General features: G+C 37.2%; 9 protein-coding genes across 10 annotated transcripts; 6 read left to right on the forward strand and 3 right to left on the reverse strand.

Annotated features, from left to right (window-relative positions):
* Window positions 1–301: 301 nt before the first annotated feature.
* Window positions 302–280,329, reverse strand: LOC131430312 (metallo-beta-lactamase domain-containing protein 1). Its single transcript, XM_058595185.1, has 3 exons — window positions 279,551–280,329; window positions 221,946–222,110; window positions 302–2,713 (listed from the first exon to the last, which is right to left on the reverse strand). Exons 1-3 carry the CDS (start codon window positions 279,720–279,722, stop codon window positions 2,370–2,372), a joined length of 681 nt encoding a protein of 226 aa, XP_058451168.1. The 5' UTR covers window positions 279,723–280,329; the 3' UTR covers window positions 302–2,369.
* Window positions 280,330–314,720: 34,391 nt separating this feature from the next.
* On the forward strand, window positions 314,721–321,904 carry LOC131430313 (very long-chain specific acyl-CoA dehydrogenase, mitochondrial-like). 2 transcript variants are annotated; one of them, XM_058595186.1, is made up of 5 exons: window positions 314,721–314,998; window positions 319,471–319,672; window positions 319,726–319,944; window positions 320,072–321,121; window positions 321,178–321,904. In XM_058595186.1, the coding sequence occupies exons 1-5, from the start codon at window positions 314,934–314,936 to the stop codon at window positions 321,529–321,531; spliced, it is 1,890 nt and encodes a 629-aa protein (XP_058451169.1). In that variant the 5' UTR covers window positions 314,721–314,933; the 3' UTR covers window positions 321,532–321,904. The 2 variants fall into 2 exon arrangements, with proteins under 2 accessions (XP_058451169.1, XP_058451170.1); XM_058595187.1 differs by lacking the exon at window positions 314,721–314,998 and adding an exon at window positions 318,888–319,010.
* A 10,580-nt stretch (window positions 321,905–332,484) lies between these two features.
* LOC131427090 (very long-chain specific acyl-CoA dehydrogenase, mitochondrial-like) lies at window positions 332,485–334,785 on the forward strand. Its single transcript, XM_058590011.1, has 5 exons — window positions 332,485–332,623; window positions 332,685–332,883; window positions 332,941–334,209; window positions 334,280–334,492; window positions 334,573–334,785. The coding sequence occupies exons 1-5, from the start codon at window positions 332,556–332,558 to the stop codon at window positions 334,711–334,713; spliced, it is 1,890 nt and encodes a 629-aa protein (XP_058445994.1). The 5' UTR covers window positions 332,485–332,555; the 3' UTR covers window positions 334,714–334,785.
* Window positions 334,786–341,944: 7,159 nt separating this feature from the next.
* On the forward strand, window positions 341,945–345,351 carry LOC131427091 (uncharacterized). The gene is made up of 7 exons (XM_058590013.1): window positions 341,945–342,082; window positions 342,919–343,029; window positions 343,690–343,737; window positions 343,795–343,911; window positions 344,545–344,583; window positions 344,641–345,021; window positions 345,183–345,351. The coding sequence occupies exons 1-7, from the start codon at window positions 341,950–341,952 to the stop codon at window positions 345,329–345,331; spliced, it is 978 nt and encodes a 325-aa protein (XP_058445996.1). The 5' UTR covers window positions 341,945–341,949; the 3' UTR covers window positions 345,332–345,351.
* Window positions 345,352–357,488: 12,137 nt separating this feature from the next.
* On the forward strand, window positions 357,489–359,563 carry LOC131430321 (very long-chain specific acyl-CoA dehydrogenase, mitochondrial-like). Its single transcript, XM_058595199.1, has 3 exons — window positions 357,489–357,616; window positions 357,683–359,351; window positions 359,419–359,563. Exons 1-3 carry the CDS (start codon window positions 357,549–357,551, stop codon window positions 359,560–359,562), a joined length of 1,881 nt encoding a protein of 626 aa, XP_058451182.1. The 5' UTR covers window positions 357,489–357,548; the 3' UTR covers window position 359,563.
* A 222-nt stretch (window positions 359,564–359,785) lies between these two features.
* LOC131430322 (very long-chain specific acyl-CoA dehydrogenase, mitochondrial-like) lies at window positions 359,786–367,964 on the forward strand. The gene is made up of 4 exons (XM_058595200.1): window positions 359,786–359,916; window positions 365,907–366,093; window positions 366,153–367,634; window positions 367,696–367,964. Exons 1-4 carry the CDS (start codon window positions 359,858–359,860, stop codon window positions 367,837–367,839), a joined length of 1,872 nt encoding a protein of 623 aa, XP_058451183.1. The 5' UTR covers window positions 359,786–359,857; the 3' UTR covers window positions 367,840–367,964.
* Window positions 367,965–382,790: 14,826 nt separating this feature from the next.
* On the reverse strand, window positions 382,791–385,084 carry LOC131430323 (leucine carboxyl methyltransferase 1). The gene is made up of 5 exons (XM_058595201.1): window positions 384,706–385,084; window positions 384,437–384,620; window positions 384,024–384,375; window positions 383,771–383,965; window positions 382,791–383,702 (listed from the first exon to the last, which is right to left on the reverse strand). Exons 1-5 carry the CDS (start codon window positions 384,919–384,921, stop codon window positions 383,666–383,668), a joined length of 984 nt encoding a protein of 327 aa, XP_058451184.1. The 5' UTR covers window positions 384,922–385,084; the 3' UTR covers window positions 382,791–383,665.
* A 5,162-nt stretch (window positions 385,085–390,246) lies between these two features.
* Window positions 390,247–394,804, forward strand: LOC131429244 (uncharacterized). Its single transcript, XM_058593291.1, has 4 exons — window positions 390,247–391,472; window positions 391,521–391,650; window positions 391,750–394,524; window positions 394,757–394,804. The coding sequence occupies exons 1-4, from the start codon at window positions 390,247–390,249 to the stop codon at window positions 394,802–394,804; spliced, it is 4,179 nt and encodes a 1,392-aa protein (XP_058449274.1).
* Window positions 394,805–402,908: 8,104 nt separating this feature from the next.
* On the reverse strand, window positions 402,909–460,634 carry LOC131430325 (neurogenic protein big brain). Its single transcript, XM_058595207.1, has 6 exons — window positions 460,012–460,634; window positions 452,447–452,613; window positions 443,793–443,919; window positions 412,071–412,278; window positions 404,301–405,067; window positions 402,909–404,157 (listed from the first exon to the last, which is right to left on the reverse strand). Exons 1-6 carry the CDS (start codon window positions 460,179–460,181, stop codon window positions 403,719–403,721), a joined length of 1,878 nt encoding a protein of 625 aa, XP_058451190.1. The 5' UTR covers window positions 460,182–460,634; the 3' UTR covers window positions 402,909–403,718.
* Window positions 460,635–576,716: the final 116,082 nt, after the last annotated feature.

A 576,716-nucleotide genomic window follows, 5' to 3' on the forward strand; every position in this document is an offset into this window, starting at 1 on the left:
CTTCTGTGTGGGGCGGAAAAACTAAATCGACCTGTCGAAGGACTTTTCTCTTTCTGTTCGGCGAAATTAAAACAGACGGACAGTTTTTCTTCTCTTGTTTGTTGTTTTTCTGTTTTTTTTTGTTCTTTCAGCGGGCTATGATTTTGTTTAGCCTCACATTTTTTTTCCGTTTTTTCATACAGTGGTTCTTTTGTTTTGCTTTCGTTTGTTTTAGATGGCTTTCGAGTTCACAGTAAATTCTTGGTTGTTTGTTTGTTGGCGTTCGAAAGTTCTTCTCCGTTTTGCTTAAATCATTGTGCACCTTCTTCCCTAGGACCAGTAGATTTTTTTTTATGGTGCATATGATTTATTTTGTGTTTGTTTTCTTCTTCCATATTGCGTAAGTTCGCCTTTGTTTTTTTGGTTTCCTTTTTTTTAAATTTTGTTTTCGCTTTTGGTTTCCTTGCTTTTATTAATGTGGCTGTCGTTGCAGATCACTTTGGTTTGTTATCGGATTTATTATTTCTTTTTTTCATGTTGTGGTTACCATATCATTCATCATGTTGGATAATATATCGCATTGCATAATTGTAAGTCCTTAATCTAGTATTCATACAGATAGTTTATAGTGAAATCATGCTGCTGCTTACCTTATTTAAAGCATATCAATAGTTTAACTTGATTAGTTATATGTTTGCTTAAATTTTCAATCAATAACATTTTTTTGTTCACTTATATCAACAAGACATGTCTTGTATGCAATTGCATAGAGTTCATATTTTTTAACATATGAACTTGATTATTATCTTTAATATTCATGCTGCTGCTTTCTTAAAGTAACATCTTAGATCTACAGTATTCTTGCATTTATTGTTCACTTATTCAACATCAAGTGTAAAAGATACAGATGCATGCTTTAATTGTATCTTTTACAGTTTCCATTTTTTTTTATAGTACCTCATACACTAATTCTAGTTTCTTCCAGACAGAATGTGTCGGATTCTCATCCATCCACGTATTGCCAACGTCGATCAGTTTTGCATGAGGTTATCCTTAAAGCTACATTAGATGATTTTTTTCTTTTTCCGTTATGTATTTTTTTTTTTCAACAATGAATGTTAGAGATGGGTAGGTTATAATGCTTCGATTGGATGACCATTTCTAGTTTCAATAAGTTTACGATGTTTGCAAAACACGTGTTTCATTTTAACAGTGTTTGCATTTTGTTTCGTTTTTTTTTATATAAGTGACATTAGCTTTCTGCTGCATATCCAGATGTTGCTTTCATTTTCATCATTTTTGTTTTTCAATTATTCTCTGGTTTTAAATCGAATTAGATCCAAATAAGTATGGTTACGTTTCGAGCGCCCCAGGCAACCAGATGTTCTTTGCGGGAGGCGCACATCGAAACGCTGTATTGTATGCTCTGATTCTAGTTAGTATTTTGTTTTTCTCTAAACGAATAAACAATCATAAGTAATTATTTGCTTGCATATTTTTTGCATGTTTATGTTTTTTTTTGTTTGTGTTCATTGGCATTTTTTTTAAAGCGTGGCCCAACCGAGCTCCTAGAGAGCCGATTGGCACCAAATAACCTTTGTTCGCTAATAGTGTCTTTTTTTTCAGCACAACCTTTTTTTTCTCGAAATTGGTACTGTTCAACTGCGAATGTAGAACTATTTGTTGCCTCCGAACAAAGATTGAACATTTAAAACTACTATTCCTTTTTCTTGTTTTTAGGTTTGTGTTTTAATAATCAGTGATACAATACGTGTGTGTGTTTTTTTTTTGTTTTGTTTGTTTGTTACCATGTCACAAATACATAATTGTTAAGAAACTTGAAACTCTAAGTCCACTAATATACATGTATGATCATAAATTGCATTTTAATATCGTGCACGTTTAATATATTGTTGTTCATTATATGTTTATAGGATTAATGATCCAGCAAGGTTATTTTCTAGCAAATACAAACTGTGAAAAAAAAGCCTACATATGTAACTTATAGTTGAAGCTGATTCCGTTTCTGCCGTTTTACCACACCTTCCCAACTTTCTGAAATCAGTCCATTTCAATCTTTGAAAATTCCTTGTTTAATAACTAACTCGCTCCTAACCATCAACCATTTTTGTTTCCATTCTTCAAGTTTGAAATAATGCAATCATAAAAACGCACTAAGTATCAATGATTTATCGTGGTAATCGTTTCTAACTGTATTTTCAATAAACCAACATAATCCGATAACTAATCTAAAGTGTAATCAATATTCAGCAATAAGTGATATTTTTTTTTGTTTTGCTTCGAATGTTAAACGACCGGCCGTCCAATCGGTACCGCATTCCTGTTCTTTTTTTTTCTTCTGTGAACTGGCCAGCAAAACAATCCTCGAATCAATCAATCATTCCACTTCCACTTCGTTCGACGGTGGCCTGCCTGTTCAGGGTGTCTCTCAGCTGCCGATCGACCGGAAACGGTGCCCCGTGCCCGGGTATTATGACGTCGGCCAGCGTCGCTAGTTTCGCGCGATTGCGACGCTGTGCCGCGGGATCCTCACTGCCGGCATCCAGCCAGAGTCGTTCGTCGGCGATGTCCTGGTGCCGCTCGAACAGGTCCCCCACGATGGCCACCAGTCCGGTTGGGGCCAGATTGCTAGCCCTGACCAGCAGCGAGACGCAGGACAACGTGTGACCGGGCGTCCCGATGATCTCGACGGTGTCCGTTAGGCGATAGGGAGCTGAAAAAAAACAGGAAACTTTTAGTGAATGTGGCATTTCAAGAGAAAGGTTTGATGCATTCTTCCGTTAATGATTATTGAATGACATAGCAAAAACACTAAAAATCAATCATGCTTCCGAGAGAAGATAAAAGTTATTTTGCGTTCCCCAAAAAAGAGACGAAAATGACTTGGCAATAAAAGTAATCAAAAATCCACTGGCAAGAGCAGAATGTACCAAATCGAATAGGCGCTTTTGTCTTTTTTAGTGAGGTTAGTATAAGTCCCATAATTGTAGGCCGAGCTTTGCTACCGAGCACCCCGATTAACCAAGGCCAGGCATTGGTGGCTATTCGTTGTTTAAGATAAGTAATATTCTCTTTTCCTATTTCATCTGTCGTTTAAATTACCTAATAGTACCCCAGATCTTTTACCCGCGCGGATACAATTCCGTGTCACGATAAACCCTGAGAAACATAACCCTGATCGACCGGATAATGAAATGGATACAACTGCTAATAGCAACAAACCCCGCGTTAAAAATTATCCCGACGGACTTCCCGAGTAAAGTCTAACATCAAAATGTAAACAAATTGAAATCTGATTATGATAGCATCATCAGATTGAAATCCTAATATGATATTCACTCATCAAATTTTCAATTAATATCACATTATGTTATCATTTTGCTGTTTAAAGGCAAAAGTTTTGTGAAATTCAAAAAATAAAAATAATCAAATCAACAACTTAGTGAATCCATTGAAATTGAGCAAATTTCAAATGGCAAGACAAAAATACAAAGTTAAATTTCAATGGAAGAATTATTCCTTCAATCCTATGTTGCCTTTTACAAAAATGCTTTGACATTCTGCCGAGATCCTGCAGTTGACCGCAACCATAACCGCGAAGACACAATTATTCATCATTTTTTCAACTTTTACCCAAAAAATGATCCTTATTTTTAACCACGAGAATATTAGTGTCAAATTAGTGGCGATCATCGGTACCACATTTGTCTGAAGCAGGTCAATCTGAATAGTGGCTTTGGCATTCCCATTTCGCTGATCGTCTGTCGTAGAAGGAGTTTATTTCAGAATTTGATATGAGAAATATATATGACGTCATCGATTTCCTTCTAGATACGTTAAGTATCCGATCCTGTAACAATTTTTGCGTTTAGTTTAAAAAAAATGTTTCGATATTTGTAATCATACGACGTCGCGAAGTTCATTCCAAAGTTTTTAGACCATTATTCTCAGTGCATCCAGAAATCGGGGACCTGGATGGCGAATATAATCTACTCACCAAACCCGTTCTGAAAATACCCATAATTTTATATCCTACAGTGTGGAAAAAAACATTGTTTACGAAGTTCGAACATTGAATGTCTCAGATTTCAGAACCTAGGGCTAATAATACTTTAGTAGCCACCAAGAAAATATATGTTTAATTTGTATATTCCTAAGTAGTCCACAAACTCACTCTTCATAAGAATTCTCATGTCTAGTTATAAATGCTTGAAAATTGATATACTCACTACCGCTAGATACAATGAGAAGTTTTTTATCAATCATCTAATATATCTTGAAACTTTAATACACTTTTCCAAAGAAATCGTCTAACCAAATCTGCATAATTTTGAGTCACAGGACTAAATTTACCAAAGCGGTCAGAAGCGAGATAATCGTTCATTGTTCCAATTAGTCGAAAAAACAAATGATCTGGGATATCTTTTTGCCGGATTCCTAAGTCACGTTCCCTGTGTTGTAGAAGGCTTCACTGTAAAAGTTCGGTCTTCAGAGCCTCTAAATTCGTATTTCAAAATTACATGTGCGAGTTGTGTGCGATCAAGTAGATAACTCAATTTAATGTTATAATGTTTCAATGATACAGCTTTGGATATAAGAAGGACAAAGAGAACATTTTTATACTGTGCTCAAACAGCCACACTGCTATTCACGGTGGATGCGGGATGGAAGCGACGCATGGATGCGGTGGATGCGGGATGACAGGAACTACCTGCATACAACTTTGTGAAACAACACTGCTTGTCATATAACAGAAGATTTCCCGGCTACTTTTAGCTAACACTTACAGTCCATAGCCATCGCAAAACAGTTCGCATTCCAAATCACCTAAGTTCGAAACTGGAATCTTTCCGCGGCTGTAGTGGGAGATTGCGTAAAATCTTTTTTCTTGCTTGCTACTAATATGGAGATTGCATACCATTTTTTTTGCTTGCGAGTAATATCGCCTAAATGTATACTATCCCGTACCTATTTTGACTGTTCTATTTTTAGATTATGCTCGTGACGTGTCATTTCGAGAAAATCTACATCATATTAAGTATTCAATGTGCTTTCACTGAGAGCAAAACTAGTTTTCAGTATGATGTCACACAGCATTTTTTTTCCTTTCGATTTTGATCTTTTAACCGTTAAAACAACCAAAACGATAGCAAATTAAGTAATCGATATGTACGAACAGCACAACATCACATTGAGTTTTCTTTTTGATCTCACACTCTACTCGGGTTGCACTCTCGGCCGGACCGTATACGGTTTATTTCCGGCCCAAATTAAATGGAAAAAATTGAACATTTTTCAATTATCGAGAGAACTGACAAAGCGATACTCTACCGTTAAGAGTATTGACAACGTGCGCGCAGACAAGCTTAGGGTCTCGTTAACCAGTGCAAAACAGGCTAACGAGATCGTTCAATGCAAGCTCTTTACGCGGGAATATCGTCTGTTCATCCCCGCTCGTGAAGTCGAGATTGACGGCTTGGTCACCGATGCCAGTTCGACATGCGAATATGTTCTTAAGGACGGGATGGGTTGCTTTAAAAACCCCTTACTTAAGATTGTAAAGATACTGGATTACAAGCGATTGCATTCAGTGTCGATCGCGGGGGATGGTACCAAATCATATCCCCAATCAGACTCGTATCGGGTGACCTTCGCTGGCTCGGCTCTACCTAACTACGTCCTCCTGGACCAAGTGCGCCTCTCTGTTCGTCTTTTTGTTCCGCGTTTAATGAACTGCACCAACTGCAAGCAACTGGGACACACAGTTAAAACTTGTTTGAAGCAGTTGACTGCAAAATGGCCCCTTCTTTCAGCGATGTATCCTTCGATGGCTAATTCATCCACCGAGGTCACGGATTCAATCACTGTTTTACAGTGGAATTGTAGAGCTATTATCCCAAAAATAGATTCTTTCAAAATTCTAGTGAATAAATTCGCATTTGCATTGTGCGAAACTTGGCTAACTTCTGATGTATCCCAAAACTTCCACGATTTAACATTATTCGCCTGGATCGAGATGATCCCTACGGAGGAGTTCTTTTGGAAATTAAAAAGTGCTATTTATCGAATTAACCTCCCCTCGATACCAGGTATTGAAGTTGTCGCATGTCATGGTACAATCAAAGGCAAGGACCTTTGCATTGCTTCCATCTACAATCCACCAAGAACCACGGTTGGGTACCGCTGGCTGAGCGATGTCATGCAGCTTCTCTCAGCTTCTGCAGTTTTATGAGACTTTAACTCTCACGGTACGGGATGGGGTTGTCTTCACGATGACAACAGATCAACCGCGATCTATGATCTTTGCGATAACTTCAATATGACTATCCTGAATACCGGAGAAATGACACGGATTCCTGCACCACCAGCAAGACCAAGCGCGCTGGATTTATCCCTTTGCTCAACATCGCTACGGTTGGACTGCACATAGAAGGTGATCCCCGATCCCCACGGTAGCGATCATCTACCTATGGTAGTTTCAATCAAGACCATCGGAGACAATCAATGTTTCGTATGACCTCAAACGAAATATAGATTGAAAATACTACGCAAATTCGATGTCGGAAAAATTAGTAACAGCACAAGAACTTCCTCCGGAGGAAGAGTACACGTTTATGGCTGGCTTGATTCTCGTTACTGCCATTCAAGCTCAGACGAAACGTGTACCTGGCGCGAAAACTAACATCCATCCTCCTAATCCGTGGTGGGACAAAGAGTGATCTTCACTTAACGCGGAAAGATCTTCAGCGTTCAAAAAGTTCAGAAAAAATGGAACACCTGATAATTATCGGAATTACGTGACGTTAGACAAGCTAATGAAGAACTTAGCGAAAGCAAAGAAACTTTGTTATTGGCGACGGTTTGTTGACGGATTATCAAAAGAAACATCGATGAGCACTCTTTGGAACAGAACCCGACGAATGGGAAACCAAAACACCACGAACGAAAGCGACGAATATTCCAACCGTTGGATATTTGATTTCGCTAAAAAAAATATGTCCAGACTATGCTCCGGAACAGAAGATCTCCCGCGCCGCGACATCAAATACAAACGAAACACCATTTTCGATGGTAGAGTTCTCACTTGCACTCTTGTCGTGTAACAATAAAGCCCCGGGACTAGACAGAATTAAATTCAACTTGTTGAAAAATCTTCCTGACTCTGCCAGAAGGCGCTTGCTGAATTTTTTCAACAAGTTCCTCGAGGGTAATATTGTCCCACACGATTGGAGACAAGTGCGAGTGATCGCCATTCAAAAACCAGGAAAACCAGCCTCCGATCACAATTCGTATCGACCGATTGCTATGCTTTCCTGCATCCGGAAATTGTTTGAAAAAATGATTCTCTTTCGTCTAGACAATTGGGTCGAAACTAACGGCTTCCTTTCAGATACAGAATTCGGCTTCCGCAGGGGCAAAGGAACGAACGATTGTCTTGCGTTGCTATCAACAGAAATTCAAATGGCATTTGCTCGTAAAGAACAAATGGCTTCAGTTTTCCTAGACATCAAGGGGGCTTTTGACACAGTTTCCATAAACATCCTATCTGAGAAGTTGCATCAGTATGGTCTTTCATCAATTTTGAATAACTTTTTGTACAATCTATTGTCCGAGAAAAACATGTATTTGGCGCATGGTGATTTGTCAACAATACGATTCAGTTACATGGGTCTTCCTCAGGGCTCATGCTTAAGCCCCCTTTTATACAATTTTTACGTAAAAGATATCGATGAACATATCAACACATCTTGCACGCTAAGACAACTTGCCGACGACAGCGTTGTGTCCATTATAGGACCCAAAGCTGCCGATCTCCAAGGACCATTGCAAGATTCCTTCGACAACTTGTCGACATGGGCTCTTCAAATGGGTATCGAATTCTCTACGGAGAAAACTGAGCTGGTTGTATTTTCGAGGAAGCGAGAACTAGCACAATTACAGGTTCAACTAAGGGGTGAAACCATAGCTCAGGTCTTCACATTTAAATATCTCGGGGTCTGGTTCAACTCCAAAGGCACCTGGGGATGTCATGTTAGGTATCTGAAACAAAAATGCCAGCAGAGAATCAACTTTCTTCGTACAATAACCGGATCATGGTGGGGTGCCCACCCAGGAGACCTGGGATGGAATCATGTAAGGTGATTATCACCAAAAGATTATCACTTTTGAAAATTTGGAATCATGTAAGGTGATTATCACCAAGTTCTGTCACCACTACTGAAAGGCTAACATCACTATCAAATGTTGGCATTACGTAAGGTGATAGTCACCACGATTTAATCACCTTCATGTCAAAATGGAGGTGATAGCATTTTAGTTATCACTTTTAGTAGTGATTTGATTTTTTGAGAAGTGGCTTTATAAATTATTGCCCGTTAGGTGAATTTTAAGCCACTGATATAAACTTAACGTACCAAAATTGGCTGGTCGATATAAACATAACGTACCAAAATTAGCTGGTCGTGACTTAGTGAGCGACATATCAGTCTCGTTCAACTGAACGAGTAAAAAAGATTAATCTGCGTTCTTAATTTTCTTCTTGTGAGTTGAACTAAATAAAGCAATATTTTTGGACAATTAGTTGCTAATCATAGTGGATATTCGTAGTACCGGTGAGTAAAATTTCCAAAATGGAACTAGCATTCGAAAGCTCTGTGAAATGCCATAATCGTAAAGTGAATGAAACTATACACAAAATTATTTAACGGATCTTTCTCATTCGATAGGAATGCCATCCGTTGGTAAACATCAAGAAGATCTAACAATTCGTGTCATTTCAAAGCTAGCAAATTCATCCCAAAGAACTGACTGTGACATTCATTTCCATTGAAAAATAAAAATCGGCACTAAATTAAACCAACAAGTTAATTTTTTATTTGTTTGTACACAGTTTGCCATACTCGCAAGGTAATTTTATTCAACGTTACTCTTCGATCCATACAAATCATCATTGATAAACATGACTCGAATTAATGAAAAGGATTGAAAACTATAGGAATAAAAATTTAGATTTTAAAAAATTATATGGGTATACGCCACTTTCATATGTTACTCCTTCTAATATCAGCGGTATACGCCACATTCATATTTTACTCCTGAAAAATTGACGTTTCTTGACAGGTGATAAATGGAGTGAAGTTGGCTCAATCCCCGGTGATAGTGATAGTAAAAGTGATCACCTTCGGTGATTCCAAACATTCTGGTGATCACCTCTTTATCACCAGGAGGTGATATTGTCCGTGATGGAAAACGGATGCTTCTACTTCCGATCCGTGGCGAACACTCATTTCATCAAGCTGGAAAGAATTCAGTATCGTTGTTTGCGTATTGCCTTGGGTTGCATGCAATCGACTCATACGATGAGCCTCGAAGTGCTGGCTGGCGTTCTTCCATTGAAAAACCGGTTCTGGGATCTCTCATATCGTTTGCTCATTCGATGCGACATTCTGAATCCTCCGGTGATTGAAAACTTCGAAAGGTTAGTTGAGCTTAACTCTCAAACCCGTTTTATGTCCTTGTATTTTGATTACATAGCTCAGAATATTAATCCTTCTTCGTTTTTTATCCAACCGTGCTCATTTCTTGGATACTTTTGATTCTGCTGTGTTTTTCGACACATCCATGAAGGAAGAGATTTATGGAATTCCGGATCACGTACGCCCTCAAGTGGCCCCTAATATCTTTAATAATAAATTTAGAACAGTCAACTGTGAAAAGGTGTTTTACACTGACGGATCAAACATCAACGAGTCCACAGGCTTCGGCATCTTCAATCAAAACATCACCGCTTCTTACAAACTCAGTGATCCGGCTTCAGTTTACGTCGCAGAATTAGCTGCTATTCAGTACACCCTCGAGATCATTGAAACCATGCCCAAAGACCATTACTTCATTGTCACGGACAGTCTAAGTTCAATAGAAGCTCTCCGGGCAATGAAGCCAGGAAAGTATCCCCCATATTTCCTGGGGAAAATAGGGGAACATTTGAGAACTTTATCTGAATGGTCTTATTCAATATCGTTAGTCTGGGTCCCTTCGCATTGTTCCATTACGGGCAATGAAAAGGCAGACTCATTGGCTAAAGTGGGCGCATTGGAAGGTGATATTTATGAAAGACCAATTAGCTTCAATGAATTTTTCTGTATCTCTCATCAGAAAACTCTCGAAAGTTGGCAAACTTCATGGAGCAATGGCGAACTGGGACGATAGCTACACTCCATTATCCCTAAGGTATCGACGAAACCTTGGTTCAAGGGGATGAACGTGAGTCGTGATTGCATTCGCGTTATGTCACGGCTCATGTCAAATCACTATACATTCAACGCACATCTCCGGCGTATCGGGATCGTGGAGAACGGGCTCTGCACCTGTGGCGACGGTTATCAGGACATCGAGCATGTCGTGTGGTCGTGCGTATAGTATCGTGACGCCAGGTCGAAGCTACTGGAATCCCTCAGGGCCCGAGGTAGACCGCCTGAGGTGCCGGTTCGGGATGTGTTGGCGAGTCGGGATAGTTTATATATGCTTCTCATATACCAGTACCTTAAACACATTAATATACAAGTGTAATCCGTAGTATCCTCTCTCTTGTCGAGGCTAAGAATAATCTTCACCTACAGGTTCGAGACTAACATTTGCCCGATTCTCCCAATCCCTCGCCTGTCCACCATCTCTGTAGAAAATAACAAGATCTTTTTTCTGTCACTAACTTTTTCGTTCCCCCTTCCTCCGTTTCTCCATCCTCTCGATGTCAACTAATTATATCTTTGTTGTTTTTAGTCATTCGTTCCCATACCCCCTTTTTTCACTCCGTTTTCCACAAAAATTACTTCTCCATGTTTCTTTCAATCTCTTAGGCAACTTCACCATCATCGTCCACGGAAAACTGCTCCATTCGATGACCAACATACGGGCCACCCGCCGGGTATCCGTGGCCTGGGGGTGTTTCCCGCGGACCCATTGATACGTAGAATCGTCATCTGGAAGACACGCGTGTTATATTCAACCCACCGACCATTGCCGATCGCCAGCTGCAGGCTGAATCTGCCAGAATCGACCATTGCGACCGAAATACGTCACTACCCTAATGATAATACCCTAATTTTAAGTTAGTCGTTAATCAAGATTAGAAAATACCCTTGGCATCTTAGAGCTTAAGCAGTGTGCCTTTAAATATGTTATTATTGAATAAAAAAAATCCTAGTCTCGAAAGATAAGAAATAAAATGAAAAAGAATTTTGTCAGACAGAACTATTTCTCGAAGCACAAAGAAATGGAAAAAATCTCTCGAGAAATTTGGAAAAAATATTTTTCAAAGAATTATACTTTGAATGAGAAGATAGTTTAGTGGAAAAGAAAAACCAAATTCGAAACATTGAAAATATCTGATTACTGAAATTAGTTTTACCAATATAAATTCGGAAAATCGAAAAACCGTAGTGGAAAGATCTCTAATCGGTGCTGATCATCAAGAGTCTATTCGTCCCTTGCTAATTCCATTCAACCAATTCCCTCGCGCGGAGGAACAATGCCAATTGATTTCACTTCTTGTCGTTCGTAACAACCTGCTTTTGAATAGCTAACCGCTATAATAAAGCAGCAGAAATTGGCGTCGGGTTGTGTACGTTGTCGACTACCGGGAATAAATTCAATAACCATCGTTTACGGTTAACCTTGGTTTTGCTTGACCGAGAAAATAAGCCGCTCCAAACAAAATGATCCACTAGCGAACTACGCCGCGTTCACAGCAAAACCTGAGAGTACAATAGTTCATAATTTTGTCGTTAATTCCACAGCACCTGAAAAGTTTACCACGGTTCGGTGCAAATGGCCAGTCAAACAATGCGCCCGGCACGTACGTCCCTAGAGTCAACAACGCTTCGTGTCGATACTCCAACCGACGCCGCCGTCGTATAACAAGAAGTTGGTCCTGATAAGATAATAAATATCCACTAAATCCATGTGGGAATTTTTACCGGCGCTATTTCAACACCGAGCTCACATTGTTTATTTTTTTGACGAGCACCATGACGGGACAGCAGGGGGTGGTTTCTGTGGTGTGCTTCCTTCATCCGGCGAAAGTGGAAAAAGACTAGCTTTCACCACCGAGAGCCGCTAAACTGACTGATGGCGGTTTCTTCTCCCTAGATAGTAGTAGTAGGTAAGTCGACTTGATTGAAAGAATGTCGAGTGGGAAAAAATAAAAAAAAACGTCGGGTTCTACGTTTATCTACCGTCATATAGGATATTCGAAGGTTAATAGAATAATAGGGGCCGAATGGTTTCGTTTCCGTGCGGGCCAAAGCCGGTGATCCACGGTTAATCGTTTGAGGTCAGCCAAGGCAAGGACAGACCGGAGATTTTTCACATACCACACCGTCGAAGGGAGGTCATTTGTGCTGGATGGTATTCGTACCGCTCAGCTGTCTTATCACAGCATTCCTTGACTCATCATTTCGTTTTTCGCCCATCGCAGTGGGATGAACTCAAAAAAAACAAGGTTATGTACGAGAGGCGACTACTCACGAAGGCATTGAAAATGAAATTTTCAAACTCACTTATAGATAGATTCCAATTCAAAAACCAGGCTATAAATTATAAAACACTATCCGAAATTATAAAGCTGATGTTAGGATTTTATATGGCGTTCCGGCCTTTTTGAAGTTTAGAAACTTAGAACCTTCAATAACTAATATCTCATCGTCAAGTGCGTTCAAGAAGTATATGGGGCATTCCACGCAAAATTAGCCACCCAATTTTTTTTTCATCTCACTATTTTGTTCGGTAAAGAACTCGAAAATATTCGACACGTATTTTTTTATTTCAATATGGCACATGGAATTTTCGAGATAAGATTTTTCGAAGTTTCGCGTTTATATAAAAGAGCCTTTTTTCAACAGCTTATAGCGTAAAATCTAATAAAGATACAAAAAGGCGGGTGGGTAATGTCAGAGACATAACTGGATGTCGTGAATACGAAAAAACTGACACGCTCCCATCACTTTTCCGAATATCAGTTAGTTGATTGCTTGTATGAATTGTGCAAGATTTCTCCTTTTTTACTCATAGAGTTTGAAGCGATGCACCTACATTAAAGTACAGATTAGTTACATTAAACAGCTACTATTCTACAACTATATATTCCAAACTTGAAACAATTCCTTTTTAACTTGCTGTAGTTTATTTTTATTGAAGCTATGAAGTTCGAAGATATCAGATTCTTCTCGAAATTTCAGTACGAGACAATTGCAATGGCCTGGTCTGAAATGTATCGGCGATCTTCGGTATGGAAGTCATTTTAATAATAATAATGATAGTAATAATAATAATAATAATAATAATAATAATAATAATAATAATAATAATAATAATAATAATAATAATAATAATAATAATAATAATAATAATAATAATAATAATAATAATAATAATAATAATAATAATAATAATAATAATAATAATAATAATAATAATAATAATAATAATAATACAGATTACCTGTATATATGGCAGCCCTGTTTCGCATGGCATATTTTCACAAGACCCTATACTAGTATAAAGATGTGTTCAACAACATCACTTTCACAATGTGTTAGTGACGGTACAAATTATTTTAATTTCCATCTTGATGAATCTTTTGGTAGGAAATATTGAGATCTGAGATGGTTCTCGTGTGTGTCTTGTTTCGGTAACAGTTGCGAAAGGAAGGAAGTAGGAAAGCGACAATATTCAACTAGATCTTTCTAATTATCTTTAGCACTGAAAAGTGCTTTGAATGGGCCTTGCTGGACTTTTTGGCTGCCTTTCTACCGGTTTTCGGTGCCATCGTGCTGACGGTGTCTTGTGCGTTCTTAGTAGCTGCTTTAACTTAAATGACGCTTTTTCTCACATCACATTTCATTTTATACCTGCTACTGGCAGCGGTGTACGGACAGCCCCTTTGCTAAAATTTCTTTCCTGCTCGCAGAACAGGAAACAGTGAGACGACAGATCCTCGATGTTGCTCTCGTGTGTCTTGTTTCGGGAACAGTTGCTCAGTAAATGGTGTATAGATGCAGACATCTCGCAATAGTATACTATTGAAAAACTTCAATGTTGTTGCAATACACGTTCAAGTTGAAAATTTTCGATTCTATTGGTAGTTAGATTATATAAATCCTTTCACAGATCACTGAGCTATGAACTTTCAAAATACGAGAAAGGCAAACGCGCCTTATGAATTATCCTCTTTGACACTCGTTTATACCAAAGATTTATACCAAAGATTTCAGAAAAGTTTAATTGTGAACTATTTGAGATTATGTCACACAACTGAAAAATTTATCATAAAATTGTGATCATATTTCCGATGGCATGTCGCAAGAATTATGTTGATTCATTAGATACAATAGGAGATATTCACGATCAAAAACTTATCACTCTCTCAGAGGGTAAATTTTGAAAAGGCGCCCCATAGTAAAGTAAGTCGTATTCACGACAAAAATTCGTCCAGGACATGAAATGTGCGTCTTTTCCTTAGTTTTCAAATAAGCGATTCCATAAAACAACCTTTAAAGTTAATTTAATGAAAAAAGTTAAAAATAAATAAACAAATAAAAAAATTCAAACTAGGGCCTAATTTTTTTTCTTTTTTTAGTTGAAAAAAGAAGCGTTAGGGGTTTAATTTCATCTTGGCAAAGTTTCAGTGTGGAAAGATTAATACTTTCGAAGCAGTGAATTTTTCAATCACGATCCACACGCGCGGAGCGTACCTCAGCGCAACTCGCTCGAATACGGGCTTAACTTGTCGACACATGTCGCGCCACTGACCGAATTTTAACTTTGATAGTTTATTGTTAGCAACGTTTCAGTTAAGATCGCGGTGTAAAAATGATTTCAAAGACCGCTCACGAAGACATTGAAAATGCAATTTCCAAACTCACTCATCGATAGATTTCAATTTGAAAACATACCATAAATTGTAAAAAAAAACTATCTAAAATTATAATGCTAATGTTAGGATATTAATATGGCATTTAGTTTTGATTTCTGTTCGTCAAACGCGCTCCGAGAACAGCCATTTTGAATTTTATATATCTAGAACCTTCAGTTGCTAATATCTCATCGAATATATTTAAAACAAAAACTATTTTGTAAACTTCCGCTTTCGTTCGCAATCATTTAATTTTTTAATGCTAAATGAAAGAATAATCACCCTCATTTTTGATTACGTCCGTATCGATATAATACGAACATTCTTGTTTCAACCCGAGTGAATTCAAATCATCCAACTTCAGTTCATTACAAACTAAACTAAACTGAGAGTCAGAATAATCTTAGATTCCAATGTATCTCAATTTGAGAGAAAATTTTACCGAACACCCTGTTGCTAGTTGCTCGATATTTGCAGAAAGTAGCAGTGCTGGATGAGAAAAAGTTTTTGTTAGGAAAACTTTTTCCGCTTCAAAACGCCCATCTTACAATATATGGAAGGTTGGCAGGGAACATAATTATCTATGTTGGGACAAAATTTCATTCGAATAAAAATGGAGTTTTTTTATGTAATTTGACTTCAATTTTTTAGGATCGATTTTTTTCAGTGTAAAATTCGATGTGTGTTTTTTTTATTATTTTCATTCGAAATTAGACTTGTTTGGAGAACATTACCAGCACAACAATTTTTTGTAGGATTTGTCCTTTTCTGTTCTAATTGTAAAAAATCGGTAAAAACGTCTAGTTCTTTTGAAGAGATAGCTTTTTGTGATAAAGTCATATAAATATGAAATTCGTCTATTCGTACCCTACACTGAGAAAAAATCGGTTTTCAAAATTAAAAGTCTTACAAAAAAGAAACTCCACTTTCAAAATTTCAGTGAAATCTTCTCTCAAAAAATTTTTTGATTTTCAATTTTTAAAGTCAACTTTTTTTCAGTGTAGGACTCGATATGGAAGTTTTGCAGTGTTTTTTTTTGGAAAATCAATAGCATAATACTTTTTTGTATGTTTTGTAATTTTTCGTCAACTATGCATTTGAATAAAAATGGTTAAACAGGTTGAGCCCTTTTTAAAAGACAGTCTAGATCAATTTTGGGAAAAACAAAGTATGCTATGTAACATTTTAAGACAAACCACCTGCGAATATGATTTACTGCGAAATTCGTCATATTTAAGTCAATTACAAAATGAAAAATTTTCAACAAACGGCTTCATCCAAAATTTTGTTAAGTTATTATACCTTATGATAAAAAAAGAACGGGAATTTTCATTTTAAAATTCCCGCGTTTGTCCAATCGGTAAACTTTTATTCTCTCAACGTTGGCAACACTTTTATACACATTCTGTCAAATTTTGACGCATATCGTACGATTAGTTTTTGTTTGGCGTCTTTACAAAGAAGTTGGAAAATTGTCGTGTGGCGATTTTTATAATGGAAGAAAATTTAGAAAAACGGCTCGCCTTCGAAGCGCCATTCGGTCGATTGTTGTGCGGTTTCGACGTCATATTCATAGATCCACACCTCATCACCAGTTATGATGCATTCGATGCATGTGAGTTCATTATTTGCGTTGGAAATTATCTCTTTGGCCACATCAACACGACGCTGTTTTTGAATGAAATTCAGCTTTTTTGGCACCAGCCGAGAAGCGACGCGTTTCAAACCCAAAACACCAGTTAAAATGTGTTCGGCTGATCCATAAGAGATGCCCAACAACACAGCAATCTCTCTAATCGGTACAGAACGATTTTACAACACGATTTGCTTCACCGATTCAATGTTTTCTTCAGTAACAGATGTTGTTGGGCGGCCAGGGATCTCATCATGATCCAAGCTTGTACGACCACCTTTGAAGCGTTTAATACCACTCGTATGCCTGTGTTTTTCCTAGACACGATTCACCAAAGGTCTTTTCTAACATTTTCAACGTTTCGGAACACCTAAATCCATTTGCAACACAAAATTTGATGCACGCACTTTGTTCTAAATTTTCATCCATTATAAAAATCGCCCCACGAAAATTTTTCAACTTCTTTGTATAGATGTCAAACAAAAACTAATCGTACGATATGCGTCAAAATTTGACAGAATGTGTATAAAAGTGTTGCCAATGTTGAGAGAATAAAAGTTTGCCGATTGGACAAGCGCGGGAATTTTAAAATGAAAATTCCGGTTCTTTTTTGATCATAAGGTATACTGTTTCCCTGCGATTACAAAGTAATTTTCATGTTCTGAAACCCCCTCCGAAAATTTATTCTGGGTACGTGCCTGATTCGAATACATTGAAAACAGCTAAACTGATTTTCAACAACTTTCCTTTCGAATGTTAAAGTGATTAGCAATCAAATGATTAAGCGCAGTGGGCTTGCAACACGTTTGGTTCGCTAGTAAAATCGGAACCACGTTAAAAACGTATTATTGAGTATTTTTAATCGACTAATGTGACTAAATACATTTGTGCATGTTGTAAATCTAGTCATTCAATTTATAACCAAAATAATCTCATAATTGATTTTTTCGCCTATTACGAGATTGTTCATTCTTTGTTTATCATTTCTCATTAATTTTTGAAGGAATCATGAATGCTTTTTGTTCACTCTTGGTGAGTGAATATCGATAATTTAAAGTTGGACAGTTTTCAATTTATGAATGAATTTGAGCATTTATTTTTGATGTCATCGGTCGTGTGCTCTACGGGAGCGGGTCATTTCGTCGAAAGCCATTTCGCCAAATGCCATTTTGCCGAAATTCGTTTTGCCGAAGAGGTCATTTCGCCGAAAGGGTCATTTCGCCGAAAGAGTCATTTCGCCGAAAAGGGTCATTTCGAATACATCATACTGTTGTTTTTTGTGTTATTATGCCTCCTGTACAACTGATGTGGCGCAGCCACATAACCGAAGCCAAGATAAAGCCATAAAGCCGCCGAGGCGACGCCGGCTGAGTTGGCTGCCGACCCGCCGTCGGAAGTGGCGGCCTCTTGCATACAAACCTGTAACCGCCTTCGTTTGCCCGGTCTACTCAAAGCGAGGTCGGACAGCACACGAATCAAATCGATGTGGCGAAGCCGCATTAGATATTTTTTCACTTAATGAACGGAAAATACCACGTACATTTGCTTGATAGATACACCTATGCAATTGCTTTGATGCTTAGTGACTAATAGTCAACAAGTTTCCTTGGGAACTCCGTCCTGAGGTTCATGAATCAATTTTTATTCCAGAGTACAAGAATCAATCTTTATTCAAGAAGTAAAATTGTAGGTAAAAAAACGGCCATTAACGTATTATCATTCATTTGTGTTTATTATAAATCAATTCCAATTATAATATTAAAACAATTGCAGGAATCGGTGAAATGACATTTAGCGAAGTGGTCATTCAGCGAAATGTCATTCGGCGAAATGTCATTCGGCGAAATGTCATTCGGCGAAATGACCCTGATCCGTTCTCTACATATCCCTTTATGTTTTATTTATACAAACTTAGACCTAGAAAATTGAAATTCTTTAAAAAGTCCCCGAAAAGTTTATCCAGATCCGACTTCCGGTTCCGGTATTACAGTGCGATTTGAGACCAATACGGTAAAATTTCATTTTCAATCGAATAATATAATATGAAAATGAAATTTATGGCCACTGACCATCGGCATATTCCTACTAATTCATTCGACTTTTGCTGGCATTTTCAAGTAAAGCTCCCGGAATTCATTGTCAGTTGAATGATCGTACCTAGCCATTTGAAGTTTTGCTTGCTCAGTTGCAAGCGCCAAATAGTCTAACACCGCTTCATTGTCTTTGCTGTTGGTAGTAAGCAAGTAGTAAGTAAGAATAGAATTATAAATGGAGTAAATTATTAAAAATGAAAACTGAATGAGGAAACTAATAATTTATGTATATTCTGTAAATGATATTTCAGCTATCTAGTTTGTCTTTCATCTACTATCTTGAATCAATTCGAATGTTTACATGAATCTCATTTGAAGGCCGCTCTCACACTATTTAAAGAGATATTTTGTTACTTCAAGAGATCAACTGACGGTGGTTAAACTGAGCTTTGATTTGAAGGGAATCGATTGAAGAACTGAATGCTGCCGGTTCGGTACATTAGCGAACGTTGTGTGTGTGTCTGAGTGTGAAGTTTACTGCAGTAGGGTGATCGTCAATGTATTCCACATTCAGTTTAAATTGAATTGAATGAAGTTTTACTGCACTGTTTGAGACTACTAGTCCCCGGTTTCCATTTTCGAAAGCACTGGTAGTAGTGACGAAAAGCTACAAAATCGGAACTTCTATCGTTTTCTCATCAACAGTTGATCCGATTCTCACATGTCATGATTCAAATTAAATCTTTTAGTGTCTTAAAAAATACTGTGCAATTTCATCCGAATCCGTCTTCCAATTCCGAAGTTAGATGCGATGAGTGTAAACATTTTCAAACTGGCATATAAACTAATGCAAACCCGGTACGCATCGGTACGGAAGAAGAAAACACCACCGCCTAGCACACAGCGTGCTTTGTCCAATTTCGTATATCGTGCAGGGTTGCCAAATTTAATTCTATATTAACTTGACATAACTGTTTACAAATTGAAATACAGACTACCGTAACCTGATAGTTTATACCCAAAGAAAGTTTTTGATTTTATTCGAGCTTGAAAAAAAATCTCGTCAGAATATTTAGGTGATATTTTTGAAAATATAAGTAATATGAGAAAGACATCATTACACATCTAGGTGCATTAAAAAAAGTTTTTTTTTATATAAAGTGGTGACTTCCAAAACAAATAAGCAAACAATCAGTCCATTTCTACGCAAATATTCAAAATTACGTCTTATTTGTCGCTTCAACAACAAGAAATCCGCGGCTTGTTCAAAAATCAATGCCTATATGATACTGAATAATGACGGTCTTTTTTTAGAATCACTCCATATTTTATACCCACAGTAATCCACAAAATGGCAATAAAAATATGCAGTCCTATCGAAGCTGGACACAAAACAAAACAAAAAATGGGCAGAGATGAATGCCCTTGAGCCAATCGGTGCTATGGATTGTCATCGTGTCATGCTAATGGGATGCAAACTGGCCACTCATCGGCGAAGTACACTCCACTCCACAATTATTTTCACGGTAGTGGCACTCTTCCGAACCACTCCACTAAATGTTGACATATTTATTGCTAATATTTCCACCAGCTGTATACACATATACGACGAGTTCTACGATGCTATAAACGAATATTTATCTCTGTCCACCATTCACGTGCAATTCGGGATTTTTTCCCGCGCATCCCCCGGACAATTTTGCAAGCCCCTGCATTCACGAAACCCTTCCGATCCACCGAAGTTCAAAGCTCGTCCCAGCCAGCTTGGGTTGTCTGAAGAGAGCGGACAAAAGAACTACACAAATAGCAATATCTGGAGCAGGACCACCGCCCATTCGAGCTTAAAATGCCTTATCCACTGTATTTTTCGTCGGGTCATAACCGCAAGCTGAGAGTGCAGTCTCAATTCCAGGCAACGGGCCGGGCTTTTCAGCTCTACAGCCACCGACGAATCTTCATTGCGCTGCTATGTCATATATCATTACGAATTTTCTTTCAGGGAAGGGAAGGCGAGCGAAAAATAATAATAATAATAAAACCGCAAACGTATCACACACATGTGAGAACACAAAGTCACATAACGCTTCCACAGACTCGCACAGTCAAAGCAAACCATGACAAGGCAGTGTAATGAAGCGAATCGGAAGGCAAGCAAGGCACGGTGGTCGGGAAATAAAAACAGTCCAGAAATGGCAGATTCATTTGAAAAGTGGGAAATAAAATCCATGAAAGCCTTCTTCCACTGCCACACTGCCGGTATGGTCATCGGGTTACTGATAGGGCTTAGTAACCCACCGGAACGTGTCGTATAGTTTTTTTTTTTTGTTTTTTGCTGAGTGTTGCGGTTTGACTTGGCGGTTTTGCCACCCCATCACATTGTATGATGGAATGCCGGGTTCGGGTCGGGGTCGCACACGTTGGGAAATGCGAATCTATCCATCGAAGAACGATGGACGCGCCTGAATACCGATACTTCTCCAGGTCTGGAAGAGGCGGAGGAAGATTGCAGAAAGGCATGCATTAGCAAAATCAATTAGTGCTAAGTTGTTCTAATGAATCAGCTTATCTATTACTCATACACACCACGAACAGATAGGATTTAGCGGGGAAATTTTGCCTTGGTATCGATTACGGTGTGAACGGATGTGATGTGCCGGTGATTTGTGGTGAGTGGGCGACACGTAGCTGGCGGGTGGTTTGATTGATCGGAACATTCCAAGTTATTCTTTATGTTTCGTCTTCCATTATTCAGTGCAGAGCAGTTTAAATAAAATCTGTGGTCGGCCAGTTCAGTCGCATATTCGTTTCTTTTGGGACGTCACGAAATACATTGCGCTTTGTTTCGCAAATAGCATTAGCTTTACGTCTGCTTAGCGGTTCATATAGAACTGTTTAAGTTTGCACTAAGCAGTTTAATTTGAACTGCTCTGCATTGACAAAGTCGAAGACGAAACGTATACACGGAAAGAAATCCGTTACTGCTGTTATGATTAGAAAATCATGAAACCAATCATTTTAACTTATCATGAAATCATGAGCAATAACTCTTCTGCCATGAAAATTAATCATGGTTCGAAAATGCGTTACTTGAAGAATGCGTTTCTTTCAAAGCTATATTGCTTAATAGATTAATGATAAGGCAAAAAGCAGATATTGAAAAGGAAGACCTACTGAAAATGTTTATTTGATCCTGAAGCAACTTATTCAATAATCGTGTTGTTTTACCTACCGGCTGATAGAGAATTAAACATAACATAAAAATAAAGATAATGAACCGAAAATTGACATCATAAGAGACTAAGTACGGCTACGCTTTTCATTTGACAAACATCAATGTTACATTTTGTTCGAATGTATTCTTACATATTTGATGTTATCGTTGTTTCTAAAATAATATTCCGAGAGCTAGCGTTTAATTCGATTGTGAATTTGGAACACCATCTAACGAAAATCAGAAAAATATTTTGTTCAATCACTTTGATTAATTTGTTTCGTAGATATAACAACACAAGCTGTATTGATGCACCTAAATATTATGAATAAGACTATTTTTTTTGCAAGAATTCGACATAGAGGTTCGATTCACTCGTGTTTTTTCATGCAGTTTAAATTCTGAAACAGAAAATCAAAACTGAAGTAATGAACGCAAGTAAACACGTTATCTCTTGCGTCGTCGTTTTTCAAAAACAGAATATTTTCAACATTTAGGGGTTTTTTTGTTTTGTGCGAAAAAGCACATATTTTGTTTCAACTTTCTTTGCGTTTCGCCTTCGGCTCGTCAGTGTTTAAAGCAGTTCAAGTAGAACTGCCATCTCCGCCTAGCAGTCCAACTTGAACCGCTAACCGTTCAAACTCTGCGGCGTCCAGTAGCCAGTCGTCATTCGTTTACATCCGAGACGTCAGATAGGATATGGCACCTAGTGTTATATCCTTAAAGGGTCACATAAGTAGTGTGGACTTTGCGTCTGCTTAGCGGATCAAGTTGGACTGCTAGGCGGAGATGGCAATTCTACTTGAACTGCTTTAAGCACTGACGAGCTGAAGGCGAAACGCAAAGAAAGTTTAGAATATTTTCATTTTTAAAGAATTTCGTCGTGTTTTTCACTGAATTTATATTGCAAAAATGACCATCGTTGCAAAGATCATACATAACGCCTGAATTTATGTTTCAAAAATTACCATCGTAGCAGAAACACGCCTGAAGTTATTCCTAACAACGTCATGTGCGTTACGTTGAAATTTCATCGAAATCATTTCGAATGGATCATGATCCGAGAAAATTTAATCATGGTGTATTATCATAACATGAAAATATATTATTTTCCGCAAATTATGACTCGTTTTGCTTATTTCTAGAATCGGAATTTTGCCCGTGTAGTGAAATCGGTTGGATAGAGTGTAGGGTGGATCAAAGAAATCGATTATTTTCGATTTTCTTCAAAAAGTATTTTATAAAAATCATAACTCTTGAACCACTAGACCGATTCTGATATTTTTGGATATGTTGTCAATAAATGTTTATAGTTTTTAAGAAAAATATGCGAATACTGTAAAGTTGAAGTTTTCTATTTGAAAAAACAGATTTACATTTTTACATAACATAACTAAAAGTTGACGATGTATGTTTATTTTTTGTTATAATTTTTTAAAAATTTCAAGTTTTCGTAGTTTTCGTGTTTTTTCGAATTTCTTTAAAAAAAATGTTATTGATAAATTTATAACTTTTGAACCATACAATCGATTCCGTTGATTCTTGGATATGTTATGTTAAAATGATTAAGCTTTCAAAGAAAAATATAAAATTGCATAGTGCTATCTACCATGAAAACCGTTAAAAACGTATACAAATGACGTTCTAAAACCCAAAACTCCAACTTTGTAATATTCACATATTTTCCCCAAAAACTGCAGATATTTCTTGACAAATTATCCTTAAATTAGCGGAATCGGTCGGGTGGTTCAGAAATTATAAATTTATTGATTGGATAATTCAGTGTTTGAAAATGATTCCATGCAATTGTTGGCCACAGCTCCGCTTTAAATGGCCCAATTTTGACACACTCTTTCCAACATATCGGTCGCGTTTTCACGAATAAATGCTTCAATATTGGCTTCCAGTGCATCAATCGTTGCTGGTTTATCCTTGTAGACAAGAGCCTTAACATAGCCCTAACAAGAAATTGTCCAAAGGCGTTGAATCACACGATCTAGACGGCCAATTGACGGGTCCAAAACGTGAAATAAACTGTTCACCGAAGGCGGCTCTGAATTTGACCATTGTTTCGCGTGCTGTGTGGGATGTGGCACCGTCTTGTTGAAATCACATGTCAGGCATAACAAATTCATTCATTTTGGCCAAAAAAAATCGTTCATCATCACACGGTAGCTCTCAGAGCCATACACAGTAACGTTCTGCCCACCGTTGCCTTTAAAGAAGTACGGCCCGATTGATGCCACCGGTCCATAATCCACCCCAAACAGTGATTTTTTGGGATGCATTGGTAGCCCTTGTAATTCTTCTGGCCGTTCTCCACTCCACATGCGACCATTTTGCTTGATGAAATAAGCTTCCTCTCTGAACTCAATTTTTCGATAGAGAAGTAGATTTTCCTCCAACTTTGCCAGTGCCCTTTCACCCATTGTTAGACGTTGAAAGTCGATTCATGATTAAATTATAGACCAAAATGAACAAGTTTGACCATGACACAAGCCACGATTCACGCGTGATCTGTCAGAAAACAGTGTTGCCAAAAAGATACCAGCAAAAAATCACCCTTTTTTTAATCCTAAGAAGTTTTCATGTTTTTAACTTTTAAGTCCTAATTTTATTAAAATTTGTCCCAATATTGACATCTTGAGACAGTACTTGTATTATGCTTTCTATTTGTATGAGCTATTGATTTCTCTCTCAAAATTCAAAAAGTAGTCAACTTTGATTTTATCCACTATTTGCAGGGAGTATTTGAGTTCTGCATTTTCCTGAAGACTTGTAAAGATCCTTAGAAAAGTTTAAAATATGGTATAATTTGTTTCACAAGAATGTTGATACTGATGTTGACGAAGCAGCAGCGGAAGATTGTCGATGATAGGAGAATTAAATTTAGTTTGAGCTTTTGGAACCGACAGACAACTAATTTCAATCATGCAATGATTTAATAAAATACATTTTAATACAATTACAGGTTTTACATTACTTTCGATCTGAATTCCCGAGAATTCTGAGATCTGAATTCTAACCGATTAGTTCAAAGGTTGTAAAACTAATTGAATTAATCATTGCTCTATTTGAAATGCTGAATATTATTGTTTCAAATCTGAACCTGAATCAAATTCTGTTCGAGCAATTAGTGCACTAAAAATGTTTAATTTGGTCTGATAGAACCAGATCAATTGTAGAATGATTTCTCTGAGAAGAGAAACTAGTTGGGCTAGTCGGAAATAAAACTGGCTAGAATCCAGCGGCGGATTCATTATGAAGAACTCGTACTATCAGGACATTTTTCTAGTTTATTTCACGGGAGATGTTCAGCATTTAGAACCATAAAAAGAAAAAAGCGGATGTGTAATGTACGAGACATAACCGGATGACGTGAATAGGAATAAAATGAATGTTAAAGAACCTGAATTCTGGATCTGGACTAATGGACAGTGATGGCCCAGCACACGAGCCAGCTCTAATACAGTCCGTGTGCTGTACCTTTTCAAAAACACACACACGAAGTCTGAAGCACACGCTCGTGTGCCGTGTTGCTACTAGATCTAGAGTCGTATGCTTTGAAGAACCAGCTCCCGATGCTGGCTCATCTGCTGGCTCATGAGCTGGAATGGGGAGCTAGCTCGTGAGCAGACTCATGTGCTAGCTCACGTGCTGAGTTGAGTGTATTGTCTCTTGTCAGTAGGTGGACTACACAAATAGCACACGCTCATGAGTCTAGTTTAAAAAGCACAGCACACGAGTTTAATAGGCACACACTGCAGGTATAGAGCAGCTCGTGTGCTGAGCTGGGATATCACTGCTAATGGAACCGAATTTTGGAGCCGAATGCTAGAATATAACTCTTGACTTGAATTCTAAAATTCAAATTTGATGCTAGATTCTTCAACTGAATTCTGAATCTGAAATCGAGAACTGAATTCTGAAACTAAACCTGTATACTGAAACTGAATTTTGGAACTGAATTATGAAACTGAATTCAAGGCCAGGATTCTAGGTCGGTACTGAATTCTGAACTTGAATCTGCACTTGCACTGACCTCTGGAAATCTGATCTGTAGCAGACTTTAGTTACAGAATTTCGGACCAGGATTCAATTTTCAATTTCCAATCCAGAATTAAGGTACCCGGATTAATTAAAAACTCTTCAGAATCCAGTTCCTGAACTCAGCTCTTGGAGCCAGACTCTAGAACTGCGTTTTGAAACTAAATTCTGAACCAACACTGGAGTGCATTTTAGAACTGAATTCTGAAAATACAGCTGAATTCTGGAACTGAAGTCTAGTCTGAGCCTCAATTTTAGTTGTGGAATTCCCTCGTCTCGATCTCTGTTTCAAATTTAAGTTCAAAGTCCGGTTTCAGCTGCAGAATTCTGGAACTCGATTCTGACCATGGATTTTTGACGAGAGACTGAATTCTAGATCTGGATTCTGGCTTAAATTCTGGTCTGAGCCGAACGAAGACTAGACTGAATAAAGCATCAAATTTTTACTTTTTTTACTTGTCAATCATTTAAGAAAATTTTAATACCGGGTTATTTGTGGTTATATAATGATACTGTAAATTCTATGACAAGTTTTTCCGATAACGTGGAGAAAAAATTATGTTGATACGTTTAGATGTCCACGATCATAACATGACGGATGTAACTACCTATCACTTATTGACTAACAAGTACTTTAGAAAAAATTGATGTTTTAGAAGAGTCAGGCGTTGCAGCAAAACTGTATTTCTAAAATTTGGATATGATTTTTAATTAGATTTTATTGGACGAGAATAGGGCTTTGGAACAGTAAACCTATAGACTATGCTACTAGCCACACTCGTTTGTGGTCTAAAATGGTACTTACTCGTTCCTAGTGACCTAACTCCCACATGCAGTTTTCCTTTCAAAATATTCAATATGAGATATCCTCTTCGTGAGGACTGGTAGTCTGGTTATTTGGAACGGCAATTTGATGAACAAATAGTTTGTTATACGGACGGTTCTCTGTTGAATGGTCGTGCTGGTGCTGGTGTCTACTGTCGTGGAATAAGACTAGAGCAGTCTCATTCACTTGATCAATACTGTACTGTGTTTTAAGCAGAAATCAACGCGATTCTGTGTGGGATTCAATTGGCACTTTATCAAAGAATCTGTGGTTTTTCCGACACTCATGCAGCTTTAAAAGCACTCAGTTCGAATGATTCACGGCCAAATCTAGTGATCGCATGTTACACTCAAATTGAAGACCTCATTATTTCAAATGCTGATTACATCTTATGGGTACCCGGTCATTCCGGTATTACTGGAAATGAATGGGTTGATGAGTTGGCTAGAGCTGGTGCAACGAATGATTTCGTTGGTCCTAAACCAGCTCTACCCGTGTCAACAGGTTGGATAAAGCACAAGATACGATCATTGGCTACTCCCAAACATATCAGCTACTGGTGAAGCTTGTAAACTTGCGCTCAGACAAAAGCATTTTTGCAGATTCGAATCTAAAAATGTCAAAATGTCTACTGCATTTTTCCAAGTGTCGTTGCAGTATTCTGGTCAGAGCTCTAACTGGACATTGCAAACGCAACTGTCACATGGCTACTATTCAGCGTACTGAGTATTATTCGTGTGATTTGTGTGAATGCGATTACGGTACTTCATATCATCTGATAAGTAACTTTATTGCGAAAAAGTGCTTACAGATGTATTATTCAAAGTATTGTCCATCGCTAGCGACAACTTTCTCCCATCTTTCCGGCAATTTTCGGATCCCGGCTCGGAAAAAGGAGTCCTCTTTTGACGCTATCCATGAAACAATCCATCTTTCCAACTCTTCGAATTATTGAAAATGTTGATCTGCCAGGCCGTTTGTCATCGAACGGAATAGGTGGAAGTCAGAAGGGGCGACATCTGGGGAATACGGTGGGTGGGGCAAGACTTCCCATTTCAGCCTTTCCAGGTACATTTTGACCACTTTTGTGACGTGAGGCCGAGCATTGTCGTGTTGGAGGATGACTTTGTCTTGTCGCTCTTGATATTGTGGCCGCTTTTTGCGTTCGGTAGCGATCTCCTGTGATGGTTCCACCCGGTTTTAAGAGATCGTAGTAAATCACACCGAGCTGATCCCACCAAATAGAAATCATAACCTTAGCGCCGTGAATATTCGGTTGTGCCTTCGACGAAGTAGCATGCCCGGGTTTTCCCCATTATTTTCTGCGTTTAGGATTATCGTATAAAACCCACTTTTCATCACCGGTTACGATTCGATGTAAAAACCCCTTACGATTTTGTCTTTGAAGCAGTTGCTCCCATACAAATAGACGGCGCTCGATGTCCCTCGGTTTCAACTCGTACGGTACCCAGTTTCCTTCTTTCTGAATCATGCCTTGAGACATTTAAAAAAAAACTTGCTGATTCACTCCCAACGATTCGGCAAGCTCTTCTTGGGTTTTGCACGAATCCTCATCAAGCAATGCTTCTAGATGTTCATCTTTGAAGGTTTTTTCTCTTCCACCACCATGTTTGTCTTCGACATCGAAATCACCATTTTTAAAACGTTGAAACCACTTCCGACACGTTCTTTTACTCAGAGAAGCATCACCGTTAGTTTCTGAGAGCATTTGATGCGCTTCAGCTGCATTTTTTACGAATTGTAACAGAAAAGTGAAACTTCCCGCAAATGGCGAGAATTGGGCTCATGAACAGACATTTTTGAACGTGAATAATACGAAAACAAGAACAACTGGCACTGAAACGGCGATGACAATTCGTTAGGCACTGTACGCACTCACTTTAAAGCCATTACCATCTATGTATTTTGACCAGCCTCAGCCAGTACAGCCACCTATCGGAAAACGGCGGAAGCAAAGTTGTACACCTGATAACAAATTTTACCATCATATCTTGTCTTGATGTTTTAGTGCTGTCATAGCGATACTTGATATTATCCTGATATTTCATAAAAATAATCAATATATTAATTCGTTACAGCTTGCTTCATTTAGAATTGGAACAAACTTTTGCTCATATTGTGGCGCTCCTGGTGGACGGATTTGGAAGTTCTTGGCGCCCACGTGTCGGGAATTTTTTCAGCTTTACGTATGGTTTTTGACATTCCGCAAACCGACTGTACTTTGTAAACAATCAACATGGAAGTCGAAAGAAGGGAAAAAATTGTGCACAGTTATTTGGAAAATCCATTGTGGTCTGCATCTAGGCTAGCTAAACAGCTGAAATTGCCCAGAAATACCGGCGCGTTATCAAACGATGTAAGGAAACATTGACGACGATTCGGAAGCCTCAAGCCAGTTGTCGGAGTGAAACTGTCGACCGGAAACTGCGTGGTAAGATTTTGAAGACGATTAAGAAGAATTCTAATCTGCCGGACCGTGATTTGGCCAGAAATTTCGGTGCTGCCCATAGTACCATGAGGAGAACTCGACTCCGGGAAGGAATCAAGTCGTATCGAGCTAGCAAACAGCCAAATCGGACCGTAAAACAGAATAGTGTGGTCAAAATTCGTGCTCGGAAACTATATGACCAGGTGCTGACCCAGTTCGACGGGTGTCTCCTGATGGGCGATGAAACCTATGTCAAGGCTGACTTCGGGCAAATTCCATATCAAAAATTTTACTTGGCAACGGCTCGGGGGGATGTTCCAGCCAAATTTAAATTTGTTTTTGCCGACAAATTTGCAAGAAAGTTTATGATTTGGCAGGGCATTTGCAGCTGTAGAAAAAAAAACGAAAGTTTTCATTACAAATAAGACAATGACATCGGAACTATACCAAAAAGAGTGTCTCCAAAAACGAATTTTACCGTTCATTCGATCTCACGACCATCCCGTAATGTTTTGGCCGTCGTTCAAGAATGGTATGCAGAGAAAGGGGTCCAGTTTGTTCCGGAAAACCTTAACCCACCCAACTGCCTCCAGTTCCGCCCTATTGAGAAATACTGGGCAATCATGGAGAGGAGACTCAAGGCAAAGGTTGTCAAAGACATCAATCAGATGACGACCTGGTGGAATAAGATAGCTAAAACGATGGACGAAGAAAGTGTGAGCCGTGTTACAGGAAAAATTCGAGAATTCCTTCGAAAACGTGACGAATAATTTTATCCGTATTTTTCTTAAAAGTATGAAGTAAACGCTACATTTGTATAAAAAAGATCTTGAATTCAATAATAAATAACTGAAATACAGGCAATTGTCTTTGTTCCAATTCTATATGAAGCAAGCTTTATTGTTGAATTTTTATAATTCTATTATGTTCAATTGATCCAGTAGTTCTATCTTCAAATAAAATTGTACTGAATAAACTGCACCAGAACAACATAAGGATGCTAGATTATCAAATAACTGAAACATTTGTTTTCTAAAAATATTTTGTTCTAGAATAACAGAATTCTGTATTTTGTTACTTTTTTCTCATGAACATTTTGCTACGATTTTTGACATTTTGACTCTTATTTCAAACTAAATAATGTTAATCTCTACCATCAAGATGTTTGATTTTAATAGTAAAATTTGTTATTGATTTGCAAATCTCTTCTACTCGGGCTCCATATGTGTGGTACGGCAGAGTTGAGAAACTAGAAGAGTATATTGTGATTGAGTTGGTGGGAACAGAAGAACAATTATGAAATTATGTGGCATGCCGAGGCTAATCCGATTATCACATAGTCACATATTGATCAACACCAGATGTATGCTACTTCAAAGGCTACGTTCACTTCATAGACAGTCGGTTTGAGCACTCTGTTCAATGACGACAAACAGCACATTTATTTGATTGATTTAATTTACAATTAGATTCTGGAATATGTTGGCTTTTGTTTGTCAGAAACCCAGTCACGGTTCTTTCAAATATAATATACTCACTAAATGCTATCAGTACTTTCCACAACGACCAACAAGGCGTAAACAAGCAGATTGGAACATTCGTATCCGAGCAGTCGTCCGCGATACACTTGTTTTTTTTCTGCTCCGTATCAGGACGGTATTAATTACAAAATCTCGAGTGCGAAGGTGTTTCCCTAGCAAGGGCTAGCGGAAACATTTCTGTTGTGAGATCTTTCTTAGATCTAATAAGTGATCGGCAGTGATACACACCGGCAGCAGACAGTTGTGTGCTTCAGCGTTTCTACCTGTCGCTTGAATAGCATCGGCACCAGCAGTGGTTGATTCATCAAGGTCACGCGAGGGAAACAATCGAAGCGAACTCATCTATCGGCTCAACAAACCATACCGGTGAAGTAGTTTTTTCCTTATTTTTATCTTTCTATTTCTTACTACCCTATCTATTTGCTCTATTTATCTTGTTGTTGTGGGAGATATGTCTTCCGATGGGGGGAACCCCGGGGAAGATGATGATGTACCTGAAGAGGTGGAACATTTAGATGAATACTCTTATGGTGACACATCTTACATGGATATCCCCGCAACCCCTTTGGAAAAACCACCCCTCCGTCGGAAGGTCTATCAGGATGACGGATCGGTTGGCCCGTGGGTGGTATACTTCCGGCCCATAGCTAAATCTCTTAGAGTCCTTAATATAGCTCGAGATCTGTATAAGTACTACTCGGCAGTGAAACACATTGACAAGGTGTCACCAAATAGACTGCGCGTCGTCGTGACTGATCTGAAACAAGCAAACGATATTGCTAGCAATGAGATCTTCACGAGGGAGTATCGCGTCTACGTACCTTCTCGGATGGTGGAGATCGACGGTGTGGTTCGCGAGGAGAGTTTAACGGTTGAAGATCTTATGAAGGATGGGATTGGCCGCTTCAAGAATGTCGATCTTCAACCAGTGAAGATATTGGAGTGCAAGCAATTGCACTCTAAATCGGCACAAGATGGGAAGTACTACCCATCAGACTCTTTTCGTGTGACCTTCGCCGGTTCTGCACTTCCGAATTACGTTTTAGTGGGAGGGGTTCGTCTACCTGTCCGGTTGTATGTACCGAGGGTAATGCACTGTTCGAACTGCAAAAAGATGGGACATACGGCACCATACTGTTGTAACAAACCACGGTGTGGTAAATGTGGCGAGGGACACGGGGATGACTCATGCAGGAAAACGACCGAAAAGTGTATTTACTGTGGCGAGAATCCGCATGATCTTTTTGAATGCTCCAAGTACAAACAACGCGAGGAAAAGCTTAAGCGAACCGTAAGGGAGCATTCTAAACGATCTTACGCGGAAATCCTCAAACGAGCCACTCCCCCTACCCCTAACAATCCGTTTGCTCTTTTGTCGACTGACGCTGATGCTTCTTATGACCCCGGCGTAGGACCTTCTTCTCTTCAGCTAGGAACAAATAGGAAAAGACCAATTATGTCCTCTCCTAACCTTCCTCGCAAAGGTCTAAAAGTACTACATCAAAATGAAAATAAAACATTAAAGTTCAACCAGAAAAATTCCGTTGAACCCAAGCCAATACCGCCTGGATTTCTAAAATACAACCAGGAATTTCCTGCGCTTCCAGGGACACCGAAAAACCCAGGTGATCCCAAAACACAACCAGAAAATCCGACAAACTCTGGATTACTAAAATTCTCTGATATCGTGGACTGGATATTAACAGCCTTCAATATAACTGATCCTCTTAAAAGTATTCTAACGGCTTTATTACCAACAGTAAGAACATTTTTAAAACAGTTGACAGAACAATGGCCCCTCCTTGCAGCGATCGTATCTATCGATGGCTGAAATACCTACAGAAATCGAGAATATGATCACTATACTGCAGTGGAATTGCAGAAGTATCATCCCAAAATTAGATTCTTTCAAATTTTTGATAAATTCGCGTAACTGCGACGTATTTTCATTGTGTGAAACATGGCTCACTTCAAATATAAACTTTGACTTCCACAATTTCAACATTATACGCCTGGATCGAGGAGACTCCTATGGAGGGGTTCTTTTAGGGATCAAAAAGTGCTATTCGTTTTATAGAATTAACCTCCCCTCGATCCCGGGCATTGAAGTTGTTGCTTGCCAAATCAGAATTAGAGGCAAAGATCTTTGTATAGCTTCTATCTACATACCTCCCAGAGTCTCGATAGGGCATCGACGACTGGCAGACATCATTGAGCTTCTTCCCACCCCGCGGTTAGTTTTAGGAGACTTTAACTCGCATGGTACGGGGTGGGGCTGCCTATATGATGATAACCGTTCTTCGTTAATTTATGATCTGTGCGACAACTTCAATATGACAATTTTAAATACGGGTGAAATGACACGCAATCCAAGACCGCCAGGCCGCTCTAGTGCGCTGGACTTATCCCTTTGCTCGACATCACTACAGCTAGATTGCAAGTGGAAGGTAATCCCTGATCCCCACGGTAGTGATCACTTGCCGATTTTGGTTTCAATATCCACTGGTGCACAAACACCGACATCAGTCGATATGACATATGATCTCACGAAAAACATCGACTGGAGTTCCTACTCGACCGCGATATCCCAAGCTCTCGAAACGAAACAACCAGATTCGCTAGAAGAAGAATACAAATCCCTAGCTGACTTGATCCTCAACGCCGCGATTCAAGCCCAGACCAAACGAGTACCCAAAACTACAATCACTACGCGACCCTCAACCCCATGGTGGGATAAAGAGTGCTCGGAAATATATAAAACAAAATCATCCGCGTATAAAAAATTCGGGAACAGTGGCAAGCGCGAAGACTACGAGAAATATGCATCACTAGAAAAGACCCTGAAAAATCTGATTAAAGCAAAAAAAAAAGGTTACTGGCGTCGGTTCGTCAATGGCCTATCTAGGGAAACATCGATGACCACTCTGTGGAATACAGCCCGTCGTATGAGAAATGCAACCACTAATAACGAATCCGTAGAATATTCAAATCGCTGGATATTTGACTTCGCCAAGAAAGTTTGCCCGGATTTTGTTCGCGAATCGAATGTCTATCGCGTCGCGTCCTCTCGATACAGTGAAAACGATTCCCCCTTTACGATGACGGAGTTTTCTCTAGCCCTCTTATCGTGCAACAACAATGCCCCAGGGTGTGATAAAATTAAATTCAACTTGCTTAAAAATCTTCCCGATATCGCGAAAAAACGTCTGTTAAACTTGTTCAACAAGTTCGTCGAACAGAACTTTGTTCCTCAAGACTGGAGACAAGTGAGGGTTATCGCTATTCAGAAACCGGACAAACCAGCCTCCAACCACAACTCGTATCGGCCGATTTCAATGCTTTCCTGTATTCGGAAACTGCTGGAAAAAATGATTCTGTTTCGTCTCGATGAATGGATGGAAACAAGTGGCTTGCTTTCAGATACACAATTTGGCTTCCGTAAAGGCAAAGGAACGAACGATTGCCTTGCGCTGCTTTCTACAGAAATTCAAATGGCATTCGCTCACAAGAAGCAAATGGCATCAGTATTCTTGGACATAAAGGGGGCTTTTGATTCAGTTTCCATAAAAATTCTCTCGGAGAAGCTGCACAAGCATGGTCTTTCCCCACATTTGAACAATTTTTTGCACAACTTATTATCGGAAAAGCACATGTTTTTTACACATGAAGACTTGACGACCTCACGAATTAGTTACATGGGCCTTCCCCAGGGCTCATGCCTCAGCCCCCTTCTTTATAACTTTTACGTCAATGACATCGATGAATGTCTTGAAAATTCTTGCACGTTAAGGCAACTTGCAGATGATGGCGTGGTGTCTATTACAGGATCCAAGTCTACCGACCTGCAAGGACCATTACAAACTACCTTAGACGCTTTGTCTACATGGGCTCTACAGCTAGGTATCGAATTCTCCACGGAGAAAACTGAGTTGGTAGTATTTTCCAGGAAGCGTGAACCTGCACAACTACAGCTTCAACTAATGGGTCAAACCATAGCTCAGGCCTTCACATTCAAATACCTCGGAGTCTGGTTCGATTCCAAAGGTACCTGGGGATGTCACATTAGGTATCTGAAACGAAAATGCCAAAAAAGAATCAACTTTCTCCGTACAGTGACCGGGACTTGGTGGGGAGCTCACCCAACAGATCTTATAAGGCTGTACCAAACAACGATATTGTCAGTGATGGAGTATGGATGTTTCTGTTTCCGTTCAGCCGCGAAGATACACTTTATCAAGCTGGAGAGAGTCCAGTATCGTTGCTTGCGTATTGCCTTGGGTTGTATGCAGTCGACTCATACGGGGAGTCTCGAGGTACTAGCGGGAATTCTACCGCTGAAAAACCGTTTGTGGGATCTCTCATATCGACAACTCATTCGATGTAGCGTCTTAAACCCGTTGGTTATCGATAACTTTGAACGGCTAGTCGAGCTTAATTCTCAGACCCGATTTATGACATTGTACTTTGATTTCATGTCACGTAACAATTATTCTTCTTCATATAATCCTCACAGTGTTCGTTTCTATGATACTTCTAATTCTACGGTGTTTTTCGACACATCCATGAAAGAAGATATTTATGGAATCCCGGATCACGTATGCCCTCAAGTGATCCCAAATATTTTTAATGACAAATTTAGAGAAGTCGACTGTAATAAAATGTTTTACACTGACGGATCACATCTCGACGGGTCCACTGGCTTCGGTATTTTTAATGAAAATTTCACCGCCTCCTATAAACTCAGTGATCCGGCTTCAGTTTACGTCGCAGAACTAGCTGCAATTCAGTATACCCTTGAGATCATTGAAACTTTGCCCACAGACCACTACTTCATTGTATCGGACAGTCTCAGCTCTATCGAGGCTCTTCGCTCAGTGAAGCCTGGAAAGTACTCGCCGTATTTCCTGGGGAAAATACGGGAACAACTGAGTGCTTTATCTGAAAAATCATATCGGATTACCTTGGTTTGGGTCCCATCACATTGTTCCGTAAGGGGCAATGAGATGGCGGACTCACTGGCCAAGGTGGGCGCATTACAAGGTGAAACCTATGAAAGACCAATCTGCTTCAATGAATTTTTCAGTCGTTCTCGTCAAGAGGCACTCGTCAGCTGGCAAACCTCCTGGAATGATGGATATCTAGGACGGTGGTTACATTCCATTATACCGCAGGTATCGACGAAAGCTTGGTTCCGAGGGTTGGACGTGAACCGGGACTTTATTCGCACAATGTCAAGACTTATGTCCAACCACTCTTTGCTCAAAGCGCATCTTCATCGTGTTGGCCTTAGTGAGAGTAATCATTGCGTTTGCGGAGACGGTTATCATGACATCGAGCATGTTGTTTGGGTGTGCTCCGAGTATTGCGACGTCAGACTCCAGCTAATTGATTCCCTTCGGGCCCGAGGTAGACCACCTTATGTTCCAGTCCGTGACGTTTTGGCAACCCGAGATCTCCTTTACATGACCTACCTCTATAACTTCCTCAAAGCTATAAACGTGCAAATCTAGTGCCCTCTCTTTCTCTTTCTTTCTTCTACAGTGGTCCTACCCCAAATGAACTAAACACTGGTCAAGCTGAATTGCTGGAAACCATCCATAAATGACACACCGACATCAAAGTACACCAACAAAGCATCCGAGTCTAGTACAGTCTCTTCCTCGTTACAATCTGGAGAACGTCAAGAACTCGGAAATGAAAAGTGTGTTAAGAAGATGCAAGCTATTAATGAATGATTTGTAATACCAAAATATGTTCAAAATCAATACAGTATAGGTCCCACCCTCCTGACACTCCTTTACTAACTTTAGGGGAGCAGGTCGCCCCATAATACGGCTTCCACTCATATCCACCTAACAACAAGATAATCGGCCACGTTAAGCTAACGCAAATGAGCCCAATAAAAATTTTATTATAAAAAAAAAAAGCAGATTGGAACCACTTTTGACAGTTCAATTGAAATCACAACAATGTCTCTCAGTTCGCTCGTACATCTCAACCAAGTCAGTCGATAAATCAAAACCGCTTACGTTCGGGACAGAAGAAATCAAGTACAGTATTGTGTAGTGAACAATAGAACGATTTCGAAATGAGTGAGCCAAACGAACAAAAGCTACCGCCGGTACGAAAGAATACAATTATTATTGACTTCAGACAGTGAAAAATTCGACCTTCGATACGAGAACTTGAAGGTTTGCTTAGGGAGCAAATGCATCTTGACATTAAACGTGTGCATTTACTTCAATGCAATAAGACCAATAATGTTGTTTATATCCAGTTTTATAAAGAGTTGGATGCAATTCAATTCGCTAAAGACAATAATAATGTGCACTATGTGGAGCATGAAAATATCAAGTACAACATTCCAGTATATATGGAAGATAGTGCTATAGAAGTGCGTGTGCATGATCTTCCCTCAAGATTCAACGATTCTTATATTCGCACAACTATGTCCCAATACGGAGAGATTCTTTCTATCGAAAAAGAAAAGTGGAAGAATTTTTTACCCGGTATTCTAAATGGCGTACGTTTGTTACGCATGCGCTTGAGGAGGCCTATACCTTCTTATGTGACATTCGGTCTGGATACAAGAATACCGTGCAAATCACTTGTTACCTATGACAATCAGATGGCCATATGTCAATATTGCCAAAAAGCTGTTCACTGCGGTAAGCCATGTGATAAACCGGACAAGGAGACAACTATACCAAAGGACAACGGTGCTTCCTTTACACCAATCCTAAGCAACCCCAGTACACCTGTGACAGTCACCAACAACAGGGAAGTATCCCCTTCAACGAAACCATCCAACGTAACCCCTATAGAACAAAGTACACCAGCTGCAGTTAATAGCTTACCATCCAACCAAACAGCAACTGCAAACGATGTACAACAAGGCGCATCTACAGCAACTAGCAACGAAATCAACAACAATACCACGATAATGGATGACGAGACGAACCACGAACAAACTGCCCCTCAATCCTCAATTTTTATCTAAAAACTCAGCTAAATCGGCCACGTAAAGCTTGTACGCAAATAGGCCTGTATAAAATATCTTTTAAATAAAAAAACAAAAATGTCTCCACTGATCTCTGGTTGTAAAAGATGTATAAATAAGATCGTGGCGTTTCCGTTCCAGTGAATTATTTTTCCTAATATTCGTTGGAAAGCTACAGTCATACAGCTGTAAAATTAGTATGTGTCATTTAGCTGAAATGTAAGCAGCAATACTTTTTTCACTTTGAAAATTTTGAGTTTTGTGAGAGTGTTTTTGGGGAGAATTATTTTAACGTGAATAAAATAGCCACCTAAGTTTGAAGATGAAAAATTACAGGAATCGCTCGATCAAGTCGCAAACGTAAGAAGAACTTGCAAAATCACTCGAAGTTACCCAGCCAGCCATTTACTAACGTTTGAATGATCCGAAAGATAGGCAATTGGGTACCACATGAATCGAAGCCATTGGGATTAATGGGTTTGAGGCAACCGGGGAATAACTTAATCTATTCAGTTTCACATTCAATACTGTTCACGGCTAAGCATCGCTATTTAATTGAAAGCGTCTGTGCAACTCAGATTGGTGGGTTTGTCAAGCTAATCTAAGCCTTTTAATTTATTTTCAAATAATGGACATTTATTAATTTATTTTCATGATTAAATTATAGACTAAATTGAACAAGTTTTACAATGACACAAGACACGCGTGATGCATTAAAATATACATCTTTGGAATGTTGCTTATATTATAAGGCCATACAGCAAATAAGATTAAATACTTTATGTGACCTCCGCCGTACCTCGTCGATGCTGTGTACCCAAAAACTATTTGGATGCATAATCTTGAACTACGGTGAACAAATCCGAAATCATGGTCTAACTTTGAACTGATGCTATGAACAGAGAGAAATGCATTCTCAGAATGTGTCATGAGATTAGACGTAAGCACACTGTTTTGGTTTGTTCAGTAGCGATTATCGGATGGGAAAGGTCGGTCGAACAATCGGGCACTACATCGTAACTGCAACTTGACTTCTAGCTCATCGTAATCTTCATGAAACATTACCTCAAATCACATTACCTCACAAACACCACGGAACACCAACCAACCAACCTGCACCGGATGCTTGCTGAAAACCGATAACATTCGATGGGAGCTGCGATCAGTTGCTCAGTGCAGGTATCACCCGACGACATCCGATTAGCCGCTAATCGTAGAACATCTATCGGTACCGGGTGCTGACCCATTGGGGAACCACAGGGAAGAGAACCGAAGTGGTTCGAAGTGGAGCACATATTCCCCAAACCCACCTTGGCATCTCCTCAGGAAATCGTGTACATAAATCGTTGCTACTGCAACTGCCATGTCGTATATGACGATTACATTTGTTGAATTCGCAATGATGGGGTAGGCTATTTTCCACCCCACTTACTTCCTGACAGTTTACGTAATATTAATTAAATGGCTCAATCTAGAACTTTTGTTGTTGCAAAAAAAAATGTACTACATAGTGTAGCTGCCATCGGCTTTTGCAGCAGGACGACAGCTTTATATACGTACACCGATAGCAAAACAAAGCATCAGAGAGAGAGAGAGACCGAGAGAGAGATACAGTGGGAGTGGGTGTGGGAGAGATACTGATATTGTGGCAGGTAACTCGGTACAGGCAGGTGCCGTTTTTCACAATGCAGCTCAGTCCTGAACGTTTCAGTAGCGAACGTTTGAATGTGCTGACGCTGCCATAAAACCACCCAGTCCAATCAGAAGCGGGTTGGGAAGTGGATGGTTGGGAGTTGAACGGCCCAACGCGCTATCTCTGGCAGTTTTGTGTCATGTCGTTTGTTATGTTTCGTTTTTGCATGTGTTCATAATTTTGTCCCTTCGTCGCAATAAACTAGGTATTAAAGACATGCTCATTCAGCAGCTCAAATCGATATTGCTGCTACAGCTTCACGGGCCACGGTTCCCTCATTCTCGGAACGGAACGGAACGGATCGGGCTTAGGTCAGCGTAAAAATAGTTGCAGGACTGACTAGTGCTCACCGGCTCTTGGGCTGATGTAATACGAAGCGGGTCATAAACGGTGGCCGTCTGTCTAAGGCTGCAAATATGCTATGTCAACTGCCACCAGCAGGAAGCAGGAGGAAAAGTGCATCTGTGTTTTCATGCCTGAAGGAGAAACAAGCCATTGAATGCCGGCACGGAAGAGCAGTACATTTTCTTGACGGCAAGACGGCATTGCTCGTTCCGATTAACCGAACTGGGACTGTTCCGGGCTGGTATGTGTGTTGAGTCATAATTGCAAATTATTTTCCGAAGGCCGACTATAAGTTACCGATACTATTATGCATTATCGCGCTGCACTGGTGTACGTTCCGGTATGCCATTCATAATGTACCTACTGTGGGTGGTTGGCTGTTACCAGCAGATAGAATAAATAAAGATTAAAATGATCGACGATGTATGATTCTAACCGGGTGACAATTCGGCATGGAGCCAAACGATCCGATGGGGCCGCATTGTGGATGATGGCGACAGGAAATGGCGGCTCCGTTGCCGCACGACAGCATTTCAGACAAGCTAAGAAAAATCAGAGAATGACGTATATGGTAAATTGAATTTTATTGGATTGTGTGACAGCAGACTGTCGCAGACAGGCAAGAAACTTCAATGGATTCGGCAAACATCAGACGATTCACGAAAACGTTTGTTCTGATCATTGTCATCAGTCAGGGTCTCGATCTTTCGTCAACTCGTTACTGTTTTTTTTCGAACTTCGTTCTCGCACATTCAATTCAAACCTTTTTGTGATTTCTCGAGGCTGTTATCTTTTGAACTATGATTCAGGGAAACCGTACCCATTTTAGTGTCATATTTCTTCTAAGTCATTATCTACAGAACGGATCCGCATTAACTTTACCTTCTGAGAAGTATGTGTCTTTCATTGAGGTGTTCTAAGAAATAGAATATTTTCCGATGAAATAACTTTTGTGGGAGACAAAATAGCGGAAAAAAGGAACAGTTTCATAAACATTATGGCAATTATATTCCTCAACATTACTCCGTGAAATATTATTTCCGTTAGTTTCGTGGTGGTTAAACCCCTCTATCGGTAAAGCCAGCGGCAGAAGACCTTACGACGCATTACGTTACATTGATCAGGTTCAAAACTACATAAAATGGTGCTGGATGAGTGAAAGTGAAGATTCGTGACCTAACAGATGTTACAGGGATAAGTACTGACACATGTCATGTGTCTAAAGCGGCCTAAAGAGGCTCAATGAATCGGAAAAGTCATGACGTCGGTCTTCTGTTATCAAGGTATCCTTTTGGTGCAACGCACAGTGGTTCGAATCAATAAAAACGTGGACATAAATCAGTAGCTGCCAAACCGTATAGTTGCTTTTGAGAAATTATTTACAAATATATACCGCGTAATTTGATTCTATCCCTAATTGTTCATGGCCTACTTTGACAAAAATATAACCATAACTTTTTTTCCTGAAAAGATAGAAAATTGTTTTCCTCGACAAAGTTTTAGAACTATTAAAAATAATTTACTTACAACATACAACATTTTACCTATTTTTACCTATGATAAAACCTCACACCGAGGCGAAATATGCAACTTTATGCAGCTGATTTTTACAAAATTTATAGGAAAAGATGTGCCCAATACTTTAAAAAAAATTCTAAGTGGAACTCGATGGAACTTTTTTTAGGCCATTCCAAAGTTAGTTTTAGTCATTGAATTATGGCAACCCCCTTAAAACTAGTTTTCTAATCATAACTTGTTTCAAGTTATTTTTTAATCCTTACTTTGTTTGGAATAATTGTAGAAAATATAAAATCCCATAATTTTGTAGAAAGTAATGCATAGGTTTATTCTTTTCTGGAAAAGATATACATCATTTTACCTATTTTTACCTAGGAAACCTTGTACCGAAGCGAAATATGCAGCTTAATGCAGCAAACTTTTACAATACTTTTAGGAAATTATATTCCTAATCCAATTTATTTTATAATAAGAATATCCTGAGAACTATTCGTGTGACTCATTTACACTATGGCCGTACGGAGGGTGTCACGCGTCTGCTAACCCGGGTAGGTGTAAATAGCAAACAAAGGTCAAAATAATAACAAATTTTACCATCATATCTTGGCTTGATGTTTCTGTGTTGTCAGAGCGATACTTGATATTTTCGTGATATTTCATCAAGGGATCAAGACATTGTACAATATCTGTTCAACATTAAAATTAGTTATAATATCTTACTTCGTTATTGATGAGCTATTTCAATTTCATTAAGTAAATTGACCCAGTAGTTTTATCTTTAAATAAAATACCATTTAATAAACTGCATCAGAATCAGATAAGAGAAATACTTAAGATATTACTCTATTCTAAATGCTAGAATATAAAATAACTAACAAATTCATCTTCTATAAATATTTTGTTCTTGGTTTGATATTACATTGACAGAATTTTTTATTTTGTTGCTATTTTCTCATGTAGGCTTTGTTATGATTTTTGATATTTTAACTCTTATTTCAAACTAAATAATGTTAATTTCTACCATTGAGATGTTAGATTTTAATGACAGAATTTGGTATTGGTTTGCAAATCACTTCTACCCGGGAACAGATCGGCTGAAAAGTTCCTATCGTTTCTATGAGAGGGCGCCACTAGAATTGAATCCATACATTTTCAGTTAGTACCAACCTTGAAAAGATACGTGTATAAATTTGACAGCTGTCTGATTATTAGTTTGTGAGATATTGCATTTTGAGTGAAGCTACTTTTGTTATTGTTAAAAAAATGGAAAAAAAGAATTTCGTGTGTTGATGAAACACTACTTTTTGATGAAAAAAAGTGCCGCCGATACCATAAAATGGCTTGATGAGTGTTATCCAGACTCTGCACCGGGCGAAGCAACAATTCGTAAGTGGTTTGCAAAATTTCGTACCGGTCATATGAGCACCGAAGACGATGAACGCAGTGGACGTCCAAAAGAGGCTGTTACCGATGAAAACGTGAAAAAAATCCACAAAATGATTTTCAATGACCGTAAAGTGAAGTTGATCGAGATAGCTGACACCCTAAAGATATCAAAGGAACGTGTTGGACATATTATTCACAAATATTTGGATATGAGATAGCTTTGTGCAAAATGGGTGCAGCGTGAGCTCACAATCGATCAAGAACAACAACAAAAAACCATGCTGAAATTGAACGAATTGGGCTTCGAATTGCTCCCTCATCCTCCGTATTCTCCAGATTTGGCCCCCAGTGACTTTTTCCTGTTCTCAGACCTCAAGAGAATGCTCGCTGGTAAAAAAATTAGAAGCAATGAAGAGGTAATCGCTGAAACTGAGGCCTATTTTGAGGCAAAGGACAAATCGTACTACAAATATGGTATCGAAAAGTTGGAAGATCGCTATAATCGCTGTATCGCCTCTGATGGCAATTATGTTGAATAATAAAAACGAATTTTGGAAAAAAAATGTGTGTTTCTATTAAACGATACGAACTTTTCAGCAGAACTGTTATTTCTGTAACCCACTTTTGCAGTGAGTGTAGAGATGAGCAATTCGTTCCTGAGCTATTCCAGTGAATCAAATCTTTAAAATGAGCTGATAGCTCACAGCTCTTTTCAAAAGAACGGCCGCTCACCAGTTCACCGCACTGGTAAGCAGGGATGCCAGATTCACAGATTAATCTGTGTTTCACAGATTTTCAACCTTTTGCACAGATTTAAAAAATGGCACAGATTTCTGAAAATGGTCACAGATTTACACAGATTCTGAAATCGATCACAGATTTTTGAAATTGATCACAGTTTAGCACCAAAAATTACAGAGCGTTAGGAAATAGTGAAACCTTGTTTTTGCTTACCATTCTGATTAGTTATTATGGAAACGGGGAAACGTGCACAGATTTAAAACAGACAGGTTTTTGGTTTGATCACAGATTTTTTCAAAAATGATCTCGCATCCCTGCTACAAACTGAACGGATTTTCGGCTCTTGAAGAGCGAGTGAGAAATGAGAAGAAATGTGTGCATGAGCTTTTGTTCGTTTTTCCAATGTGTACAATTTATCCTTCTTTAACAGATTGAATGAGCCGTTGTCAATAAGAAACCTTACCTTTCACTCAGTAGGCTAAGGTACATTCAGGGATGCCACTTTTGCAGATATTATCAAATATGACATAATAATAATTTGCAAACAAGTTAGTTCGCATAGCATTGTTCTTTGTGCATCAATGATTTCGATCATGCATATGAAAGAAAAACAGCGCAAAAAAAACGGCGCTCAAAATAAACCTTCAGTTCCATTTAAATGAGCTGATGAGCTGATACATTGAATCGATTCCCATCAGAGAGCTGATCGGTTCGGAGCTGCTTCGCACATCTCTAAGTGAGCGTCGAACGATCAATATATCATCTTAAAAACGTGTTGCTTCGCGATAACTCAATTTATTTACACGTTTAAAAATGAAATCTCTTCGTAAAAGTTTGTACTTTTGCAAAACTTTTTCATATTTTGATTGGAAAACATTTTTCCATTTTTTTCATGTGTTGAACTTTTGATAATTTTTAGGATTTTCAATATTTAAAACCCACTTTGAAAAGGCTTAATAAAATTGCATCCGCAAATATAGGGTAAAGTGGGTTAAAAATTGTATACCATCACTGAAAATGGGGAAAAACCTTAAAAAAATTCTAAATCTACCTCTAATCTTTTCCAATTGATAGTTTTTATCAATAGACGGTCAAACAAACCGGTTTCGGTTATTCTTTTAAGAATCGAAGAAAATTATTTTGAAGAATACCACAATATTATATATGATAGTATGATTGATATGAGAAAGGCATCATTACACCACTAGGTGGATTAAAACAGGTTTTTTTTGGTATCGTCATCTCTCTACGATGGTTTGAATTTCAAAAACTCCAGAATAGGAAGTCAGGATAGAATTCACCATAAGTTCTTTAATTTGAATTTTTTTTATGAAATTCGGCTTTGGCCTTCTTTGAGAAAAGAATTGAGCTTCTCTAATCCCGCCATTAGTTGAAGTCAGTTAAATTCACCTAAAGGGATTGTAAACTATTTCATTTTTATCGAAATTTTTAAAAATCAGTGTAGCCATTTTTGAGAAATCGTAGGACAAAGAGATCGTGATCGCTTTATCATGAAGCGCTCAACACTTCTTTTACTGGAATAGAGAGAAAAAGTCACTTTCACAAAAATGTCAATATCTCCGTTAAAAATGGACGGATTGCAACAAAGTATGTCTTATTGGATAGGTAATACAACGAGGTATCTAAATTTCCGAATCTATTAATTTTTTGAGGATAATTGAGACAGATATTATAGAAAAAACTGCATGGAAAACCTTCAGAATCTATATGAGTTTACTTGACCATCAACTAAGAATGTTTTCTTTTTGACTTGTTGCTTCTATGACCAGAGTTTAGTTTTTCTGGAATCAATTTCGTAGAATTTCGTAGAAATTGTTATAGTGACGGTACGACATAGATTAGGAAATTTCTCGAACACGTCAAAATAAGGAGTGTATCGAAAAGTAGTTAGCAACATTGATTATTGAATAAAAAAGCGAAAAAAAACATATTTTGACATCAGTTTTCGATATATTGTAGAAAAATTACATTATTTATTTCACTGATTATATTGAAGAAAATCCTAGTTTCTGTGAAACGCTCGCACTTTGGACTTTACATTCTTCATTAAATTCTGCACAGTTACTTTTGTGACTTTCCTGGTAGCAGCTGTTCAGTTTTTTTTGAACTCCTGCATGTTTTGGGACACTGTACCTTCCTTCCGAAAGTGCCGCTTGACAATTGCCAATACCTTTGAATTGGCCGAAGATCCGTTGATGTCCTTTTCCACGAATTGTACATTATTTTTTGACAACCACTGTAGAGCGAAGTTGGCGTAGTGGGCTGAAGCCAAATCCGGCCCGAAGAGAGGAGGAGCCTTATGCTTTTTGTACAGTGGCAGCATTCTCTTCTTCAAACATTCTTCCTCGTACACCTTGGCGTGAATTGTGCCCTTCGTGAAGAAAATCGACGACCGCAAACCACAGGTACAAATTGCTTGCCAGACCAACACCTTCTGCCCAAACTTTTCCATCGCCACCGTGGTGTCAGCGTCGTCCAGGTCCTGGTACACCGATTTCGTATAATATTGCGGTCCGAGCAGCGCTCGAGAGTCTTCCTTGGCGTAGGTTTCGTCGTCGATCAGGATGCATCCGTCATTATTCTGTAGAATCCGGTTATACAGTTCTCGCGCCAGTTTTGACCTGAACTTGCTGTACCAGGGACTTTTTCGGCACATTCTGTTTCTTGTACGTTTTCAGGGAGTTCCGAACTTTGATCCGTTGAATCATCCCGATGCTGGTGTTGAACTGCTTGGCCAAATCCTGCGTCGACGCCGATGGGTTTTTCCTGATGTACTCAACCACTTTTAAGTCCCGGCCGGGCTGGCTGGGACCCGTTTTCCAACCGGATCGGGGCAAATCCTTTATGAAAGGGTCTTACCGAACTTCTCGATAATATTTTTGACACTGTTGTGGTGCACTTTCACCCGTTTTGCAATTTCGTTGTACGTGACACCACTTTCTGAGCACCAAGTGTGCAGAATTTTCTTTCACGTTTCCGGATCAATTCGACTCATCATTGAAACGAGAAACCGTACCGAAACCAATCGATTGCGCAGCTGTTATTGACATGTAAACAAACATGTCACCGCAAAACACGCTGCAAAAAATTGAGCCATTTCAGAGTAATAACTGTTTGAATGTTGCTAACTACCTATCGATACACTCCTTAGTTGTATGAGATTGAGAAGAACTTGGATAGAAATGTAACTTAGAGCTCCATTCAACATTCCACGAAGGATTGCCCTATTCTATTGAAAATGTACTCTGAAAGGCTTCCCTTTGTTTCATTCCCTGACATCACACCCTCCGGCATACCGCACCGACTTAAATGACACTTCATAAACTACAATTATTTCGGTGATGTAACATTCCTTCTCTCGATACCACGTAATGTCGTACCTTCATACTAGGAATATTAACATCCCGAAGCGAACACGTTGTAACTAAGAAGAAACGATTACCATCCCGCAAGGAACACGCCTTCGGCCTTTTTTTGTGCGATAGTTTCAGCCTGAAAGTAGGTCATACATACAAAAGGGCTGAACTATTGTTGATATGTTTCGCGCAGGATGTGGAAAACATTCGGCTCAAAGAAAATATTAAAACACCTACCGTCGCTGCCGCCACCATTCATCAGAAAGAAGCCTGATTCTGGTTGACTTATTCAGCAGCATGTCATCACACATCACAGCCGACATTATTTTACCCCTACGCCATTTATGCTGGTCTGTGATTGGTGAAAAACTAGGCAGGATGCGGGGAGGAGTGGGTTTGGAGGCGACCGTTTTGCGGTTGGCGACGATGAAACCAATGCCGTTGCTGTTGATAAGGACGCTCTGTGATTATGATGATGATGATGATGATGATGATTGCAACGATAATGGTGATGACCGATGAGTCTATGTACCTTCATATTACAGAGCTATGTGAATTGTAACTCCAACTGACATAACGAGAGTCTCAGTTTAGTCCTTGCGGGTCGGGTGAAGGGTGAGGGGAAGGTGGGGAGCGGTTTGTTTCATTATGAAACCGTGAATGATTTATATAGAAAAGAGCTCCAATGAAAGGAAGACCGAAAACAATCCACCTAAATCCTGTGCTGAAGGCTTTGAGCCACAGTTCGTTCGCGTTGGATGCCGGGAAAATGCCACCGCGTTTGCTGCTGCTCGTTTTGGGTTGACTGGGCTGGATGCCAATATAGACTAACAACTATAAACAGCCGACGGAGTCGTCGGTATGAATTTATTACCGGGGGAGGGATTACATTCCAAGAAATAGCGTACACAAAAGGCATTGTTTTCGTTCACGCCGGGAAAATAAAGCATGCTAATGACTCGTGGAAGCTTCTTAGCTCGCAAGTTCGGCGAGTTTGGCTATGGCATAATACAGTCGGTAACAGAAGAAAGTGATCAATAGCCTACGTCAGTCTAGGAATTGGAATCCTTCTTTCTGGTAACCGAACTCGGATCGAAATTTCGGTTTGCCGATCATAAACTACTTCAGTTCCAATCTCCAATGGTGCTAGAAACTACGATTTCACGACCTAACCTAACGTCGATAACCTATAAAAATCGACGACTGCTCACTAAATTTTGTCACACACTGTGCCTGACTTCGGGAAGGACTCGATACGTGCAATGTACGGCCTCGGGCTAGCCAGGCAGCGCACTATAGAAAATTTGAATTCGAATTTTTGTCGAGGGAATAAAATAATGGTACACTTCCCATACTTTTCCTCTATTAATTCGATTTCATCGTTAGAAAGGATATTTTTACAGCAATTGAATTGTAGGGTTCCGTGTTTATTTCTATCCTATTCACTATCTTCTAGTATGATTAAAGTTGATTTAGTATCTTTGTCGAATGTAATGGGATTAGTGATCCAATTTAATTATTTAAGTGTTTTCATGTTTCTGCAATGGTGCATATTAAGGAAATTCGGTGACTCAATTAGGTCGGTTCTCTTCACGAGCAGCTGCGTGTTACAAATCGATTTGATGAATGTTTGGACCGACGTATAATTAATATCGCAATGGAACTGCTAATTAACGAGTCGTGCTCTTGGTAATTGGAACGATAATGATTAGACAGCTGTTATAAAAGGTGAGTAATTACCGTAAACAGCGTTAATGGAGTTACCATAACAAGCGTTGAATGATTTGAATCTGATTTATTTTCAGTCAACTTGTCCAATTATTCGCAATCGAAATAATTCTTTGATGTATTTAAAATTGCTGAACAAACATACGAATGTTTTCTACTTGGAGAAATAATTATGTTTCTAGTGTTGTCGAAAGCAGCTTGCACTCGAAACGATAGAAACAAGGAAGAAATGCGGGAGACGAACTACCAGTAGATCTCAAGAAGAGCAAATCTAACATATAAAAGAATTCGCTATAACGGCTTTCGCGATCACAATCAAGTTTCATTTTTACTTCTAGCGCTACCGTTTTCGACTCTTGATAAACCGAATCGAAGTTTAGCATAAGGCTAGAATGTCCCTCGAACTGGAATACCAGAGATGCAGCTGAACGAAACTAATAGTGTTATATACATTCATTTTTTCCGCAAACAATAAAATTAATTTCGCTATCGAAATGAAGTGTTCATATTTATTTATTAAAATGTAAATTGAAATAATGAACGATATTCGTATGAATTGTACATGTAGTACTCTGTCACGGAAAATCTCAGCCAAAAGGGTGAGTCGATAATTATTGTGATATTTTCAAGCTTGGGTAAGTGCTTACAAATTTCACAGAAATTGCCCGAAGTTTAACTAGTATCAGCCTACAGTGTGATGTTTACATCAGTTAAGTTGTGCAATTGTCAACGAAATTCCAGTTGAGATGGAAGAAAATACAAGTGCACTAAAAATACAAATATTTTTTAAATGTCTAGTCTTTTGAGGTGATCTTTGAAGCCTTTTTTCGTCTTCTGCGAAAGAAGTAAACCGATAACCTGTCAGATCGTGCTGCATCCGGTGGGTGCGACAAAATGTCCCACTTGATCGTTTCCAAATTTTTTCTCAAGAACATTGCGACAAGAGGCCGAACGTTGTCCTACAGGAGAATAACTTTATCAGGTCTTTGCTTGTATTTCGGCCGTTCTTCTCGTAATGCACGGCTCAAACGCATCAATTGCAGCTATCGTCCTCGTAACGAGGGCTCTGATTTGGCATTTCAAATGCATTCCTGGCAAATTCACAATACTAAGCAAGTCCAGAATCGGAAACCGATTTTGACGCGAATACGTCTTGTTTTACTATGAGGTGTCAGTTCGGGTTTACATCTCATCCAAGTCAGTCGATAAAACAAAACCGCTTACGTTGGGGACAGAAGAAACCAAGTACAGTATTGTGTAGTGAACAATAGACCTCGAAAATGAGTGAACCAAACGAACAAAAGCTACCGTATGAAAGAATACAATTATTGTTGACTTCAGACAGTTCAAAATTCGACCTTCGATACGAGAACTTGAAGGTTTGCTTAAGGAGCAAATGCATCTTGACGTTGAACGTGTGCATTTACTTCAATGCAATAAGACCAATAATGTTGTTTATATCCAGTTCTATAAAGAGTTGGATGCAATTCAATTCGCTAAAGACAATAATAATGTGCATTATGTGGAGCACGAGAACATTAAGTACAACATTCCAGTATATATGGAAGATAGTGCTATAGAAGTGCGTGTGCATGATCTTCCCTCAAGCGTCAACGATTCTTATATTTGCGCAACTATGTCCCAATACGGAGAGATTCTCTCTATCGAAAAAGAAAAGTGGAAGAATTTTTCCCCCGGTATTCTAAATGGCGTACGTTTGTTACGCATGCGCTTGAGGAGGCCTGTACCTTCTTATGTGACATTCGGTCTGGATACAAGAATACCGTGCAAATCACTTGTTACCTATGACAATCAGATGGCCACATGTCAATATTGTCAAAAAGCTGTTCACTACGGTAAGCCATGTGATAAACCGGACAAGGAGACAACTATACCAAAGGACAACGGTGCTTCCTTCACATCAACCCCAAGCAACCCCAGTACACCTGTGACAGTCACCAACAACAGGGAAGTATCCCCTTCAACGAAACCATCCAACGTATCCCCTATAGAACAAAGTACACCAGCTGCAGTTAACAGCTTACCATCCAACCAACCAGCAACTGCAAACAATGTACAACAAGGCGCATCTACAGCAACTAGCAACGAAATCAACAGCAATACCACGGCAATGGATGACGAGACGAACCACGAACAAACTGCCCCTCAATCCTCGCAGGAGGAAAATGGAAGCTCCTCTCCCCCTAGAAAAAGGGTGACAACGAGATCCAATACAACAAAAATTTTATCTAAAAACTCAGCTAAATCGGCCACGTAAAGCTTGCTCGCAAATAGGCCTGAATAAAATATCTTTTAAATAAAAAAAATACTATGAGGTGCCGTTTAAACATAAGCTTTTTGGGAAAGTGATACGTTTTTTGAGCATAAATGTCTGTTTTCGTACTCATGATAACAATATCATTTTTGTTCCATGCCTTCGGAAATATGCTCAGTAGCTTATGATATTATTTCCGGTAGTTTGGAATAACCATAGGTATATTTTCTAAAATGTTTAGAATCAATGAGCAACAAAGAAGTGTGCATACGGTTCAATTTTAGAATTCAGTTTTTGAGTGCAGATCCAGAATTAAAACTCCGTCCAGAAAGTTTCGAACTTTAGTAAAAAAAAAATCAGGTTCAAAGTTCCGGTTCAGTATTGAATTTCAGAACTCAGTCCCAGAATTCAGGTTCATGATTCAGTTACCAAAATGAGTTCCTGAAATTATGTCCAGAATTTAGACTCTGAATTCCGATTCAGGTTTTGAACTCAGTCTCAGAATTCAGTACAAGCATTCTGAATCCAAGTCCAGAACTCAGTTTCGGAATCCAAGTCCAGAATCCAGGTCTACAATTCTGTTTCAAAATTCAGGCCCAGTTGTAGCATTCTGCTTAAGAATTCGGGTTCCGGATTCAGATGCAGAGTTCAGTTCTAGATTCCAGGTCCTGAACTCATTCCCATATTCGGTTTCAGAATCAGAGACTGAACTCGATTTCAGAATTTGTGTCTGATATTCAGTAACAGACTTCAGCTCTAGAGATACAGATCCAGAATTTAGGTTCGAAATTCAGTTCCAGATCTCAGTTCTAGTATCCAAGTCCAAAATTCAGGTCCAGAACTCAGGTCCAGTATTGAATCCCAGTATTCAGTTTCAGGAATCAGATCCATAGTTCGGGTTTTAGATTCAATTTTGCCTTTCTCTATAGAAAGGTAATGGAAAACCCAATTTTTTTCGAAACCTAGTGTTATATACCAGTCGACTCTGCTCGACGAATTCGGAAAATGTGTGTGTGAGTTTTCGTGTGTAACTTTCAAAGATTATTTTTACCGCCTAATATTTTCGGAAATTCCTGGCAGTCTTCAGCACCAGACGGCTACCAGAACCGATTCAAAATGCAAATATGACATAACATTTTCGCCCGTCATCTAGTAACCCGCACATTTTCACTGACTGTTTTTGCTGCATGTAATGACCAAAGCAGTGTAGCGCTTTTTAAACGAAAACAGGTGAGTTGGTTGATAAAATAAATGCAGCAGTATTTGGTCGATCGCAAAACAACAATAAAAAGTGTTTAGATGAATTGAAAATCTGTTTTTATTGGCTATCCGAAATTATTTCCTTGAATAAAAGAGTATGGCAAATAAAATATTTTTCAAGTATTGGTTTAGAGACTTTTTTCCCTCAAGACTAATTTTTAACTCAACATTTAAAAACATTACAACTCAAAATATACCGGTTCTACAAAAATTGTGTCTAAGAAAATGTTGTACGTAATCAATAGAAATTTTTTTGAAAAAAGTATACACCGAAAAAGAAAATTCCAAATTTAAAAAAAAATCTTCTAATTTTTCAAAAAAAAATCAAATAAAATATATTTTATGATCGAAGAAAAAGTTTCCCGAAGAAAAACTTTTTACACGATTTTTCAAAAACTATGCTTTGATACAATAAAATATTACCTTATGATCACAAAAGAACCGGAACTTTCATTTTAAAATTCCCGCGCTTGTTCAATCGGTAAATTTTTATTCTCTCAACGTTGGCAATACTTTTATACACATTCTGTCAAATTTTGACGCATATCGTACGATTAGTTTTTGTTTGGCGTCTATACAAAGAAGTTGAAAAATTTTCGTGTGGTGATTTTTATAATGGATGGTTTCGGCTCGCCTTCGAAGCGCCATTCGGTCGATTGTTGTGCGGTTTCGACGTCATATTCATAGATCCACACCTCATCACCAGTTATGATGCATTTGATAAATGTGGGGTCACTATCTGCGTTGGAAATCATCTCTTTGGCCACATCAACACGACGCTGTTTTTAAATGAAATTCAGCTTTTTTGGCACCAGCCGAGAAGCGACGCGTTTCAAACCCAAAACATCAGTTAAAATGTGTTCGGCTGATCCATAAGAGATGCCCAACAACACAGAAATCTCTCAAATCGGTACAGAACGATTTTGCAACACGATTTGCTTCGCCGATTCAATGTTTTCTCCAGTAACAGATGTTGTTGGGCGGCCAGGGATCTCATCATGATCCAAGCTTGTACGACCACCTTTGAAGCGTTTATACCACTCGTATGCCTGTGTTTTTCCTAGACACGATTCACCAAAGGTCTTTTCTAACATTTTCAACGTTTCGGAACACCTAAATCCATTTGCAACACAAAATTTGATGCACGCACTTTGTTCTAAATTTTCATCCATTATAAAAATCGCCACACGAAAATTTTTCAACTTCTTTGTATAGACGCCAAACAAAAACTAATCGTACGATATGCGTCAAAATTTGACAGAATGTGTATAAAAGTGTTGCCAACGTTGAGAGAATAAAAGTTTACCGATTGGACAAGCGCGGGAATTTTAAAATGAAAATTCCGGTTCTTTTTTTATCATAAGGTATTAAGCTCAATGAAAAAACCCACAGAGAGGTATTTTCCTAAATGCAGTCATTTTCAAGAGATATGAGAAAAAAAATTGGATATTATGTCTTGTTGCCATTCTCTTCAATGTTACACCAATTGCATTACATGGTCCCTTACCGTGCGAGGTTGCGGAGAAATGCCAGAATGGAAAACTCCGACTAGTTTATAAAAAGGCGTATTCTCATTTTGTTTCTCAAATATCTTGAAAATGACTGCATTTAGAAAGTAGTACTGTATGTGCAATCTCATTGAGCGTAGCTTGAAAAATAATATTTCATTACTCAGATACATTTATTTTTATTGAAACATCGTTTTTCGAAAAATTGGTAAAAAGTTCTCGTGTGGTGGAACAACTAAGAATTTCGAAAAATAAGCTGAAATTTTGATTTTATGTAAAATTTGCGTTTTTTTTAGTGTGTATTTCTTTTTAGAAAGTTCAATTGATTACCTACAACTTCTTTTTATACACAATTTCCGTCGAAGGGGACGGGTATAGCGCGTAGGAAAGTCGATGCGTCACCCAGCCCACCTGGGTTCGATTCCCAACACCGCACATAGGGTCATAAAGTTTTTCTGTCCCGAAGAGGTGAATGACGTTATTGTTAAAACCGAACCAAAAAAATATTCCGGTGGAGCGATTTCGCGTTATAATTGTTTAACAAAACGTACGCCTGTTTCAAAAAATATTATAGAGTGAAAAAAAATCATAAAACCAGTGAAAAATACTTTATTTGATATACCGAAAACATATGCAAAATGAAGGAGGTCGTGTCAACAGCCAATCGATTCCGCCTGAAATTGCGAAATCTGCAGTCATGTCTCCCTCAGCACCGATATGACGACATCCTGGTGGATACGGTTGCATCGTTTGAGGCGTATGTCTGACAGGGGTAAGGCAACCGGACACCAGAAAGGCTGCCAACCATGTTTAGCCCGCTGGCAGCCATGCCAATGCGAGATGAAGTGAATATTAACTGCGAGAAAATAAACAAGCCGAAAGTTCTGGTAAAAAAATTCTGGTAAAAAATCCACATTTGTTTTCGAAATTTTTTTACTCAGTCATCTATTTAAAAAAAGACGGCTAGTGTCAGAGACATAACTGGATGATGTGACTACGAATAATACAGTCATCATTTAGGGGTTATACTATGTTTGTGCTTTGGGCATATAACCGTTTTTACTTTTCTTTGCGTTTCGTCTTAGACTCGTCAGTGCAGAGCAGTTCAAATTGAACTGCTTAGTGCAAACTTAAACAGTTCAATTTGAACCGCTAAGCAGACGTAAAGTTTATGTTTGCACTAAGCAGTTCAATTTAAACTGCTCTGCACTGACGAGTCTAAGACGAAACGTCAAGAAAAGTAATACAGTCATGTTTTTCTACACTTCGGATTTTTTTCAGTTTGAGCGAATTCAATACCCATTTATTACAGACAGGTAAACAAACATAATAGAAATACATTTATGTCGAATCTTACCAAGAATTTGGAATAAATGCATTTTTCATGATACTATAAGTAAAATGATTGCTACAACCGACGTATAACAAGTAACCAAAATCAAACGAATCCAAATATTTATCATTTAAACGCAAAATATTAGGGCATGTTCAGGAGTGTTTTAGTTCTAGATGCATAATTTATGTCAGTTTTAAAATTTAAATCTAGAATCTATAACAAAATAAACTGGCAGCCCCAGCAGCGTTTTATCTGTGTTTCAAATAAACAAAAAAATAGAACAGCATCGTAGACCAGTTTTAAATTTGACAGAAGAACTGGTCGAATAAATAAAACTAGAACGGCTTGATGGGGATACGTTTGTTCCAGTTTCTGTTCTATTATAGATCTTCCATATATAACTTCTAGCTGCTGAATTTGCTCTTAGTATTTTTGTATTGTATAAATTAAAAAATAACTCATGCTTACGTAAATATATTACTACATACTATTCTTCGAAACACTTTTCTTTGAATAAGAACAGCAAAGCTTGTTTGAACATAAAATTAGCAAAACCTTTTCAATTCATAAACAGTTTTGAGCCAAGCTTAGGGATATTTGAACACACTTCGCCTTGTTACTCTGAAACCGGAAATCCGGAACCAGTCTTGAAACCGCTAAAACTTTTTTTTGAGTCTAAATTTTGCGGCAATTTACTCAGCCGTCTCTGAAAGAGAAGAGAGTTTCGTTTAAGAATTTTCGACCAATATTTTCGGTTCTTCCGGAATAGGTAACTGGTATACATTGTCGGTACCATGATTACGAAATTATGAAATTATGAAATTATCTTCTCATGAGATCACACATATTACTAATGATATGATGAGCTAAATGATTCATATCACGAAAATTTTCATGTAATTTACTCGCCAATCATCAATAATAGGTATGGTCTTATGAGAAGTAATGTTTCTTGATTTTCATGATTTCTCAATCATGGTACCGGCAAAGGATTTGTATCCGTGTAGTTAAAAGCGGTTCGTATCTCGTAACTCATACAATAGAAAATGACGGGTTTCAATTTCATATTCACGGATCTGAACAAAACTCTACCGCAACGCATGGAAAAATAATACTATTGATTTGAGTTTGTGAATAATGGTTCAGCCCTCTCAGAGAAAATGGAGTAATCTCCGTTTGTCAATACTTGCATAAGTTATTTATAAATTTTACTTACATTCAACTTTTAAGAGCTCTAAGTAGACTTACCTGAAAGAAGAAAAAATAAAATAATGGTTAAGTTGTATATGTACGAAAAGTCACTTAAAGTTTAAACATATGAAAAGAGCTCTATATATTGAACGACGGCTTCTTGCCACAACATTTATTTCGTGTTGGCGGCTAACGATAGCCTATGTTTTGACAAAACCAATTGACCATAAAGCTATATTTGAAATCTAAACGAAATAAACAAACCGCACCTTTTTTCCATAAATACGTTTATTTCATAGACAATATACATAAGTTTGTTTTCGCCGTGGCATCCTTAATACATAGTATTTTAAACCTTATACATTTCTAATAACATATTAGTATGGTAGTTAATCTAAACACTGTTTTTATCAAGCGATTTGCTATTATAAATTACATTAAATAAAATACATTTATTTTGTACATGATCTTATAACTATTTCAGGTTTGTTTGTATCAGTTCATCACTTTTATTCAATATCATATAGTTGGCTATTGGAAGAGAAAGGTGTCTAACATAAAATAAAATTTAAATTGGAACTCCAATGGACTTAATGAAATGATAAAGAAGTTTTATATAAGAAAGGTCACGACAAGCAAGAATGTCACGAACTGGGACATTGGAAAGTCTACCTTGGGTACGCAAGGAATTTATTAGTTGTGATCTGACATCACGATACTCCACGCATGTCCAAACAACATGGGCAATATCGCGGTGACCTTCGCCACAAGCACAATGATTATTCTCGGAAAGTCCAATTCGAAGGAGATGTGCATCTAACGTGTAGTGATTGGACATGTGTCTGGACATCACACGAATGAAGTCTCTACTCACATCCAGTCCCCTGAACCATGCCTTAGTCGATATTTTAGGAATAATTGAGTGCATCCACCGACCCAGATCAAGTGTTCTTTAGCGAGACGCTCTATAGAATATAGTCTCTAATAAACTTCACCCTCAATAGCACCCCGTTTAGCTAAACTATCGGCTCTTTCATTGCCTGGAATGGAGCGATGAGCCGGGACCCAAACTATTGTGATTTGATAATTATTATTCAATATGTCGTTCAGGCACTGTTTTATTTTGTCCAAGAAAAACGGTTCATTTGGGCCAGCAGCGTATGAACGAATCCAATTGCACTCAGACTATCTATGAAGAGAAAATAATGGTTTGGAGATAATGCGGATTACACTCAAACTGTAATGAACTGCTGCTAACTCTGCTATATAAACAGATGCAGGTTCTTGAAACCAAAATGAAGCCGAAACATTATAATTGAACATACCAAACCCAGTAGTGTCTTCAATTCGTGATCCGTCCGGGTAAAATATTTTCTCAGGGTTAATATGCCTGAACTTACTTGTGAATATTTTTGGGATTTCCATCGAGCGTAGGTTGCATAAATATGTCGAAAAATAAAATTGAGTAAAGGACATTTAGGAAGCTGACACGGATAGGAATATATCTTGAAGGGTTGATTTCCTGTGATATATGGTTAAAATATACTGTCATGATTTTTTTTTAAGATTGAAGCTCAACTAGCCTTTCGAAGTTATTAATAACCAGGGGATTCAGTACCTCACATCTTATTAGCAGTTGCGATGAAAGCTCCCAAAAACGATCTTTCAATGGAAGAACTCCCGCCAGAAGACTCATTGTATGTGTCGAATGCATGCAACCTAAAGCAATTCGCAAACAACGATACTGAATTCGCTCCAGTTTGATAATATGAGAGTTTGCACCGGAACCAAAGCAAACGCATCCATATTCCATCACTGAAAGTATCGTTGTCTGATACAATTTTCCATCGGAATTCGAATTCAATTCGAAACTCTTAAACACGAACGCCTTCATAAAAGGTTCTTTTCCAAAACCACCCATATTTTATTATGAAGAACTGTTACGATTACTTCGTAATTTTTAATTGTGTGTCAGAATGTTTTATGTACCTTATCCGTACTTTAGTGTAGATGCATCGTTTCAAATTCTAGTTGTGAAGAAGGGAAATTTATGCACAATTCACACAATCGATCAACTAACTGATATTCGGAAGTGTGCCAATTTTATTCTTATTCACGACATCCAGTTACGTCTACGACATTACCCACCTGCTTTTTTTCCTTCGAGATAACACTTGATCTCGACATCTCGTATCAAATAACATAACAGTAGCATTCAAACGAGTCAAGGTCTTTCGAAATCGATTCTTTCATTTCAGAGAATTTTTTATGCATTAAAGAGCACTGAGATTTGTCGTTTACGTCGCATATATTATTACATCTCTCGAACAGGAAATATACCCTTATCCCTTACGATGCAAAATGTGCAGTTAGTCGATTACGTCACATATACTATTACTACTGTGCCATCAACATCAACTGATGATGAATACGTCAATAAAATCAAGGAATTGGTACACGAAAATCGACGATTAACAGTTAGAGACCTTACTGGAATCGTTAGAATATCGGAAGAATCAGTAAATCCATTTTGAAAGATTATTTGGGAACAACGATAATGCACCGTCGCATACTGCTTTGAATCGCAACCACCGTATGCGCCTGATTTAGCTCTGTGTGACTTCTGGCTATTCAGCAAACTCAAACGACCGCTCCGGGGAAACAGTTTCGGGTCAATTGAAGACATCAAACGTAAATCGCTACGCGCATTGAAGACTATTCCGGAAATCGAATAGTCTTCAATGCGCAGAAAAATTTGAATGCAAAAAGTCGCATAAAAACGTAAGAACCCGCACAAAAAATGACTTGAGTGTATTTTTCACACACACAGACATTTGGCGATATCGAGAAACTGATCAGAATGGTATATGATACCTCCGGGTCTTAATCCTAAAGTCGGTTTTCACACTCATTGCAGAAGCTTTCTTCATGAGAACGATAAAAAAAAGTTGTAAATCAAGCTCTAGTTCAACGTCTTGGACTGCAAAATGACAAAGCAGTTTAATATAAACTGTTGTGCACAGATGAGTCGAAAACGAAAAATAAAAAAAAGAAGAACAGCCACAAGTTACACACTTAAAACCAATTCTCGAGCTTGGTAAAGTAGAATGCCGAAACCAATCGGCAACATACAATTTTGCCGATTGCTCAGTGATTAATATTATATTTTCCGAGATTCGCCTAGTAGATTAACTGATTTTTCGACAAAGTGCATCTTTTTGACGAGATTTGACGAACTCATCGGCGATTTAAAATTATCCCAAAATCAGCAAATTCGTTTGCCGAAGTTTCGAATTATGTTTTGGCTTTTGCCGAAATAAGACTAGACAACTGTCGTTTACGTTTCACATTTTTGGTAGGTACTCCGCATTTTTTTGACGAAACATTTCGGAGAAAATTTACGGTGGTCATTAGTAAAAATGGAATTAGTCCAAAAGGAAAACGTGAGAGTCTAAGATCTTTCCAGTAAGTATAATATCGTCAAATTTTTGCTGATTATTTATAGAAAGCTCCTTCCGGATCCTGCTTTCACTGTCGAGAAGTCATTATAGGATATATCGAAGGACTTTAACAACATGTAATACCAGAAAAGATAAAAACATACACAAAATCGTGAACAAGTGAAGTTGCGTGAGTTAGCTGACATCGAAAAGATATCAAAAGAATGTGTTGCATGAGCATTTGACTATGAGAAAGCTCTGCTCAAAGTGGGTGCCGCGTTTGCTCACTGTTGACCCAAAAATGAGAATGTGTTAATGATTTTGAGTAGTGTTTGGTCATGTTTAAACGTAATAAACCGGAATTTTTGCGTCGATATGTGACAATGGAAACGATCGTCATCTGAGTGTATAGCAACTGGTGAACCTCGTCCAAAGCGTCTGAAAGCACAACAATCGGCTGGAAAGGTTATGGCCTCGGTATTTTGGGATGTGCGTGGTGTAATATTTATCAACCCTCTTAAGAAAGGAAATACCATTGACAGTGAACATTATATAGCGTTATTGGAGCGTTTAAAGGCTGAAAATGCGAAGAAACGACCACATATGGCAAAGAAAAAAAATTGTTTCATCAATACAACGCACCGTGTCACAAGTCAATCGAATCAAGGGCAAAACTATATGAATTGAATTTCGAATTGTTCCCTCATCCACCGTATTCGCTAGATTTGGCTCCCAGCGACTACTGGTTGTTCGCAGACCACAAAAAAATGCTCGCCGGTAAGAAATTTCGCACGAATGAAGAGGTTATCGCTGAAACCGAGACTTATTTTGCGGCAAAAAATAAATCGATCTACAAAAGTGATATTGGAATGTTAGAGCAGCGCTGGATTGATTTCGTTGCTTTTGATGGAGAAGTTAATTGATTCATAAAGTTAATTTTGAACCAAAAAAGTCGTTTTCTCTTTGTTAGGGCCAGGACTTTTCAGTCCATGAGTAACGTTCTCGAAACATTAGTAACGTAATGTATATTTTTTGTATGTTAATTCGTGAATAAATTGTCTTGATCCCTCCCTAATTGAATATTTACAATGGAAAAAAAAATACTTTGTGTACTTGCAATTGCATCAGGCACAGTGTTTCATACATTTCACTCCGTTGCTTTTCCCGAACATTCAGTTCAAGTTATGTCGAACGGACAGTAAATTTGTTGCTGACATTTTCGGTAATAACTGACGTTTGTGAAATCTGAGATTGCCGAGAGTCGTTAATTGTAATCTATACTGTGTAACATAAAATAATTTCGCCCAAAAACGAAATCAATGCAGAAGCAAGTTAAATTGAACTGCAGTTGATTTCACTGAGAGTATCGAATTTTAATTTTACGGTATTTTTATTCAGGCCTATTTGCGTACAAGCTTTACATGGCCGAATTAGCCGATTTTTTAAATAATGTGTTTTTTGAAGTGGATCTCGTTGTCACTCTTTTTCTAGGAGGAGAGGAGCTTCCATTTTCCTCCTGCGAGGGTTGAGGGGCACTTTGTTCGTGACTCGTCTCGTTATCCATTGCCGCATCGGTGGTTTTGTTGTTGATTTCCGTCTTCTTTTCGTTTTCCTTGATGTTCGCAGTCTTGAGCTCGTTGCTAGTTGCTGTAGATGCGCCTTGTTGTACATTGGTTGCAGTTGCTGGTTGGTTTGATGGTGAAACAGGAGTACTGCGCTCATTAGTTTCCATTGTTGAACAGTTGACCTTGTCTTTGGTTGAAGATGTCCTTTTCGCAGTTTCGGTGCAAGGTTTACCGTAGTGTGGATGTTGTTCACAAAACTGGCATGTAACCAGCTGATTTTCATAGGTAATCAGCGTTTTACACGGATGTGTCCCACCTTGACCACAAATGATGTAAGATGAAATTGCCTTACGTAGATGCATACGTACCACACGCACGCCATTCCGGATACCGGGGAAAAAATTCCACCATACTTCCCTTTCGATGGAAAAGATTTCACCGTACCGCGACAAATTCTCCCGAACGTACTGATCGGTGACCGCCGGGGGAGGTCATGCACGCGTACTTCTATGGCATTGTCCACCATGTGCACAGGGATTTTGTATTCAATGTTATCACACTCAACACTGTGCACCTCGTTGTTAACCGAAGCGAATGCAATTGCATCGCTTTCACGTTTAAACATAATGTACACACAATTAGACGCCTTGTTGAATTGAATCTCAGTTACTTTATTAGCGTCTAGATGCATTCGTTCTTTAAGTAAGATGTCAATTTCATTTGCTGCTGGTCTAACTTTGAAACGCTTGAAATCTATACAAATTGAATTTGGTCTTGTAGGCCAAGATTCCGGCTTTGTTAGATCGTATTTGACCATTCCGTACACTCTATTGTTCACTGTACTGTATTGTCTTTTTTTTCTGTTGTTTCGACCATAAATGATTTGCGACCGTGAATGATTTTCGACTGCGTCGTGTGAGACGCGAGCACGAACTGAGAGTATTGAATTGTTTTGCCTTTCTCATATAGAAAGGTTATGCGATCACTTGAAAAACCGACTAGTGAAAATTGCTTAGCTTAGATTCAAAAGAAAAGTTTTCCGGTCCCATACGGAATTCCTGAATTTCATCCGGATCCGACTTCCGGTTCCGGAATTATAGGGTAAAGTGTGTTCAATATTGTACACTGTCACTTAAAATATTTTCGGATGCAGCAAACATTTAAATCGTAATTTAGAGTGCGTACTAGAAGAGTTTGTGTGTCATGTTAGTTGGTGGCCGTACGAACCGACTTTGATTCTCGGGTTCCGGTGCCAGAAGTGCATATAATAGTTAACCCATTTCGTTTACTTAAGGATGACTTACGCAATCAAAGCACTGTTTTATTCTGTATGTTATGCATAAACAATCTCTTGGTTTCTTTCAATCGAAGAGAAAATTTTGAATAGAATACCACAATATTATATGTACATGAGAAAGGCATCATTACACCACTAGATGGATTAAAACAGGTTTTTATCGAACTATTTGGCACTGTTTTCAGAATCTGCAAATTATATTATATTAAGGATAGCTAACATGCAGATTAAGAACAGTTTGTCACGTGAAAACTTCCGTTGCGTAACGCTTCAAACAAATATGTTCAACAAAAAGAAGAGCCACTAGAGAAGTAGGACTGGCGGAAAAATATTCGCTCGAGTGGATAGTAAATTTCATTGGATGAAGATTTCCTCTTTTACTTTTCTTGGAAAAAAGAACGAGAAAGATTTCACCAGCGGGCAAAGCACACATACTCGTACATACACACACAGCATCCCACCGGTCGGTTCTGTGTCAAGAAAGACATGAAAATTTCAAAAGAAATCCTTCGGCGCAGTTTCGTATCACAATACTCTTTGCACTTGTGCAAAGAGCCCGAAACTAAAATCTGGGCGTCCCAACGTTCCAACGGACCAACGGTCCAACGAAGGCACGGATGCATTATTGCGTTATAACCGCAGTAAGCAGTGCAGTTTGTTGTCGTACGGAAATCTCCGAACGTAAAACGGGAAGTCCCAGAACGAAAATGTGGCCACAAAATCGCACTGCTAAACTGTCGAAGAGATTGATTTGAATCATTTCCGCTTTTTTGAATCGGTCCAGTAGTAGTGTGGCATGTGTTCATGAGTTCTGCACTGATACGTGATTGATGATCAGTGACAAGCAATTTCGAATAGTTCGATTCCTAGTGCTACGGTGCGGCTACACGAACTTTTCCATTTTCATCCTATATATATGCCGAGTCGATTTGAATAGATATGAACGGATATAACAGTTATGCAACTAGGGTTCCGATCCTTTTTTGGTATTAATTATTCCAGCAAGAGAGAGAGAGTATGTGTGTGTGATTATCAATAAAGCATGGTTTTGCATATCCCGCATGTCATCATCATGAAGAGACAAGTACGGATCCGAAAGAGCCGAGCGCTTTATTTGCACAGAACCGTAGCCGGCTCTCGACAGCACTTTCTGCACATCCCACTACTGGTTGGATAAATTTTGATGAGAGATAATTCAATTAATTCCGTGCTGCTGAAGTTAAATTCAATTGCTTTGGTATTAAAATTCATGCTTCGTAGAACATGAGGTGAGACTGCAGTCGATAAAGTTTTTTTTGTGCATGCGGTCTGAGCTTCCTCGAACCAGCTAATGGAATGATATTGATTTACGGAATTGGCTGGAAGGCCCGCTGGGATCCGATGGTCCTTATCTTCCATCTCCTTCGACTCTTCTGATAGCACTCAGTAAATGAATTTAGATGCAAACCACAGAAACTTTCGCCGATGATAAGTTTCTCTTGGTAAGTCAAGCTGATCGGCTCGAACGGAACCATTTTACTTACTTCGGTGTGCTGGGAGGATGATGATGATGATGATGATGACCCTTTGCAAAGTGTTAGCTGAAAGGGTTATCTAAGTGACAATCAATACTTGACACATATATTTTCATTTCGTTTGCTGGAGTGACATTAACTCCTTTCATCTTGACCGAAGACTAAGAAGTAAAAAATAGATTTCTTCAAGCCCATACGCAATATACGTTCTTTATTCAGAGTAACAATGATGACTGAAAATTGTCCAGATTACCCTTTAAGATTAAACTTACTGTGTAATTAAATCGAAATCAACTACCACGGGAAATACATTTAAGAAGGTACCAATCACATTTGATTAGGTTCATTCGCTTAGTCAATTTTGAGGAATTATCAGCTGCTTAGTTTTCGTTTTGTATAATTTAAACAGGGCTGCTACTTTGTGGTTATTCCATTCGAAGAAAAATATATTCAGGCTAAATTTACTATTTACTTTATAGTAAGTCCAGTTGAAGATATTTACTTTTCAAGAAAGAATCATTTAATATTACGTCTTCAACGACGAATATATTCGTAAAAATTTAGCATTTGAACAGTTGATTTTAAAATATTTTCACGCATAAAAACAAGCAAATTAACGTAGAAAACTTTGGAAAACATAAGGCATCTTTTTTTCGTTCGAATAAAATTTTTATTTTTCTTTTTGCCATCTTAGTATCCCTGTGCAATGGCAGCCATCATATTTGTGTTGTACGCATGTATTTGTGATTACTTTTCATGCTCAGATCGCAGCATGCTGTGCGTTTGGCTGTTAGCTTTCGATTCTTTACTTGTTTGTGCGGATGAAATTCTGCGTTTTTATAATGTCGCGTATTGAAAAGGAAGTGGAAATTGAAGTTCTGGACACATGGCTAAGTGAAAAGGGTATTACTATGCGAAAATTGGCAAAGAAAGTTGTATCTCTAATCATGAAGAACAAATTAATGTCAATACGTGATTTTGCCATAACAGCAGGAACGAGTGTCGGAATGGTCCAGCGTATTAAGAGGCGAAATCACCTACCTACAAGAAGCAGAAAATCTCGGAACAAAGTGTAAAACAGAAGAAGCAAGCAGCAACAAGGGCCCGGAAATTGTATTCGCGTCTTTTGCAGGGTCCGGATGCATGCGTTTTGATGAATGATGAGACTTATGTAAAAGAGGACTTAAAAACCCTTCCAGGTCCACAATACTTTACTGTCGTCGTCGGGGATGATGTGAGCGATGCGGACAGGTCGATTCAAGTGGGAAAACTCGATCTAAAGGTACTCGTATGGCAAGCAATATGTTTCTGTGGTTTAAAGTCAACCATTTTTACACTACCGGAACTATAAATGCAGACATCTATCGAGCTGAGTGTTTCCAGAAGAGATTGCTGCCTTTATATAAGAAGCATAGTAACAGATCGGCTGAAAAGTTCGTATCGTTTCTATGAGAGGGCGTCACTAGAATTAAATCCATACCATTTTCAGTTAGAACCAACCTTCAAAAGATACGTGTATACATTTGACAGCTGTCTGATTATTAGTTTGTGAGATATTGCATTTTGAGTGAAGCTACTTTTGTTATTGTGAAAAAAATGGAATTTCGTGTGTTGATGAAACATTACTTTTTGATGGAAAAAAGTGCCGCCGATACCAAAAAATGACTTGATGAGTGTTATCCAGACTCTGCACCGGGCGAAGCAACAATTCGTTAGTGGTTTGCAAAATTTCGTACTGGTCATATGAGCACCGAAGACGATGAACGCAGTGGACGTCCAAAAGAGGCTGTTACCGATGAAAACGTGAAAAAAATCCACAAAATGATTTTCAATGACCGTAAAGTGAAGTTGATCGAGATAGCTGACACCCTAAAGATATCAAAGGAACGTGTTGAACACGAATATTTGGATATGAGAAAGTTTTGTGCAAAATGGGTGCCGCGTCAGCTCACAATCGATCAAAAACAACAACGAATTGAATTGCTGAAATTGAACGAATTGGGCTTCGAATTGCTCCCTCATCCACCGTATTCTCCAGATTTGGCCCCCAGTGACTTTTTCCTGTTCTCAGACCTCAAGAGAATGCTCGCTAGTAAAAATTTAGAAGCAATGAAGAGGTAATCGCTGAAACTGAGGCCTATTTTGAGGTAAAGGACAAATCGTACTACAAAAATGGTATCGAAAAGTTGGAAGATCGCTATAATCGCTGTATCGCCTCTGATGGCAATTATGTTGAATAATAAAAACGAATTTTGGCAAAAAAATGTGTGTTTCTATTAAACGATACGAACTTTTCAGCCGAGCTGTTACACCTCCACTGTTTTGGCTGGACTTGACGTCGGCTCACTATGCCAAAACCACTATCAATTGACTTTCGCAAAAGGGTATACATTTCGTTGAGAAAAATATCAATCCACCAAATCTTATTATTTATCTTTTGCCCTAAAAATAAGCCTCAGTGTCAGTGATAACCTCTTCATTCGTGCGAAATTTCTTACCGGTGAGATTTTTTTTCGGGTATGCCAGTAGTCGCTGGGAGCCAAATCTGGCGAATACGGTGAATGTGGGAGCAATTCGAAATTCAATTCATGTAGTTTTGCCATTGTTTTGATTGACTTGTGGCACGGTGCGTTGTCTTGATGAAACAAATTTTGCAGTCATTTCTTCGCAATTTCAGCCTCCAATAACGCTATATAATATTCACTGTAATTGGTATTTCCTTTCTTAAGATAGTCGAACGATAAAATCCGTTGTATATATTCACATTCATGCTCTCTCTTGAGTACTATCATTCTATAATTTTCATTTTCTGTTTCTACAAAAATGGTCTCTGGTTAGGTGAATATCGCATAAAAAGAAAAAAGAAATATTGACTTAGTCGTCAAAAAGAAAGAGTAAAAAGTTAACATGATGGGTTTCCATCAGGTAGCGGTGAGTGGAGCGCTGCTGAACGCCGCTTACAACCTGGACTAAACAGCCAACACGCTGTGACTCTGGGCACATAAGCAATAGTTCGAACAAACCTTCCATTCCGACGCTCAACTAGCCGTATAAAGATAAAGAAAAAACATCCATGCAGTGAAGAACTCATTGTGTGTGATAAGGCCGTCGCAAGTAAAAAGTGACAACTTCTAGTAACTTTTCTTTTGCCGGTTCGGATAGTAAATAGTAAAAGACCTTTATCACTACTTTCCGACATACCAGAGACTTGGGCGATTCGCATTGTTCAGATGCCTAAGCCCGACTCCTCTGGTAGAAGGTAAAAGCTAAGTTACTAAACGATTTCTGCTTGCTTAAATCACCCTCTGTCACGTCTCTCCTTTTCCGTTCTATATATTCACATCCTTGCTCTCTCTTGAGTACTATCATTTTATAATTTTCATTTTCTGTTCCTACAAAAATGGTCTCTGGTTAGGAGAATATCGCATAAAAAGAAAAAAATAGTCGATAAATATAACACCACGCACATAACAAAATACTGAGGCCATAGCCTTTCCAGCCGATTGTTGTGCTTTCAGATGTTTTGGACGAGGTTCACCAGTTTCTGTCAACTCAGATGGCTATCGTTGTGATTCCGGAGTGAAGTGAGGAAACCATGTTTCATCCATTGTCACATATCGACGCTAAAATTTCGGTTTGTTACGATTAAACAGTGTTAAATTAAAACACGAACTTGGCTTTGATCCGTTGTTTTGAAAATAAAAAAATTAGCGTCACTCTTAGCACAAAAACTCACAAACTAATGATTGGAATATCATGAAATTTTAACAGCTGTCTTTTATAGGCTTGTAATAACTGAAAAAAGGTGACTGCAATAAAACTAGCGCACAGAAAACACATTAGAAAAATGAAGACAGCGAAAATGTTACGGGACTCGAATCCGTAGCTAGCTCCTAACTGGAGAAATAGTTTTACCAATTGAACTAGCCTGCATAAAAAAACCACATGAAGAGACAGCTTAATTGACTGGAAGCACCAAGCATGCTTCGCTTTACTTGGCCGCCACACCGTTGAATTGTAGTCCTATCTCTATGGAAACACATCCAGAAGAAAATCAACGCACACCGCATCACAAGTCTATCTTCACATTCTATTTTACCGTCAGACGTCGATTTAAGATTTTGTTTTTGTCTCTTTTGCTACCTGTTGAGTACATCATCGTCATCATCTATTTGATGATCTCAGCTGATATGTGGTAGCAGTAGAGACAATTGCGATCTCGAATACAATATATTGAAGATAAATCGAATCTTCGATTGACTTTCAAAGATTTGTTTTAGTCGTTGCCGTCAAGTCAGTGCAGAATAGCGGCGAAGCAGAATAGCGAGGACAGACTTGTGACGCGGTGTGTGTTTATTTTCTGTTGGTTGTGTTTCCATAGATATAGGACTATAATTGCATACCGTGGTGGCCAAGTAAAGCGAAGCATTCTTTAGTCAATTGGGTTTTTTCTTCATGTCTTTTACACAACATAACTACATAAAATAACTACGGTAAGTCCCGTATCTGCGATAACATTTTCGCGGTCTTCATTACATAGTTGCATTCACTTGTCATTTTATCAGGTGTACAACTTTGCTTCCGCCGTTTTCCGATAGGTGGCTGTACCGGCTGAAGTTGGTCAAAATACATAGATGATAATGCCTTGTACAGTGCCTAACGAATTGTTGTTCTTGTTTTCGTATTATTCACGCTCGAAAAAGTCTGTTAATGTGCCCAATTCTCGCCATTTGCGGGAAGTTTTACTTTTCTGTTACAATTCGAAAAAAATGCAGCTGAAGCGCATCGAATGCTCTCAGAAACTTACGGTGATGCTGCTCTGATTAAAAGAACGTGTCGGGAGTGGTTTCAACGTTTTAAAAATGGTGATTTCGATGACGAAGACAAACATGGTGGTGGAAGAGAAAAAACCTTCAATTTGGTGGGATCAGCTCGGTGTGATTTACTACGAGCTCTTAAAATCGGGTGAAACCATCGCAGGAGATCGCTACCGAACGCAATTTAGTCGCGCGCTAAAAGAAAAGCGGTTACAATATCAAGAGCGACATGACAAAGTCATCCTCCAACACGACAATGCTCGGCCTCACGTCGCAAAAGTGGTCAAAATGTACCTGGAAACGCTGAAATGGGAAGTCTTGCCCCACCCGCCGTATTCCCCAGATGTCGCCCCTTCTGACTTCCACCTATTCCGTTCAATGGCAACATTTTCAATCCTTCGAAGAGTTGGAAAAATGGATTGCTTCATGGATAGCGTCAAAAGAGGACTCCTTTTTTCGAGCCGGGATCCGAAAATTACCGGAAAGATGGAAGAAAGTTGTCGCTTCAATATTCCACTGGTACAGAATTTTACAGTGCCCGCTGTATGGATTTATATGTATCATCTATTTATCAAGCAGATTTGGGCTCCTGTGTTTCAGTCGAATAAATGGGGCGTTTTGTGATATAATGTTTCTCGGATCAAGTCACGCTGTTGCTATCGATCTTTTGTTTTTTATTTCATTCTATTTCAAGCCATGTAACTTTCAAATAACACAATTTTACACGTTCTTAATATAAATTTATGTGATATACGACGCTCCATTTATGTGCATCTTATAAGATGTAAAATCACAAGATCTTTTCGAACTGTGTACCTTACAAATAGTGACCAAGGCAATCGTGTTTCCCTTAACAGAAGAAATTTTCGAAAATATGAAGATTTACGCAAAAAAGTAATCATAGAAAAACCGTAATTGAGATGGCGTTAGTAGTAGTGTTTTCCGTCCGAGGTATTCTCTTTTCACTACTACCACACACTCAGGATAACGATTTTACTTTGTTTAAAAACAGAACTATTTTATTTTAAATATTGAACTTGGGCATCGAATTTTCAATTAGCACAATCAAAAATCTGTTCAAAATTCTGTAATATGCATATACAGAATCTTGGTCCCAAAATTTATCTGAAAATCTGTATATGTGGCAACCCTGCCCATGACAATTGTAGCTAATGCTCGGGCCCACGAATAGAAATCTTACTCGATATGATGTAACATGTTGTGTTGGAATTATTGCGTGCGGCCATTTTCGCCACAACTTCTCCTACCGTGTGTACTCAATGTCAAAAGCGGTGTTTCTTATGTTCCTTTGTCGGTATTTTGGTAAACTAGAATTCTTCATTGATATTTCGTCTAATAATTGAAATTGCAAAAAAACGATAGCCGCATGAGTCATTCACGCACGGAAAATCCATTGATCGCAAAACTTTGTTTAAAATTTGTTACAAAAAAAACGAAGGTCATATTATAGACACTAGCACTATTTTTTTATGCAAAGAAGTTGATTTTTACCAAAAAAGCTGATGAATTGCCAAATTTTGTTCGGCAAAATTCGCATAAATTTCAAGGTTAAGAGCGCCTAAAGTTTTAACATTGAGCTTCAAAATAGTAAATATATCTAAGATATTCTTAGTATGTAACCATCAAAAACGGTGCCATGACACACACATATTCCAGAAAAATGCTATCGATATGAAATTTTCCTAAAAAGGATTATGTTTCTCATAAACCAGATTTTAAAACCTTCTTGAATTTTAAATCATTCCGAAATAGTTTTGACATAGGTTTGATACTTCATTTTGCCTCATAAATCTTATGAAAAATAGTCTACTAGACTGGAATATAATCTCGTAATGGATTTGTTGGGATTTTAAGGATTTCAAAGTTGTTATGCTATATTTATGTAGTAACACTGAAATCTACTACGATTATTTATTAAATTGAATATGTTATTGGTACGTGTTCTGCTTCAACTTACCCACACTGAAAAACATGATTCGTTGTTCTCTATTCATACCCAAAATAAGACTCTCTTTCTATACAATTTAAAAACAAGTTTTTTTTCCTATCCAAGGGTATTCATTCCGATGATACAAGACAAAGTAATTAGTAGATTTAGAGTTTCCAGAAGTGAATATGGGGGATCAATGTGATAAATGGAATTCAATGTAGGTCATCAATAAGCAGGATGAACAATCAATTGGTTTATGTTTGCTATTTATCGTTTATTATTTATTCACCACATGTGCATTCAAAATATGTATCATTATGTTTTTAAATCCATTTCAACAATAAATTTATTTGTTATTGAATGGAATGGAATGAACAAAGATGAATATATTGTTTTCCTTATTTGTATTTCAAACCTTCATCAAATTTATGAACATTTCTTTGTTGACTGCATTTTGAAAATATGCTACAACGTTGACAAAGTATATAAGTTTTATGCAGCTTGTTAGCATTTAATCGAGATTTTTTTGCAAAATAAAACGATGGTTGTTTATTATTTGATGCTTAAAAGAAGGAAATATTGTTTCATGAGTTCACCATTGCTCGCCAATGGCGCTGGTAGCAGTAAACAGTGATGTGATTTTGCACAGTACAACGATCAATGACCGTAGTACGGAAATCACCGTTGTATCATGATGCTCGCGTGATACCACCGTGATTCAGGGTGGCAGACATGTGATTTCATAGTGTACAGTGATACCGATATCACATGTCTGTCATAAGCAAACTTGCACCTTAATCGTAATATGATACGTTTCAATGAGGTGTCACTCGTGCAGCTGAGCGTTTTTGATTTCGATGCACATTCAAGGAAATACAAATAGTATCACTTCAATTAAGCAGCAATTTTTTAGGCGTTAAGCATTTTTAATTACATTGACATGAACTGTCCATAAATACATTAATGGCAGATGTATTATGCAGAACGATTCTGCGATTGGAAAAGCGCACTTTTCTTGTATGATATGCAACAAGTTTCTTGTTTCATATGTTTCACAACAGTAATATTTGCTAAGTGGAAACCAGAATTGAAAATGCTTAAATGATCTTGTCGTACAGTCAGTGAAAGAACTGGAAGTGGAACTTATTCCATTCAGGTCTTTGAGTTGGTTTCACAAGCAGTAATATGAGTGAAGTTTACATCCCTTACAAAAACGTATTGAATCAATTGTCTAACATATCTAACAAAAATATCCGATCTGAAGCAATCGTGAAACATGCCAATTATAACAAGTTTCAATTGCTAATTTAATTGCATGTAATAATCATGTAAAACTTGTTTTACAATTAACTTTTATATTTTTCTGCATACTTTCACTTACATATATGACGATCATTTGCCGTTGAAAATTTTCAATATAATACGTTTCTGGTGAAATGAAGAGAATTTTTGTTCTGCGTCTGGCTGTCTTCGTTCTCCGTTAAGTGACCGCATTTGAATACAGCAATTTGGTTTTCCTGAATGATTATGATATGCTAGTTAATTCAACAACATTTTAGTTGTAACAATCCGTGCGTGAAACAACCATTGCAATATTATAATTTTGTGATCTGCGGGTTCTCCGTGCGATACTCGCGATTGTACACACTTCGAAAAAATCATTTACGTCTTCGAGTGTCACATATAATACATTTTCACAACTGATTTAAGACATAATTCCATAGTACTAGCCATGCAATGATTCTGTACACTGAGAATCGGCTGCGAAGTCTGTTGAAACAGAAAGGTCAAATTCCACAAAAGGAATGTAATGCCAAGACTTTGCTTTTTTTTAAGACATAATTGATGCATGTTTAAGTTCTGATACACGTAACTGTGTCATTCTCGTAAAATTCTGTCATTTGACGAATTATGCTGAATGTGGATTTGCATCACCTTTAAAATTCATATTTTTTGCTATGTTGATTCAGACCAATCAAACCCATAATTAAATTGATATGAATGCATTGCATACCGCATTCAAATTGTGTAATTTTTTTTGGTAGATGAATTGGAATTCGAACTCATCGCTGCTTTGGCAATAATCAGCAGGCTGATTGTTCGGCATAATTTTCTCCAAACCCCAAAACCGTTCTCCGTGCTTGTTTATGCTTGTTCGAAACAATTCCACCACAAAATTGCTCGAGCAATCGAGCAATCAATACTAACCCGGTTTACGGTGGCTTCATAATTGACCTGTAAGCCAATGAGGAAAATTAAACACAGCTCATTTAAATTGGATCAACCGTTTTCCAGTGGCATTCAAATGGATTACGAAAATCCGCCCGATCTGGCACCAATGGAAGATAAATCCCCATCTCCCATCGGTGGGTGTTCGAAATCGCTTCCCACCGGCGATGGAGCCGCCCCAAAATTGAACGTCGGTGTGGAATAACGTGTTCAGGTTGCCGCCTACGCGAACAAAAGGTACCAGATTTAAATTGCATAAAATCAGCAAGTTTGTTAGGCTTTGTTTGTCAATCAACCCATTCGCTTTTCGTTCGTTACAATTGCTAGGAGTGAAAACAGTGGCAGGATACAAGTCGCAAGTCGCATGGTGCAACTGTTTGGTGAGAGAAAATTTGCAAGCCACAAATTAAATTTTCCCCATTCTTTCCCGGTCTCTGGGGAACTCTGGGATTTGAATGCGGCGAACGGTTTGAAGTGACGTTCTACGGACTAGCTAGACGTGCATCACTGTGACGAGGGTACCTTCTTTGTAATCTGGTTCATCCTGGGTTACGAAAAAAAGAACAAAAAAAAACTTCAATGGTGGATCATGTTTTGTTTCGAAAGCGAAAAAGAAAAATCTCAGTGCGGCTGTGCTTTCGCGGATCAGTGAAACGGAGATGATGCGGGTGGCAAGCAACGCAACGAGGTGACTGAAATCAAAAACTGTAACTTCAGCTTTTCTTTGAAATGTCAGATGTTCCAAAGTTTGTCATGTTACAAGATTTCCACTCCAGCACTGCCTATTTTCCGTTCTGGTTTTTGGCTTTTATCACAGCGACAGTTTGTCTGCGCTATAGCGGCGGCTGCCACCGAAAGTTCTGCTTCCAAGGGCAACGGCGGCGGCGGCGGCCGTGAGATAAAAGCTGCTGTAATTCCGTATGCCGACGATACGATGGTAACTAGTCTAAGCGACAAGCTTGAAGCTGACTTCAAAAGAATGGCTTCGCAATCATCATCCACAGTCTGCCATTCCATGCTGTACTGAAAGGAAACCGTGCCCTGGGCCAGGCCAGGCCAGGCCAGGCGTGCGGGATTGCGATCGGGTGCGATGCGGTGGAAAAGAGATATCGGGGCTTCGTGTATGAGTTTCCCCGTTTTTCAAGCGACTGACGCGACGATGGGGAAGTGCTTTACTGGGGAAGTTTCCACGCGAATCTTGGCCGTCGACGAGGGTGACGTGGTTTTAGCACAATGGATGGTGGTACTTTGTTGCCGTTCTTATCGCTCTAACGAGTGGCGTAATGAGACGTGCTGTTTGGAAAACAACAGATTGGATTTCGTTTTATTGGGGACTGGTAGGAAGGAAGGAAGGAGTACGAATCGATCGTATTTTGATATGGTGAATGGGGTGGGATTATAACCACTATCTAGTCCAATGTCTTTCCAGTTCAAGTGTAGAAAATAATGGAGTGCTGAATGACATGTCACCCGCAAACGATACATTTTTTATCAGTGTGACATTTTAATAGCACTTTCCACTAGCATTTTCAAGCATTTGTATTTTTGGACTTAGAACTCATCACAACAGCAATCATTTATGCTGCTCTCCAAATCGTAAATATATTTTTCTCATTAGCATTAACCTTGTATCTTAATTACCCTTGAAATGACCAAACCGACCGGCAGATACTGCCTAAGCAATGCTCCAAGCACACCGAATCTGGTACGCGCCATCGAAAATTCCTTCGGTACCTGCAAAACGATTTCATTAGGACTTTAGGTAGAACTTTTTACTGACAAAATTGTCTTTCGAAGAGCTCACAGCTCGCGCACACAACGAAAAGACGATCGATCCGTGACCCTCCTGTGACTGTTCGGCAGGAATGAGTACCGTTAAAATAAATTGCTGCAGTTGCCTGCGAGTTTCACTTCCCGGGGCCGAAGAACAATAAGCACCAGACAGTGGCCTGTAATCAAGCCTCGTGTGCTGACCCAGAGCTGCATTGACAAAACTAACGGGCACAACAGTGCCTCAGAAAAAAAGAAACTAATCCAAAGAAAAGTGAAATATGTTTGTGATTTATCAATTAGACTGTTACGAAAAATGAAATACAGGGTGCGAAAGGAAACAATGCGAAAGATTGTGTTTTTTTCTTTTTCTTTGCTATTTTTTAAATTCACTCTGTACAAGAATGGGCAGAACTTAATCGTGAATATCTCTTTAACGCAGCAATATACTTTTTTCTCCATGTCATCGAAAATATTACCAGCAATTCATGACAAAATTTTCAGTATGTATGAGCCCACAGATAATTTAAAAAGTGAGGTTTCCTTAGATTTTTGATATGAACGAGCATTAAAGTGAAAGTCAGTGCCACAGTAAGGCGGGTAAAATGACAACCGCATGAATTGAACGAATCAACGCACAAAACGTAACGTGCAAAACCGATACATAGAAATACGGAATATTTTCATTTGGATTTGGAGCAGTGGGCATACGACACGTTTTGTTCACTAGTTAAACAGCCACAAACGACGGTCAGTTTAGTCATTCGTTTTAATGTGGAACACATTTTTGTTTTCTATATACGGGTGCAAACTAGAAACTCAAGAAAAATACACGTAGAAATGTGGTCAGGTTTTGAACAATTACAGCTCAGTCAATTTTGTATCAATTATTAATATTATGTCACCATTTGATTGGAAATATTTCTACGTATTGATTTGAATGTACATAGCCATGTATTTTTAATTGTATATCATTGAAATGTTGATGAATAGCTAGAAGTGTCCTATTTTGTCTGCAAAAAATCGCCGGCATACCGGATTTCCCTGCCATAGTCGACGGTTTTGAAGGAGTAAGCGATATATCAAAGGGAAAGCAGCGCTCTGATTGGTCAATCGATGCAGAAGCGAAGCTGTTAGAAGAACGCGAATCTATAAATAGAAGCGAAATTATAGCTAACGTTTCAGTCCTACGCATAGCATGCTAGAGATAGGTTGTTGCTAGAGAGCAAGAAAAAAAGTGCCATAAAACGATTTGAAGCTTTAATTGGTATGCTCTGATCTTGTGTCATGCAAGATCGGATGAAATTCCATGTTGGGTAAATTTTGAGTGCATAAGATTAATTTCTAATTTATATAAGATGAACTCGTTTGATGATGAGATAAAGTTTATCGCTTCAACCAAAGTCTCAGAACGATAGTAATGGTAGAGAAACGCTATAAAAATACCTGCTTGCGTACAAAACTTGAACACAAGCTTGGCGAAGAGAAGCTTAAATATCGATATCCGTATCGCAAGCATGTACAAACATATAATTGCATACATTTGGGCTATTGATGTAATTTCGTCGGCTACAAAACAAATACAAATCACGACTATTAGGTTGTACGCAACGCTGTTTTATTTCATATGGACTGATCTACTTTAGATCTACAACTGAAACATGTCAATCACGACGCTGAGATTTAGTTCTATTTTTCGAGTACAAATTTAAAACAGATTTAAAACTGCTCGACGAAATTGTTTTAAATTAAGGAATATTTGAAACACGAATAGAACACTGTTTTAATTTTTTTTGCGTGAGCGTCTGTTTCGAAATCTGAGAGACGAGATGTCAAAGCGTCGAATGACATTTCAGAAACTATCAATATAAGCGTTAAATGTTTTGCACTGAATAATACAGCTTCATTTATGGCGTTTTCGTTTTTAATTTGCACTACACCGGTGCAGTGCTGCACTGAGGCATGAATAAACGAACACAAATGACGAAAACATAAACAGTAACCATTGACTACAATAAACGATTCCATTGCACAGAGCTACACCAAACTTTTGATGAGTGCTACACCAGTGGTATCGGTGCAGAAAAAGTGTAGCACTGGTGTAGTGCAATTGGTAAAAACGAACGGTTTAAGTGCAGCTTTCGCTACACCGGTGTAGTGCAATTTTAAAAACGAAAACGACATTAGAAGCACTCCAGTTCACTATGATCTGTAAAAATATTCATATAGTTTTCGAAATCATTAATTTAGTTTGTTTGTTTCTGATTTGAAACAGTGATGTGAATAGACACAACCCCAATACATTTACAGAAATATATAAAACAGATTTTTAATCTTTCCGCTGAGATCGTCAAGCTCGAGTTTTATTTTTGACAGTTTTAAATTATACAACAGTATGTCATTTTAGAACAGATATCCATCACCGCGTTGCGAATAGCCTTAGAGTTTATATTCTGGGTTCGCGTGTTCGGCGTTGGTTCCTAATAAAGATCAATCTAAGCAGACTCAAGTGCATTTGAGGATTCAAAAGTGTGACGATTAATTGAAAATATCGATCATTAGAAATTTTGGTTGCCTTGTTCCACATCAATGGCTCGAACAACCCCAGGGGCTGATCCTTGTAGTTTTTCTCAAAAAGTAAGCAAAAAAAAAATTTTGGTAACTTACACTGAATATTTTTACAATTTTTTTAAAATGTTAAACTACAAAAAAGTGGACGAAAAATAAAACGATATTCCGAAACTGTTCATTCTTTACCCTCCCACATTGTATGTATTTTGTGAAAATATTTGTGACTAGCTAATGTATAATGTATGCCCTGAAGATAAAAGTATAACCTTCGAAACGTTGGCCGTTAACGAAAAATAAATGTTTTGACGAGAAACCAATTGACTGAAAAGCCGTCTTCTAATTTGAAACAAATTTAATTGGTTGCACCCGCAAGAAAGTAAAATATTCTAGATTTTTAGAAACAATATAAAAAAACCTGTTTTAATCCACCTAGAGGTGTAATGATGCCTTTCTCATATTACTTATATTTCCAGAAATATCACTAAAAGATTCTGTGAAGGAATGTTTTTTTTAACCTGGAATAATTGAGCCTGTTTGTGGAAATCGATCAAATCATTTCTGAGGAAATTGAGTGAGTCTCATTTTAAACTTTTTGACCACTATTTCCGGTACTTTTGGAACAAATTGAATCAGTTTTAAACCACATCTAGAATAATATTACCCTTGTTTTCTTCGTCGCTCTAAATGACGATGTGAAATTCAATAGCCATAGGTTGCTTTTGAATTTCATGAGATTTTTTATTTTATGAGTGACATTATTTGACACATAGTCTCTCTCTCTCTCACTCACACACACATTCATAACAATATAGATATAGAACACTTAGCCCTCTGGGCCAGTCAATTTTTCTAGTGATAAACTTAAAGTATAAACTTTCTATATGAGAAAGGGAATAGATGTACTTTTATAGAAAAGCATCGTTATCATGATCTTGTAACAATACTGACAAGTAGAAACGAATTGAATAAAAGAGTTGTAAAATTTATATTTTGTTCACCTGAGAAATATCAATTGAACAAAACACGCTGCGAACGGAGCAAAGCCGCACGTGCCGTCGCGTACTAGTTTTGCATCGTCATTTTGAATGACGATTTGAATGTTTTGACACTCATCGTCCTATAACTTCGAAACCGGAAGTCGGATCAGAATGAAATGACACAGTATATTTAAAGACAATGAGAGCTTTAATTTGAATCATGTTTCGTGGAAATCGACTTAACCGTTACTGAGAAAATGAAGTGAGTTCCGTTTTTGGAGCTCTTCTTCACTACTATCGGTGCTTTCGGAATCTAAATTTTCTAGAAAATTATTTTTTTTCATCCAACTATTTTTTTTCGGTAAAGAACTCGAAAATATTCGACACGGATTTTTTTTTATTTCAATATGGTACGTGGAATTTTCGAGATATGATTTTCTGAAGTTTCGCGTTTTCAAAAAAAACCCTTTTTCAACAGTCTATACTGTAAAATCTATTGAAGATACAAAAATTACATCGCGATCTTAATTAATTTTTTTTATTTGTTTATTATTTTTTAACTTTTTCCATTAAATAAACTATAAATATATATGTTTTATGGAATCGCTTATTTGAAAGCTAAGAAAAAGACGCACATTTCATGTCTTGGACGAATTTTTGTATCTTCAATAGATTTTACAGTATAGGCTGTTGAAAAAAGGCTCTATTTTGAAAACGCGAAAATTCGAAAAATCATATCTCGAAAATTCCACGTACCATATTGAAATAAAAAAATGCGCGTCGAATATTTTTGAGTTCTTTACCGAAAAAAAAATGATGGATGAAAAATGAAATTTTTGGGTGGTTGATTTTGTGTGGAATGCCCCATACATATATTATCTTGTAATTCCGGAACTGGAAGTCGGATCGCGATAAAATTTGCGTAGACTTTCTATATGAGAAAGGTAAAAAAAAATTTTGAGGTATTTTTATACCAGAAGTTAAAATTTATTGTATTATCTGCGATTAGATGAAGTTTCATTCAAATATGTTTATTGGTTAAAGAATGGCATGATCCTGTTTAAAGAGTGACGAAATATTTCATTTCACAATAACTTTTATAAATTTTTTTTTCAACGTGTCTTTTGGAAAGTTATTTTTATGATCGAATAGGATCAAATTATCTACACTTGAACAAAAAAATAAAATAGTCATTGTTTTCTGTGCGATTTATCGAGTTTTGATATGGCTGTATCAAGTCCCTAGAATTTAACCAACACGGTTTCGTACAACACTTGTCAGCTGACGTAACAATATTCAAACATGAAAGGTTTTCGATTCAATCATAGAGGTGTTTAATCTCTTAACATCTCTGCATTTCGGTGAGCTTTGTTGATTTAGCAGCAAGCATCAAAGTTTGTCGAATTAAACTGACAGGATGGCATCGCTGATTGCACGAACACTCGAATGCAAAATAAAACCAAACTGTTTACCTGTGTTTGGCAACGGTCGTTTCATCTATTCGTTTCAATACCGGTGCTTTAGAGGTGTTGTTTTTGATGATAGTTATCCGCTGGCAAAATAGTTATACCGGCATTTTTGGTGACGCAATTTCCCCGGCAAAGTTCGCGCAACCGACACGACAGAATGATTTACTCACCAAACAAACCATCAAGCGCGATTTCATTAAGAATAAAGCAAGCACGCCTTAGTGCGGTTATTTACGCATAACGGCACGCACATTACCGGAATTACAGCAGCTAACAGAGCTTATTTAGATCTCGCAAATCATCCGCCATTCAAGCGGAACAAGGAAAACATGCCAGCAAAATAATTCCTATCGTATCCTGGAATCGCGATTGAGATGAGCCGTTAAGGCCGTAGCCTGAAAAAGCTAGCAGCTACCTCTTGAAGCTCAGCCTTCTCTGTGCCCTGATCCATATCCGTCGCCCTGCCACCCAGGTACCAGGCCGGGATTTGAGTAATGGTGTTCCTATCTAAAGCGAATAATATTAAAAGCCCAATAGCGACGGCAACAAAATAACGTTGGCAGATTTTAACCGCCCCGTGAAGTGCATTGGAATCTGTTGCTCGAACATCGCGTATCGTTCCCTTGCCAATAGAAGATTGGAAGAAGAAAAAAAAATACGGGTATTACGTCATTTTCAAATCCCGTCGTTTCCCCCCTTCGATTAATCACCGCGCGATCAAATTGGTGCCCGTTTTACAGTGCCCGTAGATTCGAAAACGGGGAAACCGCTTTTGGTAATCCACCATTACGTAATCGAGTTCGTTTGAACCATGAATCCCGCCAAGCCGGGACCGTTGATTAAATTTCCAACAAGCGGCCGACATGCCGTGCAGCTGCCCATGCGTGATTAATTATATTTGATATGATAAGTTGCTGATGTTTCAGTTATTTTCACCGGACTCGGTATTTATGTGTTTCTGTTCCGACCATTTCCGTCGATATGCCATAAAAATGGACGTTCATTTCCTCATTTTCCGCCATCGATATTTTTATGTCGTTGTTGTTGTAGCTGTTGCCATTGCTTCTGATCCCGCCCGAGATATCGATGTGTATGTGCGCCCGCTAGTGTGTGGGTATGTGCAGCATACCGTCAGGATCAAGGAAGGTGGGATATATTTCATCCAAAGGCCACACCCAACCGATTGGGAATGCTTTTTCCGGATCGTAGATGAAATTTGTACAGCCGGAATAATCCCACGGTGGATTAGCGACGATACCCAAGGGTGGTGGTGGTGGTGGTGGTGTTGACGGCAGGAGGTTCGGGTGGATTTGCAGCCCTAGGTGGATTCGAGTGCCGTAAAATGCAGATTGGCAACAACTGGCATCGGCATCGGGAATGAAACTTAGCCAACGGTAAAAGTTGTGTGTGTCACGTTTGATTATATGGTAGTTTGGACCGGCTACCGGCAGGTGGAAGCAAGGACTGAAGTAATTTTCCGGGAAAACTGTTGCGGAAGTGGAAGAAAACCAACCGAACAGAAATGAGATCAGAAATGAGTATTTTTTTCTGTTGCTGCTGCTGTAATGTAGTTTCTAGTTCTCGAAAATTGTTTTCCAACTGTCCATGGTTTGCGGTTTCTGTCGTTCGGGTTCCATTAGTTATGTTGATCGGAAATGTAGCAAAGTAGCGGGGCAAATTAATCTTTTTCGTTGAGCCACTTCCAGAAAGCAACGAGTGTTCGCTATTGTACTAGTAACAACTTGGCAGAATTGGCTTCATTGATAGTTCAATAACTTTTCTTCTTGCGATCCGTTCGTTCTTTCAGCTGAAAAAGTTATGAAAGTTGAAAGTTCTCGGAATTGTTTTGCTTTCGCTGTTTTTCGCTGCGTTCGTATCTCATGCTAGCGCTTTTATGGTCACAATCAAATGCTCCCATTACGTGTCTCAGAGTTTTTTTTTCTTTTTCGAAATTTCACCAGGGAATAAGCAATAAACCGGCACAATCGAATGCAGAATCTGCTAGGAATGCAAACTCGGAAACTCACATGAGCGTTGAAGTTCGGATCTGAAGTGGATTGCCCTTCGGTGAGCTCGTTGCGCTCGTTCGGATGAATAATGGAAGGGTTATGACAGAGACATTACCAAACCATAAATTATGCATTTTTTTCTGTTTTCAACGATATTCAACATTATTTGGAAAGGAAAGATTATGGAGATTATAGAGCCATAGTAGTCAAGTATTCACAAGTGGACGAAAATCAAGAGTGGAAAAGTAGGGCTGATGAGGGGCATATGACCAAGCAGATGACTTCTCGCTTGATTTTTGTTGAACCACGTTGCCACGATCGACTCTAGAAGAGCAACGATAACAACATGCCATGGAAACTAATTGTGTCGTAGCAATATGTTAGTTATTAGTAACAAATATAATTTTTCTCATTAGTTGTCTGAAGCTCGTTCAAGCCAGACGTATTTTCTTTCTGATCCGATATTCCCGACTGAGTACTCGAACAGGTTATGGCCTTCAGTACCAGTACAGGAGGATCAAATATAGAAGATTGAAGATCTAATCGTTTTCTGAAAAACAGGAAAAGTCTTGAAGCTCAAGATGGAGTGAGGAAAATTGCCGAAGCAATTATTCAGCATGGTCGTTCTCTGTACAAGCTTTATTGCGAAGGGAGCAGATTTGGAAGTTCGTCGATCCAGGAGTTCCCCCGAATCCATTGACTGCTGCTTGGACAGAAGGTGATGAAAAGGCGCTGGCGACAATTCAATTAACAGTATAATTCGGAACAAACCGACAGCCAAGACGACGTGGGATGCATTACAACAGCCGTACAATAAAACCAGCTTGGGGCTACCGGATTGGGGGCAACATAGAGTTATACCGGATTTGAAATGAAGGAGTGTCTAAAGGTGGCACTTATATATACTACGTGGACTTCCAGATTCTTTCAACCCTTTTGACGACAGCATTGGAAGCTCGGAACGAGGATGAATTGACTCTCGAAATGGTGAAAATCAAACTCATGGACGAGGCCGAGAAACAAGCAAAGAAAAGAGGTAGTGGTGTGGAAGTGCTGGCACCTAAGATTAGTAACAATCAGAAGGTTATTAGCTGCTATTTTTGTGAAAACCCGGGGCACCGAAAGCGAGAATGTAAGCTGTTTTTGCGGAAAGAAACTCTGCAGGAAAAAATGAAAAGAAAAAACCAAAAGAAAAGATAGAAACAGAAACGCCAAAACGACCAAAAGGAGTCGTTCACGTTTTTAGTATGTTCGAATCAACCAAATGCAAAGTCATGGATAATTGATTCAGGTGCTACGTCTCATTTAGTGAAAGATCGTAATGCATTCGTACGGTTAGACAATAGTGCACGACCAGTTATCTCGTCGGGGGATGGTAAAACCCTACGAACGGAAGGTATTGGCGACTGTGTGATTGAGTGCTTAATAAGTAGCGAAGAAAAAGTGACCAGCACTTTAACAGGTGTTATTTTTGCTCCTGAGCTCGAGACTAACTTGATATCAGTCGCAAAATTCGCAGAAAAAGGTAGATTTCAATTCGAAGGGCTGTAAATTTATATATAATACAAAAGTGATTGAAACTACTGATTGAAGTGGTGGTCTCTACTGTTTGAATGTCGCAGACGGACGTTTTCTCGTCGTGAACATCAAACAACACAATGCCGATTGTCAGCACGTATGGCACCGACGACTTGGCCATCGCGATCCAAATGTTCCTGAACGTCATTGAACGGAAGGGATTGGCGTCCGGTATTAATATATCAAGCTGTAGACATCGAATTATTGCTGTATCGAAGGAAAAATGTCCCGTCCATCATTTCCGCAAGTAGCCGAGAAGACATCAAGAGAAATTCTCGACATAATTTATAGCGACGTTTGCGGACCAATGACGGAGACTCCTGGTGGTTGGTGACCATGATCAGAGCTAATATAAGTCATTTTCATTGACTGAAAAATAGACGAAAACGACAAAAAATTACTGTCACTCTCAGCTTCGCTTGCAAACTATGGGAACGATATCCATGTCCAGTCAATGACATAAGCGGGACAGTAGTTTCAAAATTGTGTTTTTTCTTTCATTTGCCCATAGTATGCAATGTCGATATTCAACCAAAGCTGTGAGAATTAAAAACGACAGAAAAAGGTTTCACAATGAGTTTTAACTGTTGGTGCTCGAATTTGTAGTACTTTTGGTCTCCAAAGAAGTTCTGGGATGTAATTACTTCGATTTGCCATATTTTAGTCACTTTCTATAGCCAAGCGTCACAGATTTTCAATACGTCGATGAAAGAATGAGAATTGAAATTCTGCTGTTGCTACCTGAAGACGTTAGTTTTGTTTTAATTTGTAGGTTATTTGAGTCTAAGCGCTTACAAACTCTTTTACCGAAATACCGCAGTGATTCGTGGTGAAAGTGTAAGTTGTTTGAGAAAGGCACCATTACACCACTGGGGTATTAACACTCCTAATACCACACCTAAAAAAGTTACGCGGAGCCTCAAAAAAAAGTTGGAACGGTAGCTTTGAGCTATCATAGCTCAGTTGTTACTTGACCAATTTCTATAAACTTTACAACCTCGAATTTTGTGAAGTTTGTAGATTATTTTAAGTATATCGTTATTCACGATCGTTTAGGAAAAACTAATGAAAATCTGATTTTTCCCGTTCCAAGTTTTTTTTTCAAGCTCAAAATGTTCCCTATCTGCATTCATGCGGCACCTGCATCGCGAATCGGATATTGAGAACCACAACTTTACCGAGTCATAACTTTGTTGTTAGTCAACCGATCTTCAAAATTTGTTAACCATTGGAAAGGTACTACTTCCAGTAATAAAATGCACTGAAAAAAAACTAAAAATAGGGTTGTCTACCCAAAGTTATAATGAAAACTCTAGATAGATGACTTAAGAAAAGATGAGACTTTTTACAATGATCGTAAATATCTCAAAATTCAAAGCGATGACCTATATGTTTTTACACATCATTCGATTGCTAGTGATACCAGCTACAATTTTTGCTCAACTACCATTCCTGCACAATCAAAAGAAAACATTGAGAAATCGATGAATTTATAAATATATATGAATTTTTCATTTTTTTTCACATGTTTGTATATAACTCAAAAATTAAAGCGATGACATGTACATTTTTTTGATTCCAAATATTGGAATCATTACCAGAAAAAATGCATTGATGACCAAAATTATATATCCGTTAAAAGAAGCTCAAGAAATTTGATACAAATACAGAGAATTTCTATTATTGGGAAAAATTTGCCAAACAAAATCAAATCAAAGCTTTAATATTTTATGACATATATTTTTATATTATTTTAGTTGGAAATTTATTAGAAACAAAATTTACAAAAAAAAACTGAAACTTGGATTTCACTGAAAATTTTAAAAATTTTAGTAAATAACCTAAAACTCTAAAAATAGTTATATTTTTGTATTGGACAAACGATCTAAACAATTTTTATGCACAACCTAAACGCAATTGATAACTACTAAAATTCTGATTTTGTTGTAGGTTTGCCGTAGAATCTCAAAAAATAGGTAAAAGATCAGAAATTTTAAAATTTCCAATTTAGGGCGACAAAAACATTTGTGGCTTAACCTTATACTTTAGAGCTATGATGTCTTCAAAACAAATGATCAGTGAAGATAAGCCATATGTCGATGTACATGGTATTAGGGTGGCTCTTATTATTAAGGCGATCCAAAACTTATTTTTCGGATGTATTGAGATAGAGGACTGCATTTTTCGGCAAAATTGTAGATAAACTTATATCGAGCAGCTTTGCTGAGAACACCATAGTAGTATCTGCAACGGTTTTAGTGTTACAGCTATTTTTAAAGAGCAACTTAGGGTGTTCCTCAAAAAATCAGATTTTTTTCTCTAGCATTAATATTTTTCTCTTTTCGTATAGGTATCTTTGAACATCTTTTAGAGTTTGTTAAAACCAATTTTTTAATGACTGGCGTGTTCAGGTAGCGTTTTCTGAACCGAAGATATGAGCAAAACTAGTTCAAAAACAGGTTATTTTTAAACTGCTATATCTAACATTGGGACAAACGAAAAAAATCCTTTTCTTGTATTTGACAGAAAATATTTTCGAGCATGTTTACAAAAAAAGGTGGAGGAGATATTTTTTAAAAAATTTTTAAATTATGTTCAAACATTGGTTTTTTTCATTGAAAAATATTCGTATCATGTAAGTCATTTATCAGCTATATATGGAAATAAGGTATTTTTGTCTTCTAAAGTGTCAAATTAATTCAAGTGCATATTCGGGAAGAAATCGTTCTGCATTCTTCGAGGAATGCAGAATGGTGTCGCTTTTGTAAAATCTCTAAGGCCTCTCGGTGGTTGGAGGTTTTATCAACCGTGCATTTTGGCACCTGCAGATCGTTCTGCATCCTTTCGGGGATACAGGACGATTTATTTCTTTATGTTTTGTGCTGTTTTCCCACCTCACCCAATTCCCAATTCCCTTCCATGTTCCTTTTATCCTTCCCTACCCATCAGGAAGTTGATGAGAAGCTACGACAAGGCACGAATCTCCAAATAACTAGGGGAACATGCCACTTGAGCCAATTAGTTCTGATAACATAGGTGCAGGGTTTCATTCAGTAAAAAGCATTCAAACGAGGTTGTTTTTCGAAACGAATACAACTGTAAGCTGCAAATAGATTGGTTGGTTGGTTGGTGCTAATCGCAAAGGTTGCTACAAAGCCAATATTCGGGGCGATTTCAGTTTCATAAGTACCTGAAATAGTGGAACTCACTTCACTGAGAAAGATGGCCTAACCGACATGAGAATTGTTTCATTTTGTAGGTTACACTAGTTCAAAAAAATCTAACAAAACTGTTTGAAGAATACATTTTTTATATGAGAATAATAGAGATATGAGAAAGGCATCATTACACAACTAGGTGGATTTTTTGTGCTAAATTCAGAATTCTACTTTTTCTGAATTGTTTACTAATAGAAAATTCAAATAATTTTCGAATTCTATACATTCCGAAATAATTCTAAGTTTGTGATATTTAAATTTTAATATTCTATCGATTATAATTGATGTCGTTTAGGATAGCGGAAAATTTAAGATATATGTTTTTGTTCTTAATTGCTTGTTAAACAAAAATCAAGCAATATTTTTTTTAATCGTAGTTGGTTTCTTTTGCCATGGGTTAGTATATGAAATTCATTTCATTTTACGTTCTATTTCTTATTGTACAAAGCCATTGAAATAATTTAAAATTTTTGAGTTGTCACAAAATGCATTTTATTATTGAAAAACAAATTCTACGTCTCTTTGAAACAGATGAAATCAAAACGGATTCCAATATTTTCACTTTGATTTGCAGAAACGTTGGAACGCAATATATATCAGAAATTTTGAAATTTCCGATCTTCTACCGATTTTTTGAGATTTTACGGAAAACCTTGAACAAAAAAACCTAATTTTAGTAGTTATCAATTTCGTTTGGGTTTTGCATAAAAATTGGTTAGATCTTTTGTCCAATCCAAAAACACAATTATTTTTAGAGTTTAGGTATATTTACCAAAATTTTTAAGATTTTCAGTGAAATCCAAGTTTCAGTTTTTTTGTAAATTTTGTTAATAATAAATTTCCAACTAAAATAATAAAAAAATATATGTCATAAAATATTAAAGTTTTGATTTGTTTTTCTTTGGCAAAATTTACTCAATAAAAGAAATTCTCTGTATTTGTACCAAATTTCTTGAGCTTCTTTTAACGGATATATAATTTTGGTCATCAATACATTTTTTCTGGTAATGATTCCAATATTTGGAATCAAAAAAATGTATATGTCATCGCTTTAATTTTTGAGTTATATACAAACATGTAAAAAAATGAAACATTCATATATATATTTATATATTGATTGTGCAGGAATGGTAGTTGAGCGAAAATTGTAGCTGATATCACTAGCAATAGAATGATGTGTAAAAATATATAGGTCATCGCTTTGAATTTCGAAATATTTACGATCATTGAAAAAAGTCTCATCTTTTCTTAGGTCACCTATCTAGAGTTTTCATTATAACTTTGGGTAGACAACCCTATTTTTAGTTTTTTTCAATGCATTTTATTTGTGGAAGCAGTACCTTTCCCATGGTGAACAAATTTTGAAGATCGGTTGGCTAACAACAAAGTTATGACTCGGTAAAGTTGAAGTATTCAATATTTTCTTTGCGACGTTTATGCCAAAGGAAAGAAAATTGGAAAGCAGATAGGGCATATTGGGCGCGTGAAAAAAACTTGGAACGGGAAAAATCAAATTTTCATTGGTTTTCCTTTACCAATCGTTTGCTACAAAGTTTTGGAACCAATCTACGAACTTCACAAAATTCGAGGGTGTAAAATTTATTGTGATTCGTTGAAAAACAGCAGAGCTACGACAGCTCAAAATTACCGTTCCAACTTTTTTCGAGGCTTGGTATTTGGAGTGTTAACATAATTTGTCCTTTCCATATAGAAAGGTAATACAATTGCCGGAGAAATCGACTTTTGATAGGAGCTCCGGGAACCCCTCGTGACATATACCATTTGACTTAGCTCGACGAGATCGGGAAATATTTGTGTGTGCACCTTTTTAAAGATTTTCTCTCCGCACAATTTTCACGGGAAATGACTGAATCGATGGACAAACTTAGTCTCGTTTGAAAACTACTATTGGGTTGTGGGTCAAGTTCGAAGATCAAATGACGGTCACTTTCGGTCCCGGAGAAATAAAGGCATAAGTGACACAACCGAGAAAACGTATTTTTTTATCCGCACTTTCTTTCAGAAAGTATCCAATGATCAAGTTCAAATGGTTTTGGTTTAGAATATGTTGTCGAATATGCGACATAGGCGTTGAGTCACGCTTTTCTGAACTAACCGAAAAAATGTATCTGTAACTTACCTAATAAACACTGCGTTTAGAAAGGATGAAAAATTTCAAAATGTTTCAAGCTTACCTGGAAAAGAAAGAAAAGAATAGTTAGTAATTGCAGGTTCAAATGGATCAGGGTCATTTCGCTGAAAGACATTTCGTCAAAAGCCGTTTCGCCGAAAGCCATTTCGCCGAATTCTTCAAAAGTCTTCATATTGTGATAGGAATTGATTTGAAATAAAGACAAATGAAAATTGATAATGTTTACTCCCGTTTTGTTGAACTACAATCGTACTTCTGAACTAATCCAGAAAGACTTGAACGATTTTTTTATTTTATATATTATTGTATTTTTATTTCATAACCTTTCAAACGGAATTTCCAAGAAAAATTGTTGCCTTTATTAGAGTATCTATCAGGCAATTGTTTGCGGTATTTCCTGATAACTGAGTGCAAATGAAAAAAAAATATCGAATTCGGCTTCGCCACATCGTTTTGCTCGTCTGCAATCCGATCTCGCTACCGCTCGTTTGGACCGAACTAAAGTAAAGAAGCCTAGCTTTGAATAGACCGGGCAAACGAAGAGGTTACAAGTTTGTATGTAAGAGGCCGCCGCTTCCGGCGAAATAACCCTTTCGGCAGAATGACCTCTTTGGCGAAACGAGTTCGGCGAAATTACTTTCGGTGAAATGGCATTCGGCTAAACGACTTTCGGTGAAATGACCCGCTTTCGTTCAAACAGTACGAACTACCACTGCTTAGCAAATTTTTATAGTTATTGGATTTGTAAATGGAATACAAAAATGAAATACAAAATGTAATACAAAAATGACACAATTAAAAGTTCAAATAAAGTACTAGCTAAACTGTCAATGATTTATTTGTTTGCCGATTATGATATGAGTCGACAATGAACCTAGTTTACTTTTTCATTGACACCCGTCGAGAAATAGACTGTAAAAAGAATGACGATTGAAAAAGTCAATTTAAACTTTTTTTTGCGTTTTGTCTCCGATTCGTCAGTTCATAACAGCCTGTTTGGTTTAATTTCCATTAAGATAATATAATTTTCGAAGATATGCTGAAATGGTGGTTAATGTTTTTCAGTTGTTTAATCGAAATAATATAAAAACATTCTTAGTTCACATTTACGGTATTCGGTCCATATTTCAATAAGTAACAAATTAAATAGAGTTTCTTATTAAATGGAAATTCAAATGCCGAAATTCAAGAGCTAAAACTTTTTCAACAAATTAGCAGATTACCTAGCGGATGAAAAATTGTTATAAAAAAAAGCGGGTGGGTAATGCCAGAGACATAACTGGATGTCGTGAATACGAAAACAACTGACACGTTCCTTAACACTTCCGAATATCAATTAGTTGATCAATTGTATGAATTATGCAAGCATTCCCCTTTTTCACTACTAGAATTTGAAACGATGCACCTAAACTAAAGAACAGATTAGTTACATTAAACATTCTGAAACACAAACATTATGAAATAACCAGTATAGTTCTTTATATTTAAAATAGTCGCATACAGAATTTTAAAGTCGATTATTTCATTTCGGATTTGCAAAATTTATCTAAAGATACTATCAATACGCTGTAGGGGTTCGTTTATAGCATTCAGAAGGGTCAAATTACATAATTCTCTACGACATTAAACGGAACATTTTTCGCAAAAACAAAGAAGGCTTCCCTTGATCTCGATTACTGTGAATTTCACACAGCGAAAAGTGCACAAATCTAACCAAGCTGTTCTAGATTTGCACTAAACTGAGGATATTTACCTTCGATTTGCGAACAACAAATCCTAATAATTCTTTAGAAAACTTTTAGAGCCATTAGAACGGCTCTAAAAGTGTAATGCTCTACACCGTTGCTTTTTCGCCAATGCAAATGACTGTCATCTGTGACGTAATCGCTCTTGTCGGAAGCGAAACTAGCTTTGCAAACGACACAAAATACATCTACTCGCAGTGGTGATAGAATCCAAACTGATCCAATTTTTGTTAAGAGGTTTCTTTTTACGTGATTTCGTCTGTAGCTTTTTCACTAATGGGCGGTCCTAACGGCTATAAAAATAGCCTTATACGATATTAAACACTGTTCGGAACATTTTTCTCGAACGATGTGTTGTACAGCAGCAGATATTTTGTTTTCTTCCTCAGAACGCGTTCTGATTGGTTAATGTTGACATGGGTCGAATGAGACAAGTTTTTCAATGGTGTACTATTGAAAGACTTCAATGCTTTTGCTAAACACGTTTAAGTTGAAAAATTACAATTCTATTGGTAGTTAGATTATATAAATCCTTTCACAGATCACTGAGCTATGAGCTTTGAAAATTCGAGAAAGGCAAACGCGCCTCATGAATTATCCTCTTTGATACTCGTTTACAAAAAACATTTCAGAAAAGTTTAATTTTGAATTATTTGAGATTATGTCACACAACTGAAAATTTTATCATAAAATTGTTATCATATTTCCGATGGCATGTAGCAAAAATTATGTTGATTAGTTAGATACAACAAGAGATATTCACGATCAAAAACTTATCACTCTCTCAGAGGGTAAATTTTGAAAAGGCACCCCATAGTAAAGTAAGTCGTATTTACGACAAAACAAAATCTACCCATTTAGACAAAACCGTGCGCATCTTCTACGCATCGTAGATCTCGTAGGAAATTGAATTTCTTGTTAGAAAAATACACCATTAATAAAGTGTGAATAAGTTGATATAACTAGTACTCAAATAATTCACAATTATTTTATGATATTTCCGGCATATGAAAGAAAGTAGAAAATTGCATCTCACTTAAATTACCTACAGAATCGTTGTTTCTCCAAGCAAAACTGCTGCTGGACGAGGGATACATCCGAGGTGGTAACCCTATAGCCTTTCGTCGGCATAACTAATCGCATACTCCGAAACGTTGAAGCTTCTCTGGGCGGGGATTGTCCTTTTTCAAATGACACCGCTCCTTGACGGGGGTTCAAACTAATTAAATAGTTAGATAACAAATGACTGCATCGCCAGCTTGCTTCCAATCCTTGGGCTACGTGCTGTGTGCAAACCTCACGAAGTACCGGTTATTCAAATATAGAATGCAACATCCAATGCCTAATGGGCATTGCGAGGATTCGAACACAGTTTGCGAAGTGAATAATTCATCGCTAGAAGTTTACTTGAATAACTTAACCGCGATTGGTTTTGCTATCGGATGGAATCTCAAATGATGCTGATTCGATTGATTCATGGAACTGCTTAGCATTGCAGATTAATTTCACACATCGATTTCAACGACAATCATCAACCAACAGAGTAGTAGAAGGTATTAAAATATATTTCAAGAAGATTTTCGTTGAAACAATAGCATAGTTTTGAATTTTTGCGTAAAAAATGCCGGAATAATTTATTATAAATTTAATGACTTAATTGATCGTCTTGAAAAACATGCACAAACATGTCTCCCTCAACCCTTAAAAAAGTTCATGGTTTATAACCATCAATATTCAGTGTCTTTTGAGCTTCAAACGGTTTTAAAGTATCACGTTTTCTCTTGCAGAAAGGATATTTACGATTTGCATTCAAAAATTGGTCAAGTAGCCCAAAGTTCGGAAAGAGGGAATGTTCTGTATTAAGCAGCCATTAAAGTTAAAGAATAGTATCCTGAGTTTTTGAGTAATTCCCCACACTTGAAAATTCACCCAACGCAACAAAACGAACTTCAGGTCAGTGCAGCGAAAAAATTAACTCAGAGTTTGTTCTGTACCTTCAAGTTGAAAAAAACAACAAGAAAGTGGTTATCTTTCAGATACTGTGAAACTTCAATTTCGATCGGGTGCGGGTCGGGATCGGGTTCAAAGACATGCTTACCCAACCTAAGCTTTCGCGGATCTACAAAAGTAGCTCGATGAATAGATGTCAGCAAAAGGTTAAGATTTCTTTTGCCGTAGAGGTGGATAAAATGTGTTGGAAGCGAGACCAGATACTTTGAATAGAAAACATTTCACCGTCGTTCTTGAATATTCTTCGATTCTTTTCGATGCAAAAAAATGGTATGATAATGCTTTTTTCTTGTAATTGAAACATTCTCAACATAAGTTTCATAAGAATAATTTCAGATGCGAACTTGGGCTGGTTTTCGACACACATTCCTTCAGATTGATTTCATTAGTTCAAAAAAGCGGGCTACAGCACTTAGGTCGCTTATCCGAAAAAAATCTCGAAACCAAAAGTATCAATAATAATACATTTGAGCATGATCATTGTTTACTCTCTGAAAAATAAAATGTATAAATAGAAAAAAAAAACGCTATTTATAGGTTACGATATTTATACGACTATATTATCGGAAACGGAACTATCTGCAATTTGATCTTCGAACTTAATCAATGATTCAATAGTAGTAGTTTGAACGAACCCAGGATTGTTGAACTCGGTTCTCGGAGAAAATTGAGCGGAGAAAAAAAAATCCGATTGGTCGGTTACGTCATTTATACTACACCATATTTTCGATACCAGAAGTGATCGCCTTTTTATCATCGAACTTGATCCACATCCAAAAACATAACTTTCTAACGAGCCTAAGATTGTTTAAATCGGTTCGGCCATCTCCGAGAAAAGTAAGGAGTGTATCGAAAATAAGTTATCCACAAATTTTTCTTTCAAATTATGATAAAAAACGGTATTTTATTCAAACTAAAAATTGATTCGTTATTGTACGAGGTTAAACTTGAGCATAAAGAAAACCGGATGAAATTTAAGTTATTCCTTCAAGAATTTTCGAACTTTTGATCGAACGCTCTTCATCCAGTTCCGGACAAGTGTTGCATCGCATTTTTTGGACGCTTGAGCCCAAATTTTTTTGAACTCCTGCATGTTCCCAGCTGCCTTACCAGTCTTCTTGAAGAACCTCTTCACGATTGCCCAGTAACGTTCGATGGGTCGAAGCTGAGGGCAATTTGGGGAGTTGATATTTTTCTCAACGAAACTTATACCCTTTTCCGCAAGCCAATTGAGAGTGGTTTTGGCATAGTGAGCCGATGCAAAATTCTGCCAAAACAGTGGAGGTGTACTATGCTTCTTATATAAAGGCAGAAATCTCTCCTGGAGACACTCAGATCGATAGATTTTTGCATTTACAGTTCTGGTAGTGTAAATGGTTGAACTGTTCAATTTGAACTGCTCTGCACTAAGACTGTCTAAGACGAAACGCAAAGAAAAGCTTATATTGGAAATATTCATAATCATTGAATTCAAAGTGATAATCTTTACATATGATATAGAAAATGCATCAGGAGATACAGAGTGATTAGTGGAAAAAATATCCATTTCACATAAATTAATTCATTAATTAGGGTTTATCGAGTTTGCCGATTTTGATAGTCGATGACCAAATAAACTTATTTCAGCTTTAGCGGTATTCAGTTTCTGGAAGTAACCCAAAAATTTAATTTGGAACGAACTCCGATTTCTCAAAGATGGCTACACTGATTTTCAAAAATTTTAAATCAAATAAAATGGTTCACACTCCCATAGGTGAATTTAATTGATTTCGGTTCAGAAAGTACCGGGAATAGAGCAGCTGAATCGTTTTCCTGAAGAATGCCAAATCGAATATTATTAGCAAATATTCAATTTAGAAGACTTGTGTAATTGTTGATTTTTATCGGATTCCGATTAAAGAGTTACAGGGTAATAATTTTTCAAAAGTCAAACCGTCATAGAAAATGAAATTACCCAAAAAGTTTTCAAAGTTAAACTCAAAACTTTTCAAATTTATTCGTCATAATAATTCATCGCCATACGAACCGTTTTGGGTCATCCCTGAATACCGGTTCTGGAAGTATCGAAATTAATGACCAATAACTCTAAAATGGACTCTTTTCGACATTTCATGGAATGCTCAATCGATTGTTACAAGTTTAGATTCAAAAGAATTATTCAATTTATCTTTTTGATCCAATTTACTGTTCCGAAATCATAGGGTTCAAACTGTCATTTAGAACGACGATCAATGAAACAATTCCATGGTAACTAAAAACACCAAAGAAAATGTATGCAAAAAAAAGTCAATGTTGCACATACTCTTGGTGTAACTAATTCATTCACCCATCCTCGGTGCGAATATCCTGTGTATACACATGCCAGCCTCGAACAACGTTGAACTATTCACAGCACAAAAGAGAAAAGGGTGAAAATGAATAAGCAATAATCGTAGAGAACCCGAATCTACTAATACATTCTTCGCTGCTGGTATACATCGCGAATATTCGTTTTATACATTCGTTTGTCATTCTTTCATTTACTTCACACTTCGAATTGGTTCGAATATCGTCACTGTGATGATCGTTGGATTCCATTCTTCGCGAAGCATTCTTCATCTAATAAATTCATCATATCTCGTGAGATAGCAGCAATGGGGGAGAGCTTGGGTATGGTTCATCACACACACACATAAGACTATGGTACTAATACAGAGGAAAAAGTCTTATTTTGCTTGTTTCAAAGACAGCACGAACGATCATCGCGAATAAGGTTTTGACAATGATCGCTGCATGACTATTCGTTCCATATTCGCGTTGAATCATTCGGGGGTATGTTCAATGCATTCGCAAGGAATAGATCTACATGTGAGCAACGAAGCAGCGTCGTCTTCGTTCGCACCCGAATATACGGACAAGTCCGAGTATCAGAGCAATTATCGAACAAAGGTGAAGGAAAGCGAACGATGATCATTGGCGTTCAATGCATTTTTGATATACGAGCAAAACCACACGCGAACTGATAAAATAAGGTATCATCTAACTGCTAGGTGGATTAGGCACGTTTTTCTAAGTAGAGTTTCTAAAAGTACTGTTGTTTTACTGTTTAATTCTACTATGTCACTACTGAATTAAACGGTAAAACAACATTACTATTAGTGACAATATTCTACTAAAAGTTCCAACAAAAAACTAGTAAATAGAGTTACCTGCTACAAAATAAACGACTTGTAGAATTCACACAAAATAGTTGATTCATTGTAGTAATATATTCTATAAATTATATCAAATCATTCTAAATCACCAAACAAAGTTCAACCGATTTCACGCGCGTTTTGATTATTTATTACTTTAACTTTATTATTTTAAATACTTATTCAAATGATTAATTGATTATATTGGTTGATCTGGGCAGCCGGCTACCGAAAAATATCATTAAATTATTGAAAAAAAACAAGTATTTTCCTACTGTTTAATCAATCATCGATCTATGTTTTCTCTGTTAATAACATTGTAATATTAACGGATCTTCGGAATAGTTGAGTTTTATCATTCAATTTTTAATATTGAAAGACAAGCAATAAAATGGAAAAAGAAAAAATACCAAATAAAACTTTTCTCAGAAGCTAGCCGGAAACGGGAGCGGGTCATTTCGCCGAAAGTCGTTTCGCTGAAAGTCGTTTCGCCGAAAGGGTCATTTCGCCGAAAGGGTCATGTCTCCTGTATAACTGATGTGGCGCCGAAGATGGCTCGGTGGCACAAAAACGCTGAGGCGACACCAGCTGAATCGGCCGCCGACCCGCCGTCGGAAGCGGCGGCCTCTTGCATACAAACCTGTAACCGCCTCGTTTTCCCGGTCTACTCAAAGCTAGGTTTCTTTGCTTTACTTAGGTCCGAAAAAGCGGTAGCGAGGTCGGACAGGACATGAACAAAAACGATGTGGCGTAGCCGCATTAGATATTTTTTCATTTTCACTTAATAAACGGAAAATACCACATACATTTGCCTGGTAGATACAGTTATGCAATTGCTTTGATGCTTAGTAGCTGAAAGTCAACAAATTTTCTTGGGAACTCCGTTCTGAGGTTCATGAATAAATCTTTATTCAAGAGTACGAGAATCAATTTTCATTCAAGAAGTACAATTGTAGGTTAACAAAACGGACGTATACGCTATCATCTTTCATTTGTCTTTATTTTAAATCTATTCCAATAACGAAATGGCATTCGGAGAAATGGAATTCGACGAAATGACCCATTCGGCGAAATGACCCTTTCGGCAAAATGGGGAAATTCGCAAAACGAACAAGAGAAGACGATTCATCATGACAATGCAACCAGCACCTTTTTGATCGACCAAAACGTCGAATTGATTAGTCATTCACCGTACAACCCTGACTTGGCACCTGATAATTTCTCTTCATTCCCGCATATCAAGAAAAAATTCAAAAACCAGGTTTTTGAGGTACCATTCTCAAAACCAGTGGCAAAAATGCTTTTCTGATTGGTTCGAACGCATGCAAAAGTGTATCGATCATCATGGAGAATACTTTGAAAAACAATAAAGCCATTTTCACTTAAAAATGTATAAAGTAGTGGCCCTCGTATGTTGATAAAGGATGGCAAGTTACGCGGCTTTTCGTGTAGTGTGTATTTTCTACGAAAAAAAGTGTATTATACATTCTCTTCGTCGAAAACCTCGTAAATGTAGAAAACACACAACGGCCTTTTTTTATACACAGATCTACATCAGCCAGGAACAATCTTATAAAATGCATACAATCGAAAATGTACTAAAAAACTGGACCGACTCACAGTGGTTCGAATCAATAAAAACATGGACATAAATCATTAGCTGCCAAACCGTTCTTTTAATGCATATAGTTGCTTTTAAGAATTTATTTACAAATATATACCGCGTATTTTGATTCTATCCCTAATTGTTCATGGCCTACTTTGAAAAAAAAAAATATAACCATTACTTTTTTTTCTGAAGAGATAGAAAATTTTTTTCCTCGACAAACTTTTAGAACTATTGAAAATAATTTACTTTGTCTAATGTACCAAAAGATGCATACTTTGTTTGGAATAATTGAAGAAAATAAAAAATCCCATATTTTTGTTGAAGGTAGTGCATAGGTTTGTTGTTTTCTGGCAAAGTTATTCAACATTTTACCTTTTTTTACCTATGATAAAACCTTACACCTAAGCGAAATATGCAACTTTATGCAGCTGATTTTTACAAAATTTATAGGAAAAGATATGCCCAATACTATAAAAAAAATTCTAAGTGGAACTCGATGGAACTTTTTTTTTAGGCCATTCCAAAGTTAGTTTTAGTTATTGAATTATGACAACCCCCTTAAAACTAGTTTTCTAATCATAACTTGTTTTAAGTTATTTTTTAATCCTTACTTTGTTTGGAATAATTGTAGAAAATATAAAATCCCATAATTTTGTGGAAGGTAATGTATAGGTTTAATCTTTTCTGAAAAAGTTATACATCATTTTACCCATTTTTACCTAGCAAACCTTGTACCGAAGCGAAATATGCAACTTAGTGCAGAAAACTTTTACAATACTTATAGGAAAATATATTCCTAATCCAATTTATTTTGTAATGAGAATATCCTGAGTACTATTCGTGTGACTCATTTTCACTATGGCCGTGTTGTAACCGTGCATGATTAAGAAACGGAGGGTGTCACGCGTCTGCGATCTCTGTGACTCACTTTTGAAGTGAGCGTAGAGATGGGTATTTCGCTCCTGAGCTATTCCAGTGAATCGAATCTTTAAAAAGAGCTGAAAGCTCACAGCTCTTTTAAAAAAAATTTTTTTTTTGCTTACCAAAATGATTCCGATTAGTTATTTTTTAAAAAAAATGACCTCGCATCCCTGCTGGTAAGGTGGAAACAAGCTACAAGCTGTACGGATTTGCGGCTCTTAAAGAGAGAGTTATAAATGAGAATATATCATCTTAAAAAACGTGTTGTTTCGCGATAACTCAATTTATTTACACCCGAATAGTAGTTGCACTTAGATTTTTTATAATATTGTTAATTGTCAAAAAGTAAACAAAATAAAAATCCCAACAATTTGCTTAAGTTGCGCGTGCAAGCATAATCATGTTTACGCGCACTTTGTAGTAGATACTTAAGTAATAGAGGTAGATTCTACGTAGATAAATCCAAAAAAATTGTTTTTAAAATCAAGTGAATATATCTCAAATTTTTTTTTTTGTTTTACACTATTTATATCTACAGCAAAAATACTTCAAATGTTTTTTTCTTCAAAATAAAATAGAAAAAAAAAGTTTTTTGGAAAAAAAAAATTATTTTTATTCGAAATTGGCGCTACCCCCTTAACAAAAATTAAGGTGCCACATTCAAAAGAAGCGTAATATAATCTTGTAAAACTTCTTCGAAGACACGTTAGCTCTTAAAAATCAGTGAATGTCAGTACAGACTTTTGACCGTCTTTTTCTAGTTTTGGACCACTGTGCGTCGTATGGGGGATTAGGTCAATTGTAATATTAGAATTTTTTTTGGTGTGTACCTTTATGATAAACTTTGGTATAAAGTTGTAATCATTGTTGGGGAGAAAACAGAAATTTCCTAAAATATCGGTTTCAGGGCTCTTTTGAATGAAAAAGTTGTCGACCCCTGTATTAGAACCGAGACTGCCGGACAGATGGCAACCCTATGGAAAGTCCAATTTGTGCTGATGCTGACAGGCAATAGGGAAAAGTGTTTAACTCACGGGAAGCAGCTTACATTCTGATGACTCAATTTGCACCCGTAATAAGTAGCTTGTTTGTGTTGTTCGATCGATGCAACATCAGATGTTCTTTCCGAACCAAACCAAATAAAAAAATAAACCATACATCGTATGTAATTGAATTGTGTTCCCATTTCTGCTTTCATTTATTTTTCATCTCTCCGAAAGCGCCACTGCCACTGAATGGGCGCCATTGCTCGGTCTCACTGGAAAGTAATTAATGTTTCCTGCAGGCTGTCAACTGAAGCCCTAATTGATCTTTTCAGAAGCAGTGACGCCAGAAACCTTTTGTGTCAGTAACAAAGCCCGAGAGCAGCATCACGAAAAAAAAACAGTAATCCCGAGTCTCGCTTTGAAGCAGCAACCGGATGGGAAAATAGGTGTGCTTGACAAAACGATTTGATTGCAGGGAATTGCTTGTGTTCACTATTTTATTCCGCTACGCCGAGCACAAAAGTCCGGTGCTTTTCCCATAAAGAACCAGCAACTAGAAGATGTGCTGTGCTCAATCATATCGTAAACCAATGGCACTGGCACTGGCAATGGCAATGGAGCGTTCTTGTCACAAGATCTAGGAATCACGCTCTACCGTGTTGCCTGTGATGGGTAGAGTGCAAAACAACCATCAGCAATCGATTTCCTTTGTCCTGACGATGAATACATTATCAAGAGCTATCAAACCCGGTTTGGCAGTGTTCGTAGCTACATAAACACTCACACAGAGAGAGAGAGCGAACTATCCGACAGCGTAGCACGTGAATGAAGTACCATCAGATTTTAGAAGGAACCAAAGTCCCTACCTCCATTCCCAGCATGATCCGGTGGCTTTGCTATGAGCTTCCAACAGACAAAACTACTATTCGGGTCAACGTTGTTGGGTTCTGCTGGGAAAACGAAACGTAAACTATTCGGTCGGTGTTTGTTACTTTAGTAATGGTGGTTCTCAAAACTTGGAATTGGATTTGGAGATATACTCCAAAAAGCAACTGATTGCAGATAGCAGTTCAATTTACATTCAATTGACCGAGTTGACGGTTTTTGTGAGTTGACCAGTCGGTAGGCAATATTAGGATTTGGTTTGATGATTGTGCAAAACAGCCAATTAGATCGAAATAAACACGAATGCAATAATTTGATCACATGTTCTGTCATAACTTTCGGTTCGTTGAACACAGCTATTAAAGTAGGAAATTTTGAAAAAAAAATATGATAAATTCAATAAAACGTCAGCATGCAAGCGTAACACAGAACGCAGTTGCTCGGGATGCTTCCAAATGCAATCAACAAATCATAATAACGTATTCCCATGAACCCCGCGCACGTCCGCATAATGACCACCCTTCCCGGGAGCGGTCGGAAAAATTGCGGTCGCGGCCATTTTCCAGCTGCTGCTGCTGCTGCTGCGACAGTGAAAACAAACAATCGTCCACAAACCAAACCAGACTAAAACCATATCAGTGAGCATTTGTACCCATTCGTACATTTGCATGCGAACTGTTAATGTATTCTGTCCCAAAGTCTCTAATTGTTCGGCCCTGGAAAACCGGACGACGAGGACAACGACGCCGAAACCACAAACACCGTAAACGGTGCGGGGCCAAAACGGAAGGTCATGCAGGGCAGGCCGCAGCCGGGGAAAAGAAACGAAAATATTTAAATTCATACAACCGCTTTTCAGGGGGCTATGAATTAATGCGGATCACAACCGTTTAATCTGCGACTGATAGCAGCATCGGAAAAGTTACTGAGAATTGTACCCGATTTTGAACACCTTCGCGTGTTGGATTGGGATCTTTTCGTTGAACCATTCGGAACAAAAGTGTTCAAACCAATTTGCTATACCAATGCAGGTCAAATCTAGTCACTGAGTTGCAAAGTTGCTAGACTGATTTCTCAAAACAAAATATGTAAAGTACTCAGAAGTACTGAATACTTAATGACTTTTAACTTACTTTGGTGTTTTTTTCTAGATCTTTTGTAGATCTTTTGTTTCATTCGCTTTTGCCATTGTTGTCAAAACAAACAGAAAACCCACTCCCCAAGCTGGGAGACGTTGGCTAAAATGGAAAGTTAAAATTAGATAAACCGCATTCAGCTTTCAGCGGAATGAATAAAGTCCAATCGTTGAGTAAATATAACTTATCATACTGCTCTTTTCTCTGGTTTACCTTTTGGAAAACCGCATTCTCGTCCTTAAAAGAGTGTTAACTTTCTTCACGAAAACTTTTCTTTATTGCAAGTTAAGTACTTGAAGCTCGAGTAATTTGATATCTGAACACACTCAGGGCCGCTTTGACGTATTAATGTGCCCGGGAGCAAGATTTATTTGTGTGCCCGTGGACCCGGGGCACTTGCCCCCACTGCCCCTCTGTAAAAGCAACCCTGGAACACACTGTTTATTTTTACTGTACACTCAAAAGAAATAGTCACATCGTAGACGAAAGAGACATCAATGAGCACTTTCTGAGATACGGGCTGACGAATGCACAACCATCGAAACTTCACGAACGACTAATATTCAAACCGCTAAATATTCATTCTCGTCAAAAAGACTATTTTCCAAATGTATACGACCTACGTTGTGGCATCACACTCGATCGAAGGACTTTTGATGTGGAACACATCTTTATTAGGGGTGCAAATCACAAACTACACGTAGAAAAGTGGTCAGGTTTTAAACACTTACAGCTCAATCTATTTTGTATCAATTATTAATATTATGTCACCATTTGATTGAAAATATTTCTACGCATTAATTTGAATGTTCATAACCATGTATTTTTAATTGTATATCATTGAAATGTTGATTAATAGCTAGCAGAATCCTATTTTACTGCAAAAAATCTTTGGCATAGTGGATTTCTCTGCCATAGTCGACGGTTTTGAAGGAGTAAGCGATATATCAAAGGGAAAGCATTGCTCTGATTGGTCAATCGATGCTAAAGCGAAGCTGTTGGAAGCACGCGAATCTATAAATAGAAGCAAAATTATAGCTATCAGGAATCAGGAATCAGAACAAATTGGCTCAAATGGCACGTTCCCCTTGATATTTGGAGATTTGTGCCTTGCCATCAATTTGTTTTTAGCATCATTTTCCCGATATATAAGAGGGAAGGATTGAAAGGAAATGGTAAGGGTTGAACTAGGAGGATGGGAAAAATTGACGACACAAAAACACATAAAAGCAGAAGTAAATTCTGCACCCCTAAGGGATGCTGAACAATCTGCTGAGGATCACATTTAGTGGAAGCAGAAGGAAATTCTGAACCTCTACGAGGTCCCGAACAGTCTGCTGTTAATAAAACCTCCAACCCCCGAGAGGATTTAGAAATCTTACAAAAGCGACACCATTCTGCACTCCCGGAAGAATGCAGAACGACTCGCAGTATGTACGAGCAGAAGTAAATGCGGTACCCCCCAGAGGATGCCAAACAATCTGCCAAACCCTATTTAAGGTGAATACAGAAGGGATTCATTCACTCCAGGAAGAACGATGAACCCTTCTGACTATAGCTCCTTACCACATTGGGTGAGAAACGAGAGAATATCCTTCAATTTTAGCTCCGCATACACAGACTCAACCATGTATGGAGAACCAAAAACCCGGATACGTAGCTGCGTCAATGCGGGACAGTTACATATCAGATGATATGAAGTACCATAATCGCATTCACACAAATCACACGAATAATACTCAGCACGTTGAATAGTAGCCATGTGATAATTGAGTTTGCAATGTCCAGTCAGAGCTCTGACCAGAATACTTCAATGATACTTGGAGAAATGCAGTAGACACTTTGACATTTTCAGATTTAAATCTGGTAGAAATGCTTTTGTCTGAGCGCAAGTTTGCAAGCTGCGCCAGTAGCTGGCATGTTTGGATGCAGCCCAAGAACGTATCTTGTGCTTTATCCAACTAGTTGAAAGTGGTAAAGCTGGTTCAGGACCAACGAAATCATTCGTTGCACCAGCTCTAGCCAACTCATCAGCCCATTCATTTCCAGTAATATCAGAATGGCCGGGTACCCATATGAAGTAAACAGCATTTGAAATGCTGAGGTCTTCAATTTGAGTTCGACATGCGATCACTAGATTCGACCGTGAGTCATTCGAACTGAGTGCTTTTAAGGCTGCCTGACTGTCGGAACAAAAATAAATACGTTTACCACAGATCCTCTGCTGAAGTGCCGATTGTACTCCACACAGAATTGCGTAGATTTCTGCTTGGAACACAGTACAGTATCTACCAAGTGAATGAGACTGCTCCAGCCTATTTCACGACAGTAGATACCAGCACCAGCACGACCATTCAACAGAGAACCGTCCGTAAAACAAACTATGTGTTCATCAAGTTGTCGTTCCAGACAACCAGACAATCATTCCTAACGAAGAGGATAGCTCACATTGAATGTTTTAAAAGGAAAACTGCATGTGAGAGTTAGGTCACTAGGAGCGAGTAAATACTCATCCCACGGAACCATTTGAGACCACAAGCGAGTGTGACTGGTAGCATATTCTAATGGGTTACTGTTCCAAAGCCCTGTAACCCTAAGACGGTATGCACAAGATAATGCTTCTTGTTTTAGGAACACATGTAGTGGTTTAATGCACAGTAGCGCCTCTAGAGCAGCAGTAGGAGTTGTCGTGAATGCTCCTGTCATCGCCATTAGGACCATCCTTTGGAGATGATTTAGCTTTGACTGAAATGTCGCGACTTCTCCTTTCTGCCACCATACAAGACATCCATATGCTAAAATTGGTCTAACGATAGTTGTGTAGATCCAATGAATATATCTGGGTTTGAGTCCCCATGATTTTCCGAAAGCTCGTCTGCATTGGCCGAAAGCCATGCAAGCTCTTTTAATCCTGAAATCAATGTGAGCAGACCAATTCAGTTTTGAGTCAAGAATAACCCCGACGTATTTAACTTGATCGACCACAGTGACCCCTGAACCAAAGAACTGCAACGGACGAGCTCCTGTAATTATCCTACGATGAGTGAAAAGCACCATTGATGTTTTGCCCGGATTTACAGATAATCCAAACCTGACAACACCATTGTTCAACAGATCGCAGGGCTTGCTGCATTAAATCAAAGAGAGTGTTAATGCTTATACCGGTCATCAATATATGATAATCGTCGGCAAAACCATAAGTCGGAAATCCAAGGTTATTAAGTTTCCTTAACAAACTATCAGCGACTAGGTTCCATAAAAGTGGGGATAGTACACCACCTTGAGGACACCCACAGACACTCAGCTTTCTAATCTCTGGCCTGCCGAAGCGATGATCAAAGAAGTTGATTGCTAAGCATTGCGTGTATCCAGTAAGGGAAAAACCCAAGATATTCCGTTCACGACTGCAATGTTTAACCTCCTGCAGCCATTCAGCCATCGGCACGGAAATACACCTTGACTTAGGAGTTCCTATTTTTGTGGCCTTTTACGACATGGAATAGGAAACCAGTGGATCAATTCTTGGTAAAAAATAATTCCGCCGGATGCCACACGGCTTACCTGTTTGGTGGACTTATACCACCGGTACAGGTGGACCGTAGCGTTATTCTTAGCAGTTGGGAAACCGCTACCGACACTACACGGCTATCTAGGCTGCTCAGAGAGGGAAGTTAACATTGATGGTCAATAGTGGATTTCCCTGCCATAGTTGACGGTTTTGAAGGAGTAAGCGATATATCAAAGGGAAAGCATTGCTCTGATTGGTCAATCGATGCTAAAGCGAAGCTGTTGGAAGCACGCGAATCTATAAATAGAAGCAAAATTATAGCTAACGTTTCAGTCCTACGAGTACCATGCTAGAGGTAGGTTGTTGCTAGACAGCAAGACAAAAAGTGCCATAAAACGATTTGAAGCTTTAATTGGCATGCTCTGATCTTGTGTCATGCAAGTTCGGATGAAATTCCATGTTATGTCGTTTCACCTGAGAAATTGACAACTACTCCAGGGTAAATTTGGAGTGCATAAGATTAATTTCCAATTTATATAAGATGAACTCGATTGATAATAAGAAAAAGTTTATCGCTTCAACCGAAATCGCAGAATGGTTTTAATGGTAGAGAAACGCTATAAAAATAACTGCTTGCATACAAAACTTGAACACAAGCTTTGCGAAGGGAAACTTAAATATCGATATCCGTATAGCAAGCTTAAATATCGATATCCGTATCGTGTACAAACATATAATTGCATACATTTGGGCTATTGGTGTAGTTTCGTCGGCTACAAAACAAATACAAATCACGACAAATAAAGTCTATATTCTGGGTACGCGTGTTCGGTTTTGGTTCAATCTAAGCAGACTCTCGTACATTTGCGAATTCAAAAGTGTGACGATTTTTTTTCAAATAAAATTTTATTGGGCTCATTTGCTTTAGCTTAACGTGGCCGATTGTCTTGTTGTTTGAGAGAGAGAAAGGGATGCCGTATTACGGGGTGGCATACTCCCCTAGAGTTAGTTAGGGGACATAGGAAGGGTGGGACCTACACAGTATTGAATTGAAATTTAAATACATCATTTGTTTGTGGCATACGTTCGATGAATCTTCATGTTCTTCAGCTTGTAGCAATGAAGAGATTATTCTGGATTGGGATGCTTTGTTGGTGTGACGTTTTTGGGTAGCTTCCAGCAACTCAGTCAGGTCAAGGCAGGTGAATGCTCCGAATCATCGTTTATACAGGCCATACTGTCAGCAACGTGAAAAAAGTGTGACGATTGATTCAACTGTTTGATTGTAGATCATTAGAAATTTTGGTTGCCTTGTTCCACATCAATGGCTCGAACAACCCCATGGGGCTGATCCTTGTAGTTTTTTCCAAAGTGGATATTTCATTTACCTTCACTGGTCATGTAACAATGTAGCTCCTGGGCTAGACAGGATCAGTTTCAATTTGTAGAAAAAAAACTACTTCTACTTAAAAAAGTGCTAGTTTTGTTTTATTCAAAATACTTCTTTAAAGTAACATTATCTCACGTGTCAGAAGATAAGTCCCTCACCCACTTGCCATTCAAAAGCTAAAGACACAACACCGGATCACCATTTATTGTGACGGTATTTGAAAACTGTTTAGAATATAAAAAGTCTCGGGGTCATGTTAATATAATAACAACGTTTGGTACTCAGTAAAACAGGTCTAGAAACTATGCATACACTTGTAAACCATTTTTGGAAATAGCTCATGATTGGTTGAAAATAGCATATGAAAGTACTCAACTTTGAAATTATTGTTACTGCAGGGTGAAATAATATCGGCAATAGTTTCTTCTGTGTTTCAAGTTGAAAACTGTTTACTATATCCTGTATTTGAATTAAAAATGAAAAATCTATAACCTAAGTTCTACAGATTATAACTTTTAAAAGAAATGCAATTGGAAAAACGCACCATAAATTTTTCTCTTTGATGATCGTTCACAAGAAACATTGTAGAGGACTTAAATGTTAAGTTATTTGTGATTATCTCATACTACTGAAAATTTTTACATAAATTGTTGACCACATTTCCAATGGTATGGAGAAAAAAATTACAAGGTTGTATGTAAGACACGACCGAGCACAATTACATTAAAAATGAAAGAATTTAAAGGTAAAACCAAAATAAAGATGATGGTAGATGCACTGAACTAAAAACTTATTCAATTGTTTGCGCTTAAATTGTTTGCGAATGATAAAACTGGCAAATGAATATTTTTCATAATAATTAATTTTTTAACCCTTCACACAATTTTTGTATTATATTTTGTATTAACCACTGAATACGCAGCAGAGTTCCAAAATTTCGATCATATTGTAACTTGGTGTAATTAATATATGAACGAGTATTGTCATAGTTACAACGCATTTAACGATCAGACGCTTTTTGTTTTGATTCAAATAATAATTGAACTGAGACTGGCGATAAACCGAGATTCTCGAGGGGTCCTATTAAAATAATACATGTGCAGATCACCTTATCTTAGGAATTTTTTGATGCTATATGATTTTGCATCTAATATTTTAATATACTATGTGAGTCTATGCAACTCATTTGTACTAAACCGAGGAGGCCGCTTTAAGATAACTTTCAGAATTTTATTCCAAATCTTTTGAAGCGTTTTACTTCTGATGTTCTTGTTACACTTATTCAGACTATTAGGACCATTCTAACCATTAAGTTAGATTGCACGATTGTTGTTTGAATTCCATAAGGATCTATTAAAGAATCCTGCCAACTTTTCAGCGATCGCACATTCCGTGGATTAATTAATATTTATGTAGAAATCGTAAAATTAATTTTCAAATTCGAAGAAGAGCAATTCCAAAAATGCTGAGCAGATCGTCAGACTCGACCTTCTCCGATTTGGATGAAACTTTGCACATGGCTTCAGTATGGCAAACCATAAGTTTTGAACCGATTGAGAGGTCAATCCGACTCACAACTGATTTTAAAAAAGGGTGTATTTTTGCATTTCACAAAAATTGCCTTTTTCAAATCGTTGTAACTCGGAAACCGTTAATCGTACAAAAATGGCGTTCAGAAAGAAGATTTAGGGAATCGATTGTGCACTCTAAAAAAATATACACTGAAAAAAATTTGAATTTTTTTCTCAATAATTACAAAATAATCCAAAGAAGTTAAATAAAAAAGCATGGTTTTAATTTTTTTTTTTGATAATTTTTATTTTAAAGCTGTCATTAAAACCTACAGATTGATGGCTGTCCCATCCGTGCCTTTTGAAAAATGAAGACATTACAGCTAAAACAGTTTACGGGTATCGTTGTAATTCGGAAACCGTTCATCGTACAAAAATGGCGTCCAGGAATGAGTTGTAGGGAATCAATAGGGCACTCTAAAAAAATATATACGTTGAAAGAAAATTTTGATTTTTTTCTCAATAATTTCAAAATGAACCAAAAATATTAAATTAAAAAAAAGCAGGGTTTCGATTTTTTTTGATAATTTTTATTTTAAAGCTATAGCAAGCAAAAAAACAATTGATGGAAATATAAAAAATGGAGTAAAAATTAAATATCCAAGTATCTCAAGAACAGCTACTTTTAGAAGAAAGGATATCATGAACAAATTTATTGCCTTTAACCTGTAGAATAATATTCTACTGTTTAAATGATTATCTTTCAACGAGAACTTGAAATTTCGAATATATCTGTAAATTGTTTAGCTGTAACTTCTTCATTTCAGGCACGGATGGGATAGCCACCAATCTGTAGGTTTTAATAAGAGCTTTAAAATAAAAATTTTCAAAAAAAATCGAAACCATGATTTTTTTTAATTTAATTTTTTTGGGTCATTTTGAAATTATTAAAAAAAAATTTTTTTTCAGTGTATATTTTTTAGAGTGTTCCATTGATTCCCTACAACTTCTTCCTGGACGACATTTTTGTACGATGAACGGTTTTCGAGTTACAACGATTTGAAAAAGGCAATTTTTGTGAAATGCAAAAATACATACGCCCTTTTTAAAAATCAGTCGTGAGTCGGATTGACCTCTAAATCGATTCGAAACTTATGGTTTGCATACTGAAGCCATGTGCAAAGTTTCATCCAAATCGGAGAAGGTCGATTCTGATTTTGTCACTTTTTCGTCTACTCATTCCTGGAATTGCTCAGAAGTAAGGATGGACGCTGTTTTCAAATCTGGGACATCCTTAGTTTTTAAGGTTGGAGTTGGATGTTAATTGATGAATTATAAACGAAATTGATTTTATAAATCTATCAGTTTTAAATCATACGTTTGATTACAACACATGAAAAATCATTTTGTTATCCATATCTGTAAGGTTTCACTACCTGCTTTCGTCCAAACTCAAGTGAATTGAAAAAATCTACCAAAAATTTACTTAATACATGGGATATTTCAAAAGAATTGGTAATCACGCTGATTCGGTTCTTCAGCAGCTGGATGATATATAAGATTCTCAAGCAAGCACTGGATGCCGCAGACAGCAGGAAACACAATGAAGCGACAATCCAGCGAGCGAACGCATATACAATTCAGTCATCACCTCACTGGACGAGCTACTTATTTCATTCACAGGCAAGCATCAACTAGGCAAAGAAATGATATGCTGCATATATTTATAGATTCCTCTTTGTGCTAAGCTTCATACTACGCAGAACGATGCGGTGTTTTTATGCATGACGCAGCAGATCTTCTACTGTATGAAATTATAGGTGTAGACCAATGATCGAAACCCTCGGCCGTGCACGAAAAATCAAGAGAATGACATCATTTTGGTCAGCTGGGATTGGTGGATGAAAACATGAACGATTCTAACAAATTTTTCAACAGTATGCTATTGAAATACTGAAACGAAATTGCCATACATGTTAAAAGTTAAGTTGAAAGATTTGATTGGTTGTTAAAATTTATCAATTCATCAACAAATGACTGAGTTATTATCTTTCAAAATTATGACAGAAAAAGTTTACGCAGCTATTTCTGAAACTTTTATTCGACACCCGGCCCCGTATAGTGACGAGTAAAATAGTGCTGCTTTCAGTACAACAAGAGATATTCACGATTAAGTTCTACCCATTCCTGTGCCGAGTAAAATTAGGAAAGGCGCTCCATAGTAAAGTCATCTCCTTCTCTCGTAAACGAATCACGATCACGTATGATTACACTATTTCGCAAGCTGTACTAAAACGGGAGACATCAATCAAGGATGTAGGAGTGTTATTGGATTCGAAACTTAGTTCCAACGATAACATAGAATATACCCTCTCTAAAGCATTCGAGATGCTAGGTTTCATCTTTCGCAATCAAAAAAAAATGCTATAACATATCCTGTCTGAAATCGTTATATTGAGCTATAGTTCGCTCTACACTGGAGTTTGCTGTTGTTATTTGGGCACCATATTACCAAACTGATAAGCTGCGCATTGAAACTGCTCAGCGCAAGTTCATTCATTTTGCTTTGCGTTGCCTGCCCTGGAGAGATCCATTGTGATTCTTCTAAGCTACGAAAATCGAAATAGGCTCATACACCTCGATTTGCTATCTATCCGCCGTGATACACTAAAAGCTGTTTTTGTCGCGAACTTAATCCAATATCGAATTGATTGTGCAGATCTCCTACAACAGCTATGTTTTGACATTTTTTTCGGTGTCTCTTGACATTCTCAAAATTCCTCGTGCCAGAACTAACTATCGCTTTAATGAACCATTTTCTAGTATGTGTCGCGTATTCAATACTTGCTCTGATGAATTTGATTTCTATTTATCTCGTAACAACATTAAAACCCGTTTTCTCCGAATCTTTTCTTGCTAGTTTTTTAAGATAATTAGTCGATATGAATAGTTGTTAGTTAGCTTTGTAGTTTAAATAAGGGTAATTTAAGAATTCGTTATGTATCATTTTGACAAATGTTATCTGTTGATACAAAAGATGAGAATATTTTATGCCTGCTGGAGAAGGAGAACAAAAGTCTCAGCTCCTGCGGGCTTTTCCCTTGCTCCTAAGTAAATAAATAAATAAAGATGTATTCACGTTAAAAGAAGATTGTAATTTATTGCACTTTAAAGGCTTTAGAAATTTTGATCTTTTTTCGAATAACACTTGTTCCGGGCACACTGTTAGCTGATCCGAGTGCCCATTTTGCTTCATCATATTTTTCACTCTGCTGCATCCCGAGTCACCTTTCCACTTTTCTTCAGATTCTATTTCACAATTGGGCTATAATTCTCAATTAGGTGGGATTAAGAGCATTTAAGAGAATTGATGTCCACCGATACACCCTTTGATGATGCCCGCCGTATTCTCGACACCTTTGTAGTAGTGACAGCTAACCAAATCAGGCCAAAACTTTACAGGTCCATTGTAAGCTTTCATGTACGGAGCAATATGCTTAGTTCCACTATGACGCTTACTGTGATCCTGCTGATCGACAGTACAAAATCTTGTGACATGAATTTACGTTCAAAAACATGCACATGAAATACATTGAAATAACAAAAAACCGAGAATCATTGGATCACAAAGTACGTCCGTTAAACGATTCAGCCACAGAAGTGCGCACCTGTTTAGGTGGTAAGTGGTGTATATAAACTCATGCAGTCGCACTTGATGGCCGAATAGAAAATACGTTCGGAACCAGTTGAATTCATGCTCACCCAACATTGAGTCGTTACAAATAGAATTTTTCGTCATTTAATGAGGGATAAGATAAGAATTTTTTTTTGTGTCTATGCTGGTAATGTTAGAGAATTTAGCAAATTTCAACGATCTCGCGATTTTTTTAAAATGATCTCGTCGGATTTTCGAACTCGGTTCGCGAATTTTCTTCAAATGTATTGTGGTTTTCAGAGGGGCATAGAATGCGACGGAATCGTCGGCAGAATAGCGAAATAATGAGCGTCAGAATCACATGTGCCAGGTTGCAATCGAGTTTCACGTAGGTTTCGTCGTCCATGATTATGCAGTTCAAATTTCCAGTAATAATCGTATGGTACGGCTTTCGAACCCTCGGCCTGATCGATGCTTCTTGTTTCGGAGTACGTTTTGGTTGTTTCTGCTTCTTATAGGTTCGTAGATTCAAACGTTCTTTAGCATGAAGAACATTTGACTCCGAAGTGCTCACTTTTGGCCACATCCCGAACTGAAACCTCCTTCTTTTGCTCGAACGCCTTCAGTATACGTTTATCAAACTGAGGGTTAGCAGGACCTTTCTTTTCGACCCGTTTTCGGTTTATCCTCAAAGGTGTTATCCTCACCGAAGTTCCTGATTGCATTTCGTACGGCTTTTTCACTTACTCCTTCCATTTTTGCTATCTTTCTCAGTGACAGTCCGCGTTCTGTGCACCATTTGTACAAAAATTTTCGACGTTGTTCTGCTGAAAGTCCACGCATTTCGAAACAAACTAATGGAAACGAATAAACAACTGCACAAGTGGTTAGAGAAGAGTGTAAACAACAGGACGCAGCCCTAAAAATTGACAGATTCTGAACCATTGCGAAATGGCAGCGGTTTTTGATTGCGTCCATACTTTCTGGGACAGTATTTATTGTAATCAGTATCAATACTATAAAAACATAAATATTGTCTCAAGATGACATTACCGAGACAAATTATGATGGATTTAGGGCAATCATGATTCATTATTTTTGACAAAAAAAAACTACAAGGATCAGCCCCATGGGGTTGTTCGAGCCATTGATGTGGAACAAGGCAACCAAAATTTCTAATGATCTACAATCAAACAGTTGAATCAATCGTCACACTTTTTTCACGTTGCTGACAGTATGGCCTGTATAAACGATGATTCGGAGCATTCACCTGCCTTGACCTGACTGAGTTGCTGGAAGCTACCCAAAAACGTCACACCAACAAAGCATCCCAATCCAGAATAATCTCTTCATTGCTACAAGCTGAAGAACATGAAGATTCATCGAACGTATGCCACAAACAAATGATGTATTTAAATTTCAATTCAATACTGTGTAGGTCCCACCCTTCCTATGTCCCCTAACTAACTCTAGGGGAGTATGCCACCCCGTAATACGGCATCCCTTTCTCTCTCTCAAACAACAAGACAATCGGCCACGTTAAGCTAAAGCAAATGAGCCCAATAAAATTTTATTTGAAAAAAAATCGTCACACTTTTGAATTCGCAAATGTACGAGAGTCTGCTTAGATTGAACCAAAACCGAACACGCGTACCCAGAATATAGACTTTATTTGTCGTGATTTGTATTTGTTTTGTAGCCGACGAAATTACACCAATAGCCCAAATGTATGCAATTATATGTTTGTACACGATACGGATATCGATATTTAAGCTTGCTATACGGATATCGATATTTAAGTTTCCCTTCGCAAAGCTTGTGTTCAAGTTTTGTATGCAAGCAGTTATTTTTATAGCGTTTCTCTACCATTAAAACCATTCTGCGATTTCGGTTGAAGCGATAAACTTTTTCTTATTATCAATCGAGTTCATCTTATATAAATTGGAAATTAATCTTATGCACTCCAAATTTACCCTGGGGTAGTTGTCAATTTCTCAGGTGAAACGACATAACATGGAATTTCATCCGAACTTGCATGACACAAGATCAGAGCATGCCAATTAAAGCTTCAAATCGTTTTATGGCACTTTTTGTCTTGCTGTCTAGCAACAACCTATCTCTAGCACGGTACTCGTAGGACTGAAACGTTAGCTATAATTTTGCTTCTATTTATAGATTCGCGTGCTTCCAACAGCTTCGCTTTAGCATCGATTGACCAATCAGAGCAATGCTTTCCCTTTGATATATCGCTTACTCCTTCAAAACCGTCGACTATGGCAGGGAAATCCACTATGCCGGAGATTTTTTGCAGTAAAATAGGATTCTGCTAGCTATTAATCAACATTTCAATGATATACAATTAAAAATACATGGTTATGAACATTCAAATCAATGCGTAGAAATATTTTCAATCAAATGGTGACATAATATTAATAATTGATACAAAATAGATTGAGCTGTAAGTGTTTAAAACCTGACCACTTTTCTACGTGTAGTTTGTGATTTGCACCCCTAATAAAGATGTGTTCCACATCAAAATTGGATACTTTTTCTGAATTTTTTAAGGAATCCAGCAAATGCATCCAAATCATCCTTATTTTTCATTACGAACATTCATTGTGCTATTATTGATAACAACTAAGAAAGCTCAGATCGGAACAAGACATCGGGTATTCGCCCAATTCTCAACGAATTGTTCAACATAGAAACTGTGTGGGGCGCGAAATTGGATATTTCCTCCGGCTTTTCATTTGTTCAATCAGAAATATCATGACGCTGAAAATCGTTACTCAGATTTGGACAAATAATATTATTCCCGGATTTCCACTGAAATTCCCGACTTTTTCCCTGTTTTCCTGGTAGTCATCTCATTAGTAGATTAGACACCATGTTATTTTGCTCGACTTTTAATCAACGAATTGCGACTAAATCGAACACTATATCTTTGTTTCGGCTCTAAGAAACGAATGCTCCGACTTTCATCTTACTTTTAAAATTAATCCAGTGAACCGGGACAGCAGATTTCACTTTAAGTAATGGTTTTTATATATCAGATGACTACTGGAGCTGAGATGAATGAGGGGAACCGTTATCCTAGTTGATAGTCGCGTAAATAATATTATCTTATAATTGTCCTGCGCTAAACACAGAAGGTCAAGCTCCGTACCCGAACGTAGCACATACCAAGACGGTGGCTGCTGTGCTTGTCAGCTTAGACAAGTCGGTTCACATTTATAATTTACTAAACTGTAGGATTCCCGTTCGGAAACGAGTCACGAACTGCTAGGATCTAAAATCGCACCATCCGTGCATGGTCGTCTCTAACGGGTTCGAAATTTATAGAACCGACACTGACACACAAATAGGAGCTGCTGCAGAAGTTTCGAGTTGTGTTCCGAACGTTGGGAGGGGGGGATGTCCTGTTTACTGCACGAGCAGTGAACAGAAAGAGGACACTCGCCCGTACCGACAGTGTCTGCGCTTAGTTGATATTAAACGTATATATCAACATTTGTACCGTAGTTGGAAGGCGATTACGAGTCCTGTATACAAACATACGCCATCAGCATTATCCTCTCCGGTGGGCGAAAGCGGGTGAATAATTGGACGAAGTACCATTACGGATGATTTCAGTTTCTTTGATGTGGTTCACCTAAGCCTGCTGAGTCGTAAACAGATGAGTAACGCATCAATTCCACACGCAATTTGATTAAAAGTTGAAAACGTTGTCGAACATAAATTCCCCGCACATCATGACACGAGCTGTAGTTCGGAAAACGAAGTCCGGGTGGAGGTGTAAGCATTCATTTCATCCTGCCACATCCTACCTACCACCTCCGAGCAGCCGAGTTGGAAATGGCGCTCGGGAAGATTTACGACATACACCCCTCAATCAATGGAATTGGCCGCGCCACTGTACGCTCGGTAATCCGGCATGGTGAGCACATGCATTTAAAGTTTTATATTCAATCTTCTCCGCGTTCCCGGACGGCGAGTACCGGGGGAAATAAAATTTGTTCGTTCCAGGGCTTTTGCAAAAATGGGAAAAGTTCGCGATGAGCAAAGTGCTTTCGAAGGAGGGGAAAGGCTATGGATTTCAATTTATATTGGCTTGAAATTATTATTAAAAAATGACTGAAGTTGCGCTTGCAGATGCGAACAGAAGGATGTAAAAAAAAATAATAATAACAAAAACCCGTTCGGTACGTTGTTGAACTGGACTACCGAGGCAGTGGAACATTCCGAACGGTGGAACACTGTCGCTTCTGTATTTATTATTTTTTTTTTTTTTGAGTTTGCTCCGAACTCCGAGTTGATGATACTCGGACCGAACTTTCGTAATTCGAGGAAGCAATCTGAAAACCATCGGCAGGAAAACTTCCACTGCCTGAGGATGTTGTAAGAAAATTCAGAATGCGGAAGACCTAGTTCGCATGAGCTAGTCCGGCCAAATTAGTTGGGATGGTTTTGTGTCCGTGTGCCCGGGTTCTTCGCTAGACTATGGCAGATGAAACATGTTGCTGTGCTTTCACGAAATTTCACCATCAAACCACAAGTGCTGGGCAACGGCAATGCCGCACTTTTAAAAGCTCTACCACAAGATTTGGATTTTCATTGAAATGAATGCCAAAGAACTTCGACTGTCGAGTCAGCGTTTCGTTGAACCAGTCGGAAAAAATATACCAATGAAAACATTTATGATCAGATCTAACTATCAGCAAACACCCTGAAGCAACCTTTTCCCGTTTTCGAGCGCACGTCAAGGTATACAGGATTCTGTTTTCGCTCATTACATCAGTTCGTCAGTCTGGACTCGAAACGTGAACTTCTTGCTACTAGATCATAAACCCAATTATTATCCTCAAACAATGCGAGTTGAATGAAAAGTACACCTCATCACAAGCTACGAAATTTACAAAATTTAGTCACTTCGTTCGGGATAGACCAATTAGCATATAAATGCCAAGAAAAGGTGGCAGGTGGCTAACACTTCTAGAGTAGAAACATGAACTTGAATAGTCACTTTCGAAAGAGACTAGATATCATTAAGGGGCGGATAGGGTCTAACACTTTTGAAAAACCATTTATATTTTTCTTTGCATTTTCTTATAGTAAAACATTTCTAAAATATTCTGTGAAATTTTCAAGACTATCGAAACAAAACTCAGTAAGTTATGGGCTTTTATGTTTGCTCATCTCATACTGCGAAGAAGCAAGAGCTCGGCGCACAAGCCCAAAATTTCTGCTTCGATTGACTTCAAAACTTGACAAAACATTCTTGAAATGTTTCATTATAACAAATAATAAAAGGAAAAATACGATTTTTTGAAAATGTTAGACCCCACGGGCTGCCTGGAGTAATAAATTGTTTTCATTTATTTTATAAACAAAAAACTTTAACGCGTTTTTCTCGAATTTTTATAATTTTTTTAACTTTTTGTGGTTGAAACAAACAACGAAAAGGAAAACGTTGGGGTCTGGTTTTTTATGTGTAGAAAGTGTGTGCAAAATTTGAAAAAAAAATTGGAGCAGTAGTTTTTGAATGACGATGGACACGAACTTTCAAAACTTGATTTCGAGAAAAACGCGTTTAAAGTTTATTGTTTTTAAAATCGAAGGAAACAATTTATTACTCAAGGGAGCACGTAGGCTCTAGATTTCTCAAAAAGCCATATTTTTTCTATTGTATTTTATTATAATAAAACATTTCGAGAATGTTTTGTCAAGTTTTTAAGTCAATCGAAGCAGAAATCTTGGGCCTGAGTGCGCAGCTCTTATTTCTTCGTAGTATGAGTTTTGATCCGATAGGCTTCGAAATTTCACAGAATATTCTTGAAATGTTTTACTATCAGAAAAAAGAAAGAAAATAATAAATGATTTTTCAAAAGTGTTAGACCCTACCCGCCCCTTGAATGAACTCTGGAGTAGTGAAGTTGTTTTCAGCAACGCCGTTCATGTGCTAGATATTATACACTCGAGCACAACCGAAATTTCCAAATCCAACAGCCTATTCCGAACCTTAACACTTTGAACAGAACCAAATATATTATATATCAATATGGACCACTTTAACGAATCCAATACAAATCGAAAAACCTGTTTTAATCCACCTAGTGGTGTAATGATGCCTTTCTCATATCAATCAAAATATCATATATAATACTGTGGTATTCTTCAAAATTATTTTGCTTCGATTCTTAAAAGAATAATCGAAATAGATTTGTTTGACCGTCTACTGATAAAAACTATCAATTGGAAAAGATTTGAGGTCCATTTAGAAAACTTTTTACGGTTTTTCGCTCTTTTCAGTGATGGTATAAAATTTTTAACACACTTTACCCTATATTTCCGGATCCGGAAGTCGGATCCTGATGAAATTCAGGAATTACGCATGGGACCACAGGACCTTTCATTTAAATCTAAGTTTGTGAAAATCGGTCGCGCCATCTATGAGAAAAGTTTCATTTTCATTTTTTTGCACATTTTACCCCATAAAGTTAGGGCAAAAACGTTACATACACACATACGCACATACACATACACACAAACACACACACAGACATTTTGCGTACTCGACGAACTGAGTCGAATGGTATATGACACTCGGCCCTCCGGGCCTCGATTCAAACGTCGGTTTTCACAGTGATTGCATAACCTTTCTATATGAGAAAGACAAAAAAAAATTTCTTCGATTCTTAAAAGAATAACCGAAATCGGTTTGTTTGACCGTCTACTGATAAAAACCATCAAATTGGAGAAGATTTGAGGTCGATTTAGAAAATTTTTTAAGGTTTTCAGTGATGATTAAGATTTTCAGTGATGGTGTACAATTTTTAACACACTTTACCCTATATTTCCGGATCCGGAAGTCGGATCCGCATGAAATTCAGGAATAACGCATGGGACCACAGGACCTTTCATTTGAACCTAAGTTTGTGAAAATCGGTCGCGCCATCTATGAGAAAAGTTAAAACACATATTTTCTTTTTTTTGCACATTTTACCCCATAACTCTCGAACCGGAAGTCGGATCGAAATAATATTCAGGAATTTTGTATGGGACCCCAAGACCTTTCATTTGAATCTAGGTTTGTGAAAATCGGTTCAGCCATCTCTGAGAAAAGTTAGTGCACTTATTTTCACAATTTTTTGCACATTTTACCCCATAATTCCGGAACCGGAAGTCGGATCCAAATAATATTCAGGAATTTTGTATGGGACCACAAGACCTTTCATTTGAATCTAAGTTTGTGAAAATCGGTTCAGCCATCTCCGAGAAAAGTTAGTGCAAAAAAACGTTACATACACACATACGCACATACACACACACACATACACACACACACATACACACACACACACACACAGACATTTTGCGTACTCGACGAACTGAGTCGAATGGTATATGACACTCGGCCTTCCGGGCCTCGGTTCAAAAGTCGGTTTTCACAGTGATTGCATAACCTTTCTATATGAGAAAGGCAAAAAGACATCACAGTAACACCATCTCGTGACGGAAAAGGCTATTAGTTCAGTCATGTTTAATAGTTTGCGTTTAGCGTGCACCCAGAAGTGAAATGTCAAAATTAATGGAGCATGATGCCCACATAGAGGTGTGAACATTTTCATATTTATATGTGATTTTTCTGACGAAAGTAAATATCGCCTATAAATAATGTACAATTACGCTTTTTTAGACCTATCGTCTTCTCTTTCCAGAGTTATGAAGTAGTATTTAACTTTACTCATGAATGTTATGAATAGTACTGAAAAGACGAAACCTATAGGCTGTGAAGGCAATATTTGGCAGATCACTTCTGATATATAGAACAAAATTTAAATTAAATGAACGGTGTATTACAAGTTACTTTGATTGCGATATTTTTACCATTGTGTTCATGACATTGAATTTAAATTAGCTACACATAATCTTTTCTCCCTGAGAAAGCTAGAATGTAATAGAAAATTGTTATTTTTATAAATTGTCTATGAATTAAAAGGGCATATACTAAGCGATCTGCCCTTTGATGTGAACTGTTTTGCGAATAGCTTAAACATTTAGTCAAAATTTGAAATTTCGATATTTATTTTCTAAGAAGTAATTGAATTTCATTCAACAGACAAATCATTCCAAAATTCGACAAATAGAAAGTTTGTTTAGCACTGAAAAAAGGCGTGTGGGTAATGTCAGAGACATAGCTGGATGTCGTGAATACGAAAACAGCTGGCATGTTTTTTTTTTTTTTTTTTTTTTTTTTAAATAACTATTTATTGGAATATGAGTTAAAATTAAATTATTAAGATTTAAATTGGGTGTTCAGCCACAAGTGGTGACTTTTCAGCCCTGTTATATATATATATGATTTGGTTATTACCATGAAGACATCATTTGCTTCCGCAATTCTGAGATTTTTGTGTAGGGAAAATTCTAAACCTACTTGTATTGTGTAATGGGGAAAAGGAACTTATATACTAACTTACTAACTAATACAGAGAGCGAATCGATTCAATTGAAGATTGCATCGATTTTTGTCGGAATTTGCTTATAATATTATGTGACATTACATCTAATGGTTCTATATTTGTGAGTCTGTGTAACTCATTTGTACTAAACCAGGGAGGACGCTTCAGAATCATTTTCAGAATTTTATTCTGAATCCTTTGAAGCGTTTTCTTCCTGGTGGAACAACAGCTTGACCAAATTGGTACCGCATAAAGCATGGCTGGTCTGAAAATTTGTTTATAAATTAACAATTTGTTTTTTAGACAGAGCTTAGAATTTCTGTTTATAAGAGGATATAAACATTTAATATATTTATTACACTTTGCCTGGATTCCTTCAATGTGATCCTTGAAAGTGAGTTTTTTGTCATACGTTAAACCTAAGTATTTAGCTTGATCAGACCATGTCAATTCCAAGCCATTCAATTTGAGAATGTGATTATTGTTTGGTTTAAGAAAAGAAGCTCTTGGCTTGTGAGGAAAGATAATTAATTGCGTTTTTGCTGCATTTGGTTTAATTTTCCATTTTGACAGATAATCACTGAAAATATTTAAACTTCTTTGTAGGCGACTGCAGATCACTCTTAGATTTCTACCTGTGGCTAACAGACTTGTGTCGTCACAGAATAGCGATTTCTGACAACCAACGGGTAGATTTGAAGATCAGAAGTGAAAATATTATACAAGATTGGAGCTACACTCGAACCCTGCGGAACACCGGCTCGTACGGGTAGCAATTCAGATTTACAATTCTGATAGCTAACCTGAAGAGTACGATCAGTTAAATAATTTTGAATCATTTTGATCAAATAAATAGGAAACTGGAAATCAGACATTTTTGCTATTAAACCTTTGTGCCAAACACTGTCGAATGCTTTTTCTATGTCTAGAAGAGCAACTCCAGTGGATAACCCAGAAGATTTATTTGCTTTTATCATGTTCGTTACTCTGACAAGTTGATGAGTAGTTGAATGTTCATGACGAAATCCAAACTGCTCTGGTAAAAAAATTGAATTCCCATTTATATGAGTCATCATTCTTAACAAGATAATTTTTTCAAAAAGTTTACTGATAGAAGAAAGTAAGCTAATTGGGCGATAACTTGATGTTTCTGCTGGGTTTTTATCAGGTTTTAGGATAGGAATTACTTTAGCGTTTTTCCATCTTTTTGGGAAGTAAGCTAATGAAAAACACTTGTTGAAAATTTTAACCAGAAGTCTCAAGGCAACATCGGGAAGATTTTTAATAAGAATATTAAAAATTCCATCATTACCAGGAGCCTTCATGTTTTTAAGTTTTCTAATAATTGATTTAATTTCATCAAAATTCGTCTCAATAATGTCATCGTGTGATAACACTTGAGTTGAAATATGATCATATTTCAGTGAGACTTCATTTTCAATAGGACTCACAACGTTCAAATTAAAATTGTGGACACTCTCGAACTGCTGAGCAAGTTTTTGAGCTTTTTCGCCATTTGTAAGAAGTATTTGATTTCCTTCCTTGAGAGCAGGAATAGGTTTCTGAGGTTTCTTAAGAACCTTAGAAAGTTTCCAGAAAGGTTTAGAATATGGTTTAATTTGTTCAACTTCTTTAGCGAAATTTTCATTTCGCAAAAGAGTAAATCTATGTTTAATTTCTTTTTGTAAATCCTTAACTATGTTTTTCATAGCAGGATCACGAGAACGTTGATATTGTCGTCGACGAACATTCTTCAACCGAATGAGCAGTTGAAGATTGTCATCGATGATAGGAGAATTTAATTTAGTTTGAGCTTTGGGAACTGAAAGATTTCTAGCTTCGATAATATAATGATTCAAATTATCAATTGCTGTGTCGATATCCGCAGAATTTTCTAAAATAGTTTCATGATCCACATGATTTTCAATGTGAGATCTGTAATCCAACCAATTTGCTCTATGATAGTTGAAAATAGAACTAATTGGATTAATTATAGCTTCGTTGGAAAGTCTGAATGTTACAGGAAGATGATCTGAGTCAAAATCAGCATGAGTAATCGGTTCACTACAAATGTGACTTTGATCTGTTAGAACCAGATCAATTGTAGACGGGTTTTTCACGGAAGAGAAACAAGTAGGATTACTGGGATGAAGAACTGTAAAGTAACCAGCTGAGAGTTGATTATGAAGTATTTTACCATTACTGTTATTTTGCCTACAATTCCACTGGACATGCTTAGCATTTAAGTCCCCTATTACGAAAAATTTCGATCGATATCTTGTAAGTTTTTGCAAATCGCCTTTAAAGAAATTTAATTGTTCGCCGGTGCATTGGAATGGCAAATATGCTCCAGCGATGAAATAAATTCCATGAATGGTTTCAACTTCGATTCCCAAGCTTTCAATAACTTTAGTATTGAAAGAAGGTAAAATTCGATGTTTAATTTGCCGTTGGACAAAAATGGCAACTCCACCACCAATTCCAGTAAACCTGTCAAATCGATGAACCACATAATGTGGATTACTTTTCAATTTTACATTTGGTTTAAGAAAAGTTTCTGTCACAATGGCAATATGAATTTTGTGAACTTTGAGAAAATTATAAAATTCATCTTCACTCGATTTCAAAGATCGAGCATTCCAATTTAAAATATTCAAATAATTATTTAACATCACTGTTAAATTTTAAATTCATTATAATATTATTTGCAAATTTCCATCCGATTTGAAATGCTTCAAAAAGTGATGAAGTCGAATTCATTTGGATGATCATTTGAAAAAGTTGATCTTGTAGGTAGATCATTTTATTTTCAGTTATATCGCCTAAATCGACTTCATTTAAAGAAGCGAATGGCATTGAAGGAATATTTGTAGGTAGACTGCCATTAGAAGAAGATGATTTGGCCGGTCTACCTATTAATAAATTGTTTTCGTTAGAAGAAGAACTGCAAGGCGGTCCTGTGTTTTGATTATTTACATTAGAAGAAATAGGAGATAGATTTCTACCTAATATACCAGCATAAGTGAAATTAGAAGAAGATGATGACGAGGTCGATCTACCTGTCAATAAATTGTTTTCGTTAGAAGACGAATTGGCAGGTGCCTTAGAAGAATTTTCAGGTATGTTCTGTAAATTTAAGGTCGTTGATTTGACTTGTTGTCTAAGCGAACGAGCGTTTAAAATTTTTTCCCTGACAGGACATTTCAAATAATTGGATTTATGATTTCCATTGCAATTTGAACATGAAAATTTATCAGTGGTTTCATTCATTGGACAAGCGTCTTTCGAATGCGATTTACCACAATTCAAACACCGTATAACCATATGACAATTTTTGGTTCCATGACCGAAGCCTTGGCAACGACGACATTGCGTTAAGTTTGCAATACGATTATGCCGTTTATAATGTTCCCAATGAATTTTAATGTGGGAAATGAAACGTACTTTTTCTAAAGTTTTCAAATTGTTTACATCACTTCGATTGAAGTGTATTAGGTAAAGTTCATGGGAAATTCCAGAGCGTGGTTTAGAAGTACCATTCGCTCTTTTTTTCATAAGTATTACTTGGGAAGGGGCAAAACCAAGCAATTCTTTTAGTTCATTTTTAATTTCATCAATACTTTGATCATTTGATAATCCTTTCAAGACAGCCTTGAAGGGTCTGTCTGATTTTATATCATATGAATAAAATTTATGAAGTTTTTCGGACAAATATCGAATAAGACGTTCGTAATCTTCCAATCCATCCACCAAGACTCGACATTCTCCTCTTCGTCCGATTTGAAATGAGACTTTTACTTCCGGGAGAAAAGTAGAAAGCTCAGTACGGAATGCTTTGAAGTCGGAAATCATCACCGTCACTGGTGGCATAGATTGATGTTTCTTCCCAGAACGACAAGCGTCCATTTTGGGAATTTTTGAAGAATTTTCTTCTATGTCGCTACAATCGGATTCAGGAAGAATCTCGTAAATATTGTTAGACGGCATAGGATCAACGGTAGGGAAATCCGTCCGTTGTCTTTTATTTTTACATTCAGATTCTATAAGATCGTGAATGTTATTAGAAAAATGTTGAATAACGGATTGTGATTTATTCCGTATTGAATTATTTTTAGCCTTAGGCTTGTTGCCTTTCCGGTTGGACGCAGGCATTTTTGAAATTAATGAAATTTTAAATTAAATTAACTAGGCTAAATTAGTCTTCGATTAGACTCCTAGCTAGCCTTAAAAAAGGCTGATTAATTTCTTAGTCACTCTAATATCACTCTTTGTATCACTTAGTCACTCTAATATCACTCTTTGTATCACTTAGTCACTTAGTTAGTGATTCAGGTAGCCTTGAAAAAGACTGAAGCCTTGAATCAATGAAACTCTAGGTAGCCAGAAAAAAAAATTCCAGGAGCCAAGAGCTATACGCGTGCGGTGCGAACGACTGTTCAACACCGACAACAGCTGGCATGTTCCTTAACACTTCCGAATATCAATTAGTTGATCAATTGTATGTAGAATTTGAAACCATGCACCTAAAAGTACAGATTAGTTACATTTAACATTCTGAAACACAAATATTATTTAATAACCAGTATAGTAATTTATAACAAAATAATGGTGGCTCTGGAAAGAACCTTTTATGATAGCGTTTGGAATGGAGAGTGATGAGTTGAATTCGAATTCCGATGGATGCCGCTGACTTCCGTCATCTAATTCCAGGCTGAACTGTTGTACTGTTGGTATAGGTGTAGCGTTTACAATCGATTATAATCTTCCAATAAAGAAAACATTTATTCGCTGGGTTGATCAATGATACAATAGGCCTAATTTATTGAACGAAACTATCAATATGCTATAGGGATTCGTTTCTAGCATTCAGAAGGGTCAAATTGCGTAATTCTCTACGACATTAAACTCTGGAACATTTTTCGCAAAAACAAAGAAGGCTTCACTTGATCTAGATTACTGTGAATTTCACACAGCGAAAAGTGCAAAAATCAAATCAAACAGTTCTAGATTTCCACTAAACTGAGGATATTTCCCTTCGATTTGCGAGCAAGAAATCCTAATAGTTGTTTAGAAAACTTTTAGAGCGAGCGGCTGATTTTGTGTGATTCTCTCCCCGTTGCTTTTTCGCCAATGCAAATGACTGGCAGCTGTGACGTAATCGCTCTTGTCGGAAGCGAAACTAGCTTGGCAAACGACACAAACACAGCAAAGCAAACGCGCCTTATGGATTATCCCTTTGATACTCGTTTATACCAAACATTTCAGAAAAGTTTAATTTTGAATTATTTGAGATTATGTCACACAACTGATAATTTTATCATAAAATTGTGATCATATTTCCGATGGCATGTAGCAAAAATTATGTTGATTCGTTAGATACAACAAGAGATATTCACGATCAAAAACTTATCACTCTCTCAGAGGGTAAATTTTGAAAAGGCACCCCATGGTAAAGTAAGTCGTATTCACGACCAATTGTTAATAAATAGTATGATTAGTGCAAAACAGTAAGCAAAAGAACAAGTTATATTTATTACTTCTACTTCAATTGATAGCTCTCGTTGAGGCGATTTACGGTTTATTCCTATACTAAATTGTTTTGTTTTTAAGAATTTATTTATTTATTTATTTATTTATTTATTTATTTATTTATTTATTTATTTATTTATTTATTTATTTATTTATTTATTTATTTATTTATTTATTTATTTATTTATTTATTTATTTATTTATTTATTTATTTATTTATTTATTTATTTAGTTATTTATTAAACAATCTGATATTGTATATTTCTATCACCGTAATAAGGATTTTTTTTAACAAAATGTTCTCATCCGAGTTAGTATCAGATTGCGATTCTAAACCATATTTACAGCTTATTTTTTCGAGCAGTGTATATCGAGAAATATCCCATATATTTGTAGTTGTTTGGTTCAGTGTACTAATTGGGAAAACTGTCATATGTGCATTACACAATTTTTAGTGTATTAGTAACCTATTTTTGCCACCGCACTTTACTGTGATGTCCCTCCCTGAATCGCAAGAGTGATCCATATTGATATACCTTATGATCAAAAAATTTCATTTTAAAATTCCCGCGCTTGTCAAATCGGTAAACTTTTATTCTCTCAACGTTGGCAACACTTTTATACACATTCTGTCAAATTTTGACGCATATCGTACGATTAGTTTTTGTTTGGCGTCTATACAAAGAAGTTGAAAAATTTTCGTGTGGCGAGTTTTATAATGGATGTGGGACTCTCCACAGGACTACCCAACTGTTGATTGGAACTACCCACTAAAACACCTTGCATCTCCAACCCTACCTCCCCGGCACCACCGCTAGGTATTACTTCGGGGTGGAAGGCTATTGGTGCTCACAGCACCCTCCCCAGATTTATGCAGAATGGGGATCAGCATCCTGCTCTCGAGGGATCGACCAGTTGGATGACGAGGTCGGTCCGGTTGGAGCGTGACTTCCGGTTCACTGGCGCTCAGACGATCCTAGCGGTATCACGCGGCGATCTACTCGACTAGCCCCCGCCGAAGGATCTAGCCTACACCGACGAAGAGTTCCCCGACGAAGGAGGCTCTCCCGAAACCGACGCTTTCGATACCCAGGTCGTGTGATTTAACGCCTTTGTACTGTTCCTTGTGGGGCCATGTTAAAGCTCATGTCCAGAAAGGATAAACCAGCAACGATTGACGCACTGGAAGTCAATATTGAAGCATTTATTCATGAAATACCGGCCTATATGTTGGAGACAGTGTGCCACGGTGAACATTTTCATGAAAACATCTTCACACATTAAATTATATTGATCGATCTCTCGATTCCAATAGAGATTTCATTAATTTTCTGTCTTTTTTTTCCTAATTCAAATCCTACACCTCTTCTAAAATCACCCTTTAAATTGTCGAGCCTAGAAAAAGCTTCCGAAATTACAACAATTCTGCCAGGTAGCTGTACGAACTGGAACTCTTCTTCCATTTTAACAAAGAAACACATTTTAGAATACAATTTGATTGAACAGAGCTTCTTACATTCACACTTATGGGCCTAACACATAGATGGCGCTAGTTTTGTTGCAGTCACCTTTATTCAATTAATACTAACCTTTAAAAGATAGCTGTTATAATTTCATGATATTCTATTCATAACTTTGTGAGTTACTGTGCTAAGAGTAACGTTACATTTGTTATTTTCAGAACAATGGATCAAAAACAATTTCGTGTTTCTATTTTACACTGCTTTTTGATCGAAAAAATAGCCATTGGGCTTGAAAAATGTTTTGGAGACTCCGCTCCATCAGAAACAATAATAAAACGTTGCTTTGCTAACTTCAAACGTTGTCGTAGAGACACCGATGATGCAGAACGCAGTGGACGTCCAAATGAGGCGGTAACAGTAGAAAACAAGAAAAAATCCACAAAATCGTTTTGAATGATCGAAATGTGAAGTAGCGCGAGTTTACTGACATCGTAAAAATACCAAAAGAACGAGTTGGCTTTATATTGCACGAACATTTGACTATGAGGAAGCTCAGATCAAAGTGGGTGCAGCGTTTGTTCACTGTTGACCAAAACCAAAAACGTGTTGATGATTCTGAGTAGTGTTTGGTCAAGTTTATATGCGTCGATATGTGACAATGGATGAAACATGGATTCATCACTTCACTCCAGGATCAAAACAATCGTCATCTGAATGGACAGCAACTGGTGAACCTCGTCCAAAGCGCCCGAAAACACAACCATTGACTGGAAAGGTTAGGTCCTCGGTATTTCGCAGACCTGAAAAAAATGCTTGCCGGTAAGAAATTTCGCACGAATGATGGTATCGCTGAAACTGAAGTCTAGTTTTAGAAAACAAAAAAAAAACACAAATTTGTTAGGATTGTTGAATATCTTTTACGGTTTTTCATACACAATAAACTGTGCACAATTGATTTTCGCATCTTCATCGAACAATGTAAACCCATTAATAGAAAGTTATATTCACCAATGAAATAATGGTGCTTTTAATAAGTGGCTTTATATTGACCAATATTAGAAAAATAGTTTTTTTTTCACCCAAAAATATTCTAGATCGGAATACTTGTTTTTGTGTAACATTCGACAAGCAATAAGATTACGGTTTTTATATAAACCTAACTGACCTTCTGTAGAGTTAGACCGAAAAACTTATGAAATTAATTGGATAAAAAATGGCACCCAACAATGAAATTTCATTCAATTATTAACATTTTAATGAACAAAAGTCTTTGTTCAGATTTTAAATGACTTCTAAAATAAAACACCTCTTGATTACATGCACATGAGTACTTCGCCTATCTTTCTGCCCTTGGAATTTGTTTTCATTTCACGTCGTCAATATTGTGTGTTGTTACGCCGAAGCTCTTCTTACAGTGTTTCAAGCTTTTTCTACAATGCAGTGGATTCTGCTCACAATAAAGAAAAATTGATTTCATTTACCGATAATTTTAACAGCTTGTACAATTTTAGAACATATGTGATAGAAGAAACGGCAAAGTTTAGGATTGAAAGGAACGCTTTGGATTTAATAAAACCGGTTTAAAACCGGTTTCATTTGTTCTAGCCATAGCTTAAAATCACATATTTTCAATGAAAAATAGAATCCAGCAGTAAATAATCGTTTTCAAAAAACAAACAAAGAAGGAGGAAGCTGTTTTCGCCTCTCGTTGTAACAAAAGTGAGTATCAATGCCAACGTCACTCGTTCCCTACGACAAGACGAAACCGACATAACGTCTACAGGGGCATCGGCCGGACTTCAATTCTCATTCTTTCTTCGATTTAATGAAATTACTGTAAGTTTGACTGCAGAAATTCATTACACCCCAGAAACTCTATAGAAACGAACACCAACAGGTAAAAGTCATTGTGAATCAATTTTATGTCATTATCGATTCTCGAAGCTTCGGTGGCGATTTTTACTAAAAACCAAAAATAATTGAAAGGGTAAACGAAAGAAAGAACATGCAATGCGGTAACATTTTCGAGGTTTTCATTACATAATTGCATTCGCATGTCAATTTTCCAATCTGCTTTCCCCGTACTGATACTGATACTGATCAAATTTAATTATTAAGGCCCATTTCAGATTGATGAATCAGACTAAAACAGCCGAAATTCGCGGACACTCAGGCGATCCGTAGTCGAAAGCATCGATTACCACGTGTAGGGAATGCTAGAAAAGTAAATACACCACCGGAAAAACATCTGTCTAGGTTCATTTGTTTTGTCCGGATCACCCAAAGTTAGTTTCTTTGACTGAGTGAAACTAGAGCGAGCGGCATTGAGTTCGGATAGCAAGAATACAGTGCCAATTCTAAGAGTGAGATCCGGTGAAATCACCTTCTCGGCGAAATAATACTTTCGACGAAATGGTTTTCGGCAAAATGGCTTTGGTGAATTTAGTTTTCAAGTGATTTAGGCTTACCCATACATCTTTTTTATATTTCCACCACCTGCATATTTGTCAATAGAAATTTTTAATTCTAAAAGTTTAACTCTTCGAAAGGAATTTGTTTATTTGCCGCCAGATGCTGGCATCCGATCGAGAAATCATTTCAAAACTTATAACTCACTGTTGAACGAGATACTGCGAGTAATATTGCTATCATTTAGGGGATTTGTTGGTTTCTGCAAAAAGCACATATTTCGTTTCTATTTCTTCGCATTTCGCCTTCGGCTCGTCAGTGCTTAAAGCAGTTCAAATTGAACTGCCATCTCGTGCCTAGCAGTTCAACTTAAACCGCTAAGCAGACGCAAAGTTTGCACTACTTATGCAACCCTCAAACAATATTGCACAAGTGTTATATTATTTCTGACGTCTCAGGCGTAAACGAGTGACGGCTTACTGCTAGGCACGCGATGGCAGTTCAATTTGAGCTGCTTTAAGCACTGACGAGCCGAAGGCGAAACGCGAAGAAATAGAATATTGCTATGATATGAGGCGACAGAGACGGATTTTACTTGGATTAGAACAAAAAACAAAGCCAGTAATGAAGTCACCAAGCAATATAAAACTTCCGTTATAATTGGATAGACAGTAAAAGCTGAAAAAAAAATTAAATTCCACAAAACTTTTCAGAGGTCTTTCCAGTCAAGAAAAAAAAACTCTTTTCGTAACTTTTTGATTCAAACGTCTGTTTCGGTAAAGTTTGCGAGTAAAACGTCGTTCATTGCTCTTAATTTCAACATCAAAACGATTTCAACAAGCTTCACTATCCGACTGACGAGATAGAAATTGGCAAAATGACAAAAAGGCCAAAAGTTTTTTCCCGGAAATAAGGTTGGAAAAACCGAACACGACTATCTCCACTCAGTTTGCACCCAATTAATGTTGCTGGTAGAGGATAGTCGATGAGTTAAGAAATGCAGTAAATCAATTTTCTTGTTTAATAGAGTAATTTAGTTACACAACATGAACAAAGTGAAGGGAATCTTTTTCGAACTTATCCTTCAAACCAAAGCATTAAACAAAACAGGCAGATCTTACTCTAACGATTAGTTTCTATCCTTACTTGGTTCGAAATTTATTCGGTTCCAATTTGATAGGGGAACCATTGTTCAAACACTTTAAATACAGAAACAGTTTGACAACATCCTCAACGTCAAAAAAATGTTTCGATTTTGAGTAAGATTACCTAAGCACTCTCCACCCACACTTTTTTTTGGTGTATGATAGATTGGTGAAGTGTTCATATCTGTTCACGAGTGTCACAAGTAGATTGATCTGCCCGCAAGCTGTGAATCTTACGCAACAAATTCCCATTCTCGGCATTTTTTTTTTTATTTATTTCATCAAGCAAATCTAGACTAAATATAAATTGTTTACAATGTTCACTTTTTTTTTTTTTATTCAACAATATAATATAATTTTTTTAGGCACACTGCTTAAGCTCTAAGATGCCGGCTTTTTCTAATTTTAGTTAACGACTAATATAAAACTGTAATATTGGTGTTGAAATTGTCTATTCTCGAGAATCCAGTCTACAGCTGGCAATCCGCAGTGGTTGATGAACTGAATATAGCGTGTGTCTTCCAGATGACGTTGGTAAATATTTATGCTGGCCGCATCCTTTGGTCCGTATGGGTCCGCGGGAAACACCCCCAGGCTACGAAGACCCGGCGGGTGGCCCGCATGCTGGTCATCGATTGGAGCGGTCTTCCATTGGGGTTGATTGTTATGTTACGGAAGAGAATAAAAGAGACATAGACTAGTAAATATTGTAGAAAAACGGGGTAAAAAGGGGATATGGGAACGAAATGCCTAGAAAACGACAGAGATCTAATTAGTTGACAACGAGATGGTGAAGAAACGGGGAAAGGGAGAACAGAGAAGTTAGTGACAACAAAAAGATCTAGTTAGTTCCAATGAAGATGGTGGACAGGACGAGGGGTCGATAGAATCGGGCGGATGTTAGTGTCGAACCTGCAGTTGGAGATTATTCTTAGTCATAGTTAAAATATCGCCGAGGAATGGGAGGAACTTTCTCTGCAAGATATAATAGATTACACTTGTATACGAATGTGTTTAAGGAATTGGTATATGAGAAGCATGTATGAACTATCCCGACTCGCCAACACATCCCGAACCGGAACCTCAGGCGGTCTACCTCGGGCCCTAAGGGATTCCAGTAGCTTCGACCTGGCGTCACGATACTCTACGCACGACCACACGACATGCTCGATGTCCTGGTAACCGTCGCCACAGGTGCAGAGATTGCTCTCCACGAGCCCAAAACGCCATTCTCGGCATTCACAGGCACGGAATCCTGGGGACCCTTCGATCAGTTCGAACCAACAACACAAAAAAACTCATCTCTTTCCGATGCCAATCGTTCCATTCGGCTGCGAAGTCAGCTTCGGGATGAGGGTTCGTAGAAACGACACCAACAGGGATGGAGGGGGAGGCTATAAAATGTTTTGCTTCAAGTTCACTCAATTATTTACGTTCGATCTGAAGAGGGTTCCGAAATACAGCGAGCGAGCCTGGAGGGATGCTGCCGAACGAAGATGAAACGTCGACACTCTCGCAGGAATACCTTAACCGGCGTGGTGAGGGGAGCAGGTTTCTGATTAATTCCCTACACGTGGCAGAAAGGTAAGAAAACAGACAAGCAGGAATCGATATTGCACAATCGGTTTTGTTCCGTACACGTGTTTGTGTGCTGTGCTGCTGCCAGTGATCAAAACACAGACGGCACAGATTTGTCGCATTCATCTCTCTTCCGCAGTGCTGACTGGCAATTCCGAGCAGGACCCAACGAAATACCTAAATGTGTTAGGAATTTGGTGAACAGATGTACACACGCAACGAACCCGCATCCGGATTGTATTCGAATTTAGTAAAATATATCGACAGAACATCCGCTTCCGTTGGCAGTGACTTCACCGAAATTTATAATCGCAGCATTATTGTGCATTGAAGTGGAATCGAAAAAACATCCAATGAGATTCGACAGTCGCTCAATCATGACTCGGAAGGTTTATTGCCGATGGAACCTATAGCCATTATTGCAACTAGGAAAATGAAAACGTTTTCGCTAGAATAGTTCGTTTCGCTTTCCGGTGATTACGCAAAACCTGGCATGAGTTAAAACTAAAAGAGTTTGACGAATCTAAAGCGAAGTTAACGGGCTATTTTTTTTATGTTGACCAGTTTCTGAAATATGTTGCCGGTCATTAGACTTCCCATACTACGACCTAAATGAAACTTTGCACACGTCTTTAATATCACAAACAATTTTTTTCACGGATGGAGAGGCCAATCTGACTCAGGGCTAACTTTTGAAGCGGACGAATTGTATTTTGTGTACACTTTTCTCATATAACTGTGGCTCGGAAAGTGTTAATTGTAAAAATGGGTGTCGAAAAAAAAGTGTTAAGAAACTGGTTCAGCAATTTTCAACTAATTTTCAACAGTTTCAACCCAAGTTAAGTAGAATTCTTCAAGGTCAAAAGTAGTCTGCTTTTATAGACGTTGAACCTTTCTATTTGAGTCTAAGTTTGTGAAAGTCGACACAACTGTTTTTGAGAAAATGAAGAGAGCTTCGTTTCTGAGTTTTCGACTACTATTTCCGGTACTTCCGGAGCCGGGAGCTGGGAACCGGAATAACTGAAATCGTTTCATATGGCCAGCAACTAGCATAATCTATAAATTTAAACAATTTTGGGCAAAATTTAGAAGAATTTTTACGATTTTTACATGATCGCTACATATATATCTCAGGTTGCAATTTCATACACACTACCCTGTATTTCCGAACCCGGAAGCCGACTTTGACTTAGCCATTTCAGAGAAATTGGAATGATGTCCGGTTTGGAGCACCCGAACACTTTTCCGGTACTTCCAGAACAGAGGACGTAGACCCGGTGTTCCCAAAATCAATGTAATTAGTCATCAACTAACAATATCTGTCGAATTGAATAATTATACTACTATTTGAATGTATTTGGCTTGATTTTTGCGTGTAATGTATAAAAACGTGCTTAATCCATCTAGCAGTGAGATGATCCCTTATTTTGTCAATCCGCATGTGTTTTTTCTCATGACATTATTTTAATGACCGTCGCTTCCAGCGGCAGTTTGATATTTTAATCGCTCATTACTCTGTAATGTCGAAACTGCCAATCGGATCGAACTTGAATCTAAACGTGTGACGATCGATTGAAAATTCTATGAGATTTCGATGGTACTTACAGAACCGGTATTCAGGAAACAGCATAACCCAAAACGATTAGTATGGCCATAAATTAATATGGAGAATAAATTGCAAAAGAAAGCTTTCTGACTAGAAAGCAAGATGTTATATAGGATCTAAGGACCTTTCATTTAAATCTTAGATTTCATTTGAATTTTACATCGGTTCAGCCATCTACAAGAAAAATGAGTGACATATTTTTAATTTCGTTTCACATATCTAATGCTGTACACAGTCTATACTGGTGCTTTGAAACAATTGCATACAACAGTATTAAAAAGTATTAAAGCAGCTACTGCTGGAATAGGGGGAAAAGTCGATTAAACATTAATATCGATATCTTCGTTAAAAATGGACGGTTTTTAACAATCTATAGCTTGTTGGAAAGCTATTTCTGAGTGAAATCAAAGTCTCATAAAATATTTTATTTACAAGGACAATTGTGACAGATTAGATATTGATAAAACAATTTAATAGCGTTCAGGATGACGGGGAGACTGTTCTTCCATGAACAATAGAGTACTTATTATATAAAAGTGTTTTAGAGCAGGATCGTAGTTTCCAACAGATTAATACTTGGATATCACACACGGCAACGAACGAATAGCACCGTCAAACGGAAATGCTAATTATAAATTTAAACTCGTCACTACTGAGCACAAAATTGATATATTTCAACGATCTGGTTAAATGAACGGTTCGAGCAGAAAGGAGAAGCTTTATTTCTGAACTAAGCCTATTTAAAACCTACGTTGTGAATTTGGAAAGCTTTTCTAAAGAACTTAATTATAGCAAGTTGGGCTGACCACACTGTCTTACAGCTAAACATTTCATACCCATAATATTGAGATCTGTCAAAGTGCAATCAACTTAATTCATACTTCGTTCTCAGAATTTGTTTTACTGACATAATTTATGAAAGTTTGAATTTGAGGAGAAAAGGCTCCTGCGCACGGGCCTGATCGAATGCATAAACTTTCTATATGAGAAAGGCAAAAATTAGTAATGGTTTTATTCGTTGCGCGATATCATTTAAAGTTTTCCTTCAGTTTTCACAAAGATCTGTGAATCAAGACGTTCAGGACCTTCAGTATCGGATATTGTTGAAGCGTTCACAGAGTTTTGTGGTGCATCCGAGCATTTTGAAACAGGAACATACTAAGTCGTGTTCGAATATAATTATAACTGAAATTTGTACTAACGAATATCCATCTCTCGTGACACTTGTGGAGTGTGCAGTACACCGTTGTGATTTTAGAACTGTAAAGGGGTCATAATGAAGTCAAACACATCGCTGAATTCATTGAAATGTCGAATCAGCATAGCATAGTTGGTATTGCGTAGATCAGCGTGTAGTTATGATCGCGGCCGAAAAACACGTGCTGGAGCATAAAGGTTAATCTGTGATAGAAGATCCGGAACATCATATTTAGCCAGTAGCAATTTAGATATAAAAGTGGCTTGTGAAGGACGTCGATGATCTGCTAAAAATTTAAGTCCCAATAGTTGACAATGATCTTCATATGGTGGAAGGTTCATCGCGTTACTCCACGGTAGTTCCCGTAAAGCATAACGAACGAATTTACGTTGCACAGCTCCTGCCAGCCTTTGAATCCATATAGCATTGTATGGACTCCAAACAACATTCGCGAATTCCAGTTGTGAACGAACCAATGAGCAATATAGCGACTTTAAACAAAGTGGGTCACGAAATCCACTCGAGATTTTAGTCATGCCTTAAGACAAATACAGCATCGTTCACAAACAATAAAAAAATAAATGGTCCTAGAGTACTTCCCTGAGGAACACCTAAGATGCTTGCAAAAGATTCAGATACAGTATTTCCGATTTGTACGACAACTTTACGGTTAACAAGATATGTTCGGAACCATTGACAAAATCTGGTCGTGCATCCTAGTTTGTCACACGTGCCGATCTGAAGTTTATTGGACATTTGCTCGGAGCAAAATGATGTAAAACAAACGAGATTTGTCTCAACCGACCGACCAAGGAAACTGACAATAGAGTATGTACGATACGATACGATGGTTGATTCGACGATCTTAGATTCAGCGGCGATCTTAGGTTCGAGCGGCTGATAGCGAGAGCGGCGGCTTGATCCGGAAAACATTGGATCACATCCTCCTTCCATTTTTAAGCATTGGAGCTTTTCTAAACAAAAGTTTTATCACTAACACTATATTTTCACAGGATCTTTCTGCTATGCAAGTTTGGCAGTTGTCGTTTGAAGGAAAATATGTAATAACTGAAAATATCGTTAGGCAGCTTTTCGATGTAAGGTTTTGCTTCGACTAAATAATCATAAAAAAATAAACGTATAAAATGTCTAATGGTCGGTTGCTACTTAGTAACTAACTTTTAACAGGGATAATGTCTTTATTTACGGTAAGAACTTGTAGGGAAGCAACCCATTTCTTTTTTATACGAATTTTCTCAAAACAGTCACTCCACAGACATTATATTCTACCCTGGATTCAACAGTATGTATTATTCGATTTAAAATATTGTTTATAACGATTATTATAACAAAGTGTACAGTTCGAGCTGGCATCTCATCAGACACAGTCGACAATTGCTTACGGTCGAGACGATAGAAACAAAGACAATACAGTGTAGTGAACAATAGAGTGTACGAAATGGGCAAATACGATTTAACAAAGCCTGAAACTTGCCCTACAAGGCCAAATTCAATTTGTATTGATTTCAAGCGCTGCAAAGTTAGGCCAGCAGCAACCGAAATTGAAATCTTGCTTAAGGAACGAATGCATCTAAACGTTACTGATGTAAGTGAGATTCAATTCAACAAGGCGTCTAACTGTGTGTACATTATGTTCAAACGTGAAAAAGATGCAATTGCATTTGCTTCGGTTAATAACGGGATGCACAGTATTGATCATGACAATGTTAAATATAAAATCCCTGTGTACATGGTGGACAATGCCATGGTGGACGGGATACATCCGTGTAAAACGCTGATTACGTATGAAAATCAACTGGTTACATGTCAGTTTTGTGAACAACCTGCACACTACGGCAAACTGCACTGAAACTGCAAAAAGGACATCTTTAAACAAAAATAAGGACAACCGCCCAACAACGAAAACTAGTGAGCGCAGTACTTCTGTTGTACCATCAAACCCACCAACAACTGCAATTAATGCACAACAAGGCGCGTCTACAGCAACTAACAACCAACCCAAGAATGCGAGTTACAAGGAAAACGAAGAAAAAACGGAAACCAACAACGATACCACTGATGCGGCAATGGAGGATGAGGCGAGCCACGAACAAAGTGCCCCTCACTCATCGCAAGATAAAAATTGGAAGCTCCTCTCCCCCTAGAAAAAGGGTGACTACGAGATCCAACGGTAAAAAAATTATTTTATCTAATAAGAACATGGCTCATTCGGCCACGTAAAGCTTGTACGCAAATTGGCCTGAATAAAAAATTTTTTATAAAAAAAAAATAACAAAGTGTAACATAGGGAGGATCGAAACTGTTGCTGCCCAATTGCAATTAGATGATTACGCAAATAATTTCTAATGCTAATAATATTTCTTTTTAATTTTTTTTTCCTATTTTGACATTTCAAAGGGCATAATTCATCATTGTTGTGTGGCATACCACTGGTTTGTTGTTAGGCATGTTCTATGATAATGTAGTCATTTTGAAAGATGTGTTTATATCAAACAATTTACATCCTTTCTACCAGAATCATTGAAAATTATGTTCCTCGGCCGAATTGCAATGAAACACCTACATTCTTGAAGAAAATTTATTAACACATTTATCTCAGTGTTTCCTTAAGGGGGGCATTTACCCTATATTTATAGATTCCGTTTTGTGCGATGGTTTATACGATGCAGAATAAGGCGATACTTTTACTTGCATGACGTAAACCCTTCCAATACCGATCGAAGCAAAGCTGCTACTAAACGAAGTTCGAGGTGTGAAGCAACGCACGCAGATAAATGTTTTAAAAAACAAAAACAGTTAGTAGATTTTTAAATCTGATTCATATTGATTTCAAGCTTTCAGTTTTCGTATCAGTTTTATTTCCTAAAACTTGAGCTGTTTTTTCAACCGTGAATAAACAGAAAAGTTTCCCGCGGACCCACACGGACCGAAGGATGCGGCCAACATGGATATTCGCCAACGCCATATGGAAGACCCTCATGCAATATTCAATTCACCGGCCACTACCGATCGCCAGCTGAAAGCTGAATTCTCGAGAATCCGCTACCGCTACATTACATAATAATACTATTCTAGTTTTAAGTTAGTCGTAATTAAGATTAGTGAATACCCTTGGCATCTTAGAGCGTAAGCAGTGTGCCTTAAAATTATATTATAATATTGAATAAAAAAAAAACAGAAAAGTTTCAAAAGTAAAATTTATTATGCTTGTTTCTTTTTCTTGGGGCTTTCCACAATCCAAGCGTGAGTATTAATAATCAAACATATTAGATACTGCACAAAATTCCATAACACGTTTTCTTCACAACAAATATCTTATTTCTGTCTTGACTGGACTGAGAGGGCACTGAAACATTGGACTCTATAAAAAGTAATATACCAGGACTTGATTGTGGTATGTAAATATTTGGAATATCATAAATGTAATTTGAGTTGCTTACAAATATATGAATCGAAGAAAAATGTACCCAAGTACAAGCCTTCCAATTATTTCGAAAGAAATCATTATACTCCTAAGAACAAAACAAAAAGCGTATGTTGAAATACAAATCATTCCAAGTTCGAAGTTAATACATTCAAAACACTTTAAATATAACCTTTATCTAAAGTTAGTTAACTTTAAACTGATTTTGTAAGCTAAATTTACTGATATTTTTTATCAAGAAATTGACAGGAACGCTCAAGTGAAATGTTTGTTAGTTTTATCAAAGTATTTATTGAAACAAACTAGTTTTGTTATTTCAAGCAACAATAATTGCTATATTAAACCGTGAAACCCAAATTCAGTTTCATTTGCAATATATTTCTCTGTGTGCGATCAAAACCGTCGACCGTGCAGGAGGGCAATCAAGAGAATGACATCATTATGGCCTGCTGTGATTGGTTCGGGGAAACATAGGTCGATTTTAATCAGTTTTGCAACGGTATGCTATTGAAATACTGTAACGACGTTGCCATACATGTTAAAGTTGAATGTTTCCGAATCGATTGGTTGTTAAGTTAAATTAATCTCTCAACAAATGACTAAGTTATTATCGTTCAAAATTATGTCTGAAAAAAATTACGCGGCAAGTTTTACATTTTTAAAGCCAAAAATGTTGACGTCAAATAAAGTTTGAAAAAACGGGATTTTCCATTCGAGCTTTAGCATATGGCTGCTACTCGAGAGTGGCACAATTGCGGTATGCTGCTCATTAAGCGTTTATATAAAACAATGTGATTTTTTATTGTTTGGTTGGATTTAATAAATTACCCACCCCCCCGACAAACTAATCACGACTGGAATAGGTGTGGAGCTAGCGGCTGGAGGAGAGTGTTTCACCAAACAGTAGCACCATATTTGTGGTTTAGTAATGAGCTTTGCTATCACCAAATGCCTCAAACTGACAGATGATAAATTGGAATCAAAGAGAATAAATGATGGTTTGCCGAAGCACATTACGATTCCCCACGTGTGTGTGTGCGTGCGTGAAATGGTCGGAGCGCAATCATCGGTTATTTAATCTAGTAAATTAATTTCAGAGGAAGCGGGCGGCGGCCGGACGAGGTAAGACACTTTATGAGCGCGGTAAACTGAACCAATAATAATTAACAGCACACTTCCGGAATTTTGACGTGGGTGGAATGGTTTTCCGATATTTTATCACCATTTAAGAGGAAGCGCTCGAAGCGATTATGTTCTTTTTTTTCTCGTCCTGACAGGAATGATACGGTTTGCGGTTAGTGGAACACAAATCACATTATCTCACGATAAGTGGTTTTTAAAATACATGATCTGGAATCAATCAGAATTTAGTTGGATTTTGCAATAATTAAACTGGGACCAATCAGCTTTCGGTAGAATCAATTACTAAGGATGATTGGTTTTTAGTTCACGTGAGCGAAATTATTTCATGATTGAAAAATATGAAATTTGACCGATTTTTTGAAAATCAAGCGTGGCCAGCTCTATTCGGTATAAGTTCGGTCATGTGAATCAGAGAAATGACTCATATTAGGTAACTTTTATTCACAGTTCCAAACAAAAACATAGAGTTATATGGATTTGTTGGATCTTGAATCGAGTTTCCAGTGCTTCACAGTAGATGGCGCCAATTCTATTTTAATGTCCATTTTTTATTCGTATTTGCATCTAGAGCTAGAACAATTTTCTGAACTTTATGCACGTGAGTTGTGACTCGAATGCAGATGATCTCTCCTCTGTTTCAAGCAGGATCATCAACAAATAACCCAAACATAAACAAACGGATGCTTAGTACCGCTGCGAACGGATAAAACGTGGCCAACTGGCTCCCTCAAGGTATGCCCGTTATTTCGCAACGTTCCATAGTTTTACGTTTTTCGTTTTCGAGCTGTTCCGGTGCACGTGACGTGAGTTGTGCTGTTTTGGCAAAGTTTTCTCATATCAGAAACCGGCGCAGATAATCGACACAACATTAATTATTTGTAGTTTTCCCGCATGACGCAGAACTAAGCACTAGCTTCCCAGCTGACGGCACTCTGGCCTTTGCTATGAAACTTTTTAATTACTGATTTGCAGAGGTGGCTTACTTTATTTTCATTTGTTTTTTTTTTCTCTCGTGAATTTATGGTTTTAGGTGCTGTTTCGATGCGCTCAAGGAAAGGAAAGTTACTGTCTTGAAAGTACAAATATAACTCATAAAATTTTTATAGTTTATCGTAATAGTAATAATGTCGTAAACGTTTTACTTTGTCTTGATAATAAAGAACGAGTGATGCATTAATTCAATCTCAGTTGAACTTCGAACGAAGGTTTTAGTTCATTATTCTGAATTGGAAAATTTATTCAACATCTCACACGAGGATCAATAAGTTCCGGGACTTATACACAGATGGCGTTTCCAACAAAATTTCCGTAGTATCTTTCATGACTAGGGGAGACCGGAGCGAAAATGACCATTTTCATTTGTATTTATTCTAAATCAATGCGAATTACAAAAACAAGACAATTAAAGGATTATGCAAAATGATCCGTTCGGCGAAATGACCCTTTAGGCGAAATGGCATTGATTCGTACGATTGACTGACTGATTACGTTGATAATTTGCGATTTGGTAATTTTTGAAGTCCGAGTTTTGTGAATTTTTAGACTATTTTGTAGTTTTATGAAGATTTTGTAGAAAGCAACAATAAATTTAAGACTCAGACCGAGTCTAGTGGCCATTTTAGCCTCAGCACTAAGTCATAATACAAACGGAAATTATTTTATCATAAAAACTACTAGTACCATTCGATTCAGCGCACCTTAGTAAGCTAAACACACTCATCAAATTATATTTTACAACCCAATAATTCGGGAACTACTTTTGCCTTAAAAATCCACACTTTCGCACTCACCGACTGCTGCAGTTCAACGGCATATCAAATAAACATAAGCCATTTTCACCTCGGTCTGCACCTTTAAAAAATATCTGTTAAAAATGTCCAGTTACTCTGATTATTGGCCCACAAGTGATTGAAGTGACGATAGTCTTTATATTCCCACAACAATTAATTCACTACACTTTTGTGTGTTGATTTATTATTGCTTTTTGATGAAAAACAAAACAGACCAATACTCACAAGCTTAGAAATGGCTCGAAAAGTGCTTCATCAAAAACAACCATTTGTCGGTGGTATGCTAAGTTTAAGCGTGCTCGCACTGACACTGAATATTCCTTACAAAATTGCAAGTACACCAGCTGCAGTTAATAACTTACCAACCAGCAACTGGAACCAATGTACAACAAGGCGCATCTACAGAACTAGCAACGAACTCAAGACGGAAATCGACAACAATACCACCGATGCGGTAATGGATGACAAGACGAGCCGCGAACAAAGTGCCCCTCAATCCTCGCAGGAAGGAAATGGATGCTCCTCTCCCCCTAGAAAAAGGATGACAACGAGATCCAACTTATTTAAAAAATCGGCTCAATCGGTCACGTAAAGCTTATACGCAAATAGGCCTGAATAAAAAATATCTTTTAAATAATAACCTTAAGGTCTGTGTAAATCACATCCATCTGATATTTTTTAACACATTTGCTCGGTGCAATAAGCGTGAAACTAACTAGATTTGTCTCAATCGATCGACCGGGAAAAAATCCATGCTGGCAATTGCTTATATAATGACAACAAGTTGAGAAAATATTAGCATTGATGAGTGATTCAAAAATCTTAGATTCGACACACAGCGACGTGATTCCTTGGTAATTAACAACGTTACACTTGTCACCTTTCTTATAAACCGACAACATAACGGAATATTTTCAATCGCTAAAATATCCGAACATTTTTTCAAAATTGCAGAAGGCATTGCGCTGCGATCTGATGCAAATACGGATTTTACATTCCGGATTCACATTTGTCAAATGAGAAAGCTGTTCTCAAAATGGGTGCCGCATTTGCTCACAGTTAACCAAAACCGATAACGTGTCGTTTATTGGAGCTGTTTCGCCGAAATTAACCGGATTTTTGCATCGCTATGGGACAATGGACGAAACCTGGATCCATCGCTACACTCTAGAGTCAAAGCGGTCGTAAGCCGGTCTCGGACCTGCAGTCTGTGTCTGTCGTCCTAAGCGACTAAAAACGCAAATGTGAACCGGTACGGTTATGGCCTCATTGTTTTAGGATGCTCAAGGGATTTTGTTCATAGATTACCTTGAAAAAGGTAAGATTATCAATAGCGAACGTTATATTGGACCCCTTGAAACCGAGAAGAAACGACTCCAAATGAAAAAGAACAAAGTGCTGTTTCACCAAAAAAAAAGGGCCGTGTTACAAATCGATCGCTGCCCTGGGCGAAAATACCTGGGTTTCGAATTGCTGCCGCACTCATCATATTCACCGGATATGGCACCCAGAAACTACCACCTTTTTGTAGGCCTCAAAAAATACTCCAAGGAAACAGATTCTACTTCAACGAGAAGGTCACTACTGAAGCAAACGCTCATTTCGAGGCTAGAGATAATTCGTTTTACGAGAAAAGTTTTGAATTGTTAGAGAAAATGTAGCTCTGGAAGGAGACTATATTGATGAATAAAGTGTTTTTCTCAGTTAGTCCTGAGGCTTTTATTCCCAAGTGTTGCATCACCATTATTCTTATATTGGTAAAGACTTGAAAAGTAATGTGAAGCAGCTCCTTCGCACACACATATATAACTGCTTTTGTATAAAAGCATGTTTTTCTGAGATAAACATGTTTACGGATATGGAATCGTGACACAAATCTGTCAAAATCCGAAAAAAAAGAAATCATTGTATGAATGCGTGACAGGTGACTTTTGATTACGGTATATGCTCATAGTACTATATTCAGAAAATTTTCATACTGTGATAATGTCTGTGGAAGTTCCTGTCCATCCAAAACCTCCTTGAAATATAGGCCCTAAGGTCTATCAACGTAACCGATGACATTTTTGAGCTTCTTTTTTGTGGACCATACTCACTGGTATCACATTCAATGAATGGAATCATTGTGAAGAATTATGAGAAAGTGCTTGTTTATCCAAAAACTACTTGCTGTATAGGCCTTAAGATCTACCAGCGTAACCAAGTGAACTATCAAGATCCTTGTTCACGGTTCATGTTCGTGATATCACATGCAAATCATTTGCTTATTGTGAATATTCTAGGTCATCCAAAAACTACCTGGAGTTCAGGCCTTAAGATCTACCAGAATAACAAAATTCACTACCGAACTTAATCTTCACGTTCCATACTTGTGATTCGCCGAAGTCCTTGGGTAACTGAAAATATTTCTGAAACAGATCAGAAAAGACAAGAAATCAATATGTAGCTCCATGACTATGAAAATCATTGAAAATTTATTCATAAGCTGCTTGTTGCTCGTGTAGATCTCAAGACCTGTTCTCACTGAAGTTCTTGGATGACTGGGAAAATACCTGCAACAGCTACAAATAGACAAGCAATGTTTAGTTCTCCAAAAATATGAACAGCAAACAAAAGAAGACATTACCCGTTGTAGTTCTTGTTGTGGAACAGTGTAGTCCCTAAGGTCAATATTCCAAGTAGTGTTTGGATCTTGGAATATCTCTTAAGGATTTCTATAGTCGCAGAATATACTCAGATGGTCCTAGATGCATTTGCGTACAGACGCAGTTAGATTCCTTATTTTATTTAAAACTAAAATCGAATGGAACCTTTTTTAATCCACCTAGTGGTGTGGATGCTTTTCTCATATTATATATGTTTTCAAAAACATCACTAGAAGATTCTGTTAGGATTTTTTTTTTTTAAACTTAAATAAATTCGAAAACTTTCTTTGGTAAAAACTACTATCATCTTTTTAATTTGTAAACAGTTATGTCAAGATATAGATTAGATTTAAATGTGTCAACCCTGCACGCTATACAAAATTGAACATAGCACGCTGTGTGCTAGGCGGTGGCGTTTTCTTCTTCCGTACCGGTGCGTACCGATTTTGCATAATTTTGTATAACAGTTTGAAAGTTTTATACTTATTGCCCTAGAATTTCGAAACCTGAAGTCGGATCTGGGTGAAATTGCACAGTATCTTTTAAGACACTGAGAGCTTTAATTTGAATCCTGATTTGTGAAAATCGATTTATCTCATAGATTTACACATACTGCCTTGCGATTCTGGAACCGGAAGTCGGATCGTGATAAAATTCAAAAGCGATCTATGGGACCGTAAGACCTTTCATTTGAATCTAAGTTTGTGAAAATCGGTCAAGTCATCTCTGAAAAAATCGAGTGACATTATTTGTCACATACACACATACATACACACATATTTTTGCTCAGTTCGTCGAGTTGAGTCGAATGGTATATGACATTCGGCCCTCCGGGCTTCGGTTCAAAAGTTGGTTTTCTCAGTGATTGTATAACCTTTCTAGATGAGAAAGACAAAAAACTTTTTTTACGCGGAAAATTTGAAATAACGCGATGTTGTATTTAATTAATTGTGTTTTATTTTTTTAATCGTGTTGTACAACATATCTTTGTAGGGTGTGCCATTTTTCAACAATAGATAAATTTTTGAATGCCAAAGTATGCAAAGTGACTTCATGTGACGAAGCCTACATGGTCAGCAATCTAAGATGGTGTTGCTAACTCCGAATACGATTTGACGCGAAATTCGACTAGTTTTTGAAACAATTTTAGGTAAATCCAATAATTTCCAGTTTGATTCAATTCACAATTCACAAAAAGCATGCTGTTATTTATATAGTAACATTTCTGGAAGCTTTAGCATCAGCGAAAATAGTCAACGAAAATTGAACGAATTGAGATAAGTGCGGTTTGTCGATTACGCCATTTATACCATCATACACTGAAACCAGAAGTAATAGCCATTTAAATTATGAGCTTGACGAATGACTATGAATCGGCTGCGAAGTATTTCGAAACAAAAGGAATGTGCACTGAGGTTTTTTTTTCGCGGTTTTAATGCGGTTTTTTACGCGACTTTTTTTTTACGAAAATTTCCGAAGTTACGCGGTTTTTTTATACGAGTTTTCAAAGTTATTCGGTTTTCTTGTTTTGTCTTAGAAATACATGAATAATATATATTTTTGGAGATTTCACCAGATCACGACATTTCTTGCATTTCTAGCACATTTGGTATAAAAGAAATTTCTTCAGTTTTGCGTTTTTATCGATTTCGGAAATTTCTTGCATTTCTAGCACATTTGGTATAAAAGAAATTTCTTCAGTTTTGCGTTTTTATCGATTTCGGAAATCTCCGATTTTTTTCAAATGCTAAATTCGATCTTATTAAAAAAATTTTTTTGGTATTACACCAGATCTGGATGTTTCATGCATTTCAATGTTTCAAATAATTCTTTAGTTTTGTTTTTTTTTCCACGCGAATTTTTGAAATTACGCGATCCCAGTCCCAAAGCCGTTGTTTTTCAAAAAAAAAAAATTCTTCAGTTTAAATTTTTTTTCTAATCTCAAAGTCGACTTTTTTCAAAAAAATTTATGTTCGAAATTACACCAGGTCTGGACGTTTCATGCATTTCTACGACATTTGGAATAGCAAAGTTTCTTTTCCTTACGCCGATTTCCGAATTTGTGCGGTTTTGTTTTACGCGGTACTTATCCCCGCGTAAAAATGGACTCAGTGTAATACCAATACTTTGCTTTATGCCAAATGACTCGATAATATCTTTCAAATTAATCTAAGATCGTTGAAATCGGTTGAGCTGTGCGGCATGTCGGATTCTGGAAGATTTCAATTCGCACGGAATTATGTGGGGTTCCGTTTACAATGATAACAGATCATCCATAATATATAACATTAGCGACAATTTCAACATGACAGTATTTAATTTGGGTAGTATGACACGGATTTCAAGACCTCCTGCACGTCCAAGATTTATCTCTTATACTAGATTGTACCTGGAAAACATTTCCTGATTTAATATTCCATATGATTTGACAAAAAATGTTGACTGGATTAAATACCAAAGTAGTATCTCAAGTACTTTGAACTCAATGGAAGAGCTCCCCCCACTTGAAGAATATGACTTCCTCGTTTGTTCGATTCTGGAGGCGCAGAACAAGCACAAACCAAACGATTTCTTGCTCCATCGTCTAACAGAAAGCCTCCAAACCCTCAGTGGGACAAAGAGTGCTCAGATGCTAAACAGGCTTTCAAGACGTTTTTGAAACGAGGAGGAGGAACTCGTCAGAATTTTAAAAAATTCTTGACTTTAGAAACCAAGTACAAGAGCATACTTCGGACCAAGAAATGTAGCTATTGGTGACATTTTGTCGAAGGTTTGTCAAGAGAAACCTCAACGAGCTCTCTCTTCAATACTGTCAGACGAATGAGGAGTACTCGAACCGATGGATATTTGATTTTGCGAGGAAAGTTTGTCCACATTCTGTTCCTACGCATAGCATTATTAGAGAGTCTTCGCCAAATAATGGTTCCATTGATAGCCCTTTTTCAATGATAGAATTTTCCGTAGTACTCATGTCTTGTAACAATAACGCTCCTGGGTTGGACAGAATTGAATTCAACTTGGTGAAGAATCTGCCCGACCTTGCAAAAAGACGTTTGTTGGAATTATTCAACAAGTTTCTTGAGCTAAATATTGTTTCACCAGATTGGAAGCAAGTGAAAGTTATCGCCATTCAAAAACCGGGGAAACCAGCTTCCAATCACAACTCATATAGACCCATTGCTATGTTGTCCTGCATCAGAGAAATGTTCGAAAAAATTATTCTACGCCGTCTCGACACTTGGGTCGAGACGAACGGTTTGTTGTCAGATACTCAGTTTGGCTTCCGTAGAAATGAAGGGACGAATGATTGCCTTGCAGTACTTTCGTCTGACATCCAAACTGCCTTCGCTCAAAAACAACAAATGGCATCTGTATTTTCAGACATTAAAGGAGCATACGATTCAGTTTCCATTGATGTTCTATCAGACAAGCTCCATCAACATGGACTAACAGCGATGGACTAACAGCGATTATAAATAATTATTTGCACAACCTTTTGTCAGAGAAATGCATGTGTTTTTCACATTGCGATTTGGCAACAATCAGAATTAGCTACATGGGTCTCCCCCCAAGTAGCAATCCACAACTAGTTCTGATACGACAAAGTCCAAACTATGTTGCAACAAGAGCACGAATATGTGTTTTATGTTATACTGGTTAAAACAAGGTGACAGCAGTGTTTCTTTATAACGTAAACATTAAACTAACTATCATTTGTAAGTTATCGTTACTTGATTCTAACATATCTTTACTTACAGCTATGTTTTTAGCTACTAGTTGAAAAAAGGATTATTTTCCGTTGCGAAACCATTATAAATACGTAAGCGTATATGTAAATCGTTACTGTGAATTGATGTAGTAATAACTTAGATACTATAAGATTATAACATATAATTTCTTGATTGATTCTGATAGTTATCGGTAGGTTTTCCCAACGTTATGATAACGAAAATGCAAACAAAACAACCTTTGCTGGCCTGAATATGGCGAACACAATATGGAGTCTCAAGAAGTGTATGAAACATAATTAAAACCAGGATATTACTTGTTTCAAAACTACTTTTTGCCGAAAATAGTGAAAGGCAGAATAGTCATTTTTGTTCTATGCACTGTCATAAACACGAAGAAAATAATATAGGGATTGAACATCGATTGTGATAATATTATAATTCTCATGATATATGAATTTAAAATGATGAGAAATCACTCTACTTGGAATAATTTTGAGCATTCTGAACATAGTGTTATTTTGCTGTTTATTTTTTATATCTTTATGAACAGATTTTGATTGAAGGCGCATAAAAAACAGTTGAGTAAAATTTAATTCCGCTCGACAGTTTCAAAATCGTTGTGAAATTTGCACCTTGTATCAAGTTTGTGATTTAAAGTACTCTTCTGCTTTTTTATTGATGATAGAAAAGTGTTCTGTATGCATTCAATGTTTATAATGTCGATGGTGACTAAGTTTCAACTAGTTTACTTGAAAACAAGTTATTTTCAAGTTATGAAAAGATAAGTTCTTTCAGTATGACATTACAACGTAACGACAACTTATTTTTAGCCGACTCAACAACTAGTAGAAATTGCGCTTTTTGAGTCATGCAAGTGGTGAGATGATAGTTACAATCACTCAAATATCTGGTTGCAAACTAGTCACAAACAAGCTAGCGTAACAAAAATTGTTACTTGGGCCGCAAGGTTCATGCCTCAGTCCGTGTATAATTTCTATGTAAAGGACATTGACAGCTTTCTAGTAACGTAAAGTACACTAAGACAATTGGCAGATGATGGCGTAGTTTCAGTTACTGGACCCAAAGCTATTGATCTGCTAAAACCATTGCAAGATACCTTAGATAACTTGTCCGTTTGGGCTGTTCATCTTGGTATCGAATTCTCTGCGGAGAAAACAGAGCTGGTCGTCTTTTCAAGAAAGCATGATCCCGCGCAGCTTCAGCTTCATATGATGGGAAGAATGATCCAAAAGGTTTTGACTTTCAAATACCTCGGGGTATGGTTTGATTCCAAATGCACGTGTGGAGGACACATTAGGTATCTGATAACAAAATGCCAACAAAGAGTAAATTTTCTTCGAACAATAACAGGATCTTGGTGGGGTGCTCATCCGCAAGATCTAATAAAATTGTATCAGACAACGATACTTTCAGTGATGGAATATGGATGCGTTTGCTTTCGTTCCGCTGCAAACTCTCATATTATCAAACTGGGACGAATTCAGTATCGTTGTTTGCGAATAGCCTTAGGCTGCATGCATTCGACACATACAATGAGTCTTGAAGTTCTGGGGGGAGTTCTTCCATTGAAAGATCGTTTTTGGAAGTTTTCTTCGCGACTGCTAATAATATGTGAGGTACTGAATCCCCTGGTTATTAATAATTTCGAAAGGCTAGTCGAGCTTCAATCTCAAACAAGATTCATGACAGTATATGTTAACCATATGTCACAGGAAATCAACCCTTCAAGATATATTCCTATCCGTGACACCCTCCTAAATGTCGCTGACTCAACTCTATTTTTCGACACATCCATTCAGCGTGAAGTGCGTGGAATCCCAGAACACCTTCGCTCGATGGAAATCCCAGAAATATTTACAAGTAAGTTCAGGTATATTGACTCTGAGAAAATATTTTACACGGACGGATCACGAATTGAAGAGGCTACTGGGATTGGTATATTCAACAATAATGTTTCGGTTTCATTTAGGCTTCAAGAACCTGCATCTGTTTATATAGCAAAGTTAGCAGCAGTTCATTATAGTTTGTGTGTAATCGTCACATTATCTCCAAACCATTATTTTCTCCTCACAGATAGTCTGAATGGAATTGAAGCCATTCGCTTAAACGCTGCTGGCAAAAATGAGCCGTTTTTCTTGGGCAAAATAAAACAGTTTATGAACGACATATTGAATAACAATTATCAAATCACAATAGTTTGGGTTCCGGCTCATTGCTCCATTCCTGGCAATGAAAGAGCCGATATTTTAGCCAAATGTGATGCTATTGAGGGTGAAATTTATGAGAGACCGATTGCTTTCAACGAATTCTATAGCTCGTCTCGTGAAAGAACACTGGCCAGCTGGCAAGCTTCTTGGGATAAAGATGATCTGGGTCGGTGGAAGCACTCAATTACCCCTAAAATATCGACAAGGGCATGGTTCAGGGGACTGGAAGTGAGTAGGGATTTCATTCGTGTGATGTCCAGACTCATGTCCAATCACTACACGTTAGATGCACATCTCCTTCGAATAGGGTTTTTCCGAGTTTTATTATTGTGCTTGTGGCGAAGGTTATCGCGACATTGATCATGCGTGGAGTATCGTGATGTCAGATCTCAACTAATAAATTCTTTGCGTACCCAAGGTAGACCATCCAATGTCCCCGTTCGAAACATTCATGCTTGTCGTGACCTTTCTTATATGAAACTTCTTTATTATTTCATAAAGACAATTGAAGTTTCAATTTGATAATTGACCCTTTCGAAACTTAGTTCTGACTCCTACTGCGTCCATTAGTTCATCCAATAGCAAAATTTTAATAAAAATGATGTGCTGAAACAAACTCGAAATAGGTTATGAAATCAACAACAAAATGTATAAAAATTTCAGTTTATTTTATAATTTATAGCAGTTAATCGATTGGTTCAAATATGATATTTAAAAATAAGAGGAATATGTTTTATTAAACTCAAATCGTTGTGACTATATTAGTATTATATTAGGATAAGAATTCTATGTAAAAGTGATGCTACGGCGAAGAAAAACTTATGTAAATTGCCTTTAGAAATAAACGTATTTATGACCAAAAAATGAACCAATTGTAGCTGTAGCATATCTCGAGATTCTTAGTATACCATATACCAATCGACTCAGCTCGATGAAATCGAAACATTTCAAAGTGTGTGCACTTTTCTATCCGTTCAGTTTTCTCGGATATGACTGTACCTATTTCAGCAATCGTTTGAAAGTCAATGGTCAAGTTCTAAAGGAAGACGATATAAATCGTAGAAGTGACGCAACCGACAAATTGCTTTCGATTTCGGAAATGTTACCGAATAGTAGTCGTTAAGCATAGCTCAGCAATCGAATTATTCTGTTTGTTTGTTCATCTTTTACCGGACCTAACGGAAAACAGTTTGAAAAAAAAACAAGAGCTGACAAATAGGAATCGTTCAATAAATGGTTTTTCATTGCATACATTCGTGAAAATCACCGCGCAAACACACACACACACACCGATATACTTTTTCCAATAATGACAAAATTTCCAATCCCACTCGGTGTAGAGTAGCACTTTTCTGTTCGTTTAGAAAGCAATACTAAATTTTTATTTCCGCCTCGTAGCCCGGAACTCCGGTGCTGGACATTGCCATGTGATTAGTTCCATGTTCGGCCAAGCCCGTGATCCGTCTGATACCCGTAAAAGTGTAGGATCGTCAGAAAACATTTCTAGAGCTTGGAAGCTGCAAAAAACACATTTTGCGCTGTTGGGTAAATGATAACAACCTTTCGTTTTATTTTGTTTTTTCCTTTTTTTGAATGCGCCACAAATAAACTTGGTAGTCTCTGCACCTGTCCCGTATCCCGTGTGCTCGGAAGCGATTGCTCGCCACTCCGAACATGGCGTGCCGTGGGTGGGCAGGACCAGAACAAAAAAAAATGAAACGAATTGCACTGACTCGGATAGAAGCGAAATTTACAAAGGTGTCGGTTTTTTCCCCCGGCATGTGAACCGGATCGCGCTGTGAAGCGATGATGCCAAACGGGCGGAAGCCTTAATAATAGGAATTGCTGCGAGAAGAAAATTAAAACTATCGATTTTTCCCACTTTGCGGCGCGTGTGGTGCGACGGGATGTGGTGAAAGTTCAGTTTCTGTAGTAGCACAGTATGTTCAGGAGTTGCAACAACAACAAAAAACAAAAAAAACAGGGGAGTGGTTCACCGAAGCAGATTCGCAATAATGAAACTTGGGTTGGCAGACGTGTTAACTTTTGACCTGTTCGGTTGAAAGCAAGGAAAAAACCGAGGATCCGACTGGTGTGGGCACAAGTACAAGTAGGTTTGAAAGCCAGTCGCCGTCGTTCCGGAGTTGCCTGCCTAGTGCCAAAACGTGTATTGATCGCCTTGAAAAACGCCAGTAAACGGTTCACTTGGCAGCATCTCAGCGCCGACTGCCTACGAAACAGGACGAACAACAGGCATTCGTTTTGCCTTCCTTCCGACAGGAGCAGTGTGGTGCACACGCCGCCTGTACCGGCCGGCTACTGTCCAGTTTCGGAAATGTGGTGGGCTTTGAATTATGTGCCCAGGAAAGAAAGCAAGAAATGTAATTTTTCCGTTGATTTTCACCATTTCCGCCCCGAGGCCAGTTGATTTTCTTTTTATTGCAGCAAATAAATCTTTCGTTGTAGTTGGCCTCGAGCAACAAACAGGTTTAGACGTTTTTATGAGTGTGTGTGTGTTGAAAAAGGCCGTAGACAGCTGGTGACTAAATTGGACCAAATTGTTCGACTCATTGGATGAAAATTGGCATACACGCCAAGGTCCTCAAAACCCGCTATCAAACGATTTTCCGAAGCTTGAATTGTAGTACAACGACGGGTACAAAGCTGCTTATCCTGTTTGCGGAAAACAAGTACACAATTAATGTCCATTAACGAACGGGGGTGGCGCAATTATTGATGCTGTTGTTCCATTGTTCGTTTGGGCGCGAATCGTGGAAAACGCTTGTGTCGCTTCGATGCCCGCCGAGGGCACCATTCAGGTGCGCACTTGGTAACAGAAATCATGGATTGCTATTACGAATAAATACAAGCAGAATTTCACTCGAGCGATAGGAACTCGGTTTCATCGCGATTGATTTCTGTTTTATTGTGAAAGTTTTAAGTGTGCCGTGAACCAGCTGTTCGGCATAGTTTCGTTTTCGATACAAACTTTTCTGGAAATCGTTGCCAGTAAGTTTGAGGTATTTTGTAGATAAAAACAACAAACTCTCAAACTCCCCTCTGCCGTTTCCAGCCTCACTCGACACGGTTCTCGCATTTAGGTACATACGGCGTAAAAGCGAAAACTTTTGTGAGTTTTGTATTGATCCCAGTTTGTTCAACTTTTTTTCAGTGGTTCAGTTTGCTCACGGAACCATTGGCACGTCCATGCACAGCTGCCACCTACCGCAGTGCATAAAAAGCTACTTTAGTTACGATGTCGGCCTGATGCATGTATGTACTGAAGTTTTTTATACACATTTTACAACATCCTTTTATCGGGTAACTTTTAGTCGTGAAGTTCATTGTCCCTCCAGAAAGGCGTTCGTGGTTAATTCAGTACGCAACTGTTCGTCAACTTCCTGTTGTGAGACATAAAAAATGGCTAGGCCTGTAAAGTTGTTTGTGTCCGCCTATTGGTTCGACATTTTCTCCGATAATCATAAACAATCCAATGTATTAGAAAATTGATTACCTTTTGGTTTGTTTATGATTATCGGAGAAAATGTCGAATCAATAGGCGGACACAAACAACTTTACAGACCTAGCAATTTTTATGTCTCATAACAGGAAGTTATCCAACGTTGTTACTGAATCGGATAACTATCAATTTTCCGTTTAACCATCGATCCCTTCATAAATCAGAATGGTAGAAAAAATATTGTATTTTTTAAGTATATTAAGAGCTTAAAGATTAATCAAAGTATCGTCCATCGCAAGTAACTACTTTTTCTCACCTCTCAGGCAGTTATCGTATTCCATCTCGAAAAAAATGTCTCGTCTTTTGAAGTGATCCAAGTTTGAAAACAAATTTTCTATTCCTGCGAAAGAAGTAAGCCGATGACCTGTCGGAACAACCAATAATCAGAAGGAGGAATGTCAGGAGAATATGGCAAGTGCGGGAAATTGTCCCACTCGGACGTTTCCAAATAGTTTTTCACGACTTTTGTGACATGAGGCCGAGCGTTGTCATGCAGGAGAATATCTTTATCGTGTTTTTGCTTGTATTCCGGCCGTTCTTCTTGTAATGCACGGCTCAAACGCATCAATTGCAGACTTTACCGATCGCCCGTTATAGTATCGCCTGGTTGTAGCAGTTCATAGTACACAGCACCCTTTTGCTCCCACCAGATGCACAACATGACCTTCGAACTATGAATATTCCATTTTGATGTTGATGTTGAGGTCGATGGCAACATTTTTCATCCCCAGTAAATATTCGATGTCAAAAACCCATATTTTGTTGCCTTTGAATCAGCTGCTCGCAAGCAGTTCGCATTCACATCGCATCCAAGTCAGTCGATATAACAAAACCGCTTACGTTCGGGACGGAAGAATCCAAGTACAGTATTGTGTAGTGAACAATAGAACGACCTCGAAATGAGTAAACCAAACGAACAAAAGCTACCGCCGACACGAAAGAATACAATTGTTGTTGACTTCAGGCAGTGCAAAATTCGATACGTGAACTTGAAGGTTTGCTTAAGGAACAGATGCATCTTGACATTAAACTTGTGCATTTACTTCAATGCAATAAGACAAATAATGTTGTGAACATCGAGTTTTATGAAGAGTTGGATGCAATTCAATTCGCAAAAGACAATAATAATGTGCATTATGTGGAGCACGAGAACATTAAGTACAACATTCCAGTATATACGGAAGATAGTGCTATAGAAATGCGTGTGCATGATTTTCCCTCAAGCGTCACCGATTCTTATATTCGCAAAACTATGTCCCAATACGAAGAGATTCTCTCTATCGAAAAAGAAAATTTGAATAACTTTTCCCCGGTATTCTAAATGGCGTACGTTTGTTACGTATACACTTGAAGAGGCCTGTACCTTCTTATGTGATTTTCGGTCAAGATACAAGAATTCCGTGCCAATCACTTGTTGCCTATGACAATCAGATGGCCACATGTCAATATTGCCAAAAAGCTGTTCACTACGGTAAGCCATGTGATAAACTGGACAAAGAGACAACCACACCAAAGGACAACGGTGCTTCCTTTACAACGAAACCATCCCCTTCAACGAAACCATCAGTATCCCCTATAGAACAAAGTATACCAACTTCAGTTAACAACTTACCCTCCAACCGACCAGCAACTGCAACCAATGTACAACAAGGCGCATCTACAGCAACTCTCAACGAGCCCAAGACTACGATCAACAAGGACAACGAAAATAAAACGGAAATCACACACAACACCGACGATGAAGCAATGGATGATGAGATAAGCCGCGGACGAAGTGACCCCTGATCCTCGTTGGATGGAAATGGAAACTCATCTCCCCCTAGAAAAAGGGTGACAACGAGATCCAATAGCAAAAAAAAGTAACAAAAATGTAAGCCAATCGGCCACGTAAAGGTTTTTTTTATTACAAATAAAAAAAGCTGCTCGCAAGTGAAAAATCGTCTTTCAATGTCTCTCGTCAGTTCATAAGGCACCCAACTATCTTGCTTTCAAATCATTCCCATGAATTTTACACCGAAATCTCCATTTACGAACTAAACGGGGGTTTGTAAATGGAGGTAGTTCGTAAAAAAAGTTTACGTTATTTGGGATTTGGTTCGAAAAAAAAGTTTACGTTATTTGGAACTTACTTCGTAAAAAAAGTTTTGTGTAATGAATGTGGAAACCCCCAATCACATTGCCATTTTCGGATCGGATGTGATAAGTGGGTGCAAGAAAATGTGTTTGGGGTCGGTTCAAAACCCAAGATGGCGACTTCCGGTTATCGATATTCCTTAAACATCCTTACAATGTGGGTATTTTCGGAACGGGACTGATGAGTAGTTGACGGAAAACGATGTTTGAAGTGGTTTGGAAATCCAAGATGGCGACTTCCGGTTTATCAATATTCCTAAAAATCCTTACAATGTGGGTTTTTTCGAACCGGAATTGATGAGTAGATGACGGAAAACGATGTTTGAAGTAGTTCGGAAATCCAAGATGGCGACTTCCGGTTTATCAATATTCCTAAAAACCCTTACAATGTGGGTATTTTCGAACCGGAAGTGATGAGTAGTTGACGGAAAACGATGTAGGAAGTGGTTTGTGAATCCAAGATGGCGACTTCCGGTTTGTCGATATTCCATAAAAACCCTTACAATGTCGGTATTTTCGGAACGGGATTGATGAGTAGTTGACGGAAAACGAAGTTTGAAGGGGTTAGGAAATACAAGATGGCGACTTCCGGTTTATCAATATTCCTAAAAACCCTTACAATGTGGGTTTTTTCGAACCGGAATTGATGAGTAGTTGACGGAAAACGATGTTTGAAGTGGTTTGGAAATCCAATATGGCAACTTCCGGTTTATCAATATTCCTAAAAACCCTTACAATGTGGATATTTTCGAACCGGAATTGAGGAGTAGTTGACGGAAAACGATGTTTGAAGTGGTTTGTGAATTCAAGATGGCGACTTCCGGTTTGTCGATATTCCTTAAAAATCCTTACAATGTGGGTATTTTTGGAATGGGATTGGTGAGTAGATGACGGAAAACGATGTTTGAAGTGGTTAGTTACGGATTTAAATTTCGACATTCTAAAAATTAATATTGAGTCGAAAAGGTTCCTTTATCAGGAAGAAGAGATTGTCATACTGCAGAGGTTCTGCCAGTTTTTTTGCTATTTATTTCTGGAATTGCTCATAAATGTTAGAAATTCAGTGTCATGTGGTTGTCTAGCTGACTCTTACCACTTGAGCCCAATAATATCCCTTTTTCTCAATGGCTTACAAAATGTTAAATCATATTCCGACGGGCCAGTTGACATGAGATTTTGACAAGTTTGAATAAAAACAAATGGGTCGTGATGAGAGTAACAGGACTTTTTTCGACTTTATCACGTACACTAAAACAACTGAAATTATAAGTGTAACACTGAAAATAAATAAATGAAGAAGTGGTTGCTTCCAAATATTAGATTTGCTTCCAAATATTAGATTGAGACTTCCAGTTGTTCAATAAAATATTGAAAGCATACAATATAACTATAACAATACAAAATTATTTTAGCTGTTTAGACGTCTACTTGTTATGGTCATTTCGAAAATATAGTACAATATTCAAACAATAATGATTAACAGGAAGCGCCTTTGTCAGAAGCATAACTTTTTTTTAAACGATATATAATGTTTTCCATAATAAAATATATTAAATGTATAAAATAATTAGGTAGCGGCTGGTAGAAGTGTGGCAGTGTAACTTTTCTCATGTCAGTAAGTTGAGTATATTATTCTACGAATTTCGGATCGTCGTTTCAAATGAAGGTTTGTCATTTACAAAACCCTTCATGGATCATGAATGCACCACAACTGAACCAAGGATGCCAGGTATTTTTTTTTTGTTTTTCAAAAATCAGTGATGATTTTGATTTTATTGTTTTCAAAAATCAGTGCAGATCGGAATCCTTTTCATGAGCAAAATATAGTCTAGCTACTCATTTTTGCTCGAAAAAACCTTATTTAATGCACCTAGTGGTGTAATGATGCCTTTCTCATATTACTTATATTATTATATTCATATACTAGAAGATTCTGTAAAGAATTTTTTTTTAAATTTTGAATGAAATTTCTTTGGGTAAAAACTAACATTAACCTTTTCAATTTGTAAACAGTTATGTCAAGTTAATAAGAACTTATTTTGCATCGTCGCACTGAATGATTAAACACACTTTGCCCTATAGTTCTGGAACCGGAAGCCGGACCCGGATGAAATTAAACAGACCCCTATGAAACTATAGGAATTTTTATTTGTACCTAAGTTTTTGGAAATCGATCAAATCATCTCTGAGAAAATTGAGTGAGTTTAGTTTTAGAGTTTTTGACCACTATTTCCTGTACTTCAGGAATCGGGTACTTGGAACCAGTGTAGCCGAAATCGGTTCATTTGGTAAGTAGCTAATGTAACCTACAAATTGAATCAGTTTTGAGCCAAATCTTAAAGAATTTTACCCGCTCTAAATTACGGTGTGCAATTTTAAACACACTTCACCCTAAAGCATGATGAAATTTAATAACAACCTATGGGACTATAAGATTTTTTATTTTATGAGTGACAATATTTGACAAATACTCACACACATACACACACAGAAACATACATTGCTCAGCTCGATGAACTGTGTCGAACGATATAGAACACTTAGCCCTCTGGGCCAATTTTCACTAGTCAATTTTTCTAGTGATTGCATAAACTTTCTATATGAGAAATGCAATAAGTGTACTTTTATAGAAAAGTATCGTTAGTATGATTTTGTGATAATACTAACAAGTAGGTACAAATTGAATAAAAGATTTGCAAATTTATATTTTTTTTCTCCTGATAAATATAGATTTAAATGAGGTAACCCTGCACGCTTAATGAAATTGAACAAAGCACGCTGCGAACAGAGCAAAGTCGCACGTACCGACGCGTTTGCATCGTCATTTTGAATGACGATTTAAATGTTTTGACACTCATCGCCCCATAAATTTTATAACCAGAAATCGGATTTGGATGAAATTGCACAGTATATTTAAAGGCAAAGAGAGCTTCAATTTGAATTATGATTCGTGAAAATCGGCTTAACCGTTGCAGAGAAATCGAAGTGAGATCCATTTTTGGAGCTTTTCTTCACTATTATCGGTGCTTTCGGAAGCGAAAACCGGGGACTAGTAGTCAGCCCCCTCCTGAAGTAATACTATATTGTGGTCCCGGGAGGATAAGGGCATGGAGAAAAGGGGGTGTTTTAGTGGGTTCGACTCCCACATACCGAGCTATCCTAAAAAAACACACACACGCACACACAAACACACACACGCACACACACACACACACACACATATATATATATATATATATATATATATATATATATATATATATATATATATATATATATATATATATATATATATATATATATATATATATATATATATATATATATATATATATATATATATATTTGTGTTCTCGACGAACTGAGTCGAATGGTATATGACACTCGGCTCCGGACCTTGCTTGTAAAGTCGGTTTTCACAGCAATTGCATAGCCTTTCTATACGAGAAAGGCAAAAACGCGTGTTTGGACATGATTAAGATTGATGAAGTTCGAAGATCAAATGGCTGTCACTTCTGGTTCCAGAGATATTATGGTACAAGGTGACGTAACCGACAAAACGCGTCGTTTTTTATGTGAATACGTCTTATTTTATTATGGGGCGCTTTTTCAAAATTCGCCCAACGGAAGAATGGGTAGAACTTAGTCGTAAATATCTCGAGTTGTACTAAACGCAACAATATAATTCTTTCTCCGTACCTTCAGAAATAATATTAGTAATTTATGATTAAATTAAAAGCAGTGTGAGACTACAACATAAACAACACAAAAATTAAATTCTTCTAAAGTTCCAGAATACTGCTTCAGAATTTAAAATCTAAAAAGTCTAATTTGGAACTTATTTTTTTTAGAATCCAGATTTTTGATTCAGGAACTTAACTTCAAATCTCTGGAACAAAATACGATACTCTAAACTCCGAATTCGATTTTCGAAACTGACGAAACTGACCAGAATTTTTTGCCATAATTCAGTTTCAAAATTCAATTGCAGATTTCAGATTCAGCATTCAGAACCTGCATGCTGGAACTTCAGGTTCAGTATACAAGTTCAGAGTTTAGTTCTAGAGCTATATTTGGAAACTGGATCTTGAAAATGAATACAGTTCCAATGTTCTAGAACAAAATTCATGAACTGAATTGATTCCAAACCTGAACTTTGCAACGTAATTTTGAACCTGTTCCAGGTCATTAATTATGTTCGGAGATCCAGTTCTAGATACTGAATTCTGGTCCAGAATCTTATGTAGATGAATAAATGATGGTAAAAAGTACTCAATAGTTATAAACATCGAAAAAAATTCACAAATCGATTTTAACAAGCTTAGGCTCGTTTGAACTAACATTTGAACGTTTCGCTACTATTCAATTGTGGATCAAGTTCGAATATCAAATGGCTGTCATTTCTAGTTCTGAAGGTAGAATAGTACAAGTGACGTAACCAACTAACCGCACATTTTTCATCAGCAGAATTTTCTTGAAGATAACTCAACCAATTTTAATAGACTTAGGCTTATTTGAAAGCTAACAATGCTGATCGAATTTGGAAAAGTTAATGCGAACGTTCGAGAAATGTAATAATATATGTTACGTATCCCAGTGTTTGTCAATGAAACAAAATTTCGGAAAAAAAGAATGGATTTCGAATGACTTAGACTCGTTTGAATGCTACTATTAGGTTATTTGATAAGCTAGCAATATCAATGGCCGAATATTGAATCTTACAAATGTTTCAAAGAGACTATTTAAATGGCAAGAGAAAGGTATTATCACACTACTACCTAGTGGATTCAGAAGTGTTGTTGTTTTGCCTTTCTCTACAGAACGGGATAGCTGGGCTGCCCAAAGCGCCTCTATAGGCGAATTGCAACTTGGGGATCACTTTGCCAAACAACCGTTAAATTTCTTACACCTCTACTTGAATGTCTGTGCATGTGGATGTGGATGCATTACGACTAAGACTTCAATCCCTTTTTGCACACTGCTTGAATAGCTAATGTTTGGCAGTCTTTCTATAAAGTTTGCAAATTTGCACGTTTCTAGAGGAGCACGTAATCTTCGTTCTCGAAATACTTTCTTACAATTGTTATTTTTAATCTTTTAAATCGCTTCTGTTCAGAATTTCTTTACGGAAATTCAGAAAACTTTCAAACATAAAACAATGGCAGTGCCGACTGAATTTTTGGTTTAGACGCTTTCATGAAATCGTGCTCATTGAAACATACGATATGTTTAAGATATTAGAAAGTAATTAGGCTGAATATACCAATCTGATTGGTTTGTTAGATAAGTGTGATTCAGTTATTATTCTCAAGCGATTGTGAAAAAAGTAAATCATCCACTGTTTAAAACATTTAGCATATTCAGCGCCCCTCAACAAACCATGAAAGGGTTGTGGACGGTATCACGGTTGGGATAATTCAACACCTTGCTCGAAGAAAGAAGAAGGAGAAGGGCATTTATCCTTCCGGGAGCATGGCGGCTTCGTGACCCGCTCACTGAATGGATCTCCCGGGGAAGCACGTCTGTAATTAACCGGAAAACTTTTCCGAAACTTGAGCCCGGTACCCGCCTGGCTTGGTATCATTTTCATGACCCTAAGCAGAGTGTGAGATTTAGCCGGCTTTACAGCAGAAAAGTTCCACGCTTCAGATGACGGTTCGGTCTGAAATACCAATTTAGCAAACGATTTGCTGTCTGTAATTGTAGCTTGTGTTGAAGCTTAGTCGCCATGTATAATTTAAAGAAAAGTCTTCGTCTGAAATTATTGAAAGCAATTGAGCCCACTAAATGCTGATTGAATGTTACAACGAGTCATAGGAGTTAACATTGCCGGCTATTTAATCTGAAGAAAAAACAGTGTGTTCCATATAACGGTCACATTTCGACCTCATTAACCGGAATAATTATGAGGCTTTAGAAATACTAACGAAACCGGAAATCAGTACACTTGTGTGACAAAATGTTCCACTTGATGGGTTTGTGAACTGACCTCTGCTACACTCTAACAGTGTTCACCAATTCATAAATCTGGGCGTTTTCGGGCTCATAAATACGAAAAGTTGAGAGACTTCATGCAAGCATGTTTCAGAAAATTCAAAAAAGCTATTTTCATTGTATAATTACAGGCGCAACGGCTTGAGCTCGTACGTTAAGTACGTGAAAGGCGTGGAGCCCGTATGGGACTGGTATTAATCAAATCGATGACAAAGATTGCAGTGCTTCTGGAAAAAAATTACAACCTATTTGCACTAGCACTCCACTGAGAAAGTGATGAAATTTACGAGAAAAATATTGAGAAATTTTTACTCCACTTGCAGGATGACTCGCTGGAAGAGCATTTCTAATTCCGTTTTCAAGAATGTAATAAAACTAATAAACCTAATGCTAGAGGTACGCTTTCAAGAAAACAAAACAATTATCACTCCACTTCAGCAGTGATTTTTAAGTGTCAAGCGTAGTTAATTACATTGACATGGACTGTCCGAAAATGCATTAATCGCATTTTGCACATGGAAAACTTGTTTTACAATTAACTCTTATGTTCTTCTGCATACTTTCACTTACATGAAACGACCACTACATAAATGATGCTCAAATGCCATAGAAAATTTTCGTTAACATGTAACGTTTCTGGTGAAATGAAAAGGAATTTGTGTTATGCGTTTTGCAAGAAAATAAAACGAAAATAATGTAAAAATTAACCAAACTTTAGTTATAGTCAAACGAAAGCTCGAACCGAATGCTCAACACAGTACTGAAAAAGTTAAGGAAGTAAACTAAAAGAAGCAAAAAAACGACTGCTGAAAAGAAACAGAGACACTGCTCAAAAAATTCCAACATTTTTTCACGTCATGTTGCCAAAAAGGGCGGTATTTCGTAAAGTTACATTCAGAATATTATGGCAATGCATACATGGTTCACAATACAGCACAACTTATCCGAAACGGTTGACACAATTCACCACTTAAGGTCGGAACGGCCGAAGCAAAGAATAGTATATTGAGTTATCAACAATAACAGGATAACAAAAAAAACTACACTAAACAAAAGAACATTATAATCGCTGTTGACGTCAAGCATAGTCGCATTCGATCTACGTTTCAAGAACTTGATATATAGTTTATAAAGCAAATGCACCTTGATGTTAAGCGATAGCATTCGCTTCAACTGAATAAAACTAATAGTTTTATCTACATTCAATTCTAAAAAAAATGTTGAAACCTATTGAATTGTTGAAAAGAATTCCCATTTCCAGGTGTGGAATACCATACCCAGACATTTTCCAGATGCAGACTTCAGTATACTCCCAATAGGGCTTCCGGCGCCCCTGGATGCAACATCTATTCATTCGCGACTTCCGACAAGATAAATGATCAGTTAAAAAATTTTCAAACTAAGCAGAATTGGTCTGACGGCAGACTTGATGCCAGCTCCGGAGTTCATTAGGGGTATCATAAAGGACTATTCATATTGTTGCTCTATTTCGCCACTTATATAAAAAAATAGTAACAGATTTTCTGATTTTTTACTTTTCCCTATATAAAAGTAAAGGAAGAGAAACGGAGGAATCGACTTTTGAGTGGAGTTCCGGAGACTCCTAGTGTCATATTCGACACAGCTCAACGAGATCGGAAAATGTCTGTGTGCGCGTGCACCTTTTCAAAGATTTTCCTCTCCGAACAATTTTCTCGAAGATGGCTGAACCGATTTTAACAAGCTTAGGTTCGTTTGAAAGATACTATTGAGTTTTGAATCAAGTTCAATATATGCATATTTTTCCCTCTGCACAATTTTCTCATACATTTCTAAACCGATTTCTACAAACTTACAGCTTGTTTGAAAGCTGTGAATCAAGCTCAAAGATCAAACGGCTGTCAATTTCTGTTCCGAAGATAAATTGGTATAAGTGACCTAACCGACAAAACGCATATTTTTCCCTTTCGCACAATTTTTTTTGTTTCGATTATAGAGGTTTTAACCTTAAGGTTATTCGCCTCTTCGGGCCAGACGAACTTTCTGACCCTATGTGCGGGGATGGGAATCGAACCCAGGTGAGCTGCGTGAAAGGGCATCGACTTACCCATCACGCTATACCCGTCCCCCCAAAAATTTTCTCGGTGGTGGCTAAGCCGATTTTAATAAAATTAGACCCATTTGAAAGCTACTAATGGGTATGAAAATCAAGTTCATAGATCAGCTCATGCCCTATCGCTAAACTTAATTCTTCTATCTCACTTCTAGGTCGAATAATAAAAATATTGAATTAATGAATCGAAGAAAACTAATGCACGTAAAAATTCATCTAAAGACGTGAATATGACCAAACCAATTTTTGGAGTAAAAAAAAAGGAATCGAAAATTTTGAAAAGATTGTAACCATCGCACAGGGATGCCAAGGTGGCAGAAACCCAAAAAAAATTTCCAGCACTATATGATATTTTTTTTAAGTTCTCAAATAACCGAAGCATCACATTTTAAAGTATACTAAATTTTTGAATAAGAAATAAGCTTTCCACATCTTTTCAAAGATAGTAAACTTTATTTTCATCCTTTCATACAATGGCGCAATGATGAGTTTCAAATAGGTAGGAAAGGGCTGTCACTGTGCTACAGGGGAGCGGGTCATTTCGCCGAAAGTCGTTTCGCCGAAAGTCGTTTAGCCGAAAGTCGTTTCGCCGAAAGTCGTTTCGCCGAAAGTCGTTTCGCCGAAAGTCGTTTTGCCGAATAGGTCGTTTTGCCGAATAGTTCGTTTCGCCGAAAGTTGTTTCGCCGAAAGGGATATTTTTTCAATTTTTTTTCAAGAAATACAATTGTAGATCAACAAAACGGACTTTAACGCTATCATCTTTTATTTGTCTTTATTTTAAACCAATTCCAATTACGATTTTAGGACAATTGCAGGACTCGGCGAAATGGCATTCTGCGAAGTGGCCCATTCGGCGAAATGTCATTCGAAGTGGCTTTCGGCGAAACGGTTTTCGGCGAAATGGCTTCCGGTGAAATTTCTTTCGGTGAAACGGCTTTCGACGAAATGACCCTGATCCGTGCTACAGTAATTGATTTCATAGTATTTTTTCTCTACTTTTCAAAAATCACTATGCGATCCTAGTGAATAACCAAAACAAGGCCTAACTTTTATTGTGATGATATTCCACTATTTTTTTCTCATTTCATTACTTTATTTCCTTCTAAAAATGCAATCTTCATTGATTTGAGTCTTTTGAAAAATAGAGTTTTAGCAAAAATGTATTAATGATAATTTGAAGGAAAAGAAGATTATTTTTTAAACCCCCAAATTTAGGCAAGGTGCACATACCCATTTTCAAATTCATTTTACGTTTCGTCTTTAACTCATCAGTGCGTAGTAGCTTATGTTCAGCTTCGGTGTAATAGCAAAAAGTGTTTTGCAAATAGCATTAACTTTACATCTGCCTTGCGGCTTATGTTGAGCCGCCAGGTCGCGCTTGCAGCTCAACATAAGCTGCTACGCACTGATGAGTCAAAGACGAAACGTAAAATAAATTTTAAAATGTAATATTTTTTCGGCACTTAGGAACTTTTAAATCTTTTAAACTGGCTCAGATTTTCTTCCTGTTTATTTTTGTTTCTAGAAATTATCACATAATTATAAATAACTAGGCAAGTCTCACAAACCATGCGACATGGATTGAAGCAAATTTCAATACGGTGGAGCAATATTTGGTAAATGTGGCGCATTGGGCAGAGCATTTTTTCATTGCAGCGATTTCAAATACGCTTTTATAACTTTGGAAACTTCGTCATAATGATCTTTATATTGGGTACGCTTTTCCTAGCAATGCACAGTGCTCATTTTCACGCTCTTAATTGATAACTCATAGGATCGTGGTTTTTGAGGTACAGTATCTTCAGCAAAGTTGTTCAGAACGATAAACGCCATCTTTTGGCAAATTTTATTTATGTGATTAATCCCCCTAAAAGTAAGATCAAAATTTTATTTTAGCTCAGGGCCAACATAGAGGCTAAATTACTTCGACAAAGTTGTGCAAAAAGTTATTTCAAACAAGTTTGCTGAAGGTACTATTCCCGTAGCTTGAGTGTATTTCATGATATAATGTATTTTCTGAAAAGGGGTTCCAGAAACCAGTTTCTGTAAGAAAACATATATATTTTCAATTTACATGTGTTTTTCATGGTCTACAAAATCTTTCATCATTAAAAACTACACAACTTTTTCAAACATACTATGCTGCTGTCATTTCAGTTTAATGAAATAGAGCAATTTTTCATGTTTTTTTAATACAATTCTAACTTGTCTACCCAAGTAGCAATCCGCAACTAGTTCTGATACGACAAAGTCCAAACTATGTTGCAACAAGAGCACGAATATGTTTTTTATGTTATACTGGTTAAAACATGGTGACAGCAATGTTTCATCATAACATAACTAGTTACGAAATAGTTATTTAGGTTTCCAATAATAACATCTTTGTGTCATATTGAATTAAATATAATTTACAAGCTATCGTTACTTAATCCAAACATATCTTTAATCACAACAATGCTTCTAGCTACTAGTTGAAAATAAGTTTATTTGACTTCAATAGTAGCAACCCGTAACTAGTTTTGATACCACTTAACCCAACTGTGTTGCAACAAGAGCACGAACATGTTTTTTATGTTATACTGGTTAAAACAAGGTGACAGCAGTGTTTCTTTATAACGTAAACATTGAACTAACTATCATTTGTAAGTTATCGTTACTTGATTCTAACATATCTTTAATCACAGCTATGCTTTTAGCTACTAGTTGAAAAAAGGTTCATTTTCCGTTGCGAAATCATTATAAATACGTAAGCGTATATGTAAATCGTTACTGTGAATTGATGTAGTAATAACTTAGATACTATAAGATTATAACATATAATTTCTTCATTGATTCAGATAGTTATCGGTAGGTTTTCCCAACGTTATGATAACGAAAATGCAAACAAAACAACTTTTGTTGGCTCGAATATGGCGAACACAATATGGAGTCTCAAGAAGTGTATGAAACATAAATAAAACCAGGATAATACTTGTTTCAAAACTACTTTTTGCCGAAAATAGTGAAAGGCAGAATAGTCATTTTTGTTCTATGCACTGTCATAAACACGAAGAAAATAATATAGGGATTGAACATCGATTGTGATAATATTATAATTCTTATGATATATGATTTAAAAATGATGAGAAATCACTCTACTTGGAATAATTTTGAGCATTCTGAACATAGTGTTATTTTGCTGTTTTTTTGTTATATCTTTATAAACAGATTGATTGAAGGCGCATAAAAAACAGTTAAGTAAAATTTAATTCCGCTCGACAGTTTGAAAATCGTTGTGAAATTTGTACCTTGTATCAAGTTTGTGATTTAAAGTACTCTTCTGTTTTTTTATTGATGATAGAAAAGTGTTCTGTATTCATTCAATGTTTATAATGTCGATGGTGACTAAGTTTCAACTAGTTTACTTGAAAACAAGTTATTTTCAAGTTATGAAAAGATAAGTTCTTTCAGTATGACATTACAACGTAACGACAACTTATTTTTAGCCGACCTAACAACTAGTAGAAACTGCGCTTTTTGAGTGATGCAAGTGGTTAGATATTAGTAACAATCACTCAAATATCTGGTTGCAAACTAGTCACAAACAAGCTAGCGTAACAAAAATTTTTACTTGGGTATTATCAAAAGGCGCAGGAAGGTGCAGATGAGACTACTTACATATTGAACTACTTCCAAAAAGCTTTCATACCGTGGTTGAATTACTCGTCTGCAGGCGAGATATTTGCTTTTCAAATATCCTTGTCCCTGACATTTGCAATGATAAGGTTCATTGTATATCAGATCAGATTTCAGTATATATTCATTACTATGGTACTTGCCACAAAATATAATTTTTTTGTGCACATTGAAGTCAATAAGTTGAATAGTTTAATAACTGTTTTTTCACGACTTTTAAAAAAGCCATCATCAAATCGAATTAAGTTATGTCATCTTCTGGTAGAAAAAAGTATTATCAAAACTCATTTTTTAATTATTTGTATTTATTTTATGATAGCTGATATAGTTCTTAACCAGCTAAAAGACTCTTAGCATCGTTCGACAGATTCTTCTTGGACTGTTTGGCCATTCACTAATATTTGTAACCAAAAGATCTAATGAAACTAATTACCAATTCATGGGATCCCGATTCGTAAGTGATCTGGGTAGCTCGCGTGTATAATACTCCCGACATCTGTATAAAAGAAACTTCTTAATCATTATGAACAGAATAATATAGCAAGCGTTTATCGATCTCCACTTCAATTGATGAGTAGAGGATATTTGTCCGCAGAACTATTCTATCGAAAGCTTGCCAAAAAATGACATAACATAATTCGATATGATGATTGCCTTTTTTCAAAGTCGTGACTTTTTATCTCACTTGCAAAAAACGTCGAACAGTTACTTTCAAAAAAACGTCTGTAATTATTACTAAACTTTTCTATTTGTAGACTTCGATGTCCATAAAAACCTTTTATTGTGAGAGTTTCCATATTAACGAATATATACTGAAATCTGATCTGAAATACAATGAACCTTATCATTACAAATGTCAGGGACAAGGATATTTGAAAAGAAAATATCTCGCCTGCCGACGATTGCAGACGAGTAATTCAACCACGGTATGAAAGCTCTTTGGAAGTAGTTTAATATGTAAGTAGTTTAATATGTAAGTAGTCTCATCTGCACCTTCCTGCGCCTTTTTATAATAGACAAGCTAGAATTTTATTTTAAAAAAACTTGAAAACCTGCTCTATTTCATTAAACTGAAATGATAGCAGCATAGTATGTTTGAGAAAGTTGTGTTGTTTTTAAAGAGGAAAAACTTTGTATAAGTTGAAAAACACATATAAATTGAAAATATATATGTTTTCTTACAAAAACTGGTTTCTGAACACCTTTTTCAGAAAATACATTATATCTTGAATTACACTCAAGTTACGGGAATAGTATTTTCAGAAAACTTGTTTGAAATAACTTTCTGCACAACTTTGTCGAAGTACCTTAGCCCCTATGTTGGCTCTGAGCTAAAATAAAATGTTTATCTCACTTTTAGGGGGATTAATCACATAAATAAAATTTGCCAAAAGATGGCGTCTATCAACTTTGTTGAAGATACTGTACCTCAAAAACCACGATTCAATGAGTTATCAATTAAGAGCGTGAAATTGCGCTTTTGAACCACTGTGCAATGCTCAGTTCAAACGCATCAAATCTCGTCATAATAACTAACATTCCTAACCTAGTTGATCCCACCACATGCACATTCCCTATCTTTCGTGTCAAAATTTCCAATTTTACTTTACGTAAACCACTTTCTGCATGTTTGCTCAGCGGCTTTTCCTGCCTTATTTTTCATTTTACATTTAAGCATATACTTTAACATAAGGAAAATTCACTATGGTCAAAATAAATCGATAGTACTCAAGTTTTGTTTTGCTCTTCTTTTATTGAAAAATTTGCGTTTTTTCATAAAATCGAGTAGAAAAACATTTTTCGAACATCCACATTTTTGGTGAAAAAATGCCAGCTTTTTCGTCTATTACTCTACCATTTTTACTAATGGTGTAATAAGCTTCATCAGTTGTAAGTTACAACACATCAAAAAATAATATTAAGATAATCCCTTTCAGAGAAAATTAGTACTGAATTGATGCATTCAAAATCTAACAAAATGCATTTTTTTCAGTGTTAAAATTCTGTCACATCATCTTATCTGAAACTTAACTGAAAACACCAAATCAATCCTTTTTCCTTGAAAGACCATATGTGGCAGGTTTCTTTCATTAACGAAGAAGTCCAGTTCCCGTCTTGGTTACTGAATGAATGTCTGATTTATTTTCTGCATTTTGGTTTTTATAAAATGTACAAATTTTCTCTGTGTACGTGTAAGTTTGACGAGAAGTCTTGAGACTTGACAATTACATATATCGAACAAGTTTTGGTAATGATTATATGGAGAAGGCTAGTGTTTAATAAACAATTGAAGTTATTTATTTTCCTTCGCGCGAGGCGGAAAATCCACGCCAGCGGCGCAATGGTTTAAAGTGTTTATATTCATTGCGTTACTTTGCTTGTGCGCTGTAAGCAGTTCAAGTGTTTAAGATAGGAGGACCGTTTTTGGTACCGAGCATAATTTCGGCTGTATCGGTCCAACTCATAAAATATTTAAAGTTTATGATTTGTAAAGTGCCGATGCATCAAATCATAAAGCTGTATGTGCTACGATGTATGGCTGATTTCCGTACAAAGTATTCCCAAGAAGACGTTTACAATGTAACTACATTGTGTCGAAATGAAATGAAATGAAATGTACTATTGCAATTGTTCTGAGTGTTTAACGTGGAAAACGTGGTGGTTTTGTAATTCCGCCACACCTTCCCCGTAAAAAAAAATGATGAAGTTTACGGAGTCATTTTCGGTTGATAAAAATTAAGGTCTGGTCTCAAGAAATCTCTTACAATATTGTGTGAAGTGTAATGTGTTTTACAATGTTTTAATTTTTCTTCTGTGTTATAATTCCTGAATTTTGATATTATTATGTTATTGTATAATGTCAATAGTGTAATTTGTGTGATATAATGGTATGTAAAGAAATGACAATAAGGTAGTTTTGAATGTAACAGGGATATAGTAATAAAATAATGTTTTGGAATTAATAATTGTATAGTTGTATAATCGTATGTGTATAATTATATGGTATATAATATGATATAAAATATAATAGTTTTAAAAATTTGTTCTTGAGTAAAATTTCGTGTTTTCCATAGATATGTAATTTATTTTTGTATAACATGTGGTAATATTATTGTATATGATTACAATTTAACAATTTGATTTTTGTGGACTGTATGAGTTTGCTTTGTTTCTAGGTTTTCTACTATTGCATTTGGGTGGTCTATATTTTTTACTATGTAAGGGCCTTTGTAAATTTTGTCTAATTTTGTTCTATTGTGATTTTCTAACATTACCTTATCGTTTATCTGAATGGAAGAGGGTTTCGATTTATTTTCTTGATTTGAGTTTCGTTTAGTTTTGATTTTGTCTATGAGTTGGTTTGCTTTCAAGGTTGCAGTTTTTAATTTGTATTTCAATTCCGAGTAGTATTCGTCATAATTATGTGTCGGTTCTATGAATTCTGGATTTTTCAATTCATTTGGTACTGATGCTGTTTTACCAAAGATCAGTTCAAAAGGTGTGTATGGGAAATCGGTGTGAGGAGTCGTATTGTAGCAAAATGCGTAGTAAGGCAGCCAGTCATCCCAATCAGTATGTGATTCGTTGACGAACTGTCTTACGTACTCATTCAGACATCGATGGTTTCTCTCTAGACTTCCAATAGTTTGAGGGTGATACGGTGTTGAAAATTTTTGAGTGAACTTGAGTAATTCGCTAATTTTGTGGAAGACTTCATTTTTATATTCGGTTCCTTGATCTGTTCGTATAATAGACGGGGTTCCGTATATTAGAATGCAGTGTTCGACAAAAGCTTTTGCTATTGTTTCTGCTTGCTTGTCTGGAATTGGTTGCACGATGATATATTTAGATAAGTCGCATTGAATTGTTAGCGCGTATCTATTTCCTGAATTTGATTTTGTAAATGGTCCTATTGTGTCCATAGCTATTGTAGAAAAGGCTTTTTGTGGTGTTGGTGTTTGAATAAAGTTTTCTGTTGTTCTAAAGGTGTGTTTATTTTCTTTGCATTTTATACAATTATGTATATAATTTGCAATGGATTTTTTCATATCTGGCCATATATAATGACACTTTAGTTTCCGATAGAGTCTGTTAATTCCGATGTGTCCGCCAATTGCAGAGTCGTGGTTTTCTTGGATAATTCTGTTAATTAGGTTTTTATCATCTATCTCGCGTTGCGGTTGATAGAGTATGATTTGGAGTGATTTCAGATGTTTATTACATGCTGACTTAAAATTATTAATACTAATAAAATTGAAAATTGTATTCGAAAGCGCTAGAGCAATTTTTCCAATATTCAATTTATTAGCTTTTTCTTCGATAATATTTAAAATTCTCTCGAGAGATTCATTCATATTTGTTATTATACATCGGGTAAATGACGCTTGAGTCAAGTCCTTTTTGTAATTTTTATTTTGAATTTTAATTTTTAGGCCATTTATATTATTTGTCGACGATTTTTCAATGCTTAATTTTTGCATGTTGTGTACTTCATTTATATTGATTGATTCAAATACTTTGAGTTGATCAGGCTCAGTATCTAACGAATCATTAGAGTTTTTCTCTTTCTGAATAATATTTTCGTCATTTTGTTTCCTTTTGTCGGCTCTAGTTTGAACCTTTAAAATAGACATATTACTTAACATGTCTGTGTTAATTTTAATCCTAGAGAGCGCGTCCGCTCCTACATTTAATTTACCTTGTACGTATTCTACTTCGAAGTCGAATTCTTCGAGGTCTAAACGCATTCTTGTTAATTTTGAAGAAGGATTTTTCATCGAAAACAGATAAACCAATGGTCTGTGGTCTGTTTTGACAGGAAATTTTCTTCCGTATAGATATGGTCTAAAATGCGTGATGGCCCAATGGATTGCTGTCAGCTCTTGTTCAATTGTCGACTTATTTGATTCGCCTCTGGTGAACGATCTACTTGCGTACGCTATTGGCAAATCAATATTGTCGTGTGTCTGAGCAAGAACTGCACCGCAAGCCATTTTGGAAGCATCTGTGATTACGATAAATTTCTTGTTGAAGTCAGGGAATTGTAGAATTGTTGGCGTTAAAAGTAGATTTTTAAGTGTTTGGAAGGATTGTTCGCATTCGAGCGACCAGTCAAATTTTGTATTCTTTCTAAGTAATTTGTTTAATGGGTGTGCTATTTTGGCAAAATTTTCGATAAAACGACGATAGTAGTTACAAAAGGCTACAAATCGCCTAACTTCATCTGCATTTGTTGGGATGGGGTAGTTTTTTATTGTTGAGAATTTTGATGGATCTGGCAAAATTCCTTTTTCCGAAATGTGATGACCCAAGTATGTGACGTCATTTCCGAAGAAATTACATTTTGCTGGATTTAGTTTTAAATTATATTTCCTGAGTTGTTGGAAAACCATCTCTAGATTTTTCAAATGGTGGTTGATTGAACAACCCACCACGATGATGTCATCAATGTACAAGAACGCACACTCTGGTGGTAAACCACTCAGAGCGATTGTCATCATACGTTGGAAGCTATTGGGTGAAATGTTTAGTCCGAAAGGTAATCTATTAAATTCATAGTGGCCTGTTGAACTCGAGAATGCTGTGTATTTTTTTGAGTTTTCTTCTAATTCGATCTGATGAAATCCTGACATCAGGTCGAGTGTCGTAAAATACTTTGCTCGACCTAAATTATCAAGTATCTCATCGATTCTTGGTAATGGAAATTTATCCGCAATAATTTTTTTGTTTAATTGGCGAAAATCAATGACTAATCGCCATTTTTTATTTTCAGTAGTTGATTTTTTCGGTACTAGTAAAAGAGGTGAGTTATACGGGGATACGGAAGGTTGGATAATATTTTCATCAAGCATCTTATTAATTTGATTATTTATTTCTCCTTTGTGGATTTCGGGTGTTCGGTAATTTTTTATGTAAACTGGTGATTTATTTTCTAGATTAATTTCTTGTTTGTAGAAATTGTTTGCACTTAACGGATCATCCTTGAGTGCGAAAATGTCGTTATATCTATAGCATAGGTCTATTAATTTACCTTTAGCATTGATTGGTATATTTTTAATATTAATCTGATTTTGTAAATCTAGTATTCGTTGATTAATTTTTCGTTTAGAGTTTTTATTTTCGTTTCCGGCTGCTTCGTAGTTGCTAGCTGGGATTATTTTGATTTTTTCTATTAAATCATTAAAAGGAATCTGTACGAAACTATCGCTAGTATTCATAATATTTACATATTGGGCACCAGGAGTGATAAGCGCGTTTGAGTAGTTCACTCCTGGCTTTATTTCACCGGATAGGATAACACTATCCTCAGTGATATTTCTTAATTTTATTTCTTTAATTACTTGGCATCTAGGTGGTATAATAAATTTTTCCTTGAATTTATCTCTAATGGGTATTTCGAAGATTTCATTATTTATTTCGAAAGTAATTAGCCATGTTTTCAGGCATATGTTGCATTCGTAGTTTATTAGAAAGTCTCTACCGAGAATTCCGTCTGTAAAGATAGGTAGCTTATCGTTAACTATTTGGAATTTATGTGGTATTAAATTATTATTTAGTTTAATATTAGCATATGTGCTACCTTCGGTTTCCATTTTACCTTCGGTAACACCATTTATAATACAGTTCTCATTCATGTGAATAAGTATATTTGGCTTTAGTGCGCTTTCTTTTAATATAGAGATGTCTGCACCTGTGTCTACGATTAGTGTGACCGGTTTGTTACAAACATCTAATTTTAAAATTACAAAATTTGTATAACTTATCTCGCAATTGAATATTTTCATTGCTGACTTGCTTGATTCGTTAACCGAGCTTGAATGTGACCCACATTCTGGTTCACATCCATTCTCATGTTCTGATTTGTCTTTTTTTTTTTTTTTTTTTTTATAACTATTTATTGGAATATGAGTTAAAATTAAATTATTAAGATTTAAATTGGGTGTTCAGCCACAAGTGGTGACTTTTCAGCCCTGTTATATATATATATGATTTGGTTATTACCATGAAGACATCATTTGCTTCCGCAATTCTGAGATTTTTGTGTAGGGAAAATTCTAAACCTACTTGTATTGTGTAATGGGGAAAAGGAACATATATACTAACTTACTAACTAATACAGAGAGCGAATCGATTCAATTGAAGATTGCATCGATTTTTGTCGGAATTTGCTTATAATATTATGTGACATTACATCTAATGGTTCTATATTTGTGAGTCTGTGTAACTCATTTGTACTAAACCAGGGAGGACGCTTCAGAATCATTTTCAGAATTTTATTCTGAATCCTTTGAAGCGTTTTCTTCCTGGTGGAACAACAGCTTGACCAAATTGGTACCGCATAAAGCATGGCTGGTCTGAAAATTTGTTTATAAATTAACAATTTGTTTTTTAGACAGAGCTTAGAATTTCTGTTTATAAGAGGATATAAACATTTAATATATTTATTACACTTTGCCTGGATTCCTTCAATGTGATCCTTGAAAGTGAGTTTTTTGTCATACGTTAAACCTAAGTATTTAGCTTGATCAGACCATGTCAATTCCAAGCCATTCAATTTGAGAATGTGATTATTGTTTGGTTTAAGAAAAGAAGCTCTTGGCTTGTGAGGAAAGATAATTAATTGCGTTTTTGCTGCATTTGGTTTAATTTTCCATTTTGACAGATAATCACTGAAAATATTTAAACTTCTTTGTAGGCGACTGCAGATCACTCTTAGATTTCTACCTGTGGCTAACAGACTTGTGTCGTCACAGAATAGCGATTTCTGACAACCACCGGGTAGATTTGGAAGATCAGAAGTGAAAATATTATACAAGATTGGAGCTACACTCGAACCCTGCGGAACACCGGCTCGTACGGGTAGCAATTCAGATTTACAATTCTGATAGCTAACCTGAAGAGTACGATCAGTTAAATAATTTTGAATCATTTTGATCAAATAAATAGGAAACTGGAAATCAGACATTTTTGCTATTAAACCTTTGTGCCAAACACTGTCGAATGCTTTTTCTATGTCTAGAAAAGCAACTCCAGTGGATAACCCAGAAGATTTATTTGATTTTATCATGTTCGTTACTCTGACAAGTTGATGAGTAGTTGAATGTTCATGACGAAATCCAAACTGCTCTGGTAAAAAAATTGAATTCTCATTTATATGAGTCATCATTCTTAACAAGATAATTTTTTCAAAAAGTTTACTGATAGAAGAAAGTAAACTAATTGGGCGATAACTTGATGTTTCTGCTGGGTTTTTATCAGGTTTTAGGATAGGAATTACTTTAGCGTTTTTCCATCTTTTTGGGAAGTAAGCTAATGAAAAACACTTGTTGAAAATTTTAACCAGGAGTCTCAAGGCAACATCGGGAAGATTTTTAATAAGAATATTAAAAATTCCATCATTACCAGGAGCCTTCATGTTTTTGAGTTTCCTAATAATTGATTTAATTTCATCAAAATTGGTCTCAAGAATGTCATTTGGTAATAACACTTGGGTTGAAATATGATCATACTTCAGTGAGACTTCATTTTCAATAGGACTCACAACGTTTAAATTAAAATTGTGGACACTCTCGAACTGCTGAGCAAGTTTTTGAGCTTTTTCACCATTTGTAAGAAGTATTTGATTTCCTTCCTTGAGAGCAGGAATTGGTTTCTGAGGTTTCTTAAGAACCTTAGAAAGTTTCCAGAAAGGTTTAGAATATGGTTTAATTTGTTCAACTTCTTTAGCGAAATTTTCATTTCGCAAAAGAGTAAATCTATGTTTAATTTCTTTTTGTAAATCCTTAACTATGTTTTTCATAGCAGGATCACGAGAACGTTGATATTGTCGTCGACGAACATTCTTCAACCGAATGAGCAGTTGAAGATTGTCATCGATGATAGGAGAATTTAATTTAGTTTGAGCTTTGGGAACTGAAAGATTTCTAGCTTCGATAATATAATGATTCAAATTGTCAATTGCTGTGTCGATGTCCGCAGAATTTTCTAAAATAGTTTCATGATCCACATGATTTTCAATGTGAGATCTGTAATCCAACCAATTAGCTCTATGATAGTTGAAAATAGAACTAATTGGATTAATTATAGCTTCGTTGGAAAGTCTGAATGTTACAGGAAGATGATCTGAGTCAAAATCAGCATGAGTAATCGGTTCACTACAAATGTGACTTTGATCTGTTAGAACCAGATCAATTGTAGACGGGTTTTTCACGGAAGAGAAACAAGTAGGATTACTGGGATGAAGAACTGTAAAGTAACCAGCTGAGAGTTGATTATGAAGTATTTTACCATTACTGTTATTTTGTCTACAATTCCACTGGACATGCTTAGCATTTAAGTCCCCTATTACGAAAAATTTCGATCGATATCTTGTAAGTTTTTGCAAATCGCCTTTAAAGAAATTTAATTGTTCGCCGGTGCATTGGAATGGCAAATATGCTCCAGCGATGAAATAAATTCCATGAATGGTTTCAACTTCGATTCCCAAGCTTTCAATAACTTTAGTATTGAAAGAAGGTAAAATTCGATGTTTAATTTGCCGTTGGACAAAAATGGCAACTCCACCACCAATTCCAGTAAACCTGTCAAATCGATGAACCACATAATGTGGATTACTTTTCAATTTTACATTTGGTTTAAGAAAAGTTTCTGTCACAATGGCAATATGAATTTTGTGAACTTTGAGAAAATTATAAAATTCATCTTCACTCGATTTCAAAGATCGAGCATTCCAATTTAAAATATTCAAATAATTATTTAACATCACTGTTAAATTTTAAATTCATTATAATATTATTTGCAAATTTCCATCCGATTTGAAATGCTTCAAAAAGTGATGAAGTCGAATTCATTTGGATGATCATTTGAAAAAGTTGATCTTGTAGGTAGATCATTTTATTTTCAGTTATATCGCCTAAATCGACTTCATTTAAAGAAGCGAATGGCATTGAAGGAATATTTGTAGGTAGACTGCCATTAGAAGAAGATGATTTGGCCGGTCTACCTATTAATAAATTGTTTTCGTTAGAAGAAGAACTGCAAGGCGGTCCTGTGTTTTGATTATTTACATTAGAAGAAATAGGAGATAGATTTCTACCTAATATACCAGCATAACTGACATTAGAAGAAGATGATGACGAGGTCGATCTACCTGTCAATAAATTGTTTTCGTTAGAAGACGAATTGGCAGGTGCCTTAGAAGAATTTTCAGGTATATTCTGTAAATTTAAGGTCGTTGATTTGACTTGTTGTCTAAGCGAACGAGCGTTTAAAATTTTTTCCCTGACAGGACATTTCAAATAATTGGATTTATGATTTCCATTGCAATTTGAACATGAAAATTTATCAGTGGTTTCATTCATTGGACAAACGTCTTTCGAATGCGATTTACCACAATTCAAACACCGTATATCCATATGACAATTTTTGGTTCCATGACCGAAGCCTTGGCAACGACGACATTGCGTTAAGTTAGCAATACGATTATGCCGTTTATAATGTTCCCAATGAATTTTAATGTGGGAAATGAAACGTACTTTTTCTAAAGTTTTCAAATTGTTTACATCACTTCGATTGAAGTGTATTAGGTAAAGTTCATGGGAAATTCCAGAGCGTGATTTAGAAGTACCATTCGCTCTTTTTTTCATAAGTATTACTTGGGAAGGGGCAAAACCAAGCAATTCTTTTAGTTCATTTTTAATTTCATCAGTACTTTGATCATTTGATAATCCTTTCAAGACAGCCTTGAAGGGTCTGTCTGATTTTATATCATATGAATAAAATTTATGAAGTTTTTCGGACAAATATCGAATAAGACGTTCGTAATCTTTCAATCCATCCACCAAGACTCGACATTCTCCTCTTCGTCCGATTTGAAATGAGACTTTTACTTCCGGGAGAAAAGTAGAAAGCTCAGTACGGAATGCTTTGAAGTCGGAAATCATCACCGTCACTGGTGGCATAGATTGATGTTTCTTCCCAGAACGACAAGCGTCCATTTTGGGCATTTTTGAAGAATTTTCTTCTATGTCGCTACAATCGGATTCAGGAAGAATCTCGTAAATATTGTTAGACGGCATAGGATCAACGGAAGGGAAATCCGTCCGTTGTCTTTTATTTTTACATTCAGATTCTATAAGATCGTGAATGTTATTAGAAAAATGTTGAATAACGGATTGTGATTTACTCCGTATTGAATTATTTTTAGCCTTAGGCTTGTTGCCTTTCCGGTTGGACGCAGGCATTTTTGAAATTAATGAAATTTTAAATTAAATTAACTAGGCTAAATTAGTCTTCGATTAGACTCCTAGCTAGCCTTAAAAAAGGCTGATTAATTTCTTAGTCACTCTAATATCACTCTTTGTATCACTTAGTCACTCTAATATCACTCTTTGTATCACTTAGTCACTTAGTTAGTGATTCAGGTAGCCTTGAAAAAGACTGAAGCCTTGAATCAATGAAACTCTAGGTAGCCAGAAAAAAAATTCCAGGAGCCAAGAGCTATACGCGTGCGGTGCGAACGACTGTTCAACACCGACTGCATTCTGATTTGTCTTGGTTGTCCCATTTGCACTTCGTTGCTGGCCGACGTCTTGGGGACCAGACGTCAGCTCCGATGTGTTTTCCGCAACCATCACATTTCTGTTTGGATGTGCGTTGCTGTGATTGGTGTTGGAATTATTTCTCCAGTTATTTTGGTATTGATATGGGTTTTGTTGATAAAACTGCTGATACGGAGTATAAGGAAACTGTCCGTAACTGAACATTTGTTGAGGCAGGTTATGCCATTGGTTAAAATTTGGTCTCATTTGGCGCCCTTGACTTTGATTTGCTTGGTTAGGCATTTGTTGGTTGTTTTGATTATTCCAGCCACGCTGTGCTTGGAACCGTGGCTGAAAAGGCATATTGAAGAATGGTATCGGTTGTTGATTAAACTGACGACCTTCACCGTTACTTTTTTGCTGTATATTCGTTTTATTCGTTTGCATTTTTGCAAATAGTATCTTTTCTTCGCAGGCCGGGTTTACCTCTAGCACTTTATTTATCGCTGAAGGTAGGTCCGTGAATGTTCCTGCTCGAAGAATAATTGATGTTTTTTCATTTTTTAGACCTTCCGCCATGTGTTTAATTGCTTCTTGGGTAGCCATTTCTTTTGCTACCTCGGCATGAATTTTTTTCGCTACGTACGCAGCTTCAAGCTGTGTAGCGAGAGTTTCGATTTCATTTGTAAAGGTAATTATGTCAGACTTTTGTTTGCATAATTTTAGTTTAGATTGCACTGCTCCTACGGAGGCGGGTGCAATTGTTTTTAATTTGTCCACTATGGACTCGACGTTTTCGGGCTTGGCGGCAAATGCGTTTCGTGCTTTGCCTCTTAGTTTTGATAATATGATGCTGATAACTAATTGTTTGTTATCATTTGTGACTATTGTCTCAATAATATCCAGTGCATCAATGACACTGGTGAGGTTTGTTGGATTTCCATCAAATTCCGGCATCAAAGCCGTCACTGTTTTTATTGTATTTTCCTGATTAGTCATTTTGGTTTTTGCCTCACGATTTAGCTTAATTAATTTCTTTGTCGCCCGTTTAAATTTAGGCAATAACGACGGTTTGGCGTATGGGAGTTTAGTGTCTATGATATTGTAAATTTTTCCTGAGAGCAATTTTGCTTCTCGGTTGATTAAATTGAAAAGGTCTGAATCTAGATTGTTTTCTAATTCGGCAAGTTTTTCGTTAATTACGTTTTGAGCGAAGCTGGCTTCGCTTCTTTTCAATAGTAAAATTTGGCTCGAACAGGTTCTATTCGGAGCTTTCCTAAAATTACTTTCGATTGCCTTTAATGTATTCAGGCTTTCTTCAATTTCGTCCATTCATATTCAATGGTTTGTTTGTTGTTAGTAAAACTGTAGAATTTACATCATATAATATGGTTGTTTAAAATTTATTTTTTTTTTTCAGAGGTTATATTGTGCAGGATCCAGGTAAATTCCTTTCCGTGCAAAATAAGCCTTGTTTTTTCGAGTTGCTTCTTTTTTGTCGAAGTACGGCCCCTGCGATACTTCTATTTTAACTATTTCTGTTTTCTCAGGCTGTTCAGGAAAAATTTTAATTTCTAAATTTAATGTGTGATTTTCTGCTTCGGCAAAGGCTTTTATGTTTTCTTTGGTTTTAAAAATTTTTGCCGTTTGCCGGTCGATTTCATTAAAATATTCGGCGGCTGCCTCTATTTCTTCAAAAAATTCTTTGATATTTTCCATATTTAACTGTGTACTTTCAAATTTCTTTTTAAAGAAAAAAAAATTTTTCTACTGTACTCTATAGATATATAAATGAATAAAAATCAAAATCAGTACTTAACTTAGACCTGATTGGCGATGATCCTTCTTGTTGTCCGCTCGGCTGTCCTCTCCGTGTATATGTGGTGTAGCTTGGTGATGAATCTTCCAGCTGTGTAGATCATCAGGCAGGCTGCTATGATGATTCCTGTCCAGGTTTGGGCGTCGTTTCCAAGTTGGACGTACGTGGTGTTGGTATCGGTCGAGTCAAACCAGCCCATGTTGTTTTTTTTGTATTTTATAACTGGTTTAGCACTTTTTAGTTTTGATTTGTTTAGTTTCATCTATTTCGATATTCTTTCAGTTCGTAAAGTAACACACATATTTGTTGCACTTGATTGTTTCTTCCGTTTCGGGGTTAAATCACTGTTTTGGTGTCATTTATTTCGATATTCTTTCAGTTCGGAAAGTAACACACATATTTGTTGCACTTGATTGTTTTTTCCAAGTTCACTATTTTTTAGCTAAGTCCCTTCTTAACTGGGACTTAGCTTGACGCGCGGTGAACAGTGTCACGGTCTGCCATGTGGCAGGTTTCTTTCATTAACGAAGAAGTCCAGTTCCCGTCTTGGTTACTGAATGAATGTCTGATTTATTTTCTGCATTTTGGTTTTTATAAAATGTACAAATTTTCTCTGTGTACGTGTAAGTTTGACGAGAAGTCTTGAGACTTGACAATTACATATATCGAACAAGTTTTGGTAATGATTATATGGAGAAGGCTAGTGTTTAATAAACAATTGAAGTTATTTATTTTCCTTCGCGCGAGGCGGAAAATCCACGCCAGCGGCGCAATGGTTTAAAGTGTTTATATTCATTGCGTTACTTTGCTTGTGCGCTGTAAGCAGTTCAAGTGTTTAAGATAGGAGGACCGTTTTTGGTACCGAGCATAATTTCGGCTGTATCGGTCCAACTCATAAAATATTTAAAGTTTATGATTTGTAAAGTGCCGATGCATCAAATCATAAAGCTGTATATGCTACGATGTATGGCTGATTTCCGTACAAAGTATTCCCAAGAAGACGTTTACAATGTAACTACATTGTGTCGAAATGAAATGAAATGAAATGTACTATTGCAATTGTTCTGAGTGTTTAACGTGGAAAACGTGGTGGTTTCGTAATTCAGCCACACATACCTGAATCAGTCAGTATTAGCCAAACAATAGCAAATATTTTTCATATAATTTTCAAGATAGAAATATATCGAGTGACCTCAAATTACTAATAAAAACTCATCCAGCAAACGCGTGCTGAATTGGTAGGGGAAGGTGTTCGGTTGCCGGCACCCCACCGTAACTTTTGACAGAAAGCAGATAGCGTCATTCCTACAAATATCTAGTGTGTGTAATAGCAGCACGTTCTTTTTGTGCCGAAGCAAACAGACGCTTGTACTTTTTGCTGCGTTCAAAACAAATTTTAAATGCGCGAATATCAACACAAAAGTTTTTCTGACTTTTTTATAGTATTATAAATCGAAGAGCATCAATCGGAAAGGTGAGTGGATTGAATATTTATGAAATGAAATCGATCTATTTCGTGATTTAATACCGGATGCTATGAAAAATTTTCGCAACCAAAGATTTGTTTTGTCTTTTTCAAAATATCTACCGATTTCGGTTACCGGCACCCCAAGGTGTTCGGTTACCGGCACCCCTTTTTTTGACAAATAGTGAAAAATTGTCAGTTATATGTAGACTGCTGTCGAGACAAAGCAAGTCAAAGTTTTGGCCAAACATCTAGCTGCTCATATGGTCAGCAGATGGCCCGGCTAAGAAAAAACGTGAAAGACCGGCCAAATCAAAACTAAAGACGCCTGGATCATCAACCAAGAGAACCAAGACGAAGTCATCATCAGACAATGAAGACTTTTATCCAAAACGCTTCCAAAAAGAACAAAATTATGTTGTTTCTTTAAATATTTGCAGTCTTTACTTATATTTTTCCATTTTTAGTGAAATTTCTTGGGGTGCCGGTAACCGAACATCTTTTTTGAAAAAGCCAAAATTTATTACTTTACTAAATTGATTTTTTTTTTTTTTCCCCCTTTATGGGCTGCTCTGGCCGAGGGGGGTGGTTACAACGATCCACACTTTCCATACCAGACGAACTAGGCTATGGTGCCCAAATGAACACTAGTAACGAAGGAGGAAATCCTCCAGCATGTAACCCAAGCGACAGATTCCTTTGCGGCTATCAATTTGCAACGAAAGATACGAGTATCTTCTATTGCAAGTTCGCCAGAGAATTTGTCACTTGAGCAGGAAGTGTGTGCTTCACCCTGTAACCAGTCAATCATTGAGTCGTGCGTCTCTGTCGTATTCGTATTTTGTCATCCTACCAGCTGCTTCTGTGTCTTAAATGTCCTCGTCGATGAAACTTTGCAAATTTCGCATTGTATCCGCTTCGGTCTTGTCCCTGCTTTCCTAAATAGTCTTATATGTCTGAAGCGGTACAAACGATTATTACTTTAAAGTTCCTAAACAGATGTAGATATGTTTGATCTACTAACACTATCCATTCTAATCTGCTCTGATTAATTCTATCTTTGTCGAAGTTACGTTACATTTCCTTTTCCCCATTGCATCGCTTTTTTATTATGCCGGAGAAACCTGTTAATATCTCAATGTGATAATTTATCAAGAATAAAGAAATAAATATTTATAATATTACAATAACAACAACAATAATAATAATGATAATAATAAAAGTAATAATAAAAATAGAAATATTGTGACTTACCAAAAGTTAATATGTCATCAAAAGATTTATTACAATAACATACCAATGTTTCGTCGTTTCTCTGGGGCTCTTGATTTGTTTTCCATTTCCTTTTGGTATTCCTGTAGCATCCTAGTATATCCATATCGTTTTTGTCTATAATCTTTTATTTTGATATTTTCTCGTGATAAGAATAAAAGAAAATTAGGTGTTAGTAAGCTTGTTAAATTATATAATGTAAGGATGCGCATTTAACACTAGATTGCCCAGGAAAGTCACAATATGTAAACAATGGAAGGACCGCGTGAAATTCTGTGAACTTTTTTAATTCTTTATTTAACGATATATGCACTTAGGAATACTGCACTGGCTTTTATTTATTCTGTCACAGTTTATATTATTGACTTTCTCTCTTTCCATCATTCTGACTGCCTTTGAGCAGTCTAGGTCTAAACTAAGTGTTGGGCCTTCTAGTGTTGAGCACGCATCCAGGAAACAAGAACTACATGTATTTCGTGAAGAAATACTAGGTGTGATTGGATGAAATGGTCCACGTGCACCGCTCTCTTCCAGAAACACACATCTCACACTCTTAGTTAGAAGGTGACATCTGTGTCCAAGTTTGAGAAATCTAAGTACATTCAAACCTTTCCCGATATGAGAGTGTATTCACACTTGATTAATCAGTTTCGTCATCATTGCAATTTGTAAACATTACCGATACCGAGCCGGATCGGAAAGGATTGAAAGTTCTTAAACGGTTCATAGGATATCAATTTACTCCTATTCCTGATAACAATAGTCCTCCTTTTAGAATTAAATTCACCAAGCTCAGGACGAATATGGTATATTAATATTCATCCCAACTGGATCAAAATAATTCAAATTGGTGACCAATTCCAGGCATAAGAATGCTCGAAACCACCTAATGACCTATTGTCAATTTCAAGCATTATTAGTCCTGTCCACTCCGTGATCGATTCAGACAACACAATAATTTTCATCTTTTAAATTTATAAGCTAACGATCGATCTCGGTATGGTCAGACTTTGTAAATACGCGAAGTGTAAATTGACTCCCACCCCCATCCACCAAGCGGGGGTACGCACCCTGTAGCTCATCATCCAAAGCCTAGGGATTTATTACTTCACTAAATTGATAATAAAATTTTCCCAATCAAATAAATCAACTTAGTTACCTAATCAGTTGTTAGCTAGAGGCTTTAGCTTTTCATTGATGTAGAGTTAGAAGCTTACAATAAAAAGGGTGCCGGTAACCGAACACATTCCTATACGATAAAGTAATAACGCTACAGAAAAAAGCAAACTATTACACATAAAAACTCTTCTAAAGCCTTGAAAACTCATGAACCAATGCTTAAAGTACAATTTAAAAAAACGGAGCTACCACGTTTGGCATAAAGCGGTTTGGCTCAATACCGTTTGGCATAACGACATTTGGCATAATGGTTATTTGGCATAATGGTTATTTGGCATAATGGTCATTTGGCATAACAGTCATTTGGCATAACAGATGAACATGCTGCTTAATAGAAATTGTTCTAATTTACTGCAATTTTGAACGGTCTAATGCGACTACGCCTCATCGTTTTTAATGACCTGCTGTCCGACCTCACTGCTGCTCGTTCGGACTTAACTAAGGAATAGCTCCTAGCTTTGGGTCATCTATGACGAACAGAATATTGTGCTAGCACTAAGTGAGTTGCTTGTTTAAAATGATAGTGTGCTATTTACTACAGAATTTTAAATATAAAAAATATGTAATAATGCTATTTCACTTAATATTATCGAAATATTTGGACCGAATATAAAATTCACATATTTCGTTCAAGTTTTCCTTGCACAACATAACTCGATCGAAACGCAAACGAAAATTTTCAAATCCAATTATTATGGCAAATTGCATTATGCCAAAAGACCATTATGCCAAATAACCCTTATGCCAAAAGACCATTATGCCAAATAACCGTTATGTCAAACGGTATTATTCCAAATGATCTTATGCCAAACGAGCCGCCCCCAAAAAAACGTAGGTTTTGAATTTAGCTTCATACCAATAACCTAAATATGTGCTCGAATGTGGTATGAAGCTAACTCGATGCATTTCGGTCCCTAAAAAGTGGAATCCATCAATCCGCCGTGAAATACGTCCAATCGAAACCTATTTGGGTCAGGATGCAGTGAACATTCAGAAAGTTCAATGAAAAAGTTAAATTGATATGAAATGCTTAGGAAGTGGATAAAAAATGAAGAAACATTTCTTCAAAAACATAGCTGCAAGCGTGAACAACGGGTAAAAAAGATTCGGTAGCATATGTTTGACATTCGTACGAAAATAAGAAAGTGACAAACAGCTGTTCGATTGCTCAATGATAAATGATACCATTTTCCCCCCTTGAGTGCCTTCACATGAAACGTATTTCAATGGAAGCAACTGACAGATAGGATGAAAAGCTATTTGTGCATTCCGTTCCACATATCAAAAGCGCATGAGCATCAAAACTCTGCGAGCAAATCCCTTGAAGCCAAGTAGCTGATAGAATCGTTAGCCCGCTTATCGCTCCTATTTGGTCAGCTTTTGAAGAAATCATCAACACTATCGATGAAAAATATGAATCTCTAAGCGGATTTGCGACAAACTGACGGGTTTCGTAATGGTCTCCCGCAATTTGAATTTGGCTTCTGTCGTTGCCCGGGAAAATTTTTCGGACAAACGCATCAGCATATTGGTAGCAGCTGTGCACTTTCCTAGTGCACTGCATCCTTTCGAACCAGTCGAAGGCATTCTCGGACAATCCAAAAACTGTGCTCCATCTTATTTACCCACACCGAGCTGACGGAAAGCTGACCTTATGAAACGATTCGTACGCCTCTGGCCGACCGGATGCTATTGATGCTGACAGAATGACGAGTGAACGGACGAGTGAGCGGTCAACCGAGCTAGGCGATTTTTTTTTTCGCTTTTTGGCTGTGTGTTTTTGTGTGACCAGTATTTGAAGCAAGTAGCAGAAAGCGTCGAGATGGCCAATAGAACATTTTCCGTTTCGTTCGAAATCCAATTCTCGAATTGCCAATTTCTGTCCACTCGAGTTGTCATGTATGCAAATTAGGAGGATTGTCATTGTGTCCGAGGGAAATAATTCGAACTGAGCAATATCATCTATTTGGAATTTGAAACCACATTCGATAAAATTTTTCATTGAAATAAGTACTATTAATGATATCCAGACACGATTCGAACGTAATTAATTACACAGTTTCTACTTTCAGCACATCCGCACAACCAAATAACGGAACAAAATTCGGACAGTGAACGATATAACAGGTGTACAACTTTGCTTCCGTTGTTTTCCGATAGGTGGCTGTACCGGCTGAGGTTGGTTAAAACACATAGATTATAATGCCTTTAAAGTGAGTGTGTACAGTGCCTAACGAATTGTCATCGCCGTTTCAGTGACAGTTGTTCTTGTTTTCGTATTATTCACGCTCGAAAATGTCTGTTTATGTGCCCAATTCTCGCCATTTGCGGGGAGTTTTACTTTTCTGTTACAATTCGAAAAAATGCAACTGAAACGCATCGAATGCTTTCAAAAATTTTACGGTGGTGCTGCTCTGAGTAAAAGAACGTGTCGGGAGTGGTTTCAACGTTTAAAAAATGATGATTTCGATGTCGAAGACAAACATGATGGTGGAAGAGAAAAAACCTTCAAAGATGAATAACAATTTACTACGAGCTCTTAAAACCGGGTGAAACCATCACAGGAAATCGCTACCGAACGCAACTGATGCGCCTTAGTCGCGCGCTAAAAGAAAAGCGGCCACAGTATCAAGAGCGACATGGCGAAGTCATCCTCCAACACGACAATGCTCGGCCTCACGTCGCAAAAGTGGTCAAAAAGTACCTGGAAACGCTGAAATGGAAAGTCTTGCCCCACCCGCCGTATTCCCCAGATGTCACCCCTTCTGACTTCCACCTATTCCGTTCGATAGCACACGGCCTGACAGATCAACATTTTCAATCCCTTGAAGAGTTGGAAAAATGGATTGCTTCGTGGATAGCGTCAAAAAAGGACTCCTTTTTTCGAGCCGGGATTCGAAAATTTTCGGAAAGATGGGAGAAAGTTGTCGCTAGCGATGGACAATACTTTGAATAATACATCTGTAAGCACTTTTTCGCAATAAAGCTTTAAATTTTGAAAAAAACGGCGGAAGCAAAGTTGTACACCTAATATGTTCGCTACCACGATGAAGTGATACTCTCCCAAACACAAAACTCGTACTAGAAACCTTTTCTGAGTCCGTGGAACTGCTTTGCTATTTAACTACTCTGGAGAAACGGCATAACTAAATCATAGAGGTAATTTGATGACACAGCGCGGCACCGTACATGTACACTATGTATGGGCCATGAAAGTCTGTTTGTGCTCTTTCATCGTCGTTAGCATTAATTTTTATTTGATATCGTCTGAAAATTTAGAAATAATACTCGTATATTACTTATCTAAGCCTGCCAACTCGGGCAAATTTAAAAAAGAGAAATTAGAAACATTTGGTAAAATTTTGTATTTTGTCAGGTAATCTATCTATATATATAAAAATGGATGTAAGTTTGTATGTTTGTAACGCCATAACTTCGGAACCACTGAACGGATTGCCACTCAACTTTGCACAGGTACTTCTTGCATTTCAGAGATGGTTTAAGGAGTATTTTTCTAGGGGAGGGAGCGTAGCAAGTGTCATAAACAAGAGGGGGTCATGGAAAAATTCATATAACTTAACAAGAATCGATACGTTTTTAAGACCATAGAAACATTTTGCATACCTTAGATATGACTATATGTGGGGTGGATGTAGCAAGTGCCTTCAAAAAGGGGGGTGTAATGATTAAACCGGCATAAATCCGAAACTACTAAACGGATTATCACCAAACTTGGCACAGATACTTAATGCTTTTCTGGGAGGGTCATAAAGGTATTTTAATGGGGGAGGGAGCGTAGCAAGTGTTCTTAACAGGGGGGTCTTGAAAAAAATTGTCTAATTTGACGAGAATCGATACTTTTTTAAGACCATAGAAACATTTTGCATATATTAGATATGATTATATGGGGGTGGATGTAGCAAGTGCCTTTAAAAAGGGGGGTGTAATGTTTGTATTGGCATAACTCCGGAACTACTTAACGGATTGCTATCAAACTTGGCACATGCATTTCTTGCTCTTTAGAGATGGTTATAAGAATATTTTTATGGGAGGAGGGAGCGTAACAAGTTTCGTAAATATGGGGGGGGGTCATGAAAACAATTATCTAATTTGTCCAGAACCGGTACTTTTTGAAGACTTTACAAACATATTTCATACCTTCGATATGATTATATGGGGGATGGATGTAGCAAGTGCCTTTAAATCGAGGGGTAAAATGTTTGTAATGGCATAAATCCAAAACTACTTAACGGATTGTTATCAAATTTGGCATCTGTACTTCTTGCTCTTCAGAGATGGCTATGAGAATATTTTTATTATAATTTGATATATTTATATTATTTGATGAGAGTCGGTTTCTCTAGAAGGGAGGGTTTTTGAAAATAAATTTTCATCTCCCGATTTTTGTAAAATAAGAGAGTGGCAAGAATTTGAAGGTCGTAGTAGAGAGTATTGCTGTTGTTAATTCGAATGCAACGCAATTTTCTTCAAATAATTGCGAAAGATCTGGTTCCATTTTGCCGGGAATCCAAAGAACTAAGGGGAAATAATCCTTTTCTACCTATGAATGCGAGTTTAAGTCTCAGCATAACTACGAAACATTTAAACGAATCGCCATCAAATTTGGCACATGTACCAAATGTGGGAATCAATATTTCTTGAAAAGTACAAATACTTTCTACACTACCCAGGGTAATCATGGAGGAGATCTGTAGTAAGTTCACTGACAAAAAGGAAGTTAAATCAAAACAGATTCTAAGGTTATTTTGGGGATGAGGGTGTGTAGCAAGTGCTCCGAGCATGGAAAGTGTAAGGGAAAATTGATCGTACAGTATATTTCTAGCAACTAAGTGAGGTTCACAAAAATATTCACAAGAGGTAGGGGAATAAGTATTCTCAACATTGATCTGAATTGACGAAATCATACAATCAATGTGCATTTTATTATGTAAATTGAAAAAACTGTCGACTCAAGGTGATTGAAATAAAATTACAACAACATTTGTATTAACTGAATCATTATTCTATAGGTTTTCCTCCCAGGTGCACGACTAAAATTATTGAAGCCTTGGTAAAATAAATTATATAAAAATGTTATTCTATAGTACGAATGTAGTTATGATATAAAACAGCCTTTCGTTATAAAATAATCATTATCAGATGGAAAATTTTGAGATCTGAGATGGGACACTGATCATTCGCAATCTGAACATGAACGAAGTATTGTTGAATCGGGTTGCCATCCAAGTTATGTTTCACTACAATCAGAGTATTTCACTCAGCAGGACAACTTCGAGAATTTTTTCGGCCTTCCTTTCACGAAACATTTCCGAACAACGCCGGGTAATTCAGCTAGTCACTTATAATATTGAAACTGCTTTGTAGGTGACTGCATCTCACTTCTTCACGCCTGTTTCCAAAAGCCCAAGTAGCCCGGAAATGCTGTCCTGTATTTTTATACATTATCGTGCAACTTATCAAGTTTTTTTTAAAAGATATTATTCAGTCCTATTTGCGTACAAGCTTTACATGGCCGAATTTTTAAATAAAGAATTTTTCGAAGTGGATCTCGTTGTCACTCTTTTTCTAGGAGGAGAAGAGCTTCCATTTCCCTCCTGCGAGGGTTGAGGGGCACTTTGTTCGTGGCTCGCCTCGTCATCCATTGCCTCATCGGTTGTATTGTTGTTGGTGTCCGTCTTCGTTTCGTTTTCCTTGTTGTTCGTAGTCTTGAGCTCGTTGCTAGTTCCTTAGATGCGTCTTGTACATTGATTCCCTTTCGATGGAAAGAACTTCGCCGTACTGCGACATGATCTCCCGAACGGACTGATCGGTGGCCTGCGGGAGAAGGTCATGCACGCGTACTTCTATGGCATTGTCCACCAAGTACACAGAGAGTTTTTATTTAACATAATCATGACCAACCCCGTTATTAACCGAAGCAAATGCAATTGCATCTTTTTCACGTTTGAACATAATGTACACACAGTTAGACACCTTGTTGAATTGAATCTCACTTACATTATTAGCGTCTAGATGCATTCGTTCTTTAAGTAAGATTTCAATTTCATTTGCTGCTGGTCTAACTTTGCAACGCTTGAAATCTATACAAATAGAATTCGGTATTGCAGGCCAAGTTTCATGCTTTGTTAAATCGTATTTGTCCATTTCGTACACTCTATTGTTCACTGCACTGTATTGTCTTTGTTTCTGTTGTTTGGACCGTAAACGATTTTCGACTGTGTCGGGTGAGATGCGAGCACGAACTGGACTTATCAAGTTTGTTTATATTACTATTCTGGTAACTGCTCTAAGAAAAAGAGAAAAAAAAACTAAAAGTGGACAACGATGGGGAACATTATACAAAATCAGTCGTTCTAATGGCTCTAAATGTTTTCTAAAGAACTATTAGGATTATTTCTTTGCGAATCGAAGTCAAAAATCATCAGTTTAGTGCAAATCTAGGATAATTTGATCAGCTTTGTGCACTTTTAGCTGTGCGAAATTCGTTCGAGGAAAATGTTCCGAAAAGTGTTTAATGTCATAGAGAATTCCACAATTTGGCCCTTCTGAACGAGAGAGTTGAATCCCGAGTAGAGTTTTGATAATTTCTTTCAATGAAGTATACAAATCCGAAATTAAATAATCGACATCAAAAGTCTATAGTTTGCTATTTTTGTGGCCGTTGGGACTGCTTATTTGTGAAAAAGCTACAAACGAAATCACGTAAAAAGAAAACTCTTAACCAAAATTGGTTCAGTTTGGAATTAATCAGCCGTGCGAACAGATGTGTTGCGGTTCTTTCGCAAAGCCAGTTTCACTTCAAACAAGAGCGATTGCGTCAATCAGCTTCTGGTCGCAGTAAGATGATACCTTTTTTTATCATCCGCATATGTTTTTTGCATGAATCTTTTTCGTTTAGTTCTTATGTCATTATTTTAATGACGGTCGTTTTATGCGGCAATTTATTATTTTAATCACTCATTACTCTGTAATGTCGAAACTGCAAATCCGATCGAATTTGAATCTAAAAGTGGGTCAATCGATTAAATATTCCATAATATGTCGAAGTAAGTTCCACTTTAGAGTTTACGGAAATTTAAAGTACTTCCAGAACCGGAACCAGCATAACCGAAAACGATTCGTATGGTCAATTAATATGACGAAAAAATTGCAATAGTTTTGAGTCCAACTTTGAAGCTTTTTTGGATTGTCATCTTCTATTTCGCTAGGAATTTTAAAAACTCGTCACCCTGTAATTTCAGAATCGGATAAAATTTATTAATTTTGTATAGGACCCTAAATCCTTCAATTTGAATTTATGTTTTTGAAATTCGATTTGGCATTATTTGAAAATACGATTGAGCTTTGAGAAACGATTCGATACTGGAACCGGAATTCGAAAATCGGTTTAGCCGAAGACCTCTAATTTGAATCATAGATGGTTCTTAGATTTCATTTGAATCATAGATCGGTTCAGCCATCTATGAGATTTTTCTCGTGAATTGCATTATTTCAATTTCGTTTCACATATCATCCTGTGGTTCCGCAATCAGAAGTCGGATCCAAACGTAATTCAGGAACCTTGTTTGGGAGTATACTACTTTTCAAATGAATCTGAGTTTGTAAAAAACTGTTGAGTCATCTCCGAAAAAAATTGAGTGAAATTATTTGTCACACACGCATTTGCCGATCTCAACGAACTGATTCGAATGGTATATGGTTTTTATGTTCTTCCAGCATTTATTGCTGAAAGTAGTTTAAATCAACATAAATATGAAATTTGCTGCCATCATCTGGTTTACATATGTCATATTCGAACAATTATGTTGCCAAAAACGAACCGTGCTAAAATCGGTCCGAGGCAAAATGTCATGAAAAAGGATGCTGTACACAGTCTTTTTGGTACTTAGAAACTATTGTATGTAACAGTATAAAAAATCACGTTGTTTCATGTTGCTCCGAAGCATTGCTTTGTCATACAGCGCTCAAAACTCCTACTGCTCGAATAGGGGGAAAAGTCGCTTACACCAAAATATCGATATATCCGTTAAAAATGGACGGATTTTACCAATCTATGGCTTGTTGGATAGCTATTACCGTGCGAAATCTAAGTCTGGAAACATATTCTGTTTTCAAGGTCAATTGTGACAGATATTGTCTAAAAACTGAAAATTTTGACATAAAACTTTTTTTTTGTTTTGATTATAGAGGTTTTAACATTGTGGTCATTCACCTCTTCGGACTAGAAAAGTTTTCTGACCCTATGTGCGGGGGTTGGGAATCGAACCCAGGTGGGCAGCGTGAAGGGCATCGACTTACCCATCGCGCTATACCCGTTCCCAGACATAAAACTTCGTATAACTCAAAAAGTAAACATCCTATCTCAAAACCATTCAATAGCGTTCTGGGTGACGGGGAGACCTTTCATTTACGACTAGTTTGTTCAAAATCGGTCCAGCCATCTCTGAGATCTCGACCTCTTAGTTGACAACACACATACAGACACACACACATACACACACGGACATTTGCTCAGTTCGTCGAGCTGAATCGATTGGTATATGACACTCGGCCCTCCTCGGCCTTGGAAATTTTTTTTTAAAGTTTGAGCTAATTCTATACTTTTTTTTTATATATATAAAAAAAAGTAAAAAAGGTAAAAATGGGCGTTTTGTCAGTTATATCACTTTTAGCGTCATATCTCCGGAACCAGAAGAGATAGCCATTTGATCTTCGAACTTGATCAATGACATAATAGAAGCTTTCAAACGAACTTCAAAGTCGGTTCAGCCATCTTCGAGCGAATTGAGCGTTAAAAAAAGATAAAAAAAAGATATAAATACACACACAGATATTTCCTGATAGATTGTTAAAGAATTTTATTTGGATCCGACTTCCGGTTCCGGAGATACGAAGTAAAATTTGCAAAATGAACTAAAAAAATACACTCAATTTTCTTCGAGGCAACTCATCCAATTGTCACAAACCAAGGTGCAAATGAAAGGTCTTACAATTCCATAGAACCCTACCAAATTTCACCAGGATACGACTTTCGGTTCTGGAATTACAGATTGATAAGTATGAAAAACGCTTGTTTTTTTATGCATGACACGGAAAAATCAACCAAAATACTTTCAACTGACCGTATTTTTTTCGTTTAGGCAGGTGTGGGTTTCTGATAACCAAATAAACTGATTTTGGGTATGACGAGTCTTAGCAAACTTAGACGCAAATGAAAAGTTTTATGTTTCTATAAAATGATTGATTCCGGAAGTAAAGATAGAATTTTTTATGAAATTGTAACCCATTGTTTAGAGCGATAATGCAAAAAACGGCAGCAAAACTCTTCTAAATTTAGTCGATTTCAGCTATAGCGGTTCCCAGTTCCCGGTTCCGGAACCGGAAACAGTCGCCAAAGACTCGAAAATGGAACTCGCTTCATTCTCTCAGAGACAGCTAAACATTGAGCAAATATTTTCACTAACTTAGACTCAAATGAAAGGTTTTATGGTGTCACAAACTGCTGTTAACTTTTGCTCAGATGCTACTTCCGGTTCTGGAGCAACAGGGTGAAGTATTCTTAAAACTATGAATCGTCATGATAAACGAAAATGAAAAAAAACGAATCATTTTTATCAACTTGACTCAAAACTGTTCATAGATTGAAAAGCCGTTTGTCATGTTTGTTTATATTCAAACAAACATTTTTGCTCTTATTCAAAATACAAATCAAAATTTTCGGAGTAAATTTATGAAAACACGAGTTATATGCGCAACCCACACGGAAAAAAATATTAATTTTACCGGTGACATTATTCTACAAAGGATACAATTCATAACAACTTAACTTGTCAAATGACACAATATTTCATTCGTACACAATTTAACAGGTTCCAAATGTAATTTTCACTTGGCTACCAAGTGCCGCAGTATGGATTATTATGTATCAATTATTCATTAAGCAGCTCCGTGCTTCTGTAGCTCTGTCGATTAACTGACGTGCTTTGTGATCTAATGTTTCTCGGTTCAAGTCGCGCTGTTGCTATCGATGTTTGGTTTTTCTATTTCATTCGATTTCAAGCCATGTTATTTTCAAATCACACAATTTTACGTGTTCTTGAATATACATTTGTGTGAAATACGACGCTCTATTTATGTGCATCTTATAAGATGTAAAATCACACGATATTTTCGAACTGCGTATATATAATCATATAAATGACGTAACTGACAAAAATTACTTTTTTCTCCGATATATCCCGAACGATTTCGATAAAGTTAGGCTTTTTGAAAAATTATATGGTCACAAATCACGTTAAAATAATTCGATCAAGAGAAATAATCGTATAAGTGACGTAACCGACAAAACACATAGGCTCGATGATGGCCCAACAGAATGAAACCATCTTAAGCTCGTTTGAAAGCTATAATTTAGCCTCGGATCTGGTGTAATCAAATCATTGTGGACATTTCCGGTTTCAGAGATATAACCGAATAAGTGACGCAACCGACAATCCGCGCTCTTTTCTATCCGCTAAAATTTCTATTCAATTTCAATTTCAAGAAATAAGAATTTAAAAGTAGCAACCCTGCCCGAAAGTAGAATTTCCAATTATTCCCCTTTCCGGTGGTGGCTCCCGTTTGCACCCCACTCTCGGCATCAAATCAAATAATGTTTTTATTAGTACACAAAGATTCCACTTGGGCAGACGGTAAACAAAAGACACCCAAAGTGGGTGAGCACAGGAAAACAGAAGTAGCGCCAAGCAAAGTAAAGTCGAAACGGAACGGAGAAAATGACTTTTTATCTTGATTTATGGCAGAGAAAAGGTGCGGTAAATAGCCAAAATTAATTCCTTTTCTGTCTGTTTTCGGATTCAATCTGGTGGACAGTGGGAATTTGCCTTTCAGCAGAACTCAGCGAACTCAGTTACGTGAACCTCGTCACGCACCAGGATTTTTGTCGCATTGGAGAGGGATGGTTGCGTGTTTTGTGTGTGTGTGTGTGTGTGTGTGTGTGTATGTTCGTTCAAAAAAAAATTGAAAAAGACGCATTTGATGCAAATTAAGGCAATCCTCGAATTTGCAATTCCTATGAAGTCGAAACCATTCAGATTCAGATTTGTTAAATCGAATGTCAGAGTTTACGATACTCAAAATAATAATCGAATCGCAATTTGTAAAAAGCACAATGCCTCAATGTTCGTTTAAGGTTGAATGATTTTTTTGGCAACGGTGATAGAAACCTGATACTTCCGATGTTCGTTCACTAGGAAACAATAACAAGCTCGCATTCGTGCCTCAGAAGCTACCTAATACTACTGCCCCCTTTGGTGTTTTTGGCGACGGAGAAGCTTCCCACTCACGGATCATGCAAATACCAATCCTATTCGCTAAGCTCGACTTGAAAAATGGGAAAGGCTTACGGGATTTAGTCTGCCTATCTTCAAGCGCAAATATTTATCATAACCATGGACTCAAACGCGCCGCAAAAACCTCCTTCCATTCACTCGTGCGGCAGCGACCATAAAAAAACGACGAAAATAATTGCACTCCGGCTAAAACCGGTGAACCTCAAGACAAAAGGCGAAATTTTTCATTAAGCCTTATGAAATACCTTGAGGACAGCACCGGGTTCGGCTTTTTCTTATTCACACAATATGAATGTTTGATTATGTTTAGAGGACAGGTGGTAACTTTCCAACTGTCCTACCTCAGCGATGCGCCACCTTCCGGAGCCCAGTTTCAACGGATGCAAATGATTACGGTCGCGATGGCGCAATTTGGGAAAACACCGTTTTGAATATTGCAAAGTGTTTCTTGGGCAGGTGGGGTAGGGAAGGAACAAAAAACCGCTCAGGTGGGGAGATTTGAGCTATGGTTGGACGTTTTATTTTGTACTTACTTTTTCCTCGACCGGCGATGCGGACCAGAAACCAGGCATTTACACCTTTGCGTTAATGGGGATTCGCTGTTGATGCAAAAACATTTTTACAAACACACACACACACTCACTCACAAACGGGGCCAGAAAACACCGAATGAAAATGCAGATGACCACTGGGAAATGAAAATTTCATCACACATCCGAGGTTTGCTTGGATGCCGATATAACTACGAATATCTCGGTGGCAATTTCGGTAATGGCTCGACATTTTCGAGTGTTCTGTGGGAAGTTTGTCATTCGGAATAAACAATTACGGTAACGGCTCCCGATTTTATCTGAGCTCCTATTTCCATCTCATAATTTTGAACATGAATCATATCTTTTAACGTACCTGAACCAAACTGTGAAATATTTTAAAATGATGATTTAAGTTTTTGTCACACTTTCTTATTGAAAAATGGTTTTATACAAATACAAATTATAATACGGAATGCTCTGATGATATTTCGTGGACACGTTTTGTACTATGCGGTACTCCGGTCATGGTACACTGTCAGAGTGACATTGTAGTTTGATGAAATTTCTGTAGAACTAGCAACGCTTAATGCTGAAAATCAATTCTCCATGGATACTGTTTATTATAATAATATATTTGAATAATAGAGACTGGAAAGTCCATAATTCCTATTCAAATGTTTTTTTAGGTTTCAATAATTAGTAAAAAAAAAACAATTAATGATATTCTGCATTTAGGATACGAAGGAAGAAACTAACATCTTGAGATGTTTGAGATAGGCAATTATCCAAAAGCTCATCCGCGGTTCAATTGAAATGGCAAAGAAAATTGTTTAGGGGAACTTTAAAACAGCATATCTGCAATAGAATAAACCGTAACACAAAGTCATAGCCCTCATCTAAACATACAAAACGTAATTAAACCAAATTTTTTTCCATCAAGAATTTGTAAAATTAAGTTTTCGTAAGTTTATTACATCCGAATATGGTGACTGCACTTTTTATCACTAGTGGTAAATTCGTTGATCGTCTGGTGTTCTGGTCGATTCATTTCTTGCCAATGAGTTTCCGGAACTCTACATTATTGACCTCAATCGGCAACAAGACCCTTTTTACATTGCATATTTCATCAGACTTATTAGCGAAAAGGTTCGTTTATGAAGGCTTTCAGAACACAAAGCTATAAACTTATACGAGTAAAAAACTAAGAAAAAAAAAGAATGAGACAACGCAATCCTACCAGTCAATATCTGATATTGGCGGTTTCAAATGAAAAAGACACACATTCGTATGGAAGATCACAAAGTTCATATACAATCTTTGTGCAAATTAGATTATGGTAACTTTTATTCTTTCGTCGATCGTTCAAGAAAACCAATCCAAGTTCTATGCTTGACAACGACTACCCCCTACTCTGGAAAGAGAGAGCTCAAAATAATTGATTGAATGATGGACATTACCATTCTTTCAGATAATTTGATATTGACTTTTTATTTATTATGGATCTCTAAACAAACAAATATTACGATAGCAACATAAAATAATGTTGCCAGTAAGTGTATTTTTTGGTAACTACGACCTGTCAAGGTTTAAAAAAGAAAGGGCCTAGGCTAAGTTGATCATTTGATGAACCAAAAATTGGCGATACGTTAGTATGGGACTTAGACGTATTATTATTTGTATTTGGTTTTAAATCCTTCAGCGATCGTTAAAAAATAAATTCACTTTCCAATTTAGGAAACATTTTTGTCTCAAGTTTAACAGTTCGTCATATTTCTGAATATTTACTAATTGATTCGCCTCAAAACGTGACCACTATTTCACATAATTACACCACTGTTCAATGTTAGATGACTTCATAATTAGTAATGTCAACTTTTCACTTCTTTAATCAACGAATCAAAACTTCGAAAAATTACCCTCTAAGCAATAAAAATCTTCAAAAGTATGAGATTAAAATTTGCACTTAATTCACTTGATTGCGTCTTGTTTTCATCTCATTTCGTATCGCTGCCAACTTTTCTCATAATGTACTGTGGTTCCGATCCACAATTTAGAGGGGACAAAACTAATTGTGGTCTAGCCTTTTGAGCTGCTGTGTCTTCAAGATAAATGATCAGTGTCGAAGGAGCTTTCTTTGGATGTAGGCGGTATTAGGGTGACTCTTGCTATTAGGGTGATCTGAAAATTAATTTCCAAACATGTTGAGATGAAGGTTTGCTATTTTCTGCAAAATTAAAGAGCAGCTCATATTAAATAGCTTTGCTGAAGACGCCGTTTTGGTATTTCTAGTGGTTTTAGTAGTAACGCTATTTTAATCACGCAGCTTAGGATGTTCCTGAGAAAATCAGTCTTTTTGCTCCAGCATTTTTATGTTTCCCTTCTCGGGTTTGGTGTCTTTGACCACATAAAACTTAGCTAAATAAAACAATTTTCTTAGTGACTGATTCATCCAGATAGCATCTTTTGAACTAAAGTTTTTGGAAAAACTAGTTCAAAAACAGTTCATTTTGAAACTGTGCTAATAAGATTGAGATGAACGAATTATTTTTTTCTTTTTCTTTTATTTCTCAGAAAATGCTTTCAAGAATGTTAATTAACAAAATGGCGGAGGAAGTTTTTTTTAACTGTATTCAAACACTGTTTTTGCCTTTCTCATATAGAAAGGTTATGCAATCACTGTGAAAACCGACTTTTGAACCGAGGCCCGGAGGGCCGAGTGTCATATACCATTCGACTCAGCTCGTCGAGTACGCTAAATGTCTGTGTGTGTATGTTACGTTTTTTGCACTAACTTTTCTCGGAGATGGCTGAACCGATTTTCACAAAATAAGATTCAAATGAAAGGTCTTGTGGTCCCATACAAAATTCCTGAATATTATTTGGATCCGACATCCGGTTCCGGAATTATGGGGTAAACTGTGCAAAAAATTGTGAAAATAAGTGCACTAACTTTTCTCAGAGATGTCTGGACCGATTTTCACAAACTTAGGTTCAAATGAAAGGTCTTGAGGTCCCATAAAAAATCCTGAATATTATTTGGATCCGACTTTCGGTTCGGGAGTTATGAGGTAAAATGTGAAAAAATATGTGTTCTAACTTTTCTCATAGATGGCGCGACCGATTTTCACAAACTTAGTTTCAAAATCGACCTCAAATCTTTTCCAACTGATAGTTTTTATCAGTAGACGGTCAAAAAACCGATTTCGGTTATTCTTTCAAGAATCGCAGTATTATATATGATAGTATGATTGATATGAGAAAGGCATCATTACACCACTAGGTGGATTAAAACAGGTTTTTTTTCATTGAAAAAATGCAATCAATTTTTGTCAAATTTCTGCAGTCGAAAAATGTGTTACAAATAAGTGTTGTACGAGTAGTTTTCTCAAAACTGTACCGAAAAAAATCGGTTTTAAAAATTTAAAGTCAATTTACAACAAAACGCCATTTTTGCTTCGGATGAAGTTTGTTTGGGACCAAATTATGTACACGGGCAAAATTCCCTTTCAAGAAATGAGCAAAACGAGTCATGATTTGGGGAAAATAGTACATTTTCATGTTATGATAATACACCATGATTAAAAGTTCTCGGATCATGATCCATTTGGACTGATTTCGTTGAAATTTAGCGTAACGCATTTGACGTTGTTGGGTATAACTTCAGGCGTGTTGCTGCTACGATGGTAATCTTTGCAACATAAATTCAGGCGTTATGTTTTAAAATTTAAAGATTTTAAATATGAATTAAATGGAATGGTGCAAAAGTGTGTGGCGTATTGTTTATACGATTTCAACTAATGTCTCAAATATGTTAAAATATACAATGCGAAGCAATATAAATGATTGCACAGCATTCGATTGTAAACATACAATTTGACATTCAATAAAAGCTCTATACAATTACCACCTGTGACGAAACTATGTTATGAAAGCTTTATAGTGAAAGCTTCAATGTGACATTCGCCTTTGGGTAGACTTACACGCTGCATGTAAACACATTAATATAGGGTATATATTAATGTCAAGTAGGACGGTGTACATTCCCAGTGAAATTTGTAGACCCGCATAAGTCCGATCATCGGTCCGATTATCGGACCGATTGAGCACGATATAGGGCCGATCGTAGCGCTTCAATCGGCCCGTCATCGGACAATTCTGCACCATTTACATCAACCGCGTCGACATAAAAAAAGCTTTATGTTTACATTATGCATCGCTAGAGAAACAGAGCGAAGGAATATCAAACAAGGCATTTTCGAGCCGACATCTTCCCGATAGGGTGAGAAAGATTGTTAAACATTTGTATCGATCATAGAGGCTTTAACCTTTCGGTCATTCGCCTCTTAGGGCCAGAAAAACTCTGACCCTATGTTCGAGGTTGGAAATCCAACCCCGATATATCTCATCACCTGAGTAATCAGACATCCGCTCTCTGCTTTGGTATATCTTCACTCTGTTGTTCTACCGATACACTATGCAAGCTCGAAACGCAATCAACAGCTTTCTTGCACGATGCGTCCGATGTTCGGATTTACTGGGTTGTATCATAAGTAGGGCAGTGTAAATATAATGCATGAAATGAATTATATATCGATAATGTACTTTGTTAGTATTTAGAGACTTGACGAATTGAATTCGAATAAAATTACCTTTTATCTTCAAACCTGTTACCAAAAGCGTTTTCGATATTCATTTGGTAATTTTCAACAAAATAATGTATAGTTGAATTGCAAAACAGTGAAAAGCACTACGATTTTCTTTTAATCTGAAGCATCAACAATTTAAATATGTTTTTGAACAACCACGACACCTAAAATAAAGTGTTTACTTGCGTTCATTGCTCCAGATTTGATTTTTTGTTTCAGAATTTGGAAAATATAAACGAACTGCATGAAAATACACGTGTGAATCAAACCTCTATGTTGAATTCTTGCAAATACCGCGGATCGATTTTTCCTTTTGTCGTGAATACGACTTACTTTACTATGGGGCGCCCTTTCAAAATTTACCCTCTGAGAGAGTGATAAGTTTTTGATCGTGAATATCTCCTGTTATATCTAACGAATCAACATAATTCTTGCTACATGCCATCGGAAATATGATCACAATTTTATGCTAAAACTTTCAGTTGTGTGACATATTCTTAAATAGTTCACAATTAAACTTTTCTGAAATGTTTGGTATAAACGAGTATCAAAGAGGATAATTCATATGGCGCGTTTGCCTTTCTTGTATTTTGAAAGCTCATAGCTCAGTGATCTGTAGAAGGATTTATATAATCTAACTACCAATAGAATCGAAAATATTCAACTTGAACGTGTATTACAACAATATTGAAGTTTTTCAATAGTACACTATTGAAAAACCTGTTTGATTTAACCCATGACAGCACCAGCCAATCAGAACGCGAGATGTCTGTATCTATACAAGAGCATCCATATAAAAGTTGAATGGTTCACTTTTCCTATCATTTGCTGAGCAACTCTCCCCGAAACAAGACACACGACAGCAACATCGAGGACCTGTCGTCTCATTGTTTCCCGATATGAATGCACGAGACACCGTCAGCACAATGAAACCGAAAAAGGCAGCCAAAAAGTCCAACAAGGCCCATTGCCGAAACAAGACACACACGAGAACCATCTCAGATCTCAATATTTCCTACCAAAAGATTCATCAAGATGGGAGTTAAAATAATTTGCACCGTCACTAACACATTCAATTACGAACGGCAATGCGAAAGCGAAAGTGATGATTTTGAACACATCTTTATACTAGTTTACAAATATGCCGTGTGTCCCCGTAATACGGCATCCCTTTCTCTCCCCCTAACAACAAGACAATCGGCCACGTTAAGCTAAAGCAAATGAGCCTAATAAAAATTTTATTTGAAAAAAAAAAAAAAAAAAAAATATGCCGTGTGAAACAGAGTTGCCACAGATCAATATGTATTTTTGTCGCGAGTACTTTAGTATGCGGCCGAAAACAAAAATTGTTAGAACAAATGTTTCCACTTGATTTGCGCATTCTACTTTCCAGGCGTATCAGAACTGGCTAAACTTAAAGCAATTCTAAATATTTCTTTATCACAGTGATGTGGTCATCCTGAAAAGGACGGGGTTTTCAACGGATGGCCAGCAGCAGATGACGAGGGAAGATTTTCGTTTTCGTTGTCATGGGCAGCGTTACCGGTCAACTCCAACACTTCGGCAACCAAGTACTCCATCACTGCCGCCAGATAGACCGATGCACCAGCACTGACACGCTCGGCGTAGTTCCCCTTCCGAGGCAAACGATGGATTCTGCCGCCAACTGGGCACTTCAGACCAGCACGGTTTGAGCGGGACTTTGCCTTGCCCTTAATTGTTCCTCCACAGCTCGACGACCCATTCAGTATTACTGGCTACCGCTCTGCTAACGCTCTCTTTTATATCGTTTCACTGTTTCCCGTTCTGCGTATAGGAAAGGAATTCTAACAAAGGGGACGTCCTACCGTGCTACCACTAGCACGTATAAAAGGAAATGTGATGTGAGAAATAGCGTCATTTAAGTTAAAGCAGCTACTCTGTACGTACGAGACACCGTCAGAACGATGGCTCCGAAGACAGGTAGAAAAGCAGATTTGTACCGTCACTAACACATTCAATTACGAACGGCAATGCGAAAGCGAAAATGATGATGTTGAACACATCTTTATACTAGTATGGGGTCGTGTGAAAATATGCCTTGCGAAACAGGGTTGCCATATATACAGATTAATCTGTATTATCATTATTATTATTATTATTATTATCATTATTATTATTATTATTAGAATCACTCTTGCATACCGAAGATCGTAGATACGTTTCAGACCAGGCCATTGCAATTGTCTCGTACTGAAATTTCGAGAAGAATCAGATATCTTCGAACTTCATAGCTTCAATAAAAATAAACTACAAATTTGTTGTACCTAGCTTCCTATATTAGCAAATTAAAAAGGAATTGTTTCAAGTTTGGAATATATAGTTGTAGAATAGTAGCTGTTTAATGTAACTAAACTGTACTTTAATGTAGGTGTATCGCTTCAAATTCTATTAGTGAAAAAGAGGAAAGCTTGCACAATTCATACAATCAATCAACTAACTGATATTCGGAAAAGTGATGGGAGCGTGTCAGTTTTTTCGTATTCACGACATCCAGTTATGTCTCTGACATTACTCACCCGCCTTTTTTGTTTTCAAAACATCGTTTGCAAAATCGTCTTATTTGAAATATTTAGGTGAATCAAAACAGCTTGTGTTCTTATATCTATGAAACAAATTAATCAAACTGGTTGAATAAAAAAACATCTAATTTTCGTTAGATGCTGCTTCTAATTTACACTCGGAATTATTTTTCGGTTTACGTTATCTCTCGGAATATTATTTTAACAATAACAGTCACATCGAATATGCAAGAATACATTCAAATATATTCATACTAAATGTAAAACTTATAATGTCAATTTTCGGTTCATTATCTTTATGTTGTCAATTCTCTGTCAGCCGGTGAGTAAACCAACACCATTATAAAATGAATATGCCTCAGGATCAAGTCAAAATTTTCAATAGTTCATGCTTTTCAGTGTCTGCTTTTTGTCTTATCATCAATCTATTAAACAATCCATCACATCACTTTAGGCAGAGGGTTCAAAGTGATATTCGGATAGAAAATTGGAGTTACGAGCTTTAAAAGAAATGCATTCCTCAAGTAACGCATTTTCGGACCATGATTAATTTTCATGGGGGAAGACGTTTTGCTCATGGTTTCATGAGAAGTTAAAATGATTGGTTTCATGATTCTCTAATCATGATAGCAGTAACGGATTTCTTTCCGTGTAGGTAATTATGTTTCTTGCCAACCGTCCATACATTGCAAGATAAGCGCTTTAAAAAAAACCTTTTTAAATCCACCTCGTATTACTTATATGTTCAAAAACATCACTAGAGAAATCTGTAAAGTTTTTTTTATTCAAACTTTAATAAAATCAGAAACTTTCTTTGGGTATAAACTACCATAACCTTTTCAATTTGTAAACAGTTATGGCAAGTAAATATAGATTTAAATATACACAAATTACGTATTACTCTATACAAAATTGAACAAAGCACGCTGTATGCTATGCTGGCTTTTGAATCATGATTTGTCAAAATCGGTTAAACCGTTGCTGAGAAATCGAAATGAGTTCCGTTTTTGGAGCTTTTCTTCACTATTACCGTTGCGTTCGGAAGCGGAAACCGGAGACTAGTAGTCCTAAAGTAGATTTATATAGCCACTAACTAACAAAGTCTGCCAAATAGTTGAATATACCAGCAAATTTTATAAAAATTTGCACCTCGTTTCGCCATCACATTTGAAAAAATCCTCATGAAGTTGAAATTTTTTCACTGTAATACCGGAACCGGAAGTCGGATCTGGATAAACTTTTCGGAGACTTCTTAAAGAATTTCAAGATCTTTTATTTGCATATTAGTTTGTAAGAATCGGTTAAGAAATTTCCAATTAAATGGAGTGCGCATTTTCTAATAGATTTGCATATATTGCCTTGTAATTCCGGAACCGGAGATCGGATAAAGATAAAATTCAATAGACCTTTCATTTGAATCTAACTCTGAGAAAATCGAGTAACATTATTTGTCACATATACGCATACATACATACATACATACACACACAGACATTTGCTGAGTTCGTCGAGCTGAATCGAACGGTATGTAGCATTCGTGGTTCAAAAGTCGGTTTGCACAGCGATAGCCTTTTTATATGAGAGAGGCAAAAAAAATTAGTTCTTCTTTAAATTACCATGAACAGGTATTTTTTGCGGCAAAAGACCAAACAGTCAAAACCAAGTATGAATAAATAAAAGTATTTTTTGGTATTCGTGACATTAGTTTAATCATATTACTGATGTTTATTTTTCAATAAAACTGTTTGGCTTCAAATATTACTAGAAAGTGCGTGTTAAATACTAATCCAATAACCATTTTGGCAAATCTAGTAGCACTGGTCTCATTCCAATATATCTCGGTTAATTTTTCAAAAGGGCGTATAAGCAAGTGACAGTTTTTCTTTAATCACTCTCTCCTTCGATTATTCTGATGTGATTAAAAAGTTTTTCTTTGATATCACTATTCTGTTTGAAAGTCGAAAGTTTCGGGTATCATTTCATGCAAAGAGTTGAGTGATAAACGTGGAAACCGCTTGGTAATTAATAGAAGAGAAAGTAAACAAAGAGAAACTGTCACTTGCTTATACGCCCTTTTGAAAAATTAACCGAGATATGTCAAAATAACGCTGTTCAGCAGAGATGCCGTTTATACAGATTTATCTGTATTATACAGATTTTTACATACGCATACAGATTTAATGCAGACTACAGATTATATACAGATATTCCAAATTTAATATAGATTTATACAGATTTCACAAAAAGTTACAATGAAATAATAAAACTATTCCACCTGAGCTATCTATTAGTATTTGATTGCAGTGCACAGTGGTCCGGATCCACAATTTAGGGGGACAAAAACATTTGTGGCTTAGCCTTATACTTTAGAGCTATGATGTCTTCCGAACCAATGATCAGTGAAAGATAAGCCATATTTTGAAGCATATGGTATTAGGGTGGTTCTAATTATTAGGGTGATCCAAAAATTATTTTCCGTATGTGTTGAGATAGAGGACTGCATCCTTCGGCAAAATTGTAGGAAAACTTATATCAAGCAACTTTGCCGAAAACACTATTGTAGTATCTCTAACAGTTTTAGTGCTACAGCTATTTTAATAGATCAACTTAGGGTGTTCCTAAAAAAATCAGATTTTTTGCTCTAGCTTTCTTAATATTCACTTCTCGATTTTGGTGTCTTTGAATATCTTTTAGAGTTTGTTGAAACCAATTTTTTCATGACTAGCGCATTCAGGTAGCGTTTTCTGAACCGAAGTTATGAGCAAAACTAGTTCAAAAACAGATCATTTTCAAACTGCTATATCTAACATTGGAGCAAACGAAAAAAAAGTCGGTTTGTTTCATTTGATAGAAAATACTTTCGAGCATGTTTATAGAAAAAATGGCGGAGGAGATATTTTTTTAAATTTTTTAAATTGTGTTCAAACATTGGGTTTTTTCATTGAAAAATGCTCTTTCATGTAAGACATTTACTAGCTATACATATTAAAATAAGGTATTGCTGTCTTCTAGCGTGTTGAAATTAAAAATGTTAATTCAGCTGCATAATCGGGAAGATGGTGTACACTCACATTGGTTGTTACTCTATTCGATAATGCTATTACAGGATCAGACGTTAAAAGAAATCGTTTGAATACATCCTCTAGATTCACAAAACGATTGAAGTTCTGCGGATGGAACTGCCTATACTTGCGAATTGATTTATTTCGACTCTCTTGCACTTCCTTACTGTACATACCAATAGGAAGCAAAGCATGTTTTATAATTACAGTCCCATGCACCAGAAGTTTATGCACGGTTGGCGACAGAGCATACCATCCATACAGCTCCACAAAACGAGTTCTCCTGGAAAGCAGGTACCGAAATCTTCACATTGCTGTTTATCAACGTTAAGATTATAAAAAACCGTTCAAGTATATTTCCATTTAACTCGATGATTTGCGCTACTGTGTTATATTCTTTGAAAAATCTACGGGCCCAGATACCATCATTCGAGTTGCCGCCTCCAGGTAATGGTTCACCAATGCTAGACCCTGTCAGCTTGGAGCGAAATCAATCTTCAGTATAGGAACGCCATCGCACGGCATCACATTCAACATATCATGTCAATTGTGTGGGTGCGCAGTGCTGCTATTTTGGCGCGCAAGATTTTGACGTTTATCTTCCCTACTTCAATCTACGAGATTCGACGCGGACTCACCTGAGGGCACCATGCTCGCAAAAAAGGATGTTTCCAATGATTTATTCTATAAATGTGCGAGCTGGATATCTTGTTAATATGATGTCTTTGCTAATACGTAACCCTAGCCGCTCTTTTAATGCCGTTAGAATGTTTGTCTCTTGCTCCTTGATATGCTGATTTTGTCGGGACACGCGCCATGTCGGTTTCTCAATGTGCAAACAATAACTCACTTTTAGCAAAAGTTTCATAGATCGAATCATCATCGTTCCATCAAGCAAAGTCTTGGCATTACATTCCTTTGGTGGAATTTGGCCTTTCTGTTTCAACAGACTTCGCAGCCGATTCTTAGTGTACAGAATCATTGCATGGCTAGTACTATGGATCCTACTGACACTAAGAATCATTCAATTCATCGTTCCATCAAATTGATATTTGTTTGGATTATTCTCATTTGTTTCAGTTCTTGAAAAATTCAGAGCTTTTCCTGAGCGCTTGCATATGCACCAAGCATGGGAGTGTATGCCTGTTATGTCGTTTAACACTTTCGTATCGTTCAGGCAGAACACTAGCTTCGTTGATACAAATACTTTCCCCATTACTGTGGGAGAAAGCTCTGCAATTTCAGCATTTACTTTGTCCACTTCCTGCTGTTAGTTCCGTGTTTTCCTTTTGAAAGATTATTATTCTGGGCAGCAAAGGGAAACAGATGAAGGATAATTGTTGTTCCAGATTATCCAGCCTTCTTGCTCAACAATCAATCGCAAGGGAACCAAACAGATAGCAAATATTGTACAGTAAGGAAGCGCAAGAGAGTCGAAATAAATCAATTCGCAAGTATAGGCAGTTCCATCCGCAGAACTTCAATCGTTTAGTGAATCTAGAGGATGTATTCAAAAGATTTCTTTTAACGTCTGATCCTGTAATAGCATTATCGAATAGAGTAACAACCAATGTGAGTGTACACCATCTTCCCGATTATGCAGCTGAATTAACATTTTTAATTTCAACACGCTAGAAGACAGCAATACCTTATTTTAATATGTATAGCTAGTAAATGTCTTACATGAAAGAGCATTTTTCAATGAAAAAACTCAATGTTTGAACACAATTTAAAAAATTTAAAAAAATATCTCCTCCGCCATTTTTTATATAAACATGCTCGAAAGTATTTTCTATCAAATGAAACAAACCGATTTTTTTTTTCGTTTGCTCCAATATAGCAGTTTAAAAATGATCTGTTTTTGAACTAGTTTTGCTCATAACTTCGGTTCAGAAAACGCTACCTGAATGCGCTAGTCATGAAAAAATTGGTTTAAACAAACTCTAAAAGATATTCAAAGACACCAAAATCGAGAAGTGAAAATTAAGAAAGCTAGAGCAAAAAATCTGATTTTTTTAGGAACACCCTAAGTTGATCTATTAAAATAGCTGTAGCACTAAAACTGTTAGAGATACTACAATAGTGTTTTCGGCAAAGTTGCTTGATATAAGTTTTCCTACAATTTTGCCGAAGGATGCAGTCCTCTATCTCAACACATACGGAAAATAATTTTTGGATCACCCTAATAATTAGAACCACCCTAATACCATATGCTTCAAAATATGGCTTATCTTTCACTGATCATTTGTTCCGAAGACATCATAGCTCTAAAGTATAAGGCTAAGCCACAAATGTTTTTGTCCCCCTAAATTGTGGATCCGGACCACTGTGCAGTGACGAGATAAAAAATTATTAATCAACGGATAAATCACAAATTGAAATGGAAACCTTTTGTGCAGATATTGATGAACACAGAAATACATTCATAATTTTAAACCAATTTGAACCGATATTCAAGAAAGTCCTAGCATTATGAAACTTTATTCTCAGACTGAGAGTTTTATGATCTGACATGAGGTTGCATATTGGGCGTTGGAATTCCATGTCAACTCATGAAGTTAACATTTTCAAACTAAGCAAGAAAACTATTAAAACTCGTCGATGAACATTCTAGTGAGCGCGACAATGACTTACGAAGATATGAACAATGAATGCTCATTAAATCTGTTATTCTATAACCACAATTTATTGGAATGGCATTATTTTATTACAGAAATCACATTTTATTAGTGGTTGCAGATGAACACAGATTTTTTATGCAAAACAATACAGATTTTCTTTGAAAATATCTGGCATCTCTGCTGTTACGTGCACAGTCATCTGATATTTTTTTATTTAGAAAAGGCCAATCCAGATTAACCTTACAATGAAATTTTTAATGTAAAACCAAAGGAAACGAAAACAACCCAATAATTTTCAAAAGTCGAATTGATTCCAAACTGGTTTTAAAAATATCTTGTGTTGTCTCACAATTGACATTAGGCTCCTTTAAGAATTCTGATTCTGAGAATGGAATAGTGCTGCATTTAGTTTTGATTTTATGTTATTGGCACATTGCACAGTGGTTCAAAAGCGCAATTCCACGCTCTTAATTGATAACTCATAGGATCGTGGTTTTTGAGGTACAGTATCTTCAGCAAAGTTGCTTAGAATGATAGACGCCATCTTTTGGCAAATTTTATTTATGTGATTAATCCCCCTAAAAGTGAGATAAACATTTTATTTTAGCTCAGGGTCAACATAGGGGCTAAGTTACTTCGACAAAGTTGTGCAGAAAGTTATTTCAAACAAGTTTGCTGAAGGTATTATTCCCGTAACTTGAGTGTTATTCAAGATATAATGTATTTTCTGAAAAGGGTGTCCAAAAACCAGTTATTGTAAGAAAACATATATATTTTCAATTTATATGAGTTTTTCATGTTATACAAAGTTTTTCATCTTTAAAAACTACACAACTTTTTCGAACATACTATGCTGCTATCATTTCAGTTTAATAAAATAGAGTAATTTTTCATGTTTTTTTAAATAAAATTCTAACTTGTCTATTATCAAAAGGCGCAGGAAGGTGCAGACGAGACTACTTACATATTAAACTACTTCAAAAGAGCTTTCATACCGTGGTTGAATTACTCGTCTGCGATCGTCTGCAGGCGAGATATGTTCTTTTCAAATATCATTGTCCTTGACATTTTCAATGATAAGGTTCATTGTATTTCAGATCAGATTTCAGTATATATTCATTACTATGGTACTTGCCACAAAATATTACTTCTATGAGTTATCAATTAAGAGCGTGAAATTGCGCTTTTGAACCACTGTGCATTGTCGCAAAGCTGAATTACCGGTAGCGACACCTGCCAATGAAAAATGGAACCAAGAAAAGGAGGATTCTTCCGAAAATTTTCATATCGGCAATAGTGATTTCCAACGAGTTGTTTGATTATTCAATAGTACTAATAGATATTAGCAACGAAAACAAACTGAAAAGCAGAAGAAAAACGATTTCAAAATGGTTACTACTACTTTTTTTAGTGCAAACTACAATTATATATGGAAAATCTTCAGAAAAGTATGAAATTGGGTAAGGTTATTTTTTTTCGGAGCCGTATTTTTTTAAACAGAAACCAGTGCAATAATGATTTCTCGAATAATAGAATGTTTAGCGATCGAATACCATATATTATAGATATTTTATTTGTAATTTCCGGGCATTTGAAAAATGGTATTGAACCAAGTATAATGCTCATTTCTAAATAAACGTTAGTTTTCGCACAATATATTAAGATCAACATTACCACCTCTGAGTAAAAACTTTTTCTTTCACTTCTACTATGATTTTTAAAACGACTTCGCCCGTTTATATAGGAAATCGTAAAAAATAATTAAAAATTTTCCTACCGATTTGACAGCTCTTGCTGAAAGTATCATCTCTGAACAAGCAGCGCCTCTACATTTCAACATTCTTCAATCGATAATTACACGCAGAGAAATTGAGCATGTTTAAAATAACAAAACAGCTAGTAGATTTTTGAATTTGATTTCTGTTCATTTCAAGCTAGATCATGATTGTTACAAACCAATTTCTCCCTTCAACATCAACAATAATCTCTGTTTGATTTAAATCAAAATTTTGGTATAACCAAACGAAAAATATATTTGTTCCGGCTGAGTTTATTGTTAAAATGAACTAACAATTTATCACATGTAAACCAAAGTTGAGTAAATGTTATCAACCATGTCCTTGTTGATTCAATCCAGCTATATCTTCAAATCAAGAAAAAAAACTGGATCGATTTATCTATGATCTTATTTGTGTTTACTAACTTTACCGTTTAAATGAACCGTAATATTTTTATTTCTTGTGAACTATAGCCACAGACTAACAGACAGGACACTCAAATTAGATTCTTCAATCATTTTAACGGTCATTTCGAATATTCCTTTATTTGGGACAGTACTCACATGTGTCATGATGGCGCCACGTTACCCTATCAAAAACATCCTGTCTGTCATCTAGACTGTGTTTATTTTTTCATTTACCAACAGAGTTGCCATTCATACAGAATTACCTGTAATGTATTGATTTGTTTACGCCCATGCGAATTTCATGCAGGATACAGATTTAATACATATTGCCAAAACTATATACATAATTGTGCCTACTTCTCATCCTCCAACGGAATACAAAATCGAACCCGTTTTGTTACAATATTTACTTGCTTCTGGTCTGCCGCCACTTAATTTCGGGTGAAAACTACCAACACAATAAAAAATAGTCTTGATGAACAACGTTGAGTCAAATAAATGGTTATCTTCGCGAAAAAGTTAAATGTATTATCAACGTAATCCAATAATTTATTGTGTCGATTCATTCTCAAATATGTTGATGAAATCAGGCATCCCTGCAAGGAGCTGATCGGTGTTGACAAACGAGGGGAAACCAACTAGTAAAAAAACTTTCACATAACACAAGGGGTGTACCGATAGTAAATAGTTCGCGCAGTACAATATAGGTGGAACTAGTGCATCACGAAAAATTATTTTTAAAAGAATTTACTCATACTGCCATGTCTGTTAGTCTGTGCTATAGCATTTTTTTCACGCGCGTTTAAACCAGGGCATTTTTTTCGCCCGCGGATAAAGTTTGTACGCGTTTCATAAGTAAAATTTTATCTGCTTCTTCCATTTCATAGAGAGTTTTCAACAATTCAAGTGTATGTATTGATAATTAGGAATATTTTTAAAAATTGCCTAAAATTACACAACAAATTTGATGCAGGATCTCTATCTTGACCGAACTGATGGAGCACCTAACCGTTGGATGTTATAAAAATTGAAAAACCTTGATTATGGTATGTGAATAATTCGATCGTTCAGCGACAATACTCATAGATCTTGACCAATTCATAATTAAAATAATTGTCATTTCAAGAATTTTAAAACGAATACAAATCGAAATAAAAGTAGTATCCAAAATTACCTTGTAAATTAGTTTAGAAGAAATCATTTTATTCTTAAAAACAAACTAAAATGTATGATTTCAACAAACAAAAGCGTTAGTTGAAATAACTAAATTTAAGGTAATTTATTTCAACTAAAAAGTTTGTGAATTTAAAGCGCAACAATTCTTAACTTTATCTAAAGTTCGTTCAGCCATAACAAATTTTTCAAATTGAATTGTGAGATTGTTTGTTTAGAAATTGACAGGAACGCACAAGTGAAATATTTGTTGTTTTTATCAAAATGACGCTTGAAACAAACTAACTTACTGAGTAAAATTTATTATCATATTTTGTAGTTTCAAGCAGCAATGTTTTCTATATAAAACCAGATTTTCTTTTGTCACTATGTAACAAAATAAATCGTTGCGAGAAATTAAAATTTGATTATATTTACAATTTTTTTCTCTGCGTGTAATAGGATGAACTATACTATAGGATGAATAAAAATCGATTGAGATGAAATTAAGAGCGGAGTATAGCAAACATATCAGAAGTTTTTGCGCAGATTTAGTTTAGTTTAATTTCCAAGAAATGTGATTCAGTTCTCAATATGGAGCAAGGCTAATTAAGCAGAAATATGAAATAATTAATGTGAGTTTAGTAGTTAAATCAGGTTTTTGAGATATGTTCAATTATTCAAATCATTTAAAACGCTGACAGCAATCGTATTTCAAATGCACTATCGCGGAACTACCCGAGGAGTGTCGTAAATTTTTTTCACAATAATAAATGGAGAGTACTCAAAAACCGAGCCAACTATTGTGAACTTACGAACCGAAGTGTCATTTTTCAATTTCCTAAGTCGGTTTACTTCGAAACTAGAAGATACTCAAACTGCAAGTACTCCAAGTAGCTGTACTTACATTTCTCATTTCTTTTCCTACCGGCAAACGGCGGCCATAAGCAGGAGTGCTGTGCGGAAGCAACCCACTTTTTATCATTTTTATAACTTTAGCAGTACCAATTTTATAAGCGCTTCAACAAAGTTACAGATAGTTTGCAGTTGGTCATTCCCAGTTCGTCTCCCGAGTTCTTAACCCTTTGCCAACTGTGGAGACCACTCGCAATTGTGCTGGGATCAATAGTAGTGCGAGTCGAAGAAAAAGTTTCAACCATGGTCCAAAGACGTGGAAAGTGGCATTAGAAGCTCTTTGCGTTGTTCACATCGGTAAGACTGTGCCTTGGTACAGTCGGTTTATTTTCTAGTATCAGTGTACTTTTGGCATAGATTATACGCTAACACTTTTTCGTTTTCATTTTCTTTTTCGGGCAAATTTTCTTCTCGTTTATGTATAAAAAATGAGCTCTTAGAGAAAGAGTGAGTACAAAGACTTTTTCCCATGTCAGTTGCAAAAAAAGCGCAGTCTTGCAAGGAGTATTGAAGGTACTCAGGTGCGAGTTCCTTTTAGCCAAATTCATTTCGTTGGGATGAAAGCAGTTTTCATGATGAAACTTAAGGAATTTGACTCTCCGTTTCGAAAGGGTCTCGGACCGAAACAAGTTAAGGTTCATTACACTGAAACCAACGAACCACACATGCCAGGACTGAAACTGACGAAGATCTACACTAAATCGGCGCTATTCGAACCATTTCATTTAGTGTAGCAAAGCAACAGCTTAATAGTTTAAAACTGCAGTATCTGATCACATTCAATTAAAAAAATTGTTTGCGATTAGATGGAATGTTGAACAAAATAAATAATCCTCGCATTTCAATAATTCGTACTTGAAAATTCAACGCCGCAAAAATTTCGTATCTTTCTGTCTGTCTCGATTGATGTGCTGAAATGCTACTCCTGCTCAACCTTATCATTCTATCATCATCTGTGTGGCGTTTTGACGACGGTCCTGACGAGCTGTGCTCCACTCTACTCATCATGATTCCTACTGATTAACCGATGAGTGGTGCTTCGGAGAGAACGGTAAGTTGGGTTCAGTATCATTCGGAAACGGAATGGGAAACAATTCAGAAACGTGGCTTTCGGACAGCTCCTTTTTGAGACAAAGGAAAGAAACAGATGAAATTCACCGAAGAAAGGAAATGAAGGTGCTTCATGTAGTCACCGATAACACTTATTATGGATTATCCGACTCTTCTATGGTTTGACATTCTGAGTGGTTAAAAATTGGGAATTTACTCTCATCAGTCGTTTAGGTCATTGAATAACATTCATGTATAGTTAACAACTGGGATGTCATGATTCTTCGAAAATTAGTTGCTTTCGGAAACGTAATTTTTAAGAAGCCGATTGCCGAAGCTGAAGAGTAAGTTTTAAGAGCGTTTAATTTCGAACACTTTTACTTCAGTGTAGATCATGAATTATTTCATGGTTCGCTGAAACGTTTCACTAATACGACAGATGAACCTCTCCAATTTATTTTTTTTGCCGACTTTAATACAGACGAGTTTATAAATTGTTGCACCTACTCTTATGTGAAGTTTACATAGACATCTGTCGACGCGACAACCGATGAAATCGGTCGAAGAAAAATTTCACAATTTTTCGATGCCACCATATTTCATTATTTGATCTTTCGGTGTATTAAATCGGTTTCTCGTTTCGAATAGACGGAATCAGTTGATTGGCACATTGTCTGTTTTTCAAAGAACGGTTTCCGTGACTAAGATAAATATGCGAGTAATTTTATCGTCTCATTTACTATTTCCAGTAGTGAAAGGTTCGGAATCCATCAAAAATAAAGAAAACAAATAGTTTCGCCCTTCCTTACTAGTAATTGAAGTATCGCCCTATTTGTTTGCATGGAACACGGAGGGCGAAGCTTACGTAAACAAATGGAATGACAGTTTCGCCCTTTATAGTTCTTCGTATTACTAAGATTGAGATTTTTGTAGAATCCGAATTTTTAGGCAAAATTGTAGTATTTTGAAGCATTTATTGGAAGGAGAGAGAAACTCGATTTGTTTACTTTTGTAAGATTCGTCCTTCTTTGAAAAACAGCTGATGTTTATTTGTAGTATTGAATAAACGATAAAAATGTTGCAAATCACTACATGGCAACGTTGCCATAGTAAAGTATGTCGTATTCACGACAGAAAACAGAATTTAAACAATTGGCACATTGTCGCAAAGCTGATTTACCGGTAGCGACGCCTGCCAATGGAAAATGGATCTAAGCAAAGGAGGATTCTTTCGGACATTTTCATATCAGCAGTAGTCATTTGCAACATTTTTATCGTTTATTCAATAGTACAAATAGATATCAGCAATAAAAGTACACTCGGAGTACAAGAAAATCGATTTCAAGTGACTACTACTACTTTTTTTAGTATGAACTACGATTAAACATAGAAAATTTTCAGAAACATGTAAATTTGGGTAAGGTTAGGTTTTTCGGATCAACATTTTTTTAAACAGAAACCAGAGTAATGTTGATTTCTCGAGTACTAGAATGTATAGCGATCGAGTACTATTTATTTTGGATACTTTATTTGTTATTTCTAGCCATTTGAAAAATGGTATCAAACCAAGTTTAATGCTCTATTCTGAATAAACGATACATTTCGCACAATGAACTAAGATTAACATTACCAGCCCAGAGTAAAAACTTTTTCTTCAACTTCTACTATGATTTTTCAAATGAATTTTCCCGTTTTTATAAGAAATCGTTGAAAAGGTGGAGTAATTAGAAATTTGCCTACCGATTTGACAGCTCTTGCTGAAAGTATTATCTCTAAACAAGCAGCGTCTCTACATTTCAGTTTTGCGACAATATGCCAATTAGTGCATCAACAACAACGTCATTCGATTTAGTCAGCAGTTCCGTCGAACGAACTCGATTTCGTCGGTAGAGAGCATATTTTGAGAACTGTTAATTTAATGTCAATCAAATTAAAGATGTTCACAGACTAATCTGTGTTTCACAGATTTTTAATTGACTCCCAAACGCAAAACTAGAAACAACTCAGCGCCTTCTAGGTTTCAGTTTATGAACCAAGAAAACGATGCTGTTAGCAAATTATCACATGGAGCAATATAGGAATCGAGAAACAATTGTGGAAATAATTACAAACAATCCAATATTTTCTTAAACATTCTTTTCGGAATTTGTAAAACTTTCGCATTCGTAGAACTTTTGCGTGAAAAGTAAACTTTCAACATTTTAAATACTGAACTATATTTAGATACTGATACTAAGCGAGGGGATCATGGTCATTTCGCCGAAAACCTTTCGCCGAATGCCATTTCGTCGAAAGAGTTATTTCGCCGAATAGACCACTTCGCCGAATGCCATTTCGCCGAAAGGATCATTTCGCCGAATCCTGAAATCGTCTTAATATTAATCCAATTACTGTCGTAATTGGAATTGATTTAAAATAAAGACAGATGAATAATGATAGCGTTAACGCCCCTTTTTTTGACCTACAACTTCTTGAATAAAGATTGATTCATGAACGGAGTTCCAAAAAAACTTGTTGACTATTAGCTGCTAAGCATCAAAGGAATTGCATAGGTGTACCTAGGCAAATGTATATGGTATTTTCCGTTTACTAAGCGAAAATTTAAAAAATATCTAACGCGGCTTCACCACGTCGTTTTGGTTCGTGTGCTGTCCGACCTCGCTACCGCTCATTCGGACCTAACTAAAGCAAAGAAATCTAGCTATGAGTAAACCGGGCAAACGAGGCGATTACAGGTTTGTATGCAAGAAGTCACCGAGCCATCTTGGTTTCGGTTATGTGGCTGCGCCACATAAGTTATACACAATAAGACATAGTAACACAAAACAATAATATGATGTGTTCGAAATTACCCTTTCGGAGAAATGACCCTTCCGGCGAAACGACTTTCGGCAAAATGACCTATTTTAATTGATTGAAATTCTAATTAAAATAAATCAATGTTTTTCCGCCATTCTAAAAGAATACTCTTCGATCATTCGAATTTCAACCGCAAATAAAAGAAAATTCACTGGATAATAAGGCTGTGAACCATTTCGCGATTGATTTTAACTTTTGGTTAAAATCTGACACTTGAGTGGTTATTTTGTGTCGAGTAGTTAAATTAGACTAAAACTGTGGCCCATTTCAAAATTTGACGGATGGAAAGTTATTTGGGTTTATTTTGCACAGGAAATAATTTTGACTAATTGATATTAGACTTTTTTTCGAAAGATTTTTTTCAGTGTCGGAAAATAACCATAGATCTATCAAAAATAACCATGCTTTCGAGCAGGGTTATTCCTGACAACATCAAAATAACCACTCGAATGTCAGATTTTAACCAAAAGTTAAAATTAATCACGAAATGGTTCACAGCCTAAATATTCCTACGTCATTTGACAGCTCCATTCGAAAACATCATCGTTTGAACTACAGCGCTATCTATTTGTCGAACTGTCATTAGAAGGCCAATATGTTGCAATGATTTTAGAAAACACAGATTTTCACAGATTTCTGAAATCGATCACGGACTGATAATGAACCCCTGCTAGTTATACCTTGTAAATGAAGTAAATAACGCATGGGCTGAAAAGCCGCGGGCGTAACACATATATGGCACTAGTTTTATTACAGTCACCTTTTATTTAGTTAATACAAGCCTTTAAAAACCATCTATTAAAATTTCATGATATTCTGTTCATTAGTTTGTGAGTAATTGTACTAAGATTGACGCTACTTTTGTTATTTTCAGATCAATGGATCAAAAACAGTTTCGTGTTTTAATTCTATACTGCTTCTTGATGGGCCGTTCGCCGTTCAAGCAAAACAATGACTCGAAAAGTGTTATGAAGACTCCGCTACATCAGAAACAACAAAAAACCCTTCTTAATTCACCTAGTGGTGTGATAATGCCTTTCTCTTTCTTCAAAGCAGTCACATGAATTTTTTATCATTTTATGAAATAGTTTCTGAAACTAATTATGGATCATTTTTGACACCAATTAAATCTCGACGTTTCATGCAGGATTGAGACTTTTGGCATCAAAAAAAATTTTCGATTTTGGAAATTTCATGGTGCATTTTCAAGATCGAAAATTGTCAAACCCTTACCACCGGGCAGCACCCCTTACGCATGTCTGATTTAGCTCAAATTTTGCATGAAGACTTTTTTCGAGGTGCTTGAACTTTTGAGCACTAGAGCTTTACGAAAATAGAGGTGATCCCAAAATTTTGGCACCCTTATATATATATATATATATATATATATATATATATATATATATATATATATATATATATATATATATATATATATATATATATATATATATATATATATATATATTTATATATATATATATTTATATATATATATATATATATATATATATATATATATATATATATATATATATATATATATATATTTATATATATATATATATACATATATATATATATATATATATATATATATATATATATATATATATATATATATATATATATATATATATATATATATATATATATATATATATATATATATATATATATATATATATAAAAGCGGTAAAAATCAACGTGTTATGTCGGTTAGTGGACGACCGAATGAGGCGGTAACACCAGAAAACAAGAAAAAAAATCCACAAAATCGTTTTGTATGATCGAAAAGTGAAATTGCGTAAGTTAACTGACATCGTAAAGATATCAAAAGAATGTGTTGGCTTTATATTGCATGAGCATTTGACTATGAGAAAGCTCTGTTCAAAGTGTGTGCCGCGTTTTCTCACTGTTGACCAAAAACAAGAACGTGTTGATGATTCTGAGCAGTGTTTGGCCATGTTTAAACGTAACAAATCAGAAATTTTGCATCAACATGTGACAATGGATGAAACATGGATTCATCACTTCACTCCGAAATCAAAACGATAGCCATCTGAGTTGGCAGCAACTCGTGTGCCTCGTCCAAAACACAACAATCGGCAAGAAAGGTTATGGCCTCGGTATTTTGGGATGTGCGTGGTGTAATATTTATCAACTATCTTAAGAAAGTAAATGCCATTAACAGTGATTATTATATAGCGTTATTGGGGCGATTGAAGGCTGAAATAAATGACCGCATATGACAAAGAAAAAAAAAGTTTTTCATTAAGCCAACGCACCGTGTCACAAGTCAATCAAAACAATTTCAAACTAGGGCAACGGCTCCCTTTTTCATCTGAGCTCCTATTTCCATCTCATCCCTGCACCTCATAACTTTGAACATGAATAATATTTTACAACCTACCGGAAGCAAACTGTGAAATGTTTTAAAATGATTTGAAAAGCTATTGTCACACTTTCCTATTGAAAGAAATGGTTTTAAATTCTTCGGTGATCTTTTTTTTCATATAAAATAAACTCACTTTTCAATTTAGGACACATTTTCGTCGTAAGATTTACAGTTTGTCATGTTTCTGAATATCTACTAATCGATTCGTCTCAAAACATGATCACTATTTCACACAATTACACTACCATTGAATGCTGGATGACTTCATAATTAGTTATATTCACTTGCCACTTGTTTAGTTAACGATTAAAAACTTCAAAAATTACCCGACAAGCAATAAAAGTCTTCAAAAATATGAGATGAAAGTTTTTCACTTCGTTCACTTGATTGCGCTTTGTTTTCATCTCATTTGGTTTCGCAAAGTTGCCAAGTTATCTCATAATGCTACAAAACAAAAATTGTTTATCTTCTTCAAATTATCATCAGAAAGTATGTTTTTGGTATCCGTGACATTAGCTTAATTATATTATTGATATTAATATTTCAATAAAACTGTTTCAGCTTCGAATATTACCAGAAAGAATGTGTTAAATACTAATGACATAACCATTGTGGCAAATCTAGTAGCACTGGTTTCATTCCGCTATACGCCAACATAACGCTGTGAAGTGTGTGTGTGTTTCATCGGCTGTGCACAGAGATGCCAGATATTTTCATAGAAAATATGTATTACTTTGCATAGAAAGTCTTTATCTGTTCTATCTGTTTTCACTAATAAAATGATGTTAAGAGATAGTTCTTTAGATCTCCGTAAGCCATTGCCCCATTAATTAGATAATTCAACGAGTAAATTTTTTACCAATAATAATAATGTAGAAAAATCCTGGTGGGTACGGTTGTATCGTTTGAGTTGTATATCAGGCAGCGGTGAGGTAGTCGGTCACCAGAATATCTGCCCAGCCATATTTTTCCAGCTGGCAGCGTTTAGTCAGCCATCTGGCAGCCATGCGTATGCGGATGAGAGTGTAATAGTGGAATATTTTGCTTTGATTGCTGTCGCCATTGCTAATTTATAGGATGAATAAAAGATCAACGATAGGATGGATAAAAATCCATTGAGATGAAATTAGGAGCAGAGTAGTGGAAACATCATTAGTGTTTTTAGCTGTTTTATAAATATTAGTTGAATTTTCAAGAAATGTGAATCTATTCTCAGCGTGGAGCAAGGCGAATAAAGCAGTAATATGAAATAGTTACAGTGATTTTAGTGCCTAAATCGGGGTTTGAAAGCGACGTCCTTACAAATGAGATGAAATAGGGAGCCCTTACCCTACATGAATTGAACTTCGAATTGCTTCCACATCCACCGTATTCGCCAGATTTGGCTCCCAGCGATTACTGACTGTTCGCAAATCTGCAAAATGCTTGCCGGTAAGAAATTTTGCACGAATGAAGAGGTTATCGCTGAAACTGAGGCCGAAAGATAAATCGTTCTACAAATGTGATATTGAAATGTTCAAGCGGCGCTGGGATGATTGCGTTGCTCTTGACGGAGATTATGTTGATGAATAAAGTTAATTTTGAACCAAAAAAGTCTTGTTCTCTTTGTTAGGCCCGGGACTTTTCAGCCCATGCGTTAGCAAAGATCTCTCAGTCGTATCGAAGGGATTATTTGGCTTTTATTCTACGTTCGAAGATCAACTACCAAGCGGAACATGGATCGCAAACGTTTCGAAATTGTATACAGATATTTGAAGATATTCGTTAAAAGATAAATAAAGTTTTACAATTTAATATGACGAAAGTTACAATTTGTCAAAAGCTTTGAACTGTTTCCAACATTTGAAATGGCATCTATCAACATATTTGCCTTAGAAAAAAAAGAATAAATGGTTAAGGATTTAAATTTTCACTTCATTAATGGATTTTTTGTGATAAATCCGAGCACCATCTGGCGGAGCCAAAGGAATGACGAACATTATCAAATAATCCATCAACATTATCCCTAAAGAAAATAAACAAACCCATCGCATAAACAGTCTTAAAACCCGACGACGCCGACGACAGATTTCAAGAAATAATCTAATATCCGGCAGTGTGAAACAGGATGCGACCCTTCAGTCCGAAGCATTCCCCATTTCCGAGCTGGGTTCGATTCGTCACGCGTCTCGGTACCGAAAGAATTAATTTCTCGTAACGTGCCCAGCTTGAAATCCACATCCACCAGAAAGTAAGTGAATCGATTCCGTCAATATTTACCCCTCCGGGTTTTGGCTTTGGCCTGTCATCACGTGGTGTGTCGATTCTGTCCGCAATTGATAAAAAGACTCACAGGGCCATGGGGAGGATGAGGAGGAGGATGGTTGGCCAACGCAGCTAGCAGCTCCAGCAGTAGTAAGGAGCAGCATTATTCAATTTTCATCATCACCACTTACCGTTGCCAAAGTCATGGACGAAGTAGCGATTCCGCTGGGATACATTAGTTCCTACGATATGTTTGGCCTTTAGGAACAGATTATTGTTCCCCAGATGGTCGGAGTGTCCATGTGTGCTCACCACCCAAGTGATGTCATCGGGAGTCAGGCGGCTTTCCTGCAATCCTGCGTCGATTGGAGGAACGGAAGAGAAATAAAAGAGAAACAAAAAACAACACGCATTAGAAGAAAATAATAGCAAAGTGGCCTACTAGGTTTTGCAAGTATGGGAAGGATTTCTCTCTGCAACAGTTCTAAAACACTCTGCTTTGAAAGTAGAAAAAAAATGTGAAGATTCGAGTGTAAGGAGGTTCAACGAGAGGGGGATGATGATGGGTTGTTTAAGGCAAAATGGAAAACTGAAATCGGAGACGATAAATTTACGGAGTAATTTGAGCATCCATTCGAACGTCTATCGATTTTTGTCTGCGGTGTTCGCTTGGAGACCAGCTCCTTGAACGCTGCGTTTTTCCGTAGTTGTTGTCGTTCATTGGCGTGTTTTTCCTTGCAGTTTCCTTTACATTTCACATTGACATGTTTCGCCCGCCCAACCACCAACGGTGGTACCGTCGCCGAGAGTAACATTCGAGAAAATCTCGGCTGGCACAGATAATAGCTAAAAAAAAACAAGCTTTCCTATGCTATCCCGCTCTCACTCTCTGTTTGTTTCGGGATCTCTCGAAATTCACCCGCGCACTAAAATGTCGGTAAAACGGATCCCGCACATACACAAACAGACCGTGCAAATCCCGACTGTGGAAGCACATGAGTAGTGCCAGAGTAGGACGGCAGGCATGCGAACGAAAAGAGTCGGCGGAAAATCGATAATCACGCATTTACATAAATCGTTCGTTTCTCTCTAGGTCGCCTCTGCCAACTGCAGTAAACGCGCTAGTACCGGTGGTGGTGATGCGACCGACCGACCGACCGACCGACCGACTGATGACTCGCCAGCTTGCTTGTTTCGCCATTCGCCATTTGATATGCGCCATCCGAAACGGGAAATCACAAATCATCCCGGTTGCGGCCATAAATCGATTCGGGGCGAAATTGCACTCACCGCAAGCTGCGCCCGTCACGATCGATCAATTTGCATACCTCGAAACTTGATTGACCGGCGGTCGAAGTTCACTGGGGATTTATCAGCGTCGCTTTCGGCAGGAACCGGATTTTAGGTACTCGCTTAGCAGGCTGTGGCTTTTGTGTGTATGTGTGGGAATGGGAAATTGTGGGCGAAAGGCGAAACCCCCTGCTGAAACGTTTCTCGTGTTTCTCGCCTGGTGAAAGAATGGCGTGTCGTCGACTCTATTATACCCTGGCGTGTCATATTTAATGTTGTTTTGCAGAAGATGGACGCTTATTTTTGACATTGAACATTTTCCTTCTTCGTTTGATACTGTGAGAGCGATTCAGATGCTGTTTATTCCGCTTTCGAAGTGAAATACGACTTGACATGATAAACTTGATAGCAGCATGGCAAGAGTATGAAACTGAATTCATTTGGTAATCGCTTTCAGAAACTTTATTTCTCTAGCTCGAGCATCAAAGTTTATTAAAACTAAAACTGAGATGCACCATCGAGGAAAGCAGAGAAACATTAAATGCAAATGACTTTCGCCTTGTGCTTTTTTTAACGTTGTATTAAACAAATTGTGGCACGTTGAGGAGTCTCCAATCAGATTTATGGTGTTCGTTTATCAATTGCAAACGAACGTGATTTGGTTGTACCTTCGGAAGCAATTTTATCACGCCAGACATAAAAGGACCTAAACATTAGCTAACTCAAGTATTTTTCGAACGCATCAAGGAAACCAGACGAAAATGAGCATACTGAGCAATTCTGCATTTCAATCACCGAAAAGATTTCAAAATTAGAATCGGATTTCTGCAGTCTGACAAACCATCAGTTTTTTTACGAAAAACGTGCTTAATCCACCTAGCGATAGTGAAATGATACCTTTTTTTATCAATCCGCATGTGTTGTTTGCAGTTTTCATGACACTATTCTAATGTCCGTCGTTTTAAGTGGTAATTTTATATTTAAATCACTCATTACTATGTAATGTCGAAACAGCAAATCGGATCGAATTTGAATCTAAAAGTGTAACAATCGATTAAACATTCCATGATATATCGAAGTAATTTCCACTTTAGAGTTTAGGGTAATTTAAGGTACTTCCAGAGCCGGTATTCAGGAACCAACATAACCCAAACCGATTCGTATGGCCATATGACAAATAAATTGCATTATTTTTTAGTCCAACTTTAAAGCTGTACTGGATTGTCATCTTCTATATCGCTTTGAATTTTAAAAATTCATCATCCTACAATTCCAGAACCGGAAGTCAGAATTGGATAAAATTGGATTTATTTTAATTTGAACTTTTGTTTCTGAAATTCGATTTGGCTTTCTTTGAGAAAACGATTTTCGATACTGGAACCGGAATTCGAAATCCGGTGTAGCCGAAGTCAGATAAATTCACCTGAGTAGCTGTATAGTTTACATTTGTTTCAAAATGTTGGGAAATCTTTGAGGAATCGTATTGCGAATTGAATTTTTGGGTGCCTTCCGAAACGAAAACTAAATACAACCAAAAATGAAATAAGTTTATTTGGTCATCGACTATCCAAATCTGCCAACCCGATAAACCTGATTAATTCATGTGGAATAGACATTTCCATACTAATCACCCTGTATCTCGAAACCGGAAGTTGGATCTGACTGAAAAACAAGATGTTTTATAGAATCTTAAAACTTTTCATTTTAGATGATTCTTAGATTTCATTGGAATCTAAGATTCGGTTCAGCCATCTACGAGAAATATATGTTACACAGTTTTAATTTCGTTTCACATATCATCCTGTAGTTCCGGAACCAGAGGTCGGAACCAAGCATAATTCAGGAACCTTGTTTGGGAGTATAAGACTAATTATGGAATTGCTTTCAACTCGAAAATTCTGCCAACATCTGGTTTACATATTTCGTATTCGAACGACTATGTTGCCAAAAACGAACCGTGCTAAAATCGGTCCGAGGTAAAATATCTTGAAATAGTATGCTGTACACAGTCTTTTTGGTACTTAGAAACAATTGTAGGTAACAGTATAAAAAATCGTGTTTTACGTTGCTCCCAAGCATTCCTTTGTCATACAGCGCTCAAAACTCCTACTGCTGAAATAGGGGAAAAAGTCGCTTACACAAAAATTGTAAGAAATTCGAATTGAACACTGTTAAAAGTTTTCGCACAGAAAAAAGTTGAACGTAGGGGTAGATTGGGTAAAATGCACCCCCTAAGGAAATGTAGCTATATCTTAAATATAGAGAATAACACGAAAGAGTTGATTATCATGACTATCTTCCGTAATCATTATTTCTCAAAATTACGTACAAGCACTCGCTGAATCATTGAAAAATACATGAAATATCTTATTTTCTAAAACCCTTAAAAATTGTCTATTGAAATATATGCGGGGCATGACGCCCTATCGTGGGAACATGAAAAATATACATTTTGAATTACGCGAAGTGACTTATCTGAACATGGAGGCTGGATGATCTTAAACAACGGGTAAACATCCATCAAAACAACGGATTAAAGCTCATAACAACCACGGGGCAATATGCACCATCATAAAGCTTCTTCTTCTTATTTAAAGAAAGCTTTAGACTTTTCGTTGACGAAATATTTGCCTGGTGGAAGATTGTTGACTATTATTCATTAAATTGATAACTTATGGATAATTATTGTAAGCGAATTCTTGAGCATTTTGCCTCACACAATTCGGGTCGTTTTGCTCCCGAAAATATGAGAGGATAAATTTGACGATTTTTCTATAAAATTACAAATACATCGTCTGTATTAGAACTAATTTTAGAAATCCGAATGATTGGTAAAGAAGTTCACTGGTTACAAAATTAAAATCGTCTTCCTCACCCTAGAAAATTACTATGGAACGAACATCAAAAGTTAGTTATAACAGAGACATAATTGTTTTTTTTAATTTTTCCAGATATGATTGAACCGTCGCTACCAAAATTTTATAGTAATCTGTTGTTATGGCGGACTTTCAGTTTCATTAACATTTCAGTGAAAAAAATTGGTAACTTTTGAGAAAAGCAAAAGGTGCATTATACCTCGGGGGTACGTTTTACCCCATATTCCCCTATTTTTTCAATGATGAGAAAATTTACACTACTAAATTTTAAAAAGAAAACCGCATCTTCATTTTTGCCTTTCTAATATAGAAAAACTATACAATCACTGTGAAAATCGACTTCTGAATCTCATATACCATTCGACTCAGCTCGACAAACTGAGTAAATATCGGTGTGTGTATGTATGTGTGTGTGTATGTGACAAATAATGTCACTCGATTTTCTCGAAGATGGCTGAACCGATTTTCACGAACTTAGATACAAATGGATAGTCTTATGATCCCATAGATCGCTATTGAATTTTTTCCCGATCCGACTTCCAATTCCGAAATTACAGGGTGATATGCACCAAAAAATGAAAAGAATGTCACTCACTTTTCTCAGAGATGGCGCGACCGAATTAAAGGTAATATGTGCAAATCTATGAGAAAATGCGCATTTAATTTTCTCGGAAATTTCACAACCGATTTTTACAAACAAAGAGGCAAATGATAGGTCTTGAGATTATTCAAAAAGTCCCCAAAAAGGTAATCCAGATTGGATTTTTGTTTCCAATATTACAGTGCAATAAATGAAATATATTCAATTTCATAAGGATTTGTTCACACGTGATGGCGAAACGAGATGCAAGTTCTTAGAAAATTAACTGGTAAATTGATCTAGTTGGACCTTGTTCGTTAGTGAATATATGAATATACTTTGGGACTACTAGCCCTCGATTTCCGCTTGCGAACGCAGCGGTAATAGTAAAACCTGTTTCAATCCACTTAGTGGTGTAATGATGCCTTTCTCATATCAATCATACCATCATATATAAAGGGTGATTTTTTAAGAGCTTGAGAACTTTTTTAAACAATAAAACGCATAAAATTTGCAAAATCTCATCGGTTCTTTATTTTAAACGCTAGATTGGTACATGACATTTACTTTTTGAAGATAATTTCATTTAAATGTTGACCGCGGCTGCGTCTTAGGTGGTCCATTCGGAAAATCCGCTTTTTTATCGACAAATTTTGTTCAGCGATGAGGCTCATTTCTGGTTGAATGGCTACGTAAGTAAGCAAAATTGCCGCATTTGGAGTGAAGAGCAACCAGAAGCCGTTCAAGAACTGCCCATGCATCCCGAAAAATGCACTGTTTGGTGTGGTTTGTACGCTGGTGGAATCATTGGACCGTATTTTTTCAAAGATGCTGTTGGACGCAACGTTACAGTGAATGGCGATCGCTATCGTTCGATGCTAACAAACTTTTTGTTGCCAAAAATGGAAGAACTGAACTTGGTTGACATGTGGTTTCAACAAGATGGCGCTACATGCCACACAGCTCGCGATTCTATGGCCATTTTGAGGGAAAACTTCGGAGAACAATTCATCTCAAGAAATGGACCGGTAAGTTGGCCACCAAGATCATGCGATTTGACGCCTTTAGACTATTTTTTGTGGGGCTACGTCAAGTCTAAAGTCTACAGAAATAAGCCAGTAACTATTCCAGCTTTGGAAGACAACATTTCCGAAGAAATTCGGGCTATTCCGGCCGAAATGCTCGAAAAAGTTGCCCAAAATTGGACTTTCCGAATGGACCACCTAAGACGCAGCCGCGGTCAACATTTAAATGAAATTATCTTCAAAAAGTAAATGTCATGTACCAATCTAACGTTTAAAATAAAGAACCGATGAGATTTTGCAAATTTTATGCGTTTTATTGTTTAAAAAAGTTCTCAAGCTCTTAAAAAATCACCCTTTAATACTGTGGTATTCTTCAAAATAATTTTCTTCAATTCCTAAAAAGAATAACCGAAATCGGTTTGTTTGACCATCTACTGATAAAAACTATTAATTGGAGAAGATTTGAGGTCGATTTAGAAAACTTTTTACGGGTTTTCGCCCTTTTCAGTGATGGTATACAATTTTTAACACACTTTATCTTATATTTCCGGATCCGGAAGTCGGATCCAGATGAAATTCAGGAATTACGTATGGGACCGCAGGAACTTTCATTTGAACCTGAGTTTATGAAAATCGGTCGCGCCATCTATGAGAAAAGGTAGAAAACATTTTCATTTTGTTGCACATTTTACCCCATAACTCCGGAACCGGAAGTCGGATTCAAATAATATTCAGGAATTTTATTTCGGACCACAAGACCTTTCATTTGAATCTAAGTTTGTGAAAATCGGATCAGCCATCTCCGAGAAAAGTTAGTGCAAAAAAACGTTACATACACACACACATACATTTTGCGTACTCGACTAACTGAATCGAATGGTATATGACACTCGGCCCTTCGGGCCTCGGTTCAAAAGTCGGTTTTCACAGTGAGTGCATAACCTTTCTAACAGTTCGGCTGAAAAGTTCGTATCGTTTAATAGAAACACACATTTTTTTGCCAAAATTCGTTTTTATTATTCAACATAATTGCCATCAGAGGCGATACAGCGATTACAGCGATCTTCCAACTTTTCGATACCATTTTTGTAGTACGATTTGTCCTTTGCCTCAAAATAGGCCTCAGTTTCAGCGATTACCTCTTCATTGCTTCTAAATTTTTTACCAGCGAGCATTCTCTTGAGGTCTAAGAACAGGAAAAAGTCACGGGGGGCCAAATCTGGAGAATACGGTGAATGAGGGAGCAATTCGAAGCCCAATTCGTTCAATTTCAGCATGGTTTTCATCGACTTGTGACATTGTGATTGTGAGCTCACGCGGCACCCATTTTGCACAAAGCTTTCTTATATCCAAATGTTCGTGAATAATATGTCCAACACGTTCCTTTCATATCTTTAGGGTGTCAGCTATCTCGATCAACTTCACTTTACGGTCATTGAAAATCATTTTGTGGATTTTTTTCACGTTTTCATCGGTAACAGCCTCTTTTGGACGTCCACTGCGTTCATCGTCTTCGGTGCTCATATGACCAGTACGAAATTTTGCAAACCACTTACGAATTGTTGCTTCACCCGGTGCAGAGTCTGGATAACACTCATCAAGCCATTTTTTGGTATCGGCGGCATTTTTTTTCATCAAAAAGTAGTGTTTCATCAACACACGAAATTCCTTTTTTTCCATTTTTTTCACAATAACAAAAGTAGCTTCACTCAAAATGCAATATCTCACAAACTAATAATCAGACAGCTGTCAAATTTATACACGTATCTTTTGAAGGTTGGTACTAACTGAAAATGGTATGGATTTAATTCTAGTGGCGCCCTCTCATAGAAACGATACGAACTTTTCAGCCGATCTGTTATATGAGAAAGGCAAAAAAATGCTCAAAAAACGGAACTCACTTCGATTTTTCAGCAACGGTTTAACCGATTCTAACAAAGCCTGATTCAAATTAAAGCTCTAATTGTCTTAAAAGATACTGTGCATTTTCGTCCAGATCCGACTTACGGTTCCCAAATTAGATGGCGATGAATGTTAAAACTTTCAAACTGTCATACAAAATGGTGCAAAATCAGTATGCATCGGTACGTGCTGGTTCGGAAGAAGAAAACGCCACTGCCTAGTACATAGCCTGCTTTGTTCAATTTTGTATAGCGTGCGGACACCAATATTTAAATCTATATTAACTTGACATAACTGTTTACAAATTGCAAAGCTGGTGGTAGTTTATACCAAAGAAAGTTTTTGATTTTGTTCAAGTTTGAAAAAAAAAATCTTGACAGAATCTTCTAGTAATGTTTTTGAAAATATAAATAATTTGAGAACGGCATCATTACACAACTAGGTGGATTTTTTATTTTAAGCCGGTTATGAAAAATAACATTTGACGTATCTTTAAAAAGGTTACAGCTAAAACAGTCCAAGCTGAAATGTAGCGAAGTGCGCGGTTTGCGTTTCTGAGCAATTATTCAAAAACTTAGATTCAAATGAAAGGTCTCATGGTTCCATTGCCTGCAGAGATTTCCTTATTCTCTGTGAGACGAAGAGCAAGTGTTATTTTCTCCCCTTGCACTGACGAAATCAACGAGAGCTATCTCTTTCAAACATATTCACCACTGTTATATAAAGTGTACGCGCATCATGCGAGCGCGTGTTTATTTTCTTTCACCTCTAGCACTGGATCGAACCAAAGTAAGAGAGCAAAAATACAATATATCGTTGAAATTTAGATTTTCTTGCTGCGAAAAAGATTGGCATAGCAAGGCCAGCGCTACCTTCTGTAAATTTAAAAATTCAATCACCGAAGTGTTCAATCACCAGCACGCGCCTGTGGTCACTTGTGTGTATTTAGGCGAGAGCGCGTGAGAGCGATTCGTGCGAAGAGAATGTGTTTCTTTAACCACAAGCACACACTTAAATTTTGTCTATTCGACACTGAAACGAAATGCGCTTTCTTTTTTGTATGATGTTCGTCGGCGGTCTCCCCAGTGTTGAAATGAAACTTACTCGATGGTGTATCACTCTAGTGAAATGCCATCACTGATTGCCTGCTATTGAATTTCATCTCGATCCGATTTCCGGTTCCGGAGATACAGGGTAATATGTGAAAATTAAATATAAAATGTGTACTCAGTTTTCTCGGAAACGGCTTAACCAGATTTCACAAACTAAGGTTCTAATGAAGTTTTATAGTTTCCTAAAAATTTCCAGAACATTTTATCCGGATCCGACTTCCGGTTCCGGAGCTAAAGCGTGATAAGTGGTAAATACCAATTGCAGGAGTGTTTTTTCACGAACGATGATCGAAAACAGATACAAATCCCATAAAACTGTATAATAAATTCTTCTAGTTTGCAGCACTTGTTAGCTTGTGGCCATATAACCTTAATTCGGCACTACTGGTCCCCTCTTTTCCTGTTCCGGAAGCACCGAAAGTAGTGAAGAAAAACTCCAATAATAGAAATCACTTCGATTTATCAGCGTTGCTTGAACCGATTTTCACAAATCTTAGTTTAAATTGAAGCTCACATTGTCCCAAAAGCTGCTGTGAAATTTCATCCGAATCCGACTTTCGATTCCGCAATTACAGGGCGATGAGTGTCAAAACTTTCAAACCGCCATATAGACTGACAATACAAAAACGGTACGCACCGATACGTGCAACGTGGAAGAAAAAAAACACAACACGAATGATTCGTGCTTTGTTCTATTTCATAGACGCTATAAAGAAAATCAAACGGTTACGGATGTCTGCTACTGGTGTGTGATATTGGTAAAAGGCGGTGCTGCGGTCGATAAAAATTTTAGCTATATATGATAAATGCGACCGAAAGAGTAAACGAATGTCAATGAGTTGAAATTCATTTGAAAAAATAAACATTCATTGGAATTTAAGGCTTCGTGATGTAAATGAAATTTTCATAGCCGCTGATGTAGTGATGTCAATAATAATAATCCTACTGCATGTTTTATGCTGCTGATTCATGCTGTTTAGCTTGACTTACATAGGTAAAAATAACAGAAACGCAGGTTCGCTTCGTTTGTTAGATTTAGTTTAAATGGTTTAATCGAAATAGAACATGAAATAGTAAGTCTAGGTTTAACTAGGTTTAAAACAGTTCCAATTTGTAGCTGGCGAACGAACCTACTTCGGCTATTCCGATCATTTGAATCCGGTAACCGAAGTTTTTGAAATATGTATGATGGTTGTAACGACTGGAAGATGAATTTATATAAGTATTGACGGCTTTCTCAGTCCCAAATCACTAGACAAACGATTTAATCCTTAAATTGCCCGACGTTTCGGCCGTTTTTGATGGCCTTTTTCAAGGGAAACTGTAAAGTTGTGTTTTTATTATTGTCAAAAAGAAGGTACAAAAAAAAAAAAGTTACATGAATACAAATACTACAAACATATTTTAAACTCACTTTAGTCAATTCGTTTTTGTCGAGTACGTTGATTGCCAACGGTAAGAAGTTTAACAATTTTAAACGGCTTTAATTGCTTCGCGGATATTTGCATTTGGTAGTCGATAGCAGTCACAGACTCTCTGGGTGTACACTTGCTTGACAACGGTCAGTAGAAATTTGGTGAACAAACTGATGTTGCTTGTGTGCTTAGTGAGACACGTGATCCACAATCATTTTGCTCTCTGTTGTGACTCTTTTTCGGCGACTAGTGGTAGCTTTAATTGTGTGTAAAATGCCTGCGTAGATAGTGTTGAGTCCGTCTACATCGGTACGGTGGTTGATGGTATTGGCTGTGTTTGTAATATGGCACATCTCGAGTATGGGTAGAGATGACGATCGGTAGGTTCTGTCGATGATTTTGGCTTGTGCTGTATTAAACGTGTGATTGTGTTGGATCATATGTTGGATCAGGGCAGTTTTTTCCCCAAGATTGTTCATCTGTTCATCGTTGCTGTTTTTACCAGCCTCTCTCAGTTTGTGGTACTGATTTATGTTGCTGTTATGCCCATAGAGCCTTGTTTTTAGTTGATTTCTTGTCATGCCGATATAGCACATATTACAGTCTTCACATGATATACTGTAAATAACGTTTGATTGAAGCATGGGGTCTATTGGATATTTGGTGCTAGGAAGAATGCGGGCAATGGTTTTGATCGGTTTTTGCGTTATTTTGACTTGAGGATAATCTGCTTTGAGAATGCTGGCTATTGTCGTACTTAGAGAAGGAATATGTGGTAGTGATCTGTAGGTAAAATCTATGTTGTTGTTTATGCTGGAGCCGTTGCTTGATGGAGTGTCAGTTATCCGTTTTATGTTGTTAGGGCTATTGTTGCGAGTCATAAGCCTGTTTATTAGTGATGTTGGATAGTTGTTGGTGCGAAGATGATGGAAGATTACATTGCGCTGGAAATTATGGTCTTGACTCGTGGAAAGACTGGTCACTCTTTTTATAAAGTTTACGGCGACGTTCATTTTCATTGATAGCGGATGAAACGATAGAAAATTAAGAAGTCGGTTCGATGAGATGGGTTTGGCATACCACATGGTTGACATTGTTTGATCAGATTGTCGCGTTACTATCGTGTCTAAAAATGGTAGTTTGTTGTTAGATTCTTCCTCCTTGGTGAATTGTAAATGTGGATTGTATGAGTTGAACATATCGAGTGTATATTGTACTTTGTCCTTGGGAATAGCCATGAACAAATCGTCGACGTATTTACGTATCACGGGAATGTCAAACGGAAGTTTGGGTTTTTGAAATAGTGATCAAGTGCGGTTTTATTTTCCGTAACAATCGGCTTCTGGTAGATAAGGGCAGACTATCAAAACAATCTTCATAGGGTCTGTCGTTGACGATGTCCAGCCAGCGACTAGCACCAGTAGATAAGGTGACAAGCGATACACTCTCTTACTCAGTGCTTAAGCGGAAAATAGGTATAGAGCGAGAAGACTAGTGTTTGATGGACAGAGAAGATATTTGGATGTATGGTACCGGCCGGGTGACGACCAGGAGGATGTAGACCACGTTCGATGTATGTTCTACCATGTCTAACCGTGTTTTAGAGCTGTGTCTATAACAAGGTTTAGGGTGGCGAAATGGTAGCGCGTATGCACGGAATGCATAAGAATGCAGGTTCGAGTCCTGTCTCTGAGCGTATCTTTTTCCAAAAAATCATCTTTTCTGTTAAGTTTTTCATTCATTTGGCTTCTCCAATATATGTTTCCACTCAGTCATTGTAAAAACTGAATCGATTTCAATCATTATGAAATAATGGTAAAAAACTTTAGGCTCTAGCCAAAGGTATTATGGTCTCATAAACTGCTATTAACTTTTGTTCGAATGCTACTTTCGGTTCCAGACAGGGTGCAGTGTGTTTAAAATTTATATCATCATCAGGGTGGCAAGTAAATTACCGATTTCAATTTCCCGGTGCGCAAGACAAAAAATTCTTTTTGTCTATCCGGGGTTTGACCTTTTTGATTTCGTTCTTCTGAAACTTTGTATGTTTCTGCAAAAATATTATGAGAGATACAGATTACAGATTTAATAATAGTGAGCAGTGCAGTAAAATTTCATTCAATTCAATTGAAACTGAATGTGGAACACATTGACGATCACCCTACTGCAGTAAACTTCACACTCTGACACACACAACGTTCCCTGGCGTACCTAACGGGCAGCATTCAGTTCTTCACTCTTCACACTTCCAATCGAAGCTCGGTTTTACCACCGTCTCTCGAAGTAACAAAATATCTCTTTCAATAGTGTGAGAACGAGCTTCAAATGAGGTTTATGTAAACATTCGAATTGGTTCAAGACAATTATAGATGAAAAACAAATTACATAGCTGAAATATAAATTACAGAATACACATAAATTAATAGTTTCATCCTTTAGTTTTAATTTTTAATGCTTTTCTCCATTTATAATTCTATTTATTCGCACTTGCTCACTACCAACAGCGAAGACAATGAAGCAGCTAGACTACTTGAAACTTGAAACTGACAAATGACAGGAAAACTTCAAATGACTAGGTACGATTATTCAACTGACGATGAATTCTGGGAGCTTCACTTGAAAATGGCAGCAAAAGTCAAATGCCATAGTAGGAATATGCTGACGGTCAGGCGCCATAAATTTCATTTTCATCTTATATTATTCGATTGAAAATGACATTTTTACCGCATTGATAGTGAGTACTTTTTGCATGTATTTCTTTTCATACGTTATCAAAGGTCACGAATGTGTGTAACTTCTACCAGATTCCTCGGACCAGCAAACATTCCGAAAAATGCAACTAACTTGTATATATCCTCGAAGAATTCGATTACTTTCATTTCTATATAGAGAACTATCATACTTAAATAAAGAACTCCAATTCACTCACTTTTCGAGGAGATATAACTCGTTGAACTGTTCGTGAACGAATTGCCCATCTCTAGTATATTCCAATACTATATTAGCCTAGTATAGTCTAAAAAAAGTATACCTAAGGCGAAAAATGAACCAGAAACAATTTTCCGCCTAATTCCTTCTAACAACATATACGATATTCTTTCAAAATTGAATTTTGGCTAAACAGAAAAAAATCCTTCTAAATCTTTGCCTCTAGTGACTGAGATGATCTCAGTTTGATTCTTCGTCGATCCATCTTTAATATAAATTAAACGTTAAACATTCACTGAACAAATCAAACCATCTTCTTCACCTTTCTAAGGTCTTTCACAGACTCTCGGGAACCAATTTCAGCTCTCAAAGAAGGAAATCAAATACTCATTGCAAACGGTGGACAAGGTCGAAGTCGACAGCTTTTTAAATTTTGTGAATCCTATTGAAATCAATATCAAGATTGTCTCATTACTGAGACATTATGATGAAATTAGGACAATTATTAGCCCACTCAAAAACATGAAGGCTCCTAAGAATTTTTCATAATTTTATTAAACATGTTACCTGATATTTCTTTTGCAATCATATTCTGCAAACTTATTCTGAAATTTAACAGAAATCTAGCAAAATCATCCGTTCGATGTGCTGTTGTTGATAACAACTAAGAAAGCTTCGATGCTTTCTGATCCAATAAAAATTGCTGCCAAACCCTTACAAAAATTGTTGAACGAAACATGGGATTTTGGCCCCATCCCCAATGGATTGTGTACCATGAAACCTGTGTGGGACAATACGATGTTTCAAAACTTTTATTGAACTTCTCACTCAAACACAAAATGGAGTATTGTCTCCAACTTTTCATTTCGTTAATCAGGAAAATTATGATGCTGAAAATCTTTACTAAGATTAGGACTATTAATTTTTTTCCTGGATTTGCACTAAAATTCCCGACTTTTTCCCGGTGAAACGAAATTCCCGTCTTTTTCCCGGTTTTCCCGGTCACTTGCCACCCTGTCATCATGGAAAGGTAATGATAGTGTGCGATCAAACAAACTCTTTTGTTTGAAAATGTCAAAAATATCATATTTATTCAATTTAAACTTTTGCGAAACCCACCTTCACCATTGGGGACTTCGATACAGTGAACTCACATTTCGTATTCAATGGATTCGCTCTACTTCCCAACAATTGTTTTTTTTTTTTGTAAACTGTGTTCGCTGAGCAGTACAATTTCTCATTTCAGTACATTGTTTCAAACCGAAAATGAGATACATTCTTTTCCTCCCACTTGGCACAGAGACAATCATCAATATTATTATTTTCTTTGTATATTCCTGCCCTTTCTGTCATTTCCCTCCGGAATATATAATTTATGTGAAACAAACCGCACAAGCACAAAGTGATACATAGCTGCAAAATTCGACCTATCAGATATATACGAATAGAACACGGTAGCCCGGAATACCTCAAGAACCCTGTGCTAACCCCAACGAATCTAATCATTCCCATTGTGCTACTCTTGAAAAGCTCAACTATTCCTTTTCGGAATTGTTAGTTTGAGTATTCCGAATGTGTTTCCGTCAGAAGAGGCACCCAACAAACAGGATCCATTTCAGCGCTCAACCGTTGCATAATCTTCAGTCGTGCGAACAAAAGTCCTTATCGCAAAGAGCACACCACACGAATCATCCGCAACCACCGCTGCCGCCACCATCACCACCACCAATAATGCCAAAAAGTGAAAATGTGGTTTGCAGTTCACCGGATGCCGTCCACTCCCGGAAGGGTTCTGCTGCCGATGAAGAAGGTGTGATGCACCCACCTGGTTCGCAGATCGGAAGATATGTAAGAGTGGAAAGCAACAAAAAGAAGAAAAAAAACATTCCCCGCCCTTGTTGTGTCCGCCCTGCTTTACACGTGCATACATGGGTGGAAACGTGCGCACACAAACAACGAAACAACACACATTGCACAAGTGTACATCACGGCACGTAGCATGAGCAACGGGATATCCGGCCGGAAGACGAGTCCGGTGTGGCCACTAACAAAGCAGACAGAACTATGGCGAGTACCGTTTGTATTGATGACCGTTTGCAGGACGTCGTCGGCACCGGGTTCGAGGGTTGAGTGGATGGATTGTAAGCGAACAAACTTGGAAAGTATAATTATGAATGTTTCATGCAGTTTTATTTTTTTCTCCCTTACTTTTGATATTCTAGAACTGGCGCAAAGTTTTCCACCAATTATGAGTTCTGGGATTTCTGTTTTTGTTCTCGGAATAATTTGATTCCGTTGCAATTATTATTCATTTTACCCCCGAGATTGTTGTATGCAACTTCCTTCAAGTAATTCAGCTCGCCTTCTACCCAACGCCTGCTTCGCTCATGGCACATTTCTAAACCAGAAACGGAAACGAACAAAGCACGACATACTTTGTATCTTGATCAAAGTAGATGTACATTTATAATTCCGGGCCTATCCTTCAATCTTTTATTTTATTCCCGCTGTATCCTACTAAAACCAAGTAAGCAATTTTTCGAAACGCCCCGTCTGTTCAGTTCTGTTCCGAGCGCTATTTACCGCTAAATGTTGACGTAGAAGAAAAATCCTTCCTGTCTGTGTGTGTGTGATTACCGCATCTTGGCACTTGGAAAACGAGTTCGTTCTGCTTTGATCATTTCAAACGTCCGGTTTTCGTAGTAATGCTTTTCCGGGAAAGTAAAACCATCGTATTTTTGACTGATAAAATTCAAGGGAACAGAAACCGGGTTTTCCATTGATCGCTTGTTAGAGAAAAGGGGAAATAAAAAACGTGATTGGTTTTCCTCCCACCAGAGGATAATATTTTGTTTCACCGAAAACATAAGATCACACCACTAATAAAGACAACCAACCCCGCCATTCTCGTTTCCAGACGAGTGACTCTGATTGGAGCACTTAATTTTTGGCCGGAAAGAGGCCCTCTCTCCTGCTCTCTCTCTTTTTCTGGGATGCAGAGTGGGTACAAGCCTTCCCACGCTTAATTTGCCGTAAAACGAACTGCTTGATGTCCAAGTCGAGTACTTTCGTTTTCATAAACACACTTCTTCGTAGTACATTCCCAGCGTGTAGCACAGGCCTGTAATATCATATTTCCTGCTCCCGTTACCCGAGGGCAAAAGCAATTTCCACATCCGACATACATACACACACACTTACACACACGTATGGTACAAGCGCTTACAATGGAACGGTTGGAACATCTTTCTGTGAGCCCCGGTAAAAAGCTTCCCTGCGGTATTCCAGTTTTAGTGAGGATGCATCTTTTGCTGGTCGTTTTTGCTCCGCACAGTTTATGCATAAAACACAGCCGTAATCCATCTAACAGTAAAATAGAATTATTTTCGTAAGTCGATGCGGTTGAATGATTTGATTAATTTATGTAGTTATCTCATGGGGAACTAATCTTACTGCACAAAGTGGTCGTTTCTCGTTTTCTCTTATGGCTATCATTTGTTACCCAGAATTACAATTTTTTTTTAAGTCAGAAATTTTATCTGCCACATCTTTCATTTGTATATCACTAAACAATAGACAATTGAACTAAGACAAGATAAGAAATATTATTCATTCAGCTTTAACACGTCGCACAGTGGTCCAAAACTGGAAAAAGACGGTCATAAGTCTGTACTGACTTTCACTGATTTTTAAGAGCTAACGTGTCTTCGAAAAAGTTTTACAAGATTATATTACGCTTCTTTTGAAAGTGGCACCTCATTTTTTTAAGGGGGTAGTGCCAATTTTGAATAAAAATATTTTTTTTACGAAAAAAAACATTTTTTTTTCTATCTCATTTTGAAGAAAAAAACATTTGAAGTATTTTTGCTGAAGATATAAATAATGTAAAATAAATATTTTTGAAGATATATTCACTTCATTTTAAAATCAGATTTCATTTTTAAACGTGTGAATAAATTGAGTTATCGCGAAACAACACGTTTTTTAAGACGATATGTGGGTCGTGCGACGCTCCGAACCGATCAGCTCCCTAATGGGTATTGATTCAATGTATCAGCTCATCAGCTCATTAAGATTGAACTGAAGATATGTTTCGAGCACCGTTTTTTTTGCGCCGTTTTTCTTACTCCGTTTTTCTTTCATATGCATGATCGAAATCATCGATGCACAAAGAACAATGCTATGCGAACTAACTTGTCTGCGAATTATTATTATGTCATATTTAAAAATATCTGCAAAAGTGGCATCCCTGAATGTACCTTAGCCTACTGAGTGAAAGGTAAGATTTCTTATCGACAATGGCTCATTCAATCTGTTAAAGAAGGATAGATACACATTTGGAAGAACGAACAAAAGCTCATGCACACATTTCTTCTCATTTATAACTCGCTCTTCAAGAGCCGAAGATTCGTTCAGCTCGTAGCTTACCAGCAGGGATGCCAGGTCGTTTTTTCAAAAATCTGTGTTCAAGCCAAAAACCTGTCTGTGTAAAATCTGTGCACGTTTCCCCGTTTCCGTAATAGCTGATCGGAATCATTTTGGTAAGCAAAAAAAGGTCTCACTATTTCCTACCGCTCTGTAAGTTTTGGTGCTGAACTGTGATCAATTTCAAACATCTGTGATCGATTTCAGAATCTGTGCCATTTTTTAAATCTGTGCAAAAGGTTGAAAATCCGTGAAACACAGATTAATCTGTGAACCTGGAATCCCTGCTTACCAGTGCGGTGATCTGGTGAGCTGCGGTTCTTTTAAGAAGAGCTGTGAGCTATCAGCTCACTTTAAAAATTCGATTCACTGGAATAGTTGAGGAGCGAGTTGCCCATCTCTACGCTCACTGCAAAAGTGAGTTACAGAAATAGCAGAAACGTGACGCCCTCCGTTTCTTAACCATTCATGGTTTCAGCATGGCCATAGTGAAAATGAGTCACACGAATAGTACTCAGGATATTCTCATTGGAAAATAAATTGGATTAGGAATATATTTTCCTATAGGTATTGTAAAAGCTGCAAAAGCTCACTTCGACCGTCCCACGACAAAAGGGCCTAAAAGCTCACTTCGACCGTCCCACGACAAAAGGGCCTAACTGCAAATGACAGTTTATCTTTGTGTACTTTTTCTTTCACGATTTACCGAACTGATTTTATATTTGACGCTTTACTCTTCGCAAAACTTTCAAGGTAAAACTACAAGCTTTCGATTTATATTGAAAACTTTAGAGAATTTGCAATAATGGCTCCGTAATAATCAAAAGAGAAAGTAAACAAAGAGAGGCTCTCATTTGCAGTTAGGCCCTTTTGTCGTGGGACTATCGACCTGTATTTTTATTATTGAAATTCGTTTTGGCCTTCTTTTAACTTCTATATTCCCGATACTTTCGGACACGGAATTCGGAAATCGGTGTAGTCGAAGTCAGTTAAATTCGCCTAATGGATTGTTAGCCATTTCATTAAATTCGATTTTTTTAAAAATCAGTGTAGCCATCTTAGAGAAATCGAGTGCGTTCCACATAAAATTTTTGGGTACCTTCCAGGATCGAAAACCGAATACCACGGTAAAACTGAAATTAGTTTATTTGGTCGTCGACTATCAAAATTTGTGAACCAGATAAACCCGATAAATTTATGTAAAATTTTTACACTAATCACCCTGTATCTCCTGAACCGGAAGTCGAATCTGATTAAAAAACAAGCCGTTTTGATGGGACCTTAAGACCTTTTATTTGAATGTTAGATGGACAAAATCGGTTCAGCCATCTACTAGCAAAATGAGTGACATTATTTTATTTTCATTACATATAGCGTCCTTTAGTTCCGGAGCCAGATGAAATTCAGAAACTTTATACGGGAGCATAGGACTGTTCATATGAGACTAAGTTTGTAGAAATCAGTTAAGCCAATTCCAAGAATAATTAATGAAATTAGATTTCACACGCAAGTTTGCTTATCTCGACGAACTTCTCCGAATAGTAAAAGGGTGTAAGGAGTTCTGCAGCAATTATTGTTGCAAGCAGTTTAAATCAATAGAAATATGAAATTGTTTTGAATTTGAAAATACTGCCATCTTTTTAATACATATGTCATGGTCGAAACGTCATGAAAAAGGGTGCTCTGCTAAGAAACAACTGCATAAAACAGTATTGAAAATCTTATTTCACTTTGCTTTGAAATATCGTTTTATCATCAAGTGCGTAAAACTCCTACTACCGGAAAAGGCGAAAAGTCGCTTACACGAAAATATCGATATTTCCATTCAAATGGACGGATTTCAACAGTCTATGGCTTGTTGGGTAGCTTTTACCGTGCAGAATCTAAGTCTAAAAACATGCTTTGTTTTTAAGGTCAATTGTGACAGATATTGTCAAAAACCTGTTTTAATCCACCTAGTGATGTAATGATGCCTTTCTCATGTAAAATATTGTGGTATTCTATTCAAAATTTTTCTCTTCGATTTTTGAAAGAAACCAAGGAGTTGCTTGTGCATTTACTAGTATAACATTTACTAGTACTTTGCTCGCAAAGGTGGGTTCACTATTATATGCACATCCGGCACCGGAACCCGAGAACCGGTATAATCGAAGTACGGCCACCAACTAACATGATGTACAAACTCTACCAGTTTTTATTCAAATTTTGAAGATTTTATACAATTTTGCCGACGCACTCTTAATGACAATTTAAATGTTTGTTGTATCCGAAAATATGCTGTAATTTTTGGTAGGACCATAAGACCTTTCATTTGAGCCTAAGATTGAGAATAACGGTTTTGAGTCCAGTTTACAACGTTTTTTACGGTTTTTGTTTCGCCGGTTTAAGTGACGGTGTACAATATTCAACACACTTTACCCTATAACCTCTGAACCGGAAGACGGATCCGGATGAAATTCAGAAATTCCGTATGGGACCGTGAGACCGACTACACGACCAGGTTCTCCGAAGGAAAATCTAAATAAAAAGTGTTCGTGAGCGATTTACCGCCAGTTACCAAAAATATAACGACCCCTTGATAACGATAAAAATAATTTTCTTAAGCAACACTTTTTTAAGTTGCTACGAACTTGTTACCAAGGAGCCCTATAATATATAAACAAACCTTTTGAAAAAGTTTTGAAACAGTTATATTATTTTAAATTGTGTGCCATCAGTGCCAAATTTAAAAAAAGGAAAGAGCCATCGGCCGAGGACTCGTCCCTCTGGGGACGTTCAACGTGACTGGTGACAGATTCAGAAACTCTCACAACCTACAAGTTTAACTTTTTGGATTTGCACCAACCGAACTGGGACTAAAACTGGGTGCCCGATATCCAAATTTGACATGACAGACATGCGTCATCTTATATCATCATCATTGCTATCCAGTAGCTCTACCTGTAATGTAGTGTTATCAAACTCATTCATGATGCTGGCCATTCTTTTCAGGAATATCCAATCGAGTTTCCGAAACATCACTATAACAAATATATTGTCATCAAACTAGGAATTTCATGCCAGTCTGCACGAACCAAAGAAGAAATTTATTGTTTAAATGTATCTGAAATGACATTTGACTACTTCAACAGGTTCCAGACGCATTACGGAAAATCGTGGTTACTGACTATTTTCAGCTTGAGAATAAATTATCAAATTATTTGAAGCAAACTTGTTTTTATGGGTGGTTTACAATGTGCACTAAAAAACCTATACATTTGATCAGATCCTAAGAAGCTGGATTCCCGCACTTTTCAAGTGTCTTTCATGTTCATCAAATTTTACACATGTTTTGCGAAGGTATCCGAATAACAGAGCAGAAGTAGAGGTGTTTCTCGAATGTATGAAATATGACAGCGTATTGTTTTACAACATGTACGCTGATCAGCAACGAGGGTTGAACGATTTGGAACAAACTAAGATGTGCAAATATACAAAGATTTGTAGAACAATTGAAATAGTTTTACTTTCAAAAGTCGTTAGAAAGAGCAAATATGAATTCGGTTTATATGTGTATTCGTACCTGTATACGAAGTGCGCTGGTCTTACAAGAAATTTTTCATATGTTCGAGCCCCAGCTGAACTAATCGATCCACTGCCCTGACGTCTAATGTTGCTGCAGAACTTGCAACTTGTCGTGAAATAAGGATTTTCCACTCGAGGCAGTTAGTTTTGTTTATATTCCTCAAGTCTTCAATAAGCGGTAACCAAGGTTTCGTTCATTGTAATTTAAAATCAATAGTTTATCAACTTGTGTTGCTAGTTTTAATAATTTTTCAGGTGATTTCGTTTTTACATTACCAGTTACTGAGGGGTAATTAAATTTGCGATACAGTTACGATAGACGAGTGGCAGGTCGTGTCGTCGGTGAGACCTTTCATTTGAATCTAAGTTTGCGGAAATCGGCCAAACCATCCCTGAGAAAAGTGAGTGATATCCATTTTGGTATATATGACCACTATTTCCGGTGCTTCCGGAACCGGATATCGTGAGCCAGGATAGCCGGAATCGGTTTGTTTAGTTGCCTACTTATAATTACTATCGATTTCTGTAGTTTTGAGACCAGTTTAGAAATTTTCTTACGTGTTTTGTTTCGCCGGTTTAAGCGACGGTGTACAATATTGAACACACTTTACCCTATAACTCCGGAACCGGAAATCGGGTCCGGATGAAATTCAGGAATTCCGTATGGACTATGAGACCTTTCATTTGAATCTAAGTTTGTCAAAATCGGTTCAGCCATCTCCGAGAAAACCTAGTGAGATTATTTGATACATACACATATATATATATATATATATATATATATATATATATATATATATATAGATATATATATATATATATATATATATATATATATATATATATATATATATATATATATATATATATATATATATATATATATATATATATATATATATATATATATATATATATATATATATATATATATATATATATATATATATATATATACAGACATACACACACACACATACACACACACACACACACATACACACACACACACACACACACACACACACACACACACACACACACACACACACACACACACACACACACACACACACACACACACACACACACACACACACACACACACACACACACTGCTCAGCTCGATCAACTGAGTCCAATGGTATATGACACTTGTCCCTTACGGGCCAATTTTTACTAGTCGGTTTTTCAAGTAATTGCATAACCTTTCTATATGACAAAGGCAAAAAGGTAATAAAATGTGAAAATTAAGGAGAAAGTGCGCACCTAATTTTCTCGGAAATGCAATTACCGATTTACACAAACTAAGACTCAAACGAAAGGTATTGAAGTTATTAAAAAAGGCGGGTGGGTAATGTCAGAGACATAGCTGGATGTCGTAAATACGAAATCAACTGACATGTTCCTTAACACTTCCGAATATCAATTAGTTGATCAATTGTATGAATTATGCAAGCATTTTTCGCAAAAACAAAGAAGGCTTCATTTGATCTCGATTACTGTTATTTTCACACAGCGAAAAGTGCACAAATCTAATCAAACAGTTCTAGATTTGCACTAAAAGGAGGTTTTTTACCTTCGATTTGCGGAGAAGAAATCCTAATAGTTCTTTAGAAAAATTTTAGAGTCATTAGAACGGCTGATTTTGTGTGATGCTCTCCACCGTTGTCCCCTTTTCGATGTTTTTTCACCAATGCAAACGACTAGCAGCTGTGACGTAATCGCTCTTGTCGGCAGCGAAACTAGCTTTGCAAACAACACACAATACATCTGCTCGCAGTGGCGATAGAATCCAAACTGATCCAATTTTTGTTAAGAGGTTTCTTTTTACGTGATCTCGTTTGTAGCTTTTTCACTAATGGGTGGTCCTAAAGGCTATCAAAATAGCAGCATATAGAATTTTAATGTCGATTATTTCATTATGGATTTGCATTTCATTGTAAGAAACTATCAGGATGCTGTACGGGATTCATTCCTGCCTTTCAGGAGGACCAAATTGTGGAACTCACTACGATATTGAGCTTTAAAAATACGAGAAAGGCAAATGCGCCTTATGAATTATCCTCTTTGATACTCGTTTATACCAAACATTTCAGATAAGTTTATTTTTGAATTATTTGAGATTATGTCACAAAACTGAAAATTTTATCATAAAATTGTGATCATATTTCCGATGGCATGTAGCAAAAATTATGTTGATTCGTTAGATACAACAAGAGATATTCACGTTCAAAAACTTATCACTCTCTCAGAAGGTAAATTTTGAAAAGGCGTCCCATAGTAAAGTAAGTCGTATTCACGACAAAATCTCTATAACATTTCATCTGGACCCGACTTCCGGTTTCGGAACTAGAGCGCGATAAGTGTAAAATCCTCAAATACAGAGCCTTAGAATTTCATCCGGGTACAACTTTTGGTTCCGGAACTGTAGGGCGTTGTGATCCGTAGATCTTGCTAGATTACGTTCAAACAAACTTTCCAGTTTCTATTCAATAAACTGTTGTTTTTAGAGCTCTACAGTAATATTTATGATAGTATGAGTAACATTAAAAAGGCAACATTACACCACTAGCTGGATTAAAACAGGTTTTTTTTATAACATTTATTTTATACAGCTTCCGATTTTAGAAGGTAAACAGAGCCGATTTATGGTATTAAATTAGAATTAGAACAAACAAATAAACTATTCATTGCACACACACACACACTTGTTATAACCCGTATTCTCTGGGAAGTGTGATTGTTGAAATTGGCAGCACTGTTATCGATGAAACGATTAACGACGCGAGTGGCGGGATGTAATTAAGCGTGTAGAAGAGAGAACTGTCAGAAACCATTTGTAGCAAAACCGAACACGAGTGATATCGAGTGTGAAGAGTTAAAACTTAAACCTAATATTAGAAGTGATTAAAACTTACAATCATTTAAAAACTTGTTAAAACTTAGAACCAAGGTAGAACTTATGGATAGCCTAATTCAACGATAAAGGATTCATTGTAATTAATTGAAACTTATGGGAAAATTTAATTCTAACCTACATTTTCCATGAATAAAGCTAAAAGTTTGCATTAGATGCGGAAGACTGCGTAAAATTTGTAAAGGCATACCGATTTATGTGTTTTTTTTTCGACGTTTGATCAGCTGAAGGGGCTTAGGCTTTTAACGATTTGTCTTGTTTTGTTACACAAATTTGTTTCATGATTTGTCTTGTTTCTCAATTTGTCACCATTTTGCGATTTGTATTGTTTCACAATGGTTGCAGTTAATGCTTTTGCAGGGGAAGTCTGTTCGGTGATTACATTATTTTTGATTGATGAACCAAAAGTGTTGGATGCGTTCGATACCGGTGCTGAACAGTTAGCCTTGACTTTTCAGAGATTGGAAGCAGACCCTACCGCAGTGTTCACCAAATTGACATGTAGTTTGCTGGTTCTCGTACGTTACCATCGGACTACTGTGTCGATTTGAGCCTTAGGAATAAGATTATCATTACTACATTATTACTACATATCATTAATTTTTTTATTACTAAGCGATATTGAACCGAGCATGCGAATTAATTATTTTCTGAATCATTGAATTGTTCTTGAAGGATTTTCAAGGCGATTTTGATTGAGTGATTAGTATGGAATATAACGAGCAAAACTATAAAACGGAAAAATGAAGGGACTCGAACTCGTAGTGCTTGTTGCTTTCTTGTTTAGCTTCAAGAGTAAAACAACAGCGTGTTTAGAACCCTACAGTAATAATCTTCAATTCTCGACAAGCGCAAGCAGAATAAACTTATCTAGATGCTACTTGATTGGCTAGCTGTTATCGAAGAAGCAGCTAGGAAATATCAGTCTTAAGTTATAATTACAATTACGTCAATTCTAAATAAATTTTTATGATCATGATATCGAAGATTGCAATTTTTCTATATTTCGATTATAGTGAGTCTCTTTAATCAGAAAAACTTGTGGACTCCTCCAACCTTCAGAGCTTTTTCAAATTTATTAACCGAATGATTGAGTGTGGTTTATCAATTGACTCTAGCCAACAAACGGAAGTTTTGTCACCAAATAGTTATATATTTGAATCAATTAATGCTTCATTGACATACTAAATCAGTCAGTCCTATTCTATGGGAACATACATTCAATTCCATATCTGCAATGCTAATTCGGAGTTTGCATTTAGAATGAAAAAAGTCACCTTAATGCAGCTTTATGAATGCTCCGAAAGGCGGCTTATTAAGAGCAATATACTAGTTACCATAAGTACTTCTGAAACTATAGTTTATTCTTTTTTTTGTCTTTGCATTCCTCTAGACGCTTGGGTTCTTATATATTTCTCTCTTTCACTCTCTTTGTCGAAAGAACAAGCCAAACTGTTTTGCATTTACGAATGAACCAATAACTCTCTGCTACAAAGGTGCACAGCACCGGAACACTACAATTATCTTGAATGTGTGTCTACGAACTGAGATAATACGGAACCGTTTTGGCGAAACATCTTCTCACAAGTTTTTTTTCGCTGCAGTTAGTTTTGTTTGTTTCGGATACAATTCCGGTGACACCAAAAACCAAAACATGGCTAACAAGAACATCGCCTGAAGCGAACTAAGCTATCAGGATACAAGCAAAACTTTGGGTTAAAGTTGGGTACGAAACAGAGATACTCATACCAGCCTATACTTATCTAATCTAACAGCAACTTCATCGTTGATGAATGTCTCAGTTGTGAATTATGCGAACGACATTCGTTTCCTCTCGGTGAACGACAAGATTTAGGTTAAACGATATAAAAAAATTCGTTTCCATACGACAGGACGAAATGGAAATAACGTCTGTAGAAAGACTCATTTTTCAACTATAACGGAAATCTATCTAATTGGATCATAAAAAGGAGTGAAAATAAGACAAATTAACATGACTAAATTTCAAAACACCTCTGGAAGTTGAAAATATTAGATACAAGCAACAACTGGCGCAAATCATTATGAATCGTTATTGGTTCTCGAAGTGACGGTTAAATATCGAGACCTCAAAACATACGTCATCCACTTATAGTCAAAAACAAACGAGAGTGGAAACCAAACAAAACACTAGAACACGATTTTGAAGCTACTTTTTAGTTGGTGTTGTCGACTGAACATGGATCTCACTCTTACAATTTGCGAGCAGGACTTTGTTTCCATTTGTATTGAATAGTTGAATAGAAGAAAATGAAATGAATGAAACGCTACTGAAATTTTTCACAAGTGATTTTTTGACAAAAAAATCATCGATTAGAAAACTCACAGCAGAAAAGTTCAGTACTGATTTGTTGACAACGAGATTCCCGCTGAAACTGATTTCACATGACAAAAAATCAGTTGCGAGAAGTTCACTAGTAAACATTCTCCTCGATGATATTTGAGAAAAAAGTTCGCACATTGAATATATCTGATGTGATTTTCGACCAGAAGATTTATGGGAAATGAATTTCCATAGCCGTTATAATTCAACCTTTTGAAGAATACATGATGAATAAATTCACCGATGAACAAAAACTGAACCTTTCTGAAAATTTTAAGTACGCGTTGATAAATGGATCAATAAAAGTGGTGGAGTATTAGGGGAGTGGGTCATATCGCCGAAAGCCATTTTGCCGAAAGTCGTTTCGCCGAATGCCATTTCGCCGAAAGTCGTTTCGCCGAAAGGGTCATTTCGCCGAAACTGTCATATCTCATGCATGTTATGTCTTCTGTATAACTGATGTGGCGCAGTCACATAACCGAAGCCAAGATGGCTCGATGGCACAAAGCCGCCGAGCCAACGCCAGCTGAGTCGGCCGCCGACCCGCCGTCGGAAGCGGCGGCCTCTTGCATACAAACCTGTAACCGCCTCATTTGCCCGGTCTACTCAAAGCTAGGTTTCTTTGCTTTAGTTAGGTCCGAACGAGCGGTAGCGAAGTCGGACAGCACATGAACCAAAACGATGAGTAGCCGCATTAGATATTTTTTTCATTTTCTCTTAACAAACGGAAAATACCACCTACATTTGCCTGGTAGATACACCTATGCAATTGCTTTGATGCTTAGTAGCTAATAGTCAACAAATTTTCTTGGGAACTACAATGGTAGGTCAACAAAAGAGGCGTTAACGCTATCATCTTTCGTTTGCCTTTGATTTAAATCAATTCTAATTACGATTTCAAGACGTTTTCAGGATTCGGCGAAATGACCCTTTCGGCGAAATATCATTCGGCGAAATAACCCTTTCGGCGAAATGGTTTTCGGCGAAACGGTTTTCGGTGAAATGGCTTTCGGCGAAATGACCCTGATCCGAGTAATAGCATCAATAGAAGCAGCAAGTATTGTGATTAATAATAGTTATAATGATAATAAAACCATAAAGGGAAGGTTTACATTTTCTTGTAGTTTAACATTTCAAAAATATTGTGTCAAAATTTCAAATCAATGAATGATTCAGTGTAAGTTACCAAAAATATTTTTTTGATCACTTTTTGAAAAAAAATTCAACGCGTTTTTCTGTAAACCAATTTTCGAAGTCCGTGAACACGATCATGCTAAATCTACTGAACCGATTCTTTTCAAACTTGGAACATACTTTCTTGGTATAAGATGCCTCCCCCCTACGTTTTTTAAATTTTTCCATTTTCATATTAATGTACTTTTTCAACTGAAAATTGACGGAAAATTTAGAGTAAGATCGCGTTTTTTTTGCTTAAATATGTCACGGACTCTTAAAAAATCAAAATAATAACTTGAGAACAACGGAGAAGGAAGAAATAACGCGTACTTTAAGTAAAGTTAAGAACATTTTTGATTTCAGATAATTCTACGCCGAGTTATCGTGCTCACCTCGCAACGTGATTCTCAAAAGAGGTTTTGGGGAATGCTGTGTTACCACCTTATTTTTTAATATTATTATACGGAAATTTAACTGAATATTCTTTTAATGATGCTTTATAATGTAAAAAAAGTTTGAATAAATTTGCTCAAGCTGTTTCTCCGTAAAAAAAGATACAAAAAAGGTGTTCTTTGATTCAAATTATCCCTTACTCCCTCCCTAATAAAAGCCTTTTTAATCCACCTTGTGGTGTGATAATGCATTTCTCCTAACATTTAAATAGTCTTACTAAAACATTTGTAGGATTCAAGACCATTAGTATTACGAGCTTATGAAATAACCTAATAGTATTTTTCAAACGAGTCTTTCGAAATCAATTCTTTTATCTCCGAGAAATATTGTTGCATTGAGAAACAGTGGGACTTTTCGATTACGTCCCATATAACATTACATCTCTTGAAACGGAAATGTTCGCCATAACCCTTCCAAATTTGATTGAATTTGTTAGCTTTCCAATAAGCCTAAGTCTATCGAAATTTGTTAAGCCATCTCCGAGAAAATTTAGCCGATGAAAAATGTGCGGTTAGTCGTTTACGTCACTTATACCATCATATGTTCGGAATAGAAAGTGCCGGTGATTTGATCTTTGAACATGATTCACAATTCAACAGTAGCTTTTAAACGAGCCTAAGCTTGTAAAAATCGGCTTAGCCGTCTCTTAGAAAACTGAACGGTAGAAAAAAAAACAACGCGTTTGGTCGGTTACGTCAGTTATACCATCATATCTCCGGAAGTGATAGCTATTTGATTTTCGAACTTTATTAATGGTGTAACAGTGGCTTTCAAATGAACCGAAGTTTGCTGGAATCGGTTCAGCCATTTCCGAGCAAATTGAGCGATAAAAAATAACGCGTTTAGTCGCTTACGTCACTTATCCCTTTATTCAATAGTCAAACGAGCCTAGGCTTGTTAAAATCGACTTAGCGACTTTTAGACTCTGAGAAAATTGAGTGATCAAAAAACAACATCGGTTACGTCAGTTATACCATTATATTTCCGGAACCAGAGTGTGTAATAGTGACTTTCAAATGAGCTTAAGCATGTATAAATCGGTTCAGTCATATCCGAGAGAATCGAGCTGTAAAAAATCTTGAAAAGTGCACACACAGACATTTTCCGATCTCGTCGAGCTGATTCGAATGGTATATAATACGATGGGTCTTCGAGGCTCCGTTCGAAAGTCTTTTTTTTGGAAATTCTAATATTTTACATAGAGAAAGGTAAAAACAATCACAAAGCATGTTATGCAGCTGAATCAAAAATATCAAATTTAACTTGAATGTCAAACGCAGAAGCAACAGGAGTACAGGCTATCGCAACGCTAATTCAAATTATCCATTCAACCGCTGCACCTGCAGTTTGTTTGAGACACGCAAAATGCTGCGCTCCTATTGCTTTTATAAATCAAATTCTTGCTAAATAGCATTTTGTTGGGTTTAATCTAAACTGCTGGAATTGATTCATTTTAGTTGGTTTGACGTAAAGTCGCCATAACTAAGTTCAGTTTTTACAATTACTGAGTGGAAACATATATTGGAGAAACCAAATGAATAGCAAAATCATCTTTTCTGTAAGTTTCCAATTCATTTGGCTTCTCCAATATATGTTTCAACTCAGTCATTGCAAAAACTGATTGTTGTTCATATTGACCACCCTACGTGCATCGAAAATATCGCAGTCATTATTTCTCAGTTGCAAATTTATTCAGTAGAGATTTTTCTATTGATGAAATTTTAATAATGAAATCTTGCACGAATCACTTCGGTGTCGAGCTGAAGCGCAGTGGAAAGTCAGCATTATTTCTTGAGCGATATTTCTGTGGGCGAAAGTTGTCATCAAGTTTCGCTGACACAAAAAAAACGGCGTGGGTAATGTCAGAGACGTAACTGGATGATGTGAATACGAATAAAACTGACATGTTCTTCCATACTCCGAAAATTTTTCTTTCGTTTGAGTCAACCTTTTTATTATAGAAAGGAATATATGTATGTCAAATCTTACCAAAAAATTTGAATAAATACATTTTTCATTTTACTGTAAGTAGAATGACGGTGAGGAACATGTGACAAAATCAAGTGGAGCTAAATATTTTCAATTTGTAACGTTAAAAATCCGCATTTTTTGTATTTTCAGGTGTACCTTTTGTAAAGTGTCAAAACACATTTGGGAACGTGTAGTATCTGAAACATATAACAATGTAAAAGTCATAAATTAAAAATAAGAGGATACAACAATATTAAAAAAAATATTTTATGAGACTCATAATAACTGATCGAATGCGTCAACGCATACAGTTGTAGTGTACTGTTATGAATATCCAAATTTTTACTACTCGTATTATCAATACCATGTATCTGAGTATTTAAGATTTTTTTGAAAAATCACACAGATGTATTGATAACAAAACAAGTATCGCACTTAGCACTTACATCTCTCGCTTATGAATCGAATAATCAGATATAAATTGAATGATTAAATTGACCGTCTTAAACAACATGCACAAATATGTCTTTCTCATATTAGTCAACTGAAACTACTCATGGTTTATAACACAACGACAATTATAACGACACGCTTTGTGCGATGATTCGTTCAATTCACGTGTTTAGAATTTTGCACGCCTTATTTTGGCACTGCATTTCACCTTAATGCTCGTTCGTCCCAAACATTTTAGAAAATTTCAACTTTAAGTTTTTTTTCTGAGTATTCAACACTACTGAAAATGTCAAATTCCTGCGCGCCAAAATAGCAACACTGCGCACCCATATAATTGACATGATATGTTGAATGTGATGCCGTACGATGGCGTTGCTGAACTGAAGATTGATTTCACTTCAAGCTGACAGGGTCTGCTTAAGTACAACAAGGGATTAAATTCTACGCATTCTTGTACAGGGTAAAATGTGAAAAGGTGTTCTTCGTGAACTTCGAGTTTTGTGGATGCTTGTTTCAAATCTCGATTTTTTCATTAACTGTGTTTTTTGACGTAGGACTACGTCTTTCTTTACTATGCTCATCGGGTGCCTTTTCAAAAGCTCACAGCTCGAAAGTGTAACGAAATTACTGCAGATATGTTTTTTTAATAACTTTTTCCCTGTTTGGGTATAATCTTCAATTGTTTTGTAAGAATGTTGTTAATACTATGTTTATTAGGCAAACATATTTTAGTGATGAAATAGGTCCAAATGCCAAACATTGAAATCAAACTAATCTATAAATAGACCCTGTGGCACGTTTGCTAGCTTCAGTCTATGATAATCCATGAACGGAGGCCCATCGAGTGCCTATATTGTTCTATATTCCGTTCATCCAGCCTAAACGCAGAAAAATAACAGCTAGTTCTTCTGTGAGCATATCTGCTGTTAGACATTTGCAGTGTGAGTTTCGCTTCAAACAAAAGTGATTGAATCATCCAGCTTCTGGTAGTTTGCATTGGAGGAAAATAAATCGAAAAGTGGACAACGATGGGAAACATTATTCAAAATCAGAACTATTAAAATTTAGATTCATAACTATTAAAATTGCTTTCTTCGCAAATCAAAAGTAAAAACTCATCAAGGGGCTGGGGTCCACTAGGAGATTGATAGTACCTATTAGCTCTCTCCGGACTGTACCAGCCTAGATGCCGTGTGGAATCCGGCGGAAAAAAATGAACCAAGAATAGATCCACTGGGTTCCTGCTTCCATGTCGTAAAAGGCGACAATTGCAGGAGTTTCTTTTTCCTTTCAGTTATCAGATATTTTCAATGTTTTACTTCTGATTACTCTATTTTACTAAATCATCTCTTTTTTCAACCTATCAATTTCCGTCTAGCTTCGGAGAAAAGTTTTATTAGGAATGATTTCTTCTTCCATGTTATTGATTGTCTTTCAGGATTATAAAATGAATGATAAAAATCAACCATTGCGCAAATCCGTGTATATTACAAAGTTGATAACAGCGATAACATATATCGGTATATTGAATACATAGTAAAAAACACTTGATATTAATAGTTCAAACAGTGAATTAATATTTTTCTCGGTAGCCGGCTGCCCAGATCAACTAATATAACTAATAATTTCAATAAATAATTAAAATAATAAAGCGGAAATAATAAAGAATCAAGACGCGTGTGAAATCTGTTGACCTTTGTTTGGTGATTTAAAATGATTTTATAATAACTGTTTAGAATATTTCAATGCAATGAATCAACTTTTTTGTCTAAATCCTATTCGCTCGTTTATTTTGTATCACGTAGTTTCATTTATAAAAACGTGCTTAATCCACCTAGCAGTGAGATGATACCTTTTTTTATCAATCCGCATGTGTTTTTTTTGCATGACTAAAAAAAACGCGAAAGGTAGATGCATAAACGAGTGACTGCATACTCGACAGCCGGCTGTCCAGAGTTTTGTCAATTTCGGAGATTGACTGTTTCGTGCATTATATTGCCAGCACAATGTAACACAAAACGATAATACTTTAAAACATTCTTGGTAGCCGGCTACCCAGAGCAATAAACACATGATAACATTATTAAAACATTTACTAACAAAGTATCCTCTCCTGTGATGCATGTGGGAATGCAGAGGATTCCTCGGTTCTTAGTAGCAACATGCATCGAACTAACAATCCTTTCCCTCCCAAGTAGATCTGCATTCGGACGTGGCCGGCGTCGGTATTGATCAGCATGCATGGTTCAATACAGTTTGCACAGTGTGAAACAATGTGTTATTCCCAAACATGTTACTTCAAAAAATCATTTTTCAATCTCAATTGGTCCAGATCAATAACGGAGTAGCAACACACGGGCGGTCTCTAATGCTAATGCTAATGCTAAATCAAAAGTAAAAACTCATCAGTTTAATGTAAAGCTAGAATAATTTGATTAGTATTTTCATGCACTTATGGCCTTGCGAAATTCTCACCAAACGAGTGGAAATAAAGCCAACATTTGGCTGCTTCGCGTTCAATATCGTAGAAATACCATTTTCTGGACGCCTGAAAGGAATCCCACGATTACATCATTCAGCTGCTGATCGTTTGCGTGCGAGTAACAGAAAAAATACATTTAATGGACCCGAAAAATGAAAATCTGAAATTTTTTGTAGCCGTTAGAATCGCTCTTTCGAAATTTTTATCTATTATGCTTGTTGTTCGCTCCGTTCGCAGTGCGGATTTCGATTAAAACAAGTGCGAAAAATTCATCAAAGTATGAACACAACGAAGAGAATACATATACAAATCGACAGTTCTTAGGGTCATAATTGATAGTGTTACAATCCGCAATTACGGTCAAATCATTTAGTTGCAAACCATTTTCGGTGTCTGTTACTAGATTTTCTCATATACATTAATTTGATTTCAATCAGAATAAGTGTCGTCACTAATACATAAGACGTCCAACTTCATTGATACCACGACTTAGTGCGAAACGTTAGCGCTGTAGCGGAGTGGGCACAAAAGGCAGATTTACTTTGTGCGCCGTTCGCCAAACGAGAGGCTGATTTTTTCACGAATGATAATGAAATGAACTTTTTCTGATCATGATTTTCACAACACTGTTTGAAATTTTATTTTCTGTCACATTTACCAACCGAAATTTCGTTGAGTGTCCCCTATTTTTGGGCGAATGTAAAATGTCCCTAGGGCGAACGAATCTCCCAAACACTGAAATAATGGCTGTACAATGGTGTACAAACTCACCCAAGCGCTCATTGACGTTCACGAAAAAGTTTTGTGCTGCAGACCACATTCGTATGTATGTGGATAATGCATAATAGACACCATTGCCAGTGCCGGGAGGCACCAGTGAAAATCAGTTGGGGGCCAGATTGAATGAGTGGAGAACACTTGAGGATGTAAACTAATTGAAAATTCCATTTCTTCTGCTGGCGCAAATTTATTCGGAACCATTCCGGATCCGAGCCCTGGGGGGGGGGGGGGGGGGGAGACTCGTTGATGCATGATTGGGAGATGATTTCTGAAATGTATGCAAATTATTGGACCTACGGGAAAGTGAAGAGTAACAACGACAACATCAACGGTTGCTAGGGAATGGAATTAATTATGTAATCATCACCACATTTCGAAGTGGATCCGATATAGAATTTCAGAACACATAATTCTTAATAGGAAAATAGAACATGAAGCTCTACAGCGTGACTTCGGTATCTCAGATTCAACTCTAATGTGAACCACAGCCCCCAACAACTAGCCAGGTATCACACGAAAGAGAATTTTCGAACATGGCTAATGAACTCCGAAGGTTCTACCACCACAATGAGTTAATTAGGCTTGTTAATTTTAGGCACGTGCAATTTCTGAGACAAGGTCAGGCCATGGAAGGGGTAGGGGGGAGAGTAAATGGTTACGGTAGTTCGATTTTTGTACGTCACATCTTTTTGGTGGTAGCAAATTAGCAAAGCCTGAGCAAAAGCCAAAGGTGGGAAATTTTCCTACACAACGTAGGGTCCTCTTTTCGGACGCTTACAGCTACAGATTAAAATCTAAAATTGATGGAGTGCCAGTTTTGTAGCAACATAAATATGGATGGCTTTTATGTTTGACCTTTGATTTCGGGCAACTCAAGGGCTACAAACTGGTCTAGTCTTTTACGCAAAGCCAGGACAAAGATGCTCCTTATTTGTCACGAAACCAATTCAAACACTGAATGGATCAACAGGCGGTTGTTATTTTTTTCTTAGATCTGAAACAGATTGCCATCGGATGTTGGCTTAGGAACCGCGTCGTTTCCCGGCTGGAATGATTTATTGCCCATGGATATGGACTTCGTTTGGTTCCGATTAACACAAACCGAAGACAATTGTCGTGGTCGCTAATCAGCATTTGATTATACGTGACTTCAGCCGGAAGCGAAATGTCCTCATCTGAAAGTCAAGCATTGGCTATTTCGATTGGCCGGACCGGATCGAATAGTCATCTGCTGTTCATGGATGCAGAATTGTTATGCGGTTATAGATGGAACGTGTTGTCTCGCACCAGTGACTTGTCAATTGAATAATCAAACCAAACGGTTTTGATTTGATTCAGTGTTCAATTAAGCCTACTATTTCAGTACGAAACGATGTTGGACTGGTTGAACTATAGTACTAAGGCCTTGTTTAATTACCATCCGTTCAGTATACTAATTGCAGTTTCGAATATATCAAATTTTGGCATGCGATAAAGATCATATATATCTGATTAGAATCAGATTACCACAGCCGCTTTAAGATTGTTCCGATCTCCGTTGGGTGCAGTTCAATTTAGGGCTTCCGAAATTCGAATCCATTCGAAAAGCTATAAATAAAATTTCGTTCGCGATAACGATAACTGCAATTGATGATGATTATAAAACACAATGGAGGTAATGTCTCAATAAATCAATGTTATTATCTTTCCTAGTACGAAACGCCAGTCTTCTGTAATTAAATATGAATAACAAATTTAGGTCCCATAAGTGGCAATACCGAAATCCTTTCCCATCGTTTTTAATTATAATGACATCGGTAGAACCATATTGAGCGATGCTTTGGGTAGATTTTAAACAAAATTTAATTAAAACGGAGATTTTAGATTTTATATTAGTTGTTTTGCCTTTCTCATATAGAAAGGTTATGCAATCACTTAAAAAACCAACTAGTGAAAATTGGCCCGAAGGGCCAAGTGTCATATATCATTCGACTCAGTTAATCGAGTTGAGCAATGTGTATGTGTGTGTGTGTGTGTATGTGTCAAACAATCTCACTAGGTTTTCTCGGATATGGCTGAGCCGATTGTGACAAACTTAGATTCAAATAAAAGGTCTCGTGGTCCCATACGGAATTCCTGAATTTCATCCGGACCCGACTTCCGGTTCCGGAGTTATAGGGTAAAGTGTGTTCAATATTGTACACCGTCACTTAAACCGGCGGAACAAAATACGTAAAACAATTTCTAAACTGGTCTCGAACTGGACACAAATCGATAGTCATTATCAGTAGGCAACTAAACAAACCGATTCCGGCTATCCTGGTTCCCGGTACCCGGTTCCGGAAGTACCGAAAATAGTGGTCATATATACCAAAATAGATCTCACTCACTTTTCTCAGCGATGGTTTGACCGATTTCCACAAAATTAGATTCAAATGAAAGGTCTTCTGGTTCCATACGGAATTCCTGAATTTCATCCGCATCCAACTTCCGGTTCCGGAGTTATAGGGTAAAGTGTGTTCAATATTGAACACCGTCGCTTAAACCGGCGAAACAAAAAACGTAAAAAAATTTCTAAACTGGTTTCAAAACTACACAAATCGATAGTCATTATCAGTAGGCAACTAAACAAACCGATTCCGGCTATCCTGGTTCCCGGTATCCAGTTCCGGAAGTACCGAAAATAGTGGTTTAAATTGTGTTTCAATTTTACATTGAAAGCGTGTTTTGTATAGGGGCGAAATCATTTGTTGTTCCGATTTGGCCAGCAGCCACTACTCCAAGGTGATTCTGGAGTGATATGCTACCAAAAAGATCGATTATGTCCCCAATACAATGAATTCTCCGAATTGCCTGGAATTTCGACAATCGAAAAATACTGGACAACTTCAAAGCAGTGACTTAAACGTCGGGGCAGTCAAGGACATCCAACAAATATGGGCAAAATAGAGAAAACTCGCTAATTCCGTGTCCGTTTTCACTGTGCGGGCTCTGATGGGCTCCATCAAGGATCGAGATTTCATTCGAAGTGAATAAATGTTGCTATCTAACCGATTTTTGAACCGAGGCCCGGAGGACCGAGTGTTATATACTATTCGACTCAGTTCAATAAATACACAAAACGTAACATTTTTTGCAATCATTTCTCTCGGAGATGGCTGAATCGATTTTTATGAACTCAAATTCAAATGAAAGGTCTTTAAGTCTCATACAAAGTTCCCGAATTTTTTTCGAATCCAATTACCGGTTACGGAATTACAAGGTGTGCAAACAAAATAAAAATAAGTGCACTAACTTCTCTCAGAGACGGCTGAGCCGATTTTCACAAACTGAGATTAAAATGAAAGGTATAATTGTTTCATATAAAGTTTCTAAATTTTTGTTTGAATCCGATCTCCGGTTCCGGAATTACAGGGTGAATTATGTAAAAATAGCAATTTCAAATTACTTTCTCACTTTCCTTTCCACTTCCTTTTCAAACAATTATATAAAGCGGAAATGCAAAACAAGAATATTTTCAAAACTGGCCTCAAATCAATTCCAATCGAGAGGCCCAGTCAAATGACGGCCAACCGAAATGACTTCGGCTATACCGGTTCTGGAAGCACCATAATGTTCACACCCAAGTAGCAAACATTGTTTTTCTTCACTCTTCTCGCAACGATTGTGCGATTGAAAAAGCACAGTTTGCCTGTATGATGTGCAACAGGTTTCTTGTTTGATATGTTTCATAGCAGTAATATTTGTTAAGCAGAAACCGAAAATGAAACTGCTCAAATAAACTTATTATAGAATCAGTTAAATAAACCGATGTGGAACCTAGTCCGTTTAGGTCTTTGACTTGGTTTCACAAGCAGTAAAATGAATGATTTTCACATTTGTTACAAAAACATGTAAAATCATTTGTCAAACATTTCTGACATGAATAACCGTTCTGTAGCAATTGTGAAACATGCCAATTTTAACAAGTTTTAATTGCTACTTGGGCATATTCTGAAATCAAACTCACTTGATCTATTTTCTCAAAATTAGTTTCAAATGAATGATCTTATGACTCCATGCGAAATTATGAGTATTAAAAGTTTCAAACCTTCATATAAAGCGCACCGTTAAGAACATGCGCTGGTACGGAAAATACAACATCGCCTCTACGAACGAAAAACATTGTATGCTGTGTTCAGTTTCGCACACGCGGCAAAGAAAACGAAAAACTGTACCGAAACTCGGCATTGAAAACACAAACGAGTCCAACACTTATGAGCACAAATTTTCGGGGAAGGTGCGAATGTCTGTTACAATGTGAACACGGTGCTGAAATTGAGACAAATCATAGCCACTCTACAGGAAGTATGCCTGATGCGTAGCAGATTTTCGAATGCATCACAATCGACACAATGGGATTGAAGTTTACTTGAAAGGAACTAGTTCTTCTAGAAGAATGAGTGAACATAAGTTCTTTATAAAAGAATGATAGTTGTTCATTCTTTTCAATGGAAACGGAGGTAATTGAATTCTTTGAGAGATTGTACACAGTAACTTCGTATTTTGGAATAGTCGCATGTTTTAAGAATATGGAAGAAGTTTGATAAATTAGCGATCTTTAAAATGTACACAAAAGAGAATGATTATTGGTACAAATATATGAAAAAAGTCCGGGATTGGCGGTTCAATGCATAGGACGCTGGTCTTACAAGCCCGTTGTTGTATGTTCGAACCCCGATCTGGAAGGATTCTTAGTGTCAGAAGGATCCATAGTACTAGCCATGCAACAATTCTGTACACTAAGAATCGGTTGCGAAGTCTGTTGAAACAGAAAGGCCAAATTCCACAAAAGGAATGTAATGCCAAGATTTTGATTTATATGCCAAAAAGTACTGTTATTGAATATGTTTACTAAAAAATATAATTTATGGCTCTCATATTTTCTTCGGAGCAACATACAAAATTTCAGAAGAACGAAAGAATGGTTCGACAGAACTAGTTCTTTTGGTAGAACTATCAATATCAGAGTGGTTCTTTAAAACTTTTAAACAGGAATCTTTTGCAGCCGGTATAATTATAATGATAATAGTAATAATAAAAATCCAAACATAAAAAGCAAAGCGATTCTACTGACACTACGTATCCTTCCAGGTCGGGGTTCGAACATACGACACCTGGTTTGTAAGACCAGTGCATTGAACCGCCAACCCGGGATGAATCCAAACACAAAGCATATTGTATATTGTTGATTGTAGTACTCTATACAGTATGAATTTCATATATCAAAGTAACATTTATTTATTAATTTATTTGATTTATTTAATCAAATTTGTGAATGAGATGTAAGTCAAACATCAAACATTAAATCAAAATCATTTGTATCTATAATAAATAATCAGATTGGAATATTTTTGTTTTTTTTTTCATGTAGAAAGATTATGCAATCACTTGAAAAATCGACTATTAAAAATTGGTTCGAAGGCCAAGTGTCATATATCATTCGACTCAGTTCGTCTAGTTAAGCAATGTGTGAGTATGTGTGTTTACGTATGTGTGTGTCAAATAATCTCACAAGATTTTATGTGCCTTCGTTAATGCCCAAAATTCCTCAATTGGTCGAAGTTGTGGGCAATTTGGTGGATTCATGTCTTTTGGGACGAAAGTGACATTTTTTGGTAGTATACCATTCTACCGTTGATTTCGAGTAGTGGCAAGAAACAAGATCTCGCCAGAAGACAACAGGATCCTTGTGGCTTCGAATCATGGGTAGAAGTCGTTTTTATAAACATTCCTTGATGTATATTTCGCTGTTCATTGAAGCAGTGGTGATGAAGGATTTCGAAATATTACCGCAGCTACAAATTGCTTGCCAGACCATAGCTTTCTTACCAAATTTTTCGACTTCAATCGATATCTCAGACTGGTTTAACACTTGCCCTTCTCGCACCGTATAATATTGTGGTCCCGGCAAGGATTTGTAATCGAGTTTCACGTAGGTTTCGTCGTCCATGATTATGCAGTTCAAATTTCCAGCAAGAATCGTATTGTACAGCCTTCGAACCCTCGGCCTGATGGATGCTTCTTGTTTCGGACTACGTTTTGGTTGTTTATGATTCTTATAGATTCGAATATTTAAACGTTCTTTAGCACGAAGAACATTTGACTTCGAAGTGCCCACTTTTTTGGCCACATCCCGAATTGAAACCTCCTTCTTTTGCTCGAACGCCTTCTGTATACGTTTATCCAAATCCAAAGCAGGACCTTTTATTCGTCCCGTTTTTGGTTTATCCTCAAAGGTGTTATCCTTACCGAACTTCCTGATTGCATTTCGCACGGCTTTTTCACTTACTCCTTCGATTTTTCCTATCTTTCTCAGTAACAGTCCGCGTTCTGTGCACCATTTGTACACAATTTTTCGACGTTGTTCTGTCTTTCTATACGGCGATTTGAAAATTTTGATACTCATCAGCCTGTAACTACGAAACCGGAAGTCGGATCCGGATGAAATTTCACAGTATTTTTAAAGACAATATGAGCTCCAATTCGAATCAAGATTTGTGAAAATCAAGGTTCATGCATCGCTGAGAAATCGAAGTGAGTTTTATTTTGGGAATTTTTCTACACTACTTTTGGTGCTTCCGGAACAGGAAAAAAGGGGAACCAGTGGTTCCGAATTACGTGTTTATGCCCACAAACTAACAAGTTCTGCTTACTAGAAGAATTTATGAGAAAATTTTATGGGATTTGTACCTGTTTTTGACCATCGTTCGTAAAAATACTCATGAAATTGTGTAATTTCCTACTTATCACGGTTTAGCTCCGGAACTGGAAGTCGGATTTAGATAAAATGTTCTATAATTTTTTAGGAAACTGTAAGACCTGTCATTTGAATCTAAGTTTGTGAAAATCGGTTGAGCCGTTTCCGAGAAAATTGAGTGCACATTTTTTCTCTTATTTTCTTATATTACCATGTATCTCCGGAACCGAAAATCGAATCCAAATGAAATTCAATTGCAGGCTATGGGACCATAAGACCTTTAATTTGAATATAAGTTTGTGGAAATCGGTAGAACCATCTCTGAAAAAGTGAGTGCATATTTTTTCCATTTTATTTTTTTTTTGGTGCATATCATGCTGTATCTTCGGAACCGGAAGTTGGATCTGGATAAAATTCAATAGCAGGCTATGGGACCATGAGACCTTTCATTTGAATCCAAGTTTGTGAAAATCGGTTCAGCCATAGATAGTCCCATAGATCGCTATTGAATTTTATCTTTTATTTTTTTAATTTTTATTTAAAAGATATATTATTCAGGCCTACTTGCGTACAAGCTTTACGCAACCGATTTAGCTGAGTTTTTAGATATTTTTTTTTTGTATTGGATCTCGTTGTCACCCTTTTTCTAGGGGGAGAGGAGCTTCCATTTTCCTCCTGCGAGGATTGAGGGGCAGTTTGTTCGTGGTTCGTCTCGTCATCCATTGCCGTGGTATTGTTGTTGATTTCGTTGCTAGTTGCTGTAGATTCGTCTTGTTGTACATTGTTGGTTGGTTGGTTGGATGGTAATTTGTAAACTGCAGCTGGTGTACTTTGTTCTATAAGGGATACGTTGGATGGTTTCGTTGAAGGGGATGCTTCACTGTTGTTGGTGGCTGTCACAGGTGTACTGGGGTTGCTTGGGGTTGGTGTAAAGAAAGCACCGTTGTCCTTTGGTGTAGTTGTCTCCTTGTCCAGTTTATCACATGGCTTACCGCAGTGAACAGCTTTTTGGCAATATTGACATGTGGTCATCTGATTGTCATAGGTAACCAGTGATTTGCACGGGATTCTTGTATCCTGACCGAATGTCACATAAGAAGGTATAGGCCTCCTCAAGCGCATGCGTAACAAACGTACGCCATTTAGAATACCGGGGAAAAATTCTTCCACTTTTCTTTTTCGATAGAGAGAATCTCTCCGTATTTTGACATGGTTTTGCGAATATAAGGATCGATGACGCTTGAGGGAAGATCATGCACACGCACTTCTATAGCACTATCTTCCATATATACTGGAATGTTGTACTTAATGTTCTCGTGCACCACATAATGCACATTATTATTGTCTTTAGCGAATTGAATTGCATCCAACTCTTTATAGAACTGGATATAAACAACATTATTGGTCTTATTGCATTGAAGTAAATGCACACGTTTAATGTCAAGATGCATTTGCTCCTTAAGCAAACCTTCAAGTTCTCGTATCGAAGGTCGAATTTTGCACTGCCTGAAGTCAACAATAATTGTATTCTTTCGTACCGGCGGTAGCTTTTGTTCGTTTGGTTCACTCATTTCGAGATCGTTCTATTGTTCACTACACAATACTGTACTTGATTTCTTCTGTTCCGAACGTAAGCAGTTTTGGTTTATCGACTGACTTGGATGAGATGTGAAACCGAACTGAATTTTATCTTTGTCCGACTTCTGGTTCCGGAATTACAAGGCAATATGTACAAATCTTTGCGAAAATGCGCTTTCAATTGTCTCGGAAATTTTTTAACCGATTTTCACAAACTAAGATGCAAATGAAAGGTCTTGAGATTCTTCAAAAAGTCCTCGCAAAGTTGATCCAGATCCGATTTTCGGTTCCGAAATTATAGGGCAATGAGTATCAAAACTTTCAAACTGTCATACAAAATGATGCAAAATCGGAACGCACCGGTACGTGCTGGTACGGAAGAAGAAGAAAACGCACCCGCCTAGCACACAGCGTGCTTTGTTCAATTTTGTATAGCGTGCAGGGTTGCCACATTTAAATCTTTATTAACTTGACATAACTGTTTACAAATTGAAAAATGGATAGTATTTTATACCTAAACTATAATACCTTTCATTTGAATTTAAGTTTGTGAAAATCGGTCGAGCCATCTCCGAGAAAAGTGAGTGACATTCTCAGTTAAAAAGTCGGTTTTTCACAGTGATTGCATAGCCTTTCTATATGAGTATGTTTTTTTGTCGACCAATTTTTGCGCGTTTCAGTCTTTAAAAGTGAGACAAAAAGTATTGATTTTGGCTGTTCAAATGTTGTATTTCATCTTAATAGTTTCAAAATAGAGTTGATTTGGTATATCGAAACTAGAGTTATGTGGAACAACTCCAACTGTTTTTGTTTGTTGAACAACATTGTGGCTTTAGTAGAAAGTAGTAACGATTTGTTAATTCAAAATTTTGCGCATTCCGAAATTTACTGTTTATTTAAGAAAAGGGAAAATTACATTATGACTATAAGGATATCAAACATCATTTGTGTTTTGAAACTTTTTGTTTTCCCATAGCAAATATGATATTTATTAGTTTAACTTGTGCCACCATTGAAAATTATTATCTGAGTTCATTTGCTTTCCGAAAGTCTATCTCTGCTTAAGACAAATCTGTCGTTCCGTTTCAAAAGATAGGATAGGTCGTACGGACTTTCGAATGAATTTCCCTTCTGGATGGCCTTAGTTGCCGGAATCCAAATCGGTGGCTGCCCTTGAGTGGCCCCTGAATTCCAAAGTATTAATAATTTCCCAACAAACTACTTGCTGGCTTCCCGACAGAAGATCGGATGCCTACCGCAAATGCAATTAATTTCCATTAGTCGAACCGCTCAATACGGAAAGCAGTCCAATTTTGAAATTCCGTCAACGCGCAGCACCACAAAGAAACCACCCACCCAAGGTTCCCAAATTGTCCCATTCGGTTTTATTTTATTTCGTGCCTGTGCCTACTGTGGTTTCCCGGTAACCGTCGCCGCTCCGTTGCCTGCTCCACTGGAAAATTACTGTCGAAACTGATTTAAAAAGTTCTGCCATTGTGAATCGGACCGATAAACATGTTCCTCCACCTGCACTACAACGCAGTAGGCAAAAAGGGGCCAACAATTTTTTTTATTTTATTTTACCAGCCCCCCTGCCATGTGGGCGACCGACCAAAATTTCCATGTACGACGAGGACGACGACGACGCCGACGCCGACGTCGACGGACAGGCGAACATTCATTTCTACAACATTACCATAAGTTGCTTCGCCGAAGTACGGGTGGCAGCCGAACCCGGATTTTCACTCATGCTGGTTCCCATGCCGCAAAACAGGCACTTTACACGTACAATACGAAACGTTGGGAAGGATGCAGCAAGAAAATCCGGACACGGAACCATTTTCCGTCAGACAGAGCTTTTCTCCGTAAGTGAAATCAGTAGCGCATTCGGTTCTGTTTCTTTTTATTTTTTTCACCTGAGGCCTACCGGGGCGTACCGAAGTCGAACCAGATGATGCTGGACAGTTATACGAGTTGCCCTTAAACGGGGCACACTTTTCAGCATTGGGAACATAATAGCGATAAAATACCGTGACGTTATTGCCATTCTCCGGAATGTTTTCCGAACATGTTTCCCAAAAAAAACCGCCGAGTGCATGCACGATTTTCGTTATGTATTTGAGACTCGCTCACGGACCACCAAACATGGGAATGGTAGCAGGGAGCGGACAGAAGTGCCAGTCGGATGGAACAAACTATGTCGTTTGCTTCGACGTAACTGCCACTGGTTTTGACCTTTGAATAGACTCGATTGTGGTTATGTTTTGCAGTATATCGCGCACCGGAGGTACAAGTTAATCTACGGAAGAGAAAAAAAAAACGAAAAGTGCCAAAGAATGTAAAACATTTTGCATTTTATAGGTGTTTCGGAGACAATCGTACCGCCGGGAGAACGAAAAGTTTTCCAACACTTTGGGCACTGCTTAAGTACGGTAACCAACTGTACGAGGGTCGCATACTAATAGCGATTAAATATTATTTCATGCAATGAGAAACTCCAACGTAAAGTGAGCCACGGTAATCGCTCGGGTAACTCGATCGGAATCGATTAGAAGTGCGTAAGCCATTAAGGTTTAATACCCCTACGGTGAAATTCGGAAAAAGGTTCGTCGTATTTAAGAGCCAAGGTCGATCGGGATATTTTTTTTTTGTTAAAACATACTTAGAAGTTCGAAGTTCATTTTTTATTGACAATAAGAAAGTTTTGTTATTTGATATTTGTTTTCGAAGAAGGTTCGCAGTTTGTTCCTAAAGTGAACATAGGATTTGTGATGCAAAACATATGGTTTGTCATACTGAAAATGTGTACAAGGATTCATCCAAATCAGAACAAGGCTATTCTTATTTGGCACCTTTTCTATACTGTCAATTTCTAAAATTGCTCATCATCTAACGTCGGTGGTGGCTTGAGCGGGAAATTATAACTCCAACAATATTCATCGAAAGAGATGCTAGGATCAACTAATCAGTCAATCAGGCTCTTCTAATGGCTACTGTTGTTGCTTGGGCATGTGTCTAGTAGCTTGGTAGAAACAAATTGGCACCATCTTCACGAAGCGAAAAATACGTTGAAACTATACCAAACTATTTCCGAGACTCTACCAAATCGAAGATAGATGGTCTTTAAACACTCATAATTATAATCCAATGGGCTATTCTTTTCTAGGCGGTCCTTGGGTCTAGAGCAATAATTCCCAAACTTTTCTGGTCGAATGCCCATTTTGAATATATTATTCGTTCTGAGGAGAGTATCGAAAATGAGCTATCCACAAATTTTTCTTTCAAATTATGATAAAAAACCCTTCTTAATCCACCTAGTGGTGTGATAATACCTTTCTCTTCTTTCATAACAGTCTCATGAAAATATGTTTCATACTTTTATGAAATAAATTTGGATACTAATTTTGACACCAATTGATTCAGATTGATTCGAGTAGTTCACAAAAGCATGCTTCAGTGTTTATTTCACACAGTCAGCATCATTTTTCCAAACTAGTGCTTGACATTTGCGTTGCCTATTTGCATGAGAACAGTGATGCTAATCTAAAAAAAAACCTTCTCAGTCCACTTAGTGGAATTTTCATATATCTTGGAAAATCACCATAGGGGGGAGTACATGAAATTTTCGAAATCGAAAAAAAATTTTTGATGTCAAAAGGCTTAGAATTGCATGAAACGTCGAGATTTAGTGTCATCTCGAAAAAATTTTTTTTGAAAAAGTCGACTTTTTGGGACTCGATGTTTTATGCAGTTTTAAGAGTTTCGGCATCAAAAAAAATTTTCGATTTTGGAAATTTCATGTACTCCCCCCTATGGTGCTTTTTCAAGATCGAAAATTGTCAAACCTTTACCACCGGGCAGCACCCGTTACGCATGTCCGATTTAGCTCAAATTTTGCATGAAGGCTTTTTTCAAGGTGCTTCAACTTTTGAACACTAGAGCTTAACAAAAATAGAGGTGATCCCAAAATGTTGGCATCCTTATATATAAGAGCGGTAAAAATCAACGTGTTTTGTCGGTTACGTCACATATACCATCATATATCTGGAACCAAAAGTCACAACCATTTGATCTTCGAACTTGATCAATGGCCCGACAGTAGCTTTCAAACGAGCCCAAGTTTGTTAAAATCGGTTCAGCCATCTCTGAGAAAATTGAGCGCGTTCAAATATCTTCGAAAAGTGCACACACATACACACAAATTTTCCGATCTCGTCGAACTGAGTCGAATGGTAGATAACACTATGGGTCTCCGAGGCTCCGTTCGAAAGTCGGTTTTTCCAGTCATTCTAATACCTTTCTATAGAGAAAGGCAAAACGATATTTTGTTCCAACTAAAAAATTGATCCTTTTTTGTACGAGGTTAAACTTGAGCATAATGAAAATAAAAATAGATGAAATTTAAGTTATTCCTTCACGAATTTTCGAACTTTTGATCGAACGCTCTTCATCAAGTTCCAGATAAGTGTTGCATCGTTTTTTTCGGACGCTTGAGCCCAAATTTTTTATGAACTCCTGTATGTTCCCAGCTACCTTACCAGTCTTCTCGATTGTCCATTAACGTTCGATAGGTCGAAGCAGAAGGCAATTTTGTGGATTGATATTTTTCTCCTTTTCCGCAAGCCAATTAAACGTGATGTTGGCATAGTGAGCCGACACTAAATCCGGCCAAAACAGTGGAGGTGTACTATGCTTCTTATATAAAGGCAGCAATCTCTTCTGGAGACACTCAGATCGATAGATTTCTGCATTCATAGTTCCGGTAGTGTAAAAAATGGTTGACTTCAAACCATAGGAACATATTGTTTGCCATACCATTACCTTTCGACCGAATTTCTCCACTTGAATCGACCTGTCCGCATCTACAGTGATATATTGTGGAACTGCAAGGGTTTTTGAGTCCTCCTTTACATAAATCTCATCGTCCACCAAAACGCATGCATACGGACACTGCAAAAGACGCGAATACAATTTCCGGGACCTTGTTGCTGCTCTCATCTTCTGTTCTACACTTTGTTTCGAGATTTTCTGCTTCTTGTAGGTCTTCAGGTGATTTCGCCTCTTGATACGCTAGATCATTCCGACACTGTGAATAGAGATACCACAGTTTCGGGTTGGAAAAACTGGGTTTTCTACCTCTTCCTGGTAGCTCATCCAAAGAATAGTGTTCCCCAAACTTATTAATGATGGTTTAAACACTGGCAATTTTCGCATAGTAATCAGGGTGGCAAGTGAATTAGCGATTTCAATTTCCCGGGTTTTTCCCGGTTTTCCCGGTGCGCGAGACTAAAAATTCCCGGTTTTTAACATGTCCAAAAAAACATTGAGAGTTGAGAAATAAGTATTTTTCGGGTATCTTCTTGGAACTACGATTAAAACTCTCATCCACAGTTTGTCCAAACGTTCATCTTCTGAACTAACAGTACCATCCAGCTTAATGTATTCCATCTTTATTTTGTCTTTTGCTTCGCCAGTAACTTCGATGTAACAATAGGATTAAAACAAGAAACATATCTGGCCAACGGTGATGAAAGTGATCAGTCTTGCATTTCACGAAGGAATGAAGTATCAAAATTCTTGCCATTTTCTTGAAAAATCAACACAATTTTTTTTTAAACTTCTTGCTTTTTCCAATAATGCTCTTAAGCGCAGTTTTCACATCATATTCGACGATTATTGGTGGTGTTTTGTAGTTTTTCAGAAATATCATCAGTTATTTGAAAGCCTAATGATGAAAAATTAAATTTAAAGTCTTATAATTAAAATAAAATAATTATTTTTCGAACTATTCAATCTTTTTCAAGACTACCACTGCTTCAGTCTTTTAAAGGCTATCTGGAAAATCAGTCCTTCTTAAAACTTATGCAAGTTAGGAGTGTATTCTAGAAATGGGCAAAAACGTTCATTTCAAAGAACTGTTGAAAACTTGATAGTTGTACCGAAAGAATTAATTCAATTGAACCGTTCTTTCGTTTTGCTGAAACTTTGTATGTTTTTTCGAAAATAATATGAGAGCTATAAATCATATTTTGTTGTTAACAGATTCAATAATAATAAAGTCTTTTTGCATGTGTTCTAACAATAATCATTCTCTTTTGTATACATTTTCAAAGTTCGCGAAATTCTTCCAGATTCCTCAAACCAGCAAACGTTTTGAAAGACTATTCTCTTGAGAAGAATAGTGAGCTATCATTCTTCAATAAAGAACTCCAGTTCACTCAATCTTCGGGGAAAACTAGTTCTGTTGGACCGTACGCGGACTGACCATCTCTTGTGTATTCCATTTTTTTTTTAGTTTGGTATAGTATAAGGTTAAAAATTAAAAATGAATGAACTAAAGCACAACACTCCTCCCTCAAACCCGATTACTTCTAACAACCAGTGGCGTCTCGTGACAAAATTTACGGGTTGTGCACTGCTTATACGGTATGATATCAGAACCGTTTCGACGTTGCAACTGAGACAGCAATTTGTTTTCAACTGCCATAAGCATAAGGCACTGAAGCCTCTCCTGAATGTGTGCATACAAGTTCTCACCGAGCCTATTTGCACATGAGGACGAGAGACCATTGCTAACAACATATACGATATTCTTTCAGAGTTGGGTTTTGGCGAGAGAACAAAATCCTTCTAGAATTCTTAAAATGTACGCTTTTCACTTTGGAAAAACAAAAACATTCTATGCCTCTAGTGACTGAGATGATCTAAATTTGATTATCCTATCATCGACACTGAACAGGCTCTTACGAACTCTGGAAAACCAATTTCAGCTGTCAAAGAAGGAAATCAAATACTCCTTGCAAACGGTGGATAAAATGAAAGTCGACAGCTCTGTCGATTTTGTGAATCCTATTGAAATCAATACCAAGATTACTACACAAGTATTGTCACAATTTGACATTACTGAGACAAATTTTAGTGAAATTAGGGAAATTATTGGCTGGCAACTAAAAACACGGCCCCTAAGATTTCATAAAAAAAATTATCAAACATGTTACCTGATGTTACTTTTACCATTATGCATACTTATTCTGAAATTTGAAGAAAAACACTAGAAAAGGTCCTAAGTGCAAATGACAGTTCCTCTTTCTTTACTCTTTCTTTCGATTATTATGGTCCTATAGGCAATCATTCTATCTTACACTTTGCATAGAATAACGACTGAAACTATCAACTTTCGATCTGCTTTTAAAATATGTTTTAAAATACTGTAGTAATTGAAAAAGAAAATAAACAAAGGCAAACTGTCATTTGCACTTGGAATCTTTTATAATATTTGTCGATATTTAATAGAAATCCAGCAGAAGTATCCAAATTATCCTTATTTTTCATTATGAGCATTCATTGTGCTGTTATTGATGCCAACTAAGAAAGCGCTTATTGAATTAAAATTTCTGAGGTCTTGGCTCCATGTTCAATGGATTGTGTACCATTGAACCAGTGAGGGACAATAAGAAGTTTCAAAACTTGTACTGAACTTCTAGTTCAAACACAAAATGGCCTTCATCTTTTCATTTGTTGTATCAGTAAAATCATGATGCTGAAAATCGTTACTAAGATTAGGACTAGTCAATTTTCCCGGATTTGCACTAAAATTCCCAACTTTTTCCCGGTTTTTCCCGATAAAACCAAATTCCCGCCTTTTTCCCGGTTTTCCCGATTTTCCCGATCACTTGCCACCCTGATAGTAATACCCTCCTAATTTAGCCATGTGTCCAGAACCTTAATTTTCACTACCTTTTTAATACGCGACATTTTGAAAACGCAGAATTTCAACCGCACAAACAAGTAAATAAACGAAACCCGACACTGTGCGCGGCATGCTGTGATCTGAGCATAAAAAACCATCACAAATACATGCGTACACCACAAATGTATGTGGATAGCTTATTTTCGATACACTCCTTACTGCCCATCAAGTAGAACAAAAATTATTAAAATTCTCCGGAAATCGAATCATTATTTTACAATTATTACGGTAGAAATGATCAATCAATTCAACATCCTATCGATCAAACATTGGGTAAGCAAAATTGCAGTCAATAGAGACACAACGAAATATAGCACATTATTTCTCAACCGGAGAAATAAAGAGAGATTGACTGCTAGGGGAATGGTTCGATAAATTTTTGCATCCGAAATTGGATCACGAGGGATCGACTAAAATGTGAACCATACCGGTCGTGCACAGTCAGATCAAATACCAAGTTCTTTTCTACCGGGAAGCTTGCTGAGTTGTGTATCATCATATCCACAGTAGTTCAGTTGGCAGAACGATTCGACTTGTAACTGTAAGCATGCCGTGATTAGTGACGGGCAGTGTCCTATTTTGGCTGCTAAAAATCTCCGGCATACCGGATTTTCCTGCCATAGACGACGGTTTTGAAGGAGTAAGCGATATATTAAAGGGAAAACATCGCTCTGATTGGTCAATCGATACAAAAGCTACGAAGCTCTGATCTTGTGTCATGCAAGCTCGGGTGAAATTCCATGTTATGTCGTTTCACCTGAGAAATTGACAACTACTCCAGGGTAAATTTTAAGTGCCTATGATTAATTTCTAATTCATATAAGATGAACTCGATTGATAATGAGAAAAAGTTGATCGCTTCAACCGAAATCGCAGAATGGTAGAGAAACTTAAAGCTCTAAAATTAACTGCTTGCATACAAAACTTGAACACAAGCTTGGCGGAGAGAAGCATAAATATCGAAATCGCAAGTATGTACAAAGATATACACTAAGGTCTTTTTTATGCGTTTTAATGCGACTTTTTCTATAAGAAATTTCAGAGCCATGCAGTTTTTTAAGCGAATTTTCAGAGTTATGCGGTTTTTTATGCGAGTTTTCAGAGTTATGCGGTACATGAACTCGCATAAAAAAGACTTCAGTGTAATTGCATACATTTGGGGATTTGGCGATATCTAGATATGTATTCTGGTCCTGAGCACTGGATTTGGTTATCGAACAAATTTTCTGGATCAGAATACTGAATCTGAACCGTGGATTCTGGATTGAGATTCTTTATCCGGAAATGGATGAACTTGAAGCAGAATTCAGGACTTGAATTAGGAGCATGGGTCTGGATTCTAGACCTGGACCGAGATTGTGAACCTGAACTCTTCACAGAGACCTTAACCTAGATTCCGAACCTGAATTCGGAACATAGACTTGTTTTCGAACTTTTGACAGAGTTTCTGAAACTAAGCTTTGAACCTAGACTGTGCACGTGAGTTCCGTGCCTGGATTCGTGACCAGTATTTTGCCATTGGACTGTGAATTTGGACTGGATTCTGGCCCTGAGTTATCTAAGACTCTTAAATTCTAAACTTGAACCCGACTTATTGACAGAGATCCTAAACCTAGACCAGCTTTCTGAACCCCAGGGCCCGACAAGTTTTCTAATTCTTAATACTGAATCTGTACATGGATTTTGAACCAGAATTCTGACAGAAAAATTAAGAAGCAGAAAACTGCACTTGGATTCAGAGCATGGATTCGGAGTCTAGATCTGAACCTAGTTTCTTGACTTGAACTACTGGCGTAGATTTTGAGTCTAAATCTGGAGCAGGATTCTGGATTCTAAACACGATTTTTTACTCTGATAGTTTGACATGCACCAGAATCGTGAACCTGGAACTTGATCCTGATTTTGGATTCTGAACCTGAACCTGGATTCCAAGAACTCTGTGCTTGGATTCTAGGTCAAAATTTTGTAGCCTGATTAAAGACTGTCCCAGAAAGCATGGACGCAACCAAAAACCGCTGCCATTTCGCAATGGTTCAGAATCTGTCTGTCTTCACTAACCACTTGTGCAGTTGTTTATTCGTTTTCATTAGTTCGTTTCGAAATGCTTGGACGTTCAGCAGAACAACGTCGAAAAATTGTGTACGAATGGTGCACAGAACGCGGACTGTCACTGAGAAAGATAGCAAAAATGGAAGGAGTAAGTGGAAAAGCAATGCGAAATGCAATCAGGAAGTTCGGTGAGGATAACACCTTTGACGATAAACCGAAAACGGGTCGAAAAAAGGTCCTGCTAACCCTCAGTTGGATAAACGTATACTGAAGGCGTTCGAGCAAAAGAAGGAGGTTTCAGTTCGGGATGTGGCCAAAAAAGTGGGCACTTCGACGTCAAATGTTCTTCGTGCTAAAGAACGTTTGAATCTTCGAACCTATAAAAAGCAGAAACAACCAAAACGTAGTCCGAAACAAGAAGCATCGATCAGGCCGAGGGTTCGAAAGCTGTTCAATACGATTCTTGCTGGAAATTCGAACAGCATAATCATGGACGACGAAACCTACGTTAAACTCGATTACAAATCCTTGCCGGGACCACAATATTATACGGTGCGAAGAGGGCAAGTAATAACCAGTCCGAGGCATCGATTGAAGTCGAAAAATTTGGTAAGAAAGCTATGATCTGGCAAGCAATTTGTAGCTGCGGCAAAATTTCGAAACCCTTCATCATCACTGCTTCAATGAACAACGAAACATACATCAAAGAATGTTTACAAAAACGACTTTTACCCATGATTCGAAGCCACAAGGATCCTGTTGTCTTCTGGCTAGATCTTGCTTCATGCCACTACTCGAAATCAACGGTAGAATGGTATACTACCAAAAATGTCACTTTCGTCCCAAAAGACATGAATCCACCAAATTGCCCACAACTTCGACCAATTGAGTAATTTTGGGCATTAACGAAGGCACATCTTAGGAAACATGTCTCGGCAGCCGAAATCATTCAACAGTTTGAAAAAGATTGGAAAAAAGTGTCAAAACTTGTCGCCAAGAAGTCTGTACGGAATTTAATGACGAACGTTCGCAAGAATGTGCGCCAGCTAGTCTACAATGGCTAAGTAGCAAATGTTGAGAATAATATTCTGTTGTTGTAGTCTAATATTATCAGTACATCGCATAAAATTTGAATATCTAACACTTGTGAATTATTTACAGCGAAATTAAAGTGCGTCCATACTTTCTGGGACATTCTTTAAGGACTTTAATCCTGGATCTCAGTTCTGCACCAGCATTCTGGATAAAGATTTTGATCTTGCATCTGTACTCTGATCCTGAACCAGTATTCTCTGCTTGGATTCAGAACCTGGATCTGAATGACCTAACCTCTGAATATGAATTTGAGATCTGAGCGAAGAATCTGAATTCTGAACCTAAATTCAGAACTTCGATTATGGACCAGAATTCTTAGTCTGGACCTGGATTCTAAAACTAGATGCTGGACCTCAACTCTTGACCTATGGATATGAACTTGGACCTAGATTCTGGACCATAATTCTTGACAGAATTTTTACCTGAACCTGGAGTCTTGAGCTGGATTCTGGAAAATAATTCTCAACCTGAACTTTGATTTTGGTTCTGGGCCAGAATTCTGATCCCGGGTTTGGATTCGGGACCGGAACTCCTGACAGAGTTTTTGAACCTGAAACTAGATCCTGAACCTTGACTCTTCACCTAAATTCTGGACTTGAATTCTGGACCTAGTTTCAGAACATGGACCCGAGCGAAAATCGGGATCCGAAATCTGGGTCTGTATTTTGGAATTTCTAGGCTTGAGCTCATGGATTTTTAGATTTCCGTGACCTGAATTCTGAACAAGGACTTGGATCTAAATTCCTGAAGAAATTTTGGATCCGAACCTAAATTCTGATCCGGGAAGTAGGATTCTGGACCTTAATTCTGTATTTGAACAAGAATTTGGACTCTAATTCTGAAAATTCAACAGAGATCCGAGGCATAACCCTGACTCATGAATGTGAACCTGGACCTGAATTTTCTTTTTGTATTTTGTATGGATTGAGTTTGGAAAAAAGACATGATTTGAATTTTTAATGAAACATTTAATCTTTTTTACTCATTCTTATTTGAACAATTTTGGGCCGTAACATCACTTAACCATTCATCTTCTCACTTTCAATCTCTTACTATCAAATCTCACAAGCATTTAATGAATTACTAGTCACATCATTCTTACAACTAAAAGATTAGCTTGATTCTGGATTGTATTCCACAGTGATACACTTAAAAGTTTTCCACATTTACTCAGGGATTTCAGAAAGATTTCTTATATCTAGCGAAGACCACTATCACTATCAAAATCGGTCCAGACTCTTTATTTTGCACATACTCATACATACATAGACATTTGCTCAGTTCGTTTTCCAAAATTAGAGCGAACTCTAAACCTAATTTTTATATTCATAAAAAAGATTTTCAATACATCGATGAAAGAATGAGAATTGAAATTCTGCTGATGCTCCCTGAAGACGTTAGTTTGGTTTCGTCTTGTCACAGAGAAAAGAGTGACGTTGGTAATTATGCTCTCTCATTTTTTCGATGAGAAACAAAAATGCTTCGTCTCTCTTCGTTTGTTCTGGTATCGGTCATTTACGAATGAGACAGTAAAACATTGAAAATGAGACTGTTGTAATGGTTTCTTTCATTGAGAATGCGTGACAATTTTAAGCTCTGATTGAGACTACTGTGCACGTTGACAACACACACACGGACATTTGTTCAGTTCGTCGAGCTGAACCGATTGGTATATGAAACTCGGCCCTCCGGGTCTCGGAAAATTACTCTAAAGTTTGAGCGAATTCTATACCTATTTTTCATATTTATGAAAAAAGATAAAAAACGTAACTTAACCAAACTGTGGTATATTTTGAAATGTTTATTAAAGGCTTTTGTCACACATTTGCATTGAAGAACCTTGTTTTAATCCACCTAGTGGCGTTCTGATGCCTTTTCCATATTACTTATATTTTCAAAAAACATCACTTGAAGATTCTGTCAAGTTTTTTTTTCAAACCCCAATAAAATCTATTGCGTATAAACTACCATAAATTTTTCAATTTGTAAACAGTTATGTCAAGTTAATATAGATTTGAATGTGGCAACTCTGCACGCTATAAAAAATTGAATAAAGCCTGCTGTGTGCTTGGCGGTGGTGTTTTCCTCTTCCGTACCAGCACGTACCGATGCGTACCGGGTTTTCATCATTTTGTATGACAGTTTGAAAGTTTTGATACTCATCGCCCTATAATTTCGGAACCGGAAGTCGGATGTGGATAAAATTTCACAGTCTTTTTTAAGCCAATTAGAGCTTTAATTTGAATTATGATCGGTTTAACCGTTGCTGAGATCTCGAAGTGAGTTCCGTTTTTGTAGCTTTTCTTCACTATTACTAGAGCATTCGGAAGCAAAAACCGGGGACTAGTAGTCCCAAAGTAGAACACTAACTAACAAGATCTGCCAATTTGATTAATTTTACCATTAAGTTTTATACAACAGTCACTCAATTTTTCACTCATCGCACTGTAATACCGGAACCGGAAGTCGGATCTGGATCAACTTTTCGAGGACATTTTAAAGAATTTCAAGGCCTTTTATCTACATATCAGTTTGTAATTTTCCGAGCAAATTGAATGCGCATTTTCTCATAGACTTGCACATATTGCCTTGTAATTCCTGAACCGGTAGTCAGATAAAAATAAAATTCAATAGCCATTGGACCATAAGACCTTTCGTTTGAATCTAAGCTTGTGAAAATCGGTTCAGTCATCTCTGAGAAAAGTGAGTGACAGTTTTTTTCATAATTTTGGTGCATATCACCCTGTAATTCCGGAGCCGGAAGTCGGATCGGGATAAGATTCAATAGCGATCTAAGGAACCATAAGATCTTTTGTTCGAATCTGAGTTTGTGAAAATCGGTTCAGCCATCTCTGAGATAATCGAGTGACATTATTTGTCACATACACACACAAATGAAAGGTAGATCGCAGTTGAATTTTATCCCGATCCGACTTCCTGTTCCTGAATTACAGGGTGATATGCACAAAAAAAAATGAAAAAAATGTCACTCACTTTTCCCTGAAATGGCGCGACCGATTTTCACAAACTTAGATTCAAACGAATAGCAACCCCTGAATGTTTAATTTCTTTTTGCGGTTAGCATGCCGTCAATTCTTTCGGCACGTCAGGATAGACATTGGGCTTCGGCGTTAAAAAGTGTTTTTTCCAAAAGCATTAATTTTATGTCTGCCCAGCGAATTTTGTTGATCCGTGGGTTTGCATCAGCAGTTCAACATAATCTGACGATGCACTGATGAGTCGAAGACGAAACGTAAGCCTATGAAGTCTATTACCTTTCTATAGAGAAATGCAAAACGAAACTTTCTTCATTTTCTAAGAGACGACTGAGTAGGCTGAGTCACAAATTTAAACTCAAAGGAAAAGTTTTACAGTCTCATAGACTTGATATTGGTATTGATTTTTCCTCACATACGACTTTCGGTTCCGGAACAACAGAGTGAAGTGTGTTTAAAATTTATACCATCACGTATAGCGAAAATGCAAAAGAAATCGAATCATTCCTATAAACTTGACTCAAAACTGTTTACAAATTGAAGAAATTTAGCTAGTGTATGCTCAAACAACCTTTTTTCTTTTATTTAAGATTCAAATTACTGTTTTTTGAAGAATCCTTTAGTAATATTACATCACTGGGTGGATTAAACCAGTTTTTTTTTTGAGAAACAGTTAAATTAATCAACATTGAGCAAATAATGTGAGTTCAAATGGTAATAAATTCAGTGGTAACGAATAATAATGTTACTTCAAACTATATTGAATCCAGGGGGCGGACGCTTAGAGCAGTGTTTCAATCACAACTTAAGGTTCTACTTACAATTTCAGAAAAACAGTAATTTTTGAAAAACGTTAAAGCAGCTTCCTCCACTCTTCAAAAAAAATACATCAGTTTGTTTAGAAAACAATGTTCCAAACAAACTGATATTTCTCTTTTGGATTTCCGCTCAACGACTGTGAAGAAAACTGCTTTTGCGTTCTGCAACAATGGTCGTTTTTCTCTGTTTGTAAATGGCCCCTTAATTCACACGTCAATAAGCTCAGACACTTAATATTTCGCATGAATAGCACAATTGAACACAATCGATCTCTTTCTGAGGCACAGTACGTTGCGCTCTGGGACACATTTGTTATCGATGTAATGCACAATACCTGCGACAGTGATGACACAAGTGTATCAATTCGGTTTTCACAAACCCGAAACCATTTGTATTAGGCGACTCACCCTTGATTGAATTACACTCTGAAAAAACGAATCAATGAAGCACGCGATAATCGCATATCAGTCCCATATGGAAAGTCGGCATGTTTAAATTTTATTTTTGAATTTCTATATTACAAAAAGAAAAATTTATGATCCTGTGATACGAACTATTTGTAGCACATCACACATACTTTATTGTTATATTATTGCAGTTTGAACTGTAATATTTTTTTTTGTATTTTACTGAACAAATCAGTAAGAATAACCTGCCAATTCCAAAATAGCAAAAATCCAAATCGAACATCTAAAAATCATAAATATCTTGTACGAAAACGTTCGTCTTTTATCATAGCAATATTGTATAAGTTGAATACAAAGTTACAATATTTTCCGACAGCATGAATGTACGAACCGTGACTCTAACACGAGCTTCTTGCCCTAGTGAAACTAATTAGTGGGGAAATTGAACTGCGATAAGTCTGAATTGTTGACATGCACGTAATACGTTTTGTGATTGCTTTGCTGGCACCTTCCCTAATGGACACGTAGTGTATTAAATACAATTAATTGTAAGCAAACCCGTTTTATGATACTGTTAGAAGTTAATGAAACAATGATCTTCTCGACCCAGCCGTTGAACTTGAACTTCAGACCATCTCCCGAAACAGTGGTTCTACGGACCCATACTTACTTTGCAAAAGTAGATCGCCATCCCAAGGGGTCATAGTGTCCACTATGATGTTGCAATCGTGACTCTTGATCAAGGTGCAGGTGCAGTTCGCAATCATCACCGAGTCGTCACCGTCTTCAGTGTACGAGTAGCCCTCGTTCAGCACGATGATTTCGTTCAACTTTCCGTTCATTCTCGACGTTTCTGGCCAGCCCAAGTCCACCCAACAAATTCAAACCGACGACACAGTCAAACAATGTTTGTTGTCTTTGTCCTCCCGCGGTGTTAGTGCTTTCGCACACCAACGACACGCAGATGACGCACCTTTCTCAATGCAATGGAGAACGTGGGGGGGAGGGTAAATTCCAAGATTGGAACGGGAATCCCTCGCCCGGCTTGGGCCGACGTTTCCCAACAAAACGGCGTCACCGCAATCGGCTCCAACTGACCATCCGGATGTCAAGCTTGACAAGGATGGGCCAGTAATAGTACGCGTAGCTTGTCCCGGGGTCTTCTGGTTCAACTAAAACCGAACATTCCAGACTTCATTCCGTGCCAGCTGGTCAACCTCCCGCGAAGGAAATTTTTCTTCATTCATCACTGCTATCAAAACAGCACTTCACTTTCTTAAAAAAAAATCTTCACACTTTTCACTGCTTCATAGTACACATTCCACAACTCCACAACCGAAGTCCACCTTAATTCCACTAGCGGTCGGGACAAGCTACGCGCACTTTTACTCAGGCAAACGCTCGCGACGAGCGACCAACCTTGACTGAACGTGAATCGGGATCAAAGTTTCTCGAGAAGGCGCACGCCGTAGAAAGATTTTGCAACGCCATCCGTGGAATAAGGATATCGCTCCCGAGTGCACCAACACAGCCTCGAAACGCGCGAGACAACGAAAATTTATGCGCTCTACGCAAGCACCAAGGATTCGTGGCCCCCCTTATCGGAGGCTACTGTCGGCCTGCTCTTTCCCAAACAGCAACACCGCTTGGCAGTTTCGTACTACAGTTGCGCAAAATTTCGCAGTCTGTACTCCGCGCTCTCGTCACAACACAACAAACGCTCACTTCTCTTCACCCCGTGGATGTAGGACGAGGGAGATGACGGCACTCTCTGCGAAGGAATTTTCCGACTATGGAAACGCCAAGCAGCAGTTTTCCTTTTCGGTTGTGATTGTGTGCGTGTGCGTGGCTCGGTACCGTAACTGTTTTGCTTATTTTGCCAAGCAAAAGATTTCACTTCACCCACAACAAAAAAAAGGATTCAACTTTCCGGCCTACAGCATGCTTGAATACAGACGGATCATTTTTGTTACGGACTAAAGTGTCACCTCATTTCAATCGAATTGATTCATTTTGGTTAGTTTTTCTAAAACTGAAACACATAATTCAAATATGAAAAAAATAAATTTCCACTCTCTTCAAACCATACTACATCAAGCCTGAATGGGTTTGTTTATTTCCGATAACTTTCGTTATCACATAACATTCATTCAAGTGAACATGGATGAACCATAGCCATGTAAATCAGTGATGCCATTTATACAGATTTATCTGCAATACACAGATTTTTACAAGCACATTCCTGAATGTAATACAGAATCATACAGATTTCACAAAAGTAGTTAGAAAAAACATTGCCGTTTAACATGAAACTTTGTCAAATTAAGAGCACTAAGACTTGGCGTTTGCATTCCATTCCATTTAAGGCGTTAGCATTCCATATAAACTAATGAAGTCAATATTTTGAAACTAGATAAGAAAATACATGGAATCGAAATTCAATTTGTGTTGTAAAATATTTTTATAAAATTTCTTCGTTGTATATTCTTGTGAACTTCGAAGATATGAAGAATGAATGCTCATTGAATGTCTCATTTTATAACCATCTTTTAACATCATTTCAAACCTGGCATCTCGGGTGAATGCAAACTTGCGTCATGGCCCACGCGGTGGAGTTTATCATTCAAAAACGATGAAATGTTCATAGTACTAACAAAAAAAGAAAAACTTTGAAATTTAATACACTACAAATATAATTTTTGTAATACGATGATTTGAATAGGTTTCAATTTCTATTTTAAGCTAATTTGTTTCTTTTTTTAATTTACTCTTATGTCACTGTCGCTTGATGCCAAACCTAACACTGTTTCCACTCTAACTGATGTCAAACGGTATTTGTTTTTTGAATCCAGTTTCGAACCAAGTTTCAACGTAGCTTAACTGGAAATCGTCTTACAAGCCAGCTGTCGTCTGTTCGAGCCCCGACCTGGAAGGATTCTTAGTGTCAGTAGGATCCATAGTACTAGCCATGCAATTATTCTGTACACTAAGAATCGGCTGCGAAGTCTGTTGAAACAGAAAGGCCAAATTCCACCACAGGAATGTAATGCCAAGACTTTGCTTTAACTGGAAATCGTGTCAGTTTCTAACCTGCTTCTTATATCGGGTTTGCTCACAATCCCGTTGCTAAGAGCGAATCTAACTCAGTATCGTGAAAAGTGTTTGCTTGATGAAACTATTCTGAATCAGTTTCAGTTTTTCTCAAGCGAAAACGACATTAAATTTCTTCAATTACAGTAACCGTAAACTAGCTTTCACCTTTCACTGATTTCACTTCTCTTCCATTTCTAGCGAATTCATTTTCATCCTTGACAGTTCAGCGGTACTGTTTACAAATAAGCTTAAACAAAAATCGAAGAACACATTTCAAACAATCATCTTTACACTTGGCACTAGTCACTTTTATGTAATGAATCTCAAAAACAAACCGTATCAAATCGTGAGCAAATGTTTCAATACTTTATTTAGGCGACATGGACCGTAACTGCTCTCATCCAATTTGTCAACAGACAAACAAAAAAATCTCTGTTTACAAACAGTACTGCTGAACTGTCAAAATGTGTTCATCCGATTGAGGTTAGCAGTGACGGTAAAAAACCTAATTGTATCGATCATACTTCTCCCAAAATGCAGTCTGTCGAGAAATTGAAGAGTTCACCCTTAGTTCCTGTAGAAATATTCATTTTCTAAGAAAAATTAGAAGCAATTACACAGATAAAAATATTTACATCTATTTTCATGCACATATTTAAAGCAAGGAATTGAATATAAAGTTACTTCTCAGGTCTTAATTTTACAATATACTGTAAAAGCGAAACAAAGCGTAAATTGAAATATGCTATGATATTCATTTGAAAATATCAATGCGTTCCCATTTACTTTTACATCGATGATGGTTTTCAATCAAATTTTTGATTTAAGTGATGTCTTTTCAATAGTATCATGTCGTGTATATTTCATTTTTTTTCTGTGTAGATGAAATCCAATATAGAATAATTTTATTTGAAGATTTGGACTCCGTAAACTTAAGAGCAAAACAGTAGCTTGGGGTCAATAAAATCTAAAATAACAAACCCAGTTTATTGATTCGAATAGATCTACAGTCAAATTTGAAAATCGAGTAAAACGCTGATGTTGCCAGATATTTTGTAATAATTTCCAGATTTAAATTCCAAACCAGACATAAATTATGCATCTGGAACTAGAACACTCATGAACATGCCCTAATCATATGGATGTTTTCGAAGCGATTGTAAAGATTAGAGTGTGAAAATGTCAGGAAATTATGTTCAAAGACGTTCCGAAATCTAAAATGGCCACTTTCGGTTTATCGATATTCGTTGAAAACCTTTATAAAATAGATATTATCTAAACAGATTTGATGAGTAGATACCGGAAAAACGATGTTTGAAGTGGTTCTAAAATCCAAGATGGCGTCTTCCGGTTTATTGTTTTTGCTTCGATTATAGAGGTTTTACACATAAGGTCGTTCGCCTCTCCGGATCACACAAACTTCCTGGTCCTATGTGCGGGGTTGGGAAACGAACCCAGGTGGGCAGCGTGAAAAGCATCGCGTTTACCCATCACGCTATATCCAGCCCCTTCCGATTTATTGATATTACTTAAAAATACCTACAATATGGGTATTTTCGGAACTGGTTTGATGAAAAGATGACGATGTTTGAGGTGGTTCTGAAATCCGGGATGATGACTTCCGGTTTATTGAACACTTACAATAGGAGTATTTTCTGATCGAATTCGGTGAGTAGATGCAAGAAAACGATGTTTGAAATGGTTCTGAAAACCAAGATGGCGACTTCTGGTTTATTGATATTCCATAAAAACACTTACAATATGGGTATTTTCAGAACGGGTTTCATGAAAAGATGCCGGAAACAATTTTTGAGGAGGTCTAAGATGGCGACTTCCGGTTGTTTGATGTTCCTTAAGGTGGTTCTGAATTTTATTCACATTTCCTGCATCTACTTATCAAACCCGTTCCGAAAATATCCATATTGTAATATTTTTTAAAGAATTTCCTTGAACCGGAAGTTGCTATCTTGTATTTTTATATGAACTTAAACATCGCTCTCCGGCATCTACTCTTTCAATCCGTTTCTAAAATAACCACATTGTAAGGGGTCTCAAGAAAAATCAATAAACCGATATGCGCCATCTTGGATTTTAAAACGAGTTAAGATATTGTTTCCCAGCTACTATTCGTCACATCAGTTTCTAAAATTTCAAGCATTTAAAATAAGAATACGTATTTTCGTTTTGCAAAAACCTTCTTTTCGAAGTAAATTCGAAAAAAAGTTACGAATACTGCGTAAAAATAGAAATTTGTGTGTACATGCATGAAAATGACATTTGAGGTCGTTTCAAAAATTCAAGATGGGTACTTCCGGTACAATGATATTATATGAAAATAATTAAAATATGAATGTTTTGAACCGGGAAACATGCATACCGTAGGATATTGCCAAATATACCATATATCAATATGGATCACTCTAGCGATTCACGAGAGACATCACACTGAAGTGCGGTGGCAAAAAAGGTTACTAATACACTACAATTTTTTTAATGCACATATGACAGCTTTCCCAATCAAGTACACTGAACCAAACTGCTTCAAATATATGAAATATTTCTCGATATTCACTGCAGGAAAAAATAATCTGTAAATGAAGTTTCAAATCGAAATCTGATACTAACTCGGACAAGAACATTTTGTTTTTATAAAAATCCCTATTTATATAAATATGTGTGAATCTAGTCTTTATGTTAGTTCCAGAGTTTTACCAACATTTCCGAATTAACTACTACAATTTCTGGATTTGAAAAATTACGTTTATGGTGATATAAATATACAATATCAGGTTGTTTAATAGTTTAATTTAATAGCCTCAACGAAAGCTATCAATTAAAGTGAAAGTAATAAGTATAACTTGTTCTTTCGCTTACTGTACTGCACTTATCATACTATTTATTAACATTTTTTTCAGTGCTCAACAAACTTTCTATTTGTTGAATTTTGTCGTCTGTTGAATGAAATTCAATAACTTTTTAGAAAATATATATCGAAATTTCAAATTTTTACTAGGCATTTAGAAAAATGACAATTTTCTTTTACATTCTAACTTTCCCTGAGAGAAAAAAAAAGTGCAGTTAATTTAAATTCAATGTCATGAACGTAATGAAAAAAATATCGCAATAAAAGTAACTTGTAATACACCGTTCATTTCATTTTAATTTAGTTCTATATATCAGAAGAGATCTGTCAAACATTACCTTCACAGCCTATATTTAGGTTTCGTCTTTTCAGCACTATTCCTAACATTCGTGAGTTAAATACTACTTCATAACTCTTGAAAGTGATGACGATAGGTCTAAAAGAGCGTAATTCGACATTATTTATAGGCGATATTTACTTTCGTCAGAAAAAAAACACATTTAAATATGAAAATGTTCACACCTCTAAGTGGGCATCATGATCAATTATTTTTGATATTAGTCACTTCTTGGTGCACGCTAAACGCAATTGTTAAACATGACTGAACTAATAGCCTTTTCCGTCACGAGATGGTGTTACTGTGATGTCTTTTTCGATTTGTATTCAATTCGTTGAAGTGATCCATATTGATATATAATATGTTTTTTTATTTCCAAGAATATCGATAACAAAGAAGTCGCTATCTTTGACTTTGAAACGACCTTAAAACATCGTCTGATCATATTTCGACCGAAATTTAGTGCCTTAATTTGAGTTCAGAATTCCCGTATCCCGAATTCTCATTCTGGAACAAAAATTCAGAATTCCGAAACAAATGATATGAGTTCTAGATCTGGGTTTAAGAATTTGATTCCAGTTTCTGAGTTCATTACCCTTATTTAGATTAAGCTTGCTGGAATTGAATTCTGGAGCTGGGGTTCTGGAACAAGATTTTGGAACTGGATTCAGTGCTTCAAGTCAGGTTCGGAATTCAAGCTCAGTATTCAATTCTAGAATTAAATCTGGATCATGAGTTGTGAAAATGAGTTCAGTTCTGGAATTCTAAAACTTAACTTGAATTCTTGATATGGATTCCTGGATCTGAAACCTGAATTTTGCAACTGAATTCGGAATTTGTCCCACGCTCCGAATTCAGTTCCAGTCTTACTTCAAAATGGATGCTCCGGTAAAATTCTAGAAGCGAAGCAGTAAAAGGTGTACAATTCACACAATCAATCAACTAATATGAACGATTATTGATACTCGGAGGTGTGAAAGAAGCATGTTTGTTTTGTTCGTATTCACGTCCTCTAGTTATGCTTCTGACATTACCCACCCGCCCGAATTCAAAATTATTATTTCATTTTTACAAAAAAAAGCTTTCTTCCGGTATTCCTGGTATATTTAAAATATTACATGTTTTTTTTAATGTCTGCTGAATTAACCGGTAATTAAACATAATCTGAAATAAAAGTAATTGAAAAACAAACCAAACAAGTTTAGATTGTACACCCGAAAAACGAAACCATACCAAGAATCTATACCATGCATTGAGAAAAATTATAAAGCTTGCTTCAGATAGAATTGGAACAAAGACAATTTTGCACAGTTATTTATTACTGAATTCAAGATCTTTTTTTTATACAAATGTAGCGTTTTCTTCATACTTTTAAGAAAAAATACGGATAAAATTATTTGTCACGGTTTCGAAGGAAATCTCGAATTTTTCCTGTAACACGGCACATTAGGCGGCGCACACCTTCTTCGTCCATCGTTTTAGCTATCTTATTCCACCGGGTCGTCATCTGATTGATGTCTTTGACAACCTTTGCCTTGAGTCTCCTCTTCATGATTGCCCAGTGTTTCTCAATAGGGAGGAACTGGGGGCAGTTGAGTGGGTTAAGGAACAAACTGGACCCCTTTCTCTGTATACCATTCTTGAACGACTTTGCTGTAATGACAGCTTGCCAAATCTGGCCAAAACATTACGGGATTGTCGTGGGATCGAATGAATGGTAAAATTCGTTTTTGGAGACATTCTTTTTGGTATAGTTCCGATGTCATTGTCTTATTTGTAAGGAAAACATTAGTTTTTTTGCCACAGCTGCGAATGCCCTGCCAAATCATAAATTTTCTTGCAAATTTGTCGGCAAAAACAAATTTAAATTTGGCAGGAACATCCCCCTGAGCCATTGCCAAGTAAAATTTTTGACCTGGGATTTGCCCGAAGTCAGCCTTGACATAGGTTTCATCGTCCATCAGAAGACATCCGTCGAACTTGGTCAGCACCTGGTCATATAGTTTCCGAGCATGAATTTTGACCACACCATTATGTTTTATGGTCCGATATGACTGTTTGCTAGCTCGATACGACTTGATTCCTTCCCGGAGTCGAGTTCTCATCACGGTACTATGGGCAGCACCGAATTTTCTGGCCAAATCGCGGTCCGACAGATTAGGATTCCTCCTAATCGTCTTCAAAATCTTACCACGCAGTTTCCGGTCAACAGTTCCACTCCAACGATTGGCTTTAGGCTTCCGAATCGTCGTCAATGTTTCCTTATACCGTTTGATAACGCGCCATACGGTATTCCTGGGCAATTTCAGCTGTTTAGCTAGCCTAGATGCAGACCACAATGGATTTTCCAAATAACTGTGCACATTTTTTTCCCTTCTTTCGGCTTCCATGTTGATTGTTTACAAAGTACAGTCGATTTGCGGAATGTCAAAAATCATACGTGAAGCTGACAAAAATTCCCGACACGTGGGCGCCAAGAACTTTAGTCGACAACAAGTCTTCGCAAATTGGTCCAATTACAGAGAACCGAACGAAGTGGAACGTTTTAAAAGATCGCGGTGAACAACCGAGTAGGTGCAGTCAGTTCCTTACTTCCAATGCATGGCAAATTTCTCATTGGCAACTTCCATTATATTCTGAATCTAGTTTTTAATGTGACGGAAAAATGATTCACCAATGACATTATCAGGGAGCATGCATCCACTTGGTGACGCTGATCGAGCTCACATCACTTCGTACTAAACAAATCGTATAGATTGCAGGTCTGGTCTTGTAGCGAGTTTATTATGCGAGAAAACACGCATCATTTAGTCTGAGTGGATCCAATTATGACACCTTGTAAGGAGAGCTTATCGGTCCAGATGCGGGATTTTTCACTTACAGTTAGGGTGAAGCCAGAGAGAAAGCGACACGCGACGCAAAGCGACGCGATGCGAAGTTTGACAGATCGCATGGAGTCGCGCGGCAGATCTCCGTCCATTCAAGTTCAGCAGAAAAATGACAAGTATGTCAGAGTGTACTCGATGCGTTGCGAAGCGACTACTGACCGATCGCATCGCACTCACTTTGACATACATGTTATTTTTCTGCTGCACTTGAATGGACGGAGCTCTGCCGCGCGACTCCATGGGATCTGTCAAACTTCGCATCGCGTCGCTCGTCGCTTTCTCTCTGGCTTCACTCTTAGGGTGAAGCCAGAGTGGGAGCGACAAGTGACGCGAAGCGATGCGATGCGTAACCCGAAAATTTTCAATGCTACATAGTAGCCATAGTAAAAGCAACTAGAAGTGATGCTTAAAAGCACTAGAGGTAAACACAAATTGACTCTTTCTTTCGTTGTTAAAGTTTCAAAAGAATGGATTCGGACGAAGAGTTTTTTATGTCCGAGGGCGTACGCAACTATTTCTTCGGAAATCATCGGAGTTCATCAAACAATAGAAAGTTCGGTGAATATCACCATCTGTACAAAGAATTGCTCAAAGATTATCAAAAATTTCATGACTATACTAACCAGTAGTTCCTAATATTTCCAAAACTTCTTCACAGGAACCCGTTTCCGGTAATTACGATATTGTTGATCCCAGAGCGCATTTTGTTTAAAAATAGCACCGATTAGCGCTTCAACATCAATCGAATTATCTTGTTCCGTCATGACAAAAAACAATTCAACCTCTGTTCGCTCGTTGATCGCGTAAAAACTTTGCACGTGCTTGGTCGCTTGTCGCGCTGAAAATCGCTCGTTGCTACGCAACGTATCGTGTGGCATGCATGTTTATTTTTTTAAGTGGACGAAATTCGGTCGTGCTTCGCCGTGCGGTCCTTTAATATTCGCATCGCTTGTCGCTCCCACTCTGGCTTCACCCTTAGACTGCATAGACTAGACTGACGATTTTTGTATGAAAAAAAAACACACTTTATGGCCACAAGTTTGGAAACTACGCGAAAAGGAAATCGGACTAAGTTGGAGGACATTAATTCAAAGTTGAGATTTAAAAACGCGCGCTTGCAGCGGATGGTATCACTAGTGTTAGTTACTTTCGTGCTCATGGTTGTCTGCCGACAATGATAAGAGGATATTTTAATTATTCGCGGTTCACGGATAAATATCGTCCAGACTCATTCGGTAAATCACATAGGGTAATTTAAGGGCGGTCTACTTCAGCTCAGCGAAATAACAAAAATATGAATTAAATAAGCAAAGCTTGATATTGAAGACGAAATTTGTTGAAAAATGAATCGTTTGATTATAAAGCTAGAAATGAAGCTCATAATGATGGTAATAAAAGGAGCAGAAAGTACTCCTAAGAAAACGAAGATAATCGCTTCTGTACACTTTCTCTCTATCCCTTTCTTCTTCAGTCAGCACAAACAGGAGGAACTTTTTATGCTCTGGAACAAACCTAAAACTATATAATCATAGTATGTGATTCATGAAAATCTACTTTCATCTGAAGACGAGTGTGCCGCAGTGATGCCGTGGCTGTTAAACTGATCCGACTTCATTATTGCTATCAGTGACCGAAAAAGGATATTATGCATACTGTGAGCCTTGCCACCGTGAGCAGAGGCAGCAGGAGCAAGGTTTCCTCGGTTTATTTGCTGTTCATGCACAGAATAATCCTCTTCAAATATTTTTCGGTGAAGCTAGTAAATGCCATTTGCATCAGCTTCCACTCTTGTTTTTTCCGACATTCAGGAAAAATGTAGCATGAACCCGTTTTTTGTTTAAATATTCTTAATTCAATTGAAATCATATATGATATTCAATAAACATTGACAGCGTAATTCCGATTCCGGGGCTTTTGGGTGATCAAAGACATTTCAATCGCATTTTGTTTTCGATCCTGGAAGCACCAAAAGCACAGTGATTTTAAAGGTCTCATGAATAAAAAAAATTTCTCGTTATGATGCAAAAAACTAATAAACAGAGTATTTTTATCACGCGGAAAATCGAGTAAATTCCATATTTATCCTATCGAACCATCACATCGTTTTGCTGATTACTAGACCTTTTGTTAAGCAGTAATATCACAGAACAAAATTCGTTCGTTAGTAACTCTAACTATGTTTGATGATAAACAATGAGTATCTTCAATCGATATTAGGGAAACACATTTGGGCATATTGTTTAAGACGGTCGATTTAGCCATTGAATTCGTAATCAAAATGCTAGAATGTTTGATATTCTCGCCTATTGCGAATTTGTTCATTCTTTGTTACAGGTAAAAATTTTTGGTGTGATGACAATACTCCACCAAGCTGATTTCATCTATAAATCATCTTATAAAAGAATTGAATAATATTCGAACAATATTAAATTTTTATATGGAATGTTCAGCACTTTACACGGTTATTTATGAAAAAATACCCTTGAAAATAACCCTGTAATTCCGGAATCGGAAGTCGGATTCGAATAAACTCAGGGACTTTGTATGAAACCACAAAACCTTTCATTTGAATCTTAAATTGAGATTCTCAATTTGTTAAAATCGGTTTAGCCATCTCGGAGAAAATTGAGTGCTCAAAAATGTTACATTCATACATACATACGCACATATCTTTGAATATTCCGATTTAAAAACTTTAGGGCATTCGTACTTCTGGGGACACTTGATTTTTTTGTTTGAAAGTGCATCGGTTTGTAATGTAGGCAATGTTGTTGCAACGTCCTCCTGGGCTCTAAAGCCTTTCCGTGTTAAATTTCGAATACAGAAATAATAGCATCCAAAAATTTACAAATAACAACAAACATCAATAGTTAATTTCAGAATAATATATTAATCAGAGGTTTGTTCGAAAAGTATCGCGAATTTTAAATTTTTCCGGGCTACATATGTCCGATTTTTGATCTTTTGTTAGTGTTATGTTGGTACTCATGATCCTCACTTATGTTGACAATTCCGGCCATTTTTTGTCAGCTATTGTGCGTGGACGAGTTTTGGTTTGTCATCGATTTTCGTCTATCCCAAAAAATGGATCACACAATTTGTATTAAGTTTTGTGTGAAGAACAACTTAAAGTGCGTGGATACATTCAGTATGTTGACTGTTGCATATGTCGCAGTTAGTTTGGACAAACGCAACGTTTGCTGTTAAACCGATTTTCACAATTCATGTTTCAAATTAAAGCTCTCATTGTCTTCAGGGATACTGTGCAATTTCATCCAGATCCGGCTTCCGGTTCCGAAATTATAGGGCGTGAGCGTCAAAACATTCAAATCGTCATACAAAATGACGCTGCAGAACTGGTACGCGTCGGTACGTGCGGTACAGAAGAAGAAAGTAAATTTGTAAACCTTTTATAACACTTGTACCCACTTGTTAGTATTATCACAAAATAATTTAAACAATTCTATTCTATGAAGTATACTTATTGCCTTTCTCGAAAATAAACTTTACACAATCACTTGAAAAACTTGCCCTATACCATTTGACACAGTTTATCGAACTGAGCAATGTCTGTGTGTATATATGTATGTACGTACGTATGTACATTGTTTTTCAGTGCGACGATGCAAAAAGTTTAAAATTCTTCTAGATTTGACTTAAAACTGATTTAATTAAAAGGCTATTATAGTAGCTTACTAAATAAACCCACTTCGGCTATACCAGTTCCCGGTTCTGGAAGTACCGGAAAAAGTAATCAAAAACTTTAAAACCAAATTCACTCTATTTTCTCAGAGATTATTTGATCGACTTTCACAAACTTAGACTCAAATGATAATGTTCTAGAGTCTCACAGGTTGCTGCAGAATTTAACCCGGGTCTGACTTCCGGCTCCGGAACTATAGGATTTGAAGATCAAATAACTGCGACTTCTGTTTCCGGAGATATGATGGTATAAGTGACCACTTTTATCTTTATAAGGGTGCCAATATTTTGGGATCACCTCTGATTTCGTAAAACCAAAGACATCATATTAACAAGATATCCTGTTCTCACATTTCCCGAACAAATCTTTGGCAACATCCTTTTTTGCGAGCATGGCGCCCTCAGGCGAGTCCGCATCGAATCTCGTACATAGAAGTAGGGGAGAGAAATGTCAAATTCGTACGCGCCAAAATAGCAGCACTGCGCACCCATACAACTGACATGACATGTTGAATGAGACGCCGTGCGATGGCGTTGCTGAACTGAAGATTGATTTCGCTCCAAGCTGACAGGGTTTGGTAAAACGCTAATGCTCAAAAGAGCACCTCGAAAAAAGTCCTCATGCAAAATTTGATCTAAATCGGACATGGGTAAGGGGTGCTGCCCAGCGGTTAAATCTTAAAATTGCATGAAACGTCGAGATTTAGTGTTATCAAAAAAAATTTTTCGAAAAAATCGACTTTCTGGGACTTAGAAAAATTTTGTTCCAGAAAATCGATTTAAAAAAAAATTGTTTCGAGATGACACTAAATCTCGACGTTTCATGAAATTCTAAGACTTTTGGCATCAAAATTTTTTTTTTCGATTTCGGAAATCTGTATGCAATATGTGAAAATCTGTATAATACAGATGAATCTGTTTAAATGGCATCTGTGCATCTCGCTCTGGCTTGACAGATTGTGCAAAATTTAGCACATGCAAACATTACACTCTTGATAAATTTTATCAAACATCAAAAAATTTTACCCAAGCACAAAAGAATGTGTATAGATATTTTTCTTTGTTTCGTGCAATATTTATTTGTTATTAAAACAAACATTTGACGTTAATCTACCTAGTGATGTGAGGATGCTTTCATAATACGACTCATGTTCTCATAAGAATTACTGTGATATTCTCTAAAAACATTTCATTTCTGATAATATGCCCCAAGTAGCATGCTAAGTTGCTGTCCTGTATATTTCTACTGATTGTGCAATTTATCAAGTTAGTTTATTTCACTATTCTAGTAACTATTGTGTCATGGAAAAAGCGCAATTTTTCTGTGTTGTGCAACATACTTTCAAGTTCATCCATTATTACGAACATTTATTCACAACGATTGTGCAACTGATACAAAAACTCATGCGTAGATCCCATCAAAAAGGCAGTAATAAAATCAGCGAGAAAACAATTGTGAAACTCGTGCAATCTACTACGTAATGTAAACACGAAATGGAATGACGTTTACTAAAACATAATTTCTAATAAATAAGTTTCACATTTGATTTTCAATACAACTTCTCTCAACACAAACATGGATCTTGTAAAGTAATCTGCACATGAAAAATGATAAAGCTACATATTGTAGAATTAATCTTTTGTGTTTTTGTAAATGAAAAATCGACAACGAACTGCATTTTCATGGTGAAACATGTATTCGTACGCCCGAAATTTTCAAGCGCCTTAGAATTATCGTGTTTTGATGATTGTACAAATTTCTGTGAAAATAACAGTCTATTATTTTTAATGAGAAACTTTGGAATGGTGTTTAAAATACGTGTATTCAAACATTCTTTAAAATTCTCAGACGATTTTGATCAAACTAATGTGTAATTAAACCTGAAAAATCTGAAAATGATTTTTTCTTAAATATTTTCCAATATGGCATCGATTGTAACAGTGAGTTGAATAGAAAATGGTTCACCCAACGTAATGACATATATTATCTAAATAACAGGAAAAATTAAAAAGAAATTCTAAATAACAGGAAACATTAAAAAGAAATTCTCTACGTTTTGTTTTTTAGCAGATTTAATCTTCTAGTTGAATTAAACAACAATACAGTATAGTCATTTATTTTAGAGGGCCCGACTTTTGTGCCGTGACAGCCTTTCATTATGACAGCCGTTTGGAAAGTTTTTGATAAGTTGCACAATTGTTATAGTTACTCCCGTTTTACATGACGATGTGAAATTTTTTGTAGAATTCCTAGTGAAACATTAACAAGTTGGTGATTTACTGCACAATTGTTTTAGATGTATTTACAGTTGTTCTACAGTGATTTTTCAGTAGTATTGTGAGACTTAACAGTGATAAGTTGCACAACCAATTTTAATATATATTTCTAAACATATCTAACATAAATAACATTTCTAAATCAATTGTAAAACATCGTGAAAATTCAAAAAGTTACATTTGCTACTTGGGTGACACCTCTAAGCACATTTCGCTCTATATTAGGCTTTATGACAGTTCATTTACAACCACAAATGATATTGATTTGTTATTATCAGGAAATGCCAGTATTAAATACGATACGATACGAGGAAATGCCAGTATTAAATACGATGTCATGTTCGGTCGACACCACAATTAATTACTTCACCCGGATATTATTCACGTATTGGACGTCAAAATGTTCCGTAACGTAGACGTTGTGTGTCTCCACAAGAATTACTTACAATTAATGTGGTCGCTCCGGAACCGTTTCAAGCAGGTAATAGTTGGCTGATGCCACGTGTGAATTGCTCTTACTTATTGTTTCGTTTCCATCATGAAATATATTGGCCACCAATTTTTCACTGAACTCGTCGTTCTTTTTTCACCGAGAATAGAAACTTCACAACGAATAGAGAATAGAAATACCCACCAACGGATCCGTAAGTCCGCTCCGGATAAAATTGAATAGTAGTCAATGAAACTTTAAAATCTATTATTTTAACCTAAGTTTGCGCAGCTCCGTTTCGGAGTTTTTGACCACTATTTCCGTTACAATCGGAACCGGTAGCTGAGAACCGATATATTCCATATCAAATCTATTTGGCCATTAACTGACAAGACGTACACAATTGAACAATCCAATCAGCGTGATCACCACGAGATAGCGTTATGGTGATTGTTTTGACATATCTTGTGTATTTAGAAAAATTTTTGCCGAATTTTTCCATTTACTTGAGTTTGAACGAATGCAGATGGCAAAACCTTACAAATATGGGTAAAAAAATGATTATTCACGTGTTGTCATCAAACACATGATTTCAAATTTTCCTATACAATTGAAAATTTCGGATGACATTTTAATGTTCAGTTCACATACAAATTTGATTTAGATGATAAAACACGAGTAAATAGGCGAGTAAAACAACTTTTGATCATACTTTATCAATTAATCTCAAAATCCAACCATACACACCAAGAATTTCCCAACCTCACTTCTTCGAATTCGTTATTTCATCTTACGATTTCTCCATAAATATCAATAAAACATTCCACGAAAAGTTACTGATTCATTGATAATCGATTTGTTTACCAAATTTTTACACGTTTCTGTATTCGATTCATAAGAAAAAAAATAAAAACCCGGCTTTTTTCGAATTTTCAAGCAAAATCTGAAAACTATCACCATCGCTTAGTTCAAAGCTCTCCACTCGAGCAGCGCAGCGGTAGCAAAAGAGCTGGTTGGATTCTTCAATATATTAATTAGATGGCAAGTTCAAAGGGTTTTCTTTGTTTTAATTCCGAAACCGGAAGACATTTTCAAATAAAATTAAATACATTCGATAGGAATGTAAGACCTTTCATTGTGTTTAGTAGTGAGACTGCTATTTATTGAATAATATTGATTCGCGAAACTAAAGATGCTCATGCGGCGAGAATTTATCGCTCCAAAATTCAACGATGTTAACCTGTTAACCATTCGAAGCGACTTCTGCATGTCATTGTAAGTGTTGTCAGATTTCTACGGAAAGTTTACAAGTCGATCGTGTCATTCAGACTGAAGGTCTAGGGTTTTTATTTTATTCATTCAGTGGTCGTGTTTCATCTCACGTTGCTGACAGCAGAGCGAGCAGGAGAAAAGGGATACTGGTGAGATCGTTCCTTGAAGATATTTTATATTGTCGTGAATACGACTTACTTTACTATGGGGCGCCTTTTCAAAATTAGCCATATGGAAGAATGGGCAGAACTTAATCGTGAATATCTCGACTTGTATTAACGGCAGCAACATAATTCTTTCACCATTTCATCAAAAATATGATCATGAGTTTAGGATAATATTTGGAACAGAGTGAGATAACCACAAACAACTCAAAAATTAAATTTCCTAAAACTTTGAAAACAACGCGGAAAACTGTTTACTTTTGCTTGGCTTTTTCGCGCAAGGACGACGATTTTGAGGTAGTCAGGAGCATATCCTCATCTGAATGCGTATAAAAGGGGGACCGTGGTCGAAAATCGATCATTTCTTCTTGTGTTTTGGATGGAAGCAGACGTGGTGAGAATGATTTATCATTTGCTTTCCGGTCGTCGAGGGAGCGATATTATCAACCAACAGCGACGGAAAGTGCACCTTCTGCGTGGTAGAAACCTCACGCTCAGGTAGCAACTCTCATTCTCATTCTGAAACTGGATTCTGGAACTTTATTCCGGAACTGATTTCAATTTCGAAATGGTAGTTCTAGAATTGCAACTGAACTCTGAGTCTGCTCTTAGTTTTAAATTTAGTTCTTGAACTCAGGTCCAGTTTCTTATTCCAGAATTCTTCTATTCGGTTCCTTTTAGAATCATAATAATACTCCTAAAGAATAATGCGGCGTTTTACTGTACTCTATGCAACACATTTTGGTAGTCGTGGCGAGAAATCGTCTTCAAGTTTCGGAGTTTAGTTCCGGAATATGGGTTTAGAATTCAGAGCCTGCGTGCTGAACTGGATTCTGGAAAAAGATTCCGGAACTGATTTCAGTTTCGAAATTGTTCTCTACAAAAATCCAACTGAACTCTGAGTTTGTTCTAAGTTCTGAATCTAGTTCTTGAGCTCAGGTCCAGTTCCTAATTCCAGAATTCTTCAAATCGGTTCTTTTGTCCTGAATATCCATATAAATATCCATATAAAAAATTGAAAAACAAAGGAAAATTCATCACGCTTATTCGCCTTTTTCGCATCCGGACGACGGTTTTTAGGTAGTCAGACACATATCAGAATCTACTGAACAAAAAGAAAAGGTAATCTTTGAATAAAAACTGTTCATTTCTCTTATCGCTACAGACGGAACTGGATGTCGAGGTGAGGTTCTCCCACCAACATCAGTAAGAACAAACCAAGTATAAAGCGTGAAACGCTCAGGTCGTCCTCATATTTGGACTTCGCTCGTCAGTAGGAACAGTCGCCAACAATGAGAGCAGACCTTTTGCGTGGTATCTCCCACCAACATCAGTAAGAACAAACCAAGTATAAAGCGTGAAACGCTCAGGTCGTCCTCATATTTGGACTTCGCTCGTCAGTAGGAACAGTCGCCAACAATGAGAGCAGACCTTCTGCGTGGTATAAAGCCTCAAACGCGCAGGTCACAGAGCTAGTTTTCAAGATAATTTGATTAGCTTTGTGCAATTTTCGCAGTGCAAAATTCGCAACATTTTTTAATATCTTAGAGAATTACACATTTTGGCCCTTCTGAATGCCAGAAATTCAACTCGCACGGCATTTTGATAACTTTGAAATATTTAAATTCTAATCTAAGAATATTTGATATTGCGTGTTACCTGTTCAAGCGACCAAAGAAGAAAGAGGACGAGTTCGTTGATCGCTTACTACGATTAAATAATAATAATAATAAGCGTGGTATCACCATGGATACAAACAACACATTACCTCGTGTTATTTCCAGGGGTGTATTGTTATGACTAGTTTGCTTCCAACGAATGTCTAGATATATTTAGAAAGGTATTCACAACCCCACACTGTATACGACCCATTTCCCAACCACTTGTGGTTTGTAGTAGAACTTTCTGCTGATTTGCTATATAAAATGCATAGCACCGACTTAGAAGCCATTAATGAAAGGTTCCTTTCAGAACCACCATTATTTTATCATAAAGAACTAGACTGGTTATTTCGTAATATTTAATTGTGTGTCAGAATGTTTAATGTGACTAATCTGTACTTTAGTTTAGGTGTATCGTTTCCAATTCTAGTAGTGAAAAAGAGGAAAGCTTGCACAATTCACACAATCGAACTAATTGATATTCGAAAGTATAAAAAAGAATGTCAGTTTTATTCGTATTCACGACATCCAGTAATGTCTCTGACATTACACCCGTGCTTTTTTTCTTACTTATTATATTTTTCCTGAGTATCGAAAATCAGGTTTTGTTGAGATCATATTGTTTACCAAAACATAACCGGATCTCTTCCCCTCCCTACTAACGAATCGCCTCCTCCGTGACGCTCGTAGGAACAATGAGTATCGGACTAACATTCCTTCCTTTCCCTCAGTAGCACAGTCTTTGGTCGTAGCCAGCGTCGTTATTGATCATTTAATAAAAAGTAGGAGTTTGTGGGTATGTACAGTGAAAATGATTTGCTTCTCCCAAGCTTCATTTTCTTGGTTCATTGTACATTTCCACTCATTCGGTCAATCACGAAGTGCAACTACGGGCGATCTACCACAGACTAACATACATGACAGTATGAGTCAAATCTTATAAAAATAATTTTTCGTGATGCACTAGTTCCACAGACTAACAGACAGGACACTCAAATTAGATTCTTCAATCATTTTAACGGTCTTTTCGAATATTCCTTTAGTTGGGACAGTACTCGCATATGGCATGATGGCGCCATGTTACCCTATCAAAAACATCTTGTCTGTCATCTAGACTGTGTTTATTTTTTTCATTTACCAACAGAGTTGCCATCCATACAGAATTACCTGTAGTGTATTGATTTGTATACGTCAATGCGAATTTCATGCAGGATACAGATTTAATACATATTGTCAAAACTATATACAAAATTGTGCCTACTTCTCATCCTTCATCGCAATACAAAATCGAACCCGTTTTGTTACAATATCTACTTACTTCTGGTCCGCCGCCACTTAGTTTCGGGTGAAAATTACCAACACAATCAATAATAGTCTAGATGAAAAACGTTGAGAAAACTAAATGGTTACCTTCCAACATCGCTAAAAATGTTAATTATATTATCAACCTAATCCAATAATTTATTGTGACGATTCATTTTCAAATATTATGATGAAATCAGGCATCCCTGTAAGCAGCTGATCGGTGTTGACAAACGAGGGGGAATCAACTAGTAAAAAAAACTTTTACATAACACAAGGGGTGTACCGATAGTAAATAGTTCGCGCAGTACAATATAGGTGGAACTAGTGCATCACCAAAAATTATTTTTATAAGAATTTACTCATACTGTCATGTCTGTTAGTCTGTGCTAGTTCCATCTATATTGTATTGCGCGAACTATTTACTATCAGTACACCCCTTGTGTTATGTAAAAGTTTTTTTACTAGTTGGTTTTCCCTCGCTTGTCAACACCGATCAACTGCTTGCAGGGATGCCTGGTTTCATCATAATATTTGAAAATGAATCGTCACAATAAATTATTGGATTACGTTGATAATATATTTAACTTTTTCGCGATGTTGGAAGGTAACCATTTATTTGACTCAACGATGTTCATCTAGACTATTTTTTATTGTGTTGGTAGTTTTCACCCGAAATGAAGTGACGGCAGACCAGAAGCAAGTAAATATTGTAACAAAACGGGTTCGATTTTGTATTGCGTTGGAGGATGAGAAGTAGGCACAATTATGTATATAGTTTTGGCAATATGTATCAAATCTGTATCCTGCATGAAATTCGCATGGACGTATACAAATCAATACATTACAGGTAAATCTGTATGAATGGCAACTCTGTTGGTAAATGAAAAAAATAAACAGTCTAGATGACAGACAGAATGTTTTTGATAGGGTAACGTGGCGACATATGCGAGTACTGTCCCAACTAAAGGAATATTCGAAATGACCGTTAAAATGATTAAAGAAATTAATTTGAGTGTCCTGTCTGTTAGTCTGTGGATCTACTTCAGCTCAGCTGTATTCTCCCATATTTACCACATCATGGTTTGTCACAACTTTATGTGACCGCATATCCTGGCTGTTGCCCGCTTGAGCACTCCATCAAACATGAAACAAACTAGCAAATAAATAGATGAAGCCTTTTCACTACAACGCGATTCAACGAATGCCACAACAAAATAAGTACGATTTGAAGACTTTATATTTAAAAAGTTTTTGTTTTAATCAGTTGATTAATTTTTTTTGTTCGAACTCAATCGACAAAATTTTGAAGCTGAATAAGATACAATGATTAAATTCTTATCCAACGTTCGAAGAACAATTTCGACAAGCCTGAATTTATGTTATCCTCAGCTTTCCAACATTCAACCCACCCAGTGTCGGTTCATTTTTGTTCACACGTCAACACCTAGCTCCATTTCCGTTGTTGCATCGATTGGTAGAGAAGCAGGGTGGCAAATCAGATCACGTGGTCAGCAGCAGCATCAGCATCAGCAATCGGTTGACCGAAGAAGAAACCCAATTTGTGGGTGGTAATGAAAACTAGAGGAAACTTTCGGGTTTCACAGTTGGATACCTTAATAAGATTGCAAGTCATCGTAAACTCATTCTCATTGCCATCATCAACATCATCATCGCCATCGTCATCATAGGCATGTAGGCATAGGCTGTGAGTATGTGTGTACTCCCGTATGTATGTCGAGTAGCACAAAATGAAACAGTTTTCCGCTCACCATCGGAGGTGGAGGCCAGATTAGTAAACGAGGGGCCGTCTGATTTTGACATCACGATCAATAATTGAGAAAATTTATTGTTTTTCGTGTAAATGAGCAGCAACGAACATTGTGTGCTGATGGCAGGCAACCGAAACGCTGTAGCTATTGACTCGGAAAGGCTAAAGATATGAGCTCGGAAAAAAGGGAAAAAAGGTGCATACCGGCGTAACATGCGGTGGAGACGATTTTCAAGGCCTTTCACCGGAACGGTTGCGGTTAGAAGGCAAATGATGAAAAAAAAACGACTGGCAGGAATATACGATGCCATTTCCGCATTCAAACGGTTCATTGGGATACATCAAATAGTCCTGTTCTTTCTTTCTGTCTTGAATCCCAAAGTATAAGCATCTCAATCATCCCGAATGCCGTCTTACGGCGGAATCGTTTTGCGATAGACATATAAATGTTTGTTATTGTGGTAGCAGGCAGAAGCGAAGATTTTTTATTACTTCTCGGGAATTCGTATGGATGTTCTTTTGTTGAACATGCAATTTAAATTTTTAATCTTGCACTTCATCATTCATATTCCGAGATATTCACTACCCGAATCACTCTAGCATTTGAATGGTCTACTATCGAGTAAAAATCGAGGTTGTCTCGCACCAAGTGGGATCGAAGTTAGAAAATAAGTGAATCTTGAAACTGACGTCTGAACTCTACGATGGAGACTACTTCAAAAGAGCTCCAAAGTCTTTAATACGTACAAGACTCGCTCGGCAGTCACAAGCATTCCGTTCAACTTTAAAGGAATTTCTATGCAAGCTCTGCAATAATGGAAATAGAAACTAAACAAAGAAAGACTTTCATTAACCGATAAGATTGTCAGTTCTTAGTTTGCTCAATTTCAGGTAACTATTTGGTATTAATCTGGATCTGGATGCAATTACACAGTATATTTTGAGACAATGAATGCTTTCATTTGAATCATGATTCGTAAATACCGGTTTAACTGTTGCTGAAGAATCGAAGTGAGTTCCGTTTTTGGAACTTTTCTTCACTATTAACGGTGCTTTCGGAAGCAGAAACCGGGGCTAGTAGTCCCAAAGTAGTTTTATATATTCACTAACTAACAAGATCTGCCTACTAGATAAATTGAGCAGTGAGTTTCAAAAAAATGTGCACCTCTTTTCGCTATCGTTTGTGAAAAAATACTCCTGAAATTGAAAATATTCAGTAATCGTAATGTAATACCGGGACCGCAAGTCAGATCTGGATAAACTTTTTGGAGACTTTTTAAAGAATTTCAAGACCTTTTATTCATTTCTCTGTTTGTGAAAATTGGTTAAAAGAACTCTGAGAAAATTAAGTGACATTATTTGTCACATACACACATACATACACACACATATGTACACACATACACATCGATCTTTTGTGATCTCGACGAACTGAGTGGAACAATATATGACACTCGGCTTACCAGGCCTCGGTTGTAAAGCCGGGTTTCACAGCGATTGCGTAGTTTTTCTATACGAGAAAAACAAAAACGGCGGGTGGGTAATGTCAGAGACATAACCGGATTGACGTTAATACGAATAACAATCGCTCGCTGAAATTCATTGAAAATATTAGATATAGGGTAACGGCTCCCTATTTCATCTGAGCTCCTATTTTCATCTCATCCCTTCACCTCATTACTTTGAATATGAATAATATTTTACAACCTACCTGAACCAAACTGTGAAATGTTTCAAAATGATTATAAAAGCTATTGTCACACTTTTCTATTGAAAGAAATGGTTTTAAGTTCTTCGGTTATCGTTTTTTTTTTCATTCAAAATAAACTCACTTTTCAATTTAGGACACATTTTCGTCACAAGATTTACAGTTCGTCATGTTTCTGAAAATCTACTAATCAATTCGTCTCAAAACATGATCACTATTTCGCACAATTACACTACCATTGAATCCTGGATGGCTTCATAATTAGTAATGTTCACTTGCCACTTGTTTAATAAACGATTTAAAACTTTAAAAATTACCCGACAAACTATAGAAGTCTTCAAAAATATGAGATTAAAGTTTTTCACTTAGTTCACTCGATTGCGCTTTGTTTTCATCTCATTTGGTTTCGCAAAGTTGCCAAGTTATCTCATATTGTTACAAAAAATAAATTGTTTTTCTTCTTCAAATTATTATCAAAAAGTATGTTTTTGGTATCCGTGACATTAGTTTAATTATATTAATGATATTGATATTTCAATAAAGCTGTTTTGGCTTCGAATATTACCAGAAAGAGCGTGTTAAATACTAATGAAATAACCATTGTGGCAAATCTAGTAGCACTGGTTTCATTCCGCTATATCTCGGTTGATTTTTCAGAAGGCCGTAAAAGCAAATGACAGTTTCTCTTTGTTCACTCTCTCTTCCGATTATTGTGATGTGATTAAAAAGATTTTCTTGGATTCCACAGTTCTGTTTGAAAGTCGAATGTTTCGGGTATCATTCTATGCAAAGAGTTAAGTGATAAACGTGTAAACCGCTTGGTAATTAATAGAAGAGAAAGTAAACAAAGAGAAACTGTCACTTGCTCTTACGGCCTTCTGAAAAATCAACCGAGATATGTCAGCATAACGCTGATAAGTGTATGTGTTTCATCCAGCCCCCTGCTATGACGTCATGAAACTGTGGCCAGCATCATTCTGCAAAAACCAAAACAATGAAGAAGAATGGCTAACAAAAATCTGGATATTACAAACTACTTGTTTATTCAGTACCCTCTAAAGCACTTCCCCGCAAATTATCGATCAGAATATCATCACTACGATAAGGAAATTAAGATTTTACTCGAATTGAAATGCTCGAATGTTTGTTTACCGTACTTTGAGCGCTCTGATTGCCCACCAAATGCCCCAGACGTTGCCCACGCTAGCACTTGCTGGAGCGCCCTATCCTTGCCACCGGGCTGGTTTCATCGGCTGTGCACAGAGATGCCAGATATTTTCATAGAAAATATGTATTACGTTGCATAGAAAGTCTTTATCTGCTCTATCTGTTTTCACTAATAAAATGATGTTAACAGATAATTCTTTATATCTCCGTAAATCATTGTTTATCAATAACAATATATATATATATATATATATATATATATATATATATATATATATATATATATATATATATATATATATATATATATATATATATATATATATATATATATATATATATATATATCAGTTATATATATATATATATATATATATATATATATATATATATATATATATATATATATATATATATATATATATATATATATATCAGTTCAAATTGGTTCAAAATTTTGATATATATGTTTGTCAGTGTTCATAATCAATTATCAACATAAGAGATTTCCACTTTAACGTGTGATTTGCCCGTTGATTAATCAACTTTTCAAGATTCACTGCAATCAAATACTAATAGATACTCAGAGAGAAAAGTCTAATTTTTTACTTCTCACTTTCTATGAACCTATTGTACAAATCTGTATAAAATTTAAGAAATCTGCATAAAATCTGTACTTTGATTTAAATCAGTATGCGAACGCAAAAATCTATACAATACAGATAAATCTGTATAAATGGCATCTCTGGCTCTACACTTTGTTTTAAGAAGGGCTAATGAATAAATAGTAACAATTACATTTTTGTTTTTATTTAAAGTTCACCAAATTAACTTTAAAGTAAAATTTTAAATTTAAAGTGAAAGGTAACGGAAACGACCGAAAAAATTTTAAACGTTGAAATGATTTCAAACTGGTTCTAGAAATATTGTATGTTGTCTCATACTTGGTATTAGGCCGTTTTTAAGAAGAATTCTGACATTTTGAACCTGAGAGTGTAATAGTGGAATATTTTGTTTTGATTGCTGTCGCCATTGCTAATTTATAGGACGAATAAAGGATCAAAGATAGGATGGATAAAAATCTATTGAGATGAAATTAGGAGCAGAGTAGTGAACACATCATAAGTGTTTTTAGCTGTTTTATGAATATTAGTTAAATTTTCAAGAAATGTGAATCAATTCTTAACGTGGAGCAAGGCGAATAAAGCAGTAATATGAAATAGTTATAGTGATTTTAGTGGCTAAATCGGGGTTTGAAGGCGACGTCCTTACAAATGAGATGAAATAGGGAGCCCTTACTCAGTTCTTTACAGTAACGCATGTGTTATCCAATATAATAAACATTTGAACTAGAGTTATTTTACAAAGCGGTGGAAATATTCTGTGAAGTATAGTATTCCTTGTATCTAGAACCTGGAATCGTGACCTCAACCACTTATACAATTTGGTTAATATTTCAATTACTGCATTTGTCACCTTAATCTGTCGTTTCTTGTATAGAACCCTGTAATTATTTTAATAGACGAAACGTATACATATCAAAATCGGTTATGTGCCCTAGCACAAAATTTGGCCAACCCCTGAATGACCGAACCTGCATCGGCCAGAAAAAGTCGAAAACACGTTTTCGTTCGGCACGTCAGTATAGACATAGGATTTCGATGCAAAGAAAAAAGTGTTCTGTAAATAGCAGAAACTTTACGTCTGCTTAGCGATTCAAATTGAATTGCCAAGTTTTGCATAAAGCAGTTCAATTAGAACTGCTATGCACTGATGAGTCAAAGACGAAACGTAAACATATCAACATTGGATTGTTCTTCCCCGATAAACTTATCCTCTGATCTAAATATTTCATTTGAAAATCTTTGGATAACTTATAATTGTGGTTTTGAAATTTTCCAAAAATCAACAATATAACGTTTACCGGCGTGCTTTAGTATTGGTAGTATCACCCTGTTATATTGGCCATACATAATTAAAAAACAAACTTTCAATGCAATAAAAATGATTTTATTTTCTATTAGTGGAACATTGATATTGTTAAATTTACGGATCAAAACTACTTTCGTACATCACTATCTAAAACATCAATATTTTTTTAAATAACGATAACATTTTCATTACTTTCAATTCAAACATTGCTTCCTCTCCGTTATCTGTAGCTCTGTTGTCTTATTTACCGACGCAATGAAATGCAAAAAATGAACAAGCAGATCAAGTATTGCAATCTTTTATGAATGCCTCGTCCATCTAAGAAAACAAAAGTAGCGCTCATTCGCGAAAATCAAAAGAAAAATAGATGGAATACGTTGTTAGAGTGTGCTTCGGATAGTGAATACCTTATGATCAAAAAAGAAAGGGAATTTTCATTTCAAAATTCCCGCGCTTGTCCAATCGGTAAACTTTTATTCTCTCAACGTTGGCAACACTTTTATACACATCCTGTCAAATTTTGACGCATATCGTACGATTAGTTTTTGTTTGGCGTCTATACAAAGAAGTTGAAAAATTTTCGTGTGGCGATTTTTATAATGGATGAAAAGTTAGAACAACGTGCGTGCATCAAATTTTGTGTTGCAAATGGATTTAAGTGTTCCGAAACGTTGAAAATGTTAGAAAAGGCCTTTGGTGAATCGTGTCTAGGAAAAACACAGGCATACGAGTGGTATAAACGCTTCAAAGGTGGTCGTACAAGCTTGGATCATGATGAGATCCCTGGCCGCCCAACAACATCTGTTACTGAAGAAAACATTGAATCGGCGAAGCAAATCGTGTTGCAAAATCGTTCTGTACCGATTAGAGAGATTGCTGTGTTGTTGGGCATCTCTTATGGATCAGCCGAACACATTTTAACTGATGTTTTGGGTTTGAAACGCGTCGCTTCTCGGCTGGTGCCAAAAAAAGCTGAATTTCATTCAAAAACAGCGTCGTGTTGTTGTGTTGGTTGTGTCGCAGTTTTTGGCCAAAAACTCAACCAATATCATCAACCAAGCACCGTACTCTCCAGATATGGCCCCGTGTGACTTTTTCCTCTTCCCCAGACTCAAATTGCCATTGCGGGGAACGCGTTTTGAGACCATAGAGACCATAAAAGAGAATTCGCTGCGTGAACTAAAGGCCATACCTTCGGCGGCCTATAAAACTTGTATGGAAAATTGGATCAAGCGTTGGCATGCATGTATTGCCGCAGGAGGAGAGTACTTTGAAGGCAATAATAAAGAAATTTATTAAAATTGAAATTTTGTGTTTTTTAATAAAATTCCGGTTTCATTTTTATCATAAGATATATGCGGGTCTCATTAGTTCAGCAGTTGAAGAACTGTCAGAAGTTCCGGTTCCGAACAAGTCCACGGAATTTAGAAACTATACTTTGGTATCAATAGGTAAAGTACTAAAATATTCCTGTTAATATATGAATTTGTAGCTTCAAACTTGCCTAATAAATCTTTTCAAAGCAAATAGCCGATTTGTCATCAAGCCCTCTCGTGCAACCGGAAGTGCCACTTGACTGTTCTCTGGGTGATGTCAGCTTTCCCACCCGCCCACGATGAGTTGGTCGACAAATACAAAAGTGTAGAATATGTTGGTTTGTATTTTTTGAATAAGGGAACAATTCCGGAAGTACTTTTTATTTAAATATACTTCTTCGTATTAGCAACACAAAGCGAAACAATCGATACAGCATTAACGAGCTCAAACAAAGCGATATCTCTTCAAAACTACACACCTAGAAAAAAAAACGTGTAAATTTACGTCTTCTGAGACAGACATATTCTGTCATCATAAATGACTCATTTTTACAGTTAATCGAACACAAGTTACTTGCATTTCGATATATTTCTAACTGATGAAACATGTAAATTTACACGTCTGCTTGAAAAGTGTGGTATGGTTGGCGTACATTTAATTTTTTCTAGTGAAATCAATCATTGTAACGAATTACGTTCTTCTGAATTGCGTCATATATGAATTTACGTCACCTGTAAATTTCATAATTTTTTCCTGTCGCTATCAGAATACATGGAGGACGTCTTCATAAAATATTGTGCTGATAATTTTTCTAAATCATGAATATCTAGTACAACTAAAAAATGTTTCCTTATGTAGTAAAGGCAAATGGTAAACTATCTTCTTTGACACAATCATTATATTCTTTTGGTCGCATAATGATTGCACATTGTTACAATTTGTTTTTGCAACTGTATTCCTTTCTGCACACAAATATCATTACTTTATTCCTCTCTACTCACAATTATTATTACGATATGAAAAAGTATTATTTCTCCAATATTTTTACATTTATTTTCACTGGCTTCTATCCACGGTCACCTTAATAAATTAATTACTTTTTCGCGCGGCATATTTCGAAACGACACCCATACTAGTGTGAAGATGTGTTCCACATCAATACTGTCATGACCTGTGGGATCTGCAGGCAGAACTAAAACGAATCTAGGCGTGTACACTCGGTAAAATCGTCCAAAATTTGACTCGGAATTCATTGATTTCCTACCAGATTCTAAATAAGATGAAACGATCGATTCCGGGCGGAATAAGTAGGTATAGACTAAGATTTGATTCCGAAATTCGGTAATATTTTTACGAAAACTTTCAGTAATCAATAGAAATACCCAATATTACGGTACCGGACGATCAGTTTTACTCTAGGTTCTTTTACAGAATTTTGTAAATAGACAATAGACAATTCATAGACAGAATTTTGTAAATAGACAATACAATTCATACGGTAAATTTGAATAGTCGCCGAGCACGATTAAAATCATACCGCCGTTATGGTGAAGTTATCTTACAATATCCGAAGTACAGTATCTGATCGTAAGTTGAAACTTTGTGTACACACTTGAAACGAACACGAACGGCGAAGCGATATTTTACTGAAATTTCGACTAAAATAACTTTTTTCCAAAATACTCGGTTTATTATTTCCGATATTATACTGATATTCGGTTATGTAAACTATCGTATTTACATAAGGGGCTGTGCATAAAAGACGTCACGCCGCAAGGGGGAGGGGGGTGTTTCATAAAACGTGACCTTTTGTGACAGGGGGAACGGGGGAAGGTTTTTAAAATGTGACGTCCAATATTTTCAATGAGCGCATTTTTGAAATACCTAATTATATCACTGCTGTTCCCTATTTCCTGAAAAAATCTTCACAATAAACGTTTACATTCCATAGGAAAACGTGTATTTGTTGATGTAAAAGCTTCTTCTTGTAAATTCGGAAATGAATGATGCAGGAAATCATTTCTGTTGTGATCAGCAAAAGTGCACGGAGGAGCGAGTAAATTAACGAAATTAATAAATTTTGCCTAATATGCCTTCAAACGGTTTAACTTAAGTTATGCACTGACAATTTTTTCAATAATTAGATTTTCTAGCATTCATAATAGTATATCATAAGATTTTCTCTTATCTGATTTTGATGCAGTTTATTCAATTGTACACCATTTGAAAAAGGGCGGGAGATCAACGATTTCAGACGTAGATCATGTCATGTCTTATCTTGATCATATGTGATTTTCCTCCACCAACATCAAAGCTTATCGAATCATTCAATGATTGAACTTACATAAATCAAGAATCATTTTAGTTCAAAATCACTACCCATTGTGTGACGGTAGGCAAAGACATCATATTAACAAGATATCCAGCTCTCACATTTTCCGAACAAATCATTGGCAACATCCTTTTTTGCGAGCATGTCGCCCTCAGGCGAGTCCGCATCGAATCTCATACATATAAGTAGGGGAGAGAAATGTCAAATTCGTGCGCGCCAAAATAGCAGGGCTGCGCACCCATACAATTGACATGATATGGTGAATGTGATGCCGTGCGATGGCGTTGCTGAACTGAAGATTGATTTCGCTCCAAGCTGACAGGGTCTGCGGTAGGTCAGTACCGATATTGATCGATGTGATTTAAAATTCACTGATCAACTGATCATGAAAAGATTCTCCGGCAGTGATCTCGTTTTGATGAGGTTGTGGTCTTTTTTTTCTCAGCCCTGTATGCTACACTAAGGAAATATTATTCTTTACCTAAAACAATAATATATCTTTGTACCCCTAGCAGAAATAAAACAGATGATTTCAATGTTTCATCAATTCCAACCAAATACTTTTGTTAATTTATATAATTGATAATAATGAAATAATTTCGATGATTTTGTAGGGTATTTTTTAATCTAATGACAGCATATAATAAATCGATTTTACCCTCATATTTGTATGGTTTGTCATACATATTGAGAATGTATTGAGATGAATTTTATTTATATTGAATTTCGTGACATGACAATTTATTCGTGACATGTGACTTAGGAGGGGTGAGGGGTCTTTGCTTCTGTGACAATTTGTGACAAAGAGGGGATGGGGAGTCAAAAATCGTCAAAAAAGCGTGACGTCTTTTATGGACAGCCCCTAACCGAATTAAATGATATGATATGTCATGATTTAATGATATCAACTTTTCGGAATCAAAGAAAACAGCTTTTAGACAACCGAAATTCGGTGATTCATCAAAGTAGCTATTCAGTGCAAAACTAAGCGATGTAAGTAAATGCATGTGTTCATATGCGGAATCAGTTGCAACTAAAAATTGAATCCGGATATAGCGATATGTTTTCCTCGCAATGCTAATCTTCAGCATAAAATTGATTGAATTCCGGTATGATATATTCCCTTAAATATTCAATGTTTTATTGAGTCATTACTTTTGTTGTAGCAGGTATAATAAAATTGTGTTTGCTATTGCAAATAACATGAGAGTGCACCCATTCTACTGTGTATATTTTTTAACAGTATTCCAAGTCCGTTGGTAGAACTGATGTTAATCGATAAATCTATGATTTGAGTTTTAATTGGAATGTTTGTTTTATAATTAAAATTTCACTTCAAAAAACTTTTATAATTAAAATTTCACTGCATAAAACTTTGGCAATAACTCGCGTGCATGAACACCGATAACTTCGTCAATTTCTTTCCAGAAGCGACGAAGATCTCAGTAATGCTGCCACTGTACAGAAAGTAAAGGCTCCTCTTCTCTTCTGGCAGGATTTGGCTTCAGCCCACTACGCCAACTCCGTTCTACAGTGGTTGTCAAAAAATAATGTACAATTTGTCCGGATCTTCGGCCAATTGAAAGGTATTGGGCAATTGTCAAGCGGCAGTTTCGGAAGGAAGGTACAGTGTCCCAAAACATGCAGGAGTTAAAAAAAATGGACAGCTGCCAACAGGAAAGTCACAAAAGTAACTGTGCAGAATTTAATGAAGAATGTCAAGTCCAAAGTGTGAGCGTTTCACAGAAACTAGGATTTTCTTCAATATAATCAGTTAAATGCATGAAAATGTAATTTTTCTACAATATATCGAAAACTGATGTCGAAATATGTTTTTTTCGCTTTTTTATTCAATAATCAATGTTGCTAACTACTTTTCGATACACTCCTTATATGCAAATTATCAGTCAAATTGATTACCGAGAATAACACTTGTTTTAATGATTGGCGACCACTCGGCTGTTCAAATTTTTTCGAGATTCGGAGAAAAAATCTAAGTGTGTGGTGTTTTGAAATCCGAAAATCGATTTGAATCCAGACTTTTGAGCGAAAGAAGACTAATACAAATACATTATCGAAACATTCGTTAGATCCATTTGGTTTACAGTTTACGGTAGTTGTTTGACAATTCAGGAAAATTTTTAGTACCGAACGATCGGCAGTCAAATGAATTGCCGAAAGTTCAACTTTTGAAAATACGGTAAAAAATTAACGAACTCTGCGAAGTATTCTAAGTGTGTGTATTTGGAACTCACAATGAATTCCGACTGAAATTCCAGACAATTGAAATGAACAGCGGTGTTTTCAAACACAGCGCTCCCATGACTGTTGAAAGTGTTCTCCCAATGAAGTTCTTTCACATATTTAAGTTGAAAAGTTTCGAATTAATTGGTAGTTAGATTATATAAACCCTTTTACAGATCACTGAGCTACGAGCTTTCAAAACTTTGACTGAAAATCTATCGTGTCATGAGTTTTCCTCTTTGATACTCGTTGATACTAAACATTTCAGAGAACTTTAATTTGAATTAATCGTAATTATGTCATACAACTGAAAATTAGGCTCTCTGACAGCTCACTTACAACCACAAATGTAATTGAGATTGGTTTGTTTTCATCAGGAAACGCATTTATTAAACACGATTCAGATGATCAATCAAATGCCGTCGACGTCCAGATTATTTTTATACATTTTTTTAGCCGAATATTGCCCATGTATCCGACTTTAAAATGTTCCGTAAACTTGACGTAGTGTCCTTTCATATGAATTGCTTACAATTAAGGTTGTTGTTCCTTAATCGTTCCAGGTAGGTGATAGTCGCTTGATGCTGCGTGTAAATCGCTTTTACATATTGTTTTGTTTTCATCAGGAAACGTGTTGGCCACCCATTTTTCAGTAGGGCCGCCCATCATTTTTCACCGGGCATAGAAACCTCAATGGTGTCATAAATTAATAATCATATCCGACGACATGTAGCCAAAATGACAGCTGTATGAAATGTTCAAAACGAAACGAAACCCGATTTCAAAGTGATTGCATAAATCAAATAAACATAGATTTCCCAGTGTAATAGTAATGTAGTTGAGCAACCCGTGACAGCAAAAGCACCGTCTGGTGGAGAATGGGTACGTAAATGCTCCTAAAATGCATGCATAAAGTTGCCTGCGCATTTAACACAACCACAGTAGCTAATGGAAAAAAAAGTACACCCGTTTCTCACTAGAGGTGCTGTTAGTGTCACCGTACAGTGAGAAATCTATGTTTATTTGATTTATGGTGATTGCTACTACTTTTTTTAGTGTAAACTACGATTAAACATGGAAAATCTTCAGAAATGTGTGAAATTGGGTAAGGTTAGGTTTTTTCGGATCAAAATTTTTTGGAACAGAAACCAGTGTAATGTTGATTTCTGGAGTAATAGAATGTATAGAGATCGAGTACTTTTTACTTTTGGATACTTTATTTGTTATTTGCAGGCATTTGAAATGTGGTACCAAACCAAGTTTAATGCTCCATTCTGAATAAACGATAGATTTCGCACAATGAACTAAGATCAACATTACCACCTCAGAGTAAAAACTTTTTTTTTCAACTTCTACTATGATTTTTCAAATGAATTTGCCCGTTTTTATAAGAAATCGTTGAAAAGGTGGAGTAATTAAAAATTTTCCTACCGATTTGACAGCTCTCGCTGAAAGTATCATCTCTAAACAAGCAGCGTCTCTACATTTCAGTTTTGCGACAATATGTCAATCGTTTTGTTATTTTAAATTAGGTTTTTTATCGTGACGACACAAATGAATAAGTATTCATCCTTGACAGTTCAGCCGACGACACGACCAGATACTCCGAAGAAAAATCGGAATAAAAAGTGTTCGTGAGTGATTTACCACCAGTTACCATAAATATAGCGACCCCTTGAAAATGACAAAAACTAACTATTCGAGCAACACTGTTCAAGTTGCTATGCTCTAGTTACCAAGGAGCACCAGAATAAATAAACAAACAGTTTGAAATAGTTGTGGAATAATTCCACCGTTTTGAATTTTTGTGTCTTTTCCTCTTATTTAGTGAATTCTGGAGAGCTATTAAATAATGTGGATAATCATCAACGCAAATTATGATAAAGCTGAGTGCAGGTGAGTGCTTGAATTTTATTATTAAATATTATTTTTCTATTGCAGTTAACATTCTTTCGCCGCCTTCGGAAATGCTTTTGAGAAGGGAGATATAGTATCTTTCTATTCGTTTCCTACGAACAGTTATATGTAAATTTAAAAGAGATGGTAGATAAATAGTTTAGATATACATAATTTAGTTAATTTCAGATTAATTCAATGGAATCTTTTGTGCGATCACTGAACCTCATATCAAACGGATTTGTTCACCTCATTTCTGCCGGAATTAATTTAGTGATCCATTAAACACTTCTAAAGGGTGAGAAACTGGAAAATCTGAGAACAAATCATACACTCTTGCTTATGTGCATTATTAAATAAAACAGTTGGCATATTAAAAAATAAACAGTTGGCATATACGAACAACATGAGTCTGAAGTTAACTGTATCATCCGAACGGAAAATAAGATCGCTCCGTTTATTGAGTAGAATTTAATAATCACATTTAACCTTTATATACTCAAATTTATATACTACATTCACCCGGCTGCGCAGTTGATTATATCGGTTAAATCGAAATCTACAGTAAAAAGTTTATTCAATACTGCCAACTACATTCAGTGGTTTCGTTTTAAGTTGTGTCGTTTTCAATTGAGAAAACTAAAACTGACCCAGGGTAGTTTCATCAAACAAACACTTTTCACAAAACTGTGTTTGGTTCGCACTTAGCAACGGGGGTTTGAACAAACCTGATATAAAAACCAGGTTCGAAACTGACTCGATATTCAGTTCAACAATGTAGAAACTAGGTTCGAAACCGGCTTCAAACCAACGGTTTGACAGCAGTTAGGGTGGAAACTGGGTTAGGTTTGGCATCAAGCGAAAACGACATTAGAATCTCTTGTTTTTGTTTACATTCCATATTTAGTTACCAAGGATACTGGTAACTGTTTTTCAAAATCAATAATTTTCCAACTTGTGTTGCCAGTTCCAACATTTTTTCAAGCGATTTCGTTTTGACATTACCAGTTACTGAGGGGTAGTTAGATTTGCGATACAGTTTTGATAGTCGAGTGGCAGGTCGTGTCGTCGGTTCAGCGGTACTGTTTACAAACAAGCCTATACAAAAATCGAAGAGCACATCTAAAACAATCATCTTTACACTTTGCAACTAGTCACTTTTATTTAATAAATATCAAAAACGAACCGTATTCAATCGTGAACAAATGTTTTAAAACTTAATTTAGGCGATACGGACCGTAAATGGTCTGATCCAATCTATCAATAAACAAACAAAAGAAATTTCTGTTTACAAACAGTACTGCTGGACTGTCAAATGTGTTCATCCGATTGAGGTTAGCAGTGACGGTAAAAAACCTAATAGTCGAGATTATTCTTGTTGTAATATATATTATGAGAGAAAGCAATTCACTTGAAAATACACGAATGTGTTCACCTTTCCTACTTTACATCATGGCGGAATACAATCTGCGATTGCCATCATCAACTGAATCCTTCATTGCTGTCAACGAGCTCGGAAAGTGGATACGTATATCAGGCGGGGTGTGCTGTTCTCGGAATCATTTAATTTCTCATATTATTTTCTTTAACGTGGAAAAAAGAGCTCGAGCTCTGAGTGTTCATCAAAACTGTTAATAGTGTGGTGGGACTTAATATTATCTGCTGCGAATAGAACCAGTATATTACCAGAAGCGGAAATGTTTCGGCTGGGACAAATTGTGATCAGAAATAGCCAGAAGGTGAAAGCTATCGAGCTCCGAAGGTTAGTAGAACTCCATAATTGCGAAACAAAAGGAACAGCTTTGTGTACAATTCAAAGTCGGAAAAAACCCGATAACTAGTGATAACGATGAGGAACAGGAACGATGAGTCGACTCAAAATGCACAGGGAAAAGACTTTGGACTTTGAACTTGCTTTCAATCGACGAGCCTCAATTTACGTAAACAACGTTTATTTTTTTTTTCTTTGTGAGTGTTGCGTCTAGGGATGTCGCGTTTTTTGAAATACTCGATTAGTAAATAATCGAATACAACTTTTCAAAGTAATCGATTTGCTTGATTAATCGTGCAGAATTACTCGATTAATCGATTAGCTTGCGATTAAGCATGACTAAATTTGATGGGCGATCTAACGTTGTGTTTCACTGCTAGATGCGTACGTGTGCGAGGATGATGATTGCAATATTAGCTGTCAAAATACAAGGGAAAACAAATTTTCACTTGTAAAATCCTTTATAACTTACATACAACGTCATTTTTTTCCAGCGAAAAGTTAATTTTAGTGTGAGAAAAATCAATTTCTACCTATGTTATTGTAGCAGCACCCAAGATTCTGTTTTAAACCATTCATATTTTCAGATCTGATCTTAGCATGCGAGAAAAGGTTATGTTGATAACTTGGAATGATTTTATTCGTCGCGTACATTATAAAATATTACTTGAAAGACCGCACAGATGCGCAAACCTAAGCGAATATGCGATATTATGATGAGGAATAGTTTTTTACTAAGAACTAATTCCGGATCTCGATATTGATCAACATATCATCTTATAAAAACAAAAATGATTACACGAAACGAAAGAAAATAAATTTTCTTGCATTTTAAAATAATCAGTTCTTATAACAGGTCCTAGAATTTTACAAAATATTTGAAATTATATAAGAAAAAATCAATCTTAAGAGAGGTTCAAATAATGAAACTTAGATGGCGCGTCAGGTGAAATCAGTTCTACGTTCGATTGTCAATTTTGTTTAAGTCGATTTGTTGTTTCAAGTGGTGCCAGATTGTTTTCGAAACAACTTACTTATTTCACGCACAAAAATTAAACAAATGCCTAGTAATTAGAATGAATAGATATTCTAATTTGAATCAAATATTGGTCTCGTTTTTATAAACACCAATAAGTCACATGGCAAAATTTTCTTTGAAGAAATACAGGCGAACTATTCAAAATAGAGCATATTTTTAACGACCAAACGAAAGGGAGAACTTTTCTTCTTCAATTACTGTTATGATATACACTCAGCCAGTACATAACAGATCTTCAAGTAAGTGGCAGGGTGCTTAGTGACTTTAAAACAAACACGACATATTTTTGTAATAAGCACAATTTATTTGGAGCAACCATGTCCTCGATTGAAGTAATAACATCCGAGTTTGAATCTATTGATTTGATGTTTGATGAGCAACTAACCGTTTCATCGTTTTCATTATACTGTTTTTTTTCTGAATGAAGTTTAAATTACTTAATTAAGCTCTCGGTCCTCGTACACTAAGATTACTAGAAATCAATAAATCAATTTGAGGTATATAAACTCAAAAACTAGTAATGTAAACTAGTAAATAAGTATAAAATAGCTTTTAATCAAAATACAGGGTCCGGCACTCGAAGTGTAACCATCTTCAGACCGCTCGCGCAGCTGACGCACGGGCATCAGCTCTCTAGAAATTTGCTAAATGACAGTTCGGAGTGGCATTGTTTACAAGCGCAAGAAAGCATTTTGCCAAGAGTGAACGCGAAAAAAAAGTTAAACTTGAGAGAGCGAAGGAGTTGCTTCGTTTAGCCGAAAGCGGTCAATTTCTGAACATTGTATTTTCTGACGAGAAAATTTTTCCAATTGAGCAATTCGTAAACTCTCAAAACGATAGGGTTTACTTGACCGATCGTTCATACGAGAATTTGAGTCATCGATTGGCCACCAGGAGGCAGCACCCGCAACAGATAATGGTTTGGGCCGCTGTAATCGCAGATGGGCGCTCTCCAATCGTTTTCATCGAGCCTGGCGTCAAGGTAAATGCGACATATTATCGGGAAAGTATTCTGGAGGTTGCTTTGAAGCCGTGGGCAGACAAACATTTCGGTGGCAGATCATGGACGTTTCAGCAGGACTCGGCGCCGTCTCACAAAGCTCGAGTGAACCAAGAATGGCTGAAAAACAACGTTCCGAACTTCATCACGTCCACACAATGGCTCTCGAATTCACCAGATGCGAATCCAATGGATTATTCTCTTTGGGCCATTTTGGAGAGCAAAGTCCGAACTAAAAGATACACCAGTCTCGAGGCGCTGAAAAAAGTTATTGTCCGCGAGTGGGCCAAAATACCTGCAAGTCACATTCGGGCTGCTTGCGATTCGTTTTTTGACCGTCTCAAGGCCATAGGTAAGGCAAAAGGTGGTCATATCGATCAAAAGTGAATTGATTCTGAATTTTGTAATATTTTTACACATTTTGTACTTTGAATTAAGTAAATGTAATTTTCCAAACTGAATTTATGGCCTTTTTAATTGGTTACACTTCGAGTGCCGGACCCTGTATGGCTCTTTCAAACAAGAACGAACTAAGAAAAACAAAAAAATCACCCGAAACAATATACATTTGTTTGTTTGTTGCGAATGATATCCTATGTAGTAAACCAAATTTACTATTCTCATCCCTTGAATAGTAAAATACTGTTTAAATCATAGTTTTGAGTAACGCAAAGGTTTATGTGACAAATCATATCCTTCGAAAAGGTGAATGTGAGAGCATGAAACTAAAGCTTTCAGAATGTCAATTCAGGAAACTTTAATTATCTCAGGTTTAAAATTTTTATCCAGACGATTTATAGGTAAAAGATTCAAAACAATTTTGGTTTAATTTTATTAAAAATATTGTGCGATTAGTAATATAAAAAAAGAAATGTCAATATTTTTGATTAAAAAGCAGTGTTAATATTTTTGATGAACCAGAGATTATCTATTAGAATAAAAAAAATCAACAGAATTTTGTGCAGTTTTTGATAACTGTGTACATTGAAAATCTGTGCACATGGCATCCATTAAAACCTCTCAACTCATTGACAAAATGAAACGAAACGAAATTTGAGGAACACAATTGAGAAGATTATAATGAACATAATTGAAACTGGAGTCATTTCTTTCATTTTATTGTATTGTAATTTTCACTGGCGGTTAGCAAAGACTGCGATGCGCCAAAAAGAGACAGAATGCCGCAAAGGAAGCGAACCTGTCATTCGCATCAATTCATCCTCTTCGAGACCTCAAGTCACAAACATAATTTTTAAATTGGTATTAATCGAAATCTTTGTGTTCACCTACTGCTTTACTTGAAACACTTTCGATTTTAACTAAAAAAATATACTACTATGAAAAATTGTATATTATCTCCTTTAAAATTAAAGTCATCTTTGACAGATACATATACTCATTGAGGCTTAAAATGAACAAATAAATAATTCTTGTCGTAAAAGAAAATTGCATGTTGAATCTGTAATTGCCCTTGTTTAACCAGACGATTTTTTTCTAATCGATCTAGATTAGATGACTGTCTGAAAAAACTTCGAAAACCTCTAAAAAGTCTGCAAAACTGCATAGTTCGCTAGAAAAGAAAATTCATCAAATTCACATAAAATCTGCGACTTGGTATCTGTTATTCTGACGCTCATTATTTCGCAATTCTGCGACGATTCCGTCGCATTCTATGCTAAGCTGAAATTAACAATACTAATCGAACCAATAATCGTAGGAAATTAATCGATTACTGCGATTATCTGAAAGAATTCAATCGATTAAATTTCATTCGATTAACTGTGCCTTTACTCGATTATTCGATTAATCGATCGATATTACGACATCTCTAGTTGCGTCGCACTGACTACTGAGACGGATGATGACGACATTCGTGTTCATGTCTAGCACACTTTGATTGACGTTGCGGCTGCTGCGACATTGAAATGAGTTGGTTTTGTTCTATTCTCGCACAGCTGTTGTAGGTAGGATAGATATGCAGAATTATCTTTGTTTTTGTTCGATGCATAATCTGCCTGGTCAAAGGTGGTTTTCTTTTTTTTTTCTTTGCTATGTCTTTTTGACAGCTGAAACCGCTTACGGTCCATCTCGCTAAAGGTGGTTTTCATTTAAGATTAAATCTTCATAAAAATTACAATTGTCTTCCCACTATAATGACCAATACTTTGCTCTGATTATTGTTATCAGTTATAGCAGCTTTCTTATCTTAGTGTTCCGAATATGTTGTTATCTGCTATCTCATGTCTAAATGAATGCCATGAAAATCACTTAATGCCTTATTGAACAATTCTATTGTAAAAACCAAATTATGTTTTTGGTAAAAGCTGATTTGTTCGAGTCAGAAATATGTATTCGAAAGAATCCAAGAAAAACAGTTGATTCATCGAATAATCGATACATACACTAAATAAAATATTTCCGCAGATGTCTTTCGGCAGCACCGCAGGCCAAGCGCGCCGAGAGTCAACCGGCCACCAACGACAAGAAACCGAACATGTCGTTTTTGACAAACATTTTCCTCGGTGAAGTTCAGCCAGCCCAGGTCTTTCCCTACCCGGAAGTGTTGGATGCCGATCAAAAGGAATACATTGCGGCGTTTGTTGACCCAGTGACAAAATTCTTTGAGGTAAGCTGCTGCTAAGATGACCATCAACAAACTGCAACTCGTACCAATTTCAGGAAGTTAACGATCCCGTCAAGAATGACACAAATGCTCACATCGACGAGAAAACCTCCGAAGCACTATGGGAACTGGGAGCGTTTTCGCTGCAGGTACCCCCGGAATACGGTGGATTGGGACTTAACAACACGCAGTATTCGCGCATGTGCGACATCATTGGCGGACAGGACTTGGGTTTGGGTATTTTCATCGGTGCTCATCAGAGTATCGGTTTTAAGGTGAGCATGCAGGAACTGAACTAGTTTCGCATCACGTGCTCAATTGGTGAGCTGATAACAAATCTGAAAACTTTCATCCTGTATTTGTTTTCAAATCATTCAAACGTCCTCTATCGCTTATCTGCAGGGAATCCTCCTGTACGGAACGAAGGAACAGAAGGAAAAATACTTACCTTTGGTATCAACCGGGAAGAAGTATGCCGCTTTTGCCCTGACCGAACCTAGTTCCGGCTCGGATGCGGGTTCTATCCGTTGCCGGGCTGTGAAAACCAAAGACGGTAAACATTACATACTGAACGGGTCTAAGATTTGGATTTCGAACGGTGGAATTGCCGACATTATGACCGTGTTTGCGCAAACGGAAATCGAAGATCCGAAAACGGGCCAAAAGAAGGACAAGGTAACTGCTTTCATTGTGGAGCGAGGATTCGGCGGTGTCAGCAATGGTCCACCGGAGAACAAAATGGGTATCAAGTGCTCCAACACGGCGGAGGTTTACTTCGAAGATTGTAAAATTCCCATCGAAAATGTGCTGGGAAAGGAAGGTGACGGATTCAAGGTGGCCATGAATATCCTGAACAATGGTCGGTTTGGAATGGGTGCCACTCTTTCCGGAACAATGCGAGCCTGTATTCAGAAGGCCACCGAACACGCAACGAATCGTGTTCAGTTTGGACGTAAACTGGAAACGTTCGGAGGAATTCAGGAAAAGTTGGCTCGCATGGCAATGCATCACTATGCAACGCAATCGATGGCCTACATGGTGTCGGGTAATATGGATTCCGGATCGGTTGATTACCATCTGGAGGCAGCCATTTCCAAAGTATTCGCTTCCGAATCGGCGTGGTACGTTTGCGACGAAGCCATTCAAATCCTTGGCGGAATGGGCTTTATGAAAGATACCGGTCTGGAGCGGGTTATGCGTGATTTGAGAATCTTCAGAATTTTCGAGGGAACCAATGACATTTTGAGGCTTTTCGTTGCTCTGACCGGTATTCAGTATGCAGGTTCTCACTTGAAGGAGCTGCAGAAAGCGTTTAAAAATCCCGCCGCCAATCTGGGTTTAATTTTCAAGGAAGGATCCCGACGGGCCATTCGTAGCATTGGTTATGGCGGTTCGGATCTGACACCATTTGTCCCCGATCAACTGAAGGAAGCTTCCAAGCAGTGCTCTGAGGTAAATATTGAAGTTAGCCAACTTATTCGATCTAACATTTTCGACTTATTTCACAGAGCATTGATATTTTCGGTAAAGCGGTAGAATCTTTGCTGATTAAATACGGCAAAGGAATTGTAGAGGAGCAATACCTGCTGAACCGATTGGCCGATGCCGCCATTGATATTTACGCGATGGCAACGGTGCTTTCGCGAGCAACTCGGGCGGCCAACAAGAGTCTACCGTCGGCCGATCACGAGCTGCTGATGGCGCAAAGCTGGTGTCACGAGGCGGCCGATCGTGTCCGTGTGAACATCCGTAAGATCAACACCGATTCGTTCGTCAAAAACTACGGCAAGATGTCACAAATTTCCAAGAACATCTGCGCCAGCAACGGTATAGCGCACAACAATCCGTTGGATATCGACTGAGGAGGAGAAGGAGGCAGTTGCGCATCCGGCAGTCATGGTATTAGATTTTTAGAGCACGGTGATTCGAAATGATTTTCTTGTGAAAATTGCAATTAGAGAATCTAGCACGATTGAAAACGAAACTCTTACTAACCCGTTTTGATTGGAGAAAAAACGCTGTGAAAGATGTTCGAAGCTCGGAGGTACTTCAGCAGTCCTCACGAATGAATGTAACTTAGCTAGACAATTTGAGAAATAGAAACGAATAACTTATGGTTTTAATCGATGATATTGTAGATGTATAATTTATGTTTATTTTGAATGTTGTATATACTGTAAGATGAACAAGTTTTTCTTTATGTGAAATATAGGGTGAATTACATTTAGTACCAAAAAAAAACCTGTTTTAATCCACGCGGTGTAATGATGCCTTCCTTATATCATGCACATGTCATATGAACGGTTGAGAGCAAAAATCGGATAAGTGCAACTTAGTTTGAAAAACCCGTTTAAGTATTTTTTTAGTGCAAAAATCGGATAAAAACATTGAGAGCAAAAACCGGACATGGAATTTGCAATGCAAGAATCGTTTGAAAGCATATTTTCTGGAAGAACTGGACAAAATAACTTTGAATGCAAAAACCGGACAAAAACTTAACCAGTTCTTCCCAAACAAATGTATTTATCCGATTTTTGCATTCAAAGTTTTTACCGACTTTCGCTGTGGACAAAGCATGGTTCCCACAGCGGCAGTTTGTAAAAACTTTGGTTTGGGAAGAACCGGTTATGATTTTGTCCGGTTTTTGCATTCAAAGTTGTTTTGTCCGGTTTTTGCCGAAAAGATGTTTTCAAACGATTCTTGTATTGCAAATTCCTGTTGAAGTGAATAGAACAAAACTACAAGGATCAGCCCCATGGGGTTGTTCGAGCCATTGATGTGGAACAAGGCAACCAAAATTTCTAATGATCGACAATCAATCAATCGTCACACTTTTGAATTCGCAAATGCATGAGAGTCTGCTTAGATTGAACTTTATTAGGAACCAAAACCGAACACGCGAACCCAGAATATAGACTTTATTTGTCGTGATTTGTATTTGTTTTGTAACCGACAAAATTAAACCAATAGCCCAAATGTATGCAATTATATGTTTGTACACGATACGGATATCGATATTTGTGCTTGCGATACGGATATCGATTTTTAAGCTTCTCTTCGCCAAACTTGTGTTCAAGTTTTGTATGCAAGCAGTTATTTTTATAGCGTTTCTCTACCATTACAACCATTCTGCTATTTCGGTTGAATCGAGTTTCTTATTATCAATCGAGTTCATCTTATATAAATTATAAATCTACTGCACTCCATATTTACCCTGGGGTAGTTGTCAATTTCTCAGGCGAAACGACATAACATGGAATTTCATCCGAACTTGCATGACACAAGATCAGAGCATACCAATTAAAGCTTCAAATCGTTTTATGGCACTTTTTGTCTTGCTGTCTAGTAACAACCTACCTCTAGCATGCTACTCATTGGACTGAAACGTTAGCTATAATTTTGCTTATATTTATAGATTCGCGTGCTTCCAGCAGCTGCGCTTTAGGATCGATTGACCAATCAGAGCAATGCTTTCCCTTTGATATATCGCCTACTACTTCAAAACCGTCGACTATGGCAGGGAAATCCGGTATGCCGGAGATTTTTTGCAGACAAAATAGGACACTGCTAGCTATTAATCAACATTTCAATGATACACAATTAAAAATACATGCCCATGAACATTCAAATCAATACGTAGAAATATTTTCAATCAAATGGTGACATAATATTAATAATTTATATAAAATTGACTGAGCTGTAATTGTTCAAAACCTGACCACATTTCTACGTGCATTTTTCTTGAGTTTCTAGTTTGCACGCCTATATAGAAAACAAAAATGTGTTCCACATTAAAATAAAGCAGAGTACTTCACTTCAGGTTAAATTGAGGTAACTTTATTTACAAGCTTAGCCTAGTTCTTAATATAATACATATTACACAAGCGATGTTTAACTATACTACAACGATCGGCCACTGTCGATCATATGGTATTGTTCAGCAGCAGTGCGTATCGTATCCACACAAAGAGAGATAGCTACTATTGTCTTGTTGTTTATTATGCGCAGAAATCTTGCGTTTCCCGCTTGCTTTCTGCGTCACTTCTTACTTCTTGTGGTGAGATATCCTCTCACCATATTTTGTTTGTGCTGATAGCGATTCACAAACACATATTGCCAGGAATGACAAATTGACCGCTACCACGGATGAAATGTATATTTCAACAATTCCATGTCCGGTTTTTGCTCTCAATGTTTTTATACGATTTTTGCATTCAAAAATACTAAAACAGGTTTTCCAAACTAAGTTTCACTTATCCGATTTTTGCTTTTAGCCGTTCATATATTTAATTTTCTTTTATGTCTCAATGAAACAAGGAAGTATGTTTGGGCATCAACTTACGTACAAATGAAAATAGTTAATGTCGTTTTCGCTTGAGAACACTGAAACTGACCCAGGGTAGTTTCTTCAAACAAACACTTTTCACGAAACTGTGTTGTTTTCGCGCTTAGCAACGGCGGTTTGAGCAAACCTGATATAACAACCAGGTTCGAAACTGACTCGATTTTCAGTTCAACAACGTTAAAACTAGGTTCGAAACTAGCTTCAAACAAACGGTTTGACAGCAGTTAGGGTGGAAACTGGGTTAGGTTTGGTATCAAGCGAAAACGACATAAGAAATCGATATTGAACATTTCCTTCGTTTCTCCATAAGATTATTCATTTGAATCGAATTTTGTGGAAATTGGCTGTCATCTATGAGCAAATAAGGATTTTAACCACTTTACTCGGTATTTCCGGAACCAGTATCAGGTGTACAACTTTGGTTCCGCCGTTTTCAGATAGGTGGCTGTACCGGCTGAGGCTGGTCAAAATACATAGATGATAATTTCTTTAAAGTGAATGTCTACAGTGCCTAACGAATTGTCATCGTCGTTTCAGTGACAGTTGTTCTTGTTTTCGTATTCTTCACGCTCGAAAATGTCTGTTCATGTGCCCAATTCTCGTCATTTGCGGGAAGTTTTACTTTTATGTTACAATTCGAAAAAATGCAGCTGAAGCGCATCGAATGTTCTCAGAAACTTACGGTGATGCTGCTCTGAGTGAAAGAACGTGTCGGGAGTGGTTTCAACGTTTTAAAAATGGTGATTTCGATGTCGAAGACAAACATGGTGGTGGAAGAGAAAAAAACTTCAAAGATGAACAACCAGAAGCATTACTTGATGAAGATTCGTGCCAAACCTAAGAAGAGCTTGCCGAATCGTTGGGAGTGAGTCAGCAAGCCATTTCAAAACGTCTCAAGGCGCTGGGCATGATTCAGAAAGAAGGAAACTGAGTGCCATACGAGTTGAAACCGAGGGACATCGAGCGCCGTCTATTTGTATGTGAGAAACTACTTCAAGGACAAAATCGTAAGGGGTTTTTACATCGCACCGCAAAATTTCGTATTCGATCGAAACAAACCGATTCAAACGAAATACAGAATTGTGGTGGATACGTTTTTTCATCAATCAGCATGTCGACAGTCCCACGACAGAAAGGCCTAACTGCAAATGAGGGTCTCTCTTTGATAACTTTCTCTTTTGATTATTACGGAACCATTAATGCAAACTCTCTAAAGTTTCCAATATAAATCGAAAGCTTGTAGTTTTACCTTGAAAGTTTTGCGAAGAGTAAATCTAAAATAAAAATAAAAATATAAAATGAGTTCGGTAAATCGTGAAAGAAAAAGTAAACAAAGAGAAACTGTTGGATCATTCAGTAAAAAGCGTTCAAGCAGACAGGTTGTGTTACTGGCTTGTGAGTTAACGGCTATCACCGAGTCAAGGCAACTTTAGCTGCAGGTAAACAAAACCCACCTGCGCCTATTGCAAACGCAGCAAAAGCTGGTGTACAGCCAATATTCGGGGCGTTCCCGACTTGGAAGCAATCGAAGAAAGCCATCCCATTCATACGCACAGAGGTGAAGAAACACAGAGGTGCGAACGCATAGAAGTGCTCAGTCACAGAGGTGCGGAGACGAAGGGGTGTAAAGGCACAGAGGTGCTAGGGCGCATCAGCGCAAAGACAACCACCAGGTATCAGTCCGTATGGTGTACAGTACCGGTTGCGGTGGACAAAACGAAGCATTATCGTGTGGTGCTACACAAGAAGCATCACAACTCATCGTCAACAAGAGCTACAACGCTGTATCTAAGGCCAGGTACAGACAGCGTACAGACCAAGTTCAGCGAAGACCACGACGTCAGAGCAACGGAGATAGAAGACAGCAAATTTGAAATAGTTAGAGCGAGCTTCATGCCGAGTACCTGTGGAAAGCAGAAAGCGACTAACAGGTAGATCTATAATTTTATTTTATTTCACTTCAAAGAATATTTTCGTTTATATAATTCAGTTGAGATCAATTATTTAAACACATTTATGTAATGGATGATCTAATGGATGAGAATCCAGGAGATCCATCTCTGCCACCAGGCGAAAATTTAACGGTTCATAACTCGCAGAGAACGAAGTTTTACAATGAAACTTCAGCGGGCCCATGGATAGTATATTTTCGGCGTAAAATGAGGGCATTGAATTTATTTAATATATCTAAAGAATTGACATCACGATTTCCCGCTACCAAAGAGATAGTAAGAGTTCATAAAGACAAGATCCGCGTTGTAGTCGATTCCTTGAAGCAGGCTAATGAGATTGTTGTTTGTGAATTATTTACCCGCGAATATCGCGTATATATTCCTTCGAAAGACGTTGAAATAGACGGTGTTATCACCGAAGCGGGTCTTTCGGTTAAAGAGTTGCTTGAGCATGGAGTTGGACGTTTTAAAAACTCTATGCTTGAGGGAGTAAGGATACTCGAGTGCAAGCAATTGTACTCAGCATCTTTTGAAGAAGAAAACAAAACTTATCGACCTTCAGATCCGTATCGAGTAACATTCGCTGGATCTGCCTTGCCTAGCCATGTCCACAGCGATAGAGTTCGCCTTCCTGTTCGGCTTTTCATACCAAATGTTAGGAATTGCACGAACTGCAAAAAATTTGGCCACACAGCTACTTACTGTAGCAATAAGTCGAAATGTACAAAATGTCAAGGGCCTCATAAGGATAATCTTTGCGATAAAGATATTGAAAAATGTGTTTATTGTGGGGAAAGTCCTCATGATGATCTTTCAGTATGCGCTGCATTTAAATTGCGTAAGGACAAAATGAAGCTTTCTTTAAAAGCACGGTCTAAACGCACATATGCGGAAATGCTCAAAACTATCATTTATGTCCCACCTTTGGAATCCGAAAACGGTTTTTCAAATCTGGCGGAACCAGAGGAATCTGACTCTGACGGAATTAGTGAAGATACCTCGTTTGTCACTCCTCAAGGGTCTGATAAGAGGAGATTAACAAACCACAAAATACCAAAAAAGACCCCTAAAATTACACCTTCAAAAAAAGATCCCCGTGTTAAATCTAAAAAGCCAAATTTAAAACCAAAAACTGTGCCTCCTGGTTTGTCAAATTCACAAACCAATCCAGGAACTAGCACAAGAAAAGACAATAACCCAGTGGGCTCCGTTTCACAGCCACCATCAGGATTACTGAAGTTTTCGGAAATTGTAGAATGGATTTTCGCAGCATTCAATATTTCTGAACCTCTAAAGACTATCATAACGGCATTCCTTCCAATAGCTAGAACTTTTTTGAAACAGTTATCAGCTCAATGGCCAGTTCTTTCAGGTTTTGTATCATTTGATGGATAATTTATCATCCGCCGCAAATGATTCAATCACTGTTCTGCAGTGGAATTGTCGAAGCATCATGCCAAAACTTGATTCATTTAAAGTTTTGTTGCATAGTCAAAAATGTGATGTATTTGCTTTATGCGAAACATGGCTTACATCAAACATAGCCTTAAATTTTAATGACTTTAACATTATACGTCTCGATAGAGACTCCCCGTATGGTGGAGTGCTTTTAGGAATTAAGGAATGTTATTCCTTTTATAGATTAAACATTCCTTCGACTTCTAGTATAGAAGTTGTTGCTTGTCAAATAAACATTAAAGGAAAGGACATTTGCATTGCTTCGGTATATATTCCTCCAAGAGCTCAAGTTGGACAACGACAGCTTAATGAAATTGTCGAAGCCCTTCCTGCTCCACGTTTGATTTTAGGAGATTTCAATTCGCACGGAATGATGTGGGATTCCGTTTACAATGATAACAGATCATCTTTAATATATAATATTTGTCGATAATTTCAACATGACAGTATTGAATATGGGTAGCATGACACGAATTCCAAGACCTCCTGCACGTCCAAGTGCATTAGATTTATCTCTTTGCTCGACTTCAATTCGACTAGATTGCACCTGGAAAGTATTTCCTGATTTACACAGTAGCGATCATTTACCAATCATCATCTCAATTAGCTGTAACAAATGTATTGCTAATTCAGTTAATATTCCATATGATTTGACAAAAAATATGGACTGGATTAAATTCCAAAGTAATATGTCAAGTATCTTAAATTCCATGGAAGAGCTCCCCCCACTTGAGGAATATGACTTCCTCGTTTGTTCGATACTGGAGGCTGCTGAACAAGCACAAACCAAACGATTTCTTGGCCCATCGTTTAACAGAAGACCTCCAAATCCTTGGTGGGACAAAGAGTGCTCAGATGCTAAACACGCGAAACAAAATGCTTTCAAGACGTTTTTAAAACGAGGAGGAGGAACTCCTCAGAATTTTGAAAAATTCTTGGTTTTAGAAACCAAGTACAAGAACATACTTCGGGTCAAGAAATGCAGCTATTGGAGACATTTTGCGGAAGGTTTGTCAAGAGAAACCTCAATGAGCACTCTTTGGAATACGGCCAGACGAATGAGGAATCGTAACGTAGGAAATGAGAGTGAGGAGTACTCGAATCGATGGATATTTGATTTTGCGAGGAAAGTTTGTCCAGATTCTGTTCCTACGCATAGCATTATCAGGGAGTCTTCTTCAAATGATGATTCCATTGATAGCCCCTTTTCAATGATGGAATTTTCCATAGCACTCATGTCTTGTAACAATAACGCTCCTGGGTTGGACAGAATTAAATTCAATTTGGTGAAGAATCTGCCCGACCTCGTAAAAAGACGTTTGTTGGAATTGTTCAACAAGTTTCTTGAGCAAAATATTGTTGTACCTGACTGGAGACAAGTGAAAGTTATCGCCATTCAAAAGCCGGGGAAACCAGCTTCCAATCACAACTCATATAGACCTATTGCAATGTTGTCCTGCATCAGAAAATTGTTCGAAAAAATTATTCTTCGACGCCTCGACACTTGGGTCGAGACGAAAGGTTTGTTATCAGATACTCAATTTGGCTTCCGAAGAAATAAAGGGACGAATGATTGCCTTGCATTGCTTTCGTCTGACATCTAAATTGCCTTCGCTCAAAAACAACAAATGGCCTCTGTATTTTTAGACATTAAAGGAGCATTTGATTCAGTTTCCCTTGATGTTCTTTCAGACAAGCTCCACCAACATGGACTCCCAGCAGTTATAAATAATTATTTGCACAACCTTTTGTCAGAGAAGTGCATGTATTTTTCACATGGCGATTTGGCAACATTCAGAATTAGCTACATGGGTCTACCGCAAGGCTCATGCCTCAGTCCACTCCTGTATAATTTCTATGTAAACGACATTGACAGCTGTCTCGTAACACCATGTACACTAAGGCAATTGGCAGATGATGGCGTGGTTTCAGTTACTGGATCCAAAGCTATTGATCTGCAAAAACCATTGCAAGATACCTTAGATAAATTGTCCGTTTGGGCTGTTCATCTGGGTATCGAATTCTCTGCGGAGAAAACAGAGCTGGTCGTCTTTTCAAGAAAGCATGATCCCGCGCAACTTCAGCTTCATATGATGGGAAGAATGATCCAACAGGTTTTGACTTTCAAATACCTCGGGGTGTGGTTTGATTCCAAATGCACGTGGGGAGGACACATTAGGTATCTGATAACAAAATGCCAACAAAGAGTAAATTTTCTTCGAACGATAACAGGGTCTTGGTGGGGTGCTCATCCGCAAGATCTAATAAAATTGTATCAGACAACGATACTTTCAGTGATGGAATATGGATGCGTTTGCTTTCGTTCCGCTGCAAACTCTCATATTATCAAACTGGAGCGAATTCAGTATCGTTGTTTGCGAATTGCTTTAGGCTGCATGCATTCGACACATACAATGAGTCTTGAAGTTCTGGCGGGAGTTCTTCCATTGAAGGATCGTTTTTGGGAGCTTTCGTCGCGACTGCTAATAAGATGCGAGGTACTGAATCCCCTAGTTATTAATAACTTCGAAAGGTTAGTTGAGCTTCAATCTCAAACAAGATTCATGACAGTATATTTTAACCATATGTCACAGGAAATCAACCCTTCCAGATATATTCCTATCCGTGTCAGCCTCCTAAATGTCCCTGACTCAACTTTATTTTTCGACACATCCATGCAGCGCGAAGTGCGTGGAATCCCGGATCACCTACGCTCTATGGAAATCCCAAAAATATTTTCAAGTAAGTTCAGGCATATTGACTCTGAGAAAATGTTTTACACGGACGGATCGCGAATTGAAGAAGCGACAGGGTTTGGTATGTTCAACAATAATGTTTCGGCCTCATTCAAGCTTCAAGAACCTGCATCTGTTTACATAGCTGAGTTAGCAGCAGTTCATTATAGCTTGAATGTAATCGTCACATTATCTCCAAACCATTATTTCCTCTTCACAGATAGTCTGAGTGCAATTGAAGCCATTCGCTCAAACGCTGCTGGCTAAAGTGAACCGTTTTTCTTGGGCAAAATAAAACAGTGTCTGAACGACATATTGAATAATAATTATCAAATCACAATAGTCTGGGTCCCGGCTCATTGCTCCATTCCAGGCAATGAAAGAGCCGATATTTTAGCCAAACGTGGTGCTATTGAGGGTGAATTTTATGAGAGACCGATTGCTTTCAACGAATTCTATAGCTCGTCTCGCTAAAGAACATTTGCCAGCTGGCAAGCTTCTTAGGATAAAAATGATCTGGGTCGGTGGATGCACTCAATTACCAAAATATCGACAAAGGCATGGTTCAGGGGAAGTGAGTAGGGATTTTATTCGTGTGATGTTCAGACTCATGTCCAATCACTAAACGTTAGATGCACACCTTCTTCGAATTGGACTTGCCGAGACTAATCATTGTGCTTGTGGCGAAGGTTATCGCGATATTGATCATGTCGTTTGGACATGCGTGGAGTATCGTAATGTCAGATCACAGCTAATAAATTCCTTGCGTACCCAAGGTAGACTATCCAATGTCCCAGTTCGAGACATTCTTGCTTGTCGTGACCTTTCTTAAATGAAACTTCTTTATCATTTCATAAAGACAATTGAAGTTTCAATTTAATAATTGACCCTTTTGAGGGTTAGTTCTGACTCCTACTGCGTCCATTAGTTCATCCAATAGCAAAATTTTAATAAAAATTATGTGCTGATACAAACAAACTCAAAATAGGTTACGAAATCAACAACAAAATGTATAAAAATTTAAGCTTATCTTATAATTTATAGCAGTTAAGCGCTTGGTTCAAATAATGTTCTTAAGTAGATTTAATAATAAATAACGAAATAGCTAATATGATATTTAAAATATAAGAGGAATATGTTTTATTAAACTCAAAACGCTGTGACTATATTAGTATTATATTAGGTTAAGAATACTATGTAAAGGTGATGATACGGCGAAGAAAAACTTATGTAAATTCATTATTTTTTACGTTTCGTCTTTGACTCATCAGTGCAGAGCAGTTCAAATTGAACTGCTTAGTGCTAAACTCGGCAGTTCAATTTGAACCGCTAAGCAGACGTAAAGTTTCTGCTATTTCTGCTATAAATTGCCTTAAGAAATAAACGTATTTATGAAAAAAAAGAGAAACTGTCATTTGCAGTTAGTCACACTGAAAGAGAACCAATGAGGAGAAGATAGCGAGATGTAAAACTCGCAATAGACGACATTAACGCTCAGGTTGGCCGGAATACAATGTACAAGTCTGCGATCAGGCTTCCAACGATGCGTGAACTTTGCTGCCTTTCGAGAACTGGTAGTTCAAAACACCTTCTTTTTCCACAAATCTTCAACTCCCATAAATGGCGTTCTTCAGTGTAATGGAGCGGTAGTTGCAGTAGTTTGGCTTGTCGTTCTCTATGAATATATGGTCTATCACTTCTTCTATTCTTTTCTGCGGTAAAGTTCCGCTTTCCTAATCTTCATAATCACCCTGTTCAGCGTTCTAGTCATTAACTCTCCAAAATATTTCATCAGCTCAGCAGACAGTTCATTATTGCTAGTGACTTTCTCGTGTCTCAACTTACTCGGATCTTCCTGATAGCGTAATTTCTGTCGAAAAACCCAGTTCATTCGGTCCCGCGCGTCTTCAGTGATATCGAAAATATCTGACTTATAATATCTTTTGTTGCGGCGCTTTTTATCGAAGTCCAGTCGTTATCTGATCTGGAAATGCCACTTCTTTACGGTTTCAAAGGTCGCTAACCGGGCAAGTCATCAAAAAGACGGCGTCATTCTTCATCAATCTATTGTAATATTTCCTATTCCGTACTTTCGTCGATAACGCCAGGCAGCGAGCGTTCAACGACACGGAATTATCGACTTTTATCCGAACCCCTTATCGGTGCAGTCGCTGAGCAGCCTGAGTTGATTAACATTTTTGCGGTTGTCGTAGCTTGAAATGGATCCTACGAAGTTTATCTACTTAAAAAGATACCAGAAGTCGATAAATCGCACAGCGTTTTGGGTTTTTATCGTAACCTTGTCCTATTCAGTGGAACGTCTCAACTTGAAGCGCACGTATATTCTAAGTTAGTTGGTCATTTGGTCCACAGCTTTCGGAAAAATTTCAAGAGCAATGCTATTATCGGTGTCTAAAATCACAACTCGAGATGGACAGCGATTGATGCGCTACGTTCCGATGAGGTAAGTTCACCAATATAAGCCCTTATCAAAGCAATCTCAAAATGTTTCATATTTCCGCTAGATGTCTCTCCACCGCAACGAAAGCTACTCCTGTTCCAACTGAGAAATCGCCTCAACCCAAACAGAACCAATCATTCATGATCAACTTATTCAGCGGTCAGCTACAGACTGGACAGCTTTTCCCATACCCAGATGTGCTGAATACGGATCAAAAAGAATATGCGCGGGCCATTATTGGGCCAGTTAGTCGATTTTTCGATGTACGCTGGGAGAATATTAAGTGATTCTTGGTAATGATTATGTTATACTTCTTACAGGAAGTCAACGACCGCATTCGAAATGATGAAACATCCAACTTGGATAAACAAACCATGGACGCCATTTGGGATCTCGGTATCATGGGAAATCCGATTCCGGCAGAATATGGTGGACTAGGAATTCCGAATGTTACTGCTTCCCGCCTGGCTGACATTAGTGGAGGAAGCGATTTGGCACTAACTATAGCAATAGGTGCCCATCAGTCGATTGGTACTAAGGGAATTCTTCTGTATGGAACTGATCAACAGAAGGAAAAATATCTTCCACAACTTGCTACAGGAGGTGTTGTAGGAGCATTCGCCCTTACGGAACCGTCGGTCGGTTCGGACGCAGCGTCGGTTAAAACCAAAGCAGTTCTAAGCCCATGTGGAAAATATTACATTCTGAATGGATCCAAACTGTGGTGTTCCGGTGGAGGAATCGCAGGCATATTCACGACGTTTGCCCAAACTGAGGTGACGGATCCGAAAACAGGTGAAAGAAAGGATAAAATGACGGCGTTTATTGTGGAGCGGGGATATCATGGAGTGTCCACCGGACCACCGGAGAAGAAAATGGGCCTGAAGTGTTCCATCACAACGGATGTGTACTTCGATGATGTCAAGGTTCCAGTAGCGAATGTACTTGGAGAGGTGGGTAACGGATTCAAGGTAGCGGTGAATATTTTGAACGCCGGCAGGTATGGTTTGTGCGCGATGTTGACGGGAACTATGCGTGCCTGTATTGAAAAGGCCGCGGAGCATGTTACGACCCGTGTGCAGTTCAAGCGGAAACTCCACGAGTTCGAAAACGTCCAGGAAAAACTAGCCAAAATGGCAATGCATCACTATGTGGCACAGACTCTTACCTACATGCTGGCGGGGAATATGGACCTAGGATCACAGGATTATCACCTGGAAGCTGCCATTACCAAGGTGTTCGGAACCGAAGCCGGTTGGTTCGTTTGCGATGAGGCTATACAGTTGCTGGGTGGAAACGGTTATATGCAAGCTCCAGGGTTGGAACAGTTCATGCGAGATATGCGGGTATTTCGAATATTCGAAGGTGCCAACGACGTACTCAGGATGTTCATTGCATTGACCGGCATCCAAAGTGCCGGAAAACAGTTGAACCAACTCCAGAAGGCACTCAAAAACCCACTGGAGAATTTGGGAGCGATTTGGCAGGAGGGCACCAAACGAGTTACTCGGACCATTGGCGCCAGCAAGACTGACCTAGGAGTGTTTGTTGCTGAACCACTGAAGGAATCTGCGAAACTGTGTAGTCAGGTAGGTATTTAAAGTACGAGGGATATTAATATATGATGGGCATATGAACTTTGATTTGTATTCGTTACAGAGCATCGATATTTTCAATCACACCGTAGAATCGGTGTTGGTTAAACACGGGAAAGGCATTGTGGAGCGGCAGTTCATCCTGGCTCGCATTGCCGACTGCGCAATCGACATCTACACGATGGCCTGTGTACTTTCTCGAGCGACTCGAACCATCCATAAGGAACTACCATCCGCGGAGCACGAGATCCTGATGACACAGGCTTGGTGTATTGAGGTGAGCAAACGATCAGCTGTGGAAAATTGCGTCGGTGAAGAGCGTAAAATTACAACAGGGCTTTCATCATTATTTTACAGGCCAACAATCGAGTACAGCAAAACGTGGAGCGCATACACTCGAAAAAGATTCAAGATAACTACAGGAGGATGTCACTGATAGCTAGAAATATCAGCACTCACCAGGGTCCGGCACACACTAATCCTTTAGAAATAGATTAGAATATGAATGAATGGAATCAGGCGGAATAAGTGGACAGATTTGTTTGTGGTGTGATATATTTACAAAGAGAATTAAACTGGACTTTTCGAACTGTTGGTTGATTCATCGATGTGTATTTTTTTGCTAAGAAAACCAATTTTCGAATCAGCTGTGCAAATCATTAAATCGGTTTATGGAAACAAAAATTACAGAGTTGTTTACAAGACACGACCGATCACGATAACACTAAAAATGTAATTTTCTGATTCGCTCATCAATAAATTTAAATTAAGAAAGTCACATTTTGTTAATCATTATAGTTCGATACTGTTGTCACCTTGAGCGACTTGATACTTTGTCGGTGCTTAGAAGTATGCACGAAAGTTGGAGACATTTTTATTTTTCTAGCCATAGTACAGAAGATCTGCTCTATTTAGCAATATTTGCTTTACCTTCACATTCTTCTGATGGTTTTCGAAATCCATTTTTGTTCCGCTCTCAGCCTTCCTGACTGTTTTCAAACGTGTATCGATAAATTTAAGAACATTCTGGTAAACCAAGTTTTTGTTTGCATTTTTTTTTTACTGACAGGTCCAGACTTTCATTGCTACCGCACACAATTGCTTTTCGCACTTGCTCTTCTTTCAACGCCATCTTCGATCTAAAAGCTTGTATTATCACAAAAAATTGCTTTTATACAACGAATAGACGTTCATCAGTTCGCGTTGTCGCAAACAAGCCTTACAGCGCGATACTAAAGCAACTCTGATTGGCCTGAATGAACGATACAAAAACGTTCATACGCCCATTCTAATAATCTGACTTTACATTTGAAACTAATGATTGATAATGTCAGAAACTTTATTGAAATATCGACGTGGATACACCATGGCTTATATCAGACCCTATTAGCTTTGAGCGAAATCAATCTTCAGTTCAGCAACGCCATCGAACGTATCATGCCAATTGTACCCACATTATCAGATCCGAATGGATTGTGAATCAATTCCAAATCGGCGAGAAACTTACATTCGGAATTCCATGTGGAAATCAGAATGAATTCCGAATCAATTCCAACTCCAGTGCAACAACGAATGAATTTCGTCTACATTTGGTTGATTCGGAAATTTGTCGGAATTGAAGACTCCAATCAGAGCGATCACCATGAGATAGCGTTATGGTGATTCTTTTGAAATATCGAATGCATTTAGGAAAATTTTGGACGAATTTTTCAATTTACTTGAGTTTGAACGAATGCAGATGGCAAAACCTTTCAAATATGGGTAAACAAATGATTATTCACGTGTTGTCATCAAACATATGATTTAAAATTGTCCTATACACTTAACAATTTCTGATGAAATTTTAAATTCTCAGCTCACATACAGATACATACCATAAAAACAAAGAAATTCCCAGATATGAAAACAGTACACAACCTCATTTCTTCGAATTTGATATTTCATCTTACGATTTCTCCATAAATATCAATCAAACATTCCGCGGGAAGTTACTGAATCATTATTGATCGATTTTTTACCAAATTTTCACAAGTTTTTGTATGTTAGTATTCGATTCATAAGAAAAAAAATGAAAACCCGTCATTTTTTCGAATCTTCAAACAAACAGATCTGAAAATTATCACCATTGCTTGGTTCAAAGCTCGCCACTTGAGCGGCGCCACGATCACATAAGAGTTGGTTGGATTCTTCAATTGAGTGAGAAGATGCGGACTGAATTGTCAATCTGTCTTCTTCTTCTTCTTCTTTCCCGATTTTGCACGTTTTCGTGCTGATTTTCAGTTTAATTTTAAATGAAAACATTACATAACTGAATATTTAAATCTTCATGTTTTTCGGATATACAGAACTAGTGAATAACCAGTTCTTGTTAGAATTCCAACATATAGGTACTATTGAAATTCGCTGGAAATTAATAAAACGGCCTACCTTAGTCAGCATCATCCATTCCTCTAGCTGGAGTGTAGTGAAATGGATTAAGTCGCCTAAATTTTACACTAACACATTCATAAAATGAGCGAATATTCAATGACATTTATAATGTCAATGTCAATCGGGTTGTTCGAGCAGCCAATTCAGGCGAAAATTCTAGTACTGAACCGATCGAGCACTGAAAAATCATGCAGTCGAGTAAGAATTCATTGCGCATTCCGTCATTTCGATAATGTCCCAGTGCGAAATCGGTAATATCTTGTTGTACGATTGACGTCTGTTGAACTAAAGCTGCGTGAACTGCAAACGGTTGAAACGGTAGTGAAAATGAATCGAGCTCAAAACTCAGATTCGTACCAGCGATGTCAGATCTACAGAAATCTTCGTAAATCTACGGATTGGAAAAAAATCAACGGAAATCTCCCTTTCCTCTGGAAATGTACGGGACTTGGCAATTTCAACGGAATTTCGCATTTCCTACGGAAAATATGTCTGCTGAGCAAAAATTAAAATCTCCTATTGCACGTTTCGTGCTTTACCCCGGTTAGGTTTCCGGAAAAAATGTCCTACGGAAATGGCATTACAACAATCTGGCATCGCTGATTCGTGCAGTTTGTTTGTTGCGTCAGCTTGTGTTGATATTTTACAAATATAGCATAATAATTGTTGTTCTGCTAAAACGAGAATCGTAAATGTTAAAAATAGTGTATCATTTGTACAGGTATGTATTTTATTTACATGAACAGTTGAGAAACTCGCGGATACTCACACGAATGGGTAGTAATTCTTGAGAAATTAATATTTCTATTTTGTTTTTAGTCAAGCAAATGCAAAACAAATAATTCTAAATGATTACATACGCTACGTATTAATGTCGTTAATGGAATATAGCATTGCAAGATGTTCTTTAAGTGTTTAAACATTGATAAGCCAGCATGTAGAGAAAATGCTGTCCAGGTAATTTACGAAGTGTATATAAAAGAAATTGTTTCTGGAACAAATAAATTCGTTCTTCGTGAAAATATATGGATTCCATACCAAGCAGCGGTGTTCCAAAATAGGTTAGACATATGTACTATATAATAATTTAATTTTATATGGGTCATGGAAGTTATGACGGAAGCGATTAATAAAGCATCCTTTATGCTTCATTGATTATGGTGCTGTGATGTTTCACAAGAGTTCTCGTTCTGTGTTATATTTTTCTACAAGTTCAATTCCTACATCTATGTCTGAAGATATTTTTATTTTACCTATTGAATATTATTGAGTTACATTTTTTACATTGAGTTTGAAATGACTTTTGCTAGATTGATTTCGTTCTAGAATATTACTGCGTTGTTGGTGATTCCAATTTCCATGAAAAGTTTGATATCTGCATATATAATTACTTTGAGATATTTGAGTATGAAGGAAGGTCGTTTACATGCAGTATGAAAAGTAGAAGTCCTTGATAAAAGCCCTGTAGTACACCAGATGTTACATCAACGGATTTAGAGAGAATGTTATGAAAGCTAACAACTTGTGCTAGATTGTTCGAATATGATTTGAGTCATTGAAGTGATTGTGTTTTTTTGTCATAAATCGGCGTTTTGTAGAATAGTAATGGTAGGTTGATATAGTCGAAAGCTTTGCTAAAGTCAGTGTATGTTTCTACGTGGGTGCCCGAGTCCATGGCATTCAGAGTTAAAGTGATATATTCTAGATTTGTTGTGGTTGGGCGACCTTAAATAATCCATGCTGTTATTACATTTTTCAGTGGTTGGAAAAGTTTTTTGTTTGCAATGTCTTGAAAAAAAATAGGAATTCTTGAAATGATGGCCAATCCATGGTAGTTTTGGATATCAGATTTCGAACCTGATTTGAATATTGGTAACAGAAAAGAAGATGTACACATTTCATGGAAAGTACATTTTTAGTGATAAATGGAATAGTTCTTATGAAAGTTCTATTGAATTTTTTTTAAGAATATAGGTGGTATTCCGCAACTTTAAGTTGATTGCAAAGGTTCAAGAAATTTTGGAGGTTAGCCTTAGTTTTATCTCGTTTGAATGTGTTTCAAACGTTCTCTCTCGTATATGTGCTTTCTGTTTTCTATTTTCAGGAGCTTGAGTTGTGAATTGAGCCACACGGGTAATTTACTGTTGTAATTTATTATTCGTGTTTCAGTTATATATATATATATATATATATATATATATATATATATATATATATATATATATATATATATATATATATATATATATATATATATATATATATATATATATATATATATATATATATATATATATATATATATATATATAACTCATTTAGAAAGTCGGTTTTCATTATTATTCAAGTAAACACATAATCTTTTTTATATTATGTGTCTATTTTATACACATGTCATCCAGAGCATCACAATATCGCAACGATCGCAAAGATGTAGAGAGAAGCTATAGAGCAGCTGGCATATCCAGGGCCTTCCAGAGTATTTGTACAGTAAATCCGGTTATGGAATATGATGAAGCTAGTTGTTCCACAAAAGTAGATGCGCTCCCAAATACTACAGCCACCATTCCAACGGTGAATGCGTGTGAGAATGAGCTTATGAATTCCACGGATGCAAATTTTAATATGATCGACCCATTAATTGTTGAAGAAACAGATTGTGGTGTAGGAGAATACTTTTTCGATTCTGATAGTGAAAATTTGGTCAACGAAGATATTGCGAGAAGTGTGGATGTGGGCCAAAAACTTTTAAGTTGGCATGTGCACTACAACATTTCAGAAATTGCCACAAATGATCTTTTATTATGGTTCAAAGAACACCACTTTCCAAATTTACCAAAAAGTATAAAAACTCTCAAATCAAGTGCCAAATTACCGGATGTACAAATAAGACGAATGGGTACTGGAAATTATTGCTATTTTGGACTAAAAAATATGTTGCTACATATTTTGCATCAAAACGGCGGATCAAACCAAATTCAATGCTATGCATTGCAATTTGGTATTGATGGCATTCCGTTAACTTCTAGCTCTGCAAGTGTTTTCTGGCCGATTTTAGTGAAAATCGTGGAATATAAAAATGTTTTACCAGTTACAGTTTATCACGGTACAAGTAAACCGCAAGACGTGCACGAATACATGCAGGAATTCATACACGAGCTCGATCTGATGTTGCGAAATGGTTTCGAATATTCTGGAGAAAAGAAATCCGTTACAGTCTCTGCTTTTATTATGGATGCTCAAGCAAAAGCTTTTGTTATGAATATCAAGGTATAGTAATTACATATGCGAAAGGTATTGTTTAGCATGATACCATACAACGGTATAAGTATCGCATGAAAAATAATAGTTGAACAGATGGCTACTTTACATAATGTTCGATTGGAATAATCGTCGTTAGGTATTTTTTTTAATCCCAGTGTTACATTTCTTCCGTGGAATTTGACAGACTTCGCAGTCGATTTTTAGTGTACAAAATCATTGCATGGCTAGTATTACGATCCTATTGACACTAAGAATCCTTCTAAGTCGGGGCTTGAACATACGACAACTGCCTTGTGAGACCACAACCCTATGCATTGAACCAAACCGCGTAAGGTATATTAACTAAGCATAAATTCGAATAGTTTGTCAACTTAAAAGTATTTATGATCATAGATCTGTGTTGCAGACTACTTGCGCCTTCGCCTATATTCTCAATTGACTTTCGCCTGTAATTGAGAATTGACATTATTGTTAAAACAGCTTGTGTTCTCTAACTTATTGGCTGTGATAATATTATCATGGCAAAGTTTAGTAGTGCGATATTTGATCCAGTTGTACTATTTCAATTCAATATTTTTTGTATAATTTTTACATAATTTTCATGAGATTCTTATATCTAATTATCACTTATAATGCAGGCTGCTAATGGATTGTTTGGGTGTCCTAAATGCACTACCCGTGGATATAGCATTGAGCATAGAACAGTTTTTCCAAATATCGATTGGGTGTCTAGAACCGATGAATCTTTTTTGAACCTGAACGATGGTCACCACCTAGATACTATGAAATTACCCCCAATTGCAACAATTAACCTAGGATGTGTGTCTAAGGTCCCTATAGATTACATGCACAATGTGCTTCTCGGTGTTTTTAGAACGACACTGAAATTTTGGACTGAATCAACTAATAAACCATATTCACTGTCAGAAATTCAAAAGCAGGAAGTGAACTACAGAATAGCCAGAATTAAAAAGCAAATAAGCAGTGACTTTGTCCGCACACCAAGACCATTGAAGGATTTGAAATGGTATAAAGCAACAGAACTTAGATTGTTTTTATTATATTTAGGACCAGCAATTTTTTATAAAGCGGTACCCGATTGCTTTTATAAGCATTTCTTGCTGCTGCACTGTGCAGTTCGCATTCTATGTCATCCAGTTTGGCATCGAAGAGACAACGCTATAGCAAAAAATTTGTTACAATCCTTTGGTCATCAGTTTAAAATGTTGTATGGAGAAAATTATTTCACTTACAATTTCCACGTCCTAACTCACTTAGCGGACGATTGTCTATTGCACGGAAAATTAGATTCGTTCTCCGCATTTCCTTTTGAAAATTATTTGCAAATGATGCTACATTATATTAAGAAAGCTCCCAAACCATTACAGCAATTCAAAAACCGGTTGGGCGAGCATTTGAAGTATGATACAAGTTATAAAAAATACGTTTGTCGTCAACGAGGTGATTCCTATGCTTTTGTGACAAACAAAAATGATATAATTTTATCCGAAGATCCAAACGATAACTTTGTGCATATTGCCAATAACGTGTATAGAATAAATAAAATTAAAAAGACTGTGGAAAACTATAATTTGAGTTGTAATCGAGTGAAAAATCTAATAGCGTTATTTCATGAACCAATGGATTCCCGTATTATAGAATTGTACTGCTGTCGTGAAATATGTATAGAAGAAGAAATTACCACGATAAACGCCGATGATGTAGCCAAAGTTTTGTGTATCCAATTAGACGAAATTGTTGTATTATCTATAATATTGCACACTGACTCGTAGTTAGATAAGAATGTCCACAATGACCACATGTTAGAATAAGCACAGTTTAATTTCATTTGTTACATTATTAATATAAATTTGTAGATATGTTGTATGCAATAAACCATTTCTCCATTGTATTGTGAGTAGAATGCTTCTTTTTATGGCTTTCATCTCGAGTAGTAGTGAATTAAGTAGCGGTTTGTTTTTAAATATATTCCAGATGTTTCAATACGAGTTTCTCAACAGTGTGCCCTCTACAGAAACCATGGCACCGAAATTCAAAAAACAAAAAGCAACATCAACACTGTCGCAATTGCCAATGGTGCACAATAAACAATCTGGATCTGCACAATGTAAAATTGATTTCAAGGCAATTGAGAGATTGTCGGATAATCGTGGTATGTATTTGCTCTCAGCTCAATAGATGAATGATCGTAATGTCATAGATACCGAATGTTCAGCAAGATTTTTTTTAATATGTAAAATTGAACAATATAAACAGTGATCAGGTTTTGAACATCTTACACACTTCTTTGACACGTGACTTGTGTGAATTGTACAAGCTTTTGATTCGCTCCCAGACGCAACGTTGCACATAATGTACAACTTTCCCACACTTGAAATATTTCAACATAAATTGGTCATATTTAAAATCATACGAGAGCATCAAATACCCAACCTCGCACGTTACGAATTATATTAATGCTGATTTCAGTATTTCAATGAAAGAAAGTATCACAAATAGTTCTTTGGGGTCTAACACAAAGCAATTCGACCAATAAGCCACGATCGATTTAGGAAGGACCTGTTAATTCTCGTTTATTCCAAGTTTAAGATAACTCATATTCTAGTGAATTATGGCAATCTTGACCATAGCATAGTCTTGACTTCATAGCACCAATTCATACCGTACACATGGCTGGTACTACGATTCTACTGACACTAAGAAACCTTCCAGGTCTGGGCTCGAACATATAACTGGCTTGTAAGATCGGTGTCTTATGCACCGCCGATCCTGACTCATAATGCTGAAAAAATGACAAATTGCTGATCATGTTGCCGAGAAAGAATGACGTTGTTAAATTTTGTGCAACTCGAGATATTTTCGACCAAAAACTTATCACGCTTCCACTTGGTAAATTTTAAAAAGACAAATTAACTAAAAAATCTACATGTATGCATCATGCAGAGATGATCAATATTTCACTTATGATGAATGGTTTTTTTTTGATAGAATCATCTATACCGGTTGTTCTTCCACCTGGAATTATAGTTAAAAAAATCAGCACATCAGTACCGGGAATCGAAGAAACATTCAACAGAGAAACAGTATTGTCATTTACGGGTAAGTCATCAACATTCCTGTTCATTTGAAAATTTCAAAAACTTTTATATAAACTGCTTTGCTAAGAATTCTCAGAAATTTGAGCTACGTAATCAAAGACTTTCCCTGTGAAATCTCTGTAAATAATTCAATGCTATTTGAGAAATGACTGCTTACAATCTGTTAAATCGTAATCTTCGTTAGAGATTCAAAAATTTCTGGAGGCTCTCGCAATCATCTCTACTTCATTCAAAAACTTTTTTTAAAGTTGATGAACTGAAAATTTTTTTATCGAAAAAAAAATTAAATCCGGATTTTCATATATTTATTAGGATTTAGTTTATTATAAAACGAGTGAAATATATAAATCTGTATAGAATTTTCATTAAGACCTAAGTGACAATGAGAGGTTCCTTCTCGATTATTACGGTACTCTTAGCAAAACTTCTCCACAATTATTTGTCGATAATAATAACTGAAACTATCATCTTTGCATTGCATTGAAACTATATGCATTGAAGAAATCAGCTAAAAATACAGGAATATTTCACGATAAATGAAAGAGAAACTTAACAAAGAGAATCTCTCATTGTCTCTAATAGGTCGCAATGATAATTCTATACAGAAATATTGAATTAAATGTTCGATACATGTTTTATATATGAATTATATTTTTCTCAGGATCACAACCATCAACTGTATTTCCCGGACAAGCAGTGCGCGTTGAAAGTAAATACCATTTATTAAATTATGATGAAAATGTGATTTAACCAAATACTTTTTTAGCCCATGACAAAAGCGAAGATACCAAATGTAATGCTTCTTCATATAACAATCAGGACGCCCAACTACAAGAACTAGATTCGTCTATTCAGGATATTTCAAATACAGCGGACAATGAAGGTACTATATCTAGTTTTTGTTCTAATTTTCTCACATAGTTATGCAACTATTTCTTCACTCAAAAACCTGTTGTATTGATGTAATGACCTACAAATTGAATTAATTTTCAGTCAAATTTTGAATTCGGTTGGCTTTTCTGTTTCAACAGACTTCACAGACGATTCTTAGCGTACAGTCATTGTATGACTAGTTCTACGGTCATATTAACCTTGCATTGAACCGTCAACCTGGGACTTCATTTGAAACCACCTTTTATAAAATTACGTCGTAGAAATTGAAAATCACTGTGCTATTTTAGAACCAGAAACCGAAAGCAGACTATGAGATCATCAATCCTTTCGTTTGTGAAAATCGGTTCAGCTCTTTCTACATCTAATTTAAAGATGTGCTTACCAAACAATCACTGAAACATAAATGCATACATACTAACAGATCTGAATGGTCATTCGTCTATCAAATTCCTTGCTGATATGTTTTGATCTTAATATAAAGTTTGGTATCCAAATCGTTTGATTTCTCGTTATATCTTTTTCGGATTGGCCCTAAATTCTCCACCATAAAAAATGATCAGAAATTATGATCGCAATACATAGTCCATAAAATACCATTCTAACAGATATTATACATTTTCAGATTTATCATCCAGTACTATTGAGCGCCTCGTCAAGATAGGTGAGTTTGTTTGGAAGGCATTTTTTCGAATCAATATTTAAACAAAAATTGTTACAGAAAAAATGCTACATGCCTCGAATTTATACCATGCAACAAACAAGCGATGCCTGTATACACTCATGAGAGATATGAAAAGTGTGATAACCCACCTCGGCAATGTTTCAATTTCAACTGCGGGTATCAAGATGCCAGTTCTCAATGATGAAGAGTTGGCGAATTTGGAAAATTACTCGGAAACAGCTGAAGGAAAGGCAGTTTTGCGTCAACGATTTGAAGGAGAGAACTCCGAAACTCTATACAATTATTGCAGACATTTCTCGGAGCAACTATTTGAGCATACGAGCTACACCACTTGGAGTGGAAATACTGCTCACAATGCTCGTAGTTTGATACAACCGAAGCGAGCATCGGAGATGAATCTTGTTCAAATATTACTTGGTACGTTTGATTTTTAAATACTAAAAAAATACTAGGAGACCCATATCAAACTCTAAGTCGGCGAATCCAAAGTTCATTTTTATTGTCTGGAATCATAGTATCCTCATATAAAATTAGAAATACTTGTGATTGAATTAAATGTATTTTCTATCTGTTTCTAGATGTGGCTCAGAATAAATTCTCCGTAGAAAGAAAAGAAGTGAACACAACGTTCATCAGAGCTCTAAAAAATTTGAACGAAACGCAAAAGGCACGCAAGCGACGACGTTATGCGAAGGATATTACTTCAAACTCGGAACCAGTTCACTAACCCGATTAACAAATGTTCTAATCCCCAATACTTGTTTAATATAAGAGAAATGCGGGGCGATAGATCTCCTACACAACAATAATAATAGTATAAAAATTTCAATCGATTTTTTTTGTTTTATACCAGCTATTCGAAATTCTCCCTCAAACGCTGGTCCAATGGCGGTCCAATGCCTCGAAGAAAAAATAGTTCAACAATGGACCTCTGTCTGCCGGGTTTGTTGAACGAATCGAGCAGCTATCGGTTCAACGGTCTGTTTCAAAATCGTCAAACAAAGGTCCCGTGTTGGACTCCCGTTGAACGATTGATTGGACTTTCATTGGACCAATGATCCAACGTATTGGACCAATGAAGGACCATCGTTGAACGTTTTTTTCTAAGAGGGGTGGGTTCCGTCCAGCGATGCCAGATAGCAGTAGTGTCATTTCCGTAGATTGGCATTTTTCTCGGAAGGTTTTTTTTTGCTCGCCAGAAAAAATCTAGTTTCCGTAGTTCTCCGTTGATAAATTTAAATTTCCGTAGATTTCCGTAGAAAAAAGTACGGGTGTGTAATGCCAGAGACATAACTGGATGTCGTGAATACGAATAAAACTGACACGATTTCTTTACACTTTCGAATTCGAATTGATCGATTGTGTGAATCGCGAAGCTTTCCCTCTTTTCATTACTAAAATTTTCGATTTTTGACGTCGATTATCTCATTTCGGATTTGCATATTTCATTGAAAGAAACTATCAAGATGCTGTACAGGATTCATTTCTGTCTTTTAGAAGGCCCTAATTTTGGAATTCTCTACTATATTTAGCACAGTTCGGAACATTTTTCTAGAACGATTTTTGCACAACGAACAGTGCACGAACCAAATCAAATTACTTTGGATTTTCACTAAAACTGATGATTTCTACCTTCGATTTGCAAAGAATTAATCTTAATAGTTCTTTAGATAACATTTAGAGCCATTAGAACGGCTGATTTTATATAATGCTGTCCACTTTTCGTTTGTTTTCGTTCTCTTCAATGCAAACCATCAGCAGCTGATGCAATCGTTCTTGCTTGAATTGAAACTAGCTTTGCGTACAAACCGACACATCCGCTCGCAGTGCCAAATGATGCGAAACTGGTTTAATGCGTCTTCTCGCCTTGATGACCGGAAGGCAAATGAGAACTACGACCTGAGCGTTTGAGGTTTTTGACCACGCAGAAGGTACACTCTCCGAAGCTGCTGGTCCCACGACGTCTGCTTGCATCCAACGCACAAGAAGAAATTATCGAATTTCGACCACGGTTCCCCTTTTATACGCAGTCAGTTGAAGATATGTGCCTGACTACCTCAAAATCGTAGTCCTTGCGCGAAAAAGCCAAGCAAAAGTAAAAAGTTTTCCGCGTTGTTTTCAAAGTTTGAGAAAACTTAATATTTTAGTTGTTTGTGGTTATCTCACACTGTTCTAAATATTATCCTAAATTCCTGATCATATTTTTGATGAAATGGTGAAAGAATTATGTTGTTGCCTTTATTACAAGTCGAGATATTCACGATTAAGTTCTGCCCATTCGTCCATATGGCTAATTTTGAAAAGGCACCCCATAGTAAAGTAAGTCGTATTCACGACAAAATCCAAATTCCGTAGAATCCAATGTTCGAATCCGTAGGTCTACGGAGATTTCCGTAGATCTGACATCGCTGGTTCCGTCATTTCGATAATGTGGGTATGAGTGCGCAGTGCTGCCACAGACTAACAGACATGACAGTATGAGTAAATTCTAATAAAAATTATTTTTCGTGATGCACTAGTTCCACCTATATTGTACTGCGCGAACTATTTACTATCTGTACACCCCTTGTGTTATGTAAAAGTTTTTTTACTAGTTGGTTTCCCCTCGTTTGTCAACACCGATCAGCTGCTTGCAGGGATGCCTGATTTCATCAAAATATTTGAAAATGAATCGTCACAATGATTTATTGGATTACGTTGATAATATATTTAACTTTTTCTTGATGTTGGAGGGTAACCATTTATTCGACTCAAATTTGTTCATCTAGACTATTTTTTATTGTGTTGGTAGTTTTCACCCGAAATTAAGTGGCGGCAGACCAGAAGCAAGTAAATATTGTAACAAAACGGGTTCGATTTTTTATTGAGTTGGAGGATGAGAAGTAGGCGCAATTATGTATATAGTTTAGGCAATATCAAAGATAAACTCAAGATAGAGTAGTCTGCGATTTCTTAGGTATCATTTGAATAGGACCCCTCGATGAGCTCGGTTCACTGTCAATTTGAGTATTTTGAAGCAAAACAACAAGTGTCTGATCACTAGATGCGTCGTAACTATGACAATGATTGTTTATGTTTGGAAAAATATCAAGTTACAGTATGAACGATATTGAGAAATTTCGCTTTATATCAGTGATTCTTAGAATAAGAAAGTGAAAACTACTTAGAACCATTGTCTAGAATTTATTTAGTTTGTTATAGCCTCATCCCATGAAGCATCAGTTGTGGCAAGAAATCATTATATGCTGAATGTAAACATATGTGTGCTTCCTTTCTAACTTGTATTGTTTCCATGGCATTTTGTCGGAACTAGTCGACGCTTGTTAACGGAGGGTCAATAAAATTACATTATTACTGAACCAACTGGTTCACGATTACTGACCCAACATTTTTCAATGAAACGTATGGAACATTGTAATCTTCAGTTTATCTTTGGCAATATGTATTAAATCTGTATCCTGCATGAAATTCGCATGGACGTATACAAATCAATACATTACAGGTAATTCTGTATGAATGGCAACTCTGTTGGTAAATGAAAAAAATAAAGACAGTCTAGATGACAGACATGATGTTTTTGATAGGGTAACGTGGCGCCATCATGCCATATGCGAGTACTGTCCCAACTAAAGGAATATTCGAAAAGACCGTTAAAATGATTGAAGAATCAAATTTGAGTGTCCTGTCTGTTAGTCTGTGGTGCTGCTATTTTTGCCCGCACGAATTTAACGTTTCTCTCAGTATGCATAAGAGCAAATTCAGCAGCTAGAAGTTCTATATGGAAGATCTATAATAGAGCAGAAACTGGAACAAACGTATCCCCAGCAAGCCGTTCTAGTTTTATTTATTTGACTAGTTCTTCTGTCAAATTTAAAACTGGTCTACGATGCCACTCTATTTTTTGTATATTTGAAACACGAGTAAAACACTGCTGGGGCTGTCAGTTTTTCTTATCATACAATTCAGATTTAAATTTTGTAACTGACATAAATTATGCATCTAGAACTAGAACACTACTGAAAACGCCCTAAGATTCGATGTGGACTCGCATGAGGGTGCCATGCTCGCAAAAACGGATGGTGCCAATGATTAGTTCGCGAAATGTGAGAGCTGGGTATTTTGTTAATATGATGTCTTTGCTTATATATAGTATTACCATAAATTAAGTAAACATAGATTTCTCACTGTACGGTGACACTAACAGCACCTCTAGTGAGAAACGGGTGCACTTTTTTCCATTAGCTACTGTGGTTGTGCTAAATGCGCAGGCAACTTTATGCATGCATTTTAGGAGCATTTACGCACCCATTCTACACCAGACGGCGCTTTTGGTGTCACGGGTTTCTCAACTACAATACTATTACACTGGGGAATCTAGGTTTATTTTATTTAAGGTATTACCCTTGTGATTTATTGCCCAGTAGCCTGCTAGCACAGGAAATTGGAACTTGGATATGCATAACATTTTTCGTCAAAAAATACCAATTTTTGAAGTCTATTGATCGAACCCATTCCAAAATGCCCATATGTAGACATTTGGAACTAGAACAAAGAAAGGAGCCAAATATACCACCTTCTAGGGATTTAACAATAATCTGAAAGATCAATTTTCGATGTTTGTAATAATGATTAGTTACCAACTTATGTTGAATTTTAAAAAATCGTCAAACTATAATTTTTGACTTCCACTCATCAAGTCAATTGATTTGCTTTGATTGTCACGCTCTAATATCAGTAACTTCAATTTATTAAAAGTATTTATTATAAATTATACATACTTTTACTATACTCGATTGAGTTCAATGTTTTCAAACCTATTGGTTGCTAAATAGTGCAAATCCATTTACAAATCATCCAGTTACAAGCGTTTTAATTTATAGTAACTAACACAGACTAACAGACAGGACACTCAAATTAGATTTTTTAACCATATAAACGGTCATTTCGAATATTCCTTTAGTTGGGACAGTACTCGCATATGTTATGATGGCGCCACGTTACCCTATCAAATACATTGTGTTTGTCATCTAGACTGTGTTTATTTTTTTTCATTTACCAACCGAGTTGCCATTCATACAGAATTACCTGTAATGTATTGATTTGTATACCTCCATGCGAATTTCATGCAGGATACAGATTAATCACATATTGCCAAAACTATATACAGAATTGTGCCTACTTCTCATTCTACAACGCAATACAAAATCGAACCCGTTTTGTTACAATATTTACTTGCTTCTGGTCTGCCGTCACTTAATTTCGGGTGAAAATTACCAACACAATCAAAAATAGTCTAGATGAACAACGTTGAGAAAAATAAATGTTTACCTTCCAACATCGCTAAAAAAGTTAAATATATTATCAACGTAATCCAATAATTTATTGTGACGATTCATTATCAAATATTTCGATAAAATCAGGCAACCCTGCAAGCAGCTGATCGGTGTTGACAAACGAGGGGAAACCAACTAGTAAAAAAACTTTTTCGTAACACAAGGGGTGTAACGATAGTAAATAGTTCGCGCAGTATAATATAGGTGGAACTAGTGCATCACGAAAAATGATTTTTATAAGAATTTACTCATATTGTCATGTCTGTTAGTCTGTGGTAACTCTGAGGCCAATCAACCAAAAGTTCCACAATTACTTAAAACAACCACTTTCTTGCTGCTATCTATGTAAATTTTTCTAAAAATCCAGTTTCGTGGGGCAATAGTTTCACCTATATTAAACTGCTTGAACTATTTACTATCGGTATGTGCTATGTGAATGTTTTTTTTTACTAGTTGGTTCAAAATGTTTGAAAATGAATCTTCGCAATAAACTATGGGATTACGTTGATAATATATTTAACTTTTTTCAGCGATGTTTGTGAATCCGATAATTGGTTTGTGGTTACATAGATGTAATATTTATTCCTTCTAGTTTATTTTTTGCACGGAATGTTTATAAAGCTCATTGTCGGGCCCGATGTAAAAAAAACTTGTAGTCATCTAGATTTTTTTTGATTGTGTTGATAATTTTCACCCGAAATGAAGTGGCTTCAGGCCAGAATCAAGTAAATATCGTCACAAAACATTTTGGTTCGATTTTGTATTGCGTTGGAGGATAAGAAGTAGACACAATCATTTGAAAAAGTTGATCTTGTACGATGATCATTATATTTTCAGTTATATCGCCTAAATCGACTTCGTTTAAAGAAGCGAATGGCATTGAAGGAATATTGGTAGGTAGATTAGTGTAACTGCCATTAGAAGAAGATGATTTGGCCGATCTACCTATTAATAAATTGTTTTCGTTAGAAGATGAATTGGAAGGCGTTCCTGTGTTCTGATTATTTACATTAGAAGAATTAAGTAATAGTTTTCCTGTTACTAAAGCGTAACTGCCATTACACGAAGATGATGACGAGGTCGATCTACCTGTCAATAAATTGTTTTCGTTAGAAGACGAATTGGAAGTTGTGCCGGTTTTTGTTTTAAATTCGAAGAATTTTTTTTTGATTTTCAGGTATGTTCTGTAAATTTAAGGTCGTTGATTTAACTTGTTGTCTAAGCGGACGAGCGTTTAAAATTGTTTCCCTGACAGGACGTTTCAAAAAATTGGATTTATGATTTCCATCGCAAATTTGAATATGAAAATTTATCAGTGATGTCATTCATTGGACAAACGTATTTCGAATGCGATTTACCACAATTCAAACACCGTATATGCATATGACAATTTTTGGTTCCATGGCCGAGGCCTTGGCAACGACGACATTGCGTTAAGTTTGCAATACGATTATGCCGTTTATTATGTTCCCAATGAATTTTAATGTGGGAAATGAAACGTACTTTTTCTAAAGTTTTCAAATTGTTTACATCTCTTCGATTGAAGTGAATTAGGTAAAGTTCATGGGAAATTCCAGAGCGTGGTTTAGAAGTACCATTCGCTTTTTTTGTCGTGAATACGACTTACATTACTATGGGGCGCCTTTTCAAAATTTACCCTCTGAGAGAGTGATAAGTTTTTGATCGCGAATATCTCTTGTTGTATCTAACGAATCAACATAATTTTTGCTACATGCCATCGGAAATATGATCACAATTTTATGATCAAATTTTCAGTTTTGTGACATAATCTCAAATAATTCAAAATTACACTTTCCTGAAATGTTTGGTATAAACGAGTATCAAAGAGGATAATTCATAAGACGCGTTTGCCTTTCTCGTATTTTTAAAGCTCATAGTTCAGTGAAAGGATTTATATAATCTAACTACCAAAGAATCGAAATTTTTCAACTTAAACGCGTATAGCAACAGCATTGAAGTATTTTAATAGTACACTATTAAAAAACCTGTCCCATTCGACCCATGTCAACACCAGCCAATCAGAACGCGTTCTGAGGAAGAGAACAAAATATCTGCTGCTGTACAACAAATCGTTCGAGGAAAATGTTTCGAACAGGGTTTAATATCGTAGTGAGGTCCACAATTTGGTCCTTCTAAAAGGCAGGAATGAATCCCGTACAGCTTTCCTGATAGTTTCTTTCGATGAAATGCAAATCCGAAATGAAGTAATCGAAATTGAAATTCTATATGCTGCTATTTTTATAGCCGCTAGGACCGCCCATTAGTGATAGAGCTACAAACGAAAACACTTTAAAATAAATCTCTTAACAAAAATTGGATCAGTTTGGGTTCTATCGCACCTGCGAGAAGATTTATTGTGTTTCGTTTGCAAAACTAGTTTCGCTTCCGACAAGAGCGATTACATCACAGCTGCCAGTCGTTTGCATTGGTGAAAAAACAACGGAAAGAGGACAACGGTGGGGAGCATCACACAAAATCAGCCGTTCTAATGGCTCTAAAAGATTTCTAAAGAACTATTAGGATTTCTTTTTCGCAAATCGAAGGTAAATATCCTCAGTTTAGTGCAAATCTAGAACAGTTTGGTTAGATTTGTGCACTTTTCGCTGTGTGAAATTCACAGTAATCGAGATCAAGTGAAACCTTATATTCCATCCACCGGCCGGTGCCGATCGCCAGCTGAAGGCTGGATCTGCAAAAGTCGACCACTGCGACCCCAATACAACATTATCTAATTATACTATCCTAGTTTTAAGTTAGCCATTAATGAAATTAGAAAAAGCCTATGGCACCTTAGAGCTTAAGCAGTGTGCCTTAAAACTTATATTATTGAATAAAAAAAAGTGAAACCTTCTTTGTTTTTGCAAAAAATGTGAAAAAGGGGAATGCTTGCATAATTCATACAATTGATCAACTAATTGATATTCGGAAGTGTTAAGGAACATGTCAGTTGTTTTCGTATTCACGCCATCCAGTTATGTCTCTGACATTACTCACCCGCCTTTTTTCATAAGTATTACTTGGGAAGGGGCAAAACCAAGCAATTCTTTTAGTTCATTTTCAATTTCATTAGTACTTTGACCATTTGATAAGCCTTTCAAGACAGCCTTGAAGGGTCTGTTTGGTATTATATCATATGAATAAATTCTATGAAGTTTCTCGTACAAATATCGGATAAGACGTTCATAATCTTCCAATCCATCAACCAAGACTCGACATTCTCCTCTTCGTCCGATTTGAAATGAGACTTTTGCTTCCGGGAGAAAAGTAGAAAGCTCAGTACGGAATGCTTTGAAGTCGGAAATCATCACCTGCCACCAGTGATGGTTGTTTCTTCCCAGAACGACAAGCGTCCATTTTGGGAATTTTCGAAGAATTTTCTCCTATGTCGCTACAATCGGATTCAGGAAGAATCTCGTTAGACGGCATAGGATCAACGGGAGGGAAATCCGTCCGTTGTCTTTTATTTTTACATTCAGATTCTATAAGATTGTAAATGTTATTAGAAAAATATTGTTTGATTGTGATTTATTCCGTATTTAATTATTTTTAGCCTTAGGCTTGTTGTCTTTCTGGTTGGACGCAGGCATTTTTGAAATGAATAAAATTTGAAATTAAATTAACTGGGCTAAATTAGTCTTCGATTAGAATCCTAGTTTGAAAAAGTCTTGATAAAGACTGATTAGTTCGAAGAATAGTTCTTTGAATAGCAAGCCTTAAAAGGCTGATTAATTTCTTAGTCTTAAAAAAGACTGATTATATTAAAATATCACTCTTTGTATAGCCTTGAGAAAGGCTGACTATTTGTTAGTCTTTCAAAAGACTGATAGTGATTCAGGTAGCCTTAAAAAAATGAAGCCTTGAATCAATGAAACTCTAGGTAGCCAGAAAAAATTTCCAGGAGCCAAGAGCTATACGCGTGCGGTGCGAACGACTGTTCAATACCGACTGATGTTGTTCTTTTGATTTGTTGTTCATTGTAGTTCTTCTTATTTTACATAATTTTTTAACATAATATTGATTTTATTTATTAATAAAATATCTAACTAATTATAACTATCTTAATACGCTCAAATTTTGAATTATTTGTAATGAGAGGATAACCACCTATCTTCCGGATTTTTCGAATTGTCGTTATAAAAGGGATATCAAGGAACGTCATCTCATTTACCTCACTAGTCCTTGACCAAGCGGGCAGTTCTAGAATTATCTTGGAGATCTTATTTTGAATGCACTGGAGTCTGTTCGATTCATCGACTGTATGGGTATTTAAAAACGAAATAGCGAGCTCTCGCACACTGCGTCAAACAAATAACATTTTGATTGTTCAAAATATCGAATCGAAGTGTCATCCGTCCCACACGTCCAAAATGAATTAGGTGGTAAAAGTGTTTCCACTTCTTAATAAGTGATTGATGCACATCAACGCATACAAATCTTCATGAAGAATATTTTTAGAAAAAGAAAAGTAATGCTATTTTGATAACAACGCTTTGTTTTTGATTGTTCATCTCAAAACTCATCGAGCACTTTTGGTGTGAGCAAGAAAACAAAGTATTTATGATGTAACATGGATTTAATGATTGTGGAATAGGAAATGACAGCCTAACTGTCAATCGCTAGATATCTCCACTGCGCTAGAGTCTCCAACGAATTGCAGGTTAGTGCTAGAGCGCCAATATCTTCACACGGTATCGTTTGTTCAACCTTTGCTCCAACTGTTTGATTCGCGTGTCTACTATCAACAAGCCTAAATATTCATTTATTATCAGTTTCTCTCTTTGCTCCTGTTTCAACTCTCCTCTTCTAACGCCTCTCTCTCTTTACAACTTTCATAACCGGATATGAACTGTTTTCAGGTGACAAATTCCTTCGATATCAACATTGGGTTTTTCTAATCCATGGATAGAATTATTAGTTGATAAGTTTTAGTGGGGAATAATGTTTGTTATGAAGGATCCATGTCCCAATAGTCATCTCATTTGCAAGGGTGTAAACCTCAAAATCTGATTAATAGTATGTTCACATTAGCGCTGATATCAAGCGATATACGGATATATGCGATATCACTTGATATCCCATACAATATCATGTCGAGTTGACAAAAATCGCAACTAGCAACACGGATAATGGCATTGAACGCACTCATTTATGAACGTCACTTTGACAGTGACAATAAACAATAATTATAATTTCAAATTTTTCAACGAATACTTGCGTTCGGAGACCATTAATTGCAAAACTTCAATTATTGATTAAGTTGTAGGAGAGAAAATCAATATTATTGATCTTACTCCTAATGGGAACATTCAATATGACAATTTGATTGTCAAATGATATTATTTCGATCATATGTGAACACTCCCACGTGATATGCATATCATCTCGGTATATCAAGTGATATAAGTGCTAATGTGAACATGGTATAAGCCTTTAAAATCACTATAACTATTTTATATTTGTTCACTACTTGATATGTTCACTCTATCGTTGGTGCTATATTTATCCTATCAATTAGCAATTGCGATAGCAATCAAAACAAAATATTGCACTATTCCACTCTCAGATTTAAAATGTCAGAATCCTTCTTAAAAGAGCCTATAGGCAAATATAAGACAACACACGATATTTTTAGAAATGGTTTGGAATCCATTCGACTTTTAAAAGTTATTGGGTCGTTTGTTTTCGTTTCCTTTCGTTTTTCGTTTACATTTTTAATTTTAAGGTTAATCTGGATTGGTCCTTTCAAAAATATGAAAATATCAGATGAAACACACACTCTTTGGCCGTGGACCATCTGAACCATTTCGCGGTTAATTTTAACTTTTAGTTGAAATCTCACACTCGAGCGGTTATTTTTTGTCGTGTCGTTAAATTTAACTCTTACCAGCCGGTACCTAATTTCGGGTCAAAACATACCCGAAATCAACTAAAGTGCATCTCCCCAATTTTAGGTAACGAGTGATAACCTCAACAATTAGGTAAATGTAAGTTTACCCAAAATGTTATGCCATAACAAAGCCATTTTTTACGATCAAGTCAAAGTTTGAGCAGATAATTTTAACCTAATTTTGGGTAGCTTATAGAAGAGCTCGGCAATGAGTTATTTCTCCTAAAAGTAGGTGAAAACGATTTTCTGTGTACTTTGTTTGACAATGTATTAAAACTTTAATATTGGCATTTTTTTGACTAAAAATTTAAAAGAAATTACACACAAGAAATTTTTACTAAAGGTATGAAATTAGAATTTTTCTTCAAGATTTTTTTCAGTGTCGGATAATAACAATCGATCTATAAAAAATAACCATACTTTCGAGCAGTGTTATTTTTGACAACATTCAAATATCCACTCGAGTGTCAAATTTGAACTAAAAGTTAAACTAATTCGCGAGATGGTCCACAGCTTTAACAGCGTTATGTTGACATATATCTCGGTTGAATTTTCAGGCTGTGAACCATTTCGCGGTTAATTTTAACTTTTGGTCAAAATCTGACCCTCGAGCGGTTAATTTGATGTTGTCAAAAATAACCCTGCTCGAGAGCATGGTTATTTTTGAACTTATACTTAAAATAAGTGCAAATGTGCATCTCATATTTTTGGAGATTTTTATTGTAACGAGTACTTGTAGAAGTTTTCAATCGATGATTAAACAAGTGAAAAGTCCACATTACTAATTATGAAATAATCCAACATGGAATAGTGGTGTTTTGAGACGAATCAATACGTAAATATTTAAAACCATGACGAACTGTAAAACTTGAGATGAAAATGTTTCCTAAATTGGAAAGTGAATTTATTTTTGAATAGAAAAAAACGATCGCTGAAGGATGTGAAACCATATTTTGTTAATTTGACAAAAACTTAAAAAAACATTTTAAAACATTCCACAATTTGATTCAGGTACGTTGAAAGATATGATTCATGTCCAAAGTTTTATGATGAAGGAATGAAATGGAAATAAAAGCTCAGATGAAATAGGGAGCCGTTACCCTATTTGCCGTTGTGGAATTATCTGTCTTTTACAGTTTTGTTGTCTACCGTTTTTTGAACTACAGTTATGAATGAGTTCTGGGTCGTTTTTGGATGAATGAAAAACTTGTACAATGCTTCAACAATTTCCTGACGTTGGTACAGAAGACTTTTTTTTAATTTTTGAACTTTTTCAAGGTCTTCGCCATTATGTTAGCATTAAGTTTCTCACTGTGCTTGTTTGATCGATGATAAACAGGATGGAAACTTTAACGAGTTTAAGCATTAGGGTTATGCTAAACAAAAAAATGCATGATTAAAATAAAAACGAACATTATTTCTGCAAGCATATGAAAACTGGAGTCAACCTAATGTGGACGTAAACTGCAGGGAATTGTCACTGCAGTCACGCTTAACATAGATAAGAGTCGGATTCCGGATGCTAAATGTTAACACTGTAATCGTGAATCGAAAAATTGATTAAGCTTTCTCAGATATTATGATTGTTCGATTATTTTAAACCCGACTGTCTGCGTCAAATAAATGCATCATTAAGGAACTGGCGTTCAGTTTGTCGCGAACTTTTGCGAAGAACGTTCGGTACCGCCCGGAATCAGTTGACGATGTCACGTTGGAGTACACTGCTGTTCAGTAGAACTAGATGCCAGATTAACGTGGTCTGGTTTAAGAGGTAATTAAGGTATTCTGTTAATTCAATCGTTATAGTTCTAATATATCGGATTCGACTTGGAACTAGATCCCTATCGGTCGCCTCTCAGCCTCGACATAACTCTGAACCGGTTCCACAAAACACTTCATTCATGACGAATGTATTTCGAGGAGATATCGTACCGGTTCAGGTTTTCCCATACCCGGAACCACCAGAAGATCAGAAGTCGCTTATACACGATATGATGGATCCGATCAACAGAATCTTCCGCAACGAACATGATCCTGCCGAAGCGGAAAGAATCGGCAGTCCAGATCCGAAAACCGTACAGATCATGTGGGAGATGGGACTGTTTGGAATGGCAGCTCCCGAAGAGTACGGTGGACTTGGGGCGTCTACGACTACGTACGCAACACTAGCGGAAACGGTCGGGGCAGTAGATCTTGGACTGGCGGTTTACATTGGAGCCCATCAGAGCATTGGGTGGAATGGAATACATTTGTATGGGACTACGGAACAGAAGAAAAAGTACTTACCGCTGGTAACGAGAGGGGGAACAATGGCGGCACTGGCCCTGACCGAATCAGGTGCGGGGTCGGACATAAATGCGCTGAAAACGCGAGCGGTGAAAAGTGCCTGTGGCCAATACTATACGCTGAATGGTTCGAAGTTATGGATTTCCGGTGGAAACGAGGCTGGTATATTTACAGTTTTTGCGCGAACAGAAGTTTTGGACCGTCAAACTGGAGAAGTCAAGGATAAAATTACAGCATTCATCGTTGAGCGCAACTTCAAAGGTGTTTCCAGTGGTCCACTGGAGAACAAAATGGGTATTACGATATCGGGCACAAGTTCTGTCTTCTTCGACGATGTGCGGGTTCCAGTCGGGAATGTACTTGGCGGAGAAGGAAACGGATTTAAGCTTGCTGTGTCAATTTTGAATACCGGTCGATTTGGAATGGGTGGAAGCATGTCCGGCATGATGCGAACATGCATTCAGGCTGCCACGGAACATGCAACCAGAAGAGTCCAATTCGGACGAAAACTGGCAGAGTTTGGCAACGTACAGGAGAAGCTGGCCCGCATGGCTATGTACCAGTACGTGACCCAGTCGATAGTGTACATGATAGTCGGCAACATCGACAACGGTTTCACCGACTACCAAATAGAGTCGGCTATTTCGAAGGTATTTTCTTCCGAAGCCGCTTTTGCGGTTTGCGATGAAGCGATTCAAATTCTCGGTGGAAACGGATACATGAAGGAGATTGGTTTGGAGAAGTTTCTACGTGATGTCCGAATTTACCGAATCTTCGAAGGAGCGAATGACGTCCTGAGAATGTTCATTGCACTCACGGGGGCGAAATACGCAGGTTTGCAACTGCGAGAAATACAGCGTGCCGTTGAAAATCCGACCGCTAATCTAGGGCTGATTTTCAAGGAAGGATCCCGTCGAGTGGCCCGTACTATCGGCATTCAGAATGGGACCGACCTGAGCGAATACGTCGCTAGCTCCCTTAAGGAATCTGCTCAACGGTGTTCCGAGTGTGTTCAGCTGTTTGGCAAAACGATGCAGTCCTGTTTAATAAAGTATGGAAGAAATATCCAAGAACAGCAATTCATACTGAAACGGTTGGCCGATAGTGCCATCGATATCTACGGAATGACCAGTGTACTGTCACGAGCAACCAGAGCAATCGAAAGGAATATTCCTTCCGCTGGGCATGAGCAACTGATGACGGTTGCCTGGTGTGTCGAGGTAATTACAGATTCGGTACATTTTTTATGTGTGAAACAAACAAGTAACTGAATGCTCTTTTCAATAGGCAAGTGAACGAGTGCACGCGAACCTCCAACAAATTAATTCAGGGCAGTTTATCAAACATTGTGATGTGCTGAAACGGATTGCCCGCAATGTCTGTGATAATGGAGAAGTCGTACAGCAACTTCCACTCGAGTTGATGAAATGAATCCTTGTGGATAAAAACATTTAAACATTTCAATTCGATCACCTAAATATACAACCTTCAGTAGGGGGTAATGTACTGTGCACATGTCGGTAAACGGAGATAATACCAAAATTAGGTTTGATAAAAACTGATTTTATCATGTATTTTAGTCTACTTCAGTAACTGATAACGATTTTAACTTTGTTGAACTAAATATCCCCGGTTCAGTGTCAGACCAGTGAACGAATTACTTAGACAGACTTTAGCATTATTTGCGTTCAAAAGGAAGTGATTAGCATATTAATTCATATTTGGAATGATTAGAACAGGAGTGACTGTAGTGTGCAGAAACACGGCATTGAAAGTAACTTCACGGTAAGCCGAGTGTTGATAAAGATTCTTCAATTTATCTCAAAGTTGTCGATGGTTATTGCTTAATATATTTGATGAAAGATTCTGTTATTATCTTTACAAAATTAATTCATAGGTAGTGCAATGTTTTTCCCCTGGTATTTATTTCGAAAAACGTGTCTGATTGCATTCCAGAAACATTCAAAAGTGTAACTGTATCTGTGAGACACCACGTAGTCAGAAAATTTTAAGGATCAAATGTAAACCAAGTTTACTTGTGTTGGTAATTTGTGTATCACCTGCATTTTATCTGGAACGTATGTCATAGACAGAGATGCCAGGTAAAAATTTCAAATATCTGCAGGCAGGGTATGTAAATCTAAAAAAATCTGCTGTCAGCAAGTATGTCTTGTTGGCAGCAATTTCTCTATAAAGTATGACACGCAAAATTGACTTGGCGAGCAAAAAAAAAAAAAAGTTCGCAGAAATTTCAAAAGTCTGTAAATATAGACGAAAGTCTGCGAGAATTTCAAAAGTCTGTAAAAGTCTGCACAACAAAAAATATCTGCAGCACTATACCCCAAATCTGCAGATTTACAGACAAATCTACAGACCTCGCATCTCTGGTCATAGATCTGTGTATTTATTTATGCAGTGCAACGAGTTTATCAAAGTGGTTTGAACGAAAACAATTTATTTTTGGCAATAGTTTATTCTCAAACGAATGTTAAGCCTGACTTTTTGGATGAAATATCAGTTTTGATCGATTTTTCAGCAATGTTTGATGGAAAATTACATTTTATGGATGTAGATTTTAATGCTCTAATAAAAAAGTAAGCAACACTGCTTCAATGCATTTGTATCAGATCGCGCTACACAAAATAAACAAAACAAAAATAGTTTTACGACAACCTGACATATCCATTGCCTTTCGCGTGGTAAATTATAGGTTCCTATTTTGCGGGATTACCCATAGAATCTACGTAAATCTTTATTTCTGCAAAAGTAAATTAATAAAGGAATGTGTTAGTTGCTAATCAAATGTTCGAGCAGTTTTTAGAAAAACGGAAGACATTTATTGATTGAAATCAGGAAAAAAAGCGCAAGAATGTGTTCTTACGCACACATTGTTGACATTAAGGAGTGTATCGAAAATAAGCTATCCACATACCTTTTTGTTGTACGCATGTATTTGTGATGGTTTTTTATGCTCAGATCACAGCATGCTGTGCGTTTGGCTGTCAGCTTTCGTTTGTTTACTTGTTTGTGCGGTTGAAATTCTGCGTTTTCAAAATGTCGCGTATTGAAAAGGAAGTGAAAATAAAGGGTCTGGACATATGGCTAAGTTTGAAGGGTATTACTATGCGAAAATTGGCGAAGCGGTTTGGAATTCACCATGTCAGTGTTAAAACCATCATTAATCAGTTTGGGGAACACTAATCCTTGGATGAGCTACCAGGAAGAGGCAGAAAACCCGGTTCTTCCAACCCGAAATTGAATAAGGAAGTGGTATCTCTAATCATGAAGAACAAATCAATGTCAATACGTGAAAATGCCAAATTGCCCTCAGCTTCGACCCATCGAACGTTAATGGACAATCGAGAAGACTGTTAAGGCAGCTGGGAACATGCAGGAGTTCAAAAGAATTTGGACTGTAGCGTGCAAAAAATGCGATGTAACACTTGTCCGGAACTTGATGAAGAGCTTTCGATCAAAAATTCGAAAATTCGTGAAGGAACAACTTAAATTTTATCCGGTTTTCATTATACTCATCTTTAACCTCGTACAATAAAGGATCAATTTTTAGTTTGAATGAAATATCTTTTTTTATCATAACTTGAAGAAAAATTTGTGGATAGCTTATTTTCGGTACACTCCTTACTCATACTGCTTGCAAAGTGCTCCTTAATGTAGATTAAAGTTATATACACGGAACCGCAAAACAGCCTTATTTTATGTACATTCCACCCAACTTGGGGGTTTCGTTCAATAAACTAATGTTAGGTAAAGTGGCTCTAGGTAGTTTCCGTGAGACTCGTGCAAAAAATACTTAAAAATGAGTTATATCTACTCAATGGTAAGTTATATTTACTCAACAGTTGAGTCGTATTGACTCAATTTCTGGTTGATACGGTTTACTTAATTTTAGCTTATTGAGGTTTCTATGCCCGGTGAAAAATGAACGTGAACAATGGGTGGCCAGTATATTCCTTATGAAAACAAAATAATATGTGGCATCAGACTACTAATCACCGGCATGGAACGGTTACGGAAATTTTCTGATGAAAACAATTCAATTTGCATTTTCGTTTTGTTGTCAAAATACAAAGAGCAAAACCAGACAGCAGTGAGCGTTTCGTTCAATTAGTCTTTGTGACAGCTCATTTACAGCTGTCAGAAAGACTAATTGAACGAAACGCTCGCTGTTGTCTGGTTTTGCTCTTTGTATTTTGACAACAATAGAAGGAGCGAATTAAAGAAAAGATTCAGAAGAACTCACAACTAAGCTACTAAAACCCCTGGTTATTAATAACTTCGAAAGGCTAGTTGAGCTTCAATCTCAAACAAGATTCATGACAGTATATTTTAACCATATGTCACAGGAAACCAACCCTTCAAGATATATTCCTATCCGTGACAGCCTCCTAAATGTCCCTGACTCAACTTTATTTTTCGATACGTCCATGCAATGCGATGTGCGTAGAAATCCCAAAACGCTCGATGGAAACCCCATAAATATTTTCAAGTAAGTTCAGGCATATTGACTCTGAGAAAATGGCTGGCAAGAATTAACCGTTTTGCTTAGGCAAAATAAGACAGTATTTGAACGTCATATTGAATAGTAATTACCGGATTACAATAATTTGGGTCCTAGCTCATTGCTCCATTCTAGGTAATAAGAAAGTGGACATCCTGGCCAAATGGGGTGCTATTGGTGGTGAAATTTACGATAGACCTATTACGTTCAACGAATTCTACAGCGCATCTCGCCAAATAACACTTGCCAGCTGGCAAGCTTCTTGGGATAAAGATGTTCTGGGTCGGTGGATGCACTCAATTATTCCCAAAATATCGAAAAAAGGCATGGTTCAGGGGACTGGATGTGAGTAGGGATTTCACTCGTGTGATGTCCTGGCTCATGTCCAACCACTACACGTTAGATGCACATTACCTTCGAATTCGACTTTCCGAGACTAATCATTGTGCTTGTGGCGAAGGTTATCGCGAAATTGATCATGTCGTTTGGACATGCGTGGAGTATCGTAATGTCAGATCTCAACAAATAAATTCTTTGCGTACCCAAGGTAGACCATCCAATGTTCCAGTTCGAGACATTCTTGCTTATCGTGGCCTTACAAACATGAAACTTCTTTCTATTGGAGTTCCAATTTGAATTTTATTTCATGTTAAACTGTTTTCTCTTTCATGAGTTCAACCAATAGCCAACTATCTTATAATAAATAAAAGTGATGAACTGATACAAACAAACTTGAAATAGGTATAAGATCATGTACAAAATGAATGTATTTTATTCAATGTAATTTATAATAGCAAATCGCTTGATAAAAACAGTGTTTAGATTAACTAATGAATACCAAAATATTATTAAGATATTCGAAATGTATTAGGTTTAAAGTACTATGGATTGTGGATGCCACGACGAAGAAAAACTTGTGTATATTGCCTATGAAATAAACGTATTTATGAAAAAAATTCATTTAAATAGCTCGAGACATTCTTGCTTGTCGTGACCTACCTTACATGAAACTTCTTTATCATTTCATAAAGACAGTTGGAGTTTCATTTAATACATTACCCTTTTAAGTCTTAGTTCTAATTCCAACTGCGTCCATTAGTTCATCCAATAGCTAAATTTTAATAGAAATGATGTAACGATACAAACAAACTCAAAATAGTTTATGACATTATCAACAAAATGTATAAAAATAACAGCTTATTTTATAGTTTTCAGCAGTAAATCGTTTGGATCAAATAATATTCATGAGTAGATTTAATAATAAATAACGAAATACCACAGATAACAAATATACAGGATCACATATGAACTGTGTGTAAAATTTGCTCAATCAGCGTGGCGAACACTTGCAGATGTCACCACGATCGACACGAAATGCCACCAAGATTTGGGTGCCGCTTTCACATGAGCCACAATTTGCGGTGCAACATTCACTTCACGCTAGATTTTTGTTTTGCGGTTGGTTAAAATGACAAGTTTATTTTTAATAAAATTGTTTTTAACACTGAGGGAAATCGTGTTATAAGTGTTAAAATTATTATAGTTAGAATATTTATATAACAGGCAGGAGAATTTTTTTTATCGTTCAGGAACGTAGTGGAACGTTTCGAAAAATCGCGGCGAACAGTCGAGTAGGTGGCAGTAGTGTTTCCAACGTATAGCAAATTTGGAATTTACACAGGATTTTGAAAAAAATTGTTCGAGCCTGTATATCTGTTATCTGTGGAAATACCTAATGTGATATTTAAAAAAAGAAGTGAAATGTGTTTTATTAAATTCAAATCGTTGTGTCTACACTAAAATTATGTTAGGATAAGAATTCTATGTAGAAATGATGCTATGGCGAAAAAAAACTTATGTACACTGCCTTAAGAAATAAACGTATTTATGGAAGAACTCACAATTAAGTGGAAGCCATACAAATGGTAGTTTTTATTTTCCGTGTACAGTTTTGGGCATTGGAATCTTTTCAGAATAAAAGTTTTGCGTTTAGTCTTCATGTCAGTTTCATTAGTTTTTTTTCATGGAGGCACATTATTCTGATCAAAAGAAAACTGACGAACTAAACGATTAACTGAAGAACTGATCAGTTAACCTGATGAAACTCAGCTCGAGAACTTCAGTCAACAAACCGAATGTTTGGACGGATGAACTTTTCTGTCACTTCAGTTAATCGTTCACGAGAAACTGTCCGGAAAACTGAGCGTGTATGAGCCGCTTAAGGTAGGGCCCACATTATCAAAATGATGGAATGAGTAATGAATTCTTACACGACTGCTCGATTTTTCAATGCTTGATCGGTTCAGTGCTAGATTTTTTGCCTGAGTTGTGTGCTCGTTCAACCCGATTGACAGTGACATTACAAATGTCATTAAGTTTTCGCTCATTTTATTAACATCTAAGCGGCTTACGCCAATTTGTTATACTCCAGTTAGAGGAATGGATGATGCTGACTAAGGTAGGACTTTTTGCTCATTTCCAGCGAATTTCAACAGTTTATGCTGGAATTCTAAGGCTGTGAACCATTTCGTGGTGAATTTTAACTTTTTGTTAAAATCTGACACTTGAGTGTTACATTTTTTTATGTAGAAATAAACTGCATATCAGCGCGAAAACAAAACAAACTAGAAAGAATAAGAAGAAATCGACAATTTATTCCGCATCTTCTCCATCAATTCTGATAGATTTCTGAGGCGAAATTCATTCGGGATCTGTTGATGCACTGGAGCTTAAATTTATTCGGAATTCATTATGATTTCCACCTGGCATTCCGAATGAAATTTTCTCACCGATTCGAAATTGATTCGGAATTCATTCGGATCTGATAATATAAATTTCGCTGACGCAAAAAAAATCACTTCGTGGTTCCTTGTTTGTTGGAAGCTTGATTCATGAATGAAAATTCAGGAAGTGATTTTTTCAGTCTCAGCTTTTTTTTTGGAAAAATTTTGGAACTGAGTTTTTCACGAGTGATAATGAAATAAACTTTTTCTGATCATGATTTTCCCAACACTGACCTCTAACATCCTTTTCCAAAAAAAATTCTCGTCCAAATGCGTTTCGAAAACGTTTCGATTTATGAAGAAAGACGCCATCTAGAATTTTGAATCGACTGATTCCATTGTGACTATAAAAATTTTTGTTATTGTTGATCGACTTTCTGGAGATGCACTTCGATTTGAGGATTCTGGGAAAAAATATCACTAATTATATTTCCAAACGGAATGTTCGTCTAAATTTACCATTTATACTTCAGATACCTTCGTATGAGCTTAGCACGGCGATCCAATGTCAGCGACCAAACCGTTAACACCTCTTTCGTAGCTAACTTGTTTCGAGGCGAAATCCACTTCGGCCAGGTATTTCCTTATCCGGAAGCAGCCGACGAGGAACAGAAGGAATACATCCGTTCGCTAGCCGAGCCGGTGCAGCGGTTTTTCAGTGTAAGTTCTTCAGTGATCTATAAGCTCTTCCAATTCATAAATGTCCGTTTCGATTCCAGGAACGGTACGATCCGGCAGAAAGCGAAAGACTTGGTCGGCCTCCGGAAGCAGTTCTGGACGAACTATGGGAAACCGGGGGTTATGCTTTGATGATACCAGAGGAATACGGAGGACTGAACATGTCAAACACTGGATATGCGACAATGTGTTCGGTGGTTGGCGCAGTAGATCTGGGACTGGCGGTGGTACTCGGAGCTCATCAGAGCATCGGTTGGAAGGGAATATTGCTCTATGGAAGCGAGGAACAAAAACGGAAGTATCTTCCGATGGTGTCAACTGGACGAACTGTTGCCGCCTTTGCTCTAACCGAACCTGGGTCCGGTTCGGATGCCAGTTCCATCCGGACCCGTGCCGTGAAGAGTGAGTGCGGAAAGTACTACATTCTCAATGGTTCGAAGCTTTGGATTACCGGTGGTGGCATTGCGGATCTGTTTACTGTGTTTGCCAAAACTGAAGTAACTGATTCGAGAACCGGCCAGAAAAAAGATAAAGTTACTGCCTTTATAGTTGAGCGAGGCTTCGGTGGAGTGACCAGTGGGCCTCCTGAGGATAAAATGGGAATTCGCTGTACGAATACTACCGAGGTTTATTTTGACGATGTTAGGATTCCGGTAGAAAACGTACTTGGAGGAGAGGGAAATGGGTTCAAGGTGGCGATGAATATTTTAAACAATGGTCGGTTCGGTATGGCTGGAACAATGGCTGGCATAATGAGCACGTGCATTACCAAAGCGGTCGAGCACGCAAATAGCAGAGTTCAATTTGGCAAACATTTAAAGGAATTCGGAAATGTACAGGAAAAGTTGGCTCGTATGACTACCCTACAGTATGTGACACAATCGATGGGCTACATGGTTGCCGGGAACATGGATAACGGCTCGAAAGATTATCATTTGGAAGCGGCAATATCGAAGATTTTTTCATCGGAAGCAGCGTGGATAGTTTGCGATGAAGCAATCCAAATTTTGGGTGGAAACGGTTTCATGAGACCAACTGGACTAGAGAAAATTCTTCGGGATCTTAGAATTTACCGAATCTTTGAAGGAGCCAACGACGTCCTGCGGTTGTTCGTTGCTCTATCCGGCATAAAATACGCTGGATCACATTTGAAAGAGCTTCAGTTGGCCTTCAAACACCCAACTGCAAATTTGGGACTGATCTTCAAGGAGGGATCACGCCGAGTTGCGCGTACTTTCGGTGTCGGAGGGACAGATCTAGGCTCGTTTGTGGTGGAACCATTGCGGAATTCGGCCCATCTGTGTGCCGAATCAATCGACTCATTTGCGTTGGCAGTGGAAACATTGCTGTTCAAATATGGAAAAAGGATCGTTGATGAACAGTTTCTCCTGATCCGGCTGGCTGACAGTGCCATCGATATTTACGCGATGGTCAACGTATTGTCACGTGCCACACGGGCTGCGAGAATCAATTTACCGTCCGCCGAACAGGAAGTGCTCATGGCTAAGGCTTGGTGTGTTCATGTGAGACGATTGAATGTGCTACTAAGGGTTGATTAATTATTTACAATTTCAAATTTTACAGGCCCATAGTCGAGTGCAGGGGAACTTGAAACAAATCAACAAAAGAATCTATTTGGAAAGCTTCTCTACTATGTCCCAAATTGCCAAGAATGTTTGTGAAAATGGAGGTGTCGTACATAAGCTACCACTGGAAATAAATTTGTAATTTTCCTAGTGAGAATAAACGCTTTTGAATAGTGCTAGTTCATATGGTACAGGTTATATGTTGGTCAATTCTAGATCATAGCTTCTTTTGAGTTTAATTCATTGATGTATTCTAGTCTGTTTACTCGCTTTACCATAAATCTCTAATTTAGGTGCAATATCTAATAAAATTTGTTTAAATACACTGGGTGTTCTGAATACTGTATTATGTGAAGAGATAGCCAAAAATGATATTGGTTGAATTTTTGGCGAAATAATCACGAAGCAGTATTGCAGTATTCGATTTGCTCAAGCAGCGTGGCGAACACTTGCAGATGTCACCACTATCGACACGAGGTGCCGCCACGATTTGGGTGCCGCTTTCACATGAGCCACAGTTTCGGGTGCAACATTCACTACACGCAAGATTTTTGTTTTGCTCTTGGTTCAAGTGGCTAGTTTATTTTTGTTTTATTCCGTTCGAATTCTCGTGTGATTTATGCCGCATGGAAATAAATTTGCCTCTAACACTTAGGGAAATCATGTGGTAAGTGGTTAAATTGTTGTAGTTGAAATATTTATAAAACAGGCTGGAGGATTTTGTTATCGTTCCGGAACGTAGTGGAACGTTTTGAAAGATCGCGGCGAATAGTCGAGTAGGTGGCAGGCGGAAATTTACACAGGATTTTGAAAAATTTTGTTCGAGCCTGTATATCTGTTATCTGTGATTATACTTTTCTAAACATTTTTATATCAATGAGTATTAAAGAGAGAAACTCACGATGTTACCAACTGTGTACACACTTAGAAAAAATGGTGTAAACTTATGTCAATATAGATGCACATAAAAGGAGCGCCGTATTTCACTTAACTTTACACATCAAATCTTGTAAAGATAAGTCATATCATTAACTTCACAGTTAATTTAATAGATGTAATATTGTGTTATCACTGAAAAAATTATGGCAAGCTTTAATTTACGTCAAGGGTAAAATTAATTTTTTCTAAGAGTGTAAATATAAAGCACGTTAAATTCATTCTAGCCTACATACCGTGTGTACCTCTGCAGGCGAACAATGTTTTACTCTCTTTTGCCCGATCTCATTAATGTGTGTGTTAGAAAAAGGCGGGTGTGTAATGTCAGAGACTTAACTGGATATCATGAAAACGAAAACAACTGACATGTTCCTTAACACTTCCGAATATCAGTTAGTTGATCAATTGTATGAATTATGCAAGCATTCCCCTTTTTCCCATTTTTCGCAAAACAAGGAAGGCTCCACTTGATCTCGATTACTGTGATTTTAACACAGCGAAAAGTGCACAAATCTAATCAAACAGTTCTAGATTTGCACTAAACTGAGGATATTTACCTCCGATTTACGAACAAAAAATCCTAATAGTTCATTAGAAAACTTCTAGAGCCATTAGAACAACTGATTTTATGTGATGCTCTCAACCGTTGTCCTCTTTTCGTTGTTTTTTCACCAATGCAAACAACTGGCAGCTGTGACGTAATCGCTCGTGTCGGAAGCGAAACTAGCTTTGCAAACGACACACAATACATCTGCTCGCAGTGGCGATAGAATCCAAACTGATCCAATTTTTGTTAAGAGGTTTCTTTTTACGTGATTTCGTTTGTAGCTTTTTCAAAAATAGGCGGTCCTAACGGCTATAAAAATAGCCGCATACAGAATATTAATGTTGATTATTTCAATTTGGATTTGCATTTCATTGAAAGAAACTATCAGGATGCTACGGGATTTATTTCTGCCTTTCAGAAGGATCAAATTGTGGAACTCACTATGATATTAAGCACTGTTCGGAACATTTTTCGCGAACAGCAGCAGATATTTTGTTCTCTCCTCAGAACGCGTTCTGATTGGCTTGTGTTGACATGGGTCAAATGAGACAGGTTTTTCAATAGTGTACTATTGAAATACTTTAATTCTGTTGCTATACACGTTTGAGTTGAAAAATTTCGATTCTACTGGTAGTTAGATTATATAAATCCTTTCACAGATCACTGAGCTATGAGCTTTCGAAATACGAGAAAGGCAAACGCGCCTTATGAATTATCCTCTTTGATACTTGTTTATACCAAACATTTCAGAAAAGTTTAATTTTGAATTATTTGAGATTATGTCACACAATTGAAAATTTTATCATAATATTGTGATCATATTTCCGATGGCATGTAGACAAAATTATGTTGATTCGTTAGATATAACAAGAGATATTCACGATCAAAAACTTATCACTCTCTTGTCGTCGTCCGCTTCGTCCGGTTCCCGCTTATCGGCCATCATCTTCGTCCGAATATCACTGCCTCTTCTTTGATGGTATGCTGCTGCTGCTGGTTCCTTTTTTTTTTTTGCGATCCGTTGCCTTCAAAGTTCGTGTCAAGAATGAGCAAGAAATTGTCTGTTTCTCCTATTTATAACTGCTTAGGTGCGTGCATTCGAGGTGAAGCACTCTCATTGGTTGAGTTTAACAATCGTATTATATATATATATATATATATATATATATATATATATATATATATATATATATATATATATATATATATATATATATATATATATATATATATATATATATATATATATATATATATATATATATATATATATATATATATATATATATATATATATATATATATATATATATATATATATATGCTCGGTGTACATCGACGAGGGGAATAAGCGATATTTCATACTAATAAAGAACTGTTTTCCAGATTATGAAAGGGACAAATCAAAAGACATAGAATTAAAATCGCACTCAGACTGTATGTTAATTCATTTATTATCATTTCCGATTTTTTTTTAAATCTTACCATTACTGTAATCTTACTAGCTTCTACATGTCATTCCACTTCCACTCTTATTCAAAAATTGTATATAACAACATATCATCAAATTTTTTTGGCTTACGGAGTTGGCGTTTCGGTTTTTCATTTTTAATTCCATCTTTTGTTATACTATCTCGACATGATTCATTTGTGACGGAAATGTCGCAATTAATTTCGTGATCCTCAGTATTGTCTGATAATTCCATGTTGAAATTTTTTATAGGAGATCCCGGCGAGGAATGCCTTTCTGCATATTCCTCGATTTCACGATTTTAACTGCTGGTCTTTCCCGTGACTTTTTTTGCATCCGCTACATTTCTAGAAAATAGGACTCCTCTCTCGCTACATACTACGATCTTTGCTCCGTCTCTTGCTACAATTGTAAATTTTTCATTGCCAAAGGTTGCATCACTTTTTATTTTCTTTAATTGCGTTAAAATAACCTTATCACCAACGACTAAATCTGATGGTTGAGCGCCTCTTTTCAAATCCGCGTATTGCGTACTAACCAACTTATAGAATGCATCCTTTTCTCTTACATCATCTCGATCAATAGTTTCAGATTCTCTTGCCCATGTGCAAGGGAACAATCCTCTGAACTTTCGTCCAACTAGAAGTTCAAATGGAGTTACTCCCAATCTTGAAAGAGGTCTTATTTTATTATGTATGTGTACGTATTTCTCCAAAGCTTGTCTCCAATTCACGTGATCTATTTTAGATGCTGCCAATGCCTTTTTAATTCCTTCGTTTTGTCTTTCTACAGCACCGTTTGACTGTGGACTCCAGGGAATTGATTTTCGAACTTTGATCCCTTTGTCTTCCCATGTTTTTACGAAATTAGAGCTTTGAAAAGGAGGTCCATTATCACTCTGTAATATTAACGGGTAACCCCAAACTTGAAAAACTTTATTGAGAGCAGCATTTGTAGCATCTGCATCCATGTTTTTCATTTCAATCACATGCAAGTAACGAGAGTACGTGTCTACTACTACTAAGAATTCACCAGTACCAAAACTTTTATCAGAAAAGAAATCAATTTGTAATATTTCCCATGGGCCACTTGGCATATCTCTGCTACAGAGTGGAATGGGTCGATTTCTTTTTGACAACCGCAGGCATGTTTCGCACTGCTTCAAACGTGACTCCACATCGTTTGACATTCCCGGCCACCAAAAGTAGTTCCTCAATATTCGTTTAGTGGAGCATACTCCCAGATGACCTTGATGAGCAGAATCAATAGCCTTCTGTCGTAGAGTACTTGGAAGTATTATTTGGTTGTTTTTATACAAAACAGATCCGAGCACGTGAAGTTCCTTAGATTGGCATTCAAAACGTCGTAAATCAGAATCCCAAATGCCGGTTTTCATCGCTTTTTTTACTCGATTTATCTCTTCACTTCTTTGTGCATGCTCTTCAATGTCGTTCACAGATATTTCTAACATACCCGCGTCCAAGAAATATAGTAAATGTTTCTCATCCGTGTCATCGAAAGATGTTGCGATTTGTGATTTGGTTACCAGCCTGGAAAGAGCATCAGCCACATTTGCATCGCCAGGTATTCGCTTTACTTGAAATTGGTACGGCTGAAGTCTTAAAGCCCATGCTTCTGCTCTTGAAACAGCTCTTCGGCCAATTCTATGCAAACCTCCGAATATGAACTCGTTGGATTCGGCATCCGTTCGAACCGTGAAATTCAAACTCATTAAATACATAGAGAATCGTTCTATTCCCCAAACCATTGCCAAGGCTTCTCGTTGAGTTTGAGGATACTTCCGTTCCGTTTCCGATAATGTTTTAGAAGCGCATCCAATCACTCTCGGTACGGAGTTTGCATCAAATTGCACCAGTACAGCGCCTAAACCGTAGGGAGAGGCGTCCACATATATTTCGGTTTTGTCTTCTTTTTTGAAATATCCCAATTTTTTAATTATATTCAAGGCATTATTTTTAAGAAATTCAAACTCGTCTTCAAGCTCCTGATTCCAGTAAAAATAGTTTGCTTTTGCCAATTCCCGGAGTTTTTTTGTTTTATCGGCACGATTATGAATGAATCTGTCTACAAAGTTGATCAGACCCAAAAAACTCTTAACTTCGTGTGTTGATTCAGGATTTCGAAAACGTTTGATAGCTGCAACTTTATCCTCTGCTACCAGCCATCCATCGGATGAAATTGTGAAACCAATGAAATTTACGATTTGTTTCCTAAAAACGCATTTTTCCTTGTTAATTTTCACGTTATGGTTTTGCAAACATGCCAAAACTTTTGCTAGATTTTCATCATGTTCTTCTATTGTTTTCCCCGAGACCAAAATATCATCCAGATAATTCACGGCTCCTCTACATCCGGCTAGAACAACCGTTTGTAATGACTCTTGGAAAATGTCTGGGGCGTTGCACAACCCGAACGGAAGACGCCGATAACGATACATCTGATCTCCAGCAAAAAAATTAGTAAGATGGCGACAATCTTCATTCAATTCCACGTGGAAGAATGCGCTACACAGGTCAATTGTCGAAAACCATTGAGCCCCATGGAGCTCCAGCAAAATGGACTCAAGCGTTGGCATCTTAAAAGGTGTTCTGTGAATACATCGGTTAGGGCCTCTAAGATCTGTTACAAGACGAATATCATTTCTTCCCTTGGGCACAACGATCAATGATGAACAAAACGATCGATCCATATTGGAGGTGACCTTTTCTATTATGCCGGCACTTAGCAAATCGTTCAATTTCTTATTGGTAAGTTCTTTAAAGACGGCTGGAATTTGAGTATAGACATTGCGTGATGGCGGTATACTTTTGTCGTATTTCAGTGATATCGGAGGTATGTTAAATTTTGGAAATTCTTCGGGGCTATTTTGAACTTGACAACAGGAAACAGTATTCAGTTCACATTTCCAATGGGAGCACGTATGAACCTCATTAATGGGAACCTCCAATCCTACAGCAAGAACACTGTATCTAACGGCCGTATTAAATCCCAAAAGTGAGCGCACTTCGTCAATCACATAAAACTTTTCAATCATCACTGGTCTGTTATCAGAAACGAATAATTCGGCCGAAAAGTTGGCAATCACATTAATTTCCATGTCTGAAGCATAACCCTTAAGTCGTTTATCCGAAGAATATTCTAAAACTAGGATACTATTTTTGCTTTCCTTATTTGAGAGAATTCTCTGAAAATCCTGATTTGTAACGGTGTTTACTTGGGCTCCTGAATCTATAAAAAATCTTACTGGTGTTTTCGCTACTTGTGCATTGATATATGCACTATCTTCAGCAATGATACTTTGAATATCGCGCGGTTTTTCGATTTGTACTAATGAATCATTCGATTGATTACTAATATTGTCGAAATTCATATTTTGATCAATATCTCCAGCCTTTGGACGGAAGAACCGTATGGCCTGTAAAAATGAATTAGATTAAAGAAAACTACGACAGTGCTTGCATAATCGTGACGTAACTAGTAGTGTAAGCAATTTCATTTTATGGGTTAAGGCTAAATAATTATTTGTAAAAATTCAAAGCTCTTGTCAAATTCAAATATTATTTATTCAATGACTTTATTCACTTCAATTTAAAATGAGTATGGGAAAAATATAAGAAAAAAACTTGTTTAAAACGAGGAATTATTTTCTTCTCGTACCTCAACTTTATCTTCAGTATCCTTTTCAATAACTGCAATCTTGGAGTCATTCCAATTTTCGATACGATCGTTACCACGCTTACGATTTTCAGCCGGTCCAGACTGGCCTGGTTGAGCCGAGCATACTCGTGCGATGTGCCCAAGAATTCCACAATTTCAGCAAACTTTTTGAATCACTGAACACTGACTTGGTTGATGGTAAACGCTACCACATCGCCAACAGTTACCAACATATCCGTGAGTGCGATTATTTAGAAAATTACGATTCGGCATTCCACGGCTTCTTCGAATTGAGCGTTGTCCTCTAATTCCGAAACTGGACCGGTGGTTACTTTGTAGCTGTTCGGGTGATCGATAAGAGCCCTGCGTAAATGCAGCAATCGTTTTTGTTTCCTTCTGGCTATGACTTCTCTGAAATTCTTCTTCATTGGCCTTTTCCATTTCACGATCTCTGACTAAATCAATAAGGTCCTTCATTGTCCCCTGTTTTACCCAATTCCTGTGTGCCAAAACTCTAACCCTTCCATCCAAGGCTCCTTTTGTAATTACTCTCACAACGGCTTCCATTTCTTCATCTTCTGAGTAATTGCACAATTTAGCTGCACTTCCTACACGTCTCACAAATTGAATACTGTTCTCCGTAGCAATCTGGGTCATTATCATAAGCTTTCCCCTCTGTGCAAGGATATACGTACGAGAACCGAAATACTGATCAAGCCGTGCCATTGCGTTCGAAAAAGGACTTGTAGTCTCACTTGGCATTTCTGGCTCCGAAACCGTTGTTTGGAAGATTTCTCTTATTTTTGATCCAGCCTTGACTTTGAAAAGTCCGAACAAAACAAACTCGTCTGTCGCGTTTACCAATTTAATGGATGCATAGAATATATCCTTCCAATATTCGAAAGCCTGCTTATCAATTTCCGTCTCTCCGTCTGATGGAGTACACTCTGGAATATTGATTGTGCTTAATGTCCAGTTATTCATTGATGACAAAATACTCGAATCGGTTTTCGAGACCGAAACATTTTCCAGGTTCGCTGGTGTCTGACCGGTGTTATCCTTTGTTTGATCCGCGACTAATCCTTAGAGCTCAGCTAGACGTGCTCGCAAAGTTTCATTTTCCTCTAGAGCAACACGCAACTGTCTCCTGAGTTTACTCTTTGTTTCTCTGTAATATCGCAATATGGAAGAAGAAAACAAATAAATCAATTTGCCAAATGCAAACAAATCATTGTCTTTATTACGGCCAAACACAAGTTAACAAATTGGTTTTTTTTTTTTTTTTTTTTTTTTTTTTTTTTTTTTTTTTTTTTTTTTTTTTTTTTTTTTTTTTTAGAAAAAGTTTTATTTATTTTCATCGAACACTGCACAGCTTATTTCTTTCAGATGCAGGTGGTTAATCGTCTATTTCAACCGAACACCAAAATATCGATAAATATCCCGTCAATTTCCACTGGAATGTATAAGAAATCACCATATATGTATTATTTATTATATTTTTTTTTTTGAATCCATTTCATTTTCTGTTCTTTCTTTCATAATTATTTTTTTTTTTTTCAGCGAGTATTCGTCTATTTCTATCGAACACTGCACTGCTTATTTCTACCAGGTGGTGAGTCGTCTATTCCAACCGAACACCAAAATATTCCGTCCATTTCAACCGGAATACTTAAGACAATAAACATTCATTTTCGTTTTATGTGTTACCATTGTAACCTCTATCAGAACGCTAGTCCACTTGGCGCGTTCTTCATATATTTTTTTATATACTAACCTCACCTAATGAATAACTGCGCCATTGTCGTCGTCCGCTTCGTCCGGTTCCCGCTTATCGGCCATCATCTTCGTCCGAATATCACTGCCTCTTCTTTGATGGTATGCTGCTGCTGCTGCTGCTGGTTCCTTTTTTTTTTCGATCCGTTGCCTTCAAAGTTCGTGTCAAGAATGAGCAAGAAATTGTCTGTTTCTCCTATTTAAAACTGCTTAGGTGCGTGCATTCGAGGTGAAGCACTCTCATTGGTTGAGTTTAACAATCGTATTATATATATATATATATATATATATATATATATATATATATATATATATATATATATATATATATATATATATATATATATATATATATATATATATATATATATATATATATATATATATATATATATATATATATATATATATATATATATATATATATATATATATATATATATATATATATATATATATATATATGCTCGGTGTACATCGACGAGGGGAATAAGCGATATTTCATACTAATAAAGAACTATTTTCCAGATTATGAAAGGGACAAATCAAAAGACATAGAATTAAAATCGCACTCAGACTGTATGTTAATTCATTTATTATCATTTCCGATTTTTTTTTAAATCTTACCATTACTGTAATCTTACTAGCTTCTACATCTCTCAGAGGGTAAATTTTGAAAAGGCACCCCATAGTAAAGTAAGTCGTATTCACGACAAAAGTGTATTGTTAATTCGTTGTACTTTAGTGTAGATGCACCATTGCAATTCTGGATGTAAAGAAATGAAACCTTGCACAATTTACTCAGTATATCAACTTATGAGAACGATTTTAGACATTCAGAAGTGTGAAGGTTTATCAGGTGAACAACTTTGCTTCCGACGATTTATTTTCCTCAAAATTAAAAGCTTTATTTGCGAAAAAGTGCTTACAGATGTATTATTCAAAGTATTATCCGTTGTTAACGACAACTTCCTCCCATCTTTCCGGCAATTTTCGGATCCCGGCTCGAGTCCTCTTTTGACGCTATCCATGAAGCAATCCATTTTCCAACTCTTCGAAGGATTGAAAATGTTGATCTGCCAGGCTGTGTGTCATCAAACGGAATAGGTGGAAGTCATACATCTGGGGAAAACGGCGGGTGAGGCAAGACTTCCCATTTCAGCGTTTCCAGGTACTTTTTGACCACTTTTGCGACGTGAGGCCGAGCATTGTCGTGTTGCAGGATGACTTTGTCATGTCGCTCTTGATATTGTGGCCGCTTTTCTTTTAGCGCGCGACTAAGGCGCATCAGTTTAAAGAGGTTTTAAGAGCTCATATTAAATCACACCGAGCTGATCCCACCAAATACAAATCATAACCTTGTCGACGTGAATATTCGGTTTTGCCTTCGACGAAGTAGCTTGCCCGGGATTTCCCCATGATTTTCTGGGTTTAGAATTATCGTATCGACTCCACTTCTCATCACCGGTTACGATTTGATGTAAAAACCCCTTACGATTTTGTCTTTGAAGCAGTTGCTCACATACAAATAGACGGCGCTCGATGTCCCTCGGTTTCAATTCGTACGGCATCCAGTTTCCTTCTTTTTGAATCATGTTCAGGGCCTTGAGACGTTTTGAAATGGCTTGCTGACTCACTCCCAACTGTTCGGCAAGCTCTTCTTGGGTTTGGCACGAATCCTCATCAAGCAATGCTTCTAGTTGTTCATCTTTGAAGGTTTTTTCTCTTCCATCACCATGTTTGTCTTCGACATCGAAATTACCATTTTTGAAACGTTGAAACCACTCCCGACACGTTCTTTTACTCAGAGCAGCATTACCGTAAGTTTCTGAGAACATTCGATGCGCTTCAGCTGCATTTTTTTCGAATTGTAACAGAAAAGTAAAACATCCCGCAAATGGCGAGAATTGGGAACATAAACAGACATTTTCGAGCGTGAATAATACGAAAACATTAACAACTGTCACTGAAACGGCGATGACAATTCGTTAGGCACTGTACACATTCACTTCGAAGGCATTATCATCTATGTATTTTGACCAGCCTCAGCCGGTACAGCCACCTATCGGAAAACGGCGGAAGCAAAGTTGTACATCTGATAGTTTTATTCGTATTTACATCATCCAATTATGTCTCTGATATTACCCACCCATTTTTCTATTTCAGCGGCTCAAGATCAAGTATCTTGGAAATCTATAACTCGTTTAGTCATATTCTAGATACGGGATGTAAAATTTAGTAAGTACGTAATATGAACTCATCAGCTAGCCGCAGCGATGCCGATGTAGTGTTATTCCCGTAGATTGAAATTTTTCCCGGAAACCCGCAACGGTGTAAAGCAGAGAATGACCTTTATTCGGTCACCAGGTAAAGAATTTTCATAGTTTTTCATTTAAAAATACCAATTTCCGTAGATTTTTTACGAATTAGTTCATCCGAATCCGTACATCTAAACAGAGTTGGTTAGACGACCTGCCTAGTTCACGAGCAGGCACTTACTGAACCTTAACCGAGCATATATTTATAGAATCTGTTTTGTTAAAAAAAATCATAAGATACAGAAGGGAACGATACTTTTCCTTGCATGACGTAAATCCTCCCTATACAGTGATGCCACTTTTCCCAGAAGTCAAATCCGTAGATTTGACTTCAAGTCTACTTATGCTCATAGTCAATAATTTGTTGAAGAAATTATGTTAAATCCGTAGATTTTAAGTGGTATATCCGTAGATCGGTAAAAAAAAGACAGAGATCCGTAGATCTACGGATAAACCCGTAGGGTAGGCATCGCTGCCTGTATCCAATTGCGAGCCACCGTTTCGCTCGAAAATGGAGATTCTAGTATGCACGCGAACCCGGTGACGAATCAATCCATTTTTAAGCGTATTGCATTGAAGCAATGCTTTCGAATCAAGTTGAATGTACCCAGTGGACGACCACGATAGATTATGAGTCGAATGTGGCAAATCCATTAACAAACCACCACAAGCGCTTCAAATAAGATCCGAAAAATTTATCGCTGATAGTTCTAAATTGGTATCCTAAGTACCGGAGGATCGAAATCAACAGCTAATTGATATTCAATATACTTAAGTGAACACGGTGTGCAGCAGATGGAAAATGGCATCCATACACAGCGCGAAAGCGCGCGAAAGTAACGTGTTTTGTTCGCAGGCAGCCAGCAGTCACTGGCAAGAATTGTAAAATGGCAAATATTTAAAGATTTCTCTTTTTTCGAAGATTCATAGTATGGAGAACGATCCGGTGTATTTCATGCATGACGCGAAGCCTCACTATGCCGATCGAAGCAGAACTGCTACTGAACGGAATTCGAGGTGTACGGCAACGATTGAAACCGTCAGCCGTGCGAGAGAAAATAAATTAACCTATTTAGGTAATGGCTCAATAGATGCTTGCAAACGAGCCTAGAATTGTTTAAATCGGTTCAGTCATTTCTGAGAAAATTGAGCTTATACAATTTTAGCTCCAGAACCGAAAGTGACAGTCATTTGATCTTCGAACTTCTTGGACAGAGATTTTCAGTGGAATCAAAAGTCTATCGTTAGTTTTAATCAAGAAGGAAAGTAAAATTTATTTGAAACGTGTTAACCGTATGGAGTTCGCTTTACGAATGAGAAAAATGTTGTCCGCCCTCTGCGAATAGTGCCACTAAAATAAAAATTCACGTTCGATTCACTTGAAAAATCACGTAAAATGGTTTCAAGTGTCAAATTGAATATTTTACGTGACGAAAATGAATGTTATACGAACATCCCCTAAAATGAATAGATTCATCACATAAAGTTTACGTGAATTGACCAAACGTCAAACAATCTACGTGAATTTCCAGTGTGAAAAACTCGATTTTGAAAATGGCGAGCAGTGGCCCTCGAAGTGTAAGTAGTGTAAATATTTGCGAGAAAAGTTATTTAATTACAATTTTTTACTCCATCGACCGGACCTTTCCAGTATGACAGTTTCCATGTGTTCAACTGGACCGAGTGCCTGCGTGAGTCCGGAAGTTTACCCGCTCCTGCCGAATACTTCAAACAGGCCGTCGGTATGAAGCTAGAGACACTGGAAAAATGTAATGCAACTTCAACCTGCATCGGTAGTGTTGTGGGAGTTCTTGGATCTCGACTTCGGCTTCGGTTGGATGGCAGTGACAACATAAACGATTTCTGGAGGCTTGTCGATTTGAGATACCACGACGTTATTAGTTGCTTTCTAAGCCATTGGAATTATATGACAATTTTCTGAAATAAATGTTTTATATTTCATGGCATTTTTCAATTCCCAGATTTATATTAAAATCTGGAATCTCCCTTTCGACTTCAACCAATATAAAAAATAGTAATTTTCTGGCATCTAAATTTGATATGAACTGATAGATAAATGTGATATGAACAGTACATTACATTTTACCTATGAAACACGTAACTTTTACTGGATTATGCATTAAACAGCTTTTAAATGCCAGTCCATTAAAACCTACGTGAAAAGTAGGGTGGAAAATATTCACATAACTTTTCACGTAACTATAATATGATTATTATTTTGAGTGTAACAGAACTTGATTCACAATTCTCGGTTAATTTTTCAAAAGGGCGTATAAGCAAGTGACAGTTTCTCTTTAATCACTCTCTCTTTCGATTATTATGATGTGATGAAAAAGATTTTCTTTGATATCACTATTCTGTTTGATAGTCGAAAGGTTCGGGTGTCATTTCATGCAAAGAGTTGAGTGATAAACGTGGAAACCGCTTGGTAATTAACAGAAGAAAAAGTAAACGAAGAGAAACTGTCACTTGTTTATACGCCCTTTTGAAAAATTAACCGAGAATTCAATAGTACCCACTTGCCATTTTTGCCGGAATTCTGCCAGAGTTCCTGCAAAAGTCTGGCAACAATGCAACAACCGTTTCCGGCAGAGAATTTCGCCTAGCGGTTATTAACGGTTCTTTTCTGTCGGATTCTCTCCATACAAGATTGGCAGAACCGGTTTGAATCGGTTCTACATTTTAAGCGTCTTAGTTTTATTTTTTCAATAAAAGATACATATGAAAGGCAATAAGTTATTGCCCTTCATATATACTAATCATGGAAAATGTTATTTCCAATAACATTGCTTTCTCACTACCAAACATACCCATTTTTCAATATCATTTACCTCGTCTCAAGATTAGTTTTTTGTACGTACATGCGGGATTGACGAATATCAAATAAAGTCGAAAAAAAGAAAGAGGAGGGAAATAAACAAGACACGTACGGCGAGATAATTACGCAATTTCGCCTGGACAGTTTTGACAGCTGCCGGAATGCAGCCAGCCTTCTGACGGTTGCCAGAATTCCTCACAAGCGGGTAGCTTTCAAACCTACCCACATTATCAGATCCGAATGGATTCCGAATCAATTCCGAATCGGCGAGAAATTTTCATTCGGAATTTCATGTGGAAATCATAATGAATTCCAAATCAATTCCATTTCCAGTGCAACAACCGATTCCGAATGAATTTCGCCTACAACCGGTTGATTCGGAAATCAGTCGGAATTGAGTGAGAAGATGCGGACTGAATTGTCAATTTGTCTTCTTCTTTCCCGATTTTGCACGTTTTCGTGCTGACTTTGTTTATTTTTAAATGAAAACATTACATAACTGATTATACACATTGAAATCTTCATGTTTTTCGGATATACAGAACTAGTAAATAACCAGTTCTATTTAGAATTCCAACATAAACTGTTGAAATTCGCTGGAAATTAACAAAACGGCCTACCTTAGTCAGCATCATCTATTCCTCTAGCTGGAGTGTAATGAAATGGCTTAAGTCGCCTAAATTTTACACTAACACATTCATAAAACGAGCGAATATTCAATGACATTTATAATGTCACTGTCAATCAGGTTGATCGAGCAGCCAACTCAGGCGAAAATTCTAGCACTAAACCGATCGAGTACTGAAAAATCATGCAGTCGAGTAAGAATTCATTACGCATTCCGTCATTTCGATAATGTGGGTACCATCTTCGAAAAAATTGAGCGGTGAGAAAATTTTTGAAAATCATACCTAAAAACATTTTACTATCACGGGTAAAGACTCCGTTAGAAAGTCGGTTTTTTTCAGCAATGGTTACGCAGCTAGTTTTTCATTTTTTAATCGACACCCGGCCGTATATAATGAAGAGTAAGGCATTTTTCATGCCAAAAACCGATTTGATTTTGATGAAATTTTGATCTTTCCCGTCACTCATCATATTTTGGACAATCCCCTTTCTTTAACTTCTGGTTTTTAAATTAGAATTGAGGGCAGTTGGATGGATTAATGTCAGAATCTATTCCGTTGTCTCAATTCCACTACTTTAGCACTTCTCCGCTGTTGTGACAGTTCCCTAAATCAGGTTGAAACTTTACAGACCCATTGTGAGCTTTCATTTTCGAAAGAACACGCTTTTTCACGTACTTCTACTTGCACATCCAAATAAAGTCTTGTTCATCAAGAAAACAATGGGTTTTTGTCCGCAGCTGCAAATACCTAGCAAGCTCATAAATTGTGGCTACTTTGAACTGAATCCTTGCGTCTTAATACCGGCTGGGATGAACAGTAAAGGAACAGATTATAGAAAAATTAACACAATGAAATGAGACAGGATGTGATATTTGGGCAGTGAAGAACCAACGAGGCACGGATTCACATTTTTCTCGTGTTTATTAATGAGTATAGAAACTGGGGATAAACTGAATTTCGGTAGAATGATACACCTGAGATGACACTTGTTCCGATTAAGGTAAAATTCTAAACGATATCTAGCTTTTCTACAATGACTGTATCTAAATACATATTCGAAACGATTGAAACTGTCGCAGTCTTGTGAACTGAAAATCGAGGGAACACTATCATTTGTTTGTGTGAATGACTAAGGAATAATGCGACCAGCTACAGAATGCAAATGCTTTTTTGCTTTCGTACATAACATTTGGTTGTGTAAATGGAACAATTCGTTAAAATCTATCTACAACTAGACAATCCCAGGAGAGGTCGAGGTTGGGAGCGTTTGACTAAGGTTTTCCTTTAAGGTTGATTACATTCTGATTCTCGATCGCTGCACATTTTGAATACGTTTAGGTTATTTGTTGTAAAACATCACACTACACTGATAAATAGTTGAAACATGTCATGTGAACATTTTAAATTTCATTTCTCGGAACGACGCCTTCAGTAAGGCCTTCGTACTATTCGGCAGCTTTGGGTTCTTGGTGGAACTCAGCTGTTAATTAGTGATTCAGTTTTTGAAAAAAAAACAAGCAAAACTAACACTTTTAATATCCGATTATAGTAAAACAAAACAGAACTTTTGCGCCGTATATACTTTTTCAAGAACTCAAAAAATCGTTGTTTAACGTGCGGAATTTATTACTAATGACAATAATGGTGACTTTTTATCCACACTTCTCTTGATTATAAAATAGAAAATAACAAAACGGTGCTAATCAAAGGATTCTAGAATGAAATAAATAAGTATAATCTCTGCCATTCGATTTCCGAACACGCTTCCGCTGCCCGATTAGTCAATATTCAACGACGATAGTCGTTTTTCAACACTGAAAAAATGATTGTTCAATTAACGACGGTTAACAGTGAAAGAAAAAAAACAATCCGAAACACTCACGTGATTTCAATATCCTGAAAGAGGTCTCCGATCCAACCCACCGAGATGCAGTAATGCTGGAACAGTTGCATCAGCAGTTCGGCCTCGTCTAGCATTTCGATTCGTTCGATCCGGGCACGTTCTGCGGGCGGGATGCTGTTATAGATTTGCACCATATCCCATGCCCGTGCGCCATGCCAATTACAGTTCAAGAATCTACCCGACAGTTAGAGAATGAATTTTTGTAAACAATAATTTCTCAATTCATGCAAACCTGGAAATCTGTGTTTCCAACGAAAGACAAGACTCGACCCCGGCCAAACTGCAGCCTCGCTGTCTTAAATTATTCAGCATGACATCCCCAAAGCGATCGTTCATATTGACCTGTTCGTAGTTGACAAACACCGCCGACTGGAAGTTGGCGGCAAACCACTTCAGCAGATTGCTACTGTTCTGTGGTTCAATGTAAACCAGCACACATTCAGCTAGGAAAATCGTCGGGATACTGAAGTCCACTTCAGATTGCTGCATTTTGATAGCCAGTTCGTCAATATTTCGCAGATCGACCCCAACGATGTGGTAGTTGCTAGAGTGTAGATCAGTCGGACTCAGGCGAACTTCACCGTCTGAAACAATAGACAGGTTATTTTTCAGTTTTGATCCTACCCATTAAAAAGTGCAAAATACCTTCGACGTGAATTTTCTCTAGCAGATTTTTATTTCGCTTGATTTGATAGCATTTACGTGATGTCACCGCAGGGAAGTCTAGCTCCACGAAGTTGGTTATCATGTGGCCCGATTCACGCAGTCTCCAGTACAAGGTATCGAAACCACAACCAAGATTGATAATTTGGCACTTGTCACCGGTTTTCTGTGAAAGCACAAACGCTTTACGGTTGAATCGGCACATATGTCACATATTTTCAGTACGGGTCTTCCGCACCACCGGCATTTACCTTGAAAAACTTTTCGATGCACATCTCAATACCCTTGACCCGGGCAAAGTAGCCTCGATTGATCTCGGGAGCTTTTCGATCCGGGCTGCGCACAAAATATCCTAGATAGTCGTCCTTCCAGTAGCCCATTTTAACAGCGGATCGTTTGCAGTTGCTAGCATCGTCGTTGGTCGATATGACCGCTTCATCGCACGGATGAAACACTTGCGGCTCCATTCCACTGGCAAGTTCTGTAGCTGTAAACGACCGGCGGAACTCAGAAGAATAGGAGAAAACCGACTATGTGAAGAGGGTACACTTTCCTGATGTACTTTCGCGAAATTTTCACTAACAAAAGTGCGACCTTCGGTTTCGGATTTTTTTTGTTTTGATTATTTGACAGTTACACAAGTGAACTCGTGAACAGCGTTGCCAAAATACCAGATTTATCTGGCCATTGTTAGATTTTTCTCGCTTCGACAGACACTCCAACCAGAACTTTTCCCAGATTTTCCAAATTTCACCAGGTTTTGTCAGATCTCACCAGGTCTTTACGCTTTTGGCCTCTAGATGTGGTGAGACCTCATTTTTGTTCACTGAAAATGAACCTTTGTCAAAATTTCCTTGTACATAGTTAGACACAGACAAATCCAGATAAATTTTTGAGTCAGAGACGGATTTTTGAAGAAAATAACAGGGCAATTCTACTCGTGAACCTAATAAAAAATGATAACTGCAGTGTAACGAATGTTCATCTTACCGGCATAAGGGAGGTAACCAGAGATGCCAGGTAAAAATTTCAAATATCTGCAGACAGGGTCTGTAAATCTGAAAAAAAAATCTGCAGTCAGCAAGTATGTCTTGCTGGCAGCAATTTCTCTCAAAAGTATGACACGCAAAACTGACTTGGCGAGCAAAAAGAAAAAACAAATCGGCAGACCTGGCATCTCTGGAGGTAATTGATGTAACGTACACTGAAAAAAATCGACACCTTGAACAGAAGTGTTTTACACTTAATTTCGCCGCATTCGTCTCGGCAGACACTTCAAATGTCATCGTAAGTCTCTTCAAATCTTATTCAAATGAAATCATATTAAGTTTTATTGGTAATACATTTAAGTTCCACCCACCAAACAGCAGCTAAATTAAAATGTTTAACATTTAGAATTCAATTAGTTTGACACTTATGGGAGTTTAACATTAGCGTTGACCGATGCAACAGCCGGTTTAGTAAACAGACTTAGTCTTGTACAAATTGGTCAAGATGGTACGACTTAATAGGTCGATTAATATGCCTACAAAACACATTAGAATGTGTTTCAAAACTTAGTAGCAAAACTAATCGGTCGAATTTCAAGAGCCCGATTTCATCGGCCAACTAAGAACTGTCCAATATCCTACGAGGTACATTCGAATTGTCATAGAAATGTATATGAACTGAGGATATGTCAGTTAAATAAATTTTCATATTAGGTGCAAAGGGATTTGAAATTCAAATGTCATCATTTAGATATTGAGCTCTAAATAATGTGTTGAATATAGTTTATTAAAATATATTTGATCACATATTTTACATATTAAAATGCAGATGTCATATTTGTTAATCGCATCACTTAAGAATGGATTTACGGATTTACATGGTTCTTTTTTTTTTTGCTTGATCAGTTTCTACCCCCGCCGGGTTCGTACATAAAAAAATTAAGAAAATTTGCCGGAAAAGTGGAAAAAATTCATAAACTTGTTTTGTACGGACAATGGAAATTTCCACTGAGAAAAATCTCCGGCGCTTACTAGTTCTACGATAGGTGTTTGGCGCATAAAGAGTTGCATAAATGTTTGACCAACGAAGAAAAGAATACTAGATCGTTGAAAAAAATTTTTGGCGCGTAACGAGTTGTTTGGTGTGAATGTTTCACATGCATACTTGATCCATGTGATTCCTAACTTTGAGCCACGTGCTTAATTGGGTATCAAAATTATTGCTTGCTGAATGAATTAATAGCGAAATGCAAAGTTTTGATATCGTTCACCAGTTGTTGGATTGCGTTTAATGAAGTTAGATGAATAATATTGGTCATTATGAGCGTGAATTTAACAAATTAGAAAATTTGTGATTGAATCAATGTTTTCATTGATTTTGCTGTAGAAGCGCCAAGGACAAACTAAGAGAGTTCAAGATGGTTACCATAATGGATTGAGACTGCTATTTTCTATTACATATTCTGTGAAGAATGTTGAAATTGGAAAGATCAATATCAAATTAAAATTTATGCGTCGTCTCTCCAAGCAACCAAAAGTTCCACAGTACCTGAAAAATATCCACTTTATTAGAGCTTAAAGTACGCGTGACACTTTTTAGCAACTTGAACATACAGAACAAGTACTGAGAATATTTTCTCGCTGTTTAAAAGCTGTACAAGGAATTGCTTCAAAGTTTGTTTTGTTGCGTTGGGTGAGTATGAATAATTCCTTTAAAACAGACTGTTCAGAATACTTTGTATTCTGTTTAAGCCAAATTATTTTTTACGAGTTTTTGATTATATAGGCTAAACACAAATTGTAAATATATATTACTCTACCGAATGAACAACTTTAGAAGAGAAATTCTTCAACATTGTGTTAAGTTTATCAATACAAAATTCAGGTTAGTGAGCTTTTTTATCGATTATCGGAAGCAAAAATCACATCTGAAAGAGAAAAAGTCTATTAGGGGCTGTCCATAAAAGACGTCACAATTTTTTTGACGATTTTTGACTCCCCATCCCCCCTTTGTCACAAATTGTCACAGAAGCAAAGACCCTCCACCCCCCCTATGTCACATGTCACGAATTAAAAATAAATAAAATTCATCTCAATTCATTCTCAATATGTATGACAAACCATACAAACATTAGGGAAAAATCGATTTATTACATGCTGTCATTAGATAAAAAAATATCCCAAAAACTACAAAATCATCGGAATTATTTAATAATATTTATTATAAAAATAACAAAAGTATTTGGTTGGAATTGATGAAACATTTGAATCATCTGTTTTATTCCTTCTAGGGGTACACAGATATATTATTGTTTTAGGTAAAGAATAATATTTCCTTGGTGTAGTGCATAACTTAAGTTAAACCGTTTGAAGGCATCTTTTTTACTCATATTAGGCAAAATTTATTAATTTCGCTAATTTACTCGCTCCTCCGTGCACTTTTGCTGATCACAACAGAAATGATTTCCTGCATCATTCATTTCCGAATTTACAAGAAGAAGCTTTTACATCAACAAATACACGTTTTTCTATAGAATGTAAACGTTTATTGTGGGGTTTTTTTTTCAGAAAATAGGACAAAGCAGTAATATAATTAGGTATTTCAAAAATGCGCTCATTGAAGATATTGGACGTCACATTCCAAACCCCCCCCCCCCCCTTCCCCCTGTCGCAAAAGGTCACGTTTTATGAAACACCCCCCTCCCCCTAGCGGCGTGACGTCTTTTATGGACAGCCCCTTATGTTGAAACCATTAGAGAGAGATCTCTGTTCAGTGCATTGACTCCATGTATTATGCAAGGTGAGGGGTGAAAATAAACAAAAAGAATCACTTGTTGGTACGCTGTTTGGAAAAGGCACCGATAATTTAATGAATATACTTGCTGTGTAGACTTTCTAAGATATGTGATAGAAAACCAGATTCAATCACTCCCATAGAGATTCTTGCAGCCATTTTATTCGACACTTTTATTATATGTTTGACATTTAGCATTACCGCAATTGTCGGACAATATAAGGATTATCGAAAAAACACAAGGGGCTAATCACTCTAAACTTTGTCTGAACTCAAACAAGTTTTACCGGGAGTAAAAAGGTTTAGCAGGGATCTAGCTGGATTAGAATGGGATTAGATAAGTTTAGCCGAGATCTGGAAGAGCATTATTTTGACATAAGAAGCTGTCAACGTAGTATTTGTTTCTTTTCTGTTTTTTTCTATCTTTTTACAACTGCTCAACGCAGCAAAGACATCATATTAACAAGATATCCAGCTCTCACATTTCCCGAACAAATCATTGGCAACATCCTTTTTTGTGAGCATGGTGCCCTCATCGAATCTCGTACATAGAAGTAGAGGAAGGAAATATCAAATTCGTGCGCGCCAAATTAGCAGCACTGCGCACCTATACAATTGAACAATCCAATCAGCGTGGTCACCACGAGATAGCGTTATGGTGATTGTTTTGACATATTCCATGTATTTAGAAAATTTTTTGACGAATTTTTCAATTTACTTGAGTTTGAAAGAATGCAGATGGCAAAACCTTACAAATATGGGTAAGAAAAACGATTATTCACGTCTTGTCATCAAACATATGATTTCAAATTGTCCTATACTCTTGACAATCTCGGATGAAATTTGAAATATTCAGTTCACATACAGATTTGATTTAGATGATAGAACATTAGTAAATAGACTAGTCATAAAACTTTTGATCATAATTTATCAATTAATCTCAAAATCCAACCCAAAAAACAAAGAATATCCCAGATATGAAAACAGTACCCAACCTCATTTCTTCGAATTTGGTATTTCATGTTACGATTTCTCCATAAATATCAATCAAACTGTGTGGCATGCTTCAACGCCAGTGTACTGGGAGCTTAACCCAACTTCGGTTGTGAGCGTAGCGTTCGGCAGCACTGCCAAAAGCGCCATTTTTGGAGGAACAAGAATCCGTCGAGCTTAGTTCACTTCGCGCCCCAGACCGCATAACAGGTAAGAAGCTTCATCGGGTCCAGAACTCAAACAGGACACAAAATGGAGGTTTCATCTACAAACCGAGATAAACTCGGTTTTGCACATTGGCGATCCTGCCAGTTATTAAAAAAAAAACTGTTAATAGAGCAGTGAAAGTGTGGGAATTGAAGCAACGAATATAATCGCATGATTGCAAAATATAAAGCTAAGTGATACCGCAAAATCAAATTGCTACCAGTCTAGCGAGGCGGATCGGGACGTCCGTTTCTATTTTTTCACATTACCTGTGAAACGCCAGTAGTATAGTTAAAAGTTAAATGGCGTTAAAAAAAGCCTAAATTGGCGGTTCGGGACGACCGCATTTAGTCAACTAAATTATGCATCAATTACATGTCTGCTTTACATGCCGCTTGTGCGAGTCGGGACAACCGCATATTGTTTGATAATTCAAAATAGTTTCGCTTGGTTATTCAAAACAAAATGATCGCCAGGAAAACGAAAAGTATTTGATACTTAGACGATAGTAAAATAGAAATTAAATTACTTGTATGTAAGAAACGCTGCCCTCTCACTAACGCAAAATGTTTGCCTAATGCCGGTTATACTAAAAAAAAAAAAAAAACAAGTAATATGCTCGCAAAAAAAAGTTCTGCTATAGGTTATTTTAAACACTGCATCTGAAATATCATTTCTCCTTTACGCAGCTATTTTCAGCATACAAAACCTTGTTTCTTAAACAAACTAGTTACGTGTCCACATTTATTTATAATTACAGGTAGAAAAATTAATTACTAGGTCTATTCTGACAAGTTCATTTTCAAACAATGGATAGCGATGGGAAATACGTTCGTATAAGGAAAGATTTTGTAGCTTATTCGAGTGATGAAGAACTTGAACAAGAAGCTAGCCATAACAGTATTGCAGAAAGCAACAGTGAAAATTGTGACTCGCGCAGCGACTGTTCTGAAACATACAGCGATCATAGTCAATGCCCCGTTATCGATAGCGATTGTGCTGGTCAGCAAGACAGTGAAGACAGCAGACTTTCTAGAGACGAAATCAACGACCCAGTGATTGCTCGTACTACTGACGGAGAATCGGATCCACAAACCAACACGAACACTAACACCCAAAAAGGTGATAGCGACCGCATGCAACAAATAGAAAAAATATTGGCTGAACTTACTAAAGCATTCAAACATTGTGAGTCTAACATGCCGACTAATCGTCAAACTGAGCATAGTTGGGATTTCAGCGGTGAAACATCTAAGCCTCAAAACTCATACCCAAACGTTCGTTTGGAACATATCAATCGCTTCCCAAGCGGAATTCGTCCCAATCAAATGTTGGCTGAATGGTTCGAGTTCATTGAAAACTTTGAGGTAGCGATGTCATTGTACAATGCAAACGATCCTGTATATAGATCAAAGTTACTATATCTCTCCCTCGGTCAAGAGCTACAAGCAATTGTAAAGGCTGCTAACCTGCGGCCCGCTTTAATAGACACAAATTGCTACAGAACATTTGTAGAAAATATAGAGAACCACTTACGCTCAATGACAGACACGGCTGCTGAACACCGGGCATTTCTCAGTATGAAACAGGAGAAAGGCGAGTCTACGGTTGCGTTTCATGCTCGGTTAGTTAGAAATGTGAAACTTTGTGGTTATAGTGTTTGTGACCAAAATCGGTTTGTTCGGGCACAATTGCTTGATGGTCTGAAAAACAAAGAGTTGGTAAAAGCGGCACGCACATATGGACACGACACCAACTTCATAGTGCAGTCATCCACTCGATATGAGGCTTACGAATCGGAAATAACTCAGCAACCAATAGACCCGAATGTTTTCGAAATTGGTCGAAACCATGGATATAACAAACGAAGCAACCAGTGGATTGACAACAGCCAATGCAAGTATCGCCGAATGAATCAAAACTATACGCAAGATCATCGATCTAGTTACATCGATCGTGGAAACAGTTACTTCAAGCAACCTAGTGGCCTGCATCTCAACACTCAAACACGTGGTCGACGATCACGGTGCCCAAGGTGCAACAATGTATTTCATAAGAACCTTGAATGCCCCGCTCTATCTAGAAAATGTAATGCCTGCGGCCAACAAGGACATTTTTCGGTAACATGTCGATCAAAACGCCTTCGACCGGTTGAGCAGAGGGAGCTATGTGGTGAACCTTCTGGCGATGAAATTAGCGTCGACTCAAAGCAGGTAAAGTAATCTGTTTTGATTTAAAGTGAAATTCGAATGTCAAATACACGCTTCCAACATATTCTTGTATTCTCATGTTACCTTCGTAATCCCTTTTAGAATATAAACGCTATGAGTTTGGACGAGGCATTAATCGATTGTAGTGTCGCATCCTGTAAACCCATTCGCTTTCTCATCGATTCGGGGGCTGATGTAAATGTCATCGGTGGCAAAGATTGGTTGAATCTAAAACGTGAGCTCAAGGCAGATTCAACAGAACTCGAAATTATTCAACAATCTCAAAAACATCTACATGCTTACGCTTCTACTCAACCAATGCCAATCGAATGCATATTCAAAGCGAATGTTGAGGTATTAGGTGCCGAAAAACCTTCAGTTATCGCATTGTTTTACGTTGTCCCGAACGGCATAAGATCACTTTTAGGTAGATCCACTGCTAGTGACTTGAAATTGTTACAGGTGGGAATGAGTGTGAACAGCGTTAAAACACTTGACCACATTTTCCCGAAAATGCCGGGTGTATCAGTTAAATTCAATGTAAACCAATCGATCACTCCAACCAAGAATGCATACTATAATGTTCCGGCAGCGTTCCGGGAGGCAGCACGACAAAGGTTACGTGACATGGAAAAACAAGGAATAATCGAAAAGGTTACGGCTGCACCTAGCTGGATTAGTGGTATGTCAGCCGTAGCTAAAGGTAAATCAGATTTTAGGCTTGTCGTAAACATGCGTGCTCCAAACAAAGCTATAAACAGAGAGTACTTTCGATTACCATTAATAGAAGAAATGCGTATAAAGCTGCATGGGTCTAAATTCTTTTCCAAGCTAGACCTTAGCAATGCGTTATACCATTTAGAACTTGACGAAGAATCGCGCGAATTGACAACGTTCCTCGCTGAAAACGGCATGTATCGTTTCACTCGGCTAATGTTCGGAGTTAATTGCGCTCCAGAAATCTTTCAACGGGAAATGACTCGCTTGTTCATAGGCATGGAAAACGTGATTGTGTACATAGACGATATCCTCGTTTTCACTAAATCCTTAGAAGAATTAAGGATAACTGTTAGAAAAGTGCTGGAAATTTTGCGAATCAATAATTTAACACTCAACAACAATAAATGCGAGTTCGATAAAGAGCGTATAAAGTTCCTTGGACACCAACTAGATGGTGAAGGTTTTCATATTGATGAAGAGAAAATCAAAAGTGTACGCAATTTTCGAGAGCCCTCAACTATTTCAGAACTTCGTAGTTTTCTCGGTTTGGCGTCTTTTATTAGTCCATATATTAAAAACTTTGCAGACTTGTCTCAACCACTCTGGGAAGCTACAGTAAAAAAGACATGGAATTGGGGAAATGAACAAAAAAGCGCATTTCAGAAGATCAAAAATCGCATAATTTATAGCACGATCGCTCTCGGATTCTTTTCGGATACTGATAAAACAATCCTATATACCGATGCTTCCCCGAATGCACTGGGAGCTGTTTTAGTTCAGGAAGATAGCGATTGTAAACCGAGAATCATCAGTTTTGCTTCAAAAGCACTAACAGCAACTGAGCGAAAATATGCTCAGAATCAGCGGGAAGCGCTAAGTGCAGTATGGGGAGTGGAACACTTTTCATACTTCCTTCTGGGAAGACAGTTTACTCTACGTACAGATGCTCAAGGAGTAACTTTTATTTTCAACAGATCAAGAGAAGAATCAAAGCGGGCTCTGACTCGTGCGGACGGCTGGGCACTCAGATTAAGTCCATACAGTTACGAAATTGAATATGTGCGCGGCAGAGACAACATAGCCGACCCATCTTCTAGGCTATATGATGGGGAAGACGAACCGTTCAATGATGACATCAGTCCATGGGAAATAGCGGCGCTCGAAGCCAACGCTGTAAACATTCTGACTGAACAAGAGATCGCGAGCGCTACGCTAAAGGATGAAACACTACAACGCGTAATAATCGCTCTAGAAACAGGGCAATGGTCTGATGTAGATGAAAGGTACAAAAAGGTGAGGGAAGACCTATCTATCCGGGATGGTATTATAATGAAAACGGGATGTGCAGTCATTCCAACTACGCTGCAGAACAAAGCTCTCGAAATATCGCATGAAGGGCATCCGTCGATTGCGAAAATGAAGAGTATAATCAGACAACGCGTTTGGTGGCCAGGTGTAGCGAAAATGGTTCAAAAATGGGTAGAATCATGTGAAACGTGTGCTATAAACGGAAAACCAGAGAGACCCACCCCGATGCAACGGATGTTCGCTCCAAAAGTTGTGTGGGAGACAATCGCGATCGATTTTAACGGTCCTTATGTGATATTTGGAGGTATCTCAATTCTTGTCGCAATAGATTACAGATCACGATATCTGATTGCTCGCCCCGTAAAGTCCACGAGTTTCGAATCAACCAGAAAGGTCTTAGAAGAGATTTTTGATAAGGAGGGATATCCAAAGAATATTAAACCCGACAACGGGCCTCCGTTCAATGGTACAGATTATAGGGAATATTGTGCAGAGCGAGGTATAACAGCACTGTTTTCCACGCCCTTGTTTCCTCAACAGAATGGACTTGTGGAAAGCGCAATGAAAATAGTCAACAAAGCAATGAATGCTGCCGTATGCGACAAAACGAGCTACATTGATGAATTACGACAAGCAATACACGCATATAATGCTGGGGCCCACAGCATTACCAAATTACCACCCGAGGAAATTATGTCAGGAAGGAAAATCAAACGTGGATTGCCGTTGATTAACTACCAACGAGTTCCAATTGACGATAAAGCCTTGGACAGCATGGATCGTCAGGCAAAGTTGATTGGAAAACATAGGGAAGACTATCGAAGAGGAGCACGAAAATGCCGTGTGAAAGTAGGGGACACTGTGATCATACAACACCAGACGCGGAGCAAAGGCCAGCCCAGATTCTCGTCTAGAAGATATGAAGTGATGAAAGAAAACAACGGCAGTTTAGTCCTCCACAACGAAGACGGACAAATCATAAAACGGCACGTCTCACAAACAAAGAAAGTTTTCAACTGGCGGGATCCTAATACCCTAATGCCTCTTTCAAACTCGCAACACGTTGATTCTTCGACTACAGGAAATCCCGCAAGAAATTTTCAGTCAATTCGACGCGGAGATCGTATAAAGAAAACGCCCGAATACTTGAATTCATACCTTCGGACCATTAAAAAAAAATAATGCCATCTGTCCAGCCAATACCTAAAACGAATAAAGCAAAAAATCTAATTAAAATTAATGCATTTTACTATACCTGCCAGTTATTCTTTTCCAGATAAATAAATTTCTCGTAATCCAGCAATTTTCCTCTTCTTGATTTGACATTCTAAAATATTTTGTTAGAACCCGCCGGCCGACAAGAAGCCATTCCTTTGCAATCAGCATCATCACACCTCAACATGAAATTGTTACCAATTTTAGACCATTCCTCAATTATAGTACAGAAGCATACACTTTTTATTTGTTTATAAGTTGCTCGTTCATATGTTTGCACTCAATGTTTCGAGTAACTTGTATGCATTACGACGAAACGTTAACGCACCTTAGCAGCGATGCCAGGTAAAAAAAAAAAATTCAAATATCTGCAGACAGGGTCTGTAAATATCTACAGTCAGAAAGTATGTCTTGCTGGCAGCAATTTCTCTATAAAGTATGACAAGCAAAACTGACTTGGTGAGCAAAAAAAATAAAGGTCGCGGAAATTTCAAAAGTCTGTAAATTTGGACGAAAGTCTGCGAGAACCTCGATTTTCAAAGTCTGCAAAAGTGTTACAGACAAATCTACAGATCTGGCATCTCTGCATCGTAGTGTCAGACAGTTGATTAAAGCGAATGTGAAATCAATCCTAAAGAGTAACAGAATTAGTGACACCTATCAACCAATAGTTGTAACACCAGAAGGCTCGATCTATATTTCAAATTTCTAAGCTTAATTCAGGAGCTGATCTACACGACACAAGCGAAAACTTGATTTTCACTCAAGGAGTCGACTTTATATTGAGTAGAGAGAGTTAACGTACATTGTCTAATTTTAATGATCCGCATTGTGCTTCTGCTGTTGGGTGGTTTCACTTATCGTCCCCTGGCAACGATCGAAAGATCATTATCACGTATTTCCAACGTCACACCATTGGTTCATGTGAGTTCGAGCAACATCTATAGGGATTCTGATTTAGGTCGCACTTCTTTGATGCAGCTTTCTGAACAAAAAAGCTGTTGGCAAAACTGAGCCGAAACCCAGCATGGAAACAATGACTGACTATTAGGTTGACGTCAGAGTGAACGCGGATTCAATGCGATGTACTATTATACCGTTTTCGTTTATTCATCAGAGCAGCCCGAAAGCTGACCCAGAGTCGCCCAAACAACGTTTGATATGTTTGTTTTAGCAACCTGAGGTCGCTCTAGATCGGACTCCAATCGCGTAGTTTCGCTCTGAAAATTTTCTCGGGTCGCACCACGCATCCAGCCGAGTTTGTTTATTTTTTCTTTTTTTCCTGAGTTGTTGTTTAGGGCGCGTACCACGTGTTCGTTTTACTCGGAGTCAGAGTAGCCCGCGTCTAGGTTCAAAAACGAAAACGGTATTAGTCTGTGCTGTTATCTCATCGCGCCCATTTTAACAGGTTTGCTTTGATTATATGCAACTAGCTCACACGCGCGCCTCAACGCTTCAACGCTTTTACTTAGACAGCATTCTTAGTAGTTTCGCTTTCTTTTTTGAGAAAGGGGGAGATGTGTGGCATGCTTCAACGCCAGTGTACTGGGAGCTTAACCCAACTTCGGTTGTGAGCGTAGCGTTCGGCAGCACTGCCAAAAGCGCCATTTTTGGAGGAACAAGAATCCGTCGAGCTTAGTTCACTTCGCGCCCCAGACCGCATAACAGGTAAGAAGCTTCATCGGGTCCAGAACTCAAACAGGACACAAAATGGAGGTTTCATCTACAAACCGAGATAAACTCGGTTTTGCACACAAACATACCACGGAAAGTTACTGAATCATTAATGATCGATTTTTTTTACCAAATTTTCACACGCTTTTGTATGTTAGTATTCGATTCAGAGGAAAAATAAATAAAAACCCTGCATTTTGTTCGAATCTTCAAGCAAAATCTGAAAATTATCACCATCGCTAAGTTCAAAGCTGGCCACTCGGGCAGCGCAGCGATCGCAAAAGAGTTGGTTGGATTCTTCAATTGACATGATATGTTGAATGTGATACCGTACGATGGCTTTGCTGAACTGAAGATAGATTTCGCTCCAAGCTGACAGGGTCTGATGCAGGTCAACTTTTTGTCTACTTATACACTTTTTTTTTGAGCAGAGATGCCAGATATTTTCATAGAAAATCTGTATCGCTTTGTATAAAAAATCTGTATTTATCTGTATTCTCTAATCAAATAAAATTTTGGAAAAGTTTGTACTAGCTTGGATGTCTGTTCTGTATGAGCATGTAAAAATCTGTATAATAAAGATAAATCTGTATAAATGGCATCTCTGTTTGCGAGCTCGAATGATAGGTACACTTCAAACAAGATTAGGCAAAACTAGGTTGGATTACCTTAAAATTACCCAAACTTATCTAGACTAGTAGGGATTGAATGAGATTAGAGAAGATTATTTTGGAATGAAATGAGTTTATTAGTGTGAGACTGTCTAGAGTTAAGAGTCATTTGCCCCTTGAGAAAACATATATACATCGATACAGCGACACTTCAAACTGACATTCTATGACATTGATCTACGTCATGAAGTTACACACTTTAGTCCTATGTTCGAAGTATTCGATAACAACATGTCCACACTTAAAATTAAAATTTGCTGATATGATTGAGCCATTTGACGACATACTTAACATTTATGAACTAAACCTTTGAAGCACAATTGAACAATCCAATCAGCGTGGTCACCACGAGATAGCGTTATGGCAGACCCTGTCCGCTTGGAGCGATCTCAATCTTCAGTTCAGCAACGCCATCGCACGGCGTCTCATGCAACATGTCATGTCAATTGTATGGGTGCGCAGCCCTGCTATTTTGGCGCGTACGAATTTGACATTTCTCTCCCCTACTTCTATGTATGAGATTCGATGCGGACTCACCTGAGGGCGACATGCTCGCAAAAAGGATGTTGCCAATTATTTGTTCGGGAAATGTGAGAGCTGGATATCTTGTTAATATGATGTCTTTGGTTATGGTGAGTGTTTTGACATATCCCATGCAGTAAGAAAAATTGTTGACGAATTTTTCAATTTACTTGAGTTTGAAAGAATGCAGATGGCAAAACCTTACTAATATGGGTAAGAAAAACGATTATTCACGTGTTGTCATCAAACATATGATTTCAAATTGTCCTATACTCTTGACAATCTCGAATGAAATTTGAAATTTTCAGTTCACATACAGATTTGATTTAGATGATAAAACATGAGTAAATAGACTAGCCATAAAACTTGTAATAATAGTTTATCAAATAATCTCATAATCCAACCCAAAAAACAAAGAATATCCCAGATATGAAAACAGTACCCAACCTCACTTCTTCAAATTTGGTATTTCATGTTACGATTTCTCCATAAATATCAATCAAACATACCACGGAAAGTTACTGAATCATTAATGATCGATTTTCTTACCAAATTTTCACACGTTTTTGTATGTTAGTATTCGATTCATAAGAAAAAAAATAAAAACCCAGCATTTTGTTCGAATCTTCAAGAAAAATTTGAAAATTATCACCATCGCTTAGTTCAAAGCTCGCCACTCGGGCAGCGCAGCGATCGCAAAAGAGTTGGTTGGATTCTTCAATTGAAGTGTACTCGACATCCTAGTAAATCCAGAACTTGAAATGTATTGAGAAACACATAAAAAAGTGCAGATTTTCGGTTATCGGGGACACAAACCTTTACGAGTGAACCCGGTGGACCCGCGTCGGACCGATTGAGCACGATATTGGCTTCTAGAATTATGGAACTGAACTCATTATCAACCATTCACGTTCCGAATTTAGCTCTAGAATTGAATTTTAAACTTGAATGCCGAACCTTAATAAAGGAACAGTATTCAGAAACTGAAGTCTGAAACTAAGGAAATAGAAACTGAAATCTGAAACTAAATTCTAAACCTGAAATTAAGTTCAGAATTCAGGTGTACCAAAATCTAGGTTCTGAGTTCAGTTTAGGGATTTAATCTAAAATTTAGTTCACTGCTGCTGGTGGTTGCTGGCGACATCCGAAACACGAATGAGAAGTGCAACCTGAACGTTTGAGGCTTTTTATCACGTAGAAGCTTTAGTGTTACTGATGATGGTGAAGGATCCTCATTACAACTGATATGTGCCTATGATGCGGATGAGTTTGACTCATTGTTTGAAAAAGTTTGACTCATTGTATGAAAAAGTTTGAGAATACTTAGTTTTTGAGTTCTTTAACAGTTCGGCTGAAAAGTTCGTATCGTTTAATAGAAACACACATTTTTTTGCCAAAATTCGTTTTTATTATTCAACCTAATTGCCATCAGAGGCGAAACAGCGATTATAGCGATCTTCCAACTTTTCGATACCATTTTTGTAGTACGATTTATCCTTTGCCTCAAAATAGGCCTCAGTTTCAGCGATTACCTCTTCATTGCTTCTAAATTTTTTATCAGCGAGCATTCCCTTGAGGTCTGAGAACAGGAAAAAGTCACTGGGGGCCAAATCTGGAGAAAACGGTGGATGAGGGAGCAATTCGAAGCCCAATTCGTTCAATTTCACACTGCTCAAAATCATCAATTCCTTGTTGGTTTTGATCGATAGTGAGCTCACGCGGCACCCATTTTGCACAAAGCTTTCTCATATCCAAATATTCGTGAATAACATGTCCAACACGTTCCTTTGATATCTTTAGGGTGTCAGCTATCTCGATGAACTTCACTTTACGGTCATTGAAAATCATTTTGTGGATTTTTTTCGCGTTTTCATCGGTAACAGCCTCTTTTGGACGTCCACTGCGTTCATCGTCATCGGTGCTCATATGACCAGTACGAAATTTTGCAAACCACTTACGAATTGTTGCTTCGCCCGGTGCAGAGTCTGGATAACACTCATCAAGCCATTTTTTTGTATCGGCGGTACTTTTTTTCATCAAAAAGTAGTGTTTCATCAACACACGAAATTCCTTTTTTTCCATTTTTTTCACAATAACAAAAGTAGCTTCACTCAAAATGTAATATCTCACAAACTAATAATCAGACAGCTGTCAAATTTATACACGTATCTTTTGAAGGTTGGTACTAACTGAAAATGGTATGGATTTAATTCTAGTGGCGCCCTCTCATAGAAACGATACGAACTTTTCAGCCGATCTGTTATGATTATTTTACACTGTTGAAAATTTAGTCACAAATTTCTGATCATATTTTTGACGGTAAGGAGAAAGAATTAGGTTTAGTATAACTCAAGATATTTATGATTATGTTCTACCAACTAATAAACTGGGTGAATTTTGAAAAGGCGCCCTATAGTAAAAAAAACTAGAAAAATTCGTGTAAATTTACATTATTTGAGACTTAACTATTCGAGCGTTAAAAATAACTCGTTTTTACAATTAATCTAAAACAAATTTAATGCAGTCTGACATATTTTTAAGTTCAAAAGCATGTAAGTTTACCCGTTTGATTGAAAAACTGCATAAGTTTGACACATATTTAAATCATTATGTATATCTCAGTCATTGGCGCATTAAGTTCCTATGAATTGAGTCCTATGTGGATTTGTGTCACTGGTAAACTTAATAATTTTCTTCTGTGTATGTTCGGGGTTGGGAATCGAAGCCATGTTAGGCGACTTACGCCATTTCAGTACACTCCAGTTAGAGGAATGGATGATGCTACCTAAGGTAGGCCTTTTTTTTTAATTTCCAAGAAATTTCAATAGTTTATGCTGGAATTCTGTGAAGAACTGAAACTAACATATTTACTAGTTCTGTATATCCGTAAAACTTGAAGATTCAAATTTATTTTTATTTTTATTAAAAAATAAACTGAAAATCAGGAAAGAATAAGAAAAAAACGAATTGACAAATCAGTCTGCATCTTCTCACTCAATTCCGACAGATTTCAGAATCAACCGGTTGTAGACGAAATTCATTCGGAATCGGTTGTTGCACTTGGGTTGGAATTTATTTGGAATTCATTATGATTTTTACATGGAATTCCAAATGAAAATTTCTCACCGATTCGGAATTGATTTGGAATTCCTTTGGATCTGATAATGTGTGTTGAATTCTCCAATAGGCAAAGCTACGGGTTCGACGCAAAAGTCCTGCATCTGCCTCAATTTTTTCGCCAATTTTCATTTCTGCTATACGTTCTTTTTCAATCTGTTTTCTTGTTTGTTGTTGATAAGAGTTTAACAATCGATTAGTTATATCCGGTTTAATTCAATAAAATTCAGAAAAAACAACCAATTTCATAGTTGTTTTCTTTTCGATCGCCAACCTTTTTCGTGGGGTTTTCCTAAATCGTGTTGCTAACAGTTTGTTGATTTTCTCCCATCGCGAACGGAATTTTATAGATAACTGCACAACCGAGCACAGACCACGCTAAATCGTCCGATTCCGAATCAGTTACATAAACCGATCCGAGTCGGAATCGGTGGTTGCATCTAACTCGGAATCCATTGGAGAATCGTACTGATTTCCGAAAAATATTCCAGATGAATTCGGCTGTGGACCAATTCGCGGTTAATTTTAACCTTTGGTTGAAATCTGACACCTTGAGTGGTTATTTTGTGTCGAATAGTTAAATTTTAATAAAACTGCGGCTTATTTTAAAATTTGACGGAAGGAAAGTTATTTGGGTTTATTTTCCACTGGTAATAAAGAATTAATATTAGAATTTTTATTTCAAGACTTTTTTCAGTGTTGGAAAATAACCATCGATCTGTCAAAATTAACCATGCTCTCGAGCAGGGTTTTTGACAACATCAAATTAACCACTCAAGTGTCAGATTTTAAATAAAAGTTAAAATTAACCGCGAAATGGTTCACAGCCTTAATTTAACATGTGTGTGATACACACCAAAAAGAAACTGAGCAACTTTGGTTATGAAAAGGCTTTCGTAAGTTTGAGAGTGTCACCGACGACACGACCTGCCACTCGTCTACCAAAACTGTATCGTAAATTTAACTACCCCTCAGTAACTGGAAATGTCAAATCGAAAACGCTAGTGATTTTTTTTAAACTGGCAGCACAAGTTGATATATTTATTGATTTTGAATAACAGTCACCATAACCTTGGTTACTGCATATCGAAGGCAAGATGAATGTAAACAAAATAAATTTCAGATCGGTTATTATATTACGGAACATTTTAATGGATTTACCTGACTCGAGCGGAATATAAAAATTGAGGAGTATGAGTTATGTCTTTTATAAAGCCAAGTTCAAAATTCAGGTCTTGACTTGAAACCGTTGTGTGAGAAGGAAGACATGGAAATGACCGACAACGATCTGAGCTAGGCCAGTGCTCTACGGTACCTGCATAACGTACGGTAAAATAATTTCTTTGTGGAATTCCACTAGTAATCCTCTAATAGTGGCCAACAAGGTGAAATACTGTTTCCACTACTGCGCAATCAACCGACACAAAACAATTTTGACGCCGGCATATTACACCGAATCCTACTGCCCAGAAAAGCTAGCAGTTGAAGCGTACGGATGAATCGCTGGAAGCAGATCATTGTCCTCGTTCGTTGGTTTCATCCATAGTTTCGTGAAAATTCCGAAAATCGAGTCCATTTAAATGCATTTCTGCTTAATTTGGACAAAATTTAACACTAATAGAACTATTCCACCGCTTTCAAAACATGTTTGTTTGTTTTGGGGTTCCTTGGTAACTAGTCCATAGCAACTCAAACAGTGTTGCTTGAGAAGATTATTTTTATCATTTACAAGGGGTCGCTAGATTTGTGGTAACTGGCGGTGAATCGTTAGAGAACAGTTTTAATGCTGATTTTTCTTCGGAGTGCCTGGTCGTGTCGTCGGTGTCACCAAAATTATCGATTCACCTTGTACGTTTACTGCGACTGCTTTGAGCTATTTGTACAGATCGGCATAGTTGCAAATAGCAAATAGGAATCAGTGGAGTTAATTTTAGATGGAAATGGCATGATTATTTCGGCATTATTGCTGAATTAGCATACATAGGGATGAATCTATAGTCTATAATAACGAGACAACAACAAATTTTTTTCCAGTGTAGTAACTACTTTATTCATTCGTTTCATTGCTCTATTCTATCGATAAATATTTACAATATTATTAGAAACAACAAATCTATCCTCTCAACGGATCCTCACGACTACTGGTGCTGAGAACTCATTCGAACGCTTACATGCTATTTGTTTAGTATCGTATTCAGTAGGTTGAACACATTTGCATTAATTAGCTTACCATCAGAATGAAAATCACATTCCAGCTATGTATTGGTATTGTTGTATATACATTTGTACTAGTAATCCAAAACACGATGAGTTAAAAATGTTGAAATTTTGAGTACAGTTTTATTTGTTTTTAGTCATGTGGCCTATATATTCGATTATGATTTCAATGTGGGTTGTTTTATTTTCATACTTATAGACACTATTTCAGTAAATATGTTCGATGATACAATTTTTCGATAGTTTTGTAATAAAATTCATGTTCGTTTTGTAGGTAGTCACATTCTGTACGAGTTAGGAACACCAACAGCGAAAAAACATGGGATTTGTATACATAAATATCATCTAATCATCTACATACAAAAGTAGGCATCAGTCTTAGAGTCAATGATCGTAACATTCGCTGGTATCAATTAATGGTTTCTTTTTAATTTTTTTTATGTGGTTCTGATGGAAGAAAAGTCTGGGGCTTTCAGTATCCTAGGAAAATAAATAAACTTTGAACTGTTAGAGTTCATTGAAAGGGAAGATTCTAACTAGTTTAAAACATCTTTTAAGCTAAAAAACAACAAAACACACAATTTACAGGAATTTCAGGCATTTGGCACTCTGTTGGGACGTGGGCTCCTAGTTTTGTCGCACCGGATGCATTTGATAGCCCGGATGGTTCTGCAGCTGCGGTGGGGGCGGTGGTAGATTGGTGTTTTGTATACTCGTCACGTTTCTCATGGATTGTTGTTGATGTTGCTGTTGGTGCTGTTGCTGCTGCTGCTGCTGCTGCTGTTGTTGCTGCTGTTGCGATGAAGACGAAGACATTTTCCGTTCCGCCATCTGAACTTGGTTCATTCCGGCGGCACCATGGCCATAGTTCGGCAGGACTAGGCCTCCGTTATAGGTACTGCTACTATTGCTTGCATTGCGGGTTGGCGGAGTGATGGCAGGACCCGATCCGTGATAGGAACCGTACGAACTATCATCAGACTGAGCGGATTGGACCCGCCGCTGGCCGTACATCGACTCCGGACGGGCTCCACGAGCAAACTTGGAAGACATGGAATCATCGCGACTGCAATCATAGAAGAGAACTGTTAGTAGATATTATTAATTTGGTGTCTATTTGGGTTTCCGGTTACGGACGGTGTTCAAATCGCGAGGGTTTTTTGAACATCGTTCACGTGGTCGTGAATAGACAAAGGAAGAAGAACTTACCTGTTTTCCCGTGGATCCCGATCGAATTTCAGAGCATCGGTTGAGCAATTTGCATTGTTGCGAGTTCCGTAGATGGGTTGAAAGCCTTGAGGGTCTGCTGCTGCTTGAGGATGTGAAGGCATCTGCTGGGGAAGGCGATCGTTTGGTCCCGGCTGTCGCATTGAGCTCCGGATTCCGTAGATACTTTCCGATCTTTGTTGGAGCTGATTCTGGACATTTTGGTTCTGTAAGTGAGAGCTCTGGGGTTGAGTAACCCTCAGTGGATACAGGCTCTGGGCGGGAACCAGAGGTCCTGGTCGCAAACCCATATCACGATTTAGGGCAGTGTTGCTCTTTGTGTACACCGATTGGGACCGATTCAGATTGGCACGGGTCAGCGGTGGCGATTTGCAGTACATCGATTTGGTTCCTCCGTAGATCGATTCCACGCGATCGGTTTTCGATGTGGGTTCGGCAGTATAAATGCTTTGGCAGTACCGTTGTTGACTAACCAGTGCACCACTTGGGGGGCGGTATGTGTGATATTTACCCGTTTGCTGCGGTTTGTCAAGGTCCATGTCGTAGTTGATGTCCTCGTCCGAGTTGATACTGGAATCGCCTTCATCCTTGGATTTTTTCACCGTTTTTCGGGTACTGAAGATGAACTCGTGCAACAAACCGGACACCACGCCACCAGCCAACGGTCCGACCCAGTAGACCCAGTGGTTATCCCATTTATTCAACACGAACGATGGTCCCAGAGAGCGGGCAGGATTCAGATAGGGCATCTGTAGAAAAAGGAAAGAAAAAAGAAACCAGCATGTTTTTGTTAGTTGCTTATCTAGATTGCTTGCTTGTTGTAGAGGTTAACTATGAGACGCACAGCCTAATGGAACCCGGAGTTTACTTTCGAGATTTGACCTGCATAGTTTTTATTGTAATGTTTATTATGTGCTCTGCATCCTCACCTCAGAGGAAACCTGCAAACATTGCGTGGTGCGAATAAAAAAAAAAGCGCTGAAGAAACGAAAGAAAGAAGCAACCGGAATCCTAAAACTAGGACGACCGTGTAGGGGTCGGGGCAATGTCGGGGTTGAGCCTGGTTGGTCCCTAAAGCGACGAGTGTTTGGACAATGCGAACGGGAAAACGATAAGCACTAGAGACAAAGAAGAAGAATTCTACCTGCGAATATCTTCTTCTAGCGTTGCTTTTGAATCGGCAGAGGATATCCTTTCCAGGTCCTTTCAAGCTAGGTACATATTTGTTTTTTTTTAATTTCACGTCTTCTCTAAAAATCTTCATCGCCATGCACCCTCGCGTGTATTTCAAATATGGTCGTAGAAATGCGACCGGTTGAGATTTTGGAATGGTGAATTTTATTAATTTCAATTGGGATATTTAGTGAGAAGTTTGAAAACTGGCATTCAAATGTTCCGTTGTACAGTTTGGAGGTATTTGCCAACTAATGCAACAAATCTGTAATGAAATTTCTTTATCATTAAGCAAACCGAAGAAACTGATGACGAGAACAACAGACAGTATCGCCTAGAGGAAGGACTCGAACCTTCACCCTTTCTCCATTTGCATCTGTTCTCTCCGTTTGTTGCTTATTAGTAGTGATGTGCCAAAAATTGAGTTCAAAATTGAATTATTTCTTATCACAAACTACAAAACACTCATTTTTAAATGTTTTAGAGAAGTTCACATGGATTGTTAGGATTTTAGAGTGCAAGAGAAGATCTCAATTTATTGTTTTATTCGAGAAATCTCTGAAATTTTCAGAGGATTGCATCAGATTATCTGATATATAAATTAAACTTTAGGTAATTGTAGAAGATTAAGAAGATAATTTACAAGAATTTATAGAACTTTTCGAATAAATTCACAGACTGCAGATTTCAGAAAATTTAAGAAGATTTCAGAAAAAAAATGACTCGAAAATGAACGAACTTTTCAAAATACTTGAATACTTCTGAAAGATTTTGAGAGTCAGAAATTTTAGGTCTCAGACGTTTTCCGAACATTTTGGAAAAGTTTCAAAGAATTTAGTACTTTTTTCTGGTTTTCGAACATCGTAACAGATTTACGAAGATTTTTGAAAACTTTATAAAATTGTTTTTGACATTTGACCAGATTTTAAAAGATTTTTTAAAATTATTAAAGACTGACTGATCTTTGGGTAGATTTTTAAAATATTAATATAATTCAAACCAATTCAGAAAATTTAAAAAAAAAATTCAAAAGACAATTGTAAGTTATTGAAAAAGTTAAGGAGATTTAAAATGATTTCAGAAATTTTGAAATATTTGTGATATGTGAGAAGTTTAGAAGATTTTGGAAATGATTTGAGAAAAAATTTTGAAGAATAGTAGTGAATAGTAGAAAAATTCAGAACAATGTGGAAAAAGTTAGGAGACACAAAATCACTAGAAGAAGATTTTTGGAAAATTTTAGTAGATAGTAGAATCTAGAATATTTTAGAGAATTTTAGAAGATTTTGATTTAGATTTAAGATTTTATAAGATTCTGGAATTAATTAAAAAATTTTAGACCTTTGTAGAATTAACAAAATTTTAGTAAATAGAAGATGATTTAATAAAACCAAAATTTTAAAAGATTTGAAAAGATTCTAGAAGATTTGAAAAAATTTTTGGAGATTTTGAACGATTTTAGAAGATTTTCGAAAATTTTAGATTCGAGAAAACTTGTGAAGATTTTAGATGATTTTGGATAGCTTTAGAAGACTTTAGAAGATTTTAGAATATTATAGAAGATTTGACAAGAAATGATATTAGAAGATTTTAGCAGACTTTAGAAGATTAGAAGACTTTACAAGGTTTTAGAAGATTTTCGAAGGTATCTGAGAATTTTAGTTGAGTTTAGAATTAATAACATTTTAGTAAATATAGATGATTTAACAAAAATTGTTTCATAATTCTGATAATGTTGAACCAAAATCTCAAAAGATTTTAAAGAATTAAGATAAAAGTTTATAAATTCTAGAAGATTTGAAAAGGTTTTAAAAAAATTTGGAAGATTTTAGAAGGTATCTGGGAAATTTCAGTTAAGTTTATATTTAACAAAATTTTAGTAAATATAAGGTGTTCTAACAACAACTTTTCTTCTTAATTCTGATAATGTTCAAACAGAAACGAAAATTTTAGATGATTTTGAAAGACTTTAGATATCAAAAAAATTTAGAAGATTCCAGCATGTTTCAGAAGGTTTTAGAAGACTAGGAAGTTTTAAAAAATTTGGAAGATTTTAGATGATTTTAAAAGATTTTAGAAGATTTTTTAAGGTTTTAGAAGCTTTAAGGAGATTTTAAAAAAATTTAGATTTTAAAAGATTTTAAAATATTTAAAAAGATTTCAAAAGATTTAAAAAGATTTGAAATGATTTTAAAAGATTTTGGGAGATTTTAGAAGATTTTAGAAATTCTAGAAGATTCTAGAAGATTTTTCAAGTTTTTAGAAAATTTTAGAAGATTTTAGAAAATTTAAGAAGATTTTAAAAGAGTTTAGAAGATTTTAAATAATTTTAAAAGATTTTGAGAGATTACAGAAGATTTTGGCAGATTTTAAAAGAATTTTAGAAGATTTTAGAAGATTTTAGAAGATTTTAGAAGATTTTAGAAGATTTTAGAAGATTTTAGAAGATTTTAGAAGATTTTAGAAGATTTTAGAAGATTTTAGAAGATTTTAGAAGATTTTAGAAGATTTTAGAAGATTTTAGAAGATTTTAGAAGATTTTCGAAGATTTTAGATGATTTTAGAGGATTTTGTTAAGATTTTAGAAGATCTTAGAAGATTTCAGAAAATTTTAGAAGATTTTAGAAGATTTTAGAAGATTTTAGAAGATTCTAGAAGATTTTAGAAGATTCTAGAAGATTTTAGAAAATTTTAGAAAATGTACTGATGAGTCGAAGACAAAACGTAAGTTTCAGATACTATCAGGTGTACAACTTTGCTTCCGCCGTTTTCCGATAGGTGGCTGTACCGGCTGAGGCTGGTCAAAATACTTAGATGATAATGCCTTTGAAGTGAGTGTGTACAGTGCCTAACGAATTGTCAACGCCGTTTCAGTGACAGTTGTTCTTGTTTTCGTATTATTCACGCTCGAAAATGTCTGTTTATGTGCCCAATTTTCGTGCCAAACCCAAGAAGAGCTTGCCGAATCGTTGAGAGTGAGTCAGCAAGTCACTTCAAAACGTCTCAAGGCCCTGGGCATGATTCAGAAAGAAGGAAACTGGGTGCCGTACTAGTTGAAACCGAGGGACATCGAGCGCCGTCCATTTGTATGTGAGCAACTGCCTCAATGACAAAATCGTAAGGGGTTTTTACATCGAATCGTAACCGGTGATGAAAAGTGGGTTTTATACGATAATCCTAAACGCAGAAAATCATGGGGAAAACCCGGGCATGCTACTTCGTCGAAAGCAAAACCGAATATTCACGGCGTCAAGGATATGATTTGTATTTGGTGGAATCAGCTCGGTGTGATTTACTACGAGCTCTTAAAACCGGGTGAAACCATCACAGGAGATCGCTACCGAATGCAACTGATGCGCGCTAAAAGAAAAGCGGCCACAATATAAAGAGCGACATGACAAAGTCATCCTCCAACACGACAATGCTCGGCCTCACGTCGCAAAAATGGTCAAAAAGTACCTGGAAACGCTGAAATGGAAAGTCTTACCCCATCCGCCGTATTCTCCAGATGCCGCCCCTTCTGACTTCCACCTATTCCGTTCGATGGCACACGGCCTGGCAGATCAACATTTTCAATCCTTCGAAGAGTTGGAAAAATTGATTGCTTCATGGATAGCGTCAAAAGAGGATTGCTTTTTTCGAGCCGGGATCCGAATATTGCCGGAAAGATGGGAGAAAGTTGTCGCTAGCGATGGACAATACTTTGAATAACACATCTGTAAGCACTTTTTCGCAATAAAGCTTTTAATTTTGGAAAAAAAACGGCGGAAGCAAAGTTGTACACCTGATAAAAAAAATCACTAGAACCTTGATATCATTTTCAAAGATTTCGAGAAGATTTTAGAAGATAAGTTTAGAAGATTTTGGAAGAATTTTGAAAACTTCAGGAAATTCTGAAAAAAATTCGAAAACTGAAAGATTTTTTACTTGGTTTTAGAAAAATTCAGAAAATTTTAGATCCGTTTAGAAGGGTTGTTAAAATTTTACAGAAGGTTAGAATTTTAGATCTTTTTAAACAATTTTAAAACGTTTTACTACATTTTAACTGGTTTAAGAAGTTTTCAGTATACTAATAGAGGCTTTTTGAATGTTTTTGGTAGCATCATTTCTGAAGATATTGGAGCATTTGTACAGAATTTAGAAAAAACTCTAACAGAGGGCATTTGACAAAGTATAGTCGATGCTGGAAAGTCAAATACCTAAGCTAGAATAAATTTACGAAAATCTTAGAAAGTTTCAGCGCGGATAAAAATCCATTGCATATAAATTAGTAAATTAGATGAATTAAATTTAAAAATCATGTAAGTCATGGAACATGTCTTCTAATGATATTCCTGTCTATTATTTATGATTTCATGAGTGAAATGATTTATATCATGAAAATTGTCATGGTAGACGAATTATTGTTCATGGTATGAATAATTTTGCTCACAAAATTATGAATAGAAATGATCTCATGAGAAGACATGTTTCATGATTTCATGAGTTTTTAATCACGGTACCAGCAATGGATTTTTATCCGTGAGACGATTAAAACATCCAGACTTTCTTTCGATGATTTAAAACTCAGGAATATAAGTTCGGAATGATTTTCAAAGATTTCAAATTGAAGAAGACATCCGAAAATGTCAGCATACTGCAGATGGAAGATTTCAGTAGATTGAAAATGAAAGAATGATTTTGGTAGATTTTCATAGTATTAGGTTTTACACCAACATGACCTAACTTGACAAAATTAACAAAATCATCATTTTTTGACAGCCACCGGCACAATGTTTACAGTTTAAAAGTTCATCAGAGGTTCATAGTTTGAATTTTAAAATTGCAAGTCGTCTCACACTAGACAGATTTATACAAATATCGTTCCTTGATGCTGGAAACGGACACAGGGCAATCTTTTCCCTGTGGAACACGTTTTTAACAGGTACTTTTTCGTCATTTTTCAATTTTTAATTTACAATCGCAAAACAAAACAAACCACCGGCAGCTGTCAAAGATGAACTTGATTCATCGGCAGTTCATTTGTGTCGTCATCGTGTAAAACCTAATTTAAACAGAGTTCAGTAAACTGTCGTAGAATAAGGAAAATTTTGTAAAATATTCATTGGTACATGAAGTCATATCAGAAAATTTCAGAAGGTCAAATAAAGTTTCGGAAGACAAATATTTTTGAAATTTTCCTATAGGTTTAGAAAAACAACAGACGGTTTTAGATTTCAATGACGAGAGGTAAAGATTTTAGAATGATATTTGAAAACTGTTCGATGAATAGCAGTTGAGAATATTACTCAAAGTATTGATTGATCGGAAATATATCAGACTTGAGAAGACTGCAAATAAATCCAAAAGCTTTCAGTAGATTTGTTAAGATTTTAAAGATATTTAGAATTATTTGCGTTTGAAAAGACTCTACTTAAGTTTGGATTAATTTGAAGCGTATTGTTGATTGCAGAAAATAATGTTTTATAAATTGACATAGTCTCAGGATGTTTCAGGTGATAAAAAAATCAGATGTTCCTAGAATTAATTCGCGTTTCAAAAGATTTCAGAAGATTCTTGAAGATCGGAAAACTGGAAAACTAATTGGAAGATATAAATGGAGTTAGAACATTTTGGAAGGATTGAAAAAATTGTGATGACAATAGAATATTGCAGAAAATTACTATTGCACATGATAGAGTAGTGTTGAGTTTTGAAACCTACTGATAATTTTATGGTGTTTCAAATGTTTAGAGAACGGACTGTTGTTTGAATTCAGGAGAATTTAAAAAAAACTCAGAAAATATTAAAATATTACGAATATATTGAGTGACGAAAATTATTTGAAAAGGTCAGGGTCGAATCATTGATCTAAGCTAAGAAAGAAGTACAGTTTTTATGGTTACAAAAATTTGGGATCATTATCCTTTTTCAACCCTTACCTAACCGATCCCCTATTGCGTTCACCTTTAACCTTAAATCGTACCCCCATGCGGTAATATATGACAGCTGCCTTCGCCTTCGGGCGATATTCAAAGTGCGTCTGGAAACTTCATAGATGTACACTTCACAAAGTTGTTCGAGTTATTCGGTTTCTAAAACAGGTGAACTTTTTCCTTGAAAGCTTTTCACCATTAGCACCCTGGTGAGCAGAACTGCTCTGACACAATGGCCCGTTACTTTTCAGGAATCGCTCGGTACATGAAGTAGGACAACCGGCGGGACTCCAACGCATGAGGGATATTTTCAGTTTTCGTATTGAATAACAAAAAACTCAATGTTCTTTCAAAATAAAATTTACAGTAAAATGCAATCGAACAGGAAATAGATAATCTTGTTGTGAGTAATTTACGAGTTTTCCCGAAACGAAACGGTTGTTTGGTTCCAATTAGAAGCTGAACATTTTGGTCTGAATCCTGAATCAAAATTAGAAGAAAACCCATCCCGAAAAAGGAAAACAAAAAATGCACGCGTGAAATCGATTCCGTTCGATCAATAGTCTGCAATTAACCTTGGCCCTGGTTTTGTAGGCTTCGGGGTTTTTTTCGGCTGTGATGTCCCACAAAATAAAAAGCAAAAAGGTAGGTGAAGAATCCTTACCGAAACGAAACTGCAGGCACTGTAGGCAGCACCGATGGCGATCGCCGACGAACCGAAGTACTTTTTGTACGAATTGGTCGAGATCAGGTAGGACAGCACCACGACGAAGGTCAGGATGAATTCGACACCGAACCGTTCCCAGGCGGCCAGGGAGGCGGTGTGGGACACGGCAGCCTGCAGATTGCCCTGATAGCCGGGGACCGTCACGCTGTAAAGATAAAGGAGAAAATTGTTGGTTAAAAAAAAACATTAAAGATAAAACGATGAAATCATGAAAGATCAGAAAGGCATAATTAACGGTGCGAGATGGACGGGGAGACGAAATTCAGGCTCAGGTAAGGCAATGAAGGCGGCTTGTGGTTTTGATGGTTCTCTGGAGGGGGAACGGGTCGGTTGGGTTGAACTATGGAATGATTTTGTGTTTTTTTTTGTCAAATTTATATTTCATCTGTCCGCCATTTTACCATTGCACAAGTGTTGGTCACCGTTTGCTCGTCAACCCCGACGAATCCTGGACGGATGCTAAAGAGGGTGCAAACGGCTTGTCACCGCAAGAACAAGTGGTTAATTTTCATGTGAATATGAATAAAAAAGCACTCTCATATGGGGGAACCGAATTGTGCGGATTTCCCCTAACCGAAAATAAACCATTTTTTTGTGATGTGATTTGCATATTGGACACTCGGTCCGAGGGTTGTCCATTTAATCGGATAAATGTATCGGAAATTAGCGTTTTTTTTTCTGTGAATGGTAGCCTTTTTATTGCATCTGAAACAAGCTAATTACGATTGAACGATAGGTAATGATTCAGCAAGGATTCGTGCGCTTGTCAAATCTATTCAATGAAGGGGAAATCACAAGTGTCATTGAGTAGTAACAGTTCATAAGCGCTTGTAGGATGTTTGACAGTCGTTCGAACCTTGTTTCAACGTAATTGAACTGAAATTCGAGGCAGTTTCGAACCTGATGTAAGATGTCATAAATATTCTAACATGAGGAATGCAATTGGAAGTTGCATTGACACAACATAAAAATTAATTGAAATAAATGACTTGTAGAAACAGAAAACATAATTATTTCTTGCATATTTAATCATTGAATTTCATTTATTCATAAACAACTTTCATCCTATATTCGAATTTAAGGCTTCATTTTACGATTTCTACATAATAAATTCATAAAATAAACCGCAAAGAGTACCGGTACCATTCACTGTAGATATTATACCAAATTTTTACATGTTTTCAATGCTGTCATCAATAACTAGAAAGAAAATAAATTGAAAATTAGCCATTTTCAAATCTGCAAGCTAAACCAGAAAATTATCACCATTGCTTAGTTCTAAGCTAAGCGCAGCAACCGCAGAAGAGGCGACTAAATTCTACCATAATTTTTTCACTCATTAAAGCAATCCTCCCAACTCTTTTGCGGTCGCTGTGCTGCTCAAGTGGCGAGCTTTGAACTAAGCAATGAATTTTCAGATTTGCTTGAAGGTATTTATGAAAAAATTGTTGGTTCTTATGTTTTTCTCATTATTCGAATTCTAACATGTAACAATTTGGTAAAAAAAATCGATCATCAATAATTCAGTACATTTCTGTGGTATGTTTGATTAATATTTATGGAGAATTCGTAATATGAAATATCAAGTTCGAATAAGTGTGGTTGGGTGCTGGTTTAATATCTGGAAATTCTTAGTTTTTATGGTTGGATTCAGAGATTAATTTATAAATTATGATCGAAAATTATTTTTTATCATACAAAACAAATCTGTATGCAAACTGAAGGAAATTGGAAAAAGTTAGCTTGAGAGTTGTTTTCAAAAAAAAAAATCTAAGTGGTTCTAAATTGACAACTTGTCGCATTGTTCAGAAATCATCATTACTGTTTTACTAATTCGAATAATTCTAATATAAAATGATATAACACTGAAATTATGAAACATGCAATCGATTTCTGTTTGCAAGAAAATTGGTATTAGAAGATTTGGCTGATTTTGATAACTCCGTCCAGACAACGAGGAAATTTTAGGTTCCTGCTGGGTTTGTAGGCAGTGTTGCTAAGTATAAGTAAAATCAAAGTCGTGTTGAATAAAAGTAAGATAGAAGTAATTTGATTGTAGTGATAGAAATATCACTATGTAATTTAAGTATTACCTTCGTATAGAACGAATATGTTTTTAAAATATTACTACATGAATCACCATTATATGCTAGCTCAAACATGAGAGGCCATAAAAAAATGTTAGGATGCTCGAAGCCAGAGTTTCCACACATACAGATTAACACTCAGAATACCAAGGAGGTAAAAAGTTACGCGGACTACCAAGAGTACCATGAAAACCATATGTCGAAAATACGAAGTTTTCAATAATTTATGCTTGGACTTTTGGTTACGTTTTTGATCATAACTTTCATTAACAAAGTGTAATTGAAAAACATTCTGTTCCATTTATGTTGTGATAGACATATCTGTCTAATGATGAACAAATTTTCAAAATCGGACTTCTAACAGCAGAGATATGGCCAGCCAAAGTAAGCGTTCCCACTTTTTTTCAACAGACTTTAGTTAGAACTTTTTATAATAACTTTGAATAGAATATTCGGTTTTCCATCGTTTCAAATGGATTTTATTCCAAATGAATTTATCTTTCTAATGGTAAAAAAGTTTTAAAATCGGTCCAAAAATGGCTAAGATATAGTCAGTCAAAATTAGCGTTCCCACTTTTTTTACCCACTTTTTTAGTGTTATTCTGTATTTTTCAAATTTTTCAGATTAATTTGTGACCAATATTCTGTACATACAGATTACAGATATTTGGCCAGAAAAACAGATTTTTGCAGATTTTTTATAACGTTGATTAAAAATTTATTAATGATCGAGTTAAAATACATTAAATAATGGTACTTTTTCTTCGAAGTAAACCCATTATTCTGATTTTATGTTAATTCTAAAAAGAGGACAAAACTCACATAAAAAGGAATATCAAGGACACTACATCTGGTCCCATCAATTAATAAAGATTTTTCTATGCTTACTTTTTCTTGCAACTAGTGTAGCGTAAACATTTCTATTGATAAGATGGAAAGATTATGGCCTCGGTCATAACGTAAGGTACTAAAAAAGAAAGTTTACCAATTGCATGATAACTCATAAACGAAAGTGAATATTTCATCAAATCATCATTTCGAGAGGCTCAAATGTTAAAATTATTTCCAGTGTTTTTCCAACTACAACATCATAAAATTCAAACCAAGAAAAGTTTTGGTTTCTTTAAATTTGGGTTTTAAAGACTTTTTCATTTCATTGTGCTTCGATTTCTTATCAATTTCATATACAGATTCTCAATGCAGGGTTTTTATCCCTCGATACAGATTTTTAGTCTGAAAAATGCAGCTTCAAATGTGGCAACCCTGGTCGAAGCGCCGTTTTAAGCGAATTGCTACAGATGACAAGACAGACTTTCTATTAAAATATCTGGCACCTCTGCTTTTTGATCACTTTGCTAAACAACTGTTAAATTTCTTACACATATTGAAATCACTACTTGAATGAGTAATAGTTGGGAATATAAAAACAAAACTCGCGTGTAGAGCAAGATGTCCGCGTGGAAGAGCTAGTTTTGCTTCTAGAAATAATTTCCCACGGAGGAAAGAAAAAATCTATTTCTCTCTTCGAAAAGATGTATTTGATGAGTTTATCGAAACACTCGGATTCGAATTTCAAACGAGAATAGGATTCGAATTTACCACTTGGGCATAAAAGAGATTAACGGGAATCGTCGAAGCGCGAATAGAACGATACATTTGTGCAGATTTGTCATAAAACCAAAGACGGAGACAATGTGATTGCTTTGAAATTATCAATGTTTGCACTGACAACGTTTCTGTTAAACCAACCTATAAATTTTTCATAGTGATTTGTGAAGCACAATAATCCAGTTAACTGGTAATGATTCGGTTAACTTAAAAATCGTCAGTATAAGATAATAATTCACTGCATTCACAAATAGCACAAATGGAAGTGATCCAAAACGGCTTCCATGGGGAATATCGTATGTTATGTTGATCGAATTAGAGGGATTAGTAATGACTTTCAAGAATTTGCGCTTATTTACGCGTAAATGGTTCAGTAATTGCTCCAAAGTTTATGACATTTGTAACATTTTTTGTGAAAGTTGTGTAAAATTCAAGAGTAATCTTTATTGATAGGCATTGTTTCAGATAAATCACAATATTTTTTGAGTTTGCAAAAGGCAAACACATATAATAGAAGCTGTTACAAAAGGTCAATTATATTATTAAAGCTGTACTAGACTACGTGAATCGATCTAGTCATTCATAGAGAATTGGGACATTTACCAATTATAATATGAAGGGTTAATTTTTATGAGGTATAGGATTTGATTTACAAAGAAAACACAAAAAATGAGAAAATTAATTAAATATTCATTGGAATCGATAGAAGCATCAATATAGTTTAGTGTTTGAAACTGATCTCGCGCATGGCCGCGGCTCCGCTTTAGATGGCCCATACGCAAGGTCCAATTTTGACACATTCCAACACATCAGCCGGTATTTCACGATTACCGGCACCACACCAAACAGTGACTTTTTTGGGATGCATTGGTAGCACTTGCAGTGTTTTTGGCTAATCTTCAGATGTGGTAATTTTGCTTGTTGACATATCCTTTCAACTAGAAATGAGCTCCGTCGCTATACACATGTTTTCGATAAAAAATTGGCTCTTCCTACAACTTCGTCAGCGCCCGTTTGTGATTAAATTATAGACCAAACGACTATTCATTGCTAAATTATATACTAAACTGAACCAATTTGACAACGACACAATCCAAGATACGATTCACGCGTTATCTGTCACCAGTGGTGCCAAAAAGATACCAGCAAAAGATCACCCTTTATATCAACGACGTAATGTAAAAAGCGCATCAATTTGATTATTTTTAATGTCAAAATCCGAAATAAAATTTGCGCGTCAATTGCACTTTGAGTAAAAAAAATGTTAGAATCGTTCAGAATTTACTCAATGAAAAAAAGCCCGGTAATAAGTTAGTAGCAAACCCCGGAGAAAAACATTTTCTCTGACAAGGCCGACTACTCATATGGTTTTTTAATCCAGTTTTTCTTTCACTGTAAATGCTTTTATGTGGCTGCACTGAATTATTAAAGTTGAGTTTATGCATTTTTATTCAGATTTTGGAATTTATCCATTCTAGTAATAGTTTTTTCAAAATGATTGACTTTTTGAAAATGAATCTTTAAGAATTAGACTTTTTAACTCAAATGCCACCCAAAATTTCCAACAAACATATGCTAAACATAGACTATTTTCATTCACACAAAACATACATTGTCTAGAATCAGGTCGTAGCGATTCATTCCTCTCGACTGTGCGGTCGACTACGCCTACTTCGCTCACAAGCAGCACTATGGGCAGTAATAGTTTCCATGAAACTATAAACTATAATAATGCTCGAAATGTCAAAAACATGGCACCGAGCGCAAGTGCATTACTGGCATCAATCAGCTCGATTTGTTACTGAGAAAACTAGCATCCTCATACACACACATGCTGCCTCTAGAGCATGTTTTCAGTTCCGTCCCCAAAACATTGGTTGTATCTTCTCAGGCGTGGATCATCGGCGGTCTGAAGACGAAGTTTCCCTCCAAATGGATAGAGTTGAAAGAGGGTTAATTGTGAAGCAGCAGCAGTAGCAGCCCGTCGAAGTCGAAGAATAATTGTTATTGAGTGTTGATAATGGAGTATTAATTTTGCATCCCTTCGCCATGGAATGGTCTAACAGTCAGAGGGTAAATCCGCATCCTTCAGCCGACCTCCAACCGAACCGGGGCTAATGCGAAATTCGTAGCACGATGCAACTAATTTGCATGCAAATGTAAGTTTAAAATTAGCCCAAACGATACTGAATGTCGGAAGGGATTTGAAGAGATCCCCTAGCGAACGACAAAGTTTCGTTTGGTGATTGAGCTGGAACGGTGTCGTGGCCGGAAAGAGTTAACTGCTAATTTATGCACGAATTTCGCCAAATTGCACGCTTGTTCGATTGACTTATTCGATCGGTCTATTTCGGTGCGTCCTTCACTTTCAGATGTGTATCTTTTCGATCCATATATGAATCATTGGCAATGGTGTGGGATTTAATTTTTCCCCGTTCAGCTGGATTTTCGAATGTTAAGAACACGCATTCATGAATCGACGATCGTGGTGAAGGTGAGAATGGTAATTTGTGGTGAGATCGCGCTGGGAAATTCATGGCCTCTGTCGTCTGCCAGGTGCTTCGTTCAAGAGGGTGCACGTGATCCGAATGAATCTTCCCGGTGCATCGTGGCGGCAAGTGGATCAATCAGAGACAGTCACGCGTTGATTAGAATGGCACGATGACGACCGCTTGTTCGTGGTGCAATCGTGGCGGCTTTCGGGCAGGATGTTTCCTTCAACAAAATCGAAGGGAAAATACTATAACTCATTGCGCTGGTGGTTTTGTCGTGATTCCGACAGCACGACTAGAGGGGCCCGATGAAAAACAATGCACCGCTATTGTGGGATTGTGGGATGGACGAAATCCGAGCAACATGACAATGAGAATTTTTCCCGAAAAAAAAAAGAAAAAAACTACAGACTGCCAGAACATAAAATAGCAATTTCCTGTGTCATCCTCACTCGACGGTTTATTCCATGTGGTTGTGCTGCATCTACATATTACCTAACTACAGCAGAGGGTTCGGGGATTTTTTTATTGATATACAAACGTGATTTGATTAAGGGTCGTCGTAAATTTCATCGAAAACAAGTGGATTCGTGATCTGGCTGTTAATAAAATATCAACCAACAATAGAACGGCACTTTGCGCCACGATACCAAGTGCGACCGACCGTTTTAAGCCGGCGAGAGTGTGATTACAATCACCGATCGGAGCGAACCCCTGCGAGCTACATTCTACACGCAATTGGTCCTAGAGGGCATGCAAATAAACCAGTTACATACCACATACGCGCAATACAGGCGTAACGATCCACTGCGGTGCGGGAAAATCTGTCGGACTGTCAATGAATAAGGATCAGATTGCCCCGATAATTGCCCGCATACGGATGTTACACATTCACCGCCAACGATAGCAATAATGGTTGTTTTGTTTAGATTTTTCGGGTACTGATAACATGATAAACTAGTCAACGAGGAACATGTTTAGGGTACAACATGTGCCAAGGGTCCCAGATGAAGTAGGATCAACAGTTACTTTTTATTAATCACAAATCAATGATAGGTATCCGATGAAACTGCTATCAAATAGAAGATTGGTAATGATTTCGAAAGTATTTCTTCCTATACAGAGGGTGTCCTTTGCTCCTCACTCCGACAGCAGAGTGTATGTAATTTGATTAATGACGCCTCATCCGTATGAAATTAGAAATGTTGGCAACAAAGAATAATTTACTGCTGGTGGCACGGGAATTTCTTATCGGTTTTATTGGAATTGACAGGTTATTTGTTCGCTTTGAATGACACTGACAGACATACATTGGACTTAAAATACGGGATGAAAACATGTGTCTCCGATTAAAATTTTACCTTCGCTTCAAGCATTCAACAGTTCTCATAAAAACATACAGAGATATTAGGTAAAAATTTCAAATATCTTCAGACAGGGTTGCAAAAGTAAGTAAATCTGAAAAAATGTCTGCATGACTTCTATTTCTACAAAGTATGGTACGCTAAACTGGACTTGGCGAGCAAAACAAAACATCGCGGCGATTTCAAAAAATTTGTAAGATTTGACGAAAGTCGGCGAAAAAATCGATTTTCAAACAAACAATATCTGCAGCATTTGCATATTTAAAGACAAATCTGCAGGGCTGGCATCTCTGAAAACATACACGGAGAATAAAAACTACCTATTATTTGACTTCGTTTTTACTTAATTATAAGTTCTTTTGAATCTTTTCTTTCATTCGCTCCTTTCATTGTTGTCAAAATACAAAGAGCATATCCACCCAACAGCGAGAGTTTCGTTCAATAAGCTAAAATTAAGTAAACCGTATCAACCTGAAATTGAGTCAATACGATTCGACTGTAGAGTAAATATAACTCATTTGTAAGCATTTTTTCGCACGTGCCTTACGGAAACTACCTAGAGCCACTTTACCTGACATTAGGTTACCCAAATAGTAAACATTGTTCTAGTACTGAATTTATTATTGATATTGGATAAGCGATTTCTTGTTTAATATGTTTCACAACAGTAATATTTGCTAGGTGGAACCGCAATTGAAACTGCTCAAATGATCTTGTCGTATTGAGTTGGTTTCACAAGCAGTGATATGAATGAATTTTACAGTGACAGTTTCTCTTTAATCACTCTCTCTTTCGATTATTGTGATGTGATTAAAAAGATTTTCTTTGATATCACTATTCTGTTTGAAAGTCGAAAATTTCGGGTATCATTTCATGCAAAGAGTTGAGTGATAAACGTGAAAACCGCTTAATAATTAATAGAAGAGAAAGTAAACAAAGAAAAACTGTCACTTGCTTATACGTCCTTTTGAAAAATTAACCAAGATTTGTCCTGAGTCCAACGTTGGAAGGTATACCGATTTCTCGGTATTTCTACAGATTTTTAACCTCTATACCGCAATACAGATATGTACTCCCAAAATACCGATAATACACGAATCATACAGACAAATACCGATTTTGGTTTTTAGCTTGAATAGGTTGTCGTGGGACCTTTTCTCATGAGTCTTGGACGGTTCAAAAGAACCAGTTCTTTTGAAAGAATTAATGATCAACAGTTCTTTTTTTGAGAACGGTAGTTCTTCAATTAAAAGTCGTGGACATATTTTTTTTTGCTAGCGCAATCCTTTTTGAATCTACGGAACCTCAGTTCTAATTGAGATCTCGGTTAGTCATTCAACAGGCAAATTAACTATGAAAAGAAGGAACGAACGGCTCTCGTGAACTAGTTCTTTTAATAGAACTCTGCATCACTGAACGGTTCTTTGAAATGAACTCTTTTGCCCATCTCTATTTGTTACCCAAAATTGGGGAGTTGCACTTTAGTTGATTTTGGGTAGGTTTTGACCCAAAATTAGGTAGCGGCTGGTAAGATTTTTTGGAAAAATGACCTGGCAACGCTGCTTTTGTCACCATTAGATACACGCTTAGTCGCGGCTACTCAGTGTGTGTGCTTTGAAAAAACTTATTTTCTACAACATTAGAAATGGTGTACACGCTTAGAAAAAGTTACTCAGAGTTTGAGTACTAGTTACTCATTTTCAAATGATACATGGAAACGTCAAAAATTGAGTAATTATCATCAATGATATTGAGTAACTCTTACTCTAAATTTGAGTTTAACGCAATAACTCGTTTTTTTGTTACTATTCGCAAGATCAGTCTAAAAGTTGTAATAACCATTTGTAGCAACAGGTTGTATATTTTGTTAGTGAGATCGCGTATTCCGAGGGTGAGTCGCTCAACACAAACGGTGTTGTGTCTGCAAAAACCGGAATGATAAACTCCGTGTTTTGCTTTAGAATGGAAACGAATATGCTCAAATGTCATTTATGAGGAATAAGTGTATGATTGGTGCCTGAGCATAACTGACATGTATGTTAATTTGCGATTGACACACTACTCCAAGCAACCACCACTTGATATAGTATTGAGTTCAATTACTTAATATTTTAAGACAATACACTCAGAAAAGGAGCAATTTTTTTGCAAATTTGGTATATGTGAAATAAAATTTCACTCAAAATTTGAGTGATAGTTACTCTATTTTTGGTACATGTACAAATAAAGTATTACTCAGTAAATGAGTAGATTTTACCCAAACATCGTTTCCAGTGGAAGAACTCAAATTTGAGTAACTTCGGAGTTACTCTAAATTAGAGTTGTTCCACTTTTTCTGTAGATGAGTGAGATCTTACTCATTTTTGAGTAACTATTTTTAAGCGTGTATTTTACAACTGTCAAAAAAATGAGTAGAATTGAAACCAACATTTTGTTAAGACCATTTGAACGTGGCTTTTGCGATTTTGTGGTCGCAAAATAATTTTCGGGTGGAGAAAATGTGTTGTTCATAATCAGTTATATCAGGCTCTAGTGAGAAAGTAAAATACAATTGTAAAACGAAATCTTGAAAACCTATGATCTATTCATAATTATTGAAGATAATCAGTAGTTTCCACTAGAGACCATTTTATAATCAGAGACGCGTGGAGAGAAAACCCGTCTAACTGGAACCAAGGCAACTGCACGATCTTTTTGTTATTTGCTTTGGCAACCAGACTAATTTGGTGAACTTCAAATGGCTTTTTGATTTCGAATTTAAAAACATGAATTCGTGTCAGCATTTGGATTGATTTTCTAGAAGAGTAAAGATAGAATAAATTTAAATAAAGTAAACTGCTAAATTATTCAAAAATCGTTCTGATAGAACGATTATCGCTGATCGTTTTTTTTTTTCGATTACCTTAAAATACAAATTTAAAAGATAAACGGGTGAAATTTTGAAAACTTCATTCCGTCGAATTTAAATTTAAGACTGCACAGCGCACGAAATAAATTTTATTATTTACTCAAATGATCCACCTTATAGAGCCTGATTATATCTTGTTGTGTATTAATAAGAAGCTGTCAGTTCGAAAGATTGTATCGGATTTTATATGTTTTATCTAATTTTATATTGACTTAGACTAATCTAAGCAAAATAGAAATTTATTAGCATATAAAATTTACACTTAAATATTGAATATCATACAGGGAAAATATCAATTGCAATTCACGATTCATGCCTGTGCTCTAGGATCCTATCTAGCCTAAACTCGTCACGAGAAAAAAAACTGTTACAAACAGGTTTGACCTACGGCACTAGTCTAGTTTCCGTTATACAACTTGTTCACCCCCCGGACAAGGTCGAAGGAGAAATTTTCCATTTATTCATTGGCAATCAAAAAAAAAACAACAAACGAATGCCACTAACACGGTGCCCGACACTTTGCCATGTTACGTACGTAAAACATAAACTTGAAGAGACGAAATCGAAATCGACAGGGGGACAACAATGTTACTAACCTTCCCTAAACGTATGCAATTGGTTGGCAGGGAACACATAGCCCACTTCCGTTCGGTTGGAAGTTTTGTTTCACACTTCATCCTTGCAACCGAATGCGGTAACTGCTATTGTAAAAGTCAACAGCTTTCCAAAATCCCCCGGGAGTGATATATTGTTAGGGAGAGACATATGAACTTGTTTTCGGTGGTTGCTAACTACCTACTTTATGCACTTCTCGAATTCAAAGTTGGCAGCTAAGGTTTTTCTTTTGACATTGCTTTGTTGTACAGTTTAATATAAAATACCAAGTATTTTTTTGCGAAAAACAAGATGCAGTTCAATTTATATTAGCTAAATTCAATATACAAACTTTTCTTATTTTAAATTCAAAAGTGCTACGTGAATCAAGAGGGAAATCACTGAATGCAAAAATCGGATAAGTACAACTTAGTTTGGAAAATTGAATGCAAAAATCGAATAAGAAAATTGAACACAAAAACCGGACACGGGCTTCGCAATGCAAAAATCGTAAATAACATCTTTTATGGTAAAACCGGACAATACCAAAAAAAAAACTAACCAGTTCTTTCAAAACAAATGTTTCCAACCGGTTCTCATTCAAAGTTTTATTGCCGACTGTCACTGCGGACGGAACACGGATTGCTTGTTTGTCACGGGCGCTCTGACCCATGCTGCATTTCACAGTGGCAGTCGGCCTAAAACTTTGATTGCCAAAAACAGATAAAACCATTTGTTTAAAAAAAACAGATTATGTTTATATTCGGTTTTTGTCATTTTTGTCCAGTTCTTGCAAAAAATATGTTTATAAACGAATTTTGCATTGCAAAAGTCCATGTCTGGTTTTTGCATAAAAAAAATATTTAAATGCCGTTCATATGCCAGCTTCAGAGATTGGCTTCTCTAAAAATTTCGAATATCTTCAGACAGTTTGCAAAAGTCTGTACATTCGAAAAAAAAAAACATCTGCTGGTTTTATTTCTCTATAAAGTATGAAACACAAAACAGGTTCGCGAGCAAAAATTAATAAGGCGTGGCCATTTCAAAAGTCAGCAAATTTTAATGAAAGTCTGCGACAAACTCGATTTTGAAAAGTCTGCAACAGAACATGTCTGTAGCACTGCATAAAAAATCTGCAGATTTGCAAACAAATCTGCAGACCTGGCATCTCTGGCCAGCTTCTAAAATGACATATTTCGACGTAAATAATTCAAAATAGCCTAAAAGCAATTGACAGATTCTTTTTGTTCACTTTCTCTTTCGACTATATCTGCGTTAATAAACAAATGTTTGCTACATATCTGGAACTATTAAAATGGAAAGATTGTCTTTCATTGTACAAGAATATTTTGTAAGTAAACGTGAAAATTAAGAAGTTACTAACAGAAGAGTCAGTCACCAAAGAGAAACTCTCTTTGGTTTCTGTGACTTTATGAAATGTTCACTTCGATTTATACATTTGATTTTTTTTGTGGAACTTAAAATGATTCGCTGCTTGTGTCGAATTAAATTACTGAAAATAAAGAAACTTTATCTCAGCTGCTCTATTTTAGGCGCCATTCGAGAACGTTGATAAGTTGAAAGAAAAATACTCTGTTGGTTACTTTTATCTCGATTATCATTAGACAAGGTCCTAAGTAATCTTTTCAATTTTATCTTTCAATTTTGACGGCATATTTATGTGTTTTTCTTCAGTACATTTCCTCCAGTGCAAATTGAAAGCTGGTGGTTCTAGTAATTCGACCGTCCCACGACAAAAGGGCATAACTGCAAATGACAGTTTCTCTTTGTTTACTTTTTCTTTCACGATTTACCGAACTGATTTTATATTTGACGCTCAACTCTTCACAAAACTTTCAAGGTAAAACTATATGCTTTCGATTTAAATTGGAAACTTTAGAGAATTTGCAATAATGGCTCCGTTATAATCAAAAGAGAAAGTAAACAAAGAGAGGCTCTCAATTGCAGTTAGGCCCTTTTGTCGTGAGACTATCGAATTATTCTCTGTAAAGAGTTCGATGGAAGGAATGCAGATAATACCGTAACAGTCAAAAGAGAAACTGTCATTTGCACTTACAGCCTTTTACTAATTTCAAATTAAAAGATGGCTTCTTGGTCAATTGGTTTCTTGCCAAAACATGTATTTTTCGTTAACGGCCAACGTTTCAAAGGTTATACCTTCATCTTCAGGGCAACACGACTGCATATATTTTTGTCGAGTATGGTGTAATATTTGAAATAGCTGGTTGAAAAACGACCACTCTACAACAAGCACATCGACTTCGCACTTGCCCTGAAGATGAAAGTATAACCTTCGAAACGTTGGCCGTTAACGAAAAATAAATGTTTTGGCGAGAAACCAATTGACCAAAAATTCATCTTTTAATTTGAAACAACCACAGATAACATATAGGACGCTGGTCTTACATGCCAGTTGTCGTATGTTCGAGCCCCGACCTGGAAGGATTCTTAGTGTCAGTAGGATCCATAGTACTAGCCATGCAATGATTCTGTACACTAAGAGTCGGCTGCAAAGTCTGTTGAAACAGAAAGGCCAAATTCCATAAAAGGAATGTAATGCCAAGACTTTGCTTTTACAGATAACTGATATACATGCTCGAACTAAATTTTTCAAAATTCTGTGTAATTTTTCTATACGTTGGGAACACTACTGCCACCTGCTCGACTGTTCGCCGCGATCTTTCAAAACGTTCCACTACATTCCGGAACGATAACAAAATCCTCCTGCATGTTATAGAAATATTCAAACTACAACAATTTTAACACTTATCACACGTTTTCTCTAAGTGTTACAGGCAACTTTTTTCCATGTCGTATAAATCACACGAGAATTCGTATAAATCGTCGTATAAACAAAAACAAACTTGTCATTTCAACCAACAGCAAAACAAACATCTAGCGTGATGTGAATGTTGCACCCAAAATTGTGTCACATGTGAAAGCGGCTCCCAAATCGTGGTGGCACCTCGTGTCGATCGTAGTGACATCTGTAAGTGTTCGCCACGCTGATTGAGCAAATTGTACACATACTTCATATGTGAGCCTGTATATTTGTTTTCTGTGGAACAACATTAATTGGTCGTACCAGCACTAAACTTTATATCGACCGTCCCACGACAAAAGGGCCTAACTGCAAATGACAGTTTCTCTTTATTTACTTTTTCTTTTACGCTTTACCGAACAGTTTTTCTATTTGACGCTTTACTCTTCGCAAAACTTTCAAGGTAAAATTACATACTTTCGATTTATATTGCAAACTTTAGAGAATTTGCAATAATGGCTTCGTAATGATCAAAAGAGAAAGTAAACAAAGAGAGGCTCTCATTTGCAGTTACGCCCTTTTGTCGTGGGACTATCGATATGTTTCTTATATTCAATGTTACTTGAGCTGAGAATGTACACGGTAAACTAAATGCACCTAGAAATAAATACTTCTCTAGTACTGAGAAAGTTATTATAAAAATTATCTAGAATTTGGTGAAATTTACAAGAAAATAGGAGCTAATAACCTTCTTGTTAATCTCCTCTACCCATATCTGTTAAAAATTATGAGTTTGTACACTTTTGTGGGATTCTTAGTAGAATGCACCCAGCATCAAATAAAAGTACACAAACTCAGAATCTTTGTAAATTATTGATATACTTTATTAGCAGTTAAGGGTGAATAAGATTAACAAGATGGTGATTTTACGTATTTTCCACTACTTAAATTTTGAGTAGTTTCCAACCAATGTCCGTTCAATAACCTAATTTTAGGTAAAGGGTAGTGAAAGTAGTAAGGTATGTAAGTTATACCTAAGACTCAGCATGCTGAATTTACTCAACTGTGTAGTTTCATAGACTAAATTTAAGGTTTCAGAACTAATTAGCTCAAGTGACAAGTTTCCCGGGTTATTTGGAGATTTGCGCCACTCAACTTTACTTTATCGACCTCGCTGTTGGATGGTTTGACTCTTTGCATTTTGTCAGCAAAGGAAAAATAAAATTTTGCGAAAAACTAAAATCTAAGTTAAAAGTTGATAAACTAGATTTTTGAAAAGATTCCGTAAATTGGATGAAAAGTATTCAAAACTGAGTAGAATTCCGGTTCCATGCAACGAAACAATTCGAGTGACAAAACCATACGATAAATTATATCTCATATTTAAATAAAAACTTTCCTCAAACACAGTACTTTTCGTTTTGTTCACAGCTTTCTTTACAGATTGAAAAAAAAAACCTGTAATCGGCTTTCATTATGTACCCATATCTCAGTGCATTAAGTAGGTTTGAAGTATATCAAATCCAATATATTTACTTATCAATAAAACCTGTTAAATGTGCCAACGATTAATAATGGCCGATAAGCGAACCCGTAATTAGCTTTCACTACAATGTATGTTCCTTTCCCTGTGTGTTCTTCGGTCGGTCGGACCGACCATCCATCCAAGCAGGCGAACAGGAAAAGCGAAAGCAGGTGCCCACGCATGGGTGTATGTGTGTGTGTGTGTGTGTGTGAGCGTATGCTTTCACGTGAGCAAGTTTTTCCTGTTTTTGGCATTAACCTTTTAGTTTCATTGAATTATTTTCATATTATTTTTTTGTCTCCTTACTCGATCTCGATCCCACCGATCCCGTTTCACTTTGCAGCACTGACAGGCTTTATTTAGATCCTCTGCTGCTTCGTTGAGATGCATTAAGTTTTCTACTTTTGTGCTGTTTCTGTTTGATCCTTTCCGAGATCCACGGAGTGCTCAAAAGTAAAAAATGAAAAAAAAACTCAACAACAGATGAAAAGTGTTAGGTTACCTTTCCTGTTCCCGTGATCGTATTTGAATTTTTGTCTTATTATGTTATGACAAATAAAAAAATCATACGCTGCTCACTCAACTTGTTTTCCAGTGAAAGCACCTGGATTCGGAGGCAGTCGAGCAAGGGATGAAAACTTCCTGTTTTTTGTTGTGATAAGCTTAGCACATGTTTGATGAATGATGCTGTGGACGACGGAGATGATGATTTGGTCAATTCTAACAACTCAGGTGGTTTGTGGGCCTTGGTTTCCTGTATAAATCGTACGACTCGTTTCAGTTTTGCTCCTCCGAAGCGTGATCACCTCGATCGAGTAATTCACAACAATTGTTTTATAACTATTCTACCGGTTTGAGGTGCGTGACGCAATGCATCTGTTGCTAATACTACAATCATATCTCAAATGCACTACAAGAAAAAACTGAAACGAAAGAAATTCTCACGATTCAAACCGCTATTTCAATTAACGAACGAGAACTGAACCCAGAAGTCAAGCCACAAAAATAATCATCAAACACTTGTTCTCCTTCTCGTTACCAAATGACCCCGATCAAGATCTCATATCGTTCCAAAATTAGGTTTCAAACTGGAAACACATGTCCCACTGGCGCGGCGATGAATGTTTTGCCAGTGCAAGCCGAAAGAAAAATTCGAGCATGTCACACCGAACGAAATCCTTCTAAAAATTATGACTTCTTCCCTCTCCCCATTCAACCGAACTGTCGGGGTGGGTCAGACAGATCTTCGCGTTGGTTGTTCCCAGGCGGGTTACGCCGATTCCACCGCTAATGACACATACCACGCAAGTGATCCGGCCCGAGATGAGATGTTATCCGAATGAGTCTCTCGGAATGAAATGTCTAAGAACGTTGGCCATTCCGTTTCGCTCAATGTGGCTTATTGTCTGATACACACTCTCTGACAACCGCACCGACAGTTAGCAGCATTTTGGACAGACAGACTACCGCATGTTCCGACGCCGTATGAATGGTGTATCCAATGATCCATCACGACATGCGGTTGATATGTTTTATCTGTTCGAGTTCGAAGCCAGTTTTTACTACAGTGCGAGTTTTACATCTAACGAAACAAAAAGAGTCGAAGAAGTTATTGGAACCGGGGATAACCGTTCGATGGAGTAAAGTAGATACGATGCTTTCAGAGAAGATCTTTTTTCTGTTTCTAAGACCGGATATAAAGTTTCTTTGTTCGTCCAAATAAGATATGACTCGAAACGCGATCTATAGTGACTTGGTATCTGTCACCTAACCTCCCTTTTTCGAATTTAATATGCCACTTTGTGAATTCTTCATTTTACGATTTTTTCATTAACATGAATCAAACATATTGCGGAATGTCACCACTAACTAACAAACTTTTGGAATCTTCAAGTAAAATCTGAAAGTGATACACTATTGGCACAATGAAACTGCAATGAAATGTAGAGGCGTTGCTTTTTTAGAGGTGATACTTTTAGCAAGAGCTGTCAAAGCGGTAGGATAACTTTTAGTTACTTCACCTTTTTAACGATTTCCTATAAAAACGGGCAAATTCATTTCAAATATCATAGTAGAAGTGGAAGAAAAAGGTTTTACTCTGAGGTGGTAATGTTGATTTATTTATTGTGCGAAACCTAACGTTTATTTAGATTGAACATTATACTTGGTTCAATACCATTTTTCAAATGCCCGGAAATATCGAATAAAATATCCAAATTAAATAGTACTCGATCGCTAAACATTCTAGTACTCGAGATATCAACAGTACACTGGTTTCTGTTTGAAAAAAATGTTGGTCCGAAAAAACCTAACCTTACCCAATTTCATACATTTCTGAATATTTTCCATGTTTAAACGTAGTTTACAATTGCTGAGTTTTAGTTTTACCATTTGGATAGCGCAGCAATAGCAGAAAAGCCCGCTTGCATGCGCCTGGTACACTGAGCTAAATTTTCTTTTTCACATTATATGATATTCTAATGATTTTGCACTATTAGCATTTCCAATAATAGTTACAAGATGTGTTCAACATCATGTCAAATATATGAGATAATCTTATGAAACATAAAACTCTTCTTAACGTTATTTTTACAGGATTTCCATATAACGAATGAAATTTCCAGTCTGAGTCAAATTTATTGGCGCGTCTTATAACCATTACTAGATATCCGTACAACATACATTGAAACAATTTATGAAGCGCATATTATATTCACTTCGAATTTATTTAGATAGGTTCATATATACCATATGACTAGTTTTATAAAATTTATTTATTCATATATATTCATATATATATATATATATATATATATATATATATATATATATATATATATATATATATATATATATATATATATATATATATATATATATATATATATATATAACTTTCAATGGAGGTCATACGAATAGCAGATAAGATAAGCAGATAATAGCAGAACTACTTTTCGTTGAGGATTCAAGCTTTACTAATATTCCATTCGGTAAGGGAGCACCTCATGATATTTGCGAAAGAGAAGTGAGATCCCGAGACTGAAAATAAAAAAAATGAATCTTACTAGACAGATAGAGTAATGAAATGTACCGGATATATATTTCATGGTCCGTTAACGCATATCCTTGAACGAAGTTGGATGAGCTGTCTTGTCAGCAATTAAAAATTACATTGAGATGCGGAACCTCCTGAAGAAATGGTCTGGAGCAGTTGATGAATATCGAGGACACAACTATTCACGACTTTCATTGGATTTCCATATAAATTATATGGGATATTTTCATAACTTTCATTATGATAACGTCCATTTAGATTTGACGTACACATTAAATAAAGATTATAGGTTTCCATATAATTTCTATGAACTATATTCTGCATATGATTCATATGACAAATCTAATGAATATAAATAAGATTTTCATTTCAGTGTAGATAATTCCCAAGACGCCTAGCAGCGTATGCCAGAAGGTTTTGTCGGGGTGTTGCCAGAATTCCAGCAAAAGCCTGGCAACAATGCAACAACCGTTTCCGGCAGAGAATTCCGCCTAGCGGTTATTCACGGTTCTGTTTCTGCCGGATTTTTGCCATACAAGACTGGCTGGACCGTTTTGAATCGGTTTGCCATTTTTATGGCCTTTGGTTTTAATTTTTTTATTAGAAGTTTAAACGAAGGGTAATAACATAGCTTTTGCATTACCTAACATGAACCGCTTGTGAGAAATTCTGGCAGCCGGCAGAAACCTGACAAGATTCCGGTAGCTGTCAAAATTTTACAGGCGAAATTGCGTCATTCTCTCGCCACTTGTCATCTTTCAAGATCGCTAAACAAAAGGCCCTAAAAATGCAAAATCGATTCAAAACGGTCCAGCCAGTCTTGTATGGCAAAATCCGGCAGAAACAGAACCGTTAATAACCGCTAGGTGAAATTCTCTGCCAGAAACCAGACCCTGTCAGCTTGGAGCGAAATCAATCTTCAGCTCAGCAACGCCATCGCGCGGCATCACATTCAACCTATCATGTCAATTGTATGGATGCGCAGTGCTGCTATTTTGACGCGCACGAATTTGACATTTCTCTCCCTTATTTCTATGTACGAGATTCGATACGGACTCGCCTGAGGGCGACATGCTCGCAAAAAAAGGATGTTGCCAATGATTTGTTCGGGAAATGTGAGAGCTGGATATCTTGTTAATATGATGTCTTTGCAGAAACGCTTCCCGGTGGATTTTGTCGACCCGCATCGGTCCGATCATCGGCCCGATTATCGGACCGATTGAGCACGATATGGGGCCGATCGTAGCGCTTCGATCGGCCCGTCATCGGACAATTCTGCACCATTTGCATCAACCGCGTCGATCTAAAAAAGCTTTATGTTTACATTATGTATCGCTAGAGAAAAAGAGCGAAGGAATATCAAACAAGGCATTTTCGAGCCAACGTCTCACCGATAGGATGTGAAAGAGTGTTAAACATTCTTTGTTTCGATAATAGAGGCCTTAACCTTGAGGTCATTCGCCTCTTAGGGCCAGAAAAACTCTGGTCCTATGTTCGGGGTTGGAAATCCAGCCCCGATATATCCCATCCCCTGAGTATCAGACATCCGCTCTCTGCTTAGGTATATCTTCACTCTTTTGTTCTACCGATACACTATGTAAGCTTGAAACGCAATCAAAACCTTTCGTGCACGATGCGTCCGATGTTCGGATTTACTGGGTTGTTGCATTGTTGCCAGACTCTTGCCACACTACGCAAAACCTTCTGGCAGACGCTGCCTGACATCTGGGGGGAAATCAGGCACATGCAAGAGGGAGCTAGAGGTTATATCAATTTCATGTGAAGAATAATTAGATTTAGGATTGATGACGTCACCAATTAAGCCGTCTTTATTAGGTTTTGCTCGAACATGACATAACCTCACAACAAAATGAACTAATTTTGACAGCTATCAGTAGTTTGTTTGTGTTCATTCTAATTTCAATACGTTTTATTTGGAATGTGAACAAACCACCGATAGTTGTCAGAGATGAATTTGATTCATCGGCAGTTCATTCATGTCGTCATCGTGCAAAACCTAATTGCCTCACAAAATGATCAAAATGAACGTCGTTTGACAGGCACCAATGATTTTTTTAACATGTTCGTCACGATGTAGGTGCGTGTAATCCAATTACCCGACAAGTATTCTAACAGCATCGCAGAATTGTCAAAGAATGAGGTTAGCGGTGATGATAGAAAACGTAATGGACTGTGTTTACAATCCACTGATAGCTGTCAAATATAAACTTCATTTATCACGAGTGCATTCTTGACGTTATGTTTCAAACTCGAATATTTTAAAACTGAGTAGTTACTATCAATGATAATGAGTAGCTCTCACTCTAAATTTGAGTATGGCTCGTTTTATAGGTTAATATTCGTGAGTAGCAACAGGCTTTTTTGTTAATGGGATTGCGTATTTTTACTTATTTGTTCATCTGTATCTGTTGTTAAGGGTGAGTCGTTTAACAAAAACGGTTTTGTGTTTGCAAAAACCGGAATGATAAACTGTGCTCTTGATTGTGTAATCGACGCAGATATTGTGTGAATGGAAACGAATATGCTCAAATGTCATTTATGAGGAATAAGTGTCTGATTGGTGCCTGAGCATTACTAACATGTATGTTAATGTGTGATTGACACACTTCTCCAAGCGACCGCCACCTGATATGATGTCTCGAAGTTAGAAATCAATTGTGAACAGAATAATAATAAAACACAGTAGGATTGTTTTAAGTATTGATTGTCAATTACTTAATATTTTAATACAATACACTTAGAAAAGGAGCAAGTTTTGCGCAAATTTGGAAAATGTGAGAGAAAATTTCACTCGAAATTTGAGTGCTAATTACTCTATTTTATGAATAGATTTTACCCCCTTTTTCTGTAGATGAGTGGGATCTTACTCATTTGTAAATAACTATTTTTAAGTGTGTGCGGTTGAATTGGCAAATAAATTGAGGTTAGTAATGACTGTAAAAAAACTCAATAACATAATTACGATATCGCTAAACAGTACACTAAAAATCATTTTTACCTATTTTTGAAGAGAAATCATTCATTGTGGAGCTCTTCCATAAGCTACCCAAAATTTGGTCGTTATCTCCTCAAACGTTGACTTGATCGTAAAAAATGAGTAGCGTGCTTTGTTATGGCATAACACTTTGGGTAAACTTACATTTACCTAAATTTTTAAGGTCATTACTCGTTACCTAAAAATGGGAAGATGCACTGTAGTTGATTTTGGGTAGGTTTTGACCCAAAATTAGGTAGCGGCTGGTAAGAGTGTATGTACAATTTTGACATTTTGGAGTCCATTGAGATGGGCAGAGATTCCAGGTTTGCAGATTTGTCTGTAAATCTGCAAATTTCGTATATAGTGCAACATACATTGTTTGTTGCAGACTTTTTTCGCAGACTTTGGATAATCGAGTTTTTCGCAAACTTTCGTCAAAATTTTGCATACTTTCGAGATTACCGGGCACAGATTTTCACAGACAGGTTTTTGGTGATCACAGATTTTTGAAAAAATGACCTGGCATCCCTGCCAATGAATGAAAATTTTGGTTTGAGTTAACATTTTAAGATCAAAATGTAATTAATCAGGACAGTGATCCGTAGATTTTGTTTCAAGTGTACTTATACTAGTACATTTACATAAACTTAACAGCTTTAAGCTCTAATCCACAAAGGTAGGCTTCCAATAATGACCGATCGATGGCTAATAGATGCATGATTACAATTTTAATTTTACAAGCAAAGCAAAAATATGCAGCCGATGTACCAATATTTAATCATTTTCCTTTTATATCAAGAGATATAATGCTAGATCAGCCGATTTCTGGTAAAATAATGCTAAATCCGGAGATTTCATATGGTTAATCCGTAGATCCGTTGAAAAGACAGAAATCCGTAGATCTACGTTTAAATCCGTAGGGTTGACATCACTGATCAGGACTCGTCTATCATTTTAAATGATTGAACCAAGTTGCTTCACAAGGATGTGAATGGTCCTACTGAACAAACGAAAACGAAGGTTGAGGTTTGTTGTGACGATAAAAATGGAATAGGAAGCAGAAAAACAATGATATTGGTTTCATTTTAAGCAATTAGGTTTTACGAGCTGACCAGCTCATTTTGTGAGTTTGTCATTTCGTGTTGAACTCAATATAATTTATTTATCCAATTTTGGGCGGTTATGTCATGCCCGTGTAAAGAATATACTCGCATGCTCGAAAATCTAATTTAAGTACTTCATCAACAGAAACGAATTGAATTAAATAGATTCTTACCTAAAAAGTGTGTCAAACGTGTATATTATTGAAAACACTGTTGGATTGCGCCTATGAACGAAAATCAGATCTTGTAATAGCTATCTTTAGCCACATGAGCGAATTAACTTTAGAACTTGATAAGGTTAACATAGCTGATTATGAGAACTTTTTTTTTAACTTTCCTAGAATCCCTATTGCACTAATTAGAATAATCTAGTACCAGAATCCCCCAGCTGAACAGTTCCTTCATTTCATTACTCTTCACAGTTGTATCATTTGTTGAACGTTCAAGAGGTCAACTTACTTAATTTACTCCCCCTATCGTTAGCTCGTACGCGACTTGCCGCGCCTCGCAACGAGCAATAATTAATACCGACGAAAGATTGATCTCGCCGAGTACCCGATATGATGCATTTCCAAGAAAGCTGCAGCACAAGAAACTGTGAAAAAAGCAGCGTAAAGAACCAGAATCCACACCATGCACATATGGTTTCCCGCTGTCTGTCACTTTCAGTTGGAAATTCCAATGAAATTTGAAATCCAGATGTGTTCTGCTGCATTCAGCACCACTCGAAACAAGAACCCAAACGGAACCGAAGTTGGTTCGCCGGACAAATATTGATCTAGGAAAAAAAACGGCGTCGTCTAAGCGAAGCAATAGAACAATAAAAAATGCCACAACAACTGTAGCGAATAGTGTCCAATTCGCCATTCCATTCCATATTTTTCCCCGACTCCCGCGTGTCCGCGTGGATGAAAATGCATATGATTTTTTGCAAGCTAATGGCTCCGTTCGCTAACCCCGGGTGGGTTGAACGGGATTCCGTTTTCCGCCCAACTTCGCCGTTCTTCGTACTACGAATGGGTCAAGCGAACGGGCTTCGGGCTAAAGGATGCTGTCCCGGCAATTTGGATTGGAATCGAGGGCAGTAATTTGCCGGGGAAAACGATTGGAACAGTCCACTGGCGGACGCTAAACTTCTTGTGCTGGGGGAGTGCAGGATCAGAAGAATCGCAAATATGAATGTTTGCGGCGGAAGCTGGTGAAAGTGACATTTTCGAACGAATATATTTTCCCTTGGAAGTCTCAGTTGGTTTTAGTTTTGGGATGAGTAATAATAAACGTCACGATAAATGGGTCAGAAGATTTTGCATGTTTTTGCGGAGTGCTCCTTTGAATATTGTAAGAAAATGTTCAATCTTCAAGAAAGAAAAAAGTCTTGCTAACCAGATGACTCGACAAACCAAATCTATGAGCACAACAGACGTTCGCGATTGCTTGTTTTGTTGTTTTATTTGACTGGCACTCTTCTCCAATCGTCTTCCCAGCCGAGAAGAAGGATCCAATCTTTTCGCCCATCAGAAAGCACAGGAAGCAGATTTTGCGGTAAATCATTAACAACCATCGCCAGAATGGTGGCAGATTACGCGTACCATCTGCGTTCCCGCGTGTTTGTTTCATCCGCATTCAGTGCATTGATGTCCAGACAAGAGCACTATACTCTCTCTCTCTCGCTCGGCTCACAAAATAGAAGAGCGGAAAAAAAACCAACAAACACATTGTTCGCAAAGTTGATGCATTGGCCGGGTTGATGGGCTAATGTCGGTCCTCAAGCGTTTCCCCCTGCTAGGAAGGAAGCTGGCGAAGGATGATGCTACCGAGGAGAACATTCTTCTTTTCAATGCGACGACGAGAAAAGATTGAAGGAAGCCTATTTTCTTAAGGATCTTCCTCCACGGTACTTATGAGATTCGTTTCTCATGCTGTCTCGGCGCAACAGTTTGAGGAAGCATAAAGAACCGCAGAATCGAACAGAAGGTTCCGAACACGAAAGATTGGAAGCTCCGCTCCGTACAACATAATACCCGATGGACCCGCGCAGATGTTCCCAGTTCCATATCTTCTTTTGTGTTCCGTTCTGGAGAATTGGATTGAAGAACAAAAGTGCGATTTTGTCTTCTTTTGTGAGAAAGTACGGAATCGGACTTTTATACAAATGATGAATAGCATTCGATAAACAAATAGAATAAATCATGCTCGGTGCATTCAGACGCATCGATGGATGGAAGGATTCGGTAAAAGTGCGGAAAGTGAAATCCGTCACGTCACTCGATTGCATTACGATGCACACACAAAAGAAAGAAGAGAGTGATGCAGCTGGGTCCCTTTGGTTCTCTGTGCAAACAACACTGCCACCAGTTGCATGGGATTAAAACATCGCTCCAAATCACCGAGAATCTCTTTCGCACTCGAGTCATACTCGTCGATCGGTTATTCTGGTGGCCCAACTGTTCTCTGGTCGTGTCACTGCGATTAATTTCTTCGTATGCCGGAGAAACCTTTCCCGGGCCGAGGAAAAGGTGTGCGCGCCGCATTAACATGCGCAACACAGGCTTCGTCAGACTCAGTTTGCACCTGGCGTCCACGAAGCATAACCCGATCCCAATTTGAATCGTACGCACAGCGGCAACAGCAGCGGGCCATTAGGCCGAACTCGGTGAGGTGGAAGAATTATCATATCGAGACAATGAAACAAAAAAAAATAATAATAACACTCCAGTGGTGTAGCAGAGGGAGGAGTTGAAGCCTTTTATTAAGCGTACTGGAAAATGTGTCCGATCTGGTTAGTGCTATTTAAATTCAGCCTCACTATAGCAACCAATGGAAAGGTTGGAATATAGTTTTCAAAATGATGCACAAAACGAAAATTTTCGAAAATTGAGAACATTAAACGTAATAAAAGTTACAACAATTTTCTCATAACAATATCAAAGTACCGGGTATATCGAGGATGGTAAAACAATCATCACTTTCACGCAGTTTACCTAGGCTTGAATCCCCTTTCCGCACAAAGGATCAGAAATAATATAAGTTCTTACAATTAATAGATGGCAGCTCAGTGGACAGAACTATGAGTAATTTTTTGTTAATGCTGGGGAATATTTTATTGCCGAAGCTTAGGAAAATTTTCGATAAAACTAAAGAGTCGAAAATATCGTTCTGGTGAAAATGTGAAAAATAGGATATTACAAAACTGAAACACGCTAAACTCCTTCCGGTACTCTTACGTCTCAGTTTTCCAATGAGCTCCCAGAATCCCTAACGTCGTTAACAACACACTTAAAATCAATTCTCGAGCTCAGAATAGTAAAATACCGAGACAGATCGGCAACATACAATTTTGCTGATTGCTCTGTGATCAATGTTATATTTTCCGAGATTCGTTTAGTAGATTTGGCAAATATTGTGCTGAACTCATCGCTTATTAACAATTATCCCGAAATCAACAATTGCGTTTACCGAAATTTCGAAATATGTGTTAGCTTTAGCCGAAGACAACTGTCATTTACGTTTTTTTCGCTTAGCTATACACATATTTCCGAGAAAATCTCCGGAATTAATCCAAAAGGAAGACGTGCGAATCTACGATCTTTCCAGTGAGTATAATAACCACAAATTATTCTTGATTGTTTATAGAAAACACCATCCAGATCCTGATCGAAGAACTTCAGCGACCTGTCAACCAACATGTTCGACAACAGTCTGAATTGCATATTTTACAATTGTCCGTCCACGAAACATAAGTAATCTAATGTATATTTTGTGTATGTTTATAGGGAAACAAAATGAAATATTTATACCCAACTGAATGTTTACAAGTAAAAACACAAATTCTTTGTTTACTGTTAATTGGTGAAGGCTCAGTAATTCCAAAATTTCGCTTCGTTGCTTTCGACAGAACATTTAGCAAAGGTTCTACCGAACAGACCGTAAACTTTTTCCTGACAGTTTCGGTAATAACTGACGTTTGTCAAATTTGAGATTGCCGAGATTCCACAATTTCAACTTTTGCCGAAATGATTACCGAGTACTTGGTGGTGCAAATCTCGGCAATTATTTTGCCGAGATTCATCGAAAAAAAAAGTGTGTACATTAACGACGGACTACATTAAAAGGAAACTAATTTAATTGGGCTATTGAATTGGATTTAACATACGAAAAGTTATTACGTTTACTGGAAATAAAACAATAACAAATAGTATAATAATAGCACAGCAGAAATCATCACAAAATCCTCAGGATAACAAAACTTACTTCGATTGACAAAATATTCGTACTTTATGTTGAAGTATTACGGGAAAGTATAAAAACAAATGACACAAAGCCGGGGTTTAATAAATAGATTTAAAAAATCACACAGATCTGAAAATTGTACTTTTTTGAAAAAATATTTCTACAGTGTCTGAAATCAATCATCAAACGATGAAAACACAACTCTCGGTTCATTTTTCATTAGGGCCTATAAGCAAGTGACAGTTTTTCTTTGTTTACTTTCTCTTATATTAATTACCAAACGGTTTCCACGTTTATCGCTCAGATCTTTGCATGAAATGATACCCGAAACTTTCGACTTTCAAACAGAATAGTGATATCAAAGAAAATCTTTTTAATCACGTCACAATAATAATCGAAAGAGAAAGTGATTAAAGAGAAACTGTCACTTACTTATACGCCCTAATGAAAAATCAACCGAGAACTCTGCTTGAGAGCTCTACACGCTCTTTGAACATATCTCATGGTTTGAGTGGCAATTACTCAAGTTCATAAACTGGAACAATATGTCAAAATTTGAGTATGGATTTGAGCAAAATAAACTCGTTGCCATGAGTTCTCTCATAGGCCCAACATAGGGATATCAAAATAATTCGGTTTTGAATCACTATTTTGCGCATTCAAAAGAAAGAAGAATTACTTTGTATATGAAAATTGACGAAGAAAAATTTCTTCATTTTGAGAGCAAGGAACTCAAATTTTGAGTTGAACTTACTCAAATTTTGGTCAAAATATTTTACTCTTATTTTGAGTAAAAATTACTCAAGTTTTGACAATTTCGTCCCTTAACGCAAAAATGAGTAGATAGGTGGTAACTCAAGTTTAGAGTACGTGCACTTTTTATGAATTTGAGTGTTGTGTCACTCAATTTTGAGTTATGTTCAATGAGAGTGTAGGCAAATACAAATTATAATACGGAGTACTCCGACAAATTTTCAAGGACACATTTTGCATCGTACGGTACATTGTCATGATACACTGTTAGAGTGACAATGTACTCTATTGAAATATCTTTAAAAATGGCAACACTGCAACCTGGAACTCGACATTGCCATGGATACTGTTTAGTTTTCAAAACATGGAAATACTTAACAGGTAATATTGAAGATGTTCTTACCTTGGTCCTTGGATAGAGACTCACTAAAAGAAGGTGCATTTTGAAAGATTAATTACAATATATAAAGGTAAATAGATTGATTATCCACTTGAGTAGCAAATAATGTTCAAATAAGTTAATCATCGCATTCTAGTCTGAGCGTAAGTTCCCGTCAACGACCGCCAGTCTGTTAATAGCATCTCCTAGGCAAACATTAAAACAACAGCTATGTACAGCACATTTGGAAATATATTTGCATCGGATTATCAAACGGAGACAATATGAACCTGGATTTCTGGATTTGGCTCTCGGTTCATTGCACATAGCCTGTACGATTATTTTAAGAAACGACCTTCTGAATAAATGACATCAAAATAATAAATGATAGGTCTAGTGATAAATGTTGTTGACCAAATGTGCTTACTTATATTAAATCAATATGAAGCAAATTATAGTTCTAGTGTTTTATATTTCTTGTAGATAGCATATATTTTCGATTGTGTCTACAATGTTTAGTATATTACATGATTTTAAAAAGATTTCATCTATCCAGAACACTGAGAATAATCTTTATCAATCCTTCAACGCACTTTCCGATGCACTATCATCTATCCCTGAAAATCTAAAGAGTAAATAGAATATAATGCCAATTCCAGAAACTGTTATAACATATGACTTAAAACTGATAAGTTTCACTGTATTCACCAACAGTCTCCTATTGTTCTGCAACCAATTCTTTGCTCAAATGTTTTTAAGATTGGAGCCGCCAGATTTAACTTCTGTGCTATTCTATTCTATCTATTCCATCAATTTATCAGTGCATTTCATTCTTATAATGCTGAATATTTTAACATATTTCGACGAGGTAAATATAATCCCTACAAATATTCTTCGTGAATCATTTAAGTTTGAAGTAGAAGCAGTTCTTTTTTATTGCTCTTTCCGGAACCCTAGAAATAAGATTTCATGAAAATTTTAACGCTGCATGTTTTTTTTTCACAATTGATAAACATAACAACTCAGCGTTGCATAGCAAACATGAGCATACTTTGATGTCGTCGAGTTGCCAGTAGATTTATTTTCCAACCATTTCAACCTGTCATCACGTAACTGAGGGAAAGGCTAGGTTAAGCTGATATTTCGATGAACCGAACATTAGCGATCCGTTTGTATGATACTTAGGGGTATTATTATTTGTATTTGGTGTAGGCTAGCAATGTGCATAAATATAATGAAGGTATTTTATTCGAATAAAATACAAACGTTGACAACAATGTAAATTTACTGTTAGCGACACGAAAATTTACTAAGCCTACTTCGACAGGTATTTTACTGGTTTGGAATGACACTGATAGAAATTGTTCCCCACTTATAAACACTCTGAATATGATCATTTTGATAGATATAACAATAAAAGTGTCAAACGAGTAATGATTTCGTTTCAAAAGCTATTGTGTGCTACTGAAAAAAGCGCCCTTCTACTTTTCTCGAAGCTACGCTCCTGTCTAAGGCCGAAGCACCGCTGGAACTAAATTTAGCGGGAAGCCTTTCGAACTCGAGCCGGACACGCACACGCGTGTTGGCAGTTGGACCCCGGCAAAGCCACTATAAAAGAACAACAAAATCATAATTGCCGGGTGGCAGTTATCCATCGAGGGAAAAAAAGGCTATCCTTTAGCGTCGTCGTCTTTTTTGCTTCTTGTCCATATAAGACGAAAAAAACCAGAGCTTGAAGATATCTCGAAAAAGTAACCGCGATCGGCAGCTGGCACGAATTCCTGCACAGTGCTGTCCTTAATTTATCCCAAGAGAAGCTGAGTTTCGTTCGAAATCTCTTTTCTAGGGCAAGCTGGCTCGTTTTTAGAATGATCGTTGAAAATAGATGGAAAATTGACCTGCTTCATAGGGATCAAGAAAAAAAGGAGACTGTAAAAGATTCTGTTCTGATTCTTCTAAAAAGAGAAAAAATACAGCTGCGTGGGTTCGGGTTTTTCGTCGAGATAAACGACAACTGTTGCATTCGAGGGTGCAACAGGCAGTTGGAATGCAATCTGTGTTTTGTGCTGCTGCCATGGAAAGGTACAGTTCTGTGCGATGTTCAGCGATTTCTGCTGAAAGTTGTGGATAGACGATAAATGTGCCCGTTTTTTTTGGGATCATGCTAACGATCTTGATGCTAGAGCGATAATGGCGACAACTGGCTAATTTTGACGCACCCACGCACTGATTCGACGAACTTTCGGGTGATTTATGATTATTTCGTTACGCACTCAAGCAGTGTTTAGAAGAACTCGGTCCCCAAAACAACATAAAACGGTCTTCTAATTCATGCTTATCAAAACAACCGCTGACGTTAATTTCTCACGTGTCGACCAACCGAAATTGGGAACGACATGATCTCGTGCGGCGTGACACCCGCCAGGAACACGTAGAAATGAACGTAACTCACTGCACCGAGAGGATATATTAATCTTCATTAGTTGAACCTTAGCTCGATAATTGCCTGTGGCAGAGGATCAACAGTGTGGTAGCCTTTATTTTAAATGATCTAACGTCAAAATCAAAACATTTGACAATTTACGATCAACTCGTTCCTCTATTGGTGAGGAGTGGTCTATTCTTGAATGCTCGAATCCGGAACCGTTCGGAGCGAGCCAAAAGCCAGTGTGGGAGCTGGTCCTGCAAACCACCTGCTTCTCCAGACCGGGCGCGACGACCGACGCGGAACTGGACTGCATTGTAATGTGATCCCAGTTAGCACAGGCCGCGGACGGGTGGGCACACAAGAGCCGCACACTTCGCCGGTTTGTTTTTGGTTGACTGCGCCCACTATGGGTCTTGGTTGTTGATGACGAGTTTTTATTTACCTCGAAAGAAGTGGAGTGCGCTTCCCGTCCGGTGAAACGATGCCAGGCGACACGACGGTGCGGTGCCGTTTGACGGAAAGGTGCATCTTGTTACCAAATTGGATAACTCGGTGTAGGTTTCACGACCGTTGAACTTCGAAGGGAACTGTGTAGTGTCACCTTGGATTTTGTATTTCCTCAAACGTCGTCATCTAGTAGCTACTTAACTGGTTAAAGTTTTAAATTAAATTAAAGAAAGTTTTTATGTTAGGATTTTCCAATGAAATAGGTTGGATGTCAGTGAACCAGAAAAGTCAATTTCAATCTGGTATACTAACAATGAAGATCAATTCCAGGTGTTATCTCATCCCTAGGTTCGTTTCAGCTCAATTCACCCTTTCCATTTCTCTTAAAGGCCTAAGACCCTCGTAAAACATCACGAGTGCAATATTACAACCGTTCACGTAAAAGTAGAAGAAAAACTCATCCACGAAGCAACAATCTGTAATTTTATATTCCACTACTCGTTCCGCGCACGTTGCCACGATAATGCCTCGTCGAATCCGAGGAGGATTGTTGTCGATCGAAAAGCAAAACCAGCCCCGGCAGGCAGAGCTTCAACCGGCAGACAGTCCAAATTTTAATATCACCTGCCCTGAATTGTGTTTTTTTTTCTGTGCTTTCGTTCGTTCGGCATAAATTTTCATCAACTCGGCTAAACGGGTCCGACCCTTTGCTACAAACCGAAAATTAAGGTTATGACCAAGCCAGTGCCAGCGGCTATCGGACACATTCTCAATCTGCTGAAATTCTGCTTATCGCGCAAAGCCGCCGCCGCCACCACACTTCTTTCTGTCTGATCATCACAGCTCTGCAGGTTTCTCGGTAAAGTTTGCAACCAATCATGAAATGAGGCAAAAGTGAGAACTTACCCGTACAGCAGGGCAGCACCAGCTATCGATCCGCCACATTGAGCTGTCGTGTAGAGAATGGCGCGCAGCGGTGATATTATGCGGGTTACCCCCAGTGCAATGGTCACGGCCGGGTTGATGTGGGCCCCTGGAAGTAAATGAAAAAATGGTTTGTTGAATCGTTTCATAAAAACGCAAATCTGGTGAAGAAATCCGACTATTTCGAACAACGTTTCGTTTGGTAGAAAGGTGGAGTTTGAAAAAAACTAATTGTTTTTTCGCTATTTCACTCACGTTTTCATTAATTATTATTGTTTTCTAACAATTCTCTGAAGCTCGACCGAATATTGATTATTATTATGTTCAAGTAGTGAAATGCCACAAATACGATGTTGAATGATACGAGAAAAGCAGTTCTTGCCCAACAAACAAAGAAAACATTTCTTGCCAGCATTTATTAGGTTTTACACGAACACGATAGAATGAACATCGTTTGACAGCTACCAGTCGATTGTTTACATGTTCATACCGAATTATATCCGGGTATTTCAGCAGTACTAAACAAATCACTGTAAGCTGTCAAACATTTGCTTCGTTCACCATGACGAATTCATCAGTGTACTTCTGAGCGTTCAAAATGATTCATTTTTACAGTTGGTCTAAGGCAAATTTTGATGATCTATGACATATTTTTAGGTGCAGAAACCTAGGATAGGATCAGACTACTGTTAATCCACTTTCCGAGCCAGTTTCGGACCAGGTCATGATCGGTGGAAAATGACATACGCAAATACAAGTTGTTAAAATTGATTTTACTGCACACTCATTTCTACCTATTTTTGAGGAGAAATCACTCATTGTCGAGCTCTTCTATAAGCTACCCAAAATTAGGTCGTTATCTACACAAACTTTAAGTTGATCGGTAAAAATGGGTAGCGTGCTTTGTTATGGCATAGCACTTGTCCTGAACTTCTATTTACCTAAATTTTGAGGTCATCACTCGTTACTCAAAATTGGTTGATTTTGGGTAGATTTTGATCCAAAATTAGGTAGCGGTTGGTAAGAGTGCAGGATGGTATAAAAAGTGTTGTAAGTAATTTTCTGATACATCATTGAATTCAAGTTCAATCTGTTTTAAAAGCCTGTTAATGTGAAAGATATGAGTACATTTAACAATTACTGGATAATACAAGCATAAAGTTTGGAATCACGAAGTGTGATATGGAAATGGATTGTATTGGTTGTACTTGAAAATACCACCAGATTTTCAAACACTTCAATTTTTTAGTGTTTTTTTCCTATATGTTAGATACGTAGGTAATATATCGGCAAAAATAAATTGTCCAAAAATATATGTTCTTTGAAAATGTTCGAACTAAACGATTTCTGTAAAACAAACACCTGATCAAAATGAATTTAGAGCTATATTTTCGGCTGATTGAAGAATCCAACCAACTGCTCGAGTGGCAAGCTTTGAACTAAGCGATGGTGATAATTTTCAGATTTTGCTTGAAGATTCGAAAAAAATGCCGAAAAGGTCCCAAGTGCAAATGACAGTTTCTCTTGGTTTACTTTCTCTTTTAATTATTTCGGTAAATTCCAGTAACTTCCTACAAATTCTACATCGCCTATCGAAAGTTGATGGTTTTTGCTATTATCCTATGTGAAGTGTTAGATTGAAGGATTGCTGATTTAACCGTAATACTCGAATGAGAAAGTAAACAATGAGAAACTCTTATTTATACTTAGGACCTTTTCTCGTGTTTGTCTTCAAATGTTTTCAATTGATAATAACCGCATATTGTAAGGGAAGAAGCTTTTCAGAACAAAAAACTATCTTTCTGGCAACAGTGGTCGCGAGAGTGCATAATTAGGGATGTCGGAAATTTCGAATTACTCGATTATTCAATAATCGAGTATAATTTTGAAACTAATCGTTTGAAATTCATTCGATTATCTGGGTTATTAATCGATTACTCGATTATTCATTCGATTATTACTATGGTTTTTTTTTTTAATTATTCAATTAGCTCAATAATCGAATATTAGTTTTAAGCTATTCGATTAAATATTACTCGATTATCTGGGTTATTAATCGATTACTCGATTAATCGATCAATATTACGACATCTCTATGCATAATTTATAACAGGGACCAACCCGAATAAGAAGATAAATCAGCTGTTTTTCGAATCGAGTTTCTCTCTTTTATCAATAAATGCTTCAATATCCTACAATTTTGCCCAGCAATTTGGATTTTACAAAACTCGCAATCTTAGTAATACAAAGAACTATAAAGGGCAAGATTGTCATATCATTTGTTTACGTAGGGTTCGTCTGCTGTGTAGAGAAGGGCAATACGCTCCTGAGCTGTTCCAGTGAATCGAATCTTTAAAGTGAGCTGACAGCTCACAGCTCTTTTTAAAAGAACCGCAGCTCACCAGTTCACCGAACTGGTAAGGTGGAAACAAGCTTCGAGCTGAACGGATCTTCGGCTCTTGAAGAGCTAGTTCTAAATCAGAAGAAATGTGTGCTTTCATTCGTTCTACCAAATGTGCATCTTTCCTTCTTTAACAGATTGAATGAGCCATAAGAAATCTTACCTCTCACTCAGTAGGCTAAGGTGCATTCAGTGATGCCAACAAATGTGCCATAATAATGATTCGCACACAAATTAGTTCGCATAGCATTGTTCTTTGTGCATACATGATTTCGATCATGCATATGAAAGAAAAACGGAGTAAGAGAAACGGCGCAAGTAAAACGGTGCAAGAAAAACGGCGCTAAAAACTAACCTTCAGTTCAATCTAAATGAGCTGATGAGCTGATGCATTGAATCGATTCACTTTAGTGAGCTGATCGGTTCGGAGCTGCTCACCGGTATGAGCTGTTTCGCACATCTCTACTGCTGTGTTCGATGCCAACAAACAGGGCGATACTTCAATTGCTAATGAGGAAGAGCGAAACTGTTTATTTTCGTTGTTTTAGATGGTTTCCGAACTTTTTACTACTGTAAATGACACGATAAAATTACTCGCAGATTTGACTTAGTCGTGGAAACCAGCCAATTTCACGAAAAATGCGCAAGGGCGTAACATCATTATTCACACAGGAAGCATAAAAGTGAACAAAATGAAAAAGGGCGAAACTCTTTTTATGTTGACTAATTCTTTGGATATAGAAGGAAAGTGGAAAAATTTGCATGTCTTTTAAAGATAAACCAACAATTCATCGACTAATTAAAAATTGCTGTGAGAACAGACAATAATTTCTAAATAGGCTTTGAAACCATAGTCGAAACATTCATCGAAGTTTTTCTCCATTTGCTTTGCAATGTAAGATTCGCCCTTCTTTGAAAAATAGCTGAAATATACCAGGCAGAGACGCCAGGTTCACAGATTAATCTGCATTTCGCAGATTTTCAATTTTCTGCACAGATTTAAAAAATGACACAGATTTCGGAAAACGATCACAGACTTTCAATGAGCACCAAAAAGTATTCAATTTGCTAGGGAAAACTGAGAGAAAATGATTATCCGGCAGAGCGGTTGGAAGTAGCAAGACCTGTTTTTTTTGCTTTTTGATTAGGTATTCTGGAACGGAAAACGTGTACAGATTTTGCACAGACAGTTTATTGGCTTGATCATAGATTTTTGAAAAAATGACCTGGCATCCCTGTTGTTAGGTCCTATCCTAGTCAGAAACATGTAAGTTTACACACAAAATTGTTTGAAACATATTTTTATCATTCTTGTAAAATTCTGTTATTTCACAAATAACGTTCTCATGCCACGTGTCACAAGTGGAATTGCGTCGTATGTAAATTTCATAATTTTTTGCTGTGCACTCAAGCTTTTTTTTGCGACCTTTTTCATGCAAATTTCCAAACTTATTTACACGATTTCTCAAAGCCGAGATCTGATTTAAGAATCGATATATTTTTCAAAAGAATCGACTTGTTTTTTAAACGTTTTTTTTTCGAGATAAAATCAGATCTCGACGAGTAATCCATTTTAAAATTTTTGTTTGTTTAGTTTTTCGGTACTCTATCTGAATTTTTTTATGTTATGGAGTTTTTTGTGCGATTTTTCATGCGGTACATATCCTGAATACAAATCACGAAAATAAATGTCAATCAAGAGATAGATGCCGCTTTTGTTCTATTCAACGATATATCTAATAAGTATAAAACATTTAATTTCATCATTATTGGCGTATTAACTTTAACTTTTTATACAGGATTTTCGGAAATAGATTTCGCTAATGACTGGTTTTGTTTCTGGTGAATTCCGAGGTTCGTTTCTTAATTGCAGATTTCGGAAGAAATGCGTTGAGATTTCTGTTTAGAGACTTTCGAAATAATGCAGTTTTCGTATAGAATTCCAAGGTTATGCAGTATTTTTTTAGGTCCGGAAGAAGGTGAATTTATATGCAAATCTTCGGGAATTTTATTCAGTAGGTTTTTTAAAATGATGCAATTTGTATGTGGACTTCTAAAGTTATGTGAGTACTATAGAATTTGTTAGTAGAATTTGTTCAACGCAAAAATATTTTAGTTGCCATTTAAATTTGCTTTTTCATTGTCATGTCACATACATTTCAATATATATGCGTATTTCGACTATTTCATATTTGTGTGTTATAGACTTATAAAACATGAAACACTGAAAATGACTGTAAAATAGCAGTCGAAATACGTAAATGTATTATTATCATTATTATAATACTCTATTCAGCCTCGGTTTTCGAATTTCAAATGTTATGCGGTCTTTTTATGTTTTTTTCCAAAGCTGAGTGATTCTTAATACTGATTTTAGAACTTTTAAAAGAGTTTCCCAACGTTTGAAGATACGCAATGTGTAAGTTTCAACTTCAATCTTATGTTGTGTATTTTTAAATTGCGATTTTCTTGAATGGTGCGGATATCCCAAGTTATTCAGGCTGTGAACTATTTCGCGGTTAATTTTAACCCTTGGCTGAAATCTGACACTTGGGTGGTTATTTTGTGTCGAGTAGTTAAATTTAACTAAAATTGCGAAACATTTCAAAATTTGACTGACGGAAAGTTATTTAGGTTTATTTTCCACTGGAAATAATTTCAACTAAAGAATTAATATTAGAATTTTTATTGCAAGATTTGTTTCAGTGTCGGAAAATAACCATCGAAAATGCTCTCGAGCAGGGTTATTTTTAACAACATCAAATTAACCGCTCGAGTGTCAGATTTTAATCAAAAAGTAAAAATTAACCGCGAAATGGTTCACAGCCTCAATTGTTCAAACGAATTTTCAATGATTTGCGACAGATTTCCAGAGTGTTGAGGATTTGTTATGCTCACTTTTACGGATTTCTATTTAGATTTCCGAAGTTTTCGCGTTTTTTGTGAGTTTTGGATCTCATTCGTTTTTCAAGTGGTTCCTAGAAGTCCTAAAAATTAGCAACCGTTTTAAAATACACAGAAAAATGTTATATTAGCAGTAGTAGAAAAGAAACTAAAGAACTAGCATCACAGATATTTCCATTTAGAAATCCGGTGTGGTAAACTTGAAATATCACGGAAAGTTCTATTACTTCTACCATGGAGGATGTTCTCCAATGTTTACTTGATCGCTGCTTGATTTCTTGTTCGTGACCTCAAAGGCTCGAAACAAATACGAAACAAATGTCTGTCAAAATTAGTTTAAAGTAGTCTGCAGACAACCGGTCACCTTCAAGATTAGTGGTACGTAATTTTTATGGATCCATTCACACACAACTATAACGGAGCTTTACGAAAGGTGAGAGGCGGTCTCTAGCCTGCTTAATACTCTTTTTACTGGAACGTTCACACACGTACCGGATGCTAAATCGTTTCGTGACGTTGACGTTGCGTGTGAATGGCTCTATAAGAAGGTTTCTATTCCCCGTGAAAACAGAACGACGACCTCAGTGAAAAATTCGTGGCCAATATATTTCGTGATGAAAACAAAACAATATGTAACAATCTTGAAGTCGATCGAAGTTGATTAATCGTCTGAATCGTATTCAATACTGGCATGAAAATAAACCAATCTCTTTTGCAGTTCTGGTTGTAAATGCAGTTCTGGTTGTCATAAAGCCTAATTGCATTGAACAACTGTTGGCCAGAGATGCCAGGTCGGCCGATTTGTTTTGTTTTAGTTGACCCACAACACTATTTTGCTGATTATTCGATCTACAATTAACCGTTTTTCGATGTTATGGGAGACAATGTAAGCTCATATCACAGTGAAATTGATGTGAAAAATGCATACATTTTTTATTCACGTCACTATAGAAAATTCGTAGTGAGTGCAACAATTTTCGTCTTCTCTGAATACTGTCACTTTGACGTCGTCTCTGAATACTGTCACTCATATTGATTCATTTCATATCAACTTCGAAACCACGATATTAACTTTTCAAACACGTGGAACAAACTTTAATCCCCATATCAACACCATGCAGTCATGGCTTACTGTAAGTCCTAATACATGCTAGAGAAAAGAAAAAAAAACATACTAATATCCAATAGCCGGTCGAACATTTAGACTACTCCTGCTTAAGATCCGAGGCATGCTAAAAGGAAATTTTATTTACTTTCATCCGTCAGTATTCGTTAACCCACACGCTTATATCACACGGTTAACATTCAATCATATCGGAGTTAGTGAAATCTCCGGCTATCCTTCCATTGGAACTGTTGGAAGAAAGTCTCACACCGTGCAAGCTAATCCTTCAGCCCTTGTAGGTGGTTCCAGACAAGCGGACGGAAGGTGAAAGGCGCAGAAACAACTTGCATAAACAGACAGGAAAATTAAAGATTTATCATCGTTTCATGAAAGCTACACTGAGACTTTTTACTTGTTTTCTCGAGGTGTGTAACATGAAGAAAGCAGCAAGAGAACTGCTATTCAAGTGATGAAAAAGCAGCTGCTCTTGGGTTCCTTTTTTGAGTTGTTTTTTTTTACCTTCGTTTATTTTTCATTCTATTCTGATTGAGTTAAATGACAGCATGCAGTCGGATGGCAGCACTGAAGTGGAAAAATGCACTAAACGATACAAACATAGGTACAACTACCATATCCAAAGTCCGGCAACATCAAGCAATCGATCCTTGGGAGCTGCATATTTCGGTACATGCTAAAAAGCGATGATTATGATAATGATAGCATTTTCTTTGGCAACACGACGAACGTCGAGTGACTGACGGGTTCACTGGCTGACAAGGAGGGGGCAGCAAGTGTTCAGTGAGCCTATACGAGTTCGGGCTGTGTTGGTCTGTGTCCTGGAGATAATAATTGCATGGTTAAGTAGTACAGCCTTTAGCTCTGGCTTCCTTCGGTCCATGACAAAACAAAGCGAGTACATCAAAAAGGTGGTTGACCCGCTTTTTGGAAAGTTTCTACCGCTATTGAAGTTTATGGCGAACCGGGGGAATTCTTTCGGCGGTGCCCCGGCAGGGTCCAACTCAGCGGGGTTTTGACGCGAATGAACTCTGTTCCTCTGTTCGAGTCCGCTCATTTTGTGAGGTTATGTCATGGGCGAGTAAATTGCGGTAATAATTACCAAATAGTTATTGCGCTGCAGTAATGTTTTAAATTCGCATTGAGTTTCCATCTATTGTCATTCAATTAAATACCAGTGCTGCCAGTTTTGAAAGCTCTTAACATAAATTGCAAAAGCGATTAAAAATAGATCGTCTATACATTTTTCTAAACAGCTTCATTTGATTGAACCTGGTAGAGCAGTTCTTCACACTGTTCTAATTTTTTGGAGGAGCACTTGTTAAGATAATTGTGATAGATGCTGTCAAAAATGTCACTGTAAATTGACCTAACAATGGGGGAATCAATCAGCTTTCCACTTAATTGGGAATGGAAAACCCTTCCTGTACTTCTAGTACCTTCCTCCGGAGAATGTTCAAAGCTTTACCCGTGGCTCCCTATGGCTATGGCTGGGACGCTGATAGCGATTATATCCATCCAATTATCAACAGGTCCTGGCAGCACCACCAAACGACAGACTTGAACCCTGTCAACCTACATCACCATCGTCGACGTGAGACAAACTGTGACGGAAATTTCTTCCGTGCTCACATTTAACGGGTTGTGCACGCCGTAGAGGCGCACACAATCCATTAAAATTGCAGCTGCCTGAAATGCTTGGGAGCTAAGGACTCCGATCTCCGATGCCACTGCAAGCAAACCGGTCCGACGTGGCACAGTAATTAAGCGAACATTACTTTATATAACAGAAATTTCTTCTGGGACGAGCGTCGGAATGCCTCTCGAAAGGATAATTGTTCCCTCTTAACTCAAACCGGGGAGCATCCCGGCAGCAATGCGAACGGCATTCTCCTGTTTATTATTAATTCTCGAAAAATCTGCAAAGCAGTTTTCCCTACTGTAGCGTTTTACGACGCGAGCTTTATTTATTGCCGGGGAAAATCCCGACACTGAAGAGCTTCAGAACGGGACACTGGACAGCGCTCCGTTTGCTGTGCATAAAAAGGCTCTAGTAAGGCGGGTTTTCTGATTAATTCCGGAATTCCCCTTTCGGCTTAACAATTAGTCCGTTGTCGTGTCCGGGTCGGAAAGCTAATTACACCGGCCGGTTCTAAACCGTCAGGCACAGGTAAGCAGCACACGGATTGGGCTAGCAGAACAAAAATTTACCTGAAACATGCAGGAAGCACTGCGTAAGTGCGGTGATGGCAAATCCGGCCGAGAGTGCCGTTGCCAGCAGAACCGACGAAACGCTGGCCCCAACACCGGCTCCGGCCGCTGCTCCGCACACGATGAACACGTAGAAGAACGATGCCAGGCACTCGGCGGTTATCGACCTGAAAGAAATAGGAAGAAGAAAAAAATCGGAGATGAAGGATGAGCTTCGACAAGAGCCGGTCGGATTCAATTAGGCCACCGAAAGATTAGATTTGAAGGAGTGGTGCTTCATCGGCAAATGGAAGACGACGCGGTTGTTGGGATTTTGATGGTGATATAAATTGTTGGAGAAGTTCGTGGGATTACTTTGCCAGAGCACGTGCTTGAAAATTTAAGATCTGACCTCCTCCCCCCACGCTTCATTCCCTCGGGGTAAAACTTGTACTGCTTATTATTTCGTAGCTTTGAAAATTGTTTAGCACAAAGCGGTTGAAAGCGCCGGAATTTCACAACTTCTCTGCGCCTGTTTGTATGTTCTGCTACTGAAGTTCTGCTACCGGGCACAAAACCTTTTCCGAGGAGATATATTTGTCTTCATAAAAGCAGGTTCTTTAATTTCAACGGTTGAACGGTTAATCATCCGAAATGAAGTCATTTATTTATACTTTTGAACTTTCCTCCCCAAAAAAAATCTTTTCATCCTCTTGACGAAAACAATATTCAATACTACCCAAATGTGGGTAAAATCACATTTCAAGCAACTGAAAAGCGATGAATAAAAATATAAATCTCGGTTGACTTGTCATTAGGGCGTATAAGCAAGCGACGTGAAGTGATTATCGTGATGCGATTAAAAAGATTTTCTTTGATTTCACTACTCTGTTTGAAAGTCGAAGGTTTCGGGTATCATTTTATGCAAAGAGTTGAGTGATAAACGTGGAAACCGCTTGGCAATTAATAGAATAGAAAGTAAACAAAGAGAAACTGTCACTTGCTTATACGCCTTAATGAAAAATCAACCGAGAAATGAAACAAAACTGACAGTACAAACGTGTCATCTCAAGCACGATGTCATGTTTCGGTTCAATTTGATAAGCTTCAACGAAGCAATATTGGTTTTTAGTTAATTAGAATGTTATTTATATTATTTCAATCCGGAAAGGTACATTGCTGTTAATTTCATAAGATTCTTAAACTTATCTCGAAAGGTGAATAGTTCATCCCAAAATCATTGTTAAACTGGAACTAATATTTAGAGCAAATTCAGCAGCTAGAAGTTCTATATGGAAGATCTATAATAGAACAGAAACTGAAACAAACGTATCCCCAGCAAGCCGTTCTAGTTTTATTTATTCGACTAGTTCTGTCAAATTTAAAACTGGTCTACGATGCCGTTCTATTTTTTTATATATTTGAAACACGAGTAAAACACTGCTGGGGCTGCCAGTTTTTCTTGTTATAAAATTCAGATTTAAATTTTGTAACTGGCATAAATTATGCATCTAGAACTAAAACACTACTGAATATGCCCTAAGGGAACGGCATCGTAGACCAGTTTTAAATTTGACAGAAGAACTGGTCGAATAAATAAAACTAGAACGGCTTGCTGGGGATACGTTTGTTCCAGTTTCTATTCTATTATAAATCTTCCATATAGAACTTCTAGCTGCTGAATTTGCTCTTAGAAATTCATTCGAATCAAGACTGTAGAATGTACTGGCGGTCACCTAAGCCTTTTTTTCATTGATTTGATTTGGATTTTTACACGAAATTTAGTAAGGCAGCTAGCTGTATGTAAACATCGGAACAAATCTTGGCTCAGAATTGCATTACAAAATTACAATTGCAGTTTTTTTTTGTAGTAGCCATTGAATTGTCATTGTCACGTTACTACACTTTCACGTCACAATACAAATACGTTTTTTTGCAGCCTTTGATGGTGAGAAATTCGTTTGATCAAACTCAGATACTAAATTGACACACCGAAAATGAGCTGTCTAAATACCCGCATCTGTTTTCTGACGTGAAATAAATAGTGAAAATATAGTGACGAAAAAAAAATCAATTTACGTCGTTTTCACTTGATAAACCCAGGATGAAATTATATAAAAAAAACATTTTTACGAAACTGAGTAGGATTCGCATTTAGCAAAACCTGATATAAAAATTAGGTTCGAAACTGACTCGAATTTCAGTTCAACAGCGTTGATATTATGTTCGAAACTGGCTTTAAATAAACGATTTGACAGCAGTTAAGATGGAACGTGGATGGGTTTGGCATCCAACGTGGACGACTTTAATGAATTTTGCTATAAACAAACAAACCACCCGTTGATGTCAAACTTGAATCGTATTTATCACAATTTCATTTGTTATGTCATCGTGTAAAAGTTAATTAAATTTTACTCGAACATGACCGACCTTTTAAAATGAACAGATTGAACGTCGTTTGAAGGCCTTCAGAGGTTTGTTTACATGTTCGCTCGAATTTGTATGCGTGTTATTAAACACGTGTACCAACCACTGACAGTTGTCAAGCGTAAAATTCTTTCATCATACCTTCATCCGTGCCGTTATCTAGTAAAATCTAATTCCATTGACTGAGAATTGCCGCATAAACATCAACAAGTTAATTTCGTGAGGTTACATTTATTTGCTGCAAACCAAGACTCTTTGTACAAAGACGCTTCAAGAGGAATGTAGGGTAATGGTTCCCTATTTCATCTGAGCTCCTATTTCCATCTCACCCCTTCACCGAATTACGAAGGTAACAAAACTACCCAAAAATTTTAAAACGTTAAAATGATTCAAAACTGGTTTAAAAAAAAGCGTGTGTTGTCTTATAGTTGGCATTAGGCCCTTTTTAAGAAGAATTCTGACGTTTTGAACCTGAGAGTGTAATAGTGCGAATTTTTGTTTTGATTGCTGTTGCCATTGCTAATTAATAGGATTAATAAAGGACCAACGAGGGGATGAATATAAATCCTTTGAGATGAAACTAGGAGCAGAGTCGTTAACATATCAGAAGTATTTTAACCTGATTCTTTGAATATTATTTTAATTTTTCAATGTGGAGCAAGGCGAATTAAGCCGAAATATGAAAAAATCCTAGTGATTTCAGTGGCTTAATCAGGTTTTTAATGTAACGTCCTTACAAATGAAATGAACTAGGGAGCTAAGTTATATATATAATAATTTTTTGAGTTTCGGAGTAGGTTTGAACCATTTAAACACCCCCTGTATATGCGTCTGCTGACGACACAAATGAACTGTGGATGAATTAAATTCGACTTTGGAAGCTATTGGTGTTTTCTTTTCCCTAGACTGACAAGGAAGACAACGGAATCAAACATATATAATATGGCACAGAATGGGATGATACCGGATGAACATGTAAACAAACCACTGATAGCTGTCAAACGAGCTCACTTTGTCAGATAATATCATTTTTGTGCAAAACCTAATGACACGTTTTCAATTCAAATGAACATTGAAACAAACCACAAGTAGCTGTCAAGTGATGTTCTTTCAGAGAATTTTGCGAGGTTATGTCAAAGGTTGCAAAATCTAATTGATCATTCAGAACTTTTGATAGTTCATTCGTCATGCTGTAAAATAAGGTTTTACACGAACATTACATAACGGCAAAATTCGCTGAATGAACATTAGAAACAACATTGTTTTTTGAAATACAAACAAAACATCGGTACATGTTAAAAACATGAATTTTATTCATCACGATTTCGAAGGGAGCAATGTTTTTTAAGGGCGGCAAAAAAGTCTTCGGTGGGATCTTTTCTTTGCTCACTATTTGGTTGTCGGTCGAAGGACCGTTTACCCCTTCTAAGATAGGGACGGCATATAATTTTTTGTCCCGGGCACGGTACGATACGACACTGTGAACATGTAAACAAACCGTCATTGGCTGTCAAATGATGCTCATTCGGAGAATTTTGTGAGGTTATGCCATGTTCGTGTAAAATCTAATATAATTAAGTTGGGCATAAACATGAACTAACCTCGCAAAAATGAACAAAACGAACTAATTTTGACAGCTATCAGTAGTTTGTTTATGTGTTCATTCTAATCTGCATACGTGTTAATAGATATGTAAACGAACCACTGATAGCTATCAAAGGATGAACTTGATTCTTTCGCTGTTCATTCGTGTCGTCATCGTGCAAAACCTAATTAGGTTTTTTACCATCACTGCTAACCTCAATCGGATGAACACATTTTGACAGTTCAGCGGTACTGTTCGTAAACAGACTTTTTTTGTTTGTCTGTTGACAAAATGGATGAGATCTTTTACGGTGCATATCAACCAAACAGAGTATTTAAAACATTTGTTCACGATTGGATACGGTTTGATTTTGAGATTTATTAAATAAAAGTAACTAGTTGCAAAGTGTATAGACGATTGTTTAAGATGTGTATTTTGATTTTTGTTTAAGCTTGTTTGTAAACAGTACCGCTGAACTGTCAAGGATGAATCTTTGTCCATTTGTGACGTCACGATAAAAGAAGATGATGTCACGAATAAACTTGTGATGAATAAATTTCATGTTTGACATTTGAATTAGGTTTTGCACGAACATTAGGTTTTTTACCGTCACTGCTAACCTCAATCGGATGAACACATTTTGACAATTCAGCGATACTATTTGTAAACAGACTTTTTTTTTTGTTTGTCTGTTGACAAACGGATGAGAACGTTCACGGTCCATATCGCCTAAACAGAGTTTCAAAACATTTGTTAACGATTCGTTTCAGAGATTTATTGAATAAAAGTAACTAGTTGTGAAGTGTAAATATGATTGTTTGAGATGTGTTCCTCGATTTTGTTTAAGCTTGTTTGTAAACAGTACTGCTGAACTGTCAAGGATGAATTCTTGTTCATTTGTGATGTCACGATAATCTAATAACATAACCTCACAAAAATGAACAAAATTAATCAATTTTGACAGCTATCAGTGGTTTGTTTATGTGTTCATTACGTTCATTCTAATTTGAATACGTGTTAATAGATATGTAAACAAACCACTGATAGCTGTCGAAAGGTGAACTTGATTCAACGGCAATTCATTGGTAGTTCATTCGAGTGGACAACCTAATTAGGTTTTGCACGATGACGACACAAATGAACTGCCGATGAATCAAGTTCATCTTTGACAGTTGCCGTGTACTTGTTTTGTTTTGCGACTGCAAGTTAAACATTGAAAAAATGACGAAAAAGTGCCTGTTAAAAACGTATTCCACAGTGAAAATAACTAAAAAGATTGCCCTGTATGTGTTTCCAGCATCAAGGAGCGATATATGTATGAATCTGTTGAGTGTGAGGCGACTTGCAATTTTTACATTTGAACGAAGAACTTCTGATGAACTTTTAAACTGTAAACAAGTACACGTCGACTGTCAAAAAAAGTTCATTCTGTTCATTTTTGTGAGTTTATGTCATGTTCGTGCAAAACCTAATAGTTTACAGTTTTGATAAGAAACACTTGAATAGAAATCAATATGCAAACAAACCACTGAGAGCTGTCGAATGACCTTCATTCAGCTGATATTGCGAAGATTATGTCATGTTCGGATAAAACCCACCCAAGAGGCACGATTGTCATCTGCATACAAGTCATCTTTTTTGGACTGTATTGATATAAAGAAATACTTTTTGACATGGAACCTGTTTTGCTGTTGTAACTTGTTCGTATGTTTTGCACATAATGTTGACATGCCAAGCATAAAGTGACACGATTTTACTTAAGCAACCAGCTATCAGGTACTTATCCAAACTTGAATGTTCAGGCGGAACATGTTCTGTTCTTTCAAGTAACTAGGAAGGGACTCGGAACTTCTACTGTTTCTTTAAGTTTCACGTATACTTTTGAGCAGCCATGCGTAGTTAACGTAGAACTAAAACGGATCATTCCGTGAACTTTAAAGTGGATTTTTCAAAACTGTTTAGAATTCGTAAAACCTATTTATTCCTCATCTTCAGGCCAAACCGATACAATTTTTTTCCATGTCAAGTATGTGGAATGTTACAACAAACTTTCAGAACATATTTTTAACCATCATCTTTCAAATGAAATGTCGTTCAGTCGAATTTCGATAAAAATTCTTTCTCTCATATTGTAATAATCTATCGATTTTGGTCATGAATATTAGTTACGTTACGATAATTCGACATTAATATAATTACGAACTTTTTTAACAGATTGAAGCTGAGTATCACTATGGATCGATTTTCATCATGATCGATTCTAGAAAGCTTCGTTGAAGTGTCGATACTGCACAATGTGCGTTCTTGGCACAAAAACGAAACTGATGAAGAAACGAAAGCTAGAATACTATGCTGCTGAAGCTACTCTGTTTCGCTTGTGTAGTCGACTGAACATGGATTTCATTTTCACAACGGGCAAGCAGGACTGAGAGTAACACTTGTTATGAGTCATTTTTGTTTGATTTGTGTAAAATAAAGTAACTATTTTGTACACTTTCCCTCGTCGCATCGCTAACTGATGTACAAATTCAGTTGAAATTTAAGCAATAATGCCACCAAAAGTAAAGTAAAAGTAAAGAAAGAGAATCGATTAAAGTTACGTAAAAACCACAAATATACAAAATTTATAAATGTACTCTAATTTGTGTTTGAAAAATGATTTTTTTCTTTAACTTTTGGAAGCTGGCAAGTCATTCCCCTCATTTTATATTCTTTAATTTTTAAGATGGAAACAATGATTCTGAGGTTTTTTAACGAAAATATTTCAAATGAAATGTAGAATGAAAATTCGCTCTCTTCTTCGAGAATGAAGTTTGCTAAATTGAATTTTTAATTAGTCATAGACTTAAACAGTACTATTAACCCCAATTAGAATAAATTCTGAAACATTAGGTACAACCAATTAATTGTCTTTTATTTATCAATATATTAAAAAAGCCACACTGCCTTAGCTCTAAGATGAGATGCCGAGGGCAACAGGAATCAATTACTTAAAAACAAAAAATTAAAATTCTCTACAAAACAGCTAAAAGCAATTCTGGTAGGTATGTTTTTCGACAACTTTGCCCAACTTCCCCTTTTGCATATAAGTATAATCTTTCAATTGCGAATCGCGGGTGAAATAAAAAAACAACAAAACCACCCAATCGCTGATTAAGCAGTTCAACCGAAGAAGCGTTGCGGAGGAAGACACATTTTCAATTCTCCGAAACTCCGGACGACAGGAGGTTCTCATTTATTTATCATCGCTCTGTTGACATTTTCGTTTCTGGGTAATAATTTTCAATTTGATATGACCGCAGCAGAGTTTGTGAGAAGAAAGGAGGAAGAAATTTGCGTTTGAACTATCACGTTGCGGGACACACACACAACCACTGGCATACGGGAGAAGTTTGCGGTTCGAAGTACGCCCGGCACAAGCAAGTAAATATTTAATCATTTCAATCAAATGTCAACACACAGTTGATGAAGGTAAACGGAAACGCGGGTTCGTATTTCCGATTAACCATCGGCTTAGAAGTTAGAATTATTTATGTTCGATGCCTGGAAACGTTAAGATGCCTTCGGTTCTTACCTCCAAAATTCCAGACTACGAAGTTCGTTGTGCATGTTGATACGTCCCTGGAGGCCATTGGAGAATTTGGCGCCACCCGGTTCTCTCCGAAGGTTCTCCAACCGTTCGAACAACTGCACGATATGAAAGTCGATGTTGGTATCGGGCACTCGAAGACTTTCTTCGGCCATTTCTCGACACTGAACACTATCCACTACGATACGATTGAAGTCAAGCCAAGAAAAAAAAACAATCCGAACACTTCGTTTGCGATTGCGGTCAATTAAGTTCAATTCAATACTTCGATCTCAATTAGCTGACGATTGGCGGTCCAGGGTCAGCAGGTCAACTCTTCGGTTGCAGTGCACTTTCCGTTTATGTTCACTCGTAAAATCCAGCACATGCTTGGTGGTAGTAGAAAATCATACACTGCTCCGAGATAGCACTTGTTGAATTTTGCACATCGATTCCCAGAGGAAAACTCCACGCCCGAGCGCGTCTCACCTTTTTGCTTTCAACAAGGCACACACCGGTTGATCTGCCAACACACGCGGGTTGCTACCGAACTACAACACCACACGCGACACACGCAGGAGTTGACTGACTGACTGAGCACACGGTAAAAAAGCACGTCCTCACCGATAGACGACACAAACGGGAATGGGCAAACGAAAAAACGGAGCAAGATATGCCGCCTCGTTCCTGGATGAGTGCAGCAGAGTAGCATATCCCGTTCCCGTTTGTGTTTGTGTGTTAGTGGTGGTGGTGGAGGCGATAGGGTGGAAGAAAGCAGAACGAAAAGATATGCACAAAATCATATGCTCTCGATGCCCGCCTCGATCGGTTATAGTTTTCATAAGCATACAGCCGATGCTGCCCGAAGTACTACTGCCGAACGTCGCCTGGCAGGACACCGAAGGTGACAAGCAGTTTATTTTGCAGCATTCATGCACGGACTATAAAGCATGCTTCTGTTGCGGTCGTTTGTTTGATTGTAAATATGATGAGGTAGGGTGGTTCCAGTTCCAGCACTCATTTTGCATAGTAGCTTCTAGAACCATAATAGAATTAATGTAGATTTTCTTGTTTGTAGCTAGCATGATTTTTTCAATGGACCTTGAAATGTTTAACTCCATTTAGTTCTATTAGAGTTTTCAGATAAGTTTAAATATCTTATATTAGTAAATCCATTCGAAGCATATTATGAGAACGTTTTTTTCCTGATTCAATATTGTTTTCCCCGCGCTGTACAAGAATGCCATTCAACAAGTAGTTAACCTCATTGCCCGATGGCGCTTCTATTACAAAAGATTTTGTTTTCATCGTGTTCTTAAACTAGCCTATTGTCAGAAAAAAAATCTTCAGATGTTCAGTGTCTGTTGGCTACAGATAAAATGTATTGTTCCATTACAAGATTTGAAACAAAGCGGATAAAACTAAAATTTTGACTAAATCGATTAATTAATTATTTATATGTCTTCCAGCATCAGGGACATCGTGGCCCTGGCAACATTTGTTTATTTTAGTACATATTTCCACACTGCTGTTATAAGTTGGAAAACAGAAGCACTCCAAATACCAAGCCTAAAAAAAAGGTGGAACGGTAACTTTGAGCTCAGCTGTTTTTCAACGAATCTCAATAAATTTTACACCCTCAAATTTTGTGAAGTTCGTAGATTGATTCAAAAACTTTGTAGGAGATGATTGGTAAAGAAAAACCCGATGTGCCCTATCTGCATTCCTATTTTCTTTTCTTTTGGCATCAACGTCGCATAGAAAATATTGAATACTTCAACTTTACCGAGTCATAACTTTGTTGTTAGTCAACCGATTTTCAAAATTTGATCACCATTGGAAAGGTACTACTTCGACAAATAAAATGCACTGAAAAAAACTAACAATAGGGTCTACCCAAAGAACTGTAGATAGATGACCTAAGAAAAGATGAGTATTTTTACAATGATCGTAAATATCTCGAAATTCAAAGCGATGACTTTACACATCATTCGATTGCTAGTGATACCAGCTACAATTTTCGCTCAACTACCATTCCTGCACAATCAAAAGAAAACATTAAAAAATCGATGAATTTATAAATATATTTGAATTTTTCATTATTTTTTCACATGTTTGTATATAACTCAAAAATTAAAGCGATGACATATATATTTTTTCGATTCAAAATATTAGAATCATTACCAGAAACAATGTATTGATGATCAAAATTATATATCCGTTCAAAGAATCTCGAAAAATTTGGTACAAATACAGAGAATTTCTATTATTGGGAAAATTTAAAAAAAAAAACAAATCAAAACTTTGAAATTTTATGTCATATATTTTTTTATTTTTTTAGTTGGAAATTTATTATGAACAAAATTTACAAAAAAACTGAAACTTGGATTTCACTGAAAATCTTAAAAATTTTGGTAAATATACCTAAACTATAAAAATAACTATGTTTTTGTACTGGACAAAAGATCTAACCAATTTTTATGCACAACCTAAACGGAATTGATAACTACTAAAATTAGGTTTTTTAGTTTTAGGTTTTCCGTTAAATCTCGAAAAAATCGGTAGAAGATCGGAAATTTCAAAATTTCTGATATATATTGCGTTCCAACGTTTCTGCAAATCAAAGTGAAAATATTGGAAACCGATTTGATTTCATCTGTTTCAAAGAGACGTAGAATTTGTTTTTTTAATAATAAAATAAATTTTGTAACAACACAAAAATTTTAAAATATTTCAATGGCTTTGTACAATAAGAAATAGAACGTAAAATTATATGAATTTCATATACTAACCCATGGCAAAAGAAATCAACTACAATTTAAAAAAAATTATTGCTTGATTTTTGCTTTACAAGCAATTAAGAACAAAAACATATATCTTAAATTTTCCGCTATTCTAAACAACATCAATTATAATCGGTAGAATATTAAAATTTAAATATCACAAACTTAGAATTATTTCGGAATGTATAGAATTCGAAAATTATTCGAATTTTCTATTGGTAAACAATTCAGAAAAAGTAGAATTCTGAGTTTAGCAGAAAAAAACACACGAAATTAAGTAAAACTTGTTTTTATCCACCTAGTTGTGTAATGATGCCATTCTCATATCTCTCTTATTCTCATATAAAAAATGTATTCTTCAAACAGTTTTGTTTGATTTTTGAAAAACATGAAAGCTAGTGTAACCTACAAAATGAAAAAGCAATGTCCTGACATTACATTCCTTTTGTGGAATTTGGCCTTTCTGTTTCAACCGATTCTTAGTGTACAGAGTCATTGCATGGCTAGTACTATGGATCCTACTCCTAAATTGGTTTCAACAAACTCTAAAAGATATTCAAAGATACCTATACGGAAAGAGAAAAATATAAATGCTAGAGCAAAAAATCTGATTTTTTTAGGAACACTCTAAGTTGCTCTTTAAAAACAGCTGTAACACTAAAACCGTTGCAGATACTACTATGGTGTCCTCAGCAAAGCTGCTCGATATGAGTTTATCTACAATTTTGCCGAAGAATGCAGTCCTATATCTCAATACATCCGGAAAATAAGTTTTGGATCACGTTAATAATAAGAGCCACCCTAATACCATGTACATCGACACATGGCTTATCTTCACTGATAATTTGTTTTGAAGACATCATAGCTCTAAAGTATAAGGTTAAGCCACAAATGTTTTTGTCCCCCTAAATTGTGGATCCGGACCACTGTGCAATGCAACTAAACTCGGAAATTTTAAAATTTCCGATCTTTTACCTATTTTTTGAAATTCTACGGCAAACCTAAATCGAAATCGGATTTTGAGTAGTTATCAATTGCGTTTGGGTTGTGCATAAAAATTGTTTAGATCTTTTGTCCAATTCAAAAATGTAACTATTTTTAGAGTTTTTGTAAATTTGGTTCATAATAAATAAAAAAATATATGTTTTGATTTGATTTTGTTTGGCAAAATTTCCCCAATAATAGAAATTCTCTGTATTTGTATCAAATTTCTTGAGATTCTTTGAACGGATATATAGTTTTGGTCATCAATACATTGTTTCTGGTAATGATTCCAATATTCTGAATCAAAAAAATGTACATGCCATCGCTTTAATTTTTGAGTTATATACAATCATATTTTCTTTTGATTGTGCAGGAATGGTAGTTGAGCGAAAATTGTAGCTGGTATCACTAGCAATCGAATGATGTGTAAAAATATATAGGTCATCGCTTTGAATTTCGAGATATTTACGATCATTATAAAAAGTCTCAACTTTTTTTAGGTCAACTATCTACAGTTTTCATTATAACTTTGGGTAGACAACCCTATTTTTCGTTTTGTTTTTCAGTGAATTTTATTTCTGGAAGTAGTACCTTTCCAATGGTGAACAAATTTTGTAGATCAGTTGGCTAACAACAAAGTTATGACTCGGTATAGTTGAAGTTCTACGGAAGTCGAAGGTACGGTGGAAGAAGAAGGTACAAAACGAACGATGCGTGCTTTGTTCTATTTCGTACACGCTGTAAAGAAAACGAAACGGTTACGAATGTCTGCTACTAGTGTGTGATATTGGTAAAAGACGGTGCTGCTGTTGATAAAAATTTAAGCTGTTTTATGATAAGCGCGACCGAATGAATAAAAGAATGTAAAGCCGAGGTAAAATAAATGACAAGAAAAATAAAATAGAAGAATGTCAATGAATTGAAGTTTATTTGAAAGAAATATGCAATTTCACAGCCGGTAGTGCAGTAATACCGTGCCGGTGGTGTAGTGATGTCAATAACAAAAACAATAATTCTACTACATGTTTTATGCTACTGATGCATGCTGTTTAGCTTGACTTACATATGCAGAAGTAACTGAAACGCAGACTGGCTTCGTTTGTTAGATTTAGTTTAATTGGTTTAATCGAAATAGAGCATGAGATAGTAAGTCTAGGTTTAGGTAGGCTCAAAACTATTCCAATTTTTAGATCATATTTGTTGCCGGCAAACGAACTAACTTCGGCTATTCCGGTCATCTGAATTCAGTTTCGGAAGAAGAGGAATGGGGATGGCCAAATCGATTTTCACAAACTTATAGGTTCAAAGGAAACGTCTTACAGTTTCATACGGAATTCCTAAATTTGTTGTGGATACTACTTCCGGTTCCGGATCTACAGGGTAAACAGGATTTGTAGAGTTTATTAGATTAAGTTCGAACAAACCTTTCCTATTTATATCCAATGAACATTTGTTTTGGGAATTTCACAGTAATATTTATGAAGTTCTGAGTAACATGAGAAAGGCATCATTACATCACTAGGAGGATTAAAACAGGTTTCGGAAAAAGATACGCTCAGAGACAGGACCCGAACCTGCGTTCTAGAAAAACGTCTGCTACAACTATGCTACTTGGAGTTTTTGGCTTCTGTTAGTGGATACAGCAAAACATGATTTCTAAACGCGTCCTGGAAAATATTTCTTCACCGATTTATTTCTCAATTTTCTACCACGAAAAGTTTACGAGTTGTATTATGAAAAACAGTTGTATTTATTTGTTTAAACGACGGCTCTATCAAAAACTCATCAAAATGACACTATCTTTATTTCCGCTACATTGCAGGTAACACCCTAGCTACGATAGAAAATACGCAAGTAGGATAGGAAAGAAATGAATTTTCTATACTGACTTATGCTGCCGGTGAAGGAAATCGATTCTAGAAAAAAAAACAACCGCCCGAACGGAACTGACGTTCCAATCGCAACGGGAATATTCATAGCGATTGGAGAGATGCAATGATTGCTGAATAATTTTGAACAGCTTAGTGCATTATTCACAAGTAAACTAATTTACCGCAATAATGCAATCAAAATCTTTTATTAGTCTGGATCAGACTTGTTCCGTCCGCAAACACTGCTTGGTAGGATTAGCCATTGGCGTTGAGGAATATCAAGTTGATCCAGTAAAAAACAAAACAAACAAAATTCCGTTCTCCATTTCGGTTCCCAACCAAGTTCAAACATGCAAATTGGGTATTTCGGTAGCTTTCAATAGAATTGGAACTCAAAACCACAGACCGCCTGCCAGCTTGCGTCGAACGGCAACGGCTGCACGAGTAAGTACATACGTATAAGAAGGAAAAATGGTCAATTAGTCGTTTTACGTAGGTGAAATTCAAATGAACTCCCCGTGCATAATTGTGGTGAATTTATTTAGGAACTTTTGTTTCAAGCTGCAGACTGCTTCTAAAGGGTGATTTTTTAAGAGCTTGAGAACTTTTTTAAACAATAAAACGCATAAAATTTGCAAAATCTCATCGGTTCTTTATTTTAAACGTTAGATTGGTACATGACATTTACTTTTTGAAGATAATTTCATTTAAATGTTGACCGCGGCTGCGTCTTAGGTGGTCCATTCGGAAAGTCCAATTTTGGGCAACTTTTTCGAGCATTTCGGCCGGAATAGCCCGAATTTCTTCGGAAATGTTGTCTTCCAAAGCTGGAATAGTTACTGGCTTATTTCTGTAGACTTTAGACTTGACGTAGCCCCACAAAAAATAGTCTAAAGGCGTCAAATCGCATGATCTTGGTGGCCAACTTACCGGTCCATTTCTTGAGATGAATTGTTCTCCGAAGTTTTCCCTCAAAATGGCCATAGAATCGCGAGCTGTGTGGCATGTAGCGCCATCTTGTTGAAACCACATGTCAACCAAGTTCAGTTCTTCCATTTTTGGCAACAAAAAGTTTGTTAGCATCGAACGATAGCGATCGCCATTCACTGTAACGTTGCGTCCAACAGCATCTTTGAAAAAATACGGTCCAATGATTCCACCAGCGTACAAACCACACCAAACAGTGCATTTTTCGGGATGCATGGGCAGTTCTTGAACGGCTTCTGGTTGCTCTTCACTCCAAATGCGGCAATTTTGATTATTTACGTAGCCATTCAACCAGAAATGAGCCTCATCGCTGAACAAAATTTGTCGATAAAAAAGCGGATTTTCCGAATGGACCACCTAAGACGCAGCCGCGGTCAACATTTAAATGAAATTATCTTCAAAAAGTAAATGTCATGTACCAATCTAACGTTTAAAATAAAGAACCGATGAGATTTTGCAAATTTTATGCGTTTTATTGTTTAAAAAAGTTCTCAAGCTCTTAAAAAATCACCCTTTATTATTACTGGTAATTCCACTTAGGCTGTGAACCATTTCGCGGTTAATTTTAACTTTTGGTTAAAATCTGACACTCGAGCGGTTAATTTGATGTTGTCAAAAATAACCCTGCCCGAAAGCATGGTTATTTTTGACAGATCGATGGTTAGTTTTCGACACTGAAAAAAATCTTACAAAGAAAATTCTAATATTTATTCTTTAATTGAAATTATTTCCAGTGGAAAAAAAACCAAATAACTTTCCGTCCGTCAAATTTCTAAATAGGCCACAGTTTTAGTTAAATTTAACTACTCGATACAAAATAACCACTCAAGTGTCAGATTTTAACCAAAAGATAAAATTAACCGCGAAATGGTTCACAGCCTTAACGTTACTTGGGTGATCTTTGTATCCCTTCACGCCTTCACGTACTCATTGAAGAGCAGAAATCTTCTGGAAACCGTGAACTTGTGTATACGAATCTGTCGTATCTGTTAGAATATGACTATGGTTTGAGAAACAGAGAAAATTAGGAATGGTTCGTTACTAATTGATGTTTCGAACCCAATTATATAAAATATATATCAATGCATTTCTAAAAAGATCCCCGTGTTAAAGATAAAAAGCCAAATTTAAAACCAAAAACTGTGCCTCCTGGTTTGTCAAATTCACAAACCAATCCAGGAAGTAGCTCAAGAAAAGACAATAATCCTGTGGGCTCCATTTCACAGCCACCATAAAGATTACTGAAGTTTTCGGAAATTGTAGAATGGATTTTCGCAGCATTCAATATTTCTGAACATCTAAAGACCATCATAACGGCATTCCTTCCAATAGCTAGAACTTTTTTGAAACAGTTATCAGCTCAATGGCCAGCTCTCTCAGTTTTTGTATCATTTGATGGATAATTTATCATCCGCCGCAAATGATTCAATCACTGTCCTGCAGTGGAATTGTCGAAGCATCATGCCAAAACTTGATTCATTCAAAATCTTATTGCATAGTCAAAAATGTGATGTATTTGCTTTGTGTGAAACATGGCTTACATCAAACATAGCCTTAAATTTTAATTACTTTAACATTATACGTCTCGATAGAGACTCCCCGTATGGTGGAGTGCTTTTAGGAATTAAGAAATGTTATTCCTTTTATAGATTAAACATTCCTTCGACTTCTAGTATAGAAGTTGTTGCTTGTCAAATAAACATTGAAGGAAAGGACATTTGCATTGCTTCGGTATATATTTCTCCAAGAGCTCAAGTTGGACAACGACAGCTTAATGAAATTGTCGAAGCCTTTCCTGCTCCACGTTTGATTTTAAGAGATTTCAATTCGCACGGAATGATGTGGGGTTCCGTTTACAATGATAGCAGATCATATCTAATATATAATATTAGCGACAATTTTAGCATGACGGTACTAAATATGGGTAGCATGACACGGATCCCAAGAGCTCCTGCACGTCCAAGTGCATTAGATTTATCTCTTTGCTCGACTTCAATTCGACTAGATTGCACCTGGAAATTATTTCCTGATTTACAAGGTAGCGATCATTTATCAATCATCATCTCAATTAGCAGTAACAAAGGCATTGCTAATTCAGTTAATATTCCTTATGATTTGACAAAAAATATTGACTGGATTAAATACCAAAGTAATATTTCAAATGTCTTAACTTCAATGGAAGAGCTTCCCCCACTTGAAGAATATGACTTCCTCGTTTGTTCGATTCTGGAGGCCGCAGAACAAGCCCAAACCAAACGATTTCTTGGTCCATCGTCTAACAGAAGGCCTCCAAACCCTTGGTGGGGCAAAGAGTGCTCAGATGCTAAGCACGCGAAACAAAATGCTCTCGAGACGTTTTTAAAACGAGGAGGAGGAACTCCTCAGAATTTTGAAAAATTTTTGGTTTTAGAAACCAAGGAATCGTAACGTAGGAAATGAGAGTGAGGAATACTCGAACCGATGGATATTTGATTTTGCGAGGAAAGTTTGTCCAGATTCTGTTCCTACGCATAGCATTATTAGGGAGACTTTTTCAAATAATGGTTCCATTGATAGCCCCTTTTCAATGATGGAATTTTCCATAGCACTCATGTCTTGCAACAATAACGCTCCTGGGTTGGACAGAATTAAATTCAACTTGGTGAAGAATCTGCCCGACCTCGCAAAAAGACGTTTGTTGGAATTGTTCAACAAGTTTCTTGAGTAAAATTTTGTTCCATCTGACTGGAAGCAAGTGAAAGTTATCGCCTTCCAAAAGCCGGGGAAACCAGCTTCCCAATCACAACTCATATAGACCCATTGCAATGTTGTCCTGCATCAGAAAATTGTTCGAAAAAATTATTCTACGCCGTCACTTGGGTCGAGACGAACGGTTTGTTGTCAGATACTCAGTTTGGCTTCCGCAGAAATAAAGGGACGAATGATTGCCTTGCATTACTTTCGTCTGACATCCAAATTGCCTTCGCTCAAAAACAACAAATGACAAATGACATCTGTATTTTCAGACATTAAAGGAGCATTTGATTCAGTTTGCATTGATGTTCTTTCAGACAAGCTCCATCAACATGGACTTCCACTGGTTATAAATAATTATTTGCACATTCTTTTGTCAGAGAAGTGCATGTATTTTTCACATGGCGATTTGGCAACAATCAGAATAAGCTACATGGGTCTCCCGCAAGGCTCATGCCTCAATCCGCTCCTGTATAATTTCTATGTAAACGACATTGACAGCTGTCTCGTAACCCAATTACACTAAGACAATTGGCAGATGATGGCGTAGTTTCAGTTACTGGACCCAAAGCTATTGATCTGTAAAAACCATTGCAAGATACCTTAGATAACTTGTCCGTTTGGGCTGTTCATCTGGGTATCGAATTCTCTGCGGAGGAAACAGAGCTGGTCTTTTCAAGAAAGCGTGACCCCGCGCAGCTTCAGCTTCATATGATGGGAAGAATGATCCAACAGGTTTTGACTTTCAAATACCTTGGGGTGTGGTTTGATTCCGAATGTACGTGTGGAGGACACATTAGGTTTCTGATAACGAAATGCCAACAAAGAGTAAATTTTTTTCGAACAATAAAAGGATCTTGGTGGGGTGCTCATCCAGAAGATCTAATTTTTTTTTGCATAAATATCTGTTTATTAATCTTATTTTTGTGTATTACATCAACATTTTACAGTACAAGTGTTTTGACCCTTTGGCCTTTCATCTTTGTTGTTCATACGATTCGTTATTAATAATAGGTGTTTTAGTTACTCTTGTTTTACATACTAATGTTTAATCATAATATTTATTTTAATTATTAATAAAATATCTACCTACTTATAACTATCCCTAACCGAATACGTACAAATTTTGAATTATTTGTATTTCAGAGATTGAGCACCTCTCTTCAAATTTCGTGCAGTATTGTTCGAATTTTTGTTCTAGTATATCCAGGGAGGCCATCTCATGTACTTCACTAGTCCTTGTCCAAGGGGGTAGATTTAGAATCATCTTTAAGATCTTACTTTGAATGCGCTGGAGCCTAAGTTTGTGTGTTCGTGCACAGCCCCGCCAAATAGGGACTGCGTATTCAATTGCGGGGTAGATGATTTGTTTATAGACAGCCATCTGATTCTTCAGGCACAGTTTAGATGTTCTACAAATCAGCGGATACAGATACCTAATGAGTATGCTGCATTTTTGAACGATTTTGTCAACATGTGACCTGAATATCAGATGTCTGTCAAAGGTGAGTCCTAGATAGATAACTTCATCGGACCATTGAATGACCTCATCACCGAATCGTATTCTGCATTCGTCTGATGGAACAAGTTTTGGAGATCTTGAATCTTGAACCTGAGTTTTTGCTGCATTGATCACAATTTTCCAGCTTGTAAAATATTCCGTTAAAGCGTCCAGACCTGTCTGTAGTTTATTCTTCAGAGCATTAATGACACGACCTTTGTAAAGAATGGCAGTATCATCAGCACCACCTGGAAGAGGTGGGATGTCTGATGTGAAAATGTTGTATAGAATGGGACCTAGGATACTTCCCTGGGGCACACCAGCAGGAATAGTAAATCTTTCTGAAAGTGCATTATTCAGAGAAACCTGGAATGCTCTATCTGCAAGATAATTTTTGATATTTTCAATAAGATACATGGGAAAATTATACCGATGCAGTTTAAACACCAGGCCATCGTGCCACACATTATCGAATGGCTTTTCAATATCCATTATTGCCATGGCAGTCGTTTTGGACACTGATTTGTTTTACTGGATGACGTTGTTAACCCTTGTGAGTTGGTGGATGGTGGATCTTCCTTTCCGGAACCCAAACTGTTCTTCCAGAAATATATCCTGTTCATCTTCGAAAGCAAGAATTCGCCTTTGTATTGACTTTTCAAACAGCTTGGATAGGGCAGAGAGTAAGCTGATGGGCCGATAGTTCTTGGAAAAGGAAGGATCTTTCCCCGGTTTCAAAACTGGGATAACTTTAGCTAACTTCCACATTGAAGGGAAGTAACCAAGCTTCCAGCACCTGTTAAAAATTTTAGTTAAGAAGACAAATGAGCGAATACTCCAATGTTTCAGCTCAATGTTGAATGTGTTGTCGAAACCGGGGGCCTTCATATTTTTGGATTTTTTCATAATAGCCATCAGCTCATTCGCAGTGACTCTACTTTCCTCCGGAACCAAGCTGTCTGATTGGTCAACCTCAGCTACGCTATCAGCAACGGCTCTTTCATGTGGACTAACAATGATGAGTCCTAAATTGTGAGAACACACAAACTGCTGGCCTAGCGCATTTGCCTTCTCTACTGGTGTGATTAAAGGTATTCCTTCAGCTGCGTCCTGGGGTGGCAGCAGAGGAGGAATAGGTTTCGGTTTTTTCTTAAGCACCTTCGTTAAGGACCAGAAGGGCTTTGAATGTGGGAGAATTCCTCGAAGCTTTTGCTGGAAGTTCCTGTTGCGAAGCTCAGATATCCTTTCCTGGATTATCCTAGTTAAGTTGTTATAAGTAGTCTTCCTATCTAGGATGCCAGTTCGTTGATACTGCTTCCGGTAGATATTTCGAAGTCGGATGAGTTTCTTGGCGACACTGTCAATTTGAAGGGAGGAACTCGGCATATGTTGTACTGGAACCATCCTATCACGAGCGACTGTAATTGAATGCTGGAAGGAAGATAGGGCCGCATCGATTTCCATCGGGGAATCAAGTGGCAAATCGATATTAATAAGTTGGTCGGCGATTTGTTGAAATTGGACCCAATCGGTGCGATAATAGTTCCTCCGAGGTCGAATAGGCACTGTTTCTGGTGAAGATCCCAACGTCAATATTACTGGAAAGTGGTCAGAAGAGAGCTCGTTGAAGACAACCGGAGAGCTGTCTATGGCGATGTTGCTGGTCAATATATCCAAAATGGAATGAACTCCCGATCTGGAAAGTTGCGTTGGTTGATTCGGAGCCAGAATGTTGTACTGTTCAGCTTCGTAATCTTCGGCAAGTACGAATCCGTTTCGATTCTGTCTTTTGTTTCCCCACAGCTCATGCCGTGCGTTCAGGTCCCCAGCAATGATGAATTTGTTCTGTCGTCGAGTGAGCATAGCCAGATCTCGCTTCAATGATGCACACGTACCATCTCGAAGATTGGTTTGTTTGGGGCAGTACGCTCCAATGATGATGATGGGTTGTAATCTCAATTCCGATGGCTTCTATAAGTTGCAATTTAAAGGCTGACAGAAGCCTGTGCTGAATGGATCGTTTAACGGCAATGGCAACTCCCCCTCCTCTGGTAGTTGTCCTCTCGAGCCTGTGAATCCTGTAATTGGAAATAAAAATAGAAATTTCAGGTTTAAGATGAGTTTCAGTTAAAATAGCAATATCGGCATTCTTCTCTTGAAGAAAGTCGGACAATTCAGCAGTTTTGCTCCTGAGTGAGCAAGCATTCCAATTTACTATAACCAACTCATTATATTGCATATTCGATAATGAATTTGCCTAAGGCGTTGATTTGATCTAATCGCGTTCTGCAGTTTCGTAGTTTTGTTGTCATTGTTTCAAAAATGACGATCAGTTGTTCAGCAGAGAATAAATCACCAGAGTCATCCTTTGCTTGTGGTTGATTATTACGCCATCCAGGAGGGATTTTCGAGGAAGATTCTTTTTGTGATCCAGCGGCTGATGTCTTTGGATTGCTGCGAGGAAGTGGCGGCAAATTCGGAATATCCCTCTTCGGTGGGAGCCGTGGGAAATTAATTTCATCCTTCTGTGGAACATTCTTGCGCGTTGATTGTTTACGGGACGCCTGTTGTCGAATTTTTGTGAACTCAGCACGTTTGGGACACGATTTGCTAGTAGATGGATGGTCGCCATCACAGTTCACACATTTTACAGCGATGTCATCTAGTAGGCAATCGTTGGTATTGTGTGGTTCGGCACATTTCCCGCACCGACTTTTCATGTGGCAATTCCTCGCTCCATGGCCGTAGTTCAAACAGTTCGTGCACTGTGTGACATCCCGATGTACCAGTTTATACTTTTGCCATTCGATGATTATATAAAATAATGATTTTATGGTTTTCAGTTGACTCATGGTGATGGAGTCCTTCTCCAGATGAACCAAGTAGAGTTGATCTCGATACTTTTTGTCCGTGTTATGTCACTTCATTTTAAACACCATCAAAGGCTTTAGTCCAGCCTCCGACAGTGCCTGCTTTAGTTCGGCTTCAATCATGTCGGGTAGTCCTCGAAGTACAACCTTCAGGTACAATTCCACTCCTTTGTAGTGGTTCAATGCCGGAACAGTAATTTTGTAGCCTTCAGTACATAAACGGATTGTTGCCTGTAGTCCTTTGCTGATCAGTGTGTTGAAATCCGATCGTAGAGTTGGTGGGAAGCCCTTCAGGTAGAAAGGCGCCATTTTTTCCTTCTTCTGCAGTTCCTCATCGACATCAACTGGCAGATCAGCGTATTGGTTGTTACTCAGCAAACGGTCGTTTACCTGTACATCACTTGGCTTCAGACGCTTAGCATCCTTTGGATCCTTCTCGGATCTATGGCGCGTTTTACCCATAGCTTGGGTAGGTAGAAACTGCGAATAAAAGATAAAACAAAATCGAAATTAGTCGTAGTAGGTCATTCGTCTATCCACATCGAGTGTTAGATGACGAATGAGAAGATCTAATAAAATTTTATCAGACAACGATGCTTTCAGAGATGGAATATGGATGCGTTTGCTTTCATTCCGCTGCAAACTCTCATATTATCAAATTAGAGCGAATTCAATATCGTTGTTTCCGAATTGCTTTAGGCTGCATGCATTCGACACATACAATGAGTCTTGAAGTTCTGGCGGGAGTTCTTCCATTGAAAGATCGTTTTTGGGAGCTTTCATCACGCCTGCTAATAAGATGTGAGGTGCTGAATCCCCTGGTTATTAATAACTTCGAAAGGCTAGTTGATCTTCAATCTCAAACAAGATTCATGACAGTATATTTTAACCATATGTCACAGGAAATCAACCCTTCAAAATATATTCCTATCCGTGTCAGCCTTCTAAATGTCCTTGAGCGTACCCTAGTTCGCGATATTCTTGCTTGTCGTGACGTTCCTTACATGAAACTTCTTTATTACTTCATTAAGTGTTCAAATTGAAATTTTATTATATGTTAGACTATTTTTTCTTCCATGAGTTCAACCAATAGCCAGCTATCTTACATTGAATAAAAGTGATGAACTGATACACACAAACCTGAAATAGTTATAAGATCATGTACAAAATAAATGTATTTTTTTTAATGTAATTTATAATAGCAACTCGCTTGATAAAAACATTGTTTAGATTAACTAATGAATACCAACATATGATATTCGAAATGAATTAGGTTTAAAGTTCTATGTATTGTGGATGCCACGGCGAAGAAAAACTTATGTATATTGCCTATGAAATAAACGTATTTATGGAAAAAAAATCAATGCATTTCCATGTAACGATATCGAAAATCAGTTAAAAATGGTTGAGTCAAAAATTTAATCTAGAGATAAAAGTAGGAGCTATCAATGACGGGATGCAATTGTAATCGAAATTGAGTTTGATCGTCAAATAAATGGAAAATTTCGAGTAACTTTTTCTGTAAATACATAATCTAGTCATTGTCACTCGATTCTTAAATGAATAAGCCTTAATTTTATAACATTTTCGTATCCGATTTTTTTCGTGTCCTAACTTTGCATTACATACTCAAAGATTGGTCAGAGTGGCATACTATTGAAATTTCAATACTTGCAAATAATGTATGATATTTATAATTTAATTCAAATCCAGATCAAAAGCTAAGTAAGTAGTGATATGTTACAATAAATTGAACATTAAATGTCTTTAACATCGTTGGGAATTTTTCGTTCTGATTAATGGTCTCATCATGTAATGCATCTTCCAATCTTCAAATAAGCGATATAAAACTGCTTAACGATGGGATGCCGACGAATCCCTAAAAATAAAAATCGATAGAAAGTTTATGATGATTGAGCTGGAAAATAATTGCTCTTCACGTTGCCGTTCCAGCGCGGTTGACTTTCGGAAGACGCTGCTTCTTCAACGATTTGACAAAAAAGAGAAAACCTGCAACTCGTTGTTAGTAGTAGGTACGTAAAAGAATTGTAGTTCAAACGACGATCCGAACCAAAGTTTGGCTGTTACATTGACATCGTTTATGGGAAAGCAAAGCAAGATCGGTTTTTCGGTTAAAGTTTTATTCAAATCAGCAAAAAAAAAATGCGCAAGTTGTCTCGAAACGGTGGCTCCTCACTTTTGGGAATGAAGAAAAAAACCTCTGAGACGAAGCCCGACGTGGACAGCTCCTTCAATACGAGTAAAAAGCCATGAAAAATTGCTCCGAAAAGTGATTAAAAACAACAGCCGACCGCCCGTCTGCTGCCTTACTGCCGATGTACAACCGAACTGCTTGGTGCCAGGATCAATCCTTCGTTCCCGAGGAGGAGGAGGAGGAGGAGGCCCCGTATGTGAGGAGAACCTTTCCGCAACCATTTCAACCAAATCGGCAGGTGTGTAACCAGATTCAAATTTCAGCATTTTTTGCTTGCTGTTTCGGGTTTTCTCGCCGCACATGTTGATACTCTTTTTTTTTTGGTTTGAATCGAGTGTTTTGTTCGGTTTTTACTATGCATGTCGTATCTGCACTCGATGTTGGCTGATGCGACATGGCGCACATGTATCCCGAAGAATGCTTTTCGAGATCCTTTTCATTGTGATTCGCTGCAAACAATGTTTTACTACAGCTCTCATTGTTTGTTGCAAGCACATTCAAGCAGGAATTTTACCATAAAAAAATTGTGTTGCAAAAGTTAACCGCGCAAAAGTTTAATTTTTACTTGAATTTTGATGAAAAATAAATAATCTCAACTGTTGATCGTTTTGAAAAACGAGGTTGGCCATTATTTTCAAGTTCCAAATTATTACTTTTAACTAACAATGCAATACTCCTCGCCACATGTGGACCCAGCTGTCACCACCAAAAACGAACCTAAACATTCGTTCTGTTTTGCCTCTCTCTTTCTCTCTCTAGGTAACGAACAGCAGATGAGCATCGTTTTGAAATACCCTGCAAAATGCAAATTCAAATGATTAGGGCATCAACTGTCGATCGATGATCACCAATTCTATTGCTATGGCATTGGTAAAATGGCTAATTAATGCAAACACACGCGGGATCGCAGAATTAGCTAATATTCACATCATTGTAGTACTAATTGATTCTGATTAAATGACTGTATCGTGATTTGATCTGAGGCCACCGGTTTTTAGACACAAACTGCAAAAAAGCGAAAATTATAACCTCACACACGTCTTCAGTGTGACAAACCATTTGTTGTGCTCTCTGAAAAATATACATCGAAAATAAAGTTAAACGTTAAAGTGAAAAAAAGGTGCGGGTATTCTGGATGGAAGACGAAATTGAATAAAACAATTTTTTAAAATCATAATTCATCAGTAGTTTTTCGTTCCCTGATCATTTCTGGAGCATCCGAAGATTGCTTTAATTTTGGTAAGTAAATATGTGTGTATCATTTTTATAGAATACACACTTTACAATAAAGTCAGATTCACATCAACCCTGAACTATCAAAATTCGTCATATTTAAGCTGATTGAAGCTGAAGTTCTATATGAAAAAGATACAAAAGTGTTGGATATTTGATTTTATTTCGATATACTGTCAATAATTAACAAGTACTGCGATTTGCAGGCCAGCTGGTGCTTCTTCTTGCGAACGTTCTTTATCAGATTCAGCACACTTCTTGACACATTTTTTTTAATTGTTGATTAGTTTCGGTTTCCGAAAAATGTTTCGTCAATGCCAAAAATTCTTCGATTGCTTAAATTTGGTGAATGAAAGTAACATTTTTGGTGGTTTTGTAGAATAGCAAAACTTAAGATCTGGCCTGAAGACCATAAGATCCTTGTGTCTTTTAATCATGCATAGAAGCCGTTTTTAGGAAATATTCCTTGATAAATATTTCACTGTTTATCGATGCAGTTGCGTTGAAGAGTTCCGAAATCTAGCCGCAGTCACATATAGCTTGCCAGATCATAGCTTTTTTACCAAATTTTACGACAAGAATCGATGTCTCGGACTGATTTCAAGGCTTACACTTCCGGCCAGAGTTGCCATTTTAAAATCTGAGTTTCAACTTGAATAATTTGTGTTATATATTTTCGATCATAATCTTTGAAATCTGCATAGAACATTTTGAAAATTTGCCATTTCAATGAAATAGTCATAAAAATCTATAGAAATCTTTGAATTATGATCAAGTCTGTGCTCTGTGACACAGAGTATGTGTGGCAAAAAAAGACAAAAAATGGTTTTACAGAAAAATCTGTGAACGTGGTAATTCTGCTTCTGGCATCGTATTAAATTGTGACCCCGGTAGAGATTTGTTATCAAATTTCACGTCGGTCTCGTTGTTCATGATGATGCAGTTCGAATTTCTGGCCTGCATCGCATCGTAAAAAAAAACCGCAAACTCTGGACCTAAACGATGCTTTCTTGTTTCGGACAGCGTTTTGGCTACTAAGCATCAATGTAAAGGGTGATTTTTTGCTGGTATCCTTTTGGCAACACTGCTTATGACAAATCACTCGTGAATCAAGCCTTGTGTCACTGTCTAACTTGTTCATTTTGGTCCATATTCAATTCATGAATCGTCGTTTGGTCTATAATTTAATCATGAATATGCGCTGGCACAATTGGAGGAGGATAAACTATTTTATTTTTTCATGTTCATCGACGAAGCTTGAATGGATACGTCAACAACCAAAATTGTCGCATCTGGACTGCCACCTAGAAGTATTGCAACAACTACCAATGCATTAGAAAAATGTCATTGTTTGGTGTGGATTATGGTCCGGTGGTCGTGAAATCCCGGAGAAAGTGTGCAAAAATTGGACCTTGGGCCATCGAAATCTGAGCCGTGGCCAACATTTGCATGAAATCATCTTCAAACATTAAATTATATTGATCGTTCTATCGATTTGATGAAAGATTTCATAAATTTTCTAAAATTTTGTGTGTACCTATTTTTCGCACACCTCTTTAATATCACCCTTTTACTTCAAACATTAGCCGAATTGAAGCATCGTATTTTCACCGAACTTTCTTCTTTTTCTCACTTACTCCTTCCATTTTTGCTATTTTTATCAGAAACAATCGGAATTCTGTGCAGTATTTAAGTCCAATATTGCAACTTCTACTGTTCTGCTGAAAGTTCACGCATTTTGAAACAAGCGGATGGAAACAAATAAACAACTACACAAGTAGTGAAAGATAAGTATAAACATAACAATCGACAAATTCGCAATTATTGCCGTTTTCGATCGCATCCATATTTTCTGGGTCAACCTGAATCTGAACACCCCTAAATACGTATGTCTCTGGAAATACTTTATCTCCGCGTCTGTTCACTGTGTAAAATCAATTTTGATTATCAATTACAAGCTTCTAAATCGAATATGGAGCAATGTAAATCCCGATCTCTCAGTAAAAAGATTGATTTTCCTGCAAGCGCTGTTCATAACGTGCTTAAATCTTTTGATACATGTTTGAAAACAGCCAGGAAGGCTGGGAGCGAAAACAACAACGGACTCCAGGAACCATCAGAAGGACGCGAAAGTGATGCAAATATTTCAAAAGCGACCAGATCTTTCGTTACGTACTGTGGTTAGGAAAATACAAATTTTTTCTAACATGACAAACAGAATGAGATGACTAGAGCCCAGGCTCTCAAGTTGTATCGTGAATATTTGGCGAAGTTAAGCAGCTTCCCGGAATGTCTTTTTATACTGTCATGCAACGGAATGACGTAGAGCATTTCCGGATGAAGAAAAAAAAAACCAAATGTAAAAAAAAAATATTACGTTTGGCAGGAAATATGCAACTGTGGTCGAGCAAGCCAAAGTTTCATCACTATCGGAACTGTAAACAAGAAAATATACCGTGAAGAATGTCTAAAGAATCGATTGTTACAATCCCAACGCAGCCATCTTGTTACAACACCAACGAAGTTTTTGAATGGTATAAAGCGAATGGAGTTCATGTTGTACCGATAGAGGCGAATCCACCTAACTGTCCGGAGTTCCGACCTAGCGAACGGTACTGGGCTCTCGTGAAGAGATAACTTTCTCAATATAAACTACAAGCTACAATTATAGAAAAAATTCGAGAATCTTGCACAGAAACTGCTAATTCGGTTGCAGAGAAGTCTGCACAGAACCAAGAACTAACAGATCGGCTGAAAAGTTCGTATCGTTTCTATGAGAGGGCGCCACTAGAATTAAATCCATACCATTTTCAGTTAGTACCAACCTTCAAAAGATACGTGTATAAATTTGACAGCTGTCTGATTATTAGTTTGTGAGATATTGCATTTTGAGTGAAGCTACTTTTGTTATTGTGAAAAAAATGGAAAAAAAGGAATTTCGTGTGTTGATGAAACACTACTTTTTGATGAAAAAAAGTGCCGCCGATAACAAAAAATGGTTTGTAAGTGGTTTGCAAAATTTCGTACTGGTCATATGAGCACCGAAGACGATGAACGCAGTGGACGTCCAAAAGAGGCTGTTACCGATGAAAACGTGAAAAAAATCCACACAATGATTTTCAATGACCGTAAAGTGAAGTTGATCGAGATAGCTGACACCCTAAAGATATCAAAGGAATGTGTTGGACATATTATTCACGAATATTTGGATATGAGAAAGCTTTGTGCAAAATGGGTGCCGCGTGAGCTCACAATCGATCAAAAAAAAAAAAAAAACGAATTGATGATTCTGAGCAGTGTTTGGAGCTGTTATATCGAAATAAAACCGATTTTTTTCATCGATATATAACAATGGACGAAACATGGCTCCATCACTTCACTCCGGAGTCCAATCGACAGTCAGCTGAGTGGACTGCACGCGATGAACCGAACCCAAAGCGTGGAAAGACTCAACAATCGGCCGGTAAGGTTATGGCGTCTGTATTTTGGGATTCGCATGGTAAAATTTTCATCGACTACCTTGAAAAGGGAAAAACCATCAACAGTGACTATTATATAGCGTTTGAAGGACGAAATTTAAAAAAAACGGCCTCATTTGAAGAAGAAAAAAGTTTTGTTTCATCAAGACAATGTACCGTGTCACAAGTCGATGAAAACCATGCTGAAATTGAACGAATTGGGCTTCGAATTGCTCCCTCATCCACCGTATTCTCCAGATTTGGCCCCCAGTGACTTTTCCCTGTTCTCAGACCTCAAGAGAATGCTCGCTGGTAAAAAATTTAGAAGCAATGAAGAGGTAATCGCTGAAACTGAGGCCTATTTTGAGGCAAAGGACAAATCGTACTACAAAAATGGTATCGAAAAGTTGGAAGATCGCTATAATCGCTGTATCGCCTCTGATGGCAATTATGTTGAATAATAAAAACGAATTTTGGCAAAAAAATGTGTTTCTATTAAACGATACGAACTTTTCAGCCGAACTGTTAAGAACTAAGAACTAAGAAGCTGCCGAGACATGTTTTCTAAGATGTGCATTCGTTAATGTTCAAAATTCCTCAATTGGTCGAAGTTGTGGGCAATTGGGTGGATTCATGTCTTTTGGGACGAAAGTGATATTTTTGGTAGTATACCATTCTACCGTTGATTTCGAGTAGTGGCAAGAAGCAAGATCTGGCCAGAAGATAACAGGATCCTTGTGGCTTCGAATCATGGGTAGAAGTCGTTTCTAAACATTCCTTGATGTATATTTCGCTGTTCATTGAAGTAGTGGTGATGAAGGGTTTTGAAATCTTACCGCAGCTACAAATTGCTTGCCAGACCATAGCTCTCTTACCAAATTTATCGACTTCAATCGATGTCTCGTACTGGGGTGGCATTATGTATCTCGATTCGACTGAAATTTCATCGAATCGACCACGTTTCGTATTATGGTTCTCGATTCGAAGTCGATCATCGAGCTTCGTTCGATTTCATTCGAAGAAGTATTAGATTATCGAGAAGTTTGGCATTATAGAACCAAAACAATCGAGCTCGTATACGACTGAACTCGATAAGAAATGGTCGAAAGCCTTATTACTATCGACTATGAGTTTTCGAATACGTTTCTTTTTTATTCAGGTAGTTATCGATAACATCTTAGATTTTCATAAACATATTAGTATTGATAATCTTTATTTTAATGCATTGTTTTGTATATCGTTGTATATATTTTGTGTGTTTGGCATATTATGTACAAGTCGAACTGTTTAGAAAGCATATTAATTGAAAGCTGCGTGGTGTTTAATTAAAATAACAAAAGTAAGTCGAAACTAACCTATGCCCAGTAACTGTAGTTTGTAATAAAATTTCTGAATCCTGTGGACAGAAAACGTCGCTCAAACGGATTGTAGGAAAAAGCTTATTCGCTCGATAACAATGAGCAAATAATGTTTTACCCATATATCTAACTCAAGTAAATTGAAAAATTTCTCCAAACACCATGAAAGTATTTAGAATATGCAAAAAGCATCACAATCTCGTGCTATTAGCGTGTATTTGACTCTTCAATAGTACCTAAATAGATTATGAATACTAAAAAGGATGGGTTGCTCCTGGTATATTAGCTAGAGCAATATCTCCTAATAAATATGATAAAATACTACAAAGAAAGCTGCAAAACCTAAAAGCCTTTGATTAAAACTACACATATGGATGGCGTAAATTGTATTAGACTTGAAACAATACATGAAAAATACATAACTTTTTTATTATAATTTCAAAAGTTCATCGATAAATTGTGTACAAGAACACGATTGAAAAAATTCTTTACGTTTTCAAATGGAGTGGAAACGAATCTGCTTCTTGATTTAAATTTCAGAAATGTGTTCATGTTAATTTCGTGCGGTAACTTAAAACCGCAGTATTACAAACAGTTTGCTTCTTTTCAGTGCTTGAACTGAATAAATGTATTCGAAAATACTATTTTATATCTTATATTATATTCATCGACGAAATTTTATAGTTTTTTCCTATCAACAACAATTGAATTATGGTGCCATATACTTGTCTAATTTGAAAATGTTCACTCCATAAGTTGAGATGGATTTCCAAAACCCAATATGCAACGTTAAGTCAGGTAATACAACTGTCAGTCTGGCAATAATGTTTCATGATGCCAAGACTTGTCCAACTTTTAAGTTCAATTTAGTTACAAATTTTAATGTAAATGGATTTCTGTGTTCTTCATTAAATATCTGCCCAAAAAAAAACATTTTAAAAAGTGATTTGTACGGTGATTCCTATACGTTTATCTCGTCATTGAAATCAAATACTAATAGATAGCTCAAATACTAATAGATAGTTTAATTTTTTCCTTAATACTTTGGGTGAAATCTGTATAAATCTGTATTAAATTTAAGAAATCTGTAAGAAATCTGTACTCTGTATTAAATCTGTATGCGCCTGTAAAAATCTGTATAATACAGATAAATCTGTATAAATGGCATCTCTGGTTATGACAGTTCGAGCAGCGTCAGTCGAAATCTAGTACCACATTGTTAGGTTCTCGATCACGAGGTCGAAAGCGATACGTAACGCCTCAGTTCAGTCGAATCGACTTCAAAAATAATCGTTTCGAGCAACTCGATTCGAGATGCATAATGTCAGCCCTGGTTTCACACTTGCCCTTCTCGCACCGTATAATATTATGGTCCCGGCAAGGATTTATAATCGAGTTTCACGTAGGTTTCGTCGTTCATGATTATGCAGCTCAAATTTCCAGCAAGAATCGTATTGTACAGCTTTCGAAGCCTCGGCCTGATCGATGCTTCTTGTTTCGGACTACGTTTTGGTTGTTTCTGATTCTTATAGGTTCGAAGATTCAAACGTTCTTTAGCACGATTTGACTTCGAAGTGCCCACTTTTTTGGCCACATCCCGAACTGAACCCTCCTTCTTTTGCTCGAACGCCTTCAGTATACGTTTATCCAACTGAGGGTTAGCAGGACCTCTTTTTCGACCCGTTTTCGGTTTATCCTCACCGAGCTTCCTGATTGCATTTTGCACGGCTTTTTCACTAACTCCTTCCATTTTTGCTATCTTTCTTAGTTGCAGTCCGCGTTCTGAGCACCATTTGTAAACAATTTTTCGACGTTGTTCTGCTGAAAGTCCACGCATTTCGAAACAAACTAATGAAAACGAATAAACAACTGCACAAGTGGTTAGAGAAGAGTGTAAACAACAGGATGCAGCCATAAAAATTGACAGATTCTGAACCATTGCGAAATGGCAGCGAATTTTGGTTGCATCCATACTTTCTGGGACAGTCTTTAATCAACACACATTTGTCATAGATGCACTTGCACTCAAAATGACTGTTCCGACAAATTGTTTTACTACAAGTTGTTTGATACACATTGAATGGGATTTTTTGAGATCAACACTTGGGCACCTCATTGTGCTCCTTTTGGTTCCAAATACTATGTGAAATAAATGTGTATAAAAACTAAATTTGATTGCAGAAAAAAAAGGATCAAAAATGGCTTTAGCCTTGCTTTCTTGCATTATGACGTTTTTCTAAATTATTAGCGTCAATAAATTTTAGATCGTCTGGTCGATCGCATCTATGTAAAATATCTATTAGTCATCCTTAATTTTACATGCACTATCGCCAAGAAAGGCATACTTCCGAAATGAATGTATAATTCATATTTTCGTACCAGAACAGCAAACAGTAATATAGAAAAATTCATCTTATTTCGGCTTCCCTTTCGTCAAATTCTTACAACGAATTTCTTCGGAAAATAATTGATTCACTGTTCCGAAATTACACGAGTACTGCAGTGCACCTTACATTGCCGTTGCATAAATAAATTTCCCAAAAATTCTAGCCTTCGAAATGATAATTACAGTTCGGCTAACAGCTTTCGATGCATGAGCTTCAGCTGTAACTTCGCTGTTCGTGTCGTCGAACAAAGAAATTGATGCATATTCAAAAAAACAAGCCACGTGCACTTGACACATGTCATGTGCAATCTTCGCGCATTAAAAAAAAAGCAGCCGCATTAAACTCGCCGAGGGCAATTTCAAACAAACATCTGAACAATTAACCGTTATTCAACCGATCAAACGTGTTATCATTAATCACTCCCCGGTCCAGGTCCACTTGTCCAGGCGGATGCGGTGCGGCCAGTAAAATCAAACACTGTGTTCCCTTTTTTTTCCTCCGGTGGGAAGCGAAACAAGTGAATTAGGTTTCCATTACACCGCTTTAAACTCACTTATGTTACTTCCCCTTCGATTTGAGGAAGCAATTTTTAAAGTTTCACTGCCGAACAGCAGGGGTCCAGTAGGTTTTTTTTTATTTGCACAAAACTACAAGGGCTAACCAAACTAACCGCATATGTAATCACAAAACACCATAATTGTCGTGTCTGAAGGTCTGATGTGAAAAATTTAAACTCTCGAATCAATCCCAGGACCGATGATAGGGGGAAAACTCGACGCACCGCCAGGACAAGTGCTATCTCTGTGCGTCTCCGTAAGTCGGTCTTAATTGTTTGGCATATGAATTACAAAAAAAAAATCGCTCACTTGACAGAACACAATGAGAACGACGACGATGACGACGAGGAGGGTTCGCCGGACTGGAAACCGATCCGGGGCACTACTGTGGCACAGCCTGCAATTGAAACCTTCTCTGAACGCAAAGTTAATTTTAAAAGCCGAATCCGGGTTGCGCAATCTCGGTTCATCAGCTGGAAAATTGTTCCGCTTCCCTTGGTGCATTCTTCTTCCGGTTTCCCTTTTTTTCGAGTCGAGTTGACCGCGAACTGATACGCGAATGCAACATGCGAATCAGATAAATGGGTTGCCAAGTGGGTTACCGGGACTTGTGGCATCGTCCCGCAGTTTGGAGACTGTTTCGTGTTGGTCTACGATTTTTATATTTAAAATGAGAAAATATGGTTTTCTAGAAACAGATTCACTGCTAGACCAGCGGCAAAAGGAAAAACTGACAACCGAAAAATGCAGCCAATTTCCAAAATCATCCCTCCGAGGGTTGCAACGGTTTCTCCGGTCCGGTTCTCGAATGAAGTGGGAAAATGAAACAGTTGTTTGTTTTTTATGTTCAACTGCTGCTGATGCTGCTGTTGTTGTTGCTGATATATCGCTCCGTTCCTTTTCGATGAGGCGAGGGCAAGGTTCAATTGTTTTGTGCTGCATGGAATGGGATGCTGCAGACCCGAGGCTCGCGATTCATTTTTTCCCATTCTATTTGCTTGACAACGAAAGCGCGGACCGGTGGTAGGGTGAAATGATCATCGGACTGAAATTTGTTCGGTTGGCCAAAAGGGGTCACCGGTGTCAGCCGGGTCAGAGCAGTTTGTTTCGCGTGCCAGGGGACGGGGCGAGCGGGTTTTGTTTTTATAGCCTTTCCAGGGGGTTTTTGGTATAGCGAAACCGGGCAAAAATGCGATTCGACTTGATTGGCTATCAATTGCGGTTATGCCATTTTTTTCTTCTTTCTTTCGTGCGTGTGGATTAAATCTGTTCCAGTTTCAATCGTTGGAAAGCGATAAATTTTAAAACGTTGAAAGTTTTATGACCGAACAATTTCTGCAATTGATTTTTAGCTTTCAATTTTATTGCGGGATTGTTCACGGTCATAATGAAGGCGTCACAATTTTTGATTGAATGTTTCGAACTTTATGACATTAAGAATCAGAACGTTGTGGTTCAGATGGCGCGTTTCCCAAATCAGTCAGAGAATTTTCTATCTTGCCGTAAATGTCCTCAGTTTACTGATTTGAAGGAATTTTCCAAGATGAAACTGAAAGAAGTTCACAGAGATTGTATCATTTTTCACAGAACGAGTATCAATCACAGTTTTGGAATCAGGAATCAGGACATCATACTTATCTTACCTAACAGCTATAGGCCTGGGGTGTCCTTCGCTGTATCAAGCATACGTCTCCACAAAACTCGGTCCATGGCTGCTCGCCGCCAGCCACTCAAGGCACGGATGCTTCTGAGATCACCCTCCACTTGATCGATCCACCTTGCTTGCTGCGCTCCTCTTCTTCTTGTACCAGTCGGATTAGATTCAAGAACCATTTTCACTGGGCTGTCGTTCGACATCCTTATGACATGCCCAGCCCATCGTAGATGTCCGATTTTAGCTGTCCGTACGATAGCAGCTGTTGCAATTCGTGATTCAGACGCCGTCTTCACGTTCTGTCTTCCATCTGCACTCCGCCTTAGATGGTCCTCAGTACCTTTCTTTAGAAAACACTGAGGGCACGTTGATCCTCTGCCAATATAGTCCAGGTCTCGTGGCCATAGAGAACAACCGGTCTAATTAGCGTTTTGTAGATGGTCAATTTCGTGCGGTGGCGTACTTTTCTCGATCGGAGAGTTTTTCTGAGTCCAAAGTACGCACGATTCCCTGCCAAAATACGTCTATGAATTTCTCTGCTGGTGTCATTATCGGCGGTCACCAGTGAGCCCAAATACACGAACTCGTCAACCACCTCGATATCGTCACCGTCTATCAATATTCGTGGTGGGAGGCGTAGTGTTTCTTCTCTAGAGCCTCTTCCTCTCATGTGATTTGTTTTTGACGCATTTATGGCCAGTCCGATACGCCTAGTTTCTGCTTTCAGTCCGACGTAGGTTTCCGTCATCTTCTCAAGGTTACGTGTCAAAATATCAATATCGTCAGCGAAGCCAAAAAGTTGTACGGACTTTCGGGAGATCATGCCACTCGTGTCGATCCTCGCTCTTCGAATCACACCTTCCAGGGCAATATTGACCAAGATACAAGAAAGTCCATCACCTTGACTTAGCCCTCTCCGAGATTCGAAGGGACTCGAGAGCGTCCCAGATACTCGGACGTAGCACATCACTCAGTTTATCCGGGAAACCGTATTTTGTGCATGATCTGCCATAGCTGTTCTCGATCGATTGTGTCGTATGCCGCTTTGAAGTCAATGAATAGGTGATGCGTGGGTACGTTGTATTCACGACACTTCTGGAGTACTTGTCATATCGCGAATATGTGATCCGTAGTGGCGCGGGCTCCAGTAAATCCCGCTTGGTACGGCCCTACGAATTCCTTAGCTATTGGTGATAGACAACGGCAAAGGATTTGGGAGAGTACCTTGTAGGCGGCGTTGAGCAATGTGATTGCGCGGTAATTACAACAGTCTAGCGTATCGCCCTTTTTGTAGACGGGACATACCACTCCATCCATCCATTCTTGCGGTAGAATCTCCTTCTCCCAAATCCTAGAAATCATCCAATGCAGCACTCTAGCCAGTGCCTCTCCTCCATGTTTGAGCAGTTCGCCTGGCAACTGGTCATTGCCCGCGGCTTTGTTGTTCCTCAGCTTGCCGATCTCCTCACTTATCTCCGACAGATCAGGGGCTGGGAATCTGTCGTCGGCTGAGCGTGCACCCAGATTGATTCCTGTGTCGTTCTCTGTATCTTGTGCTTCGCCATTCAGATGCTCGTCATAGTACTGCTTCCACCTGTCGATCACCTCACGTTCGTTCGTGAGAAGGTTTTCATTGGTATCTCTGCACATTTCGGCCTGTGGCGTGTAGCCTCTACGTGAGCGGTTCATACCTTCTCATAGAATTTCCGTGTATCATTTGCGCGGTACAGCAGTTCCATCGCTTCGCGATCTTGGTCTTACTGGTGGCGGTTTTTCCTCCGGAAAACCGTGTTCTGTCTGCTCCGTGCCTGTCTGTATCGTTCCTCGTTCGCTCTAGTGCGGTGTTGCAGCATCCACGCCCTTGCTGCATTATTCTCTTCGACCAACTGCTGACATTCGCCGTCAAACCAGTCATTTCCTCGATTCGATAACCTCGTACCTAGAACGGTTGCAGCAGTGCTACTCACGGCGGACCTTTTGTTCCTCCAGCCGTCTTCAAGAGTCGCCGCGCCAAGCTGCTCTTCCGTTGGTAGCACTAACTCCAGTTGTTGCGCGTATTCCTCTGCAGTACGAATGCTACATAGCTGCTCGAGATTGAGTCCCGGCGTTCCTGTGCAACGAGTAGTGTCCACCGTCGATAGTTTTGAGCGCATACAAACCGCGACAAGGTAGTTGTCAGAATCAATGTTGGCACTGCGGTAAGTGCGGACATTGATGACGTCGGAGATGAATCGCCCGTCGATGAGAACGTGGTCGATTCGATTTTCCGTATGTTGATCAGGTGATCTCCAGGTGGCTTTGTGGATATCTTTGCGGGGAAAGAAGGTACTTCGAACTACCATTCCTCGGGAGGCTGGTAAGTTTACGCATCGTTGACCATTGTCGTTTGTTACCGCGTGCAGGCTCTCCAGCCCGATCACGGGCCTGTACATTGCCTCCCGGCCTACCTGAGCATTAATGTCGCCGATGACGAGTTTTACATCCCGCCGTGGACAGCTGTCGTAAGTTCGTTCCAGCTGCACGTAGAATGCTTCCTTCTCGTCATCGGGTCTCGTCTCATGTGGGCAGAGCACGTTGATGATGCTGTAATTGAAGAAACGGCCCTTGATCTTCAATACGCACATCCTATCACTGATTGGCTGCCACCCAATCACGCGCTGGCGCATCTTGCCCAACACTACAAATCCCGTTCCTAGAACGTTGGTTGTGCCACAGCTCTGGTAGAAGGTAGCCGCTCGATGCCCACTTTTCCACACCTTCTGTCCCGTCCAACAAAGTTCCTGCAGTGCTACGACATCGAAGCCGCGGATTTGAAGCTCATCATGTAGCATTCGGTCGTATCCTGGGAAGCCAAGCGATTTGCAGTTCCATGTGCCAAGCTTCCAATCGTAGTCCTTTGTTCGTTGCGTAGGTCTTTGCCGATTATTTCGAGTCTTATTTCCTTCTTGATCGTACGTAACATATGTTTTCCGAGCGGCTTGTTAGGTCGGCACTAATCCCTGTCTCGCCGGAGGGCCAGCGTGTCAGCACTGTTAAGTGTCCCACACTGACACAAGGACGGTAATCAGCCGCTCATAACATGGAGAACAGACGCTGTTTCGAGCCGCCCCAACATGGGGAACAGACGCTCGGCTAGGCTTGCTCTCTGTAAAGAAAAAGCAAGCCCCCCCCTTCCCTGTCAGCATACGACCAAGGTCCCACCTGGGTTGGTTACCCGATCTTTCCTATGGTTACCCGCACCCCAGCCGGCACCGCGGGAAGGTAGGGATAGGAGTTACTGGACAAGAAGCTAAGAACCACATTGAGGCCTGAATTGCACATTGTCCAGTCGTTTACCAACCATCTGATTTAATACAGATTACCTAAATTCAATGCAGATTTGTACAGGTTTAGATTCAAATTAAACTTTTCTGTTTAAGCATCTATTAGTATTTGATTGCAGTGATGATACAAAAGATTATTAAGTATTAGGTTTTTTCCCATCACTGCTAACCTCAATCAAATAAACACATTATGACAGTTCAATAGTACTGTTTGTAAACATAGATGTTTTTGTTTGTCTGTTGACAAATTGAATGAGACCATTTACGATCCATATCGCCTAAATAGAATTCTAAAAACATTTGTTCACGATTGGATACGGTTTGTTTTTGAGATTTACTAAATAAAAGTCACTAGTTGCAAAGTGTAAAGATGATTGTTTCAGATGTATTCTTCGATTTTTGTTTAAGCTTGTTTGTAAACAGTACCGCTGAACTGTCAAGGATGAATATTTGTTCATTTGTGACGTCACGATAAAAAATCTAATTGGAATTAAACCAGTGCAACTAGATTTGCCACAATGTTTATTTCATTAGTATTTAACACGCTCTATTTAATAATATTCGAATCCGAAACAGTATTATTCATATATAAATATCAATGATATAATTAAACTAATGTCACGGATACCAGAAAATACTTGTTGATGATAATTGAATGAAGAAAAAAGAATATTTTTATATAACATTATGAGAAAACTTGACAACTTTGCGATACAAAATGAGATGAAAACAAAGCGCAATCAAGTGAATTACGTGCAAATTTTCATCTTATAATTTTTGTTACTTTTATTGCTTATCAGGTAATTTCAGAAGTCTTTAATCGTTGATTAAACAAGTAGAAAGTGAACATTACTAACTATAAAGTCATCCAACATTGAATAGTGGTGTAATTATGTGAAACAATGATCATGTTTTGAGATGAATGGATTAGTAAATATTCAGAAACATGATGAATTGTAAAACTTCAGACGAAAGTGGTTCCTAAATCAAAAAGTGAGTTTGTTTTAAATGAAAAAAGCGATCGTTAAAGGTTTTTATACTATTTTTTTCAATTGGAAAGTGTGGCAAAACCTTGAATAAATGTTTTGGGTCGTTCCACAGTTTTGTTCAGGTACGTTGAAAGATATGACTAATGTTCAAAAATATGAGATGAAGGAATGAGATGGAAATTGGAGCTGAGATGAAATAGGGAACCCTTATCCTACATAGGCAATCTTCAGTAACACTATTTTTTAATCTTTGGGATCCTCCCCAAATGAGATCCTGGGCACGGGCCTGGTTCAACGGCCTTCTTAAGACCTGTTTCCATTGAAATTCCTGGACGATTGAAAACGTTCGTGGAATAGACAGGTAAGTAATATGCAGCTCGAGGATAATAAACAAAAAAATTGAAAAATATATATAAGCTTACTTGTCATGTGGATCTTAAGATCTGTTTTTACTGAGGTTGTTGGACGATTGAGAACATTCCTGGAACTTATCAAAATAGACAAGTGAGCACTCTGAATGTATGAGCAGTAAACAAAAAAAAAAACAGATGTAAGATGTTGTAGTTCTTGCTGTAACACAGTGTAGCCCTTGAGGACAATACTCCAAGTAGTTCTTGGATCTTGGAACAACTTTTACGGATTATCGTAGTCTCAGAACATGCTCATATGGTCCTAGATAGTTTCTCTTATGGATGTAATCAGATTTTTTATGTTATTTATACTAAAACTAAATGGAATTGGAAAAAAAACCTTTGTTTACGTGAAAAATTTGAAATTGCGCGATGTTTTATATAATTTACGCGAAATTTAATTTACACACTCCCGACTCTGCACGTAAACTGAGGTTTCAGTTATATAGGAATTTTTTGAACACAGTATGGTATGAGGTTTTAAATACCCTTCACCCTCTAATTCCGGCATCGGAGTTCGGATTCGGTTGAAATTTACCAGCAATTTATGAGCCGAACCTGGAACCTTAGACTATGGTGGCGGTCACTGTTATTTAACGTTTTGAGAATAAAAAGTTGACTTTATTGATGAAGTATCGCTGATTTTAACATTCTAATTTATAACGAAAGTGCACGTTCATAAGTGAAACATCATATTTCACGACTGAAATAGAAGTCATAAATATGGTGTTCACTATCTGGTAATAAATGTCACAATCGTTCAAAACAATTCCGCCCAATCACTCGTTTGTTTATTCATTCCAAAGGAAACATCGCGTAAGGATAAGTTAATATTTAAAACAGTTTTCGTTTTGTTCTCACCCGACCGAAGTCGTCATAAACTATGTGGTTATTAGCAGCCGTACAAAGAAAGTAATTAACCCGCACACTTTGGAAAAATTCCAACAAAATTTTGTTCTCTTTCGCGTTTGAAAACAAAATAAACATACACAAATTTTGTCGCCTATGCATCAACGCTCCCACGTTTCGGTAGTGTTCTCGAGAATTAGTCGCATATGCAGTTAATGAAAAAAAACTGGAACAACGTTTCTCCATTCCAGCCTCGATTGCCATCAGCTATATTCGTTCACTTTTAACGCTCAATAAGCTCGTTTTTTTTAATTCTCCGACGGTGGGGTTAAACAAGAGCAGTTAATAAAACAAACGTTAATGTTCTTTGTCGTCCGAGAAATGTGAAAGCTGCTGGCATGCTGCAGGAAGGAAAGGAAAAATGGGAAGGCTTATTTCCAAAAACAAAAAAAAAACACATCCAGCTAGAAATGGTCCGATCAAATTACTACACACGCGCTTTCCGATGCTTTCTCGATGACCGCATGCCCAGTCTTCCTTTGCATGACGCGACGAGGCCGGCTTTGTAAGGCTCAAGACCATACGGTGCCCATCAGCTGTCATTGTTACTTTAAACTCTATTAATTATTATTTACACGTGGCCTGGATGAAGAGGAGTTTTTTCATTAATAAGAGTTGAACAATACGTTTCAATCTGTTTAAAATTTCCAATTTTTAATATTTGATATACAAATTTTCGTTCCAAATACGAATACTTGAAGCTTTGAAAAACTAGGTCAGCCCCGCTGTCGGCAACATAATCCTGTGTTTCTACTGAGCACAATCTAGGTTATCTTCTCTACCGGAAACCTTATTGGCATTTCTGGCAAAAATTGGTTCGTTATTCAAGGGTACTGACTTCAACTTTGCCAATCAAGTGTTTTGTCAATTGTCTAATTATTGTTTTATTTGGTTGGTAAGAAAATATAATGCGATATTCAAATCCACTGAAAATAAATATTGAATATTGTAAAATGAAATTGGGTTTGGGTGTAAGGACTGGTTATAGGATTTTATCAGTTGATTTCTTGGTTTTCTTACGCATGTCGTCATCAGTAGCAAAATCAGAATTAGCTTGTTTGATTTGGATGAGATTTTGTATACGTTCCCAGTATGACATACCATTTATTTTGCACGACTGGAGAAGTCGATTCAAAACTGATAGTAATGTGATAAAGCTTTTCTATTGTTATCTCCGGGCTCCGATCAAAATCCGGTTTCTTCACACTGAAAGATCAAAATCAGCGTTTTGGCGAAAAAATTAGTTGATTTTCGGTTTTTACTTGGTTAATTTTTAAGACAACTTAAAAACATCTTACTTTTGCTAATTTAGATTTTTTTAATTCTCATTCCTTCAGTAATGATAAAATATTGGTTACAGGGGCTATATTTTTAGTTAAATTCACCAATTAAATTTGCTGTCTTTTCTTAGCTAAGGCACACTCCATTTCCACTCAACTAATTTTTTAGATGAATTCGAAAAATAAAATGTTGTTTTCAACCAACATGAATGGTTGAATTGGCTTCTGCAATCTGAAGCTGTATGGGGCACTGTCACCGAAAAAAAGTCAACACCGTAATGACTACTAGCCACTGGTTGGCACATTACTGTCGAAAAGAATTTTGCCACGGTTGTCTTTTCTGTATTGGCCTAAGTCGCTATCGGATTTATACTCAGTAGGTATAAATCCGATAGCGACTTCTCGTGTTGTATTCGAGGAAACGACATAAACGAAACATAAACATCTAATTCTTAAAAATGTGTTCTAAAATCGCTGTTTTCTTCATTCGATTCCGAGAAATCGACTATCTCACTGAAAACTTCGAGCACTAGGAAGCAAAAACCGAATACAAGTAGGGGAAGGTGTTCGGTTGCCGGCACCTCACCGTGACTTTTGACAGAAAACAGACGCTTGTACTTTTTGCTACGCGCAAAACAAATTAATTAATTACCGGCACCCCAAGGTGTTCGATTACCGACACTACATTTTTTTTCGACAAATTGTGAAAAATTGTCAGTGACATGCAATGATGCCAAATCTGCAAATTTGTCTGTAAATTATGAAATTTTGTAATTAACCTGCAAACCTTTTTTCGTCTAAAGACTTTTTACAGACTTTTGAAACTTCGATTGTTTGCCGACATTCGTCAGAATATACAGACTTTGGAAAATTGGCGCGATCTTTTTGTTTTTACTAGCTTAACTTATTGTACTAACTGGCATCTCTGGTGATATGCAACACGTGGACAAATTGACAGCTTCAAAACATCCGTCATATAAGTAAAAACTTTGGTTAGCCATGGCGACTTCAAACAAATCGTCAAAGTCGAGGAAAATGTATCTCATTGCACTGATAAATGCCATCAATTAGTGGATAAGAAGCCAATTAATTCGGCTGCAGTAACATATTCAATGATTCGAAGCCGGTGAAAGTCCGGCCAAATCAACACCAAAGGCACCACCATTCAAATTATCGGCCAAGAGAGCCAATGCGAAGTCACCATCAGGCAATGAAGACTTTCGTCCAAAACGCCTTCGAAAAGAATAAATTTTTAACTGAATTCATCTCCACAATTTAGTTCCAATATGTTGGTTCTGAATTCTGGAAATGAATGCTGAGACTGAATTGATGAACTAAATTCTGAAATTTAATTCAGGAATTAAAGTTTTGAATTCAGTTTTTAAATGAAGGTTCGGTGTTCAGACCCAATATTTAGTTTCAGAATCCAGATCTAAAATTCACATTCTGAATTTTGTTCATGTATTCTGAATCATATCTCTGGATTCGAATCCCTGAATAAGGAACTGAATTTGAAACCATTTTCAAAATCCTAAAATAGGATTCAGTTCTAGAGTCATAGTTTTAAATTCTGAATCTGTGATCTGGAACGAAATTTTGAAATAGAAGTATGAAACTAAATTCGGAACTTAAAACTACAAGGATCAGCCCCATGGGGTTGTTCGAGCCATTGATGTGGAACAAGGCATTTTCATTTTCAATTAATCGTCACACTTTTGAATCCGCAAATGCACGAGAGTATGCGAACCCAGAATATTCACTATTTGTCGTGATTTGAATTTGTTTTGTAGCCCAAATGTATGCAATTATATTTGTATATGATTGCGATACGAATATCGATACTTAATACCGTTTTCGTTTATTGATCAGAGCAGCCCGAAAGCTGACCCAGAGTCGCCCAAACAACGTTTGATATGTTTGTTTAAGCAACCTGAGGTCGCTCTAGATCGGACTCCAATCGCATAGTTTCGCTCTGAAAATTTTCTCGGGTCGCACCACGCATCCAGCCGAGTTTGTTTATTTTATCTTTTTTTCCTGACTTGTTGTTTAGGGCGCGTACCACGTGTTCGTTTTACTCGGAGTCAGAGCAGCCCGCGTCTAGGTTCAAAAACGAAAACGATATAAGCTTCTCTTCGTCAAGCTTGTATTCAAGTTTTGTATGCAAGCAGTTATTTTTATAGCGGTTCTCTACCTTTCTGCGATTTCTATTGAAGTGATAAACTTATTCTCATTATCAATCGAGTTCATCTTATATAAATAAGAAATTAATCTTATGCACTCAAAACGGATGCTTTCCCTTTGATATATCGCTTACTTCTTCAAAACCGTCGACTATGGCAGGATAATCCGGTATACCGGAGATTTTTTGCAGACAAATTAGGACACTGCTAGCTATTAATCATTATATCAATGATATACAATTAAAAATACATGGCTATGAACATTCAAATCAATACGTAGAAATATTTCCAATCAAATGGTGACATAATATTAATAATTGATACAAAATTGACTGAGCTGTAATTGTTCAAAACCTGATCACATTTTTCGTGAGTTTCTAATATATAGAAAACAAAAATGTGTTCCACATAAAAATTAACTTCAGAATTCAGGTGGACCAGAATCTAGGTTCTGAGATTACCAAATTTAACTAAAAATTCCGTTCTCTACTACTGCTGGTTTACTGCTAGCCACGACGTCTGAATGCGAAAAAGAGCACCACCTGAACATTTGAAGTTTTTAGCACCTCATTATTACTGATGGTGGTGAAGACCATTAGCACGATATCCAGTTCCGTCTAACGTACTAGAAAAAATGAATAATTCTCGGTCAAGATTTAACTATTACCAATTAAACTACCCTGCAGTTAGCTGGGTTAGCTGGAGTTAGCTATGGGTTCGAGTCCCGTCTCAGCGGTAACATTTTCGCGGTTTTCTTGACGTCATTGTGTTCATATGTCATTTTTCAATCTGTTTTTTTCCCGTTAGACTTCTGAAATGTTCACTACTCTGTTCACAATTTCATCTTAATGGATCGTTATTCATCCTATCGTTGGTCCTACATTCATCCTATTTATTAGCAATTGCATTAGCAATCAAAACAAAATATTGCACTATCACACTCTCAAGTTCAAAATATCCGGATTCTTCTTAAAAGAGCCTAAAACCGACTGTGAGACAACACATGATGTTTTTAGAATCAGTTTGGAATCAATTCGACTTTTAAAAATTATTGGGATAATCTGGATTAGCCCTTTTAATGATATGCAAATATCAGATGCGCGACCGATGAAACACACACACACACTTAACAACGTTATGTTGACATATATCGTAATGAAACCAGTGCTACTAGATTTACCATAAATAGGTACTACTTGTTGATAATAATTTGAAAGATAAAAAAAAACATTATGAGAAAACTTGGCAATCTTGCGAAACGAAAAGAGATGAAAATAAAGCACCTTCAAGTGAATTAAGTACAAATTTTCATCTCATATTTTTGAACATTTTTATTGCTAAGCGGTTGATTTTAGAAGTTAAAATTGTTGATTAAACAAGTGAAAAGTGAACATTACTAATTATGAAGTCATCCAACATTGAATAGTGGTGTAATTATGTGAAAGAGTGATCATGTTTTAAGGTCAATCAGTAAATATTTATAAACATGACTAACTGTAAAACTTGAGATGAGAATGTTTTCTAAATCGGAAAGTTTTTGACAAAAACTCAAGAAAACATTTTAAAACATGTCACAGTGTGGTTCAGGTACGTTGAAAGATGTTGTTACGAGTTCGTGCTCGCATCGCAAACGACACAGTCGACAATTTCTTACGGTCGCGACGACAGAAACAAAGACAATACAGTGCAGTGAACAATAGAGTGTACGAAATGGGCAAATACGATTTAACAAAGCCTGAAACTTGGCCAACAAGGCCAAATTCAATTTGTATTGATTTCAAGCGCTGCAAAGTTAGACCTGCAGCAACCGAAATTGAAATCTTGCTTAAGGAACGAATGCATCTAAACGTTAATGATGTAAGTGAGATTCAATTCAACAAGGCGTCGAACTGTGTGTACAATATGTTCAAACGTGAAAGAGATGCAATTTCATTTGCTTCGGTTAATAACGGGATGCACAGTGTTGATCATGATAATGTTAAATATAAAATTCCTGTGGACATGGTGGACAATGCCATAGAAGTACGCGTGCATGACCTTCCCCCGCAGACCAGCGAGGGGTATGTTCGGGAATGTATGTCGCAGTACGGTGAAGTTCTTTCCATCGAAAAGGAAGTATGGCGGAATTTTTTCCCGGGTATCCGGAATGGCGTGCGAGTGGTACGTATGCATCTACGTAAGGCAATTTCATCTTACATCATTTGTTGTCAAGACGGGATACATCCGTGTAAAACGTTGATTACGTATGAAAATCAATTGGTTACATGTCAGTTTTGTGAACAACCTGCACACTACGGCAAACCTTGCACTGAAACTGCGAAAACAAACAAAACAAACAAAAACAAGGACAACCACCCAACAACGGAAACTAGTGAATGCAGTGCTCCTGTTTCAAAAGCACCTTCACCATCTAACCAACTATCAACTGCAATCAATGTACAAAGCGCATCTACAGCAACTGCAAATGAACCCAAGACTGCGATCAACAATGAAAACAAGGAAACGGAAACCACTCACAATTCCAACGATGTAGCAATGGATGATATGAGCAACGGACAAAATGACCTCCAAACTTTGCTAGAAGGAAATGGAAGCTCCTCTCCCCCTAGAAGAAGGGTGACAACGAGATCCAACAATAAAAAAATTATATTGTGTAACAAAAACATGGGTAAATCGGCCACGTAAAGCTATACGCAAATTGGCCTGAATAAAAATTGTTATAATTAAAAAAAAAAGATGTTGTTACGTTCAGAGATATTCTTCATAAAAAAACTTCTCACTCTACCGCAAGGTTTATTTTGAAAAGGCAAAAGGCCCCGTCAAAACAGCAGAAATGAAAAATTTGAGATAAAAAATTCATCACATTCAGAGTATTTCAATTTTGTATTTTCTATGATACGCTAATTCAGTATCATAATAAATTCATATGTGGGATTCGCAGTTCCAATATGGTTTCAATGGGGTGAGAATTTAGGTATGATAATATCAGTTCCGGGGATGCACTGAACCTTGCCAACAAATGAATTAATTTAGCTATTTCAATTCGGCAACTGATTTGCATACAATTTTGCATGGTTTCACAATTGCGAATTTATTACCATCATAATATGCTAAATTTTTGAAACATATTTTTCTTTATCGCTCATTGACACCGAGCCTCGGCATCAATCAAAATTAGTCCACACAACGATGAACCACATTTAAGTGGAAAGTCGATCGATCACTCATATTTTTTTACTGGTCACAGAGGCGATGAATACCCTTTACGACTTTTCCACTCTGATTAAAATATTAACATTTGGCTCGGTGTTTGTTGAGCTGAAGCGAAAATTTGTGCACTTGTTTATGAAGTACCGCGTGCAGTTATTCTTTTCTCTCTCGCATCCGTCGCAACATGTTCCGAATTATTGCCGATAAATGAGTAGAAAACGGAAGGAAACCAAATCGGGAGGGATGAGTCGGAAGCAATCGAAAGCGGTGTTTTTTTCCCCCTTCTCGCCGAAGGGAATAGCTATTCGAATCTATTTTTCCTTCCCCCGGAGAGCACAGCGCAAACCCATAAATCCTCGACCTAACAATTGGACTCGTAATCGGGATGGTTAATGTAAATACAATAGAGTGCTTTATTCGGATGATCCGTTTATGATAAACTCAGACCTGCTTCGCTCGATTTGCTGCAGAACCTCGAGCTCGATTCCGGAAGAAAGGCGCAACCCCTTTTCCCGGTTTCCGGGCCGGCGGTGCATCTGTGCCGGATTCGTGATGTGAAAAGATATACACTTTCATTTCGCGCCACGACGCCGTAGATGCAAATAAATTCATAATAAATTGGCTTAGGGTTGAAGTGGGTGCTGCAGTGCCAATAACGCGGTGGTTTGTTCCGTTGCGGTGCGGTGCGATGTGCAAGTGGTGAACGTCGAATAATCATCTGCATATGGTGTCAATTCGAGGGCGTGTGATCCGGTGATGGGACTGGAAGCGATATCAATGTAAATTAAGGCATTTTTGTCCTAAAAAAAACCTTACCCTCTTATCAGTTGAAAAAAAGTTTAGTTTTCAATTGGTTTTCGCTGTACTTCAAAAAGATCGCAGATGTTTGGTTTGGGATTGTTGCAAAATGGTATAATATGGTTATTCAAATGGTAGGATTTAAGTAAGCTTAAGATTTATTGAACATGATTCTACCAATGGCTGCTCAATAGTTCGAGATTTGAGTAGAGATAAAAAGCGTTGTTTAATTTTTTGTGATTCATACAGTAGATATTGAGTAGGTTATCGATGTGTTTTTATCGATCCAGATGAAGTCGAGCGATATTCTTTTCGGAAAATCTATTCGCCGAGTTTGATTTCAGTCATTCGAAAGATTTACTTTTAGCAGCTTTGTCAAAAATGTGTTATGGTCCTGAGGTGTCCTACACTGTATCTAGAAAATGTCTCCATCCCACAGTACAGTTAACTTGTTGTACTTAAATAACTCAAATATCATGAAAACTGGGCACTTGATAACTTAGAGAATTCACAGTTCGCTCGTACATCTCAACCAAGTCAGGCGATAAACCAAAAACCGCTTACGTTCGGGACAGAAGAAATCAAGTACAGTATTGTGTAGTGAACAATAGAACGACCTCGAAATGAGTGAACCAAACGAACAAAAGCTACTGCCGGTACGAAATAATACAATTATTGTTGACTTCAGACAGTGCAAAATTCGACCTTCGATACGAGAACTTGAAGGTTTGCTTAAGGAGCAAATGCATCTTGACATTAAACGTGTGCATTTACTTCAATGCAATAAGACAAATAATGTTGTTTATATCCAGTTCTATAAAGAGTTGGATGCAATTCAATTCGCTAAAGACAATAATAATGTGCACTATGTGGAGCATGAAAATATCAAGTACAACATTCCAGTATATATGGAAGATAGTGCTATAGAAGTGCGTGTGCATGATCTTCCCTCAAGATTCAATGATTCTTATATTCGCGCAACTATGTCCCAATACGGAGAGATTCTCTCTATCGGAAAAGAAAAGTGGAAGAATTTTTTCCCCGGTATTCTAAATGGCGTACGTTTATTACGCATGCGCTTGAGGAGGCCTATACCTTCTTATGTGACATTCGGTCTGGATACAAGAATACCGTGCAAATCACTTGTTACCTATGACAATCAGATGGCCACATGCCAATACTGCCAAAAAGCTGTTCACTACGGTAAGCCATGTGATAAACCGGACAAGGAGACAACTATACCAAAGGACAACGGTGCTTCCTTTACACCAATCCTAAGCAACCCCAGTACACCTGTGACAGTCACCAACAACAGGGAAGTATCCCCTTCAACGAAACCATCCAACGTAACCCCTATAGAACAAAGTACACCAGCTGCAGTTAACAGCTTACCATCCAACCAATCAGCAACTGCAAACAATGTATAACAAGGCGCATCTACAGCAACTAGCAACGAAATCAACAACAATACCACGGCATTGGATGACGAGACGAACCACGAACAAACTGCCCCTCAATCCTCGCAGGAGGAAAATGGAAGCTCCTCTCTCCCTAGAAAAAGGGTGACAACGAGATCCAATACAAAAAATTTTTTATCTAAAAACTCAGCTAAATCGGCCACGTAAAGCTTGTATGCAAATGGCCTGAATAAAATATCTTTTAAATAAAAAAAAACTTAGAGAATTCAAACAACATACCCGAAAACATATCAGCTCTGAAATAGAGTTTTTAACCATGTTTTGTTCCGATGTTTACTTGCGTGGATTCCGGCACCATACTTAATTGCGTAAGGAAAATACACAACCAAAGCCGCCCTGTCTTGCCTCCAGTGTCAATTCTACATAGTGACCAAACTTAGTCACTATTAAATTTAATTCACCTTTTTCGTTTCATCATCGTTCATTCGTTCTTTTAAAACCACCAAACTACAATTACCGTAGTCTGTTCGTTCCGAGATAACGACTGATTTGATTGGGCGGTTGTATACAAAATTGGCGGAAAAACCTAAACGGTTTTTAACCTCACATTTGTCTGTGAAACGTTTCAGACTTCTAAAAGAACTGCTTCATGAGGTATTCTGTTCAGACGCAAATCATTGAATTTCCTAAGAAAGTCTTATGGCAATTATTATTCGAGTGCCACTCCCTAAAAGCTTTATTTTCTAAATTTATTTATTTAAAATTTTTGAGCTAATTATTCTTAAAGTTAAATTAACTATAGAAACCTGTTCTAATTCACCTAGTGATGTAATGATGCCTTTTTCACATTACTCATAACATCATAAATATTACTAGGGGACCAGTTCGTGCTCGCAACGCATCCGACGCAGTCCAAAATTTCTTACGGTCGCGACGACAGAAACAAAGACAATACAGTGCAGTGAACAATAGAGTGTACGAAATGGGCAAATACGATTTAACAAAGCCTGAAACTTGGCCTACAAGGCCAAATTCAATTTGTATTGATTTCAAGCGCTGCAAAGTTAGACCTGCAGCAACCGAAATTGAAATCTTGCTTAAGGAACGAATGCATCTAAACGTTAATGATGTTAGTGAGATTCAATTCAACAAGGCGTCGAACTGTGTGTACATTATGTTTAAACGTGAAAAAGATGCAATTGCATTTGCTTCGGTTAATAACGGGGTGCACAGTATTGATCATGACAATGTTAAATATAAAATCCCTGTGTACATGGTGGACAATGCCATAGAAGTACGCGTGCATGACCTTCCCCCGCAGACCAGCGAGGGGTATGTTCGGGAATGTATGTCGCAGTACGGTGAAGTTCTCTCCATCGAAAAGGAAGTATGGCGGAATTTTTTCCCGGGTATCCGGAATGGCGTGCGAGTGGTACGTATGCAACTACGTAAAGCAATTCCATCTTACATCATTTGTGGTCAAGACGGGATACATCCGTGTAAAACGTTGATTACGTATGAAAATCAATTGGTTACATGTCAGTTTTGTGAACAACCTGCACACTACGGCAAACCTTGCACTGAAACTGCGAAAACAAACAAAACAAACAAAAACAAGGACAACCGCTCAACAACGGAAACTAGTGAATGCAGTGCTCCTGTTTCAAAAACACCTTCACCATCTAACCAACTATCAACTGCAATCAATGTACAAAGCGCATCTGCGGCAACTGCAAATGAACCCAATACGGCGATCAACAACGAAAACAAGGAAACGGAAACCGCTCACAACTCCAACGATATAGCAATGGATGATACGAGCAACGGACAAAACGACCTCCAATCTTCGCTAGAAGGAAATGGAAGCTCCTCTCCCCCTAGAAGAAGGGTGACAACGAGATCCAACAATAAAAAAATAATTTTATGTAACAAAAACATGGGTAAATCGGCCACGTAAAGCTATACGCAAATTGGCCTGAATAAAAATTGTTGAAAAAAAAAAAAAAAAATTACTAGGGAATTCGCAACAACTGTTTATTGAATAGTACACCCAAACCTCCGTTCACGAACACTTTATAAACGTTACTTCTTTTTACGAACTCGTAACTTTTTTACGAACCGAATCCCAAATAATGTTATTTTTTTTCACGAACCTACTTCGTAGAAAGAGGCGAGTTCTGACTCATTTATATTCCATGGAAACTACTACAATATGGGCATTTATAAAACGGATTTAAGAGTAGATTCCGGAAAATGATGTTTCAGGTATTTTAAGAATCCAAGATGGCGACTTCCGGTTTATCGATATTCCTTGAAAACCTTTACAATATGGGTATTTTTAGAAAGTATTTAATAAACAGATGCCGCAAAACTATGTTTGATGTCGTCTCCGGTTTACTGATATTCCTTGAAAACCCTTAAAACAAAGAAATTTCCGGAACATGTTGGATACCAATAAACGATGTTTGAGCTCGTCTCAAAATACAATGAGGTGACTTCTGGTATAGTGTTTTCAAGGAATTCCAAGTTCAATGAATACGGCAAAAACTTTCAAGAAATACTAAAAAACCGGAAGTCACTGTTTTGCATTTCAGAACCACCTCAAATATCGTTTTCCGACATCTACTTTTCAATCTCGTTCCGAAAGTACTCATTTGGTAAGGGTTTTCAAGGAATATCAACAAACCGGAAGTCGCCATCTTGGATTTAAGAACCGATCCCCGACCTGGAAGTATTCTTAGTGTCTGTAGGATTCATAGTATTAGCCATTCAATGATTATGTACGCTAAGAATCGACTGCGAAGTCTGTTGAAACAGAAAGGCCAAATTCCACAAAAGGAATGTAATGCCAAGACATTGCATTGACCATCTTGGATTTTGAAATGAGCCCAAACATCATTTTCTTGCACTTACTCTTCACATCCGTTCCAAAAATAGCCATATGGTGCGCGGTTTCCACATTCATTACATAAAACTTTTTTTGCGAACCAAATCCCAAATAACGTAAACTTTTTTTTACGAACTACCTCTTTTTACGAAATCCTGTTTACCCTGTTATTCCGGAACTGGAAGTAGTATCCACAACAAATTAAGGAATCCCGTATGAAACTGTAAGACTTTTCTTTTGAACCTATAAGTTTGTGAAAATCGGTTTGTAATCTTGAAGAAAAGTGGAATCAGGAATCAGAACAAATTGGCTCAAATGGCACGTTCCCCTTGATATTTGGAGATTTGTGCCTTGCCATCAATTTGTTTTTAGCATCATTTTCCCGATATATAAGAGGGAAGGATTGAAAGGAAATGGTAAGGGTTGGACTAGGAGGATGGGAAAAATTGACGACACAAAAGCACATAACAGCAGAAGTAAATTCTGCACCCCTAAGGGATGCTCAACAATCTGCTGAGGATCACATTTAGTAGCAGAAGTAAATTCTGAACCTCTACGAGGTCCCGAACAGTCTGCTGTTAATAAAACCTCCAAGTCGGAAATCCAAGGTTATTAAGTTTCCTTAACAAACCATCAGCGACTAGGTTCCATAAAAGTGGGGATAGTACACCACCTTGAGGACACCCACAGACACTCAGCTTTCTAATCTCTGCTTGCCGAAGCGATGAACAAAGAAGTCGATTGCTAAGCATTGCGTGTATCCAATTTGTGATACTTGAAGGTATGCCATGACCACGGGCTGCTTCCAGAATTGAATTGAAATACACGTTATCAAAGGCACCTTCAATATCTAGAAAAACTCCCAAGCAAGATTGCTTTTGTGAGAAAGCTTTTTCAATTTTGTACACAACATCATGTAACAGGGTTGTAGTGGACTTTCCACGCTGGTAAGCATGTTGCATTCCATGTAGCGGATGCACGCCCAGACTAACATTCCTGATATAGTGATCGACTATGCGTTCCACTGTTTTAAGATGAAATGAGCTTAGACTGATAGGCCTGAAACTCTTCGCTTCCTCATAAGTGTCGCGACCGCCTTTGGGAATAAATTTGACAATCATTTTCTGCCAGGCTCTTGAAATACATCCTGTCGCAAGACTAAAAGTAAGTATTTTCTTCAAAACATGTTTGAAATGTTCATACCCTTTCTGCAGTAACACTGAGAAAACTCCATCCTTTCCAGGAGACTTGTACGGAGCAAAACTCTCAACTGCCCATTTGACCGATTCAATCGTCACAACGCTTCGAGCAAGGGCCCAAGAATCGTAACTACCTGAAAAAGTCTCGGGAAGAGCTGTCGGTGATGGATCCATACATCCTGGAAAGTGAGTGTTAAAAAGATAGTGAAGTACATCACCTTCTTCAGACAAGTGTTCACCATCTGAAGTTCTTAAGAAACTGACATTAAAGTCCTTAGACTTCGAAAGTAACTTATTTAGTCTGCTAGCCTCATTGAGACTAGAGACATTTGTTCAGAGGCTTTTCCAACCACTTCGCTCAGACGATCGAAGAGCATTTTTGTAAGCCCTTCGAGCCGACACGAATGCCTCCGACCCATCTCTGCGTCGGTGGTTCCAAGCTCTTCTGCATAGTTACCTTAGTCTAGCAAGTTCAGCATTCCACCAAGGAGTTCCTCTAGTAGCTCGCACAATCCGAAGTGGACAAGCCTCTTCATATGCTGCAACTATGAGTGAATTTGTCTCGTCGACAACATTTTCCAAATCAATTGGGGTTGGTACCCGTAAAATCTAGTCGCCAAGCCCTCTTCATAGAGGTCCCAGTTTGTAGATTTGGGATTACGATATGTGATAATATCAAATTTAACGTTTGAATGATCAAAGAATATGTACTTATGATCAGACAACGAAGGTTCGAGCTCATCGGAGACGATCCAATTCACCAACTCATGCGCAATTCTATCAGAGCAGAGAGTTACGTCCAAAACCTCCTCTCTCCCAGATCTCGCAAAAGTTGGACGGTTTCCTGCATTGACTATGTGCAGGTTTGTACTGCTCACAAATTCCATCATATCAGAGCCTCTCGAGTTTATAACTGTGCTGCCCCAAATAATATGGTGAGCATTTATGTCACTGCCGATTACAAGCGGTAAATCACTTTTCCAGCAGTATGATACAACCTTTTTGAAGTCATCGCTTGGCGAAGGTTGGTTATGCGGCAAATATGCCGAACAATAGACATATTTCCTGTCTATGCCATCAGTAGTCATACCAACTGTGACAGCACAAATATCCCGAGTTGTGAGCTCCGATATGAGAGAAACATCGAGAGCACTATTTGCAAGTATGCATGCTCGAGACATTTCACGTGGATTAGTCATACCGGTCTTGTTGAAGGCAACAAAGACTGGGTTTAACGATTTTCCAACGTAGAAGTTTCCCTTTTGGAAATATGGTTCTTGAACCAAAGCTATAGAAGCTTTACCTTCTTTTTTTTTGTTTCAATTATAGAGGCTTTAACATCTTAGGTCATTCGCCTCTTTGGACCAGAAAATCTTTCTGACCCTATGTGTGGGGTTGAGAATCGAACCCAGGCGGGCTGCGTGAAAGGCATCGACTATCCCATCACGCTATACCCGTCCCCGCCTTTACCTTCTTGCAGAAGTCTCGATAGATTCATAGTTGCTGTACGTCTATGCTGAAGATTGATTTGTGCCACTCTAACCATTATCAATTAGAGTAACGAACATTTCACCTCCAGCACTAACCGTACAACAACTACAAGAAACCAAATATATTGGCTTATAATCGCCTATAGCGAACCATGTAAGGATTTTTTAAAATGTTTTAATCATTTAAATCCCACGAGTTGCGAAGAAAGAAGTCGTCCACTGTGCCAGAGCTTCGCTTAACACAGTAAGGGAAAACCCCAAGATATTCCGTTCACGACTGCATTGTTTAACCTCCTGCAGCCATTCAGCCATCGGCACGGAAATACACCTTGACTTAGGAGTTCCTATTTTTGTGGTCTTTTACGACATGGAACAGGAAACCAGTGGATCAATTCTTGGTAAAAAATAATTCCGCCGGATGCCACACGGCTTACCTGTTTGGTGGACTTATACCACCGGTACAGGTGGACCGTAGCGTTATTCTTAGCCAGTTGGGAAACCGCTACCGACACTACACGGCTATCTAGGCTGCTCAGAGAGGGAAGTTGACATTGATGGTCAACTTCCATGGATGGCCGAGTAGCAGACTTTTCTTTTGAACCTATAAGTTTGTGAAAATCGGTTTGTAATCTTGAAAAAAAGTGAGTGAGATCCTTTTGCAGTTTATGATCATTATTTCCAATACTTTCGAAATCAGATACAGATGACCAGAATAGTCGAAGTTGGTTCATTTGATTGCTACAAATTGGAACAGTCTTGAACTTAGTTAAACCTAGACTCTATCTCATGCTCTATTTCGATTGAACCAATTAAACGAAACAAACCTGCGCTCCTGTTACTTTCCCAAGTGGCACACCTTATTACACTACAATGACAGTAACTTATATGACACAAATTCATGGAACAAGTGGAAGACTTGGCAACAAGTGAACAAGTTACATTTCCTACTTGGGTTTGCATATGTAAATCAAGCTAAACAGTATGAATCAGCAGCGTGAAACATGTAGTATGATTTTTATTATCATTGTTATAATTGACATCACCGACACGGTATTACTGCACTACCGGATGTGAAAATTGCATTTATATCGCGAAGCTTGGAATTCCGATACGTGTTTATTTTTTCAAACAAAGTTCTATTCATTGACATTCTTTTATTCTTTAGGTCGCACTTATCATAAAATAGCTAAGATTTTTGATTTTGCGCAGCACAGTTTTTCACCAAAACCAAACACCAGTAGCAGATATTCGTAACCGTTTCGTTTTCTTTATAGCGTGTACGAAATAGAACGAAGCACGCATCGTTCGTGTTGTGTTTTCTTCTTCAATGTTTCACGGTATTGTATCGTCATGTGCCAGTTGGAAAGCTTCGACACTCATCGCCCAATAACTGCGGAACCGGAAGTCGGATCCGGATGAAACTTCACAGTAGCTTTTGAGACAATATGAGTTTTATTTTAAACCAAGATTTGTGAGAATCGGTTCGAGCATCGCTGAGAAATCGAAGTGTGTTCTAGTATTTCTTCACTACTTTAGGAGCTTCCGGAATAGGAAAAGGAGGGAACAGTATTGATGAATTAAGTTTATTTGCCCACAAACTAACATGTTCTACAAAGAAAAAGAAGTTATCAGACAGTTTCAAGGGATTTATACCTGGTTTTGACCATCGTTTGTGAAAAAATACTTATGAAATTGGTAATTTTCCACTTATCACACTTTAGTTTCGAAACCACAAGTCAGACCCGGATAAAATGTTCTAGAAATTTTTTAAAACTATAAGACCTTTCATTTGAATCTTAGTTTGTTAAAATCGGTTAGGCCGTTTCCGAGAAAATTGATTGCACATATTTTCTCTAGTTTTCATATATTATCCTGTATATCACAAAACGGGAAGTCGGATCGGGATGAAATTCAATAGCAGACTATGAAACCATAAGACCTTTCATTTAAATTAAAGTTTGTGGAAACCGGTTCAGCCATCATTTTTGATGTGAAACACATCTTTATTTGCTATATTGGGGTGCAAATCAGAAGCTCAAGGAAAAATACACGTAGAAATGTGGTCAGATTTTAAACACTTACAGCTCAGTATATTTTGTTTCATTTATTAATATTATTTCATCATTTGATTGGAAATATTTCTAAGTTTCAATGTATCAAGCTACGTATTTTCAATTATAAATGATTGAAATTTTGATTAGTAGCGGGCAGTGTTCTATTTTGTCTGCTAAAAATCTCCGGCATATCGGATTTCCCTGCCATAGTCGACGGTTTGGAAGGAGTAAGCGATATATCAAAGGGGAGGCATCGCTCTGATTGGTCAATCGATGCAAAAGCGAAGCTGTTGGAAGCACGCGAATCTATAAATAGAAGCGAAATTAAAGCTAACGTTTCAGTACTACGCGTAGCATGCTAGAGGTAGGTTGTTGCTAGACAGCAAGACAAAAAGTGCCATAAAACGATTTGAAGTTTTAATTGATATTATTCTTTACGTTTCCTCTTTGACTCGTCAGTGCAGAGAAGTTCAAATTGAACTGCTTATTGCTAACTTAAACAGTTCAATTTGAACCGCTAAGCAGACGTAAAGTTAATGCTACTTGCGAAACACTTATTCAGTTGGTAGTTTAATTGATATGCTCTGATATGCATATTTTTGTTACACACGCACAGACAGACATTTACTCAGTTTATCGAACTGAATTGAATGGTATATGACATTCGGGCCTCCGGGTCTCGGTCAAAAAGTCGGTTTTCACAGTGATTGCATAACTTTTCTATATGAGAAAGGCAAAAAGATAAATATGTAAAAAGGCAGGTGGGTAATGTCAGAGACATAAATGAAGAACGAAAATACGAATACAGCTAACATGGTTCTCTCACACTTCCGAATATCAATGATCGTTCGTATTAGATGATTGATTGTGTGAATTGGACCACTTTCATCGTTTCGTTTTCTGAATTGAAACAATGCATCTATACTAAAGTGAATGAGATGTTGTTTATATTTGTTATATGTGTTTTACCTTTTTTTATATATAAAAACTAGGTATAGAATTCGTTCAAACTTTAGAAAAATTTTCCGAGGCCCGGAGGGCCGAATGTCATATACCAATCGATTCAGCTCGACGAACTGAGCAAATGTCAGTGTGTGTATATGTGTGTTGTCAACGAAGAGATCGAGATCTCAGAGATGGCTGGACCGATTTTGATCAAACTAGTCGCAAATGAAAGGTCTCCCCGTCACCCTGAACTTTATTGAATGGTTTTGAGATTGTATGTTTACTTTTTGAGTTATACGAAGTTTTATGTAAAAATTGTCAAATTTTTTGACAATTTCTGTCACAATTTACCTTGAAAACAGAATGTTATTTTAGACTTAGATTCCGCACAGCAATAGCTATCAAACAAGCCATAGATTGTCAAAATCCGTCCATTTTTAACTGAGATATCGATATTATTGTGTAAGCGACTTTTCGCCTTCTTCCAGTAGTAAGAGTTTTAAGCGCTGAATGACAAAGTAATGTTTGAGAGCAACGTGGAACACGATTTTTATACAATTGTTTCTAAGTACCAAAAAAACTGTGCACAGCATACTTTTTCATGAAATTTAGCCTCGGACCGATTTTAGCATGGTTCGTTTTTGGCAACATAATTGTTCGAATATTACACATGTAAACCAGATGATGGGAGCATTTTCGAGTTGAAAGCCATCTCATAATTATATTGATTTAAACTACTTACAGCAACAAATGCTGGAAGAACATAACATCCATATACCATTCTAATCAGTTTGTCGAGATCAGCAAATGCGTGTGTGACAATTAATTTCACTCATATTTCTCGGAGATGACTCAACCGTGTTCTACAAACTCAGGTTTATATGAAAAGTCGTATGCTCCCTAACAAAGTTCCTGAATTATGTTTGGATTCGACATTTTGTTCCGGAACTACATGATGATATGTGAAACGAAATTAAAATAGTGTTACTCATTTTGCTAAGATTCAAATGAAATCTAGGAACCATAAAATATTCAAATGAAAGGTCTTACCCAAGTAACAATTTTTGTTACGCTAGCTTGTTTGTGACTAGTTGACAACCAGATATTTGAGTGATTGTTACTAACATCTAACCACTTGCATGACTCAAAAAACGTTGGGAAAACTTACCGATAACTATCTGAATTAATGAAGAAATTATATGTTATAATCTTATAATATCTAAGTTATTGCTATATCAATTCACAGTAACGATTCACATATACGTTAACGTATTTATAATGGTTTCGCAACGGAAAATAAACCTTTTTTCAACTAGTAGCTAAAAACATAGCTGTGATTAAAGATATGTTAGAATCAAGTAACGATAACTTACAAATGATAGTTAGTTTAATGTTTACGTTATAAAGAAACACTGATGTCACCTTGTTTTAACCAGTATAACATAAAAAACATGTTCGTGCTCTTGTTGCAACACAGTTGGGTTAAGTGGTATCAAAACTAGTTACGGGTTGCTACTATTGACGTCATATAAACTTGTTTTCAACTAGTGGCTAGAAGCATTGTTGTGATTAAAATATGTTTGGATTAAGTAGCGATAGCCTATAAATTATATTTAATTCAATATGACCCAAAGATGTTATGATTGGAAACCTAAATAATTATTTCGTAACTAGTTATGTTATGATGAAACATTGCTGTCACCATGTTTTAACCAGTATAACATAAAACACATATTCGTGCTCTTGTTGAAACATAGTTTGGACTTTGTCTTATCAGAACTAGTTGCGGATTGCTACTTGGGTAAGATCCTATAAAACTCTCGCTTTTTAGTCAGATCCAAATTCCGGTTAAGGGGATACAGAGTGATTTGTATAAAAATGTCCATCCATTCGCACTACTATTTCTACACTGATTTTCAAACAGTTTGAATCAGATGTAAACTATACAGCTCCTGAGGTGGATTTAACTGACTTCGGTTACACCGATTCTAAAATTCCGGTTCCATTATCGAATCGTTTCTCAAAGCTCAATCGTTTTCTCAAAAAAGGCCAAATCGAATTTCAAAAACAAAAATTCAAACTATAGGATTTAAGGTCCCATAAAAATTAATTAATTTAATCCGATTCTGGACGTATAGAGTGATGAGTTTTTAAAATTTAAACCGATATAGAAGATGACAATAAAAATAGCGTCAAAGTTGGACTCAAAACTATTGCAATTTATTCGTCATATTAATTTATGGCCATACAAATCGTTTTCAGTTATGCTGATTCCTGAATAACGGTTCTGGTAGTACCGTAAATAAACCGTAAACTATAAAGTGGAACTTATTTCGACATCTCGTGGAATGTTCAATCGATTATTACACGTTTAGATTCAAATTCGATCCGATTTGCGGTTACTAATCATTACAGAGTAATGAGTGGATAGAACTTTAAAGTACCGCTTAAAACGACGGTAATATACATGCATAAAACACATGCGGATGATAAAAAATGGTATCATCTCACTGCTAGGTGGATTAAGCACGTTTTTTTAATACTTTGCATAATTCCTTGGGAATATTTTATTGGTTCTAAAAAGAAGGTTTGAGAAATTTGCCCGATATTTTCAACTATTGAGTACTAATTTCCACCATTTATTTATCTACATGAGTACCTACATTTTGTACATACAGGTACTGGAACTGAATCAAAAAGCAAACTTCGGAAAGTGGGTTTGGCTTCGAACTCAGTTGCAAAATTCGGAATCCAACATAAGAATTCAGTTCATAAATTCTACAATTTTGTATTGAACTAATTTTCTGAATCCGGGTTCCGAATTTAATTCCAGAGTTTAGAAGAATTTCTAAATCTAATTCCAGAACCCAAGTGCCGAATTAATTTCCTGCATGCAGGCTCTGAATTTTTAGCCTGAATTCTGAAACTGAATTCAGGAATTAAATTAAATTTGTTCCTGAATCCAGATCTAGAATTCATATATTGAATTTTGTTCCAGAATTCTAAAGTTGAATACCTGAATCTAGATTCGAATTTCGAACCTAAATTAAGGCACTAAATTCAGTTCCAAAATAAAGTCACGAAACCAGTTTCAAAAATGTAGTTCTAGCTAGAGAAATGTTTAACTATCAACTATGTAAAAAACGTGCTTAATCCACCTAGCAGTGAGATGATACCTTTTTTATCAATCCACATATCCACATCACTTTGAATTCAATGATTATTAACAATTATGTTGCCAAAATGGAACCGTGCTAAAAACTAATCAAGCCAAAAAATTGTATTGAACATTGCATCTAATTTTGTTTCAAAACGTCATTTCATCGCAGGCCCGTACCCAGGATTTCGTTTCGGGAGAGGCCCACAAATAAGAAATAATGCGTCTAAGTGATGATTCTTGTGCCTTTAGTATTTTTTGTTTTATGTTTTATTGAAGAGTGAGTGCAAGTATGTAGCATTTTAAGTAAAAATGTACTCACATATTTCGGATTGGACAAGGAGAGATTTAAGCAAAAATTTCTATCTGTCAAAGGGAAGGGATCGATTTTTACATTTCTTCTAGTCCTAGTCCCATAGTTCGGATTCGACTTCTAGTTCCGGGAAAGCTGAGTGATGAGTATTTAAACCTTCTCTTTCAATGGTTGCGAACAGATGGTCAAGCCGATTTTAACAAATTTATATTCAAATGAAGTGCCTTATAATCCCACGTGATCCTATATAATTTCATCGAGTCACCTTCCGTGTCTGGATCAGAGATGCCTGCAGATTTGTTTGTAAATCAGCAGAGCTGTAGACATGTTTCAGTTGTAGACTTTTTTGTAAACTTTTGAAAATCACGTTTTTTGTAGACGTTTGTGAAAATTTACCGATTTTTTAAATTGCCGCGATCTTTTTTGTTCGCTATACCAATTCCGTGCTACATTCTTTGAAGAAAATTTAGAGTTCGCGGACTTTTTTTCGAGTGTAAATTTTTGAATATATTTGAGATTTTCAGGGGAATATATGCATGAATATATTTGAAATTTTACAGGGTGATGAGTATAAAATTTAAGTTCCTAATTGGGAGTGATGAAGTAACAAAAGAAAAATTTTCTTAGTAGCATTCAAAAACTCCAGAACGGAACTCACATATATTTCTCAGAGCTCACACCGATTTTCAATCGCTCCAATAATTCACACTTATACTTATATTACCGAAATCGGTAATGTCCTGTTCTCTGGTGTATAATAATGGAGTAAGTCAACAGCAACCAACCGACACCATCATCATCAGCGTAGGCGAACATGCTTCTGAAGTGTGCTCGCGTTCATATTTTTTATCCTGAATATGCAAGTGCAACATCCAGCGGCAGGATACTTTTTCATTCGCAGAATCTTTCTAAAACTATGATATGTTTGCTCAGCACTAATCTTCATGGCACTTTCTGATCATACAGCACCATTTCCTTTCATTTTGACATTGATTGTAATCACTGTGAAACCCGACTTTTGACCCTCGAAAATAAATTCGATTGCAAAAAGAAGCGGGTTATTTAAAACTGGTTGGTAAAATCTTCTAATTAGCACATCTTGTTAGTTGATAATCAAAAAACTCATTTCTGTTCCTGATTCCGGAAATAAAAGTTAAAAATCCCAAAATGGAAATTACTTTACTTCGATTTCGGGAGGGGCCCGGGCCCCTTCGGCCCCCCCCTCTGGGTAGGTGCCTGTTTCATCGCCCTTCGCTCAAAACCTCAACTATTGGGATATGGTGAAAAAATTGACTACACAAAAATATCGAGATCTCCTTGAATAGTTGACGGATTCGTACAATCTTTAACTCGTTTGATTGGTATTACGATAAGGTATCTAAATTTGGAACAAATTATTACTAATAGTACTGTTGTTGTACCGTTGAATTCCACTATGTTATATCACAAAGTCACTATTTTCACAGTCACTATTTTTCCGAAAGTGTATCCTTCTTCAGTGTATCGGTTTTATAAGTTTATTATTAATAAACTTATAAAACCGATACACTGAAGAAGGATGCAAATAGCATTCCGAAATACGTATCTGTATTATAACGTTTGATACACTTTCGGAAAAATAGTGACTGTGAAAATAGTGACTTTGTGAGAGTGTAATGACGTGATATAACATAGTGGAATTCAACGGTACAACAACAGTACTATTAGTGAGAACATTCTACTAACAGCTCAAACAGAAATTTAGTGACAAATTATTAGTTTTCAAGCTAAATTGTGACATACATTGTCGAAAAAATTGAAAAAAAAGTATTTAGTTTAAAAAAAGAAAAGCCTTGGTATTACACTTCTTTGGTGGAATTTGACCTTCTATTACAACACACTTCGACCAGTACTACGATCCTACTGACACCAAGAATTTGTCCAATATATGGGAAATAATGTATAGTTTTTAGCAATAGGTTATTAACACTAGTCGTAAAACACTGCTATATATTTGTTCGATAATCCATATTGTATTTTGAAAAAAAAAACAACACAAAAGCAAAATGTGAAACAGGTATAACTATTTCCGCTTGTAACTAGAAACGATAAAATCATATCGAGGAAGGATCGGGAACAGCACCACGGTTCAAATTTTCCAGTCGACACAATGATACAAGAAGCAGGAAATCCTCGCCACCAGGTGCTTTCATTTAAATGCTCTTTTTTAGAGGTCACAATTCGAGGATTTCTCGTTGTTTATTTTTAGGATATGCTGCCAGTACACACCTTGTACAGCGCAACGTTATGTTTTTTTCTTTCTTCATCAAGCATCTTCGGAGAAGGAAGTAGAAATGGGGAGGAATTCGATAGGCAGTGAACATCCATAGAGAAACGAGGGAAAGCAATCAAATATCTCTTTCGATTGAATGTGTGTTTAGTGAAATGGTCCCCGTCTACGTGTGACTATCGCCATGTAATTACACGGACGGTTCAGGTCTATGAGTGCAGGCATGCAAGATAAGCGCGAAGCAGCACGGGGTACGAGCCAACTGATTGCAGTCCTACGATAAAGAAATTGACGAAAACTGCTTTGAAAAGAACTTGCTACATTGAAAACGATGCCTATATCGGTCCATATATTTTTGGTTGAGGGGAAACTGCACGGAGGCACGCGGAGGCAGCACCTGCATAACGCTAAGTTATCATTATTTTTAATCGAATTTTCGAAATTGAGTCGCTTTTTCCCGAAACGTACACTTCTGTCCATTAGTAACAGACAAGGGCGAGCACATATCTCGCATCAAAACTAGCGCGATCGAGAATATAAAAACCCTTTGGCCGTTTGCTTGCACCTTTCTTTTCGACTTTTTTTTTCTTCTCTATAATTGGGAGGTCCTTAACGATGGAGCCTAATTATCGACTACCGTGGTAAGTTCGGGGTTCGGTTTCGGTTGAATGGAGTTTGTACATATGGTATCCAATGCATATGGTCTGTCAGATAATTATTCTAGTGATGGTATTCTAATCTTATAAACAGTTAATAAAGTCATTGTACAGGTTTTCTCTCTGCTAGAAAAGAATAACATTAAAATAAATGTTACTCACTAGGAATTAGTTCTCTTTAGAATTCCTTACACGCAAAAAGTTCATTAGAGTATTTAAAACGAAATTTTTGTAGTACCTGAAACATGTATTAAAAACACTATTTTTTAACAATTACAATGGACTTATGTTAGTGTAATGTTTCACTGCCATGTAAAATAGATGCTTAAAAACTAACGTGTCTTTCTTAAGTGTCTTATGCTTATGACAGACATGTGATATTGGTATCACTGTACACCATGAAATCACATGTCTGTCACCCTGAATCACGGTGGTGTCACGCGAGCATCATGATACAACGGTGATTCCCGTACTACGGTCATTTATCGTTGTACAATGGTGAACTCATGAAACAATATCTTCTGATTATCAAATATTAAACAACCTTCGTTTTATTTTGAAAAAAATTTCTGTAAAATGCTAACCAGCAGCATAAAACTTATACACTTTATCAACATTTTAGCTTATTTTCAAAAAACAGTCAAACCAAGAAATGTTCATAAATTAAGGGAAGTTATTAAATACAAATAAGGAAAACAATATATTCATATTTGTACATAAAATCAGCACTATTGAGTTATTGTTTTCTATTCAATAACAAGTAAATTTATTGTTGAAATGGATTTAGAACACATAATGATTCATATTTTGAATGCACATGTGGTAATAAATCACGATAAATATCCAATACATCAATAAACCAATTGTGTAGTCACAACCTTAAACTCCTCAAAATCCTAATAAAACCATTATGAGATTATATTCCAGCCTAGCAGACCATATTTCATAAGCGTTATGAATTAAAACGAAGCATCAAACCTATGTCAAATCTATTTCGGAATGATTTCAAATTCAAGAAGGTTTTGAAATCAGCTTTTTGATAAACATAATCCTTTTTATGAAAATTTCGTAATGAATAAACTGCATTTTTTTGGAATATGTGTTTACCATGCCGTTTTTATTGGTTACATAATAAGAATATCTTATATTTATTTACTATTCTGAGGCTCAATGTTAAAAGTTTATGCGCTCTTATTTTTATTGTGAATATGCGGGTAAAAAGAAATTATTACTGAACAACTTGAAATTTTTGCGGATTTTGCAAAAGTTGGCATGATTTACAAACAAAATTTGGTGATGAATCATCTCTCGGTAAATCAGCTTCGTTGCATAAAAAATAGTGCTAGTGTTCCGAAAATTTGATCTAAAAGCCTTTCATACTTCCTTTCTATTTTTATTTGATTTTACGGTAGAACATCAAAATTGTGGACATCAAAATATACTCATACGTTTTTAATACGTTTTTAATCAGCAAAAGTGCCCGCAGGGGCGAGTAAATTAGCGAAATTATTAAATTTACCTAAAATGAGTATTGAAAGATGATGCCTTCAAACGGTTGAACTAAAGTTATGCACTGATAATTTTAGTCAATTTATATGAGCTTGGGTGCATCAACCGCTGGGAATTGGAATTTTGCGACGGCAATTCAAACGCGCCATTCAATCGCAGCGCTTTCTGTGTGTTTGAAACCCTTCGCTCCTGTTACTTTTATAAATTAAATTCATGTCAAAAAGCGTTTTATTGCTAATGCATGAACATCATCATCGGTATCCAACAGCTGGAAGTAAATCAATGATCGAATCTGAAGCATAAAATTTTTGCGCATACCTGAAAGATTATGAGATGATCATTCATTAACATGGATTTAACGAAAATGATTAGGTATAGACGAACGCATATACATTCGATTGATGATGTTTGATTACAGGGTCCGGCACTCGAAGTGTAACCAATTAAAAAGGCCATAAATTCAGTTTGGAAAATTACTTTTACTTAATTCAAAGTACAAAATGTGTAAAAATAATACAAAATTCAGAATCAATTCACTTTTGCTCGATATGACCACCTTTTGCCTTGACTTGATGACTTGAGAGAGCGAAGGAGTTGCTTCGTTTGGCCGAATGTGACTTGCAGGTATTTTGGCCCATTCGCGGAGAATAACTTTTTTCAGCGCCTCGAGACTGGTGTATCTTTTAGTTCGGACTTTGCTCTCCAAAATGGCCCAAAGAAAATAATCCATTGGATTCGCATCTGGTGAATTCGAGAGCCATTGTGTGGACGTGATGAAGTTCGGAACGTTGTTTTTCAGCCATTCTTGGTTCACTCGAGCTTAGTGAGACGGTGCCGAGTCCTGCTGAAACGTCCATGGTCTGTCACCGAAATGTTTGTCTGCCCACGGCTTCAAAGCAACCTCCAGAATACTTTCCCGATAATATGTCGCATTTACCTTGACGCCAGGCTCGATGAAAACGATTGGAGAGCGCCCATCTGCGGTTACAGCGGCCCAAGCCATTATCTGTTGCGGGTGCTGCCTCCTGGTGGCCAATCGATGACTCAAATTCTCGTATGAACGGTCGGTCAAGTAAACCCTATCGTTTTGAGAGTTTACGAATTGCTCAATTGGAAAAATTTTCTCGTCAGAAAATACAATGTTCGGAAATTGACCGCTTTCGGCCAAACGAAGCAACTCCTTCGCTCTCTCAAGTCATCAAGTCAAGGCAAAAGGTGGTCTTATCGAGCAAAAGTGAATTGAGTCTGAATTTTGTATTGTTTTTACACATTTTGTACTTTGAATTAAGTAAAAGTAATTTTCCAAACTGAATTTATGGCCTTTTTAATTGGTTACACTTCGAGTGCCGGACCCTGTATTAGCAATCTTTTTAATTTCAATATCTCTCAGGGGTACAAATGTGTATGAACAGTTTGATTTTTGCAACACCAAATCAGTAAACATTTTTTAATTTGTCACCAAATCTTTTTCATCTTAAACAAGGTTAACTTTATCACAACATCGCTGTTAGATGAACACTTGTTATAGCATCATAAATTTCTCAAATCGAATGAACGCAATTTCACCAAACGCTTTAACCATCGATGTTGTTTTCACTGACATTTTGAAGCGACGCAAACAGATTTCAACAAAAAAAGTTGTTGATTTTGCATTGCGATTATTGTTTTGCTTTCAACTGTCTCCGGCATTTGACAGCATTCAAAACAACATATTTTTCAACTACTTGAATATATGCAAATCAAAAACCATATTGGTTGAATCAAAAAGAAATTAGTTAAATCAACTATCGCAAAAATCAAAAACTGCAATATCGCAATTATATGATCGAAGGGTTCTCCGTGTGTTCGAGCCCCGACCTGGAAGGATTCTTAATGTCAGTAGGATCCATAGTACTAGCCATGCAATGATTCTGTACACTAAGAATCGGCTGCGAAGTCTGTTGAAACAGAAAGGCCAAATTCCACAAAAGGAATGTAATGCCAGGACTTTGCTTTGCAATCAGGATAAATTGGCTAAGCGAATGCAAGCAAATTACGTTTAATCAAAGCAAAACGGTCAGAACATGAAACCGTTTTAAAAGACGAATTTCGCTAGAAATCGTATTCGGAGTAGGCTTCGTCACAAAATGCCATTTCGTTTTTTTTAAATTGATGAAGGCTGTCTTTTAAAAACGCCAAAGAATTTAAAAGAATTACTGGAGATATCGATTTTAATGTGAGTTCTGGAGACCCCTTATATTATATAACATTCGACTCAGCTCGACGAGATAGGAAATTGTCTGTGTGTGCACTTTGTTAGATTTTTCTCTTCGTGCAATTTTCTCCGAGATGGCTAAACCGATTTTAAAACTTAAACTCGCTTGAAAGTTACTATTGGGTTGTGAATCAAGTTCGAAGATCAAGATGCTGCCCCTTCCGAGTCCGAAGATATACTGGTATAAGTAACGCAACCGATCAAACGCATCTTTTTTTGCATTTTTTTCTTTCAGAAGATTACCAATGATCAAATTCAAATGCGCTGATACTTTTGGTTTCGAGAATGTTATCGAATATGCGGCGTGAATCACGTTTTTCAGAACCAACTAAAAATAGGGTAAGGGCTCCCTATTTCATCTCATTTGTAAGGACGTCGCCTCAAAACCCCGATTTAGCCACTAAAATCACTATAACTGTTTCATATTACTGCTTCATTCGCCTTGCTCAAAGTTGAGAATTGATTCACAATTCATGAAAATTTAACTAATATTCATAAAACAGCTAAAACCACTTATGATGTGTTCACTACTCTGCTCCTAATTTCATCTCAATGGATTTTTATCCATCCTATCGTTGGTCCTTTATTCATCCTATAAATTAGCAATGGCGACAGCAATCGAAACAAAATATTCCACTATTACACTCTCAGGTTCAAAATGTCAGAATTCTTCTTAAAAACGGCCTAGTGCCAACTATGAGACAACACACGATATTTTTAGAACCAGTTTGAAATCATTTTAACGTTTGAAAATTTTTCGGTCGTTTCCGTTACCTTTCGCTTTGAATTTAAAATTTGACTGTAAAGTTAATTTGGTGAACTTGAAATAAAATCAAAAAGAGAAATTGTTACTATTTAGGCATTAGCCCTTCTTAAAACAAAATGCAGAGCCAGAGATGCCATTTATACAAATTTATCTGTATTGTATAGATTTTTGCGTTCGCATACTGATTTAAATCAAAGTTCAGATTGTACACAGATTTTCTAAATTTAATACTGATTTGTACAGGTTCATAAAAAGTGAGAAGTAAAATTTGACGTTTCTCTCTGAGTATCTATTAGTATTTGATTTCAGATATTCTTTAAAAGTTTATTATTCAACGGACAAATCACATGTTAAAGTGGAAATAAAGAACTATCTCTTAACATCATTTTAGTAATGAAAACAGATAGAGCAGATATAGACTTTTTATGCAGTAATGCATATTTTCTATGAAAACATCTGGCATCTCTGTGCACAGCCGATGAAACACACACACTTAACAGTGTTATGTTGACATATGGCAGAAAGAAACCAGTGCTACTAGATTTGTCACAATGATTATTACATTAGTATTTAACACGCTCTTTCTAGTATTATTCGAAGCCGAAACAGTTTTATTGAAATATTAATATCAATAATATAATTAAACTAATGTCACGGATACCAAAAACATACTTTTTGATGATAATTTGAAGAAGAAAAACAATTTATGTTTTGTAACATTATGAGATAACTTGGCAACTTAGCGAAACCAAATGAGATGAAAACTAAGCGCAATCAAGTGAACTAAGTGAAAAACTTTCATCTCATATGTTTGAAGACTTTTATTGCTTGTCGGGTAATTGTTGAAGTTTTTAATCGTTAATTAAACAAGTGGCAAGTGATCATTACTAATTATGAAGTCATCCAGTATTCAATGGTAGTGTAATTGTGCGAAATAGTGATCATGTTTTGAGACGAATCGATTCGTAGATATTCAGAAACATGACGAACTGTAAATCTTACGACGAAAATGTGTCCTATATTGAAAAGTGAGTTTATTTTAAATGAAAAAAAAACGATCACCGAAGAATTTAAAACCATATCTTTCAATGAACAAGTGTGAAATTTAAAACATTTCACAGTTTGGTTCAGGTAGGTTGAAAAATATTATTCATGTTCATAGTAATGAGGTGAAGGGATGAGATGGAAATAGGAGCTCAGATGAAATAAGGAACCGTTACCCTATATGTTTCAATGAGAATGTTTGAATGACAAGAGAAAGGCATTATCTAGGTGGATTAGGAAGAGTTTTTGTTTTATTCTAGTTGTGTAATGCCTTCCTCGAAAATATTTATTAGGAACACAAAGAGTTTCTAGATGAGAAATTGTTTCGTTTTGTTCTATTGCGAACAAGTTTTGATTAAATCTATGTTCATTTACAAAACATGTCTTCACAATATTATGCCTTTTGTGCCTGTTGATGATATAGCACAATTTTATTCTTTAAAAGTAACTGAAAGGTCGATGTTGTTGGTTCACCAGCTACTACATTGCAAAGCCTGTTTCAATTCATCTGTTGAAATTATTTTTTTAAACCAAACTAAAAACGAATGAAAATTAATCATAATTTACGAACATGTAACTATCACTAGTGTTTGGCATCGAAAGTTGAAGTGACCAATGTCACGAATTTTTTGTATCTCTATTAGATTTCACAGTACAGGCTGTTGAAAAAAGGCTCTTTTTTGAAAATCATATCTCGGAAATTTCACGTCCCATATTGAAATAAAAAAATACGTGTCGAATATTTTCGAGTCCTTCACCGAAAAAAAAATATCTAGATGAAAAAAAATTTTTGGGTGGCTGATTTTGCGTGGAATACCCCATATATAAAAATGGATGTAAGTTTGTATGTTTGTAACGCCATAACTTCGAAACCACTTAACGAATTGTCACCAAACTTGGTACAGATACTTCTTGCATTACAGAGATGGTTTAAGGAGTGATTTTATAGGGGAGGGAGCGTAGCCGTTGTTCTAAATTTTCATCCATTATAAAAATCGCCACACGTAAATTTTTCAACTTCTTTGTATAGACGCCAAACAAAAACTAATCGTACGAAATTTGACAGAATGTGTATAAAAGTGTTACCAGCGTTGAGAGAATAAAAGTTTACCGATTGGTCAAGCGCGGGAATTTTAAAATGAAAATTCCGGTTCTTTTTTGATCATAAGGTATTGTTCAATCGGGTTGCCGTCTAAGTTATGGGCGGCAGTTGAGAGTTTTGCTCCGTACAAGTCTTCTGGAAAGGATGGAGTTTTCCCAGTGTTACTGCAGAAAGGGTATGAACATTTCAAACATGTTTTGAAGAAAATACTTACTTTTAGTCTTGCGACAGGATATATTCCAAGAGCCTGGCAGGAAATATTTGTCAAATTTATTTCCAAAGGCGGTCGCGACACTTATGAGGAAGCGAAGAGTTTCAGGCCTATCAGTCTTAGCTCATTTCTTCTTAAAACAGTGGAACGCATAGTCGATCACTATATCAGGAATGTTAGTTTGAGCGTGCATCCGCTACATGGAATGCAACATGCTTACCTGCGTGGAAAGTCCACTACAACCCTGTTACATGATGTTGTGTACAAAATTGAAAAAGCTTTCTCACAAAAGTAATCTTGCTTGGGAGTTTTTCTAGATATTGAAGGTGCCTTTGATAACGTGTATTTCAATTCAATTCTGGAAGCAGCCCGTGGTCATGGCATACCTTCAAGTATCACAAATTGGATACACGCAATGCTTAGCAATCGACTTCTTTGTTCATCGCTTCGGCAAGCAGAGATTAGAAAGCTGAGTGTCTGTGGGTGTCCTCAAGGTGGTGTACTATCCCCACTTTTATGGAACCTAGTCGCTGATGGTTTGTTAAGGAAACTTAATAATCTTGGATTTCCGACTTATGGTTTTGCCGACGATTATCATATTTTAAAGACCGGTATAAGCATTAACACTCTCTTTGATTTAATGCAGCAAGCCCTGCGATCTGTTGAACAATGGTGTTGTCAGGCTGGATTATCTGTAAATCCGGGCAAAACATCAATGGTGCTTTTCACTCATCGTAGTATAATCACAGGAGCTCGTCCGTTACAGTTCTTCAGTTCAGAGGTCACTGTGGTCGATCAAGTTAAATACGTCGGGGTTATTCTTGACTCAAAACTGAATTGGTCTGCTCACATTGACTTCAGGATTAAAAGAGCTTGCATGGCTTTCGGCCAATGCAGACGTGCTTTTGGAAAATCATGGGGACTCAAACCCAGATATATTCATTGGATCTACACAACTATTGTTAGACCAATTTTAGCATATGGATGTCTTGTATGGTGGCAGAAAGGAGAAGTCGCGACAGTTCAGTCAAAGCTAAATCATCTCCAAAGGATGGTCCTAATGGCGATGACAGGAGCATTCACGACAACTCCTACTGCTGCTCTAGAGGCGCTACTGTGCATTAAACCACTTCATGTGTTCCTAAAACAAGAAGCATTATCTTGTGCATACCGTCTTAAGGTTACAGGGCTTTGGAACTGTAACCCATTAGATTATGCTACCAGCCACACTCGCTTGTGGTCTCAAATGGTTACGTGGGATGAGCATTTATTCGCTCCTAGTGACCTAACTCTCACATGCAGTTTTCCTTTCAAAACATTCAATGTTAATACAAGGTTTGGATAATAAGAAGAGTAACGGCCCTGATAACGTCTCTGTCAGTGTACTAAAACATAATTCATTTGCATTCGCAAAAATACTCTCTCAGTGCTTTAACGTAATTATTCAGACCGGTTACTACCCTGATTGCCTCAAGGTGGCTAAAGTCATTCCTGTGTTCAAATCGGGTGACCGTTGTGATTGTAATAATTACCGTCCTATATCTACATTGTCCGTATTCAACAAAATATTTGAAAAACTTCTAGTCACTAGACTTATCGAATTCCTAAGTAAGCATAATATCCTCTTTAGATTCCAATATGGCTTCAGACAAGGTTCTAGCACCCAAACCGCTATAATTGAATTAGTTGACGAAATTATAAGCGAGATCGATAGTAAAAATATAGTTGGTGCATTATTTTTAGACCTTAAAAAAGCTTTTGACACATTAGATCATAGTATACTTTTGGACAAACTCGATTGCTATGGGATCAGGGGCATTGCTAATTCAATTATCCGTAGTTACTTGACTAATAGAAAACAATTTGTATCCATCGAAAGTGACAGTAGCAACCTTGCTCCAATAAACATTGGTGTTCCACAAGGAAGTAATATTGGTCCACTATTGTTTCTTTTATATATTAATGATATAGGTAATTTACATCTTAAAGGAACTCCACGACTATTCGCCGACGACACAGCTCTGTTCTATCCTGACAGTGACATCAATGCTATTATTAACTCAATGGAAAGTGATTTAAGAACTCTTGATCAATATTTCAATGCGAACTTATTATCATTAAATGCCACAAAGACTAAGTATATGATTTTCCGTTCCACAAGGAAAATTATACCAACGCATAATCATCCCCAGCTTGGACACAATATTATTGAAAAAGTTGACTATTTCAAGTATCTGGGCATATATTTCGACCCCACATTAACCTGGGCTCACCACATAAAGTTTGTTGCCAAGCACGTGGCGTCGTACTGCGGTGTTTTATGGAGAGTCAAGTCCTTTGTTCCCCAGCGTGTGCTGTTAAATTTTTATTTTGCTTATATCCATTCACAGCTCAACTACTTGGTATCGGTGTGGGGGCGAGCCGCTAGTTCTCATCTGAAGAAACTCCAAACTCTACAGAACAGATGCCTAAAAATCATTTTCAATAAACCCTTACTATTCTCGAGTCTATTGTTATACTCTGACAGAAACCATAATGTTTTACCAATAACATACTTATGTGATGTCCAAACGTTGCTATTCATCCATGATAATTTGTATAAATCCACAGTACACCATAACCTACAGTTCCCAACTATATCCCATTCTAGAACAACACGCCGTAGTAACAATTTGTTTCGTGTTCGAGCAGCTACAAGCCTTGGTCAAAGACGGATCCTTTTTGTTGGTCCAACTAAATATAATGCACTTCCGCCTGACATGCGAGGAATAAGCAATCGTGCCACATTTGCGGCTAGACTAAAGTACCATTTTAAGCACAGACTGAACGAGATATTTAGCTAATTTAGTTTTTTGTTTTATAATGTAATGTATTTATCGTCAACAGTATTTCATATTAATAACTAATTACCTAATTTAATTTGTACTTTCTTTCCAACATAGCGTAGTAATTAAATTGTGGATCCCTTAAAAGGAAATCTTTTCCACTGGGATTCCACTTTAATAAATTGCACATCAAACCATGAATAAATAGAATCTCAGCGGACTTTGAATCAAAATTAAATTTGTATTTCTAGTATTATTATTGCCAGTGTCTATTTGTTTCTTGTTTTTCCGCTGAGACTAGTTGCGTCCACTACCAGGGGGCTTCAAATTGAAGCTTTTTGGTGTGGGGGAGTGTGGTGGGCAAAAAAAAAAAAAAAAAAAAAATGTGAGCTATCCTCTTCGTGAGGAATGGTTGTCTGGTTGTCTGGAACGACAACTTGATGAACACATAGTTTGTTTTACGGACGGTTCTCTGTTGAATGGTCGTGCTGGTGCTGGTGTCTACTGTCGTGAAATGAGACTGGAGCAGTCTCATTCACTTGGTAGATACTGTACTGTGTTCCAAGCAGAAATCTACGCAATTCTGTGTGGAATACAATCGGCACTTCAGCAGAGGATCTGTGGTAAACGAATTTATTTTTGTTCCGACAGTCAGGCAGCTTTAAAAGCACTCAGTTCGAATGATTCACAGTCGAATCTAATGATCGCATGTCGAACTCAAATTGAAGACCTCAGCATTTCAAATGCTGTTTACTTCTTATGGGTATCCGGCCATTCTGGTATTACTGGAAATGAATGGGCCGATGAGTTGGCTAGAGCTGGTGCAACGAATGATTTCGTTGGTCCTGAACCAGCTTTACCACTTTCAACTAGTTGGACTCAGACAAAAGCATTTCTACCAGATTTAAACCTGAAAATGTCAAAGTGTTTATTGCATTTCTCCAAGCATCATTCAGTATTCTGGTCAGAGCTCTGACTGGACATTGCAAACTCAATTATCACATGGCTACTATTCAACGTGCTGAGTATTATTCGTGTGATTTGTGTGAATGCGATTACGGTACTTCATATCATCTGATATGTAACTGTCCCGCATTGACGCAGCTACGTATTCGGGTTTTTGGTTCTCCATACATGGTTGAGTCTGTGTATGCGGAGCTAAAATTGAAGGATATTCTCTCGTTTCTCACCCAATGTGGTAAGGAGCTATAGTCAGAAGGGTTCATCGTTCTTCCTGGAGTGAATGAATCCTTTCTGTATTCTGTATAGGGTTTAGCAGATTGTTTGGCATTCTTTAGGGGGTACCGAATTTACTTCTGCTCGTACATACTGCGAATCGTTCTGCATTCTTCCGGGAGTGCAGAATGGTGTCGCTTTTGTAAGATCTCTAAATCCTCTCGGGGGTTGCAGGTTTTATTAACAGCAGACTGTTCGGGAGCTCGTAGAGGTTCAGAATTTACTTCTGCTTCCACTAAATGTGATCTCCAGCAGATTGTTCAGCATCCCTTAGGGGTGCAGAATTTACTTCTGCCTTTATGTGTTTTTGTGTCGTCAATTTTTCCCATCCTCCTAGTCCAACCCTTACCATTTCCTTTCAATCCTTCCCTCTTATATATTGGAAAAATGATGCTAAAATCAAATTGATGGCAAGGCACAAATCTCCAAATATCAAGGGGAACGTGCCATTTGAGCCGATTTGTTCTGATTCCTGATATGTTTCACTACAATCGGAGTATTTCACTAAGCAGGACAACTTTGAGCATTTTTTCCGGCCTTCCCTTCATTTCCATTTCCGAGCAACGCCGGGTAATTGAGCTAGTCTTTCAATAAATATATTTTGTCTTACATTCTATTGCTGAATTAGCTAGACTAAACACGGATTTGTTGTGACAGATCCGCGCGGTCGTTCTCCAGGAGTTCCCAAACAACAAACTATCTTTTAACAAAATTTGAAGATGGAGACTAAAAGCAATTTCAAATGTAACAAATAATACCACGTTTGTTGTTGAAGATTTGAGTTTTTATCAGATAAAGCTGAGAAAGATTGCTAAGATAGGATCAATACACAAACTCACAGTTCTAAAAAAGGAACAAAAAACTCAGGTCAATTCTCGGAGGTTCCTTTTTCGGCGAACCTTCTCCCATGCCTTCCACAGTCCGCGTGCATTCGGATAAACCTACCAGCACCAGTCACCAAATCGCATTCGTATGATATCGCGTGCAGTATTTCTCGTGTCCATATGTAAACTGCCAACGGAGATTGAGTTTGAAACTACAGAAGACCATAAAAAAATCAAAAGCTGGTAGTGAATGGTGTTTTTTTGTTGTTTTGGAAACTCGATGCCATCTGCATAGTGCGGAAGATTCCATCTTTTAATGTTGTTTGCTGTTGTTTAGACGGTGGTGCAGCCGGTGTTAGGATGAAGTTTTTTTTGCACTTCCCTATTCGAAAGGTAATCAGCAGGTGATCGCAAATTCATCAACTGATACCTGACGGAAGATCATTTCTCTTTTTTTTTGCAACGATAGAAGCTTGGAGATTTGTTCGATTTCCGCTGCGTTGGCTTCCAAAAACCTTCCACACGTGTTTCGCTGAAACGTGATGGTGCTTCTTTATTCGCATAGATTTTATACTGCACTACTCTTTATTCTACTAGATGTTATTCTATGAAGAGAAGTAAACCTCCCTGCGACTATTACTGTAGCAATTTCCGTGTGGCCTCCCAAAATCTATTTCCACTATTCAAAAGAACGGCAAAGACTGCAAATGACGAACGAGGAATCCGCCCGTTTCCGTTTCGAATTCCCAAAAACGCCCAAACGCCTTCTCCAACCCAAAACGGAGCAACACAATTTCAAACGAAGGCTCCCGGGGTTTCCTTGAAACGGGAACGGGGAATCGAGCGAATAAATGTGCCCCGATACGTCGGCTGCCATGCGGCTCCGGGTTTGGAATACAACAAAAAATCAATCACCTCCCGAATGTCGAAACCAGTTCAGTAAACACCTGCCCGTAACTAAATTACTTTAATATCACTTCTTTGCCATCGCGTTTGGGTACGGAGCCAAAACACGAAACTCCGGACGAATGCGAATGAAATGCACCTTCTGTTGGTGGCAGGTAGTTTTCCGCGTGAGTGTAAGGTAGCCGAGGGAGGTAGCATAAACGAAATAATAATAAAGAAAAAATCTCGAAACATGCGCCGCCGGTTTGATGCACATGCACACGGCTAGTGCATTCCTTCGGAGGCGTTTTGGCACAGGAATCTCGAACGAAGTGCGCGAGTGGCAAGGATTTTTTTTTTGGTATCGGCATTTTTCGGGAAATCATAATTTAGGCGCTAGGGAAGATCAATTCATACTTTTTTGATGGTTGTTAAATGGTTGAAGGTTGTTTTCTTGTGATGTTTTTTCGATCAACTCTTTTTGAACCACAATAAATGAGGCAGCATCCGAATGACGATCTTTTTTCGTTTCAGTTTAAATTTGTTACTTTGTTTTCTTCCGTCTACATTTTTGTTCCTTTCCAAGGTGTTCATCTTTTGAAGCTTTACATCGGCAGCGTGCCTCTCGTTTGTATGTTATCTGGCGCTGTTTGTTTGGTCGGATCAGGCTCATCCTGCTGATCGCACTCCATCTGCCATTAGTTTTATGACGGATGGTGCTTGTACAGTTCCATACCACACACAGCAATCAGCGGTTAGTAAGGTACCGCATAATTATGACTTTTAATCTTCATTATTTCAACATGTTCAAATCAAATGGCAGACCGGGGCAACGGAAATCGACAATCAAACGATTTATCAACTTTTAGACTTGGTGATCTGACTGGAAAATAAAACGCTATGAAGTCTGCTTAGCTATATCAGCATTTTTCTCATAATTTTTTGTTCACAATTTCAAAATTCTTTATTTATTCTTCTAGATCTATTTCGCCCCCCCCTCGAAGTAATCTTCTCCGGGCCCAGTACACTTGTACTAACGTGATTTCCAATCCTCGAATCAGTTTTTTTTTCATAAATACGTTTATTTCATAGGCAATATACATAAGTTTTCCTTTGCCATGGCATCCACAATCATACTACTTTAAACCTAATACATTTCGAATATCATATTAGTATGTTGGTATTCCTTAGTTAATCTAAACACTGTTTTTATCAAACGAGTTGCTATTAAAAATTACATTAAATAAAATACATTTATTTTGTGCACGATCTTATAACTATTATTGTATCACTTCATCACTTTTATTTAATATCATATAGTTGGCTATTGGTTGAACTCATGGAAGAGAAAGGGGTCTAACATAAAATAAAATTTAAATTGGAACTTCAATGGACTCAATGAAATGATAAAGAAGTTTCATGTAAGGAAGGTCACGACAAGCAAGAATGTCGCGAACTGGGTCATTGTATAGTCTACCTTGGGTACGCAAGGAATTTATTAGCTGTGATCTGACATTACGATACTCCACGCATGTCCAAACGACATGATCAATATCGCGATAACCTTCGTCACAAGCACAATGATTAGTCTCGGTAAGTCCAATTCGAAGAAGGTGTGCATCTAACGTGTAGTGATTGGACATGAGTCTGGACATCACACGAATGAAATCCCTTCTCAATTCCAGTCCCCTGAACCATGTCTTTGTCGATATTTTAGGAATAATTGAGTGCATCCACCGACCCAGATCATTTTTATCCTAAGAAGCTTGTCAGCTGGCAAATGTTCTTTAGCGAGACGAGCTATAGAATTCGTTGAAAGCAATCGGTATCTCATAAAATTCACCCTCAATAGCACCACGTTTGGATAAAATATCGGCTCTTTCATTGCCTGGAATGGAGCAATGAGCCGGAACCCAAACTATTGTGATTTGATAATTATTATTCAATATGTCGTTCAGGCACTGTTTTATTTTGCCCAAGAAAAAAGATTCATTTTTGCCAGCAGCGTTTGAGCGAATGGCTTCAATTGTACTCAGACTATCTGTGAAGAGAAAATAATGGTTTGGAGAAAATGTGACGATTACACTCAAACTATAATGAACTGCTGCTAACTCTGCTATATAAACAGATGCAGGTTCTTGAAGCCTAAATGAAGCCGAAACATTATTGTTGAATATACCAAACCCAGTAGCCTCTTCAATTCGTGATCCGTCCGTGTAAAATATTTTCTCAGAGTCAATATGCCAGAACTTACTTGTAAATATTTTTGAGATTTCCATCGAGCGTAGGTATTCCGGGATTCCACGCACTTAGCGCTCCATGGATGTGTCGAAAAATAAAGTTGAGTCAGGGACGTTTAGGAGGGTGTCACGGATAGGAATATATCTTGAAGGGTTGATTTCCTGTGACATATGGTTAAAATATACTGTCATGAATCTTGTTTGAGATTGAAGCTCAACTAGCCTTTCGAAGTTAATAATAACCAGGGGATTCAGTACCTCACATATTATTAGCAGTCATGATGAAAGCTCCCAAAAACGATTTTTCAATGTAAGAACTCCCGCCAGAACTTCAAGACTCATTGTATGTGTCGAATGCATGCAGCCTAAAGCAATTCGCAAACAACGATATTGAATTCGCTCTAATTTGATAATATGAGAGTTTGCAGCGGAACGAAAGCAAACGCATCCATATTCCATCAGTGAAAATATCGTTGTCTGATGCAATTTTATTAGATCTTCCGAATGAGCACCCCACCAAGATCCTGTTATTGTTCGTGAAAGCTACATGCATTTCTCTGACAAAAGGTTGTGCAAATAATTATTTATAACCGCTGGAAGTCCATGTTGGTGGAGCTTGTCTGAAAGAACATCAATGGAAACTAAAATTACAGAAGCCATTTGTTGTTTTTGAGCAAAGGCATTTTGGATGTCAGATGAATGTGACGCAAAGCCATCATTTGTCCTTTTATTTCTACGGAAGCCAAACTGAGTATCTGACAACAAACCGATCGTCCCAAGTGTCGAGGCCCAAGTGTCGAGACGCCGAAGAATAATTATTTCGAACAATTTTCTGATGCAGGACAACATTGCAATGTGTCTATATGAGTTGTGATTGGAAGCTGGTTTCCCCGGCTTTTGAATGGCGATAACTTTCATTTGCCTCCAGTCATGTCGAACAATGTTTTGCTCGAGAAACTTGTTAAACAATTCCAACAAACGTCTTTTTGCAAGGTCGGACCGATTCTTCACCAAGTTGAATTTTATTTTGTCCAACCCAGGAGCATTATTGTTACAAGACATGAGTGCTATGGAAAATTCCATCATTGCAAAGGGGCTATCAATGAAAACATTATTCAGAAAAGACTCCCTAGTTTCAAGATATTTGAAATTTTTACCTAGCATTCCTCCTGGCAAACTTTCCACGCAAAATCAAATATCCATTGGTTCGAGTATTCCTCACTCTCCTCATTCGTCTGGCCGTATTCCAAAGAGCGCTAATTGAGGTTTCTCTTGACAAACCTTCGACAAAATGTTTCCAAGTCGAAACAGTTGTTAAAGGTAATTTCCGGAATAGCCGGTGTCCGGTGTCCTTGGAGCGGTCATTTGAGTTTGATGAATAGCCATAAATCACTATTGCTACTTGATAAAAACGTACGAAACCCACCTAACAGTGAGATGATACCTTTTTTTATCAATCTACATATTTTATGCATCAACAATTGATTGTCTCTCAAAAGTTGTTACTAGAAAGACTGGTCATCAATTTGAATAAATATGCACATTTTATTTTAATATACATGAGTGATCTGAAAATTTAGTTTTTTTTCTCAGTGGTTGTAGATAAAATTTATTTAGATATAATCTATTCAGTTATAAAAATGTATGGGTTATCACTTTGAATTCGAAGAGAATGCTGATTTTCCAAAATAAGGATTAACATGTCACATTCTTACCATTATGTTGCTAAAAAGGAACCGTGCTAACATTTACTCAGTTTATAGAACTGAATCGATTAGTAGCCTCCGGGCTTTGGAAAAGTTTTCCAAAGTTTGAGTGAATTCCATACCTATTTTTGATGTGAATACGTATTACTTTAGTATGCGCCTTTTAAAAAATGTTACAGTACAATAATGGGTAGAACTCAACAGTGAATATCTCTTGTTGTACTAAACGACAACATAATTTTCGCTCCATGTCATAAGCACAGGCAAGTGCCCAGACGGGATGCCCGAGGGGCCCTGGCCTCTCCTGAAATTAGAAATAGTAAAATAATTAAAACGTTTGTATACTGGTTTTAAGAGTTTCGTGATGGTCGAAACTCCACTGTCACTGACAGTGTACAAAACTTCATGAAATGTACATTAAAACCGGGATATAATAAACAATAGATAATAAAAATACATACAATTGTACTGAGATGAGGAAAATATCCTGACGCTGGATCCCGCACATACTTATTTGGGACTAAAAATACGAACGCAAGCTCACTATGAATACATGTTCGACTGGATGTCCATTATTAAACGCCAGAGCAGAATAATTACCCGACAATGGACTGAAGTCAGCACGAGTTCTTTTAAGCGGCACGAGTGCCTCAAAGGAGACTCAATAACTTGGAAAGATCATGATGTTGGTTTGCTGGGATTGTCATAGTATAGTTTTGGAGAACCACTTCAAAACAGAAAAGTAAGTCAATTAGGCTGTCTCTTTATAAGTTTTCATATGCAGGGTAGTTTAATTGGCAAAATCATTTTCTCGGTTAGGAGCTAGCTACGGGTTTGAGTCTCGTCTCTGCGGTAACATTTTCGCGGTTCGCATTACATAGTTCGTATTTTGAATCTGTTTTCTACGTTAGATACTGATCAAATTTAAAACTAGCTCAAGACGGCTGTACGTCTTAACAGGACTAAAACAAATAATAAAGAAATGCAAGTGTTAGCGTGCTTAGATGTTTGTGTAGTCCTCAACTAATATAACCTAAAAATTTAGAAGATGTTTTCTGTTATCCACGAATCTCGGATCACTTCTCAAAATCTATCATCACAAGTTGTGCTCTGAAAAGGTTAATCTAGAAGGTCTTGTGTGACATAAGTTGTATGACAGTTCAGTTCAGTTGGAGATTAAATCCAGGGCACAATAAACGACAATAAATAAAAGGCATGCACTGAATCCCGCATATACTTATTTAGGACTAAAAAGACGAACGCAAGTGCACTTCGAGTACATGTTTGAATGGATTCAGCAGCACGAGTGCATGGAAGGCTGGGTTTCTGGGATTGCCATGGAATCCTTTGAAGGATTACCTCAATGCAAGTAATAGCGGTAAAAGGCGCATCGAAAATAAGGACATAAGCAATCCTTAATAACATAATTTTTATCTTAGGGCCCCTCCAGAAACGAAATCCTGGGTACGGGCCTGTACAAAAGCATATATCTCGATGAACATTAGAAAAGGTCCTAGGTGCAAATGACAGTTTCTCTTGGTTTACTTTCTCTTTCAATTATTACGGCAAATTCCAGTAATTCCCCAAAAAACTCTACAGTACATATCGAAAGTTGATGGTTTTTACTATTATCCTATGTGAAGTGTTAGATGGAAAGATTGCTGATTGGACCGTAATACTCGAAAGAGAAAGTAAACAAAGAGAATCTGTCATTTGCACTTAGGACCTTTTCTCGTGTTTGTCTTCATATGTTGTCGCGACAAAAAATAAAGTCTTATATTTTCTGTGAAACAGAGTCATTTCAATGCCAATTATTTAACATCAATCGAAGAATTTGACTATTTGAGTAGGACAATACATAATTACATAATTGATTGACTGTGTACTTAAATTATTTATCGTCACAGAACAGTTCGACCAATCACTGGTTCAATCAGAAAGCCCAAAACCTGTCAAAAAACAAGTTCAACCCTAGGACAGGACCTGACAATTGTTAATCCACTTTTAGGACCAGTTTCGGACCAGCTCGTGATTGGTTGAAATTGACATAACCAAGTACAAGTTGTTGAAATCAATATTACTGCAGGGTGGTAGAAAAAGTGTTGTCAGTATCGTCGGTAGCAATGTATTTTGATATTGCATATTTTGATTTTCGGATAATCTTTTTAAAATTATTTCAAAAGGATTTAAGTTCAATTTGGTTTTTAAGTTCTGTCAATGTGGAAAGTATACGAGTACATTAAAAATCACTGGATGGTACAAAGAGAAAGCCTGAAATCACGAAATGTGATATGGACGAGAATATTGATTATGATGGTTGAGAATAGCACCGAGTCTTTGAACACATCTGTATGTTAGTATTTTTCTCAAATAGAATATGTTGAATACTTTAGTTAATAAAGCTGCAAAAATTAAGTACCCAAAACTAAGTGTTTTAGAAAATTTTTATTAAAAATTAGTTAGTTGAAACATAAACATATTCTTCAAAACAAACATCTGATCAAATTGAATCCAGAGCTATATTTTCGACTGATGTAACATTTGTCTAAGTGTTTTCAAATGATAAATAATCGCATGTTATAAGGGGAGAAACTTTCAGAATGAATAATCATCTCTACTGGCAACAGTGATCGCGAGGCATGTATTATTTACAGCAGGGAGCAACCGGAATAAGAAGAGAAATATTTTTCTGGAAAAAGAAGCCAGTTGTCTGGTTCTGTCCTAGGTTCAACCCGTTCATCAGCAATGATTGGCACATTCACTCGAAACTGAATTACCGGTAGTGACACCTGCCAATGAAAAATGGAACCAAGAAAGGAGGGTTATTCCGAAAATTTTCATATCGGCAGTAGTGATTTGTAACATTTTTATCGTTTATTCAATAGTACAAATAGATATCAGGAATAACAGTAAAGAAAAGTAAAAAAGAGTAAAAGAAAATCGATTTCAAAGTGATTATTACTACTTTTTAGTGTAAACTACGATTAAACATGAAACAACTTCAGAAATGAAAGGTTAGGTTTTTTCAGATCAAAATTTTTTTAAACAGAAACCAGTGTAATGCTGATTTCTCGAGTACTAGAATCTTTTGCGATCGAGTACCATTTATTTTGAACACTTTATTTGTTATTTCCAAGCATTTGAAAAATGGTATTATATACCAAGTTCAATGCTCAATTCTAAATAAACATTATTTTCCGCACAATAAATTAAGATCCACATTACCACATCAGAGTAAAAACTTTTTCTTCCACTTCTACTATGACTTTTTAAATGAATTTGCCTGTTTTTATGGGAAATCATTAATAAAGTGAAGTAATTAAAAATTTTCCTACCGATTTGACAGCTCTTGCTGAAAGTCAAATCTCTAAACAGCAGCGCCTCTACATTTCATTGCAGCGTCATTGTGCCAATGAATTGGACTAATTGAATATGAAAATACTTAATTCTTTATTGACACAGAAAAATAAGAGAGCTAAACGATATAAAAATCACTTAATTCACTTTACAGCACAAGCATGGCTAAAATAACGGTAAACGATGGCATTTCTCTATCCACGTGTTTTAATGACAGAAAACGAGCACCACCACTTGTCCAAGCTCCAAAGTGCGCATGCTGTTCATTCAAGTGTTATTCTTTAAAGGTAACGCAAGAAACGCTGCGCTGAAGCACTAAAAGCCGCCGAATTTGTCTTTCGATATCAAGTGAAGATGGCCCTTAGAAAAGCCACCTAGGTGTGAATATGAAAACTTCAACACAAACTTGCGTACAAGGTATAGTTGAGTATAATCAGAGATGCCAGGTCTGCAGATTTGTCTGTAAATCTGCAGATTTGGGGTATAGTGCTGCAGACATTTTTTGTTGTGCAGACTTTTACAGACTTTTGAAATTCTAGCAGACTTTTGCAGACTTTTGAATTTCTCGCAAACTTTCGTCTATATTTACAGACTTTTGAAATTTTCGCGACCTTTTTTTTTTTTTTTTTTGCTCGCCAAAACAGTTTTGCGTGTCATACTTTATAGAGAAATTGCTGCCAGCAAAACATACTTACTGACTGCAGATTTTTTTTCTGATTTACAGACCCTGTCTGCAGATATTTGAAATTTTTACCTGGCATCTCTGAGTATAATATCCATATGATATTATTGGAGCTTCACATTTTGAAAGAGCTAAAATTAACTGATTAAGTGTTATTACGATTGCTGTTTCGTTGTTTCATAACGAAAAAAAAGATTGATTTGCCAGTCGAGTTAAAGACCGACCTACACTGGTTTCGGAAATTTTGTGTCGGAAGTTTTTTTTAAAGAACTGCTAAAAGGCGGAAACAAAGTTTTTCAAGAATAGAATCTTTTATCGTTTCAGTCAAAATGATCGTTCACAATTTCATTACTACGAAACGAAATTCACATTTTACTCGACTCAGAATGCTCGATTGTTTGTTTATCTCATTTTGAGCGCTTTGATTGCCCGAGGTGTTGTTTATACTTCACTTACTGTTTGGTAAATTTATCTACCAGTGGGAACAATTAAAGAATCTTCTTTCCTCATCCAATGACTAGATCTTATGGACGAAACGAAAGCCATTGGAATGGAAATTAATCCCAGAAGTAGCAGCTTTCCATTTTATTCTGCAAACAATGAAGCTCTGATTATTAATTTTTTTTGTGCTGCCTAAATCATGCATGTTCGAATTGTTTCACAGAGTGCATGCATATGTCAACTCTCAATCGTACGTGACTCCCGTAGGAAATGAACTGTCATTACGATCAGCTCCACACGTATGCAAAGTAAACGAGATATTGCGAAGAAATATGTTGGTTGCCGGAAATAGAAAACGGGGTTTCTCCATTAGCCACAGGAAAACGGCATCAGTCCGGATTCACTTTCTGTATAAAATCCAAACGTGGTACGGCTATGGACAGCACGTGATTGGCTTGACTAACTTGAGTGATTGATGGATTTCGAAAGTTGAAGAGTGGTATGAATTGTTTTCCGGTCTTCAACAACAAAACCGCAAGAGGTATAGTTTTTGATAAGGAAAAAAAAACAAGAACATAGCCCATCGATTATAACTGCTATTAGCAAATCTGGAATTCTTTAGAATTGTTTGTAAAAAACCTGTTTTAATCCACCTAGTGTTGTAATGATGCCTTTCTCATATCATACTATCATATAAAATACTGTGGTATTCTTCAAAATAATTTTCTTCGATTCTTAAAAGAATAACCGAAATCGGTTTGTTTGACTGTCTACTGATAAAAACTATCAATTGGAATAGATCTGAGGTCGATTTAGAATTTTTTTTAAGGTTTTTCCCCATTTTCAGTGATGGTATACAATTTTTAACCCACTTTACCCTATATACTTTCGTTAAGTTCGAGTTTGTTTACTATTGTTGAGCGCAAAAGTATTTCAAAATTATCATCGTTAAACTCTCGTTTCGGAACCGAGAACCCGTGAATCGTTATTGGAAGACTCTTCGGAACAATCTATGCGTGAAATACCACCTGGTTGTGTTGTATCTAGCCAGAAATTCCAGTATCATTTTTGATAGAGTGCCTGGTTATTTGTTTTCGTTTACGCGCTTATCAAATTCATTGTTATCATCTGTATATAAAATTATATTATACTATATAATATTATATTATATTATATTGTATTGTATTATATTATATTAAATCATATTGTGTTGTATTATATCTTGAGTATTGGGAGGGACCACTAGGGCACCCGATGGAAGCGTTTTGGGTAGGGAGAGTGGAAATGTTAACTTCCTGCTATTAACAATTCGTGGAAAAAGAGCGGGATCTTCTCCGCACCTATTGGGACTATTCTTCATTACGACGGCTTTCACTGCGAATGACTCATAAGATTCTAGACATTGGAAGGAGACCCTACAACCCTCCCGTGAAACGTATGGGCGAAATGATTATTATCGAAGTGTTCTGGAACCACATACTCCCTTATACTTTTTCATACGGTGTCTAGTAGATTATGCTCAATGGGTCAGGATCAGATCAGGATCAGAACAAAATGACTCAGATGGCACGTCCCCCAAATAATTCGGAGATTTGTGCCTTGCCGGGTTAAACATCATTTCCTGATGGGAGAGGATAGGAAAAGAAGGAAGGATGTGTGGGATGAGGGATTTCAAAAACAGCTCAATTAAATCGCAGGGTCGACTCGAGATTTCCTAGGAAACTAAGAATCTCCACCGTCACGACCTAGAGCTCTTTGTCACATTGGACAAGGAATTGTAGGATATCCCTTAGTTTAAGTTTCCTGAAACTATGTTCATGCATGTACGGGAAGCCAAAAATTCTCATGCGTAGTTGCGTTAATGCTGGGCAGTTGCATATCAAATGATATGAAGTTCCGTAATCGTATTCACAAAGGTCACACGAATAATATTCAGCACGCTGAATAGTAGCCATGTGATAGTTTAGCTTACAATGCCCAGTCAGCGCTCTGACCAGAATACTGCAATTTTGCTTAGAGAAATGTAATAGATTCTTAAATGTTTTCAAATTTAAATCTGGTAAAAATGCCTTTGTTTGGGCACAACTTTCTAGGTTTCGCCAATGACTGGCATGCGTTGACACTGTCCAAGATCGAATCTTGTGTTTTATCCAGCTAATTGGTAATGGTAAGGCTGGTTCAGGACCGACAAAACTGGTCTCTGCTCCAGTTCTAGCCATTTCGTCAGCCAATTCATTTCCAGTAATACCAGAATGACCAGGTACCCATAAATGGTTTACAGCATTTAATGTGCTGAGTTCTTCAATTTGAGTTCGACAAGCGATTACAAGACTAGACCTGGTTTCATTTGCACCAAGTGCTTTTAGAGCTGCCTGGCTGTCCGAGCAGAAATAGATTCGTTTGCCACAGACCCGTTGGAGAGCTGCCTGTACTCCACAGATAATCGCAGAGAGTTCAGCTTGAAACACGGTTCAGAAACCACCCAGTGAGTGAGATTGTTCTAACCTCATTTCGCGGCAATAGACACCTGCACCGGCTTGACCCTCCATCAAGGAACCGTCAGCGTAACAAGTTATATATTCTTCAAGGTGTCGCTCCATCCAACCAGACAACCATTCTCCACGGTGAGGAAATGTAACGTTAAAAGTTTTAGAACGGAAAATGCATGAAAGCGTAAGATCATTAGGAGCGAGAATATACTCATCTAAATTTATTAGTTTAGGCCACAGCAGGGTGTGACTAGTTTCACGGTCTATAGGATTTCTATTCCGGAATCCCGTAGTGTGAATACGGTATGTAGCAAACATTTCTTCTTGTTTAAGAAATATGTTTAATGGTGGGATGTTCAAAAGTGCCTCTAAAGCAGCAGTAGGAGTAGTCGAGAAAGCTCCAGTCATTGCCATCAAAACCATCCTTTGAAGATGGTTTAGCTTTGTCTGGATTAAAGCAACCTCCCCTTTCTGCCACCATACAAGACATCCATAAGCCAAAATTGGACGAATGATAGTAGTATAGATCCAATGGATGTATTAAGGTTTGAGTTCCCATGATTTACCAAAAGTTCGTCTGCATTGCCCAAAAGCCATGCAAGCTTTCTTTATTCTGAAATCAATGTGACTAGACCAATTCAGTTTTGAGTCAAGAATTACCCCTACATACTTAACTTGATCCCTTGCCACAACGTCAGAGCCAAATAGCCTCAACGGACGGACTCCGTTTGTAATCCTAGAAGTGAAGAGTACCATTGACGTTTTGTTTGGATTTACTGTTAACCCGATTTGAAGACACCATTGTTCAACAGTACAAAGAGCTTGCTGCATTAAGTCAAACAGAGTATTAATACAAATACTCGTGATTATTTTATGATAATCATCAGCGAAGCCGTAAGTCGGAAAGCCAAGATCATTTAGTTTTCTTAACAAACCATCTGCAACGAGGTTCCATTACAATGGCGAAAGAACACCACCTTGGGGACAACCACAAACACTTTGTCTTCTCAACTCTGCCTGTCACAGTGATGAAGATAATAGTCGATTTCCAAGCATTGTGTGGATCCAATTTATTATAACAGATCGGCTGAAAAGTTCGTATCGTTTCTATGAGAGGGCGCCACTAGAATTAAATCCATACCATTTTCAGTTAGTACCAATCTTCAAAAGATACGTGTATAAATTTGACAGCTGTCTGATTATTAGTTTGTGAGATATTGCATTTTGAGTGAAGCTACTTTTGTTATTGTGAAAAAATGGAAAAAAAGGAATTTCGTGTGTTGATGAAACACTACTTTTTGACGAAAAAAAGTGCCGCCGATACCAAAAATGGCTTGATGAGTGTTATCCAGACTCTGCACCGGGCGAAGCAACAATTCGTAAGTGGTTTGCTAAATTTCGTACTGGTCATATGAGCACCGAAGACGATGAACGCAGTGGACGTCCAAAAGAGGCTGTTACCGATGAAAACGTGAAAAAAATCCACACAATGATTTTCAATGACCGTAAAGTGAAGTTGATCGAGATAGCTGACACCTTAAAGATATAAAAGGAACGTGTTGGACATATTATTCACGAATATTTGGATATGAGAAAGCTTTGTGCAAAATGGGTGCCGCGTGAGCTCACAATCGATCAAAAACAACAACGAATTGATGATTCTGAGCAGTGTTTGGAGCTGTTATATCGAAATAAAACCGATTTTTTTCGTCGATATATAACAATGGACGAAACATGGCTCCATCACTTTACTCCGGAGTCCAATCGACAGTCAGCTGAGTGGACTGCACGCGATGAACCGAACCCAAAGTGTGGAAAGACTCAACAATCGGTCGGTAAGGTATGGCGTCTGTATTTTGGGATTCGCATGGTATAATTTTCATCGACTACCTTGAAAAGGGAAAAACCATCAACAGTGACTATTATATAGCGTTATTAGAGCGTTTGAAGGACGAAATTTCAAAAAACGGCCTCATTTGAAGAAGAAAAAAGTTATGTTTCATCAAGACAATGCACCGTGTCACAAGTCGATGAAAACCATGCTGAAATTGAACGAATTGGGCTTCGAATTGCTCCCTCATCCACCGTATTCTCCAGATTTGGTCCCCAGTGACTTTTTCCTGTTCTCAGACCTCAAGAGAATGCTCGCTGGTAAAAAATTTAGAAGCAATGAAGAGATAATCGCTGAAACTGAGGCCTATTTTGAGGCAAAGGACAAATCGTACTACAAAAATGGTATCGAAAAGTTGGAAGATCGCTATAATCGCTGTATCGCCTCTGATGGCAATTATGTTGAATAATAAAAACGAATTTTGGCAAAAAAATGTGTGTTTCTATTAAACGATACGAACTTTTCAGCCGAACTGTTAGATGTAGGTACTCCATGACCACGCGCGGCATTTAGAATTGAATCGAAAGACACGTTGTCAAATGCGCCTTCTATATCTAAGAAAACTCCCAAGCAAGACTGTTTTTGTGAAAAAGCTTTTTTCTATATTATAAACTACATCGTGTAGTAAGGTGGTAGCGGATTTTCCACGCTGGTAAGCGTGTTGCAATTTATGAAGCGGATGCTCGCGTAAGCTTACGTCCCTCATAAAGTGATCGACTAAGCATTCTAAAGTCTTGAGGATAAAGGAGCTGAGACTTATGGGTCTAAAACTCTTAGCTTCCTCATAAGTTTCACGGCCACCTTTGGGAATAAATTTAACAATTATTTCACGCCATGCTTTTGGAATATATCCTGTCGCAAGGCTACATGTCAGAATTTTCACTAAAACACGTTTGAAGTATTCAAACCCTTTTTTAAGTAATATAGGAAATATTCCATCTTTTCCCGGAGATTTGTACGCAGCAAAACTCTCCACTGCCCATTTTATTGAATCAGTTGTAACGATTTCACGAGCTAAAGTCCAAGAATCGCAATCACCTGAAAAGAACTCAGGAATAGCTGCCTGTGATAACTCCGTACACCCTTGGAAGTGTGTATTAAACAGACAATTGAGTATCTCATGTTCATTTGTCGAGTATTCACCGTTTTCAATCTTTATTGACTTGACATGAAAGTCTTTCGATTTCGACAATAGTTTATTTATTCTACTAGCCTCATTTAGATTAGAGATGTTATTGCAAAGGTTTTTCCATCCACTCCATCCAGCTGACACGAAAGCCTCCGATCCATCTCTGTCTCGGCGATTCCAGGCTCTTCTACACAGTTTTCTAAGACTTGTGAGTTCAGCGTTCCACCAAGGAGTTCCTTTGCTAGCTCGCACGGTACGAAGTGGGCAAGTCTCCTCGTATGCCGCAACCATGAGCGAGTTTGTCATATCTACAACATTATCCAAGTCCTTTGGAGATCCAACTATTGGTACGTAACCATGAAAGCTAGTAGCCAACCCCTCCATGTAATGATCCCAGTTTGTGGATTTGGGATTACGATAAGTGATAATATCAAACGTAGCGTTTAAATAGTCTAATATAATGTATTTGTGATCAGATAATGATGGCTCGAGCTCGTTCGGCACAGCCCAATTCGATAACTCATGAGAGATCCTATCCGAGCAGAGATTTAGATCCAGCACCTCTTCCCTGCCAGAGCGTTCAAAAGTTGGTCGATTTCCTTCGTTGAGTATGTGTAAATTTGTACTACTTAAGTACTCCATCAAAGTAGAGTCTCTGATGTTTATATCTGTACTTCCCCAGATGACGTGATGAGCATTTACATCACTACCGATTATAAGTGGAAATCCATATCTGTTACAGTATGTTACAGTCCTTTTAAATTTATCACTAGGTGAAGACTCGTTATGAGGCAGGTATGCCGAGCAATAAACATATGTCTTCTCGATACTCTCAACTTTTAGTTTGACCAAGATAGTACAAATATTACGAGTCGTGAGTTCGGATATAAGCGATGCGTCAATCGCGCTGTTTATAAGAATACAGGCACGTGGCATTTCACGAGGATTTACCATACCAGTCTTGTTGAAAGCTACAAACACAGGGTTTAGTAGTTTTCCCATATAAAAGTTTCCCTTATGAAAATATGGTTCATGTACCAGAGCTACCGAGGCTTTACCTTCCTGCATAAGGCGGGATAAATTAATAGTTGCTGTACGTTTGTGCTGCAGATTTATTTGTGCCACCCTAACCATTATCGATTAAAGTATTGTACACTTCATCTCCAGCACTCACTGTCCAGCAACTAGAATATATTAGGCACATTGGCTTACAAATGCATACAGCAGACCATACAGGTTGTTTTTTATGTGATATAACCATTCAATTTAAGTCCCACGATTTGCGAAAATGGCTACTGTGCCAGAGCTTCGCCTAACACAGCAGGGGCCGAGCCCAGAGCCATTCCGTTTGCGACTGGCATATTTCACTCCACCAGCCATTCAGTCCGGCACGGCACGGAAATACACCTTGACTTTGGAGCACCTGTTTTATCGACTCGTACGATATGGGGCAGGAACCCAGTGGATCAAATTCTGACTGAGGATGAAACAGTTCACCGCCGGAAGCCGCACGGCATAAAGACCGACTTGATTTGAAGAGAGCTCAAAGATTTTGTCTATCAGTCTCTCTATATGTCAAGTACCTTATTTGCATACATACAAGCCGCATTTATTATTAATTAATCCGAAAGTTAGCTACTGCTGAAGCCTACATCCAATTATGATTTAAACAATACACGTTAGCTACAACAAAAATGAAAGCCACAAAAGACAATCCATATAGGTGGTTATAACGAGCTGTGATATACAGTAAAGAATAAGAGAAGTGTTTCTCTAATAATATTTTTATTTAAAGCAAACTAATCGTATATATTCGAATCCGATTTTGGATAGATTTTGATCGAAATTTGATTTAAAGCGTAGAACAGGCGGTTTTCTTGTTTTCCAAGAGCAACGATAGACTCTTCGTCTATACCCAAGATAACAGGATATTTTCCGCACTCAGGTGGTAGAATCTTGTTAACTTTCCAAAACTTTGTAGATAAATTACGATTTAGACGACCAATTGTCTCCAGAACTATTTTCGCTCCATTTTTTCCCAGTCGAGGAGCCATTGGAGCTGAAAAAATAGCACGACGCAACGGAGGTATGCGAGTGTAAGGCAACACTGTATATTCCGGTAGCACTCGAGCTTCGGCAATATTAACCAATGATTGTTTCAGCCAGTTTACGCTGAATTCATCGCGAGCTTTAAACCAACCGATTCCCTGGTTATGGCCAGAGCCAGTGAAAGCAGGCTGTTGTTGTTCGTGAGCTATTTTAAGCTGGAGCCGCACTAACTCGTCGCACAATTTGTTGAAAAATATGTCGTCTACATTCGCATTGTTTCGTTTTATGCACACTTTCAACTTGTTTGAATCGCGTTGTTTTTGCTTTTTGTCCAAATTATTAGCTAGAGAAGTGACCGGACGCTTGGGGGCTTTCACTGCGATTGACTCATAAGATTCTAGACATTGGAAGGAGACTCTACAACCCTCCCGTGGAACGTATGGGCGAAATGATTATTATCGAAGTGTTCTGGAACCACATACTCCCTTATACTTCTTCATACGGTGTCTAGTAGATTATGCTCAATGGGTAGTGATTGATCAACTCGTCGAGGGAGGGCAGACCACTGCAATAAAACAGTTGTTTTGCTACAATAGGTAACATATCATACATACATTTAGTTCATTAATTTTTATTCATTAAGACAAACTATGTCAGATGAACCATAAGAAACAAATAAACAAATAACAAAGGGGCTTGAACAAATAGTTTAAGGCGAATTTAAAAGTCACTCATAATTAACAAAGATGATATACTCATTTGGTTTAGTGAAAAAATTATTAGATTAATCAAGTAAGGCATCATAACGCGTTGTAAAAGAAGAGGAATAAATGCAGCTGAAAGTTATTAATTTTTGAGTTGTGTAGCAGTTTGGATCGTTATTTGTTTGCTGTTGAGAAATCCTGGTTTGCTTGCTGTTCTTCATCTCGTTGACTCCTGATAAAGTTCGGTGCCATTCTGGACAAAATGGATTCGATGGCCTCTAGTTTTTCTAATTTGAGAGTTAACTTACAATTGACTAACTCAAAGCATAACACCAATAGATTTGGCAATAGAAGGAAATACAGATTTCACTATGTCATATATCTTTAGCCGGCGAACGATGCGAATGAAAATATATCTAATATTGCGCGTAGTTTGTGGATGCTTGTTTGTGACATGAAACAAACGAGTAAAATTAAAATCGACGTTCTGTTCAATCGAATTGTCTTCGGAAATGTGCTTAATCGCATATATCCTGGTAAAACATTTAGGGGTTAACCTCATTTTGTGCTAGGGCACATAACCAATTTCACTATCTTTACGTTTCGTCTTAGACTCGTTCGTGCAGAGCAGTTCAAATTGAACTGCTTACTGCAAACTTAAACAGTTAAATTTGAACCGCTAAGCAGACGTAAAGTTATTGCTACTTGCACCATACTTGTAATAAGCACCGAAGTGCTAAGTCTTTCCTGACGCGCCGAGCGAAAACAAGTTTCGGCTGATACTGGCCGATTCAGATGGCCGAAACTTGTCTTCGTTCGGCACGTTAGGAAAGACTTAGCACTTCGGTGTTGCAAATAGCAATAACTTTACGTCTGCTTTGCGGTTCAATTTGAACTGCTCTGCACTGACGAGTCTAAGACGAAACGTAAAGATACTGGTAAAACAGTTTTCGAGTTCGAGTCCTTTCTCTGAGCATTACTTTCTTTGTTTTCGCAATCTCATCTTATCATCTTATTCCCAATCTATCTTTCGTTGTGTACTGATTAAAAGTTTAGTTTAGTTCATGATTTTTTTATGTCATAAGTAATTAAATAACTAATCTTGTGAATCCGGTAGCCCGGCAGCTTCTCCTATATCGCATAATTATTGAATTGATTTTTTTTAAATATTTTTCTCCAGTTGCTCTCCATGAAAAGAAAAGACCTTTTTTCGAGTTTTTACCATGCAACATTGTTGTTATTCGACATCCGACACATAACAAGTAACAAAGCATCGAAATGCAACAATGTTAAAACATGTTTATTCCTGTTCACTTAACAATGTTTGTTTCGTAGCCTGAAGCGTACCAGCATCGTAGCACATCGAAGTAAAGGAATGTAAAAGTTACTCCTACAACCGAGTTTCACCTTCCAGGGTGGGAAGGCGGGGGGAATGAAAAGCGTAACGACGTCAGTGCAAACAGAAATCAACTTCAAGCAACTGTCGTCCATCATCGACCGGCAGGGAAGCGGTCCCAAACCGGAACAAACGTCCCCGGACCAGTTCGCTCTTAATTAAGTTATGTAATTGCCACTGCTGCCACTGGAGAATCGAAGAGGCCAAGCAATTGAAATTGGTTAATTTGATTGTTTCTGTCCAAGATGTGCTCCAGTCGACACTCGACTGTTCGATGCATCCTTCCATGTGCTGTGCTGCCTGGGAAAGCATCGGCATCAGGAATGGCACGTGCCGCTTCTCAGGACATTGTTGCGTCGACTGTGGATTTTTGATTTTTGCTGTATTCCAGGATCGTTGAAAGTTCCGTTCAAGAAGTTAGTTACTGCAGCAGCACAAGTTTCAGCATGTTTCCGCTGTTCTTCGGAATTTTCAATTAAATTCGAGATCCCGCGTTCGAGCAAAAGTGCTTCCGAGGCAGTTCAGCGACATTCATTTTACTTCCGAAATTGGATGCACGCCGCTGGATATGAAGTGCATGCTTTAATGATTGCTAATGTTCGCTAATGGCCTTGGAGTACCGTGTTCGGTATATTATGTTCTTTAACTGCTGTATGAAGCATACTACAACCGAACAGAGATGCTAGGAACAAGCAAAAGTCTTCGGGCGATGATTACCATACTAACTTCAGCGCACGGAGAGAATTTGGAAAAAAAAAGTATCAAGTTATATGGAATGCAAACAAGTTCATGTGCAAATATCTTGTCTTTAACAGAAGTTGTTCGTGTTGTTCGCATTTAGTTGGTCTAGAGTAATGGTTTGAAACAGGCCTAAAAATAAAAGATAGTCATCCTATTCTTGTCTTTCTAAATGTCATGCTTATCAATCAAAAATCATTAAATAGAAAAGAGTGATTCTTCACTGTACATGCTATCGCTTGAAAAACACTTTTCTAATAGCTATTATCTTACTCCATCCGCCTCCAGGAAAACTCCGGGAGCGACCTCGCATGTCAAGTCAATTTGGGCCATGCCATGTCGAGCTTTGCGCTAAAATATTCCGTGCCAAAGTTTGCCCATTTCGACTTAATCAGAACTTGGCGTTTCAGCGCACGTCGTAAAACAACAGCTGAAAACTGAATTTTTTTGTACTTGCTCACAGTCGACAGCCCGTTTCTAAAGTTTATTCCGTACTGTTTTACAAAATTCCATTCGTGCCAACACGCTTGAGAACATTTTCGAAGTGCATCTTCGCCAAAAATTGGGGTGGGACAAGTTGCATAAGGGAAAAAACTTCAGCGTGCTTATCGCTTTGTTCTGGTTCAGGGCCAAAAATGAACACTCGTTCGCAGTCGTATTGTGTTAATGAGGAACCAACAATTTTCCACTTGCTTAACTTTTCAATTTTTTTGTATACAAGTGGGAACTATGACTGCATTTGATATTTTGTTTGTGCTATCTTTATGTTATGCACATTTATGTTTTAAAATACATTAGTCAATCCACTGAAAACACATCTTGAAATAAGATTAGAATTTTTCCACATTGGCTGTTAATTCTATTCCCAACTATTCGAAACCGACCTGATCATTTGCATGTCAACCAAACACGGCAATCATCGAACATTCTTGTTCGAGGTTTTCACATTTTCCCTTTGATACTCTCACAGTACACATCCCGAGTAATGGCGGATACAATTTTTTTAGCAAATCAGTCAATATTTGCCGGGCTACCGGATGTACAAGATTCGTCATTTAATTACTTATGACATAAAATAATCATGAACTAAACTAAACTTTTAATCAGTACACAACGAAAGACAGATTGGGAATAAGATGATAAGATGAGATTGCGAAAACAAAGAAAGTTATCCTCAGAGAAAGGACTCGAACTCGAAAACCTTCAATCACTAAAACTGTTTTACCAGTATCTTTACGTTTCGTCTTAGACTCGTCAGTGCAGAGCAGTTCAAATTGAACCGCCAAGCAGACGTAAAGTTATTGCTATTTGCAACACACTTGTAATAAGCACCGAAGTGCTAAGTGCTAATTTTCGTTCGGCACGTCAGGAAAGACTTAGCACTTCGGTGCTTATTACAAGTATGTTGCAAATAGCAATAACTTTACGTCTCTTAGCGGTTCAAATTGAACTGTTTAAGTTAGCAGTACAGTCGGTGTTGAACAGTCGTTCGCACCGCACGCGTATAGCTCTTGGCTCCTGGAATTTTTTTTCTGGCTACCTAGAGTTTCATTGATTCAAGGCTTCAGTCTTTTTCAAGACTACCTGAATCACTAACTAAGTGACTAAGTGATACAAAGAGTGATATTAGAGTGACTAAGTGATACAAAGAGTGATATTAGAGTAACTAAGAAATTAATCAGCCTTTTTTAAGGCTAGCTAGGAGTCTAATCGAAGACTAATTTAGCCTAGTTAATTTAATTTAAAATTTCATTCATTTCAAAAATGCCTGCGTCCAACCGGAAAGGCAACAAGCCTAAGGCTAAAAATAATTCAATACGGAATAAATCACAATCCGTTATTCAACATTTTTATAATAACATTCACGATCTTATAGAATCTGAATGTAAAAATAAAAGACAACGGACGGATTTCCCTTCTGCTGATCCTATGCCGTCTAACAATATTTACGAGATTCTTCCTGAATCCGATTGTAGCGACATAGAAGAAAATTCTTCAAAAATTCCCAAAATGGATGCTTGTCGTTCTGGGAAGAAACATCAATCTATGCCACCAGTGACGGTGATGATTTCCGACTTCAAAGCATTCCGTACTGAGCTTCCTACTTTTCTCCCGGAAGTAAAAGTCTCATTTCAAATCGGACGAAGAGGAGAATGTCGAGTCTTGGTGGATGGATTGGAAGATTAGGAACGTCTTATTCGATATTTGTCCTAAACTTCATGAATTTCATTCATATGATATAAAATCAGACAGACCCTTCAAGGCTGTCTTGAAAGGATTATCAAATGATCAAAGTATTGATGAAATTAAATATGAACTAAAAGAATTGCTTGGTTTTGCCCCTTCCCAAGTAATACTTATGAAAAAAAGAGCGAATGGTACTTCTAAACCACGCTCTGGAATTTCCCATGAACTTTACCTAATACACTTCAATCGAAGTGATGTAAACAATTTAAAAACTTTAGAAAAAGTACGTTTCATTTCCCACATTAAAATTCATTGGGAACATTATAAACGGCATAATCGTATTGCAAACTTAACGCAATGTCGTCGTTGCCAAGGCTTCGGTCATGGAACCAAAAATTGTCATATGGATATACGGTGTTTGAATTGTGGTAAATCACATTCGAAAAACGTTTGTACAATGAATGAAACCACTGATAAATTTTCATGTTCAAATTGCAATGGAAATCATAAATCCAATTATTTGAAATGTCCTGTCAGGGAAAAAAATTTAAACGCTCGTTCGCTTAGACAACAAGTCAAATCAAGGACCTTAAATTTACAGAACATACCTGAAAATCAAAAAACCGTTACAAATGCCACGCCTAATTCTTCTAAGGCACTGATTTCTTCGAATTTGAAACAAAAAACAGGTACTCCTGCCAATTCGTCTTCTAACGAAAACAATTTATTGACAGGTAGATCGACCTCGTCATCATCTTCTTCTAATGTCAGTTATGCTGGTATATTAGGTAGAAATCTACCACCTATTTCTTCTAATGTAAATAATACTAACGAAAACGATTTATTAATAGGTAGACCGGCCAAATCATCTTCTTCTAATGGCAGTCTACCTACAAATATTCCTTCAATGCCATTCGTTTCTTTAAATGAAGTCGATTTAGGCGATATAACTGAAAATAAAATGATCTACCTACAAGATCAACTTTTTCAAATGATCATCCAAATGAATTCGACTTCATCTCTTTTTGAAGCATTTCAAATCGGATGGCAATTTGCAAATAATATTATAATGAATTTAAAATTTAACAGTGATGTTAAATAAATATTTGAATATTTTAAATTGGAATGCTCGATTTTTGAAATCGAGTGAAGATGAATTTTATAATTTTCTCGAAGTTCACAAAATCCATATTGCCATTGTGACAGAAACTTCTCTTAAACCAAATGTCAAATTGAAAAGTAATCCACATTATGTGGTTAATCGATTTGACAGGTTTACTGGAATGGGTGGTGGAGTTGCCATTTTTGTCCAACGGCAAATTAAACATCGAATTTTACCTTCTTTCAATACTAAAGTTATTGAAAGCTTGCGAATCGAAGTTGAAACCATTCATGGAATTTATTTCATCGCTGGAGCATATTTGCCATTCCAATGCACCGGCGAACAATTAAATTTCTTTAAAGGCGATTTGCAAAAACTTACAAGATATCGATCGAAATTTTTCGTAATAGGGGACTTAAATGCTAAGCATGTCCAGTGGAATTGTAGGCAAAATAACAGTAATGGTAAAATACTTCATAATCAACTCTCAGCTAGTTACTTCACAGTTCTTCATCCCAGTAATCCTACTTGTTTCTCTTCCGTGAAAAACCCGTCTACAATTGATCTGGTTCTAACAGATCAAAGTCATATTTGTAGTGAACCGATTACACATGCTGACTTTGACTCAGATCATCTTCCTGTAACATTCAGACTTTCCAACGAAGCTATAATTAATCCTATTAGTTCTATATTCAATTATCATAGAGATAATTGGTTGGATTACAGATCTCACATTGAAAATCATGTGGATCATGAAACTATTTTAGAAAATTCTGCGGACATCGACACAGCAATTGATAATTTGAATCACTACATTATCGAAGCTAGAAATCTTTCAGTTCCCAAAGCTCAAACTAAATTAAATTCTCCTATCATCGATGACAATCTTCAACTGCTCATTCGGTTGAAGAATGTTCGTCGACGACAATATCAACGTTCTCGTGATCCTGCTATGAAAAACATAGTTAAGGATTTACAAAAAGAAATTAAACATAGATTTACTCTTTTGCGAAATAAAAATTTCGCTAATGAAGTTGAACAAATTAAACCATATTCTAAACCTTTCTGGAAACTTTCTAAGGTTCGTAAGAAACCTCAGAAACCAATTCTTGCTCTCAAGGAAGGAAATCAAATACTTCTTACAAATGGCGAAAAAGCTCAAAAACTTGCTCAGCAGTTCGAGAGTGTCCACAATTTTAATTTGAACGTTGTGAGTCCTATTGAAAATGAAGTCTCATTGAAATATGATCATATTTCAACCCAAGTGTTATCACACGATGACATTATTGAGACGAATTTTGATGAAATTAAATCAATTATTAGAAAACGTAAAAACATGAAGGCTCCTGGTAATGATGGAATTTTTAATATTCTTATTAAAAATCTTCCCGATGTTGCCTTGAGACTCCTGGTTAAAATTTTCAACAAGTGTTTTTCATTAGCTTACTTCCCAAAAAGATGGAAAAACGCTAAAGTAATTCCTATCCTCAAACCTGATAAAAACCCAGCAGAAACATCAAGTTATCGACCAATTAGCTTACTTTCTTCTATCAGTAAACTTTTTGAAAGAACTATCCTGTTGAGAATGATGTCTCATATAAATGAGAATTCAATTTTTTTACCAGAGCAGTTTGGATTTCGTCATGAACATTCAACTACTCATCAACTTGTCAGAGTAACGAACATGATAAAATCAAATAAATCTTCTGGGTTATCCACTGGAGTTGCTCTTCTAGACATAGAAAAAGCATTCGACAGTGTTTGGCACAAAGGTTTAATAGCAAAAATGTCTGATTTCCAGTTTCCTATTTATTTGATCAAAATGATTCAAAATTATTTAACTGATCGTACTCTTCAGGTTAGCTATCAGAATTGTAAATCTGAATTGCTACCCGTACGAGCCGGTGTTCCGCAGGGTTCGAGCGTAGCTCCAATCTTGTATAATATTTTCACTTCTGATCTTCCAAATCTACCCGTTGGTTGTCAGAAATCGCTATTCTGTGACGACACAAGTCTGTTAGCCACAGGTAGAAATCTAAGAGTGATCTGCAGTCGCCTACAAAGAAGTTTAAATATTTTCAGTGATTATCTGTCAAAATGGAAAATTAAACCAAATGCAGCAAAAACGCAATTAATTATCTTTCCTCATAAGCCAAGAGCTTTTTTTCTTAAACGAAATAATAATCACATTCTCAAATCGAATGGCTTGGAATTGACATGGTCTGATCAAGCTAAATACTTAGGTTTAACGTATGACAAAAAACTCACTTTCAAGGATCACATTGAAGGAATCCAGGCAAAGTGTAATAAATATATTAAATGTTTATATCCTCTTATAAACAGAAATTCTAAGCTCTGTCTAAAAACAAATTGTTAATTTATAAACAAATTTTCAGACCAGCCATGCTTTATGCAGTACCAATTTGGTCAAGTTGTTGTTCCACGAGGAAGAAAACGTTCTAAGGATTCAGAATAAAATTCTGAAAATAATTTTGAAGCATCCTCCCTGGTTTAGTACAAATGAGTTACACAGACTCACAAATATAGAACCATTAGATGTAATGTCACATAATATTATAAGCAAATTCCGACAAAAATCGATGCAATTTTCAATTGAATCGATTCGCTCTCTGTATTAGTTAGTAAGTTAGTATATAAGTTCCTTTTCCCCATTACACAATACAAGTAGGTTTAGAATTTTCCCTACACAAAAATCTCAGAATTGCGGAAGCAAATAATGTCCTCATGGTAATAACCAAATCATATATATAATAGGGCTGAAAAGTCACCACTTGTGGCTGAACACCTAATTTAAATCTTAATAATTTAATTTTAACTCATATTCCAATAAATAGTTATTAAAAAAAAAAAAAAAGTTAGCAGTAAGCAGTTCTATTCGCGACTTAGAAGGAACGGTGCTGCTACCTATGAAAGTTTACTCTGTGTGTGAAGTGGATGTAAACAAAGGAAGACATTTTTTCGCTCAAATAAAATTAATTAATTCTCTTTTTTTTATGTGATGTTGTGCCTTCTGCCGTCAGTAGCTTTCAAACTGATCGAAAGAGACGACATATATCGCGAGGTGCTACACTGCAAGCATCACACTTGATCGCCACCAAGAGCAAAAGCACTGTACCTGGGTCAGGTACAAGCAGCACACCAAGTTCAGTAGTGTCCACAACGACGGCAGAGCAACTGAGATAGCAGAAAACGACAGAAGGTTGCCAATTGGAAATCGTTGGATGAGCTTCACGTCGTTCTTTACACGGAACGACCGAAATTAGCTCTGCGCCTAATTCGTATTACTGTTTTTGAATTAGTTGATTTTAACAACAAAATTTCCAAAATAACTATGAAATTAGTTAAAATTAAGAATTCACTTTGCTGAAAAAAACTCTTATTTTTAGAGAATGTGTTTAGTTGGCGAATATCCTGGGCACAAACCAGTAGTATTTCAATCCAACACGAAATTCTCATTGACAACTAATTTTGTTATTAAAATCAGAAATGTGTTTCTATTTATCTATAACCATCATTACTGAAGGACAGCACAAAGAAAACAAAAATGAAATTGGTTTTATCAACAAGTTTATTAGCCAAACACTCATGAGAAGTGTCAAAGCAAAACAATCCATTAAACAGCTAAAAAGGACAACTTGATGAAACTGCTTGCAAATTGTTTAGATGTTTTTCGCATGTGTTTCGATATATCCATATATAAATTTCTTAACTGATATGTAAAAATGACGTAAACTCTGAGTGGAAAGTGTATTTATTCAGAATTTGTGCGCATTTGAAGCGATTGTGCGTAATAATGTTTTACGTGGAACAGTGAAGTGAGTTTCGAATGTTCAACTCTAATTCTAAATGTCAAATGATGTTTTTTGTATCTTCTAACCTTCCGAGCTACGCCGTCCGGTGTAATATCTGTATTAGGTTTTTGTTTCCGAGTGCTCAAAGTTTTCAGTGAGAGAGTCGATTTCGCGAAGTCGAATGAAGGAAACAACGATTTAGAAGAAAAATTTTCAAAAAGAAGTTTTTGTTTCGCTTATGTCTTTTTCTCCAATACAACATCGTATTTATACCTGCCAATATAGAAAAGACTACCGCGACTGAAATTTTTTTCGGTAGTAGTGTGCCATCTAGTGACTAGTAGCCATTACGGTGTTAACGTTTTTTTTCGGTGACAGGGCGCCATATAGCTTCAAATTGCAGAAACCAATTCAACCATTTATGTTGGTTGAAAACAACGTTTTATTTCTCCAATTCAACTAAAAAATTAGTTAAATGGAAATGAAGTGTGCCTTAGCTAAGAAATGACAGTACGTTGAATTGGTGAAACCAACTAAAAAATACAACATTTAGCCATTTCAACAAATAATTTTTTATTATTAAGGGAATGAGAAAAAACATTTAAATTAGCGAAAGTAAGATTTTTTTAGTTGTCTAAAAAAATAACTAACTAAAATCAGAAAATCAACTAATTTTTTCGCCAAAATGCGGATTTCGGTCTTTCCGTGTACGATAAAGGAACAGAGACATCAGCTACAAGGTAGATTTAATTTAATTAATTATTTTTATTTTATTTCTCTTATATCTGAAATATTACTAAACATAAGTTTTCATTTTGGTATTATTAATTTACAAAAAAAAATTAATGTAATGGATGATCTCATGGAATATCATCCGAATCCAATTCCGGATACTAGTAAGAGCTTAAATACTCCAAGGGCTAAACATTATCCACAGGGTACCACTGGGCCATGGATAGTCCATCTTCGAAAAAAAGAAAAGATTTTAAATTTGATGCAAATTACAAAGGATTTGACATCACATTTCTCTGAAGTTAAAGAAATATGTAAAGTTAATAGAGATAAAATTCGAGTTGTTGTCAACGACTTGAAACAGGCAAACGATATTGCTGTTGAATATAGAGTTTACATTCCATCGAAGGAGGTGAAAATTGACGGTGTTGTGACTGAAGTAAGTCTGACAGCCGATGATTTACTTAAAAATGGAGTTGGTCGTTTTAAAAACTCCTTGCTTGAGGGAGTTAAGATACTCGAGTGCAAGCAAAAAAAATCTTATCGTCCCTCAGATTCGTTTCGAGTACGATTTGCCGGATCTGCGTTGCCTAGTCATGTCTATATCGATAAAATTCGTCTTCCTGTTCGGCTTTTCGTACCGCATGTTATGAATTGCACGAACTGCAAAAAAATCGAACATACAGCTACTTACTGTAGTAATAAGTCCAAATGTATCAAATGTCAAGGGCCTCATAAGGATAATCTTTGCGATAAAGATGTTGAAAAATGTGTTTATTGTGGGGAGAGTCCTCATGATGATCTTTCAGTATGCGCTGCATTTAAGTTGCGTAAGGACAAAATGAAGCTTTCTTTAAAAGCACATATGCACAAATTCTTAAAACAATTATTGATGTCCCCCCACTCGAAACAGAAAACGGTTTTTTAAATCTAGAGCCAAAGGAATCTGACTTTGATGAAAATAGTGAAGTCACTCCTCAAGGTTCTGTTAAGAGAAGGAAGTCCTCCTCTAAATTACCAAAAAAGACACCTAAAATTACACCTTCAAAAAAAGATCCTCGTGTTAAAGCTAAAAAGCCAAATTTAAAACCAAAAACTGTGCCTCCTGGTTTGTCAAACTCACAAACCAATCCAGGAAATAGCTCAAGAAAAGACAATAATCCAGTGGGACCCGTTTCACATTCACCAACAGGATTACTGAAGTTTTCGGAAATTGTAGAATGGATTTTCGCAGCATTCAATATTTCTGAACCTCTGAAGACAATCATAACGGCATTCCTTCCAATAGCTAGAACTTTTTTTGAAACAGTTATCAGCTCAATGGCCAGTTCTATCAGGTTTTGTATCATTTGATGGATAATTTATCATCCGCCGCAAATGATTCAATCACTGTCCTGCAGTGGAATTGTCGAAGCATCATGCCAAAACTTGATTCATTTAAAGTTTTGTTGCATAGTCAAAAATGTGATGTGTTTGCTTTGTGCGAAACATGGCTTACATCAAACATAGCCTTAAATTTTAATGACTTCAACATTATACGTCTCGATAGAGACTCCCCGTATGGTGGAGTGCTTTTAGGAATTAAGGAATGTTATTCCTTTTATAGATTAAACATTCCTTCGACTTCTAGTATAGAAGTTGTTGCTTGTCAAATAAACATTAAAGGAAAGGACATTTGCATTGCTTCGGTATATATTCCTCCAAGAACTCAAGTTGGACAACGACAGCTTAATGAAATTGTCGAAGCCCTTCCTGCTCCACGTTTGATTTTAGGAGATTTCAATTCGCACGGAATGATGTGGGGTTCCGTTTACAATGGTAGCAGATCATCTTTAATATATAATATTTGTCGATAATTTCAACATGACAGTATTGAATATGGGTAGCATGACACGAATTCCAAGACCTCCTGCACGTCCAAGTGCATTAGATTTATCTCTTTGCTCGACTTCAATTCGACTAGATTGCATCTGGAAAGTATTTGCTGATTTACACGGTAGCGATCAATTACCAATCATCATCTCAATTAGCAGTAACAAAGGCATCGCTAATTCAGTTAATATCCCATATGATTTGACAAAAAATATTAACTGGATTAAATACCAATGTAATATTTCAAGTGTCTTAACTTCAATGGAAGAGCTCCCCCCACTTGAAGAATATGACTTCCTCGTTTGTTCGATTCTGGAGGCCGCAGAACAAGCCCAAACCAAACGATTTCTTGGTCCATCGTCTAACAGAAGGCCTCCAAACCCTTGGTGGGACAAAGAGTGCTCAGATGCTAAGCACGCGAAACAAAATGCTTCAAGACGTTTTTAAAACGAGTAGGAGGAACTCCTCAGAATTTTGAAATATTCTTGACTTTAGAAACCAAGTACAAGAGCATACTTCGGGCCAAGAAATGTAGCTATTGGAGACATTTTGTCGAAGGTTTGTCAAGAGAAACCTCAATGAGCACTCTTTGGAATACGGCCAGACGAATGAGGAATCGTAGCGTAGGAAATGAGAGTGAGGAATACTCGAACCGATGGATATTTGATTTTGCGAGGAAAGTTTGTCCAGATTCTGTTCCTACGCATAGCATTATTAGGGAATCTTTTCCAAATAATGGTTCCATTGATAGCCCCTTTTCAATGATGAAATTTTCTATAGCACTCATGTCTTGCAACAATAACGCTCCTGGCTTGGACAGAATTAAATTCAACTTGGTGAAGAATCTGCCCGACCTCGCAAAAAGACGTTTGTTGGAATTGTTCAACAATTTTCTTGAGCAAAACATTGTTCCACCTGACTGGAGGCAAGTGAAAATTATCGCCATTCAAAAGCCGGGGGAACCAGTTTCCAATCACAACTCATAAATACCCATTGCAATGTTGTCCTGCATCAGAAAAATGTTCGAAAAAATTGTTCTACGACGTCTCGACACTTGGGTCAAGACGAACGGTTAGTTGTCAGATACTCAGTTTGGTTTCCGTAGAAATAAAGGATCGAATGATTGCCCTGCATTACTTTCGTCTGACATCCAAATTGCCTTCGCTCAAAAGCAACAAATGACATCTGTATTTTTAGATATTAAAGGAGCATTTGATTCAGTTTCCATTGATCTTCTTTCAGACAAGCTCCACCAACATGGACTTCCAGCGGTTATAAATAATTATTTGCACAACCTTTGATCAGAGAAATGCATGTATTACGTGAATGACATTGACAGCTGTCTAGTAACCCCATGTACACTAAGACAATTGGCAGATGATGGCGTGGTTTCAGTTACTGGACCCAAAGCTATTGATCTGCAAAAACCATTGCAAGATACCCTAAATAAATTGTCCGTTTGGGTTGTTCATCTGGGTATCGAATTCTCTGCGGAGAAAACAGAGTTGGACACATTAGGTATCTGATAACAAAATGCCAACAAAGAGTAAATTTTCTTCGAACAATAACAGGATCTTGGTGGGGTGCTCATCCGAAAGATCTAATAAAATTGTATCAGACAACGATACTTTCAGTGATGAAATATGGATGCGTTTGCTTTCGTTCCGCTGCAAACTCTCATATTATCAAATTAGAACGAATTCAATATCGTTGTCTGCGAATTGCTTTAGGCTGCATGCATTCGACACATACAATGAGTCTTGAAGTTCTGGCGAAAGTTCTTCCATTGAAAGATCGTTTTTGGGAGCTTTCGTCGCGACTGCTAATAAGATGTGAGGTACTGAATCCCCTGGTTATTAATAACTTCGAAAGGCTAACAGTTCGGCTGAAAAGTTCGTATCGTTTAATAGAAACACACATTTTTTTCCAAAATTCGTTTTTATTATTCAACATAATTGCCATCAGAGGCGATACAGCGATTATATCGATCTTCCAACTTTTCGATACCATTTTTGTAGTACGATTTGTCCTTTGCCTCAAAATAGGCCTCAGTTTCAGCGATTACCTCTTCATTGCTTCTGATTTTTTTTACCAGCGAGCATTCTCTTGAGGTCTGAGAACAGGAAAAAGTCACTGTGGGCCAAATCTGTAGAATACGGTGGATGAGGGAGCAATTCGAAGCCCAATTCGTTCAATTTCAGCATGGTTTTCATCGACTTGTGACACGGTGCATTGTCTTGATGAAACAAAACTTTTTTCTTTTTCAAATGAGGCCGATTTTTTTCAAATTTCGTCCTTCAAACGCTCTAATAACTCTATATTATAGTCACTGTTGATGGTTTTTCCCTTTCCAAGGTAGTCGATGAAAATTATACCATGCGAATCCCAAAATACAGACGCCATAACCTTACCGGCCGATTGTTGAGTCTTTTCACGCTTTGGGTTCGGTTCATCGCGTGCAGTCCACTCAGCTGACTGTCGATTGGACTCCGGAGTGAAGTGATGGAGCCATGTTTCGTTCATTGTTATATATCGACGAAAAAAATCGGTTTTATTTCGATATAACAGCTCCAAACACTGCTCAGAATCATCAATTCGTTGTTGTTTTTGATCGATTGTGAGCTCACGCGGCACCCAGTTTGCACAAAGCTTTCTCATATCCAAATATTCGTGAATAATATGTCCAACACGTTCCTTTGATATCTTTAGGGTGTCAGCTATCTCGATCAACTTCACTTTACGGTCATTGAAAATCATTTTGTGGAATTTTTCACGTTTTCATCGGTAACAGCCTCTTTTGGACGTCCACTGCGTTCATCGTCTTCGGTGCTCATATGACCAGTACGAAATTTTGCAAACCACTTACGAATTGTTGCTTCGCCCGGTGCAGAGTCTAGATAACACTCATCATGCCATTTTTTGTTATCGGCGGCACTTTTTTTCATCAAAAAGTAGTGTTTCATCAACACACGAAATTCCTTTTTTTCCATTTTTTTCACAATAACAAAAGTAGCTTCACTCAAAATGCAATATCTCACAAACTAATAATCAGACAGCTGTCAAATTTATACACGTATCTTTTGAAGGTTGGTACTAACTGAAAATGGCATGGATTTAATTCTAGTGGCGCCCTCTCATAGAAACGATACGAACTTTTCAGCCGATCTGTTAGAAAGCAGCTCCAAAATGCATGTTTGAAATTCCGGTTCAGGACTCAGTTGCAAAGTTCAGTTCCAAAATTCAATTACAAAATTTCCTTCCAGGGTCCGATTTCAGTATAAAGTTTATAATTTAGTTTTGGAATCTACGTATTGTGCACGTAGGTTGTAAATTCTGAGCCTAAAATCTGAAATGGAATCCTAGAACTGATCTCAAAAACAGAATCCGTGATCTAGATTCTGGAACAAAACTCTGGAACTGAACTTGAAAACTAGATTCGTGAAATACTTTCTAATTTGTTTACTGACACTGAGTTTGGAGACTGAATTCGAACTTGAACTTTAGGACAAATCATCGGATTTCACCATTGTTTTGCAAGGGTTGAGAAATAAATTCAACTCAACATTGATTTTTTTAAGGTTGCCGCACTGAAGATGTGTTTACCATTCTATCCAAATCGAAGGAATTTCGGTCCATATTCTACTGCCATTTCTGAATCTTTTTCAGGATCCATCCATGTTCATAAAAATTAGGCTCAAAACTCAGTTCCAGAATCCAAGTTCAGAATTAAGTTCCAGGATTCAGGGACTCAATTCCGATTCTGAGGTCAGGACCTGGATTCTGAAACTGAATTCAGAACTTAAATTCTTGACCTGGATTTGAATTTAGTTTATTGTTGTGCTACTTGTCGTTATCTCATACTGCCGGAAATTTTGTCGTAAGTGTGCTATAGCATAGAGCAAAAGTAGTCTTGTTACGTTGAGTACAATAAGAGATGTTTTCGGTCAAAACTCTTTTACTCTACCACGGCATTAATTACGAAAAAGTGTCCCATAGTAATGTCCGAAATGCTGATTAGGAACTCCTACGAAGTTGGCTCACTATCAAGCAACAAAGTGTTTACAAACTATTCCAGTCTAAGTTATACAGAAAGATATAATGAAATTTTCACTAAATCGGATTTTTATTGCCTGCTCCAAATTTTTGCAAGACAATCGATGGAAATTCACAGATTATCGGTGTATGTTCTAGTCTATCGTTCGACCGGTTATTTGCAATTGATTGTGTCTTGTTTGTAGCTTTTGATATCGACTATTGAAACAATCAAATTAAAAGTAGTTTGTAAAAGCACATCACTGCATACAACTAAAATAACATTTTGAACCTTGCACTATACTCGGGACAGCATTCGTACGTCGTAAAAAAACAAGTCAACCCTTTTACCGCTGCACGTTTCCGAAGTTTGTTTCGTGCATTCGGGACTTTATACGTCTCTGCACGGTATCAGAGGAGTTCACGGTGAAGTACATCTTTGTTAGTCAGTTTGAAGTGGGTAAAAACTTTCGAACGCAAACTCGTTTGAAGGCATGCAATTGGTTTATGGTTGTTTCTTCTTATTATATGACATATAATCAAGTACTTTCATGCTCTTTTAGATTGTAGTTTTCAAGAAGAATTCCTACGGTTCGTTTTCTTTTATTATGAACATTGTTTTTGTGCAGTTTAGTTGATCGGTAGCATAGCTTCTTCTAAGCTTCTGAATGATGTCGTAGAATGAAACCAGTATGTATAATAGACTTAACTCGGTAAAAAGGGTATCAATTATCAGTGGCATGCCAGCGTTGGCCTAGTAAAAAAAAAGGTTTCCTTAACTAATTCTCTGGAGGGATCGATTTAGAGAGCAAAAATAAGGTCCCAGGTCGAGTAACCTTGAAGTTAAAACCTCTATAATTGAAACGAAAAAAAATTCTCCGTTACGCAAAAAGTACCGTTTTAAGCTTGAATCTACTTCCCTTTAGTTGACATTCGAAAAAAAATGTCTACGACATTTGGAAAAAATGTCAACGAGCATTTAATAGTTGAACTGATAAATATGTTTTTTTTTAATGTTTGAAAAAAAACGCATTGAATGCTCAAATACAGTCTGTGCAAGTGTACGAAATTTCTTTTGGTTAAAGAAATACTTTCGTCTCTCTTTTGCGACATCTTATTTTGATCATAAAGACTAAAACCGGGTAAGTATGTGAAATCTGCCCCAAAGAAAATTGATATACCATATTTGAAAGAGCTTTGAATGGAGACAATTTCCCCAACATTTTAATCCTTTAAGGGCAGGCTCAGAAGTGTTATAGTTCTAGATGCATAATTTATGTGAATTTTAAATTGGAAATCTAAAATTTATAACAAAATAAACTGGCAGCCCCACCAGCGTTTTATCCGTGTTTCAAACAACTAGAACGGCAGCGTATACCAATTTCAAATTTGACAGTAGAACTGCTCGAATAAATAAAACTAAACCGGCTTGCTGGGGATATATTTGTTTCTTTGTTTCATTTTCAGTTATATTATAGACCACCCATATGAGTCTTGCAGCTGCTGAATTTACTCTAACTGCCTTATTTACGGATGGTGGTTCTATTCATTTTCATTTTATTTGAACCTTCAAGCAATCACTCCGCTGACAAATAATAAAAAATTAGGGGTGTTTTAGGCATTGTTAAGAAGGTTTACATTTTTTTGAAGATGTGTTTCTTGCGTAAAACATAGTTAAAAGATTTAAAGCTTATTTTTCACAATTCCGATTTTACTACCAATCTGGACTTTTAGTAATAAATGAATAATTTTTAAACACGTTTTTTTTATTCAATAATGTAATATAATTTCAGGCACACTACTTAAGCTCTAAGATGCCAAGGGCATTTTCTAATCTTAATTAACGACTAGCTTAAAACTATAATAGTATCATTAGACTATGTTATCTCGGGTTATCGTAAATCGTAATGGCGATCGGCAGTGGTCGATGAATTGAGTGTTGCATGAGTCTTTCAGATGGTGCTGGTCCGTGTGGGTCCGCGGGAAACACCCCCAGCTACGAAGGCCTGGCGGGTGGCCCGCATGCTGGTTTTCGACTGGAGCGGTCTTCCGTGGGCGGTGATGATGTTATTGCCGAAGAGAATAAAAGCGAAGTAAATATTGTGGAAAACGTGGTAAAAAAGGGGATGTGGAAACAAAATGTGTGAAAACGACAGAGATCTAATTAGCTGCCATCGAGATGAAAGTGTCGAAAAACACAGTAGAATCAGAAGTATCCAAGAAATGAGCACGGTTGGAAACAAACGAAGAAGGGTTAATATTCTGAGCCATGTAATCAAAATACAAGGACATAAAACGGGTCTGAGAATTGAGCTCGACAAGCCTTTCGAAGTTTTCAATCACCATCGTATTCAATATGTCGCATCGGATTAGCAATCGATATGAGAGATCCCAGAATCGATTTTTCAATGGTAAGACGCCCGCAAGCACATCGAGACTCATCGTATGAGTTGACTGCATGCAACCTAAGGCAATACGCAAACAACGATACTGAATTCTTTCCAGTTTAATGAAATAGGTGTTCACGGCGGATCGGAAGCAGAAGCATCCATATTCCATTACGGACAATATCGTTGTTTGGTAAAGCCTGATCAGGTCTCCTGGGTTCCGGATAACCAAGTTCCGGTTATTGTGCGAAGAAAATAAATTCTCTGCTGGCATTTTTGTTTCAGATACCTAATGTGACATCCCCAGGTGCCTTTGGAGTCGAACCAGACGCCGAGATATTTGAATGTGAAGACCTGAGCTATGGTTTCACCCCCTAGTTGAAGCTGTAGTTGTGCTGGTTCTCGCTTCCTTGAAAATATAACCAGCTCAGTTTTCTCCGTGGAGAACTCGATACCCATTTGAAGAGCCCATGTCGACAAGTTGTCGAGGGTATCTTGCAATGGTCCTTGGAGATCGGCAGCTTTGGGTCCTATAATAGACACAACGCTGTCGTCGGCAAGTTGTCTTAGCGTGCAAGATGTGTTGATACATTCATCAATGTTGTCTACGTAAAAATTGTATAAAAGGGGGCTTAAGCATGAGCCCTGAGGAAGACCCATGTAACTGATTCGTATTGTCGACAAATCACCATGCCCGAAATACATGTATTTCTCGGACAATATATTATACAAAAAGTTATTCAGGATTGGTGAAAGACCATGCTGATGCAACTTCTCGGATATGATGTTTATGGAAACTTAGTCAACAGCCCCCTTGATGTCTAGAAAAACTGACGCCATTTGTTCTTTACGAGCAAATGCCATTTGAATTTTGGGTTGAGAGCAACGCAAGACAATCGTTCGTTCCTTTGCCCCTGCGGAAGCCGAATTCTGTATCTGAAAGGAAGCCATTAGTCTCGACCCAATTGTCTAGACGAAACAAAATCATTTTTTCGAACAATTTCCGGATACAGGAAAGCATAGCAATCGGCCGATACGAATTGTGATCGGAGGCTGGTTTCCCTGGTTTTTGAATGGCGATAACTCTTACTTGTCTTCAGTCATGTGGGACAATATCATCCTCAAGGAGCTTATTGAATAAATTCAATATGCGCCTTTTGGCAGAGTCAGGCAAATTTGTCAACAAGTTGAATTTGATTTTGTCTAACCCCGGAGTTTTAGTGTTACACGACAAGAGCGCAAGTGAGAATTCTACCATCGAAAAAGGTGTTTTGTTTCTGTTTGATGAGGCGACGCGCATGATCGTCTGTTCCGGAACTGAGTCAGGACATACTTTTTTAGCGAAATCGAATATCCAACGGTTAGAATATTCTTCATTTTCGTTCGTGGTGTTATGGTTACGCATTCCTCGGGCTGTGTTCCAAAGAGTGCTCATTGATGTTTCTCTCGATAATCCGTCTACAAATCGACGCCAATATCCGCTTTTCTTCGCCTTAATCAAGCTTTTCATTTTAGCGTCTAATGCCGCGTAGTTTCTAAAATTATCAGGTGTTCCGTTTTTCCTAAACTCGATGAAAGATGAAGCCCTCTTCGCGTTTAATTCTGAGCACTCTTTGTCCCACCACGGGTTGGGGGGACGGATGTTAGTTTCTCGCCGGGTACTCGTTTCGTCTGAGCATGAATCGCGGAGTCGAGAATCAAGCCAACCAAAAACGTGTACTCTTCCTCCGGAGGAAGTTCTTGGGTTGTTTCTAGCGATGTCAAGCAAAGGGATAAATCCAACCCACTTGGTCTTGCTGGTGGTGCAGGAATTCGTGTCATTTCTCCCGTATTCAAGATTGTCATATTGAAGTTGTCGCAAATATCATGGATCATAGCTGATCTGTTATCGTCGAGAAGACAGTCCCATCCCGTACCGTGTGAGTTAAAGTCTCCTAAAACCAACATCGGTGCAGGAAGGAGCTCAATGATATCACTGAGCCGCTGATACCCAACCGAGGCTCTTGGGGGAATGTAGATGGAAGCAATGCAAAGGTCCTTGCCTTTGATTGTAACATGACATGCGACAACTTCAATACCTGGTATCGAACGGAGGTTAATGCGATAGAAAAAATAGCACTTTTTGATCCCCAAAAGTATTCCTCCATAGGGATCATCTCGATCCAGACGAATAATGTTAAAATTTTGGAAGTTTAAGGGTATTTCAGAAGTTAGCCAAGTTTCGCACAATGCAAATGCATTACATTTCAGATTATTTAGTAAAAATTTGAAAGGATCTATTTTTGGGATGATACTTCTACAATTCCACTGTATAACAGTGATTGTATCCGTGACCTCGGTGGGTGACTTAGCCATCGAAGGATACAATCGCTGAAAGAAGGGGCCATTTCGCAGTCAACTGCTTCAAGAATGTTTTAACTGTAGGAGTAAAAGCCATTAATAGGCTTTTAAGAGGTTCTGAAATATTGAAGACAGTCATGATTCAGTCCACGATATCAGAGAATTTAACAAACCCAGTATCTGGTAAATTTTCTGACTGATTTTTAGGGACTTTCGGGGGTTCTGAGGTCTCAGGAAGTGATGGAAATTCTTGCTCGGAATTTAATTTTCCAAGGCCTAGATCTTTTTTCTCCGGTTTTTTTCCATCACTTCCAGTTGTTTTAATTTCTTGAGACCCACCAGAAGATACCTTCGAACCCTTACTTGGATGCTTGCTAGAAGATTTATTTCTTCTCTTTCTGAAGCTATGAGGGACCGCCGAAGATGTACCTTCAAGGGGATCATCAGCATCGCTCTCGTCAGCTGATACACAAGCGAAAACATTCTCTGGAGGCGTAGCACTCTTCAACATTTCAGCAAAGGAATGCTTCGAATGTTGCTTAAGTGAACGTCTCATTTTGTCTTTGCGCAGTTTGTACGCGGGGCATGCCGAGAGGTCATGCGGTCCCTCTTTGCAGTAGAGACACTTTTCAATGTCTTTGCCGCAGGAGTTATCCGCACGACTTCCTCCACATTTGATATAAGAGGATTTATTGCAACAATGGGATGCTGTATGTCCCAATTGTTTGCAATTAGTGTAGTTCATGACCCGCGGCACAAAAAGGCGAACAGGTAAACGAACTCGGTCCAGGAGGACTTAATTAGGCGAAGCCGAGCCAGTGAAAGTCACTCGATACGAGTCTGATGGGATATAGGACTTAGTCCCATCCTTAGCGATCGATACTGAGCGCAATTGCTTGCAATCTTTAAACACGTTATTTTTTTAAATATTTTTATACCACAATTGTGGAGTTTTTCCAGAAATAATAACATCCGACCATGCGTCTCCATTAAAATTTTATTAAAAGGAAACGCATGGTGCATAACTACTAGAACTAGGAACGACGTAAATGTCTCGTTTCAAGCCCGGCAATAGAAGGCCTGCCATACGGGATATTCCTTTGCGAGCTTTGAGGAAAAAAATCATCATTTTCGCGAATTTTTTTCAGAACTATCGTTCAAAAAATAAATTCAAATATTTTGTATATTAAAAAGCATCATTCGAACAACATTTTGTAATTTTTTCGTGGAAAAATATTGAGAAATAAGTCGGTGAAGAGGCATTTTTGAGGACGCTTTTCAAAAATCATGATTTGCGGTGTCCACTGTATCTCAGCGCAGACTAATCAGAAGTGAACAAATCAAAGCAGAATAGTGAGAGTAGAAGTTTTTCTAACCCCCAACGCTTCTATTTGATTTTTATTTTTATTTTTGGTGGTTGTTTAAATTCAAAAGTATGGTTTTCACGAAAAAATCGGTCATTTTGTAGCTGTAAAACCTCCCCATAGTAACAAACAACGAAAAGGAAAACGTTGGGGTGTGGTTTTTTATATGTAGAAAGTGTGTGCAAAATTTGAAAAAAAATGGTGCAGTAGTTTTTGAATAACGATGGACACGGACTTTCAAAATCTGCTTTCGAGAAGAATGCGTTTAAAGTTTTTTGTCCATAAAATCAATGAAAACAATTTATTATTCAAGGGGACCCGTAGGATCTAACATTTTCAAAAAATCACATTTTTAGGTCAATCGAAGTAAAAATCTTGGGCCTGTGCCGAGCTCTTGCTTCTTCGCATAATGAGATAGCCATAGATAAAGGTCCAAAACTTCCAGAGTTATGTTCCGATAGGCTTGAAAATTTCACAGAATATTCTTGAAATATTTCACTATCAGAAAATAGAAATAAAATAATAAAGGATTTTTCAAAAGTGTTAGACCCTACTCGCCCCTTTAAGTTCTGAGGAAAGATCGGGGAAAGAACTAACCAGCACAACATTAACATATGTATCGAATTTTACACAAACATTTGTCTTAAAGCTTTTTTAATACATGGTATTTTTTATTGTTTCTATACAAGGAAAATATTGTTGGTTCATCTCTTTAATCAGAATACTTTTTCGCCTCTACTTTGGTATTTCCATAGTCGCTAGCAAGACTGGCCGTTTTTGCCATTCGTTTGAGAGTGCCACCAATAGCATCACAAAAACATTTTCCATGGGATGAGACAAAAAAAAAGTGCCATTATGCGCTTAATTCATACTTTATCCTTGACGACATGGGACCGTGAATTATTATGATTACACTTCGGATTGATTATCTTTGCACAGCACTTGATGATGTCTAACTTTGATTTATTCAATTGATCCATAATGATAATTTTACTTGGTAAGCAGCTACCTGTGAAATCTACACACAAATTGAATTTCACTAGATTCTGAGATAATGATGACTTTCGTTGGTTTAGTTTTCGATAGAATTACACTAAAAACAAACTAGTTTGGACAAGGACAAGTTTATTTCAAGTTATTTCTTTTCCTTATTTCTTAAAATTTTGACTGTAGGAGTCGATTAAGAATTTTTTTCATGAAATGAATGAAAGAAGGAGTAAGATTGTTGTAAATACCACGTTTATAACGTAAACATTGTTAATAGTTAATTAAGCGTGAGAAAATAGGTCCAAACACGCAACATCAAGATGATCCGAAACTATGAATATACCCTATTGCACGTTTGCCAGCTTCAGTAACCCATGAACGGAGACACACCGAGTGCGCAGACTGTCATCTACGTCAAGACAGTGGAACCGGCATTATTCAAGCGGTGCTTCAGTCAATGGCAAATATGAGGTTCCGTTCCTCAAGTCTATACGCAGAAAATCAACAGCTAGTGCATCTGTGTACATATCTGCTGTTGGAAGTTCGCAGTATGAGTTTCGCTTTAAACGAGAGAGATTGCGTCATCCAGCTGCTGGTCGTTTGCATTGGAGAAAAACGAAAACGAAAAGTGGACAACGATGGGGAACATTATTCAAAATTAGCCGTTCAAATGGCTTAAAATGTTATCAAAAGAACTATTAAGATTACTTTCTTTGCAAATCGAAGGTAAAAATCAACAGTTTAGTGCAAATCTAGATTAATTTGATTCGCACCGTGCGCTTTTCGCTGTGAGAAATTCGTTCGATAAAAACGTCCCGAACATTCAATATCGTAAAAAATTTCACAATTTTGCCCATCTGAAAGACAGATATGAATCCCGTACAGCATTACAATAATTCTTTTCAATGAAATATGCAAATCCGATATGAAATTATCGACATCGAATTTCTGTATGTTGCTATTATTATAGCGCGGAAATCGCCTAAAAAGAATGTTCTTAACAAAAATTTGTTTAGTATTGGCATTGTGAGCAGTTCGACCGATTGGGTCATCCAGCGGCTGATCGTTTGAAAGTTATCAACTTTGGGATTTTGAAAAATTTTGAGATTTCCCGAATCGAAAATTTTTTGTCTGATGCCAAATGTCTTCGAAATGCATGAAACGTCGAGATGTGGTGTAATATTATTATATCGTTTAATGTGGTGTAATATTAAAAATTTTTTTTTTTCAAAACGATCAAAAATTTTCCAATTGTCAGAGAGTTGATTTAAGATTGATTTGGGATGATACCAGATCTCGACGTTTCATACATTTCTAGATCAAAACAAGAAAACCGGATAACTTTAAAAATTCACGTAAAAAACCACGTAACTTCGGAAATCCGTTTGAAAAATACCTCATAAAAAGAGCTCAGTGTATTAAGACTACTTTTTTGTAAATCAAAAGTAAAAATCATCAGTTAAGTTTAAATCTAGAATAAATTGATTAGCTTTGTGCACTTTTCGCTGTGCGAAATTTGTATCAAACGAGTGTAAATAAGGCTAGCATTTGGCTGCATCGCGTTCGAGAAAAATGTTCCGCACAGTTTTTAATATCGTAGAGAATTTCAGCATTTTGATAGTTTCTTTCACTCAAATAATGAGATGTATGAAATATTGCAATATATGAGCGATTGTACGACTTGCGTTATGATTATATTTATGTAATGATTTCTTCTAGGTCAATACTCGAACTTGAAAATTTGGCTTGAAATAACGCCCTACTTCTTGGAATACAAACGTAATCCAAATCCGTAACCAAATAGTGCTTCTCAGGACTCCAAAGCCATAAACGGTTCTTTTCAGGATCCCAAAAGTAACGTAAAGAACTCATTTAAATCGACACTCTTAAATCGACACCCTACTTCCTAGAATATAAACGCAATCTTTTGAAAGCAAATGGTCCGTTTCAGCACTACAAAATCTTAAACGGTATCAAATTAATTAATATCTATACACATCTCGAATGCAGTCCTACGTACTTTGACGGTTTAATTTGTTTTATATAGAGATGGACTAAATAGTTCATTTCAAAGAACCAACCAGAAAAATAATAGTTTTACTGAAGAACTAATCCTTAATCCACTTATTCGTTCATCTGAGTTTATATTTCTACGAAATCAGAATTTTCTGTTGCTTTCAATGAAATATTGTATGATTCCCTGAAAATTTTCGAATAAGTAGTTATGCGTACAATTTATTTTCTCACTCATACTAATTAGCTACCTAATTCAGATTTGTTTCGAGCAGAATCACGATTTGATCCCTCTTCTTTAAAAGAGTTCCACTTCAATCACTATTTCTGGAAAACTTTTGTTCTTTTGAATCGTTTGAACACTAGACGATTTTTGATTGTATTTCGGTGTATCGAAACTGAAAATGTTTGAAAAACATAAGTAATATTACGGGAGAAAAATATCGGCATACTTCCAAATTATCGGTAATATCGAAGCTTTCAAAAGCTACCATCGTTTAATTTTGTAGTGACAGGAGAACTCAGAAACATTGGGGGGTCGGAATGGGATCACCGGTCGGAAAGGGGCTATAGCGTACTCTATGTAATTTCAGAATATGCCATAAAAAATGTTGTTTTTTATTCGCAACTTTGTATGTAATCCCTTAAAACGTTAATCTGTTTTTGAATTTAGTATCACAAATGAATTGAAAACGACTAGCAAAATCCTTCCATCGTCGCAGTTCCGTAGGTTGCACAGAAATGAAAATAAATTTGAAATTATATCCACTTGTAAATAAGTAAGTCATCACTTTCCGGTGGGTTGGTGGGTGGGTGTTTGTGCTCTGTCGGGCTCGTTTGCGACAGTAAACAGGAGTGTGCATAAATTTAGCGGGTTCCGTAACCGTAGCTGTCACTCACCCGCATCGCCCGCCTCATCCAGGACAGATTATTATTATTATTATTATTTTTATTATCATTGCGGATTGCAGTCATGCTTTGGTTGGCAGCCAGTCTGAAAACATGCACATTTCATCCAGAGGGTAAAGACACTTTGTATAAACTGATTAAAACAGTGTGCTCTCTTTGTGGACACATTTTTAACAGGCATATGTATTCGTAATCGAGCGTGTCATATGGACAGGGAATCGGTGATGGAAGCTTGCCTTATCTGAAGCAAAGTACAACCGATAAATTAAGCTTTTTTTTGAATAACTGGTAAACAATAGTATGGGGTCAATTGATCGCTGTGGGCAAGGTGACGAGTAACAATACAGTTAGCCTATTAAAAATTGTGAACGCGTGTCAGAGTCTATCAGCATACAATTAGTGGCCAAATTTTGGAAAAAACGACTAGGACGTAGGACTCAACAACTATTGTCAAAATCACAGCTAACATTTCGACGTCAACATTTCAAAAGAGCCTAAAAACAATTGACAGATTCTCTTTGTTTACTTTCTCTTTCGACTATATCTGCGTTATTATACAAACGTTCGTTACATATTTGGTACTGTTGGAAACATGGGGATATTGTCTTTCATTCTACACGAATACTTTGTAGGTACACGTGAAAATTAAGGAGATATTCACAAAAGAGAAAGTAAGCAAAGAGAAACTTGACATCGATTTGTTTTGAATAATACTTTACTGTAAGGCGCCATTTTAAAATTCACCCTTAATCGTGAATATCTCGAAGTGTACTAAACGCAACAACATAATTCTTTCTTCATGTCAGCAGGAATATGAATAACAATTTATGAATTTCAACATTTTTTTTCGGATCTTTATTTCATATGAGCTTCTATTTCCATCTCATCCTTTCACCCCATTACTTTGACCATGACTAATATCTTACAACGTACCTGAATCAAACTGTGAAATGTTATAAAATGATTATATAAGCTATTGTCACACTTTCCCATAGGAAGAAATGGTTTTAAATTCTTCGGTGATAGTTTTTTTTTTTCAATTAAAACAAACTCATTTTTCAATTTAGGACAGATTTTCGTCTCAAGGTTTACAGTTCATCATGTTTCTGAATATTTATTAATCGATTCGTCTCAAAACATGATCACTATTTCGCACAATTACACTACCATTGAATGCTGGATGACTTCATAATTAGTAATGTTCACTTGCCACTTGTTTAATTAACGATTAAAAACTTCAAAAATTATCCGACAAACAATAAAAGTCTTCAATAAAATGCGATGAAAGTTTTTCACTTAGTTTACTTGATTGCGCTTTGTTTTCATTTCATTTGGTTTCACAAAGTTGCCAAGTTTTATTATAATGCTACAAAAAAAATCATCATTAAAATACTACTGAAATAACCATTGTGGTGAATCTAGTAGCACTGGTTTCGTTCCGCTATATATCAACATAACGCTGTTAAGTGTGTGAGTGTGTTTCATCGGCTGTGCACAGAAATGCCAGATATTTTCATTGGAAATATGTATTGCTTTGCATAAAAAGTCTATATCTGCTCTATCTGTTTTCACTAATAAAATGAAATTTCTATTATAAAATGATGTTAAAAGATATTTTTTTATATCTCCGTAAGTCATTGCTTCACTCACTAGAATATTCAACGAGGAAATTTATTTCTATCAATCTTATCTGAGTTCTGTACCTGCCCTCTGGATAAAGATTATGATCTTGGATCTGTACTCTGATCCTGAACCAGTATTCTCTGCTTGGATTCAGAACCTGGACCTGAATGGAATAACTTGATCTGAGTGCAGAATCTGAATTCGATTCTGGACCAGAATTCTTAGTCTTGATCTGGACAGAATTTTGTTTGTACCTGAGTTCTAGACTTGAACTTATGTCAGGGATTCATAGATTTCCGTGACCCGAATTCTGAACACTGGACTTCAGTTTTGGACTTGAATTCTTACCCCAGACCTAGATTCTGGATCTGAATTTCTGAAGAAATTCTGGACCTTAATTCTGTATTTGAACAAGATTTTGGACTTGAATTCTTTTGTATTTTGTATGAATTGAATTTGGTATAAAGACATGATTTGAATTTCTAATGAAAAATTCAACATATTTACACTAATTCTTATCTGACCAATTTTTGGCCGTAACACCACTTAAGCATTCATTTTCTTACTTTCATATTCTTACTCACAAATCTCACAAGAATTCAATGATTTACTAATTACATCATTCTTAGGACTAATAGATTGGCTTGATTTGGGATTGTATGCTATGTTTTTTGGATTTAATTACCGCATTGCCCATTTTTATTGTTTACTACCCACCAAAAATGGGCTAGAGCCCACCAGTAGGCTGTAGGGATCACTTTGGGAATCACTGTAAAGCCTCGTTTGGAACTGAGTTCAGAACCTCAGATTCTGGTTCAGCGGAATTCTGAACTTTACTTATGGTTTACAATTCTATTACAAATTTAATTACAAAATTTCGTTCAAGAATACAGGTTTAAAACCTAACATTAAGACTCTGGAAGTAAATCCTAATTCTAGCATGTTAAACTAGATTTTTGAAACTGGTTTCTTGATTGAATGAGTTTAGTGTCATAATTTAAGTTCCGAATTCGTATCCAGAATTCCGTTTCAGGATTCGGGAACAAAATTCAAGATATGAGTTCAAGATTTTGATTATGGAAGAAATGTTTAGATTTGAACTCCAAACCAGAATTTTGGAACTGACTGACCCATAATTGAATTCCTGAGTTCAATTTCAGAATTTACTTCAAAAATTTAGTTCCAGAATTTACTTTCTGATTTCGGTTTCAAAATTTTATTTCAGTTTAAGAATTAATTTGCAGAATTCTGGTTTAGAATTCAGAACCTACATGCTGGAATTTAATTCCGAACCTGGGTTGTGGAACTAGATTTTGGTATTGATTTGAGTTCCTTGATTCTGGTTCGGAATTCCAGTTCATTCAGCCGCTCCATATCCTCCAATGATCGCTTCGAGTAGTGGGCCGATGCCAGATTTGGCCAGAACACCATGTCTTCGCCCTTATGGTATTTCTTGATGAAGGACGCAACTTCCGACAGTCATATCAGACTATAAATTTTTCCGTTCACGAACAGCCCAGAGTGAAAGAAGAGCAACTTTGATGTCCCCTGCTCACAGATTGCCAAGCTTCCTGGGGAACTTGGTGTGTGAAATGAGGTTCACCTCGGAGCTAAAATACGAAGTACCGTTGCTATTCAGCCGCTGACGCTGCGTCATTACCTGCAGCTCCGGAATATGGTCGGAAACATGGTTTGACTTCCAGTTCCAGGGTGATACGTGCGAAAAGTGGCATCAAAATATGCACTTAATTTATCCGTATCCAACATCCGCCTCCAGACTTACAACCCCAATTCCCGATTTCGAAAGTAAAAACTTCAAAATTGAGCTAATATATTAAAGTGTTTACCCGAATACCAATGAATTTGTTTGTTTCTTTCACCAAGTAGTTTACTTCCCTCCAATCACATTTTGATCCAATTTATGCTTTGTACTCTAACTTTCTAATCTAAAGGCGTTTTCGTTTTTAACTTGCACTCCACCAGGATTTCATTTCGGGAGGGGCCCTCAAAAAAAAAATAACGTTAATGTTACTGTGCGCCTTTTAGCGACGTTTTCAACAGAAACTATAATCTTTTCCACTGAAACTGTCATTATTAGGTGTTTAAATAAAATTTGTAACTGTGACCGAGAGAAGGTTATTGTCGTACATTTCTTAACGTTTACTTTTATGCCATTTTAGTCGCACATGTCTAAGACCTTCTAAGTTTCCATTTCTAGAGCACAAAAACCCACAAGAGTTGTGATAAATTTTGAGAAATGTTCCGAGATAGCTACCTTACTTCGATGCGTGGAGAACGGAAAACATCTTCTAAATTTGTAAGTCATATTTATTTATTTATTTATATGAGTTGATGGCCATTGAAACTTACTTTGGTTACACAGATTTCGCTATTAGGTTCCGGAAGTAGCGGTTCAAAATTCCAAAATGAAACTGACATCGATTTTTCAGAGATGACTTGAGGTTTGGGAACAGATAATAGTTCGAGGAGAGCAAATCAGATGAACAAAGTGAATGGGCAAGTAATTGGAACTCTAAACTGTCGATTTTCACCATGGTAGAGATGCTCATGTGCTTCATCTAAGGCCTTTTCACAGTGATTTCGGTCTTCAATCGCTCCATTAATGTGCGCTAATACTTGCATTGAGGCAGTCCTTTAAAAGTGTACTCTGACAATCCCAGAAAACCGGTATCATGACCTTTCCGACTCGTTGAGCATCCCTTCCAGGCACACGTGCCGCTTCGAAGCACGACTTCAGACCACTGGTCGGTCCAGTGATGCCGGCTAGAGGGTAACTTCCGGTTCACTGGCGCCTCGACGACCCAAAACTGATGCTACGTCGCGGAACTACTCGACTAGTCTCCGCCAAAAGATCTAGTCTACACCGACGGATGGTTCCCCGACGAGGGAAGTCCTCCCGAATCGACGCTTACGGTACGCGTCTACGACCCGACCGAAAGAACGCCTAAGTCGATCCAATGATTCCGGTTAGAGCATGACTTCCGGTTCACTGGCGCTCAGACGATCCTAGCGGTACCATGCGACGATCTACTTATCTAGTCCCCGACAAAGGATCTAGACTACTCCGACGGAGAGTTCCCCGGCGAAGGAGAATCTCCCGACACCGAGTCTCTTACACCACACGAGACACCCGATGGGGTGCCGAGGTCGGACCGCGATTCCGGTTGGAGCATGGCTTCCGGTACGCTGGCGCCTCGACGACTCGAATCTGTGTTGTGGCGACTGCTCGACTAGCCCCCGCCGAAGGGTCTAGCCTACACCGACGGAGAGTTCCCCGACGAAGGAGGCTCTCCCGAAACCGACGCTTTCGATACCCGTCAACGCCCGATCGAGAGGATGCCTGAGTCGATCCAGTAATTCCGGTTGGAGGATAGCTTCCGGTTCACTGGCGCCCCGACGATCCTAGCAGTTTTACGTACTACTCGTTTAGTCCCCGACGATGGATCTAGACTACTCCGACGAAGAGCTCCCCGGCGAAGGAGGTTCTCCCGGACCGACGTTTATTCGCTGATTCCTCTTGAGACTACTACGGTTGCACGCGGCTGCCTGTTGTTGTTCAGCACTCCATTTCCGCTGCAATATGCCCGCAATTTGGGATGCCGCGGTTGACACTGCGTTCCAGTTCTCTACGCAGTGGCACATTCTCTGGATCAGGTTCTCCGGTGTGGTGTCAATGCCGCATACCTCCAGTAGCTCACTCCTTTGAGCCGCGAAACGGGAACATGCGAACAAGACGCCGTCTCGATCTCGTCTGGGCAGCCAGGACATACAGGG

This window comes from Malaya genurostris, chromosome 2 (genome assembly GCF_030247185.1).
Source record: "Malaya genurostris strain Urasoe2022 chromosome 2, Malgen_1.1, whole genome shotgun sequence".
Lineage (NCBI taxonomy): Eukaryota > Metazoa > Arthropoda > Insecta > Diptera > Culicidae > Malaya > Malaya genurostris.

Bases quoted from the DNA above. Each gene is read 5' to 3' on its own strand.
- LOC131430321 (XM_058595199.1), top strand. From the start codon at position 357,549: ATGTCACGTTGGAGTACACTGCTGTTCAGTAGAACTAGATGCCAGATT. The intron at 357,617-357,682 runs GTAATTAAGGTA...ACTTGGAACTAG, and splicing joins AACGTGGTCTGGTTTAAGAG to ATCCCTATCGGTCGCCTCTC. The intron at 359,352-359,418 runs GTAATTACAGAT...TCTTTTCAATAG, and splicing joins CGGTTGCCTGGTGTGTCGAG to GCAAGTGAACGAGTGCACGC.
- LOC131429244 (XM_058593291.1), top strand. From the start codon at position 390,247: ATGGATAGCGATGGGAAATACGTTCGTATAAGGAAAGATTTTGTAGCT. The intron at 391,473-391,520 runs GTGCAACAATGT...CGCTCTATCTAG, and splicing joins CGACGATCACGGTGCCCAAG to AAAATGTAATGCCTGCGGCC. The intron at 391,651-391,749 runs GTAAAGTAATCT...AATCCCTTTTAG, and splicing joins TTAGCGTCGACTCAAAGCAG to AATATAAACGCTATGAGTTT.
- LOC131430313 (XM_058595186.1), top strand. From the start codon at position 314,934: ATGTTTCGGCTGGGACAAATTGTGATCAGAAATAGCCAGAAGGTGAAA. The intron at 314,999-319,470 runs GTTAGTAGAACT...ATATTTCCGCAG, and splicing joins AAAGCTATCGAGCTCCGAAG to ATGTCTTTCGGCAGCACCGC. The intron at 321,122-321,177 runs GTAAATATTGAA...CTTATTTCACAG, and splicing joins CTTCCAAGCAGTGCTCTGAG to AGCATTGATATTTTCGGTAA.
- LOC131430323 (XM_058595201.1), bottom strand. From the start codon at position 384,921: ATGGAGCCGCAAGTGTTTCATCCGTGCGATGAAGCGGTCATATCGACC. The intron at 384,376-384,436 runs GTATTTTGCACT...CTATTGTTTCAG, and splicing joins AGAGAAAATTCACGTCGAAG to ACGGTGAAGTTCGCCTGAGT. The intron at 383,966-384,023 runs GTTTGCATGAAT...ACTGTCGGGTAG, and splicing joins TTGGAAACACAGATTTCCAG to ATTCTTGAACTGTAATTGGC.
- LOC131427091 (XM_058590013.1), top strand. From the start codon at position 341,950: ATGGCACCGAAATTCAAAAAACAAAAAGCAACATCAACACTGTCGCAA. The intron at 343,912-344,544 runs GTACTATATCTA...ATACATTTTCAG, and splicing joins AAATACAGCGGACAATGAAG to ATTTATCATCCAGTACTATT. The intron at 345,022-345,182 runs GTACGTTTGATT...ATCTGTTTCTAG, and splicing joins TCTTGTTCAAATATTACTTG to ATGTGGCTCAGAATAAATTC.
- LOC131430325 (XM_058595207.1), bottom strand. From the start codon at position 460,181: ATGGCCGAAGAAAGTCTTCGAGTGCCCGATACCAACATCGACTTTCAT. The intron at 452,614-460,011 runs GTAAGAACCGAA...TATTTCTTTCAG, and splicing joins CGTAGTCTGGAATTTTGGAG to GTCGATAACCGCCGAGTGCC. The intron at 443,920-452,446 runs GTAAATTTTTGT...ATTTACTTCCAG, and splicing joins GTGCTTCCTGCATGTTTCAG to GGGCCCACATCAACCCGGCC.
- LOC131430322 (XM_058595200.1), top strand. From the start codon at position 359,858: ATGATTAGAACAGGAGTGACTGTAGTGTGCAGAAACACGGCATTGAAA. The intron at 359,917-365,906 runs GTAAGCCGAGTG...TTTATACTTCAG, and splicing joins GCATTGAAAGTAACTTCACG to ATACCTTCGTATGAGCTTAG. The intron at 366,094-366,152 runs GTAAGTTCTTCA...TTTCGATTCCAG, and splicing joins CGGTGCAGCGGTTTTTCAGT to GAACGGTACGATCCGGCAGA.
- LOC131430312 (XM_058595185.1), bottom strand. From the start codon at position 279,722: ATGAACGGAAAGTTGAACGAAATCATCGTGCTGAACGAGGGCTACTCG. The intron at 222,111-279,550 runs GTAAGTATGGGT...CAATCGACGCAG, and splicing joins TGGCGATCTACTTTTGCAAA to GATTGCAGGAAAGCCGCCTG. The intron at 2,714-221,945 runs GTAAGTGGTGAT...GTTTTTTTTCAG, and splicing joins CGTCCATGACTTTGGCAACG to CTCCCTATCGCCTAACGGAC.
- LOC131427090 (XM_058590011.1), top strand. From the start codon at position 332,556: ATGCTATTATCGGTGTCTAAAATCACAACTCGAGATGGACAGCGATTG. The intron at 332,624-332,684 runs GTAAGTTCACCA...TATTTCCGCTAG, and splicing joins ATGCGCTACGTTCCGATGAG to ATGTCTCTCCACCGCAACGA. The intron at 332,884-332,940 runs GTACGCTGGGAG...TACTTCTTACAG, and splicing joins CAGTTAGTCGATTTTTCGAT to GAAGTCAACGACCGCATTCG.